At 37.9% G+C, this 576716-nt stretch overlaps 3 protein-coding genes across 3 annotated transcripts; 1 reads left to right on the plus strand and 2 right to left on the minus strand.

Annotated features, from left to right (window-relative positions):
- Positions 1-12232: 12232 nt before the first annotated feature.
- Positions 12233-17090, minus strand: NKX6-1 (NK6 homeobox 1). The gene is made up of 3 exons (XM_090267917.1): positions 16424-17090; positions 14650-14822; positions 12233-12487 (listed from the first exon to the last, which is right to left on the minus strand). The coding sequence occupies exons 1-3, from the start codon at positions 17088-17090 to the stop codon at positions 12233-12235; spliced, it is 1095 nt and encodes a 364-aa protein (XP_090124043.1).
- An 87310-nt stretch (positions 17091-104400) lies between these two features.
- CDS1 (CDP-diacylglycerol synthase 1) lies at positions 104401-166268 on the plus strand. Its single transcript, XM_090266253.1, has 13 exons — positions 104401-104542; positions 119571-119698; positions 127995-128091; positions 134163-134260; positions 136612-136751; positions 150549-150607; positions 152269-152351; positions 153619-153706; positions 155554-155622; positions 157476-157628; positions 159365-159484; positions 161935-162038; positions 165918-166268. The coding sequence occupies exons 1-13, from the start codon at positions 104426-104428 to the stop codon at positions 166045-166047; spliced, it is 1386 nt and encodes a 461-aa protein (XP_090122379.1). The 5' UTR covers positions 104401-104425; the 3' UTR covers positions 166048-166268.
- A 24606-nt stretch (positions 166269-190874) lies between these two features.
- WDFY3 (WD repeat and FYVE domain containing 3) lies at positions 190875-479814 on the minus strand. Its single transcript, XM_090266254.1, has 67 exons — positions 479762-479814; positions 387059-387269; positions 374863-374986; positions 361805-361858; positions 355185-355294; positions 351343-351504; positions 347064-347256; positions 346006-346192; positions 343778-343944; positions 334829-335296; positions 333339-333440; positions 329867-330060; positions 320611-321068; positions 319110-319193; positions 311353-311524; positions 310337-310551; positions 306458-306570; positions 301851-302082; positions 300502-300602; positions 300136-300354; positions 296481-296662; positions 295467-295698; positions 293792-293952; positions 284361-284472; positions 282445-282635; positions 281239-281391; positions 277092-277165; positions 276847-277008; positions 274353-274447; positions 270482-270602; positions 270052-270269; positions 265889-266124; positions 264660-264794; positions 262288-262467; positions 260698-260931; positions 255522-255621; positions 253306-253466; positions 252035-252264; positions 250813-250922; positions 248840-249022; positions 248057-248214; positions 246917-246994; positions 245373-245600; positions 238923-238976; positions 236535-236703; positions 230039-230202; positions 227398-227546; positions 225690-225810; positions 225028-225113; positions 223461-223541; positions 220043-220097; positions 219678-219797; positions 217889-218006; positions 216864-216970; positions 214607-214760; positions 209656-209747; positions 209226-209438; positions 206558-206705; positions 205308-205462; positions 204237-204395; positions 202134-202313; positions 199209-199391; positions 198000-198096; positions 195479-195802; positions 194776-194887; positions 194163-194360; positions 190875-191210 (listed from the first exon to the last, which is right to left on the minus strand). Exons 2-67 carry the CDS (start codon positions 387236-387238, stop codon positions 191087-191089), a joined length of 10632 nt encoding a protein of 3543 aa, XP_090122380.1. The 5' UTR covers positions 387239-387269; positions 479762-479814; the 3' UTR covers positions 190875-191086.
- Positions 479815-576716: the final 96902 nt, after the last annotated feature.

Here is a 576716-nt window from a genome sequence, read left to right on the forward strand (position 1 = left end):
TCTGCCACCCGGGAGGCCCAATAGAAGGCACCCTCCCCGGCGGCGGGCAGAAGCGAAGGCGGGGCGCCCGGACCCCGTCAGAGGAGCAAATTAACCCCCAGCCAACGAAAAATATAGTGATGCCCTGAGCGCTCGAGCCCGAGCGCGCATGGGCGTCGGAGGCCCCGCCCGGCCTCCAGGGGGCGCGCTGGACCTCCGTGGGTACTGCCTGGGCCAAGAGCCCCAGAGTCAGAGCAGCCCGCCCTGGCTGCACGGGGCCGTACGTCAATCGTTGGTCTCCGAGGCTCGGTCTGTGACCTTGAAGCTCTGGCTAAAACTCTGGGAGGTGGGGGAGGAACGGGGAGCGGGATATGCAGGACTCTGTCCTGGACACTCGGGTTTCATTCCTCAGCGAAAACTGGCTGTCACTTGCCTTCAGGGTAGGCGGGCAGCTTTGGAGACCTCAGGTCGAGGGGCAGTGGGAGTGGCTTCTTGAGTCTTCAGCTTTCCGGGAGAGATGCAGTCCTAGGGTAGGGAGCCTGCCTGACCCCGCATCGGTGGCAGCGGCGAGTGTAGCCTGCAGGCCCCTACCGGGATTGTGTCCTGAGAAACCACCAGAGGCCACGGCGCCCGCTTTGGGCCTGGGGTCCAGGGATAGAACCCGTCCCAAGAGTGAAAGAACTGGGGCCAGGTGTGGCAACCAGCGTCCTGAATCCCAAACAGACTTCGTTGGCTGGACTCAATAAGGAATTTGCCAAAAGGCAGAACCCGGACCAGAGAAGGAAAAAGGGTGCTCGCCACTTCTGAACTCTCGAATTTTCTTGTCGTCCCTTCAAGAAAACGGAGAACGTGGCAGGGAAAGTCTGATGGTGTAGAGATGAGTTTCTTGAGTCTCGATGTCCAGTGACAAGATTTTGGCTCAATCCAAACTGTGGGAGGGTCGCACAGGAGAGAATACGAAAGGAGGGGTCTATAAAGTAAGGGACAGCCGAACGGCCCTTTCCTCTCCCTAGAGGAGTATTCTGTTCCTCTACGGGTGGGCGCGCTTCCTAGGCAGGTGGGATGTATGAGGCAGGTGTCCGCAGAGGCGCCGCCCTGTGGGTTTAAAACCGTCCTAAATTAGAGAAGCAATGGCCTCAGTCCTGGCCTTGCCCACTCAGCTAGTATCACCATGAAACCCACCCAACAGACACGCTCTTGCTCTCCTGTCTCCATCTGCATCCCTAGAGCCAAGGACTCAGACTTTGCCAACTGGAGAGAGGAGAGAGGACCCAGCTTGTGCCTCTATGTAGGATTCCTCTGTGACGTGCCCCTTTCGGAGCAAATGATTATGACTCCGGCAAAGAGTTTTTTTTAACTCTTCTTCCCATTTAATCAAGATGAATTCCAGTTTGTCTCATTGACCTTTGCGATTCAAAAAGAGCCTCAGTCCCCCCAAATCTGCATCTTTTCTTTCCAGGTCTTTTTTGAAGCAGAAGGACCTCTGAGAGTTTCCCTGGCTTCAGGCCCTGCAGGGAGCCCCCCTCGCTCCTCACAGGGGCCCAAATATCTGGAAGGTGGAAGCCAGACTCAGCCTCTCCAGTCATTAGGGAGACTATTTCAGCTCAGCCTGTACGTGGAACCACAGTGCACATTCCAAACTTTGCCCCTAGAAACAGTTGTCCCAGGTCAGGAAATCTTTCCGCACCAGATTCAAGCCTTCTTGTCCGTGGGGGCCTTGTTCCCTTCTTTTCTGCTCCTGTGCAGACCCAGCTCTTTAAAGAGAGTCACATTTGTGCCAGTAGCACAGAGGAGACCGTCTCCAGGGAAATAGCCCTGTGAAAGGGAAGCGAGTTTTCTGCCGGGCTGAATAGGGCCAGGTAAAATAAGAAAGCCTGGACTTGGACTGTGGAATTGAACTCACGTGGAACCACACAACACTCCCGGGTAAAGGACTCCCCGATTTTGAGGGAGCAAAGTCACAACACACAGTGCTTTTAGGCTGGCCTAGCCACTAAGGGACTGTGGGGTAGCTGTTGCTGTACTGAAGAAAAGGAGTTGAAAGATGAAGCTATAACAAGTGGAAGCCAGTGTGCCCTTTAGAGGGAAGGGGAGGTATTGCTAGTTTTATCATCTAATTGAAAGAAACTGAGGTCCCTTATTCATTTCTCCTGCTTTCTTGGACGCTAGATTTGTTCATGACCCTCTTGGGGGGGGGGGGGGAGCACGCATGTTTTGAAATCTTCTTGGAAATCGAAGAGATCATTAGTAGTTGCCTTTTACAGAGGCTAATTGGGAAGAGAAAACAAAGACTAGGAACTCTTAAACTCCCTGTTATTCTAGGGGGAAAGAGAGTGGACTAAAGAATACAGATTACTTGTAAACTTAGCCAACAGATGAAGGGGAAGTTGACTCCAGCACCCCACCCCACCCCCAACCCCATCCCCTTGCCCTCACCACCTACCTGCTGCAAGTTTCATGGCAGGCTTCTCAGATCTCACGCAGCCTCTAACAATCAGTTCACCACAAAGGGTCTCTGAAGATGTACAGGTCTCTCCACAATGCATCCAGACTTTTCTCTGAAGATGCACAGGTCTTTCCATAATGCATCCAGACTTTTCAGGTACTGAGAGTAGCATGAGACATACATGGAGGGTGAGCAAGAAAAATGTCCCCAATTCTTAGAGCTAGAATCCTATAACAGCAGGAAAACCCAGTTAAAACATTAACTGTTAAAACATTAATTCGTTGTATTAATTTATATCATCCCAAATTTTTGTCCCCCCAAAAATATTGCTGAAAATCTAAGTTCTATATGGCAGACTCTGATGGAATCAGTGAAAGAGACATAAATCTCAGCTGCAGTAAGTATTTTAAATAGCCTATAAGACCTCATCTTAATTATTTACTGTTTTATGCATAATTATAATACATGTGCCTTGGAGAGTGACATACATTACTACAAATGATGACTATGCTGAAGATTTTATTTAAAGTAACTATGTTGTGAGCTGATATATGAATATTTTATAAACCCTTACTTGATCTTCCATTTTACCCAGAGAAAATCTTTACATTGAACTCACCCATTTGTTACTTAAGTTGTGTATACTTATTTTTACAGGAATTTATCAGATATTTACATATATATGTACTCAGAGTTAGAAGAGATGCCTGATAGCTTGGAGATCATTTCTCTGCTTCCAGGCTTGGAAAAGGGAGCCAGTTGCACTAAGGTTTATCATTTTCTTTAAAACCCTCAGGAGAATGCAGTTCTCTATAGCTTCATTGTATGGTGTGTGTGTGTGTGTGTGTGTGTCCACAGGTACATGCACTTTAAGAAATATTCCTTAAATACTCTCTGTGTGCCAGACACTGTGCAATATCCTGGGGATATAACAGTAAACAAGGAGCATATGGTTCTGTGCCCTTGCAGTTTGACTATTCTGGGTTTCAGATGCAGCTCTGTACAAACTATCACACTCTGGCCCTTCAACTCTCTCTGAGGCACTGTACTGAAGGAAGAGTGGAAAGAGAAGGGAGTGGGGAGAGAGGAAAGCAGGCAGGCAAGCAGGTTGTCCACCTGGAAACCATCATTATCTTTCCAAGTAGAGCATGGATCCCTGGCTGACAGAGTCACCTTAAATGTGCTGAAAGTAAGGTCCCTTGAAGTCATCAATCTCTGCCTTCCTGTCTATCTCACGGAGATTAATGACAATGTGTTGATTTCATATTTTCCTTTGAAGTCTCTTTTCTCCTCTTAATCACCTTTATCAGAATACCTGGGCAGGCAGTGGGATTGCTTCTTACACTGGAGGTAATGAAGCCCAAATTTTCAACTGTATTTGCTGTTTTTACTGATTCTGTGGTGAGCACCAGCTTCTCTTTGCTTCTGCTGTATTGTGAGGAGTGTGCAAAAGTTGAGTAGACAAGCAGGGTAGAGGAGCCTTCTGCTCATCAACTTCAGTTGACAGGTATGTAATGCCCAAGCTCACACTGGAAGGAGCAAAGTCTACAGGAACTTTTTTCTTAATCAAGAACAAGCTCTCCTGACTTTGTTTTGTGTGTGTGTGTGTGTGTGTGTGTGTGTGTGTGTGTGTGTGTTTTAGAAGCTTGCTGTCTCCCTTTCTTCTTTCTTCCAAGTAGCCAATAGCAGCTTCACCACATATCACTAACTCCTTCTCTCTCCTACCTTCTTGCCCCTTGACACTCTTGGAAACAGAGTCATATTCCTAGTTATCAAAAGAAAGGTAAAGGGGACAATTCCAAACCCCCTGTCCTAACTGTAAATTCAGGATTTCTTCACTCCTTTGTACCCTTTTTCTTTCTCTGGGCTTCTCCCACCCCAGCTTTCCCAGCATCCAACTAGCTAGAGTAAAGTTGGAAGTGTGTCTGTGACCATGTTCTATGGGAAGATAAATTATACTGTCCTGGGAAGCCAGATCCAGGTTCTTTCTATACGTATCTGAAATTCCTCATGGGGAAAAAACAGTATGACATACTTAGCCAAACTATACATCCATAGTATAGGATACAATCTTCACCTCATACATTGGTGTACCACTTTATATTTTATAAAGCCCTTTTGTTTTTGAGTTTCACAACAGCTTTGTGAGGCAGTAATTATTATTAAGAAGATTGTGTAGATAAGGAAAAGGAAGATCATCCAAGTTCAGTTACTTGTCCAAGTTACCACCAAGAAATAGAAACCAGCTCTAGAGCTCAAGTGTTCTGGCCCTAATGAAGTTAACCAGTGCTTGTTTCATACCACATGGGGTCATCCTGTTAGCATTTTCAAATGACTAAGTAATCATGAAAGATGCCTTCCTCAAGAGTCTTTGCCCTTAATTCACTGCTCTCTATCCAGACCACAGAAGTAGGTCTGTTAGATGCTGTATTAGTTATCTATGCTATGTAACAAATTACCCCAAAGATAATGGCTTAAAACAAACACTGATTATCTCACACAGTTGCTGTGGGTCAGGAAGCCTGGAGAGCTTAGCTGAATGATTTTGCCTCAGGGCCTCTCATAAGGTTGCAGGCAAGATGTTGGCCAGGGCTGCAGCCATATGAAGGTTCGACTGAGACTGGAGGATCTGCTCGCAGAGTTGACTGACACTCCTTGCAGATTAGGGCTGATTGTTGGCAGAGTCCTCAGTTCCTCACCAAATGGACCTACATCCTTATAAGGCTGCTTGAGTGTCCACAACATGGCAGTTGACTGCCCCCACACTGAGCGATCCAAGAGAGAGGACAAGGAGGCAGCCACAGTGCCTTTTATGACCCAATTACACACTATCACTTCTAATGAATACACTTAATTCATTAGAAACAAGTCACTAAATACAACCACATTCAAGAAGAGGGTTATTAAATACTATCTTTTAAAGGAAGGAATATCAAAGAATTTTTGGAAACATTTGAAAACCACCACAAGTAGTTAAGCATTAAGTTACATATATAAGAAAACATTTCTTTAATTATGCCAACAACCCTATGAAATAGGTACAATTATCATCTTTATTTTACAGATAAGATGAGGCTCAGAGAAGTAGAGTCATTTGTCCAAAATCACATAACCAGTCAGTGATAGATCAGATCAACTGGCTCCACAGTCCTGCTCTCCACCATTGTGTGATCTCCTGATTGTGGCAGAGATGAAAGATTTCTCAAATCTATTCATCCACTTTGGGACCCTTTAGATCTAGAAAAAAATCAGACCAGGTAAACAGCACAGAGAGGGAAGAAGTAAAACTCAGGGAGGAGAAAAGTTTTAAAATTCTCTTCAAGAGCTGAGCCACTGCTTCATGCACAAAGGTCAAAGCTGTCAATGATAACTAGAAGAATTATTACAAACCATGGACTCATGTAGGGACTCAGAAAGGAGTCATGAAAACTTGTTGGATGCTCCAAAGAGGTTTTCAGCAACTCTGCCTGTCTCTGATCTGTGCAAACAGTTTGGTCCCAAACAACTTATTGATGGCTGATAGTTTTTAATAATTTATGAACTTCTCAAAATAAAACTATATCATAGACCTGTGTTTATTTCCTTCTTCAATTTGATATATTTGTCTCCATTGCAATAACTAAATATAGAAGATAACTGTACCTCAATATTTCTTTTGGCTTTGCCAAGGTAGACATAGGCATTAGAGAGACAGTAGGCTCCTCTACAACAATAACATGCACCTACATAAATTATGTGGTAAAAACTCTTTCTTCCCTTAGAATGAGGGAGGGATCCATCTTTGAATGTATTTTCATCCAAACTAGCAGTGATTATGCAAATTATACTAAAATAGAAGCTCTGGATGAGGCCTGTACTTTTAAATTCTGGTTAATTCTAGAAGGTATTAAATCCATGGAAATACAATTTTACTTATATGTCAAATATTTAAAAAAAAAACAAAATAAATAAAACAGAAACAAACTCATAGATATGAAGAACAAATTGATTGTTGCCAGACTGGCAGGGAGGGTGGGAGTTGAAGAGATGGGTGAAAAGGTGAAATGTATTAAGTACAAATTGTCAGTAATAAAAATAGTCATGGAGTCATAAAGTACAGCATAGAGAATATAGTCAATAATATTGTAATAACTATGTTATAATGCCACATGGGTACTAGACTTATCAGGTATATCATTTTGCAAGGTATATAAATATCTAACCACTATGTTGTACTTGAAACTAATATAATATTGAATGTTAACTCTCATTTTAGAATAACTTTTAAAATCAATATCACTACAGAGACAGAGTCATTATTCTCTGCTTTTAAAGACTATAAGTATAATATTCCATGGAAATATCTGATTGAGGCAGAGAACATATTATGTGTATCTAGATATTTCATCTTAGGGTTACTAATCTATTGGATCAATGTGGAAGACGAGAGCGAACTGAAGTTCTCAGTTAAACTTTGCAGTCAATTCATGGAATGCTGAAGGCTGAAATTCAGGAAAATACCCCATCTCTTTGGCCATCTCACATCATCACTCCATTTTCCAGTCAAACTTCATATTAATATATGGGGGGAATATTATTGTTTTCTGCATATCTTTAAAAAGGCTGCAGGGAGAATGTATTTCACTGTGAAGGTTGCAATGTAAATACTACAGAACAAAATACAAACTTTCTTGTCAAAAAAGGAAATGTACTGAGGAACTGGATTTTAAAAAGTCACACAGAGGAGGGGGAAAGTGCTTTTTTGGAGTGTTTGTGTGTATGTTAAGAAGGAGGAAATTTAGTGCAAAGAAAGCTATTAAAATCAGCCTAAAATCGAGTTTATAGATGAAATTCACCACTTACTGCTGTCATTATTACAGGATCTTACAGTCAGTGATTAACTAAGAAGTCACTGTCTCTTTAAGCTCTGTAGTTCTGGGAGCTCCCAAGTGGAATTTCACTTCGTTTGTGTGTGTGTGTGTGTGTGTGTGTGTGTGTGTGTGTGTGCCCTCGTGTCACTCCCAGATGATGATCAACTTAGAGGACAGGACAGTGTGGATCTACTCAGGTTGGTGCTGGTCTAATAATATTCTCATGTACATGGTATCAGATTCCAAAAGGTTTCAAATGCACCTTCAGACTCCGTTGCCTAGTACAGTATTTCCAAGAAATGCACATCGTTCCAGAAAAGAACGAGTAATTTTTAGTTGCTCCTATTTCCACTGTCTCCCAGAAAGGTAAAGAAAACGTGGATTACAAGCTTAGAAAGCCGCTCAATAAACCACAGCTTCTGGGAAAGAAGGCATATAGCTTTAAGTTACAGGATCCTCTGAATGTCAACCAAAGAAAAGGTTAACCACCAATTAGAAGTGAGCTTAGATTGTGGAGTCTGGGAAGACAAGTGAGTAGGAAGTTGCACATTGTGAACGCTGGTGGGCCATCTGAGAGACACACACTTAACACGGTCCATTCCTTTCACTCTATAGTCCTCATTCAACCTCCTTGTTAGGAAAGAAACACACACAGTAAAACAAAAATTTAAAAAATTTAAAAAAGAAGTTTTACTCTTCCTTTCACCATACACACACACACACACACACACACACACAATCTTGTGTTCCCCCTTTTGTTTTCCATGTTGAAATTTTGCTGCCTGTAAGCATTTTAAAAAGTAATGGTTGAGTGGGGGTGTGTGGGTGGAATGGATGAAGGTCGTCAAAACATACAAAACATCTGGGGATGCAATGTAGTATTGTAGTTAACAATACTCTAGCATATATTTGAAAGCTGCTAAGAGAGTAGATCTCTAAAGTTCTCAGCACAAGGACAAAGTTATAACTGTTAACTGAAATTATTGTGGTAATAATTTCGCAATACATATATACAATAAATCAAATAATTATGCTGTACATCTTAAACTTATACAATGTTATGTCAATTATATTTTTAAGTATATTTATGGATTATGTTGTTGCAGTAGTCCCAATTCTTTCCCCTTTGCTCCCTTCTGCCCAGTACCCCCCTTCCCTCCAGCAATCCCACCCGCCTTAGTTCATGTCCATGGATAGTGCATATAAGTTCTTTGGCTTCACCCTTTCCTATGTTATTCTTAACTTTCCCCTGTCTATTTTGTACCAACCAATTATGCTTCTTAATCCCTGCACCATTTCTCCATTTCTCTCTCTTCCCCTTCCCAGCTGATAACCCTCCAAATAATTCCCATACCTATTATTTTTAAAACTGAAAAAAAAAATAAAAACGAAAGCAGTGGTCCATCAGGTCATTTGTTGTTACTTTTCGTTTTAAAATTATGACCCCTTTAGCTGTAAAGACTAGATGGCAGCCTTATTCAGATGTTTACGGCTGGTTAATGCCATACAAATTTTGAGCCAAAATGAAAAATGATTGTTACTCTCCCTTGCTTGAGCTATGTAGAGTGCTTCCTCAGCTTCCCCACCATGTTAATGCTTGTGAAAAACATCCTTATTACATATACACAGAACTTAACCAAATCAACTAGGATAAAGGGACACCTAAGAAAGACATTCCCTACCCACTTCTCCCTCACTCTACCAGTTTTATGAGGCCAGCTGCAACTGGTGGCCAGCTGGAATCCTGGGTGGGGGTAAATTAACTGGAAACCTCAAGTCACTGCTGCAGTCAACTGGAAAAAAAGGAGTGAATGTCAAAGCAGTACGGTCCCAGAGCCCAACTTGGGCTTCTGCCCACACAATTCAGAAAACTTCAGTGCCCAGGCTGGCAATCATGCAGACCCTGTCTGCCCTCTGCATATTGGCCTGCAGGGTGGAGGCCAGGCCGCCAGTGTTTACACTTCTCAGATACTTATCTAAATGCAAAGGTGAACAGCTCAGAGGGAATGTTTCCTAAAAGAATTGAAAGAAGTGTCTTTGCATGTTTCTAACTTGAAATAAATACTCTAACCCTATTTACTTGAGAAAAAGCTTTAATCTAAGTTCCAAGTTTTCTATGAATGACACTACTATATTACTGTTAACAACAATAATGATAGTAATAATCATTGTTATTCCAGAAGTAGCATTCCTAATTACATTGAGAGTTCTTTACAATTACATTGTGAAATAAATAAAAAATTGTTTGGATTTTCAAGGCAGGAGAAAGGTGGGTGAAAGTTAATAAGTAAAGTAAATAAGAGACTTTCATTTTTTGCAAATTAGCAAAATTAAAGTGACGTTTTAAGCTGATAGACTTGCTCTATCCTAGGTTTTTTATAGACAGAGGGCAAGAGAGGAGGAGAGGAAGAGAAGGGAGGAAAGGAGGAAGGATGGAAAGAAGGAAGGAAGGAAGGAAGGAAGGAAGGAAGGAAGGAAAGGGAGGGAGGAAAGGGACAGAGGAAAGGGAGAGAGGAAAGGGAGGGAGGGAGGGGGAAAGGAAGGAAGTTAGTTCTTATTGTTCACAGTTAGAATTTAAATTATATCATTCTAGCACAGCAAAGCCTCTTTTGAAATAGTTGTTTCCCTATATAGGACACAGATCTTAGTCTTGCTAAGAACAGAAGTTTGACATTTATTTGGAACTTCACAGGCAAACCAGAGAACAGAAATAAGGCAGATTTGCATCATTTCCACTAAGTAATGTTATCAGGAATATATTTTACAACGAGTTCCTTCAGGCAATTTCATGCCCAGTTTTCACAATTTCATTTCCAGATTTTACAATTTTTTTTTTTTAACTTTCAGGGAAACAAAACAGATCCACACTCTCTTTACCTAACACTAGCCTGAAGAATCTACTGAATTCTATTGATTTTTTCTGTATTTGAACGCAAGCTCATTAACCTGAAACACTAAGGAGATAACTATATTTCACTGAGCTTACAATTGAGGTTCTGAAATCAAAAACATCTCAAGACAGTGATACTGCCCTATCCCTGGAATTTCTAAGTTTTTTTTCTCTCTATTTTTGCAAATTTATCTGCAGAGACAATGACATTGCTTCCTTAACCCTAGAGCTCTCACATCAGTTAGAAAAAGCTTTCTTTAAATCTGTTCTTCTTTATTGTAATGGCTATCAAAATCTAGAGTTCCTGTCTTTCCAACTTCTGCATTCCTACAAGCTATAGTGGGGGCAAAATGTTAGCATCAAACAGCAGTGCTGCTGGGTCATCAAGCTTCACTGCTTCCTCTAAGCTAAGAGATCTAGCACTTGCCTGAGAAGCTATCTTGGATATATGGAAATGAGGTCTTCCCAAAACTCCGCAGGGACTTCCTTGCAAAAGAAAAGCCATCAGGAAAAAATTAGACAACACAGACATCAGAAGCAGCCTGCGAGACAAGTCTCTCTAAGAAGCCCCATGAGTGGGTCTGCATTTCTTATATCTTCCCAATCCAAGAGAATGAGAGATGTGATGCCACTCCTCCAAGTAGTAGTAGTAGTAGTAGTAAATAATGATGCAACTATTCTACCCAAAAAACCAATATAAGATTTTTGCGGTCTTGAATTTTATTTGAGATCTCTGATGAGATCAGATGATCTGTACCCTTTCATTCAAGGCAACAGACATCTTCGAACTGTTTTTTTTTTTTTTTTTTTATTTGATTTATCCTTTGAAACAGAAAGTGCATTACATTTTTACTGGTCTTGTAAAGGGGGGGGGTCTTTTCTCTTTACAAACTGAATTCCTTATATAAATTAATAAAAGTTAAAGATGCTAATATATCACCATTAGCTTTAAAAAGAAAACAATTTACATTGTAGTATTATCATACAAAACACTTCAAATTCAATTATAGCAACAAAATGGATTTTTGTTTCTGACCCAGAGCAGTTGTAACAATTCCCACCATCTACTTTAACACGCATTTTTATCAGAAAGGAGTTAAATTAAATACAAGCTATGTAGCCTCTCCCTTTCCAATATTTTCTTTAAATCGCTAATAAATAGCAACAAAGGACTGTGCGATTTCAGAGAGGAACCAAGAGGCAGGTCTGGGGCCTTTCCTAGATCCACGTCCTCTAATTCAAGTCCTGGAGGCAGGAGCCTGGAGGCGGGCAAAGGGCCAGGGATGGTCGGGGAAAATCGAAATGGGAGGAGGTGGGAAATACACTACAAACCCAAACCCGGCAGAATAACTGGAGAGAGAGGCTGAGGATATTCTTTTCTTCACTTCTCCAATTAAGTTTAAAATAAAAGCAGAACTTGTGGTTTGAACAGCTTTTAAAGCGGGGAGTGAGAAAGAAGGAGGTGGTCCATCTTTTTATACCAAATTCAAAAAAGGGTTTTACATTTTAAGTATTCACAATAGAGTAATTTCTAGTCAGTGCGACTCACGATTTATTTACAAAGGGCCTTCAACAGGTTACTTTAGTCTTCACAGCAGTTTGTGGGGAGGTGGGGGGGAGAGACGTCCCTCTTCCCATCTGTGGCGGCTGTCCGCGCACTTTGCTCCACGGTCCCTAACACAGTGGGTGTCCATCCTCAGAAAAGTCATCCCTGAGCCACCCCCCCCCCCCGCCCTGCCCCTACGGTGTTTGGGCCCGGAAGCGTGAGTGGGCGGCACCAAGGCCACTTCCTCTGGGGGGTCCGGGGTTAGGGTACCCAGGAGGCCTGCGAGGGTCGTCCAGGTGCGAGTTTCAGTCGCGTTCTTTACGCAGTGCATTTCGTTGTCTTTCCTGCCTTCATACCAACCCCGAGTCTCTCTTCCCCGCTTCCCTCAACTTCCAGGTTAAAAAAATAGATATGTACATCTCAAAATAGCAAAGGGCCCAACAGGCGCAGCGGGAAGGCAGGGCGCGCGACGGCGCGACCCCGCGATCCCGCGGGCGGAGGCGGCGGCCCAGCAGTGGCGCTCATGACGCTCCCTCTGTCTCGGACCCGTGCAGCAGGAGGCCGCCGCCGCCTCCGGACTTGTGCTTCTTCAGGAGCTGCGTGATTTTCTCGTCGTCCGAGTTGGGGTCCAGGGGCTTGTTGTAGTCGTCATCCTCCTCCTCGTTCTCCGAGGCCCCCTTGAGCCGCTCAGTCTCCGAGTCCTGCTTCTTCTTGGCCGTGGCCATCTCCGCCGCGTGCTTCTTCCTCCACTTGGTCCGGCGGTTCTGGAACCAGACCTGTAGGCCGATCCACCGGAGGAGAGGGGAAACAAAGGCGGCAGGAATTTAACGCGAGCAGATTTGGGCAGTGCTACTTCTCCCACATCCCGTCGTCGCTTCTGCGGGCCCCTGACGGTTTGCCACCCTCCCTCGGGGTTTTTCCGGGTCCTAGCCGTCAAAGTCAGTTTCTATCGCCCCAGGTTCCTCTGAGTAACGCGCACCAACAAACGGACTGCCGTTGCCATAGCGATAGCAACACAAGTGTATCGAGGTTGTCTGTGAGCCATTTCTCAGAAAAGAAAAAAACTTGTAAATTTAAAATGAGTGTCCCTGAAAATAAGTGCACTTTCCTACTTTCTAGTTTAAAGTGGAAAACTTTTCCCCTTTTAAAGCTGCCCCATGACTGTGATTTTATTCGTTATTTACTTTCTTAGATTAAGGTATTCCAAACAGCCTAAGTGCACTTGCTTTTTAGTGTGACTTGTGGAAGAAAGCACAGCATTTATTCCCCCAATTACCTTCGTTCTCCTTTGCACTTTTGGATCTATGTGTTTTATTTTTCTCAGGTCTGAATATAAACAAACATGGTAGTTAAAAAACTCTCCCCACTTACACTTGCAATCGTGTAGTTTATTTTTTTAATTTGCTAAAACTGAAACCTCAAACACTAATAATAACCAACATAGATGCATGAAAAAAAATTAATAGTTCAATCAGAATCATCACAGTGGGGTGTGTGTTTGTCTGGTTTAATGTTTTTCATAAAATGAAAGTCGAAGCTAGAGTTCCCACCAGTTATTTTTTTAAAGTGAATTTTTGCTAGTTACATTATTTCGCACTATTAGCATGCCTAGTCTTTCAAATATTACTTTAACACTGTTCTCCCCCAATACATTCATTTTATATAAAAACATTTAAACCTATTCACCATGTTTGACACTTGATACATATATTTAAAGCATCAGCAATAAACAGCCAATTGCACAAACACATTGAGGTATCCTCTCTTGATGCTTCTTAGCCATTTTCTCACCCATTATGTATTTAATTAGAGAATCAGACTGTTATGAAAATGATTTTGATTGTCTTTATACAGCTATAATAATTCACTTCTAGCCACTCGGACATATTTACAGTGACAAATGAATACCTCCAGATTACTGTGGCAGGCTCTGTACCAATCATTGCAAAAATAATTTTAGCTGCGATAGTATTCTAATGGTACACAAAATCACTCCTGAAAAGTATTTTATGATGCTTGTCCAAGGGGAAGTATGCTCTAACCAACAGGCATGGCTAACAGTCCTACTTAAAAAGCAACAATATGACTAATGAAAACAGACTTATACACATACACACACACCCCAAACCGAAATATAATAAATGAAAAAGAGGAACAAAAGAAAATATTGTAAATATAGGAAACTACCAGATTTAATTTACCTAGCTGGATCCCTTTATTTTTCAAGGAGAGATTTCTAAAATTTGAATTCCTGGAAATACGTTGTACACTCAATTGTAAGCTTAGTGACATTTTAATTGTAAGTTATCATAAACAGTAAAATATCTTACATGTATTGATAAACTTATTTAAAACAATTCAATTTCATAATAAAATAATATTATCAATTCATTTAGAAAAGTACTATGCCAAAGTGATTTCCTTCAGCCAAACTAAAAGCAGATTCATCCGTGCTGAGTGGCTACATACTCTGGATTTATTTTTTTAAACCTGCACGTTAATATACAATAGCACTACAATGCTGAACTACATCAGGAAATTATATAATTAGTGGAGTCCCAATTAACAAAAGCTTGAATATCTTTACAAATAGAATAAATAGAAGCTATCTAAATGCTCTGATCTATTGTTGGGGCTGATATTTTAGTAATGCTTTTACCCTCTAATAATAATGACTTCCCCCAGCACATGCTGCTATCTAGATTAACCTAATTCAGAGGCGGGGGCGGGGGGGGGGGGGCTTCATTCCTTTGTTCATCAACAGTTTGCGCGCCCGGGAAATCCCAGAGCCTTTAACCCCCACCTCTTCGCTAACCTCATCTTCTCTCCAGACTCCTCAGACCCGCACCCCAGGAGATTGTTTGTTAGATTGGGGGGGGGGGGGACGACACGACACGTGGAAGGAGAGCCTATGCCTTGAGTTGCAGGGTCCACTCACCTTGACCTGACTCTCCGTCATCCCCAAAGAATAAGCCAAGCGAGCTCTCTCGGGCCCCGCCAAGTATTTCGTTTGTTCGAAAGTCTTCTCCAGAGCGAAGATCTGCTGGCCGGAGAACGTAGGTCTCGTGTGTTTTCTCTTCCCGTCTTTGTCCAGCAAAATGGACCCTTGATCTGCGAGAACAGATAAACAAGGGCAGGGGGAAATAATCGGTTACAAGAGACCGCACGGAAAAGAAACGAACTCGTAGAACAATGTTTTGGTGGGAAAGAAAAGCTTATTCCGCGGCGGGCTCCAAAAGTGTCGTGGTGCCTCCAGTCCCACCGCGTCCCTCTGCCTTTTGATCCCACCTGTTTTTTTGATCCCAACAGTAAATAATTTTCTGCTTAACACCTATGTCAAACAGCTCGGGACCGCGGCGCTAAAGTTTGCCGAAGCCCAATAGTCAGGCCCCAGTGAACTGACCGGTGCAGGGAAAAGGCCGCTTGGCCCCGGACCCCTTGTATGAAGATGACTAGTATTTTTCTCTGAATGCGTCCCTAACCTGTGTCTGCACAACAAAGGGTGCCTTGTGTTTTGCACACAAGAGAGCGAAATCGCCACCAAGTCTAACGCCGCTACGGCCGAGGGGGGAGGAGGCGCCGCCTTAGTTGACGGTCCCTACACGGCCAACAAAATGAATACAATAGCGTCTCTCACATCCTCACCCGCCCGGGCAGCCCTCCTTTCCCAGGTGTCCTAAGGGAGCTTCCACTGGCTCCCGAAACTTTCCTCGGTTACTGCCGCTCAGCCACACGAAGGTGGTCCAGAGACTTAGAGAAAACTTTGGGGACTCGGTCAAAAGCAAAGAACAGAGCGAGAAAAGGACCCAGGACTGGGCCCCTGAATGCCACCTGAGAGGCTGGGAAACTCCCGTGCGCCGTTGCCAGCTACACAGATTAGAGTGATCCCGGGGCAACTGAGTTGGTTTCAAGCAAGGTCCCTGCGAGGTGCTGCATTTCCTCTGACCTTGTCCCGTCACCTCGTTTTTCCTCGGGTTCTTTCTTATGTTAGGATGATGAGGGACACGATACCCCTAACTATGCCCAGGCCCAAGGCGTCCCAGCCCCCTGGAGCCAAGGCAGGTGCGAAAGCGAGGGACAAGCGGTGGGGAGCAGCACGGAGTGGTTGCTTACCCTCCTCTGCAGGCCGTGGGCTTCATTCCCTCAAAGCCCTCACCCAGGCCGAGTGTACTTGGGGGGCCAGGACAAAGAAGTGAGGTGGGGACGGGGACTTGGGCCGAGACGTGTGTTGCAAATACACGCGCTCCGCCCAGGGCTGTGGGGGGCTCGCTGCCGCCGGTCCCCACGGGTTCGCAGAGAGGAAGCCAGTTAGACTGGTGAGTGGAGTGAGACCCTGGACAACGGTCAGGATCCGGGAAAGCAGGGTTGCCAGCGGAGTTCAGGGGCCTCTCCTACCCTCCCCACTTCTTTAACTCAGGCCCAGCCTGCGGGTCAAGCTGGGCTGTTCTCAAAGCAGCCGGAGCCTCCGATGATAACACGCCATGCAGCTCGTTGTGCCCCACGCAGACGCTTGCACACCCACTCCGCGAGGCGTGCCCAAGACTGCGGGAGAGGCGGCCGCTTGGACGCAAGCGCGGGAGCTCAGGAAAGAGAGAACCCCTCGCTGAATGCCCCGGCGCAGCTTAAATTGTGCGGTTCCGGCGCTGCCAAACTACTGGGGGACCCGAGAGCCTGCAGAACGCACACAACTCGACGCGGTCGATCGTACTCACGAGGGGTGCAGGCCAGGCGCGCGTCCCTCCAGGGTGGGCTCTGCATCACTCCCGGCCAGAAGATGGGCGTCCGGCCGGGCAGCTCCGCTAACGGCTTGGGGTACCGACCCACGGCGGCCACGGCTGCGGCACTGGGGCTGAAGTAGAGCCCCGGCGGCGGCGGCGGCGGGCTCAGGCTACTGAAGCGGGGCAGGCCGGCCAGCAGCCCCGCTGGGGAAGAGGCGGCGGCGGCAGCGGCAGCGGCAGCGGCCGCAGCGGCCGAGGCGGAAGAAGCAGAGGTGGACGAGGAAGAGGAGGAGGAGGAACCCGAGGGCGAGGCGGAGGGCAAGGTGGCCCCTGAGCCCATGGGCATGGAGGGCCGGCTCAGGATGTCGTTGATGCCGTGTGGGGTGGCTGCCGAGAGCTGCTGCGGGGGGCTGCCCAGGGAAGAGAGCCCCCCCGCGGCCGGGGGCTTCAGGCCGCCTGAGTTGTGGGCGCCCAACGGCGGGGAGGGCGACGACGAGGAGGACGAGGAGGACGAGGAGGGGGGACCGGCGGATAGCGGGGGGTACGCGGCGGGGTAGAGTGGGGTCTTCATTTCGGCCATGCTGTGGAGGGCGGCCAGGGGCGGGCTGCTGAGCAGGAACGCGCTCTGCCGGGTGCCCTCCATCGCCCCCACCGCTAACATCCCACGACCAGGCCGCAGCCCGCAGCCACAAAGCAACGGCGCCGGCTGGTGCCCCCGGTGGGGCTCAGGGGAGCGAGAGGCGCAGAGCGCGCAAGGATTTGCTCCGCGCACCCGGAGGCGACCTGCCAACTGGGCCGAGAACGCTGCCGCTGAGAGTTGCTCTCGGCGCTGCTCCACAGAAATGTACAAACACCCCACTCGAGAGGCGGTGGCTCTCCGAGACCAGCGGGCGTCCGGTTGGGTTTGGCTGTCCTTTCGCTCCTAGACTCCTGGATTCAATCTCGGTCGCTTCTCTCTTCCTCACTGGTCCCCGCCGCTCAAAGTGAGCTACTTCTCATCTTCTTCCCCCGGGAAATAAGCAAAACAAACCCCAGGCCGGCCCCAGAGAGTTTGTAACAAAGTTAAGAGTCACCAAATCTTCACTTTGATGTTGGAGGATGGGGGCTGGCTAGCTTTCTTTAAAGAAGTTCAAAGGACGCCGGGTTCCGCCCGAGGAGCTCCGCTAATCTTACTCAGAAGCCCTGCTCAGTCGGTCGCGAGGCTGATTCGCACTCGGCGCCTATAGCTCGAGGGGAGGCAGTGCGTCCAGCCCGCGCGAGGATCTTGCCTCTGGGCGGGCTTCCTCCGTCAGCCAGAAAGGGCAGTGCCACCAATCCCCCCACAGCTCCCGGATTCGGCGCGCCGACAAGCCGTTCCCTCTGGGCGACAGGGCAGTAGAGTTGCAATATTGAAAAGAAAAGGAGGGGGGAAAAAAAAAAGAGAAAAACAAGGACTATATGTGAAAAGTCTGACGACTTTGGTTACGGCTCCGCTCCTCAGTCCACTTCAGCAAAGGGGCCTAAGACCCCCGCCCCACCCCCAGCGTCCTCTCTTCCTCTTATTCGCCTCCTTTGCCTCTCCTCTCTCGCATTTTCCTCGCGTCTTTAGAACAGGCTTCGCTCTTTCAAGTCCTGTCCTCAGGCCAAGCTGACCCTCTCGGCCGTTCTCCACTCTCTCTCTTATCTCTCTCCCCTCTGCTCTCTCCCTCCGGGCCTGACAGTTCAGATGAAGCTCTCAAAGGTAATAAAACATTTGCATCATTCCCTACCCCTCTTCAGAGGGGGGATGGAAGGGCGGGGGGAGTGGGGGTCCAAAATAAGAACTTTGGGAGACGTCACTCGGAGGCACCCAGAAGGGGCGGGGCCGAGGAGTTGGGTGCAGGTCGGAGGCGTAACCATCGTCTCCAATAGCGCTCACCCTCGGACCTTGCGTCGTCTCTGGGGCGTGTCCACTCGGGGGCGCCGCGTCTTCTGATTGGCTGAAGCCGGGGAGCCGTAGGGCCGCGCCCGCCTGTCCGCGCCCCCTCCCTCTACCATCCCTCTTGTGGGGTGGGGCCAGGGGGCGGAGCCTGGCAAGTGGTGCGGTTCGGAGCGGGTGCCAGTGGACTCCTCAATTAATTGTGTTAAATAAAATGGGAAAGGGGAGGGGGAGAACAGAAGCGAAGATGGTATTACTTTTTAAAGAGAATAATAATGAAAACCCAGCCCTTTTATGGAAAAACAGTTCAAACTCTTCCCGCCCCTCTCCCCCCCTCCCGCTCGCGTCACCCTACCGCTTTCCCCCATGAGCTCGAGGCGCCTCACCTCTAGAAGAGTCTGGTCCCTTGTAAAATGGAGCTAATGGAGCAGGCAGCCGGCGCAGCCCTGGCCTAGCTCCTTCTTTTGAAGGGATTAATTAAAGGCCATCTGGGCTCTCCCAGAATTGTGCAAATTAATTTGTTGTTCCTTAAGCCTATAGATGTCCTTAATCCCCTTGTAGGCCGAAGAAGCGTCCCCTTCCATCTTTGCCACCTCCCGCTTTCTCTTTTACTTTTCATTTCTGAGTCCCCCTTCAATCGTTATCATTTATAGTTTTACATAATTCGCTGGGAATGGAATCGGCTTAATGGAAATATTTATCTCTCGTGTGATGTTTAGACATGAGAGCAGTGAGCTTTAAAAAAAAAACTTTTCTCCCCTTTGATTATTGTTATTTGTTTTGAGTTTACCCGGGGGCAGAATCACCAAAATTGAAGTGCAGTTTTTAGATACTGAAGTATCTGAGTACCCATCTCTTAAACTCTAGTCCATGTCCTCAACTGTAGGATTGTTTTGGAAGATGAAGATGCCCTGACTTCTGGGCTGTGGTGATGCGATGCCTGGAGTTAGGAGTTGGAGGTTGGTTTCCTTATTCCTTCGCAACCTTTTCAATCCCTGGTGGGCCTCTAACTTTTCACAGGATTGAGCTGTGTAAGGAGGGAGACCCTTGCACAATTTTCGCATCTCAGGATGTTAGAGTAACACACTATTGGGAGGTAGTCATTACAGCAATTTGGATGAGATTATTAAGGGCAAACTTAATTCGCAAAAACAAAGCAAAACAGAAACAAATGACTCCAGAATAAAACTTGAGTGATACCTCCCATGGATGGTGTTTCTCTCCAAATGCCAAAGCACTCACATGAGGACTTTATTTTTTTCCTTAAATTTTCTTTATCTTTTGCCACTTTTATTATTCACTTGAGATTAAAGAAATGTTACTCTTACTTGGTCTTCCTGTTCCCTCTTCACCCTTCTCCATTAACTTCCAGACTGGGCTAAATCCATCACTTCAATAAGACCTGGGAGAAGGTGATGTCCTCCGTCTGGGGGAATTACGCTGAGTCGGGCAAGAAGAGAGCTCGTGTAAGGACCGTCTGCATTTTCCAGCAAGGATGTTTTACCGGACTGCGGGTCTAAAACCCAGCGCCCTGACACTTTGGCTGGGAGGCTGAAGCAGGAGGGTGGTGCGTGGTAGACTGACCTTGGCCTCTGTGCTGGCACCCCTCTGCCTCTCACTTCGTTGCAAACGAAACTTCCTCTCGCTTCCCGTCGGGAGACTCCAGCACTGTGGTGGCACATAATCTCCCACTTGGACCCCGGGAATGGGCCACCAGCGACTTTCTCAAAACCCCCTGGGCAAGGCATTCTCAAGTTCTAGGTAGAAATGGAAAGTGAAGGAGGCTAATGATCCCCCAAGATTCCTGTTTCGGAAAGCGACCCCTCCTCCTTTATTTCATGTAAGTATTCTGACCCAGCAAAGAATCGAACATTTTCTTATTGTAAATTTAGTATCTGATATGGGGTGGGGCGGGGTCAAGAGACAGAAACAAATTGGAGAGAGAGAGGGAGAAAGAGATTCAGTTTAACCCAATTCCAGGTTAACTGACTATTTGATACTTGCAAAACTGGGTCTAAGAAGTCTCTGTCGTTTGTTTTTATTCACATCGCAAAATTAAAAGAGCAGCCTTGTTCTCAAATGTGACAATAAAAAATGCTGTGGTCTGTGTACCTCGGTCCCCGGAAGTGAACTCCAGGTGTCTGAATTCCGCGTGGGTCAATGTGTATTCCTGATACACACTGCACAGCGCTGAAGGAAGGCCAGTGCCTCCTGCCTAGTGTTGCTGGTCATCGATTGGCTCAGTCTGTCTCCAGCTGGGAGAACGAGGGTCATCCTCCGCGGGGTTGGGCTGCCCTTGTCATTCTCCGGGTGAGATAGTCCTGTCCCTGAGAGGCTAAAACCGCCCTCGAGAACCGAGCCCTGGACGAACAGATCTGTATGCTGAAGTGGGAGGCGGGTTTCTGGTCACAGTCTTACGCGCAGCTTACCAACACCCTAGAGAATCAGGACGTACTCTCTCCCTCCAGAAACCTTTAGCCCTCACGCCTTTCTGTCCATGACCTAATAGTCAGACGTTTCTAAGCCACCCGCCAGGAGTGGAAAGTGTAGCAACACGTGGTCACGACACCCGGGTCCCACCTCTGCAAAGTACATATATTTGGGGAAGGGGCTGTGCTTGAAAACGAATGATTTGCAACTTAACTGAAAAATAAAGCGATTTGGCAAATTTTGAGATTGCAAAAAGGCTAAAAAGGTAGGGGTGAGGAATGCGACGCGCCACTCAACTTTCTTTGAGAGTATGAACAACTGCGCCTGTTTGCAAGTTACTGCTTTACCTTCCGCCATGCACATGACCACCCTGTCCTCGGTCTCACCCTTGACTCAGAACAGCCCAATGCGTTTAGATACTTGTTTTAAATTGAAGGGATAGCCACTGAATTCGGAGTAACTCACGGAAGGAATCCATATGAGAATTCAGCTAAATATACTAAAATGCAGAGGTCTGGTATGAGTTGATACTATTTTTCCCCGAATATATTAATGTCAAATGTCGGAATACTCAAGTGTAGCCACAGAAAGCCAGTTCCATGCTCACAAAAAGTGGGTAAGGAGTAAAGATAATTACGTATTTCAGGCCAAAAACCTCTCTAAAATGTATTTGCTTGAATTGTCTAGATGACCGCTTTAATAATTCCATTTCGGCTGATTACTAGGGCCCATTGGGCGGAACCCAGAGGCCGGCTAGGTTTATGTTAATGTTATAAAAGAGGGGTCCAGTGGGCGGCTAAGTCGAAACTCAAGGAAGAAAAGGGAAATGTCCAGAAGCTTGGAAGAGCTTAGTCTCAGAGGAGAGCCAGGGAAGACAAAGAGCATGTCTCTGCCTTTCGTATACGCTGGGAGGTGGGAACTGGACCCTTGACTGTTGCTTCTGATGACCTGAAATTAGTAAGACGATTTGGGAAGGGTTGGGGTAGAAAGTGGACAACAAATGGCTCCTGGCGAAAAGACTGTAGGGTCCTGTGGTCGGTGCTCTCCAATAAAGGCCAATACAAAGCCTGTGAGGAAAGCGACAGCATCTGCGCCTCTGCGGTTCTACTACGGGAAATAGCTCAACCTCAAGCAGGGACTTCCTTCGGCGATCTTCAGAGCGGCAGCAGGGCACCTCTGCCGCACGTTCTCAGCGTTCATATTGAGTTTCTCTTGGGGAATTCGCGCTCTCGGAAGGGAGGAGTCTGAAATGTCCAAGAAGATGGAAAAGACTAAAGTCCAGAAATGCCTGCAATATCAAACCCCGGATTCAGGAATGAGAGTAAATACAAGAAAGTACCAATGATCTACTAGAGAGAAAACTGGTCTTGGATTTCAGCAAAACACACAACTTCAACAAAGCACTTCCTTCTCTCCCTCCTCGCAGATACTCATTCGCTTCCAGGAAACCGACTTGCTTTATAGTATATTCTAGAAAACGGAATCTGGCGTCGAATCTTGCGCTTGAAAGAGTGTCCGTGAGTCCTTACAGAATACATGCTAATCTAATTTGATCCACTAGAACGAACAGCATCTGATATGAGTAGCCATGAAAAACTTATACCTGGACGTATAAATATAAATAACATCCATTGAACATAATTTGGGTAATTTTTAACGAATCTGTAAATTAGTTCCTCTTTATGCCCTCTGAACGTTATTGCTTCTGACCTGAATATGCGTATGTTGGTACTGGTTTTTTCGACCGCCGCACATGTGCGTCTCCTGATTCTTCGGTGAGAAAAATTATTTTATTTGCTTCCCGGTTCGCTTGCCCTGCCGGGTTCCTTTGCGCACCATTTTGAAGAAAGCCTGAGCAGTTACCGCCCCCTTGTGGAAAAAGCTTCTTAGCGGTTCACTTGGTCTAGAGAAGTCAACCCTGTTGAGTGAAAAGTACATTCTGTATTTATTCTCTTAATGAGATGGTCAGCCTCTGTGTAACTTCCCAGCTCTTTGATTAACATTTGTTTAATTTTAATGCCAGATTCATAAAGTGAATTGTGGATCTGACAGTTCTTGATTTAATTCAGGTAACAAAAGCCCTCTAAAATGAACATTTAGATTTAAAATCTTTCTTCCTCACCTATCCCTCTTTATACTCTATTATTTGATTCAATTGTGATAAAGAAAATTTCAATTTTTATTGAAATTATTTTGGTTTTATACTTTTGTTCCCTGATTATCAAAACAATATTGTTCTCAACGTGGAACATTTTGAAAGTACAGAGAATTATAAAAACATAGTCAGTGTAATCCTACCTTCAGTGGCAAAAGCTTCTGATGTTTTGGAATATTTCCTTGCTGTCATTTCTGCAATCTTTATTCTATGCTTTGTTTTAACCATTGAGATCATAATGAGTTTATAATAGTGTATCCTTAAGGACATTTTTTCAGCCCAATTTTATAACCTGCTTTATTCACTTATCCAAGTAAGTACAAATCTGGCATTGAAATCTCCCAGATTTAGCCTCCTGTGAGGTGAAAGGAGCCCTGCACATATATCAGAAGACTCGTGTTTAACTTATTCCAGTGAAAAGTGACATAACAGGGAGGCACTATGCTCCAGTGCCAAGGTTCCTGCCCTGATTCTTCCACTTACCACTAACCCCATCAGGTCCTCAGATAATTGACCAGAATTTCATGACATAATAATAACAATAGCTAACACTGAGTGTTTACTGTTCTGGCTACCATACAGTATTAATTCAACAACAATTCTGATTAGGTAGTATAATTGTCCCCTTCATAAGGATGATGAAATTAAAATAACTTGCTCAAGATCATACAGCTACTAACTGGGCAAGCTGGGATTTAAACTCACAGTAGTCTGACTCCAGAGGTCTTACTTTTGACCACCGTATTAAACTGCCCTTCTGGTACTTGAAAAAAAATTAAATGAGTAAGAAAGCAGAATATTATAAATTGATAAGTAAACATAAAGTGAATGTTTGCATATTCCATTACAGAAAAAATGCAGTTCACATTTTCTTAAGAAAAACATTGAAAAGGCTCTTTAAGCTTACTGAATCATTTTAAAAATTATTTGACTAAAAATGTAATTTCTGAAGATAATATTAGGCCTCTCTTAATTGGAATTAGCCTGGATTAGGATTTAGGAGTTTTTGAATAGTATGGGTTTAGGTCAGCACCTTATTTAACCTGATGGGCATAATTTTTTTCATCTTCAAAATATTGATGGTTGAAGGAGAGAGTTAATTTAGGTAATTTCTATGGTGCCTTTCAATGCTCATATTCTATGGGTCTAATAATTGACCAATCACCAGTTGTATGCAAAAGGACAACCTAAAGACAGTTATGAACCTGACTGTGGGCTAGAATTAGGAAATCAGTGAGGAAACCAAGCAGACTCTGAGAAAGGGCACAAATGAAAATATTATTAACCAGCTGCTGTAGGTTGGCTTTCAAAGGACTGGCTTTCTGGGAAGTTGCTACCTACTAACTGTATACGATTTCTGTATTTGGAGCAATGAAACACACTTGTGATCACAGCTCATGTAGGCATTCAATTTTAATTTGACATAGTTTGCATTATGTTGATTTATTATCACCAAGTCATTTTGCACAACATCTAGTTCCTCAACATTCTATAACCCATAACAAGGGGTGGTTCATTCCAGAAGAACCCTCAACAGAATTCTTTCATGATTATTTGTTATGTTTATTTTATTTATTTATTTTGTATTTTATTTAATCTATTGTATTTTTTCCATTACCCTTTAGTCCTCTTATAACTCCCTCCCTAAAAGAAATGTATTACAGGCAACATATCACAAAGACTTACTAGAAGGATAGAATCACTGCATATCTGCAATTTGGATTATGAAGAGATGTACTAGCAGATGCAAAGATATTGAAACTATTTTGAGGGGAAAAAATCAGAATATGTCCTTACATTTTGGATGCAAATTGAGTCCAGAAATAGAAGCAATGTGTGATACTGGAGTTTTAAAAACAGCTTGTATTTCTAAAATTTTTGTATTTCTGTAGAAAGAGTGCTTTATTAGAAATTAGGAGCCCAGGTTCTAGCATTAAGAGTCTCATTTTCCTCATCCTTAAAAAACTAGATTAAGACATATGTCTATTTAAAACTAGTGTTCACAGCAGCATTATTCAAAATAACCCCCAGATGGAAGCAGCCCAAGCATCCACCAACTAATAAATGGATCAATAAAATGTAGTATACTCATATAATAGAATATTATTTGGCAATAAAAAAGCTAAAGTAGTGATCCATGCTACACTATGGATGAATCTTGAAAACATCACACTAAGTAAAGAAGCCAGTCATAAAAGACCATATATTGTGTGATTCTTATTATGTGAAATGTGCAGAACAGGTAAATCCACAGACCAGAAAATAGATTAGTGAATGCTGGAGATGGGGTGGGTATGAGGGGAGCAGGAACAGGGGATGATGTAATTAGTATCAGAGGTTCTTTTGGAGATATTTTAAATATTCTAAAATTAGCTCATGATGAGGGTTGCACAACTCTGTAAGTATATTAAACTTTACATTTTATCTATTTTTAAAAAATATTTTACTTATTTATTTTTAGAGAGAGAGGGAGGGAAGGAGAAAGAGAAGGAGCGACACATCAATAGGTTGCCTCTCACATGCCCCCAAGTGGGGACCTGGCCCAGAACCCAAGCATGTGGCCTTATCAGGTGATTTTTTGGTATGCCAGCTGGCACTCAAACCACTAAGTAACATCAACCAGGGCTATACTTTACATATTAAATGGGTAAATTTTATGGCATATGAAATATATCTCAATAAAGCTATTTTTACAAGAGAGTATGAAAAAGCATTGAGAGCAAAATGCTCTGTTGGGTAGGAGGAGTCATTGTGATCTTTACCTAAGGAAATTTGCTGCAAGGAAATGACCTGCTGCCAGGTGCTAATGGAATAAGAGACCAGAGGCAACGATATGGTAATAAAATGATTATTATATTAAAGCATAATCAGATAATATGAAAAAATGACACTGATTTACTTATTTTTCCCTCCAAGTTTACCTTATGTTTCATATGTAAGCACAATGCAATTGGCTTATAGAAAACAACAAATATGCATTTCAGATACTTTTTATTGTTTCAGACTCATAAAGTTCATAAATCATTTCTTCATCCTAGAGATGAAGAAAAGATACGTAAAGGATTCAAGTAAAAAAATTTTTGATGTCCTACTGGGTGTTAATTCTATCTCTTAATTAAGATTCAATTACCAAAAAAGAAGACAGAACATAAAAATCCTATAAAGATTTAGAATTTTTCATCCTTCTCCATAACTCACTCTGTAAATGTGTTCATTATGACATTCACTAGAGCAAGAAAATTGAGATGTTGTTCCAAGACTCTGTACAGCAGAATCTGCCAGTTATGATGAATAATCCAAGTCCATATGCTTGCTCTATAACGCTCTTTAATACCAAGATACTCCAATTCTGCTCTGCTTCCTCAAAAACACACTCTATCTAAAGAACAGTAAAAAGTAATTAAAAATTCTTAATAGCTTAATCACACTTAGCTTATATATGGCCAATGCAGGCACTGGTTGGCTGGTGATAAAGCTATAAGGCATTATCTTGAGCCAAGAAAATGAATCAGATATTTAATGGATATGTGGAAATGGAAATTTTCTTGTAAAATTACAAAAATGCAAGCCAATGATACACTAAACTATAATAAAGTTTATCATTAAAATTCTGAGCAAGAATGTTAGACACTGTATCCTTTTTCTCTGAAGAATTAGGTATTGTGCCAGAATGCTTGAGTACAAGTTCATTCTTTTATAGATAAATATATCTCATAGGCTGGTCGGCAAGCAAGTAACTGACTTTTCCCCATTTCATTATTTCTATACATTAAGGGCATGGAACAGGAAATAACTCTGGTTGCCAACTAACCAGTTCTGTCTAGATTTCTAGGTCAAAATTTTAAATGCTTTACAGCAGAATATATCAGGTCAGAAACTTAAATCCCTAAATAGTTAACAAGAGTAGCTTACATTCTACATAGTACTGTACTGCTTTATCAGTTATTCCCCTTTAAAAGTACATTTTGTCTTTGGTTAAAATTATAAGTCCTTGGCAAGTCTGAGAAGTATGCCTTAGCAAGCATATAAGTCCAGGTGTAATGAGTTTATCAGAGCCTTACCTATGAGCAAACTTTAATGATGGGAGCAGGATATAGGACTGTGTGACTACATTGAACATTGAAGGGCTAAGAAAAGAACCATGCTAGAGCAAGAGTACTTAACAAAAGATGGAGAAAGAATGAGGGAGTGGTTTTGATAAGCTTTGACTTCAGAATAATACAGTGAAGAACATATAACAGAGCTTCTAGATGCCATGTCAGCCCAGGGAGTAAAACGTATACACAGGAACTAAGAATGCAAAACCTTTGTAAAATCTTCCCAAAGTTAGTAACTTAAGCATATTGTTTTTTATTTCCCTCCTCAAAGCCTAGTGGTTCTGTGCACTCATATTTAGGGAGAGCAAAAAAGGGTGGTATGTGGGAAATTCCATACCACTCTGGAGCAGGTCTTGGGGAGGTATCTCCAGCAGGGCCTGTCACCTGATGTGTGTGTCTGTATGTCAGTGTGTCTGTGTGCACTGGAGGAAATGGTGTGCAGTGCTGAAAGGTTATTTGTCTAACAACTTTTAAACATAAAGGGCTTCAAATTTAGATTTTGGAAGTTACCTCCAAGAAAGGATATATACACAATCACAAACCAATCATATACACTGATCAATGGGAAGAAAAAGACAGCTATCTTTCCATTTTAATCCCTTATTTAATCACACAACCACATAGCCTTATAGGATCTACATTAATATTTTTAATAAATATTAAAATTATCCTGTGAGTAATAACAATGCATATGTTAAAGGTGATAAATTGTTATAGGCAAATAGAACAGAATTTTCATAATCTTATTTTGGAATTCATTTAGCTTCTAATATACCAAGAACTCAAAACATGAAAGTAGCTTAGGACCCTTTCAACTTTTGATAGGTTCTGATTCTAAGCAATTGGATGGATGATTCATTGATTAAGAAGAGAGGCAAGTAAACTTACTTCCTAGGGCCTGCAGTAATGGAAAAGGGGAACAAAGGACAGACCTAGCCTGAGAAGGGCCCCTGGAACTCTTCAGTAAGAGGTTCTTATGAAAGCATTATTGTTTAGACACTCCATCACAAATCTACTTCTGCTTAAATTATCCTAATATTTTTAATAAAACTAGTATTTTTTTTTCTTTGACATGAAGTCCCTCTTGACTTTAAAGACATAGAATATAGTCTTGATCTCAAATCAGTCGGGTGCTGAGAAGTACAATAAAAACCACTTAGTTCCTTCTTAAAGGATCCTACTGATAATTTTGCTCTTCCATGTAAAAAAATAATGAGCAGTGCAAGGCAGAGAGACTAACTGATAAGAACCATTCCAGTGTCTGGGTAGACTAGAACTATGGCTGGGAGTTCATCAAGAAAAGAACCTCTGGTCAGAAAGAAAGCTGTGGGTGAGCCAGAATCTAATCTAAACTGGGCCTTTTCACTTCTGAGTATGTGTCCTTGTTTTTTCTCCTAGACCAGATATACTTGTGCATGTTTTTACTCAGCCAGAAGGAAGAAAATGCAATGGAAGAGACTGGAGATTATAAAGAAGGAAAGGGTGACTGAATAAGAAGTGTCTAAGAGATGAGAATAGGTGGAAAGGTAAGCCTTTCTTTAGGGTTGAAGCAGGTAAGATTAGGTATAAAGAAACACAGGTATTCAGGGTAGGAGAGTAGAGGAAGTAAGAAAATTTCTATCAGGTAATCTGGGAATATCCATTTGATAGAAAGATTCAGGGAAGAGTGGTCAGGTGCAAAGGAAGAACACTCCAGATAGTTGCTAAGATAAATATATTTGTAATTGTATCAAGAAAAGGCTTACTTAGTAGCAAGGTGGAGCTACCCAAGTGACATCATGAACCTCTCTTGGTTGGATGGCTATGACACCAGCAGTTTCCTCAGCATCACTCACCCTGCCTTGGCAACTGATTGTTGAACGATTCATAAATGGTGGCACTCTGAAAGCAAAGAGGCTGACTTTTGAATTCCTTTCCTTATTGGCCCACTACCTGATTCCTATGTTCTTAGGGTGGAGACATGGGCTTGTTAAAATTAAAAAACAAACAAACAAAAAAACCTAGCCTTTTCTGTGCCAGCTTGGCCATATCTGAGGCTTTACAGACACTAGAGATGGCCCAATAAATGTTATTAATTTTATCTGCACTTCTTATAAGAGATGTTTTGTTGGTAGCTTTACAACTATGACCATCTTTTCCACCAGTTAAAATACAGTTCCTATCTCTCACTTTTATTATACCAGTATAGTTTAAAAGTAAAGCTGTGCTCCAAATTCAGAATTGCTGACAACAGACTTACATTTAATCATTACTTGGGGGTGAGGAGGAATCTATTGGTTTCTTTTAAAGAGCTTTTTATAATGGTGAACCGAGAAAAAAATTCCAAATATCCTCTCTGACTCTTAATCATGAGTCAATTAACAGGAAGGAAGATGAAACATGAAGAAACAGCTCTATAACAAACTTGCATTGCCTTAATCTCTACACTTAATTAGCACATCATATAATTTAGCTCTTTCAGGCCCTGAATAGTTTACTTGCAGAAGAGTGCTCCTGGGTGCTATGTTTATTCCACTGATCAGGATGCACAGAATTTTTTTTAAACTAAAAAGAAACAGATTTATCCATTCTGTGTGACTGAAGCAGCCTACTCTGAGCTATCCATTTACATAATTTCTTCTTGACCTTTGCTTCTGAGACCTGACCAGGAAAGCAGCACCCACCAATGGGTATTCCTTTCTGCAGTTTAGGAGAAGCAGTAATTATATGAAGAGACATATTTTCCTGTCAATTGATTCAAATGCATAAAAAATATAGTCACCCAGATGACTACAGATGCCAAGTCACAAATGTATTAAATTCTGAGTAAAGTAAAGTATTAGGCATAAAATACACAGAGCCAAGACCAGTCCTACTTCCCCCATCAATAAGTAGATAACTATCACTGCAAATTTTACCTGGAGCTCTTGCTGGAGTCTCCAAGCAGAGGGTGATATGATTTATAGTTTTAGTCCTGACTAAATGCCACAATTACTTGAAATATAGTATGCTTCCACACAGCATATAACTAATATTTTTCCTTAACAAAGATAAGATACAGTTCATATCATGTAACTCAGTTTAATGTTAGGCTTAGAATAAATTAGTTTTACAAATGGAATTTTAAGTAAGGGTAAAAGCACTGGGGGAGGGGGGAAGCACAAAGACTCCCACACCAATAGAATAAAATTTAATAAAGGCAAGCATGCGCAACACACAGGAGGAGAAAAGCAGGCAATATACACATACAGTAGTCCACCCTTATCCACTGGGGAATCATTTCAAGACTCCCAGTGGATGCCTGAAATCATGGGTATTACCAAACCCTATAAACACTGTGTGTTTTCCCATATACATCCTATGATAAAGTTTAATGTATGAATTAGGCACAGTGAGAAATTAACAGCAATAACTAATAATAAAGTAGAACAGTTACTGTAATAAAAGTTATATGAATGTGGTTTTTCTCTCTCCAAATATCTTATTGTACTGTACCCACATTTTTACTTAAAGGAAGCACTTACAGATTCTCTTAAGTATGCCTGAATTGCCAGTATCACTACTCTTGCACTTTGGGGCCATTATTAAGAAAAATAAAGGTTACTTGAACACAGGCACTGTGATAACTGTGGTAGTTGATCTGATAATGGAAGTGGCTACTAAGTGACTGGATGGGGAACCTACATAGTGTGGCTACACTGGACAAAGGGGTGATTCACATCCTGGGGAGATAGAGTGTGATGTTTTGAGATTTCATCACAATACTCAGAATAACACAGAATTTAAAACTTATTGCTTATTTCTGAATTTTCTATTTAATATTTTCAGACCTCAGTTGACTGCAGGTAACTGAAAACTGCAGAAAGCAAAGTTGGGGATAAATGGGAACCACTATACAGACTAGCATAGATCAGAAAGGCACAGACACAGGCTTGACAGGCCTGCAGACATGAAAGACCAAGATAACACTGGGGTCCGCTATATACACACAGAGCTGATGGCACTTGAGTATCAGAGAGCAAGACAGAGTCACTCAGATTCATTTTTCCCTTTTTTTTTTCTTTTGAATTTTAGAGAAAGGGGAAGGGAGGGAGAAAGAGAGGAAAGAAACATCTGTGTGAGAGAGATACATTGGTTGGTTGATCTTCCATACATGCTAAGACCGGGGAATAGACCTGGAACCCTGGCATGTCCCTTGACCAGGAATCAAACTAGTGATCTTTCAGCTTGCAGGATTACGCCCAACAATCTGAGCTACACTAGCCTGGGTCATTTTTCCCATTTTGAGTAGGAGGGGAATAAAACTGCTCTGAAATTATTTTTTGAGCTTTTCCTCAGTCCAAAGTCCAAATTCTCAGATTTAGAAGTTCTAACTGTTGACGTTTTACCTTGCAATCCAGGACACATACATATATACCCATAGAGACAATGTCCTCTGTTTTCTATTCTATTCTATCCTATTTTATTCTTTTAAAATTATGGTGAAGACATATGTTATGGTTGAATTGTGTCTTCCCCTAAAGTTATATATTGAAGTCCTAACCTCAGGTACCTCAGAAACTGACCTTATTTGGAGATGATGTTTTTACAGAAGTCATCGAGTTAAAGTGAGGTCATTACAATGGGCCCTAATCCGATATAACTCATGTCCATATAAAGAGAAAACATGAGCTGCTTGAAACAGTCCCAGCTTCTTGCCTTATTCCCTGAACAACATGAACAGCACCTGCTCCAGCTTCTCCACAAACTACTGAGCCCTGGACTCTGTGCATTTGTCTATCCACCAGGCCCAGCTGGCCAGCAGTGTGGCCAGCATCTCTACAGGTGCTGGAGGATCAAGTTCTTGAAACGCTGTCACATTACACCAGCATGTGGGGTGGCTGGGGGCCCAGGACCTGGCTGTGGGGGTGGCCTGGGATCTAGAGGGCATAGGGGGCATTGAGAGTGAGAAAGAGACAATGTAATGCCTGAATGACCACCTAGCCTCCTACCTGGAGAGCATTAGAAGCCTGGGGACTGAAAATTAGAGATTGGAGAGCAACATTTTTGAAAACCTGGAGAAAAAGGGATCCCAAGTAGAGATCAAGGGAATTATTTCAAGACCATCAACAACTTGAGGGCTCAGATCTTTGCAAGTTCTATGGATAATGCCCACAACATTCTATAGATTGACAATGCCTGTCTTACTGCTGATGACTTCAGACAGAGCTGGTCATGCATGGTCTGTGGAGAGCAACATCAATGGGCTCCAAAAGGTCATTGATGACATCAGTATCACTCAGCTGCAGCTGGAGACAAAAATTGAGGCTCTCGAGGAGGAGCTGATCCTCATGATGAAGAACCATGAAGGAGAATAAATAGTCTACAAAACCAGATTGCCAACTCTGGGTTGACCATGGAGTTAGATGCCCCTAAATCTCAGGACCTCAGCAAGATTATGGTGAATATCCAGGCAAGCTTTCTCAGAAGAACTGAGAGGAGGTAGACTAGTACTGATCCCAGCAGATTGAGGAGAGTACCACAGTGGTCACCTCACAGACTGCTGATATACGTGCTGCTGAGATGACACTCATGGAGCTGAGACTACAGTCTTGTCCTTGGAGGTTGACCTGGACTAAATTAGAAATCTGAAGGCCAGTTTAGAGAACAGCCTGAGGGAGGTAAAGACATGCTATGCCCTCCAGATGGAGCAGCTCAATAAGATCCTGCTGCACCTGGAGTCAGAGCTGGCCCAGATGCAAGCAGAGGGGCAGCACCAGGCCCAGGAGTAGGAGACCCTGCTAAACATCAAGGTCAAGGTGGAGGCTGAGATCACCACCTACTGGAGGATTTCAATCTCGATGACACCATGAACAACAGCCACTCAATACAATCCATCCAAAAGACAATCATGCACAGGATTGTGGACAGCAAGGTGGTGTCTGAGGTCACATCACCAAAGTTCTGAGGCATTAAAGGCAGCCCCTTGGGGGTAGAAGGCTAATAAAAAGTTCAGAGATCATTGGACATAAAAAAGAAAAAGAGAACATGTGGATGCAGGACATGCACAGAAGGAAAACAATGTGAAGAGACATAGGAAGAAGATGGCCATCTACAAACCAAGGAGAGAGGCCTGGAACAGTTTCTTTTCTCATAGCCCTTAGAAAGAACCAACTCTGCCAACGCCTTGATTACAGACTCCTGGCTTCCAGAACTGTGAGACAATACATTTCTTTTGCTTAAGCCACCCAGTCTGTGGTGCTTTGTTGTACAGTAGCCCAAGGAAAATTAATACAATACACAAATTGATTTCATGACCCATTAATTGGCTTCAAAGAACAGTTTGGAAAAAATTAATCTGGTCCCATTGCCCTCTCTAGCAACCTCTTTCCACCTTGAACACTTGCAGTAACAGGCAACTCACTACCTCTCAAGGTAAGACATTTCATCTCTAAGTATCTCTGGTAGAACTGAAACATGAGGTAACTTTGTCCCACAGTTTTACTGCCATCCTTTGGAGTTATATAGAGCAGTCAAATTCCTCCTCATCATGACAGTCTTTCAACCTGACATTTGTATTCTGTAGCTGCCAGATTTGTGCAAACTATCTTCTATAAACTGTTTTCTTCCAAATTGTTTTCTCTCAGTCCCTTGAACAGATATAGATTCATTTCTTTGCCTTTTTGCTGACCTCTTTTTCCTGAAAAATGAAATTGCCTTCCTTTTTTCTGCTGCTGGCTAAACCCTAGCCTGTTCTAAAGGCTCAGCCTATCTTCATCTTTATAAATCATTTTCTGATCCTGACAACTCAGAGAAATCTCTTCCTTTTCAAAACACCTAATACACTGTGCTGAATTAAAGATTGGCCCAAACTCATTAGCCCTTAGGAAAACTGAGTTTTGACAATATTTACTGAACTTCTCATTTAATACAGGCATTTTGATGAAGCAGTAGTTTCGAGTGTCAGATCCCCAGTTGACATGCCTGAGTATCTTTGAAGCTACCTTTTAACCTCTTTACTTTGTTCAAACCAGTTTTTCCCAAAGTTTCTTCTAACCAGCCTCCTCTTGAGGCTACAGAATCTCTGGATCAAAGGCTAGGGAAAAAATTGTGGATTCTCATCAATCTGAAAGTAGGCTGCTAACAGAATGTTTTAGTTACACCGAAAGTCACTCTTCCCATCTATATTTTCTTCTCTGTCTCCTCTATCTTTATTCTACACACCACCTTGGAGGATCTCTGCCATTTCTATGGTTGCAAATACCAAGGAGACTTTGATGATTCTCTTACAGACTTCTCCAGCCCAAATCTCTTTGTTGAGCTCTACACTCACTTATCCAATAGCTGGTCTCACAGACTCCATAGGTCTGAAATTGAAACCACGATCTTCCTGCCTTCTCCAGCATTTCCCACCTCAGGGAATGGCCTCACCATCCACTCATTTGTCCAGTTTAGAAACAGGGATATCGCTATAACTCCTTCCGCACTATCAGGCAGGCACAATCCATTGTGGATTCCACATTCCTAATATTTCTCAAACTAACCTCATTTTATTTTGAACTTTGTCCACTGCCTACATTCAACCTCTCAGCATGTCTCACTTTGGTTAAATACATTACCCACAGTTGGCCTCTCTGCTTCTATCTTTTTCCATGCAATTCATTTTTCTCCTGCAATTTGAGTTATCTCTCTCAAATGTTAATCAATTATATATCATTTTTGTACCAGTCAGGGTCCAGCCAGGAAACAAACTACTCTGAAAAGCAGATGTAATTTCGTAGTGAAAATCAGTTACATAGGTGATGAAAGGGCTAAGAAGTCAAAGAAAGGCTGGAGAGGCAACCCAGAGATTGGCAACAACAGGAGAAAAAGCTGCTACCATTTCAAGCAGGGAGGAACAAAGGAATCATAGCTATTACTGGAGCCCAGAGTCTGGGGTCATCCAGCAGAAGTGGGAACTATCCAGTCAGTGCAGAGAGTGACAAGGCCACAGAGCAGATTGAGTTGCAGCCAGCAATGCTGCCCAAGGTGGAAAGAGTCAAGGCGAAACATCCTGATTTCAGCCTTCTCACCACCATCCAATTTCCCAACAGTACCTCCATTTGGCCGAAGCCAACCAGAAGCCAGGGCATCTTAGAGCCCAGGATCATATAGGACAGTACAAGGGAAGGACTATGAAAGGACCTAAAGGCAATCAGGCCCAACACTGGGTGACCTTCCTCCTAAAAAACTGACAGTGTCCCTGCCTTGAAGCACAAAATACCTTGGTACTTTGGTACTCATCATTAATTCTTTTTGACAAATGACAGCTAGCAACAATTGAACCATTTTCTCTTTCAGGAGTGGCATCATGACTCTAGTTCTAGTAAGTGTGACAAGTGGTGAGCAAGCACCAAGTGCTGAAATATTTTTTCTCATCAAAATGTGGTAAGTTTGACGAGCATGAAGTTTGATGAGTTCTAAAGCCAACAAGTACTGAGATACCACTGTACTATGAAAGATAAGATCATGTGCTCTTGCTTTGGACCCTACTTGTCTCTCTAGGGCCACTTTTTACCAGGTTTACCAACCCTCCCTAACCTCACACTCAACCCAGTATTACCACTCAACTCAGTACTCCCAGCTGACTATCTACCTGCACTTTTCTGAATATGCTAAACTCTCACTGCTAAGCTGCTGCACAATCCACTTCCCATCCCTTCCTCACTTTTGCACACCCAGGTCCTGCTCCAGCAGCAGATCTGCCTCAGGGCTCTTGTCAGCTACTGGGAAGCCTCCCAAAGCCTCTCACCCCACACCCTTCCTGTTCTGCTGGATGCCATTTGTGTGTTTCCATGGCACCCTGTGCATTACCCTGGTTACTGCAATTGTCAGTTATCTGATCCTCCTTACTAGAATGTAAACTTCTCAAAGGTAAGAACAATATCTTATTCTCCTTCTCCATGCAAATTTTAGTGCATGGGATATTTAGTGAATGCTTGTTCACTAAATTAATAAGTTTGGTTTTAAAGGAAGTTATACTTCACTTAGGATATGACTACATTTTTCAACCGCAAGGTTTATTTTTAAAATTTACTACAAATATTTTTAATACCGGAAAATTTTCCTTTCTGGAGACCAGGGAGTCCCTCCAAGATGTTTTTGGAATATAACTTCAAAACTGAAAAATCACCTAAAAATAGGAGGTAAGAAAGCTTAAAAAGTATGCATTTTAATGTCCTCCAAACTATTGAAGGGTATCAGTTAAAAAAACAAATAATATTTTATTTAATAAATACATTTTGTTCCAAATGATAGTATAGTAGTGGTTCTCAAACAGTGGCCCATGGAAACTGAGAGTCCTCAAGACCTTTTCAAGGGTGCCCACCGGGTCAAAATTATTTTCATAACAATACTAAGACATTTTTGTCTTTTTCACTGTGCTGATATATACACTTGTGGTATAAAAGCAAAAGTGGGTCCGGCCAAGATGGAAGCGTAAATACACATGCTACATCTTCTCACAACTAAGAAGGAATTTACAACCACTTCAAAACTAAAAACAACCCCAGAAAATCCAGAAAATTGAAACTACAAGGAAGTTCACCAAAGAAATAAGGAAGAAATAGTCAGCCAGAAAGGTAGGAGGGGCAGAGCCAGGATGGAGAGAAAGAGGAGTGGAGCAGTGGCTGCGGTGGCGGTGCTTGGTGGGCACGTGACTGGCGGACACAGCTGGCGGTGTGGCTAGCAGTACAGCAACTGTAGCCATGGATGAAAAACAGTCATACAGCTTAAATCCAAGAAGAGATCCCAGCCCCAGACCAGACCAGGTAGTTTGCAGTTCCAGTGCCAGGGAAAATAAAGCCACATTGTTTCTGACTGTGAAAGCCAGTGGGGGTTGGGACAGAGGAAGAAGCTACCAGCCTCTCAAAGGAGGCAGCTTGCCTAGTCCAGAAGGGAGAGAAGCACCTAGAAAAGTGGCAGCAACTGGCATTGTTCCCTCTCAGACCCCTCCCCCACATACAGGGCAAAAACACGGTGAAACAAGTCACTAGCACTAATGAATACACAAGGCTCTGCCCCCTATAACGTTAAGAGGTGCGACAGCCCTACCCAAATCACAGAGGCAAACACAGAAAACTGTGAAGATGAGGAGACAGAAAAGTATGGCCCAGAAGACGGTGCAGATCAAGGTCCCAGTGACACAACTAAGCAATGAGCAGATAAAAAACAGATGAGGAGATAGCAAATCTAACAGATGCAGAGTTTAAGGCATTGGTAATAAAGATGTTCATAAACTTGACAGAAAAGATTAAACAGGATGGGGAAAGAATGAAGGCTATTATGGGTGAAATGAAGAAAAATCCACATGAAATAGGTGGTGAAAGAAAGGAGACCAGGGTTCAAATCAGCAAATTGGAATAAGGAAGAAAACAAACAGTCAACCAGTACAGAAGGAGGAAATGAGAATTGAAAAAAATGATAAGAGGCTTAGAAACATCTGGGACAGCTTTAAACGTGCCAACATCTGAATCATAGAGGTGCCAGAAGATGAAGAGTGAGAGCAAGAAATTGAAAAATTATGTGAAAAAATAATGAAGGAAAACTTTCTTAATTTGGGGAAGGAAATGGACATATGGGTCCAGGAAGCACAGAGAGTCCCAAACAAACTAGACCCAGGAAGGACCACACCAAGACACATCATAATCAAAATGCCAAAGGTTAAGGATAAAGAGAGAATCTTAAAAGCAGCAAGAGAGAAGAGGAGACTTACCTACAAAAGTGTACCTGTAAGACTGTCAGGTGATTTCTCAAAAGAAACTTTGCAAGCAAGAAGGGACTGGCAGGAAATATTCAAAGTGATGGAAAGCAAGGACCTACAACCAAGACTACTCTATCCATCAAAGCTATCATGAAGGGCAGAAAACGTGCTTCCCAGACAAGGTAAAGCTAAAGGAGTTCATCATCACCAACCCATTATTATATGAAATGTTAAAGGGACTTATTTAAGAAAAAGAAGATCAAAACTATGAACTTTAAAATGGAAACAGTATCACAAATATCAACAACAGAAGCTAGGGAAAGGAAACAAAGGAAAACTAAGCAGACAACCAGAGTGGGAACAGAATCATAGGTATGGGGTGGGGAGGTCAGCTGGGAGGGGGAAGGGGGAGAGGGAGGGAATGGTGCAGGAATTAAGAAGCATAGTAGGAGGGTGGGGAATGGACAGGGGGATGTTGAGAAGAGCTTTATGCACAACCCATGGACATGGACCCAGGGCGGAGGGACTGCTAGAGGGAGGGGTGTTGCTGGCTGGAGGGGAGCAAAGGGAAAAAGAATTGGGACAACTGTAACAGCATAATTAATAAAACAAATTAAAAAGAAAAAGTGGTTAAACTGCTAGTAGCTTAAAATGAATTTAAATAGTGGCATCCAACTGTACTGCAGTCATTGTTTCTAAACTAAATAATGACAGTTTTACTTAATAATGTCCTTGACAAAGATGTAAAAATTATCAATATTATTAAATATCAACCTTTACGTAAAAGATTCTGTATGATGGAATTATAAATATACAGAAAGCACCTATACACACCAAAATATGATTGTTGCTTGGGGATAAAACTCATTTGTGGTTAAGTTGTAAATTTAGCTAGGTTTTTCCCCTCAATTTCCAAAAAACAAAATTCTATTTTTACCAGATAGGGCAATTGATAGATAAACATATTGGGCTTCTGACAGGCATTTTTCTCAAATACAAACAAGGTAAACATCTCACTTTAAGGAACTGAAGTACTTGTTGCCAATGATATAATGTAAAGTTTCAAACAGAAATTTTGAAGTACTTGTTGCCACAATACCTTGATCACTTCCCAATATTTAAAAACTTTTCTGATGACATTAGTAATCAGAAAAATAATTTTTTGTCAGAACAAATTAGCACAAATTTAGTGGCTTAGAACAACACAGACATTTTATTCTTTCGTTCTCTTGACTGGAAGTCCACCACAGGTCTCACTGGACTAAAAGGAAGGTGCCAGCAAGGTGTCTGAAGCCTCTGCGAGAGAATCCATTTCTCTGCTTTTTCCAGCTTCTAGAGGTCCACATTCCTTAGCTCTTGGCTACTTACTCATCTTTAAAAACAACAACATAGCATCTCTCTGACCTCTGTTTCTGTCATCATATCTTTTCCCCCACCCCTCTCTTTCTATGGCGGAGGTGCCTCACACTCCCTAGGCTCAGTTGGAAGTTGCTCTGTCCAGCAGAGGCTTCATGACCACGGCGGAACAAACTTTTACCCAGGACATTTTATTATGTCTGGGGGAAGGTAGGTGACTACTCTCTCTAGTGGAGAACAGCAGCTAAACCTTCATCCCTCATGCCTTTTATTGAGGAGGATACATACAAGAGATACAAGGTCAAAATTCATAAATCGTCAATAGCTTTTAGGCATATGACAATAACAGATTACATGTACCAATACAGAGGTCACAGTGACCAGTCTGTGTCAGGGTCTATAAAACATCTTGACTAGGTGCAAGGTTTCATACATTCCTTGCTAGAGATTGTTTATGTTGCATTAATGATAAAGAAAGCAAAGCAAGTTCTAAAGCGTAATGAGCATAATAAGCATTCTTTAATCCAATTCCAATGGCACTCCTCTGAGTGGTTATCAGTTATGTTCCACACACAGCCTTATGTTGAGACTTAAAGACAAGCACAGTGGGAGCGCCAGCGGCAGTCATGCTCAGGCCGGGGCTACAATTCCGTAAACCATGAGGAGTGGTGGCCCACATCTTCCAACTCCTTCCCCCACTTTTAAAGATCCTTGTGATTACATTGCTCCCACCTGGATTATTTAGGGTAATGTCCCTGTTGAAGCTCAGCTGATTCACAAACTCCATTCCATCTGCAACCTTAGTTCCTCTTTGTCGTATAACCTAACACATTCTTGCACTCTAGAGATTAGGACATGGACATCTTTGTGGGACCATTATTCTAACTACAGCAGGTGGTGACACCAACAACTGTGGGGGTTTTTGGCATATTTTAAAATACATGTCAACATTTGGAAGATCTACATAAATTAGCAAACTGACATTTTCAAAATGACCAATGTTTGATGTTCAAAACCACATGTGGATAAATTTCATTCAAAGTGCAAGACCAATGGACTTGACATTAGAGTACAAAAATTTCACTGGTATGACTTTAGATTCCAAATTGCAACTATCCTTTTCAAAATCAGTATTTGTTGAATTTTGATGTAATATCAAAGAGGAATATAAAAATTGTCTGAAAACACTATTGAAATACTTCTTTACAACTACATATCTATAAATCCAGATTTCTTTATATAATTCGACCAATACAACAATATATTGCAACAACTTAAATACAGAAGCAGATATGAGAATCCAGTTGTCTAGTCAGACTTCAAAGAGGTTTACAAAAATGTAGAATAATGCCATTCTTCTCATGGATTTTTTTGAAAACATGGTTATTTTTCATAAAAATATGCTACCCATGTTCACATGTAATGGATTTATTATTTTTTTTCTTTTTTAAGTATATTTTATTGATTATATTGTTACAATAGTTTCAATTTTTTCCCCGTTGCTCTCCTCCACCCAGTACCCCTCCTCCCATGCCCATAGGTGATACATATAAGCTCTCCCACTTCACTCTTTCATATATTCTTCTTTTTTTAATAAGGAAATGATTAATTAATTTTTTTAACAAAAAAAAAATAACAATCCCTCCCTCTCAGACTTAAGACACTTTATAATCTCATAAAGGACAATGGGCGAAGGTCTCGTACTCCTCTAGCTGCTTCAGGCTGGACATGGTCATCGTCCTACCTACCCTTGGGTCAAGAAATCCCTAATAGGAGTGGGGGGTGTGGAGGGGAGAGTGGCCTTCCCATGTGGGGAAGAATCGTGCAGACTCCAGGTCAGTTGGCTGTCCCCGGACAACGGCGTGCATGATTTAACAGGCTGGCATCCTTGTTGTGTTCTGGGGGCAACAGATTTGGCAACAGGGTTAAAAGACATCATTCAATCCATAACCACTAGATAACAGAAGGCAGGGATTAATTTCTCAATGTCCCACATTAGGGAAAAAGAGGGCTTCTTTGGAGGAATATGTGCCAGGCACATCTCGCCTGTCCAAAACCCTTTTGCCCATTATACTTAGTTTGGGTGAAAGAAAATATTTTAGGTTTTCCCCATCTCAGACCTCTGGGTCCTTTCTGTCCAAGCCATTAGGATAGAAAAGAGAAATCAGTTTTAAAGTGAAGCCCACAGACCACCCCATACTTCACCAACACAGCCACTTAGATTAGCCAAACCACTGAGTCTCAGGAGGCAGTGATGAAGACAGGATTAAGTGAGGTCTATTTCTACAGACAATCACTCAGGTAATGAGATCATAGGCTTATGACCTTTGAAAACAGAAAACACATGTTAATTTATGTAACATAACCCACAAACAAGTCTCTAAATCGGTAAGACTGTCTTATTGGAAAGACATCCAGTTGCAAGGTATTTGACATTCTTCCTCCCTGTAAATTAAACATCTTTGATGATACCACAGACATAGTTTAATTTTCAAATGAAAACATTTTAAATGAAAAGAAACTTTAAGACTGTTAGCTGCATTACTTTATAGTCTGCCACTGATCATTGTGATTTTCCTTGAATAACGATTTTTCTCTCTAAGATTACCCTCCTTGTCATTAAAGGGACTGCATTAAGTCCATTTTTAATTTATCCTGTTCATTTGCATGAACTCAACAAGAGCAACAAATGATCACTTATGATCTTTAGTTCTGCTTTGCTGGAACTTAGGCAAGGAACATTTAGGGTGACCTTCAGGGCACAGAAGCTGAGCCACATACCTGGCATTCAGCCTTGCCTGTACACACCTGTCCTTTCCAAGTCCTTCTGGTTTTCCATTGTGCCTTAAGGTCCCTTCTAGCCATCTTTCAGGAAAACAACCTTCATTCCTTCCCTGGAAAGATTGCTGTGGACCGCACAACCAACCATGGTACCAGGCCTTTTATCTTGTGGGCTTTTATTACCTTTGAAAGTCAATTGCCATTCCTCAGGGCTTTTTGGTACCAACCAGAGCCCAAGCATGTCTCCTTTAGGCATGACATTCCAGTTAACATCTTGGTCAAAAAAAAAAACCTCTATTAACAACTGGTCTTATTAGTTTTATGCAAAGAAACTTATGTCATTACTTACTTTTTTAGAATGCCAAACTCTGGAGGGATCAGATAGGGAGAAAAATATACAGTGTGAAGGAAAATCCTTGTTCTTCTACTATTCACTGAATTGGCATTTCCATTCTTCACATTTTCATTTTTCCCCCACTAAAATTTTTTTGTTTCTTTTATCATTACAGTTGTCACACTTTTTTTCCCCTCTTGCTTCCCTGCACACTGTCCCTCCCTTCTCCCACATTCAGTCCCCACCCAGTTGTCCATGTCCGTGGGTCATTTATACATGTTCTTTGACTAGAGCCTTCTCCTTCTTACCCACTTCTCTCCCTTATGCCTCACCCCTTGTCACTGTTAGTCTACTCCTTGTTTACATACCTCTGGTTCAATTTTGCTCATTTGTTTTTTTGTTCATTAGGTTCCCGTAATAGGAGAAAGCATAAGGTATTTTTCTTTCATTGCCTGGCTTATTTCGCTAAGCATAATTTCTCTAGTTTCATCCATGTTGTTGCAAATGGTAGAAGTTTCTTCTTTCTTTCTGCTACATAGTCCATTCAGCTACCCTATGCCTTTGATTGGAGCATTTAAACCATTTACACTTAAGGTTATTACTGATAAGTACTTATTCATTGTCATTTTTCCCCTTTGCACTCATGTTCCTCCCTGTCCCTCTCTGTTTCTTCAGCTTAAAGCAGACCCTTTAGCATCTCTTGCAATTCTGGATTGGTGGAGCTGTATTCTTTTAGCCTTCTTTTGTCTTGGAAACTCCTTATTTCACCTTTCATTTTGAATGAGAGCCTTGCTGGGTAGAGTATTCTTGGTTGTAGGCCTTTGTTTTTCATTGCATGGAATATTTTATGCCATTCCCTTCTGGCTTGTAGTGTTTCTGCTGAGAAATCTGATAATAGCCTTATTGGAGCTCCCTTGTACGTTATTAGTTGTTTCTCTCTTGCTGCTTTTATGATTCTCGCTTTGTCTTTGAATGTTGCCATTTTAATTATGATGTGTCTTGAAGTGGGCCTGTTAGGGTTCCTCTTCATTGGGACCCTCTGTGCTTCCTGGACTTGTGTGACTCTTTCTCTCCTCAAGTTAGGGAAGTTTTCTGTCATTAATTTTTCAAAAAGGTTTTCTATCCCTTGCTCTTCTTCTTTTTCTTCTGGAATTTCTATGATACGGATATTATTACCTTTCATGTTGTCCTGCAGCTGTCTTAGAACCTCTTCAGTCTTGTTCAGTCTTTTTTCACTTTGTTGCACTGTCTGGGAGTTTTTGTCTACATTGTCCTCCAGCTCGCTGATCTGATCTTCTGCTTCCTCTAGCCTGCTTTTAATTCCTTCTACTGTGTTCTTCAATTCAGAGATCATATTCTTCATTTCCTCCTGGCTCTTATTGATAGCTTCTATGTCCTTTTTCATGCTGGTGTAATTCTCAGTAATTTCCTCGTAGTTTTCCTGGAGTTCCTTGTAGTTTTTCTGGAGTTCTTTGTAGTTTCCGCTGAGCTCATTGAGCTTCTCCATAATCCATGTTTTGAATTCCATATTTGATAGTTTGCTCCCCTCTATTTCATTTAGCACTCTTCCTGGGGATTCTACCTTTCCTTTTGATGGGGGGTTGTTTCTCTGTCTCCCCATTTTTGTGACTCCTATTTTTTGTTGGTGCTTCTTAGAATGATCTGCACTTCCTGTACCTGCCCCTGGTGGCGTCAGATCATGTACCAGTCTGGGCCTAGGCAGCCTGTTGGAGATTTCCAGGGATCTACTGCCTTTGTCTGGCTTCTTAAATTGTTAATCTATTCAATCTGTGATTAGCAGTCAGGCTTAAGGACCGAGGGTGTGGCAGCTTAATTCCTGTAGGCACGGCTTTTGCTTCCCCTCAGGCTGACGCCACTTGGAGGGAAATGGTCTGCTTGCAGCACTGGGGATGAGTCAGCACTGGGACCCAGTCGGCTGCTCCCCCAGATCTCCCCTCAAAGCCAGTGTGCCAAACTCTCCCCAAGTGCCTCTAGTTCTCTCTGCCTTCCCTCTGCTTGAGCCCAGGGTAAGTGGGGGCCAAAATATTTGTATGTGATCCACTTAAGAGCTCTTTTTCTCCCGCTGTTTCTCTCTGGCTAGCAAGAAACCCTGTGGCTTTTCGCTTTTCACAGCTGGATACTATTTTACTTTCCACTGTGTTGCTGTAGGCTGGGAAGCCCAACTGGGGGTTTAGACCCTGCCCTTCTCAGGGGGAACCCCCGGCTGCTGAGCTGTTTCTCAGTCCCTTCAGCTGCCACCCGTGGGAGCCCAGTCAGCCCTTCCGCGTCTCCACACTCTCTACTGGTCACATTGTGATGTAGCGGCCTTTTCTGTCTCTCCGTGGTTATAAGACTTCTCTCTAGCTAGTGTTTGGTTGGTTATTCCAGATGACTTCTCCAAAATTAAGTTGTAAATCCATACTGGTTCTGGGAGGAGGTTAGTGTAACTTCCACTTACTCCTCCGCCATCTTTGATCTCTATTATTGTTATTTTTAAATGGACTAATAATTTTTTAATTTTGTTTTCCATTTTAATATCTAATATGATATATTTTGATAGCTACAACTCACATAAACAAAAACTTTTTAAGGTCCTCAATAAGGTCTTGAGAACAAAATGTTTAAGAACTGCTATAGTAGAGTAACAAGTATTCCAGGGAAATGGATGAAAATGTGGTCTCTAAATTTTCACTCTGTTTATTGGAGAGTTTTCCCTACCCCTCTCCTTACGTTGGCCTTTATAATGATTATGACATTCTTATGAGGGTCATTGGGTTGGTCACATTCCCAAAAGACAAGTTTACCAGCTTAAGAGGAAGACCTGCCACTTGATCAAACCAGTAGAAGAGCAAAATAGAGCAATTCTGTTCACAAAGTATACTAAGGGCATAAGAAGGTGGAGGGAGTAGCCTGGGTTACCTCCTGTGTACCCAGAACAATATGTGCAGGAAGAGGGCCACACCTACTGCCTTGCCTCCCTCCAGATTCTTTTGGAGATTAAGATAGAGCATGAACCATGAAATGATACCATAACCGAACCTCTGCAGAATGGGCATCTCCCTAAATGAAAACCCCATTTTAAAAAGATGATCATGTTTGCAATGTGTCATGCCCATAAACCTCCTGATTCAGATATGCACTTACTGTTGAGTACTTGTTGTGTGATAGGTTCTTCTCATTTCATTAAGTAGAAGATCAACCACAGTGAACACTGTTAAACACCAAAACAAGTCACCCAGGAAGAATTTATGGAATTTCCTCTCATTCTAGAGGCCTTTAAATATACAATAGTTTCCCACTCCTCTGTGGTGGCCCCAAAGTGCTCTGTATAACAGAGGGTGTTTAATAAGTTTAATTGTTATTGTTGTTGCAGACCTGTCAGAAAAATATCTGAGGTAACCTAAATGGTATCTCAAGTGCCCCTGTAAAAATAGGATTGAAAATTCTATGGCTGTCTCTACGTCATAAGAGCATAATGGATTAGTAGACTATAACTGCCCAGCCATAGTACAGACAACATTTTGGCATGATGTTTCATTTTCAGTAGGTTTTGTTAATTTCAGATATGCAAATCATGTCTTTACCAATGCCCTATGGTATTTTAGTACTGCATTTTCATAAATAAGGATACAGAACTCAATTCCATGTCCTCTGTTCCAATTTCTGGGCTCCTTTATTACTGGCTCCTTTACCAAGTAACTATAAAGCCTTGGGTCAGTTCCTTAACCTCTCACATCCCAAATTTCTCATCTATCACTTGGATACAGGAATACCTATCTATAAAGGTTACTGTGGGGCTTAAAAGCAGCCATAATGTATATGGAAGAGCTATTGATAAATTGTAAACTGTCATACAAATGACAGAGCCATGGAGGGACTCAATAAAGTGACTTTATTTCTCTCTCCCATCGTCATCATTCCACCCTCAATTCAGCCCAAATACAACCAAAGTAAAATTATAGATTTTTAAATAAAAATTCAGACTTAGCCCTGACTGGTATGGCTCATTTGGCTGGGTGTCATCCCTCAAAGCAAAAGGTCATTGGTTCAATTCCCAGTCAGGGCACATGCCTGGATTGCAGGTTTGGTCCCCAGTCAGGGTGTGCAAGAGAGGCAACCAATCAATGTTTCTCTCTCACATCGATGTTTCTCACCCTCTCTCTCCCTCCCTTCCCTTCTCTCTAAAAATAAGTAGATAAAATCTTTTTAAAAATTTAGTCTTAAAGTAAATATACCTTACTCTTCTTCCAAGCAAACTTACTCCTAGGACCCTTCTACATATAGAGAGTCTATATCTTCCTCTGTACTATATTTTATTTATTAATATTTAGCAATATGATAGTTACACAAGAAGAACTTGAAGTCCTCAGTGACTGACTTATGTAATCAATTGTTCATTCAATCTATATTTAAGTATTCACTAAGTGGCAGGTTCTGAACTAGGCAGGGAGAATATAGCAATGAAAAACAAATACAAAAATCATTACCTACATAGAGCTTATATTCTAATGGAAGGTGGAGTGGGAGTGAGATGATAAAAAATAAATAGGTAAGAATTAACACTATGAGCTATAGAAAAAAAGAAGGAAGGAGATAGAGAATGCAGGTTATTGGTGACAGAGGAGAGCATGCAACTCTGTGTAGTTAGGGCAAGGCTTCACTATTATGATGTTATTCAAGTGAATGTCTGATGCAGTTATATGAGGAAAGAAGATGGTTCCAGGCAGCAAAGACAGCAAGCAGGCACAAAGGTCTTGAGGCCTGGTGTATTTAAGGGACATCAAGGAATCCAGGGTACCTGAAAAGGAAAGGAAATGAGTAAGAGATGGTGGTGGGGAGACAATAGGCAAAATCCAATGGCTTCCCATATGTCACTTCAGAAGGGCTTTGAGCAGAGGATTGCATTGCTGGATATAAGTATTAAAAGAACCACTTAGACTACTGTATGAAGGCAAGACTGTTGAGCAGCAAAGACGAGTAAAGAAAGACCAGCTGGGAGGCTTTGGAAATAATACAAGAGAAAGAGATCCAAGTGGTAACCATGGAGATGGTGAGAGGTACACGGACTTTAGATATATTTTGATGATAGAAACAACAGGATTTGCAGAAGGGTTGGATATGGGTTATAAGAGGAAGAGAGGATGACTTTAGGATTTGGTCTGACCTACTGAAATAATGGGGTGATCTTTCACTTAGTTAAGGTGGACTGAGGTGGACCAGGTTGGGGGTAGATGGAAAGATTAGCAGTTGTTTTGCATATATTAATTTAGGGATGCCTTTTTACATCTGAGATGTCAAGGAGGTAGTTGAGATTCATGGGAGAGGTCTGAGCTAGATATAAATCTGGAAGTATCTGAATTTATATGACAATTAGAGCTAATTTGAGGCTGAATAATATTATCAAGATAATGAGCATCGAGACAGAATAGAAGAATTTATAAACTGAGACCCGAGTCTTTAAAATCAAGAATCTGAGATAAAATCAGCAAGAAAAACTGAGAAGGAGTGACTGGAAATATAAGGAAAACCTGTAGACAGTTATGATATGAAAGTGAAGTGAAAAAGTTTATCAGGAAACACCAAATGGTCAACATGTCATGTCAAATACTGCTGTTAAGTGAAGTCAGATGGGGACTAACCACTGACAGTTGGATTTAGCAAAAGGAAAGACATTAATGACCTTGACAAGAATAGGGTGGTGGTGACAAAAGCTCAAACGAAGAGAATTCAAAAAAGTATATGAGGAAAGGAACTGGAGACAGCAAGTATAAAGAACTCTTTTGAGAAGTTATATTATTAAGGGAAACAAAAATTAAAGGGAAAAGGGAGAATAAGGGGTTGAGAATTTTTGTTTTCTAGGTGTTTAAGGAAAATGTTTATGACATATTTGTAAACATTCACTGTATTCATAATTATTTATATGCAAATATACAAAGAACCAAGGCTGAGTATACATGGGTTTTGATCTTGATTGCTCTTTTCATGAACACATACAAAAAAGAAAGAATATCCAAGCCTTACAAAGAGACAGATGCCCTGTCTCTGACACAGAGCTAAAAAGCATATCTTAATTGGTTTCAGGCTTTGAGCACAAATGAACCCAAATGGATTTAACTTCACTGAACTAAGTATCGTTTATTTTGTTACTGAAATAAGAGTATCAGACAACTGGAAATCAATGAATTGATTTAAATATTATGCAAAAGATGGAGCTATTACTATGGGCACACTTTTATGATATAAAAATCACATTTCAGCATTTTCCTTATGTCCGGGGCTATGATAGGGCAGCATTGATTAACACATTCAGACCCAATCATCAAGAAAGACTTGGAACTGCAAATTTCTCCTGTAAAAGATGTCTTCTTAGGTCCACACTAAGTTCAAAGTTATTAAATAATGACAGTTGGGTTTGGGAGTCTTTTTTTTTGGAATGTGATTTGCTTTTAACTTTTTAGTAAGGAAAATTTTGTAATATGCAAAAGTAAAGAGATCATGATTCTCCTCCCCTCTCACCCTCCCCCCACCCATATACCCAAGACTCAGCTTCAACAATTAGCGACTCACAACTAAACTTATTTCATCTTTATTCTCACCCATTTCTCTCTCTCTTCCATGTACTGGACTATTTTGAAGCAAATCCTAGACATCATGTCATTACATTTATAATTACTTTAGTGTACATGTCTAAAGGAAGAGAGGGATTCTTAAAAATACCCAGATAACTTTATTATCACTTTCATATTTAAAAATTAGAGTAGTTCCTTAATTCCATTAAATGCTCTTCCTATGTCCAATACATGTATTTTTACATGTAGTTTGAATCAGGATACAAAAAAAGGTCCACAAATGTACACATCATTTCTGAAAGAAACAAATGGGGAAATTTAAGACAGTTTTGGTTTACAAGCATATTATAAGAAGCTCTTTAGTATTATGGTATATACAATAAAATCAGTTTTGACCAAATGGGAACAGTGTAATTTTTAAAATATAATTCAATGGATCTAAGGTATCTTCCAAATACTAAAAAACATTTTCTCAAACAAAACAAAGAGTAGAGATACTGGCTGGGTGTCTAAGTTGGTTGGAGCATTGTCCCATACACCAAAACGTTGCAGGTTTGATTCCTGGTCAGGGTACGTACCTAGGTTGCGGGTTTGATTCCTGGTACAGGGGAATGTACAGAAGGCAACCCATCAATACTTCTCTCTCAGATCAATGTTTCTCTCTCTCTCTCTCTCTCTCTCTCTCTCTCTCTCTCTCTCTAAAATCAATAAACATATCCTTGGGTGAGAATTTTTTTTTAAAGAGTAGAGATATTATCCGCAGATGCCAATTACAAATGCATTCATAATTGATATGGGAGTTGCAGTTGAAAATACAAAATCTTATTTTAAGAAATATGTATTTCTCCTATTGGGTGACTTGGCTTTGTGTTGTAAACTCTAGCCCATCCATTCTTTCAGCCATACTAATATAGCTACCTTAAACATTCTTCAGCTCAGTCCATCCTGAGAAACTATTCTCTTACTCTCCAGAAAGAACCAGAACAAAACAAAAAATAGTAATTACATGTTAGATATTTTACATAAATAAATTATGACTGTGATTCTGGTGCCAGGGGAGATTTGGCTGGAGCAAAACAAATTCTGTGTGACTATAACACTTAAGTATTAAAAATTAAGCAAATAACTACCTTGAACATAATTACACTAATTTCCTGCTTTTTTATTGTCAGCATCATAGAGTATCAGAACTCAAAGGCCTTTGAAGCTCCAGGCCCTCCCACTAGAGGTGAGGCAAGTGGAGCTGAGTAACTTGCCTGGGGTCAAACAGCAGGAAAGCTGGTCCCCACGCCGAAGTCGCCTGACTACCATACTGATTCTTTCCCCTGCTGTTAGGTCACACTGAGTCCCAAACTACCCATTTATTTCTGATTCAAAGACACTTCTTTCTGTTAAAAGTCTCCTTCTCCTCCCATCATTTGTCTTTATTTTGCTTTCTACTGTTATTTCAGAGAATGTTGTCAACTATTTTAAATAGTTTCTTTTGCTGCATTATTTAATAGGAATTTTATTTAACTATATATTCCTACTGATTATTTTCGTCTTACAATTTCTATCCTTTTGGCCAAGAGAGAATGAGATCTTAGTGCAGTTCTCAAAGTTTAATAAGTATTTATTCTATCCAGATTATATTAATGTTTATCTTTTAAACAGTCAGCTGTCATATTTATAGTCTGCACAAAATTGTTGTGTAATACTTATCAATTTTCACTTCACAGCAAAGATACATTATCAATAAAATATGAAAAATACTCTTCAAGGGAACACTACATAATTTGTTATAATAGCTCCCCCTAGTGAACATTTTTGAACACCCTTCAGGGTTACTTGTTTTAATACTTGTTATAGTTTCTTGGACATTTTCCTTCTATCGTACATGTGAACAAAACTTTTTTTTTCAGTTTTATTTTTTGGTTTTTCAATTACAATTGTCTCATTTTTCCCCCATTGCTCCCCCTCACCCAGCCCACCCCTACTCCCACAATCATATCCCTCCCCATTGTCTATGTTCATGACTCATTTATACACGTTCCTTGACTAAACCCTTCCCTTACAAACCCCCCTTCTCTCCCTCCCCCTCCCACTCTCCCTTATTGAATGTTCTGTTCCTTGTCCTATTTAGTTTGTTTGTTTATGTTGTTCTTTAGTTTCCTGTATTACGTGATATCATATGGTATTTTTCTTTCTTTGCCTGTCTTATTTCACTAATCATAATTTGCTCTAGTTCCATACATATTGTCGCAAATGGCAGGAGTTCCTTTTTTCTTTCTGCGGCATAGTATTCCATTGTGTAAATGTACAACAGTTTTTTGATCCACTCATCAACAGATGGGCACTTAGGCTGTTTCCAGCACGTAGCTATTGTAAACAGTGCTGCTATGAACATAGGGGTGCATAAGTTCTTCTGAATTAGGGTTTTAGAATTTCTCGGGTATAATCCTAGCAGTGCAATCGCTGGTTCAAAAGACAGTTCCATTTTTAGTTTTTTGAGGTAATTCCATACTGTTTTCCATAGTGGCTGCACCAGTCTGCATTCCCACCAACAGTGCAGTAGGGTTCCCGTTTCTCCACATCCTCTCCAGCACTTGTTTGTTGATTTGTTGATGATGGCCATTCTGACTGGTGTAAAGTGGTATCTCATTGTGGTTTTTATTTGCATCTCTCTGATGGCTAGTGCTGTTGAGCATTTTTTCATGTGTCTATGGACCTTCTGTATTTCCTCTTCAGAGAAGCGTTTGTTCAGTTCCTTTGCGCATTTTTTAATTGAGTTGTCTGTTTTCTTGATGTTGAGTCGTATAAGTTCTTTATATATTTTGGAAATCAGTCCCCTGTCTGAGATATCATTGGCAAATATGTTTCCCCATATGGTTGATTTCCTTTTCATCTTGCTGATGTTTTCTTTTGCTGAGCAGAAACTCTTGAGTTTGATGTAGTCCCATTTGTTTATTTTTTTCCTTTATTTCTCTTGCCCTAGGAGATGTATCCATGAAAATATCGTTATGTGGGATATCTGTGATTTTCCTGTCTATGTTTTCCTCTAGGACTTTTATGGTGTCATGGCTTACATTTAAGTCTTTGATCCATCTTGAGTTTATTCTTGTGTGTGGTGTAAGTTGGTGGTCTGGTTTCATTTTTTTGCACGTCCCTGTCCAGTTCTCCCAGCACCACTTGTTAAAGAGGCTCTTCTCATTCCATTTTATGTTCCTTCCTCCCTTATCAAATATTAGTTGACCATAGAGGCCTGGGTTTATTTCTGGACTCTCTATTCTGTTCCACTGATCTATATGTCTGTTCTTATGTCAGTACCAGACTCTTTTGATCATAGTGACTTTCTAGTATTGTTTAATGCCTGGTATTGTGATTCCTCCTGCTGTGTTCTTCTTCCTCAAGAATGCTTTTGCTATCCGAGGTCTTTTTGGTTCTATATGAATTTTTGGAGGATTTGTTCTAGGTCTGTGAAATGAGTCACTGGTATTTTAATAGGGATTGCATTGAATCTGTAAATTGCTTTGGCTGGTATGGCCATTTTGATGATGTTGATTCTTCCCATCCAAGAACATGGTATTTGCTTCCATTTATTTATATCTTCCTTAATTTCTTTCTTCAATGGTACATAACTTTCAGAGTACAGGTCTTTTATCTCTTTGGTTAAGTTTATTCCTAGGTACTTTATTTTTCTTGTTGCTATAGTAAATGGTATTTTCTTTTTTGTCTCTGTCTCTGATATTTTATTGTTGGTGTACAGAAATGCCTTAGATTTCTGTATATTTATTTTGTACCCTGCTATTTTGCCAAATTCACTTATTATATCGAGTAGTCTTTTAGTGGAGTTTATAGGGTTTTCTAGGTATATTATCACGTCATCTGCATATAATGATAGTTATATTTCTTCTTTCCCAATTTGGATGCCTTTCATTTCTTTTTCTTGTCTGATTTCTGTGGCTACGACTTCCAACACTATGTTGAATACGAGTGAAGAGAGTGGACATCCTTGTCTTGTTCCTGACATCAGGGGGAATGCTCTCAGTTTTTGGCCATTGAGTATGATGTTGGCTTCAGGCTTCTCATATATAGCCTTAATTATATTAAGGTATGCTCCCTCTATTCCCATTTTGCTGAGTGTTTTCATCATAAATGGGTGTTGTACTTTATCAAATGCTTTTTCTGCATCTATTGATATCATCATGTGATTTTTGTCTTTCATTTTGTTCAGGTGAGATATTATATTTATTGATTAGCGAATATTAAACCATCCTTGCATCCCTGGGATGAATCCCACTTGATCGTGGTGTATCATCTTTTTGATGTATTGCTGGATCCAGTTTGCCAATATTTTGTTAAGGATGGTAGCATCTATGTTCATCAGTGATATTGGCCTGTAGTTTTCTTTCTTTGTTGTGTCTTGACCTGGTTTTGGGATTAGGGTAATACTGGCTTCATAGAAAAACTTTGGGATTTTTCCCTCTTCTTGGATTTTTTGGAATAGTTCGAGGATGGTAGGAGTTAGTTCTTCCCTAACTGTTTTGTAAAATTCACCTATGAAGTCATCCGGTCCAGGACTTTTGTGTGCCAGAAGATTTTTGATTACTGTTTCAATTTCCTTTTTTGTTATTGGTCTGTTGAGACTTTCTACTTCTTCTTGATTCAGTTTTGGAAGGTTGTATGTTTCTAGAAATTTGTCCATTTCTTCTAGGTTGTCAAATTTCTTGCCATACGGTTGTTTGTAGTAATTTCTTACAATCGTTTGTATTTCTGTGGTATCAGTCATGACTTCTCCTTTTTTGTTTCTGATTTTGTTTATTTGGGTCTTCTCTCTTTTTTTCTTGATGAGCCTGGCTAAAGGCTTGTCGATTTTGTTTATTTTTTCAAAGAACCAGTTCCTAGTTTCGTTGATCTTTTGAATTGTTTTTTTAGTCTCTATGTCATTTAATTCTGCTCTGATCTTGATGATTTCCTTCCTTCTTCTTGTCCTAGGCTTTGTTTGTTTATGTTGTTCTAGTTCTTATAGTTTTAGGATTAGATTTTTTATTTGAGAGTCTTCTATCCTTTTCAGATATTCCTGTATTGCTGTGAACTTTCCTCTCAGGACTGCTTTTGCTGTGTCCCATAGGTTTTGGGCTGTTGTGTGTTATCATTAGTTTCCAGAAATTTCTTGATTTCTTCTTTGATGTCATTGTTAACCCATTCGTTATTTAATAGCATGTTATTCATTCTCCATGAGTTTGGATGTCTTTGACTTTTTTCTCTGAGGTTTATTTTTAGTTTCAAGGCATTGTGGTCTGAAAAGATGCTTGCTTGATATGATTTCAATTTCTTGAATATGTTGAGGCTTGTTTTGTGTCCTGTCATGTGGTCTATCTTTGAAAATGTCCCATGTGCATTTGAAAAGAATGTATATTTTGCTTCTTTGGGGTGAAAAGTTCTATATATATCAGTTAAGTCCATTTCGTTTAGTGTGTTGTTCAATGCCTCAGTATCTCTGGTGTTTCTTTGCTTCGAAGATCTGTCTATTGTTGATAATGAAGTGTTAAAGTCCCCTACTATGAGTGTTGAGTGTGTTGCTGTTAATATCCTTCTTGTGGTATTCTAGTATTTTCCTTATGTATTTGGGTGCTCCTATGTTGGGTGCATATATGTTTATCAGTGTTATATCTTCTTGATGGTTTGTTCCCTTAAGTATTATGAAATGTCCTTCTTTGTCTCTTTTTATTGCCCTTGCTTTGAAATCCATTTTGTGTGATATGAGGACTGCTACCCTGGCTTTTTTTTTCATGTTCGTTTGCTTGGAATATTTTTTTATATCCCTTTACTTTCAGTCTATGTAAATCTTTTGTTTTGAGGTTTGTTTCTTGTAGACAGCAAATATGTGGGTCCTGTTTTCTTGTCCATTCCGTTACCCTATGTCTTTTAATTAGACCACTTAATCCATTTACATTTAAGGTTATTATTGACATGTATTTATTCATTTCCCTTTGTACCTGAGTTCCTCTCCCTCTCTCTTATTCTTCTTTTCCTTAAAGCATTCCCTTTAGTATCTCTTGTAATGCTGGTTTGGTGGAGATGTATTCTTTTAGTCTTCCTTTGTCTGGGAAACTCCTTATTTCACCTTCTCTTTTGAATGAGAGCCCTGCTGGGTAGAGTATTCTTGGTTGTAGGCCTTTGTTTTTCATTGCTTGAAATATTTTTGACCATTCCCTTCTGGCTTGTAGTGTTTCTGTTGAGAAATCGGTCAATAGCATTATTGGAGCTCCCTTGTATGTTGTTTGCTGTTTTTCTCTGGCTGCTTTTAGGATTCTTGCTTTCTCTTTGAATGTTGCCATTTTAATTATGATGTGCCTTGGAGTGGGTTTTTTGGGGTTCCTCTTCATTGGGACTTTCTGTGCTTCCTGAACTTGCATAACTTTTTCTCTCATCAGGTTGGGAAAATTTTTTGCCATTATTTCTCCTATCAGCTTTTCTATTCCTCGTTCTTCTTCTTCTCCCTCTTTTATTCCGATGATTTGGATGGTATTTTTCCTCATGCTATTCTGTAATTCCCTTACATCTTCTTTGTACTTTTTCAATCTTTTTTTCATTTTGTTGTATTGTCTGGGAATTTTTTTCTACATTGTCCTCTAACTCACTGATCCGATCCTCTGCTTCGTTTAGCCTGCTTTTGATTGATTCTACTGTGTTTTTCAGTTCAGAGATTGCATACTTCATTTCTTCCTGGTTCTTGTTAATAGTTTCTATGTCCTTTTTTATGCTGGTGTAGTTCTCCGTAAGTTCCCTGTAATTTTCTTGGAGCTGTTGGTAACTTCCTTGGAGGTTGTTGTAGTTGTTTTTAAGGTTGCGAGTATATTGAGCTTCTTCACCATCATTGTTTTGAATTCCATGTCTGACATTTGGGCTATGTCTATTCCACCTACCTCTCTTTCTGGGAATTCCTCTCTTCTTTTCATTGAGAGGTTGTTTCTGTGTCTTACCATGTTGGATTCTTCTTGTTTGTTTTTGTTTTTTGGATTTGTCTGCTTTGACTTCCCACCTTTGTGGTATGAAATTCTTTATAGGAGATCTGGGGGTTTCAGTGGTGCAGTCTCTTTGATCTCCTGAGCCTGATGTTCTTGAGTTACACTTTATGTCGTTTGTTTATGCTGCCTGGTTATATTTCAGATGCTCTTTGGTAGGACCTTCCCTCTGGCTAGTTGATTGAGAGTCACTCTGTCCACTTTGTCTTGAGTTCTTTTGTGGAGATGCTGTTAAAAAACATAAACACACAGCCCAGGCAGGAAATCCACATCCTCAAAAATATCCCCCATCCTCTATCCTGCTATCGTCAGCAAATTAGCCAGTATTAATATAAATGTAGAGACATTAGGGCTTTTATACTATAGGAAGAATAGATAAGAGCTGTTTATAAAGAGGAAAAATATGATTTTTGAAAGAGGGGATGATAATTAGTAATAGTAGCAAATAGTGTCGTAACTATGCAAGACAGTAGGTAATATTTACATTGTATGTTAATAATAAAAGAAAAGGCGGGAACAATGCAGAATATAGTAAGAAAGTGGGATTGTATAGTATTAGATGTATATAGTAGTTATATTCTATTTATTTAGTGTGAAAGTGAAGCTAAACTAGACAGACAAACAAATAAACAAAAATTATAGAGGAAGAATGAGAAGGAGAGATAGTATGAAAGAAATTAAAGAGATAGTTTTTAAAAATTTTTTAAAATAAAAGTTAAAATTAAAAATAAGAAATTTAAAAAATTTAAATAAAATAAAATACAAATAAAAGAACTAAAATAGAAATAAATATTTAAAAGCATATATATATATATATATATATATATATATATATATATATATATATATATATATAAAAGAAAAGTTTTTACTCAATTCAGCCTTTGTGTGTCATCTTCTTTTCCTGGATCCACAGCTGGTCTAATGAGGTGAGCCAGAGGTCCCTGATCTTTACAGCAGCGGTGTGCGCCTGCTTGCAGTCTTGGTTGTGTGCCCAAGTTACTCCTGCACACCCATGGTGGCCGCTGGTGCGTTTGTTTGGCACCTGTTTGGAGCCAGCCAGGGTGCTTGTGTGCACGCGCACATGTGCACGCTAAGTGGCCTGTGCGCTAGCCTCAGGCCTGCTGAGCTGCGCCCCAGGAGTCGGTCTCTCACCCCTTGGGGCGGGGCCCCGGACATTTATGCATGGTGGAAGTGAGCATCTGTGAGTCGCCGCCGCCCGCCATTCCTGCACCAACCTGGGTGGGCAGGAGCAGAGCTAGCACAAGTGGGCTATGCTCTGGCCTGGTGCCCACTGGGGATGGCCAGGGGGTTTTGTGCCTGGTCTTCTGCGTGCCCTGTGGGCCCTCCCTGCACCCACTGGGGCACTGATCTTATGTCTGTTGGGGTGTGTCTGAGGAGCACCCAGACGCGTGGCCAGTAACCTGGCCACGCGCCTGGGCCAGTGTATGAGGGCAGTTTCCTGTGTGTACCCGAACTACCCAAGGGGAGGGTTGGGGAGTGGGCAAGCACACTTCTGCGCCTGCGCTCCTCAAAAATCTCCTCTCACCTCCAACTTTTCCTCCCCTCTCTGCAGTACACAAGAGAAAAAAATAAAGGAAAATCACATTCTCACATGCACAGCAGTACACTGTTTCTTGTCTTTCAGCACCAGATGCCACCTGGTTCACTCCTGGCTCTGCCAGTGGGCAGAGATTTGCTCTCCTTTTGATTCCTCTCTGGGAAGCCTGTGGTTGCCAGAAAGTCTTTGTGTACTTTTAGCTGCAGCTCAGGGAGCCACCCCAGTCAGAAATTCTGTCTCATCCCTTTTTTCTCCGCTATCCTCACCAAACAGGTCACTCCCAGATGGTTTTCTCTAATCCAGCAGTGCCAAGGCTTGACTCCTGCCAGTGTCCAGCTGCTCACTGAAATGTTCTGTCTGCAATTAGTCCAAACTACAGACAGGTATCGGGAGCCAGAAAGCGCAGCCTCCCCTCACTCCTCCACCATCTTCTCCTCTTTCACATGTGAACAAAACTTATGTCACCAAAGGGTCTTTTCAGTTCCACCTACACTCACAAGAATTAACTCCATCAACAGAATGGTTTGTAACTAGAGAAGAATAGTTATTTTTTTCAATCATCTTGAAACAGGAAAAAAAAAAAAGGACAAAGAATCCAGCAAGTGTTATTGATAAAAACAACTGTGATTTATTGAGCACATGCTATGTGGTATAGATTTCATTCAGTACTTACATGGGTTGTTCAAGTCTTATATCACTTTATGTTGTTAATACTATTACTAATTTCATTTTACATATGAAGAAACTAGCTCTGGCTAGTGTGGCTCAGTGGATCGAGTGCTGGCATTTGAACTGAATAGTCACTGGTTCAATTCCCAGTCAGTGCACATGCCTGAGTTGTGGGCTAGGTCCCCAGTTGAGGGTGTGCTTGAGGCAACCAGTGGATGTTTCTATCACATATTGATGTTTCCCTTATCCTCTTTCTCCCTCCCTTCCCCTCTAGAAATAAATAAGTAAAATCTAAAAATATTATTTAACAAGAAAGAAAAGCTAAGTCTTTGACCCAAGGATATACAGCTAGCACATGAGAGCTGAAATCTGAATCCAGGTAGTCTGACTCCAGAGTCAATGCTCCAAGTCGCTATTCTATTCTGTTGTCACAGACACAGGATAACCAAAGTACCAGACCTGTTTATTCTCATAATAAGAAACCTGTTTGCCAGGTTATTGTCTTATTTATCTGGTCTACTTTGCTTATGCCACAGAGAGGCCCAAGTCTTCCTACCCTAGCATTGTAATTCTTCCTTTCCACATAGCCACTTACTATAGCTGCCACCTACTAAAGAACTTATTGTAATCAATTCCAGGACTGGAGGAGGAATGATACAAGATGAGCCTGAAACAGCTTGTTATGTCAGAAAGGAAAGGAGTGCTTCCCCTCACACATACACACACACACACAAAGATAGGAGCAAGTCACAAGGACACAGGTGCCAGCTTGAAGAGACTTATCCTGGCCAAACATGGGTTAATTTGAGCACCAAAATTATTCATTAAAAACCACTAAAAAATTAAGAATTCATGAGTTCATACTAATGTTAGATAGATTATATAGATAGACAAGTAGGTAGATAATAAAAAGGCAGGTCTCCTGCTGACATAGAAATGTTGAGAGAAGACCAGGAAACGTGGAAGGAGTGTAGGAGTTTAAAAGAAAAGATTATTTGAATATAGAGACCTAGACAGACATGCTGCATCACCCTCTACAACCAAGAAGGAATACAACTATCACAAAACTAGAGACAACCAGAAGTTCCAGAAAATCAAGCTGCATGGAAGTCTAACAAACAAAAATATAAAGAAGAAATTCTCATCCAGACAGGTGTGACAGCTCTACCTTAGACACAGAGGCAAACAAACACAGGAGTCTCTCAAGATGAGGAGACAGAGAAGTATGGCCCAAAAGAGGGAATGGATCAAGGTTTCAGTGGGAGAACTAAGTGATGAGAAAATAGTCAAACTAACAGATGCAGAGTTCAAAACACTGTTGATAAAGATGCTCACAGCCTTGACAGATATGCTTAAGTATGGTAAATACATAAGAAAAGAATTGAAGGCTATGTTAAATGAAATGTAGGAAAACCCACACAAAACCAATGGTAAAGAGAAGGAAACCAGGGTTCAAGTCAATGACTTGAAATATAAGGAAGAAAAAAAGTCAAACAGTACAAAATGAAGAAATAGGAATTGAAAAAAATGAGGAGAGGCTCTGGGCCAACTTTAAACATGCCAACATCCAAATCATAGGGGTGCCAGAAGGAGAAGAAGAAGAGCAAGAAATCAAAAGCTTATGTGAAGAAATAATGAAGAAAAACTTTCCAAATTTGTCGAAGGAAATAGACATACAAATCCAGGAAGCACAGAGAGTCCCAAACAAGCTAGATCCAAAGAGGACCACACCAAGACACATAATAATTAAAATGCCAAAGGTGCAAGATAAAGAGAGAATCTTAAAAGCAGCAAGAGAAAAGCAGAGTTTCCTACAAAGAGGTGTCTTTAAGACTAACAGCTGACTTCTCAAAAGGAACTTTGCAAGCAAGAAGGGACTGGCAACAAGTATTCAATGTGATGAAAAGCAAGTACTTACAACCAAGACTACTCTATCCAGCAAAGCTATCATTTAGAACAGATGGGCAGATAAGGTGCTTCCCAGACAAGATAAAGCTAAAGAAGTTCATCATTACCAAGCCATTATTATATGAAATGTTACAGGGACTTATTTAAGAAAAAGAACATCAAAATTATGAACACTAAAATGACAGCAAACTCACAACTATCAACAACTGAATCTAAAAAATAAAAACAAAAACAACAAGAACAGAAAGAGAATCACAAGTGTTGGGATCATTTACAGGGTTATCAGCTAGGAGGGGGAAAGGGGAGAAATGGGGAAATGGTGCAGGGACTAAGAAGCATAATTGGTTGGTACAAAATAGACAGGAGGGAGTTAAGAATAATATGGGAAAGGGTGAATCCAAAGAACTTTATGCACAACCCATGGATATGAACTAATGGGGTGGGATTGCTGGAGGGAATGGGGGTGCTGGGATGAGAGGAGCTAATGGAAAAGAAACTGGGACTATTGTATCAACACAATCAATAAAATATACTTAATAAAAGGGAAGGTTGTTTTGCAATCATCATAGTGAGATTGAATTAGGCAAGAAATTTCAGCAGGCATTAAATCTAAAGATAAATTTTGATTAGCAATAGGATAGTCATATGATTTTTAAGTGTTTTATCACCCACTATTTATTAGTTGAAAAGGAGAAAAGTGGCAATTATACAGTGGAGAAATATCTTGATTTGGCGGTCAAACAAAACATCACCAATGAGAAACATCTGGACATGATGTGTCTCCAGACCTGAGACCCTCAGAAGGGCATATCACGTATTTAGTATTCCAACTGAAAATGTATAACCTGACAGCATCCAGAAGGAAATATCAGAAAAAAACAAAACGATAAATCATCTGCTCTTGTAAAGAGTAGGGGTATGTACAATTTTAGAATAGTCAAAATCATAGAAGACAAAGAAATGCTATGAAAACAATTTAGATTAAAGGGGCTAAAGAGACATGGTGACAAAATGCAATACCTGTTTCTGGACTTGATTCTGTATGAAAAAGAAAGTGCTATGAAGGGCATCAGTGGGTCAATTAATAATATTGAAACACAAAGGGTAGACTAAAGGTATTGTATCATTGCACACTCACTGAATTTGAGTACTATATTGGGATTATGTCAGATGGTATTCCTCTTGTTGAGAAATAAATATATATGGAAGTACCTAGGGGTAAATGGTTTAGTTGTTTGATGGGTAAATAGTTTCAATATTGCAAGATAAGATTTCTGTGGATGCATAGTGATGACAGCAGAACAATATGAATGTACTTAATGCCACTGAATAGTAAGTACACTTGAAAATGGTTAAGATGGATATTTTTACACATTGTGTATTTTACCACAATTTTCAAAAGTTATATATATGGTAAATTGTTAACAATAAGTGAATTTGGATAAAGGACATTTGGGTGGTTTTTGTACTATTTTCATAGTTTTGCAATTTTTCTGCAACATTAAAGTTTTTCCAAATAAAGTTTTATATGTAGATAAAATAATGGTGACTAGTTATGGACACCTTGTGACTCCATCTGCTCCTCCAATAAAGCCTTCTCTTTGAGCAGCAGCAGCTGGTGTCTGGGAGTTGCCATCTGCGCCCAACTCCCTTTCCTCCTCTCTTGAACTTCATTCAAAGTCTTTGATGTGAGACTTAGAAGACCTAATGGACTACTGTCTTTTAATGAACTGCCTGGCGCCTGAATAAACTCAGGAAGTGGGGGAGGGGTGTGGGGGGAGCAGCGATAAAGAGTTCTGGATAAGCAGGGGTGAAGCCTGCATATCTGATCCTGGCTTTCTGGATTCACCATGTGGCCTGAGCAAGTCACACCACCTTTAGGAGATGAACAATCTGACCTGGAGTTTATCTCAGGTCCTTTCTAGTGTTATGATTTTATGTGTTACATCCACTATTTCTCAGAACAAGGCCACTGAATAAGAAAGTAGACAATATGCCTTTAATGATACAATCACAGCAGATTTGAAATCTTTCACAGATTACTTTTTTCCTGTTGCTACTTAACTTTGAGTATTATGTTATGTTGCATTCTAGGGAAACTAGAGGTAAAGATGTGTGTGTGTGCTTGTGTATGTGTGTGTGTGTATAGGGAGTGAGAAGAAAGGTAACAAAGGGAGGAGAGGGGAGGGAAGAGAGAGTTGGTATTTTTTCTATCAGAAAGAACAACACATACAAATGATGACATTTAAAAATCAGTAGCATTGACTCACAACTTAAAGCGATGCTTTCATCTTGTATAATGTCCTGCAGTTTTGAACTGCTGACCCAGAAAAGAAATATATCTGTCAAAAAGAACTCCTTGTGATTAACTGGACCCAAATTGAGAGTATAACAGCATTGTTTACAGAGACCTCTCCCACAAATTGCATATCAGGAAAAAGTTGCAGATTAAGCTGCCAAGATACTTGCACTGCTTGTCCACTCTGAGGCCAACCTTATAAAAGAATTTCTGGAATCTATTTTGACCATTGGGCTGAGACCTACCCTGTCTAATCAGAATTGCATAGCTAAATCTTCATTTGGTCTTTACTGACCAATCAGAGTGGCTCCATAATAACCAGTCAGAAGACACAGTTCTGACCAGTCAGGACCATGCTATTTAGACCAATCATATTTGCAAATTTGGATCCTTCATTTGCATAAAAATGGACCAATCAGGAACCAGAGAGGACACTTTCTCTATGTAAGTGGGCTCCCTCTTTGTCTCCCAGTAGCACACAGTTTTCTCCAGAGGCTGCATTTCCACTTTGCACACTGTTTACCTCTATAAAGTTTCTCCTTTTGCCACATCCCAAATTAGGGACTTCTGTTCACATTGGATTGATAGCAGTGAACTTTTTCATTGGCACAAGTAATTCCATACCAATTGTCTCATTTTATCTAGCAAAAAACTCTGTGAGACAACTGGGCCAGGCAACACTATGCCCATTTTAAAAATGAGTGAACTGTTTCAGAGAAGGCAAGTGACCCACAGCGAATTTCTTATGGGTTATCAATTAGAATCCCAGTTTTTTGAACTTCTGGTAATGTTCTTCCCAATCAAAAATTTCAAAACCAGTTCTACCTAACACACAGAGGCTGTAAAGATGAGGAGACAGAGAACTATGGCCCAAAAGAGAGACAATATCCAGGCTCCAAAGGGAGAACTAATGATGAGTAGATAGCCCACATAACAGATGCAGAGTTCAAAACACTGATGATAATGATGCCCACAAAATTATTGAGCACGGCAAACACATTAGGGAAGAAGTGAAGGTTACACTAAGTGAAGTGAAGAATTATCCACACAAAACCAACAGTGAAGGAAAGGAAACCAGGGTTCAAATTAATGATTTGTAACATACAGAGGAAATAAACAGTCAACCAGTAGAGAATGAAGAAACCAAAATTGGAAAAAGTGAGGAGAGGCTTAGTAACCACTGGGACAACTTTAAACATACAAACATACAAATCATAGGTGTACCAGAAGTAGGAGAAGAAGAGCAAGAAATTGAAAACCTATGTGAAAAAATAATGAAGGAAAACTTCCCTAACTTGGGGAAGGAAATAGACATACAAGTCCAGAAAGCACAGAATCCCAAACAAGTTGGACCCAAAGAGGATCGCACCAAGACAGGTCATAAATAAAATGCCAAAGGTTAAAGATAAAATAGGAAACTTAAAAGCAACAAGAGAAGAGAGTTAACTACAAAGGGGTGCCTATAAGACTGTCAAATGATTTCTCAGAATAATCATTGCAGGTAAGAAGGGACTGGCAAGAAGTATTTAAAGTGGTGAAAAGCACGGACCTGTAACCTAGATTACTCTATCCAGCAACGGATAGGCAGATAAAGAGCTTCCCAGACAAGGTAAAACTAAAAGTGTTCATTATCACCAAGCCATTATTACATGAAATGTTAAAGGGACTTATTTAAGAAAAAAAAGATCACTACAAGGCCACGGTAATCAAAACAGTCTGGTACTGATATAAGAACAGACATATAGATCAATGGAACAGAATAGAGAGCCCAGAAATAAACCCAGGTCTATATGGTCAACTAATATTTGACGAAGGGGGAAGGAACATCAAATGGGGTGAAAAGAGCCTCTTCAACAAATGGTGTTGGGAGAACTGGACAGGGACGTGCAAAAAAATGAAACTAGACCACCAACTTATGCCATACACCAGAATTAACTCAAGCTGGATCAAAGACTTAAAGACTTAAACGTAAGTTGTGGCATCATAAAAGTTTTAGAGGAAAACATAGACAGGAAAATTTCAGATATCCCACATAGCAATATTTTCACCAATATATCTCCTAAGGCAAGGGAAATAAAGGAGAGAATAAACAAATGGAACTACACCAAACTAAAGAGTTTCTGCTCAGTAAAAGAAAACATCAGCAAGATGAAAAGGAAACCAACCATATGGGAAAATATATTTGCCAATGATACCTCAGACAGGGGATTGATCTCCAAAATATATAAAGAACTTATATGACTCAACACCAAGAAGACAGACAACCCAATTAAAAAATGCGCAAAGGAACTGAACAAACACTTCTCCAAAGAGGACATATGGAGGGTCCATAGACATATGAAAGAATGTTCAACTTCGCTAGCCATCAGAGAGATGCAAATAAAAACCACAATGAGATACCACCTCACACCAGTCAGAATGGCCATCATCAACAAATCAACAAACAGGTGCTGATGAGAATGGGGAGAAAAGGAAACCCTGGTGTATTGCTGGTGGGAATGCAGACTGGTGCAGCCACGGGGGGGAAACACTTTGGAATTTCCTCAAAAAACTAAAAATGGAACTGCCTTTTGATCCAGCATTTGCATTGCTAGGATTATATCTGAAGAATCCTGAATCCCCAATTCAAAAGAACTTATGCACCTCTATGTTCATAGTAGCACTGTTTACAATAGCTAAGTGCTGGAGACAACCTAAATGCCCATCTGTAGATGAGTGGATCAAAAAACTGTGGTACATTTACACAATGGAGTACTATGTAGCAGAAAGAAAGAAGGAACTTCTACCATTTGCAACAACATGGATGGAACTAGAGAGAATTATGCTTAGTGAAATAAGCCAGGCAATGAAAGAAAAATATCTTATGCTATCACCTATTACAGGAGACTAATGAACAACACAAACAAATGAGCAAAATTGAACCAGAGAATACAACAAGGAAGCCAGCCTGTTAAACCAAGCATGCCATGGTCCGGGGACAGCCAACTGACCATGTGGGAAGGCCACCCTCCCCTCCACACCCCCACTCTTATTAGGGATTTCTTGACCCAAGGGTAGGTAGGACGAAGACCATGTCCAGCTTAAAGCAACTAGAGGAACACAAGACCTTCGACAATTGTCCTTCATAAGATTATAAATGGTCTTAAGTCTGAGAGGGGGGAATTGTTATTTTTTATTGTTATAAAAAATTAATTAATTAATTTAAAAAAAAAGAAGAATATAGGGAAGGATGAAGCCAAAGAACTTGAATGCACAACCCATGGACATGAACTGAGGAGGGTGGGATTACTGGGGGAAGTAGGGTACTGGGCAGAGGGGAACAAAGGGGAAAAAGTTGAAACTATTGTAACAACATAATCAACAAAATATACAAAAAAAAAAAAAGAAAAGAAAAAGATCAAAACTATGAACAGTAAAATGGCAACTCACAACTCTCAACAACTGAATCTAAAAAACCAAAAACAAACTAAGCAAACAACTAGAACAGGAACAGAATCAGATATGGAGAACATTTGGAGGATTATCAGTGGGGAGGGGTAAGGGGAAGAATAGGGGAAAGGGTGCAAGAATCAAGAAGAATAATTGGTAGGTACAAAAGAGACAGGAGACCTTAAGAATAGTAAAGGAAATGGAGAAGCCAAAGAATGTATGTGCAAGACCCATGGACCCGAACTAAGGGGAAGGGGATTGCTAGAGGGAAGGGAGGTATCAGGCAGAGGATGCGAAGGGGAAAAAAAGGAAAATTGGACAACTGTAATAGCATAATCAACAAAATATATTTAAATACATTCCAAAATCTACGAGACTTCTACAAAACAATAGGCCTGTGTATTTCAAAGAGTTACTGTCATAAAGGCAAAGAAAGGCCAAGAAACTGTCTTACAGCAATCCAAGTGCTTGGCTGTGCTTTTCTTTTCTGTTCTGAGGCCTGTGGGAATTCAGTCTGCACTCAACACCCAAAGAACCAACTCTTAACCAGTGAGGGATGGGGAATAAATACTTTCTCTTCCAACCTCAAGTAGATAATACTGAGACTCCTCTAAGGAAATCCTCAGAAGCTTGTGTCCAGAGACATCAGGCCCTAGTCCAGTCATCCATAGCAAGAATGCAACTTGGTATCAGCTTTTCTTCACTGTTTCATTCTGACAGCACCCCACATTGAGTCTACACTCAGGCCCTTGTCTCAGGCTCTGAATCTGGAAGGTACCAGGCTGAGCTTCATGCTAACACTGTATGTTACATAGAAGACTGAGACCAGCCTGATACATTCATTGCTTGTGCATAACTACTTTTTCTCAATGTTCATAGGATTTCTTCTTTATTATTGTTTTAAAATTCTATTAGAATGCATTCAGATGTGTTCCTTTTTTCCAATAATTTGTCTGGTATGTGGTACTTGTTTTAAATTTTCAGATTGGGGTCTATCTTTGGATCAAGAAATCCATCTTCTTTGATTACTGCTTCTGCTGTGATTCCCTCATTCCTTCCTGAAATTCCTCTTGTTAACAAACTGGATCCCTTTCACCTGTCCTACTTTCAGCTTCCATAATTTTCATTATTTTGTTATTTTCCTCTCAGTTCTAGGCAATCTCTCAAGTTTGTCTTCTGCTTAACTAAATGGATTTTCAGCTGTTTTTAACCTCCTATCTAACTAGCCCTTTGGGGTGGGGCTACATTGGTTCAGGTTCCCTGCTCACTCCCATAAGCAGATATAGATAACATGCCATACTCTTGTACTCAGTGATTTTCTTTAAGTGCCCAGGTGTTTGCCTGAAGTGGCCAAGCACCCTGGGAACCCCACAGTGGTCTGCTCCCACTGGTAGGATTGAGATGCTATCATTGAGAAAGAGCTAGAAGTAAGTCCACTCTACACAGTCCCACAGATTTTTCTCACTTCCAGGCCTTAGGGTTGATGACATTGACCTTGCAGCGTTGTGAAGTTTACAAAAATAACATACATAAGAGTACTTTTTAAATGTAAAAATGCCCTTTAATTTAGAATTACCAAGTGGTAAAACCATGAAAACACTTCAGTTATGCAACAGCCCTGTTATCTACTCAATAAGATTTTGGACTGGGCAGATTATGCAAATGGCTGAAAAAATCTGGGGCATCAGCCCCTTCCCAATATATTTTCCTGAACTCCCTGCTCCTTTGTAAAGACCACGTTGAGATACCTGCTGCCTTTAATCCATTCGGTCCTCTTTCCCCATTTTTTACTAGTACTGACAACCAAATTTCTCTTTCTAGAGGCATGTCCTCCTTGTTACCAGTGGTCACAGTACAGAGGAGACTAACTCCATACTTACTCCAAGAGTGGGCATTTTACTCATTTGGGGCCAGTCAGTGTGAATCTCTTTCTGCTAGGGTTGGTAACTGGTGCAATATAAGCCTGGAGTTATTGGTGGCTATATTTTCCACCAGTGGGAAGAACTTGTTAGAGAATGTGATCAAAACAAAAGAGTGCAGAACCAAGACATAGATCAAGAGGTATACTGTATTTCTGTCTGCTGAGCACTTAGGTCCTGCAGTATCTGGCCATGACCTACCCCTGCACCTTTCTATTCTCTAAACTTACAAATTAGGTCATGAGGGTGGACCCCTCCTGAATGGGATTAGTGCCCTTATGGAAGAAGCCCCAGAGACTTTCTCAGGCCCTTTTGCCAGGTGAGGATACAATGAGATGTCTGCAACCCTGAAGAAGGCTCATACCTGACCGAGTTGGAACCCTGATCTCAGACTTCCAACTTCTAGAACTGTGAAAAATAAATTTCTGTTGTTTATAAGCCTCTCAGTAAGTGGTATTTTCTTATAACAGTCTAAATGGACTAAGACACATTAAATAAATTATTTCTGAGCCTTATTCACTATCTTTAAAACAGAACAAGTTCCTACTTACTTCATAAATCTGTTTGAGCATCAACTGTGAAATCTATTTCAAAGTGCTTTGCGATATAAACCACTCTGAAAAAGTAAGTAATTAATATCCAGTTATGCCATTTTGCTTCATTCCAAAGAGAAATACATTGCCTATTTCTTTTGCTGTGGAAATTGGTGACAATTGACTATTTTTCAAAAATGATTTTGTTTTTCTCTTCTGGCTCAAATGTAGGTATATTTTTAATTCTTCCTCATTTGCTGCCCACTGATGTCTCTAACTAAAATACCATAAAGCCTCATTATAAAAACATGTCCTGAAATAAATGATATGAAGTCTGGGATTTGTAAGAAATGGGGAATGAGTGGCAGGATGGTGGGCAGGAATATTGATGCAAGGAAACTGGCTGTGAGCTGATAAATTGTTAAAGCTGGATAATGACTACATGGATGTTCATTACACCATTTTCTCTACCTTTATAGAGTAATCAAGACATCCTAGCTGTACATTATTGTTTATCAGATGTGATGAACAAGTTCTTCAAGCTGTTAATAAATGTTTTACATAAAAGTGTTCGAGAGCTAAGTTTATAAAATATTAGACAATTTGACGTTAATCAGGATTGTTTACCAAGAGACTTCTCAAACCTTTGCACCAATATATTATTATATTATAAATTTAAGAGAAAGCAAAATGTCCTCAAAATATTTGACCATAAACCCTTATTTTAGTATGCACACTCCAGAGCCAGATGGTCTTTGTTCAAATGCTCTCTGTAACCGTGTCATCTTAAGCAAGTTGTTTATCTTGTGCCTTAGTTTTTGTATCTGAAAAATTGAAAAATAAAAGTGCCTACTTTATTGGATTAAGAAGATTCAGTCAGTTAACATATGTGAAGTGTTTGAAACAGTACCTGGCTCACAGTAAACACTAGAAAAAAGTTTGCTATTATTATGTTGTTGTTGTTGCTATTGTTATTCCAGTTGTTATGTTAGAGGATTACAAATCAGCATTTCAGTGACCTAGATCAGATGTAGCAACTTGAGGAAATGCTCTAGGTCTGAGATTAACCAACCTGGTGGATCTTCAAAAGACAGATCACCAGCCCCATCCCACTGAGATTCTGATGTCTTCTTCATATGTTTAGGGACATTTGTATTTATTTTTTGATTAACTACACAGCTTTGCATTATTTACTTTGTCATGAAGGCAAGCTGCTCCACCTACCAATGAGAAAGTTACAGGAACGAGAACAAAGTGTACCTATTTCTATGATCACCTACCCTTCTTGTGGCTTAAGCAAACACAAGGCACCAAGGAGACCTTATAGTTTTTCCTAACTGCAGTAGACCAGGCTGTTCCCAGTTCATTCCAGGAACAACAGCAAACTTTGTTTCATCAGTTGAGCCAAATGTTATGTTCAATGTCCTTGTTTGGAGAAGCACATTTGGTCTTCATCTTTAAGGAATCTATACTACCTTATTTGTCATTCTCTTAATCTTCTATGGGAACTTATAAGCAAATGTCATTTTTGTCTCACACATTAACAAAAAGAAATATCATGATGCTTCAAAAGATTGGCTTTATGCCATTATGTTGTTTGGTAAACTGAATATAGATACTTAACCTATTGTAGAAATTAAATTGATTATGGTATATAGATATTAAATTAATTAAAATTAATTTTAAAATGTTCATCAGCTAAGCATATTATGTTTATGCAGGGTTTGAAAAGGATTGTCTTTGTTTTTAAGTATATTTTGTCATTATTGTGCTCATTACATTGCCCAACAAAATTAGCACTCAGTTGTTAAACTTTATGGAGGAGCATGTATCATTTAAAGCATCACTGGAATTGAACCCAATATGGGAGCAGTCACTGGCTTCAGCTAATACAGAATTACGTTATCCTCTGCAAAGCTTACTAACTAGAAGTTACTTGAAAATTATTATATTGATTATAATATCATAAATAACTGTAAAATAATGGATTTTTTCCTGAGCACACACATATTTTCTCTCTCTTTTATTCCTAATGCTGGGGTAAGCAGAAAGGACACTTTCATCCAGCCACTCCATATGGGCTCTCATCCAATAAAAGGGACACAGACACTAAAGAATGATCATACAAAACACTAAATATATCATTTTCCATTAACACAGCACACAGCCTATTCCTGGTAGTGGAAATTAGGCCATGTTAATGTAGGGGCCCAATAACGAGAGCATAAAAATTAATACTCACATCTAAGATGAGCTTCAAGTTTCGAAGAATCAACCTAATTCTTTTTTTAATATGCTAAATGGTAGAAGAAGTTAGGTAGCTTTGTGCGAAAGAAGAAAAAGAGAGTGTGATGGTTAATTTTATGTGTCTACTTAGTTCGTGGTACCAAGATACTTGGTCAAATATTATTCTAGATGTTTCTGTGAAAGTATTGTTTAAATGAGATTAACATTTAAATCAATAGACCTTATGTAAAGCAGATTATTCTCCATAATGTTGAGTGGGCCTTGTCCAATCAGTTGAAGGCCTTATTTTTTTAAAAGATGGTGTTCCCCTGAAGGAAAGGCAATTCTGCAAGCATACTACTTTTGTACTTGAACTGCAGCATCAACTATTCTCTGAGTCTTCAGCCTGCAGATTTCAGACTTTCCAGCATCCACAAACCCATGAATCAGTTCCTTAAAATAAATCTCTCAGACTTCCGGCCAAGATGGAGGCTTAGACGGACACGCTAAGTCTCCCTCTACAACTAGAGAGGAATACAACTACTTCAAAACAAAGGATAACTAGAAATTCCAGAAAATAAAACTACACGGAAGCCCAACATATGAAGTTATAAACCAGCGGTGCCATTCGGGCAGGTAAGAGTTAAAGAGGGCAAAGCTGTTTGCGGAGCAGCGGGGCGGCGAAAAATCCCGGTGGAAGTCAAGCCCCTAGCAGTGCGCGACCCCAGCGCTGGGGAGAGCAGCCACCGCATCGCCTTGAACAGTGAGGCCCAGGGGGGCGGGAGGACGGATCCCGGTCTCCTAGCGGAATAACTGTGTGAATCTATTTTGGACCCCCGCCCCCAAAGAAAGAAAGCACCACAGGGCTGCGAAATAGGTCGCAGACAGGCGCCGGTCGCTGACTTGTGACGCCAAACGGCGCCGGTCGCTGGGTCATTACGAGTACACAGGCACTGCCCCCGACAGCCGGCCCAAGAAAACAAAACGCATCTGTCAAAATGTGGCAGACAACTATAGAAATACCGGTGACACAGCTCACCAGGCAGCAGATAGAGAACCTGACAGATGAACAGATAAGAAACCTGTCAGAGGCTCAGTTCTGGGCCATTGTTATCAGGTGGCTTACAGAATTCACAAAAGAGCAGGAAAAAGATATGAAAGAAGCGAAAAACTTTCATAACGAAAGGAACAAAACCGCATACGAGACAGATGGTGAGGAAAAGAAATCCAGAGTTCATTTCAACAAACTGGAATATGGAGAAGGAACAAGCAGTCAACCAATGCAGCGAGAGGAAATGGGAAGCAGCAATGAGAGGATCAGAAACCTCTGGGACAGCTATAAAAGGCCCAACATAAGAATCATTGGTTTGCCAGAGAATGAGGAAGGTGAACTAGAACTTGAAAAATTGAGTGAAAATATAATAAAGGAGAACTTCCCAGAATTGGGGAAGGGAATAGACTTGCAGGTCCAGGAAGCAAGGAGAGTTCCCAAGAGACTGGACCCAGGGAGAACCACTCCAAGACACATTATAATCAAAATGTCAAAAATTAAAGATAAAGAGAGAATCTTAAAAGCAGCAAGAGAGAAGAAAAGAATTATGTACAAAGGGGTCCCAATTAGACTATCAGCAGACTTCTCAAGGGAAACCCTACAGGCAAGAAGGGACTGGCAAGAAATATTCAAAGTAATGAAAATCCAAAACCTACAACCACGAATACTCTATCCAGCGAAATTGTCATTCAGAATAGAAGGACAGAGAAAGTGTTTCCAGGACAAAATAAAACTGAAAGAGTTCATTAGATCCAAACCACTGTTATATGAGATGTTAAAGGGACTGGTTTAAAAAACAGAAGCTAAGGAAATGAAACAAAGGCAAACTAAACAGGCAACGAGAGTGGAAAAGGAACTGTGGGTACGGGAAGCATATTGGGGGGAGGTCAACAGGGAGGGGGAATGGGGAAAGGGAGGGAGATGATATAGGAATTGGGGATCAAGGTAGGAGGGAATGGAATAGACGGAGAGAGGTTGGGAGGAACTGTATGCACAACTAATGGACATAATCTAAAAGGGGGGGACAACTGGAGGGAGGGGGGCCACCGGGTGGAGGGGAGCAGAGGGAAGGGAAATTGGCACAAATGTAATATTTTAATCAATAAAACACATTAAATCTGAAAAAAAAAATAAAATAAAATAAAAAAAAAAGAAAAAAAAATAAATCTCTCTCCATCTATGTATCTAATCTGTAGCTGTAGCTGTATCTAAATCTGTATCTATCTATCCTGATTCTAATAATTGATTTTGCTTCTTCAGCTTAGCCCTTGGCAATCATCCATGATTATGATTTGATATATGTCCTCTAGCTTTACCCACCCTTGACATTTCTCTGAACAGATTCCAATCTCCAGTCCCACCCCTCAGATGCTGACCGTTTATTAAGGAGAAACACACCTGATCAATCTTAGCAGCAGGGTTCATTCTTTGTAGTAGGCTGGTGAGGCCCTCTCAGTTCAGGATTCTCATCTTTAATAATACTCATAGAGACTTTATAAAAGAAACAAAGATATTACTTCTAAAGATCTAAACCTACAAGGGGGTATTAATAAAATATAATTTACTAGACAGCTAGCTAAAGTGTGCATATATGTGTATAGTGTTATCATATCCCAGAGTTGATATTCTTAACTACTACAGAAAACTGTCTCCTCAGACTCTATGCAAGACTATGATTGAAAAAAACAAGCAAAACACTCCAATTATGTCAGAGAGTTGAAGGGAATTTGATATCTTTATATGTCCTTATGAATGACTCACAGAGATGCATGTCATTGTTCAGAATGTATAAAGCATTTATTAGTAACTGATAAGGCCGGAAAAGCAAAAGTGGGCACTTCTCTATAAATAATTGTCACTGATAAGTGTTTAACTATATTTAAAGTCATGTGATGATGAGGTGGATCACATGATTTAGTGCAATTTGTTTCCAGTATGGGTTCTGAGGAAGAGTCATCCTGAGAGGTTCTCCTTTCCAAAAGAATTTTAGGGTCAAATACAATTGAAAAGTATTGCATATTTTTTAGAACTTAGAAAAGCACTTCAGTTTCAGTATGCAGATGATTTTGAGAAGTTACACAGTAAGGGAAGGCATTTAACTGTTAGTCCAATATGTCCCAAATTTATCTGAGCATGGAATTTTTAAAATAATATTTTTTAACATCTTTTAAGACTCATGTCCTTTAAGCAAATTTTGGGAAATATAATGAAGGAAACAGAAGCAACAATGAGCACTGTTATTCATGTCACTTAATCCTCATAACAACCCCACAGCTGGTATTACTGGCCAATCATTTCTGTTTGAGATTTCACTAAACAACCCTTACATTTTCTACTCACGTAGCACCTTTACCACTTAAGTGTTATACATATCAGTGTAAATAATTGTTTATGCAAGCATTTATTTTAATTGCAGTTATAGTAATTAACTATTATCAAAAACTTGGAGACTCTTAAGGCAATTCAAAGAAATTTTACAATGTCTTCAAACAAAACTAAAGGCTCTGTATAACAGTCCAGGAAAACATGTGCCGTGTTGCACTGGATCACACATGGTTCTCTCTTTGCCCTTTCAAAGCTGCATGGTATTCTACCTTTCAAAGCAGCATGGAGTTCTCCCGCTCCTTTCCAAGTGGCATGGAGTTCTCCTAGCTAAAATGTCTGCTGCCTATTTTTAAATCCCTGACTTTGTCTTGTGACACAGGCTCTGTATGCTCTTTCTGCACCATTCAATGGTCAAAACCCCTCCCATTTCCTTGGGGCCTTGGAAGAACCAAAACCTTTTGCATAACTAAGACACTAGCTATGAACCATAGTTATGCAAAGGCATCTTAAAAGCTGTTCCCTTCTCCCCATCCCCCAACCCACAGGCTTTGGTGATTTTGGGGGACCCCCACTCTGTAACATTGTCTTTATTCTTTATCATTACTTTATAGAAAGCCTTTGGATATCTCTGTCATAACAACTCCACGTTAAGATTTTCTCCCCTTGAACTTTTTGTTCTCTCTCCTTTCCTTCAAAATCACACTTGTAAAAGGAATAATGTCAACTCCTTGTCCTCATTTCTTATCTTTTCTCCTCAATCCACTGCAGTCTGGCTTCTGCTCTAAACCTCTAATAAATTTACTCTAAGAAATCACCTATAATCTCCTAAAGAAATTTTATGACTATTTTGAAGCTTTTTAACATATTTCAAACATGCGTAAAATAGACCAACTAGTATAATGTACTATTTACCCCATGTACCCATTCCCCAATTTCAAAAGTTAACAATTCTTGGTCGGCTATACCACATTTCCTCCCCTCTCATAGTATTTTGAAGCAAATGACACATATTGTGTCATCTCATCCTTAAATGTTTCGGTATCTATTGCTGCAATATAAGAGCATTTTTAAAAAAGCATCCCACATTAATGGCCATTTTCTATATCTTCTTTCACTTAGACTCTGCATAATTTGATAAGACATTTTTCTTCTGTTACAGAGCGGGGGTGTCCAAAAATCCCCAGAGCCTGCAGGTTGGGGGATGGGGAAAAGGGAACAGCTTTTAAGATTCCTTTGCATGACTATGGCTAGTAGCTAGTTTCTTAGTTATGCAAATGGTTTGGTTCTTCTAAGGCCCCAAGGAGATGGGAGGGGTTTTGATGATGGAATTGTGTGGAAAGAGCATACAGAGCCTGGCAAGGTTCTGTGAATGGTCAGAACTGGTTATCACTCCCACAGGATGCAGTCAGGGATTTAAAAATAAGGTGGCAACCATTTTAGAAAGAGGAAGAGAGGAGATCCACTTTGTTTGCAGGAAGGAGGAATCTCCATGTGGCTTTGAGGAGAGGAGAGGAGGTTTGCAAAGAGGGCAGAGGAGAACTCCATGTGGCTTGGAAAGGAAAGCAAGAACTCCATGCTGCATTGAAAGGGACAATACCATGTGGCTTTGAAAGGGCAAAGCACATGTTTTCCTGGACTGTTATATGGAGGCTGATGACATCATACTCCAGATCCTGAAGGAGACAGCTGACAGATAAGGGATGGGGAACTTCTGGGCATGTTTTTGGCTTCTAGCCTTTTGGGGAGCAAGGGAAGCGCTGGGTCCCATGGGAGAACAGGGCTCTGAGCTGAAGCTCTCACTGCCCTCCCCAGGATGGAATATTGTAAATAAAGACCTGTTTTCCTCAACAATAGTTGTTGGGTTTTACACCAGGGCGCCGCGTGAAAGAACCTTCTTTCACTCTGAAACAGTTTTGGTGACCCCAGATGGGACTAATGGAACCTGTAGCCAGGTTTGCTCTGTAACACTTCTTCTTAATGATTGTATTAGTTATCTACTGCTGCGTACGAGTTACTCCAGAATTTAGCAGCTTAACAGCAAATTTATTATTTCACATAGTTTCTGAAGGATTAGGAAACCTGGGAGCTGGATGGTTCTGGCTCAGCATCTCAGATGAAGTTGTAGATAAGTACTGGTCCTCTCAGGATAAGACACGGTATCACCATTTACACAGGTGTTCAAGTAAAGAATCTGAGTCAATGACTCCTGCACCACCTTTATTTAACTAATTGGACCCCAAGTCCCGCATCTTTTGCCTTCTAACGATTTCCCTTCTGTGCCAATCTCATTATTTCCTCACTAGAAATAGACTGATTGGCCTTAAAAACAATTTTTCTTAATCTAATTCAACTGATGCTCAAATTATTAGCTTAGTCACCTAAAATTTATTTTTTAAAGCATTCCATTTATGGTAGGAAAGTGTCAGCTCCTTTTAAGGATTTTTGTATACTTTCTGTCTGTTTTTCTATTTCACCTACTATTTAGTCTTAAGGATTAAAAAAAAACACATTTATCTTTGAGCACTTCTAATGTATATTATTCTTCTGTTATAACTTTATATCACATTAATGCATTTTATGCACACTATGATGGTAACCTCATCTGAATATTTATAGTTTTCTCTATGTTCTATTTTGAAAATTTCAAGCTTGTAACCATCCACTGATGCTTCCACTTTTTTTCAAAATTTTCATGTACTTATCAAAGCTATGATACTCAAATCCAGTATGTTAAGTGTTATCAATGTTCTTGCCTTTTTTCAACAGTTATTTTTTTTCTGATTGTGCATAACTTTACTCACAAAAATGGATTTATTTCATAAATTATTACATGCTCAATGTTCAGTCTTGGTCACTTCAGCCTAATATTCTGAAAGTAAGAGTAAAAAGTATTATGAATATATCAATTGCAAAGTTCATGTATTCTATTTTTCATACTAAGTCATAGAGCAATGCTGAATTTGAAAATACTTATCAATAAAAGTAACATCTTTTTTTAATAGTCTTCTTTTAACTCTGACATTATTGTAAACATTTTTAAAAAGATTTTGTTTATTTATTTTTAGGGAGAGAGGGAGGGAGAGAGAGAGGGAAAGAAACATCAATGTGTGGTTGCCTCTCATGCACTCCCAACCGGGGACCCGGCCCGCAACCCAGACATGTTCCCTGACTAGGAATCGAACTGGCGACCCTTTGGTTCACAAGCCAGCGCTCGGTCCACTAAGCCACACCAACCAGAAAGGTAACAACATCTTTTAACCTAGTTTTAAAGAAAGAATTAAAAATATAAAAGTATTCACTTTAGTTTCTAAAATTTGAAAAACATATACAAATTTTAAAAATCAAACATAATTGGGGCCAGATTATGAACATTAGAAGCTCTAAGTACTGGAAAGATCACTTATCCACACCTGGTGTAATTTTACCTTAACCACAAAACTGAAACTTACGTAGGTTATTTCTAGGTTTTTCTGAAGCACTATTTTGAAGCTGAATTTATCTCTCTTTCCCTCTCTCTCCCTCTGCTCTCTCTCGTTTTTGTTTTTGTGCCCTGTTTTGCTGCTATCCTAACTTTGGGTTTATTTTACCTATAGCACAATCCACCACGTCCCATGGCCCCTTCCTTTGCTGAACAAGTATATATTGAGCATCTGCTATAAGACAGGCAGTGTGTTAAGTGCCATGAATACCATGGAGAGCAAAAGAAAAATAGTGCCTGTAACTGGAGCTTAAAGCAAGAGGAAGGCATCAGTTGTTTAAGAAATGATCCCATGAATAAATATAGAATTTCAAACTGTGATAGGAGCCTTGAAGGGACAAGGCAGAGTTCAATGAGAGCTGATTGCGCCTCACTTAGGGTTTCAGGAGACTGTGCTGTCCCAAGATGGAGAAAATTTTAAGGGGAGGTCTTAATAATAGATAGGAGTTAATTAGGCAAAGAAAGGAAGGACTGAAAGCAGCCTGGCCAAAAGGAACTGTGTGAAGCCCTGAGGCACGAAGCATCATGTTGCACTTGATCAGAAAGGAGGATGGTAAGGCTGGAGGGAAAGCAGAGAGAGTTGAAAGGCAGGGGTGCAGGGTCTTGCACAGCTTTTAGGTATTGAGGAGGGTCTTGGTCTTTATCTTTCATTAACAACTGAGAAGCCACTGAAGGCGTTTAAGTAGGAAAATGATAATAACAGTGTTTTTAAAATATGCCTCAGTCTACAGTGTCATGAATGATTTGGAGAAATAGTGAAGCATAGGCCCATACTGACCAGATATGAAGGCAGCTTGGGCTAGGTTGGTGGCACTAAGAAGGGAGATGTGGGACATAATGCATTTTCAGGAGGTACAGTAACACTGGATGGTAACTGATTGTGTATGGGGGCAACGGAGAAGAAGGAGGTGTCAGGGCATAGAGTCAGAGTCATCAGTCAGGGGACCGGGCTTAGTCAAGAGTCTAGTATACAAATATAACAATAATTTGAGTGTCAATTATGTGTGAAGCTTTTTCTCAAATCTTTCTTTCTTCTTTTTTTAATCAGGATGTCCTCTGACTTGCTCACTTTCTGTAGATGACCTAACAGCTTCCATCCCTGAGAGAACAGAGGGCATGACTTCTCAGGTCCCTAATTTGCTTCATATACTCAAATGAAATATCTTTCTCTTTTTTTATTTCCAATCCCCTACTCCCCTTCCCTTTGGCAACCATCAGCTTGTTCTTTGTATCCATGTGTTTGTTTTCCTTTTGTTTATTCCTTTAATTTTTTTAGATCCCACATATAAGTAAGACCATATGGTATTTGTCTTTGTCTGCCTTATTTCACTTAGCATAATAACAACTACATCCATCCATATCATCACAAATGGCAAAATTTTATTTTTTTATTATTGTTAAATAACATTCCATTGTAGATAAACACCATATCTTTTCCTTTTTTAATGTTTATTTATTGATTTTTAGAGAAAAAAGGGAAGGGGAAAAGAGAGAGAGAGCAAGAGATTTATTGTTCCACATATTTATGCATTCATTGGGTGGTTCTTGTATGTGCCCTGACTGGGGATTGAACCCACAACCTTGAAGTATCAGGATGATGCTCTAACCAACCGAGATACCTTGCCAGGGCCCTACAGCTTCTTTATTTAGTCCTCTATTGATGGATATCTAGGTTGCTTCCAAATCTTGGCTATTGTAAATGATGCTTCAATGAACATAGTGGTGCATATATTTTTTTGAATCAGTGTTTTTTTTTTCATAGGATAAATACCCAGAAGTGTAATTACTGGATCATATGGCAGCTTTATTTTTTATTTTATTTTTTTGAGGAATCTCCATACTGTTTTCCATAGTGGCTGCATTAATTTACAATCCTACCAACACTTTTTGAGGGTTCCCTTTGCTCCAAACTTTCTCTAACATTTGTTATTTGTTGATTTATTGATGATGGTCATTCTGACAAATGTGAGGTGATATCTCATTGTGGTTTTAACTATCTCTGTTGTTTAAGAGAGGAAACTGAGGCCCAAAGATTTTTTTTTTTTTTTTTTGCTGTTCAGTATAGTAGTTACTAGTCATATATGGTTATTCATTTTTAGATTAAATATGACTAAAATTCAAGTTCTTTGTTTAGACTAGACCCCATTACAAGTACTCAACAGCCATATGTGGCTAGTAGCTATTGTTTTGAACAGCACTGAATTACAAAGCTTTGCCAGTACTGCAGAAGTGCTATTGGACAGCCTGATCTCAGGAACTCTGCCTGATCCCATAGCTGGTAAGTCATGAAGCAGTGGTTGGAGAGCAGATGTGTTTGACTGTAAAGCCTGCTCTTTCTACCAGCATGAGTATGGGCACCAAGAGTACTGCCTGGTTCTGAGCTAACAGTGCCCTGGACAAGGACTCACTGAGGATGGTCTGACCTGGCCATAACTGACCTGAGAATGCAGATGAATGAGCTTAACTTAAGCCTTACTTAAGGGGCCAAGTAGGTAGCTGTGGTTGAAATAGAAACTGATGTAGGACACAGGCAGTTACTAATGTGTTGACTTGGTCTATCTACAGTGGACATATAATTTATAGTCTACTTTTGAGAGTAAAAAGGAGCACTATTCATAATTATGCCAGACAACAGGCAAAAATCAGGACTGTACTGAGCACTTCCGGTCACCCTGCTATTCAGGTGTCATGTATGATATAAATACACAAAAAGTCACTTTAAATTTACCTTCTTTTTAAAAAGAAATCTTACATAGTTATTCTCTTAGAATTATAAAACTGTAAGAAAATTAAAAACACATCTGTTCTTCATTTTTAAAGGAATAATGAACAACTTTAAAAATTAAAGGTATAACAAGATCCTTTTCTATGTCATTAACCCAAACAAAAAATGCCTTCATAAAATGACCAAGAAAATGTGCCACTGATAAAGTGTAAAAATGAGAAGAAAATACACCTGTCATTTTTACTTAATAAATACCACTTGCTTGCTAAGTGCTCTTGGATGACTCACGCAACTTGTCAGTACCTCAGTTTCCTCATCTGTGAAAGTAATTTCCTATCATCATCTAACAAATTACCCCATACCATAGGTGCAGTTTAGCTGGGTATATCTAACTTAGGGTCCCGCAGGAGGTGGCACTCAAGGTGTCAGCTGGGGCTATAGTCATCTCAAGCATGGCTGGGCTGAAGGACCTGCTTCTAAGCAGGAGGCTTTCAGTTCCTCACTCCATGGGCCTCTCCACAGGGTTGCTCCTCTCATGACAGCTGACTCCCCCAGGGCAAATGATCCGAGAATAAATAGAGAGATCAGCTAAGATGGAAGCTAGAGTGCCTTTTTAACCCAATCTTGGAAGCCATATAATGTCATTTCTGCCATGTACTGTTGGCGACACAAACCAACTGGCACAATGAGGGAGGGAACTACAGAAGGGTGCAAATATCAAGAGGCAAGGATTGGGTACTATCTTGGCAGCTGGCTATCAAGTGCAAATTTGTTTTGTCCAGCCTTCCAGCCTTTGTTTGGCCTCAAAAGTATAACAAGCAGAGTGAAGAATTACCAAATGATTGATGAGTGGATTCCAGATAGATGTTTGCATTAAGAGGGAAGGGTCCTGATGAATTATACATTGCAATCTGTGTCTTAGAGAAAGAAGTCATTGCGTGAGAACAAACTGCCACTGCCACTCAGTTATAAATCATACTTTGAGGAACCATTTAAGGGTGCAAGAATGGAACAAAAGAAGTAAAGCAATATACACTACTTGGGCACATTTCATTTGGCTAAAAAGTTAACTCAAAATAATTCCTCAAAAGAGCCTCATAGAATGGTGGGCCTGTCTCCTTTTGAGTGAACACCTCACATAAAATCAGAGAGATGACCAGATCCAGAAGGTAATCTAGTGCTAGTCCAACCACATGGTCGTCAGACACAGGGGGTTTATGAGGCTTATTCATATTATGATATATAACTAGTTCACAACACAGGCAAGAGGAGAACACAGTCTACTAATTCCCAGTCCAGAGTTTATGTACCTGTTACCAGCCGGGTAAACTTGACACATTTCCTTAACTTCTGTTGTCGTAGTGTCTTCATCTATGAAATGAAGATAATATTAAAACTTACCTTCTTAAGGTTATTATGAGGATGAAATTAGCCGAGGCACATAAGTTTACATTAAAAAAATGCTTCTTCTCATTATTATTATATTGTCCACCATTGCACATGTAAAAAGAGCATCCTTAGTTAGCAAGGAAGTATATGGCCTGACTTATTTCCAAGCCTGGTGTCTGATCCTCTGTAGGGACCTTACCTGGGTCAGTCAGATGGAGTAGAGGCTTAAAGGAGAGGGCTAAGGTCAAGCCAGAAAAGCATGTCCAATGTAAGACTCCAAACCAAGGGAATCTAAGAATATCAGGAAGCGTCTAGGAAGATGAAGAGAAGCAGATTCAAGTGGGCAAATAGAAGGTAGGTTTGTAATCATTCCTGAGATAGGGTATAACTTTCTGCAATAGATGTTGCATATTTCCCATTCATGCTTTTGTGGGAATGATAGGGGTTTTTTAATTTTTAAAAATTTTATTATATTTGTATTCCTTTTATTTTTACATAAATAAATGTTATGTGGCAAGGTATCGATTTTTAATTTTGAGTAGTGACTTTAAAAAGTAATTTCTGATTTTAATTCTATGATGTTCTGGAAAAGGCAAAAGTCGGATCCAGATCGGCAGCCGTCCGTCTCGAGAGACGATGGCGTAGCTTCTTGAGAGTCTATCTGCACCGCCGAGAATGGCTGTGCAGTCCGACTCGGGAGTGACAATCCCTGCCGCACTTGTTACAGGTGAAGGCAGATGGCTGTTGTTGCTGCTGTTGACGCTGCTTCCGCCTCGATCTTTTCTGGACCGCCTCCTCGTTGCGCGCAGCCTCTGCGCGTGACGTACCTTGCCTGACCGCGAGCCTCCAGGCTAGGCGGTCGTCTGCTTGAACTTCCCATGTGTTGAGATTGATGGAGCATTGTGTCATGTCCTTTTTGCAGATGTCTTTGAACCGCAGTTTTGGGCGCCCTGTCATCCTCTGGCCTTCTGCTAGCTCGCCGTAGAGGAGGTCTTTGGGAATACGGCCTGCATCCATTCTTTTGACAAGGCCGAGCCACCTGAGGCGTCTCTCACTAAGAACTGCATGCAAACTGCTCATGTTGGCTCGCTTCAGCACCTCGGTGTTGGGAACCTTATCCTGCCAGGCGACATGCAGGACGCGTCGCAGGCACCTCATGTGGAAGCTGTTGAGTTTCCTTTCGTGCCTTGCGTAGGTGGTCCACGTCTCGCTGCCATAGAGGAGAGTGCTGAGTACGCAGGCTTGGTAGATGCGCAGTCTGGTTTTCTCAGTGAGGCTGGAATTGTTCCACGCTCGCCGGTTCAGTTTGGCCATAACTGTGGCTGCCCTGGCGATTCTCCGGTTGACCTCCAAGTCAACTGACAGAGAGCTCGAGATGGTGGACCCGAGGTAAGTGAAGTCGTTGACAACCTCCAGGGTGTATCCGTCGATGGTGATGCATGGGGGAGTCCCCGTGCCTTGAGCCATAACGTTCGTCTTCGTCAGGCTGATGGCTAGTCCGAACTCCTTGCATGCGTGGGAAAGGCAAGTGACTAGCTGCTGGAGTCCCTCTTCGGAGTGTGATGTCAAGGCTGCGTCGTCGGCGAAGAGCATCTCACGGATGAGCACCTCTTTGACTTTGGTCTTGGCTCGTAGACGGGCCAGGTTGTAGAGCTTGCCATCGGATCTGGTGTGAATGAAGACACCCTCGCTGCAGTCCTTAAAGGCGTATTGGAGGAGCATGGAGAAGAAGATTCCGAACAGCGTAGGCGCAAGGACGCAGCCCTGCTTTACTCCGCTGCTGACTGGGAAGGCCTCAGAGGTTGCGCCATTGTAGGACACCGTGCTGTGCATGTTGTCGTGAAAGGACATGACCACAGCAAGCAGATGTGGTGGACAGCCAATCTTCCGTAGCAAGCTGAAGAGTCCGCTTCGACTGACCAGATCAAACGCCTTCGTGAGGTCGATAAAGGCGAGGTAGAGTGGTTTATGCTGCTTGTGACACTTCTCCTGCAGCTGGCGTAGGGAGAAGATCATGTCCACTGTTGATCGGCCAGCTCTGAAGCCACACTGGGACTCTGGGTAGACGCGGGAAGCAAGGGTCTGCAGGCGGGCAAGAGCGACCCGGGCGAATACTTTGCCGATGACGCTGAGGAGAGAGATGCCCCGGTAGTTGTTGCAGTCGCTGCGGTCTCCTTTGTTCTTGTACATGGTGATAATGTTGGCGTCTCTCATATCCTGGGGGATGTAACCCTCCTTCCAGCAGAGACAGAGTAGATGGTGGAGCGGCTGTAGCAGGACTGGTTTCCCGCTCTTTAGGATTTCTGGAGGGATTCCGTCGCTTCCTGGTGCTTTCCCGCAAGCGAGGCTGTCGATGGCTTTGCCGAGCTCTGCCGCAGTAGGTGGGGTGTCTAGCTCCTCCATGACTGGTAGGTCTGGGATGGCGTTAAGAGCAGTGTCTGTTACGGTGTTCCTCGTCGCGTACAGCTCGAGGTAGTGCTCGGTCCACCGCCGCATTTGCTGTTCCTGGTCAGTGATGACCTCACCTATCTTGGACTTAAGGGGGGCGATCTTGGAGGGGATTGGGCCTGTTGCCTTCTTGATACCCTCATACATTCCTCGTGCGTTGCCTATATCGGCGGCTTCCTGGATGGTTCTGCACAGGTTTAGCCAATAGGTGTTGGCACAGTGGTGGGCGGTCTTCTGGACTTTGTTCCTGGCAGCCCGTAGGGCTTGAAGTGTACTGGGAGTGGGCGTGGCCTTGTAAGCCAGTAGGGCCTTCCTCTTAGCCTCGATCACGGGTTCCATTTCTTCCCAGTGAGCCTCGTACCAGTCAGCGTTCTTCCGCTCTTTCTTCCCGTAAGCAATAATGGCGGAGTTGTATATGGCGTCGCGGAGACGTGGCCAATTGGATTCGATAATGTCATCTGCCGCCATTCCCTCGCCGAGTGCATCTTCCATCCTGTTGATGAATTGCTGAGTCTTAACTGGGTTGCTGGCACAACTGGTGTTGATGCGTGGGCGACCCTTCATCTTGGAGTGGTGCAACCTCTTCGGCATTATGCGCACCTTGCTTACCACGAGGGCATGGTCCGTGTCGCAGTCTGCACTGTGGTAGCTGCAGGTGAGGAGGGTGCTGCCAATATCCGTTCTTCTGGTGATGACGAGGTCAAGCTGGTGCCAGTGGCGGGAGCGGGGGTGCCTCCATGACACCTGGTGGATCTCTTTGCACTTGAAGAATGTGTTTGTCACGCACAGGCCGTGGTGACACAAAAGCTCAAGCAGTCGCTGACCATTCTCATTGATCTTTCCTCTCCCAAAGTTTCCGAGGCAGGTGGGCCAGGCCATGTGGTCGGCTCCTACTCTTGCGTTTAAGTCTCCAAGGAGATAAAGAGCGTTACTTCTGGGAATCTTGGATAAAGCTTCGTCCAGTGCATGGTAGAACTGTTCTTTCTCTTCAGTGGTGGCGCAGAGGGTTGGGGCGTACGCGCTAAGAATGCTGACTGGGCCGAAAGTTGTTGACAATCGGAGGGTAAGTAATCTCTCTGTGCCTCCTGTGGGTGGCTCTATGGAGTTAACAAGCGTGTTCTTCACAGCGAACCCAACACCGTGCTGTCTTGGTTGGTCCGGAGACTTCCCTTGCCAGTAGAAGGTGTAGTTGGTTTCTCTGATAGTTCCGTTGTCGGCCAACCGGGTCTCCTGTAGAGCCGCAATGTCAATGTTTAGTCGTGCCAGTTCCCTGTCGATGACGGCGGTTTTCCTGGCACCATTGATCCACGGAAGGTCTGCAGTAAGTCCGGGACACATGGTCCTGATGTTCCAGCTAGCGAGGCGAAGAGCTGGAGGCTTCTTTCTTGTTGTTTGCTTGGAATTGCCTGATGCGAGTGTTTTGTGGCCCACTTTTCAAGAGACGCCTCTCTGATCCCCACGCACCCAGTGGGGCAGGCGAGCCATGGCGAGACGGCACCTAATTGGCTGGGGGCTGCCCAGCTTGAGGCGGGCGGTAGCTGTCCAGTGAGGTGCGATGACCTCTCCCACCGTCAGAGGAGACCCCTGGCGCTCGTTTCCTTCGCCAATCGGATGAGCTTATAACCGGTAACTGTCTCCTCCCGTGTTAAGTCGACATCTTGCGATGACGCTGGAGTGTCCTCTCCAGTGAAGCTACAAAGCCTGGGCAGGGTGATATGGAGGGCCAGCTGTTGCCCATGCAGCAGACCCCCCCTCTCTTCACAGCTGAAGGATCCAAGGGGAAAGACAGAGTCAATACAGCTTGGCTTCAGGTGCGCCGCAGGAGTTGCCGGTGTTGACTACAACGTCAAACCGCCTTAGGGACTCCGGCTCCGGATTTTCTGTCGGGGTTTACTCCCTTAGCCTTTCCCCTGAGGAGGTATGCCGCAAGGCAGCGGAGGTTTGGAGTCAGAGTTTCCCTTCTCCTTAGCCTTTCCCCTGAAGAGGTATGCCGCAAGGCAGCGGAGGTTTTTTGGAGTCAGAGTTTTCCTTCTCTGGTTTGCCCTGACTGGAAGAACGAACCAGCAAAAGTATGGCAATGGTAAAAAGATTAGTGTTTGTCAGGGGTTAGTGAGTTAGAGAGAGGCATAAGTTGGCAGAACACAGAGGATTTTCAGGGCAGTGAAATTATTTTGTATGATACTATAATGGCAGATCATGTCATTATATATTTGTCCAAACCTATACAATGTATACCAAGAGTGAACCTTAATGCAAACTATAAATTTTGGATGGTAATAATCTGTCAATGTGTGTACATAGATTGTAAAAAACATACCACTCTGCTATGGATGTTGGTATTGGGTGAGGCTGTCTGTGGATGGAGTAGGGGGAGAGAAGGAGTATATGGGAACTCTCTGTATGTATTTTCCACTCAATTTTACTCTGCTGCAAAACTTCTCTTAAAAAACCCTCTACTTTTTATTTTTTAAATAATTTATTTGTTTTTTTGTTTGTTTATTTTATTTTTAGAGAGAGGGGAAAGGAGAAAGAGAGAGAGAGAAACAACACTGTGTGGTTGCCTCTCACTCACACCCCCAACTGGGGACCTGATGTGCAACCTAGTCATGTGCCGTGACTGGGAATCGAACCAGTGACACTTGGCTTGCAGGCCGATGCTCAATTCACTGAGCCACAGCAGCCAGGGCTAACCCTCTACTTTCTAAAGTCATTTTTCTCCTTTTCATAATTTATTTTAATTTTTTTTTCAAAATTACAAACGTAGAAAAAGTAGAATAATTTCACCAAAGCCCAGTTTCAGTAATTATCAACACACAGATAGTCTTGTTACTTCCCTCCATCCCCTCCACTGAGTGTTTTCTTTTTTTTAACCAATCACTACTTGAATTTTTTTTTTAAATTTATTGATTTGAGAAAGAAAAAGAGAGAGGTTTGTTGTTCCACTTATTTACATGTTCATTGGTAGCTACTTGTGTGTGCCCACAACCTTAGCTATCAGGATGCTGCTCTAACCAAGTTAGCTACCTGGCCAGAGCCCCACCTGGCTATCTTGAAACAAATCCCAGACATCAAACCATTTCATCAATCCAGGTTAATTTCAAGGCACTGAGAAAGACTGAGCTAAGCAGAGCAAGGATTCATTGTAACAAAAGTTCTCGAAAGCCTTCATCATTTTCCTAGTTATATAATAGATAAAAATGAAGGTTTCATATATTCAGTTCATATTCAGTCACTTAAACTAATCATGTGAATTAGCTGGACCTGGATTATTTTATTGTTTTGCCTTTAGATTTCTTCCTTCTATGTCTAAACACTTTTGGATAGTTTTTCCCTAAATCCACAGTATATCCCTCTTTCCCAATCTTTTAATTTAATTTTTTTCTATGCCCTCTAAACAAAATCAGTTAATAAAAATTGAGAAATATCATGACCACTGTACTGACAAAGTGAATAATTTACAAAAGTTCTAAAAGAGAAAAAAAATAGAACTCTACAAAATAGTGTCTAACTGTTCTTACAATTCTTTAATAAATTTTAACAAGTAAAGCCCTTGCTTTTATTATCATACTTTCTTTGGCACCAGGACATCTCTTTATGGGCAGGGTTTTCATTTACCACTCAAGTAAGCTCTTATGAGGCACAGCTTGGCCAACAATCCTGGAATAAAGTCAATGACTTTAGCTTCCTCAGGGACTAGCTAAGTCACTTTATACGATATGCTTAGGAACACTGACAACAATATCACTTGATAAAGATGGGCAGGACTGGAAATCTTCTTTTTGATAAATATTATTGTAGCTCATATTGCAATAGGGATCTCCCTTTAAATGTGGTATTTTAATGACATGTTTATCACCACTACCTACCAAGACTCCACTAAAACTACAGTAAGGGAATTAAAAAGATATATAGCCCAAAGAATAAAGAGAATAGGAGATTAAAAAACAAAAAGAAAGAAAGAAATTTGAGATGAAAAGAGATCAGATGAACTGCCAACAAAATTTTGGAAGCTAAAAAGGAGATAGATGAATAATAGTCATTGTAGCAGGCCAGAGAAAGGTGAAATTAAATTGTTGTCAGAGAGAAAAGCCAATAAAAAGTAAGGTATTTCTCACTACAAGACACCTAGGCACCTTCCACCTCTTACCCTTGCCACTGAAAAGGCACGGAAGCATCAGGCCCATATGCAGAAGGAGATGTTGGAAGTGTGGCTAAACACTGGAGGGTTAATTTAGATTCTATATGAAAAGCAAATATAATTATGAACATCAAGATTCCCCTGCCCTGTGGAGCCAAGTTAGTACCATTCCCCACTCTGGCAGGAGGTAGATTGAGTCTTTTTGGCCCATAGAGTTCATGAACTTGGAGACATTAGGCACAGCTGCAGCAAAGGACTGAACTGACAAAAAGCAGGGAAATCTTCATCCTCAAAAGTGAGACTTCCAAATCTACTTCCTTCCACCACCAACCTCCATATGGTTTCCAGAACAGGAAGAGGAGACTTAAATCAATAAGCAGAAAATTGGAGAATTTTTCTCTGGAGAAACTGATCAAATCAAGGAAAAAAAGAAAGGATATTGACATTCTGGAGCTTCCCTTGATCATGCAGAGATAGAGTCCACTGGCCAGCAAAGCCTACTGTGCACAGGGATTCCGAAGAGCTTTTTAGGGGTGGTGTTGTTGGCTGCAGAGCTTCAGAGACTGGCTCTTGGACTGTCCTGGTAATTTCTTAAGCTGCCCAATAAACTTCCACAGATTCTCTTCTGCTTAAACCAACCAGAGGAAATTTTGTTGTTCACAACTAAGACTCTAGACAAATACTATACAATGAAAAATAAAGTGCTACCCAGACATTAAAATTATGAAGTTCACCAGTGTATCTTAATATACAAAGAGCTCCAAGGTATATTGTTGAACAAAAGAGAAAGATACAGAACAATGTGTGGTATTCAAAAATAAATAAAATATATAAGAAGGGCTCTTGGTTTCAAAGAAATAAACTAACTTGATAGGCCTCCAAAATATCACCACATATTGGGAGTCGGATTGTCATAGTAGAAAGCACAAAACCTTATCATAAAACAGATCTGTGTTCAAACCCTAGTTTTGACGATGACTAGCTATTAGGTCTTTGGCAAATCTCTTACCCTTACCTACTCTGAAGCTCAGTTTAGGTGCATTTACATAATGACAATATCTGGTCCTGTCACCATAAGAACTAAAAGAGAATGTACGTAAAGCTCTGAGTGTAGTGCCTGGCCCGTAGTTGGCTCTCAGTAAGTGGTATCCCACTCAGCTACTGATATTCTGCCCCCCTGTTAGGTGGGCAGAACACCCAAATCCCCACTTTGCTTTGAATTGTGGGGTGTTTAAGGGAAGTAGAGGAAGGCTGTAATAGGCAACCAGATTGGTTGTTTCTATCCTGCATCAAAGCAGTGTGTGGATAATTGGCAATTATGCTCTGGGCTGTGGTTCCTTAATATTATGGGGGAGGGGGAGGAAGAAACTTGGCTGGCATTCCTTTCCTCCATTTTCTTCATCCCCAAAAAGGTCTGGCAAACACAATAAGAAAATGGACACCCTCTGCCCAGTAAGTCATGGATGACTGGGTCAATGAATATGAAATAGCCAAGCCAACCAGGCTTGAGGCTGTGTGAGCCTAGGTGCCCACTTAGGATGGCAATGTGCTGGATAAGCTGGGAAGCTAGTGATGAGTGGGTGAGTCCCACGGATATTACCAGACTCCCCATAGCCCAGCCACAGATGCAACACTGCCACATCAAGCCTGCTGCTTGAAGGTCTGCTTCATAGGCACGTAGACTTAGGATAAAAAACTTCTGTCTACTGCAGTTCTTATGATTGTACTTGGGAAGATGCTTATGATAAGTGAAGAGGAATAAAAAATTAAAATGCAGTGTGTGGAGATGTGTGAGTTTGTCATATATAATCTCCATAAAAGACTCAAAAAGAATATGCCAAAAAATCAGCAATAATTTAAAGTTGAAAGCAAGATCTCAGAGAAATCCAAATCCTGGGGGGGAAAATATAACCATTCTGAAGTGTAAGAGTTAGTAAATAAACAAACCCAAACCTCATAAAATTTACTTCAGTTTTGGCCAAAAAAAAAAAACACCAAAAAATAAAGTAACCATCCTAACAACACTGAATAATGCTTAGTCTGCTGATTGGTCAAGTTTCTTGGTTTAGATGTGCCCTTTAAGATTGTTTCTGGGTGTGTCTGAAGAAGACAGCAGGGTAGTGAAAGTTGAAAGTTGAGACTCCAGAACCCTACAACTCTTATTTTTGTTTCTCCTTTACACAGAAAGCTGATACTCTGAATTCAGTCTTTCCCTTTGAATTATAATGTTCAAGAAGAAAACAAAGAAAAGTTTTGCCCATAAACATTTGGAAATGAGGTTGGAGACATTAGGCTGTAATTATCTGCTTTTAACTTGCTCCTAAAAATGATGCTCTTTGTGCTTAAGGATTTTTCAGAGCAGCAAATTACATGCGGCATTCTAAGCAACCTATGAAAACAGAGATTGCATGTTTAAGTAGTAACACCCTACTAGCTATAATTAAAATGACACTTTCTTTTCCTGCCCAGAGGAGCCAATGATATTCATAACTGGGATGCCTGAATAAAATTGTTAATGAGAATAGTAACAAGTCTTAAATACTAGAGTAAATATTAATAGAATGTGTTATTTTACACATTTCACACCAACTCTATGAGGTTTATAGCATTATTTGTTCAATTTTACAGAGGAGGAAACAGGCTTATGGAAATTAAACAGCTTGCCCAAAGCCACACAAACTCTGGCAGGCTGCCAGGGAAGCCCATGCTTCTAATCACTGGCCGACCTGGCCTTACTACAGCCAGCTGTAAGAAGAAGTCAAACACCCCAAATGGCTTGAATTGTCAGGTCACCTCTTATTCCCACCTCTCAGTCTCCTGATCCCTGCCCTCCATCATCTCCACTATTGTCTCCTACACACCAACCATGATGACCAGGGCAAGTCTAGAACTGTTGAAAAGTTTGTCTCTGCTGAGATCAGACTGAGGTGAGAAAATAGATATTTTCTTTAAATAATTTGTATTTAGAACAACATTTTAAGTAAGCCAGAAAGAATTTATTCTTCAATGTAATACCATAATTTAAAAAGGGCAGAGGACTGCAAAGACACTTCTCCCAAGAGGACTTACGGATGGTCAATAGACATGAAAAGATGCTCAGCATCATTAATCATCAGAGAAATGCAAATTAAAACCACAATGAGATACCAACTCACACCTCTCAGAATGACTATCATTAATAAATCAATAAACAAGTGTTGGCAAGGATGTGGAGAAACAGGAACCTTCATGTACTCTTGATGGGAACAGGGATTGTTGGGGCCACTAGGGAAAACAGTTTGGACATCCCTGAAAAAATTAAAAATGGATCTGACTAATGATACAGCAATTCCACTTCTAGGTATATACCGGAAGAAATCCAAAACACTAATTTGAAAAGATATATGCACCCCTATGTTCATTGCAGCTCTATTTACAATAGTTAAGATATGGAAGCAACCCACATGTCCATTAATAGATTAATTGATAAAGAAGATGTGGTACATACATACAACAGAATATTACTCAGCCATAAAAAAAAGACTAAAATCTTACTATTTATGACAACATGGATCGACCTAAGAAGAATTTTGCTAAGTGAAATAAGTCATACAGAGAAAGATAAATACCATATGATTTCACTGATATATGGAATCTAAAGAACAAACAAAATGATAAGACAAGGTTGAAACAGACCCGTAGGCACAGAGAACAAATTGATGGTTTCCAGATGGGAGGAGGGTTGGACGACTGGGTAAAAAACGTGAAGGGATTAAGAAATACAAATTGGTGTTACAAAATAGTCACAGGGATATAAAGTACAGTATAGGGTATATATTCAATAATTTTCTAAAAAAATAAATAAAAATAAACAATAAATTAATACCATAAATAATTCATTTATAAGGCAATAATTCTGTGTGTGTGTGTGTGTGTGTATACTCATATGCAAATTTATTTGGGTAAATTTTGATTTCTTGGTACTCAGTTTGGATTGGTACATAGAACACCTACAAAGTACATCCTTGAATTATAGTCAGAAAATATAGACTAAAAACAAAATTAAAGAACCCTGTTGGATTTATTATGAAATAGAGAATATTTTATTTACAAAGAGTAAATGGAATGGCACAAAGCCTAAGTATTACCTATGAATAAAAGACAGGAAAGCTACTTTAAAAGGTCTTTACACAAAATGTACAAGGGAATCTGACTAAGATGGTTATTCTGAAAGGGATGAAGTGAATTATTCTATGCAGACAAATAACCAGGTAGTTTTGCTGTATGGTACATCCATAGAGATATCCAGTCCACCAGTTCAATTGCTTGGGGATAAATAAGGATGATTGATAGGTTTCTGAAAAGTAGAGATCTGAATTCTAAGAATTCTGAGCATGGAAAACAAGTGGGTAGGTGGTAAGTTATAATTTACTAAATTACCCAAGCTTTTAACTCACAGGTATTTGTAAAACCTTTTTTGCAAAGGTTCTGCAACTGCAAGAAGAGTTTCATAAAAAGCTCAACTTGATTTGTATCCCAATACCTTTTCAGATTTTTGTTCATATTTTACAAAATGTATAATCAAAAGTAAGCACATTAAAGTAGATTATATCTGCTGAATATTTTTGCCAACATTTGTTTTTTGAAATATTACTCCATAATGATGAAAAACAAATGCTTGCAAATATATATTCACATTTTGAAAGTTAGTGGGTATATTTTCCTTTTATTAATCAACGTTGTGTTTTACGCATAGCAGATATGTTAAAGGAAATACCATCTGAGAATACTGTAAGCTCCTTAAGAGCAAGGGACCTTGCCGGTTTTGCTCACTGATAAAAGGGGTTGGCTTTAACACTAATAACCTGAGTATCATCCTGCCACTGGCACTTTTTAGGAATGTGACCATGGGTGAGTCATTCAACATCTCCTTGCATATCCAGATGTGTGATTTTCACTGCTGGTGAGAATATAAACTGGTACAGCCACTATGGAAACAGTATAGCGGTTCCTCAAAACATTAAGAGAAGAGTTACCATATGACCCAGTGATCCCCCTTCTGGGTATCTACCCAAGTAGTACAGATTCTCAGGGGCAACATTTTGTACTATTTCTCATTTTTGTGTCATTGAATTAATTTGAACTGCCAAGTCAGAAAAAAAGATGATCTGAACTCAGCCTGGTATAGTCACTAGGTAAAATACAGGATAAATTTCAGATAAACAGTGTTTATTTTTAGTATAATAATGTCTGGATTTCGTCTGTCTTTAAGTTTTCATGCTGTGACCTTTAACCAACTTTACTATCCTTAGCAAGCATGATTTTCTGTGTTCTGTAACCTTATAAAGTGTAGCCATAGATATTTTTGTAAGTAATGGCTGGAATGGCGTGACAACAGTGATAAATATCAAACTGCTGAGAGTATTGATTATATACAATCATCTCTTACAAGACCACCAGGAAGTATGGCCCCTGGTGTGAACTGTATTCTTCGTCCCTTTGTCTTGTCAGTCATTAGTACCTGAAGTATACTATTTTTAAAAAAGTTCAGTAACAAGGGTCTGTTAGTGGAAAATAATGTACTCAGATTTCTGGGTTGTCTGTGTGCTCTGATCCTACATCCCTATAAGTTAATTGCCCTATAATGAACTGTGTTTTATTCTATACAGTTGCCTGCATAGTTTTTCGGTTTTAAGGTACCTTTGTGTCATGTTGGCCATTACACCTTTGCTCCACCATCAGATACATATATAGTTATCTATTTATTAGAAAGTTCACTAATTACTAAAAGGAAGAAAAATAGATACAATTAAGACCATCTGAAAAAATTCAAGACGTGGTCTTAGGCAGCTAGCCAATAATAGTCAACCCTTAAAGTGCTATACTTCACTGAATCAATTAAACCATCATTTTAAAAATACACCATAATTATATGTACTGCTAAGAAAATAAAATGGCCAATTAAAATATGACAGTGTTTCTTTTAAAATATTTTATTTATTTATTTTTAGAGAGAGGAGAAGGCGGGGAGAAAGAGAGGGAGAGAAACATCAGTGTGAGAGAGAAACATCAATTGGTTACCTCTCAGAGATGCCCCGACAGGGGACTGAACCCATAGTCCATGCATATGCCTTGGCCAGGAATCAAACCAGCAGCCTTTCAGTTCACAGGCCAACATTCAACCCACTGAGTGACACTGGTCAGAGCTGGAAATGTTTCTTATCACATCAACTGTAAGACATGATTTCAGAGAGGTTAAAATGTGAATAAAAACAGAGTCTATAAGAGGAGAAATACAGCATTTGTTATGTCTTGAAACAGACACGAACTATAGCTTTTATTTTTCTCATCAGTAAGGCTTTTTTTCACAAAGAGATTGTTATGGCTATATTGCATCTTGTAAGGAAACCATTCCCATTGTTAGAGTATAAGGAAACAAGAGTTTGTGAAGAAAAACCTCAGTGGAAAATGGTCTACAAAGGCAACTATGTCACACAGTGGCTGGTGTCCCCACAGTGATGGTGCACACTGTGGCGGTTTGTCTCAGTGAGTCTAGCAATGGTGGCCTCAGTTGGCTGGTTTGGTGGATGACTTTGTCTGTGGTTCTAGCTGCTACTTGGCATTCATTGTCTCTACCAGTTTTCCATACTGGATTCTACAGCTTTCTCAAGAGTTCTGTGAGCTTCTTATCATCCTTCGAATAAATTCCTTGTCTGCATAAGAAAGCTAGACTTGCATCTAAGAAACTTGACTGATACCTCTGGATTTCAGCAATTTGTTAACCAGAGATAATTGATGTAATTTGAAGCAAATAATGCTTTAGTGTTTCTAAAGACAGTCACCGATCTCTTCCACTTCTCTAAATGACCACCTCCCAAAAGATATAAATCCAGTCATATTTAACATTAACAAAATAATTGAACCATTCTGTCCCAAAAGCACACATTGTCATATTTCTAGAGCATACTTTACAAAGTTATAGAAGGAACAAACTATTTTGAGGAATTAAATCACCAAAATATAATTTGCTAAGATTTACTATGATTTAGTGGAGAAGCTAGAAATTAAAGGACTTCTGTAATCATTATACTATATACAAGATACACGGTAGTAATTGATTCTAGTTCATAATAGGGCCTACCAATTTTACTCATCTTATTACTACTAGCAAAAATTAATTTGATTGGCTGATGATTTTGTTGTACTCATTTGCAAAGTTACCCACCCCATTTCATAATTTCAGAGCAATGTCAGCATATTCTTTTTTTCTTCAAAGCCTTGTGGGGTGTTGCAGCTTCAGTGAGTTTAGAAGTTGAATATTGTTTCCTCAAGAAATGCAGCTTTCAATATTATAAATGGTGGCACAGGTAAACACAATTTGCCTCCTCGCACAACCACATCAAAATTATAACTAAACTATAGAACGAGCATCACTCAGAACCATCATGAATTGAGTTGAATGGAAGTCCAACAACTATGGAACTAAAGAAACCACATCCATCCAGACTGGTAGGAGAGGCAAAGATGCTGAGATGTGCAAAGGGATGGTCCCAGACTTCTGGCCAACGTGGAGACACAGGTAGATATGCTTCGCCTCCTTGCACAACCATAAGGATTACAACTACCTCAAAACAAAACAAGCAAACAAACAAACAAACCAGAACTGCCAGAGAATTGAACTATATGAGAGTCCAACAACCAAAGATTTAAAGAACTAATAGTCATCCAGATGGGTAGGAGGGGTAGAAACAGGGAGCCAGGGTGGTGAGGACACGGTGTGGCAAAGGCAAGGTGGTGGTTGCAGTGGCAAGGCTACAGCTGTGGCTAGCTGGAAGAATGAGCAGTCACACATTATAAAAGTTGGGAGGGACACCTGGGGAGTGATCCCATCCCTAGGCCAGTCTGCACAGCTCATGGTTCCAGCACCAGGAAAATAAAGCCTCATTGCTTCTGACTGTGAAAACCAGCGGGGGTTTGGGCAGTGGAAGAAACCGCTGGTCTCTAAAGAAAGTTAGTTAGCGGGCCCCCACGGTCCTAGAACATATGCCAAACCACCCACTCTGGGAACAATCACCAGGGCAACAGCTAGAGTGGCACCAGTCACATATAGGAAGTCAGTGAAGTGATAGGAAAAGGGGTGTCTTCCAGGCAAGAAGCATATTTTTCTATCTGACCCCTACCCCACATACAGCACCACAAAGTGGTGAAATGGGTTGCCCCACACTGATGAATACCTAAGGCTGCACTCTGTACAACATAACAGGTGCAGCAATCTACCTAAGACAGAGAGGCAAACACAGGAAGGCTGTCAAGTTGAGGAGACAGAGAAGTATGGCCCAAAAGAGAGAGCAGATCAAGGCTCCAGAGGGAGAACTAAGCAAGGAGGGGATAGAAAACCTAACAGATGCAGAATTCAAAACACTAGTGATAATGAAGCTCAGAGAAATGATTAAGTATAGCAAACGCATAAGGGAAGAAGTGGAGGCTACACTAAGTGAAATGAAGAATAATCCACACAGAATCATTAGTGAAGAGAAGAAAGCTTGAGTTCAAATCAATGTACTGGAATACAAGGAAGAAATAAACAGTCAACCAGTACAGAATGAAGAAACAAGAATTGAAAAAAAATGAGAGGCTTAGGAACCTCTGGGACAAGTTTAAATGTACCAAAATCCAACTCATAGGGGTGCCAGAAGAAGAGGAAAAGCAAGAAATTGAAAACTTAGGTGAAAAACTAATGAAGGAAAACTCCCTAATTTGGTGAAGGAAATAGACATACAAGTCCAGGAATCACAGAGAGCACCAAACAACTTGGACCCAAAGAGGACTACACCAAGACACATCATAATTAAAATGCTAAAGGCTAAAGATAAAGAGAGAATCTTAAAAGCAGCAAGAGAAAAGCAGATGACTACCTACAAAGGAGTTCCCATAAAACTGTCAGCTGATTTCTCAAAAGAAACTTTGCAGGCAAGAAAAGACTGGCAAGAAGTATTCAAAGTAATGAAAAGCAAGGACCTACAACCTAGATTACTCTATGCAGCAAAGCCATCATTTAGAATTGAAGGGCATATAAAATGCTTCCCAGATGAGGTAAAGCTAAAAGAGTTCATCATCACTAATCCATTACTATATGAAATTGTAAAGGGGCATATTTAACAACAACAAAAAAAGAAGAGCACAACTATGAAGAGTAAAATGACAAACTATCAACAATGAATCTAAAAAAAAAAAACAAACCTAAGCAAACAGCTAGAACAGGAACAGAACCATAAATATGGCGATCATATGAAGGAGGGTTGTCAGTTGGGAGGGGTAAGGGGAAGAATGTGGGAAAAGGTGCAGGGATCAAGAAGCATAATTGGTAGGTACAAAATAGACAGGGGGACATTAAGAATAGTAAAGGAAATGGAGAAGCAAAAAAGACTTATATGAATGACCCATAGACATGAACTAAGGTGGGTTTTTTTTTTGCTGGACCTAAGAGAAGTATTGGGTGGTGGGGGATAAAATGGGAAAAAATTGGGACAACTGTAATAGCATTATTGATAAAATATACAAAAGAAGAAAGAAAAGAAGAAGGGATGGTCCCATACCCACATGTGGTGGATAAAAATTCAGGAAGGGTATCTTGTGAACAAGAAGTACCAGTCTCACAGCAGGTCCCCCAGCCCAGGGTTCCAGTTTCAAGAAGATAAATCCCCAGTGGGGATTGAGTCAGTGGAAGAAACTACTAGATTCCAAAACAGTTTCTTTTAAAAGACCTAAACATAGACTTACTCAGACTCATTTCCTCTGAGCTCCAGCACAGGGGTAGCAACTCAAAAGGCACCAGTAGCATACAGGGAGGAGCTGAAGTGTCTTGCATCAGGATGAGAGCTGGGGGACAGCTTTCTCCCAGATGAAAGGTGGGCAGAGGCCATTGTCCCTTTTCTGAACATCCCCCCACAGAGCCACAGAGACAGCAGGCATGTGCCATACCTGAGACTCCACCAACCTGGCTCACACTTTTGGCACTGCCCTGGTGTTTCCCTGATGGTTCACCCCACCCAACTTACAGGCCCACCCAAGGTGTCAACATTGGCTTTTCCAAATGAATAGCCAGTCTTGGGTCATGCTTCACAACTTCCTAAATCCTCTCAAACAAGCATGAGCCAACCTTAGAGACCTCCATACCTCTTGCTAAATGACTCCAGGCCCGAAATGAGCAGCCAGCCTAGATTCACAGCTTGACTTTGCCTAGGAACCTCCAAGCCCAGCACAAATAGCAGCTAGCTCCAGATGGTTTTATAGCTCATGCAGGGTAGCCCTGGGCAGGACACAGGTGCTGGCTGACCTTGGCCTGAACCACCTGGGAAACCACAGAATCTGTGCACCCAGTGCATAGCTACAGACCATGTCAGAGAACAACCACAGTGTTCCTGCACAGCAGATAGCAGAACCTCCATGGTGGGAGGTGGTTGGTGGTCAGCGGTCGCAGTGAGTCCTTATAGCTGACTGGCCTGAGTAAATCCCTTCCATTGATCTTCCAACAGCAACGAAGGCTCAACTATAAGAGGAGGGCATACTCAGCCTACATGAATGGTGCACCTTGAGTACCCAGCTTGGGTTATAGGGGAGACTGTGCCACTGGACCCTATAGGACACCTACTGCATTAGGCCACACTACCAAAACAGGGAGTCATAGAAGCTCTACCTAATACATAGAAACAAACACAGGGGTGCTGCCAAAATGAGGAAACAAAGAAACATGGCCCAAATGAAAGAACAGATCAAAACTCCAGGAAAAGACCTAAACAAAATGGAGAAGAGTAACTTATCAGATGTAGAGTTCAAAACACTGGGTATAAGGATACTCAAGGAACTTTGTAAGAACCTCAACAGCATAAAAAAGATTCCATCAGAAATGAAAGATACACTAATTAAAATAAAGAGCAATTACAGGAAATCAACAGTAGAGTGGATGAAGACAAGAATCAAATCAATGATTTGGAACATAAGTGACCAATGAACAACCAATCAGAACAACAAGAAGAAAAGAGAATAAAAATTTAAAAAAGGGATAGTGTAAGGAGCTTATGGGATATCTTCAAGTGTTCCAACATTCACATCATAGGGGTGTCATAAGGAGAAGAAAAAGAATAAGAAATTGGAAATCTATTTGAAGAAGATGATGACATAAAACTTCCCTACTTTGGTGAGGAAATTGACATGCAAGTCAGGAAGCACAGAGTGTCCTAAACAAGATGGATGCAAAGAGGCCCACTGCAAGATACATCACCATTAAAAATGCTAAAGTTTAAAGGTAAGAGAGACTCGTAAGAGAAGCAAGAGAAAAGCAGTTAGTTACCTGCAGGGGAGTTCCCATAAGACTGTCAGCTGATTTCTCAAAAGAAACTTTGCAGGCGAGAAGCTATTGGCAAGAAATACTCAAAGTCATGAAAAGCAGGCGCCCAAAACTGCGGTTCAAAGACATCTGCAAAAAGGACATGACACAATGCTCCATCAATCTCAACACATGGGAAGTTCAAGCAGACGACCGCCTAGCCTGGAGGCTCGCGGTCAGGCAAGGTACGTCACGCGCGGAGGCTGCGCGCAACGAGGAGGCGGTCCAGAAAAGATCGAGGCGGAAGCAGCGTCAGCAGCAGCAACAACAGTCATCTGCCTTCACCTGTACCAAGTGCGGCAGGGATTGTCACTCCCGAATCGGACTGCACAGCCATTCTCGGCGGTGCAGATAGACTCTCAGGAAGCTACGCCATCGTCTCTCGAGACGGACGGCTGCCGCCGACCGACCGACCGACTGCCGACCGACCATGAAAAGCAGGGAGCTACAGCCAAGATTGTTCTTTCCAGCATAGCTATCATTTGGAATCAAAGGGCAGATAAAAAGCTTCTCAGACAAGAAAAACTAAAGGAGTTCATCATCACCAAACCACTATTATATGAAATGTTAAAGCAACTTATTTAAGAAAAAGATCAAAACTATGAACAATAAAATGGCAATAAATATATACCTATTAACAATTGAATCTAAAAAACAAACTAAGCAAACAAGAAGAACAGAGACAAAATCACGGATATGGAGAGTGTTTTGATAGTTGCCAGATGGGAGGGGATTGTGTGGGGAGGGGTGAAGAAGTGAAGAGATAAGAAGTACATATAGGTGGTTACAGAATAGCGATGGGAATGTAAAATACAGTATACGAAAAAGATTTGCCAAAGACCTTATTGCATGACCCATGGACATGATCAATGATATGGGAACTGACTGAGGGAGTTGGGGGTGCTGCGTGGAGGGGGACCAAGGGGGAAATCCTGGGACAACTGTAATAGCATAATCAATAAAATATAATTTAAAATAATATAATGGTAATAATTGTAATACTTGCATGGTGTATAACCATGACCAGGCTCTGTTCTAAGTATTTTATATATATTAACCTTAATCTTCATAAGAATTGTAGGAGGAAAATATTATTACACTTAATCTTCATTTTATACACAAGGACAGTGAGGAACTGAGGGGTAAGTTACTTGATGGATGGCACAGGCCAGTAGGTGGCAGAGCTGGGACTTGAACTCAGGTTGGCTCCAAAATTCCTGTGCTTGGTTGTTATCAAAAGTTACCTTCTCTTAGAGGTATGTGTTTTTGCTAGTACCTGTTTGCAGGACATAATAGGCTGGCAGAATTTGAAGTAGGAAATATGTAGGTTTCAATCCTAAATTTCCTCTGCTAACCAGGGCAGTTTACATACTGAAGTTTAGATTCTTTTTTTCCTTGTAAGATAGAAATAATATTTGTCCTGCCTACCTCATAGATTGTTGAGTAGAATGAATAAAACAATGTATATGAAAGTGCTTTGTAAAGTATCATGTAAAAAGTTACTACCTAATCTTTGAACGGGCATGTCAGGTGGCCTGTAGCTTCAGCTGTGTGTGATGAAGTGCTCCATCAAGTGAACTGGGCCACAGCTAGAAGATGGCAGAGCTCTGACTTGAACCCAGGGTTGCCCAAATATAAAACCTGTGCTTCTAACTACAACACTACACTCACTCCTCTGAGATTTGATTACTAGAATACCTGATAGTGCACACTGTTTTCCTGTGCAGTTTCATTAAAAATAATGTAAACATAAATTGTCCTTCAAGAATTTCCCACAAAATGTTTTTCTGGAAGGCCTAAGTCAGAAATTCCTACCTCTAACTTACAAACTGAGCTAACAGACAGTAACAGAGAAAGATACGTCAAGTGATTAGAGCTATAAAGTGGGTGTACAAGCAACTGAAAATGCTTGTCATAGGAAGATTTCTTCTTACCATGGCAAGGTGGGGGTCATTCCGGACAGTCACCTTTGAGACTCTGATGTGGAAAGCAGCTTAAATTCCCACACAAGAGGGGAATGTTTATCATTTTGGGAACATTCTGAGGGTACTCAGGGAAGAGAATGATAATGGGTCTCTCTATCTCATACTTACTACTTCTCTATCTCTGGGCAACAAAAGTAAAATAAAAATCAAACTAAAAGAAAAACTATATAAATAATAATGTTAGCACTCTCCCTCTTTGCCCTCTAGCAAATCCCTCACTAAGAGTTCTAAATCACTGCAATATCATTAAAGTAGAAAATCTATAAATCAACCATGAAGCATTGGCCAGGTGTCTCCTGTGTGATTAGCCCATGCATGAGCCTGGGGTTAGCAGATTAAATGCTTGTAAATCTAACAGATGAGATTTTAGAAAACACTACACACCAGATTTTGTGTCACCGAACATAAATATAATAAACTTCGAGAATGTAAGTTCCCTTAATAAAAAATAAAGAAAGATGAAAATGAAAAAGAAAAACACAAAGTTCAGTAAGGCCAGTGTGGTTGACTATATCATATCTAAAGTAAAATGTGCAAGTCATTACTAGGACCTCCTTTTAATATGTTTTAAAATCAATCTTTATTTCACATAAAGTAAAAAATGAAGACAGTAAATACCTAAGTCTAATACAGACCTTTTAATTAAAAAAATCACAAATATTATATATCTTTCCCTGGTTATGCTGTATGTACCTCTGCCATTTATGCATTTCTTCATTCACTTCTTCATGAGTTGACTGTGGGGAGTGGGTCTAGCACTGTGCCAAGGGCTTGGCCTGTGAAGATGAATAAACTGTGGCATATGCTGTCTGGGATCAGCGTAATCACACAACAAGTGGCAATAACTATAATATAACGAAGACAGAAAGAAATTATTATCCCAGCTGAAATACAGGAAGTAGGCAGAGCTTAAGGTAGGGTGAGGTACAGTAGTAAACCACTCTGTTTTGGCAGTCTCTGCTCTGGTTCCACTTTCCCTGGGTCAGGGAATATTTATTTCTTCTGTCATGCATTCATGTCCTATCTTGCTCCCTTCTTCCACTTCTTGCACTATGTTTTGTTTTTTGTTTTTTATTTTCTCCTACAGCAAAGGAAAAGAAAGTCAAAGGAGCTGTTGGGTTGACTAGGGGAAGGAGACAGAGGAAACCATTCTGGCACCTTGCTATGCTAGGTCTTCTTTTCTTGAGGAATGGGGGAAAAGAAGGGCTGGCTTCTGATAAAGTGAGGCTTCTGTTGCAGTTATGTGTGAGCTGTAAGGGACCGGAGAGGTCATCCTCCTTACTTTCCATTGTACAGCTGGGGACATTGAGGCTTAAAGACTCGCTTAAGGCCTCGTAGCCAATTAGTGGCATTGGTAGGACTAGAACTCAGACTTAACTTCCAGGAAGGTTTGAGTGGACCAGTGGAACACTTCTAATGCCCCTTTTTTGCTGGGTGGGTGAGGGAGCCCAAGATGAAAATTCCACTACTACCTTCAGCAGTCTCTTCAAACTTATGTTTTTGACAATGAGGCAGTCCTCAGTTTCTGGTCCTCCAAAGGAATGGAGAACAATTGATTAACCCAGTCATTCCACAGCCTTCTGTTCCTTAAGGAAAACCACATCATGACCATCATTCAAAGGACTTATATTCATGTCTTTTAACATTTTTGTTACTCTTCTCATAAGACTGACCTGTTTCTCTATATACTTTTGAAAATATGGCAATTCAGTCTGAACCTAGAGCTTTAAAGATTTGTTGGGTGGAGTAAAGTGATATATTTGTGCTCTGTTCTTTTAATGCGTCCTACTTTGACTTTTTGTTTCTGCTTGTTATTAAATTTTCAAAATATTACTTACTTTCATTGTGTTAGTAATGACTGGGAGACATTTATATTGTTAATTTAGTTTTCTTCTTCCTCTTCTTCTCCTTCTTCTTCCTCTCCCTCCTCATCTTGTTCCTCTTCTCCTTTTTATTCTACTATTTACCAGCTTCTCACTAATGACCAGGTGGCAGATACATGTTAAGAAAACTAATCACCTTCTAAAAGGATTTGGAATAGAATAAATGCGGATCTTAGGCCCTTCCTGTTCCAGCTTTAGCAGCTCAAGGTCCATGACTGTTCAGAAAGGTTAGCAGGTTGCCAACTACCCCACAGTATTTCAGGAGCTGGGTTCTTTCTGTCTTTGGACCCTAGGAAGTAAATTTTGTGAGATTTAGTACTCGAGTTTATCAGAGACAGAGCCTGCGTTTGTGATTGAAACTGGTCATCCACCCCGGGGCGCCCAGTGAGACAAACGCACCTTTTATTTTCAAGGTGATGCCTCTCGAAGTTAATGAGTCCATCCTGCCAGACAAGTTCCTGCTTCTGGATGCCTCTGAACCCCTGACACGCCACAGTGAGTCAAGTTGGCGCAGCGGTGGAGTCATTTGAAGGGGTAGCGCTAACTGCTGTCAGTATCTACCAGGTGTCTTTCGGCGACAAGTCTACAAGTTATCAACCCCCACTTCCAAGCTCTGAGCTCGTCCCTCCTCCACCTCCTCCCTTTTCTCCAGCCTGCCTGGCTCGCACCTTTTTTCAATGTCCTCACCTGTGTGCGCGCAGAATTGGGGCGGAGCCGTGGAGCGGCTCGTGACGTCACTCCTCGGCGGGGGAGGCGGGGCTGTGGGAACCGCAGTGCAGCGCAGAGGGGCGGGGCGGGACGGGGTGGGGCCTGCGGCGCGTGACCTGGCTGCGGTAGGCAGGGACCAGAAGAAAGGTGTAGGGGGGCAGGGACAGCCTTGTCCGGAGGCGGGGCGGGGAGGGGCCCGGGCCGGGCGGCTGGCGCCCGGCGAATCCCTAAATCGGGTCACGCTTCCTCCTTCTTTCCCCTCCCCTTCTCTTCCCACCTGGGCCTCTGTGGGCAGACGCGCACCTGGCAACCAGTAGCAGCAGTCCGCCGCGTCTCCGCCTTCTGCGCTCGGGCCGGGCGCCCCCGAGCCTGCCCTGCGCGCACCGGAGTCGGTCCCTTACCCCCGGCGCCGCGCTCACTGGAAGCGGCCTCGAGCGCTCGTTCGTTGATGCCGTTTTGGGGGTGACCCGCTGCGGCGCCCGCGCCCCCAACGTGGGGGCGCGTTAGCGGCCGCGGCTCTGCTGGACGTTGAGTGCGCTGCTGCAGGGTGAAGGGCGGCCAGGCAGTGAGACCTTGCGCGCAGTTTGGGTTTCCGGGCGCCGGAGGCCGGCACGGCCGTGCTCGAGCGGGAGATGTTGGAGCTGAGGCACCGGGGAGGCTGCCCCGGCCCCGGGGGAGCAGTGGCGCCGCCACCGCGTGAGGGAGTGGCGGCCGGCGGTGACCACGAAACCGAGAGCACCAGTGACAAAGTAAGTAGAGACGCGAGAATCGCACACCCACGCCGCGGCTGAGTCCTGGTTTGGGCGGGACACCTGGGAGCAAGGGTGGGGCCCACGGAATGCGGGTTGAAGCTTAGGGCTGCCTGCTGCGCCTTCCTCCCGCCCAGGCATTTCCTCCTTGCTAGAATGGGGTCAGAACCCGGACCCCAGGGATCGTGCGTTTTCCAGGATGACTGCGGCCGCTGCCCGGGATAGCTGGGTGCTTCAACTTGACTAGAATTGAGTTTCTTCCCATTCCAGCCCCTCATTCTCCCGGGGTCTGGGGTCGACGCTAGAATCTGGATGCAATCTGCAGGCACCCTCGGAGCTGCAGTTTTCTAGTAGCCGCCACCTCACACCTCTTCTCGGTAGAAGAACAAAGTTACTAAGGACAACACTTAAGACAAACACCTTCGGTTCTGAAGTGTCATTGGATCCTGACGCTGGAGGTTTGGCTTCTCGCGCTTCCCCATCAGCACTTTCGTTTCCTTGTCCTTTTTCAGTGTAATAGATTTTGAAGGTTCAAGAGGATCATACACGTGACACAATGTAATCCTAGTGCTTTGAAGTCCACGGAAGACAGTGCAGGTCTTCCGTGTACCAGTAGATTTCATTTGACCTGACAGGCTACTTCTTGAGGACTTCTAACTCCCATTTCTGTGTGTTACCCTTGCTTCACATTTAAGAATAAGGAGACATAATACCCCTGTTCTATTTAATGGTAGGAAAAGAGTCAGCGTTTAGCTTATTCATTAATACATGGTGCAGGTAGGAATTTTTTAAAACAACAACAGAAACAAATGCAGTGTCTATGACCTTTTAAAGTGGATGATTTAGGTAATTGGGCCAGAGGATAAATTGTTTTATAAAATCTTCTGTTAATAAAACTTCATCTTATTTCAGAAGCTCAAAGCACTTAAACTGTTCCTAGAAGCATTCTTTTTGGAAGCAGGCATTGCAGTTTGAATTACAGAAGTGAATTGTATTCCCCAAGGTCAAGTCAGTGGCCTTTTGGAACTAGAACCTGTTTCCTGATTGCCTTTCTTCTGGTTGTACTGTTGCTGAGACTCACTGGCAGTTCTGATTTGGGAAGGGTTCCACCTGGAACTTGGTGTTGATGAATTTGATGTAATCCAACTTAGAAAGCCCTGGTAAGAATATATCTCATGATATCTTGAGATAATTAATTTAATGGTGACTTCAGGAATGAAACTTTAGAATCAGTGAGAGGACATCTCCTTTATTTTATTTTTCTACCTTTGGTAGCTGGTGGAATGAAATGAGAGTCTGTGATAGAACGAACCTACATGTCAAGGAATTACACAAAATATAAGTTTCCAGCTTCTGAAGGCTGAAGTTACAAAACTAGAAACGGTAGGCTAAGAATAGTCTTTGTAAAAACTGCCTTGGAAACTAGACCAAAAATAGAATTAATTAGGTTGGGATTTGTTTTGTTTTAGCACTGGTATAGTTTAGAATCAAGGAAATACCTGCTCCTCCTGAGTGTACTTCCATAACTAGAAGAAGCTAATGAGCTTTTAATAAGAGAAAACATGTTCAGGAAGCATGCATAAAATAACTTTTGAGTTAACTTAGTTTCTTAACACCCCAATATATTTAAAATGGAAACTATTTCTATGGTTTGATTTGACTAGTTACACTGTTGTCTCAGTGACTAAGTCACCTTACTCTGTATTTATTTATAAATGCTGCACTGTTGGTTTTCATTAACACAAACCCAGCTGTATTTTGTTTTCTGAGGGTAGACGTTGCCATATGTAACCTCTTAAGATTTCTTAGACAAGGACGAACATTTTCAAATTGTGTCTAAAATATTGTCTTGGAAATCTGTGAGACATTGAACTCTAACCTCTGTCTGTCCTCTCTTATCAGGGTGTATATTTGAATGCACCTGTATTTCCAGGTCAAGGGCTATTTTAAAATCAGTTTGCACATCAGAGGCTGGTTAATACTTGGTCCATTTAAGTTCATCTCTGTTCAAGTTGTGGTAAAGGCAAAACAGTTGAGGAATTAAAGAAGTAGAGGACGTGCCTTGTACTCTATTATAGTACACTGCCATGCCTTTTGTAGTCTTTTAATGTGTTATTAATGTGACATTCTCATTGTTCAGGACCTGGAGACTTATGAGGGAAAGCTCTGTGCTCAGGAGAATTAGCAAGTGAAAAGTGCTTCTTACCTGCAAGGGGATCTTCCCTATGTTAAATGCTGGAGAAATACTTGAGGGATGGCCAGACCACCCAGGAGACATATATGAGTTAGGTTTATTAGAAGATGAACAAGGTTCATTGTTCACAGTAAGGACATGGCTGCACTCTACATGAAGACAGTAGGAAAAGCTTTAAAGAGGAGGTGAGAGTTGAGCTTGTAAATGAAAGATGCCTGGGCACTCACCAGGTGGACAAATGTTGGGATAGGACATTCTAGGCAAAGGGCATGTGGATCTGTTTTTTGAGTCAGGATTCTAGGAACAGGGACCTGAAATTAGTTTGGTAATTCTGGAACATATGCTGTGCATTCTTGGGAGGAGTGGTTTGGGCGTTGAGAGCTTAAGAGTCTTGTGAGAGAGGTTAGACTTTATTCCATGGACTTTGGGAAGCCACTGAAAAGTGTTTGGAAAGGCAATAGCTTATCACTCAGAACTCTGGAGAAAGTGTTGGAAGTAGAGAGACCTGCCACAAAGAAGCCAGATAGCGGAGTAGTGCAAGTGCTATAGATACGAAATGATGAGGGTTTGGAGTGAGTCTAATAGGGGTAGGCAAATAGGGGTTGGGAGAGAGGATGTATATTTTAGATGATGCTGATGAGACCTAGACTAGGGTGATCAAAACAAGACTAATAAAAGAACAGCCTGTCAGGAGACACTTTTTTTAAAGTATATTTTATTGATTATATTGTCACAATAGTTCCAATTTTTCCCCTTTGCTTCCCTCTGTCCAGCACCCCAATTCCCCAGCAAGGCCCCCACCCCCAGTCCATGCCCATGGGTCACACATACAAGATCTCCGGTTTCTCTCTTTCCTATATTATTATTATTTTTTAAATTATTATTTTTTATAACAATAAAAAATAACAATCCCCCCTCAGACTTAAGACCCTTTATAATCTTATAGAGGACAATGGGTGACGGTCTCATGCTCCTCTAGCTGCTTCAAGCTGGGCATGGTCATCGTCCTACCTACCCTTGGGTCCAGAAATTCCTAATAATGGTGAGGGAGTGGAGGGGAGGGTGGCCTTCCCACATGGGGAAGGATCTTGCAGACTCCAGGTCGGTTGGCTGTCCCTGGACAACGGCGTGCTTGGTTTGACAGACTGGCATCCTTGTTGTGTTCTGGGGGCAACAGCGTTAAAAGACATCATTCAATCCATAACCACTAGATGACGAAAGGCAGGTCATTAATTTTTCAATGTCCCACATTAGGGAAAAAAAAAGGGCCAGGTTTTGTTTGTTGCTCAAGAACTAATAGAAGGATATACTAATTATGTTGGATTGTGGACCTTAACTGCATGGTGTTAAATAAAAAATGTTAACTTTCATGGCTGAAACTCTTTTTAAAAGAAAGGTTTATTAGGCCATTGCTAGCAAAAAAAAAAAAAAAAAGGAAGACTTATCTGGGGTTGGGGCATGGAGTCTAAACTCCAACATGCCTAGTTAGGAAAGACAACATGTGCATCCATGTCCATCATCTGGGAGTGTGCAGGCAGTTTTTATACATTAAGTAGAGGAAAGCTGTTTGAAAAAATTAACATTAGCTGTAGTCAAAGGGGTGGGAGAAGGTAAAGCAGGCTAGGCCAGCTCTGGAATAGATGTAGGTTCTGCATGAAGAAATGGCTGCTCCTGGATTGGATGGGGCTGCAGTCGGCCAGGCCCACCTGCAAACAAGTGGAGGATCCTAGTTTGATGGAGCCTGGCTAAAAATAATCTTTGGAAATAGCCACCTGGAATTAATCTGAAGTTCTGACAGATATACAGGAATGTGAGCAGTCTTTTGTTAGAGCTGGTCTACAGCTATTAACAGCCTAATAGTTGTTTTTCTCTCTCCCTCTCCCACTCTCTCCAGTCACTGTAATTTTAATTTTGAACATCTAAGAATTTTCTCCTTGTCAATGGAATGAAGAGAATAAACTAGTTTATAGTTTGCCAAATACATGTACACAATACTGATGTGAATCTCTTTAACAATTGTGTAGACAAGGGAAATAGCCTTAGTTTCCACCTGAGAAAAAGGTTTAAAAACTGTCTACATAAGAAACACCCACACCTGTAAGACTTTTATGAGTTTATTTGGGCCAGAAAATGGCAGTTTTCACCTTTTTTTTTTTTACGTTAGAATCAAAGGAGGTTACATGAAATCCACTGGTGATAAATTAAGGAGGTGGGAGAAAGCAAAGTGGTGGGAGGGGAACTTCTGGGACTGGAATTGGTGGGTATAGGATAGTTAACAGTTAACAACCAACAGGTTAACAACAACAATGAAGGATTTCTGTGGTCTTGTGCTCTGGTGGGAGATTGTTCCCTATGGGGTCTGGAAAAAGGAAATTACCCTGACATACCAAAGATATGTTATCCTAGATACAAAAACAGAACTGATGACAAGCTCAGTTAAGGTAAAGATTAAACTTTGTCAAGGAAAGTACCAGCCTAGGACATGATTAAGCATCACGACCTGCTTTTGGTTAGAAAGTTTTAATTTCAGACGGTCTGATGGTGGTTACTTTGGTCTCTGAGTTTAGTCTCTTACCTTGGCCACACAGGCCTCCCCTGAGTTTGTCAGGTTATAGTATGTGACCCCTTTTTCCTCCACGGAATCCAAATTCCTTTCCCAATTTTCTGACTAAAATAATCTAAAGGAGAAATTAGGTATGTGGTCCAAAATTTATAAAATTAATTAAAATATTTACTTAGAAACTTTTAAAAAAACTTACTACTTTGTGATTTTTGAACTATTTTGGCCTTTCTGAACTTGGCTAGAAACTTTTAGCTGAAAACTTACAATTCTGTGATTTCAGGCACACAGATTTAAATCAAACAAAATTGTTTCTAGTATCCCCTTGATTATTTTATGATTGATTAGGGTAAGATATCATTAGTTTTTATTTTATAGCTTTTCACACTTTGATTAATTTAGCTGGGAGGTGTTTCAGAACCTAAATAATGAGAATGACGTCACAGTTGGAAGTGACTCCAGAAAAACAGAGGAACTAATTACCTTAGCCACCAGTTGGGTCGTTGATCATTCCTGGGGTATGCCAAGTTTAGTTACCTTTCTAAATGTTTACTTGTTTTCTATAAGGAGAGAGAGGTCCAAGTTATTTTTCATGTCATGTTTTTGGATGCTTGCTTAAGACTTTGTGAGAACTATCAAGATTTTTAAGCTTTCTTTTAAACAGAAAATTGGAGTGCAGAGGAAAGGAGAAGCAAGAGTCCAGTACAGGGAGAGAAGGTCACCCCTATGGAGTTGAAAGCTGCTGTTTGCAAACTTGGTGGCCAGGAAAGCAGTTGCCCATCTGCTTTCTGGCTATGCTTGCGATTTCTTTTCATCTGCCAGGACCCATGAGCAGCTATATAAGAGCTTTATTTAAGGCAGGTGAGGCCAGTCTGACTTTATTTTTATTTATTTATTTATTTATTTATTTTTTGGTTTTTCAATTACAGTTGTCCCATTTTTCCCCCATTGCTCTCCCCCACCCAGCCCACCCCTTCTCCCGCAATCATATCCCTCCCCGTTGTCCATGTCCATGAGTCATTTATACACGTTCCTTGACTAAACCCTTCCCTTACTTGTCCCCCTTCTCTCCCTCCCCCCTCCCCCCTATTGACTGCTGTTCTGCTCTTTGTCCTATTTAGTTCATTTGTTTATGTTGTTCTTTAGTTTCCTGTATTAGGTGGGTCAAAAAACTGGTACATTTACACAATGGAATACTATGTAGCACGACAGTCTGACTTTATTATCTGGCTGGCTCAGGTGGGGCCAAACACCATGGTGGTTAAGATGGGGCGTACTGCCTATTCCAAGCAGGTTATTTGAAAACAATGTGGTGTTGCCGGTGGGGCAGCAAGTGTTTAATAAGCCTCTCTGAGGCTTAGCTTTTTATCTTGAAATCCAGAAGTCGAGATCCGGAAAACAAAATTAGACTCACATCTCTTTCAAGGTTTAGATTTTCATTTTCTTTTCACTCTCCCCCCCTCCCCCCGCCCTCTCAGTCCCCCACTTCCCCCGTTTTCCCCACTGCATTTGTACATGAACTGTTTCTGGGTTGAGGCTTTAAACAGGTCTGGGACATCACTCCTGTACTCCTGTAGAGTTCAGTGTAGGTGGTTCCCCTGGAATTCTGCATGTGGTAGTACTACTTATAATCATTTATATTGCTATTAATAAATATGGAATCAGTACAAAAGGATCATGATGTAACGAACCTTGGTAATTATACCTTGAATTTTATTCTCAATGTTTCCTTTCCTTTCTTGATAGGTTTACAACATATTTGTATTCCTAAACAATGTATTGGTACGTTTTGCACTTTTTCTGAGCTTTTTACTATAAAAGTTTTAATAACATAGAAAAATTGAAAGATTAGTACAGTGATTATCAGTATATCCTGCACTTAGACTTAACAGTAGAGAATTTGCCAAATTTGTTTTATCTTGCCATATATGTATATGCAAATATTTTGTTGGTGAACCATTTGAAAATTTGGAGACCCATGGCCTTTCACTCCTAATATTAACACATGCATCTTAAAAACATTCTCCTAGGGAACCACAGTGCCATTATCATATCTAAAAAAAAAGTTAACGTTAACTTTCTTATCTACAAACAATCTATATTCTGATTTTCCTTATTGCTGCCAAAATGCCTGTTGGCATCCCTTCCTCTCCCCCAAACAAAGATCCAGGTCAAAGTTCACACATTGCAGGTTTAACCATTCTTAGTTCATATACTTGTTTTTCCCTCTAAAGAGGGACAAGGCAGAAGAGTAGCAAACATTATTTCTCTTAGCCCTGGAAAAGTGATATACCTGTGGAGAACCCAGCTCTAATAAAATCTCCGATGAAATACAAATTTGTGATGACAGTAATATTTCACAATTGAATATAACTTCAAATTTCTAAGTTCTTTGTACTATCCCATGGCTTTTGCCTTCAGGGTTCTTTCTAATTTAGAATTCAACATTTACATAAATGAAACCATAAGACATAGTACAATTTTAATGTATCATAGAATTGTGCGTCACTGGAGAAAACTCAAAAGCAGCCAAAGATTTAGGAAAGTCTTAAAACAATCCTTGAAATCAGATAGGATTTGAATATTGTAGATAGCATTAAGGATGGGCAAAAAAAAAAAAAAAAAGAAAGAAAAAGTAGTGGTGTCGCAGATTGGGAGAGTTAGTCTGATTCCATGTGGGAATCAAGGCATGGCTGGTCATCACTCACTTAACATGTATTACTTACTCACTGAGCTCCTGGTTGCAGGTGTCACCATGGTGAGCGAGGGTCTGGTGTGAGCTGGAAACCTAAACCTGTGTCCTGTGAATTGTGGCAGAGGCAGGCTGATTGAGGAGAATGCAGGAGATGCACAAACTGAGCTGAGGGGCTCTGAATTAGCTTCTGATTGCTGCTGTAATAAATCACCACGAACTTACTATCTTGCAGTTCTAGAGGTTGGTAGGCCAAAATGGGTCTCACTGGGCTGACATCAAGATGTTGGCAGGGCTATGTTCCTTCTGGAGGCTTTAGGGAAAAATTTATTTTCTGGTGTTTTCTAGTTCCTAGAAGCTGCCTGCAGGCCTTGGCTTGTGGCCCCTTCTTCACCTTCAAAGCCAGCATCACTGTGACCTCTACTTCTGTCGCCACAGCTCTGACTCTCCTGTCTTCACTTTTACCTTTAAGGACTCTGGGATTATATTAAACTAACCTTGATAGTACAATATAATCTTTCCATCTCAAGGTCAGCTGATTAGCAAACTTAATTCCATCTTACTTTAATCCTCTCTTACATTGTGACATAACATATTCACAGATTTCTTGATTAATACGTGGACATCTTTGAGGGTGACATGGTGCTTATTCTGCTCATGACAGGCTCCCTGAAGAAAGATTTTCTAGAAGTGATATCTAAGCTGAACCCTTAAGGATAAAAGCTAGTCAGCAAAACCAGGCTCCATGGAGGAAGAGTGTTACTAACTCTAAACTGTAGATGTTAAGACTATTTTCACTCTGGGTAGTGCAGGAAGTTCAGGTCTGCGAAGGATGAAGTGTCAGTGGGTGTGGGGAGAGCACTGGCTCAAGAGTAAGAGGAGGTTGGATTTGGGCAGTGGGAAGGAAGCCCCTGGGAGATTTTAAATGGATGATTAACTAATCAGGTTTGCTTTTTAACTCAGGCATTTTATGTGCCACTGATGCACATTGGGTTTCTTGGATCCCTGCCTAGTGTAATGCCTCACTAGAATAGTATGATGGTGGACTGGTGATGGAGACCCCTCTGTACTCAGTGGGGATTAGAACAAGGCTGCAGAGGAAAACTTAGAGGACCATTTTTTTCCATTTCAACTCATTTGTAAAAGATAAAAAGGCTTTATCGATCATAATCAATAAGCAAGGGATAGGATCATAGAGCTGATCCCTGAGATAATCAGATTTCTATCTGTAGTAATGAATTATGAATTTCATCATCACAAAGATCTTAAAGATTCCTGCACTCCATTATTGGTTCACAACATGTTGACTCACTGGTTTATAAATCAGCTTAGTCTCCCTCCTGAGCCCAGATAGAGTTTGGTCCTCTGTTCACTTCTGGGCCTGGGAGAAAGGGAAGGAACAGAAGAAATGAAGAGAAAATGCTGGACTCAGGAATATAACCTAGTGTGCAAGTAAGAACTGTTCGGCTTCGAATTTTTAAAAGCCTTCCTTCTTTTAGGTACAGAGCTATGTGTTACTTGAGGGTTTTCTTTTGCTTGATTGCAGTTTTAATGCTGAACTAGGTACAGGGATCAGTGTGAACCGAAAGGGACACACAGTGGGGAAGATGACCCTAGTTGTCTGACTCACTTTTGTTGAATTCTAAACCACTGCTTACCTTCATTATTGTAGAAACTTTTCTTTTGAGCCATCATCTTGGATGGACTGGAGTCCCATGCCCATGCTCCTGTCTTTTCAGTATCCAATATTGGGAAGCACCTCCTTCCTCTTTCCCTAACCACTGATTCCAGTTACTCTTCAGGAGTCACCTTGAGCTATAAATATAAATGACTTACACAGCCATACACTGCGCAGTTTGATAAATTTTGACATGTGTATACACCCATAAATTCATCACTGCAATCAAGATAATGAACATATCCATTACCCCTAAAAGTTTGCCCTTTTGTAATTCCCTCCTCACTCCCAGATCTGTTTCCTGGCACTATAGATGAGTTTTTATTTTCTAGAATTTTATATAAATGGAATCCTATGCATACATGTATGCATATACACATGTACATATATAAATATAGTACATGTACATTTTGTCTTTTTACTCAGTATAATTATTTTGACCTTTATCCATATTGTTGTCTGCGTTGATAGTTCACACATTTTTATTGCTGAGTAGTATTTCGTTGTATGAGTGTAGCCCAATTTCTCCTGTTTCCTGTTGAACAGTTGAGTTATTTCCAGTTTGGAGCTATTAGAAATAAAGTTTCCATGAACATTTGTTTAAGTCTCTGTGTGGATATATACTTTTATTTCTCTTGGACAAATACTTAATAGTGCAATATGGTGGATGTATGTTTAATTTTTTGAGAAGCTGCCAAACTGTTTTCCAAGGTGGTTGTACCATTTTACATTCCCACCAGCAGTGTGAAAGAGTTCTAGTTTCTCCACATTTTCTGCAAAACTCGGTATGTTCAATTTTTAAATTTTAGTCATGCTAATAGATATGTAGGAGTATCTTATTGTGGTTTTGGTGTGCATTTCCCTAATAATTGATGTTGAACATTTTTTCATATGCTTATTTGCCAGATTTGTATTCCCTTCAGTGAAATGTCTGTTCAGATATTTTGCCCCTGTATTTTTGAAAAATCCTTACTCAAGGACATGTTTCCTTTGATTTTTAGAAAGAGAGGAAGGAAAGAGGGGCAGAGGGAAAGAGGAAGAGAAAAGGGATAAAGAGAGAGACACATCATTGTGAGAGAGAAACATCAGTTGGTTGCCTCCTGTACACACTCTGGACCAGTGGTTGTACCCATAGGTCATGCACAGAATGACACTCCAACCAACTGAGCCATGTGGCCAGGGCTGCCCATGTATTTTAATTGAGTTGTTTTCTTATTGAATTTTAGAGTTCTTTATGAATTTTGGATGCAAGACCTTTATTTGATATGTGATTTGCAAATGTCTTTTTCCAGTCTATGGCTCATTTTCTCGTTCCTTTACAGTGTCTTTTGAAGAGCAGAAAACTTTAATTTTGATGTTCTGCTTATCAGTTTTTTGTTTTATGGATCATTCTTTTGTTGTTATATTTAAGAAAGCTTTGCCTAAATATAAGGTGAGGTTTTATGGAAGTTTTATTATTTTATGTAAGTGCCTATGATCTATATTGAATTAATTTTTGTAATTGGGTGAGGTATAGATCAAAGCTTTTTATCTTCCTTTTTTTTTTTTTTTTTTTTTGCATATGGCTATCCAATTGTCTTTTGAATTGCCTTTCAACTTTATTGAAAATCAGTTGACCATATGTCTGTGGGTTTATTTCTGGACTCTAGTCAGTCTGTTTTTCATTGATCACTTTTTTCTTTTACATCAGTACTACAACGACACTATAGGTCGTGTAAGTTCTTCAACTTTGATCTTTTTTTGCAGGCTGTTTCAACTGTTCTGGGTCCTTTGCATTTTTATACAAATTTTAGAATCAATGTGTACATGTCTACACACACACACACACAAAGCCTGTTTAGATATTTATTGGGATTGCACTAAATCTATAGATCAATTTGGGAGAGACTTCTTTTTAATCACCTTCCTGTATGGTTTCAAATCACAGCTGCATTGCTTAGAGATGTGTAATCTTCAGCACTTAGTCTTTCTGAGCCTTAATTTTTTTTTTTTACCTACAAAATGGAGGTGATTATTTAACTACCTATATAGTAATGTGGGGAATAAGCAAATCAATATTTATGAAGTGCTTTTGCTCTTATTTTCTAATCACTTACCCTTAGGAATTTGATTTACAAGGTAATAAAGAAACTTATTTTTTCAACTTTCAGCCATTATTTACCAGACATATTTTCATTTGGAAAAGAATCAGTAAGCTCTCATTTTACATAAGTGGAACTGAGGTCCCAAGCCAAGTGACTTGTTAGACACTACTCAGCTGGCAAGAACAAATGAAGACTTCTAATTTTAATCTTAAATGTTATCATGAGTTGACAGACTCAGTTCATTCATCACGTATTTATGTATTGCCTGATAAATGCCAGCCACTGTACAAGGTCCTCTGCTGGCCTCTTGAGATTCAAGAGTGAGGCCAGTGGGCTGTAGTTCCTTTTCTCACAAAGCTTGTGGACTACTGGAAAATACAGATAAGCAAACAGATACTTTTAATATAGACTTAATATGTAAAAATTAGGGAAATTGTGGAAACACATTTGAAGACCAGCTAACCTGGAGCTGGGGGTCAGGAAAGACATTTGTGAAGGAAGTGACCTTGAAATCAGGGTCTCAGGATGAGTGGGCAGTAGCCAGGTTTTAGGAATGCAGAAAGGAGTATTGGAACTAGGGTGTGGGCAACAGAGAAAATGTACAGTATGTATTGTATAGATAGAACAAACATCTGGATGCAAGGGTTAGAATGGTGTGGTATGAAAACAGGGGGAGTCATTAGAAAGGGGCTGGGAGTGCAGGGTCTCATCATGAACAACAATAAAAGCAGTGTCGAGTAATTTGACTCTATCCTCTGGTTTTAGGTTGGCGAATGTTAAGGTTAGGTTTGCAGTTTAGAAAGATTCCTTTTATATTGAAGATAAAGTAGAGATGGCAGGAGGGTGAGGTACTAAGGTACCGTAGAGAGGATGGTGCTCAGGAAGGCTAGTAGCCGTGGGTGAGAATGGACATAGGAGAAGATGAGTGACAGCCTGGTGTGGACTAAGGGAATATTTTGGTGAAAGGATATGAAGTGTTAAGTTGATAGCCAGTTTCCCGACCTGGGTTAATTGGTTAAGTGTTTTGGTGGTGGGGTCTTCACCTGAGTAGGGGATACAAAAGGGGCAGCAGGTTTGGTGTGGAAAAAAGAGAGAGAGGTCAGTTTGCATATGTTGAATTTCAGGTGATGCTAGTGGAAAGTCCACCTGGAGGTGGTGTGTTGGAAGCTATAGATCAGGTTCATGGGGAGTCATGAGTGTGTAGGGAGAAGAGAAAGAAGCTATGAGGGTGCATGAGGTTACTTGGTTGGTGGTGGGAAAACATGGGCTTATGATGGAAAGTGGAGGATTGTTGTATTTAAATTCTGGGATTGAAAAGACGCCCCTAATTTGATTTTCTTAAACATTTTAAGCACCTTCATTTAGCATGTACAATGCTGCGTGGCTCTAGCTGCTCATTAAGGTACTGCTTCCTTCTTTTCATGTTCTCCAAGCACACTGTCTTTTACTTGTCAGCTCTGGCGTCCTTGTAACAGGATCCATATGGGAGAACTGCAAAAAAGCAAGTCTCTGCTTCTAATTCCAGCAGTTGAGTAAAATTGCTCGAAAATGCTACTATTTAAGAATTATCTTTTATTCTTTAGATATTAGCATGAAATAAAGAAGTTTAGTTATATCTTAATTTTTTCATTTTGTGTTTTTCCAGGTATAGAAAATAGAAACCAGAAGCCTAAATAACAATAAAAGCAGGACAGCTTTCTTGGGGGTGTAGAGAGAAGGGCCTCGATACATCACTATTGTTGCCAAGTGGACTTTGAAGAGGATTGCTGAAAGCGTTAGCATTTTGAGGAACACAATTTGAATTTTGGTCCAATGCTTTTATTTTATGAGAAAACAAAAGGCTGAGTTTTTTTTTAGGGTTAAGTGATTTACCCTTTGTCACTCTGCTGGGTAGTACTTGGAAACCCCTGCCTCCCATTCTGGTGCTCTTTCTACAACATGGTGGTGTTGCCTTATGGAGATATTTCTGTTGGTCACCATTTTCATTACCACTCACACCACCCCTGCAGCACTCTGGGTTATTGCAGGTGAAAAAAAAAAAAGAATAGCAACAAAAAGAAAAAGATAAAGTGTGTGCTCCATCATTCTAGATGTCAAAGACCTGCTGCATGTCAGACTGACAGTAGGTACCCTGACATTTTCAGGGCATGTTTTGTTTGGTGGTTTATCAAGTCAACATCTCTTTCTGTTGCAGCTGTTTTGGGGCCAACTGACTCTCAATGTCATAGTGGGAATTAGACATGTCTGTTTCATTTGTCATTTTTGGTATAATGTCATTTAAGTTCATAATTATAGTGTTAGAAAGTTATACTTAGTAAACAGAAGTTTATTATTGCTTTATAAAAACTGAACATATTCCCCCAAGGCTAAAATTTTATTTGGTAAGCCACATAATGAAGAATTAGAACACTTGGCTTCAATCACATAATAGCTCACTTCCTTGACTTCATTTGGCATTATATTGATATTAAAAACTTCCGTTTTATGGATAAAGAGTGGTCAGAAGGGGTGATGAAATCTGATACTTTGGCGCTAATATGGGCTGTATTTGGTTTGAGATTCCTGAGTGTTCTGAATTCCTAGGCGCTTTCATTTCCAGGATCACTCCTGGCCCAGTGCTCTGCTCAGTGCTCTCTCTCTTTGTATTCCCTTCCTCTGAATACTCTCATTCCTCTCCTCTGCCTGAGCCGCCTTGCCAATTTCTCCCTCTGTAAACCACTTTCCCAAACTATTGGGTTGGCCAAAGGTCTGTTTAGTGTTTTCCATAAAATGAAAGACACATTTTTCATTTTCACTGATAACTTTATTGATTCGGATATTTTGAGTATATTGGCTATCTCCTGAAATTGGCTTCTAGTGGGTAGAGGCCAGGGTTGCTGCTAAACATTTTCCAATGTATAAGACAGCCCTGCAGCAAAGAATTATTTCACAAAAATGTCAATAGTACCAAGAAACTTTCCGTCAGTCACAGCACGTTCCCTATACACTGCACAAATCATTTTTTTTTTTCATTTCAGTTGCATTTTTACCTTTCTTGAAACACTAAAGCATTATATGCTGAAACTGTTACATATTTTCTTCCATCTTCAATACTAAAATGGCTGCACAAAGTTCACCAATTTTATGGGTTTTTTAAAAATGCACACTGATATGACTGCTATCACAATACAATCTAACAAAGTTGTTTAGACATTAAAGACAACTACATGCTACTAGAGCCATCATATGGAAAAAACTAAACTTTGGCCAACCCAATACATGTATTTGTAGCACTCTTTACTGAAGGTTGCTTGGATGGGGCAGGGGGTGTAGGGAGGGAAGGACATAGGAGTGGAGACTGTTAATGACATAGCATAGTGAACACCTTCAAAACTGAGTTATATATACTTTATATATATAAAATGCTGTGTCAGTGTTAAGATATTGCTCTTGCTGATGTTTGATGGTAATAAAATAAAAAGAGGGACTGTGCAGAGCTGATCAGAATATACATGGAATTAACAACATGTTCTCCCAGTTAAGTAGCAAAAGAATAAATATATGATTCTTGTGGTCAATTTATGATTTAGACAATATAGGAATTTCTTTTTGTATCTTTTTTTAAATGAGTTCTTTATATTGATAGATTTTAGCAAAGATAATCACACTTCCTTACAAGGAAGTACAACAGAGATTGGATAGTCAAGGTAAGCTCATAGTTGTTTCTTTGTTTCAAGTTATGTAACTGAGATTTCAAACACAGAGCAATAAATAAATATTGGCCAGTGTGTGCTTTTTTTTTCTATTTTACAAAGTGATCGTCCTTTCTCTTTAATTTTAGGAAACAGATATTGATGACAGATATGGAGATTTGGATTCCAGAACAGATTCTGATATTCCAGAAATTCCACCATCCTCAGACGGAACCCCTGAGATCCTCAAGAAAGCTCTCTCCGGTTTATCTTCAAGGTATGCTGGGATGAAGATGAATGGGGGCACAAGATAAGGTGTGAAGTTTTCCTAGTCCATGTAATAAATTTTACTATTTCTAAGTTTTGGAGCTTTGAGAGACAAGGCTTATATTTTTTCATTGTATGTGGGGCACACATGGTGCTAGATGCTTAATGTGCATTTTTTAATTTAATCCTTAAAGTCTCGTGAAGTATGAGAAAACCAAATATGAGAGGTTAACTGGTGAAGGTCACAGAGCTTGTAAGATGTGGACCTGGGATTCTTGTCCCAATTTGTCAGGTTTCTGAAGCCTGTACCCTATTTACCACATCAGGTTGTCTTTGCTGGTGTTTGAACATTTAATAAAGAACATTCTATATCCTCTGTTCCCTGTTTTATAGAATGCCAGACAGAAATTGGTCACTTTTTTCTTTTAACTGAGTTTTAAATTATTGCTCCAAACTCCACAACCCTTTACCATTTTATATTTGTCCTATATTTTAAAATGTGTAATTACCAAAAAACTTTACCTAGTTTTATATTGCCCTCCATTTTATGCTTTAGTAATATGAATTATAACATTTATAAAAGCAAGGCAAATGTAAGCTTTTATATAGATTAATATGAAATCTTAAATATTGGCATGGAACAGTTTTCCCATCATTTTTGACTGTGCCATGCGATAAGAGATACATTTTATACCATATCCCAAAATTTGCACAAATGTATATTTTATTGTTTTTAATTTTATTTTGTTGATTATGCTATTATAGTTGTCCCAATTTTTCCCCTCAGCCCCCCTCCATGCAGCACCCCTGACTCCCTCAGGCAATACCCATAACCATTGTTCATGTCCATGGGTCATGCTTATAAGGTCTTTGGCTACTTCATTTCCTATACTGTACTTTACATCTCCATGGCTATTTTGTAACTACCTATTTGTACTTTTTAATCTCCTCACCTCTTCACCCATTTCCCCACACCCTCCTCCCATTTGACAACCATCAAAATGCTCTCAGCATCCATGATTCTGTCTCTGTTCTTGTTTGCTTAGTTTTTTTTTTTTTTAGCTTCAATTGTTGATAGATATGTATTAATTGCCATTTTATTGCTCATAGTTTTGATCATCTTTTTCTTAAATAAGTCCCTTTAACATTTCATATTATAATGGTTTGGTGATGATGACCTCCTTTAGCTTTTTCTTGTCTTGGAAGCTCTTTATCTGCCCTTTACTTCTAAATGATAGCTTTATTGGGTAGAGCAATCTTAGCAGTAGGTCCTTGCTTTTCATGACTGAATATTTCTTGCCAATCCCTTCTAGCCTGCCAAGTTTCTTTGGAAAAATCAGCTGATAGTCTTATGGGAACTCCCCTGTAGGTAACTAACTGCTTTTCTCTTGCTGCTTTTAAGATTCTCTCTTTATCTTTAGCCTTTGGCATTTTAATCATGGTGTCTTGGAGTGGGCCTCTTTGCATCCATCTTGTTTGGGACTCTGTGCTTCCTGACTTGAATGTCATATTTCCTTCACTAAATTAGGGAAATTTTCTTTCATCATTTTTTCAAATAGATTTCCAATTTCTTGCTCTTTGTCTTCTCCGTCTGGCACCCCTATGATACCAGTGTTGGAACACTTGAAGTTGTCCCAGATGCTGCTTACAGTATGCTTGTTTTGGGGGATTCTTTCTTCTTCTTGTTCTGATTGTTGTACTTTGCTTCTTTATGTTCCCAATCATTGATTTGTTCCTCAGCTTCATCCACTTTACCATTACTTCCCTGTCAATTGTTCTTTATTTTAATTAGTGTATCCTTCATTTCAGAGTACATCTCTAATGCCCTTGAGGTTCTTACTAAGTTCCTTGGGCATCCTTATATTCAGTGTTTTGAACTCTGCATCTGATAGATTGTTCATCTACATCTTGTTTAGTTCTTTTTGGGAATTTTGATCTGTTCTTTCATTTGGGCCATGTTTCTTTGTCTCCTCATTTTGGCATCCTCCCTGTCTTGGTAGCATGACCTCATTTAGTAGATGTCTTATAGGATCCAGTGGCACAGCTTCCCCTGTCACCCCAGCTGGGTACTCATGGTGCACCCTTCATGTGGGCTGAGTACATCCTTCTCTTGTATTTGAGCCTTATTGCTGTTTGCTGGTTAATGGGAGGGATTTACCCAGGCTAGTCAGCTGCAAGGATTGGCTGTGACCACTTTACCACCAACCTCCACCCTCCGTGGAGGATCAGCTGTGCAGCGGTACGTGGTGGTGCACTGACATCATCTGTAGGTATGCACTGGGTGCCCAAGCTCTGTGGTTTCCCAGATGGTTCAGGCTATTGCCAGCCACCACCTGTGTTCTGCCCAGGACTACTCTGAAAGAGCTATAAAGCAATCTGCTGCTAGTTGCTACCTGTGTTGGGCTTGGAGTTTTCCATTTGAATCTAAGCTGGGAACCTAGTCTGGCTGCTGCTAGTGTCAGACCTGGGACCAGTTAGCAAGGAGTTTGGTGCTGAGTTCTTGCTGAGGCCAGCTGTTGCTTGTTTGAGGGATTTAAGAAGTTGTGAAGCAAGGGGGAGAAAATTGGAACTGTTGTAACAATATAATCAATAAAAAAACATTAAAAAAAAAAAAAAGAAGTTGTGAAGCATAAGCCAAGATCAGCCATTCATATTGTAAAGCCACTATTAACAGCTGGGGCGGCACATAAGTTGGATGGGATGGAGCATCAGGGCATCTCCAGGGTAGGGAAAATAGAATTAGCCAGGTTGATGGAGTCTCTGATATGGTATCTGCCTGCTGGCTCTGTGGCTCTGTGGGGGAAGGGTTCAGAAAAGGAACAATAGCCTCTTCCTGCCTTTCTGTCTGGGAGAAAGATTTCATCCAGCTCTTGCCTTTATCCAAGACACTTCAGTTTCTCCCTGTGTACCACTGGTGCCTTTCAAGCTGCTATGCCAGTGCTGGAGCTCAGAGGGAGTGAGTCTGAGTAAGTCTGTGTGTGGGTTCTTTAAGAGTTACTGCTTTGGACTCTGGAAGTTTCTTCCATTGACTCAGTCTTTGCTGGTTTTTGCAGCCAGAAGTTATGGGAATTTATCTTCTTGGCATTGGAACCCTGGCATTGGATGCCCGATATGGGGCTGGGACTCCTCGCTCCCAATATGTCCCTCCCAAATTTTTATCCACAATACATGGATGTGGGACCACCCTACTCCACGTCTTTGCCCCTCCTACCGGTCTGGATGGATGTGGTTTCTTTAATTCTATAGATGTTGGACTCTCATTCACCTTGATTCCTGATGGTTCTGAGTGACAGTTGTTCTATAGTTTGGTTGTAATTTTGATGTGGTTGTGCAGGAAGACAAGCTGTGTTTACCTATGCTGCCATCTTGACTGGAAATCCACAAATGTATATTTGAACCACTGCAAGAATGTTATGAAGCAGTTCTTGCCATTACTACGTGATTCCCCTTAATTTCTTTTCTGTTTGTTATTATTCTGTTATTGAACAAAATGTGTTGGATGTAACTTACTAAATTGACTTTACTACCCTTGAGTCATAATGAAAAGAAATGGTTTAGTCATATCTACTAAATGTAATATGCGTTTTCTGTTTTTAATTTCCAGGAGATAACCATATTAGAATTAATTGCTTCAAAGCAAAGTTTTCATAGCTTTTTAACCAATAGAAAAAAATTTTGCTCTTATTAAAAGCACGATTATTATTTTAATAGTCTTGATCCCAGTTATTTTAATAGTCCTGGTCCCAGTTGTTTTCATGACCTAATTGACAGATGTATCTTTGCTTTAAAATCTTCTCATGTTTATCTCAGATGTGAAAATTTCTTATATTTATATATACATATATTAGAATGATGCTGGATTCCTATGTTTTATTAATAATAATTTCTTAATAATGGAGCCCTCCACCCTGTGTGTAAAGTAACAATAGCAAATGATAGCAACTGATTTTTGTTGCGCATATACAGTACTCCAGGCGCTGTATACGTATAGACCAACTTATTCCCACAGTTACCCTGTAACACAGATACAGTTATATACCTGTTTTATAAATGAGGAAAGTGAGGCACAGAAAATTTATGTATCAAGGGTCATGTTGCTAGTAGGCAATAGAACTACATTCTAAACTCTGCATTGTGCTCTCTATAAAATAATTGGTTTTTAAAAATGAACAAAAGATGATACATGACTAGTTTCAATCTTCTCATGAAACTTCACTATAAAGGTTACATAAATGTTTCATTCAAAATCTGTACCATATTAATTTTAGGCTCTTTAGTACCTTAAATATGCTGCCTTGACATGATTTAGAAGTTGTAGATGCATAAGATTAAAAGTACAGAAGAAATGTTCATGAATTTTAGGGAAAAACCCCTGCAATCTTCTCACCGAGACATTTATATTTAAAATATTATGTTTACTCTGAAACATTTTTCTTGTACATATTGTGTGTGTGTGTGTATAGTGTAAAAATAACATTGTACTGTTTACTGCCTTTGTTTTCATTATCATTCTGTAATATTAGGAGCAAATACCCTTCAATATACTTAAATATTTTTAATGGCTGTGTGATATATTCCTTTGTATGACTGTAGTTTAGTTTACTCAACTAAACAGCTATCTTTGGACGTGTAGCTAATTTCTAAATTCTCATGATCAAAATCAACTCTGCACTAAACATTTTTCTTTATAGATAACTGTTATTTAGCATCCATAATTATTTCCTTAGGATAAAATCATAAAAGCAAAATTGCTTGTTTAACGTTTAGGCTCACTTTAAAAAAAAAGATTTTATTTATTTTTAGAGAGAGGGGAAGGGAGGGAGAAAAAGAGGGAGAGCAACATCAATGTGTGGTTGCCTCTTCCGTGCCCCCAGCTGGGGACATGGCCCTCAACCCAGGCATGTGCCCCAAGTGGGAACCAAACTGGTGACCCCTTGGTTCGCAGGATGGTGCTCAATCCACTGAGCCACACCAGCTAGGGCTAGGCTCACTTTTGAGGCTTTAATATGTAATGTCAAAAAATCTTAAGTTGTTGAAATTGGAAGAAGCCTGAAAGGTCTTCAGTAACTTAGTCAGTTGTCCCAGTCTGTTTCTTGACCTGAGTATATGACTATTCATTAGCTGTTTAAGTCTGGCTTTATCATTTAGTGAAGCTCTTCTTCAGCCACAAGTTTAGTTTAGCAGTTTTCATCCAGGTACAGTGCCCTGGATTTTGTCCTCACCTTCCCAGCAGACACTTGGCAATGTCTAGAGACCATTTTTGGTTGTCACAATGAGAGACGTTGCTAATAACATCTAGTAGGTAGAGGCCAGGGAGGATGCTAAGCACCCTACAGTATACAGAGAAGCTCCTCACAACAAAGAATTATCTGGCACAAAACAATACTAATTCTGAGGTTGAGACACCAAGGAAATATCCAGATATAGCCTTAAGTGGTGCTCTTATACTGCATATGCCATCTTCCTTCTTTCTGGGAACCTGCACTCTTCCTGTCACCTTGTCCAAGGCTGGTGGATAGACATTCTCAAAACTCCCGCTCCTTGCCAGATGGGCCACTGCGTTCTTGTTTATTTTTGAGGAGTGCTCTGTATCCCAGTTCCTAGCTCAGGTGGACTGCCTTGCCAACCCAGGTTCTTGATGACTCATGATACTTTTGGCACTAGTATTTTTTAAAAATCTTGTCATCACTTTTGAAATAAAAACCACTTAATAGTGGTAGTAGCAGTAAGTTGTACATAATCCAAATTGATTTGAACAATGTGTGTAACCACTTTAGATAATCACTTTTAAGGACACTACTTAATTATATACTTTTTGGATTTCTATCTCAGGTAGGTCCTCGAGACATGAAACTTGAATGGAATTCTTCTCCATTAATTCTGAGTTCCTTTTTTCCAGAAACAATCTGTAAGGTGATGACTTGGACTCAGAATTAAGGCTTTCTCTAATGTGATCTTGGACGCGTGGTAGAAGAAATTGAGAGTTTTTAATTCAGAATCAGACTGTCCTCTGGTTTTTAGTAACAATGCTTTTATTTTATTTTATTTTTTATATCAAGCTCTGTTTAATTCAGTGCTTCTCTTCTGAAAGATGACTTGGTTACTATATCAGTGGATACACATTATGTTTTAAGTATGTGCTTAACTTTATATTAGGTATTCTTGGGGTATTTAGGGAGTCAGTTAAAATAAATAAGGGAAGTAAGTCTGATCTTTTTAGGGGAGGGGAATTTTTCTCAGAGGAAAAAATATCCATATAAAAGACATTTCCTTGCCAGGACTTCGTTGAATCCTCCAGGAGGAGCGGTCTCTCCTTGAACTGTCAGACATGAAGCAACTGCAGCCGTAGGAAGTGACATTACTTGCCAGGTGCCTCGGAACAATCAAGTCACAGAACCAGATTCTGAGTCCTGACCTACCTGATGAGTCCTGCATGCCCTCTCACCACCTGACTCCCAGCCCGGGGGTTTCCCTGTTTTCAGTTATTATAGAATTTTGGGGTGATACTAAGAGAGTAGGTTTCCTGTCTAAAATCTCTTGTTCTCAGCAGCTACCATTCTCTGAAGTTCAAAGGCAGGCATCTAACAGATGTAGACATGGGCTTTGGCAACATCTACCTATGGGCTGATTTCTAACATGTAGTATCCTCTTGACTAGAAGAGGTTTTCAATAATTCTGACTCTGAGGATCATTTATAAAGAAGGGCTAAGACACATCTGGATTTTGTGCAAGCCGGTCAGGATTATTCTTGGCTTATGATCCTTTATTTGCCTCTGACCAGCTCTGTGACTTAGCCCAGTTTCCTAATCCATTCATTAATCCATAGAGGGTTATATCTATAAAACTAAATGGAACCTTTCAGCTATAGAATTTTTTACTCTGCACTCATTTTGGTTCAGCCCCAAAGCTTACAGACTGCGAGAAATTTATGAGTCTACATAGTTTGTCAAACAGTAGAGGGAAATAAAGTTATGTAAGTACAATTTGACCACCTCATGAAAAATCTTGGAAGTTAGATAAGAGTTCGGACTTAATGTTGGCATTTTAGATCTTGAGTGCAGAAATGACATGATAAAAGGGATATTTAAAAAGTATCTGGACTGTATAGGGGAGTGATTGAAAGCAGAGAATGTAATCAATATTTGAAAATAGATGACTTTGACAAATATTTTATTGAAAATAGAGGAGATTGGCAAATATTTATCTTATGGAAAGGAGAATAAAAGCCTTGCTTAGATATAGTGCATGTATGTTATTATACTTAAAGTTGAATCCAGATCTTTAGTAACATAATTTAAATGCTTTCATTAGAATTAATAGAAACCAGAAAAGTCTTAAAAAACTTTATTGTAAGTATAATGTAAAATGCATGTAGAATGAATAAAAGCAGAGGGGCAGGAATTTTAGATTCAGAAATCATCACCCCTATAGAGGTGTTATTAGAATCATTTAAAATGTTTCATATAGCAGCTGCTGATGACGTTTTTCATGACATGGTCACATAAAAAGTGACAGGTACTGTAAGATACACTGGGGATGAAGTGAGGGGCTTTTGGGGTTGGGGAAGCAGTTGGGCACCCAGGCCCTTCCCAGGGATTGAGGAAGATCAATTCTCAGCTGATCAGGAACTAACTGGGTGTGCTAGCAGGGTTGCTCTGCTCTGAGGAACAAGCAAAGACCCAAGGATAAGAGAATACTTTTCTACTAACCGCCCTGTCCCTAACCAAGGAAAGCAAGCAGCACAGTGAGCACTAGAGGGAAGTGACGTTCAATCTGACCTTGTCCTCTGTGACTGACCTCTTCATGCCTTCTGCATTTCACTGAAATCGCTGTGCTTTCCAATTCCAGTTCTGTAGCAGCCTTTCTTCACTTTTTCTGATTGGAAGGCCATGCTTTCTGTCTGTACCACCTTAAAATCATCTAGTACTCCAAAGGACTGACCATCTGTATAGAGGGCTTTTGCACCCCGCTCCTTCTTCCCTTCTTATTGACCCTGGTGGGATACACAGCCATGTTGACCACCTCACTGCCTAGCCTCAGGATTTATCTTCATTCACAATAAGCAAAAATCTGGTTTTTTTCTTAGGCTAACATAATTTTTACATGTAATTTAGCTCTCAGTAAGGAACAAATGCTGTTTGGTTGGTTGGATTTTGTTTTTTTGTTTTTTGTTTTATGGTGAAGTAAAGGTCTTAAAGTATAGATGGGGAAAATCCTTAGATCTAGCAACTTAAAACTGAAACCACACACAAAAAAATACTATAAGAACACATTAAGTGCTGACTTTATAAACATTTTCTTTGCAGGTGGAAAAATTGGTGGATTCGTGGCATTCTTACTCTAACTATGATTTCATTGTTTTTCCTGATCATCTATATGGGATCTTTTATGCTGATGCTTCTTGTAAGTGTTTTACATTTTCCTAAATATCTCTTGCTTTGCTTTCCAGACTGATATGATTGAAGTAATTTGAGCATGTCATGAAAAAGATGGTAATTTAAGACTTGGTAATAGCAAATTTAATTCCTTTAAGCATCTTCTAGTTAATTAAATGAACTAGGCTAATTTTGTCTGTTTGCAAAATGTCCATTGAATGTATTCATTCAGCAGAGATCAAGTTAATGTCTCTGTCAGGCACTGTGCCAAGCATACACAGCTTCAACATATGTGACTGTTAGCTCGATCCCTAACTTTGGAAACTCAATCAGATGGCAGGGCCATATAATTGGCCATATAAATAAATAGGATAGTAAATAAATGGGGTAAGTCCCATGATAGAACTTGTTGGGAGAGCACAGTAAAAAAGTACCTACAACAGCCTGAGAGATGAAGACTTTCAGAAGAGGTGGTGCCAAGCTGAGTGCTGAAGGGGGGGGATTGGGCAGGGGAAGGCGTTCCACGGTGGGGCATCATGGGAAACGCAGAGAGGTGATGAAATAATATGGTCTGTTGTGGGATTTGCAAGTTGTACATATGGAGGGTGTCTAGGGATAAGACCAAAGAGATGAGCAGAAACTGATCTGGGAGTTGGGGATTTTGTTGTGTTTGGGAAGCCCAAAAAGTCTTAAAGCTAAACAAGTATTTTAAGCTTTTAATTTGTTTTTTTTGCAAATGCTTCTAGGACGCCTGTTATGTGCCAGGCATGGTGCTAGATCTAGGGTACGATACTGTGGTGCTAAGAAAAACTCAGCTGTCTGTGCTGGCGGGGAGCTTACTGTCTACATTTTAAAGAGTTATAATTTCAATTACAAATTGCAATAAGCATTTAATTAAAAAAAGAAAAGAAAAGGCTTCTATGAGAGCAAAGAATGAGCCCGGAGACTTTTCAGAGGCATGTGCCCAGCATATGTACTGTGGTCAGAAAGCTGAAGAGGAAACAGCGTGGTAAAAGGGAGCTTGGGGGAAGGATGGTCGCAGCAGAGGGCTCCTGTGTATAAAGGCCTTCATATCTAAGAAAGCATGAAGCATTTGAATCCCAAAGTGCTGGAAGAAAGAGAAATGCGTTTGTGTACTAGATTCATTACTGGGTGCTGAGTGTGGTTTTAGCCATGAACAGGAAGAGCCTGCTCTCAGGAATATGCACAGTGTATCTCTTTTTTATTATTTATTTTTCTGCAGTCTATCTTGGTTAGTTTAGCCTCCTCTTACGTGCTCACCTCTGTCTCTGGCTGCTCTTGCCCGCTTAGAAGTCTGTTTACCTGTTTCACGTGGCTTCCCTCTCCATGCTCAGTCCTATTCAGAGCACTGAGCTATGGGCAGTATGATATGGTTTTCCTTTTTATTCTGTGAAAGAATACATTTTGAACAGAAAATAGACATGATTGGGAAAAAAATTCTCTCAACCCCTGAAACCACTTAAAGTAGCTCTTTTAAGCACCACAAAGGCCTTTCACTTTCTTTTTGTCCTCTCAATAATTTTGTACTTCCTTGGGGATATCAAGATGACAAAAAATGAATAAGAAATTTCTTTGCATTCTATTAATTTGGTGACATCTTGAAGAGTTTTTTAATAAAGAAAAATGAATAATGCATAGGACTGAGTTAATGTGAGGGCAGAAGATGCTGAGTCTGAAAGCCAGGTAGACAGGGTGAGCACTGTGCAGGTGTGACTCGAGAGAAGGACCCTGGCTCCCAGTCCTCTCAGTCTCAACCTGCTGAGGGCTATAGGTATCAAATGACCACCACTGGCCTTGGAACTTGGGCATTTAAAAAGTGAGTGTGTGCACTGCACATTTCAGTGCTGTGTGGTTGAGCGGTGGAGCCTGGGGAAGAAGGGATTGAATGATAGCAGATAGCTCATAAGGCTTTGTGTATAAAGGGACCTTTGAGTGAACCTTGAGGCTCTATCAGGGTCGAATGAGTGCGTCTGTGAGCAAAGGTTCTAACAGTGAGGTGTGTCAGGAAAAGGCAGGTGATGCCATTTTCCTAGAGCTTAGGGGCCTTTGAACCTGGAGGGATAATAAGGCATCAGACTCTGGAGGACCTTGCAATACAATGTAAAGAAGCTTAGGATTTATTTGTAAAGCATCGAGGAGCCATTGAAAATATTGTGGATTATTTGAATTTTGATTCTCCTTTAGAAAATAATTGTGATCAAGACATTGCAAAACACCCACATTCCTGATCCACTGACTCAGACTGATTTGGTGGGCTCCCAGCAAATGAGTGACATAGTCTCCCAACTAAACTTTCTGGTGCCGTAACCAGGGCCAGAATTTGTAGATAGAGACTAATTTTTAACTACTCTTTTATGACAAAAGCTTAAAACACCTTTAAAGACATCCCTACATGTTGGGATTCTGATTTTTTAAAAGAGAATCGTAAGCATACCTAAAGCACTTGGGCTTTTTTGTTCATTTTTTTCCTACTATGAAAGGAAAATACTGTTTTATTACAAGTTATTTCTTGGAGCTTAATCAGAGGAGAATATAAGAATATTAAAGATCTAGTTAAAGAAGATTTGAACTGTTATTGCTCTTATTTAGGTTTATTGCAATGCATGCACATGTATGGGTGCACACAGGTATACCTGCATACATACATATGCTGTATTTATGATATTTATGGTAAGAGAATATGGATGGATGTACACACACACATACTGTGGGTACTCAGTTGATAGTACTTTTATGTGTTTTAAAGTCTTACTTACATTCATATCCCTAACTAGGTCATTTATATTTTGAGTCATATGCATTGTATCTAGCTTGCATTTGCCTAATAATATCAGCACTTAAAAATGACTAATTCAAGAGAATTTTATTGAAAACTTCTAGGAAATGATAGCTACTATTTTAAGATGGAACTCATTCTCATGTTCCTTAAAGTAAGCTTTTTACCTTCAGACTTCTAGCACTTTAATTGTTGCATTCACAACTCTGAATCACTCTTTCTCAGTGATGGAGTTATTAAAGCATGTTTTGATTTAAAGCAGATATGCACATATTGTAGGAGTCCCTCTGCATACCTTCTTGGAAACTCCTATAATAATTATTTTAATCTACATTATATAAATTACTTTTTAATAGTGTATTTAAATTTTTCCCCATTGTAAGAGTATAAAAGTATATAAAAATTACTTTGGAAAGTAGATAATTTTAAAAAATCACCCCAACCCAATCATTAACCACCAAAACCCAATTAATATTGCCATTTGATATGCCTCCTTTAATCCTTTTTTTCTTTTATGTTTTAAAAACCATGGTGGTAGTAATAATATGACTAAAATTTTGTATCCTGCTTTGTAAACTATATATCTTATCAAATTTTTGTGTTACTCTACAGTTTTTATAACCATCAGCTTTAGTACATTAAATCTACTCAATGGAATGGAGTGCCTCATAGGTTATTTAAACCATTGTGTTATTTGTAGACATTCAGGTTATGTTCTGGTGTTTCTTTATTGTGAATAACACTACCCTAAACATGTTAGAATGTAAAACATTTTTTCATATGCAGAATTATTTTCTTTGAATAGATTCCCAAAATGAAAATAGACCCCTTTTTTTGGATACCTTGTAGGTACCATAGTTCAGACTCAACATATGCAGATCTGAACTTTTATTTCAACCCCAGTCATTCTGCAGAAATCGACTTCCCAAGCCTTCCATAATGTTAATCTGTGTTCCCCTCTCCCCTTTGCACCCCCACCCCCAGTTTCCTCAACCACCAAATCCTGTCAGTTCTACCTCCTCAATGTCTCTTACTCCTGTACTCCACCCCACTATCACCATTGCAGATAGATGTTTATCCACATTCATCCAGATGCTGGTGTCTTGCCTGCCTTACTGCCTCTCCCATCACTTTCTTCCACTTCTGTGATCCCCAGACACTCACATCTGATTATGTCCTTTCACAATCATAGTTCTTTCCTATGATTCTGTGAACAGGTTTGTCTCCCTCTACTTCTTATCCCACCTTAGTGTTCCAGCAATTCTGAACCACATGCCTTGTCCTCCCCTACATGCAGAACTCCATATCCATCTCCTTTGCCCCAACTGTGGCTCATCACCACTCCTTTCCACAATTTTTTTTTTGTTTGCCTGTGTTTATACCCATATGACTACTTCCAAATAGTATTATTGTAGTACTTGTGTGTGTCCTCCCTGACAGACAATGCCTCTCTGAGAACAGATGTCTTATACTATTTCTCTGAATTGCCAGTAACTGGAAGAATAGGCATCTACATAATGGTTGTTGTTTTTAAGGCTCTTAACACATTTATTGGGTCAACAGAGTTCTACCAGAATGTGTTGCTACCAGTATTGATGCTGTGGAGTATGGGTTTCTGTATATTCACCCAGCCCTGGAAGATATACATGTATTTTAAGCATTTTAACTCTAGTATGTGGGTCCTGTTTTCTATGTTTCTAGCAGTTCTATATTAATTCTATTTGTAAGCTATAATTGATAGTCATATAAATATATGTATGTGCTATTAAATACTTTTTTCTCCTTTCAGTAAAATGTCATATCTAGAGCTAATGGTTCTTGAGCAAATGTATTCATAGAAATCGTATCAGTGTGTTTGATATTTTAATAGCCCTTGGTTTTATAAGTAGCAGGGCTTTGCTTTTTTATCTTAACATCTAGCATTGTCCCCATGCTGTGATTTTTTTTGTTTAAAAATGACTTTGGTGTTATATACAAAGTCTTTTTTGAATGACAGTATTTAAATTTCCTCTTGTCTTTATAACACATTTATGACTTTCTCCTAAAAGAATTATTAATAGTAATTTGGTATAATAATTTCTTGTCATGTGGCTGATGGGACACAATTACTTTAAGTATGTGATTGAACATGTAGTAGGTATAGTGGGGGAAAATAGCTTAAGAATATTCTGAGCAGAAGGTTTGGGAAAGCTAAGTTGTGCAGATCGTATAAGAAATCCCAAAATATATCCTTGGGCAGCGTTTGGTAAGCTTGTTCTGTAAAGGGCCAGATAGTAATATTTTAGGGTTTGAGAAGCTACATGTGTCTCTCTGTCAATAATCTTTGATTTTTGGTTTTGTTTTTAACTCTTTAAAAATATAAAACCAATTCTTAGCTCCAGAGCTATTCAAAAAGCCCTTTGGTATACTCTTAGAGGTTGAAAAAGTTAGTCTGCTATATTCACAAAGATTTTAATCTCTTAGTTCATGGGAATAAGTGTTCCACTTGCCATTTGCTCTGAGTCTCAGAACTGATTTAAGCCAAGCACTATGTATGTTGCTACATCCTCGGGAACTACCTTTACCCAGATTGGTGGATGCAGCAATTTGAAGGACTACTAAATAGACCATCAAAAAAGGGGCTCATAAATATACACTTATTTAGTAGGTGTGTATATAAAATACTGTGTGAACAGAATGGCAGAGACTTGATTGGCCAAAGTGGCTGGAAGTCTAGAAAGCTGCTCATAATTTGCCAAGGTAGCAATGCCTGGATTGATCAGAGATGTATGTGGTTGGCTGTGGGAGAGTGAACACAGCCGGAAGAATGAAAAGACAATGCCCAAACCACTGGATGACTGGGTGAATGTGTCTTAGCTATTTGCCCTGACAGCACCTTTATCCTTGGTAAGTATTTCAGGGTGTATGTTTCAAAATAAATATAATCAAGCAAACTTTGACACATGATTATTTTCCTAGGATAACACAAGAAACAAAATGGACAAAAAGATTGTCCATCTTGAGATGGACAACCTCAAGAAACAAAATGGCAATGATTGATAAAGTCTAGTTACCTATGACCTCAATCTTGAAACCACATTGCCACCTCCTACCCCAGGAAGGATCTCTCAATAAAACCTTGTTTTGCTTACCCCATGGGACATCACTTGAGTTTAGGGATGTTGAATATTGAATTTTTGCTACTGACAGAATAATTAAAAATGGATAGGTTAAAATACATATGATAACAAGCTACTTACTAAATGATTAAGCACACATGTTATCAGTGAGGAATGTATGTCAGTGTTTTCTCTTGTCTTCAGGTTCTAGGCATCCAGGTGAAATGCTTCCATGAGATTATCACTATTGGTTACAGAGTCTATCATTCTTATGACCTACCATGGTTTAGAACATTAAGCTGGTAAGTAGCTTAAAACTTTCAGATATGAAATCTGACTCTTGCTTAAAGTTTGTAAGGGAGGCATTCTGATCAAACAGTGTTCATGTGGTTGATCATATAGATTGATTTTGGAGAAAGATAAGTAAAAAAAAATGCAACTGAATTTTGAAAAAAAGAAAATCATTATCAACTCTTCCATTCCAATACAACTATTTTTGCATCTCATCTTTCACTTTTTACACAGAGCTGATTTATATTGAATATATACACTGTTCTTCATCCGTTTTAAAAAAATCCCCTCTCTGTTGGGACACATTTTATGTCCTTTATAATTACAATTTTAGCAAAAGTTTTGATTTTGTAAAATATTACAAATGTGTAATGTTTTGCTTCCTCCCCTCAGTTGACGAGACCACACAAAATTAAATATCTCTACAAAGAATGAAAGACAAGATATAAAAATAGTTGTTTTTTATTTTATCCTCATTCTAGGACATGCTTATTGATTTTAGAGAGAGGGCAAGGGAGGGATGGAGAGAGGGACAGAAACACCCATGTGAGAGAGAAACATTGGTTGATTGTCTCTTGCACACCTCCCAACTGCAACCCAGGCATGTGCCCTGACTGAGAATTGAACAGGAGACCTTTCGATTTTCAGGACGATACCCAAGCTACTGAGCCACACTGGCCAGGGCAGTGTTTTTATTTTTATTTTTTGAGTGATCAATGGTTTATTAGGAGGGGGAAGTCCAAGCTGAATGCCTGTCTCCCATCTCCACCCCTGCAATCTGGCCCACCCTCTACATAGCCCCCATAGGCCCAGGGTGGAGGAGGGGAGCAATGGAAGGAGGGGTGACCCCATCTTTGTTACTCTGGTTTAGTCTCCTCTCCAGGCCTGAGGCCCCACGACATGCAACATAAAGGGCAGGTAGAGGATGAGGAAGACTGATGGGGGCAGTGTACAAGGCACTCTTGTGAATAGTGCTGGCTACATTACCAGTACATGAAATATTGTTTGTGCACAAGTGCATGTAAAAAATTAGTAAAATAAAATACCCAATGATTTAAATACTTAAAGTTTTATATCTTTTAAAAACTTTTCAGGGGCAATTCTTAGTTATCAAGACCTTGACCAGGAAACATGATAATGTGATAGTTCATAATTAACCCAATTGGCCATGCCTTTGAGTATAGTTCCTTGATTAGTATCAGTCAGAGGGGCCAGTGTTTTATTAAAACAAATGTGTCATCTTTGGTGTTCAGAATAGTTGAAATATAGTTTCTTGATTTTTGGTAATAGCTGGTTTTTCTTCATGAGTGACAAAGTGTATGGGAAATGTTAGGTAGCTCAAGTAGTTGGAGTATAATTAAATGTGAAACCATTCAGGACTGATTCTAAGTGTAGGAAAAAAAGGGTAGGTCAGGATAGACTCCAGTGATTGTAGAAGGTTTTATGGAGAAGATAAGAGAGAACCTATCACTAGAAATAAAAACAAGCTTCTGACAGAGGAGTGTTCTGGTTGGGGAAGCAGTACTTACCATGTTCTAGGTGTGGGACTGAGAAGGCACCCTCCACATTTGGTGGGACATTCCTGGCCCTCCTGAGCAGAAGGCATTTATATTAGGGAATAGTGGGCAGGACGTTGTATTGGTGGGCTAGAGTAGGTCTTGATAGTCTTACAGTTTTCAGTGTAGGAGAATAGAAAAACGGTAGCACAGTTGACACAAATGAAAATACTTGCCCTTTACTTTGAGAGCAATGGGATCTAATTCCATCTGTGAGATCCAGAGGGATGCTGGCCCTTTCCTCTCCTGCTGTCCTGGCTACCTAGGACTCTGCCCTTCAAAGGATAAGGCACCAAGGAACTCTTAAGGCAGTGTTCTTCAGCCTTTTTTCCTGGCTCACACAAGTTCGCATCAGCAAAATCTCATGGGTTCAGCCTTTCCTTGGAAAAGATATGCCAGAACTTGGAGGAAGGAGTCCATCTGGAGCACTGAGGAGAGAAGAAACATGCGAATATGTGCAGGGAAGGTGGGAATTTGGTTTAAGGTCTCTACTATGAAAAAGCATTAGAGCAGTGAATGGTTAGAGAGGAGAGAGAAAGCATTTTCTATATTGTTTCCTAATTATCTGTCTCTGGCATTAGATTTTGAGCTACATAAAAATATGAACTATATTCAGTAAACTTTTGTTGACAGATAATTTTGAAATTAAGTTTAAAACAGGATGAAAGCATTTTGGTGGAATATATCCTGAACCAGTCTTCTGAACTTGGTTTTGATCTTTGTATCATCATCAAAATGTATAGTTTTATGGTATTTGAGGGGAAGAAGCTTCAAATATAAAAAAGTTAATTGTTTTTAAATTACAGGTACTTTCTACTCTGTGTAAACTACTTTTTCTATGGGGAAACTGTAGCTGATTATTTTGCTACATTTGTTCAAAGAGAAGAGCAACTTCAGTTCCTCATTCGCTACCATAGATTTATATCATTTGCCCTCTATCTGGCAGGTAAGTTAAGGAAAATATTCTGTATTAATATGTAGCTAATATATTTTACATGTTTATTTTTATTTGTTATTTAAATTCATAACACCTTTATTACATTTTAATCCAGCTTTTTAAAATTGTCTCATGTAAAAAACTGTTCTTTTCATTAGGGTTTTAAATAGCAATTACTCTGTAATGGTGGTTTAAAAAAGGACTCGTTTAATAGTCATTCCATATATTTGAAAATTTTCTTAGCAAATTGTAGTAAAGAAACTTTTATAAATATGTGATTTGATATTATCAAGTATAATTTACAAAGAAACTTTCACATTTATATTGTTCACAGAGTTTTCATATAGAATTAATCATGGTACTTAGTTTTCCTGACATGATTTATTATATATTCACAATATGCATATTTATATATAAATATTATATACATTTGGTTACAGTATGCTATGCCACATGTTTATTTTCTTATGTTTTTTAGATTAAGAATCAGCTATTTAGGATAGAGTTAGAATTATAGAGTTAAAGTTTCTCAGTCATAAAAATTTCTAAGAAACTGATTTAGATATGTACTTTTTAAAAGATGGATTTACATCATTAAACAGGTGCCTAAAATATCAATTTCTATATAAAATTTGTGATTGAATTTTCATTCTTTTACAACATTTTATTTTTCTAGAACTAAATAACTGCTTCATTTTTCTCCACATTTGTAAAATTTTGTGTAGCAATCTTTGATTTTTCCATTGAGTCTGTCTCATGTCTATTGGTAGCTTTTTCAAATATACACACAAGTCAGATAGTGTATCAATGAGCTCTCTCTTTTTGCTGGACACTTCTGTTCTAGAGACTTATGTGGTCCTGTTTCTATTTCATCTGGCTGCTTATAGGCCTATTGCTTACCTGCCCTCATGATTTGGCCTCCTCATTTCTTCTATCCCATGACTTCCAATTTCTGGGCTTATACCCTCGTTTTCCTGTAAGCATGGCATCTAATACCTTCCTATGAAATGTGACTAGAAGGTAAATGTAAAAATGTATTTTTTCTACTCACAATTGACTGCTTCAGCTAGGGCTCCCACTTATTATCAGTAGGCTTCTACTTAATACTCTAGGTTAGAAGCCGAGGCCACACCCTTGCCTTCCACTGAGCCTTTTCTACGCAGTTTTCTCTAGAAAATACTACTAGCTGTCCCTAATTTCTTAGGTCTGCTAAAAGTTGTGCAGTCTCTTTTCCAGGTTCCAAATTCTGCAGCTATTTCTCCTCAGAATTCCTTGACATTTCTTCAGTTCTATGCTTGGTGGGTTTTTGCCTTAATTTTTTTTTTTTTTTAAGGTTATTTTAGAGGGCTAGGGGGATAGAATAGAAATAAATGCATGAGGTTAAGCTGCCATTTTAAGACAAATCCTAATTAGTTGTATATTTTTTCCCTTGGCTTTAAACAACAATTTACTCTTTTCTCTGATGGTCCTGGGTGTTGATTGGGCATCAGTGGGCAGTTCTAACTAAGACCTCTCCTGTGGGGGCAGTCAGATGGAGGCAGTGCTAGTCCTTTCAGTCTTGAGTGGATGGCTTCTTCTCAGGACGGTCAGTGCTGGCTGGTGACCTGAGCACCTATGTTTGGCTTCTCCATGGGACTTGGATGTCTCCAACCACGTGGACAGGTTCTGAATAGGTAATGACTGACAAAAGCCAAGTTTTTCAAGGGTCCTTAACTAGGGTTTTTTGTTTTTTGTTTTCATTGGTTTTCAAAAACGAAAGCATGATACATGCCCATAGTAAAAATTCAAAGAAATCTTCCTACCTCAAGGCCTTACTTACTATCTCTAGGGGCTCACTAGAACTATTGCAGCAACTTTTTGACTCTTCAAGCTTATATGTTTATATCTTCCATTCCTCCTTCTATTTTCTTTTTTTTTTTTCTTTTTGGTGCAAATGAGAGCTGTCTGTTCTGTACCTGCTTTTTCCCATTTGATGTAGCTTGTGGATGGTTTTATATTGACACATCTAAATCTATTTCTTTTTCTTCCATAATGTGCATACAGCAATCTCTACTGGGTAGAATGTCAGAAAATGATGTGACTGCCAGTGTCTTGGCTTACTTTCCCTTTTTGGTTCGCTATAACTTATACTTGAGAATAACTTCTCAATTGAATGATATAGAAGATATACTTTGTTTTCTTTACTGTTTCTTTTTATACATTTTATGCACAACACCAAACCAATACTTTTAGTAATTGCTTGTTTCATACCATACTTTCCAACTCTACTTTCATAAAATAAAACCAATATTTCTTCTGTTCTTTTTTTCTAACTGACTTCTGTCAGAGAAATAGCTTACCACTTGCAATTTAGGCACATGGACTCATGGAATCTCATTGAAAGTCATCAATGCCATTCTTCCAATACTGGAGTGCTTTCCAAAAGCTGGGTACTATGGATGGTGAGGAGGAGACAAAGGGAAATGTAGCCAATAGGGTGCCTTCCAGAGTTTAAAACGTGTATGACCAAGGACCTCTAAGAGCAGGCAGATGGTGAAGGAGGGCTTCGCCCTGCTGGGGGGTGGGAAGGCCTTTGTGAAGAGAAGACAGGAGCAGTGACAAGTAAAGAACAAGCCAGTTGGGTAGTGGGGAAGGCATTCCAGGCAGAGGAAACAGCTGTGCAAGGGTTGGAAATGAAAGAGAAATGTGTGTACTGGGCTGATGGCAGGCATTAAAGGTTGGAAAGGTAGTCAGGAGCCACATCTTGAGAAGCTTTGTATATAGGGTTTAGAAACCATTGGGATTTTAATCTAAGAGATGATATAACCAAATTTTTTAATTAAATGGAAGATGAGTTGGGAGGCGTTAACAGGGCAACTAAATGGGAGCCTTGCTATAATCCTACTAAATAGAATGAGGACCTTAGCCATTTAGGTTTGTATTTAATACTAAAAGGGTTATAAATTAAATAAAAGTACCATGGGCTGATTTTAGAAACTAACTGCTGTTTGTGGCAGTCCATGAAAAATTGCTTTTGTATCCCAAATTGCCGACTCAACATGTATTTTTTGTTGAGATAATTATATCTTTACCTGCAGGTATAAGAAGTAATAGAGATATTCTTTATACACTTTGCCCAGTTTCTACCAATGTAATAATTTGGAAAACTGCAGTATAATATCATACCTGGATATTGATGTTATCAGTCCTACAAATATACTTTTAAAATGACAAAACTTCCAATATAAATCAGTAGTGTTCTATATCTACTATTTTACGTGTGGCCAAAATATGGTCCTATTAGACCATAGCACCAATTTGTGTCTTGTTTTTTTAACTCCCAGCACCTAGCACAGGGTTTGGAGTTTAAGCTCCCAATACCTGTTTATTGGATGAATGATCAAGAGGCTTAGAACATGGGCATGCACACAGAGTGCTTCTTAGGGGTATTTTCTCAGCATCCGTGTTTTGTTTGCTAAGTTGAGGCCTTACTGGTAGTTGTTGACCAATTTGTTGATTTGATCCCTGGTTTTCTTTCCCTCACCACTAGTTTTGTATGTGTTTTCATTCATTTTAGCAGGGCTAGCCTTCATTCCCTCCCTGTCTTGTTTAAGATCTGCTGATAGGTCTGTAAGTATTTTTATAACCAAAGCTCTGAACTGTGCCTCAGAAAGATTTCCTATCTGCTTCTTCGTTAGATTAGATATTTGCTGTCTGGTCAGCTGTGTCACCAGGATCTCTATCATGATCTGTTCCATCCTGACAGTTTTGTGTTTATCTTTGCTTCCTGGGTTGGGCTGTCACACCTCCTGTGCTATAGGGGATGGAGCCCCATGCCCTCGTCACTTCCAGATGACTCTTCTCATCACACTGTGGCATTTTGTGTGGCGGTGGGGGTCCAAGATGGATTCCTGCTGTTCACGCTCTGCTGAGAGACTGGGAGCCTCCTCCCCCATCCCCGCCCCCTCTGGGCCTCACATTCCAAAGCAATGGAGGTCTGCCTTCCCTGGTGTAGGAAGCGCAAGCTGATTGACCTGGTCTGCAGCTGGGGGTGCTCTCAGGCGCTTTTCACCTCCCCTAAAATATGGGTATTTGTGCTTACTGCTGTCCTGCCATCATCGCTGCTGCTGCCACTGACAGCACAGCTTGACCTCTCTGCGCCGGCTTTGCCCCTCCTACCCATCCAACGAACACCACTTCTTTATAACTTCATGTGTTGGACTTCCATTTATTTTCTGGAACTTCTGGTTATTTCTGATTTTGCAGTAGTTGTAGTCCTGCTTAGTTGTGGAGCGAGATGGAGCATATCAGTCTGGACTTCCATCTTGGCCGGAAGTCTCCTGTGTGTCTGATCGTTTTCTTAAATAAGTCCCTTTAACATTTCATATAATAATGGTTTGGTGATGATGAACTCCTTTAGTTTTTTTTCTTGTCTGTGAAGCTCTTTATCTGCCCTTCAATTCTAAATGATATCTTTGATGGGTAGAGCAGTCTTGGTAGCAGGTCCCTACTTTTCATGACTTTGAACATTCCTTGCCAATCCCTTCTAGCCTGAAACTTTTTCTGAGAAATCAGCTGACAGTCTTATGGGAACTCCCCTGCAGGTAACTAACTATTTTTTTCTTACTGCTTTTAAGATTTTCTCTTTACCTTTAGACTTTGGCATTTTTAATGGTAATGTGTCTTGGAGTAGGCCTCTTTGCATCCATCTTGTTTGGGACTCTCTGTGCTTCCTGGACTTGCATGTTTATTTCCTTCACCAAATTAGGGAAATTTTCTTTCAACATTTTTTCAAATAGATTTCCAATTTCTTGCTCTTTGTCTTCTCCTTCTGGCACCCCTATGATGCAAATGTTGGCACACTCGAGTTTGTTCCAGAGGCTGCTTATACTATCCTTGTTTGTTTGGATTCTTTTTTTCTTCTTGTTGTTCTGATTGGTTGTTTTTTGCTTCCTTATATTCCAAATCATTGATTTGATTCTTGGCTTCATCTACTCTATTGTTGTTTCCGTGTCAATTGTTCTTTATTTCAATTAGTTTATCTTTCATTTCTGATTGGATTTTTTTTTTAATGCTATTGAGATCCTCACTGAGTTCCTTGAGCATCCTTATACCCAGTGTTTTGAATTCTGCATCTGATAGGTGGCTCATCTCCATTTTCTTCAGTTCTTTTTCTGGAATTTTGATCTGTTCTTTCATTTGGGCCATGTATCTTTGTCTCCTCATTTTGGCAGCCTCCCTCTGTTTGTTTCTATATATTAGGTAGAGCTGCTATGACTACCTATCTTGGTAGCATGACCTAATGTAGTAGGTGTCCTATAGGGTCTGGTGGCACAGCCTCCCCTATCATACAAGTGAGGTACTTGAGGTGCACCCTCCATTCTGCTGAGTATACCCTCCTCTTGTAGTTGAGCCTTGGTGCTGTCGGCAGATCAATGGGAAGGATTTAGCCAGGCCAGTTAGCTGTAAGGATTGGCTGTGACCGCTCACCACCACCCTCAGCTGTACAGTTGCAGGGTGGTGGTGCTCTGAGGTGATCTGTAGCTGTCCACCGGGTACACAGGCTCTGGGGTTTCCTGTGTGGGCAGGCCAAGGTCAGCCCCCACCTGTGTTTTGCCTGGAGCACCCTACCTGAGCTTTGAAGCAATCTGAGATGACTGCTACTTGTGCTCTGCTTGGCGATTCCCAGGTGAAACCCAACTGTGAATCTAGACTGGCTGCTACTAGTGCTAGGCCTGGGAGCTTACTGAGGCTGGCTCATGATTCTTTGAGAGATTTAGGAACTTGTGAAGCATGACCCAAGAGTAGCCATTTATATGGAAAGACATCTTGGGTGTACCTATAAGTTGGGTGGGACAGAGTCTCAGGAGATCTCCAGGGCAGGGAAAACAGTGTTAGATTGATGGAGTCTCAGATATGGAAACAGCCTGCCAGCTCTGTGACTGTGGTGAGAGGGTTTAGAAAGGGAATAGTAGCCTCTGCCCTCACTTCTGTCTGGGAGATAGCTGTCCCCCAGCTCTTGCCTTGGTGCCAGTCACTTCAGTTTCTTCCTGTATGCCACTGGTGCCTTTCAAGCTGCTTGGAACTCCAGAAGTTTCTTCTACCAACTCAATCCATGCTGGTTGTTGCAGGCAGAAGTTGTGGGGACTTATCTTCCTGGCATTGGAACTCTGGGCTTGGGCTTGGGATGGGGTTGGGTCTCCTCATTCCCAAGCAATCCCTTCCAAATTTTTATCCACCACACATGGATGTGGGACTAGCCCATTCTGCATCTCTGCGCACCCCTCTACTTGTCTGGATGGATGTGGTTCTTTAATTCTGTAGTTGTTGGTCTTCTATACAACTTGATTTCTGATGGTTCTGAGTGATGGTTGTTCTATAGTTTAGTTGTAATTTTGATGTGGTTGTGTAAGGAGGCAAGCCATGTTTACCTGTGCTGTTGTGTTGACCAGAAGTTTGTCGCGTGGCTAATTCTTTATTTCCTTTTAAAATCCCTTGAGGCTTGAGTGTGATATTTTAAATTCAAGAAAACCAATGGACTTATACAATTAAATTATAGAAAAATTGATGTGTAATTAAGACTTTTCCCCAAACAATGTGAATATTTTTTATCTCAAAGAATATTGTCTAAAATGATGTCACAAATAATGTTCACAAAGGACTGTATCTCCAAAAATCACTTGTAATTTTTGAATTAAAGGCTGTTAGAAACTATATACATGCTACTATTCACCATGAAGATTAATAGAAAACTTTTAGCTATATATCTTAGCTACTAAGGTTAATTTGTGTGACAAATTTTACAATGCATAATCACTTAAAACTACTTTAAAATAACTCAGGTATAGTCTGATGTCTGAACATGGGCGCACATAATGCTGTGTGCTGCCAAGTTTATTTAGCAATGTTTGACACATTTTGGCATTTTGATTAGTTATGTAAGTTTAATGAAAAATATAGTCACATGGAAGAATGAGGGATGAGTCAGTAAGCTCTAGCATTTCATTCTGTGTCTACATTACTGTTTGTTTTTGACTAAATGTGTTTACTGAATTGGTTAATCACCATTAGTAAATTTTAAAAAACTTTATTACTTCTTTATATTTTCTTTCACTTCAACTAGATTATAAGCTCCTTGAATGAGAATGCCTCTTATTCAGTTTTTGTATCCTGTGTCTGGTGCATCTGAAGTGCTGAAAAAATTTTGAAAGAGAGATAGATCAATTTGTTCTTCCACTTATTTATGCATTAATTGGTTGATTCTCTCTTTTTTAAAAGTATATTTTATTGATTATGTTGTTACAGTTGTCTCAATGTTTTTTCCCTTTGCTCCCCTCTGCTCAGTAAGCCCCTTCCCTCCAGCAATCCCACCCCTCTTAGTTCATGTTCATGGGTCGTGCATATAAGTTCTTTGGCTTCACCCTTTCCTATATTGTTCTTAACTTTCCTCTGTCTATTTTGTACCAACCAATTATGCTTCTTAATCCCTGCACCATTTCCCTATTTCTCCCCCTTCCCCCTCCCAGCTGATAACCTTCCAAATGATCCCCATACCTATGATTCTGTTCCTATTCTGGTTTGCTTACTTGGGTTTTGTTTTTATTTTTTAGATTCAGTTGCTGATAGTTGTGTTTGTTGTCATTTTAATCTGATAGTTTTCCTCTTCTTTTTCTTATATAAGTCCCTTTAACACTTCATATAATAATGGCTTGGTGATGACCAATTCCTTTAAATTTACCTTGTCTGGGAAGCACTTTATCTGTCCTTCCATTCTAAATTATAGCTTTGCTGGATAGAGTAATCTTGGTTGTAGGTCCTTGCTTTTCATCACTTTGAGTACTTCTTGCCAGTCCCTTCTTGCCTGCAAAGTTTCTTTTGAGAAATCAGCTGATAGCCTTATATGCACCTCTTTGTAGGTAACTCTCTTCTTTTCTTTTGCTGCTTTTAAGATTCTCTCTTTATTTTGAACCTTTGGCATTTTAATTATGGTGTGTCTTGGTGTGGTCCTCTTTGGGTCTAGCTTGTTTGGGACTCTCTGTGCTTCCTGGACTTGTCTATTTCGTTCACCAAATTTGGGAAGTTTTCCTTCATTATTTTCTCATATAAGCTTTCAATTTCTTGCTCTTCCTCTTCTTCTGGCACCTGTATGGTTTTGATGTTGGCACATATAAAGTTGTTCCAGAGGTTCCTAAGCTTTCCTCATTTTTTTCAATTCTTGTTTCCTCATTATGTACTGGTTCACTGTTTTTTTTTTTCCTTCCTTATGTTCCAAATCATTAGTTTGAACTCTGGTTTCCTTCCCTTCAGTATTGGTTTTGTGTGGGTTTTCCTTCGTTTCATTTAGCATAGCCTTCACTTCTTCCCTTATGTTTTTGTCGTTCTTAAGCATATCTGTCGATCTTGTGAGCATCTTTATCACCAGTGTTTTGTACTCTATGTCTGATAGGTTGGCTATCTCCTTGTCACTTAGTTCTCCAACTGGAACCTTGATCTGTTCCCTCTTTTGTGTTCTGCTTCTCTGTCTCCTCATCCTGACAGGCTCCTGTGTTTGTTTGTCTCTGTATCTTAGGTAGAACTGTCACACCTATTACATTGTTAGGGGTGGAGCCTTAGGTATTCATCAGTACAGGGCAACTCGTTTCACCACGTTGTGGTGCTGTGTGTGGGGGAGGAGTCTGAAAGGGAACAATGCCACTTGGTTATCACTTGCCCCTTTTCCAGGCACTTCTCCCACTTCTGTATGGGACTGGTGCCTCTCTAGCTGTTGCCCTGGCTCTCAGTCCCAAAGTGGGTGGGTCTGCAGACGTTCTAAGACTGTGAGTGCCCTTTAAACAAGTGGACTCTGCTAAGAGACTGGAAGTTCCCTCCTCTTCCCCAACCCCCACTGGTTTTCACAATCAGAAGCAATGGGGCTTTATTTTCCCCAGCACTGGAACTGTGAGCTGTGCAGTCTGGTCTGGTTCTGGGAGCGCTACCCAGGTTTCCCTCCCCACTTTTTAAAATGTGTGGCTGCACTTTCTGCCCACCTGCTGCTGCAGCCACCACACCACATCCTCTCCGCCCCGGGTCTGCCTCTCCTTCCTGTCTGGATGAGTATTTCTTTATATTTTTGTTTGTTGGACTTCCATGCAGCTTGATTTTTCTGGAACTTCTGGTTGTCTCTAGTTTTGAGGTAGTTGTATTCCTTCTTAGTTGTAGGAGGGAGACGCAGCGTGTGTCTCCAGGCCTCCATCTTGGCCAAAAGATATTGGTTAATTTTTGTATGTGTCCTGACTGGAGTTCAGATCCACATCCATGGTGTGTCAGGATGACACTCTATAACCAACTGAGCTAACCAGCCAGGACCGCAATAAATATTTTTTGATTGTCAATATTTCCTCTGTCCAATCTTTTGGACTTTTTAATGTCTTTTCTCCCCTTTATGTCTTCTGACTCCTTTAGAAATCTCATCCTCTTTTGCTCTTTTTGAATATACCTCCCTTTAGTCCATTGGGTAACTGGGTCTTCCTAACTACCTGGGTACTCCTTGATACTAGGCAAGAGGATGCACACATCTGTTTGTGCACAGCACCAGGCGCAGTGCTGTGTTCATAAGTGGTGATCAGTAAGTTAAACATATTATACATGAAGAACTGTATATTAGGAAGTGTTTTTTAATGAATACTTTTATTTACAATACTGTAATAAACTCTATGATTTTAATTATAAATATAATCATACAAATACTCCTTGTAATTAGGGTAAAAGTAAATCTATGGATCAAAATGTATAAGTTATCCTTCCATAGATTTATTGAAATATAGTATATATGTATTTTTACCAATTTACACATAAAATATACACATAACTTGGTTATTGTGAACAAAAAAGTAAATTCATTTGTTTCTTTTTCTTCTTTCTTTCTTTTTTTTTTTTTTTTTTGTCCTTGAAGGGTTTTTTGAACAATATGTTAGCCAGGAAAACGAGCAAGTCCTGGAATAGACAGCGCAGTCTATGCTACCAGCAGCGGGGCTGGATGGGGAAGACTACCATGTCCCCAGATTACTTTTCTTGAAAATTACTATTTAGTCTTAAATATGCTAGAAAAACACTTTATATCGTCCTTCCCTGCCCCTGAAAATTGAGAGAACTGTGTTATCTTAATATATCTAGAAGTTAGATAATTATATATTCTATTAAAGCATCCTGAAAAGCTGCATGTTACTGTTTGACTATTGGTGAGATTGCATCAGGTAAAAGTGAATTGCCAAGACTGTCATGGATAAAATCACTATTAGGAAACTATCAGGTGATTCTGCTGGTAATTTTTGTTGTTGTTGTTGATTTTTGTTTTTATTTATTTTTATTCTTTATTATTGATTATACTGTTACAGTTGTCCCAATTTCTTTCCCCCCTGCTCCCCACTCCTTCCAGTGGTCTCCCCCCCTTAATCCATGCCCATTGGTTGTGCATATAGTTCTCTTCAACATCTTCCTGTCTACTCCACTCTCTCCTACTATGCTTCTTAATTCCTGCATCAACTCCCTCCCTTTTCCCCTTCCCCCTCCCCGCTGACCTCCCCCCAATATGTTCCCCATGCCTATAATTCTTTTTCCCCTCTCGTTGCCTATTTATTTGCCTTTGTTTCAATTCCCTAGCTTCTGCTGTTGGTTGTTGTGATACATTTTTCATTTTAATGTTCATAGTTTTGATCCTCCTTCTAAACCAGTTTCTTTAACATCTCGTATAACAGTGGTTTGGATCTAACAAACTCCTTCAGTTTTACTTTGTCCTGGAAACACTTTCTCTGCCCTTGTATCCTGAATGACAGCTTCGCTGGATAGAGTAATCATGGTTGTAGGTTTTTGATTTTCATTACTTTGAATATTTTTTTCCAGTCCCTTCTTGCCTGTAAAGTCTCCTTTGTGAAATCAGCTGATAGTCTAATTGGGACCCCTTTGTACATAACAGTTCTCTTCTCTCTTGCTGCTTTTAAGATTCTTTCTTTATCTTTAGTTTTTGACATTTTTATGATAATGTGTCTTGGTGTGGTCCTCCCTGGGTCCAGCCTGTCCGGAACTCTCTGTGCTTCCTGGACTTGTAAGTTCATTTCCTTCTCCAAGTTAGGGAAGTTCTGTTTCATTATTTTTTCACATAATTTTTCAATTTCTAATTCTTCTTCTTCACCCTTTGGCAATCCGATAATTCGAATATTCCATCGCTTATAGCTGTTCCAGAGGTTTCTGAGCCTGTCATCATATTTCTCACTTTTTGTTTCCTCTTTCTACACTGGTGGACTGTTTGTTCCCTCCCTATGTTCCAATTTGTTAATTTGATCCATGGCTTTCCCTTCCTCACCACTTGTATGTATTTTTGTTCATTTCAGCAGGACTAGCCTTCATTCCTTCCCCGTCTTGATTCAGCCCCGCTGTTAGGTCTGTAAGCTGTCTTATAACTATAGCTCTGAACTGAGCCTCGGAAAGATTCGCTGTTTGTTCATCGGTAAAGGCTTTTATTTATTTTTTCATTAGCTGTGTGATTGGTATTTCAATGATTAATTCTGCCATTCTGACCGTTTTATCTTTTCTTCTTGGGTGGGGCGCTGTGACACCTCCTACGCTATATTGGGCAAGCCCCGTGTGCTCATCACAACCTGGCGACCTTTCTCACCACACTGTGGCGCTTTTTGTGGGGTCGGGGGTCCAAGATGGATTCTTGCTGTTATTCTCCACTGAGGAACAGGGCCGCTTCCCAATGGGGTCTGCCTTCCCGGGCGCTGGAATCGCGAGCCGACGGGTCTGGTCTGCAGCCAGGGCCAGCTCCTAGGCCCTTCTCTCCTCCCCCCAAATACAGGTGTCTTCTTACGGGGTCCCGCTGTTCGCTGCTGCGGCTGCCACCTCCAGCACAGTTCGGTCTTTCTCAGCTGCGGGTTCGCACTTCCTACCCGGTCAGATGAGCACCACTTGTTTATGACTTCATGCGTTGGACTTCCATGTAGCTTTATTTTCAGGAACTTCTTATTATTTTTCGTTTTGCAGTAGTTGTAGTCCTTCTTAGTTGTGGAGGGAGACAGAGCTGTCAGTCTATGCCTCCATCTTGGCCAGAAGTCTCTGCTGGTAATTTTGTTTGAAGAAATGTTTAAGCGTAAATGGTATTATATAATTTCAAGAAAGAAAAATACCATACTGTTGCAGTGGTATTTGTGAGGTGATAAATCATAGTTAATGATGCTGAGAGGTTCCCAAGGTTTTGCTGGGGGAGTCAGAGGGGTCCGTTTGGGCAGAACATCTGTCTTGTCTCTGCTGTTACCCAATTAGCCTTGTTCTGAACCAAGTCCAGTCTATGTTCGTCCTCTTAACCACAGGCCTAAAACAACATAGAAATTACATTATTACTTGAGCCACAAAATAAATCTATCTGCTATAGAAGAAAAGCTTTAAAGCAATTATTTTAAAAAGGTCTTTTAAATTACTGGTGACTTCAGTGCCATAAAATCCATGTTTTATTCCTGCCCCTCCCACTTTCTTTCAAGAAAGTGACATAATGGCTTTCAGTGTACCTCTACACACAAAATGTTTCTGTATTTCTTTGCAGTTCAACCAGTCAGATTACTCTGTAGGTGTTGAGTAGGAGGTGAGGTAAGATCTGGGAGCCAGCATGAATACTCTTCTTTTGTCACTGTCCTTTACACTGACATTTCAAATCAGTCATCAAAATGTAGCTAAAGGCAGCTGCTGTTTGGTTCATGGCTCTCAGCAGAATAGTATCAACCTTGCATACTTTAGTAGGAAGAATTGCCTTGGTAAGTATAATTCAGATGTGCTAAGACTAGTATTTATTTCAAACGGGATAGATTAGTTGACAATTTATTTTCTGTTTCAGAATTCACTTTCTAAAGACACTGCAGAATAGAATGCCTCAATGACTATTTATCTGGTTAAACTTGGTGTATACATTTCTAATATCTATCTCTATAAAGCAAAATACTTATCTTTAGAAGTTTACTGATATGTTGGGCAAAAAGTGTTTCATAGTGCTTCTCATTATTTTGGTGTATATTAGATTTCACTTAATCAGGTAGAATTTTTATTTAGTAAAATTTCATTGTAATTTGCTGTTTGTAAATCTTGAAATTATTAAGAGTATTATATTTGGTATAATTATTATAACATGATCCTGAGAAATTTCAAATCCGCTCTTAACCTGACTCTTGCTGATAATGGTTTTTGGAACCACAGACTTTTAAGAGTCATTAGGATCTGAGGGTTTAACTGCTTTTCAGTGCTGTGATACTCAGTAAATCAATAAAGTACTCTGTGCATTTTTCTTCGTCTGTAACATTGGCATAACAATAGGCACCTACATCATAGGGATGTTGGAAGAATTAAATGAGTTAATACATATAAAAGGCTTAGACCAGAGTCTGGAACTTAAGAAGTATTCAATAGATATTAGCTGCCATAATAATTATTATTAATTTTTATATTATGTAGAGATTGAAACATTCTGTACATATAGTTGATAGATTGGGATAGAAAATAAGTTTTATTCAACTGCAACTCAAGCTCTGTTTTTCCATGTCTGCATATTAGCAAGAGACTAATTCACTTTACTAATTAAGGGGATGTTTATTGAATTTATTCATTGGAATATATTAGGCATTTTGGAGAATACAAGATCATTTACCTCAGGAAACTTTTACTCAAAACACTTAATATAAGAGTAGGAGAGATGCCATATGAGTAAGTAGCTAGAGTATACCAGATGCGGTTAGAAAATTGGCTTATTTGAACTCAGTGAATCTTATACTTCTGTATGACAAGCACATGGTGTTTATTCTTGAGCAGGTTTCTGCATGTTTGTGCTGAGCTTGGTGAAGAAACATTATCGACTACAGTTTTATATGGTATGTATTAATCATTATTATATAGGTATCATAGAAACTCTTTAATTTTTTTATGTAGTGAGAAGATAAAATGTAATCTGCTTGTTGATGCCTAAATGTGAGGGGATATTTCAATTTTGGATGACTTAAATACAAAAGATTGAAGTTGAAACATTTTGGAGGATTTTAAAATTTTAACTGTTTTCAAAGTTTCCTTAAAACTTTTTTTGAATATTTTTAAAGGCTGTAAAATTAAAACCAAGTATTTGGATTCCCTAAGTTTGTAGAAATTTGAAGTGTTTCCATAGATTCCTAAATAGTGTCTGGGAAACATCTACCATATTTTTCTCTATGGGAAGTAACTATGTTTGACTTGCTAAGCATATATTTTCTCGGTAGCTATGGTTGGTCATAAAATTGAATAATTCTTTTTGGCCTATGGCATTTTATTCAGTTTATCATTAAACAGTGTTTAGTGTTTTATGAAATTTATCACTGTGTATGATAAACTTTTCTTTATTTTTCTTAAAAAGTAGCTATTTAAAAGACTAAAATGAAAAGTAGAGTATTTGGATGTGAATTCATGTATTAGTAAAGCTTCTTTGGGATTTGGGATATATTTTCTATTCTTTATGCTTTGCTTTTCTCCATTAAGACGTCCTGCTGCTGAGCATTAGGGCTGAGAAATTGTAATATATTTTACCATTCTAATTTCTGGAGGTCTTAAGAGGAAAAGAGTAAAATTCTCAATGAAAAATCTAGAAACCATCAAGACAAATTAGAAATAAGAGGATCTTCTATGAAAATAGAAATGGTGCCTATTGGAAAAATATCATTTTTGCATTTTTAAGCAATCAGGGTAAAAGACAATTGGATCCTTTAAGCAAATAAAAATAAAATAAAGTACCATATAACATTATTTGCTGAAATAGAAAAATAGGTTTATTATGAATAAATCAATTTTGAAAAGTCATTTTATAAAATTACCATCAAAATTATGACACTAGTACATGAAAATGTTAGCTTTTTTCCATTCACGTTCTACTCATACCTCTGATGATAAGAGCCACTGAAGTGGCCATCTCTCAGGCTAGATGTAATTGAAACACAGGGGGCTTTGCAAATTTGAAACTGACTACTGCCATTGAACAGAGCTGTGAAGATCAGCCTTCAGGTATGAAAAGATGGAGTTTAAGGGCAAATGATCTCTGCTGGTTTGAATCATTTGAATTTAGAAATAACTCCGTAGGGAGACGTTACCATAATGAATTCTGAAAGAAAAGTAGTTTAGCATTTTTAATAACCACAGAATACAGCCAGAGTAAAATGTTCCTCTCTAAATGCCGTAACACCACCATGCATTTCTCATTATCATTTTAATCTTATGGTTTAAGATTGTTTTATTTTTATATGTTTTTAAATTTATCTCATTATTATAAGCATCCCATTTATGTGTAAATTAAGGTTACTTTTAAAAATGTTTTTATGGTTTTAAGGTTCCAGCAGACACCAAAATGAACATAATTTGCTAACTGCATTTATTTTGTATGACTTTATCTTAAAATGTAACCAAAAATCATGCTAGAAATTTTGCTAGAAATTTGCGTTTAAAAATTGCTGTTGCTTCCTGGGCTGCACTGATCAGTTGTGTTCACTAATTGTGTTGTTTGGGCTATTAACAGTTCGCATGGACTCATGTCACTTTACTGATAACAGTTACTCAGTCACATCTTGTCATCCAAAATCTGTTTGAAGGCATGATATGGTAAGGGGACAGAATTACACTACTTTATATTTACATCATAACATTTTTAAGGCTCTTTCACATTGAACAGTATTTTACAGATTTCTACTAAAATGTACTCTTTGTTGTCATTCTATTCCATTAAAATTCCTTACTGAGTTTTGTTTATTTTAGTATTTGACATCTGTAGACAAATGCCTAGTTAACTGGGAATATTCCTTATTCAGGTTCCAAATAAAATGAAGACTGTCCTTATAAACATTCCAAACAATTAATTACATTTTCAGGTTTTACTACATTTTAAGGCTTTTTTTTTTCTTTTCTTCTTCTTTTTTTTTTTTTTTTACAAAGCCTAGCTTATAAAAGAGCATCTTATTTACGTGTAATGCAAAAAGAATGTGGAAGTTTGCTTGCCAACAGTGTGCTGGCAATGCATTTTCTCTAGGTGAAAGCTGGGTAGGTTCTTCTCTGTGTATAGGAGTAGGTGTTTAAATTTCAGATGTATGGTGTTACTTCCTATAAATCTGCAGTGGCTTGCAGATTCAGAAAGCATTTTTGCAAGTTAAAAGTTAGTTTAAAATTATAAAAATTATTAGTTAAAAATTAGAGTGAAGAGGAATGATTTTAAGAAATCTGACCATATTTTCCCCACATTTTAAAGAAGACATTAAAATTCTTTACAAGTGGTTTTGTAAAAAGTTTCCTTGACAGCTTTGTGTTTTTTTAGCCAAGGGTATATGTGTTTGTTTGTGTATAAAAACTTTTAATTGATGGGAGGAAGTTACAAGATTAGATTTTGTATAGAAGGGTTTAATGCAACTGTAGACTAAGATAGAATTGAAATTAATAATTTTTCCTGAAAAAGAATTTGTATTAAGAGCTTGGTATAAATTTATCAAATTATACTCTTAATCTAAGTCAAATGACTCACTTACATTTTGAAAGGCTGCTTTTAATAAATTCTTTATACCATTATAATCTGTTCTTCATAAAACTGAAGTTTAAAAGTCCATAGCTATAGAAATTGATTATTTAATATTAAAATTAAATTGACTAGTATCTTCTCAGTAATATTCTTCTATGCTTATAGATTTTGCTCTGCTTAAATGCTAAATAGGCAAATTTAGTTGATATTTAATGTTTTTAATAATGTTTTGGCAAGTGTAACATTCTGGACTAGTCTAGTGTGCAGTATAATTCAAAGGGTTATTATATCGGTCCATTATGAGTCATAAACTGTATAAATATTTGTAACTTAATCATATGAATTTTTCTGACTTTTTAAAAGGTTCCTTGTCCCAATATCAAGTGTTATCTGCAATGACATAACTGCTTATCTGTTTGGATTTTTTTTGGGGAGAACTCCACTAATTAAGGTAATTAAAAAATATCAGAAGCAAGCTACTACCATAACCATAAAGATTAGCCACTGGAGAAAATTTCCAACTTGGGGCTGTTGCTCATTTTTGATGGCCCAGGGGCTCTGATTTCCCTGAGCTGCACTCAGCAGTCAGAGCGCAGGGGCAGCGAGCCACATTTCCGTGCTGTCATCTGGCTTCTCCAGTGAACACTCTGTTGGCTCCTCAGTGTGGGCTTGACACCACCAGTTGTCCTTTCTCCCATGAAGGCTCACTTCCTCTTTCTGCTGGTTTCTTCCTTCAGCTGTTGCGTGATTTCCCAAACAAGCCTTTCTTTGACTCTGCTCCTCCTCCACTGTCTCATCCATCCCCTCCTTTTCCAAACGTTTTGAAAGTGTACATTGCACCATCTTCACATACTCGAACTCACTTGAAAAAAAACTGAAGCCCTACAATTAAATACTGAAAACGTCAGTAATAAGGAAAGATAAAATCAGGGAAAGTACACGTGTTCTGCCTTAGATATATTTGGTTCTTTGGACAGTCAGGAGGCAAAGAAGGAAATGAATTAAGTTATCAGTTCTCATTTGGGGGAAGAAAGAAAGAAACCAGTTCTTTAAAACCTTCCACAAATTCTTACCCACATAGCAGTGCAGCACATAGCCTCAGGGTGAGCCCTAGGGTACAAGCAAACTATTTTCTGGAGTTTCTGAAGCTCCTTCAGCACAAGAGCAAGTGATTCAAGACTTCTATACCAGCTGAGCAGTTTCTAGCTTAGGAAGCAAGCGGTTATGGCTGTAAAAGACTCTCACTGTCTTATATTTGAACATAGATTTCTAATGAATTTATGAGGCTGGATTAGTTGCGTAATATATTCAGGTGTAATTAAGTTCACCCCTAGATCAATATGCTATGGAAGAATTTAATTTGATAAGCTATCTTTAAAATAATCAGCAGGCACTTTTGAATTTCAGTGAATTCCCACTTCATGACAATAATACTGGAGTGTCCTAGGAGAAGGTATATGCCAGTCCCTTTGCTATCTCAGAATTGTCAAGAAACCATTTATGCCAACCCTCTTGACTTTGGGCTTTATGAACACCACAAGAGGTCTATAAAGAGCTCATGCAGCTTAGCTATTACCCATTTCTGTCTGCAGAAACCTCCTTGCGATATTCATTTGGCTTGTGCTGCTGTTGTTTCACTGAAAGGATAATCACAGATGCCATCACTGATCTGACGACCAACTGCCCATAATGCATGAGTGCTTGCTTTACAGGCCACTGAGGCAGTCAGTTCAGTCCACTGTCACATGTTTCCCTTCTGCCCCTGCATCACCAGATTCTAGACACCCCTCCAGACTTTTCTACCTGAAAGCCTCATCGACTGAGAAACAACTGCTCTAATCTGAAACTGGCAGTCTGTTCTTAGAAGTACAACACTTTTGTTCTTCATGGAGACAGACACAGATTGTGACCAAAGGGAGAAGGATATGCAAATACTTGGAGAGCAAATACTGCATCTGGGTCTGTGGACTGTTTTGCCATTTCAGAAGGAGGTCTGTTGTCTGCATGGCCTTGGGAATACATGGAAACCTGTGTGCTGCAATGTCCATGTTTAGTTATCCTCATTCTATTTTTGCTGTATGTCTGATGTTTGAGGGCCTAATATGTGTTAGGTACTACTAGAGCAATTTGCAAATAAATTGGCATCATGGAATGGGAAGAAAGGGTTGCAAAGCCATTCCAAGAAGGAAAAAGAAGGGATGTACAAGGTACTGTGGGAATTCACTGAACAGAGATTTGCATCTGGATTGTGTGTTTTGTGAGTACACTAACTCTTTAAATTTTATTTGCCTTTTCTAGTTGTCTCCTAAAAAGACTTGGGAAGGCTTTATTGGTGGTTTCTTTTCGACAGTCGTGTTTGGATTCATTGTGAGTTTTACTAAGATTTTTATTTTATTTCTATTTTGAAAAATGGGAGCAAGTTTATCAGTGTATCCTAAACCTAAAAGCATTAATCCACAAAATGCTAATAATGTATTTATAGAAACCCACCTAACAAACACTATTCTGTACTCCACTAACTCTTCCAATGAGAGTCACCTGGGGAGTTTATTCAAAATCTGTGTCGCAGCCCTGTCCCAGGTCAGTTCACTCCCCCAGTTGATTCTAATGCACCGTTAGGCCTGAGACCCTTTGTTGTGCTGTTTTGCTTTTGGCAGTCCTGAGCAGCTGTTCCGCCTTGTGGGGGACACATGTGCCCGGGACAGGTGGTCGCCTTGAGTAAAAGCAGAGAATACAAATGATGTTGAAGAGCTGTGCCTCCTTCACACACGATGCTGTTTGGCTTAGCAAGTGCTTATTGCTGTGAGCCTGACGTACAGGGAAAGTTCATTAAAAATAATTGATATTCTCTTTTGTCCATGAACAATGGGTCTTGTTAATGTTTTAAGAATTAGTTTACAGTTATGGAATGTAGATTTTTGTTAAAAGTTATCTCATAAGAATCAATAAAGTAAAATGGCTGGTATAGGATAAATATATATTTAAAAAATGACTGTTAGGAAGTTTAATTTTTTAAGAGTGTAGCCCCTGACAGTTCCAGAATATATTCTATAGCCAAATATAGAGTAACTCAAAACAACACAGACCTTTGACAGAGAGCAAATATACAGATAAATGAAAACATATCAGGTTCTCGGGTGGGAAGCTGTCATAATTCCTGTTTTTAATTTGCAGGTTTAGTTCATTCTCAATGAAAATTTCAATAGGATTTGATAAAATGAATCAGTGTTTGTGTTGTAGAATATTGACGAGATAATAATTCATAACCAGAATAATGAAAAGGGATTTGATCCTGTCCAAAGTGTATACATTATAAAGCAGGGAGAATTAGAACATTATTAAGTTAAGTAATACTGCAAGAATTTATTATTATTAAAGACTAATTTAGAAATACTATAAGAACAGCAATATCATTGGAAGAAAATAAACAGCTACCCTGTAAGAATGTAATGCATGACAAAAATAGTGAGGAAGAACATGATATATTTTTTAATAAATAATTTTGAGAACACGGGTAGAAGCAAAAATCAGTTTATTACCATTCCTAGTGTCAGTTTGCACTTCTATTAACCATTCTTGAGCAATATAATAAGGTGAATGGCTGCAGAAGAAGAGAGAATAGACTGTTGTCTAACAATTTAAATTTAAAATAAAATACTTTGATTATATGTATTTTCTTCCATGGTTAATAGCAGCTACATTAAAAATTGCAGTAATCTGGTCAACGTTTTCTGGGTTGGTTAAGAACAATGGTGTTTTTCATCTGTGCTATTTTTATAGTATATATTTAAAATCACTGGTTATTTATTAATTGATGGAATGAATATAACATTTATGCAAAAAACTTCAGTTCTGTACTCTTCCATACCTTAATAATTGTTAGCTTCTGCTAACATTAATTATGTGTACTTTAGAATTAAGTCAAAACTTGCTGTAATCCTTGTTTGATTGATTAAATCAGCTTCTTTTTCTCTTTCCCCTTCTCTCTTTTCACTATGGTCATAGAGAGATAATCTCATTGATTTCCAAAATGCCTTTGGTTTTCCAATGGCTTTTCAAAGTCTTTTATTGGGTCTGGTTTGACTGTTGAACTTTGAGAATACATAGCAAAATGTGAATGTAAAGAAGCTTTGGCATTCTATTTCTGGCCTTTGTGCTGAAGCAAAACACACACACTTTTTCTCATTCAATGTTTCATGAGCTCTTGCTTTGTTATTCAGGCCGCCTATGTGTTATCCAAATACCAGTACTTTGTCTGTCCAGTGGAATACCGAAGTGATGTAAACTCTTTCGTTACCGAATGTGAACCTTCAGAACTTTTCCAGCTTCATAGTTATTCACTTCCTCCCTTTCTGAAGTCAGTGTTGAGACAGGTAAGATAAATGTGGACATGGATCCTTTATCCCAAAGATTAAGATTTTTATAAGAAATTGACTTCTTTAGAATTTTTAATTCTATGATACATAAGTGGTTTCACTATCTGCTTAGCATCAATAATACATTCTAGCACTTTGTCATTTCCCTTTCTTGAACACAAAATGAATATTACCATCTAAACCTGTTGTTTATTAGGAATTTACTTGCCTAATGGTTTGAATAGTGATGATAATTTATACTGTATTTGTTTTGAAAACATTTAAAAATATTTCTTAGGTGTCTACAAATTGAATGTGTTACGGTAAGTTTCACATGTAACTAGCATGAATTGACTCAATTAAAACATTCATTAAAATTCACCAGCTCAAAGATTCCTTCAAAAAAAAATTTTTTTTTTATGGGACCTTTACTATAATAGTACAGAAAGGTACTACTTCTAAAAATCAGTTTCCTAGGCAAAGGGATTAAACACAACAAACAAACAAAGAAACAAAAAAACAGAACAAAAAGTCCAAAACTCAAAGACACAGACAATAGCATGATGATTACCAGAGGGAAAGGGCGGTAGGGGGAGGTAGAGAGGATAGAGGTCAGACAAATGGTGGTGGCAAGAGACTTAGGGTGGTGAACACACAATATAGTGTACAGATGATGTATTATAGAACTATATACCTGAAACCTATATAAAAGCTTCAATCAATATCACACCAATAACTTATTAAGAAAAGCAGTTTCCCTTCCAAAAGCAAACTGCTGCCTTTTAAAGGCAACCTTGAGGTCTTACACCAACGGATATTGACATGCTAGCCAGTAGAACCCTGCTGATGTATGCAGTCAGGACTGGCCGGTCATTACTTAAAATGGGGAATAAATAATTGTGTGTCTACACACAGGTACATGTGTGTATCTGAAACATTTTAAAGTCCTTAACTTTTGAGAGGAGGATAACCAATAAATTATTTCTCTTCTTGAGTGCTCAATACATGGATTCCAAAAATTTTTTTTCCAATGTCCAAGCCATCTATTACCTGCTATAAAACTTGATACTACTAACCTTTGATTAGGTTTGAAAACAGGTCCAAAGATTGGTGTTCTGAATGATCGTTATAAAACCACACCCACTATGCATTGTCTACAGTTTGTAGTTTCAGTTTATTTAAAGTGGAGCAAGAAAACAATTTGCAGAATTCTCAATTTTTATGATCTCCACAAATCTTTTACAATTGTCTTGCTGATGGACATTTTGGTATACTTTTAAAAGCAACTTATTTTCCAACTTATTTTCATGTGCTCCCACAGCACTTAGTATTAAGAGACAAACCAACTTTCCCCTCACTTTATCATATAATATTAAGGTGAAATAAAATACAAAATTTAAAAGTATTATGTAATTAAAAAAACAAAGTACTACTGGTAAAAGATTCAGAAATTGACCGAAATGATTCTTGGTAAGTCTGTACCTCAAGTCCGTAGACTGCGAGCTGCAGGCCTCCAGTGTGCCAAGAGCTGTGAGTGGTGTGCAGAGAGAACAGAGGGGCTGGCTAAGTAGAGGAGGATCATGCGTGATCACAATGTATTTTTCTCCCATGATCCCAAAAGGCTGTGAAATTAGCAAAAATGTGATAAATGCTTTGACTTACTGTTCATATCATGGTTCTTAGTTTAGGTGGCATACTCAAATACAATTTTAATGCACTTAGCCCCAATCACTCCCCTCTTTTTTCTTCCATAGGAAACAGTGAGCTTGTATCCTTTCCAGATCCACAGCATTGCTTTTTCAACATTTGCATCTTTGATTGGTCCATTTGGAGGCTTCTTTGCCAGCGGATTCAAAAGAGCTTTCAAAATCAAGGTGTGTTCTTTGTTACCTCATTAGAGGATATAACTAGAGAATATAATGTAGTTGGAATTTGGTTCTCTATTGGCCCTACACATTAAGCCTCTGGGCAAAAACCATTGGTTTCAGCCTCACAGAAATGCTTCCTGGTTGATTTGAGTATATTCTTTCTTGTTAGGTTTTGGTCAAGCCATGTCTTGTCAGCCTCTTTTATAGAAATGGCAAAATGGCATGTGTTACTTAATGTTGGGACAAGCACAGAATCTTGGTCTTTCAAGTGCTCATCCAAGAATCCAGCCAGGAATTGTCTGAAATTAGTGTCTTGCCACAGCCTCACTTCAAGGGACAGACAGGGAAGCCTTTGGATATGTAACTGTCCATTCTACCAGATCAGGGGTCAGCAAACTCTTTTTTGTAAACTCATGTTTATTGATCATATCTTAACTACTCAACTCTGAATTTCTGCCATTGTTGTATGAAAGCCTGGAGGATAATATGTCAATGGGTGGGCATATTATTTATTTTGTAAGTAGTTAATAAAACTTCATTTACAAAGACAGGCAGTGGACTGAATTCATTCTGTGGGACATAGTTTGCTGATCCCTGTCTCAGATACTTAAAATTACCCCTATGTTCACCCTGGCTGGTGTGGCTCAGTGGGTCAAGCACTGGTCTGTGAACCAAAAGGTCACTGGTTTGATTCCCAGTCAGGGCACATCCCTGGGTTGCAGGCCAGGTCCTCGGTTAGGGGTGTGCAAGAGTCAGCCAATAGATGTTTCTCTCCTTCTCTTTCTCCCTCCCTACCCCTCTCTAGAAATGAATAAATAAACTCTTTTAAAAAATTAAAATTACCCCTATGTTTTAAGTTAGATTCTCATAAAGTGACATACATTTGCCCTGTTATCTCAGTTCTCCTTACGTGGCTTCCCTAAGTTAAGATTGAATGTTGTGCTATTAGAAGTTAGAGAGGGCAGGCCTTTCTGAAGAGGTGGCATTTGAGCTGGGATCTGAGAAAAGGAAGAAAATGAGTCCTACAGAGAAATTTTAGGAAGAAAGTTCTAGCAAGTGCAAAGGCATGGAGGAACTAAGTTGCCTGTTGGAAGGGAGTAAGAACAGTGCGGCTGATCAGACTGCAGAGGTTGGTGGGGCCAGATTACGTAGGGCCCCAGAAGCCAGGGAAATGAGTGAACTCAGTGAGGACTTGAAATGGGGCAGATAGTTAAGTAAACTGGGATGCAATATGCAAAGGGGTAGGAGATGAGGTTTCTGTTCTCAAGGTGCTCAGTGCATCACCTAGGGGAGATGATACGTATCCACGAAGAACCACAGCAACTGCCATGGGTGACAGGTGTCCTGTGAGGGCTGCACACAGCAAAGTGGAACTGAGTTGCTTTGGTTAGGAGGCCAGATAAGGAAGAAAATGTGTTGGCGAAAAATTTACCAAAGATTTTCTCAATAATTGTTTTAAACATAGAAGTGTTATATTTAGAATGATATTTTTAAAAAAAGATTTTATTTATCTTTAGAGAGAGGGGAAGGAAGGGAGAAAGAGTGGGAGAGAATATCAATGTGTGGTTGCCTCTCATGTGCCCCCAACTGGAGACCTGGCCCTCAACCCAGGTATGTGCCCTGACTGGGAATCGAACCAGCGACCCTTGGTTCATAGGCCAGCACTCAATCCACTGAGCCACACCACCCAGGGCAGAATGATATTTTCTTTAATGGTCTCCAGTCCAAGGTTTCCTGTTAAATAGTGAGATTTTTTTTTTTTGCATGTCTGAAATGAAGGTGTAATTGCTGTTGCATTTTAGATATTTTCAGGTTGCCTGAGTAAACTAGAAGAGGAAATTAGTCATTGCCATTTCCTGGGCACAGAGAAATATGGATATATCTGTACAATCAATTTGCAGAGGTTTACTAACCATTCCTTCAATTTAATGGACTAATGTGTCCCAAATGATTGATCTATTTTGATCTTCTTTTTACCCCAGTGCTTAAAAAAGAAGAAATATTTATCATAGTAGTTTATTTCAGAGTCAGAATTATTAGGATAAATATGAGTTAGAACCAGATGTACATCTGTCAACAACAGTAAAATAGCTACCCAGGTAGTTTCTGCTTAAACAGAAAACTAGACTATAAAAATATTAGATTAGTAATAGCTGATAGCTCTTTTGATTTAGAAAAAGTTTTGTCAATTAAAAAAGTGCTAGATTTAATTAATATTTATTTAGTGTTATCTGAATGTTTCTGGTCAATTCAGTAATTATTCTAACAGGAACATGTATTCAAAAATGTGGTTTTGATCTGTTAGACATGTTCTAATAAGTTTGTATTTAGTGGGAAATTCCAATAGTAAATTATTTTCCGAAGTGTCCATGATGCCAAAGTTACATTTTCAGCTAAGAATTTTATAGCGATTGCTTTTTTTGAAAATTTGCTAATCTGTTGGTTTGTTTTTGAAGGATTTTGCAAACACCATCCCTGGGCATGGCGGGATAATGGACAGATTTGATTGTCAGTATTTGATGGCAACGTTTGTGCACGTCTACATCACAAGCTTTATAAGGTACTTTTAGATTTTAAGAAGATGTTTTCATATTTGATTTCTTCAAGTTTTTATTTCTGTAGGCCTTAGTTTGAGTGAGTTACTTTTTCTGTCAGTGGTGATTGATAATGTCGCAAGGGAGCAGTGGCCCCTGGAGCTGTGTCAGTCACATGGTAGCCCTGAGCAGTATGGTTAAATTATAATTATTTTATGTACATTTGAACTTCAAAATATAGCATATGTTATGGTCTTTATAGGGCCAAGTTAAAATCCATTTAACATGGATGGTACTAGATTGAAACATCAGAAGATTTAGTTCTCAATTGTGGGTATGGCAATGATAGTGAATATGAAGAATTAAAAAGGAGGACATAGTTATTCATCCAGTAATTCACCAATTGTTGCTTGAGGACCTGTTATGTGTTGAGAAATGTTCTAGACATGAATGTTGCTAAGAACAAATCAAACTAAGTCCCTGCCCTCGGAGCTTATATTCTTATTGGAGAGTTGGAGGGAGAAGGGGCAAAGTGGACAAGAAACAAATGAATATAGCTTGTTATGTGGTTACAAGTGCCACAGAGAAAAAGAAAACAAGCCAGGAGACTATGGTTGTGTGGGGTGGGGTGAGTGGAGGGGTATTGCTATGTCCTATAGGGCGGTTTATTCTTGGTTTTAGGTCTTGCTTCATGCATCTTATTTTAGGTCTGTCCTGAAATGCCGGTTTGAGGTGTGAAAGCTAACCGCATCCATTTTCCATGCTCTCTGCTAGTGCCTAAGCCACGGAAAACACGTGTTTCCTTCATAGACTTATTTGGAGTGAAATGTATATTTATAGATCCCTAGATATACATTTTAAATATATGCCCATTGGCAGCATGATAATTTTTGTACTAACAGTTCTTATTTTCCTTGAGTAGTCTTGTTAGGAGTTTATATTTTTCTTGAGTAGTTGTTAGTTTATCTATTTCAGTAATCTTTTCAAAGAGTCAAATTCTGGCATTTTGAACTTGATTGTATATTTTCTATTTCACTGATGTCTATTTTTTATCTTTTATTCCTTCATCTTTGCTATTCTTTCTCAACACTTCTTGAGATAAAGCTTATGTAATTGATTGTCTAATATACTCACCTACAGCTATAAATTCCCTCTGAAGTACTGCTTCATTCTCATCCTAGATGTTGTATTCGTATTTTCATTATTCCATTACAAATATGTTTTCTCAGTATTATATCTTCCTTGACACATGGATTATTTGGAAGTGTATTGACTCATCTGCAAACAAATGGAGATTTTTCTCATTCTCCTTCCTTTATTGATCTTTGCCTTAATTCCACTATGGTCAGAAAACATACTCTTTATTATTTCAGTATTTAACATCTGTTGAGACTTGCTTTATGCATTGATATAGTGTCTACTCAGGTACATGTTCTATGTGCACATGAAACAAATGTGCTTTCTGCAGTTTCTCGTTGGTGTTTTACATATGTCAGTTGGGTGAAGTTTAGCTAAATCTGCTGATTTTTTTTTTCTGTTTTTTTTTTCTGTCCCCTTATTCAATTAGTTACAAAGATACAGCTTTGTCAAAACCTCCCACTATGATTGTAAATTTATCTATTTTAAATTATTTTTGCTTTATGTATTTTGAGTTTGTATTAAGAATATACACGTTTAGGCCTGTCATATCTCCCTGTTGAATCACTCCTAATGTCATTCTACTATGTCCATCTTTATATATTACTTGCTTAAAGCCTATTTTGTTGAGTATATTAGAGTAGCTTCATCAGCCTCTTTTGGTTAGTGTTTGCATAGTATTTCTTTGTCCATCCTTATATTGAAAGTATGTTTTTATTTTCTAACACGCATATAGCTGGATTTTGTTTGTTTTTTTTAATAACCCCATTGACAATCTTTGTCTTTTTATTTGGAATATTCAGTCTATTTCTGTGATTTATTTACTAATATATTTGAGTATTAGCAGTTAGTGGTTAATTCCTCAGAACTCTCTTTTCAGCAAATGTCAGCTTTCAGGGCATTAACTCATACTCTTCTCCCCTTCCCTTCTCCCTTCCCCCTTCCTTTCCCCCTTCCATTCCCCCTTCCCTTCCCTTCCCATTTCCCTTCCCTTCCCTTTGTCTTCCCTTCTCTTCTTTCCCTTCCCCCTTCCCTTCCCCTTTCCACTTCTCTTCCCTTCCTCTTTCCCTTCCCTTTCCTTCCCCCTTCCCTTCCCTTCCCCTTCTCCTTCCCTTCTCTTTCCTTCCATTTCGAATCTGCTTTTCTCCCAGGAAAGAGAAGTCATGCTGAGCCATGTTGTATGCCATTTGAAAGCAAATATTTAGACTATTAGAAATACAGTGCTAGTGCCAGGATTCTGCTAGCTGGGAGCACCTGCTGACAACTTTGCATTTAGCTGAACTTGCTAGAAAAGCCTTCCTTTTCTCTGTTGGCCCCTACTTGGGATTTATGTTATAAAGTTGCTGAATCTTTTGAAGAAATATAAGACAAGCTGTGTCCTGACTTGAGTAGACTGTGGCTGTGAGAGACACATGGCTGCAGTTTTTTGGCATTTGCATGAGGCGGCCCAGGGGATAGCTAAATCTGAGTATTGTGCAATTTTTTCAATCCCAGATTCTTGCTGTGAGATCACTATATAGCAGGCATTTCTTTGTTGCTGGGTTTTCTACTTCCTATAATTCCATTTGAACTGAACAGTCCTTATTATAAGTCATAACTTTAATTACCCTTGTAAATATCTTTCTCTGTACCAGTCTGCAAATATTACTTATGTCTTTTTCCCATTGTATTTTACTAACTGCTCTTCACAAAAAGTAAACTAACTATACTCTTCTATTCAAGTGAACTGTAGAAATTTTAAAGGATAATAAATATATATTAAAATGTGAATTAGGTTCATTCTGAATGTGACAAAATAGCACTAAAGAAGATCATACAGGTGACATCCAATTTATAAATGGGTTGAATTCTAGAGCCCAGGGGGTGTCAGAGCAGGGAAAGGTGTGAGGGTGGGAGTCCTGTTCTGGACTTTTCCTGACTCAGAGTGCCCCAGTGACTGATGTGTGGGAGGATGAGGGCTGGAGCAGGGATATGACGGAGCTCACCCAAGGGGGACCTTGAAGTGAGGGCCCTGTGCCAGCTGAAGAGAGTGCATCGTATCAGGGGCCCTGCACACTCCAATTCAACCTGGGCCCATTCCCTCCCACAGGGACTGCTGGGGGTGGCGGGGTGGAGGGCAGGACTCTCCTCCTCCTCCACTTTTCTTTTGTTTCTTATAGTGGGGTTTACTAAGACTGTTTGAATGAAGGCTGTGGCACCTGTTGGAGATGCCATGTAGGAGTTCGGTGCTAGGCTCAGAATCTGTGTGTTCTGTCTCTTGAACATTCATAGTTCCCTGCGGTATTTCTTGAACAAAATACCTTCCATTGTCTGAAATTTCTTTAAAGCTAAGAAGTGAAAGAATATTTTCATATCCTCACCCACCAGGAATTTTGCTCCTTTCCTTACAGGAGAGGTTTTGTGTCTTCGTCAATCTCAGGATTCATTATCTATTCCTACCTCTAATTCTCAGGTTGCCCCTTGAGACTTTTTATAGAGCTTGGATCTGCATTGCTCCACATGTATTGCTCAGCATTGTTCCTGGGTTTTGTGTGTATGCATTCTTACCATATCTAGACTGCACGCCTCTCAATGGAGAGTCATTTGGGGTTATTTTCCTACTGTTGACGCTACACTGGGCATTAAAGTGACCTCTGATCAAGAGCTCTTTCAATTCTGTAAAGATTGTTACTCTACACTTAAATTCAGGGTTTTCTTTAAGTTGTGGGTATGTGCTTTCTTTGACTCTCTTAAAGTAGCATGAACTTTCTTTTTTGCTTTGTTATCAGGGGTCCAAATCCCAGCAAAGTGCTACAGCAGTTGTTGGTGCTTCAACCAGAACAACAGTTAAATATATATAAAACCTTGAAGACTCATCTCATTGAGAAAGGAATCCTACAACCCACCTTGAAGGTATAACTGGATCCAGAGAGGGAAAGACTGAATTGACAATAAGGAATTCTACAGAAAAGCTCTGACAGATGAAATTTTGTAAATGTACAGAAAAATGGTTGAAAATGCAATAGATTGAAGATTTATAGGCATGAGTGTTCTCTGAAATTACTGTGAATATTGAACAAACACTTGATCTAAGTTATAAGTAGCAAATCATCATAAAAATATCCTGTACTTTTTCTAAAGTGTATTTTCTGATATGAACTTCCTTTCCCTTATTTGCCATTTTCATAATCCAAAAGACTTGTTTTAAAGAATCAAATACTATAAAATGAGTAGATTGAGGATGTCTTAAGATTGACCCTGGCAGTGAACCCTTTGCACAAATATTTACTTTTGCACTTGGAGCTGCTCTCAACTTCAGCAGAATGTTTTATGTGAGGCACAGTAGGAAACTAGTTCTCCTGTACTTCCTCCTCTTTTAGTTTGAAGTATTTTCTGAAGAGCTGAGTTGTATCCAAAAAAAAGAGGATTGTCCACTTTTCAAAGTAAGTAAGTAAGTAATCATTTGCCAGGGGAAAACATTCCACTTTTAGGTAGGTTTGAAATTCAAAAGAGGTAGGTGAAATTTCTAACTTTATTGGCTGATATCAAACTCTACTTCTTATAAAGTTGTTTGCAAAACATAACATTGCAAAAACTTGTCAAGAGAAACAAAGGAGAATTCTGCTGTGAAGAACATAACATATGCATCCTCCATAGATTATCACCAGGTGACAGCAGCTCAGGAGACAGCATAAGACAATGACATGTAGCACAGGCTACCTCTCTGTCAAGTTCTCCACTTTCCCTGTTTCCTTGTGAACTGGTTTCTGTAAGTTTTGTAGCCACGAGCACGAAAGATCAATGTACAGAGGAGGGAGTGGGGGTGGTAGCTGAGGCAGAGGGAGGGTGCCCGGCTGGCCAGGAGTGACCCACCTCTGGAAAAGGTTCCGTGTGTCCGTGTCCTGGGTGCCGCCCTCCTGGTTCTCTGTGTAGCCCACTGGACGCTCACCTGTCGAGAAGGAAGAACTGCCTAGAGACCCAGTTTCAGACTCACTCCGTGGCAGCAGTTAACCTCTGTCCCATTCCTTTCACATCATGTCATAAAACCTAAGGACATCAGCTGATGTTTTTCTTCCAAGAATGAAAATCAAGCAGGAAGTGATGCCCACCAAGAACAAAAAGCACACAAATGCCAAAGCTTTCTCTGACGGGCTGGACCCTGTAACCAGATGAGGACACGTTTCTTAGCAGTGACTGTAAGTAAGCTAGTGCTGCTGTGTGCTGCTTACAGCCATACTTACTGTACTGAAGGGTCAGCAGTAAACCTTTGAAAATTGCCTATTGCTCCTTGGCTAAATGTTCAGAGAGGATACATAGATGTATTTTAAAGACTGTTTTACTAATGAAAAGAGTAAATATTTTTGTTTAAATCAAACAAATTTCAATGATTTTATATTTTTGTTCTACTACTATACCTACAATCAAAGACTAGCTATGCCTGGGTTCCACTATAAATATTCCTGGGATAAACTCTATAACTAGCAGCTTCATCATGTGCACTACATGATTATAGTAGGTATAAACTTGGTACCAAGAGTATTTTCTTGGTTTGGCATGCATTCAGTTAGTTCATCACAACTGGATGTATTCATTCAGCGTTATTTCACCCTATTCCATAAAAACCTAGAATTGGCATCAGAAATGTTATTACAAGAGGAAATGATCACTTCTAAAATCAGGCTACCTACAAGTTAATTTTCAGCATCTCATTATTTTCCTCATAAAAGCTCCACGTGTTGATCATAAAAGAATTTAGCATACCAAAGTTTAACAATAGAATGAAAATTTTGTAATAGTAGCTCACGTTTTGAAACTTGATTTGCACAATAAGAATTCCTTGGAGGTATGCAGTTCCCTTGCATTTTCTTTAAAAGAATTGAAGAAGCACTGCAATGGAGAATTATAAGAGTGCAACACTGAATTCATGGATTGTAAAACAATATTATAATAAAATATTAAGCTAGAAATATTGGGGGGTCACAATAATAGCTTTCCTTAAATATACCTTTAGAGTTGGGTGTACATTATTCTATGTGTAAAAAAATTAAATTCTTTTACCAGAGCTCTAAAGTAACTTTTTAGTGTACTTTTATAACATGTATATTAAAATAGAGATATTTTATCAAAAAAATCCATAAAACCCTGACTTTGGTCCTTTTTATATTTGCACTGTGAAGAGGGCTTGAATTCTAGTATAGCTATGTGGTGACAAGAAAATGAAAGACTAGGAACTTCTTTCACAGTAATGGCTAATTGTTCCAAATTTGCTATTTTTGAAGGGACTCAAATAGTACTAATTGCTTGACTTTTTAACCTGTGGATGCAAATGTTTCCTCAGTGTTTTTCCCTTTGTGATGGTGCATATATGTTTACTGTCTGAAAATAAAAAGACCACACCCACCTTTATTTTTCATTTATAATATCTCTTCATTTGTACTTTAATTGGAACAAAGATAATATCACCTTGTTCAGTGACAAAAAGTAGAAACAATGTATATATATTGTATATGGGCAGGAGATAGTTTATGATAACAGCAATCAGTTCTTGAATCTTTTACTGAAACATAGGAAAATAAAACAAGTAAATCACATTTTGACTTTTGTGCCTTTTTCTCATTGGAGAAGAAACACTCGTTCAAGTATTTACAAAATGATGATGGTAAATAAAAGTATTGTATGTTGTTTATTTTCCATCACCGACACCTACAGTGACATCTTCAGGGCTGGGGACAATTAAGTCCTGGTCATGGTTGAACATGTGTGTTTGCTGAGAGGTGATGTCCTTTTAATAAAGTACTGATTTTTTTTAAACATAAGAATTAATTATATTTTATTGATTATGCTATTACAGTTGTCTCAATTTTTCCCCCTTTGCCCCCCTCCACCCAGCATCCCCACTCCCTTAGGCGAATGCCCCACCATTGTCCATGTCCATGGATCATGCAGATAAGTTCTTTGCTTCATTTCCTATACTGTACTGTACATCCCCATGGCTATTTTGTAAAAAGTACTGAATTTCTATGGCACTTGCCACAGTGTATATTTGTTTACTTTTGTGACTCTGATCCAGTCCCCACTAGATCTGTAAATTATATAGATGCTGAATGGCCTCTGTCTTGATTGGCCATTGTGTTCCCAGTGTCTTGCTCAATGCCAGCACTCCCTAGGCCCTCAAGCTTCGGAAGAAATGAACAGGTTTGGAGTCTGAAGACTTAACTGTGCACATTCCCACTTGTGTCTCTTGGACAGCCCTTCCCTGCCCACCCTGTTTTTATGAATGGCCTTTGATTTGTGTCCAGCCTAAAGGGACTGATTAGTAATCCTGAGTTTCCTTTCTTAACTCTCTGCTCCTCTCTTGTTGCCCATCTGCAGTGGAAAGTGGCAGTTTGGTAGGACTGAACAGAAAGGTATCCACATCACTGGCCACATTAGATTCAGGTAGTGTTAGCCTAAGTGTTCTTTCAATGGTAGACATTTCATCAGCAAATCACTTCAGCAAATCTGGAATGTCTAACATACCCAGCAGTGCTTTTTTTTGTTGTAGCACCAAGAAAAACATTAGAACCAGTAGTTTTCTGCCTCAACACAGAGGTAGATGCCAGATAAGGTGACTGTTTATTACAGCAATGACATATGTATAAACCAGGCTCAGGGGAAAAAAGGACACTACCTTCTCCACCTCCATGGAGGAGCTAGCTGTCTGTCTAGTGGATAGTCCATAGCCAGAGTTCTCAGCCTGCCCCTAGAACTTCTTGAGGAAGGGTTCTATTTGTAGGTAATGGCTGCAAATAAAAAGCAGGTCTAGATAATTTAACCCAGATCAAAAGCCTGTTCTACCTTCATCTTGTCATCTTCCTTTTCCTGTGCAATGGGAGGAAACTTGAATCATCAGGTAACATTGCGTCGATAAATAATGGTTGATGAATGGAATGTTATCTGATGGTGATAAAGTTAGTTTTCAAAAGGAGCAGAGAGAATACAGTCTGGTTCTATAATGTGTACAAAGGACATGGGTGAGTAAAGCAGAAGCCATGCTGACCTGAAAGAGAAAATCATTGAGGGACAGTCCAGCTGAAGGTATCTTAGTGGCTGAATGAAATATCAAACTTCTCTCTCAAACTTACAGCACAAGGTAAGGGATTTGGAATTTAAGTTCTCAGACCCTCCTTTCCACTGTGCAACCAGCTGGAGTTTAAGGAATCCAGGTGGTTTTCTGTTCAAGAATATGTGTAGCAAACTTCAAACAGGACCTAGAATAATCAATTATATTTATAATCAGTTTTCATAAATCTCAAAAACTTGTGAAAATAAGCCAGAGACTTCAGTTAGTACAGGTAAGACACGTGAGGGATGAGTCAAAGATGGCGGCATAGGTAGCCGCTGAGCTCGTCCCGTCCCGGAAGCACATCAAATGTACACCTACAGTTACAGCAATTCCTCCTCAGAGACAACTTTGAGCTGATTGAACAGCTGCACAGCAAGCAAGAAAACAGGATGCATAGAGAAAGTTGGGAAACCACAAGAGCTCTCCAGGAGCTGAGGGAACAACACAGGGCCAGAGGAACTGGTGAGCACCATTGTTTACATTTCCTTGGCACATGGGTAATGGGGAGGAACTCCATTCAGCTTCTCCGGCCAACCTGCAGGGCATTGTGTAGTGTGTCCCCAGCCACCGGTTCTGTAACTAGATCCAGCAAAAACAGGAGGGAGCCATAGTGCACACAAGGTGCCCCTCCACCTGAAAACTGATTTCAGCAGGTACAGCAGGGTCCTGCTTTGCACACTCACTGGGCTATGTGCACAAGGAACTCCCCAGCTGGAGGTAATGTGGAACTAGCAAAAACACTGTGATACTTGCTTACAAGGATACCCTGTCTAGAGAGTACAGAGATAGTGGGGCACTATGTGCTTACATGGGGCTGACCCTCGTAGAGAGAGTGCTGAGCTAGCAAAACTGTAGTACCTACATGGAGTGCTACCCCATGCAGTGTGAGTGGGGTACTGCTGAGTGTGTGCAGGGATCCCCTGTCTGGAGAGGGTGAAAAACTAGCACAATACAGCTCAGCCTGGACTCAAGACTGCCCCACCCAGTGAAAAGGTGGAGCTGGTCGGGCATTGAGAGACAGACACAAAGAGTAGCCCTGCCTATAACCTGCTTTGACTGTGGACGTTTAAAGTGACAGGGCACTCACACAGGGCCGCTCCTGTGGACAGGGGCACAGCTGAGTGCATGAAGAGCTGCACTGTCCATAGGGGGCAGAGCTGATGGGGTGTTAAGAGGCAAGCATTCAAAGCAGCCCTACCCAGACCCTGCTCTGATCGCAGACAGCTAAAGCAACAGGGCACGCCAAGAGTGAACAAACAGCTCCATCTACATTAGGTAGACTGACCCAGATTAGAGGGTAAGGAAGCACGCACACACCAGGCTGCCCCACCCAGAACCCACGCCTTAAAGCCAGCCACAGAACAGACACCACACACAGCTGCCTTGACCACAAATGACCTGCCAAAACTATTCACACACACTACACAGAGACCACTCTTTCAGGACTGGGAGAGAGAGCTATCCAATTCATAGGGATAAACACAGAAAGTAAAAGAAAAAAAGGTGTGTGTGGGGTGGGGTTGGGGAGGAGATAGAAGAATATGCACCAAATGAAGGAACAAGAAAACACTCCAGAGAAAAACCCAAATAAAATGGAGATAAGTAATTTACCCAATAAAGAATTCAAAGAAAATATCATAAGGATGCTCAACAAATTCGAGCATACAATAAAGGAACTCAGTGAATACTTCAACAAAGATATAGAAAATGTAATAAAGAACCAATCAGAGATGAAGAATATAATAACTGAAATGAAGAAAGCATTACAAGGGATTCACAGCAGACTAGTTAATACAGAAGAATGGATTAGTGACCTGGAAGATGGAATAGTGAAAATTACCCAATCATAGCAGCAAATTAAAAAAAAAACAAAGATAGTAAAAGTGATCTCACCCTAACATTTTCATTACAGGCATTCCAAAAGGAAGAGGAAGTGGAGGAAGAGGAGGATCAAAAAGAAAATCAAACACTACCTTGAGACAAAACTGAAAACATAACTTTATAAAATTTATGGAATGCAAAAAAAAAAAGCTGTTATATGGGAAAGTTTACAGTTATATAGGCCTACCTCAAGAGGCAGAAAAAATCCCAAATAATATAAATTTATATCTGAAGAAACTAGAAAAAAAAAAAAGAATAAACAAACCCCAAAGTAAGTAGAAGGAAATAACAAAAATCAGGGCAGAAACAAAATAACAAAGAAAAACAACAGAAAAGATTACTGAAACTTTGAAAGAATAAATAAAATTGACAAACCTATTCTAAGATTCATCAAGCAAAAACAAACACAAAATCAGAAATGAAAGAGAGATTACAACTGACAGCAAGAAATACAAAGGATCATTAAATAATTCTATAAACAGTTAATTATATGCCAACAAATTAAAACAATCTAGAATAAATAAAATTAGAGAAACATGCAACCTTTCAAGACTAAACCAGGAGGAAGCAGAGAATCAATGAAATTGAAACAGTAATAAAAAAAAAAAAAACCCTCTCAACAATAAAAGCCAAGAACTGGATTACTTCACATGTGAATTTCACCAAACATTTAAAGGAGATTTAGTACCTATCCTAAACTAGTCCAAAAAAATAGAAGCGGGAGAAACACATCCAAACTCATTCTATGAAGCCAGCATTACCCTAATACGTAAAGCAAAGACAGAGAAAGAGAGAGAAAGGCAGACAGAGAGAGAGACTTACAGTCAATAATCTTGATGAATCTATGTGCCAAAATTCTCAACAAAATACTAGAAAACCAGATTCAACAGAATATTAAATGGATTATATACTATGAGCCAGTGGGATTTATACCAGGACTGTAAGAGTGGTTCAACATCCACAAAACAATTAATGTGATGTGCCACATCAACAAAACCAAGGATAAAAATCATATGATGTCTCAATAGATGCAGAAAAGCATTTGAAAGCCTTCAACATCCATTTATGATATAAACTCTTAAAGTAGGTACAGAAAAATATTACCTCAACTTGACAAAGGCTATGTATAGCAAAGCCCATGGCTGACACCATACTTAATGGTAAAAAGCTGAAAGCTTTTTCTCTAAGATCATGAACAAGACAAGGATGTCCACTTCCACTACTACTACTCAATATAGTATTGAAAGTCCTAGCTACAGCAATAAGACAAGAAAAGGAAATAAAAGGCCTCCAAATTGGAAAGGAATAAGTAAAATTCAGTATTTGCAGATGACATAATAATCTATATAGAAAACCCTAAAAATCTACCAAATATTAATAGAATAAAAGAATTATATAAAGTAGCAGGATACAAAATTAATAAACAGAAATCCATTGTGTTCCTATACACTAACAACAATCAGAAGGAGAAATTAAGGCCCTGACTGGTGTGTCTTAATGGATCGTTCTGCAAACCAAAAGGTTGCTCGTTCAATCCCCAGTCAGGGCACATGCCTGGGTTGTGGGTCAGTTCACTGGATGGGTGTGTGTGAGAGGCAACTGATCAATGTTTCTATTGCACTTACCCATCTGTAAAAACAAAGAAAATATTTTTTAATTAAAAAAAAGAAATTAAGAAAACAATCCCATTCATATTTGCCTCAACAATAAAATACCTAGGAATAAGTTTAACCAAGGAGATACTCTGAAAACTATAGAACATTGAATAAATAAATTGAAGAGGACACAAATGATATCTTTAAAATGAACATACTCCCCAAAGCAATCTACAGATCAATGCGATTCTTATCAAGATAACAATGAAATTCTTATCAGAACTAGAACAAGTAACACAAAAATTTATATGGAACCACAAAGACCATAAGTAAGCCAAAGCAATCTTGAGAAAGAAGAACAAAGTTGGAGATATCATGTGCTTTGATTTCAAACTATACTACAAAGCTATTATAATTGAAACAAAAATGGTACTGGCAAAAACCAAAACAAAGCAAAAGACACATTAATCAATGGAACTGAATAGAGAGCTCAGAAATAGATGCTTACTTATGTGATCAACTATTCTATTACAAAGGATGTAAGAACATACAATGATATAACATTCAATGAGTGGAGTTGGACAAACTGGACAGATACATGCAAACAAATGAAACTGGACCCATACTCTTACATCATATATGAACATAAACTCAAAATAGATTAAAGACTTAAATGTAAGGACTGAAAGTATAAAACTCCTTGTAAACTACTTGATATCAGTCTGAGTAATATCTTTTTGGATATATCCCCTCAAGCAAGGGGAACAAAAGCAAAAATAAACATGGTATTTCATCAAACTAAAAAGCTTCTGCATAAAGAAGGAAGCCGTCAACAAAATGAAAAGACAACCTACTGAATGGGAGAATATATTCACAAACCATTCATTGGTAAGGGGTTGATATCCAAAATACAGGAATGAGGGAAAGTAGTTTACAATGCACATGGAAAAATATTTGTACAACAATTAATAAATAATAATTCAAGAATAATCTGTGTTTTGCATACTCACAACTGTAAGCCCACTTTTGCCCACCCCAAATATAAGAAACACAACTCAATAAAAAAAAAGTCTGATTAAAAAATGGGCAGTCTATGAAAAGACATTTCTCCAAAGAAGACATAGAGATGGCCAACAGAAATATGAAAAGATGCTCAATATCACTAATCATCAGGAAAATGGAAATGAGAACCACAATGAGATATCACCTCGCACCAGTCAGAATTACTGTTATCAAAAACTCAATAGATAAATAACGTGTTGACAAGAATGTAAAAAAAAGAAAACCCTTGTGCACTGTTGGTGGGACTGTAAATTGTTATATCTGCTATGGAAAACTATGGAGAGTCCTCAAAAAACATTCCAGCAATTTCATTTCTAGGTATTTAGCTGGAAAAAAAAAACCCCACAACATTATTTACAATAGCCAAGATATGGAAGCGACACGTGTTTTCTGAGATAAATGGATAAAGATGTGATACCCACACATACACATACATGATGGAATATTATGTGGCAATAGAAAATGAAATTTTGTATTTGTGACAACATGGATGGACCTAGAGTCATTATGTTAAGTGAAATAAGTCAGACAGAGAAAGACAAATACTTACGACTTCACTTATGTATGGAATCTTAAAAATAAAACCAAATGACAAAACAAAAAATAAAACCAAGGCTAATAGAAACAGAGACCAAAGGGATGGTTACCAGGAGGGAGTGGTTGGGGGGGATGGGTGAAAAAGGTGAAGGGGGTATAGTCAATAATGTCATGACAAGTTTGCATGGTGCCAGATGGTTACTCAACTTAGTGTGGTGGTCACATTCTAAGGTATAAAAATGTTGAATCACTATTGTACACCTGGAACTAATATAACTATATAATATTGCATACCAACTACATTTAATTTTATAAACTTAAATAGAAAAAAGAAAGACATATATATTTGAACTGTCAGCACTTCTCTTTTTTTCAACAGTTATATTGAGAAAGAGTTCACATACCATTACATTGTGCAACATCACCACATTCAGTCTGAGAACATTTCCATCACTCCCCCAAATTCCCTGGTGCCCATTTGCAGTTAACCCCCACTCCAACCCCCCAGCCTTAAGGCAACTACTTGCCTGCTTTCTGTCTCTATAAATTTGTTTTCTAGACAGCTCATATAAATGGAACTATACAATATGTAATATTTTGCATCTGGCATAATATTTTTAAATGTATCAGTACTTCTTTCCTTTTTATTAAGACCATATTTTGCTGACCCACTTACCAGATGATTGACATTTTACTTCCAATTTCTTGTTCTTATGAAAAATGTTGCTATGACTTTTTGTAGACCTGTCTTTGTGTGGGCATGTCTTCATTTTCTCTCGGATAGAGTTCTAGGAGTGGAATTGTTGAGTCACGTGATAAATTTATGTTTGTTCAAAGCAGCTGTACAATCTTGCGTTTCTGTATGAATGTACAAGGATTCCAGTTTCTCTACATCCTCAACAAAACCTGGCATGGTCTGTCTTTTTAATGATAGACATTCCAGCTCATATATAGAGGTAGCGCAAGGTGGTTTTAGTTTGTATTTCCCTCATGGCTAATGATGTTCAGAATCTTCTCATGTGCTTATTTGCCATTTGTTATATGCTCCTTGATTAAATGTCTAATGTCTATTCATATCTTTGTTCAATTTTACATGGGATGTTTTTTTCCTTATTGAGTTATAAGAGATCATTGTATAACCTGGATACAGACCCCTTATCAGATACAGTAAGTGCTCACTTAATGTTGTCAGTAGGTTCTTGACACTACAGTGAAACAATATATGTATAACAAAACCAAGTTTACCATCTGGTAATTTATATAAATGAGAGTTAAGTTCCTCTGGCATTTCATGAACATTATAACAAAATGATGTTGAATAAAACAACTTTATTCTAGGATCCGAATGCTGTATAGACTTGCAAATATTTCCTTCCAGTTTGTGGCTTCTCCCATTATTAAGGCATTATATTTTTAAAGAGCAATTTAAGATTCACAGCAAAACTGAGGGAAACATGCAGAAGTTTCACATACACACTCTGCTCTGCTACCTCCTAACTCCCTGCCACATGCATAGCCTCCCCCATTATCAACATCCCCAACGAGAGTGGTACATATGTCACAACTGATGAGCTTACATTGACACATCGTAATCACCCAAAGAACACAGTTTCAATTATGGTTCATTCTTGGTGGTGTACTTTCTTTGGGTTTGGACATATATATAACAAATATCTATCATTATGGCATCATACAATGTATTTTCACTGGGCTAAAAATCCTCTGTGCTTCCTCTATTCATTCTTCCATCCACCCCAATCCCTGATCTTTTTATTATCTCTGTAGTTTTGTCTTTTCCAGAATATAGTATAGTTGGAATTATATAGCATGTAGTTTGCTCAGATTGGGTTTTTTCACTTAGTAACATGCATTTATGGTTCTTCCATGTCTTTTCATGACTTGATAGCTTATTTCTTCTTAGTGCTGAATGATATTCTATTGTCTGGATGTACCACAGTTTATTTATCTACTCACCTACTGAAGGACACCTTACTTGCTCCCAACTTTTGGCAGGTATGAATAAAGCTGTTGTATACATCTGTGTGCAGGTTTCTGGGTGAACATAACCTTTCAACTCCTTTGGGTAAAATCCAAGGATTGTGGCTACTGGATAGTATGGTAAGCATATTCAGTTCTGTAAGAAACTTATGAAACTGCCTTCCAAAGTAGATGTACCAATTTGCATTCTGACCAGCAGTAAAGGAGAGTTCCTATTGTTCCACATTCTTGCCAGTATTTGATTTTGTCAAGGTTCTGGATTTTGATCATTCTTATAGGTATCTAGTGTTTGAACTTGCATTTTCATGATGATGTACAGCATCTTTCATATGCTTAGTTGCTACTAGTATATCTTCTTTTAAGATCTTTGACTCATTTAAAAAATTAGACTGTTTCTTTACTGTTGAGTTTTAAGAGTTCTTAGTATATTTTGGGTAACAATCCTTTTTCAGATAAGTCTTTTGCAAATATTTTCTACCAGTCTGCAGCTTGTCTTATTCTCCTGACATTACCTTTCATAGGCAGGAGCTTTAAATTAATGAATTCCAGTCTATCAATTCTTTCTTTCATGAATTGTGCCTTTGATGTTGTAACTATGATGTAGTTGCTCTGTGGTATGTAGTTACTATGATGTAACAACTTTAATGTTGTAAGTCATTGCCTAACTCAAGATCATCTAGATTTTGTTATAGTCTAGTTTTATAGTTTCACATTTTACATTAAGGTTTATGAGCCATTTTGAGTAATATTTGTAAAAGGTGTAAGCTCTGTGTCTAGATTCACTTTTTTTTTTCATGTCGATGTCCAGTTGTTCCGGCAAAATTTGTTAAAAGACTATTTTAGCTCCATTGTATGGCCTTTGTTCCTTTGTCAAAAATCAGTTGACTGTATTTATGTGCTTCTATTTCTGGGCTCTGTATTTTGTTCCATTGATCTATTTGTATATTCTTTTGCCAGTACCACACTGTCTTGATTATTGTAGCTTTATAGTAAGTCTTGATGTTGGGTAGTGTCAGTCTTCCAACTTTGTTCTCCTACAATATTGTTTTAACTATTCTGGGTCTTTTTGATTCCCCATATAAATTTAAAAATCATTTTGATAATATCCATGAAGCAATTTGGTGGGATTTGATTCGGACTGCATTGAATTTGTAGATCATATTGTCAAGAACTAACTGACTTCTTGTTTGACAATACTGAGTCACAGATAAAATATCCAAAAACATAGAATATCTCTATTTATTATTTTCATTTCATGTACCAGAATTATATAGTTTTCCTCACAGATATCTGTACATACTTTATTAGATTTATATCTAAATATTTCATTTTTGGGGTGCTAATGTAAAAGACATTGTTTTTAACTTCAGACTCCATGTATTCATTGCTGTTATATAGGAAAGTGATTGACTTTTGTGTATCATCCTTTATGTCCTGCAACTTTCCTATAATTAGATCGAGTTTGTAAAATATTTTTGAATTTTCTAAGATCATGTCACCTGTCCAGAAGATAGTTTAATGTTTTTCTTCCCAAGCCGTATATAAACTGTGTACTTCTTATTCCTTTTAATTTTTTTTTTTTTTTTTTTTTTTTTTTTTTTGTCTTAGTGCATTAGCTAGAACTTTCAGTATGACATTGAAAAGGAGTGGAGAGAACATCCTTGTCTTGTAGCTGATCTTAATGGTAAAGGTTCAAGTTTCTCACGATTGAATATAATGTTAACTACAGATTTTTTGTAGATAGTCTTTATCAAGTTGAGGAATATCCCCTCTATTCCTAGTTTACATGAAGGGACGTTGGATTTTGTCAAATGATGGTCTTTTTCCCGCATTGATTGATATGATCATGTGACTTTTCCCTTTTAGCTTATTGATGTGATGAGTTACTTTGATTTTCAAATGTTGAGCCAGCCTTGCATACTTGGGATAAAATCCCATTTGATTGTGAATTATTTTTATACATTGTTGGGTTTGATTTGCCAATATTTTGTTGAGAATTTTTGCATCTATGTTCATGAAAAATATTGGTCTATAGTTTTCTTGTAATGTCTTTGCCTGGTATTGGTATTAGGGTAATGTTGTCCCGATAGGAGGAGTTAGGAAGTATTTCCTCTACTTTAATCCTCTGAGAGTTTGTAGAGAACTGGTATAATTCCTTCCTTAAACATTTGGTAAAACTCACCAGTGAACCCATCTGGGCCTAGTGCTTTGTTTTGGAAGGTTATTAGTGATTCAATTTCTTTAATATATAGAAACCTATTCAAACATTTTATTTCTTCTTGTGTTGAGTTCTGGCAAATTGTCTTTCAAGGAATTTGATTTATTTCATCTAGGCTATCAAATTTGTGGACATAGAGTTGTTCCACAAGTTTCTTTATTATCTTTTAACTCCCATAGGATCAGTAGCGATGTCTTCTTTTTCTTTTCTGATATTAGTAATATGTGTCCTCTCTCTCTCTTATTTTTAAATGTAGCCTGGCTAGAAGCTTATTAATTCCTTTGACCTCTTCAAAGAGCCAACTTTTGGTTTCATTGATTTTTCTGTATTGATTTCCTGTTTTGAATTTTAGTGGTTTCTGATCTAATTCTTATATTTCTTTTCTTCTGTTTACTTTGGATTTAATTCGTCTTTCTTTTTCTGGTTTCTTAAGGTGGAAACTTAAGATTATTGATTTTTCTAAAAGATATTATTTTTAGAGATAGGGTAAGGGAAGGAGAAAGAGAAATATCAATGTGAGAGAGAAACATCCATCTGCTGCCTCTTGTATGTACCCCGGACAGAGACCGAACCCGAAACCCAGGCATGTGCCCTAACCAAGAATTTAACTGGCAACCTTTTGGTTTGTGGGACAATGCCCAACCAAGCCGCACTGGTCAGGGTGATCTTTCTTCTTCTTTTAAGATGTGCACTGCTTTCATTGCATTCCACAAATTTTGATAAGTTGTGTTTTTATTTTCATTTAGCTCAAAATACTTAAAAATTCTCTTGAAATTTCACTTTTGGCTCGTGTTATTTAGAGATATGTTGTTTAATCTCCATGTACTTTAAGATTTTCCTGTTTTTTATTTCTGGTCAGATAGCAGACACTGTATGATTTCTATTCTTTTAAATTTATTAAGATGTATTTTATGGCCTGCAATATGGTCAATCATGGTGAATGTTCCATGTGAGCTTGAGAAGAATGTGTATTCTGCTACTGGGTGAAGTAGTCTATCAATGTCAATGATACCCAGTTGTTGAGTCCAATTGTGTCCTTACTGATTTCCTGCCTGCTGGATCTGTCCATTTTTGATGGTGATGTGTCCGTTTCCAACTATGATAGTGCATTCACCTGATTATTCTCACAATTCTATCAGTTTTTGTCTCTAGTAGTTTGATACTATGTTGTTAGGTGCATGGCTTGACTGTTAATTTTCTTAATGGTGTCTTTTGAAGTTTGACAACTTTTAATTTTGATGATATTCAACTAATCAATTTTGTCTGCTGGGGATCCTGTGGGCAACCTCGGGGTCAGCTGGGAGTGTGTGGATCACACCTACCTTCTCTAGGTCTCCATTGTGTGTATGCTTCACCTCATCCAAGAATATGCTTGTCTAACCACACAATTCCAGGCCTTTGGGGCCATTAGCTCACCCCACTCACTCTCTGCTGAGATGGTCACTTCTGTTGACAACTTCACTGGGTACAAATGTCACCCACTGTTTTAAATCGAGTGAGTTCTCTTTGACTGCTGAGGTCCTCACTGTTCTGTCCTGCCCTGACCAAGTTAGCTGGCAGGGGAATGGATGCAGCCCAGGGAAAAAAATTCAGACTCTCACTGTGCAGCGGTTTTTTGAGCATAAATGCTTCTGATGATAGCTGTATATCTTTCTCTCATTTCTGGAGTGCTGGAATGATCAATGTTTCCAGCTGTATAGACCTTTGAATCCCACCTTGACAATTCTATATTATGGGAGGAAGGGAAAGGATAGATCTTAATCCAAACATGCCACCCTCAGCTGAGGAGTACTGACCAAGTGTACACACTGTCAAAAATATAAAAATAAAACCAGGGCCTAAAGAACTTCATGGAAGTTCTAAGTGAGAGCCTTCAAATACATCTTCCAGTCCTCAAAAGAATTCTCATGTTACCTGGGGCTACATTGTAGAAGATGCTGTGACTGGTCTATGAAGGAAGGGCCCCTGGGCTGGGCTGGAGCTGCAGAGGAGGGAAAAATGGGGTGGGAAAGCCCCAAGCAGGACCAGAGACTGCATCCCAAGGCTGCTAGTGCAGGCTGTCCCCATTACCTACTCCCCCCTTACTAGACACCTTTTTGAAAGTATGCATATTGGAAAGTAGCCTGTCTTTAAATAAAAAAGATATTTTAATAAAGGGCCTGGTAAGTGACACAGAGAAGTATGGGTTGGTTGGTGCTGTTCCTTGAGAATAAAAACTGACTGGATACATTACAGGAGGGAACATAGAATGGTAAAACTGTTTTGGAAAACAGTTCGGCAGTTCCTCAAAATGTTCAACATAGAGTTGCTATAGGACTCAGCAATTCCACTCTTAGGATATACCCAAGGGAAATGAAAATGCCCATCCACACAAAAACTTGTACATGAATGTTCATAGCAGAATTATTCACAATAGTAAAAAAAGTGGAAACAATCTATACATCCATCAAGTGGGCAATGGATAAAAATTGTACTTGGTAATAAAAAGGAAGTTCTGATACATATTTCACTATGGATAAACTTAAAAATGTTAAGTGAAATAAGACCACCATTATAAAAATTGTCCAAAATAGGCAAACCCATAGGCAGAAAGTAGATTAGTTGCTGCCAGGGGTTGGAGACAAGGAGAAGAATGGCAAGTGACTGCTTATGAGTTTTCCTTTGGGGTGATGAAAATGTTCTAAAATTAGACTGTGGTGATATTTGCACAACTATGTAAATATACAAAAACCTATTGAGTTGTACACTTTAAATTTCATAGCATGTTAATTATATCTCAATACAGTTGCTAAAAAATCTGACTAGAGAATTTTTAACAGTGGAATCAGCAGGGGAGGATATTCTGGGCTTGTGGAGGGCCAGGGAAGAGCTGCCAGCTGACTCCACAGTTGGGGACCCTATACCTGGTCCAGCTGCGACTGTTTAAATTGTCAGATAGGCAGTGTTGAGGGGTGGGGGCTCCTGGAATACTTAAGACTCCTGTTAGACTAGAGTAGGAGGGGGGCAGGCTTTCTTCTCTGATATTGCTGCAAAGACCTTACAGCTCCTACCTAGGCCTCCCATAGGGAGAGGCTGCCTTTCTCAAGGGTACCCTCAAGGGCTAAGATGAAACCCCAGTGAAAGTCTGAAACACAAATATTCAAGTATGTGGTATGTGAAAGCTCAAATTCAACACAAGAAAGATGATGTAAGATTTCCACAAAAATACAGTGCATTAATGTTGAAGATCCATAACACTGTGGTAAGTGAAATAGGTCAGTCGCAGAAGGACAGACACTGTACAATTCCACTTAGGAGATATCTCAATTAGTCAAACTCACAGAAGCAGAGAGTAGAATGGTGGCTGCTGGGGGTCGGGGGTGGGGAAATGGGGGAGATGCGCTACTCAGTGGACATGAAGTTTCAGTTGTGTAAGAGTAGCAAGTTCAGAGATCTGCTGTACAACACTGCACCTATGGTTAACAATATTATCTACTCTAAAGAATCTCATGTTAAATGTTCTTACAACGATGATAATAATAAATTGAAAGTTGAAGGTCAGTAAGTCAGGAGTCACCTCTAATTCCTTCCCTCAACATATTTATGGAGCAGCTACTCTGCCAGGCTCAGCTGTGACCAAAACAGACAAAAATATTAGCTTCCAATTAGCTTACACTTTACTGGGGAGATACCACTAACAAATACTATATAGTATCTCAGATTGTGGGGACTTTAGAGGCAGGCAAATTGCAATTATAAATACTGCAGGGTGGTCAGGGGAGACTTCCCTTCCAGGTGTCCAGCATCAGGTGAAGGAGGAAGAGAGCACACTTGGCTTAGGATCTTCCAAGGCAGAGATTCCAGCCAGGCTGAGGGCAAGTGTGCAGAGCAGATCATAGGAGGGGGAAGAGATGAGGAGCCCGGTGAGGCTGTCAGCAGGGACTGTTAAGATCTGGCACCTGCAAGCTCACTGTTGCTATAACCGCCAAAGGCAGAAGTACAAAAACCCTAATAGTCTTCAAAGTAAGGGTGAACAGTGTTAGGGAGAATTCGTTCACACCCTACCTGAGTGGCTAAAAAGTTTAGGCAGGAGTATCCACCTTTAGGAGGAAGATGAAAATGATGTGACACCTATACAAAAAGACAGGCAGGCAAGATGGCAATATTTGCAATATTTGTAAAGACCAAGAGGCCAACCTGGGGAAAACAACCCAAATAGAAGAGAATTTCTGGGAAGACTTGGTATTATATAAATTAGTAAGAATATAGGATCAAAGATGGGATGATAATATAAATATTGCAGAGCTAAGAAAACAAAGTTGTGAATTAGAAGCAGTTAAGAATGAAATAGATTTGCTGAAAATTCAATGACAGATACTTAACACGAATGCAAAGCCTCCCATTCACAGGCTAGAAAGTTCTTGAAGAGGGCAGTTGTCATTTTGGTATCACCCTCTCAAGGCCCAGAATCTGTATCAGCATGGACACATTAATTACTCCCTTAGGAGGAGAAAGGAATCTACACAGGTGGATCCAAAGTTGAACCACAAGCCTCCTTAATAACATCAGCCTGCAGAGTCCGACTGTAATGAGTCTTAAAGTTTACAGTCACTCTTTAGGTTGACCTTTACTCCCTGGTTTATTTGTCTCTAATTTGTGGCAGACCTTGAGGGCAAGATCCTAAAGTTGTTTTCACTAAATATCTTTGTTCCCTGCTCTGAAATGCAGCAACTTTCCCTTGTCTTTGTTGAGCTGGAAGTATGATAGCTGAAGGCCAAGGTTGAAGTTCTAACCTTTATCTTCCTGATAAAGCAGAGCATAATCATGCATGGATGATACAGAAATAACTACTTAAGTACATTTTCACTGTAGTCAGAGAGAGAGAGAGAGAGAGAGAGAGAGAGAGAGAGAGAGAGAGAGAGAGAGAGAGAGAGAGGCAAACTGGGAGCTGTTTGTAAAGAGCATTGGCCTGGGAGTTGGGAAGTTCAGGGGTAGAGCTGGGAATTCCAGTTTATAAGCAGCATGGCTTCGGGGCCACTGACACCCACTTCCTCTTATGTTAAATGCAGTTTTGGGTGGGATGATTTCTCAGGGCTCTTTCCACATTAACCTTCTGCCTGTTTTGTTTTTGGCTGAAGATGAACTGTGAGTAGCTTTATTAAGTGTTTTAGTGCATCATTCCTTTATATTCATATTTCTAAATTAACATTACAATATATTGAGAACACACTTACATAGGAGGAACCTGATAAGGACAGTTGCCCAGAACCACACACTAAGTGGTAGAAGAGGAACTTAAACTCCAGAGCAACTCTCAGCCACCAAGCTCCTGACCAGGGTATAACAGCAGGTAGAACTGAGGTTACCTAACACAGGTTTACCAACAATAGTTTTTTTTTACATTAGCAAAATTTTAAGTCTTGACTAGAAGAATGTGATTTAAAAAAGACGTTAACAGAAACACCAGCGCTTCAAAGGCACACTCTTGGTCTTTGCGTGGCTTTGAGCTATGGGGCTGGTATTCCAGTGCCTGCGTGGCAGGGCCTGCTCCTGCAGCTGGCAGGTGGCAATGTGAGCCCAGTTGAAAGCTAAGGGCCTGTGATTAGGAGCCTTGTTCCCAAATAAGATTGCGTACAGGCCATTTTACACTCTAGGGAGCATGTCACACAACTCCTTGGAACAGTACTTCTCAAAGCCTGGGTCAGACTCCTGGGAGGCCTGAGACCCCTTTGTGGTCTATGGCTATGAAGACTATTTCCATAATAATACCAAAATGTTATCTGCCTTTTGCCACTGCACTGACATTTGTACTGAACTGAGGTACAAAAGTAAAGGTGAGTAAAACTGCTGGAGTCTACGCATGAATCAGGCCAGTGGCACCAAACTGCTAGTGCAGTCACAATAGTCTTCATTGCCAAGCACTTGGAGAACAAAGAAAAGTGCCTGTTTCATTTAAGAATGTCCCCAGAGAAGCAGTGTGACAAAATGGTAAGTGCCACGAGCCTCTGGCACCCTGTAGTGCATTCAGTGCGACACTTGTCGCAGATGCACCCGTGCAGCTGGGCTGTGGGCTGACCAGCTGCCCTGCGCACCCCAGGCCATTACCTGAAAGTGCACTGACAGACAGTTTTGGCAGCAAATGTTCTTGAAATTTAAAAAGTGAGCTTCCAAGAAAAGAGCAAACAGTGTTTATTGCCAATGATAACATCTTAAGTTGTAAGCTAAATTTCCAACTTTGGAAAATTTGTATCTACCACTATGAGTTTGACTTAGAATTTGCTGAGACTTCTGGTGATATTTTGATAAAATGATGTGATTTTCTGATACGATAATATAATGAAGTATGTCAACACTTGGAAGATCTACATCCACTACAGTAGTGATGTAGTTCATGACTACATTAGAGAACCAGGAATTTCTAAGTGACCAATGCATGCTATAAAATTATACATAGGTAAAGAATACATTCAAAATGGGAGACAGACCAATGGATTTTAGGGTAATTAAGAGTATGAAAAATTCATTGATGTAGTTTTAGATGCCATACAGTAGGCAACCTTTAAGAAACTTACACTATTATCTTTAAGAAACAATGATCTGAATAGGCTATTAAAATATGCCCCCCTTTTCCAACCACATACCTGTGTGAGGAGGGATTTTCCTCATATGCTTCAACTAAAGCGAAGTATCACCAGAGTGAATGTAGAAGCAGATATGAGAATCCACCTGTATTTAATTAAGCCAGACATTAAAGAGATTTGCAAAACCATAAAACAATTTCACTCTCGTCACTAATTTTTTTGGGATGTTTGGACAAGTTTCTTTCTTGTTCATAGAAATATGTAATTGATGTTAATGTATCATGATTAACATCAATTATTATAAAATGAATATATCTATTTTAAAATCTCAGTTTCGATTTCTAATACTATGGCTATTGATAGATGCAAACCACTCAACAGAAGTGGTTGGAGTCCTTGGCAGTTTTTAAGGATCCAAAGGTCCTAAAACCATGACGTCGAGGAAACGCTACCTTAGTCCCCGCCTATCCTCAAAGGCAGCTACTGACAGGAAAACTCGGTGCACTGAGTGCAGAAGTTCACAGCCGGTGACAGCCGCAGCCTCGTCTCTCAATTCCTATGCCAGGGCTCTGCAAACACCATGCTATCTCTGAGTGTGACAGCTTGGCTTGGTGCCACTTCTAGCAAAAATCAAAAGCAAAACAAAATAAAAGCTTTATAATGGGTGGGGGAAAATGACAATATTGATAAAGTGAAAAAGACTAATCTAGTGCTGGCCTAACTACATTGGAGGGCTCCCTCTGATGCTCCAAACAGACCAAGATGAGGGGTGAAGAGGAAATTTTATTGAAGATGGGGAGCGAATGGCAGAAAAGGGACTTACTGAAGATTAATTCACGTTTGTTCTTTACACCCTGAGTTTCCGCAGTGCCCATCCTTGACTGCAACTGTTCTTGGGGTCATTAGAACCATGCGTAATACTACATCAAAGTAATGGGAACTGCCCTAAGTTTTCTCTTACTACTACTATTCCATTTTTGAAATAGCTCTTGCCTTAGAAGTTCCAGGCATTTCTATATCTTCTGACTCTTAAGTGGTGCTGTATTTAGGTGAAATTTGTAATAAACACAATATCCTCAAATTTGGGACTCTGCTGTTCAAGCTGAAAATGAACTGGGATTTTTATTAATACTGTACCTTTAAAAAGAGGAAAAATTCACTGAAGTACTGGGAAAGCGATTTACAACCAAATAAACTAGTAACTGTAAACTCAGACTTGTGAGATCTAACACTCTCAGGTCGAAGTCTGTAATGAAAAGACTAGCTGCTGACAGTGGCTGTGTGCTTGCAGAGAAGGGGCAGGACACAGGGATGTTCCTGACGTGAATACAGTAGGGGTAAACTGTTTACTGTTGCTTACTTTTCACAGTGTGAGAGAGACAGAACAAGGCTCAGGATAAAAAAGAACCAAAACCATGCAATGTGGTCCTTGTGCATAGGCCCCTTTAAGTCTGAGGGCTGTGTTTCCCAGAAGCCACTTGCCTCTCCCTGGGGTTGTCCACACACACTCAGCAGCCCCAGAAATCCAGCACAACAGGGAAGCTCAGGATGCAGAAAGGCTGGTATCTACAGATGGACCAAACCAGAACTTGAATGAAACTTAACAGCCAACTTCTCTGCAAGCAGAGATCTTAAGCAGGTGCTTCTGAAAGATATATTCACAACTATTAAAAACTAACGAAGTCTCAGGAATTATTAGACCTCAGTTTTGCTTGCTTTTTCCTTCCCTGAAAAACTGGCTTAAAAACAACTTTTCTGGGGGGTGATAAATAGTAGGTATTTATTTGAAATGGAAAAAAAAGTACCTGGACTGTTGCATTTAATCATGTATTGTAATTGTGTTACTCTACCTTTTTGCATCAGAGACAGATATACAATGAACATTCAGTTATCACAGATTGCACACTAGATAGTAATTCTTCAGGCCTTTTACATAACCATCAAACAGATATTGGATTCTGCAATATAGTACAAAAGTCCACAATCAATCCAGTCTTAGCCAGTATCTTCAATTTACTTCTGTTGCTGTACAAATAATTGGCCATTTCTAGGGTTTACAAGTTAATAACAGGACAAAAAAATATACATTGCACTGACACAAAAAGTCAGCCGTGTTAATAGTCATGCAACAAGTAACCAAACTTGCTGAAATTAAAAATACTTTCTAAAAAGTTTTAACGGCATAAATATTTTATACAGTTCATTTACCAAAACAAAATGTATTTAAATGATACAAAGAAAAAAATAAGTTTCTACCAACTTTATACATAAGAAAGTGCAAAATAACTTATCTAGAGTGTTTTGCTATTATCCAGATGGATGGCTGCTATGGGCAGCTATTCTCCTCTTCTGAAACATGACATTACAGTAGCATACTACACACAAATATTAGAACACATGGATAAATAAATGAATAGCTGGATGGATGAACAATTGAACTACAAAGATTAGGCAGGAGCCCTGTGAGGTACTCTCAGAGAAAGAATCAGACCACACAAATGTGGATGTACATGCTGAGAATATATGTTGGTAAACAAATTTACGTGGACCACAGAAAGACATTCAGAGAAACAATTAGTTTATGTATATGAGTGTACTTGTATGTGTGAGTAATCTGTGATTTCTGCATTAGAAACAAACAAAAAAACCCCACCAAACAAAGCAGTTGCCCACAGCACCAGCTGCCAGAGGAAATACTATCATGAGGGTTTTGGTTTCCACCTTCTGGTCATGGAAGTTGTGTCAGAAAGTTTAAGTTTTCATCCCATGTAACTTCATATTACAAAGAGGAATAACCTTTAAGTAACTACATAACACACATTCATATATTCAAGTCTTTAAAAAACACCTCTGCCATTGGGTTTGGGGTAGACATGGTTCATGGACACAAGGAGGACGCTTCTTTTAAAAAGTGTAGAATAACACTGCTACAACTCATCTCTAGGGCTGGACAGGGGCAAAGCCCACAGCTGTGCGACAGCACAATTCCTGCAAGTGTGGAACATCCGTATTACTCCTTAGAATTGAAGTAAGATGGGGAGGGGTGGGGAGAGCATGGGGAGGGATGAGACACAGAAAGGAAAACAGAACACAACTTTTTTTCAAGTTAAAGTGTTAATGCCAATAATCCTTTTATTAACAAGTGTATTTGAACTTTTAGAAATGGAAGTGTTTCAATCAGTTTTGATATGTAATCATAAATAGACTGTAGGCTCAAACCTAGGTAAATAAAGGTTTAAATTTAGTAAGCATAAGGCACTAAAGCAGCCTTTATATTTTCTCTTGGAGACCTAGTTATCAGGAAGAACAAATCTGTTCTTAAGCTGGTTTCAGCCCATTAGGTACAAGATTACTATTGTACCAATGCCTATTTTTGAATGCATGTGCATGTATGTGCATTTTAGTGCATAAGTGTGCCTGTCACCAGGGCCTGAAGACGAAAGGTCGGGAAAGCCAAAGCCACTGTCCTTTGTGTGGTGCCTCCACGAGGGTGTGAAGGACTGTCCTTCCTTTCCTGGGCCATAAATGATTCTACATCTTTCAAATCACCGGGCTTTTAGAACTGTTCATATTATCACTAAATATCTGAAAATGTTAAAATCTAGATTGTTTCATTTGTTTTATATATATATACATATATATGTACATAACACACATTTAAAAAATCCCTTCACCAAAGCCATTTTTCTGTAAACTAAAGTTATCTCTTAGCCCCTACCAGCTTTAGTCTCCCTGGATTTGTGTGTTCTGTTACCAACTAGTAGAACAAATTAAATAACTAAATATTAAAATACTGTAATTATATTCATAGCAAAAACAAAAAAATAGACATTGATACAGTATAAATCTCACTGTTTTCAGGTAGATGGCATTAAATGGTAAAGGTTATTTATAAGCAGTTTTGACATGTTCCAGTTTTATAACAAGTTTTATATGTTAACTCTGTACACCGTATTTGTTACCCTTTTTTGAAAATAAGCTATAGTAGAACTTTTAGTGCCAGCAAAGATACATACTTACTATGTTCTATGCAAGAGAAGCTAATTTGGGTTACATGCAATTCTAGTTCCCTTAGTTGAGGCAGAGCTGTTTCCTGCACTGCGCTGGTGTCCGGACCAGCCCTGCGCAATGCTAAGAAGGTATGCTATGACCAAATGGCAGTCCCAACAGCAGTTTATGAGGGGCCTTTTGACACCAGAACAACATTGAGGTGGTGTGTAGCCAGGGACAAGATGGATCAATATTTCCAGGGTATCTTACGGCCAGTCTCTTATTCTCCCACGCTGTTTCTAAAGAAGGTCTGCATTATTTTGGTTACTAGCCTAGTCTGGGTGGAGATACTGTGGGCAACGTGAAAGAAAGAACATCGGGCACACAGGCTGGGTTTGAAAAGTGGGGCGGGAGGGGACGACCACATACAATGTCTTTGAGGATTAAAAAAAACATATTTATAATTAATTGGTGAGAGATGTGAGACAAACCATAAGAAGTTCATTGAGTTAGTGGTTTAGTTTGAAGTTTCATGTTATAGGCAGTGAAGTCCTTATTTAGAAAAAAGGCCTTTATACCTATTTACAATATACAGAGTTACTTGCAAAAAAGTCTGATTTACAACCATTTTCTAAAAGCCTTTTTTTGTTGCTGTTGGATTTTTCCAAATAAGGATGAGTAGCTCTACAAAAATGAGACGTACACACAAAAAAACGACGGTTAATAAGTGAGGATTTTCTCTTGGAGACAGCTATTGTTAACAGGGAGAATCGGATATTGACACCGTTGCTCCAAGGAACCACCTCATGTTCTTGTGCTGTTCACCTGAATAGTGTCTGCCCCGTTACTGTACTCTACACCCATTTACTCAATGATCCCTCTGAACGCAACACTCCAAACATGTGGTATGAAGAGATGTGTAAACGGAGACTGTTCTGATGCCTTCCGAGCTCTCACAGGGAACCGGGAAGGGGGTCTGGAAACTGTGGTATCCCATCAGCTTGTTGAATCTTCAACAATTTCGAGGCCCATCTTCTGAACCCCTCTCATGCTGTAAGTTGTAATAGCAGTTCTGACAAACACGCACCGGGGATGATATTTTCAAGCGTTTGATTTCTGATTGAAACCGACTGCACCTAAAGGAAAGACAAAAATCACGTAGTTATAGGTCCTCTCCATGTTTGATCACTAGCTGAGAAACACTCATTCAAAAATCAAAAGGAAAGCTTGCAGCATAATGCCAAAGGTCATAAAAGGTCAGATGAATGCCAAACACAATACTGAGGTCATGTGCTTGACTGAGGACTAAAAGGAATGCTGTATTACCTGTTTCAGTCTATGAAGAAAAGGAACAGTAAATCAAGGCAGGCTATTTATTTGATCATAGATAATTTCAAAAAAAGTAAGGTTCTCCTACAGGAAAAAGCCATAGGATCTGGACAGCTGTGGACTCCTTTCCTGTGCAGGACCGCTCCTCATCTTTACTGGAGCTTGGCTTTTTTCTCTTGGCAGAAGACTTACTACCCCATTTAAAACAACACTTTGGTCACTATCAAGTTCCTTTGGGCTTTTAAAACACTTGGTTTGATCCACACCTTACTTGTTTCTTAAACAGGTAGTTTGGGCCAAATGTTTTCATTTTCTGTTTATTTTGATAAAATTCCTTGAAGTAGACAATATTTAAGAGATGTTCAAATTCTTTAAAAAGTATTCCTATTCCTGGAATAAAGCAGGGTGCGTCCTTGGACATGGCATTTAGTCATGTTAAGCTTGGCTTCTCATAAGACTGAAATAGAGAATTTCTTTAAGTATGTTTTATTGATCATGCTGTTACAGCTATCCCAATTTTTTCCCCTTTGACCCTCTCTGTCCAGTAACCTTTCCCTCCAGCAATCCCTCCCTCATGGTTCCTGTCCATGGGCTGTGCATATAAGTTATTTGGCTTCACCCTTTCCTATAATATTTTGTGCTACAGTATTTATTTTGTACCCATCAGTTATGCTTCTTGATCTCTGCACCTTTTCCCTCATTCTCCCCCCCCCCACTGACAACCCTCTGTAGGATCTCCATATGAGTGGTTCTGTTCCTGTTCTAGTTGTTTGCTTAGTTTGTTTTTGTTTTTAGATTCATTTGTTGATAGTTATGAGTTTGTTGTCATTTTACTGTTCGTAGTTTTGATCCTTTTTCTTATAAGTCCCTTTAACATTTCATATAATAATGACTTGGTGATGATGAACTCCTTTAGCTTTACCTTGTCTGGGAAACACTTTATCTGCCCTTCCATTCTATATGATAGCTTTGTTAAGTAATCTTGGTTGTAGGTCCTTGCTTTTCATCACTTTGAATACTTCTTCCAAGCCCCTTCTTGTCTGCAAAGTTTCTTTTGAGAAATCAGCTGACAGTCTTATGGGAACTCCTTTGCAGGTAACTCTCTTCTTTTCTCTTGCTGCTTTTAAGATTCTCTTTATCTTTTAACCTTTGACATTTTCATTATGCTGTGTCTTGGTGTGGTCCTCTTTGGATCTAGCTTGTTTGGGACTCTCTGTGCTTCCTGGACTTGTATGTCTACTTCCTTCACCAAATTAGGAAAGTTTTCCTTCATTATTTTTTCACAGAAGTTTTCAATTTCTTGCTTTTCGTCTTCTCCTTCTGGCACCCCTATTATTTGAATGTTAGTATGTTTAAAGTTGTCCCAGAGCTTCCTAAGCATCTCTTTGTTTTTTTCAGTTCTTGTTTCTTTATTCTGTACTGGTTGAGTGTTTATTCCATATGTTCCAAATCGTTGATCTGAACCCCCATTTCCTTCCCTTCACCATTAGTTTTGTGCGGATTCTCCTTCATTTCACTTAGTATAGCCTTCACTTCTTCCCTTATGCATTTGTTGTACTCAATCACGTCTGTCAAGTCTGTGAGCATCATTATCACCAGTGTTTTGAACTTTACATCTGTTAGGTTGGCTATCTCCTCGTTGCTCTGTTCTCCCACTGGAGCCTTGATCTGCTTCTTCTTTTGGGCCGTATATCTGTCTCCTCAACTTGACAGCCTCCTGTGTTTGCCTCTGTATCTTAGGTAGAGCTGTTGCATCTGTTATGCTGTAAGAGGCAGAGCCTTAGGTAATCATTAATGCAGAGCGACCCGTTTCACCACCTTATGATGCTGTATGTGGGGGAGAAGTCAGAGAGGGAACAATGCTTCTTGGTCAGCGCTCACCCCCTTTCCAGGAACTTCACCCACTTCCCATATGCAACTGGTACCCCTCTAGCTGTTGCCCTGGTGATGGTTCCTAAAGTGGGTGGGTTTGTGGATGTTCTAGGACTGGGAGGCCTCTAAACAGACTCTCATGAGAGGTGGATGCTTTCTTCCGCTGTCCCAGCCCCCACTCGTTTTCACAGCCAGAAGCAATGTGGCTTTATTTTCCTGGCACTGGAACTGCCCTACATCCTGGGACTGGGATCATTCCCACAGGTGTCCCTCCTGGCCTTTTAAATGCCTGACTGCTCCTTCTGATGGCCGACTACAGCTACTGCCTTGCTGCTGTGGCCACAGCCATCACATTGTGTCTGCTCCACCCCTCCTACCTGTCTGGATGAGTACTGCTTCTTTATATCTTTGTTGCACTTCCATGCAGTTTGAATTTCTGGTAGTTCTGGTTGTTTCTTGCTTTGAGGTAGATGTAATCCCTCTTATGGTTGTGGAAGGAGGAAAAATATGTCTACCTACTCCTCCATCTTGGCTGAAAGTCCTAAAACAAAGAATTCTATTTCCTCCATTAATCTACCATTGAAAGTGTTGAGAGAGTGAATGTGCCACCAGCATAAGAGGATTAAAGGACTGTTACTGGACTTTGAGGAGACCCTCAGGAGGGCTGACATGGTGTTTTTGATGATTATTTCTGTATTTTTCAATATGAGAGAAATATTTCACAATTTTAATAATAAAAAAAAAAAAGAGAGAAAGTGAAGACTGATTTAGACTGACGCTGAGTTTTGGAGTGGGCACCCAGGAGCAAATCAGAGTCTGTGTTGGGCATAATTAACATCCTTAGAGCTTAACCCACAGAAACTCAAAAAGCTTGCCTGTCGTCTTACTTTTGGCAGAAGAGTTGACCACAGTTCCTGCAATGGTGCCGTCTTTCTGTGAGAGAAAACCGCACCGAGCAGCCTGAGCAGCTGTCCCCTCCTTCATCCTTTACCCAGTGGTCAGCAGCAGAACGGCCTGGCTGGTCACTCACAGACCAGCTGAAAACTCGGCCCCGACTGTCACCAATGAGGATCCTACTGTGATCCCTGCAAGAGACACAACACGGGGTCACCTCAGGGACAGCCTCAGCACAGCCTCCTGGTTGAAGGGCTCTTTCTGTTCCTCTCAAGGCCTCCCATCTGCAGTGGGGATGTGTGCTGAAATGGGGGTCATGTGCATGGAGAGACAGAAAGAACTGAGCCTGAATTTACACTTCCATCTTAACTCTCTTTGAATCAAACCTTGCCATATCTTTTAAGTAGGAGGAAGGCAAAGTTGTTTTTTGTTTGTTTAATTTGAAATTAAAATCTATACACTGGTAGGTTTTTTCTTCTGATTTGTCTATTCAAGCCACATATGAAAATGAAACATGTTTTCCCCACAGACAGGCTTGGAGTACATAGGCCTGGGCTCAGACGATGACTCAGTTGTAAGAGTGACTAGAAAATGTCTGGCACTAACTTGGAGATGCCCAGGGCAGTGATCTCTGCTGGGTGTGCGTTGTCCTTCCGATCAAAGGCTGTGTGCATAGTTAGCTTACTCCTGAACACCAGCTGCCGTTCCCACCGGTACCCTGTAATGGAAAAGTGCAAGACATGACAAATTGAAGTGAGGGAAGCCAATATTTGGTGGGTATATCCTAATACAGAGCTCTTCAAAGTTGGGGTACCACAATGTAGTTACTGTAGCTTTTCCAGTTCTCAGCAGCTGCTGCCTCGGTGGAAGGCAAAGCAATCTAGCTTAACACTGACCATGGGCCAGGTGGGAGAACATCTCATTTGCAAAGATGAATATAGAAAAGGAAAATCATGGATGCAAGAACATAGTTTCTCCAGTTGAGAACCTTGTCTCTACTTCAGTCAAAGTTACCTGTGAATACTGTTTTATTTTTATCTGTAATCAATAATTTGCCTATTTTCAAAAGCTTTCATGATTTGTAAATGACTGAAGTTATGAGTTTGTGAGGCATCTCTCTTTAAAAAATGCCAAACATATTGCAAACACTATTGTGGGTCAGAATCTCTGAATCCACTTCAGATACAAAATTTCAGTGGCCTTCTCTGTGGGTGGTCCAGGGCTCAGGGGCAGGGCTCAGGGAGAGCTCATCCACTAGCCCTCATGCCACCCACAAGGAGCCCGCAACAGAAACCAGACTTCAAGTTACCAGGCTTCAATCTGCTGTAATTCCGCACTTCAATGGGATTGGGGTGAGGGTGGTTAAGGGAACCCTGCAAATGGGCTCTGGTCTGTCGCTCTGAATAGTTCACAAATATGAAGCCATCTTTCTCATCTAGGCTGAGCTGGTCAGACCAGCGCCTGGAGTCATCGGAGCCACTGTCGTTACACCAGGTGGCTGCTGCTCGGCAGGAGGCTGCCCGAGGCCTGTGGCTGGTGCTGCTGGGCTGGCTGGGCGTGTCCTTGGGATCCTGGCTGCTGCTTGGCTCATCTGCTTCTGAATCGCTGCTGTCCTCATCCTGGGCTTCCTGTCCTGGGTCATGCATTGGGAGAATTAGAAAACACACATACAATACAGTTAGACCTAACTTTGTCCCACTGGTATTTTTCCTCTATCAGATAAGACACAATAGACAAATTAGCATTTTAAGATAATAAATAAAAATTGCCAGGATTTTCAACTAGATTACATATAGAAAGAAAAAAAAAAAACAAAACAGTTGAATTTCTGAGTTTATAAAATTCTTTGGCCAAAACATTCATGCTTTCCCAATCTGGTCACAACCTTTGCCAATTTCTCACTAGCTGCCTCACACTTACTACCACCGTTCAGCAAGGCACTGCCAACTTTCCCCCACGCAGCCTGGTTCCTTCTTATGGAAAATTCTGCACATGCCATTGGTTCTACCTAGAGCCATCTTCCTAATCTCTGTGTGTTCCCATGTTATGTACCTTAAAGGCACAGCTTAACTACTACTTTCTCTAAAATTTTACCAGTTCCTGCAGCAGAAAGTAACTGTCTCTCTTGTGGACTCCTTTAACAGTAGTACGACTTTCGTGTATTTGTAATTATTACCCCCAACTATTACTTTTGGATAGTCTTTCCACAAGACAGAGTTCAGCTTGAAAGAAGGGGTCCCAAACACAGTGCTTTCCATATAGTAGTCAATGATGAAATAGATGAATGAATTACTGATGAAAGCTTTAATTTAGGATTTTTGCCTTTTTTTCTTCTTTCCATTGTGACTTTGCATTTTTCTGAACTCAACCCCTACTCCCTTACAATAAAGTCTACTTGAGGGAAAAATTATAAAAAATAAACACATAATTGGGAAAAAGGAGAGAGTAAGAACAAGGGTGCAAGCATACATATATTTTTTCAGCAAGACACACTTCATTTGCCTCCGTCTACTCACTAACACTAGTAGTCTAATTGGCTAGTTTGCGTGGATTATAAGCTTGAAGGCCTTCAAACAAGCAATCTTGGAAATAGTTCTGATTTCCAGGGAACCACTGGCTTGTTTTCCCTTTCACGCAGGCAACTTCTACACTGTCCAAGGTCAACCCTTCCTGTGGGCTACCCTCCCCTGCCTACCACTTCTGCCAAACCCTGTCTACAACATGAATACACAAGGAGAAAGAAGACCTACGAATGTCTCTTCTCCCTCAATCTGATCCCTTCTTCGATCCACTTATTCAACTCATCTTTCACTGTTATTTACTGAAAATCTTTGTTAAAGGCAGGGAAAGTGACCCACTTCTCACTGGAATTAATCCAATGCCTGACACACAACTGAATTGTTATGTCTCCAAACACCCAGATGGCCTTTTAGGTGGAGCTGCAGTTGACTATGTAGAAATTTACATGCATTAAAAGTAATACAAGCATTAAAATTCTCTGTCCATCGGATCATTTCTGTTTTATGGCAAACAAAGTAAAAACTACTTTCTGCTTACAAAAAGAAGTGATTTGTGCCTTTCCCTTTAATAAGCCTTTTCCCTTAGTAACTCCCTCATATGGTCAAACTCACATGGAATTCCCAATGTACAAAAATTAACTACAGAGAAACAATCAAAAGGTCAAACTTAAAACCCTTTCTGGGAAGACTCTTGCAGAAATTGTTCTAAATCAAATGGGAGTAAGTTCTCCGTACGTTTGCCTGGTTTTATGGCCAATTATTCTGTATAGAAATCAGCTATCCCTATAGCTCATTTTAAAGTGCTTCACAGATAACACATACCAGGCTTCAGTTAAAATGAATGCCCTTCTTGAGCAGGCCCAGGGTGGGGACACTGGTCCATCTCTGTGAAGAGTTTACAAACACAAGGTCACCCTGTCGTCCACACTGAGCCTGCCAGGTGATGGGCGGAAAAGATGTGGGACTGAGGTGCAGGCTGTCTGAGCTGCCCAATACTGTACCCTCCAGATATTGCTTTGTATTTTAGAACTGCAAGTCCATGCCTTTGATACTCAAAGAAGCTAGTAACCGTGTTTACAATGGGATGTGGAAGCCACTCCAAGAGGTTCACCACACTGAGTGTAGCCCAGTGAGTCAGAGAAAGCTCTGCATGCCCACCCAGCTACTTCGCACAACAGGTGGCTAGCAAGCTTCCGGCAGCAATGCCCAACCAGCCTCAGGGTCTTGTTTATATTGTTTGATGTAAGTTTATACATAATGACTTTTAAAACATGAAAACTGTCATATAACATTTTAGAAAGTATTAAATACCTATTTGTGCTTCAGGACAGTCTTCCTGCATTTCTAGGGCTTCAACAGGTTCAGGAGCTGGTGTTTCAGGAACTTGCAAAAATTCCATTCTCCAAAACTGAATTTAAACAATTTACATGTTACCGGATGACGATGAGTTCTTGGGGTTCAACAGGTAACTTAATTTCTGTTATTGTATATAATTAAATTTCCCTGTATCTTGAAACATGCGACCAGGGACTGACTACACATAACAGTGCTTGCAAACTGTGTTCTAGGAGATGCCAAAGGGTGTTTCATAATGGAGGGAAAAGGAGTGTAGTTAAGAAAGTTTGAAAAACATGGTTTAACCAAGTACACTCTTTTATTTCCTACCAAAACGTCTGAGAGCATTGTGCACACCAGTATATGGTCAGGATCTCCAATAAGGCATTCAGGAAACGGGACTCGCAACCGTATGTGGCAACAGAGCTTTTCACAAGGCCTCGGAGATGAAGTAACTGCCCTCTGGAGAGCAGACGCTGGGGTGTGCCTGTTGTCCAAGGTGCAATGGGTGGTACAGGTGTGGCTGGTGACAGCCACATTGTCGTTTGGCATGTGACTGTGACTAATAGGCAGCAAGTGGCTGCTCTGTGCTTTCACAGGGTGCAATTCCAGAAAGAAGCACAGAGAAAAATCTCAGAGAAAATCCCCCAAATATTGGAGCAGACTACAAAGGTAAACTCCGTCGATTCCGTTTTCTGTAGAGGCCCCACAGAGAAAGCTAAGACAAGGGTAAACTACCTAGGATTCAGGGGATCACTGAGGACTGCAGACAGGGAATGAAATAACTTCAGGCCTCAGATGTTTTCTAGCTGTTTGATTCTAGGTAGAAAAGACAGTTCTCGTTTCCCCTAAGAAATCATTTGATAAGCCAAGAGCTGATACTTGCACAATTTATAATTTTAGCAATCCCAAGGTGACATGGAAATCATGTTTAAGCAACTTGCTTGTGTCAAACTGCCAGGCGCTTAGTAGCACAACAGAGCTACTTGATAAGAAACAAAGAGGCCAAGTCACTGATGTGTTCCACATCTGAGAACACAGTGGCCAAGGTTTGTCTGAATCCGAGGGAGAGTTTGACGAATATGCCAAACTGTTCAGGCATCCTTCAATGGTGGGTAGCTTCACATGCTTCAGGTAAACTAGGGCAGCGGATATTCTAGTATGTTTTTCTTAGAGCTGACTTACCCGAACCACACCGTCTGAGTGTCCTGTCACTATGACGTTCTGTGTGTCCCACTCGTTCATCTCCGACACGCAGCAGCAGACAATTTGCTGGCTCCTGCCTGTGAATGTGTTCACACTCACGATAGGGTTCCCATTGATGCTCCACACATGGATATATGTGCCAGCACAAGACACAATGTCGCCCTGGGAAGGTACAGAAAAACTACTCACTCACTGCGTACTACATCCCAGTTTCAGAAGCAAATTGAATCCTTGGCCTGGCTCTTGAGAAGAGGGACTAGGCAATTTCTGAGGAAGCCTGGAATTCAGTCCTTGCTGACTTACAAAAATAGCCTGAACAGAGGCCTCTTTAAGAATTCAAGGTTGAGAGGATGCCACAGCCAAGGAGATCTCAAATGGAGCCAAAGGCAGGACCTGTATGCTGTTTATGCCCCCGCATCATCTGAGGAGTGTTTTATTTCACGTCCAAGCTGTCTGAGGAGGTGGTGAACTACTCTTCTTCCTCCTCTGATTTACAAAATCTATTTATACCTTTCATCTAGAGAGAACCCACCTCCACTTAATTTTACAAAATGAGGTCAGTCACAAAAACCGTAGGTTCGAAGGGAAATTCTTCAGTTCAACTGACTCTCTTCAATAAAGGAAAAGATGAAATCTTGGTAACATTGTAATATCCTATTTTAAAATTTGTACTCATGGAAGGGTGGGAGAATGAGAAGAAAAAAAAGATGAAAACTGTTATATAAGTCACTTGAGAAACAGAATAAACCCTAAGACTCCCAGGTTTTCATGAGTTCCAAGAACAGAAAAGAATAGGGTTTCCCCTCAAATTCTACCAGGCTGGGCTCCGCCCAACCTGGTGAGAATACAATCCACTACTGTTAGGGGAATTAAGATGCTTCCTGAAGCATCTACTGTGTCAGTTACTAGTTACCGTGGTGGACTTGAGATATTCCACTTTAAATTTGTGAGGTCAGCTCGTGCAGGCCCTACTTTGGAGAGGATGAAAGTGAAGTATAAAAAGCTTAAGTAACTTGCTTAGTATCACAGAGTGAAGACTTGAACCCAGTTCTTTCTGGCCCCGAAGCTTATACACCATACCATAGTGCCTCTGTTATCCCTAAGACAGCCTGCCTACCATGATGCTAGCTACTGAATTTAGAATCCCTCTTGCCCTTCTTCTTTTTGCCCTTCTTCTTTCTGCTCTTCTTCTACCAAGAATGGCAAGAGCCAAACCAAAACCCAAACAAAAATAATGCTTAGCAAAGCATTGATGTGTCTACCTCTATATTGGTCACTGAATCACCTCTGACAATGAGTATTAGCTGCTGAGCTTTAATTAACGGCCTCAGTCTCTGCAAGAGAGGAGAGCCAGCCTGTCCATCTTGCACTGAGCAAGACTTTCTTTAATGCCTCCGGGGAGCCTCAATTAGAGTGCATTAGAGAAAATCCTGTGGTTGTGAGGGCTGGACAGTAAGAGGAGGAATTGAAGGGGAGCAGCAAGGTACCTTAGGCCCAAAATGTAGACTGAAGTAAAGCAGACTTAATATTGGCTGCAAAAATACAATATGAATAGAAATCTTCTCATGAGTTTTTTTCACCCCTTATTAAGAGATTACAAAAAGAATCTTACAAGAAAAAAAAAAAAATCAAACACTTTCCACAGCATTTGCAGCAACTATTGCAATCCAATGGGTGTAGACTGGCTCAAATAACAACTAACTATAAATAAAATCTCAGTATTTAAGTTAAGAACAATCCCAAAACAAGGTGCTAGAAATAGTGCAATCAAGTGTTCGACTCCGAGCAACACTGTGGATTAGAGTGGTTCTGTTGCACTGACATGTTAGAAAGGTTCTCAGGCCCAGACATTTGCATGACTAGCCCTAGATGCTATTCTAAAAATATCTTAAACCTTTCAAACATACCAAGAAGCAAATTTGACTCTTTACCCTGCATAAACCCCATTCACTGCCAACTCTGATTACACTTACTGTAATCAGACAATCTAAGCTCCATTCACTAGAACTGAATTTGTATCTTTTCCCTTTTTCTTTGAATGACTATGAGGTATTTGATTGAAGGCATCATACTTAGGATCCTCTGGGAGTAACAAAAGATGTAGCATCCTCAAGAGGGATGTCTGTATGGGTGATGGTACAACATGGCTAGAACTACCTTGTGTCATGCAGGATGATCCTGGGGAGGGGCTAAGGGCAGGGGTGAGAATGGGTAGGTACAGCTAAGAAGTGATGAGGCTAGGGGAGCTCTGGTTGGTTTGTAAGATTGATGTGCATCATCATCCACATATGGATGTGATAGATATGGATGTGATAACTTGTCACTTGGACACGGAGACCTCAGCTTTTGTAAACCTACCCCTAGCTTCCCTGCTTAACAACCCACCTTAATAACAATGAGAATCCTCCCTTTGCCCCTTCTCAGGTGGGCCTGGTCTGCATGGGAGGACTCTTAGGCCAGTTCATTTATCTTATCCTGACTCATTTGTCTGTATATAAAATATTAATTTTGGACAAGTGATAATACCCTTTGATAAACTTGAAATGTTTTAAAAAGTTTTGTAACAATTTTTCTCTTGTTTGGGCATAAACAAATAAATATATAAATTTAATAATTTCATAAAAATTTCAACACAATTTTAACATTCTGAGCAAATCATACAAATTCCTTGTTTTTTAAAATGCCTATTCTAGAATGTTTTGTTTTGAACCAAATCTTGCTCTTTTAACATATGGGTCAGTGAGTGAATTTTAAGACAAAACGCTGAGTTACAGACTTTAATATCCATCTGTTTTTGCAAACACATAAATCAAGGAGTTCTTATCAACTAGTCATTTTTTACTTATGTTGGCTATACCTTCTTGTTTTCCTAAACATAAACCAAGAGGACAATTTACTACTTACTGTTAATTCATTGATACAAAGAGCAGAAACTGGAGCTCGATGGCCTCGGAGCTGGGTTAGAAATGACAGTTTGTTGAGATCCCAAATGATGCAGGTTCGGTCACGGGACCCACTGACGATGATGTGATACGCTAATGACGCTGTGGCACAGGTGACTGTATCAGTGTGGCCAAGCAAGGCCTACAAAACAGAACAGAGAACCTAGGCTGATTACAGGGACAGAACTCCTGAAGGAACAGCAGATGATCCTGGATACGCAAGGAACTGACAGGCCCATGTGCTGGGTGTGCATGCCTTGGGCAGCAGTGTGGGAAGTCCTCATTCTGCTCTTGCCGACTATGCCTGCCTCACCGCCAGGCAGAAGGGCATAGCCAAGAGGACTCTGGAGGCTCCATTCTCCATTTTTTATTACTTCTTTCCTGAACTTGGGCCATATTGTAGAAGGAAGCGAGAAGAGCAACTGCAACCCAACATGGGTTTTTTCCCACCATATCTATGTGAAGATGTATCGATTATGGCCTCTAAAATACAGAATTTATATTCTGAATCTATTCTTTTATGCCATCAATTGTTGTTAAGTGCACTGTAAGGAACTTAAAAAAAAAATGTACAAACTGTGAAAACTGCATGGTTGTGGTACATGGTCCTGGGGAGATAAAGGGAAATATGGTTCTTATGTGTCTGCTGACCTCATGTCAATTGAACTGGAGACATCAGGACATTTGTGCCCAAGAGGGATTCTTTCTTCAAACTAGAATATTTTTCTTTTGCAAGAGTATGAAGAGACACAGGGCCCATGGAAATGGCAATGTGGAAAAATAAGTATTTGAAGGAAATACTATTAGGAGTTCCTAACATCTGAAGTTACTATTTAAATAATGAATTGGTTTAAAATTTTGGTCATACAGACATCCTTATTGTATGCTTTGTTAACTCCAGATGGCTGTGTTTAATAAGTGCTTTCTACACTTATTCTACACTAACTTCAAAGCCTATTTTCTAAATTGAAAAAATTGTAAGCAGGAGTTTGGATCAGTATACTACACTGTCGACCTTATATTTACCTGCTCATGTCAAGACCGTATCTCTTTACATGGCTTATCTTTAGACCTGTCAACCACAAAATTCCTGGCCTATAGATATGGTTGTTGGTGTATTCATTAAGCACTAGGGGTTCAATTCTTTTCACAGATATTTTGTTTGAGTTGGGCTTTAAAATAAGCTTTGGAGTTACACAGAACTGAATTTACATCCTGGCTTTACAACTAAGTGTGACTTGGCCATGTATCTTAACCTCTGTAAGCTGTGGTTTTTTTCAAGAGCAGTTAGAGCTAATAGCTATCTTGTAGAATTGTGAGGATTGAAATATTACATTTTCTATACATTCAGGACAGTTCCCTAAATACAGCAGGTGCTCAATAAATGGAATATATTTTTTACACCAATTTTCAAATTTATATAATAAAAAATACTTATATGTATACTCCACTAAAAACACTATATGATAAATTCATTCACAAATCAAATACTAACAGATGATTGCTTAATCATAAAAGGATTCTTCCTTTAAGTAAAAATTTACAATACAGTCAGTATGTAACTGATGAAAAGTATTTGTTAACAACATCATTAATGGTTCTAAATATATACACACGTTAGTTATATCTTTAGGGATATGATAAATGAGGAAAGAGAAAGACAAAAGAATAAAAGATTTAATGGTCCAGCTGAATGAAGATCTTCCCGAAAGGAAATTAATATGAATCAATAGTATTAGTACAATCTCGTTTGTAAAAACTCAATTTAGATATAACTATAGAGAAACATTTACATTACTTAAATATACTTAAACACATATAGTCCAAAATATATTTCCCAAAGAAAGCTTGCTTCAGATTTTTTAAGAAAGACTAACTAGCTTAAGTCATTTTTAGAAATCGTATCTTCTGATTTCATTTCCTTCACTTTTGAGACCCCTTTAGCAAAAGAACCCATTTTTTTGGTTTTGCCCATTATGTATCAAGCATCTTGAATTTAAGGAGGTTTTTTCCTTTCCTAGAGTGTAGGCAGTGGAGATGGAGTATCTTTCACATATTTTGTTACCTGTTTGAGAGTGAGGGTCTTAGCCTTTTCCTTCGAGGTGCCCATCTCCCACACACACACGACTGTGCTCGTTCCACCTGTGATGACCAGCTTGGGGTTTGGGCAGATTGCACAGAGAATCTGGCCCCACTCAGACAAACATTCATAAACAGTCACTGCCTATAAAATAAAACAGTTGTGAGACACATGCTATCAAGGACTAAAATGTCTGAAACACAATGAGCATACTGAGTGAAGGACATAGATCTCTATGCAGGTACAAATGACTGAGTACATCCTGGGCTGGTTTCAGTTGAGCAACTTTTCCACTAAAGCTCTACTCTGAACTACCCTCTACAGCCTCTTAACTATGGTTGTTGCTAAAAAACTTAGTGGAGGTCTCTGGTTTCTCTAGTCCAGAAAAATGATGTTCAGACTGTGTGAGGCTCTGTTAATAAGGTGCAGTGGGATAATTTGGTGAAAGGATGTGTTTGTTGTAGCCAGTTAAAATATAAACGGAAAGCATGAGTGATGCTGACAAGAACGTTAACTAATAAGCATGTTAACTAAATGTGTTACAGTGCAACATACAGACTTGCACAGATTGTATCCATCTTGCATTCAGGAGGGAACTGTCCGAGGGCAAACACAGGGCACTGAAGGATCACCACACACTGCCTCTCCCAAGAGATACTTATAAGACTCAAAACAGTGGCTCCTGATTCTTGGCGGATGGGGTGACAGGTCTTCTGCCAGCCATTTAAGAGTCCTAAAATAATAAATGGGCCAGGTGGTGACTCACCAAAAGGGGGCTCTTCTGAATGGAAGAAATGCTGATTACCTGGCTGGCTAGGATCTCTTGGAGGAATTCTCCGAGTGGGGTGGAACTGCTAGCCCCTAGAATACGACTTCCCAAAAAGGCTTGTTTTGTAAGAAATGTGACGTGTCCATTAGCTTCTTTATCCTCCCTTCCTCTGAGCCTTGAAGAAACAGCTGACAAACCCTTGGCCTGGGCTTTCCCTACCCCCATTAAGCAGGATGTCCAGCCATGTAAGAGTGAGATGAAATGAGTGAGAAAGAAACAACGCAAACCTTGTCTGATTCATAGGTGCCCAGCCTGCAGCTGAGGTCTGCGTAGCCCCAGGCGAAAGTTTTGTTCCAGGTTGGTGGGATAAGCACCTTATTCTGATCTACTGCAAGAATGCCTTTATCTGTGCACACTATTTGTCCCACAGGTTCTTTGAGTTCTATACAAAACAAATCATCACATTACAATAGGAACAGGGAAAATGAACTTCATAATTCCATAGAGGATGGTAAAGTAACCTCACATAGTCACATAAATCAAGCATACTGACATTCAAATTAAGACAATAAATATGACCTTAGAGGGAGAGCTTGGCTTTTCAGTTTCCCACAGCCCTGCTGGTGGATGCTGACCATGACCGGTGTTTCTTCACGCTTCCCTCAAGTCTCCGCTGTCTATGAGTACTCTGGTTTGGCTCCTAGCAATCAGTCCTGCTTTCCTGATCTCTGGGGCTGCACAGAGTAACCTGGGATGCTCCCCAGCATGCCACACAGAGACTTTCTACCAATCTAGTCCTTCAGTACCTCTTATACAACCAATCCGTAGACTTTCGGGAGAAAGGCTATGATGTCATCTGAGAGGCCCAGATTCCCTCCTGTGCCCCAGATCTCTGCCAACTGAGCCAGTGCCCTGGCACCTCTGCTTGGCAGGGACTGCAGCCGGCACAGGATGAAGTTTGTAATGAGGCAAATGGCCTAGAGCTGGCGGCCAATCCAATTCACCAGACTCTGAAGCTCCAATATTTGGATTTCTTTAGATGGCAACTTCAAGACTTTGCAAAAAACATTAAAAAAAAAAAAAAATTCTAAGGGGGGAAAAAAATCTACTTGAAAAAGTACTTTTAGATATTTCATAAATGCTTTTAATTATCATGTTAAAAATGCAGTCTTCTTATCACTATTTCTAAATTGGCAGAATGTGTATAAATGAAGGTGCTGGAAGTTTTTCTACATACATAATATAAAAGTTGAGCTACAAGATCTGGTATTTTATAGTTTTTGCTATCTTAGCAGGGAAGAAAACGTTTTGGTTCTTTTTGGTGAAAAACCCAACAGTCCAAAAAATAAAAAAAAGAAAAAGAAAACAGAAAAGTAAAAGGAGAAAATCTAATGAGTTCATGATTTAACATAAAAAATACAGCACTTATTATTACAAATTACACAAATGTCAAAACTCAAAGTTATTATTGCTCACCTAGAATTAATAAATAATTCCATAGAATCATGAATCAGATGTTTATTCCCCATCACCTTACCTTTTACAGGTGTCAGAGAAGGCCGCAAGTTGTCTAGGTGATGGAAAAAAATCTTGTCACTTATAGATCCTGGTGGGACAGAGATTCCTGCATTGTCTCCATTGAGTCGGCTCCTCACTCGCTTGGGTGGATGAGGTTTCTTAAATAACTGATATGAGAAAGGATGCCATATTTTATAATGAAAACTAACATTTATAAGTCCCATTATATGCCAGGTATTGCGTTGTTTTACTTATGCATCATAATGACGAGTAGGTACAGTACTTCTGAGGGAAGGAATCCAAAGAGGCTGCCCGAGATCTCACACCTTTGTAAGCAGGGACAGAGCTGTGACACTACAGCCTGAGATATCATCATGCTACATTGATTTCATAACAACTTTTACAATTGACTCAAACTATAGTCACTTGATGATTATTTTCCAATGATATTTAAAAATTAACCATGCTGTGCCACTGAGGGCAAGCAGATATTCTATTTAGTTGGGCTTTTTTTCTGGCTTCAACACTGCCTTTCTCTGTGTCACAACATTTTGGTCTCTTTTAGGTGTTACTAATTTGCTGTAAGTGTGAACATTGTTGCCTTTTTACTTGCCATGCTGTAAAGAAAAAAATAGAAGAAAATCGTTGGCATCTCTGTTCAGTATTTCTATAGGATTAAAAAGTATTAATGTACATTTAAGATTACTATTTTTCAACTATTGTTTATCTTCAAAATAGGTATTTAGTTATTTCTGTCAAAAAACTGATATTGAGGAAGATTTGGGAAAACCTTAGAAGACATGAAGTTTAAGATGAATATAATACCATCACGCTTTATGAATTTGACATTCTGAATTTCTAGGAGAAAAAATTATATGTATGAAGAAAGATATATATTTTAGGATCTCAAACTCTTACACATATTGTTCTTATTTTATCTACATACAGGGGTATGATATCAGAGTTCTGTTATTTTCTATAAAAGTTAATAATGACACAAGCCTCTGAAGTTGTATAAAAAGACCCCCATACTTTAAAGCATGTTGATGCATGAACACTTACTGAAGAACATCTGCGTGAGGACCTAAGGGCAGAGCCAGGCTGGGGTATAGAGAGAAGTGTGGCTATGGTGGCCCTGAGGCTTACATTTTTCTAGGGTTGCTATACTTGGCAGTTCTCTATATTAGTCACTGGAATGTTCTAGAAATGTATTATCCAGACCCTTATCTTTCAGACTGCTTGCCTCTTATACTCAAAAGTGGAACAAAAATCCTGCAACAGTATATGTATCTTGATTTTTTTTTTTCAGAATATTTTTTCCCAGAGGGTATGAAACAGTTTCTGTGCTGGTAACCCTCAGAATAAAGGAAAGGTTTAACTAAGATCCTTCAGCTGTGATTAGTGTTTATCAATGGCATTGCACTTTAAGAGTACACTTGGTTCCTTCACTGGAGGGGAAGTGGTCCAGATTGCACTGTGAAAGGTATAGTTGCAGGCTGTCCTGCTGTCCCTCACAGCTTTTCCTTGAACAAAGACCAGCCATTGTTCTGTGTGTTCCCAATTGTCAACCCTGGAAAACTCTAAGTTGGTTAAGCTACAAAAGGGAGTCCAGGAGAGAGAACTGACACAGGGACAGAGAGCGGCAGTTAGGGCCAAAGTGCAGAGGCCGGGCACTTGAGGAAAGTGGGTGATGTGAGGGCCCAGAGAAGCCTTCTCCACAGTGTTTGCTCAGGGTGCATCCCTCCCACAGGCGTGCCCTGCGACTGGATAAAGAAGGGAGGGGTCTCTTAGTGGAGGCTGGCTCATTACTGAAGGTGGTTAGAGCAGCTGATGCAGGGCTGGTCCCAGGCACTGCCATGGCCAGTTGTCTCACATTGTAGCACTTATCAAACCTCTTTAATTCAAACCACCACTATCTCTGTGTGTGTGTGTGTGTGTGTGTGTGTGTGTGTGTGTGTGTGTGTGTGTGTGTGTGTGTGTGTGTGTGTGTGTGTGTCTGAGAGAGAGAGAGAGAGAGAGAGAGAGATAATGGACATGCACATGCCTTAGCCAGAAAGATCCTTAAAGTCTAGATATGACTATGTCATTTCTCTGTTTAAACTGAGCACGGTATTACTGGCTTCAGGACGGAACCCCATCTCTGTTCATACTATGACCCCCAGGTCCCACCTGCTTTCCTGACTGTGCTTGCAACCTCCTGCCAGGTTTTATGCAGGTGCAGGAGAGCATGCCCTGCACTAATCTGCAAGGGAAAATTCTCTTTGAAAAACAATATTTCTATTTATTTGTATGTTAAAAGGAGGAGAAAGCAATACCCTTGGAATCTACTGGTGATATTTACAGTCCTTTACTGAAAACTTAGTCTAAACTTAAGTATTCCCTGGCTGGTGTGGCGTGGTGGATTGAGCACCAGCCTGCGAATCAAAGGGTCACTGGTTCGATTCCCAGTCAGGGCACATGCCTGGGTTGTGGGCCAGGTCCCCAGTTGGGGGCGTGCAAGAGGCAACCACACATTGATGTTTCTCTCCCTCTCTTTCTCCCTTCCCTTCTCTTCTCTCTAAAAATAAATAAATAAAATATTTAAAAAATTAACTGAGGTATTATATCATTGGTCATTCATCATCTAAAGAAATATTATAAAGCTTAGAAAATGAAATAGAGAACAGTGATGATAAGAACATCCATACCTGTTTAGGGATCTGACCGAAGTTATTAATGAACCCTATGGTGGCTGTCTCCTTTAGTGGGTCATTTATATTGTAGATATCCACTTGACCCTCATAAAACAGATGATGGAAGACATTTACAGCTTCTACTGCAGCAGGGCCTTGCTGTTTATAGCCAAAGATTAAGTCAATCCATTCATGCAGATGGGCACTCACATAATCACATTCCAAAGCCTATAATTTCAAAACAAAGGTTCAGTCACTGCCTAACATTTATTAATTGCTCGGAAAGTAAAAGAATTAGCCAATGGTCAACAGGAAAAAATAACTAAAAATTATAAAAATAATATTAATAACTTGACCAAATGGGTGACATATTGCTTAATGTCCTCTGGGTTATAGTCAATGACCCAATGAAATCCAGGTCAACTGCAAAGTGTACTCCCGTTACCTCTCGGTGGACTCTGATGAATTCTCGTGGGTCCCCCTTTGCCCAGGGTGGAAGGATAACATTGCCAAGCTTGGTGCCATTTTGTTTGCAGCCTGTGCAGTTGGATACATTAAAAAAAAAAAAGAAAAAAAAAAGGAAAAAGAAAAAATGTGATAACTAATAACTTCATATTAAGTAACAGAGAAATAGTGCGTTTGGATGCATTGTCAGATTATGAAATCTTACCACAAGAAAGGACTGTCAGATCATCTACTCTGGCATTTCCCTGAGACTGCTCCTTAGTGCACTCCCTCAGAGAGATTTATTAAATGTTAGCAAAACAGAGGGGTGCTCATGGTCAAATGACTTAAGGAAATGATGAGTTATGCAAAGTTGAATATGTTTCTTTTCTGCAAGACTCCTCAGAGATACTGCTAGGAGGTACATGAGACACAACATGTCTGAAATTTAATTGACCACAGGAGTCTTCAATGAAACATTTTATGGGGCTACTGTTTTGAATTTGGAAAAACCCCTCAAATTCAATCCCCTTAGAATGGATGGCTCATTTGGAAGACCATGAGCATTTCTCTAAACTCTTCCTTTTTTAGGCTTTTCCAGAATGCTTACTATTTGGTGAGTTATCAGCAGTTAACTAGTACTAAATTTCTGTCTTAACGTTTTGACACAATTTTGTCATTTACATTGAGGAGGTTATTGAAGGAGTACCTAACCCCTCAGTAACTTTCAGTTTGCTTTCTTTGCATAAGAAGAAATGAAAGTACCAATGTCTCTTTGAGATATTTGGAATACATGTGGTTTCTCATATTTCTGATTCTTAAATTCTTCAGAGAGCTCTGTAGAATTGATACATATTTTGCTGTAAAGATTCTTATTAAAGAAATAAAATCTAAAACATAACCTTTTTGCTGTTAGTGTATCATTTAACAGAAAAAACATTTGGAAAGACTATGGAGCTACCTGGCAGAAACAAAAACATCAAGTTGTAATAACGCACATCAAGTGGCATTAATTCAACATATTTTGTTATTTTAATGTATTGTTAAAATAATGCATTTTGTTATCTTAAGTCATAGCCAGATTATCTTTAAGATACTAAAGAAACAATTTGCTATGAATTCTATCCACAATAAAACACATTAAATGGGACTGGCAACTAAGGAAACATGTTCTTTTTCTTCCTTTTAAAAATAACACCAAAAAGTTAACTTTAGCTTACAGTTACATATCAGAAGATCATTGTAAAAAATGACTCTAAATGATAATGTTGCCTCACTAGCTTAACAGCAGTAGGTTAGATAAATAGTCGTATTAGAAATTTTCATAGAGAAGTGCAATTGTTCAAATTTTGGAACACAAAGGCAGTTCTAAGTAAGGGCCAATAAAAATATTTCCCTTAGAAACAATCCTGTTTTCATCATTGTTATCTGATGGCTTATTTACAATGTAATATTAAGTGAGAGATACAAAAATCAGTTTATTGTTTAAAGGAATGTCTTGACTTGGTTGGAAAAATTACCACATGACTTAAGAAAAACAAATAAAACAATCAAGTTATTATAACCACTCCCCCCTTCACACCCTCACTCCAGTCCCCTTGAAATGTCCTCCAGGACTAATTTTTTGATAATGAGAAGCAGGTAGTAATTTCCAAGGCTATTTCAGATATAATCTACTTTTCAAAATTTTGCTCATAATCCCTAAATAATTATGTGATATAATTGTATTTAATCAGCACTATCTGCAGTTTTAAAATGTCACTTCAAGGGAACATGGTCTGTAGGAAACTCTTGGTCTATCTAATTCTGCCACTCAGCAGCTCCCCTCCATGTATATCCACAGGTGTGAGGACAAGAAGACCAGGGATGAATGTTATTCATTCCAGAAGTAGGGGGAAAAAAACCAAGTATTTTTTCTTTTAAACCATTTACTATCTTTTCTGTGGGAAGAGGCAGTGTTCTATTTATTGATGTGAAATTCACATAACATAAATTAACTATTTTAAAGTGCACAGCTCAGTGGCATTTAGTACATTGACAATGTTGTGTAACCATAACCTCTCTAATCCCAAAACATTTTATCACCCCCAAAAGATTACCGCTTGTAATTACTGCTTGTAACATAAGCAGTTGTTCCCTATTCCTCTAACCCCCCATCCCTGGAAACTACCTTTCTAGATATTCCATATAAGTGGACTCATACATTATGTGAACTTCTGTGTCTGGCTCCTTTCATTTAGCATGTTTTGAGGTTCATTCATGTTGCAGCATTTATCAGTACTTCATACTTTATTGCTGAATAATAGTCCATTATATGTATGTTCCACAATTTGTTTATTCATTGATAAACATGTGGGTTGTTTGTACCATTTGGTTATTGTAGACAGTGCACCTTTGAACATGTGGGTACATGTACTTGATTCTCTGCTTCAATTCTTTTAGAAATATACGTAGGAGAGGAATTGCTGGGTCATATGATAATTCCATGTTAAACTTTTAGAGGAACCACCAAACTGCTTCCCACACAGGCGGAACTATTTTTTATATTCCCATCAGCAATGCACAAGGGTTCTAACTGCTCCACATTTTTGCCAGCCCTTGGTATTTTCTGTTAGTGTGCATATTTTTTCATTATTAGCCATACTTATATGTAAAGTGGCACTTCATTGTGGTTTTGATTTGCATTTCCCTAATGACTATTGATATTGAACACCTTTCATGTGCTTATTGAGCATTTCACAATTTTTTTTTGGAGAAATGTCTTTTCAGGGCCTTTGCTCATTTTTAAATTGGGTTATCTTTTTGTTGTTGAGTGGTAAGAGTTCTTCATTTTCCGGACACTAGGCCTTTTAAAAATATACCATTTGCAAACATTTTCTCCCATTATAAAGATTTTCTTTTCAGTTTCTGCATAATGTCTTTGAATGAAGATATACATTTTAATCGATTTCAACTTATTTATTTTTTGGTTGTTGTTGTAGCTTATACTTTTGCTATCCTATCTAAGAATCCACTGCCAAACACGAGGTCATGAAGATTTAAACCTATGTTTTCCTCCTAAGAGTTTTATGGCTTCAGCTCTTATATGCAAATAATGTTTTATAAAGTCTGTGATTTCATGGGAGGAAGATGATTTGTTATTAAAGTGAGCATAACAGATACATGCCCCTTCTTATATTACTTATTTAAATGTGGAGCATTTGGTTGGGTTCGTAAGTAGTTTGGCTAAAACATTTTTGCTACATATGTTATTATAACGAATCCAGTGTTTCTGAAAGACTGAGGGTATCTCTTTCTTTCTGTACCTTTCCATACTTGTCTTTTTGAAAGTGGTGTCCCTAGTGAAGAGAGTACATTCTCCAGGGGAGAACTGTAAGTGAACATAATACAATACTAATGTGTAGCCACATTCAACTGCTGTGTACACATTCACTGTTTTTCCTTGTTCATCATCTATTTTTACTCTTTCCAGAAGCCATCGATCCCTCCAACTCTAAGCCCTAGAGCTTGGTGTTTAACTACTCAAAGGTAAGCTCCGGGCCTAAAGAGGTAATAATACTCAATTCCAAGACTTCTGTTGGGGCTGAGAGAATCTTACTCTTTCCCACTGGACCTGCAGCTATAATTTCACAAGTTTAGGACTGCTGATGGATAACTGAATAAAAACTATTTAAAAAATTTTAAAAGTTGTTCTATTACAGTGATCCGATTCTTTCCCCATTGCTCTCTATTGCCCTCCCCCTTCCAGAGTCAATCCCCAACCTGTTGTCCATGTATTTAAAAAAAAATGTTAAAAAGGGAAATCATTCAAATGAGTAGATATGAATAGTTCCCAGAATTTTCCATTAATGAAACATCTTGAGGTAGTATTATAAAGATTTTAAGTTGAACTCTTAAGTACAATATAAAGTATGAGGTATGAAAAATATGAAACAGAACACTATCTGGCAGGAAAATCCTATAGTGGAAACAATGAAATTTTGAAAGGCTTTAAAAGAAATAACCAGAAACATAAATAAGCAAACCATGTTCCAAAAAATTGTAATCGAAGTCAACTTCCTGTAACTGCTGGATAACATACGGGGAACAGAGTAATTATCAAATTTCTCTCCTTTTTACAAATGGTGATTTGGCCCTGTTTTTGTAGAAAATAGTACTCTAACAGGATTTTTTAAAAAAGGAATTTACTTAAAGTTATTCTGACATTTTAATTTTGATTAATATTTTTAAAAAGTCCTTACTCGAGGACATTTTTTTCACCGCTTTTAGAGAGAGAAGGGAGAGAGAGAGAGAAACATTGATGTGAAACAGAAACATCAATTGGTTGCTTCCTGCACATGTCTGAACCGGGGATTGAACCCACAACCAAGGTATGTGTCCTGACTGGGAATCAAACCCCCAATCTTTCAGTTATGGCATGATGCTCCATCCAACTGTGCCATACTGGCCAGGGCTGAAATTCTAATTTTAGAACATATTAGCATGTAAGCTGAGAATGTCTCAATCAATACATAAGATTAAAGCAAGACATAAAAATTTGGATACACCACTTTTGACTATGAATGGGTTTCAACTGTAATAATTTTCAACTAAATTTTACCTCACATTTTTTAAAACTCACATAACAATATTCTGAGCAGTAGATGCAATCTGTGTCAATTTACAAATGTTTCCCAGACTCTATTTTTGAAACAGCTATTTTTCTATTTTTTTAAAGTTGGATTTAAACCCAATAAAGTTTTTCCTTTAAATTTATATTTTTGTCACTGCGGTGTAAAGCGGCTATTTAAAAAAATATTTAATTGCAGACACCCAGTTATAGTAACTAGCAGCAGATGGAAGCACAAAGACCTCTCTTGTCAGTGTATATTGCAGACAATTTTCAGAAAAGTGACTTATTTCTACCAGTCTCTTCCTAGACAATGTTTCTAACATGCCATAGCTCTACGTACCCAGATCAAAGTTGTTGGAATTCAACAGAAACTCTGGTAAGTAAAAAAATTCTGGGATCAGTTCTTTTACGTCTGCCATGTTGTGCTTTGATGCTGAATACCAGGCCTCCCGTACACTGTGGAACATCCGGTCAGCCAGGTCAAAGTGGCCTCCCTGTGGGCAGAATGAGAAGGCACCTTTCTGTTAGAGAACCATTCCCACCTCACAGCTTCTGTCAAGCTCAAGGGCTTGCAAACCCTAAATAAATGTTTGGTGACATTTCCATTTCCCATCATCTTATGTCAAATATACAATATTTTAAATGATCACAGAAGAAAATTAATTTAATTCTCTTTGGGGTATTCCTTACAAAGGGTGCTCAATGTATTTGTTTTGTAATCAAAATAAAGCCCAAATGTAAAGACTTTAAAGTCATTTAAAAAAAATACTTTTTCAAGAGAAGCAGCACAGTAAGGAATACGAGTTCTTCCACATTTTGATGATGCTCTTAAAGATAGTAATGTAGTCATTTATAGTTGGAGATTTTCAAGTTATTATATATGGTTCACTGATTTAATAAATGGCACTGAAGTTCTCATACCAATGAGAATTAAATGGAGAACTAGAAAGGTGATAAAAAAGATACAGATTGATAAAACAAATTTAAAAAGAAATGGGATTTCTTTTGCTTACACAGCTTCACAGATACATTGCCCCCTTCCTCAATCAAACTCCTTATGCTGTGTTTTAGGAAAGCACAGAGTATTTGTCTCTATGATCCAGTTCACTATGGGAAAATGCCAAAGTTCACACAATGGCCATCAAGGTCTGCCACAATCTCACCTCTGTGAATTCCTCATACTTACTCTGCTCCAGACACATTGTTCCTCCAACATCTCAGGCATAAACCTGACTCAGGGCGCTCACACGGGCTGTTGCTTTTGCCTAGAACACACTTTCTCTACACATTGGCATGAGTAACTCCCTCACCTCCTTCCATTTCTTGTTCAGATGTCATCTTTTCAAGGAGACCTATTCTGACCACTCTTTAAAACTGCATCAGAACATCCCTCACTTCCCATTCCTATACTTACCATTCCCCATTCCCTGATCTATATTTTTCTGATAGCATTTAACACATTCTAAACCATTTGACAATATACTTATTTTGTTTCTGGCTCTCTCAATCAAAATAGTATATAAGCTACACAAGACAGGCTTTGTCTTTATTCACTAAAGTCTTCTAAGCACCTAGAATACTGTCTGTATAAATGAAAGGGAATGTGGAGAAAAACAATTATAATAAAGAAGACAGCAAATAAGCTAGACTATATTACTTTTTAAAAATGTTTACTGAATTCAACCAGTTAAGGCTGAATTCTGTATACGTGGCTAGAAAGCATATGAGGTTTGTCCAGAAGGTATCCAGCCATGTACTATGAAAAAGAGAGATTTATTGAAGAAGATACAAGATATAAGAAACATTGTACATAAGGCAACAACGCCGTAGTTCTCTTGAAAACAGGCATCTTGGGACCTCACACAGTTCTCCCAATTGCCATCAGCTGCCCCATCATCGACAGTCTGAAATCTCTTTCCTTTCAAAGATGATTTTAGTTTTGGGAAAAGCCAGAAGTTACAGGGCACCAAATCTGGGCTGTAGAGGGGCTGAATCACCTGAATGATTTGATGTTTCACCAGAAAAACTCTGCACAGACATGATGCATGAATAGGTACATTATCATGAAGCTGCCAGTCACCAGTTGTCCATAGCTGTGGCCTTCTGAATCATCTGAATAGTTTCCACAGAGGAATGTTCAAGCTTAATGCAAAATTTGATGCAGATTTGTTGTTCTACTCGCTCAGTCATTTTCAATGTCACAGCCACAGAGGACACATGCCACTCTATGGCATTTACTGCCCCTGCTGACTAGTACAGTGAAGTGGTCATTGTTCATGCATGTGCATTCCAGTCCACTCTCCTTGGCTGCCAGGTTACATCGATGTCATGCAAACCATTCTCATTATATTTACAGTAGCTGGACATTTTCCAGACAGACCTCATGTGCTACTTGCACCTCAGCACTTGTTTATTGTAAATGAATTCTAATTCATCAATTTGGCCCAGCAATATTTCACTTTAATTGTTTACTTTTGAGACTGAAACTTAACAGGACTTCTTGTAAAGGAGGATAACAATATATATTTTTTAAAGCAACAGTGCTAAATAGAAAGAAGGGTTGTATAAAATGAAAAATTCTACATTTGAAGTTCTACCTGTAGCCTTAAGAAGATCTGTGTGAAAGGCTCCATCCTCACTAGGTATGAAGCCACAATCATTGCAGATGAGTAGTGGGTCCCATAGTGGTAGGCTGGAGTTTCTCCTGCAAAAACAAAAAATTAAAGCATAACTGAAAACAAAGAGTAAATATAAAAAATAAAATTGGTATTAATATGCTTGAAAATGCTAACGTGTGGTAACTGCGACACTAAATAGTTAGCGCTGGCATCTATAGCATGAAAACTTGATGCTGACACTGCCACCCCTCACTTATATCGTTGGCAGTAATCAAAAGTTAAGTATAATTTGATGCCTTTCCCCCCAAACTTAGCCTATCTAGCAATTTGTTTTGAGGCTTTAATGTAAAAAGATAACTGTAAGAGCAAACCATCTCCACTGAAGCAGGGTATTCATTGACTTCAGGATACTGTTCACTAGGTTCTGGCTCTGCAATGATATATTTCTCTAAATTGTCTATAAATACTATGCAGTTTTTACCACTCTTCTTGGCAGAGGGGAATAAAAGAGTCCACATGGAAAATATTGTCAGGCTTAGGGTTTTTACCCCCATTTGTTGTTTTGCTTGTTTGTGAAGCACACATGACAAACATCAAACATAGTAAATACAAGTAAACAGTGTTTCAGAAAGTAGTCAATTTTTTAATGCAGAAGGGTTTCAAAACGAGAGTTAAATGAAAGTGTAGTTCCTGGCCTAAATATGATTCAAAATGAAGGTACATTATGATGGAAAATTTCTGCTCTATACACAGCACACATATTTAGTTTTCTGCCAGTACTTGACAGGCTATTTATAAAGAAATTCCTTCTAAGCATGGCCATCAGTTGTCAGGCAAAACCTGATTCTCTACTCTGACAGTTATATAGATATGTGCATATGTAACATATACAGATATAATGATATATAAGCAATTTGTGGAAAGATGCATGGATGTCAGACCACTAAATAATGGCTTACTTTTGAAATTAGGTACAAAGTCTAATGACAAGAGAAGTTACTTACCATTAGGATCTTCCCAGTCTTTATACCGCTTCTTATATTGAGCTAATCGTTCATCTGTCTGTGCTCCCATCGGCTTAGCCAGGTTTCTAAATGTCTTGGGATTAGTGAGATCTACCTCCTAAAATACAAAACAAAATACAATTCCACATTACTATACATCCCTTATTCTCACCATCATAGATACATTGGTGATAGCAGACAATGACTTATAAATGTGCTAGAATCCGTGGGGTCACATTGGCAGAACTGGACTCCAAAACAATGCTATATACCTATTGGTTAGTCACACTTTATAGAGAGGCACATAGCAGTTTGTGAACTGATTCAATCTGAAGACAACTGCTTTGGAAATTACATGTTCACAGAGGAAGGCACTCAGGATCCACATTTGGAGATGAGGAGTAGGAGGGAAAATCCTTCCTATTCTTGGCAAGGACATAGCAGGAGACTCTGGACACCAAAGCTCCAATTCATCTTTATCCTCTATCACCCACATAACTGGAGGATCAAATCTCCTTGCTGTTCTGTTCCCCTCCTCCCCTGTTTCACTCCAACTTCACTTTTGAGCATTTCCTTCTTAGAGGTGATTGGGAAGTAAAATAAAGTAGAGCACTCAGTAATCCGTTCACATCTAAAAGACAACATCAAACAAGATCAAGTGACTTTCCAACTGAGATGGAATCTTTCAGACTACCTACCACAGATTATTTTAAATGCTCGTCTCTAGTTGATGTAATTCATATATTTGAAAGGAAACACAAATTTACCTCCTGAAGGACTTAAAAGTAGAAATTTGAAATATGCACCTGTGGGATATTTATTTGTATTCTTTTTATAGGGCATAAGACTGACCAATTTTGCCAAACTTGTATTTTAAAAGCCTTGGGCAGGAGAAAACTGATCCACATTTATGAATATAAGTTAGTACACTTGTCCCCTCAAATTCTATATACAGAATATTTCATTAATTTTTCTTTTTCTTCTTTTTGGTTAAAGCAACGAACATTAAAGCATATATTAAGTACCAGGCATTATTCTAGATGCTGGGAATTAAAGAGACACATAGGAGAGTCTTTATACTCAAGGACCTCAGTTCACTAGGGTCAGACACAAATCATGATCATAACACGCTGTAAAACGAAGTACCATGATACATCGTCAAGGCAGTGTGTGAATAGAAGAAGAGGAGAGAGAAGACAGAAGGCTCCTCAGAGGTGATACTTATGTGTGTCTTGCAGGGTGAAATGGTGCTAGCCAGGTGAATCTGTAAGTAGCAGAGACGTGCATGAGCACTGGGGAAAATTCCATGCCAGGAGTGTAGTGCGTGCAGAGCTACTGAGGGAATACATAAGCGAGACTGACAGAGTAGCCCAGAACAGCAATCCTGGGAGTAAATAAAGTATAGATTCATAGGAGCTACTTTGTAAAGAGCACACTACTGAGGTTTTTAAATTCTCTTCAAATCGTGATGATGATTCACTGAACCATTTTAAACAGAGGGATGACTCAATTAGATTTGTGTTTCTGAAACTGCCTGCAGTGTAGAGAACAGAGAGACATCCACTAGTGGATACAAACTGATTAGCACTTAAGGAAACCAAACAGAAGTTATGAATTAATACCAAAGAAATCTGTAAATTATCCATATTCTGTATAAGTCCAAGCTAAAGGTTCCTCATGCTGCTGAGAACTTTAAAACTATAAAGTAAATAAAACATTGAAACCATTGTAGTATTTCTTACTTACTTTTCAAATGTGTTCTACTTACACAAAATGATTTGAGATTTACCTCTGAGTCGTAATCTGCCAGGATCCAAGGAAAAACAGGATATTGCATAAGATCATTATACGATCTGCCAGCCAAAGTGTTCAAGTGCATCAAATATTGGAAGTTACTGATTTCACCTCTCTTGGGAAAGACAAATAAAGGTTTATTTTAAAGTGATCAATTATCTCCACTATGTTCACTTTTAAAAATGTTATCTGCAAAATGAAGTAAAGGACAGTTTCTTTCTTATAGATTTCAGAACATCAAAACTTATCAAAAGAATGAAAACAATACTTATTTCCTATGGTACATATTTTATGGGTTATTAAAGTGCTTTTAACTATATAGTTTATACTATCCAACTACAAATTACATAGGAGGCTTACCTCCCATCTCTGAGTGACAGACTTCTCTCCAACCAAAGTGCTAAGCAACCCAGATCTGAAAACAAGAAATAATTAAATTGTAGGAGTAGCATTTTAAATCTAATTATCAAGTTGAAAATTTTAAGTCACCTGGTCCTGGAATTTTTCAAACTATGGAGGACCTGTTAGTAGGTCATAAAATCAGTTTAGTGGGTTGCAATCAGCATTTTGAAATATAAAATGACATGGAATAGAACTGAAGGAAACAGAACAGCGAAAGGCATCACAGACAGTATTTTCAGCACATTTTGTCTTTGTTTTTCTACTCAATTTGTGTGTCCTGGGATGCAACGTAGAATATATGAAGTCTGTCCAGAAAAAGTCCAGCCACTGTAAATACAATGAGAATGGTTTGTGCGACATCAGTGTAACCTGGCAGCCAAGAAGAGGGGACTGGAATGCACATACGTGAACAATGAGGACTTCACTATACTAGACGGTTGGGATGGTAGACACTGTTGAGTGAGCATGTGTACTGTGTGGCCATCACATTCGAAATAACTCCTAGAACAACGAATGTGCATCAAAGTCTGTGTTAAGCTTCAACTTTCCTCTGTGGAAGCTTTTCAGATGATTCAGAAGGCCGCAGCTATGGGCAGCTGATGATCGGCAGCTTCATCATGACAACGCACTCACTCTGCATCATGTCTTGTGCAGTTTTTTTGACAAAAGTTCAAATCACCTGGGTGACTCAGCCACACTGCAGCTCAGATTTGGCACCCTGCAACTTCTGACTTTTCCCAAAACTAAAATCACCTTTGAAAGGAAAGAGATTTCAGACTGTTGATGAGATTCAGGAAAACACGATGGGGCTGCTGATGGCGACTGGGAAAACTGTGTGAGGTCCCAAGGTGCCTACTTTGAAGGGGACTGAGGTGTCATTGTCCTATGTGCAATGTTTCTTGTATCTTGTATCTTCTTCAGTAAATGTCTCTGTTTTTCATAGTACATGGCTGGATACATTTCTGGACAGACCTTATATTTTTTACTGTGGGTTATGCCAAAAGAGTTTGAAAGACATCAATCTAGCCCAACCTTCTACCTTTTTCAATAATCACTATGTAAAAGTGTTTAAAGACATTAAGTTGTAATAATTGAAATTGTATTATTTTGTACATAGTTGGTACATAGCATATATTTCCTAACATAAATATTGATAAGTGAATGAGAATATGAATATTTTGAGAGAAAAGTCATCACTGTCTAGGTCACTTAATATTATGTATTTTTTTTTTTTGATAGCAGTCTTTTCTAGAATGCTATAAAACCCTTCTTTAGGCTTCACAGCTTTATAACATTGTTAGTTAATATTTTGAAGATTATAAAGTGATCACTGAACCAGTAGGCAAACACTTAACAATATAGTTTGTTGTCTGAAAGGAAATTAATAAACACAGCTCAATGGTACACATATCAATTTCAACTCCTAGACAAATTCTTCCCATTAGAAAAGTAAATGCAGAGGATATTCTCTGTCAAAAAGGAGCTATGATCACTCCTCAAGTTTATAAAAAAGGGAACAATTAGAAGGTTAAAGTTGGAAATGAATATCTGCTTCTTGCCTCTGAACTTTTAGAGATTCTTTAAGAACTGCCAATTCAGCACAAAAAATAGTAGGAACAATGAAAGAGCAAGGTAAAAGTACTAGCAATTTGATTACATATAGAAAAAAGACTCAATGTGCTCTAAAGGAGCCTTTCAGTTCCTGTATTTATATTAACAACACAAATGATTAGGAACAGAACATGTTTCTGAGGTTAACAAAAACATATATGCAGTATCTGTATTTGTTAAATCTCAGTTAAATGAAAATAAAAGCAGCAACCCAAACATAAATACACAAATTTAATATATTTAGATATACAAAGACAGGACTCAAATTTTATTTACAAATTACACAATCTCCAGTAAAGTTTTAAGTCACTTTCTTGCATGTTGTAATAATTCATTTGCAGCCCAAAAGCACTACTTCTCTTCTAGTGGATTATAAAGGACACAGTCCAGAATAACTGAGAATGGAGGTGGGTATATGAATTCTTAAAATGGCCATATCACCCAGAAGGACTTTCTAAGAGTAAAAGCAGATGAAAAGAGTAAAAGGAACCATTGATAGACTTGAACACATAAAAGCAGAAGTTTAAATTTAAATGTCAAAAAACAAAATTAAGAGGAAAATTAGGCATTTTGCAACAAATATGACAAGTATATGAGTAATACATTATTACAGAAAAATTACATACAAATTGATAATAACAACTCACAAGGAAAGGTTAACTAACTGCTGTGGTGGTCATTTCAAAATATGTGTAAAAATATCAAATCATTATATTGCATACCTGAAACTAATCAAATGTTGTATGTCAATTATATATCAATTAAAAGAAAAAGAATCAGCCCTGGCTGATGTGGCTCAGTGGATTGAGTGCCGGCCTGGGAACTAAAGGGTTGCTGGGCACATGCCTGGGTTGAAGGCTGGGTCCCCAGTGGGAGGCATGTGAGAGGCAACCACACACTAATGTTTCTCTCCCTCTCTTCTGCCCTCCCTTCTCCTCACTCAAAAAATAAATAAATAAAATCTTAAAAAAATAAAAATCAAACCACCATCATTGCCATGAAACTCAAAAAAAAAAAAAAGGTCAAAAGTTATAGAATTCACAGATGATTTTAGGTGACTAACAAACAATTAGAGAGCTCTAGTACTAATAATAAAAGAATGCACATTTAAAAACTAAAAAAAAAAAATGCATTTTATAAAATCAGTAAAACTTTAAAAAATATAAAAAGTTCACAAGCATGTTATGGAGACAATTAAACTTATTCACAAATAGTGGAATATAAATGTGAATAATTTTTATGCAAATTAAGTCGGTTTTATATTCCAAAACCCTACAAATTCACACCCTTTATTTTACTAAGGGGACTTCACTCTAAAAAATAATCAGGAATCAACTTCCATTATTTTTAAAAGGGAACATGATAAAAATGAAATATCCACAAATAAAAGAATGTTTTATATGCATGATGACTAAGTGGCAAATAAAGTAATATTCCTGAAGAATTTTTTAAAGCAGGAGAACTATTCACATATAACACGGAATGAAAGAAGAATAGAAATCTGTATAGCATGGACTCAGTTATGCATATAGGAAAACAGGCATGCTTAAAAGACGTCAAGGAAATTGGTTAAAATGTGAGCTCTGATTTGACATGAGTAGTCATGCATACATTTTCTTTTTTTCCTTCTTGTATTCTGTGATTAAACAATTTTGTGCAACCACCAGGAAGGGAGAACACTCATCAGAAATATTAACTAATTCTGTCCAGATACAAACATCCTTATTTTACTATTAAATTATATCGCAAGGAGCAAGCAACCTACCCCTGCTCCACACTTGTGTTTGGTCGTTGCCCAGACACAGACTCTGAACTGTCCGTTAGAGAGGGCACTACAGCCAAAAACCTGGAAAATTTAAAAACAGCATAAAATTGGAGATGAAGTCTCAGCCAGAATCTAATGGTTCATTTACATTTCAATTTTTGCATTTACCCCTCCACTTCCCAATAATGGCAGGCAACGGGAATACACAATCATTAGAACATTCTGTTACAAAAAATGAGTAAGATGTGCCTCCCAAAGTCAAATTTATGTCCACAGCAAAATCAGTCATTTGGGATTTTTACTTATGCTGCCATGTTACTGGAAGAAAAGGCGTTGCTACACTGATTCACAGGAATTGAGCCAACTTAATAAGGTTCTAGAGTGATTAACAGCTAAATATGCACATGACAGCAAGTAATCATGATGGCTAAACAAATGACAGAACAGACACATCACCGAACAAATGAAGATACACACAAGATAAGAAACTTATGTGACACCTATAAATTTTTTTCAGAGTTGTTTACAATGTCAACATAAATTTTTTAAAGGCAAAGAGACTTATGTGGAAATTCTTGGAATGAATGTGGACCTTGAATTTGGCATATATACAAAACTTTATCAGAGAAGGAAGAACTCATCTCCTTGTATTGGTTTCTAGTTACGAAGAGTAAATAATTTCCTAGCATTGAAAACAATATTACCTTTAGAGATAAATAAGACAGACAATTAAAATCTCAGTCACTTTACTTAGTTCTTCCCATATGTGAATTACCAATCCACATTCACAACCACTTGATCTGAATAACGCCTCATTCCCAGGTGCTCATTGGTAATTACTATGCTGCAATAACAAGCAATGTTGCTTGATACTAGTCAATCCTCATGGCAATCTCTTGAAATATAAAACTTCCCTTACTCCAGGGCTTGCAGCATCTATACCACCCTTCAAAGAATTGGAGAATGTCTCTTATATCTATGACCAGTTCATAAAAGCCTTATTATTCATACACCCAACAGAAATACCTTCGAGTGCCATGGATAGGTTTTTTTTACAATGTAAATTTTAAATATATTTTACCAAAAGTAAAATATGTTTAGATTAGAGATTAACTGCTTTATTTTTCTGTGCTAATTTTTCATTGATGAAGGCATCCGACTTTCCTCCCAAGAACAGAGAAAGTCTCATATGAATGTAATTTCTAAGGAAACTCGGTCTCTTTATTTAATGTGAAGAAAGCCTATTTTGAACCTGAAGTATTATTTTTGAAGCTACAGTTTCACTATCCTTTTTTACATTTAGAGACACAAGGACTTAGTGACGAAAGTACCTTTTGATAACTATAAGATACCAGAAAAAAAGAAGGCATTTCAAAGTAAAATAGCATCATTATAATAGTGAGAAAAACATTGTTTTAAGAGGTTGGCAAAAATGAAACAAACATTTTCTTCAAAGCAGTTAGTTCACTGATCTAAATTCTTGATTTTGAAAAACTAGCTAAACTGGTACTAGTTTCCCTTGCATCTCTTCCCATGATGGCATCATAAAACCTGTAATAAATAATACCTTTGATAGACTTTATTTCTAATTCCTTTCTGAAAAGCAAGGAGGTAATTCCGTCCATCTCCAGAGAAAACTTCCACAGCAATTGGCTGAAATGATCAGAGAAAAAGAAATTAAAAAGAAAAAAACAAAAACAAAAATAAGGTTATATATATAGATTAACTTTTCCACTATCTATTTCTACAATATTGAAAAAAAATCAACTCATTGAAGAGCACTGTGTCATAAATTCCGAGCAGATTCAATTACAAAATAAACAGAGCCCATTTGTTGTGTGTTCTCAATTTTTTTCTAAAATATCTAATAATAAAATAATGGTAAAATAAAATAATTACAGTTATAATTTTGTAAAATTATAATGAGGATGTAATTTTTACATTAAAAGGCAATTATGCTGATTTGGGTAGCTATAATAAGGATGGATGACAATGATATCATTTAAGTTTTAGGCTGCATTTTTTTAAAAGATGCATTATACGGAGTTATGCGCCCATGTAATATCAGTTTGCCTATCACATAACCAAATTTAAGGAATAATGTAAAAATACTCTAAAGAATAATGCAGGTCCTATAAAGAGTTTTTATGGCATGTATCAATTTGAAAATAATACATTCCCTGAATAAAGGAACATGATAAAACATTTAGTACTACTATATCAACCCACCTGCAGGAGATACCTCCTTTTGTGTACCTCCTTGATATCTTCATACGCAAAAATGCTGCATGTTCTCTTGAGTTGACTGGGGCCTTGCCTAGCTCCTCTAGGGATAATTGGCTCATGCATACTACAAGCAGCCAAGAGAAAGGACATAAAAACACAGCAAGAGATAAATTCACAGTTCAACAACAGCTGTTATTTTCAACATATGAATAGGAATGGAGAACAGTATATCAGAAATTTCAGTTCAAAAAATACGATTAAAAGAATAATTTGTCAGCTACTCAGCATATAAGCAACCTCCTTTGGTGAAGTTAATTAAAAAATCCCATTATTGCCATCAGAGTCAACTTATCTATCAGGCAGAGTGCCAAGGTATAAGTACTTTTAGGAGCCCAAGAAAATGTTTTAATATATAATATGAATATATTCATCTTTAAACCAACAGTAATAAAATATAATTGTTGATATTTTTATATGGAGGAAGAGGCCCATGAAAGTCATAATGTGGCCCTGATTGTTGTTGAAAGTAATTATTTGAAACATGTCCTAGGAATGAACTGCAGCGACTGTGTCCACTACTCAATAGTGTTAGGTGTTCAAAATGTCAAAGGAAGAGAACATGTTAATTTTCTAAGCCTTTAGCTTTTTATCTTCTTTCTAGCTTTGTCTGGCAGAAGAAAAGGAAGATGGATAAAACTTACTTAATTCCTGCCTATGCTGCAGTCTACACTACTTGTCAGGCACTCAAGAGGACAGGGATGTTCTTTTATCTGTTAGAATATTGTGCAGCTACTTACATTTTCTCTACAACTGTGTTTGTACTAAAATGTTAGTGCTGGTGAGAATGTGGAGAAAGGGGGACGCACTGTTGGTGCGGTCACTGTGGAAAGCAGTATGGAGATACCTCAAAAAATTAAAAACAGAACTTCTTTATGACCCAGCAATTCCACCAAAGAAACCCAAAACACTAATTTGAAAGAACATAAGCATCACTATGTTCACTGCAGTGTTATCTACAATTGCCAAGATACGGAAGCAGCCCAGGTGCCCATCAGTAGATCAGTGAATAAAACAGCTATGGGACATTTACACAATGGAATACTACTCGGCTGGAAAAAAAGAAGAAAATTTTACCACATTGCCACAAGAATATTATGCTAAGTGAAATAAGCCAGTCAGAGAAGAAAAATACCATATGTTCAAGCATATGTGCAATCTAATAAACAAACTGAACTAATAAGCAGAATAGACACACTCATAGACAGAGAGCAGGCTGCCAGCTCTTGGTGGTGGTGTTGGGGGATTAGGTGGTGGAGGGATCTACCAAAAAAGAAAAAGGACTCAGGGACATAGATAACAGTGTGGTGATTGTCGGTGGGGGTGGAGGTGGGAGAGGGTATAAGGGGGAATAAATTGTAATGGAAAAATGCAACAACAAAAAACAGGTCCTAAAGAAAAAAAGTAGAACAATTTGCAAATATAAGGAATTTAGTGTCTAATGCTATTAATACAGTCGTAAATTTTATTTAGTTTTCATTGTGATACAAAGGCAATTTTTTTCTTTATTGCCTTTAAATAACTATTACCCTTGTTAATATTTAATAAGAGATACACACAAACTGAGAGGTAGTATTATTTAAAACACAATTTTTAGATGAAAAAAACTATCTGAATATGTAGCTATACTTTGTCTTTTCATTCATCTACTTACTTTGGAGGTAAAGTTTCAATGTCTCTTATTTCCCTGGTTGCTGTCATTGTAAATCCATCAATCACATAAAAATGCTCTTTACCAAATAAAAGTAGCCCCTCACTGGTATCTAGGCCTTGTACTCGAGCACAGCGGTACATGTGTTGGATCTAGAAAGAAAACCATATAAATTCATTAACATAGATTTTTAAGAAATATGAGATAATTTCTTTTTTGATGTAACTGAAGCAAAATGTTTTAAAGAATGAATTTCATGGACAAACAGGGTTTTACTGAGATGTCGTCGTCGTCGTCGTCGTCGGCAGCCGTCCGTCTCGAGAGACGATGGTGTAGCTTCTTAAGAGTCTATCTGCACCGCCGAGAATGGCTGTGCAGTCCGACTCGGGAGTGACACGGTATCTGTCTCCTCCCGTGTTGAATCGACATCTTGCGATGACGCTGGAGTGTCCTCTCCAGTGAAGCTGAAGCTACAGAGCCTGGGCAGGGTGATATGGAGGGTCTGCTGTTGCCCATGCAGCAGACCCCCCTCTCTTCGCAGCTGAAGGATCCAAGGGAAAGACGAAGTCAATACAGCTTGGCTTCAGGTGTGCCGCAGGAGTTGCCGTTGTTGACTCCAATGTCAAACCGCCTTAGGGACTCCGGCTCCGGATTTTCTGTCGGGGTTTACTCCCCTAGCCTTTCCCCTGAGGAGGTATGCCGCAAGGCAGCGGAGGTTTTTTGGAATCAGAGTTTTCCTTCTCTGATGTGCCGACTGGAAGATCGAACCAGTGACACTTAGCTCGCAGGCCGACGCTCAATCCACTGAGCCAAACCAGCCAGCACTCAGTAAAAGTAAACAACCATTTACTCATATCCATCCACCACCATCTATCCATCCATTTCTCTCAGTATTCACTGTGTACTCACTATACGCCAGGTACATATGTACTAGGTTCTACAAGTGATGAGCAAGTTAGATAACAGGGGGACAGTCACAACAAACTTGGCAGGAAAGGAAATTGAGGCATACATGTAAACAGATTAGAACTGTGCCTTCTGTGAGGCAAGATGATACAGAGTGAAAAAGGTCTGCACCCAAGGCCAGGTAGCTCAGTTGGTTAGAGCATCATCCCAAATACACCAAGGTTGGGGGTTCGATTCCTGGTCAGGGCACAGGAAGAATCAATCAATGAAATGCATAAATAAGTGGAACAACAAATCAGTGCTTTTCTCTCTCTCCTAAATCAATAAATAAAATTTAAAAAAAAAGAGAAAAAAGAAAAAGAAAAAGGTCTGCAGAGCCTAACAATTCTGAGTGAATTCCCAGTTCTGTTACTTATAGATTTAGCCAAGTTTCCTAATTTCTATGGGCCTCTGTGTCTTTGTTTGTAAGTTTCAAATGTACACTGGCTTTTTGTGAGAGCAAGATAATGTACATAATCATGTTAGCAACTGTTTGCCGTCTTGTCTTCCGCACAGCTCACTTCCTTTTCCATAACAACTCTTGGAACTAGAATTGGGGTATCTGTCCCTATCCACTACAACCTGGATCCTGCCTGTCTGGCGGACTGTTTGTTGTGCCATTGTAAAAAAGCCCAGATTGGCAGAAATAGTCTTTTCCTCATAGGAGGAAGAGCTGCTAAATCTCAATGTAAGTATTGTTTCCTTTCCAACGAGCAGGATATGTCCTTAGTAAAAATTCTTTCTTGTTTCGTCGTCGGCAGCCGTCCGTCTCGAGAGATGATGGTGTAGCTTCTTAAGAGTCTATCTGCACCGCCGAGAATGGCTGTGCAGTCCGACTCGGGAGTGACATGGTAGTATCTGTCTCCTCCCGTGTTGAATCGACATCTTGCGATGACGCTGAAGCTACAGAGCCTGGGCAGGGTAATATGGAGGGTCTGCTGTTGCCCATGCAGCAGACCCCCCCTCTCTTCGCAGCTGAAGGATCCAAGGGAAAGACGGAGTCGATACAGCTTGGGTTCAGGTGCGCCGCAGGAGTTGCCGGTGTTGACTACAACGTCAAACCGCCTTAGGGACTCCGGCTCCGGATTTTCTGTCGGGGTTTACTCCCTTAGCCTTTCCCCTGAAGAGGTATGCCGCAAGGCAGCGGAGGTTTTTTGGAGTCAGAGTTTTCCTTCTCTGATGTGCCCTGACTGGAAGATCGAACCAGCGACACTTAGCTCGCAGGCCGACGCTCAATCCACTGAGCTAAACCAGCCAGGGCAGAAAATCATAAATACTATGCATATAAATACATATAGAGTACCACAAAATCCTGCAATATAGCAAAAAATCCGCAATAAATAAATACAATATTTTAAAAAATCCCGTGATACAGTGAGGCCGCAATAAGTGAACCGCGATGTAGCGAGACACTACTGCATAGTAAGAACTGCAGTCTAATAAAGGGCATAGAGGAAGACGGTGAACTATGTGTAAATTGTTAATATTGTAACTGATGAAACTTCATGCTGTTTAGTGTGTTCTGCTAGGTCAGAAAATCCTGAAGACGAAGTATGTAGAGTACTGAACCCAAAAGTTTCTTTAATATTGTATTTCATCATAGAGACTGAAATATTTATCTTCTGCCACCCTATCAACTAGGCTTGTAAAATGGAGACAAGTTACTTAAATACAATCCTTACTGTTTAGAGCACAATACCTTTTCTCCTTCCTCTAATAGGCGCAGTAAGGTGGCATTATCTGTTTTCTCCTCCTCTTCTATAGAGCTGCTCTCAGCAATCTGGTCTTGTAACTGTTCCTGGTTCTCCTCATCTCCTCCATCAGGTGCAGATCGAGACCGTTTTAGAGGAGGCTTGACCAGACCTATAGGAAAACAACCAAGAGGGCCACGTGAGCTTGCAGGGGCCATTTGGGAAGCATTTTAGTCTCATGCAGTCTCTTGTATACAGTTCCAATTTGATAACTCTGGAAGACAGAAGGAGGCAGCACAGCTCAGTGGTTAACAATATAGACTTTGGAGTTTAAGGACTGTGTGACCTCGGAGAATCATTTGCCCTCTCTGATCCTCAGTTTTCTTATCTATAAAACAGGGATAAAAATACAATCTATCTTAGAGATTTGTTGGAGGACAAAATGAGGTAATTATGTAAAAAACATTTAGCATTCTGGTTGATAAACAGCCTAAATAAGTATCAGACGATGATGATAAACAGTTTAGCATAATTAATAGTAAGGATGATGTTGCTTATGGACAAATGCCATTGAGGGGGTACCATGAATAAATGATCAATTACTATCAGAAACAGAAGTGAAAATTACAATTTACAAACATGATTCCAAGAGATCCCACCTACTTGGAGGGTTCACAAAGGCTGTTTTAAGACTTATGTCACAAGCAATAGTATAGTCATTTATACATGATCATTTCATCAATTCATAAAGGATAAGAACAGAATTATTTAGATTACAGATTTAATTTGCAGATTAAGGAAACATTTTACTGTCTACATTTTGATAATTTTATTAATAATCACAGATGACATTAAAATCAGTTGATGAGATCCCAAAATATGAGAAGCACTCAAAATACATTCTAAATCCCACATTTCATTAAATTAATAGCCTTAGTTGTATAAAAAAAAAACCATGTTACATCTACGAATGATCGTTGCTCTAAGAATTTTGAAAAAGTGTAAGTCAGCCAGTTAGGATCTTAAGCTTTGAATATGTATTGTCAGAGGTTCTGCTTTGCCATGGGAAGAACTGTATTTTCACATATAAAAGAGTGTAATAAGTAAGCAAGAGAGATTAAGTCCTGCTGAGGACATCCACGAGGGGAAAAGCTTACAGCTGCATTACTTTTAGTTGGATGAATCAAAACCTCCAACTCTATGTCTAGCATAACACCTTGCTTAGTACAGTAGTGACACTTGTATTTGTGGTTTTAGCTCTATTAGAGATTAGGAAAATGAGGCCACGAGAAGTTAAGTACCGATGACTCAGACATAAGTCATCTAACTGTGAATTATACTTTGGGGGCTAACGCCCAGTAAATACAGCTCTGGAGCCATCTCAATAATTTTGCTGGCACAGTATCAAGAAAATTAAGATGTTGTAGCTCTGTTCAACTACTAAAAGTTACAAGGATTCTATGAAAATTTTATATCAGTTATGAAATGTTTAGTAAGCCAGAGTCATGAGAGGATAGGCATATTATAATGAATCACAGTTTTCAATGGTGTATTTTTTGTTGTTGTTGTTGAGATTGTTATACTCTACTAGTTTTAATCTATAGGCTGTGGAGTTGATTTTTAATTTACAGTTTGTAATTTATACTCTGGAGCTTTATTTATAAAATATGCCCAGACTTTTGAATTTAGTGAATCAGAGGATTAAAAAAAGTTAAAACAATGAACTGATTTATTAAATACTGACTGAATCCTCATTTAGTGCTAGCCATGTGTCAAAAGGTATAAAATGAGATGAAAAATAATCTCTACCCCTGAGAAATTTGTAATTTAGAAAAACATAAAGCGGTGAAAAATCACTGAAATTACTATAAGAAATATGAGCAGAGTGCTATTTTTGGTGGACAGGGGAGTTAGAAAAGGTTACAGAGAAGGATGGCTTAATTATTTACCAGTGTCTTTAAAACTGGGGAGGGTATGTTAAGTTCCAGATCATGGAGAAACTGTAGAAAGGAGGCAGCACGCACACATATGTAAAAGCAAAGAACCAAAAAGCCGATGGTAGAGGATCTAAGAGGTGGAGAAGTAAGTGGAAGCTACACTAACCTCCTCATAGGACCTAACTGGAATTACAACTAAATTATAGAAAAACCATCCTGAATAACCAACTGCACACTAGCTGGAGAGAAGCCTTATAACCTAAATATGTAAAGCAAATCCTGCTGGACATAACGGGAGAGCTCCACAGAAATACAGTCATAGTTGGGGATTTTAACACCCCTTTGACGTCAATGGATAGATCTTCCAGATAGAAAAATCAACAAGGAGATGGCAGTCTTGAACAACACACTAGATCAAACGGATTTAATTGATATTCTCAGAGTATTTCACCCGTGAACAGCAGAATATACATACTTAAGTGCACATGGAGTATTTTCTAGGATAGACCACATGTTTGTACACAAAACAAGTCTCAATAAATTTAAGATTGAAATTACATCAAGCATCTTCTCTGAACACAACAGTATGAAACTAGAAATAAATCATAAGAACATTGAAAAATACACGAAGATATGAAAGCTAAATAACATGTTATTAAACAATGAATGGGTCAACGAAGAGATCACAGAAAAATCAAAAGATAACTTGAAGCAATTAAAAATGAGAATACAACAATCCAAAGAAAATCTGTGGAACACAGGGAAAGCAATTCTAAGAGGGAAATTCATAGCATTACAGGCCTATCTCAAGAAACAAGAAAAAGCTCAAATAAGCAACCTAACATCACAGTTAAAGGAACCTGAAAAAGAACAACAAACAAAGCCCCAAGTGAGTAGAAAGAAGGAATAATAAAGATCAGAGCAGAAATAAACAAAAGAGTCTTACAAAAAAGGGATACAAAAGATCAATGAATCCAAGAGCTCATTCTTTGAAAAGATAAAATACTGACAAACATTTAACCAGACTCACAAAGAAAGAGGACCCAAATAAATAAAATCAGATATGAAAGAGGAGAAATAACAACTGACACCAAAGAAATACAAAGATTGTAAGAAAATATTATAAACACTATATGCCAACAAATTGGACAACCTGGACAAAATGCATAAATTTCTAGAAATATAAAATCTTCCAGAACTAAATCAGGAAGAATCAGAGAATCTGATAAACACATTACACCTAGTGAAATTGAAGCAGTAAAAACAAACAAACAAACAAACAAGCAAACAAAAAAAAAAAACACTGCTAAAAAACAAAAGCCCTGGACTGGATAGATTTACAGGTGAATTTTACCAAACATTCTGAGAAAAACTGACACCTCTCCTCCTCAAACTATTTCTAAAAATTCAAGAGGAGGGAAGGCTCCCAAGCTCATTTCATGCATCCATCATTATCCTAATTCCAAAACCAAATAAAGACAGTAAAAAATAACATAATAAAGGTCATATATGAGAAACTCATTTCCAGTATCATACTCAATGGGCCAAAACTACAAGGGTTCCCTTTAAGATTGGGAACAATACAGTGATGTCCACTTTCACCTCTCTTATTCAACACAGTACTGGAAGTCATAGCCACAGCAATAAGACAAGAAGAAATAAAACACACCCAAATTTGAAAGGAAGAAGTAAAACTGTCTTTATTTGCATAAGACATGATTGTGTTCATACAGAACCCTAGAGATTCCACCAAGAAACTACTAAAACTGATAAATGAATTCAGCAAAGTAGCAGGATACAAAATTAATATCCAGAAATCAGCTGCATTTTTATAAGGCAATAATGAACAAAAAGAAAGGAAAATTAAGAAAGAAATCCCAATCACAGTTGCTACAAAAAGAATAAAATACCTGGGAATAAAGTTAATCAAGGACGGGAAAGTCTTGTACTCTGAAAATTATAAGATACTGAAGAAAGAACTGAAGAAGATACAAATAAGTCGAAGCATATACAGTTTTCATGGATAGGAGGAATTAACATCATTAAATGGTCCATACTCTATGGATTCATGCAATTCCTATTAAGATTCCAACAACGTATTTCACAGAACTAAAACAAATATTTCAAAAATTTCTATGGAACCACAAAAGGCCCCACATAGCAAAAGTGACCCTGAGAATGAAGAACAAATTTGGAAGAATCACACTATCTAAAATCAAACTATACTATAAGGCCATAATAATCAAAACAGCATGGAACTGGCATAAAAACAGACACAAAGTTCAAGGGAACAACATAGAGCCCAGAAATAAACCTACATCTTTATGGACAATTAATATTTGAGAGGGGAAGCAAACACATATAATGGGCTAAAATAGTTTATTTTATAAATGGTGTTGGGAAAATTGCACAGATACATGCAGAAAAATGAAACTAGACCACTTCTCTCGTCGTCGGCAGCCGTCCGTCTCGAGAGACGATGGTGTAGCTTCTTAAGAGTCTATCTGCACCGCCGAGAATGGTTGTGCAGTCCGACTCGGGAGTGACATGGTATCTGTCTCCTCCCATGTTGAATCGACATCTTGCGATGACACTGAAGCTACAGAGCCTGGGCAGGGTAATATGGAGGGTCTCCTGTTGCCCATGCAGCAGACCCCGCCTCTCTTCGCAGCTGAAGGGTCCAAGGGAAAGACGGAGTCGATACAGCTTGGGTTCAGGTGCGCCGCAGGAGTTGCCGGTGTTGACTACAACGTCAAACCGCCTTAGGGACTCCGGCTCCGGATTTTCTGTCGGGGTTTACTCCCTTAGCCTTTCCCCTGAAGAGGTATGCCGCAAGGCAGCGGAGGTTTTTTGGAGTTAGAGTTTTCCTTCTCTGATGTACCCTGACTGGAAGATCGAACCAGCGACACTTAGCTCGCAGGCAGACGCTCAATCCACTGAGCTAAACCAGCCAGGGCAGAGACCACTTCTCTACACCACACACAAGAATAAACTCAAAACAGATTAAATGTTATACCCCAAACCATAAAAATAGTAGAAGAAAATATAGGCAACGAAGTCTGGGACATAATAATATTTTATCAGATGTACCTCCTCAGGCAGGGGAAACAAAAGAAAAAATAAACAAGTGGGACTCCATCACTAAAAAGTCGTTACACAGCAAAGGAAATATCTACAAAATAAAAAGGCAACCCACAGAATGAGAGAACATATTCACTGATACATTTGATAAAGGGTTAATATCCAAAACTTATAAATAACTTATAAAACTCAACACTACAAAAACAAAGAAGCCAATTAAAAAAATGGCCAAGTGACCTGAATAGACACTTCTCCAAAGCAGACATACAGATGGCTATGAGACACATGAAAAGATGCTCAATGTCATTAATCATCAGAGAAATGCAAATTAAAACCACAATGAGACATCACCCCACACCAGTTCACAATGGCTATCATCAATACATCAACAGACAACAAGTGCCAGTGAGGATGTGGAGAAAGGGTAATCCTTTCGCACTGTTGGTGGGAATGCAGACTGGTGCAGCCACTGTGTAAAGTAGTATGGAGATAACTCAGAAAATTAAAAATGGACCTGTCTTTTGACCCAGCAATCCCACTTCTGGGAATATATCCAAAAGAACCCAAAACACTAATTCAAAAGAACATAAGCACCCCTATGTTCATTACAGTGTTATTTACAATAGCCAAGATATGGAAGTAGCCCAAGTATCCACTAGTAGATGAGTGGATAAAACAACTATGGGACATTTACACAATGGAATACGACTTGGCTGTAAAAAGAAGAAAACTTTACTATTTGCAACAGTATGAATGGACCCAAAGAACATTTTGCTAAGTGAAATAAGCCAGTCAGAGAAAGATAGATACCATGTGATTTCACTCATATGTGGAATCTAATGAACAAACTGAACTAAGAAGCAAAAGAGAGAGAAGGATGACAGCTAAGGCTGTAGGGAGGGTAGGGGGTGGAGGGATTGAGCAAAAAGGACAAATGACTGATGACATAGACAACAGTGTGGTGATTGGAGGTGGGGGTATAAGGGTAATGGAAAAAAATACAATTAAAGAAATACTCTGAAAAAACCAAACCCATGGCCATCCTAGCACAATTCTCACTGTATGTTTGCTTTACTAAGCTACATAAAGTACAGATCTGGAAAATCACAGGAAGAAATACCCTTATTGCTTATTGTTGGTTAACATGCACTAGTGGCACATTTTTAGTGGTTGCTTTAATTTTGAAAATACTTATTTACTTATTTTGGCCTTAATTGAAAATATTGGGTGCCACTGAGAATTCTGCAGAATACAATAAAAAATTATCAAGGCAACAGGTACATTACATTCATGTATAGGCAGTAAACAAGAGCCAGTAGCTTTAGTTTTGATACAGAAATTAATTTTATGAAGGATGAGATGATATAATATTTATGGATACCTTTAAGGTTGGCCCCACTGTTTACAGCTGCTCACATTTTCCTATAAATTCAAATATAAGAAATGCTCCAAATGATTTTAAACTAAAATCAATAAGAAGACTAACCTTTGACTTTGGCAATAGTGTCTTCACCATGCTCTGGTTCTTGCTGAGTAGCTTCACCTTCTGAAGTCTCTACGATGGCATCTTGTACAATGGTTGGATTGCCAGAGGCCAGCCGCATGTAGTATTCTTTACTGTCATAACTTATGGCTCTTCGATACCTAGCAGGTTTCTAAGAAATAACAAGAGAAAAGAACTCAAATAACTATCTTCTAGAATTAAAATATAAGCTTCCCAAAGGAAGGTATGGTGTCAAGACTTCTTTATGTGTCACCTTTTTTGTTAAGAGATTTTTAATAGGCCTTTTTTATACACAATAAACCCATAGATTTTTGGATTAAGTTTATTTTTAAATTCTATTTATTTTTAAAAGACATATAAAACATTATTAGCAGTTTTGTTCTTCCTGAAATAGAAATAAATAATCTCTAGTCAAATAGCTGCTCCATGTTAGTACAGTACCACCTCAGTGATGTATCAGAAAATCTCCCTATCCAGTATAGTGAAGAGCATGCCCAGTGTTGAAGAGCATCAAATTCCAAGGAGATGTTTAGTCTGTGAGGAGCCTGGTACTTTGCTTTCACCCTAGTAAAGTATGTAGGTCAGGCCTCAAGGGCCAGCCATGCAGTTGGAGTCCTCTGTATGAGTGTTTACTTCAGCTTTTTGGAGGTAGAAACTCAGAACTGCCCTGTTCTTTCTCATATTCCCAGGTCTCACTGGAACTCTGCAAATGGCCCGAACCTTCAGAGAATCAACCGGCTTCAGGCCAGATGGTACTCTCTGGTTGGTCTGCCATTCTGAGGTGGTTTCTCCAGTTTGTTAAAACATTCTCACTGTTCATTGTGTAGAAGAATGTGACCCATAAACTTACTAACTAGAAGTATATTAAGAACATGTATAAGTCCACTTTGAAGAAGAACTTTATTACCTAGAAATATTTGAAAAAAATTAAATTTTTGGCATGATATAAGAGCATTTGTGTTTCAGGATAATTAGTATTTATCCAAAAACAGGTTCTCCGATTGACCTAAACCTTTTTCTTTTTTTCAAATACAATAAAAACTTGTCTAAAATTGTCTATCAAAATGTAAAACCAGAGGGAAAAGTTTATCTGTATGAAGGTTCCTCCAACAGAATTAAGACTCGAACTTTGGATTAACAATTAAGGGAAAGATAGAACTTGAATCATACTTTTAAATGTTCCCTTTGTAAACATTATTTTCCTTCTCCTTCCCAATGAATAAGAAAATCTAATTAAAAACATTCTATCAGCCAGCTCTTCAAACCCAGGCAGCAATATGTATTGTCTTCAAAAATGCTTACTTTAAGCAAGACCTTTTTAAAAAAATGATTTCAAACTGAAGTAGAAAACAAACGTCCAATTGGTTGGAAGATAAAATAAATCAATTTTGGGATAAGAAGGTATCTATCTACAGCTACACTGCCCGTCTTTTAACTTCAGGCAGAGTCAGGGAATAGAGCTCCAAGCTAACTAAAGAATGATATGCCCAAATGGAAACTGAAATCTATTATATAACATAGGAAAGCATTAGAATGATGTAAAATAATATTACAATTATGTAAAGATCAACCTAATGAGCAAATTGATAAGAATATTGCAATATTTTTGAAATGAAAGCAAGGTAGTAAAATTTGTACTGTCATAAATCTTCTATATGAGGTATAACAATTACCTTCAACTCACAATTGTTCATTTTTAAAAAGATGAAAGCAGAGCTAGTGATGGGCAAGACAATGAATTAACCCATGTGGGATGTCTACAGATTTAAACTTGGAACCATAAGCATTGTCCCTAAATATTTGGGGGTATATTTCTGTGTTTTAAAGAACTACATTTTCCCCCCTTGAATTATATGTAGAAACTTTCAGGAAAAAAAAAACCCAATTATAATTTTTTAACAAATTAAAATAAATTTAAATTGTATTTTGAAGAGTGATCATATACTCTTAGTATATAATTTTAAAAGAGGATACCCTTGCATTCTCAAAACACAGTTTGGTATCTTGAAAAATTAAATGAATAATTGAAAAAATGTTGAAGGTGTCAGGCTGCCCATTACTAACACATATCAGAATTTGTTAGTTTAGTATGAAGCCATACACATTTTATGGTGAGAGCAGTGAATACTCTGCCTGTTAGTGAGCAGCACACAGGCCCTAGGAAGCCAATTAGAGCAAAGCCGAGAAAGACTACAACAGTTCTCAGCATGAATGAAACCAACTTTCAACTCTAAGAAACTTACAGGAAGAGCAAATTGAAAGTCAATCTTTAAGTTAGTCTAATCTACCATGCACCAAAACAAAACAAAAAAACCCTCAAAAACAAAACTGCAAGTGTTTTGCATTCTTTTATGGTAATTTATATTTTACCTTTTGAGGAATCATATCATCGGGTGTCTCAGGCTGTTTACTTGGGATCTCAGACTGAAAACAGGGCATTAAGTATAAACACATCAGAAAAAAAAAAAACATAAAGAACACAACAAAAAATAAAATTTTCTTAAGGACTGTATGAAATATGGAACATGCACTTGCTCAAAGAAAATAAACACGATATCCTAAGCTGCTTGAAATAATCACTGAGCGTTTTGTGATTACTTTTCTCAATTAGCAATGGTTTTAGAGTGAAATTAAAATATACTAAAATTCTCAGAGCTACTGAACAGAACATATTTAAAAATCACACAGACACAACTTCAGCACTGTGCCATGGTCACGAATGATTTACAGGCAACACTGAATAACAGAATCTAATGCCGGCTATTATCTTCCCCCTACCTCTCCCTGTGACTATCCCCCAGATCTGTTTTGTAAGAGGAACAAATGGTTTAAATGATTATATACCATATCCTAACACCACAGAAATCACTAAGAGCTTGTTATTTAAAAAAAAAAAAAAAAAATCCTCCCTTAAAAGCTCAAGGCCCTACTTCCTTTCACTACCTTCACAGCTATAAGCCCAGAATGGCTGAAAGCAAAAGGCAGATTGGATCATCAGGCTCCAAACCAAAAGTTTTCATAAAGAATACTTCTAAGAATTAGGTGGCTGCTTTTACATTTTATTCTCAGAATAAAATTCCAATTATCAAGAAGGAAATTTCTGTTGAGCCATAGTATGTGGCATATGAAGGTAAACACACAGACAGCTACAGACAATAATGCACCTAAGAACTATCTCCAATTTTTCTTTCTTTTCATGGTTTGCATCTGAAAATGACTTCTACTATCTTTCCCTACAGTAAACATTAGCAGGCAAAATGCTTTCACAGGTATTTGCTTCCCTGGGCAAAAAAACACTGGACTACTGGGCATACTGCACTTCACATGGTTTTAGTAAACCTTTCTTTTTCAAAGCAAACTTTTAAAAGCACACCCTATATTGAAGAATAATCTTTAAAATATACATGCATGTTCCCTATTTGATAAGAGTCTGGGTTACTCAAGTGTATACTACACATCTGTTAGAACTCATTGAATGGTAAACTTTGGTTTCTGTGTTTCGATGTATATAGAATTTACATAAAAAATTATAAACAAATAATGAACTCTATTGATATGCATGCGGAGGATTCTGCAACTCACTTTGAAATCCCTAAAAAAAAAAACAAGACAGAATGCTGGATCGATGTGTGATGAGCCAATATAGCAACACGGACATGGACCAATTACTATTGTCAAATCCAACTTGATATCCACTATATAACCCACAATCAGACTGCGGGCAGGATCTGACATGTATACTCTTATATTTTCTCTGCAGTATACGATAGAGTACTGCTGGTTTAATACATGTGTGCTCACTGATCCACTAACTGAAGTTCTTATTTTACTAAAAGGTAGCGGAGCATTAAATAGCTAAGATATATGTTATACCAATAATTTTAGTATTACCACAGCTTTTTAAATATTAGTTATAATTATGTTTATATAGAAACCTCAATTTCTCAATATCAAATTTTCTAGAAAATAATTTCTTAGTTTCTTTACTTCAACTTTTTCTATAATGATGGCAATAGAATTTCCTGAATGAGTTGCATAGTTTCTGAGTCCTATGACATCTATATATCATATAAAAATATATGTGGAGGCAGCCATAAAAGACTCCTTTAATTAAAAAAGGAAGTTTCCAGTAAGTGTTTCACTCTTCTGTCTTGAGCAGTGTAACATTAATAGGCAGACACTGAGGTTTTTATTCAAATGATATCTGCAAGAACAGTAAATTTTGAGATTATTCTGTGAAAATAAGGGGATTACAGAATTAAAACCTGGCTTTAATGATTAAATACTTTTTAAATGACAAAATATGTAATCTTCCTTCCTTCCATAGGACTTAGGGTAATAAGACAATTTTTAAAATAACCAGATTTTATATTTTCATCATATTCTAGGCTCACTTCTTAACAAAATCTATAACTGATATTACCACTTAAATATAGAATTATACTGCAATTTAGTTTAGTTGTTTCAGTTATGAAAATATCCCCCAAGCAAAGTCACTGTGCAGAGAGGATAAATTATTTTCATGTAAGAATACAGAATTTTACACATACACCAATTTTTCTCATGACATAATTATTATCACTGCTCCTTTTATTAAAATAATTTTAGTTGAGAAAATTTTAAAGCTTTTGAGTCTGTGGCAAATAAAACACTAAAATATGTTCTATATTCTATAACATACACTCTAAAAATCAAGAATTAAACATTCAAAGCTTAGAATAGGTATGTTATTTTTATACAGTATGTATTATCCAGGTTTAAGAAATAAAACTTTAATGACTGAGAAAAATCATTTGATTCGTTTCTAACACATCAAAGATTATAAAACAAGAAAACAACTTTTAATTATCACTGTATTCTTTCAGCTTAAGCAACAGGACTTTTGAAGTAAATGATACTTCGAAGCAATAATTATTCTTAATCAATAAGGCCCTCACTCCAGGTAAAGCCTACTTACCTATCAAAAGGCTTTAAAAGAAATTTTTAGGTCGGCACATACCTATTACATTGCAAAATGTACTGACTATATTTTATAAAGATTCATGCAGAAGGGCAACACATTTATGGGAGCTGAAATGGAAGAAAGATTAAGCTCTGCGTCTGGGTGGCAATATCTAATACAATTTAGGGTGGAGGTGGATTTACAATGAAGTGGATAAAGCTTAAAACTTAACAGCTGTCAACTCCCACGGGCTCCTTTCAAAACCCTGGAAGCAGGGTTTGCCCTAATAACTTCGTATTCTTAACTCTGTACTCCTTTTCTTAAAGAGCCCTTTTCAAGGTGTATAAACTTCAGGCCCCATAAAATCTGGCTTTAGCCCTTCTTAGTGGAAAAATTTCAGAATTAGGAAAATTCTATAGGATGAACAGGAAGCAATGGATAATAGCTAAAACTTAGGAAGAGAGAATGCTGGTAGTCAGGTCAGTCAAAATTTATTAAGTTCTAGGTACTTTGCTGGCATCAGAAAGACAATGCTTAATATATGGTTTCTGTCTGAAAGAAAGTAACTATTTACAGATAATGTCACAAAACCACAAAACGGATAGAATCTTTTTTTAAAAAAATGATTCAACTTCTGAAGAACTGTCAACCTACTACACTCATTATATAGATTACTCCACTACTTTGTAGCTGTGACCTAGAAAGAGTGCCTGAATTTTTCTAGGTTTCTATTCCTTATCTGTAAAATTGGTATGAGAATATTGACTATACGTCAATGGCTGCTAGAGATGCAACTAAAACTGCATTTGTAAGTATTAACTCTTCTTTTTTGATTTCACAACAGAAGCCGGTGGGATAACAGTTGTTTCTAGTTTTTGGCATTTCTTTGATGTCAACATTGCCAGATTGCAAATTCCATAAAAGAAAAGTGGATATTTAATATTATGTTAAATCTACAAAAGTTTTTAAACTGGCAAAACCAAACTAATTATTCTTTTAGAAAATTTCATCCTAGCAGATAAACCTAGACTTGGGCTTGAATTCTGCATTCTGTAATCGTCTCCTCTATCCAGTTGCTCTTACCTATTTTGAAATGTATCTCCTGCCTTATATTTCCCAATATGTAACCCATCTGGTTAAACACCAAGTTCCATATGGTATATGCCTATTTCTGAGAATGTCTGTTCAGTTTCATGGGCTGGTGAACTCCTTTGCGTAGGTGAAATGCTAATGATATATTAAGGCTGTAAGTGTAAACTCCAAATACATATTTTGTTTTTATCTGACATAGAAAATCAACTATATGTCTGTAAAATAAATGACACTATAAAGGAAAGAACTGGATAAGTTAAAAATATGGTTATATAACTCAGAAAGTATATGCCTCAGTGAAATATAAATAATGAGTTATTCATATATTTAGGAGAGTATATGTTATACAGGGTTTGGCAAAAGTAGGTTTGCAGTTGTTCATATGGAAAATAATATAATAATAAATAATAATATAAGAATAAACTCTTACCCACACTTACAACTATAAACCTACTTTTGCCCTACCCTGTACTTTAGTATTCTTGAATGGATTCAATTTACATGAGTATTGATTCAATAAGAAATATTTTGACCTGAGAACCAAAGGATCATCAGTTCAATTCCCAGTCAGGGCACATGCTTGGGTTGTAGGCCAGGTCCCCAGTTGGGGGTGCACATGAGAGGCAACCACACACTGATGTTTCTCTCCCTCTTTTTCTCCCTCCCTTCTCCTCTCTCTAAAATAAATAAAATCTTAAAAAATATTTTATCAAATCAGGTTTAATTATTTACTTAGGGGGAAAAGATTAAAAATTAGAAATTATATTGCTGGTTTGCTCTGACTAAAACAGTTACCAGTAAAAAGCTGCAAAAATATGGGTTTTATTTTCTCACATGTCCAGTTATTAGAAATTATAGCATTCTAAGTTACAGCTGTATCAAATATGGTATTCTTGACAGAACTGAATAGCTTTGAGAACAATAGACTTTAGGGAGCTATCTTGAAAAATCTTAAGTGCCTATATATTAGAAGGTCTACAACCTACATTCTAAGTAGCATCAGGACAGAGATGGAATCAATGAGTACAAGTAAATGAAGCCAGGGCTTTGGCAAAAGGAAAAGAAAATTGAACAATGTAAGTTGTTTCACATTGTATGATCTGTACTACTTATTAAAAGACCCATGTTCCAAATCTCCTTTATAAATCCTAGTTTTGAAATGGAGTTTTTAATAAAATATAGTAAAACTTCTATACTGGGCAAGCAGTTGGACTTTCTGCCCTCTCAGATTTTCATTAACCAAAATATGCAAGAAAACAAACCCAGTATGTTCTTCAGTGTATGATTCTTTGTAGTGATAGGAGTTTCTAGTTGGGTATAGGAGTTACACTAGATCTATTTTAGATTTATTTAGAATACTTTGTTTTAGAGGCAGCTAAAAACCAGGGAGAAACAAAATATGAAATATATCCTATAGTGACCTGTCTGTCCGGAGATTAATTAAGCATAGGGTTGTCAGGTTCTTGCAGAGGGGGAGAATCTTAAAATATCTTTTTCCAGACTATCTTTTAAAAAGTCAGAATAATATTTTTTAAAAATTTAGATGACATTAAAGGAAGACATAAGAATCTTATGTTTATCAATAAGAAAAGTGGATTAAAAAAATCAGGAAACACTGGACTAAAAGTCATGGGTTCTCCTGAGCGACCCCATCCATTACAGTAGCCACTGTCTACATGTGGCTATTCAGCCCGTAAAATGTGCCTAGTCTGAACAGAGGTGTGCTGTTAAGTATGAAATTCACACTGCATTTCGAAGACAAGGTATAAAAATGTAAAATACCCCACAAATAATGTTTTTATAATTGATTATACACTGACATGACAGTATTAGGAGAATGGATAAAATTATCTGTGAAATCCCCTTGCAATTCCTGAAGCTGGGATCTCATGACACAAGTGAATTCTAGGGAGGAAGCCACTATTCATTTTGTAGGCACAGGATTATTTTTGGACACTGAAGAGCTGAATTACTATTTAGAAATGCTATGAGGATTTTCAGAATTAAATTCAGTGGATGTTATATTCTTGTGTTTTCTCTTAAATCTGTAGTGACTTTATTGGGAAAGAGAGTATTTTCCCATATGTAAATACATGATTCCTACATCATTATCAGCTTAGACAAATGTTTTTTTAGTCTGGTGAAAAATCCTAAATGAAGGTTTGGGCAGCGTAACTTGTCTGTATAAGAAGGAACTTAGGGGCAAATGCTGTTTGTTTTAAACCTATGGAGTTGGTGATGAAACTTCTTAACATAATGGGGAAGATCTGTATGTTCAGGCTATTGTTCTTTAGCTGCTCTTTATGTTTTGTCAAAGAGTATTGCTTAGTACCAATATTCGTTTAATTTACTTAACACTCACTCAGGTAGTGCTTATGCTGTGCCAGGCACTATTCTAAGTACTTTACTAATTTTAACTAATTTAATTTTCCCTCCTAACAGCTTTGGAGGTGAAACCCTTCTTTTCTCCATGTTAGGCACAAGGAAACAGAAACCTGAAGAGGTGAAACTAAGTTACCCGGCAAGTCCAGCAGCAGAGGCAGGTTTTACATCCCGGTAGTCTGCAGCAGAGTCTGCTATCTGAACCATTTCACTGTGATAACTCCTTGTTTTGCTGCTGCATCGTTTATTCCACCGCCACCACCCTGACATTAGCAATTTAATATAGTATACTGAATTTTCAAAATTAGGTATTTTAGGTAATTGACCTGATAAGAAAAGATGCTTACAGAAAAGAAAAGCTAACTTCAAAGTGCTATTACAAACATGTAATTCTGCATACTTACTGCCACATTGGTCTCTTGTTCCGTTTCTGGCATGTAAGGGTAATGGTTATAAAACATATCATTTCGCACCATTTTCTTCCTCATTCTGCAGGGCCCTTCTGTCATTTCCAACATCCATTTGTCTAGATGGGAACCAATGGGAGGACCCCACAACCCTCGCTCCCGCAGCAGTTCATACTCAATTTGGCACCACTCCTCTGTCACGTACTTCAAGGCATTTTGCTGACGCTGCAGGGAAGGGGTCCAAGTTGGTTTTTGAGCAAAAGTAGGAGTAGCAATGAAAAATATACAAATACCTTAAAGCCAAGTTAATATCTGGAAATGAAACCAGTCCTTATCATTTCAGTCAATATATAAATTATACTTGTTTATGGTTAAAGTAAGCTACTGATTTTGTGAAAAGGTGGGGTTTTGTGGTGGTGAAAGGTGATTATTTTAGCACCAAGTAAATGGCAGGTATGTATAGCATAGGATATAAGTGCAGCTGAACAGAGAGTTGAAGGAACTGTGTGACTAGTGCACAGGAAGACTGTTATATTACTTATGAAAATACGTTGAAATGGTTAGTCCAGTGTGAGTTACTTAAAAAAAAAAAATGCAATTTAAGGATGAATCCACTCCTATCCCAAAATTGTAAAGCAGCTACCAGAGCAAACAGGAGAAAATCTAGGAAATCAGATTTAAAAATATTGCTAAAACACTAGATTACTGACAAGCTTTGTACCATTTCCAAAGAATTTAGGTAAAGAATATAAACATGTAGCTCTGATAGGGAACTTCAACTAAACATTTTCAACAGTAGATGGTTATAGCTAACTTACTTAATGATTCATTGAATATACATATACAACCTAAGTCTAAGAATAAAGATTTCTTTATACAACCAACAGTAAAGCTTACTAACTGAAAAATCATAAAATTACATGATATAGTAGTAGTTATGTGTTCAGGGGAGTAGCAGAATTCCCTATAATAACTAATTTAGTCTTATAACCATAAAATAATAGCAATTTATCATTCAGAAATCTTTAATAGATTCCCCCAAACAGTTGTTTCAGAAATAAAATATTTAGGAGAATTTGTAAAGTAATACTTAATTCACCAATAAGCTTTTACTGAATTTAGTTTTTACTGACATAATCACCAAGCACCTACAATAAAATAACTTTTTTAGTTTTTTATGTTTTTAGAATTTTAAGAGACTTCTCAGTAACTTTGACACACATTTTCACAATCTCCTTGATAAGTCTGAAAGACAAGGATCTGTATTTTAATTTTTATTAGGAACAAAGCTGTACATCACTCTTGAATGTCAACAGGACTCAGTTGTGTCAAATTTGATTTTTTTTTAATGCAGTTTGTTTATAGGAAATTCAAAATTTCTATCTTAAAACCAATAGCCAAAGTAGCTATTGGCAGAGATAATTAAAATCATCTGACAACTAATGCAGTTTTGCAGCTTATCCTTAGAATGGGTAGGAAAGAGAGTCCTTTCCCACTCAAGCAATGCAAAACAAACTGCTATTATGATTACGAATTCTTACCTCCTGATATTCCTTATACTGTGTGTCCACTAAGTCACGAACAACAGCGATATGTGTAAACATCCACTGAGAAATCTCCTAGTAATGGATGGAAAAGAAGTTTAAAATTTCATGTATTTCCTGGAAAAAAATAAGTTAACTAGCCTTGAAATTAATGCTGAACAATTAGTTAAAATTCTGTTAGAGGTACCACTACAAATAAACCCAAAAAAACTTGGGAAAATTATTTACATGATGAAACTAACGGATGATTGAGTGCTGAACACAAAAACTCTTCCCCTGCTCCCATCTCAATGCTCCTTCAAGGAAGCACTTGCTGCCCAGAGTGGAGGAATGCTGTCAGTACCTTCAGGGATCATCTCAGCTGCAGAGAGCTGTGGGGCACCTCACACCGAGTGACTACTTGATTTGGGGTAAGCAGGCTCAGCCATTTCAGCTCAATACAGTTCAACTCTGAAAGACCATTCTGACCACTAAAGCTCTCCTTAAGTTGGCTGAGGCTGTCCCTGGACCTGCACTGTAGCGTGACACTTCCCTGTGACTAGTCCTGCTTCTCTCTTCCACACATAACAACCACGAGGGCATCCCTACTAAACACCCTGAACACCAGGCTCCATGTCAGAGTGAGCTTCACCGAGACTCAAGCTGATGCATGGAATGATGGATATACACTGTTTCTCTCAGAGCCTTTCCCATTAAGACTCTGGGATGGCAAAGGAAATAGTAGGAGAAAGAAATTTACACTGAAGTAGATGAGTTAAAAAAAAAATCAGTCACAGTAAGATTTTTTTAAAAGCCATTTTGTCCTGCTATTGCTTTAAAATGAATAATTACCAATAACAAAATTATTGAAAGTTTATAAAAATTATCCATAGTCTGATTATATATCAATATCTGGATGTCATCCGTATGTCCATTTATAAAATGGCTGTAAATACACAAAACATATAATGCAATTTTATCATAATAAAATGTGAGAAGTTCCCGTAATCTTGGTTATTTTTCTCTTCTAAAGCAAAAATGCAGCAGTTCATTTCAAATCAGTTGCTTGTACATGTTAAGTGTGTTATATAACACATTACAACTAAACACTGAAATATAAATTTCTAATAATATCATCAATGAAACTAAATAATGCACCTGGGTGGAAAGACTGTGTTTACTGAGACCACTTTCTTTTCGATTCCTTCTCGATCCCGTCAACTTGGAGAGACCAAAGCCACTGCTGACGCGGGACAGCTTGGACTGGGTAGTGGGCATTAAAGCTTCTCCTCGACTTATGCATTTCTTCTCATGGGCTATGAAATTAAAATTAGATTATTTTACAATTTCTCCATGTATTTATTAATCTTATCTTTGGTGCTGGGTATACTTTGGAATTTAAAATGTTCTGAATTTTAAAAAGGCGATACGGTACATATCCTGAATATTATATAATACTACCGCAGGGTCTACTGTGATAAACCATAATTTAACACGTTAACATTTCTGCACAAAATGCATGAGTATTTATACCAAGTCGAATAAATAAAAATAGGTTAGTTTTTGCCACCAAGTGAATATTGGGATCAAATTAATGAAAAAACTTTGGGTTTTCTGGGCTTTTTGAACTTGAGAATTAAAGACAGGGAACTGCAGATTCATAGACAAGATGGTGAGCTACTAAAGCTATGAGCAATATATTACTTCCCAAACTCATAGACGCCTGGTGTATAACATATCTTAGATTTAAAAAAAGACAGAGAGAAGAAAAGCCCTATCTTGGCATAATCATTCTAGAATGGATTATATTGTATTGATTTTTATTTCTACTTCAGTCAAAATAGCCTTTTGGAAAAGCTTTCATTACGAATCTAAAGTGCCCCCATATACAACAGCCATATGTAAATCTCTTGGTCACATGATCTCTGTAGGCTTTCTCACCCAAATGATTCTGCCAGCACTTCAAACCAGCTTCTTCAATAAGCGGCCTTGCTAAAGCTATGTCCACGTGGCCCCTTTCATTCACAGGTAGAGTAACTTTGAAAAGCTCCTCCAAGGCTTGTTTCTTACTATGTATCAATTCAGTCCAAACCCTATTGACAGCTTTTATGAGAAGCTGACGCCCTAGAAAACAATAAAAAGCAACTGATCAAAAACACAATATAAAGTTAGTATTTTTCTTCATGAATTATAGCTAAGAATTTCAAGTATAGTACTTGCGAAAAAATAAAATGCTTCACATCCTATTCAGATCAGTAAAAAGGGTTATTCAGGAACCAAAACTGTGATTGGCTATTTGGAAAACTTAAAAATAAACAAACCAAACCTTGTTCAGGCAAAAGATTATATTTTTATTTATAAAACTGGAAATCATATACATATTTCATAATCTAGTTTCTTTTATATCAGGAAGGAACATATCTCTCATTTAAAATCTTTAGACCTCAATATTTAAGGTAAGCTCAAAATAAAGTTTTTTTAAAAAGATTTACTTTCTTTTCTAACCCATGAAGGAATATAATTAAAAGGGTAAAAGGCTTTGAGCAGATGGTTCATAATGCACCAATTCATAATACTGTATTAGCATCCTGCTTAAAATAAAATAGCTAATGAAACCGGAGAAAGATTTCATTTTCACCCTTCTCATTATATGTACAGTGAGTTCTGAGATTTGGGTGAGGGTGAGATTTGGGTGAATGCTGCTTAGGAAGCTATTCAATGAGAGCTTTTATTTATTTATCTTTTTATTTATCTATTTGTTTGTTTTATTTATTTACTTTTAGAGAGAGGGGAAAGGAGAAAGAGAGGGAAAGAAACATCACTGTGTGGTTGTCTCTCACTTGTGCCCCCAACTGGGGACCTGAGTGCAACCTAGTCATGTGCCCTGACTGGGAATACAACCAGCGACACTTGGCTCGCAGGCCGGCGCTCAATCCACTGAGCCACAGCAGCCAGGGCTCGAGCTTTTATTTTTTTAAAGTTGTTCTTGAATATTTTTGCAAAAGGAAAAAATAAATACTAAAAAAAAAGTTTTTTCTATTAATTCCCTCTTGCTTTGGGCTCCTTGCTAATTCATCTCACTCCTGCTCTAGACCAGTCAATCTGCAGCAAGCATCAGAATCAGCTGGAGTCCGAGTTTCTGACTCAGTAGATCTGAGTGAGGACAGAGAATCTACATTTCTAACAAGTTCCCAAATGCTGAGTTGCTAGTCTGAGAACCCTGCTTTGAGAACCAATGTTCTTAACTGTCAGTTCTTTGAGGGGAACAGGTGAGGGGGCGAAAATAATCACTGTGTCTTCAGTGCCTGGGGTTCAAAAACTTTTGGTGAAAGAAGAGAGAATAAGTTAATGCTTAAATGACTGAAACAATAAGAGCTGGACTTCCAAAATATAAAATCATAGGCAAAACCACCACACTGTATTGCTGGGGAGACAAAGACTAATGTAATTATCTAATCTTTTTTACTAAACAATGTGTAAATAAGAAATCAATCCACCCAAAGACTTTCATGAATAATACTTACAAAATCAGCAGGAAAAACTAAATCAAAAATAGAAAAAAAGAGAAAAATGATAGTACTGAGAGCCTGTTGCAGGCAATATTTACCTCTAATGTAATATGACTAACTCTAATAGGCAGTTCTCTTTATGGTGAGTGCCAAGTTAGTATTTGCACTATTAATTGTGCAAATGTTACATCATTAAGTCTCCAAATGTTACTACAAAATGCTGAAGTCTAGCAATACCAGTGGTTAGTGGTTTTTCCCATCTTGGTATAGGACATGCATAGCCACATGCTCGTATATGTTGGTGGGCATATCAGTGGAGGTACAGGTATGCCCTATGGGGAGATTGGTTGCCAATATTTTTAATAAATGAGTGGGAAGGAAAAGGAAAAAAATTGAGGTACTCACCTTCACTAATATCTTGGCTGTAACTACCATCTGGTTCAATGTCAGAGGGGATCATAATGTGCCATGTAGTCATGCGGGCTTCTGCTTCCAGTCCAAATCCATCCACATTGCTGAAAAATTAGTCAGTTTAAACTATATGAACAAAATGAATGCAGCTAAAAAAACTTTAATAACTAAGTATTCTCTGCAGACACATGTAACTTCTGGTTCCATTACAAAGCTCCATAATTGATAGACATACACTCAGGAGATGCACAAAATAGAATGTCTAGTTTATAATAAAAATGTCATTTTTAAAGGGTACTCTCACGGATCCACTTGACTAAATGTAACTGAACTATATAGCATCAAGATGAACATCCTAATAGTTCAGATGCTTTCTGATTAACTTTTTTACCTAAAAATTACAAAAAGTTCATTTAAGAACCTTCTCCTTATATGTCTGTGTCCCCCGCCCCCTCTGTAGTCTCTTATCACACCACTCTTTGCTCCAGTAGCAGTGAGGTGCTTGCAGTTTCCCAAACATGTCATATCTTCCTCCCTGCTGGGCAATCACACAGATGGCTCTTTCTTTCTGCATCACTCTTCTTCAACCTCTTAAGAGAGTTAACCATCTCCTTGACCATGTTCAAGATGTAACTCAGTAGGTGTTTTTTCCAGGTTAGGGGCACCTGCCACAAACTCCCAAAATACCTTGCTTCTAGGTTCTAGTAGAGCATTCAGCACACCTGACTGGTTTTGCTTAGTTATCTGTCCTACTCTCTAAGACTACATGCTCCAACACCCTGCCATTGGGTCTCTCTTGCTCACATCCCAGTCACCAATTCAATGTCTGGACATCAGTGGACACTAAAAAAATACCTGTTAAAGCAATCTGTGGAAAAATACTAATTTCACCCATTTCGCATATACCATTATATTATTCATTGCATTTTTTTTCATTTTAACTGTCAACAATGTGTATTTTGCTTACGTTAAAAGCAAACTTCTTAAAATTATGTATATGACATGTGGTGATTCATAAAAAGTTTGAAGATACAGAAACTTAAAGGAAAATACTCATTTCATTGCAAAAATGCAACACTTTTACCTTTTGCAGGAAGTTTTAAAACTGAGATGAAAGGAAAAAGAAACATTACTATCAATAAAAATACAACAGAATTTCTGGTAACATAACATCAAACACAAATTCAAGGTGGCAAAGTGAACCTAAAGGAGTTACCTTCCCACATGCAGATTAACAAGGCAATGGGCCAGACAGCTGACGAATTCCGGATCGTGGTTCCCAGGCCCCAGGATCAGGTTCCTGTTCACAGTCAGGACTCTGAGCGAGTCAAGCAGAGCCACTTGCTGGGGAACAGTTTTGTGCGCCCGTGAGAACTGGTACAGGATGGTCCTATTGAGGCAGTGGTAGACCGCATCCAGCGACAATCCCTGTGACCTTCTCTTTGACTAAAGGTATGAGAGATACTTCATTCAGTAATATGGTCAAACATAAAAGACCTGCTTATCACTCACACATGAACACTTATGAAGTTCATTATGTACCAGATGGCATGCTAAGTACTGGGGTACTAAGTTAAAAAAATATAAAGCTCTTGCTATTATGGGGTTCAGAAGCCAAGAGATACATAAATATAATTTAATGATGAGATGAGTGCTATGTAGAAACACATCTGCCACAGAGGAGAGCTGGTGACACTCCTGTGGGGCAGAGCAGCCTCTCCAAGAACATGAGGAAATGCCATTGGGCTAGTCTTCACCCGCACAAGTTTTCTTAGGATGAATGATCTCTACTTAAAATTACTGAAAAAAATTACCTAAGGTTTTTAGTAAAAAACTTTGGATATTCCAGTTCCATCCCTTCACTTGAAAGTTCTCTCTTTGGCTTAAATACAAATTTAACTCTCAGGGAATTCTTAGGCAATGCAAAAAAACCCCTATGCAGCATATGCTAATAAAACATGATAATAGCATTACCTACTTTTATATTATGTGTTGAATAATATTAATCATTCATGCCAAACCAGGCCAATATTCCTTAGTCAAATGTATGACCAACACACACTAAAATAACATCTTCAAAGGAACAAGGACTACTTTGTACATATTCCAGTACAAGAAGAGAGCTGCTTCCTACATTGATGTATCATCCTATAAAAAACTTATCAAATTATATTAACTTATTTAAATTAAAAGGAAACTAAACAGCTATCTAGGCAGCAAACCACAATACCTGTGGGAAGATAATGAGAGACCACAGCCTGAGAGATTCAGACACTGTCACAAGGGACACACTGGTGCCAGGTATGGGTAATGGGGAAAAGGGTTACAGGTGTATTTTTAATTCACTTTTAATAAGCTGAGTTTTATGTTAAATGTTAACATTCATTATCTTATTAGTTACACTTATTTCCAACTGCTTTGACATGTTAGGCAAAATTTTTCAATCAGAAAACATGTAATCTACAAGTAATAGTGACAACTGATTACCTGTGCAATTAGTTGAATTATAAAATCTATAAGAAGTTTAGAATCTTTGTTGAACATGCCTTGCCAAAGCTTGTCTACCACACGTTGTGTGAAGTAAAACACATTGTTCACCAATATCTGGTAGCTTCCTCCACTGGTTATAGGTAGAGATGCATCTTCCCCTAAATTTCAACAGGAAAAAGGTGTCTAAGAAAATTGATATCTACCAGCATAAGACCAGATCCTCAAACAAATCAGGCTAAGGCAAAATGAGTATATCTGCTACACTGAGAAATAAAACCAACAGCTCTAATGTACTAGTCTAAGAAAATGATGTTCATGGCTAGAAATCATGATAAATGTTGGAAGAAATAACTTCTGCAGGATAAAAGTGTTATAGATTGACTGTGAAGTCTCTTATTGCCTTAAGACCCTCTGTGATAAGCACAGTTCTTCAACCTATCCTGTGAGTGACAGATGATCTTCATTTCAGAGAAAAGTTAAGTCAGTTTATTAGTTGTAAATTGAGTCTGTAAACTAATAAAGGGTAAAACAAACCATTAAACAAAACTCTTGATTTTGGAGTAAATCTTTAATAGCGATGAAGCTATATAGGCAAAAGAGAAGTTGAGAATTGTGAATAATGTACAATTAGTATGGTCATGCCGAGGGCCACCTTTCGCCCCCTCCATGACTGCCATAAGCTGTCTCTTCTATAAAGCTACTCCAACGTCATCAGGTGCTTGCTATGTACATACTGCTTCTACTGCTTCAAGCTAATTCTCCAAGTTCCTTCTCCTCACCAGACTGCCCCTTTAAGCCCATCCTTTCTAGAAATGCTAGAACCTGTGCTAGACGATTATTCCCATCTAATTCTAAATTACCACATTGTGCAAAACTCTTCATTTCGTGTCTTGATGTAGTAAAATACTACTACATAAATAGTATCGCAAGTGATAAAAACAAAGTTTGATTTCAAACCATGCTTTGCAAGTTGCATGTTAACTCAATACCAAAGATTTCTTGGCAAATTATTTTGTAAAAAATCGGTAATTTAATAACATGAAGGTTATATGATTAAAATTATTACCAAGAACTCAAGTAGCAAATATACTAAATCATTCATTTTCTTTCTCCTTTAAATTTCATCCTTGTTTTACACATAAATATTGGGTCCATTATAAATATACAAATTTTATACTTTTATTTTAACTAGATAGAGACATTCAGAAAAAAAAATTTAGTATGTTTTGAATTTATGTCCTGGGGGTTAATCCTAAAGAATAATAAATACATACTTACGACTCAACAATTCCACTCACAGGCATATACTCAACAGACATGCAAAAATACTGTGCATACATAGTAGAGTAAAAATAAGTTACAGTTGTTCATATGGAATATAATACAATGATTAATAAATAAAAATACAAGAATAAACTATTCCACATACGCACAACTGTAAAGCTACTTTTGCCATACCTTGTAGATGTGACCCATATGAACAAGAATGTTTGTAGCAACTTTATTTTTAATTATCTCAAACTGGAAACTATCAAATGTCCAGCAGTAGTAAAATAGATATACTTAATATTCATATGATGAAGTACTACATAGCAATGAGCTCCTGCTACATGCAACATGAATAAATCTCACAAATACAACATTGATTGTTGAGAAGCTAAATTAAAGAGGATACATACTGTGTGATTCCATTTATATAAAGTTCAAAAGCAGGCAAATGAATGTTGTTTTAGAATTTGGGACAATATAGTGAGTCGTAACTGGGTCAGGGAGAAGAGGGGTTTCTGGGGGAACTGCAATGCATTTCTGAGAGGTTTTATCCAGGCATGTTGTCCGGGTGATTATTCATGGAGCTCTACATTTATAATTTATAAATATTACAATGAAAAAGTTAATGTAAAAAGTATAAGATATTCATAAAATTGTAACAGTTCATGTAATATGGTTTTTAAAACATTTTTTTTCTCTTTTCTGTCCTCTTCCTGCCATCCCAGAGTGCATAGATGTGGGCAACTACCTTAAGTACTTCGTGCTGTTGATCTTTATCCCAGGTTCAAAGGAAAGAGCTGGATGGGCTTTTTCTTCATTACAGAAAAATATCAAGAGTTGAAAATGCACAGAAAATAGATGAACTTAAAAAGGACATATACTTGGGGTTTATAGAGAGAACGAGAATGATTACAGATACTTTTAAAGTGAAAAACAAAACATACCCAATAACACATCAGCTGCGAGCAAATGGTCCATCACACTATCCAAAATGTAAGTCTGAAATTCTTTTTGCTGGGTTCTTGTAGATCTTTCAGGGGAAGCCTAATCAATTAAACATAGAATTAGAAACAGAATCAACTAAACAAAGATAAGGGATCAACCATATTTACATTACTAAATGTATCAGGGGATTAAGAAAAACTTGCTGATAAATAATATAACCCAAGATGATATATATTCTTATATTCTTTCTCATTTATTTCTGACCACAGAATTTTAAAAAATTGAAGAGGAAACATCTTTGCAATCAGTTCTTCCAAAAACAGTATTCTAAATATTATAAATATAGAATAAATATCTGATAATCTATTATTATACCTTACTTTAAAAAGATCTGCCGGTTTATTATGAGATACAGATAAAAATAAATCATAAAACTCACTCCAGATCATAGGTAGTAATAAGTAGGTTTTATCAAACCTTAGCTAGACAAAGTTTTGAAGTCTGTAAGATGGAGGAACCGTAGAACATAAAGAAATAGCTTGACTAGTCAACAATATTTATTTTTACTTGATTAAAAATATTCTTTAATATTCTATAGGATTTATAGCTGGCTGAATCATCAATCATTTAATCCTGATTTTCTGTCACTGAAGCTGTTACATGAGTGATCATGACCCAGACTTTACATTTGTTATTGGTTCTAAGTGCTGAGTTCAAATGTTCTTGCTGAGATTTATAGTAACCTAACTTTTTTTTATTTTTTAGCATTCTTAAATTTTTATTTCTTAATCATTTTTTCATTATTCTAGTACAGTTGTTCCAATTTTTCCCTTTGCCCATCCCACTCCCTGATCTCACAGTCAATTCCTCATTACTGTCCATGTCCATGGGTCATTCATACAGGTTCTTTGGCTAGTTCCTTCCCCTTCTCTCCACCATTTCCCTCTCCCTACTCCCCTCTGGTTGCTGTGAGTCCATTCCAAGTTTCCAAGTTTCCATGCCTCTGGTTCTATTTTGTTCATTAGCTTATTTTGTTCTTTAGATTACTCTTATAGGTGATACTATATGATATTTGTCTAACACTGACTGGCTTATTTCACTTAGCATAATATTCTCCAGTTCCATCCATGTGTAGTTCCCTCTTCTTTCTGCTATGTAGTACTCCATTTTATAAATGTACCAGTTTTTTGATCCACTCAATTACAGATGGGCACTTAGGCTGTTTCCAGCACTTGGCTATTGTAAATAATGCTATGAATATAGGGGTACGGTATTCTTACAGTATATTCTCAGCAGTGGAACTGCTGGGTCAAAAGACAGTTCCATTTTTAGTTTTTTGAGGAAATTCCATACTGTTTTCCATAGTGGCTGCACCAGTCTGCATTCCCACCAACAATGCAGTAGGGTTCCCGTTTCTCCACATCCTTGCCAGCACTTGTTGTTTGTTGATTTGTTGATGATGGCTGTTCTGACAGGTGTGAGGTGATATCTCATTGGGGTTTTAATTTGCATCTCTCTGGTGGCTAGTGATGTTGAGAATGCTTTCATATGTCTATGGGGGTCATCTGTATGTCCTCCTTGGAGAAGTGTCTATTCAGGTCCTTAGACCATTTTTTAATTGAATTGTTTGTTTTCCTAGTGTTGAGTCATATGAGTTCTTTATACATTTTGGAAAGATTAAACCCTTGTCTGAGGTATCATTAGCAAATAAGTTCTCCCATATGGTTGGTTCTGTTTACATTTTCATAATGGTTTCTTCAGCTGTGTGAAGCTTTTTAAATTGATGTAGTTCCATTTATTTTTTCCTTTATTTTTCTTGCCCTAAGAGATGTATCGACAAAAATATTGCTATGTGGGATATAGTAGCCTAACTTTTAAAGAACTTAAGAAGTTATAAATGCACACACAGTTGTCTCAAAGGTGCTTTAAAATTTTTTTTGCTGGACTACTATTATATACCAAACACAGTGCTTAGTTTTATGTACCTCTTTGAAGTAGATACTATCATCCCCATTTTAGAAGTAAGGTAATTGAAGCTTAGAGAGGTTAAGTCACTTGGTCAAGTCACAAATAAGATTCAGACCTCAGTTTCTTTGATGTCAAAATCCACGGCCTCCCCTGCTGTACCATACTCTTTAAGCTCTACTAAAAATCTCCACTTTGAAATTAACCAATGCACAAGAACAACTGCACTATAATCTCCTCCCCACTGTTTTAGATAAGCCTGGCTGGCCCACCTGACAACCAGAGTGAGTTCAGAGCAGAATGAAGAAGATACGGTAAGCACTATGATCTGCTCTGGCTTCTGCCTGTCAGATCTGCCTTCCCAGTGAAAACAGTGAAGCCAGTCAACAACATTCATCTGCAAATAATCAAAGCCTACTTTCAGAGGCCTGGGGATATTACGCAGAACCTTCCTGTGCACAGTTCAAACAGCCCTCAGGTGTCTTCTGCCCACAGGAGAGCACTATGGCTCTTAGAGGAAGGGTCTTTTTCATTCTGATTGCAAAATTCCTCTCAGCTCATTTCTCTTCTCTCAGTTATTTCACAGCGCCCTCTTTGCCTACTTTCCCACTTTCATTTGGTTTGTTTATTGCCCTGCAGTCACCCAGGTGGGTTTCACTCTGATGTAAATGGGGATAAGAACACGGCTGGAACAAAGCAGCAGACTCCTCAGACTACAGAAACTCGCTTATGGTATCAGATAGGCACACATTTTAACTCGACCCCCTTAGTTTATCTTTCCTTCAGGTAATATATAAATTCTTTGTGATCTGTTCTCATGCACTTTCCTTCTGCTGCTACGGTAGTGTTCACATGCAGCAAATCCATCTGACCCTCCATAAGATGCCTGGTGGTGACAGCAGAGGATGATGATGAACGGGAGCTGAGAGAAGACTCATTGACACCCTTGTATAAGCTAACACAGGCCACTTGATTGTGTGAATAAGTCTTATATGCCATGCACTATGTTATGACTCTTAAATGTATTACTTTATTTCATTCTCCCAATGGCCTTCAGAGACAGGTTCTATTTTTTTGCCATTTTAAAGACAGACAAACAGTAAAGGGTGAAGAGAACTGATGTTGGCCAAGGTCACACAGTTGCAATCAGAGCACATTTAATTTCTGAAAATAGTTTTTGCTGGGTGATTTATATGTATTTAACTTTCATAACAAGCATGCAGAGAAGACGGTATATAATATCATTTCCCAGCGAATGAATTCGGCTCAGTGAGATTAAAATGCGTATATAATAACAGGGCCAGAATTCAAACCAGGTGTTTCTCACTCCAAAACCCGTGCTTTCCATTACACGCACTGCCTCCCTTGTATTTGGCTCAGTATCGTACTCAAGGCATCTATACGAATGGAAATCTTTTATTTTTACAGACTGCTATTAAAGATAATTTTTAATATTCTTTTGTAGATATATTAACGTAAGTAGACACTCTAATGATGAAATTTCAACAGGCATAAGACTGAACATGGCCTGGCTCGATGTATCAGACTGAAGTCTGCTGCTTCAAACCCCTTTCTTCATGTAGGTAAATGAAAAACACAGAATAAGGTAATTCTGTTCTTGAATTTCTTCAGCAAGAAAGACTTCATAATTGTAACTTTCAAAATCATATGCTTGTAATTTATTTTTTAGACACAAAGTGAATACTATTTTCACTAAATATTTTTGTATGTGTATTCTGTATGGATATATTAGATTTGAATTTCCTCAAGGTATTAACTTTTAAAAGCAAATTTGTATCTCTCTATTTGATGGTATCATATCTTCTTGTTTGGGGATTTCCAGGGATGTTTTTATAGGTAAATGATTAAAAAATACATAAAGAACATACCAAGACACTGTGTGAATTTTGTGAGGCAGAAGGACACATGAAAGTTGGTTCCTAACTTTAAAGATTGTATAATCTATCTGGGAGTTTCAATCTTGACAGCATCCTCTTTGAACTATAACTACCACCCTGACTTCCTAGTACAACCAGACAATTCTACTATGGGGTAAATTAGTACCTACAATAATGAGAAGGTTACCTCAAGGTTAATACGAGCTGTATCAAACTTTCCTTACCGAAAAGTACAGAAAGCCCAAATAAAAGAGAATTATATTATTTATGCATGGGTAAGACTATGGGCTATTAGGGTTGCTTCAAGACTCGTATTATTGGATATATACACTCACCTCATATCTTCCAGATATGTGTATTTTATTTTTTAGCTCAGTTATGCTTTTTTATGCACACCTCTTCTGAACTTTACTGTTATTTTTATTTTGTGTAGAATGCTTTAAGTACTTAGGTGATGTACTAAGATGTTGGCCATCTCTTTTCTTATTTTTAAAGTTTCCGAGGACATATCCCACTAGACATGCTTTTAAATTTTATCACAGGGATTATTGATGGAAGAGACTATTTTTCTGACAATATTAAACACTGTGGTCCTAGTTAAAATGCTTAACATGACTGGAATCATTACTTCAATTATTTCTTTTAATTGACCAAACAGATATTTTCCCATGGATAAGATAAAACATCTGCTGTGGCTTTAGGGTTTCAGATAAAAAGTTAACTGTATTAGCCACTAGAGGGAGCAGAGAAAAGTGCAGGTTCAGTTGCCATCCTGCTGAGAGCCCGTAGGAAGTTCCTCAAAGAGAAAAGCAATCAGTCTTCTGCACTTACTGAATCTTCATAAAACATGCTGTTTTCAGAGCCCTGGTACACTAATGCTGCTGGGCCAAATCCAGCCTGTTTCTGCAGGGAAAGTTTTACTGTAGCACACCCACACTCATTTGTTTATGCCTGTGGCTGCTTTCTAGCGCCAATGGCATAATTAAATAGTTGTGGTAGAGACTGTATAATCCGCAAAGCTTAAAATGCTTACTATGGGGCCCTAACAGGAAAATTCTGTCAATTTCTGGTCTAAGGAAAAAATGATGAAGAGTGAAAAAGGGACATGCTTGAGGAGATGAAAAGGAGAGAAACTAATTGATAGGGTATATAGCCCACTGAGATAAAAAATTTCCCTAGTCCATGATATGTTCTGCCTATATAACCCAGAGGAATTAGTCTGAAAGGTATTCAGCATAAAACTTGCTTGGTTATTAATGTTCTAATTATAAAACAATGCAAAACAGATGTGAATGTATTTCTTTGTCTTTACCTCCAACAAAAGATCAATTAGCGGAGTCTGCTTGCTCGCAGGGGTAAGACAGAGGTTGTCTATTATTAAGACCCGCATGAAGTCAAACACAAACTTTTTCGCTGGGTGATTGGTCAGATATGTCTTGACGCCCACATTGCAGTACTCAGACTGGCTTCTGTTCATCCCTGTGTCTGCTGCAAAGGCTTTAAACTCTTCTGCTGGAGATCCAACTTCATCATCTAGATCTGTCACCTAGTAAATTAAATGGAAATATATGCTTGTCTCATTCAATTTTATTTGGTATTTTTACTTCCATGTTGTAGCAGCAACAGTATTTTCCTTCCAGAGTTACCTCCTATTAAGCTATTCAATGCATTACTTCACTTTGCTTTATACTTGGCCCCTCCTTTCAAGGTAGTAATCACGTACTGTGTGTCACTGTATGCGGGTTACTCAACACATGCTTTCTGTTGTTAACTACTTATTGCCCATTAACCATATATCTGTTTTACGCTGAATTTTATCTCTACTGTGTATAATTGCACTTAAAACAAATGAATAAAATGATAACTACATTTGTGTATTTAAAACACACCTAATTGAGAAGTCAAATGTCATAAAGTTTCAGATAAAGACCTGGCATAATGGTGGCACATATGGGCTGATCCATGTTTGCAGATTTAAAAAAACCCAAATAAATAAAAAGGACAAAACAATGAAACTAGCGCCAATTTTGAGACAAAAGAAAAAGAAAAGGGGGCTAGAAGACAGAGTACAAGATGCTGACAAGGAAAGACATTGAGGTATTAGTGAAGTTCTATTTTTACCAAAAATGAGGATTTTAAAATTATAAATAAGCCATGGTGTTAAGTCATGTGCCACACTTGTGTTTATCCTAAAAATCTCTACAGTGGTAAAATGAATATTTCACCTTTATACACGAAGAAAAATTAGTATGAAGAACTTAGTTTTTTCCACGCCTGGAGTAAGAGGTGAAAATAAGAGAAAACATGAAATTCAGAAGTACTATGGAGGAATAACAGTCTTTTGAGCTTGTTTAAAAGGACAAAAGTATCTATATGTGACTATAGTTAATAATTTTCTATTAAATTTAGTATAAAATAGGAAAAATCATAGTTGAACAAAATAAGAAAAGCTGAACAAAAAGGACAAGCGTATTTCATTTTTTATAAAGACATCAACCCTATAATTAACTTGTAAAGACTAAATCCAGAAAAAGCCATATTCCTGAGATAAAGAAAGTAGATATAAATTTGGTTTGACTAGAGTTCTGTAACCTGGAACGGCATTTCACAACTACATAGCTATATCATCACATAAAATAAGAAGCTACTTGGAGAGGGAAATTACTAACAAGGAACTTACAAAAATAGGGTAAAATAGAACAGGAAGTTGAGTTCACTGTTATTTTAGGGGAAAGCAGAAGGAGAGGGTGGGGAGCTAGACACTAGATAATGATGTAAGAGGTGAAGTAGAAAGTTATGAAACTAACTTGGTCAGAAGTTTAAAAGACTGGCAGAAAAAGAAAATCTGCTAACCACTAGAGCAGACTAATTCCAGCTGGACATTTCCCTCCCCTGCTCCTACCATCTCTGAGTAAGGGCGGATGTTGAAGGGGAAGACTGTGGCTGCTAGTGCACACAGGAAGTCTGGGCTCATCCACATGGAGGCCAGATCTGGAACGTTGTGATATAAGTATCTAAAGAACTGCATCAGGGTCACAGGATATTCTCGGAGCCAAGATCCCTCTTCTTCTGATTGCCAAGGCTGTCACAGAGACAAGAAAAACAAAAGTGTGTTAGAAAAACTGACACTGCTAGAAATTACTTTTAAAAATGCACTGCTCTTCTAAAAATAGGTGTACTGATAGTTCAGAACTATTTTATAAACCGCACACAGAACAAATCTAGAAATAAGCTAAAAGAAAAAAACCAACACCCCTAGAAACTGACAGGATGTTTGTCTCTGTTGGAGTACTCACAGCTCAGTCACTGGAGTCAGTAGTTTAATTATTCATCGTTTATCACCACAAGCACAGCTGGTGACAACAGTGGCTGAATGACCAACAGAGCTGTCCCATCCTCCACCATGTCAGAGTTGGGGGTAAGATAAGATGGAGAAGTTAAGTTGCTTAACCTTTCGGAGCCTCTCACCATCATATGTAAAATGACAAGAACAATGCATTTAACCATTCCACAACTGTGATACTGTGATTTATAATAAGAAATATATATTTGGTCTTCATCCCATTCTTGGCTCATAGCTCCTAAAACCCTTGGAATGTCCAAAGGGATAAGAGCCTTGTTAATCATAACAAGGCCCTTTACAACCACAGCTGAGTTTATGTTAATGAGGTGACTTTTGGGAAAGGCTTTAAGGTTGGAGGCTTGCCAGGGGAACCAACCACATGATTACAGGGTTGAACTTTCAGTACTAAAGCCCCCTACCCCTCAACTTCCAGGGAGGGGGGGAGGGCTAGAGACTGAGTTCAATCACCAGTGGCCAATGATTTAATCGTTCATGCTATGTAATGAAGCCTCCATGAAAACCCAAAAGGACGGGGTTCCAGTAACTTCTGGGGTGGTGAATACATGGAAGTGCTGGGAGAGTGAGTGGCAGGACGAAGGCAGAACAGACGTTCTATGTCCCTTCCTACATATCTTGCTCTGTGCATTTCTTCCATCTGGATGTTCCTGAGTCATATCTTTTTATAATAAACTGATAACCTAGTAAGTAAAAAAACACGAGCACCTCCAATTTATAGCTGTAGGTCAGAAGCACAGGTAACTTGTGACTGGTGTCTGAAGTTGCAGAGGCACTCCTGTGGGACTGAGTCCTTAACCTGTTGGGCATAATGCTAGCTCCAGGTAGACAATGCCAGAACTGAATTAAATTGTGAAATAGCACCTTGTGTGACAAAACCCCCCACATACTTGGTGACTAGAGTGTCAGCAGTGAATTAGGTATAGAATATTCAGAGTACAGGAAAATACAGAAATGTGGCTTTTCTTAAGAGCACTAGAACAAAATAGCAATGATGACGATAAAGTAACAAAAACAATATACCTGAACAATGCCTATCTTTCGATACTTCCCCAGAGTGCAGTTTTTAAAAAACTTAATGTTTATATTTGTTTACGAATAGGAACCAAAACAAAAATCAGAAAGCGTTCTATATTAATACATGTAATAGTAATGTTCTTTTCTAAAATGACATGAGAATAGTTTTGATTAAAATGAGACTTGTCATGTACTTGTAACCCAAAGACTACAGTTAATAATTCCTCTTACAATGTGATCCTAAATTGTGTATTCCAATTAAGTCATTATTGACAGTATTCCTGTTAAGACAGATGGAAACATACATTTTGTCATTTACTCTTTAAATTCTTCATAGCTAAGATAAAAATAATTAGAATAGAAAAAACAAATTTGAACTAAAACTTACTGATTTTTAGTCTCTAAATAAAAGTAAATTAAAAAATTCAAATAACATTATAATGACAAACTAAAATATATACTTATTATAGTCATTATATAAGTGTATATACTGTAATATATTTTAACATTAATAATATCAATTAACAGTTATGAAGCACTTACTACATTACCAGGCACTCTCATAAGTGCTTTGTGTATATACTAAATCATTATAGCCTCACAATTCTAACAGATATATTCTATTATCAGCAGCAATTTATACATGAGGAAATGAGGCACAAAGAGGTCAGTATGTCTTAAGCACCAAAGATGGGGTCTGAATTCAGGCAGAGTTCTGCACTCCATGGCCTTAATAATTGCATAGTTGGTCCTTACATTAGAAATAACAAAACAGAAAGGCTGAAGTTCCAGAGACCGTGCTGTAAATACATAGTTATGTTTCCAAAAGATTCCTCCATTAAAAAAAAATCACAAGCAAGAGGAACTATCAACAGGTGTTATTATCTCAGTAAACTTACTGAATTCAGCATGCTGCGGAGCATTCCCAGTAATAAAAAAGCAGCTTCAGTGCACACATTATGAATAGAAGAGACCACAGTTCCACTGGAGGCAGGAACTCCAAAGATAAATGTCCAAATGGAATCCAAATCAAACTGCAGAAGTGAAAGTGAAGATTAGCCACTGACAATTTTTTTAGTAGATACCTTGTAAGTTCTAATATTCTAAAATTTCTTTGAAACTAGTTAGCTTTTTTCAAAGTGAGCAATGATGAAGAAATAGAGACCTAGCACTCCTCCTTCCTATATTTTAAAACTCATTTTTAAATTTATAAACAAAAAGTGTAAATACCTTCCTATCTTAGGTACCTATGTTAAAAACATTGTTTTCTACTTTTTTTCTCTAAAACAAACAAACAAAAAGAATACAGGCTAATTAGCCAGGAGATCTAATTCACTTCTGGATTTTATACAGGTAAGATTTGACAAAATAAAGATACACTTGAGGAGATTTATCCATAGGAGTTTTATGACCATGATGTCATGCTTAGTTTGAAAAATTATATAACAAAATTCCACTAAGTACGTATTTTTATCTTGATTTAATGTAATGTATAGACTCAGTGGTTTCATTTAAGAGATTTTGTCAATTACCAGAATTGATTTGAATTGCATGTGGCACTATGATGCACATACAGTTAAGTTTAAAACTAAATTCCTAAGTCTGCAGTGCCACAAACACAATCTATATATAGATATCCACATAGTCTTTGATTAGAAATCAAGCATAGCCTTGGAGTTTTCCTAACGTGGATGTTTTTACCATTAAGAAATCAAAAACATTTTTCTAACCAGACTTGCACTAAGAATCCTGTCATCCCTACCCAAATAATTTTATGGTATACATACTACTCCCTTCATTTTTAAATGTACAGAAATGAAATTATGTTTCTAGATAAAGTCACAGAACTCAAAAAAATTCTTTAGATTACCGTTAAATTTATCATCTAAAGTCTTCATGTGTATATTCATATAACCATAAAAAAAAAAAAAAAAAAAAAGACCAAATGGAGATTAGGGATTTCTTTTGTGGGACAATTTTCGATGGACTTTCAGATTTTTCTGTCCTCAATTAAATCTTAAATGTGAAAAAGAGATTGAATCAGTGGTTTTATTGTGACTAACCCATTACCCAATGGTGACTTGGGGGCACAGATAATTATGCTTACATCTTACTAGATAATTCCTACCTGGCAACCCTGCTTACATCGGCTGCTGATGACAGGCACACTGACCTGCAGGTTCTCAGGCAGCTCACTAACTGGTTGCTGCAGAAACAATGCCATGAGAAGAAAATAGAGGGCAGGGACATTAGTGTGTTTAGGAAGAAACGACTGCAGAACTGGAAAACCAGGAAAATGACAGGCATCCCGGTTGATCTCCCTAACCGTCGATCTTCCGCCAGCACTCCTGCCCACATTGAATCCTGAGAAAAGAGGAAATACGACAATACGTACAAAATTAATAATTGATTACTATGCTGCATTAACAAAGAAAGGAGTAATTCAGTATATGTGACATTTCCACCAGAGCATTCACATTTATATAAGCAATTAACTGTTCAATTGTTGAATTAATGTTTCAGTCAAGTTTTACTTTGCTCTTTCTTTGACTTCAGCAAGTCTGTCTATTAGGATATAGGTCTTGAAACATAGCTGAGATAATCAGATACAAGAGGTAACATAAACTCTGCTTGTTAAAAGAATGACTTCAAAAGAGCTCTAATATTTCCATAAGAAGAGAGTAAAATTCAAAATATAGCCAAAAATTTAGGATGCTAAAAAATGTAAGTTAAAAATATAATTGCTGCTCTGGCTGGTGTGCTTCAGTGGACTGAATGCTGGCCTGCGAACCCAAAGATCATGGGTTTGATTCCCTGATCAGGGCACATGCCTGGATTGAGGGACAGGTCCCTGATAGGCGGCGTGTGAGAGGCAACCAGTTGATGTTTCTCTCACTTTCTCCCTCCATTCCCCTCACTCTAAAATAAATAAATAAATACACACACACACACACACACACACACACACACACACACACACACACACACTGCTATAATATAGTTAATATATTTTGTCATGAAAATCATGGTAAACTACTTAACCTTAAATTATCTACAAATTCAGAGACAAGGCTAAGCAAAATAATCTTTCCTTACAACATGATCTATATTCTATAGGAATGTTGCCCAGCAGGGGTGCAGCAAATCTAAGCCTGCTGTGACTGTGGCTATTTCAACATCCCACGTCCTTTCTAGAAATACAGCTCTGCTAGGAGATGGTCATTGCTTATTAATGTAGCTAATAGCATCAGCCTTCAGGATACAACTCAAACACTTATTTCTTTTGCTACCACAAATTCAGAACAGTGCTCAGCACAGAATGAATGTTGGCCAGAGTTTCAATTGAAACTTTTGTGAATAGCAACCAAGAGATAAAGGACTGATTTTACTCTGAACCAATTTTATTTAAATGAATATCCAATTTTGTTTTTCTAGGATTAAGTAAGCATGTATCTGCTACTATTTACAGTAAGAGAGAAATCTGTGTCTAGGTGTTTTTTTAAATATTTCATCCTAACGATCTGCTTAGCATGATATGAATTAATCTTCTGAAGTACACTTTTCTAATTAAAAAATTGTATAGCCATTAACCAACCTCCTTAATACATATCATTTCATTGCTCAAACACAATGAACATGAGTTAGAAATGGCATTATACTTTTCATAACAGAAAATATGCAACGTGCTCAAAGTCATCAAGGTAATGAGTGGTGGCACTAGGACTTGGAGCCTGCTGTCTCTGTTGTAGAGCCTGTAAGGTTACGTCACCTCTCTCAGCCTTCTTAATGACATTGCCACATTTCTGAAAGACTGGCTGCATTAGGACACTGGGTGAATTTTGTTTATAGTGACTTCTAAATAAAATTATGAGTATAAAAAATCTCTAGCTTTAAGAAGTCAAAAGACATAAAGTGACATTTTATACAGTTAATTGGAAAATAAATTTTGATTAAAGTACAGGTCCTAAATGAAAAGCAATACTAGGATTCATTTTCCTTTTTAAATTCTCACACCCTAGTTTTCCTTATAATTAATCTTAAGGAATACTTAGTTATTAACAATTAAGTATTTAGGTTCAAATTACAGCTACACAAAGGTATGTTCCTAACAAAAATTTGATATAAATGAAAACGTGAACAAAACTTTCAAAAACATTAGACTGCTCTGCAAAGAGAAACAGAATCAAATGAGATTATATGTCTATATCTATATCTGTATGTATACACATATATAGGAACCATATAGATATTTAGGAAAAATTAAAAAGTTGAATCAAATTTAAATATAAACACCTAGATTCCTCTTTTAGAACCAGAGCAGCCTATGCCACATGTAAGCAGTTATCAATGAAAGACATAAATTCTAAAGCATAAAGTCAGGTAGGTCAGATATGATATAAGCACCTTTTTCTGATATTACTGAAGTGATATAGGACAGAAAAAAAAGGACAGAATTAACAGTCAAAAGACAGACACTACTGCTGCTTGACTCAGGAACCTTAGGCAATTAACAGTCTTACTCTCCTAATTAGAGAAATTAATTCTTAATTTATATTTATTAGGTTTATTTCCTATAAAATATACCTTATATAGCACAAAATACAATCTGTCTTCAGAATCATGAAGACCAAATGAGATGATGTTAAAGAATTTTACAAACCACAATGTACTTTATTAATCTTAGGTGTCATTATTACTGAAGTTTTTGGCCTTCAATGAAAAGCAGCACTGACGAGTAGCATTTAAAACCCCTATTCAGTTGTGCCTTTCATTATTTATTCCCTTAGTAGCTATTATTAAGATCAATAAACTAAATTTCTTGCTATTAAACTGTTTCTAATAATAACATTTGTAGACTATATCCCTTCCCCAGAGTCAGTGCAAAATAGTGATTATTTTCTTACACCACAGAAGTATCTCTAATGATAATAATTTAAAATTCATATTGTTAAGCAGAAGAGTTCTGAAGAAATCATTTTATAGTAAATTTCTTTCTTTATCACACAGTTTCTTCAGACATTTTCCAAATGTAAAATAACAATAAAATAATCCTATGTTAAAGATGTCTTCCTGTCATATGCTTTAATATTAGAGACAGTAGTACAAGCAGCATCTACCTATTGATACTTAAATACACTTTTTAACAGATAAATTACATATTAAATTCTGATCTCGAGAGTGTGCATGTGGCTTGCCATGTCTACACACACTGGGTTGCAACCTCTTCTTTTTCTTGAATAAATCCTTTTGGATGACAATCACTCACTCACTCAATCAACAAACAAACTAATTAATTAATTCTGGTCCCTAATTTCTCCATTTGACAAGGTAAATAGATATTCTTGATGCTTGTTGCAGAATACAATTTATGATTTTAAAATACATTATAAAGACAAACATATTTTTAAAAAACTTCAAGTCAAGGAACTAGTACAAATGACCCATGGACATGGACAATGGGATGGGGATTGACTGTGGGAGAAGGGGTAGGTGAGATGGGGAGCAATGGGAGAAAAAGTGGGACAACTGTAATAGAAAAACAATAAAAAAAATAAAAAACTTTGACTGGTTATAATTTTCAATAAAAATACTATATTAAAAATATATTTTCCAAAGTAAGATCACTAACATCAACAGAAATAAAACAGTTCAAATGAATCTAGCATAACAAACTAAAACTTTCTAATATTACTTAAATGCTCAGTTCCAAGTTGAAAATAGCATACAACTGGTGAGCAAAGAATAAGTAGATTTTGCCTAAACTCTGAGCTTAAATCCTTGACTAGCAATATAACATAACTGTTAAAAGCATGGGTTTTGGTTCTCAGGAACTGGATACAAATTTTGTCTCTTCCTAGTTGACATAATTTAACCCCTATGTCTTGGCTTTCTCATCCATAAAATGGGTATGACAGTATTTACACCTCATACGGTTATTGTGAAAATGAAGGTTTTAGTAACTGGCACAGAATAAGCACTCAAAATATTATTATTACTGATTCAGTTCTGATTTGCTAGTTCTTTACTTATAGATCATAAAGGGAACTATGCAACAAAAAGATCATAAGACAGTCCCTTGAGTTTTCACTCCTTAATATTGTCTCTGACTTGTTTAATTTGCAATTAAAAAAAGCTAAATTTGAAAACTTCTAAGCTTTTAATTCTATCATAATTAAAATTCAGACTTAATGGTTGTCAGGAAAACTGAAAAGTCTAAGCTTGCATAAGATTTAAAAACAAACCAAAACACAGTAGCTTATTTTAAATGAGTAAACTCTAAAAGTTTCATACCTAAGACAGTTCCGATCTTATTAGTTAAGACAGAATCTGTCTGCTCCAGCCACCCGCCACCACTGAGTCCTTCTTTAAACTTGATGAGAATGGACTGGTTACTCAGCAGGACAACAAGAATTCTCATGGCCGCTGTAACTGTGCTGGAATGCAGGTGCTCTTCCATAAACATCATAATCCAGTCAAAGCCCAGTGTCTTGACCAGTTCTTCACAAGCTCTATTCAAAGACAGATGGATTAAAAAGAAAACACATTAATTCTGGTAATTAGAATTTCAAGTTATTAATAAAACAAGACTAGGTTTTGTCCTTGAGATACTATAAATTTCAGGCTTTAGAAACTATAAAAGTCAGTGGAAACTCTTTTGTCTATTATGAATTAACTAGTAATAGCAACTGCTTTTCATCAATTCTAAAAAGATTTTACTTACTGCAAATTAATGCTTGTCTTTTCTTTAGATGTGTAAACTAGTTTCAACAAGATATCTAGAAGTCTGTTCCTCAAAAGTATCAGATTAGCAGATACAAGACCTCCAAACTCTTCTTCAGTTCCTACAATAAAAACAAATAAATTAAATTGCCCTAGCAGATAAATCAGGATAAAATATCTAACATTGTTCTAGGAAATCTCACTGAAAAATATAGTTTTCCCTCAGTTATCGTGGGTATTACGTCCCAGACGCCCCTGCAAAGTAGGAACCTTACGTTTATTATACACTCTTAAACCTATGTAACTTTAACAACATATGTATACAGTACTACAAAATCTCACGATATAGTGAAAAATCCACGATAAATAATATAATATTTTTAAAAATCCTGCAATACAGCGAGGCCGCCATAAGTGAACCATGATATAGTGAGGGACTACTGTATATCTTAGAAAACATTTTCTCTAGAAGTACTTTCTACTAAAATGGACAAAAAAAGAAAAAGGGTCTGTTAAATCATTTCTTTTTAGAATCCTGTAAATTGTTTATTTACATTTGACATTCTCTAAACAAGTGATAATAAAGGCTGTGAACTCCTTTTTACATTACCATTTCCCTCCCCTACCAACAGGGAGAAAGTAATCAAACAGGATGACATGAATAAAAATAACAATCAAAATCCTTAATTTTCAGTTTCTTTTTGAAGGGCATAAATAAATTAATCTGATTAAAAAATTGAAGAGGAAGCAAACACTATTTAATAAACATAATACATAAAGAAAAGTTAGAATTAAATAGCACAGAAAAGAGGCAAAGGCACACAAGTGTGCAAGGGAAACTGGAAAAGAAAGGGCAGAAGACAGAAAGCTTATGATTTTCAATGGATAAGGCTGGGCGCACACAAGACTGGGTATCAATGGCCCAGCGTTCTGGCGTACCTCTGCCACTAATGAGCTATGGGCTAATTAACTCATAATCCACATGATTTTCTTTATTCCAGCATTGCAGCGCAGGCTAAACTTTAAGTATTATGGGTATATGCTTTTACTAGTTTGGATAATGGACTATTTGTCCCCTTAAACATTGTCTTTTAAATGTTAATTTAGTGCTTAATCATTGGGAAGGGTCTTCAAGCTTTCCATGGGGAACCTAAGATTCCCTCCCCTTGTCAAAGGCATAGGACTAGTAATTCACCAATTATCTTACTGAAAGTATACTGTACAACCTAAATTGATATAGGTGTTATTTCCTTTTAATTATTTTTCAGTAAAATGACAATCCACACAGAAATTTAAAATTCTCCTTAATTTTTATATAGTTTCTCATTGTCAGTTATGCTTCCCTCAATTTTCAAATATAGTTTAAAACAATGAACTGTGAATTTCCAGTGAACTCTTCCCATTCGCATTGGTGCTTTATTTATTGCACACCGCACTGTCTTTTCATGCTCTTTATTTTTTGCATTGATTATTATATCACTGTTCAGCATTATTCAAGCCATTTTTTTTAGATATACCCTGAATAGTGTGCAAACTACTTGAAAGAAAAAAGTAGTTAAAATTTTTTGGAACATCATATTATACTTAATACAGTCCTCAGTTCATAGCAAATACACAATAAATGTCATGTATTAACAAGACCAGCAAGGTGCTTGTGATTTTCTGTATTATTTCAAATGGCAATGAAGTGATGATAATGCTAATCAACTTTGCAGATCAACAGAAAAATCTGCTAATTTATACATCCCTACTACTATGTTCTTAAAGAAAAGTTTACATTAGTTGTGATTATTGAATTCAACACTAAGCTAGAAATATGGAGACTGGAAAAATATTTTCCCCACATCTTTTTTATACTTGAAATATATGTTATACATTTCCAAAGATTTTTAAAATACGTTCACTTCTAATTCCAATTTACTGAGCTTATATTAATTCAGAACTTAGAAATAATCCTGGTATATGATAGAAAAAATAGAGGTTTTGAGGCAGGAGATAGCATGGGAAGAACTCTGTGACTACACTCTGTTGCTGACCAGCACCTACTGTCCTGGTCACCAGGAAATACCGTTTAGCATGTAGGTAGGATGAATAGTAAACTAAGGCAGGGAGGAGAGAAGCCCTTGAAATTCTATGTATTGTTTCCACTATCTGGGAAAGCCTTTGAAATTGTGTATTCATCCCAAGGTCTAGAAGGGGGAAGAGGAAAGGGTCCACAGAGCCCAAAGAAGATGCCCCCCAAACAACTTTGATTAATTGCCTACCTCTGGTCACTATCTGTTTTAAGAGGGAGTCCCTAATGCTTACAGAAAGAGCCCATAAATAACTTTGAGATAACTGCCAAAACTTTAATTACCTGCCTCCTGTCACGTATCTGCTTTACAAGATGAACAAATGGAGTCTGGAGCAAGATAAGGATTTGGGGTGATGCAAATGCAGTACTATGATTTCAGGTTAAGATTCTTTTACTTAATCTTTCTGGGCCTCAGCTTCCTCCCTTGTAAAATTGAGATAACAATAGTACCTATTTTATAGGGTTGCTGTAAGATCATATAAAGCACTTAAACAATGCCTGGCAGATATAAAGCACTCAATAAGTGTTATCTATTGATTTGATCTTTCTGCTTCTCATCCACTGCTAATTTGATTTACCAAAGAAATGTCAACATTATTGCAAATGACCAGGCAGCAGGTAAGTAGTCAGGGCCTTATGTTCTGATCTGTAATTTGCAGGAACTGACTTAGTCTCTCAAATCTCTTAGCTTCTCCTTCCAAAAACATGATGGTACCACTTTCTCTTCTTATTCATGAAGCACTGGAGAGCCCGTGCTCCAGATGGTAGAGACAACATGGACACTTCTCTGTGAGACAGTGATACTACAGATACTGAGAGCATTTTTTCCACACTCTAGGTGGATATTGTAAGGGTTTGAGGGAAATCAATTATGTGATATGATTTTGGAATACTTTAACAGGGTAATAATGTAAATAATGCTGGACCAATGTAATATAGTAAATTTAATTACAGGTCCATCTAAAAGGTTCCTTCAATGCTTTCCAAACAAATCTCCTGTCCTAGAATATATGAGAAAAAATTATATTGAAACAGAGGTTAAAAGTATGCACTAAATGAGAAAAGTTAAAAAAAAAAGTGGCTATCATGGGCCAAGAATCTGACTTGTTATGAAATTATTTTTATTTCATAAGTACATATAGTGATTCTAGTGAAAAGTTCCTTCCTAATTGATTACTAAATATTTAACAAAAAAATGAAAATAATAGTAATATAGATATAATTCACATTAGCAAATATCTGTTTCTTAAGAGACATACATAGATTTTAAAAAATCAAATAATGTTGCCCTGACGAGTGTGGCTCAGTGCATTGGACATTGTTCTGTAAAGCAAAAGGTCACTGGTTCGATTCCCAGTCAGGGCACGTGCCTGGGTTGCTGGCTCGATTTCCAGATGAGGTCCCTAAGAGAGGCAACTGATTGATGATTCTCTTCCTCTCTTTCTCCCCTCCCTGCCCCTCTCTCTAAAAATAGATAAATAAAATTTAAAAAAAAATCAAATAATGTTAAAATATTACCCTGGAAGAGTGCTGTTTAAAGGAACAATGTTATAAATTCTCTAAAAATGGGAAAGATTTTATTTTTAAAGTAAAATTCACATCCTATTAAATTCTGTGGGTAATTCTGAACTTCTGCATTATTGTATAGGTTTGATTTAAGGCAAATACGTCTATAAAAAACGAAATACAGTAATGTTAGGAGAAAAGCAATATAAAAGCATCACACCTCATGCAGGCCTAACCTGTGCCAGAAGAAGACGGCACAGTAATTAGTTGTCAAGCTCCAGAATCGACTCACCAGTGTCAAGTTTCTCTTCATTGTTTATTTCCATAACTACAAATTTCTCACAAACTGCAAAAGTTGGTAAAGTAGAAGAAATAAACTGGCCAAACCTTTAAATAGAAGAAAAAAAAGGTCACGAATTTTATTTTTTCTCTCCCCAAAATAACAACAACAAGAACAACAAAATGAAACAAAGAAATGAAAAACAAACTAATATTGGTAACTCCCGTATAACACGGTTGTTAGGTTCCTAACAAATGCCATGTTAAGCAAATCTGTATTATACGAAACAAAGAACTAGTACAAAAAGGGGGGTTAGGTTCCAAAATATAAAAAAAAAAACCATACTATTATATTTTTATAATTAAGAGAAATATCTCTATTAAAGCAATTTTCACCAAAAGTATTACATATTAGTATGAATTAAGTCATGTTTTCTTCGTCATCACTAAGTTCCATTAACCAAATGCGTTTTCTTTTTGACGAGATATCCTCATCCTCTGAACTTTCTTAAGCATTATCTTGATTTCAATGCTCTAGTTTTTGCAAAAAATCTGTTATTTTAGATTGTTTGCTTTTAGCTGAGAGATCTTTATGAGTTTTGTTATATGGTGCTATGCACTTTTGAAGTTCCCTCTTAAATTTTGTGCTCCTTTCAGTGCAAGGATCTTCATTTAAGAAATATGACTAACTGTTCGGCTAAGTCTAGGCCTTTCTTTATGCTTTTTAGAGTAAACTGCTTAGCTTCTTTGTTTTCATCAGTACTACCATCCCTTAAGTTATCTTGGCACATTCCAGATGTCATTTCCACCAAAATTGCTGCATCAGTTTCTTCTTTTATCAGCAACTCTTGGGTATCTTCTACAGTCACATCGTGTTAGAGCGAAACTGTGTTACAGAAGTGCCATATTGTACGGGGGATACCTGTACTTCTTTATTTAACCATGCAGTGGTCATGCTTCCGAATGGAGCGTGAGTGGTCGCGTGGATGACATGTGTCATCCAACTCTCTCTGTCGCAGATTTCTGGGTAAACTGCACAGCTTAGGCGCTTTGCTGGAACTGAGGTGATGCAACATCTTTCGAAGATTATTAATCTGAGCATATGCAGCATTGCCATGTCAACAATGGACTAAAACTGACAATTATTCTGTATGGATGACTATTGTCATCCACATGACCACCCAGGGTTAAGTAATCTTCTACAGACCTGCAGGTGATTATTCTTGGTTTACTTCCCCTAGGACCTTCACTATTAACATTATATAGGGTGGGGCAAAAGTAGATTTACATTTGTGAGTACGTAAAACAGAAACTTTATTCTTGTATTTTTATATTATTATTTTCCATACGAATGACTGTAAAGCTGTTTTGCCCCACCCTATATATGTTAAAATGCTTTAAAATTTACTTCTCCAGAATGATGAGTCTTTTAATGCACTAAGCCAAATGATTTCATGAATCAAACAGCATAGTCCAAATTAAAATGTCCTAATATCTATATGTATCCACTGTAGTAGTTAAAATTTTAGGTTTTGGAAATGCAGGTAAGGTTAAAATCCTGGGTCTATCAGTTTTTACTTGTGTTACTTGGGCAAGTAGTCTAATCTTTCTGGGCTTTAGTTTCTTAATTTGTAAAGTAAGGAAAAATAAAAGCTTAATAGGTTTCAGTGATAATTTTAGCGAAGTGGTCATTCTAATACCAGGATAAGATTGAAATAAATATTGTTAATAATAGCAGTAATTTCAAAAATAACTTTTAAACTTCAGTTTTAAATCTGTCACCAAGTTTTAAAAATGCTTTCAATGGAAATGCATATAAACCTGAGTGATTTATATGTTACACAGATTAGAAATTAGTTTACTGGGAATACTCTAATAAGTAGGTGTGATTTCACTGATGCCTGGAAGATTCTATGAAATGTGATGGTCAAGACCAGTTTAAGCAATTCTTTACTTGGAAAATACTTTGGCTAGGTAGTTTTTTCCTCCCATTTTCAGTTAAGATGGGAATGATCACATAAATGTTAACATTTCTACAACCCATAAATAGGTCTTAAGCCATTCTTACATTAGCAGCAAAATAATACATTGTATAAAAGATTTGAATATACAAAAAAAATCACTATCTGTTTTGGATGATACAGAATAAATATAAATGAAAAGGCATGCTCATTATGGGTGTGTGTGTGTTTGTACATAGAGAAGTAACCAGGGCTTGGGGAAGAGGGATTGAGAATTCCTACACTGAACACTGTTACGTCCAGGAAAATCAATCCACTGGGTTCATTCCTACATCTTTTCACAGCAATATTCTATTATTAACTAGTGGCAACAATTGGCTTGGCTTTACTGAGACATGTATGTGTTCTGTGTCTTACAAAGACCTTGAATAGTATTAATATTACAGGTGTTGTACATGTATAAGAACCAATTACAATCATCTTTTTCATTTTAAACTCACTGATACTTTCAGTTAATAAACAGACAAATACAGAAGTTTTCACTACCTGAGCAGATCATTGCTGTTGGGAAAACCCTGCAGTAAGAAGCTCAGCACATTACTAATAGCAGCAATAGTAGGCTGGGATAAAGACATATCTCGGAGAGTCAGTAGCAGCTTTGGGATTAGCTGGAATTCCCTCATTAATTTGGCATTCTTTGAAGCTTCACTGTAAGAGAAAGAAGACTTCATACACTATACTTTCATCTCTTCTATAGCTAAACAATTGACTACATAGGTATTAACTAATACCTGGATTCTGTGAGCAGTTCAATAAAGTGTTCAAATAAAGAAAGATGAAGTTCATATGGTGCATGGAGCCAGACCTATAATAAAAATAAACAGTGGTATACTTAGGGTTAAAAATCACCCCAAATGCCAAGCCAACAAATATTGCAATACAAATGCAGCACATGAAATTTATTTCACTCATTAATTAACTGAATTAACTACTTTATTGTTCTTTTTATTTAGTGAAGTCTTTTAAAACTGCTTGTGTAGCCCTGACCAGTGTGGCTCAGTTGGCCGGGCGTTGTTCCCCAAAATGAATGGTCGCTGGTTCGATTCCTGGTCAGGGTACATGCCTGAGTTGCAGGTTTGGTCCCTGGTTGGGGCGCATGTGAGAGACAACTAATTAAGGTTTCTCTCTCACATTGATAATTCTCGCCCTCTCTTTCTCCCTCCTTTCCTCTCTCTCTAAAAAATAAATAAAAAATTTGAAAAACTGCTTGTATATATGACTTCTGATTCTGTTTATAAAGAAATAGTTGCTATGGAAATTACCCTACAAGAATAATCAACTGAAAAGGCAGTATCAACGGAAAATTTCTCTGGAATCAATGACTGAACATTATTTTCTCAACACTGAATACAAATACGGAATAAAATGAATATTGGTTGCTATATATGAATACAAAGACTGAATGACTAGAATCTTGTGTGGGGTCCAAAAGTGAAATTAACCACTGCAAACAATTCCTGGAACCCACACAGAGGTCCCCACCTACCAGACTGTAAAGGCTTCATAATACATAGTGAATTGGGCAGTCTCAAAAATATAATATCTTAGTGTGGGGCTAAATTAGCATCAGACGAAAGGTTGCTCTAGGTTCACCCTAACAAAGCTTAAAGGCATGTCTCAAAACAATCAAGATAACTGCAATGTCAGAGCAAAGTTCTTTAAAAGGAATACAAATAAATCTAGCACTCAGCAATGTAAAATTTAGCATGCAATCAAAATTTATCAAGTACTCAAATAAAATGGAAAATATGACTCATAAGGAGAAAAATCAATTATTATAAATAGCCCAGAAATGACAGAAATGATGAAATTATCAAGACCTTAAAAAAGCTATTAAAAATATGATCCATATGCTATAGAATGTAACAAAAAATATAAACATGAAGAGGAAATAGAAGATAACCAAATCCAGAATAAACTTCTGATAAAAAAAATATGTAAAATAAAATATATACTAGATGAAACTAACAGCAAACTAGACACTACTGAAAAAAGTTCAGTGAACTAGAAGACATAATAATACAAGCTAATCTAAATGAAGCATGAGGAAAAAATGCTGAAAAGGAATTAGTATAGATAGTGCACGAGTGACTTGTGTGACAATATCAAGCAACCTAATTATGTGTAACTGGAGTCCAGAAAAGGTTGGGGAGTGCACCAGGAAAAAGAGTTGAAGAAAGATGACTAAAAAAATTTCCAATTTGATGAAAATGACAAACTCACAAATCTAAAAAAGCGAACAAACTCTAAGAAGAAGATACTAAAAATGACAATGGAGTGACTGATATCTTTAAAGTATGAAAAGAATAAAAAATGTGAAAGACTTATTGCATATGCAAAAATATCCTTCAAAAAAGAATATGTGAAGAGTTCTTCACACAGAGAATTTGTTATCAGCAGATGGCACTGCAGGAAATGTTAAACGAAGTTCTATGGGCGAAAGAACTATACAAGATGGGTATCAGGAGCCACACAAAGGAGTAAAATCTACATATGTGGGAAAATATAAAAGAATTTTTTAAGTATCTTTAAAAGATAATGGACTGTTTTAAAGTTAAAATAATACAAAGTATTGTGGGGGGCATAAACGTAACAGAAGTAAAATGTCTGATAACAATGGCGCTATAATTAGGAGGGATAAATGGAAGTATACATTGCAAGGTTTTTACACTGTCAATAAAGTGGTAAAATATACTTTGAAGATAGATGAAACTGTTACACATGTATGTATATTATAAATTCTACAACAACCACTATAAGAGAAAATGCTTGTATGCTATTACAATTATTTTATTTATTTTTTGTCAAGTGGCTGTTCTAATAGAATAGAGTGATTTATGTATTTATATTACTGCGGTTTGGCGTAATTAGGAATGCTATATAAAACCATAAAGTGAGCAAGGTAAAAGCCAACATTTGTCAAGCACCTAAATTTCTGATGTTTACATATTAGATTTTAATAAAAAATCTGAAACTAAAGATAATCTATGATAAATGTCAGTTACTAAATGAAAACAAAGCTAGATTGGTTAAGCAGGTCTCCTTCTCCCATAATTCTTTCTGTATAGTTTTGTCTCTGTGCTTTCATAAGTTTTTAATTGTTTATCGATTTATTTTTCTCTTCTAATGGACTAAATGCCTTGAGGCATGAACTCTATCTTTATTTTTACATCCTTAGCACCTAATACAATGACTAGTTCAAAGGTGCTCAATAGACATTTGGTAAAAGAATGAGAGGTTTGTGTTTTAGAACTTTGAGGATCAGGTTGAGAAATGTGAACTTTATTTTGTAGAAGGGGAAATCACTGAAAGTTTTTATTTAAGTAACTGATATAATTGTGTCTTAGAATGAGATTTTTTAAAAAAAGGCTAGACTGAAGAAAGGGAAAGTAGTAGGTGTGAGGTAAGGAGAATTGATTAGGGCTTAGTGTAGTGGAATTTATACCACTTAATATCAAACTCCATAAACAGTGAGGAAGCAGGAAGCTGATTTTTCAATTTCAAGCTTCGGTGACTGGAGGAATGGTGCTGTTAATAATAGAAACAGAAGTTAGAAGAACTAATTTGGGGAAGAACGTTAAGTTAAGGTGTTGGGAATAAAATGAAATGTTGAGCAAAAAGTTAGAAATAAGTCTGGCATTCAGATGTCAGGCTACAGATTTAGATTTGAGAATCAGTTCTCTAGAGATGAGTCTGCAGAACTGGGTGAGAACTTATAGGAAAGTAAAACAACAAATACAGGAAAAGATAAAGAAGTGAAATTAAGACACTTTTATCTAAAATAATGAAAATTTCATGCCATAGAATTGTGGGAAAAGTAGTGAGAAAAATATAAGAACCAGGAAAATGATACCTGAATGTGAACAAAAGAACTAGGAGATTCAAGAAGAGGGAAACAGACTGCTGCACATGCTCCTGAGAGCTGTGGGTACTGAGGCAGAGTGTATTGTATAGACAACATAGGCCAGCCTGCTATAGGCTTTCACAGTAAAGTTTCAGTAAAGCAATTAGGGCACACAGTCTGTCTGTCAAGGATTCAAAATAACTGACAATACAGAGCTTACTGTTATTATGAGAAAGAAGAGTTAGGGCCTAGGCATTATAGTTAGCTGATATTAAGTGCTAGACACTACTCTGGATGGTAGGAATATAAAGGAGAAACTAGATATGATCTCTGCAGTCATAAAGCCTATAGTCTCACTGAGGGAGATATATACACAGGTGGGATAAAAGTAGGTTTACTGTTGTTTGTACAGAAAATTATACAATAATTAACAAATAAAGCAAGAATAAACTGTACTTGCATACTCACAACTGTAAACCTAGTTTTGCTCCACCCTGTACTCATAAAATATATAGTGATGGGTATAAACAGTGCTGAGAACAAGAATGTAATTGACAAAAGATATGCAAGGTTAAGTGTTTCCTTAAGGAGGCAGAGTAGAAGTGGTTTATGATAAAAAGACAGCAGAAATAAAGACCTGTTATTTTGGCAAAATGAATGGTATTTTACTACGGAGCTACTATTAAAATAAATTCTACATCCAGCTCCTATTTATTTAAGGAAAAGTTTATATCAGAATTATTTGATGGAAATATGTTTGCCTCCCATAATGCCAGAGGCCGCAGCCAATTAGCTATAGTTAGGTATGTATACTGTATCATTTCACTTCTATACTATTTGTAAAATTAAATATCCTTGGGGAGAAGGAAACCCATCACTACCCTATTTTTCATATTTTACTAATGATATTAACATGAGCATCATAAAATTATGGAACACATCTAAGACATAAAATTGTTTAATAGTTTATCAATACACAGAATAAGAAATGGATTCATTGATTACATACTACCAGTTAGTATTTATGTACATACTTCAAAATCACAAAGTAGGTCCTGGAAAGCAGTTGAATTGGGGATAATGGAGGTCTCATGTCCACTATCAACAGTTCCAACCAAGGAAAAAGTTAGATGAAGAATATGGCTGTTAAGAAGGGAACGTTTCTTCTTAAGCAGCATTGCTAGCAACTAAAAGAAAGCAATACCAAATGCTTGTTACCAGTCATACTGTATATACAAACATATACATATTGATACACATAAATCCTTTTTTACATAAATCCTTTCAATTCACATATAAATTTTTAAATTGTTGCTATCATACGTATACAATTTTGTTTTTTTTCTACATAACATTTTATCAAAAGGATTTTTTTCTTTGGTAGCATAGTTTTCATAATTACAGCTGTAAAAGGCTGAATGATATTCTATGGAATGGTTACAGTATTATTAGTCATTCCCATACAGTTGGAACATTTAGGTTATTCCTCTTTTTTTAATAATAAACAATGCTTCAAAGAATCATTATAAATTTCGCAAAACAAAACTTATCAAAACGGTGCAATTAAATCTATGAAAACATGTAGTAAATAGCTTATCCACTCCCCATCAACTATAGGCTAAAGCTAGAGAAGACATTTGTACTTCATTTACACTAGAGGAATTTAATCTTCCTCCAAATACTTACTTCTCTTCTTACAAGTAATCTTTTGCCTCAACTTAGTAGACTGTGGATATATAAACACTGCATATTTTTAATCCGAGACTAGTGATGGCACACCTGTTATATAGTGGCTCTCACCCCCTCTAGGTAAGTAAGGATGGGGGAGGGTGTAAAGATGACTGGGTGTGCAGGGGCGAGATAAGGAAAAAGGGAAGAGCTCTGGATCTATTATTGATCTGGCAGTCTCTAGAGCAGGTGGTAGTATGACCCTATTTCATTTCATTCCTGTTTCCACAAAGCAAAATAATTCCAAATTAGTAAACCATTGTTCTGAAAATATATTCAAATATATCAAAGCTATACTGAAATAACATGGTATAATTCAAAGGTTGAGTAAGTGAGATTTGATGAAATAGAACAAGGATAAACCAAAATAAAGAAAACAATTCATACTCAATAAAAACTACTAACTTTTAAAGCTTACGTGGTAATATAATTCTTAGAGTTTAAAATAATAATAATAAAAAATTTTATTTTTATGCAAAGTAAAGTGAAAGCAAAACTTTATGTTTACAAACCTGGTAGCCCTTGATTCTTTCCATTTCCTTGCTGGCTAGTGGGTTACTCTTGACCACACAAACCAGGGCCTTGACTGCAGCATAGAGCCCTTCCACATCAGAAGCCATGGCCACCAGGCCCAGGATGGCTGCGGCTCCACCAATGTACTGCAAAGTAGTGGCAACAGGCTTAGGGACAAATGTTCTTACTCCTGATTAAAAGACAGTGAAAAATAATTAAAATGAAGTCCTGAAGTAACCAAGAACTGAATAAGTCATCTTAAGAAGATTTAATTAATTATAAATGATACTTTAAAAAAACCCACTCAATCCTAAAATAAAAATTCTTAAATTTCCTGGTAGAATTTGGGAGAAGGCAATAAATACTAACGTTTATACTCTCAGAGAAGAGTGGGAGTAGAGGAGTAAGTAGAGAGAAGCGGGGTTTGAGAGCAAGCACACATGTTTCTGTGTGGCCTGGGACCATGTAAAAGCACAAGAATACTGAGGCGCTGGGAATGCATTTCTGAGAAAAGTGAGACTGTCTTACAAGGAACTATTGGGGAATAAACTTGGGGAGAGCAAAAGCACTTTAACCCTGTGAACTGGGCAATGGGATGGAGAGGCCTCCCTCACAAGGATGACATACTCTCTAAAGATAAGCCACATTACTGACCATTGCTCAGGGCTTCTCCCAGTTATGTAACCCGAGCAACAGTCTAACAGTGACTCCAGAAGAGCATAATTGCGTGGAAATACAATACAGGAACTAGCTTTGTGTCAATTAAAAAAAATTCACATCTACATTCCTATTTTTTAAAAGGCGTTGTTTGAATGTCGTTTGACGTCTGATCAAGATTGAGATTTTTAAAAATAAAACTAATACGCATTTTACATTTCTATGTACTTTGTAGTATTCACAATACTTACATACCTTATGGCACCGGTATGAAAATACAGTCAGTATTACTAGTTTATAGGAAAGAAAATCGAAGTCCACAGAGCTCGAATGCCTGGCATAATGCCAGACACTGAACAGTAGGGGCTGGAACCACAATCTTTGAACTCTGCAGTCACTGCTCTTTCTGCTATACCACAGTGCTGCTGCATTTTTACAAAGAACATAGAGCAGCGCTCAGTAAGGATATGCTGAATTGATAAAATACCATGAGCTCCATCCAGCATAAAGGAAACTGTTTTATCAATGCAATATGATCAGAAAAGAAAAACAAAGTTATGTGCACATCACTGGGATGATAAAAATTAACAAGGATTGCTAAATATGTAGAATTCTGGCTGGCAAAACACTAACTTGTTAATTGGTCTTGTTAACCTAAAAAGGAACCAATATTATGAACTGATTTGCACGTTCAAATATGTGTTCACTGGCTCTGAATTTTGGATGTCCTAGTTGGATTATGTCTCAAGATTCCATCTAACCAAAAAGTAACCAACTCTTTTAAAGCAAACATCAGGTACAAGGCTCTGCAGAATGTCCACCAGTTCTGACTTTTATTAGAGTTGAATTCCCAGTGTTGGTACTCCAAAGCTATTATTTCTAGCTCACTTCCAGACAAGAGAAGCGCTCATGAGCATCGCCATGGCTGCACCAAATCTTGGAACAACCATCAATATTTCTGCCTTTATACTTACTTACATCTGTCCCTATATGTACTGTGACATTTAACTTGAAATCACACGTAAGTGTGTAGTCAGTGCTCATCAGTGCTGACAAGAGAGGAAAAATTAATGCGATTTTATAGAAGTTGTAATTTTTAAAGTAGACTGGAATTTGAGATAATTACATTAGTCTCTAAATATTGCAAAAACATTACAGATCAGCAATGTAAAAGATGAACCACCCCTTACGTGAGAAAAATGAACGCAGGTTTGAAGGTAAATAAAGAGGTTTGGAACAACAAAGATAAATTACTTACCTAAGTATCCAATCAGAGTAGCCCCAATTGTCCGGGCAGCTCCATTAAGATGTCCTGCTGAATTGTATATCAACTTGACAGGAGTGGCGTTCTCATGGGAGGAAATGCCTAACTGAAGAATAGGAAAGGGAAAAAAAGAACAGTCTGAACACTTTTTAAATTACAGTACAGTTAACAGGCAATATTATACTAGTTTCAGGTGTACAACAGTGATTCGACATTTATGTAATTATGATGTGCTCACTACACTAAATCTAATAACCATTTGTCACTGCAAAGTTATCACACAATTACTGACTATATTCCCCTTCACCTTTTTCACTCGTCCCTGCCACGCAGCAAATACCAGTTTGTTCTTTGTTTCTGTGTCTGTTTTTGTTTTGTTTATTCATTTATTTTGATTTCTTGAAAAATCAACATATAAGTGGAATAATGTGGTATTTGTCTTCCTCTCTCTTAGTTCACTTAGCATTAATACCCTCTAGGTCCATCCATGATGTTGCAAATGGCAGGATTTCCATGTGAATATTTTGGTTGGAAAAGAAAAAAAAAAGACATGATTGGTAACACACATTTTCTGTCTCCTCTTAAAAACATGACCTTTCTTTTTTTAAATGTTTAAACACTTTCAAAAATGTCAACTCATAGAAAATTAACTACTGAGAAGGTGGTGAGGGGGTCTTGGGAAACACAGCAACAGGGGTCTTTTTGAATGAAACTCTGTTGTGGTTTAAAGGTTCTCATCACGGCCTCACAGTATTTGATCCGTGACCATAATACTAGCTTTATCCAAATCCAAGTAAACATCACATAAATTATCTAAGAGTTTATAAACATAATCACTTTAAAAAAACGCTCAATATTTTTATTATTGTTTTTCAATTACAGTTGTCTGATTTTTTCCCTCATTGCTTCCCCCCACCCAGCCCACCCCTTCTCCCACAGTCATATCCATCCCCGTTGTCCATGTCCATGAGTCATTTATACACGTTCCTTGACTACACCCTTCCCTTACTTATCTTCCTTCTCCACCTGCCCCCGATAACTGTTATTCTGTTCCTTGTTCAATTTAGTTCAGTTGTTTGTGTTGTTCCTTAAGTCTCCTATATTAGGTGAGATCATATGGTATTTTTCTTTCATTGCCTGGCTTATTTCACTAATCATAATTCTCTCTAGTTCCATCCATGTTGTTGCAAATGGCAGGAGTTTCTTCTTTCTCTCTATTGCATAGTACTCCATTGTGTAAATGTACCACAGTTTTTCAATCCACTCATCTACAGATGGGCACTTAGGCTGTTTCCAGCACTGCTATGAATTGGAGTTTCAGGATTTTGGGGGCATAATCCTAGCAGTGGAATTGATGGTTCAAAAGGCCGTTCCATTTTTAGTTTTTTGAGGAAAATCCATACTGTTTTCCATAGTGGCTGCACCAACTGTTTTTGTTCAAAAGGCCGTTCCATTTTCAGTTTTTTGAGGAAAATCCATACTGTTTTCCATAGTGTCTGCATTCCCACCAACAGTGCACGAGGGTTCCCGTTTCTCCACATTCTCGCCAGCACTTGTTTTTGTTGATTTGTTGATGATGGCCATTCTGACCGGTGTAAAGTGGTATCTCACTCTGGTTTTTATTTGCATCTCTGTGATGGCTAGTGATGTTGAGCATTCTTTCATGTATCTATGGACCTTCTGTGTATCCTCCTTGGAGAAGTGTCTGTTCAGGTCTTTTGCTCATTTTTTAATTGGGTTGTCTGTCTTCTTGGTGTTGAGATGTGTTAAGTTCTTTATATATTTTGGAGATCAGTCCCTTGTCTGAGGTATCACTGGCAAATATGTTTTCCCATGTGGTTGGCTTCCTTTTCATTTTGCTAATGTTTTCTTTTGCTGTGCAGGAACTCTTGAGTTTGATGTAGTCCCATTTGTTTACTTTTTCCTTTATTTCTCTTGCCTTAGATATATCGGTGAAAATATCGCTACATAGGATATCTGAAATTTTCCTGCCTATGTTTTCCTCTAGGACTTTTATGGAGTCATGGCTTACATTTAAGTCTTTGACATCTTGAGTTTATTCCGGTGTGTGGTATAACTTGGTAGTCCAGTTTCATTTTTATGAACTTCCCTGTCCAATTCTCCCAGCAACATTTGTTGAAGAGGCTCTTCTCACTCCTTTTTATGCTCCTTCCCCCTTTGTCAAATATTAGTTGACCATATAGTCCTGGGTTTATTTCAGGGCTCTCTATTCTGTTTTATTGATCTATATGTCTGTTCTTATGCCAGTACCAGACTGTTTTGATCACAGTGGCTTTGTAGTATAGTTTGATGTCTGGTAATGTGATTCCTCCTGCTGTGTTCTTCTATCCCAAGATTGCTTTGGCTATTCGGGGTCTTTTTTGGTTCCATATAAATTTTTGAAGTATTTGTTCTAAGTCTGTGAAATATGTCACTGATATTTTAATAGGGATTGCGTTGAATCTGTAAATTGCTTTGGGTACTATGGACATTTTAATGATGTTCATTCTTCCCATCCATGAACATGGTATTTGCTTCCATTTATTTGTATCTTCCTTAATTTCTTTCTTCAGTGTTATGTAGTTTTCTGAGTACAGGTCTTTTATCTCTGGTTAAGTTTATTCCTAGGTACTTTATTTTTCTGGTGGATATAGAAAATGGGATTTTTTTTTTTTAGTTTCTATCTCTTATATTTTATTGCTGGTGTACAGAAATACCTTAGATTGCTGTATATTTACTTCGTACCCTGCTATTTTGCCAAATTCACTTATTATGTCGAGTAATTTTTTAGAGGAGACTATAAGGTTTTCTATGTATACTACCATGTCATCTGCAAATAATGATAGTTTTACTTCCTCTTTCCCAATTTGGATGTCTTTTATTTCTTTTTCTTGTCTGATTGCTGTGGCTAGAACTTCCAACACTATGTTGAATAGGAGTGGGAATAGTGGACATCCTTGTCTTGTTCCTAATCTCAGGGGGAATGATTTCAGTTTTTGTCCATTGAGTATGATGTTGGCTTCGGGTTTCTCGTATATAGCCTTAAATATGTTGAGGTATGCTCCCTCTGTTCCCATTTTGCTGAGTGTTTTCATCATAAATGGGTGTTGTATTTTATCAAATGCTTTTTCTGCATCTATTGATATGATCATGTGATTTTTGTCTTTCATTTTTTTAGGTGGTGTATTATATTTATTGATTTGTGAATATTAAGCCATCCTTGCATCCCTGGGATGAATCCCACTTGATCGTGGTGTATGATCTTTTTAATGTGTTGCTGGATCCTGTGGACAATATTTTGTTGAGGATTTTAGCATCTATGTTCATCAGCGATATTAGCCTGTAGTTTTCTTTCTTTGTTGTGTCTTAACCTGGTTTTGGCATTAGGGTAATACTGGTTTCATAGAAATACTTGGGGATTTTTCCCTCTTCTTAGATTTTTTGGAATAGTTTGAGAGGGGTAGTAGTTAGTTCTTCCCTAAATGTTTTGTAAAATTCTCCTGTGAAGCCATCTGGTCCAGGGCTTTTGTGTGCCAGGAGATTTTTGATTAGTTTCAATTTCATTCTTTTTTATTGGTTTGTTCAGGCTTTCTATTTCCTCTTGAATCAGTTTGGGAAGATTAGATGTTTCTAGAAATTTGTCCATTTCATATAGGTTGTCAAATTTCTTGCCATTCAGATGTTTGTAATAATTTCTTACAATCCTTTGTATTTCTGTGATATCGGTCGTGATTTCTCCTCTTTCGTTTCTGATTTTGTTTATTTGGGTCCTCTCCTTTTTTTTCTTGATGGGCCTGGCGAAAGGCTTGTTGATTTTGAATATTTTTTTGAAGAACCAGCTCCTAGTTTCATTAATGTTTTGAATTATTTGTTTGGCTCTATGTCATTTAATTCTGCTCTGATCTTGATGATTTCCTTCTTTCTACTCGCCCTGGGCTTTGTTTGATGTTGTTCTAGTTCTTGTAGCTGTAGGGTTAGATTTTTTTTATTTGAGATTCTTCTATCCTTTTCAGGTTGGCCTCTATTGCTATGAACTTTCCTCTCAGGACTGCTTTTGCTGTGTCCCATAGGTTTTGGGCTGTTGTGTGTTCATTATCATTAGTTTCCAGAAACTTTCTGATTTCTTCCTTGATGTCATTGTTAACCCATTCATTATTTAATATCATGTTATTCATTCTCCATTAGTTTGGATGTCTTTAATTTTTTCCTTGAGGCTGATTTCTAGTTTCAAGGCATTGTGGTCTGAAAAGATGCTTGATATAATTTCAATTTTCTTGAATTTGTTGAGGCTTGTTTTGTGTCCTGTCATGTGGTCTATCTTTGAAAATGTCCCATGTGCATTTGAAAAAAATGTATATTTTGCTTCTTTGGGGTGAACAGTTCTATATATATATCAGTTAAGTCCATTTGGTTTAGTGTGTTGTTCAATGCCTCAATATCTTTGGTGTTTCTTTGCTTCGAAGATCTGTCTATTGTTGATAATGGAGTGTTAAAGTCCCCTACTATGAGTGTGTTGTTGTTAATATCCTTCTTGTAGTCTTCTAGTATTTTCCTTATATATTTGGGTGCTCCTATGTTGGGTGCATATATGTTTACCAGGGTTACATCTTCTTGATGGATTGTTCCCTTAAGTATTATGAAATGTCCTTCTTTGTCTCTTTTTATGGCCCTTGCTGTGAAATCCGTTTTGTCTGATACAAGTAATTGCTACCCCAGCTTTTTTTTCATGTCCATTTGCTTGGAATACTTTTTTCCATCCCTTCACTTTCAGTCTGTGTAAATCTTTTGTTTTGAGGTGTGTTTCTTGTAGACGGCATATACGTGGGTCACATTTTCGTATCCATTCCGCTACCCTATGTCTTTTAATTGGAGCATTTAATCCATTTACATTTAAGATTATTACTGACAGGTATTTATTCATTTCCCTTTGTACCTGTGTTCTCTCCCTCTTTTTTTTTTTTTAATTCTTTTTCTTAAAGCATTCCCTTTAACATCTCTTACAATGCTGGTTTGGTGGAGATGTATTCTTTTAGTCTTCCTTTGTCTGAGAAACCCCTTATTTCATCTTCCATTTTGAATGAGAGCCTTGCTGGGTAGTCTTTGTTGTAGGCCTTTTGCTTTTCATTGCTTGAAAAAAATTTTTTGCCAATCCCTTTTGGCTTGTAGTGTTTCTGTTGAGAAACTGGTTGATAGCCTTATTGGAGCTCCCTTGTATATTATTTGGTGTTTTTCTCTTGCTGCTTTTAGGATTCTCACTAATTATGAAGTACCTTGGAGTGGACCTTCTTGACTTCATCTTCTTGCGACCCTCTGTGCTTCCTGGACTTGCATGACTTTTTCTCTCATTAGGTTAGGAAAATTTTCTGTCGTTACTGTTTCTATCAGGTTTTCTATCCCTTGCTCCTCCTCTTCTCCTTGTATCCCTATGATTCTAATGTTGTTTAGTCTCATGTTGTCCTGTTCTCTTAAACCCTCTTCATTCTTTTAAAATCTTTTTTCATTTTTTTGTATTGTCTGGCAATTTTTTTCTACACTGTCCTCTAACTCACTGATCCGATCCTCTGCTTCGTTTAGCCTGCTTCTGACTGATTCTACTGTGTTCTTTAGTTCAGAATTTGTATTCTTCACTTCTTCCTGGTTCTTATTAATAGTTTCTATGTCCTTTTTAATGCTGATGTAGTTCTCTTTAAGTTCCTTGTAGCTTCCTGTCAATTCTTTGTAGTTCCCTTGGAGTTCCCTGCAATTTCCCTAGTTTGTCATAGTTTTCTTTGAGATTGTCAAGTACATAGAGCTTCTTTATCACCATTCTTTTCAATTCCACTTCTGATAGTTGGCTTATGTCTATTACATTAATCTCTCTTTCTGGGAATTCCTCTTATTTGTTTTTGCTTATTAGATTTGTCTGCTTTAATTTCCTGCCTTTGTGGTATGCCATTCTTTATAGGAGGCCTGGGGGTTTCAGTGGTGTAGTCTTTTTGATCTCCTGAGCCTGATGCTCTTGGGATGCCCTTTATGCTGTTTGTTTATGCTGTCTGGTTGTATTTCAGTTACTCTTTGGTGGATCCTTTGTTCTGGCTAGTTGATTGAGGGTCACTCTGCCCACCTTGTCTTGAGCTCTTTTGTGGAGATGCTGTTAAAACATAAACACACAACCCAGACAAGAAATCCACACTCTCAAAAATATCCCCCACCCACAATCCCACTATCAGCAGCAAATGAGCTAGTATTAATATAAATATAGAGAGGTTAAGACTATTATACTATAGGAGAAACAGATAAAGAGTTATTTTAAATAAAAGAAAGATGATTTTTGAGAGGGAAGATGAAAGAATAATAATAGTAGCAAGTAGGGTCAAGGCTATGCTAGACAGTAAGTAATATTTACACTGTATGTTAAAAAAGAGAGGGAAGAATGCAGAATAAAGTGAGAAAGAGGAAGTGTACAGTATTAGGTTGAAATAGCAGTTATATGCTATATGTTTAGTGTGAAAGGGAGGCTAAACAAAACAGACAAACACACAAACAAAAATTAAAGAAGAAGGATAGGAGGGTGAGAAGGTAGGAAACAGATTAAAGAAAAGAGTTTTTTTAAAAAAAGGAAGAAAAATAAAGTAAAATAAAAGAGAAAAAAAGGAGAAGATAAAAAAGAAAGGGTTTTTACTCAGTTCAACCTTTGTGCACAGTCTTTTTTTCCTGGATCCACACCTGGTCAAAATTCCATGAGTTTCAAATCTTTTCTGGCTGGCTGGCTGTGAGGAGATCTGGCTGGTTTCTGTGGCTGCTTTTCTCTCACTTGTGAACCTGCTGCAACTTTCTGCTGTGAGCCGCACTGAGTTGGGTCTCTCCCCACTTGTCCTGTGGCACCCCCAGCAATCCTCAGGCTTCTCTAGCAACATTGTTCTCCTGGCAAGCCAGTGCGCATATCCCTAGTCCCTGCCCAGCCTTGGGTGCTGTCTTCGCTCCTCCTCCCAAGAAGTCTCTGTGCTCCAAGCTGCAGCACCGGGTTGCGTCAGTCCCTGGTTGGCAGCATCTCACTGTTTGTCTGTGCACACTGCTTGCCTCCCTGGGGTTCCCACTGCGTCTGCGTTTCTGCCGCAGTTCTCCTGTATGGGCCCCTCTCCCTGGCTTAGTTCTGCTTTTTGTTTAGTGGTGCTGTAATGCACGCACCTGGGGCAGAGGGTTGCCAGCCCAGATTTGCCAGCCCAGGGAGTACCACTAGACTCAGTTCATACAGCTTCCCACAGCCTGGGCTGCTCGCTGTTCTCCCACACCTCCGGCTGTTTCAAGGAACCCTTCCCATTCTCTCCCTCCGGGACTCCGCTGGTCTCAGCGCCTATGGCAAGCAGCAGTTTGCAAGCAGATCTTGGTCAATGAGCTGGTCTGCAGCTGCCCCTTTGGGGTGCGGTGCAGCAGTAGCACCTGGCTGGAGGGCCCAGTGACTCCCCTTGAGAGCATGTGCGAGCCTTCTGCCCTTTTCCACTCCGCTCCCACACTCCCTTCCCTGCTCGCGCTATCTGAAATCCGCACTCACTCACTCATCTCTGTGTTTGTACTCCAAGCCTTTCTACTATGGGAACAAGCAGACAACACTGCTACCTACTTCACCGCCTTCTTTGGACTCAGAAATGCTCAATTTTGTGCGCGCATACACAATGTGCTGTCAAACAAACGTAATCCTAAGACTTCAATTTTATTGTTACCTGTAGAACTAAATTTATGTAGTTTGTCTTCCTTAGAAGACGGTACATATATGCAGAAACAAACCTCTGCACAGGAGTTGTCAAAAATTACTGTTCCCAAATCCTTCCCTTCCAGGCTCTTGATTCCCTTCCCCTTGGGCTTTACCTCCCCTCGTCAACCAGAACAGCTGGCCAAGCACACCGAGGACTCCCAGCTTACGAAACTCAATGGTCAGTCCTCTTAGTTTCCTTCTTGCTCGCTGCTACTCTTCAATTTTCTGGGCTGGTTCTTCTTCATCTCCCCAACTCCGTAGGACAGGAATATCCCAGGTCTCAGTGTGAAAACCTTTCCTCTTCTCTGTCTACGTCTACATTTTGGTGAATGTACCTAGTCTCATTGCTTTAAACAGGATCTATGAACATCCAGGGCACTCAAGCCTCTCCACTCCATTCCAGATTCCTATGCCCAATGGTTCTGATAGCTCCACTAAGATGTTTGATATACTTCTCAAACTTTTCCAAAATATAATTCTCAGGATTCGCCTCCCCCCACTCCCCAATGACTCTTTCTGATGTTGTCTCCAAACCAGAAAAAATGACTCCATTTTCCTCATTGTTAGAGCAAAAAACCTTGGAGTTATCCTTGACTCTTCTCTTTCTCTCACAATTCACAGCCAATCTATCAAAAACTCTTAGCTTGATCTTTAAAACAGACCTCAGATCTGATCATCGCTCATCAGGGCCACTGCTATCACCACATTTCAGACCACCATCATTTCCCATATGAATTATTATTGCACTGACCTCAAAACTGGTCTCCCTGCTTCTACCTTTGTCTCCCTTCAATTTATTCTCAATAGAAGTCAAAGTAATCCTGGTTAAAAAGTCATAACATTTCATTTCTATGTCTGGAACCCTACAGTCCTTTCTGCCTCATTCAGTTAAAGCCTATACCTTTACAAGTGCCTATAAATTCTAAACAATATAGTCCCCATCACCTCTTTGAGTTTCTTTCCTACCCAAGCCTGCTCTCACTACGCTCTAATTATGCGTGCCTCTGTGGTAGCCATACCCTTTCCTCATGGCCTTAGTGCTTGTATTCCTGAAACGTAATACCACCCCCTGCACCCCACACTTACATCCCACCTATTCCCATATTCTCACTGTTCGATGCTTCATCTCTCTTTAAGTCTGTTCAAATTTCGCCTTCTCAGTGAGGCCTTCCCTAACCATCCTGTTTAAAACTATAATCTTATCTCTTTCTCCTTCCTTTCTTTGTTTTTCTGCATAGCACTCTTGACCTGCTAACATACTCTATCATTACGTTCTTTCTTGAGTTATTATCTGTCTCTTTCACAAGAATGTAAAAACCATAAAGGCAGGAATTTTCTTTTTACCACTGCTGTGTCCTGAACAAAATAATGCATATAGTAGGTGATCCAGAAAAACCTTAAGTTGTAATCTTAGAAATAGCAATTATGTTCTTTAGTTTTCTAAGTTCAATCTCTCAAATTACCAATAAGAATATAAGAACATAAATCATGCACTTAGAAGACAATTCTTACTTTTCCAGATTAAGCTAATATCTAAATATGTTTTGGCTTAAATTCAAAGCCAAAGAAACCAAATATATACAAGAAAAGCACTGTTTTCAGCATCCCCTCATACTTGGGCGGGACTCATAATGAAGCTCTGAAATATCTTTCCAGAATCAGCCAGAGCTCACCAGGGAATCATTCTGCTTACCTGTTTAGCAATGGCTTTGCTGTCCAACTTGTTGTGCACCTTCCGGATTCTTGCCACTGTCAGGGAAGCCACAGAGAGTGCATAGAGGCCAAACGACACCTTTTCCTCTGGTACTAACAACACAGGAGATGGGACTATGCCTTCAGATTTTGCATCTTTACCTTCAAAAGAAAAACAATCCTTTTCAAAATTGTTATTCTAACAAGTATTTTTCATTTTTAAATCAGTGAACCTGAAAATCTTTTAAAGTACAACGGAACTAAACTGAAAAACTTCAATTTTCAGCTCTTCATTTATTTAACTAGAAAATCAGGAAAGTCACAGAGCTTTAGATTTCAAGTTTTACTCTGAAAATATGCTTAACATATAGCATGATGTAAAGAAAGAGTGTTAATTGTTATCAAGCAAATCACAAAACACTTCCTCTAAGTTCAAATGAGAAGAGAATTAAAATGAGAGGAATGGCCAAGAGCTTTGCAGCACTGGGCCTCCTTCCCACTGGAAAGCCCTTATCTACGCCTCTGTGTTCTTCTCGACAGAATAGCAGAGTATTTAAGAACACAGGTTTTGGAGCTATATGGCTTAAGTCTGAATCTCTACTATATCACTCAAAAGCTGTAAGACAATCCTAGTCGGGTGGCTCAGTAGGTTGGAGTGTTGTCTCATACACCAAAAGGTTGCAAGTTTGATCCCCAGTAGGAGTGTGTATGGGAGGTAACCAATCAATGTTTCTCACATCAATGTTTCTCACTCTCTCTTTCCCTTTTCTCTCTCTCCCCTACTCTCACTCTAAAATTAATAAACATATCCTCAGGTGAGGATTTTTTAAAAAGCTGTGTGACCTATATATCCCCGTGCCTCAGTTTCCTCATTTGTAAAATGGGAATGATAACAACAGTACCCAACTCCCAGTATTTTTAGGAGACGAATAAATATATATGAAAACTCAAGCAGTTATGTCCTTCATGCATATTAACTTACCTGGCATATTTAAGTACTCAATAAGTGTTAGCTATTATAGATGCTATATAAATCAAGAGCATTAGTGTAAGACAAATTACTTAGCCATAGGATTGTTACCATTACAATATACTTGTCCTAACTTCTGAGAACTTTGGTATAATGAGAATAAGGGGATGAAAGACATTATTTGAAAAGCGAACTACAAAGGAACTGTATTTAACATCAGTTCCTTTGATTTTAAACTCTTTTGAAAGAAAGGATAACAAGAAGTGAACAGCAGGAATAAAGGGATGAGAAAAATCGATGTTAACTGCTCTAACCTAAAGAATGTATGTGTGTGTTTTCTGGACACACTTTAAACTACTTCATGTAACAGGAGAAATTATAGAAAGAGAAGAAGGCTGAGGTTAGACTCTTAATGAGAATGTACACTGATATATTAGAACCAATAAGAGAAACTGGAAAATTAGTGATCAGGTAGGAAGACAAAAATTAGGGAAGTACACTATGATCAGTGGAGGAGCAGGAGAACACTGTGAAGAGGAATGAGTGGTCAATAGCATCATGTTAAGAAAAGTAGAGGAGAAGGTCCCCTTTGTTCTTTTTAGAGAAACATAATGTATAACCTTATGTACACACATGTACTAAAGTCATGCATCTACATTGTAGGAGTTAAGTTTTATACAACTTTAAGAAAAAATAAGTTACTCACATGGCATACATACAGCCTGAAAGCTTCCAACATAATTTGGTCCTAGTTCATAAATGGTAGTAACACTTGAAGGAGGTAAAACTTCTTCCAAAAAATGCGTGGGTCCTAGGCGCCAAACCAGCGAAGCGATTTGGCGCTGGGCAGGTGGAGTACCAATGTATGCATAGACTGTGCTAACCACAGGTGGATTTACAGAACCTGAACCCCCGGGAGTACTGTGAACATAATGAAGCTAGAAAGAAACAAAAAGCAAGTGTGTAAGCTATGACAAAAAATTTCCCCCCAGGAAAATAAGCACTTTTGGTGTATATTTTCATTATCTCAAGGTCATAACAACCTTATAAATGTACAAAAGCAATTGGATTGAGAAGCAAAAGGTCAGGCCAAGATTCTGAAACCTGACGTGGAAGTTGGAAATGTTATCCAATTCTCTAATACAGGTAAACTAAATAATGCTAGAAAGGGAAATATTCAAATACAGGGATACTGTTACTGGTTACTTCAACTCTCCTTTCTCCTGACTACTATCGTATCACTATCAAGGGTAGTATTTATATACTCATTAATTCAACAAACAATAATACCAATTATTATTATTAGGAACTAAGCTAGACTATCTGAAAACAAAGATAAAAACAAACAATTCCAGTTTTAAAGGAATATAGAATCTACTGGACTGCATAAAATAATAACAATGAAGTGACAAAATAGTTTCTTTAGGCATCCTCCAACTGGTCTCTCTATTGTAAAAAAGCACTTTGTAGCCTGGCTCAATCACTGGTATATTCACTGATTCTTGGTTATTTTGTAACCCCTTCTTTCCATTCTTCTTTAATAAAGTGGTATGAACTAGCCAGCCACATGACTCTAACATATTGTTTGAATGGGTACTAAAGGTCAATTTAAAATTAAGACAATTTAAAAAATACCCCTGCAAACACACATACATACCACACCACATACCCTAAACTACCCTGCAGAGCAGGCTGAGTTTCCGAGAACAGGCACGCTTACCTTCACAGTGCTAACGAGCTGGCCATCAATGTAGAGGGCTGCAGTGCTGTTTTTCAGCATGCCTTTGCTCATCACCAGAACCAGATGATGCCACTGACCCTCAACTATAAGTTCTCCACATCGAAAGCGAGCACAGCATGGGAGAATCTCATAAAAAGAGGATTCTTCACTAAAATCATCAACTAAAACAGAGGAAGAAATTACAAACAAACAAACAAACAAACAAACAAAAAAGACCCTCATCATCTGCATTCTAACAACTATTCATATTGAGAGCTTGACTTTGTATTAATATGATGATGATGTAAATGGAAACACCCTATTTCTTTGGTAATTTTATCTGTAGTAAAAAGTAAAACCTGGGATATACTTTTGCTTTCTTCTGCTCAAAATACATATAGTTATAACCAAATAATAGCTAATAAAATAAAATATGTATAAAATTACATAGACAATAAAATCAAGTTACAATAGACAACAAAAAAAGACTACTTCATTATTACCTGTCATGGTCTGTTATAGAAGGTCTTTTTAAATTGTACTTTGACATACATTTGATTATAGCATTGGTCAGAAAAAGAACCAAGAAAAATTAAAATTTTATTCTCGCTATATGCTCTGCTCAATGATACAAAAGGGCAACTATCTGTTCTTTGTTTGTGGCTGCATAGTCCTGACCCTCACCTGACAACAGCTGGTAGTAAAAAGGTGATTTATAGAATGGAAAAGTATTTATTGATCCAACTTTCCTGCTTCTCCAGATAATTCTGGTATTTGCTGACATTCTGCAATCACTTCCTGACTCCAATCTGGCTTCTCTGAGCTACCCAGTCTGTTGCCTGATCATGTTAGATCATTATTATCAATTAAATTGTAACATTAAGCTAATTAAAATTAATTTACCTTTCCTAACTATTGAAGAAAGGGCAGCATAGCACCGAAAATCCAGATGTTAAAAACTCATTCCCTTCTCAAAAAGTTTTTTTGTAAAAGAGCTAATCTATAAGCACGTAACTTAAAGAAGACCCACCATTTTCCAGTACAAGCAGCACACACAATATACTGAAAGTTAAAACTTTAAATTATATGCAGAAATAACTATAAATAAAATATTAATTTTTATTTTTTGAATCTCAAAATATCTGCATATGTTGAAATGTCAAGATTATATTTCAAAATGACAATTCAGAATATACATCTATTGATGAGTTAAGACTTCTATAAAGACAGAATCTTCTCCATAGGTGACCTAATATAAGAACAGAATTAAATAAATTAGGTGAAAAGCAGGATCAAACAGCTTTGAAACCTCTAGTATTATGCACCAAAGGATGTGAGGGGAAAAAAAAAAAAAGTACAGGCAAAACCAGGAACTCTTCCCTCTTATACCCCTAGTTAATAGACTGCATTTTCTTGGATATTGTTGAAAATATTACTTATAAAAATTTTTGGAGAGTTTCACATTCTGACTCAGGTTTAAACTAAGACATAGCCAGCATTCAATGGTGTCAAGATGTCTTGGTGAGACAACTGGTTTCTGACAACTCTTCATTACCTAGGCATCTTAAAGGGCTACAGCTGTTAGGAGGATGGATCCTTGTAGCAATAAGATCATATGTATAACTAATGTATATGTTTATTATAAATTTCTAGCAATATATGGACTATAGAGGTCTTGCAAATTACATTTAGTAAAAATACTATAATTAGAAAACATTTTCCTGGTTTACTGAAATATCCCTAGAGCTACTCCTTAATTTTTCTATTAGATTTTACTTGTTTACTTTTCTTTGTTTCCCTTTCTAGTCATCCATATTTCTTTTCTTCTTTTTCTTTTTCTTATTCACTCATTTACATATTTAAACAATACTTGTGGCCTAAACTGTGCTAAGCACTGCTTTAGGAGAAAGAGCGACCTAGATTACCAAGGTAATAACACTGTATGCAGGAATTTATAGTTCTAGTAAGGTAGACAGACAAAAATAAAATAAAGAATTAAAATTTATGAAGACCAGATAAATGATAAAGAATATTAAACAGGGCTATGGCAGTGGACATAGGAAGGTAGAAAAGATTCAAGAAAAATTAAGGAGACATATACAGGAACACTTAGCAGAAGGGGTGGTATTTTCAAGGCAGACTTAAGGTTTCGAAGCTGGTAGTGGGGGTGTCATTTCCCAAGACAGGAGAATAGAAGGAGATGCAGTCTTATAAAGAAGAAACATTATAGTGAGTTATTTACAGGAAGATTCTTCATATGAAGACGTCTAATATGCAGTTGAAAATAGAAGAACAAAGCCTAGAACACAGACAAATTAAAAAATTTTACTTTCAGAGTCCCTGGAATAAAAAGACCTGAAGCAAACTTAAATTGATTATTTTTTTCCTCATAAAGAGTAGGCTGAATACAAAGACTAAAGCTGAAACCTTGGGCAATACAAATTTTAAGGGAAAGATGTAAGAGAAAGCTGTTGAGGAAAATTGCAAAAGATACGTCCGAGAAAGAGAGGTCAGTGAAAGAATAAGTATCCAAAAATTACAAGACAGGAGGCAGTTTTAATTAGGAGGAAAATAGCCCTGACTGGTGTGGCTCAGTGGGTTGGGCATCATTCCACATAGGGAAAGGTCGCTGGTTTGATTCCCAGTCAGGGTACAAGCCTGGGTTGCACGGCAAGGTCCCCAGTTATGGGCATGCAAGAGGCAATTAACTGGTGTTTCTCTGACACACCCATGTTTCTCTTCCTTTCTCTCTTTCTCCTTTCCCCTCTCTAAAAATAAATAAATACAATCGTAACAAAAAATAGGAGGAAAATATAAACAGGGTAAAATGTCCTGAAAAGACAAATAAAGTATCCTAATAAGAACTTTAAAGCACTACTGTAGTCATGCCTAACTCTGTACTAGTCATGATGAAGAATACTAAGTAAAACAAGAAGACTTACAATCAAATTGAGAAGCTAACATTCATATTCAATTAATATTTGAACACAAACCACATGTGAAGCAAAATGTAGTATTTTATTTAAAGACCGTATTAGAAGATGATAAAAAGAGGCATATATTTATACAAATGCTTATAATAACAGCAAAGAAAATTCAGTAAACTGAGATTTATATTTTATTTACATAATTTAGAAAGATCTCACGAATCCCTTGAATTTGAAGTTCTGTTGTATAGCAATGTAACATTATGGCATGTTGAAGGGAATTATGGAATCAGGATTATTAAGTGGTATGTAGTAAGTCTTAAAGGTAAGTGATGGATAAAGTAATTTAAATATTATTATGTCTGCCACAGTGGAACATATGGCAGGCAGGTGCTCAATGACTATTCATTAGTTAAGCATAATTCACAGCCAATGAAGATGCTTATTAAAATATACCAAACAAGCAATCTGCTTTCCTAGCAAAAGCTGTGATTTCTTGGCAAGTAGAGGTGAATTCTTATTTTAAGGATTCTCTCCACTGTTTTCTAAGTCTCTTTTGTAAGTGCCATAAAATTTACTGGTAAATAATATAGTCAGGATTTCATATAGCCTGTTCTATAATAATTAAACTGGAAATGAATTTCCAGATGAGTCTTAAAAATGAGTATTATAATGAACTTTAATACTTTTAATGATCACAAAAAGCAAAAAGAAAAAGACATACTGACCATAGCTTTGGAGTAGTTCCTCTTTGGTGGAAACAATCAGAGATCGGTCTTTTGCTGATAGAACTATGGCAAGGCACACGTAATGCTGCTCAAAAGAATTTGCTCGGCGCACAACAGTCATAAGTCTGACAGGATGGTTATTTGGAGGAGAACTAAAATGTTCAATACAAAACCAGCTAGAGTAGCTTAAGCCAGACGGAGGGGGAAAGAATCTTTCACCTAAAGTAAAAATAGAAAAATAACAGTAAAGGAGTTTGTGTTGACTGTTTCCAGTGAAAAACAAACAAAAAACCAAAAAGCAATGAGCGTGAACTACAATATAATCTTATGAGAAAAAAAGACTCTCATAAACAAAGAAATATTTACCAGAACCAATGCCGCTGACGACAGCCCCATCAGGAAGGCCTGTTGTAACGGCACTGTTTGTAGGGGCATTATGAGGGGCCAAACTGGGCAGAAACAGGCAGCTATTAAAGAAAGATGATGTACATATTAGAGATCAACTGTGTTCCTGTGTTATTACTATGCACTTACCACAATGAAATAAATTGCCATTATTTAAGGGGTATCTAGGGATAAGAGATTATAGAATAAATCTGGATGCCTAACAAAGTCCTTCCCTTCTTTTAATTACAGGAGAGTATGGGAAGATATATTTTAAAAATCTTCAACAGCATTTTTTAATTTAAATGTTTAAAAAATGTCAAAGCATAATTTGCATATGGTAAATGTACCAATGTATAACCCTGTTCAAGACATTGGAATAATTTCACCACAGCAGAAAAATTCTCTTATATCTCTGTCCAGTGAGTCACTCACTCTTCTCTGTTGCCATTGTTCTTTTTATTTTCACATTTTATTTTATATTATATTTCTTAAATATCTTTTTTTAATTGTTGTCCCACATTGCCATTGTTCCGATTTGTTTTGCCTATTCCCAAATATATTTTAATCCACTATTGAATAGTAACCCATGACAATCTTTCTAAATTCAATTTTTAGTTTTAGATCAATGCATAAGAATCCCACAAATAACTAGTACAGACATAGATCTATTCTATGAGCATGTATGTCCATTTCAACGCTGACAGACTTTATAAACTCTTCTATATTCTCTACAGATTCTTTATTGTTATTTCTGCTGCTACAGCCTTTTCTGTCACTTGAAAGTATTTACTCATTAGATATGACAGTCATTGAATATTAATGTATAAGATACTAAGCTAGGTATTTTGATGGAAAGGATGATGATAACACCCAGAGCTTTTAAAGATTTTAATTAGCATATTATCTATAAATTAATTATACTAAATCAGAGGTTGGTAAACATTTTCTGGAGAGAGCTAGGCCATAAATACTTTATGCTCTAAAGACCACATAGTCTCTTTCACAACTACTCTACTCTGCTACTCTAGCATGATAATACATATATAGGCTGTATTACAATAAAACTTTATTTACAAAAATATAAAATTTACAAAACAGATTTGAACTTTGGGCTGTAGGTGATAACTTTAAAATATATTAAATTTATTTAGTATAATAAATAAATCTAAAAATCTTAAAGTAACATGCTCAAATAACTCTAATTTAAAAAGATATAGCATATAGTATATTTTAGTCAAGTAGATTTAAAACTAAAGATCTGTTTTTCAAAGGCAAATATGAGTCATAAAATAACATAATAAGGCTTGGCTACCTTGCAAATTCCTTACCCAAATCCCTCAAGGGATGTGTCAAATTCAACAAAAGCTGGAGTAACTGATGACCCATGAAGTCTGATGTCATGTGGAGTTGTCATGGAGACCAGACACTTTACCCGGGTCAGGGGTACAGTACTTCCTTCTGCAGATTTTACCAGGCTCTTGCTTATCCGGTAATGATTATCTTCATGTAAACTGAAAACATTATCAGAACCCAGACCATCCACAGATGTGATCATACTACCTAGAAGAAAAATAGCATGTAGGTTTCTAAATAATGACTTTACAAGGCTGATTTAGTTTTAAATACCACAATTCAGTTTTTGCAATTATTTCGTTATAAACACCAACGCTATTATCCAGTTTTAGTATACTTCATGTTTATTTTAAAACAAATTGCATATATTTCCTTTTTCACTTATTATTAAAGTAATAAACAGATTTACAGAAATGTTAGAGACTAGAGTATAAATAATAAAAATCACCAATAACCACTATACACCAAGCTACTGTTACAATGTAATTTAATTATAAATTTAGTTAATAATTTTTATAAAAACAAGATTATACTTTTATGCTACAAAATTATTTATTACTTCTCTTTAAGAAAAGAAAGCAAAATATTCTAAAAGCATTATAATGAAAAGAAACAAGTCATCTTTCTAATTAAAAAAATCAGATAAATAGCAGAAACTTCTCCCATTTTCTCTCCACTTTTAATTCTTCTCTTACAACTATCAAAATTAAATATGTTGCCCTGACCAGCATGGCTCACTTAGTTGAGCATCGTCCTGCAAAACAAAAGGTCGTCTGTTTGATTCCCGGTGCCCTGGGTTGTAGTCTAGTCACTGGTTGGGGTGCATGAGAGAGGCAATAAATCGATGTTACTCTCATACATAAATTTTCTCTCTCTCTTTCTTCCTCCCTTCCCCTCTCTCTAAAAATAAATAAATAAAATCTTTGAAAAATACATTTCCCAGACTTCCGGCCAAGATGGAGGCCTAGACAGATACACTGGGTCTCCCTCCACAACTAAGAAGGAATACAGCTACCTCAAAACTAGAGACAACCAGAAGTTCCAGAAAATCAAGCTGCATGGAAGTCCAACAAACAAAGATATAAAGAAGAAATACTCATCCAGACAGGTAGGAGAGGCAGAGCCTGGGTGGAGAGGACGCGGTGCGGTGGTGGCGGCGGCAGGTTGGTGGTAAGCGCAGTTACACATTTTAAAAACTAGAAAGGGACACCTGGGGAGCGTTCCCAGCTCAGCTCCAGACCAGGCTGCGCAGCTCACCGTCCCAGCACCGGGGAATATCAAGCCTCACTGCTTCTGACTGTGCAAACCAGTGGGGGTTGGGGTGGAGGAAGAAACTGCCAGTCTCTCAGCAGAGTCCACTTGTTTAAAGGGCCCCCATGGTCTGAGAATGTTCGCAGACCCACCCACTCTGGGAATGAGGGCCTGGGCAATAGAGAGGTGCGAGTCCCATATGAAAGTGGGAGAAGTGCCTGGAAAAGGGGCAAGTGCTGAGCAAGCAGCATTGTTCCCTCTCTGACCCTTCCCCCACATACAGCGCCGCAATGTGGTGAAATGGGTCACCCTATACTGACAAATATCTAAGGCTCCACCCCTTACAGCATAACAGGAGCAACAGCTCTAAGAAACACAGGCAAACAAACACAGGAGCCTGTCAAGATGAGGAGACAGAGAAGTATGACCCAAAAGGGGGAACGGATCAAGGTTCCAGTGGGAGAACTAAGCAATGAGGACATAGCCAACCTAATAGATGAGGAGATAGCCAACCTAATAGATGCAGAGTTCAAAACACTGGTGATAAAGATGCTCACAGGATTGACAGATATGCTTGAATATAGCAAATGCATAAGGGAAGAAGTGAGGCTATGTTAAATGAAACAAAGGAAAATCCACACAAAACCAATGGTGAAGGGAAGGAAACTGAGGTTCAAATCAATGATTTGGAATATAAGGAAGAAAAAAAAAGTCGACCAGTACAGAATAAGGAAAGAAGAATTGAAAAAAATGAGGAGAGGATTAGGAACCTCTGAGACCACTTTAAACGTGCCAACATCCGAATCATAGAGGTGCCAGAAGTAGAAGAGGAAAAGCAAGAAATTGAAAGCTTATGTGAGAAATAATGAAGGAAACTTCCTAAATTTGGCAAAGGATATAGACATACAAGTCCAGGAAGCAGAGAGAGTCCCAAACATGGTAGACCCAAGGAGGACGACACCGAGACAAGTCATAATTAAAATGCCAAAGACTGAAGATAAAGAGAGAATCTTAAAAGCAGCAAGAGAAAAACAAAGAGTTACCTACACCTACAAAGGGGTGCCTATAAGACTATCAGCTAATTTCTCAAAAGAGACTTTCAGGCAAGAAGGTACTGGCAAGAAGTATTCAATGTGATGAAAAGCAAGGACCCACAACCAAGATTACTCTATCCAGCAAAGCTATCATTTAGAATGGAAGGGCAGACAAAGTGCTTCCCAGACAAGGTAAAGCTAAAAGAATTCATCATCACCAAGCCATTATTACATGAAATGTTAAAGAGAGTTATTTAAGAAAAAGAAGATCAAAACTATGAACGCTAAAATGACAACAAACTCACAACTATCAACAACTGCATCTAAAAAGTAAAAACAAAACCCAACTAAGCAAACCAGAATAGGAACAGAATCATAGGTATAGGGATCATTTGGAGGATTACCAGCTGGGAGGGGGAATAGGGTGAAACAGGGAATAGTGCAGGGATTAAGAAGCATAATTGGTTGGTACAAAATACAGGGGGAAGTTAAGGATAATATAGGAAAGGTGAAACCAAAGAACTTATATGTATGACCCATGGACATAAGCTAAGGGGTGGCAGGATTGCTGGGGGAAGGGGCTACTGGGCAATAGGGAGAAAAGGGGAAAAATTGGGACTACTTTAAGTAACAACATAATCAATAAAATATACTTTAAAAAATAAAAATAAAAAATACATTTCCCCTTTAAAAATAGTAAATATGCGATCACTAAAAGTACTTCAATTAAAAAATTCCTATATGCCTGTTAATAATAATTTCAAGAAGGAAAATAAAAATTTTAAACTAATGTTCTATTTTTCAGAAATGCATTACAAATGTAATGAAGAAGATATTCCCTTTCAAGATAAACTACATAAATGTAACTGTTTCCCTCTTAAATGTGCTAAGCAATCAGGCAAGCATAAAAATAGTTCAATACTCTCTGAGAGAAAGAAACTATTTTTGTTCCTGTTCTTTACAAAGGAACACAACACAATTCTAAGAAAAAGTGAAAAGTACAAAAACAACAATAACAAAAAATATATACATATAGTATATTAATTGATATAAAAAATGCAACTTTTTGTTTTGCAGTAAAACTGCTGGAACTCAAAAGATCAAAAGTTTTGCAGGAGAAAAAGAATCTAGACTGAAATAACAATTGTTTAATCTGACTCTTACCTAAAAAAAGGGGCTGATTAAATGATCACAACATTCTTACACACCATTCTACTTACCTAAGTTATATTCTTTTCTGTTTAAATGCTGCATCACTATGGCTAACAAAGATACCAAATAAATTATGAAGTAAAAGACAACAAAACTATACAATTAGCATTGGGAGGAAATTAAGTGCAACTGAGATCTCTACTGAGAACACCACCCATACACTACAGTGGATGGAGTCTGTTGCTTCTCTACCATCCATGCCGGATTAGTGAGCAGTGCCTGCATTCCGCTATACTGTACCCTCGTCCCCATCATCATTCTATCAGCCTGATGAAAAAACTTTTCCTCCCTGGAGGCTCCCTCATCAGCAATACTGTCACCCCTTCTCTATGAAACTGCCAGATCCTATTGCTGGCCCTTGTTCTCAGTCTTCTCTGTATGAATTCTTGCAGGGGATAATATCAAGGTCCACATGAGATTACCTTTCCTCCAGTGAGCTTCACCTCTACTTCATTCCAGAGTCACAATTTGGGCAGTCCTTGTTGCTTGTTTCACTGCTCCAATTTTGTTTGCCATTGTCCCACCCCATTCCTCCAGTTTTCTCATTCCCTTTCTCTGACTACCTTTGCTTTCTGGCTGAGCCATTATTCTTCAGACCAGTGATCTGTCCTTTTCCTCCCCGCCTATCATTAGCTGCTTGGCTTCACTTCTTTTCCTATCTAGCCTATACGCTTTGGTGTATCTCAACTACTTCTGTCAGCATTTTAAAATTTTCTGCAGCAACTGTCTTGCAAACTCACAGCCCGTTAATATCCCAATCCATCACTAGTGCAGGCAAGAAAGGCCACTAGAGAAAGGCAAAGTAATTATGGGTCCTCTGGGAAAGAGTACTACCCCTTCCAAGCCAAGGGCTATTCTGCAGGTAATTCTCATCTCCTCTAGATCTCACTTATTATATCAATGATTCCTTCCCCACCCCCTTCAGCCATCAACCAGATCTTGTGTTCCTCCATTTACTTAACAGCAGACAACAACAAATTCTTGTATTTTCTTTTATCACAGTAAAACTTCTTGAAATATTTATCCCCTACATGATTTTCATTTTAAAAATAAACCAAAAATGGGAAGTTCAAAGGTCAACTTACTTCTCATCTCTGGCTCATAACTCAGGGAACTTGGTTTGTGGACTCTATATTGTTTTAGCAGTTTTTTGTCCCAGGCACCACAATTTAATGGACTTGCCAAACGCAAAAACTCCCTAAAGAAAAAAGTTATTCCTTGATTGAGAATATTACATAAATCATAAACCAAACAAATAGAAAATTGGATTTAATGAATCATAACACATTAGCTGAAATACAAAAGCAATCCCAACAGTTATTTAAAAAAAAAACACAATGTTAATTTTATGTTTTAAATACCAAGCACTGAAAAGTACACAGAGAATCTTGTGAAGGGCTAGAAAATGAAATCTAAGGAGCGTGTTTTCCTGGAATGTGATGTATCTTCTACTAGTTTTTCACAATAGAGTACAATGATATACAATTAGTATATAACCTATGTCTTATCAGCACCTGGGTTACCTGTACCAAAATATGACCTTATATTCTGAGAATTCACTAACTGTGAAAAATGAGCATGTCCAAATGGTTGATTGCCATTCCTGCTCTGTTTATCTAACTAGCCAATAAGTTATTTAGCAAGATACTAGCATTGGGTATGAGATAGTCTCTCTCCCACTCTCTCTACTTTTTTAATGCATGTTTTATTCATTATGCTGTTACAGTTGTTCCAATTTTCCCATTTGCTTCCTTTTCCGCATGGTACCCACCTTCCCTCCAGCAACACTCCCCATGGATCATGTGTGTAAGTTCTTTGGCATCTCCCTTTGCTACACTATTCTTAACTTCCCAGTATCTAATTTGTTCCTATCAATTATGCTTCTTAATCCCTGCACCATTTCCCCTTTCTTCCCCTCCCCCCTCCCAGCTGATAACCCTCCAAATGATCCCTATACCTATGATTCTGTTCCTGTTCCTTAGTTTTTTGTTTGTTTGTTTGTTTTTAGGTTCAGTTGTTGATAGTTGTAATTTTTTTGCCTTTTTAATGTTCATGGTTTTGATCTTTTTCTTAAATAAGTCCCTTTAACATTTCATGTAATAATGGCTTGGTGATGATGAACTCCTTTAGCTTTACCTTGTCTGGGAAGCACTTATCTGCCCTTCGATTCTAAATGATAGATTTGCTGGATGGAGTAATCTAGGTTTGGAGGTCTTTGCTTTTCATCACCTTGAATACTTCTTTTCAGTCTCTTTTCATTTGAGAAATCAGCTGATAGTCTTAAGGGAACTCCTTTGTAGGTAACTCTCTGCCTTTCTCTTGCTTTTAAGATTCTCTCTTTATCTTCAATCTTTGGTATTTTAATCGTGTTGTATCTTGGTGTGGTCCTCTTTGGGTCCAACTTGTTTGGGACTCTATGCTTTCTGGACTTGTACTTCTATTTCTTTCTCCAAATTAGGGAAGTTTTCTTTCATAATTTTTCAAATAAGTTTTCGATTTCTTGCTCTTCCTCTTCTCCTTCTGGCATACCTATAATTGAGAAGTTGGCATGTTTGAAGATGTCCCAGAGGTTCCTAAGCCTATCCTTGTTTCTTTTTTAAAATTCTTGTTTCTCCTTTTTGTTCTGGTTGAATGTTTATCTCTTCCTTATGTTTCAAACTGTTGGTTTGAATCCTGGCTTCCTTTTCTTTTGGGATGGTTTCCTGTGGATTATTTTTTATTTCATTTAGCGTAGCCTTCATTTCTTCCTTTATTTTTTCCACACTCAAGGAGTTCTCTGAGAATCCTGATAACAAGTGTTTCGAACTCTGCATCTTATAAGTTGGCCGTCTCTGTTTCACTTAGTTCTTTTTCTGGGGTTTTGCTCTGTTCTTTCATTTGGGCCATATTTTGTTGTCTCCTCAATTTAGAAGCTGCCCTTTGTTTGTTTCTGTGTATTAAGTAAAGCTGCTTTTATTCCCTGCCTTAGTACTGTGGCCTATGTAGAAAAGGCACCTGTAAATTGTGTGGGGCGGAGCTTTAGGTAATTGCCAGGGCTGGGTAACCTGCTTCACTGCTTTATGGCTGTGTGAAGAGGGCCTGGAGAGTCGACAATGATGCCACCTGGCTTCTGGCAGCTTGCCCAAAGCTCGTACCTTCTCCAGTCACCTCACCCCCTTCCAGGGTGTGACTAGTGTCCTTCCAGATGCTGCCTTGGTGGTGAATCCCAGAGTAGGTGGGTTTGTGTATATCTAAGATCACGACAGCTCTTTAAGGGGCGAAAATCTGGCAGTTTCTCCCACTGCCCCAACCCCGCTGGTTTTTACAGCCAGAGGTAATGGGGGTTTGTCTCCCCACTACTAGAACCCTGGGCTGTGTGGTCTGGCCTGGGGCTGGGATTGCTTGCTCCCAAGTTATCCCTCACCTACGTTCTGCTGCCGCCTCTCCACCTGTCTCTGAGACTCCACCCCTCCTACCCATCTTGATGAATGTGGCTTCTTTAAATCCTTGGTTGTCAGACTTCATACAGCTCAATTTTCTGACAGTTCTGGGTGTTACTAGTTTTGAGATCTGGTTGTAATTCTTTCTATGATTGCACGAGGAGGCGAAGTGTGTCTACCTATGCCTCCATTTACTCTATACTTTTAAAGTAAGTTTACCAAAAAGGATCAGAGATAATCCCCACCCTCTTTTCAATATTTTAGGATTCTTATTATATCCATAAGATGATGGAACAAGGAAGTAGGGATTGTCTCATTCATCTATATATTATCAAGGCCTAGCCCACTGGCTGATATAACATAGTTTAATAAATGTTTACTGCATGTGTTGTTTTTTAATCCATCATTAGTTTGGAGTCAGTTAAAAAACATAAATTTCATGTGAAGTCCAGCCATTTTTAAGAAAATTCCTAAAAATTTATGAAAAAGAAGAACTTTAGCAGCAGAAAACATTTATCTTACAAAGAGAGCTGCTAATATATAAGTGACAAGATATGTAAGTATATTCTTAAAAGGAGAGATAAGATGACTTTTGCATTAAATCTGTTTGGCTAGGTAATTTCAAGAAAAATACTTTTAAAAATGTTGTTTCATCCCTTAAACATAGAGCACTGTTTCTCTCCCATTTAAAGGTTATTTAAAATTAAGTATTTCTTGAACGGTTAAACTATGGAAGATATATCCACACCTTGGAATACTACTTGGCAACAAAAAGAAATAAACTATTGATATGTAACAATTTAGATGCATTTCAAAGGGATTATAGGTTAAAAAGAAAAAGCCAATTGTAAAGTCACATATTGTATGAGTTCATTTATATAACATTCTCAAGTGACAAAATTATAGAGATGAAGAACAGATTAGTGGTTTGTGGGGGTTAGGGACATGCATGTGACAATAATGGGAGACCTCTGTGATACCTTGATTATGTGGTAGTCACATAAACCTATACATATGATAAATATCAAGGAACTACATAGCATACATGGATACACTGTACCAATGCTGACTTCTTGGTTTTGATGTTGTGCTATAATTACATAAGATGTAACCACTGGAGGAAACTGGGTGAAGGGGACACAGAACCTCTCTTATCTGACTTTACAATGTCCTCTGAATCTATCACTATTTAAAAATAAAAAAGTTAAACAAGTATTTCTTAGAAGCGTTCTTACATATAAAAAGTTCTTCAAGTAGGTGCAAGTCTTAAATATAATATGACTTTATTTTTAAAGCAAACTGAGATTTGCTGAATTCACGTGGAAGAAATAACCAACAAACAGAAACATCCTCTGTTCATTAAAAACTAGATTTGTTTGTTTATATATGCTATACTGGGAGCATTTTGCCCAATTTTTTGTCCATCATTTTTGCCCACAGATACTTAAATACATGTCTATTAAAGCAGGAACTTTTGCATATAAAGGCCCTTGGAATACCGTCACTAATTGAGGATATTGAAATGTGAAAAAGAGAACTACTGACCTCAGCACCATGGGCTCCAGAGACTGAGAGGCTAACCTTTCAAACATCCGCTGGAGGGGTGGGTGCAGTGCGTGGTCCTCATCAGCCAGTGCGGCACTGCACCGCTGCAGCAGTCGTGCATGAAGACCAGCTTCACACATGACTTGCTGGTTTCTTTCTGTGTGCACCAGGGATTGTAAAATATTTGCCACGGCAAGTTGAAGGTCCAAAGCATGCTAAAGTTAACAAAGAAATCCATACCACCATTCTTAGTAAGATAGGTGATAGTTCTCTCCACATGAAACACACCTTTTACTATGAGGTCTCAACATGCTGCAAATCACATTCAGATGCTTTAAGCAGCGGCTCAGAGACCAGCAACTCCAGAAGACGGCGAGGCACACATCTCCTGTCCTCATTTTGCAAGCACAGCCAGCTGGACTCCATTCTATTCCAAGTATTTCCTATTACATGACTATATAGCTATTACTAGTAATTTAATTTTTACAGAAATAGTGGCTGTAAACTCTTTTCATGGTGTGTAAATAACCAGTTTAAGGAGGTCCTATTATTTACGTTTGTGACACTTTAGGGCTTGGAGGCCATACATTTTAACAAAATTTGTCAACCAAACTCCAGCTCACTCACACTCTTGAGTGCTACAAGTCAAAACAAGTAAATGGCTTCAAAGTGGTATCTTCAGTCATTTTTCTTTCTGTACTACTTATTAACGATTTCCAGTGCTGAGCAGGATTTTCAAAAAGAAACAGGATAATTTTCACACCAGAATAACCGTGTTGGCTGTATCTGTCAAATCAATTGTATCCTAAAACATTCATAGCTATCATTAATTTAAAAACTAATAAAATTAACTTATAAATTAATGAGAATTAATAGAAAAACCTACATATTTTTTCCTTAACCGACTTTGGTATGTGATATGGAATGGTTTCATATCACTTTCTATCTTTCTGGCCCCCCTCCCTTGCTCATGCAGTCATGCTAAGATGAAAAGGAGCTACTGTATCCAAGCTTACTTCTGGCTGAGTCACTGATCCCACAGAGGCCAGGAGGTCCAACATAGCAAGCATGGCTCCAGGGTAGATGATGACAGCATCAGAACTCTGGAGAGATGAAGTTGCCACATGTAGTTTGGGGTCATTTTTAGGAGGGCAAATGGAAGGAGTTGAAACACAATGATATGTGTGCCTATGAAAAGAGAAAGAAGGGTAATATGGTATTTAGTTACAATCACATTCTCAGTTCATTTTCTTCATCTGTTTCCTTTATCCACTGATAAGCAAAAAACCTTATAATTCAAAGTTGGGCTATAAATACCTTAAGTTTGGGATATAAAAAGGTAATATATTGTCAATTCCTAATGTGTCACATATAAACCATTTAATGGTCAATTCCTCTAGGCTCTTGTATGTCTTTACCATTTACTGTTTGTACTGTTTCATTAAAGAATGGCATACAATGACTAAACAGTGCTCTATGATATATTTGAAAGTTGCTAAGACAGCAGACCCTACAAGTTCTCATCACAAGAAAAAAGAATTGTTTTTGTTTTTATTGTATATGTGCGATGATAGATGTTAACTAAATTTACTGTGATAATCATTTCACAATATATTTAAGTGAAATTATGTTGTACACATTAGACTTACACAGTGTTGTATGTCAGTTACATGTCAATAAAACTGAAAGAAAAAAAAAAAAAGAATGGTACCTGTACCAGAAGATATAAATGGGTGAATTCACAATGATAGCTGAAATTATAGCTCTGGGAAAGGTGACAAGAAATAGTTCTGATAACAGGTGATGAGAGTGCAAGTTATGCTAAATATCTCAATAAAACTGCTTTCTTTTGAATACCTATGTTTTTAACGTTGCGTTAAACCAAAGGTAACAGAACCAAGAACAAACCAAAGTGGCCTACTCTATAACTAGGTCAGTGGTGTCAGGGTTGGCTCAGAATTTTAGCTACTCTTAGCATCAAGGGAGTTTTCCTTTAGCTTATTGGAAACTACACTCACTGTCTTTTACATTCTCTCTCTCCTATCACTGAAAATATTTGTCATAATTTTTAAAAACTTGGAAGGCATACTTCATATAACAAGCTTCTATGAGTTAGAAAGCCTAGCCATGCCCTGGATATACAACATTTCTTCTCATCAACGATCTCCACTTTCTATTTCATATTGTTCTTCTACAATTCATGAGTTTTGCACATTTTGTATCTTGGCTCTAGGAAAACAGATGCTTGTGGCTTTAGCCTGTAGAAGGTTTGTTCCAATGAATCGGTTTCAGCATAATATGTCTAGTGCTGAGCTGTGTCACCAAGAGCATTGCAGTTTCAGCTCTGGCACAAGAGCCGCTTGGGAAACAGATGCTTTAAGTCAGTTATTTAGAAGCAAAGAATTGGCACTGCCAGATTTAAAGAAAAAATTTTAAGTACCACTTTCTTTTTAACAAAGACTCTATGAAAGTATTCAGCTTCACTTATAAAAAAAGCACAGGGACTCCCTTTAATTATTTAAAGTCAGCATATCTTCCACCCACTCATTTTTTCAAATTTTTGTTTTAATGCTGATTTTGTTCAAAAAGATTTAATTTCTAAACTTACTAAGATATATTTCTAAATGTTATTTCCAATAGTTATCCTCCTCCTATGTTGCTTTCTTTAGTCTTTAAAACATTTTGACCCATCTAGAAAAGATTCCTAATTCCTCTACAGTGTAATATGAATTCCTAACCATTAAGAAATTTCATAAAAACTGTTTTCATTACACATTAAAAAAACAACAACCCATATCTGAGGAAAAACATAGATTCTAATTATGTATTTTAATTATAGGCCTTCCAAAGTTATTTCTGAACTTCCATATTTAATATAGATTTGAACTTGAGCTATGAATATACTCAAACTCTTTACTAATATATAAATATTATAGTAGCAAGCATTTTAAAAATCTTACATGAGGAAACAATATTCTGATATAGAAATCCCATTTATTTTTCTCAAACTAGAAAAATATTTCAATTATTGTACAAATCTAAAATGTGGTATTTATTAAGTAAAATTAGGTCTATTTTTGAAAGCATTATATAACACTAAATCTTACTAAGTCATTTAGGTATAACCACAGGTATTTCCCCTTTTTAAATTTAGAGATTACAGTAAGCTTATCAAATGAATAATTTCCAAGCAAAACCTAATAATTTGCAAAGACAGAATAAAATGAAATTTCAAAGTTGCTATGTTGCAGTTCCTTTTAAAACTTAATAGAAATTGATTGCTGTTCATATTTCAATCTAAGCTCACATATATATATTTATCTATATTTTTGGGGATATATGCTTAAATATTTAAATTCTGAATTTTCTCTTCCTTAATTATCATTAAGTGTGTAGATGATGGGTACCATGTCTGAATGACAAATAGTACTTGCCACCTTTTTATCCATTCCATATATATTCTGGAATGTCTTAGTATTATTTTGCATTTTGTTTTCACTTCCTCTAACTCTGATTAAACAATGTTCAGCTATAATCCTATTCCATTATTCCTTCTGGATAATGAATAATAATGAAAAAGATTATGAGTTTTAGTTTTCAAAATATGAAGCTTCCTATTTCCCCCCCAATTCTTAAACTAATTAGAGAACATTCTCTACGATTTTATATACCAGACAAGTATCACAAGCCCAAAACTTCTGTAGTATCTGAATACTCCCACAAGCCATAAAAACTAATACAATGTTGATTTCTCCTTTTGCCAACAAAAACATGTTTTGCCACAAGATGCCCATTAGCTGATGTAATTTGCTGTTCTGGCGATGTTCTAATTTGGAAAGTTACTATATTGCATTTGTAAAATGAAAACTGTCTTTCTTATTAGCTTATGATTCTTATCACTGAGCAAAATTTATATAACTTTAAAATGTCAACACTGCTCTTTTTATTAGCATGAACATTATCAGGAGCTTCCCTGAGGTGACATCAACCTGTAAGCCTGATTAGAATTCCAAAAGGTAAGAGCCACTCAACCACTGATGCTGATTCAGGCGCAGTTTCCTGTTACACCGAAGACAAGGCATCCTTACAGGTAGCTATGTTGCAAATGATGACAAAGTCTTTTTGCTCTAAGGCTTTAAATAACTCTTTATGATGTGAAATAAAATGTATTTTTCCTTTATCAAACTACCATTTAAATAAATAGTAAATTCTGATGGATATTTTTAATGTGTTCCTTTAATCTGTAAATTCCTATATTAAAGTTTTTTTAGTTTTTGCTTGATAGTTTAAAAGGGTTAAATATTTTTAAACATAAGGCTTTGTAAGCCTTTACATTTATGACAGAATTATAAATGTGACTTTTAAAAACAGTGATAACTGTTTAGCAATTGAAGCTGTTTTCTAACACCCAGTAGGCCCGTGTAACAGTGAGACACGTGCACCTGCAGACCTGAAGAACACTTTTTGCCTCATTCATTTTAGCAACAGAAGAAAAACACTATCAACTCATATTGATGTTATGAACTCTTGAATTAAGAAGTGCTCTTACAAAAATAAAAATAGTTGTTTTAAAAATACAAATATATTGAACAACACTAAATTCATTTAAAACTTCTCTTAACTATGCCATGATTTACTGGAAAAAATGAGCTGTAACTCCCAGTGTAAATTTAAGAGAAAAAGGAAAACATAGGTTCACACACCTAATGAATATTACTACTGAAATATTAAAATATAGAATCTGTAACAAATACTTTTAATATAAAAACTCCAATTATATACAAGTTTCAAAAACCAGAGCAATAGAAATAAAATTAAACAACATAGCAGAACTTCAGGATTCCTTTTTAAGAAGCCACAGTGGAAGAATATTATTACAAAACTGAAGGACTTAGAGTTGGTCAAAAGGGAAACAGGGGAAGGAAGAGTACTTGGTTCCAAGTGCGCAGAATATGGTCATGCACTGTAATTATAGAATATGGATCTTAATTGTGTTACAGAACAGGGGTGTCCAAAAAACGCTAGAGTTTGCAGCTGGGGGATGGGGAGAAGGAAGCAGCTTTCAGGATGCCTTCATACGCCTAAGGCTAGGGGCTGGTGTCTTTGTTATGCAAAATGGCTTTAATGCATCCAAGGCTTCAGGTAGATGGGAGGGGTCTTGGACCATGGCATAGTATGGAAAAAGCACACAGAGGACTTCCGGCCAAGATGGAGGCTTAGACGGACACGCTAGATCTCCCTCTACAACTAAAGAGGAATACAACTACTTCAAAACAAAGGATAACTAGAAATTCCAGAAAATAAAACTACACGGAAGCCCAACATATGAAGTTATAAACCAGCGGTGCCATTTGGGCAGGTAAGAGTTAAAGAGGGCAGTGCTGTTTGCGGTCGCACCTGGAGCGGCGGGCAGCGAGGAATCCCGGATCCGTCAAGCCCCTGGCGGTGCGCGACCCCGGCGCTGGGGAGAGCGGCCGCTGCATCGCCTTGAACAGTGAGGCCCAGGGGGGCGGGAGGACGATCCCGGTCTCCTAGCTGAATAACTGTGTGAATCCATCTTGGACCCCCGCCCCCAAAGAAAGCACCACAGGGCTGCGAAATAGGTCGCGGACAGGCAGGCGCCGGCCGGTCGCTGATTTGTGACGCGTACACAGGCACTGCCCCCGACAGCCGGCCCAAGAAAACAAAACGCATCTGTCAAAATGAGGCAGACAACTATAGAAATCCTGGTGGCGCAGCTCACCAGACAGCAGATAGAGAACCTGACAGATGAACAGATAAGAAACCTGTCAGAGGCTCAGTTCTGGGCCATTGTTAACAGATGGCTTACAGAATTCACAAAAGAGCAGGAAAAAGATATGAAAGAAGCGAAAAACTTTCATAACGAAAGGAACAAAACCGCATACGAGACAGAAGGAAAGGAAATAAAATCCAGAGTTCATTTCAACAAACTGGAATATGGAGAAGGAACAAGCAGTCAACCAATGCAGCGAGAGGAAATGGGAAGCAACAATGAGAGGATCAGAAACCTCTGGGACAGCTATAAAAGGCCCAACATAAGAATCATTGGTTTGCCAGAGAATGAGGAAGATGAACTAGAACTTGAAAAATTGAGTGAAAATATAATAAAGGAGAACTTCCCAGACTTGGGGAAGGGAATAGACTTGCAGGTCCAGGAAGCAAGGAGAGTTCCCAAGAGACTGGACCCAGGGAGAACCACTCCAAGACACATTATAATCAAAATGTCAAAAATTAAAGATAAAGAGAGAATCTTAAAAGCAGCAAGAGAGAAGAAAAGAATTATGTACAAAGGGGTCCCAATTAGACTATCAGCTGACTTCTCAAGGGAAACCCTACAGGCAAGAAGAGACTGGCAAGAAATATTCAAAGTAATGAAAATCCAAAACCTACAACCACGAATACTCTATCCAGCGAAATTGTCATTCAGAATAGAAGGACAGAGAAAGTGTTTCCAGGACAAAATAAAACTGAAAGAGTTCATTAGATCCAAACCACTGTTATATGAGATGTTAAAGGGACTGGTTTAAAAAAAACAGAAGCTAGGGAGATGAAACAAAGGCAAACTAAATAGGCAACGAGAGTGGAAAAGGAACTGTGGGTACGGGAAGCATATTGGGGGGAGGTCAACAGGGAGGGGGAGTGGGGAGAGGGAGGGAGATGATATAGGAATTGGGGATCAAGGTAGGAGGGAATGGAATAGACGGAGAGAGGTTGGGAGGAACTGTATGCACAACTAATGGACATAATCTAAAAGGGGGGGACAACTGGAGGGAGGGGGGCCACTGGGTGGAGGGGAGCAGAGGGAAGGGAAATTGGCACAAATGTAATAATTTAATCAATAAAACACATTAAATCTGAAAAAAAAAAAAAAGAAAAGAAAAATAAATAAATAAATAAATAAATATCAAAAAAAAAAAAAAAAAAAAAAAAAAGAAAAAGCACACAGAGTCTGTGTGAGGTTCTGTGAATGGTTGGAACTGAGTGCCATGCCCACTGCATCACAGGACGCAGTCAGGGATTTAAAAATGAGCGGCAGACATTTTAACAAGGCTGATCATACAATTTTAACTGGGGACAGGCTGACCATGCGGTTTTGGGAACTGACAATGCAGTTTTAAGGAAGGGACATACCTTGCTGCTTTGAAAAGGAAGGCTCTCCATGTGGATTACAAAGGACTAACCATGCAGTTTACAAGGAGGCTAAGAATCCACGAGGTTCTGGATTAAAAGCTGGTGGACACCATAACACAGATGAGGTCTCCCCAATCAGAACTGAATGATTGGCAGCTACTGGTAAAGCTGAACTGTGTTTAGAAAGTAGGGAAACGGTATCTCTAATTTTTCTAAAACTAGCCTGGTTTGGTAGGGGGAGGCAAGGATATGTGTTTATGGGTGTTTTAAAGAACATAAGACTTAAGAGCAGTAATCCGCAAATAATTAGATCTATATAACTATTAAATAAACAATTCTTTTTCTTTTCACTAAACTCTGGTATTGAGAGTTATAATTCTGGCGGCAGGCAATCGGGCCCCTAACTAAAGAGCATATGGGTTCTATTTCAATTGGAGCAGCCCAGGGGTTCTGTAACAATTGTACTCTTGCCAATCAACTGCTGGTTATTTATATTCTGCAAGCTTTATATACGAGCCAGCCCTGGCTGGTTTAGCTCAGTGGATTGAGCGTCGGCCTGAGAGCTAAGTGTCGCTGGTTCGATCTTCCAGTCAGGGTACATCAGAGAAGGAAAACTCTGACTCCAAAAAACCTCCGCTGCCTTGCGGCATACCTCTTCAGGGGAAAGGCTAAGGGAGTAAACCCCGACAGAAAATCCGGAGCCGGAGTCCCTAAGGCGGTTTGACGTTGTAGTCAACACCGGCAACTCCTGCGGCGCACCTGAACCCAAGCTGTATCGACTCCGTCTTTCCCTTGGACCCTTCAGCTGCGAAGAGAGGGGGGGTCTGCTGCATGGGCAACAGCAGACCCTCCATATCACCCTGCCCAGGCTCTGTAGCTTCAGTGTCATCGCAAGATGTCGATTCAACACAGGAGGAGACAGATACCATGTCACTCCCGAGTCGGACTGCACAGCCATTCTCGGCGGTGCAGATAGACTCTTAAGAAGCTACACCATCGTCTCTCGAGACGGACGGCTGCCGCCGACGATATACGAGCCAGACTAGTTCAGTTTAGGAAGAGATTTACACAGAACCGATGAAAACAAGAGCTGGGGTTAGGTTTCTTATTCATTTTTTCACAGGTTAGCTGTGACAAATCTCCATAATAGCATCAGACTTCAACTGGTTGAACCTAATTGAGAAAATACACATTTCCTTGTCAGGGCTGTGCTATTCATTTGAGAGCAAGAGTAAAAACCAAAAGATTGATCCCACAGCACATTTAAAGTAAGAAGAAAAAGCAGGAGAGTACTTTATTTAAACAGGCATTCAGTCCTCATTTCTACACTAATTTTAATAAAAGATACGTTGCTTTAAAGCAAAATGCATATTTCAGTCTAAATAACAGTTGGATGGCACATATCCTTCTTATCTTCAAAGCAACAACACATTTTACTCTCATAAATATACTCAGACATGGACTATTTTGAAACCTAAAAAAAAAAAAATCAAATAGCCAAAAAATCAAACAAAAAGCAAACTGAAGTTACAAAGCACAATCACCATACTAACATATAATTAAGCACAAAAGAAAAAAACCCCACACAAATGAAGATTGGCTTCCGTGATAAGATCAGTACCTTTTCCTGGACAAAGCTGGTGTACCCCAAGGAGAGGGGAGAGAAGACTCACTTGTCAGGCAAGGAGGGATCTGTTCTGCATGACTACAGACAACAAAACAGACAGGGTGGTTTAGAGAGGTTAGAACAGAACATCAAGTTGGCAGCTGGTTAGTTTCACAAGAAATACCAGTAAAAGTTTAATAAGGAACATCCTCCATACTCAGCAGGAACAAGGAACAAAACTACCATACATGCACTGAGAGAAACAGAAAAGCATGCTTAAGGCCGATGATTATCTATTAATGTTAACATTTAACACATTTGTTAAACAGAGTGCTGTAAGCCCTATTTTTGACAAAGCAAACTAAAAATGAGGCATACCCACTAGGAAAGTAGAAAACAAGGAAAAAGAGGTTGAATAAAATTAAAAAAATTCAATTTTAAATAGCTTATTCCATGAACACAGCACTAGCCCATGTTTCCTATGAATTTATTATATCATACGCATTTTTATTTTCAAGATAAGAAAAAAACTGGAAAACAATTTTTCTTACATTACTTTTTATTTTCTTATCTAAATATTAAGGTCTAAAAATATTATTAAGAAACAAGAAACATCTAGTAGATATTTCATAAGAAAGACGTAAAATCTAACAGAAGCTCTATCCAACGGAGTTACTTGCTTTATGGGGGCAATATAAAAAGAATTCATTTGTTTTACGAAATAAAACTATGGGAACTGTCAAAAGGGACAATGCTTGGGACAAATTAGCAGCATGATCACTCTTCAATATTTTCAAAGTGAAGACTTAATTAAAAACACAGTTTAAAAAATGAAAGTAAGTGATTTAGGTAAGTGGCACTCCTATGATCTCCCTTAGAATAGATTTCTCTTATCATAGATTTTATCACGCTCTGTTGTAATTATTTATGCGTTTGCATTTAAGCTGAAGAATGGCCATGACCAAAGTAGACTTGTGCTGAGCTGAACCCACAATGCATAGTACAATGACTTGGCACTTGTTTAATGAAGAATGAGTAACTGAGTCTGAATTATCTCTTGATAAGGACTCCTGAACTATCAATGACTCTTAGGGAATTTTATCATTATTTTGAGGATTATGTTGAGAATATATCATGTGTCTGGAAATAAATAGGATCATAATCATGTTCTCCTGTTGATGACTAACATTGTTAAGTTCAGATGTGCCTAACATTACTGAGAATAGAGGAAAAAGAGAACAATAATAAACATTACCATTAAAGTAAACTTCGTAGAAATTATTTTATCACATACTTGCAGAGTTAACTGACCCTGGATTTATGAACAATACACAGATGTCTATGTTGAAAAACTTAACATCAAAACAATAGTAATATTCACATATAAAGTGACAGACAAGCAATTAAGAATACTCATTTGTTTTCATTTTCCTTTAGGTTAACTTATAATTCAAGCCTTCATGTTGAAGTCATACATAGTATACCCTTTAATTCAGAACACAGAACAGAACCATACCTGTCAAAAGAATCTGTGGCTACTTTGTAGAGATAAATAAAGAGTTTACTGCAGTGCCGTAAAATGGGTGACACTGAGTCCATCGAGATTATGTCTTCATCTAAAAGTCTTTGAAATGGCTGTGTATTTGAGGGGAAGACATTCACAGGGCTTATTTTTCTTAGATCTGAGAAGCAGCCAAGAAATCGAACGGCATCTGCCAACTTCTCATACTGAATCTCTGTTTTGAAGAAATGAGAGTTGGCCGGCTCATAGCGCATTGCTGCAGTCAATGTGCAGAACACAGTGTGGAGAAGTTCAAATACTTGATTTTGGTTCACTTTCTCCCAGCCATTCTTCGGTGGAGAGCTCAAAGATCTTTCCATAGCAACGAGCAAGGACGTTATGTACACAAATCCTCCAACTTTCCTAAAAACTGTTCTTGACCGATGGCTTTCTCGAAGGACTAAGAGGAGGGCCTATGGGGGACAAAAAATAACAACAAAACATAATTCAAATTAAAAAATACCATACAGGAATGTCCAAGGGACACAACACCATTCTGTGAACATCTGAAAAAAATGCTTTTGTCATTTACCCAATAAACAGTCTTGTGAAGCATATCGAACATTTTGCTAATTTAAAGAACTCCATAAAACAAGATAATTTTAGGAAACACTATACATATTCCTTTTGATAGAATAAGACTATATCCAAATCTTGCTAAAAAGATTTTCCTATATCTTTGGTGGATAATGACATCAATGAATTCAGTAATTTTTACAAAGTCACATTAGTAAATAAAAATATATAATCTAGCATAATTTTACACAATCGTGGAAACTTACAACTGTGTGTGTATGTAAACTGATTTATTCTAGAAAGGATCAGAGAGATGGTCAGGGCAGTCAAGACCTGAAGTATTTCAATTCATATAAAGTCACCATATACTAATGCTTTGGAAAGAGGAGTCAATTCACAGTTCTTAATAGACATTCTTTCTTGCAAAGCGAATTGAACCCAAGGACCTAAACAATTCTCTTTCCTAACAGGTGTAAGCACTAAGAAATAAAACCAGAAGGCCAAATAAACAATCTTTTATAACTTATTTTCTGAACTGCCATACTTTTATCTTATTTATTATTAAAAATAACATTTTACAAAATTACTCAGCCATTTATGGGGCACTTACTACACACTAGGCACTTCTTGAAGTGCCTTTATGCATTAGATGTGTTAGGCAATATTATTATCCCTGCTTTATAGATGAGAAATTGAGGTGAACACGGTAAAAGATAGTACAATTTACACAATGGAAAAGGTAGGATTTAAACCCAGGCAGTCTGCTTGCCTTACTTACCCACTTAACCTTGACCTTATTATCCCAAACAGCAAATTGAAATTGTTTCCCTCTGTTTTAGCAACTGGAACACCATGGGTATCTAATATTACTTCAGACCAGTTTATAATCATTACATGTGAAAAGGCCATTTTATTAATATATCTCACACATACCTAATGATATTTGAAGAAGGAAAAGGCTATACATTAATATATAATTACCTTTTAGAAATATACTGCTTCAAAATTAGGAAGACTTCATTATACATACCTATACTTTTATTATTTTAAAAAATATAAACTATGTGATCTGTATATGCAAATAAAATTTTAAAACACAATGTATTCCTTCCATTATTTTGCAACAAATAAACTTCCGTTTTAATAGGATTTGGTAATAATAAAGTTTCTATATCCTGTCAAATTTAATAAACTGTATTCGCACTTGTTATACTGACTCATATTGACACAAGATTTCATAACTTAAAAAAAGTATCTTATAACCAAGCCTGAAAATAAAATGCAAGGGCCAGAGTCCGTTATGCTTGGGTTGAAATTCTGACTCCAACATTAAAAAGCAATTTTCTGTGGTCAGTTACTTAACTTTTCTGTGCTCAAGTTTCCTCTTATGTAAAATCAAAACAATAACAACAACTTACTTCACAGGAAATCCATGTAAAACTCTTAGCAAAGAGCCATATAAGCCCATCACCATCATAATCTTCAAAAACACACGGATGGAAACCAAGTATTATTTTATATATGAGGATGGGTGAGTTCAGAGTTAAAATAAGATGTACAAAATCATATCACTGGTAGTATTATGATAGGAGTTAGAAAAACAGTGATCTTATATTATCACAGAATAATTTCAATATTTGAAAAATTTCAAATACCACAAATAATTTAACAACCTGCCTAAAAATCAGTAATGAGATGTGGCAAACACCAAAGTTAAAATGAGCTGTAGGTGCTAGGTAGTTAGACAGAATCATCAGCTATATATTACCTACATTTGCATAAAGATAATGCATACAATCAAATTTGTGCATCAGCAGAATTATAAGATATTACAGCTTGGAGAATGTTGGATTTGTGTACAAATAACTACAAATTAAGTTACAAAGGTCTGTGTTTGTGTCTATTGAATGGAGGCACCGAGGAGTAGTTCTGAACGTAGCAAAAAATGGAAACTGAATTGGGATTCCCCCAAATGCTCCTCGCTGTCTCCCGACTCCAGTTCATGCCCTCATAACATAATGCTGGAACCAGCTCATACTGGTTGTGTTTTATTTTTGGAACTTTGCATGCTAGTTGTCAAAACACAACTATACTTAAAAATTAAGTTCTATAACTTTACAACTGAATACTTCTAAAAACAAAAGTTAGCAAATACCCAAAACTCATTGCTTCCTAGTTATTTTCCACATTTTGCTATTAACTGTGCTCTTGAGATATTGTTAGCCAAAAATTCCATTACATTTTTTCCATAAAATAAAGGACACATTTTTCATTTTCGCTAATAACTTTATTGATTTGGATATTTTGAGTATGTTGGCTATCTCCACTATTGGCTTCTAGTGGGTAGAGGCCAGGGGCGCTGCTAAACATTTTCCAATGCGTAAGACAGCCCCGCAGCAAAGAATTTTTTGGCCAAAATGTCAATAGTACCAAGAAATTTCACAAGCCATGTCTGACATGTTTGATTGGTCACAGCACCTTCTCCATACACTGCACAAATCTTTTTTTGTGTGTTTCAATTGGGTTTTTACCTTTCTTGAAATAGTAAAGAATATGCTGAAAACATTGCATATCTTCTTTCATCTTTAATATTAAATGGCTGCATAAAAATTCAACAATTTTTATAAATTTTTCTTCAATGCATGCTGATATGAGAGCTGTCACAATACAGTCTAACAAAATTGTTTCAAATGAAGTTAAAGACAACTAAGAGCTACTAGAGCCATCATACAAAAACAACATTAATGGACTTTTTGGCCAACCCAATACTATATAATGGGGTAGTACTATATATATCTCTTCTCACTCCACATTCAGTAACACATCAGTGGCCTGAAACAGGTCATAGTGTGAATATTTACACCATGGAAATTAATAAATGTAATACATCAGAACTGCTCTCCCCCCACCGCCCCATCTGAGAGTCAGTTATCATTTACCAGAACAACACTGCCTTAAAATTACAGGTCAGCTAATTAACTCCTAGTGGCTATACCTACCAATATTTTACAAATCCATTCAAAAAGGTACCAGTAAAAGAGGCAACCTTAAAATCTTTTGAAGACACTTGATTTTTTTCCCCCAATTATCCCTTCAAATACATAAATGTTTCCCAATATTGACAGGCATATAGATTTCCTTCTTGTCTAAGAGAAAAATTATAGTCAGATTAATTTTGCTTTTAAAATAAAATGCATACTCAACGTGTCATTATACTCAATCAAAACAGGGTGAAATATATAATAGCATAAAGAAAAAAATGCAAACTTCTCATTACACAGGGGAACAATTTTTCACATAAGTTTTGTTGAGGTCGATTTTTCAGCTGTTTTAGACTTAAATAGGCATACTGACTTCAAAACTGCCGTTAGTTTTCTTTTATGACGTCGTTTTTTCTGTACGGCTTATCTTAATGCGACCACTCTAGGCTGGATCCAGCCTGGATCGAGTGAAGCACTAATGCTCTCCTATTGGCTGAGAGCAAACCTCCCTTAAATGGGGAGGGGTGGGGGACGACCTTGGAGACCAGCGACAGGTTCATACTTGTCTAGGCTATTCAGTTACACATGAGACAGGGTGGTGAGAGGTTGTGTGCTGCTCTATATAGTAAATCACATTCTGAAGTGTAGACTGAATTCTTATCTGTGTACAAGGAGTTAGCAAAATTTATTTTTTTATTTACATACATACTTACCTCCTTTCCTTCAGATCATGTCTACCTCTGCTATTTCTGGTCTTAAGTGCCTAAATTACCCTGATTCGTTTTGTTATATCTGTGGCAGCTTCACCATTCCCAAAGGACAAACACCAGCTCATTTGTCAGGCAAGCCTATGTTGCATATTTTAAAGTAAAACTTGGTGATCCTGGTAAGTCTTGGGCCCCTCACAAGGTGTGCAAGCAGTGTGTCGAGAGTTTATGGATGTGGACGAAGGGAACATGTGATCAATTGCCATTTGGTATACCCATGGTTTGGTGAGAGCCAAGAGATCATTCAAGTGACTGTTACTTTTGATGGTGAAAATGTCATGATATAACAAGGAAAATAGATGTTAAATAGAGTATCCTAGTCTACCATCAGCTATACACCCAGTGCCTCATTCAGCTGAAACCCCAGTGCCAGTTTTCACTGAACTACTCTCTTTCGAAAAACAGGAGTATGGTGAAGAACTAAGTGACAGCAATGATGAAGATTTTGAAATTGAAGATGACTCAGTTTGTAAGGGATTTAATAAGCATGAGTTGAATGATTTGGCATGAGATTTGGGACTATCCAAAAAGGCTTCAGAACTCCTAGCATCAAGACTGCACGAGAAAAACTTGCTTGAAAAAGGAGCGAAGGCATCCTACTTCCTATCAAGAGAAAGTGCATTTCTGTAAATACAAGGAGAGGATGTCAGAGAGGGAGAAGATGGTGTCCCAAGGCTCTTGGAGGCAAGGTTAAAAACACTGCTTTTTCTTCTGCTATAACCATTAGACATAATTTTAGAAGAAAAATGACAAGAATAGTTCATAGTAGTTTTAAGTCACTTAAAAATAACCACAGGAGAGCAACAAGATGGCGGAGGAGTAAGTGGAAGCTACACTAACTTCCTCCCAGGACCATTCTGGATTTACAACTTAATTTTGGAGAAATCATCTGGAATAACCAACTGAACACTAGCTGGAGAGAAGTCTTATAACCATGGAGAGACAGAAAAGGCCGCTACATCACAACGTGACCGATAGGGAGTGCGGAGACGCGGAAGGGCTGGCTGGGCTCACACGGGTGGCAGCCGAAGGGACTGAGAAACAGCTCAGCAGCCGGGGGGTTCCCCCTGAGAAGGGCAGGGTCTAAACCCCCAGCTGAACTTCCCAGCCTACAGCAACAGAGTGGAAAGTAAAATTGTATCAGCTGAGAAAAGCGAAAAGCCACGGGGTTTCTTGCTAGCCAGAGAGAAACAGCTGGAGAAAAAGAGCTCTTAAGCGGATCACATATGAAAAGATTTTGCTTCCACTTACCCTGGGCTCAAGCAGAGGGAAGGCAGAGCGGACTGGAGACGCTTGGGGAGAGTTTGCAGTGGTGGCTTTGAGGGGAGAGCTGGGGAAGGGGCCGGCCGGGTCCCAGTGCTGACTCATCCCCACACTGCAGGCAGACCATTCCCCTCCGAGTGGTGTCAGCCTGAGGGGAAGCAAAAGCCCAGCCTACAAGAATTAAGCTGCCACACCCACGGTCCTTAAACCTGAAGGCTAATCACACATTGAATAGATTAACAACTAAAGAAGACAGACAAAGGCAGTAGATCCCTGGAAGTCTCCAACAGGCTGCCTAGGCCCAGACTGGTACAGGATCTGATGCCACCAGGGGCAGACCCAGGAAGTGCAGATCATTCTAAGAAGCACCAACAAACAATAGGAGTCACAAAAATGGGGAGACAGAGAAACAACCCCCCATCGAAAGGAAAGGTAGAGTCCCCAGAAAGAGTGCTAAATGAAATAGAGGGGAGAAAACTATCAGATGTGGAATTCAAAACATGGATTATGGAGAAGCTCAATGAGCTCAGCGGAAAATACAAAGGACTCCAGAAAAACTACAAGGAACTTACTGAGAATTACACGAGCATGAAAAAGAACATGGAAGCTATCAATAAGAGCCAGGAGGAAATGAAGAATACAATTTCTGAATTGAAGAGCACAATAGAAGGAATTAAAAGCCGGCTAGAGGAAGCAGAAGATCAGATCAGCGAGCTGGAGGACAACTTAAGACAAAAAACTCCCAGACAGTGCAACAAAATGAAAAAAGACTGAACAAGAATGAAAGGTTCTAAGACAGCTGCAGGATAACATGAAACGTAATAATATCCGTATCATAGGAATTCCAGAAGAGAAGAAGAACAAGGGATAGAAAACCTCTTTGAAAAACTAATGACAGAAAACTTCCCTAACATGAGGAGAGAAAGAGTCACGCAAGTCCAGGAAGCACAGAGGGTCCCAAAGAAGATGACCCCCAACAGGTCCACTTCAAGACACATCATAATTAAAATGGCAATATTCAAAGACAAAGAGAGAATCCTAAAAGCAGCAAGAGAGAAACAACTAATAACATACGAGGGAGCTCCAATAAGGCTATCATAAGATTTCTCAGCAGAAACACTACAAGCCAGAAGGGAATGGCAAAAAATATTCCAAGCAATGAAAAACAAAGGCCTACAACCAAGAATATTTACCCAGCAAGACTCTCATTCAGAATGGAAGGTGAAATAAGTAGTTTCCAAGACAAAAGAAGGCTAAAAGAATACATCTCCACCAAACCAGCATTGCAAGAGATGCTAAAGGGTCTGCTTTAAGAAGATGAAGAAACAGAGAGAGACAGAGAGGAACACGAGTACAAAGGGGGAAAACGACAATGGAAAAGTACTGAAGGAAAGAAGGAACTTCTACCATTTGCAACAACATGGTTGGAACTAGAGAGAATTATGCTTAGCGAAATAAGCCAGGCAATGAAAGAAAAATACTTTATGTTATCATCTATTACAGAAAACTAATGAACAACAAAAACAAATGAGCAAAATTGAACAGAGGTATGTAAACAAGGAATAAACTAACAGTAACAAAGGGGGAGATGGGAGGGATAGAAGTGGGTAAGAAGGAGAAGGCTCTAGTCAAAGAGCATGTATAAATGACCCACGGACATGGACAACTGGGTGGGGACTGAATGTGGGAGAAGGGGGGGCAGGGTGCAGGGAAGCAAGAGGGGGAAAAAAGTGGGACAACTGTAATGGAAAAACAAACAACAAAAAAAAATTTTAGTGGGGGGAAAAATGAAAATATAAAGAATAGAAATGCAAGTTCAGTGAATATTAGAAGGACAAGGATTTTCCTTCACACTGTATATTTTTCTCCCTATCTGATCCCTCCAGAGTTTGGCATTCTAAAGAAGTAAATAATGACATAGGTTTCTTTGCATAAAACTAATAAGACCAGTTGTTAATAGAGGTGTATTTTTTTTTAACTAAGACTTTGGCTGGAATGTCATGCCTGAAGGAGGCATGCTTGGGCTTTGGTTGTTACCAAAAAGCCCTGAGGAACTGGGATTGACTTTCAAAGGTAATAAAAGTCCACCAGATAAAAGGCCTGGTACCTTGGATGGATGCGCGGTCTATGGCAATCTTTCCAGGGAAGGAATGAAGGTTGTTTTGCTGAAAGATGGCTAGAAGGGACCTTAAGGCACAATGGAAAACCAGGAGGACCTGGAAAAGACAGGTGTTTGCAGGCAAGCCTGAATGCCAGGTATGCGGTTCTGCTTCTGTGCCCTGAAGGGCAGACTGAAGGTCACCCTAAATGTTCCTTGCGTAAGTTCTAGCAAAGCGGAACTAAAGATCATAAGTGATCATTTTCTGCTCTTGTTGTGTTTATGCAAATGAACAGGATAAATTAAAAATAGACTTAATGCAGTCCCTTTAATGACAAGGAGGGTAATCTTAGGGAGAAAAATCGCAATTCAAGGAAAATCACAATGATCAGTGGTGGACTGTAAAGTAGTGCAGCTAACCGTCTTTAAAGTTTCTTTTCATTTAAAGTTTGTTTTCATTTGAAAGTTAAACTATGTCTGTGGCATTATCAAGGATGTTTAATTTACAGGCAAGAAGAATGTCAAATGCCTTGCAACTGGATGTCTTTCTGATAAGACAGTTGTACAGATTTAGAGACTTGTATGTGGGTTAAGTTACATTAATTAACATGTGTTTTCTGTTTTCAAAGGGCATAAGCCTACGATCTCATTGCCTGGATGATTGTCTGTACGTATAGGCCTCACTTAATCCTGTCTGCATCGCTGCCTCCTGAGACTCAATGGTTTGGCTGAACTAAGTGGCTGGGTTGGTGAAGAATGGGGTGGTCTGTGGGCTTCACTTTAAAACTGGTTTCTCTTTTCTGTCCTAAAGGCTTGGACAGAAAGAGCCCAGAGGCCTGAGATGGGGGAAACCTAAACTATTTCCCTCAGCCCAACTAAGTATAATGGGCAAAAGGGTTTTGGACAGGTGAGATGTACCTGGCACACCTTCCCCCAAAGAAGCCGTTCTTTTCCCTAATGTGGGACATTGAAAAATTAATACCTGTCTTTTGTCATCTAGTGGTTATGGATTGAATGATGACCCTTAATCCTCTTGCCAAATCTGTTTTCTCCAGAATACAACAAGGATGCCAGCCTGTTAAATCAAGCACGCCGTTGTCCGGGGACAGCCAGCTGACCTGGAGTCTGCATGATCCTTCCCCATGTGGGAAGGCCACCCTCCCCTTCACACTCCCACTCTTATTAGGGATTTCTGGACCCAAGGGTACGTGGGACGATGACCATGTCCAGCTTGAAGCAGCTAGAGGAGCTCGAGACCTTAGCCCATTGTCCTTTATAAGATTATAAAGGGTCTTAAGTCTTAGAGGGAGGAATTGTTATTTTTTATTGTTAAAATAATTAACTATTTACTTAATAAAAAGAAGAAGAAGAAGAATATATGAAAGGGTGAGGCAGGAGAACTTGTATGTACAACCCATGGGCATGGACTTGGGGAGGGGGATTGTTGGGCAGGGGGTGCTGGGTGGAGGGGAGCAAAGGGGAAAATTGGAACTATTGTAACAATATAATCAATAAAATATACTTAAAAAAAATAACCACAGATTTTAGCATTAAAAGGGTACTAACAACACACTTATCAAACCTACCTTTAAAATGTCAGTCTTCAACTGCAGTTCCGTGGGTGGGGCTGAATGCATCAAGCCCAGGAGAGTGCCCATGTCATCATCCCCATTTGGAGAGAGCACCAGCTGCTGGATAATCATCAGGGCATGCTGCCGGCACTGAGGGTACTTCACTATATTATGTGCACATCTTGCCCCTCCAAATTCTCGGAAAATTCCTTGAAGAAGGGCGAAAAAATTTAAATTTGGTATTTTTGTACGAAGAGTAACTCTAAAGAATGCAAATAAAACCAAGACAGTTGTTTCACCTGTTAAATTATAATATAGTATTTCACTGTGGGGTGTCAGCAAAGACATATACAAATTTTCTCTAGATTTCGTTAAATGCAAGATTAATTTCCTGATATGTTCACCATGTCCACATTCTCCAAATCTAGAACATTCAAAAATTTCAAAGGTAGACACTGAAGAGACCCAATATGTTTTATGTCCAGTCTTCAAGGTGAATAATACTTGAAATCAATTTATGTAAGAAGCTTTCAGATGAACAATACCCCCAAATAAATGAAATTTAAACCAAACAAAGCTTCCCAAATAGTAGTAAGAAATAAATGAAATATAATTATTTTATGATGAGAAAAATGACAGGAAACCAAACTTTTTAGTCGGGCAAAGCACACAAAGCATCACCATACTGCTCCAAATGCTTTATACTGTTTCTTTATTTAATCCTCATGCCCTACTGTACAGATGAGAAATATAGAAGTTGGCCAAGGTCACACAACTAACAAAGGGCAAGGTAGGATTTATACCTAGATAGCCCAGGTCTATAGCCTGTGTTCCTCCCCTTAAGTGATACTGTTCTCACATCAAATACCATCACTGAGTATTAAAAAAATGGACCAAGTGATCTCAATCACTAATTAATATTTCCTCCAAACTAATCAATCTATCCTTTATGCTTTTAGAGTACCTTGTATAAGTCATTATAATAACACTCTATTATCAAACAGTCTCAGTATTATTTGTTTATATGTTTGGTTCCCCATTAAACGTGGATTTCATTCTGGTATTTCAATAAGTATTTCCTGAGAGAATAAATGTCAGCATATTTTGCTGGAATAGCCACTGTCTACTCTATTTAGTGATTTTATATCAGCTAATTTTTAAAGAATTATTTGACTTTGAAGTGAGTGTTAAGTCATGTGCTTGAGATTTAGCACATGTAAGACCATGTTTACTTCCTGGTTCCAGTTAGTGTCCATGAGATAATCATAATGACTAATAATTTTTAATAGTTCTACAAGCAAAGCACTGCCTGAAATCACAGGCTAGTAACATCTTTTTTTAAAAAACTTATTTGAGAGAGAGAAAGAAACGGTGATGGGAGGAGCGGGGAGGGATGGAGAGGGAGGGGGGGAGGGAGAGAGAGAGAGAGAGAGGGAGAGGAGAGGGGGGGGAGAGAGAGAGAGAGAGAGAGAGAGATAGAGAGAGAGAGAGAGAGAGAGACTGATTTGTTGTTCTACTTATTGATGCATTCACTGGTTAATTCTTGTGTTTTCTCTGATGGGAATCAAACCTGCAACCTTGGCACACTGGAATAATGCTCTAATCAACTGAGCTACCCAGCCAGGGCAGTAACATTGTTCTTAACAAGAAGAAGACAGTTGATGAGAAAAGAACTGTAAAAAATGACTGGTGATCTGGAAGATAAACTAAGTGACTTTTAGCCATACAGAGTAAGCCCTCCACTCCCTACATTAGAAGTGTTCAGTCCTCCCTGTGGTTCATACCACCATACGCTAACTTTTCAATAAATTCTTGGTAGTATACTATTATTATATTCTGATTATCTCAGCCAACTAAACCTAGTTGGTGGAAATAAGGAGATTATGCATATCATGAATAACCTGATAAAATCATACCCATTAAACCTCACCATACTTACTGTTTGACTTAACTACTAAATCCATTCAACTCTGTCTTAGCATTTGCCCCAACTTAATTTACATAATTACTTATACATTACATGTTTATTTCTTCTTCCCATCAATTTGTAATTCCTTTGGGGCAAGAACTGTCAGAGAAGGAAAACTCTGACTCCAAAAAACCTCCGCTGCCTTGCGGCATACCTCTTCAGGGGAAAGGCTAAGGGAGTAAACCCCGACAGAAAATCCGGAGCCAGAGTCCCTAAGGCGGTTTGACGCTGTAGTCAACACCGGCAACTCCTGCGGCGCACCTGAAGCCAAGCTGTATTGACTCCGTCTTTCCCTTGGGCCCTTCAGCTGCGAAGAGAGGGGGGGTCTGCTGCATGGGCAACAGCAGACCCTCCATATCACCCTGCCCAGGCTCTGTAGCTTCAGCTTCACTGGAGAGGACACTCCAGCATCATCGCAAGATGTCGATTCAACACGGGAGGAGACAGATACCGTGTCACTCCCGAGTCGGACTGCACAACCATTCTCGGCGGTGCAGATAGACTCTTAAGAAGCTACACCATCGTCTCTCAAGACGGACGGCTGCCGACGACAACATGTTTATTTCTTCTTCCCATCAATTTGTAATTCCTTTGGGGCAAGAACTGTTTTATCTTTGCATCTCCTAACACCCGGCATTGTGCATGGAACACATAATATATTTTATCTTATTATAATTATTTTCAAAATACATTTTAATTTTGTTGAATAGTCATTTTTTTTTGCATTCAGGCAAGTAGGCATGCACTTGGCCATTTGCTTGTTCCATCGATCATTCACTCATCTGTTTGTTTGCTCATGGCTATCCACTATTCATAAAATACAATTCAAATTCCTCAGCATGACCTAAAAAGTTCTGTATGATCTATGTACAACCTGCTCATCTGAACTCACCCACCCATCACTTACTCCTCTCTCAAGTTGTATTGACATTATTGCCTGAGAGGTTTCTGATATTGGCTAAAATTTCAAGTATCTTTTTTCACAGCAAGAGTGATATTTTATAAATACGGTTGGACTGTCTGTTAATGACAGGTAGAAGAGGACTGAAGAGCAGTGGAGACCAAAGATAAAGCAAAATATTTAATAAATCCAATTTACCTGAAAGAGGCAAGCTTTATTAGAGAATCATTTTTTAAATATTTCCCTAAAGCTGTAAATTATAATGCTCTAATCTGAACTATTAAAAAATTAAGAAAACCACCATATGAAGCTGATATTTTAGAAAATATTTAAGTAAAATTATTCGATTAAGAGTCTTCATTACATAACTTAAATTAATAAAAGAATACTTCAAACACAAGGCACACTATAAAAAGGAATAAAATATAAGAACATATTTTAAAATAATGCATTGTTATATATTTTATCATTAATATACTGATAAAGGTCAAAAGTACTGCATTTCTAGAGGTATGATAGTACCATTACTGAATCAATATTTTTTCTTATGTGATGAGTATTTCAGAAGCAAGAATAATTATCCTCCCAAAGCATTTGCTAGTAGCTTTTCTAATTACCTGCATTTGTGTTGGATCCTTGAAGAAGTACTGTCAAGGTTTCCATAACCAACAAAGCCAGATGTTTTTGGTCTTCAACTGAGCTATTATTTCTTGAGTCCCCTGGGAAAAAGGATCAAAGGTCCAAGTCACAAAAGTTATAAGCTCATTTTTCGCTTGATTCAGTTTTCTTTCAATAATTAAAAAAATATTTCTTTAATAATCACTTTTATCACTAATACAACTGATATAACACAACTTTTAAAAATGATATGCATGCCTACCAGCTACCAAAAGAATGGTCAAAATCCATGTTTACTGATTTTATTTTGGTGAGGCTAGGAAGTTACAGTTATCTAACAAATATTAAAAAGTAAAATGCTGATCAAACTTAAATGTATTCTTTTCACATGGGGTTTTCCTTGCAAAGGAGGTCAACAGGAGAATGCTAGATTATAATGCACCATAGAAAAAGAAAAGTTTATAAATAGTGCTATCTAACTTGTATTAATTAATTCAACACACTTAATAATAAACTAAGTGCCAGACGCTATCATGCTTTTATCAGATTTACAGAAAGGACAAAAACCATAAAATTTGACAATACATGTTTGTATGCATGATATAACTAAAGAGATATATCTATTTGCTCTCTATAATTAATAAAAATATTTAGAGGCACCTAAACATCTCAATTGTTTTTAGAACCTTTTTAAATTCTCTAGAAAAATGTAGATGCCAGTCATGTGGATCATACACGTCTTCCTCCATTTTTATCTTAAATTCTCTTTCACCACAATGATACATTTCTAGTTTCATCCACTCCTTCCCCAATTCCCTAGCAGAAGTTGAACAAATAAGTTAACTCTGGGAAATAATCACACAATGTCATGAAATGCACATCAGTACGTCATTCAAGTCAATAACCAAATGAAAGGCAAAACATGATCAGAACACTGTCAGGCTGCCTTTGCTCTGAGAAATCACCTAGGGAACAGTCTAAGGTTTTACACCAGATTTCTTGAAGAAAGGGAGAGAAAGAGGTTAGAGGTTAGAGGTTAGAGGTAAGAGAAAACTCCCAATTCTCCTCGAGGGGCCTGTTGAAACCCTGTTGGAAGGAAGGAGTAACAAAAACTCCTGGTCACCCACAAGAGCCTGTAGAAAGCGCCTGCCTGTGTGCTTACAGGCGCTGTCTCCACACCTTTCTGAACAAATATTTCTGTTAGGGTGAGTTTACCCATCAACTCTTTCAGCAAGTTATTTACATCTCCCTGCTTTCCCCGCCACCAGGCCAGTCAATATGTGGTGCTATTACATCAACATTTCTTCTGGGAATGAGCAAAGTCCATTTTTATTTCCTATGGGAGAAACTGGGACCAGGCTTATTTGCATATGGTTCATTTGCATATGTCAAGAGTCCAGGCAGGCAGTCCAGCTGCCACCATGTTCTGACAAACACCCTGCACAAAGCCCTCTGTCAAATGAAAATAAAATTATGGAAAATGCTTTACCTTGTTCATTTAGTGCCTGAGTTGGATCCTTCAAAAGGGCAGCATATTTGTGTAAAAGGTTCACCATGACCTCCAGAAGGCCCACCTCCCTGAACACATCCTTAAATATGTAGTCATGTCGTGTAAACTTAAGAAGTGTTTTCATTGCAATAATGCTACATTGGTAAGAAGAGCTAGATTTTAAGAGAATGCTAACACTAATAAGTTCTTTACAAGGGATATAATTTAAGCTAAAAACAACAAACTCCAGCATCTCAAAGTATTTGTTTTGTACTTCTGGAAGTTTAGAAATTTTCTCTGCAAACTGTGACAATGTGTGCTGTGACTCTAGGATGAAATAATTGGCATTGTCAGCCACGTAAATATTTGTGATGGCATCAAGTATGATTTGGGCAAGGAAGCTGGTTTTTGCTTTTAAAAATGCATTCTGAAGAACTGCAAAGGCCTGGACGTTTCTCACACTGTGACCTAAAATAGAAAAAAAGAACACAAAGTAGGTGCTATGTGATATTTTAATCATGGCAATTTAGTCTAGACAGATCATAGCATTTATCAACTATTTACTAAGAACACATCCTGTTTTTTCAAAAGGTCTCATTTTCTCCATCAGGTTCAGTTAATTAATAAAAATAAGTAACAATACTGATTAAATTTTTAATGCATCATTGAGAATATTCTAGTTCAAGAACAGTGTATGTTGAAACATTAGACTATTTAGAGAGAATAAAGTATATCATGTAGGTCCAGGTTTCAGAGTTTGAAAAGGCCTGAGAAGGGCTGTTGCTTTTTATTATCTATAAGCTTGACCTTGACTGTAAGAACAGTTACATCTCAATCAGACTTTCATTCTGAAGAAGTAATAGGTTTGAGAGCAGCAGGAAAACAAGACGAGAACAATTCTCTAATTTCCAGTTTTCCCTTTATAATTATATTAGAACTTTAATTTGGAAATTAATTTTGTTCTCCAGATTAAAGTGCAATTTCTTTACATATATGTTTGTTAAAGCAATTCATGGCCAGCTACCAGCTATGTTTTTAAACATCTGACTTTCAAACATGGAAAAAAATCTGTATCCATGGCTCCTGTGAGGTAAATTAGTAACAAAAGGTATAAAGAAATTAGCATAGAAAGTATTTGAGGCTCATGAAAACAAGTGCTGGTGTTAGGTAGCAGCTAGGAACCAGCAGCCAGAAGGGGGGGAAAAGGCAGGGGACTTGGCATTACAGTCTAAGAAAGAACTTAATACAGGAGGCTAGAAACAAAACTGAGACATGTCTCACCAATTAACACAACAGTCCTGAGCTCTGTTTGGAAAGACTGACAGTAGTCTGGGGTATTACAAGCAAAATAGCATAGGAGAAGTGGGGCTAGTTCTAGAGATTCTATGCTGGGAAAGGGAGCTTCTGTAACAATTTCACTAAGACAAAGAACCTTTACTGATTGAGAAACAAAACTTTTGTAGCTGTAAATTATTCCCAAGGGGGAAAAGGAGGTGGGAAACCTAGAAGCCACAATAGTCAGCATATTTAGATTATACGAGTACCCACTTGTAGCCTTGGCTCAAGTGTATAGAACAAACTCACTAACAACTTTATTTCCTCTGTATGTGGGGCATTTAGACTAGCTGGGTGCCTGCTTGCAGCTTTGTGCTTATATGTGTTTCATAAATAAATTTGCTATCTCATTTCCACAACACATGCTTGTCTCCAGCTCGAATTATTCTCTTGCGGGCTAGATTAAGAACCATGGCAGGTGAGAGCCTCTTGAGTCAGGTCTCTTTCTCTCCATCTGTAACACCTGCCTCTTAAAACTATCCGAGGTTCACAACTCTAGAGCAGTATGGGGCATTTGCAAGACTGACTAAAAAACTAACAGAACCTTACAGAACAAGCTGGATTTTAGAAGGACAACAAGCACAGAACAAAAAATATAACATGGATTAGAAAAAGACTGCTCAGAAATCCTGGCTTGAACATTATCTGAAAAATGCAATGATGTAACCAATTTTTCATTCTATATAAAATTTTAATTTTGTTTGTTTATAACTTAAATTTATTCTATATGTGGCAATACCAAAGATTCATCTTTACTTTCAGCTCCTTATTAATTGTATGCTTTAAAGGAAAAGCATATTTTATTGATTATGCTATTTCAGTTGTCCCAATTTTTTTCCCCTTCCCCCCCCACCCCCTATGCCCAGTTACCCTCTTCCCTCCAGCAATACCCCCTAGTTCATGTCCATGGGTCATGTATATAAGTTCTTTGGCTTACCAATTTCCTTTACTATTCTTAATATCTCCTATTTTGTCCCTACCAATTATGCTTCTTAATCCCTGTACCCCCCCATTCTCCTCCTTCTCCCTCCCTGCTGATAACCCTCCATATTCCTGTTCTAGTTGTTTGCTCAGTTTTTCTGTTTTTTTAGATTCAGTTGTTGATAGTTGTGTTTGTTGTCATTTTAATGTTCATAGTTGTGATCATCTTCTTTTTCTTAAATAAGTCCCTTTAACATTTCATATAATAATGGCTTGGTGATGATGAACTCCTTTAGCTTTACCTTGTCTGGGAAGCACTTCCTCTGCCCTTCTATTCTAAATGATAGCTTTGCTGGATACAGTAAATCTTGGTTGTAGGTCCTTACTTTTCTTCACTTTGAATACTTCTTGCCAGTCCCTTGTTGCCTGCAAAGTTTCTTTTGAGAAATCAGCTGATAGTCTTATTGCAAACTCCTTTGTAGGCAATACTCTGCTTTTCTCTTGCTGCTTTTAAGGGTCTCTCTTTATCTTTTAACCTTTTGGCATTTTAATTATGATGTGTTTTGTGGTGGTCCTCTTTGGGTACAGCTTGTTTGGGACTCCTTGTGCCTCCTGTACTTGTATGTCTATTTCCTTTGCCAAATTGGGAAAGTTTTCCTTCATTATTTTTTCACATAAGTTTCCAATTTCTTGCTCTTCCTCTACTCCTTCAGGTATCCCTATGATTCGGATGTGGGCACTTTTGGAGATGTCCCAGAGTTTTCTTATTCTCTCATTTTGTTTTGAATTCTCATTTCTTCATTCTGTACTGGTTGGCTGTGTATTTCTTCTTTATGTTCCAATTCATTAATTTGAACCTCAGCTTCCTTCCCTTCATTATTGGTTCCCTGTGGATTTTTCTTTTTTTCAATTAGTGTATCCTTTATTCCTTCCCTTATGTGTTTGCTGTACTCAATACAATCTCTGGGAATTCTTATCACCACTGATTTGAACTCTGTATCTTATAGATTGGCTATTTCTGTTTCACTTAGTTTTTTCTCTGGAGTTTTGATCTGTTCTTTCAATTGGGCCATTTTCTTTGTCTCCTCAATTTTCAGTCTCCCTATGTTTGTTTCTATGTATTAGCAAAGCTGCTTTGACTTTCTGTCTTGGTGCACCTGTTACATGGTAAGGGGCAGAGCCTCAGGTGTTCACCAGGGTGGGGGACAGGTCAGAGAGGGAACAATGCCACTTGCTCTGCACTAGCACTATTTCCAGTCAATTCACCCACTTCCTGTATGCGACTAGTGCCCCTCTAGCTATTGTCCTGGTGGTGGTTCCCAGAATGGGTGGGTCTGCATATGTTCTAGAACCATGCGGTACCTTTAAATGGACTCTCCTGAGTGACGGGCAGTTTCTTCTACCACCCTAACCCCCATTGATTTTCACAGCTAGAAGCTATGAGGCTTTATTTTCTCAGCACCAGAACCCTAGGGGCTGGGATCGCACCCCAGCTGTTGGTCCCAGCTTTTATCTGCTACACGTGAATGTAGGACCACCCATTCCACTGGCTGCTGCCACCTTGCTACTGCCTCACCACCTCCACACCATGTCCTCTCCACTCCAGCTCCCAGAGTCTCCAGCCTTCCTACACATCTGGAAGAATATTTCTTCTTTAAATCCTTGGTTGCTGGACTTCCATACAGTTTGATTTCCTGGTAGTTCTGGTTGTTTGGTTTTCAGGTTACTTGTGACCCTTCGTATGGTTGTGCGAGGAGTTGAAACTTGTCTACCTACGCCTCCATCTTGACCAGTAGTCCTAAGTGTATGCTTGTGTTCTTTGAGGACACCTCCACTTTTTATTACCATTGGGTAATTAAAAAATAAGGAGTTAAAAAGAGCTGAATTAAGGGTAATGTGGGAAAATGTGGATTTTCTTAATTTTCATCGCCATTATTTGGTTTCAAGTGATGTCACTGACAAAAGGCACATTAATAACCAATCCAAGACCAAGCTGTCCACCACAAAGAACTGAACTGAATACAATGAATGTGCATACAATTAAAAGTCAAATGTCAAATGTGGTAATCTTTGCATACAAACATAACACTAGAAATGCAATAGTCAGGAGAACGTTTGGCTCTTAGAAATTTCTTTTTAGTTACAATAATGAATCTACTCTGATGTATCCTTAATTCTATTTGTTATCCAATTCATGCAGGGGCCATTAGCATATAGTTAAGTTTGACCACAGTAAATGACCAAGGAACATAGAACCTCTTACTAGTTTTCATGACAAGCTTCAAGAGCAGAGCATTTTCACTAGTAATTCAATTACCAATAACTGTTCAGTCTTACAGTACATGTAAAACTTAACCATTTTCTGTAACTAATCCAGAAAAAGAAATTTTCTATTTGTAATATTATTTTCAAATTAGTAGCTCTTATGTACAACAGAACTAAATAAAATCTGATAATTTGGCTAACAGAAAAACTATCTGAAGAAATGGCTGAATAATAACACCAAAATAAGTAGCACACAAATTTGAACTATATTATGGATGCTTATGTTTTAACCACTAAATTCCATTCACAAGAGCATCAAAAATATTTAATAATACATTTAACAAAATAATTTAAATGTCTGTACAATGTACACTATGAAACACTGCTGAGAGAAAAATAGTAAGACCGAAATAAATCAAAAGTTGTATCTTCATGCATTGGAGGACTGATGTCAATTTTACCCCCAACAAACTGATCTACAGAGTTAATGCACTCCCAATCAACATCTTATTAGGCTTTTTATGTTGTCAGTAATTCAATAAGTAAATTTATATAAAGTCCAAAAGACCTAGAAGAGTCAAAATCATTTTGAAAAGAAAGAACAAAACTGGATAACTTAAATGACTTTAGTTTAAGACTTACATTAAGAGTGAGTAAGACTGTAAAGTATTGGCTTAAGACAAAATGGGTCCCAGATATATGGTCATATATAGTCTTCTCAACAAAGGGATCTGGCACACTTGGAAGTCCACATGAGACAAAAACCTTACTTCCTACTATATATAACAATTAACTTAAAATGTATCACAGGCCTTATTGTAAGTATTAAAATATGAAACTCCTAGAAGAAAAGAGAGGTTTTAGAAAATTGGGCTTAAGTAATAAAATTTCTTAATATGAGGCAAATCCTACAAAGTATTTTTAAATGCTAAATTGGACTTCATCAAAATTAAAATTTCTGTTCTTTAAAAGATGCTAAGAAAAAAAAAAGGCAAGTCAAGAGTCAAGACCAGGAGAACATACTTAAAATATACCTATCTTACAAAGCACTTATTCAGAATATCTGGAGAACTCTTAAAATTCCAATAAAACAAGCAATCCTATCAAACACTGGGCACAGAGATCTGAACAAAAAGAGATCAGATGGCAAATAAGCATAAGAAAAGATGCTTGAAATCATGTAGAAAAATGTGAATTAAAAAAACCACACACAATTAAATACTACTACACACTCACTAGAAAATTTAAAATTAAAAAGACTAACACCATCAGCTGTTGGCTGAGGATATAAAGCAAACTTTCATACATAGCTGATGTGAATGCAAGATGGGACAGCTGCTTTAGAAGATCATTTGGCAGTTCCTCAAGTTAAACATACACTTACTACCCTATGACCCAACAACTCTACTGGTTGGTTGGTGTTTATTCCAAACAAATGAAAATGTATGTCAACACAAAAACTTACTTTATATGACTGTTCATAGCAGCTTTATTCATGATAATTGAATAAATGCCATCAACTGGTGAAAAGATAAATTGCAGGAGAGCCAAACAATGAAATACTACCGAGAATTAAAAAGGAACAAACTTCAGATACACATATAACATAGATGAATCTCAAAAGTGAAAGGAGCCAGATACAAACAACTACAGACTATATGATTCCAGTTCATAAAATTCTAGTACGGATGAAACCAAAGCAGAGCAGTGGTTACTAGAATATGAGGTGGGCAAAGAACGAATGTAAAGGGTAACCAGAAAATTTTTAGAAGGACAAGGATATTCCATATCATGATATGGTGGTGACTGTATAAGCATATACAGTTATCTAAACTTATCAAATTCAACCCTTAAATTGGGTACATTTTAATATATATATTATACCTCAATAATACTGACAAAAAAAGACAGTCTCTATTCCCTCAAACTGAAACTGAGCTATACCCGTTACTCCATACAATAACATAACAAAGTAGGCCATGAGAAATAGATAATTTTGAGTTATAAATGAAACTCAAAATTATCTAACTTGACCTAAATATTTATTTTACAGAATAAATTTTTCTGAAGATGAAATCGATATTTAGAAAGGTTAGGTCACTCATGGTTACCTGAATTCTGACCCTTAAGGCAACATCCTTTCATAAGCATATGTCACTGAACACTCATAATAAGCTGAGGAGATGCTAGGTTACACATTTATTATCCCTGTCATGAATGAGACAACATCAGGCTGACACACACATGCAGAAGGTTAATTTTGCTACATTAATGCTCTCATTACAAAATTACATACCCATTGTAACTCACTATTATGCCAGTGTCATGATCAAATTGATTAACCAAATGAAAGAACTAAAGTCTAAAATAGGAAGTACATCACTGAGCTATTTTTAAAATTAATTCACAGAAATAGTTAATTGTGGGTACTCAAGCTAGAGTCTATAAATTAGAATTTTTTGAGATCCCTATTTTTAATATTAAATAAAATGAAACAAGCTGCTCAGAAGATATTCCTGGATTTGTGCTTACTGCACAGAATAATTTAAGAAGTTCTATACAATCTGCACACTGAGGGTACATCTTATCTCAGTAAGTTTGATGACACCAATTTAAGTCATGACTTTTCAATATAATTTTTACTAGTAAATCACATTTGCTGAAAAATTCATTACTTCTCATTGACTTAAAAACTTTTAACTGATAACTCCTATGTCATAAAATACATAGATAATGTACTGTGAAATTTAAGCAGACACATGCTATTGAACTAATTAATTCACTAATTAAATTCTACAGGCAAATATCACAACTGTATTGAATATTTACTAAGTGACAATCATGTAAAATAAACTATTAGAAGCCCCCAGGCTCAGATTACTTCAGAATGGTTATTATGCATTCAAAATTAAGAAAGAAAGAAAAAAAGAAACAGCAAAACTAACTTGAACCCTTTTTTTTTCAGTTGGCTTCAGTTAGAGTTGATATTTAATATTTTACATAATTAGTTTCAGGTGTACAGCATAGTGGTTAGTTATATAATTTACAAAGTGACCACCTTGATAAGTCTAGTACCCACCTGGCACCATACATAGTTATTACAGTATTACTGACTATAACCCTGGCTGGTTTAGCTCAGTGGATTGAGCGTCGGCCTGCGAGCTAAGTGTCGCTGGTTCGATCTTCCAGTCAGGGTACATCAGAGAAGGAAAACTCTGACTCCAAAAAACCTCCGCTGCCTTGCGGCATACCTCTTCAGGGGAAAGGCTAAGGGAGTAAACCCCGACAGAAAATCCGGAGCCGGAGTCCCTAAGGCGGTTTGACGTTGTAGTCAACACCGGCAACTCCTGCGGCGCACCTGAACCCAAGCTGTATCGACTCCGTCTTTCCCTTGGACCCTTCAGCTGCGAAGAGAGGGGGGGTCTGCTGCATGGGCAACAGCAGACCCTCCATATCACCCTGCCCAGGCTCTGTAGCTTCAGCTCCACTGGAGAGGACACTCCAGCGTCATCGCAAGATGTCGATTCAACACGGGAGGAGACAGATGCCGTGTCACTCCCGAGTCGGACTGCACAGCCATTCTCGGCGGTGCAGATAGACACTTAAGAAGCTACACCATCGTCTCTCGAGACGGACGGCTGCCGACGACGATTACTGACTATACTCCCTGTGCTGTGCTTTACAACCTGTGACTATTTTGTGACTACTACTTTGTGCTTCTTAATCCCATCACCTTTTTCATCCATCCCTCCAACCTCCTCCCATTGGCAACCATCGGTCTGTTCTTTGTTTCTGTGTCTGTTTCTGTATTTTGTTTTATAGATTCCACCTAAATGAAAATCATATGGCACTTAAAAATAGCTTGTACTCACATATAACTAAATGTTATTAACTATATAGTAAGTTTTCTTAATAAAAGATCACTAGATGAGAACTCAAAGTTAGGAAATCTGAACTATAAAATTTATTTTCTGACATAAAACAAATAATGTAACTTCTTTGTACTTAGGTTTGCTTAGTTTTAAATAAAAAATAAGCATTTACACTTTGATCTACACACACACACACACACACACACATATATAAAAGACAGGGATCAGAGAGCGTGACTCAAGGTCCACCCATAAAAAGTGGAAATGTGTGGAGTACCAAGATCAAAAGAGGCATGTCTGGATCATTAAATTGTTTGTATGCTAAAATGACATACTAAAATAGAAAGTTCACTGTTTTGATTTTATTATATTTTCATATAATTTGCAGTACATGATCTGTAAGACTGTCACTCAAGAAATTACACCATAAAAAGCATGAACTTTAATGAAAAAAAGTAGATTATCTATATCCAAGTAACAAATAAAGAACAAAGTCTGACTAATTTATTCTTTCTCTATTTCTCTCGGTAAAAATGGAAAAGGAAAAAAGACTCACCTTTGCCTGCAGGCTGAGGTACTGCAAATCCAGGCAACAGAAAGGGTGCCCCTGTGGTAATACCAGCTGGTTTTAGTTCACTGACACCGTATGTTGTGAGGGAAGTTATCAGATTAACCAGATCTTTCAAGGCATCTTTGGATTCTGCCTCTTTTGCTTGTTCCAATCTAGGAAATGTATAATTTAGCAAATATTTTTTCTAATTATATTCTCAAATTTAGTAAAGGAAATTTCAATATTTATATGCAGTAAGTAAATGTATAAAGTACTCTAAGATGTTTTTACAATTTTTCCCATATAAAAACAATATTTTTCAAATCTACAAGTTTTAAGACATAATGGTATTATTTGAAAAACAAAATATACCGTTAGAAGACCTGATTGATATAAGTGCTGATTTTGCCACTAGCAGTGTTATTTTAGGTAAATCATTGACCTTTGGTAGAAAGTCTCTATAAAATAAAAAAAATTGAGTAAATATCTCAAGTTCCCTAAAGCTCTAAGGTTATAGTTTCATTGTTTCCCCCAAAACCCTTATTAACCATTTCTTTCATAGGACATTTTCTATGTTAACAATTTTAAAAAAGAATTCCTTTAGGAGAATTCTAACACTTTATTCTGTATTTCATTAATTAATTCAGGTACTCATTAGAGTATATTTAAATAAAATTCTGGAAGTCTAACAATTTTTGGAAACAATCTTAATTCCTTTAAAGGAACACTGTAGTTATTATGGAATCACCATTAGACTGTGACTTTACTGAGAACACAATATGGGGTATAAAAAAATATTTTTTAAAGAATAAGATATAAGCCCTGGCTGCTTTGGCTCAGTGGATTGAGCGTCGGCCTGCAAACCAAGTGTCGCTGGTTCGATTCCCAGTCAGGGCACATGACTAGGTTGCATGTCAGGTCCCCAGTTGGGGGTGCATGTGAAAGGGAACCACACAGTGATGTTTCTCTCCCTCTCTTTCTCCTTTCCCTCTCTCTAAAAACAAATAAACAAATAAATAAATAAATAAAAAGTTGTCCCAGAGGTTCCTAAGCCTCTCCTCATTAAAAAAAAAAGAAAAAAGAATAAGATATATAGGAGTGTCCCTCAATAGATTTAATTATTCCCATTAAAATAAACTTAGAAAATGTACAAAGTAGAAAAAAAGAGTATGCTTAGCCTCAAAACTCAAAGACACAGCTAATATTTGCTAGTGTTATACACATTTCTCCATGTTAGTATAAGTCTTCACAGAAATGATTTTAATGGTCATGCAGAGCCAACCACAAATTTGAGGAGAGGGGGGTGAGACAGCTAGTGGAAATTAAAATACAGGAGCACTAACATACATACAATTTTATCTAAATTTAGATTATATCTTTAGGATATAATCATAAGTGAGATTATATCTTAAAAAAGAATTGACATTTCTGAAGCTCCTAATAACATCTGGTCAACCTATGTTCTCAAAGATAAAGATTTGTACCAATTAATACCCACCTAGTAATGTAAAATAGTTATTTCATCAACTATCATTTGTCCTTGTTTGTAAATTATGATATATATGTAAAATTATATTCTTGGGGTATGCCCAGTACTAATTAATAGGCAAAATTGGTGTTAGAAATAAAAAGTTTAAAAAATAGTGCTGGTTTTCAATACATCAAATGACATAAAAATAACTGATTGCTCAGGTAACAACTAAAAAGGCATGAGTATCTTTTTCCTAATTAATTTGTAACCAGCCACCTTCCATATATGCATAAACCATTTGGGATGGAAACAGGGGCCAGTGAAACATTTTAAAGTAACTAATTTCTTTTATACATGCATTTGTAGGTCTCACTCATTCTACGTAATTATTTTTGTTATTAGCTACATTAGTAACAACACTGAATTACTAATAAAGAAAACCAAAAACATAATTAAGCAAGCGTTTATACTTTAGAAAGATATTAATTAGGAGATAAACTCTACTTCCTCATCTACTAATCACGTCATGTCTGACCGCTGATTCCACCATGTCAACAGCCTGCATTTGCCAACTTAACTCTAAATTTATTTTTCTCTGTTGGCAGAACAGGAATAAAAAGAAGTGATTAAATCCAAGAGTAGATGAAGTATACATTAAATAAGTGATTGATTCCTTTTTTCCTAACCACAAACTACACTGTTTCCTTTGATGAAAAAGACTAAGTAGACATTTAAAATATATTCTTAAATTGTGGGACTTTACCTAAGCAAGAGATCACAAAGGAAATTATATCCTTGCCATATCCGAAAATCATCCAAAAGAGTTTGGGAAACATCGCTGGAATCTTTGAGGAAACAAGAAAGCCCAGCAAACATTTCAACAATTTCTAGGGGAGACAGGTCATCTGATTGCTGCATATTCTGAACACATGTAGATAAACATTCTTTTTCTGTAAGATTAAATAAATAAACACACATTATTTATGCCAACTGCTTAAGAAAACTTTGTTTCCAAACCAGTGTTTAATGAAACATTAAATTTTAATATATCTATAAAATACTGTAAGATAAATGTTACACATTCCAGAAGTAAATGTAAGACTCAAATTCATTGGGAAAGCTCTTCCTCTAAGTAGTAATCAAAGGGTAATAAAGGAAGTGTTAAAAAACAGTTGATATTTTATTATAGTTTTTACATCATTATTTGGATTTTTATCATTAAACAAAATGACTGCCTGCTGCCAAATGATATTTTTGATCTTTTAATAAAGTAAAATGATGGAAAAAAAACTATCTTTTAAGAAGACAAATCCAATAATTAGTTTATAGTTTAAATTAGAGTGAATGTAGACCAATGAGATACAAAGATTTAACACAGGAATGGAAGCAAGAAACATAATGGATAATTTCTCTTTAGTGATGCTAAAGAATCCACCCAATTTCATTTATGCTGCATTAAACAGATTATTATCTACTTATGAAATATCTTCTAAAAGACTTAAATATAGCATCTCAAAAAATCTTTTTTTTCTTTAGTAAAAGAGGGAAGAATAGGTTATGACACAATTTACATTATATTATAACTGAATACACAAAAATGAAATTATCTTTACTCTTGTACGTATCTTTGTTTGGACAAAAATGTCTTACATTTGAAATACCTCACAAATAAAATATAAATATTTTCCTCTTGGCAAATACAGTATTTTATTTAAAACAGAATTTTTGGAAAATCAAGAGATAAAAATAAATGTGTCATCATATGAGGAAGAGAAAAGGAAAGAAACTTAGAGCACCTAAAATGAATAAAGAGATATTCACCATGAATATACTTCACTACATTGACACTGAGACCATGGCGGGATATGGTCATAAGGACTTCCCCAGCACTCTTCCTCCAAGGCAGGTTATAGGGCGGGCACCAAGATGTTATTGCACTGAATAAAAGCTGGAGATCATCCTTCTGAGCCAGCTCCTCCGCCGGGGAAACAAAACTGCAGAGTTTCACTAAGATCTGAAAAAACAAAACAAAACAAAACAAATGTAAGTATAAATGAAAGGTTGGGGAATGAGAGGAGCCAGAACAGACTACATCTGACCATTAAAAACTCTGGAAGTTCGGGGTCAGTACTGAGCAATACCATTAAAGTCACGATGAGTGCTCTAACTTAAGATAGCATTAACAAAAATACAACTATAATTAGAAGTTTGTTATGGTACGGCAGTAAACCAGCCCTACTGTGATGAGCTTATTAAATAGTAAATAGAAATGTTCTATGTTTACTATCTTCTCTTCATCATGGTATTTTTGCATACCTTACTCTAAGTGGCATAAATCAACAGTAACAATCAAGGTCAACATTTTATTTTTCTAATTTAGTTCTTTAATTCTTAGTTTGTGATAGGTGAAAAGTAATTATCTGCTCTAAAAAGGGCAGCTTTAAAAAGAGGAGAAAGTGAAAACAGTAAAACTTAAAAATGTAAAAGTATTTTCAAATTGTTCCATTTCTATAGAAGTAGAAGGGGATATTAGAATAACAAAATCATCTTAATTCATCAGTAACTTTTGATTATCTCTATTGACCAACAATCTTCTAAAACCTAGCTTTCCAAGAAGTTTCAACACCTCTTAAACTCTGGAATGGGAACTTATTTCTTAACTATGAATCCCAAGATACACAGTGCACAGGGCTCACAGCACTAGGAGCCTGTTACTGGGGGAATTCAGCGAGGGTTCCCACCCTCAAAGGATTTTTTCTTCAAACCTCAAGTCAGGGGCAGGGAAGATGAACTTTTCTTCTCTGTGATAAATTTTCTCATCTAAATATTTAAAAATATATATAATGTACATAAAATAACTGTAATTTATTATTTCAAGAGAGTAATTTTATTCTCTTGAAAGAAAATGCTTCAGGACATTTGATTATTTCATTTTCTGTGGAGAAACTGCTATAGAGGAAAAAAGTATTTGGTACAGCATAGGGAATATAATCAGTAATACTGTGATAACTGTATGGTATCAGGTGGGTACTGAAAATATTGGAGGGAACACTCTGCAAAGTATGTGACTGTCTAACCACTATGCTGTATACCTGAAACTAATACAAAGTAACAATGAAAGTAAATTGTAACTGAAAAATAAAAAGTAGTTAAAATATCATGTTTTGTCTGAGGAAGCTAAGTCTTGCTTTTCCTATTTCCTTCAACACAAAAATGTAATTAAATCCAAGAGCGTTCTAAATCATAGATGTCAAATATCAGGAAGATAAAAAAGGATTAAGAATTCAGACAAACAACAATACTTGCAAAGTCAGTGATACAGGCATTTCCCCCCCACAAAATAATGCCTGGAGATACTGTTGGATGTTTAATACCCATTAATATGTGAAATATGTAATATTTTTATGATATGTATCAAATGCAACATAATAGCTATATAAAAAAAGATAGTTAATTGCAACAAAAAGAAGAGTGTACTGTATTGTTGATTTTACTTTTCCTTAGTTCTCATACTTTTTTCCAAATCAAGTCTGTGTTATAAAAAGTAAACTGGATTTGATTCCTTGAATTTATTGACTCTGAAGATAACTGGTTCTTAATCTTTAAAGGCAAAAGTAGTCTTATAAATAACCTAGTATACATCTTTCATTTTACAAACTAGAAAACTGAAGCATCTACATCTAATTCCTCTTCTGCCCATACACTACCACTTCTCTTTGTAGAGACTCTGTTACAAAGTCCAGCCAAGTGTGGCAGAGCAATAATTGGCCACATCAACACAAATGGGAAAAAGAGAGAGAAAAAAGATAAAAAAAGAAAACCCAAAAACTGAATGCCCACATGAAGCAATACCAACTGCTAAGGTCTCAGGAAACCATCTGCCACATAGTATAAACATAGGGATTTCATCTATCAAAAACACTGTGTTCTGAAAACAGTAAGTTTGACTTTCTAGACAAAATGATGAGAACAGAGTCCTGCCTGTGATGAGAAAGTAAAAAAGGGAGGGGACATAATGCACTAAAGGAGAATGGGGAGAGGCAGTGGGAGAGCCTGTTTTTGTTTTTAGATTTTGTTTATGTATTTTTAGAGAGAGGAGATGGAGGGAGAAAGAGGGAGAGAAACTTCGACGTAAGAAACATCAGTGAGTTGCCTCTCACATGAGCCCCAACCAGGAACTGAACATGCAACCCAGGCATGTGTCCTGATTGGGAATCGAACCAGCGACCTCTCGCTTTGGTCAATGTCCAACCCACTGAGACACACTGATCTGGGAAAGTCTAGTTTTATTCACTGCCCTACTTTTGCTTTGCATCAGAGCCACACTACCAGCTTTCTGTAAATGAAGAGTTTCATTTAATTCTCTTTGAATCCCTTTTGGCCTTCATAATAAATGATTCCAATATGCTAAAATGAATCTCACATTTAATTGAAAGTTCAGCTCCCATTGTTTTCAAATATAGGAAAAAAAAATTAAGTTTTAGAACAATTCTTTGCCATACTTATTTAGTATTAAATATATACGATTGGCTTCCATTTATTGCCTAGAACATTAATTACTTCTTTAGATGGGCTTTACTGAAACAGGGCTACTAGGCTAATCAGCAATGTCTATAAGCAGCTTTAATTCATATGAGATTTACTCCTTTATTTCCACTGCTTTTCTCACCCAATTTAATTCAGGAGTCAGATAAACCTGAGTTATAATCCCATTTCTGCCACTTGCTCACATCACCATTGGGGGGGAAAAACAAACATTCTAAAGTCATGGGTTGTCTTGAAAATTATGAAATAACAGATTTAATTTAACCACTAGAACAAAGGAATCTAATAAAGCAAGTGTTCAATAAAAATTTGCCAAATTAGTATTTTATTGATTAACCTGTCTTTTCCTTTTTAAAACTGCCTTAGCCTCTCTCTACCATCCTTTGATTGCTAGCAACTCTATAGCGTTGAGTTTTTCCTGCAGGAAACATCCCGGTTGCATAAGGTGCAACTGTCACCTGTGTTGGCTCTACCTCCTCTACTGCAGAGCCACTGTCCTCTTGTCCTGATGATGCAACAGCGGCAATTTCAGGTACTTTTATTTCATATCTACTACGTCCTAGGCAGAAAACTGGAGCTCCGTATATTATTTCACTTAATCCTCACAAAACCCTTTAGGTAGTTACCAGTATCTTCATTTTAGAGTTGATAAATCTGTGTCTTAGGTTACATAATTTCAGAGAACTGGACTCAGGCAGGAGTGGGTTTTAAGTTTAGAGTATATTAGTGTTAAGTGTAATCACACTTACGCAACACACCTCTATAACATCATCTTGCAAAACTGACACACTGTAACAACTGAAAACAATTCCTCTTTTTTCCCACCCCGCAGTCCCTGTCAACCATCATTTTATTAAGAGTTTGACTACTTTAGATGCACATAAATGAAATCATACAGTATTTATCTTTTTGTGTCAAATTTTTAAATATTTTATTAGGTCTGATAGCCACATTTACATTAAATGTTCATAGTTCGCGTGCTTGAAACTTTTCTCCCAAAAAAGGATTACCAAACCCATGACAATATTTCTAGGCTAGGTAACAAAGGTCTATTTCAACCTTTGTTAACTGCTAATGCTATTAAAAAAACGGTGGCAAGGGTGTGAAACAGGGATTTACACGCAAGGAGCAGAGGTAGCAGCAGCCACTAAAATAAACCATATTTTTAAGCTAATTATTTATAGCCTAGAAACTTCTTGTATACAGACAGCAACAAAAGAGAATTTCTTGAAATTATAAAAAATACTACCCCAAACTTAATGATTTATCAATAGTTTTCCTTGCTTAGTTCATTTCACAGATGTTATTGTTAATCTGAGGTCACCTCAGGAGTTAAATCCATCAGATAAACAAATTAATGCCTCATTCAAATATTCCTCAAAAGAAGTGTGCAAATTCAACAAATGTGACAATTACATGAGATAAAGTCAATTATATAATAAACAACATGAAATACTACAGAAAATGCAATAGGCAAGACATCTGTTTATGAAGTGCACTTGTCTCACTTTAAATAGAGTCGTACATATGGCCAGGGAAAAAGCACCACCCGTACCTGTACGAAAACTTTCTGGAGCAGTCCACGACGTTCTGCAAGAGGTAGCTCATTCTGTGCACCTCCCACTGCCTCAGGCACATGCGGAAGGTCAAAAAACAGATATAAACATTTAACCAGGGTGGAAGGCACTGACATCGTTGTCATGCAGTCCACAGTTTTCTGGAAAACAAACCAATAAATAACTGAATAGGTAGATAAAGAGAAAGACAGACATAACTGTAATTGGTACAGCTAAGTAAGTTTACAAATTTAAAGCCAGAAGCTAAACCACAAACTCCAAATTTTAACCCAGAAAATTATATATCAAAATAACTATTTAAGTGCCTGAAAATAATAAAAAAATGAATGCATGCCGACAAATAATCATTTCTCATTTGGACAAGTTTGCTCTAATCCAATGTTGAAATCTGTCTCTTTGTTAATATAAAAGTATTTACTAACTTTGCTATTTATTTATTAAGAGGTAGCATGTTTCAAAGAACACAAGCTTTCGGATTTAGAAAAAAGGAACTTAACCATGAACCTGGCAACTAATTTTGCTGGACCTCACTTTCCTCTTCTAAAAAAATGGATATAATGGTACATACTTCTTAGGGTTAAAATGAGGATTATATAACAAATGCATAGACATATTAAAAACTAAATTATACATTAGTAGTCACTTTACTATCACCTAATTTTATTTTTATTGTAGATTTGTGGTTCTGGAAGGACATTTGTAGTATATAGCCATCACTGGCACACACACAAAACCTCTATATTATTTTCAAAGATTTCTAGAGGAAGAAATTCCTGACCTTCTCATGATGAACATTTCAGTATTTTTGAGAAGGAGGTTATAATAATTATCAAAATTTTTCCATGGTGTAGTTTGGAATAAAAAGTTTAACCATGCTGAAGGTCAATAGGTTGCATCACCTGTTGATTAATTTATTAACTTTTTCAACATTTACTGAATGCCTAGTATATGCCAGGCAGTGTGCTGGGAGCTGGGCACACATCTCTGTCCTTCAGAAGACTGTAGTCTACCAACAGAAGCAGGCTAATCAATAACTAATTTAATTTCTTAAGTGTACCAGTGGTAGTACATACAGACTAATAAAAAAGGGAAGCATCAACATGGCCAGGAGTGGAACGAAAAGGTGTAAGAATTAAAATAAGAGGGGAAAAATTAGTTGGAAGATACAAAGTTTAGGCCATACGATACAATATATTTCAGGAACCTGAATCCAAATTTGCTGACTCCCGAAAAGCCATAATGGTAATGTCTAACCTTCATTAAGTGTTTATTATATATTATAACAGGCAAAAATCTAAGCACTTCATATTATCTCATCTACTCCTCAAATCATCCCTATGAGGCAGAATCTATTACTGCATGATTCTTACTTTACAAATAAAGGGATTGAGGCTCATCACTTACACCCTGCCTTATGTTAGACAGTTGACTAAGTGGTCCACAGTGACTTATGCATATTGTCCCCTAATTCAGTTTGATTTTTATTTTGTTGGCTTTGGAGACTCAATGATATGTTACAAATAAAGAAGTAATAGAACCAGATTTCAGAGAATTAACTGTAGTAATGCAGATCACAAATTAAATATACAGAGCAGGAAGGCTAGACTAAGAAACAAATAGAGGAAACTATACGAGATGGGGACTTAACTAATGCAGTAGCAACATGGAGAGGAGAGAGAGCCTGAAGAACAATCTGGTGCCAGATCAGGTCCCTTTCTACAGGGCCAGTGTCATTTCCTATCTCTAATATTCAAAAACCCTCTGCTTCTCCTACTTACAATTTATTATTTTGATATCCATGTCTCCATACATCTAATGTTCAGTTTAAATGTCTGCTCATATTTGAAATTTTCATTAACTCCTCATCTTTCCTATTTTCACCTACAAAATTTATAACTCTCCCATTTCTATTTTCTCAGCACTACATTTTATAGTATTATCTTCATCCACTTTATCTCTGTCATCTACATGTTGATTCAGAATCATGTTTTAGTTATCTCTGTATTTCACAGCTGCCAACGGAAAATGGCACACAAACAAAAAAGTCAGCTCAAGACACAATACAAAAATTTTTTTAAATGTCTATTTTCACAGTTTCTATCCTGTTAAGCAAAAAGGTATACTTTTACATTTTCATCTTATAACTGATACATTAAAAATACAACATGGAGCCCTGGCTGCTGTGGCTCAGTGGATTGAGTGCCAGCCTGTGAGCCAAGTGTCGCTGGTTTGATTCCCAGTCAGGGCACATGACTAGGTTGCGCGTCAGGTCCCCAATAGGGGGCACGAATGAGAGGTAACCACACAGTGATGCTTCTCTCCCTCTCTTTCTCCTTTCCCTGCTCTCTAAAAATAAATGAATAAATAAATTACTTAAAAAAAAATACAACATGGTATTGAAACTGGTAACTGGCAATATTTGTAATTCTAAAAAGTGATTAGGTTTCTCTCCTGATTCTTTTCTTATACTTTGAAGGCAATCTATCCATTTGTGCATGCTTTAGTTAAACACATTTAATGATTTCCTACCATGTGTTAGGTATTATGATAGGGCATAGTCTCCACTCACAATGGAGAAAGAAAAATATAGCATCTACAGAAAAATGCCAATTAAAATTATAATTTTACATTTTATTCTCAACCAAACCAAATTTTTGTATAGTAATATAGATGCATTTGTAACTAGCGTCCACAGCAAATAAAATTTATATCTTGATAGTCATTTGATATGGTTACAGATACATGGAAACAATGGGCTACCTGGAAGTTATTTAGGGTGAATAAATGCCACCATTTATCCAAGACTCAGGGGGTTTCTTGGGATGCGAGGTTTCTATGCTAAAACTCAGAAAGTACCAGGTAAATCAGGACAAGTTGGTTTGATTCTTTTTCTGATTAAAAAAGAAAATAATAAAAACCCAGCAAACAAAAAAAGAGAAACAATGCACTCCAAAGGGGGAAAAGCCCAACTGCTATTTACTCTGAGCTGGTGACTAGATTCAGAATACGGTTACAAAGAACTATGCATCGGCTCTGACAGTGCCACAGTCACTTTCACAGAGCCCATTATTAGATAATGTGAAGCATTTAAAAGCCCACTGCAATTTAGACAATAGCCATCCTCAAATGTATTGACTTTGATAGGCACTTGTAGAAGGCTGAATAATATTCCTTCATCCCCAAAATATCACAGGGCAAGAATGAGGTATCCGAACAGCTCATAAATGAGTAAAAGCAACATATATCATGACAGATGTTTAAAGTTGATTTAGAAGGGGGAAAAAATCAAGTAGTAAGGGAATATATATTATACTGAAAATGGCAGTACTCTCCTATTGTCCTTAAAAATTAGAAAAATTTAAAAGTAGTTCCAGGTCATTTATTTCTCATTAGCTAAGTGCCCTTAGCAGAACCTGAGATGATTCTTCTAAGCCAGTTTCCCTGACATGAGTAATAAGATTCTTGGGTTAGACCTGATGAAGTCAGAGTCCTGGGCTATTTATCTCCAGTCACAGTTAGTCCATCCTTTGTCCAGTGTGTTGTAGAAATGGTATCATACTTTATGTGTGTTATGATATGACAAAGGTAAAAAAACAGCATTCTATATCAGACATTTCCTCATGTATAAAATGCAGAAGACATCAACCTCCTCATAAGGATATTGTCAGAAGCATGAAATAATATGTAAGATGAATTAGAAGAGTATAATGATTATCATAATATCTTATTTGGATATGACAATAAGTTTAATTTTACTAAATCCTGAGAAAATTTTTAAAAAAGAGAGAGAGATTATCAAACATGAAAACAAAGAACTCACCTGACCAGAGGATGCTAACAAATTAATTGTTGTCAGAAGCATCCAGCCTCTACTGGCTTCTTCACTCTGATTGATTTCTAGGAATTGGACTATGGCCCGACTTGCAGCCTCTATGAAACCAAAGGAAAGCTTTAGGTGGGGGCAAGCAATCACATACAAAGAGGGTCTTTCTTAAAATCTGCAAACAAATGATCATTCAATAAGCACATACTTCATATCAGCACTACTACATGCTCTATGTCAAACATATTAATTAAAAAGAGGGATGTTTTCATGGCACACATAGGTCTTAGAATACTTGTAGATCATATCAGTATGGAAATGTGAAAGTCAACCTATATATTTTAGGAAAAGATATGTCATAAACTAGTCAAAGAGTCATGGAAAAGGTAAAATTTGAACTAATCCTGCTTGGAACACAAGTACAGGTATCTTCTATTTTTTTAAAGTACACTTTATTGATTATGCTATTACAGTTGTCTCAATTTTCTCCCATTTTCCCCCTCTACTGGGTATACCCCTTCCCTCTAGAAATCCCCCCACTTAGTTCATGTCCATGGGTCATGTATGTAAGTTCTTTGGCTTCTCCATTTCCCGTGTTATTCTTAACATCTCCCTGTGTATTTTGTTCCTACCAATTATGTTTCTTAATTCCTGCACTCTTTCCCCATTATCCCCCTTCCCCCTCCCAGCTGATAACCCTGCAAATGATCTCCGTATCTATGATTCTGTTCCTGTTCTGGTTGTTTGCTTAGTTTTTATTTTATTTTAGGTTCAGTTGTTGATACTCATGAATTTGTTGCTTTCTTAATGTCATGGTTTTGATCTTTTCTTAAATAAGTCTCTTTAACATTTCATGTAATAACGGCTTGGTGATGATGAACTCTTTTAGCTTTATCTTGTCTGGGAAGCACATTATCTGCCCTTCCATTCTAAATGATAGTTTTGTTGGATAGAGTAATCTTGGTTGTAGGTCCTTGTTTTTCACCACTTTGAATACTTCTTGCCAGTCCCTTCTTACCTGTAAGTTTCTTTTGACAAACTTGCTGAAAGTCTATGGGAACTCCTTTGTAGGTAACTTTCTTCTTTTCTCTTGCTTTTAAGATTCTCTCTTTATCTTTAACCTTTGACGTTTTCATTATGATATGTCTTGGTGTGGTCCTCTGTGGGCCCAACTTGTTTGGGACTCTGTGCTTCCTGGACTTATATGTGTATATCCTTCCCCAAATTTGGGTAGTTTTCTTTCATTGTTTTTTTCAAATAAGTTTTCAATTTCTTGCTCTTCCTCTTCTTCTCTGGCACCCCTAATTCAGATGTTGGCACATTTGGAGATGTCCCAAAGGTTCCTAGGCCTATCCTTGTTTTTATGAATTCTCATTTCTTCTTTTCATTCTGGTTGAATGTTTATCTCTTTCTTATGTTTCAAATCATTAGTTTGAATCCTGGCTTCCTTCCCTTCCCTGTTGGTTTCCTGTGGATTATTCTTTATTTCACTTAGTGCAAGCTTCATTTCTTCTTTTATTTTTTTATTTCTGCCATACTCAAGGAGTTCTCTGAGCAACCTGATAACCAGTGTTTTGAACTATGCATCTGATAGGTTGGCTACTTCCATTTTGCTCAGTTCTTTTTCTGGGGGTTTGTTCTGTTTTTTCATTTGGGCCATATCTTTGTCTCCTCAATTTGGAAGCCACACTGTGTTTGTTTCTGTGTATTAAGTAAAGCTGCTTTTATTCCCTGTCTTAGTAGTGTGGTCTATGTAGAAAGAGCACCTGCAAATTTTGTGGGGTGGAGCTTTAGGTAATGGCCAGGGTGAGGCAATCCATTTGACAGCTTTGTGCCTCTGGGGCGAGGGCTGGGAGAAGGGACAATGCTGCTGCCTCGCTTCTGGCAGTTAGCCCAGCACTCGACCCATCTGAAGTCACTTCACCCCCTTCCTGTGTATGAATCCTGTTGTGGGTAGGTTTGTGTATGTTCTAAGACTGTGCTGGCCCTTTAAGTGGCAAAATTCAGGCAGCTTCTTCCACCACCCCAACCCCCATTGGTTTTTAGAGTCAAAGATAATGGGGGTCTGTCTTCCTGGTGCTGGAACCCTAGGCTGTGTGGTCTGGTCTGGGGCTGAGATGGCTCACTCCCAAGTTATCTTCCCTCAACATTCCATGGCCACCACCTTGCCTCTCCCTGCCACATGACTTCTCCTCATGTCTCTGCCCCTCCTACCCATCTGGATGAATATGTCTTCTTTAAATCCTTGGTTGTGGGACTTCTATACAGCTCGGTTTTCTGACAGTTCTGGGTGTTATTTATTAATTTTGATATCTGGTTGTAATTCTTTGTATGGTTGCGCAAAGAGGCGAAGGATGTCTACCTACACCCTCATCTTGACTGGAAGTCTGGTATCCTCTACTTTAAAAGTTCACAGGAGGCAACTTTGCTTTTATGAAAGACCTGCATTAATATCTATTGTTGCTGACCAAAAAGAAATCAGAAGATTTTTGATTTTACATAAAAGGGCAAAAAGTGAAAACAGTGCTCAGTACTTGTTTTGCAGGAAGCCATTATAAAGAGTGCATGCCAGGAGCAGTGAGAGTGGCCGCACCAAGCTCCTTCCCCAACAACCACATGCAACTTTCAGCATCAAATCCCACAGCTGTGAATGGTGTCTGTGAGCATCTGTACTTTATATCCATTTATTTTGTGCACCTGTTAGGCAAGATGTGTCTTAAGGTATCGGAAAAACCTGAGAGCTCATAAGGACATTACGCTTAGCATAAAAGTAGACATTATTAAGTGTTCTGATCACGGGGAACAAAATACATTGTGTGTGTTGAGCTTACCTGTGTCCAATATTCATACTATTTGCACACAGAGACAAAGAATCTTGTAAGTTGTCAAAGTTACTATAGGTTCAGCTCGGAGTAAAGGGGTCTCTTTTAGGTGGTATCAAGTAATGAATAAAATGGAAATTCTGTTGCTTGAGTAGATTGATGGGTAGAAAGCACAGTGTATATTTATCATATCATTCCTGCTTTTACTGTACTGTATGTTAGTGTTATTTTAGGTTTTATGTATGATTTGTTATAATTTGAAAGGTTATTTTGGGGGGGGGTCTAGGAATGATCAATTATTTTTTTCCATATAAAGTAAATGTAATTGTTTCTTCGTGTTATGCCATTTCAGCTTACAAAAGGTTTCACAGGCAAGCTTTATTTTTGGATAATGGGGAAACCTGTATATGCTTGTCTAGGAAGTGGAAGTGGGGTGGCAAAGGAATCGAGAGATTAGGAGCACAATATTAAAACAGAAGTGTAGCTAGAGGAAAGGACATAATATGTACACATCAGATAAAGAGTGGTAATAACACTGGGTTAACATTCTAGAAGATCATATTTTGAGAATTACATTCAAATATCAAGAGCTGTAATAAAAAACTGATACCTATTTATGATGGATGGTAACTAAGGTTGTATTTTCTTCTTTGGGCAAGAGGGAGCAAATGTAGTTTCCTGAGCAAAGGAGGTGATGAAATAATTGCTCTAAGACTATTAACTTAGTAATGTATATATGTGGCAAACTGGGAAGGCAGAGACCAGTGGTGGTGGTGGGGGCAACAAATTAGAGGGTGCCTTCATGATACACACAAGTGGTGACCTGAGCAGCTGACAGAAGGAACAGAGAAACAGTGAGAGAATCATTCACAGAACCGTTAACGTTGCAAGAATCTTTGAGCATAAATTTAGTTGATTATGTTTTTAGAGATAACAGAAAATGTAAATCCCCAACCATATAGTTAATTTCATCAGCAGAGTTCATCAATTTTTATATTGATAACAAGTTGTCAGAAAGTAAGTCCTATCTGTTTACTCTAAATCAATTGGTAAGTTACTGTTCTACAGAATTTAGATTGTGTTAGAAAAATTTTATCTTTCATTTGAAGATAAACAAGATAAAAGTGTTTTATTAAAGAACTGAATTAATACAAGACTTATATGTGGTATTGTGCTGGGCATATTTTATCTTTATATACTTTCACTTGAAGAAACACTTTAATAAGAAAAAAATTTAAATCATTTAATTTTATTGAGTCTTAACTGTATAACAAGCACCATTAAGTACTGGTAGATGTAACTCGTTTAACTGTTACAAGAACCATGTGAGTTATTTTTATTATTATACCCCTTATAACATATTAAGAAATAGAGAAGAAAAATAATTTGCCTGGAGTAACATAGCTAGTCAGTGATAGAGCTTACATTCAAGTCCAGACTGTCTAACCTGTAAGACAAAATAAAGTGATAAAAGAATTTACTGGAAACATGGGATGCCAACAGAAGCCTGGCCTATTGCTAATATTTAGTATCTCAAAAGTGTTGAAGTTGTTATATTCATATGTTCACTGATTTAAGATCTCTTGCCCCTCTCTGGAAAACGAACACCAGGGCGGCAGTCTCCTTGCCTGCCTTGCTCGCTGAAGTTCCTCGGTATGAAGCATGTCACTGCACTAAGTGGACACTCAGTTAAAATTATCAATTAAAGGTTGACATGCTATGCTTTCATTTCCTAGGCTTCTTCATAATTAGGCAGCTTTCATTTTAAATTGTGTACTTCTAATTTTATAACTCGACATCTCTTAAAAACTACCTGGGATCTTCAAGTCATAATTTCACAGTTATGTCAATGTAATGAAATTCTGTTATTATATAAAAAAAAAATTCATTAGTAAATGAACTGGTCAATACAACCTATGTTTCTCACAGAGGTGGAAAAAGAGATTTTGAAGAACTAAACTTACTTTAAGAGATAATAAAGTTATTTTCTCGGTACAGAAGTTACAAACCTATAGATAAGACCATTTTGAATGATTTGAATTTCACAGTATTATTACTATTAAAACAAAATTGAACAAATACATATTTTCACTGCTATTAAATAAGTTGCCAATTATAAACAATGAATGCTAATGCTTATTTTGAGAACCAAAACACCAAAACTGTACTCTTGACTTGAAAAAGTTCTATTTATTTGATCAAAGACTTTTATAGGATTGTGTGCTATCTTCTATTTTTGTTGATAATGAATATTGAGGTATTCCTCAAGATAATTAAAGACAAATAATAGATTTAAAGCTTGCCTTCATTGAGGCACACACATTCAAATGTCCATTTCCTATGAACTTTTTTTCTCCTAAATGCTAAGGGTCTGCACAAGACCTGCAACCAGGGGAGCAAAGGGCAGCAGCAGCTCATCCAGGGCTCACCCCCAGAACCTGTCCCCAAGGCTCAGACTCTCCAGTCATCTGGGAACAGCCCCACCTGGGCTCATTTCTTTCCTATAACATCTCTAAAGAGCCAAAACAGCCCTACCTAGGCTCTCTCCTGTTACTTCTTTATCCTAAGCTCTTCCTCGTCTGCACTGTCCCAAGCTTTAATAAAAGTACACTCAAAAAAAAAAAAACAAAAAAAACAAAAAAAAAAAACACTCTTCTATTTGTTATTAGATATTACAACAGTTCAATGGATTGCTGATCCGAATAAATAAGATAATATGTATGAAAGAACTTTGAAAAGGATCAAGACAGTATAATTACTAACAGTATCCCTTTAACAACTTTATCAACTAAATAAATGTTCTTTTTGAGAAGGTGGAGAAGATCTAAGTTTTATCAGAAATAATGTAAAAGTTTATTATTTGGCTTTCAATATATGCTTATAGAGACAAAGAAATCTGGATAAGTGGTTGTGGTTGAATGATACGGAACAGATTTAGAATTGTCGACAAACCATCTATATGTAACAGAAGTATACAGAAAAACTATTTTATTTTCACCTACTAATTTCAGTATATGCCATTCAAAACACCTTAATGGAATCTCCCACTTTTTATTTTAAATAAGTTAAGAAGCTGATTGTAAAAGTATGTAACAGTTAGTGGTATCTTAAAAAAATATGTATACTAAAAAGTAATTTTAAATTAAATCTCCATAAATCAGTTTCTTAAAAGTTAGAAAAACATTCCTAGTCAAAATAATATTACATTAGGATCTTTCGATTTCACTTATATTTAACAAATACAAATTTAAATAATGATTTAACTTAAGGTTATAACAGTTAATGTAAAAACATATTATCCCATGTTAAGCGCTGCCAATCATTTGATTCAAGCTTTTGCTTTCACAACTGCATTTTAATACATATAATTAGACTCAAAAATACAGAAATGAAGTTAGAACTCATTAGATTAAATAAAAATAGAATGTAGACCATTTTCAAAGCACTTTAAGTTCTCAGTCTACTTGAGGGACTGTAAGTGAATTCAACTGGCATTCAAAACAATTCAGAACACAAAATTTGTTAATAATAAATGCAATGCAACATTTTTTCCTTTGCAAAGTCCATTTAAAGCATAATCATTTTCGAACTTATGCTTCAGGATGACAATGTGAGATGTGTTAACAGTATTATCACACTAATTTCATTACAAAATAAACCAAACCTTAAACAACCCTTTCCATTCACCTCCACTCCTGCCCCCCACAAAACCTTCCATAAGTTAGTTAGAAACACAGTATTAGAATTCATAACTTCATTTGATGACACATAACCACACGTTGGGAATAAAATTACCTGAAGGTGTTGTGGCTTTGAAATCCTTGGAGGACAGCGGGGCACAATGTTTTTCTGTTTAAAAAAAGAGGCTGGGTTGTCTAATTGTGGATTAGCTACATTACACTAATCCCACAACAAAGTGCTGCATGAGATGCCAACTGAACTCAGCATCACCTGGCTTCTCCATCACTGGCTGCTGTCCATTTTTTCTTGCTCCCTGGGTTTAACAGTGGCAGCTTGCATGCACCAAAGTTGTTAATCGTAAACTAAATATATTTTTTCACAATTGGGAATTCTCCGCTTCAGTGATATAAACTGATTATGTTCCCTTAGAATTAGACTCCATGTTTGAACTTAAATAACTACCCAAGATGGAAAAAATCTTAAGCTACACCCTGTAAACAATATAGCCACAAAATTATCGATTTTTCTTAAATTAGTTTAGAGTTACTATATATTTTTTAACAAAAGCCAAACAAAGGCAACAGCGAAGAGAGAATTAAGAGAATTAGAACTGTGAAGTTGCCTTGTGTATTACAAATCAGTCTATGTACCTATTTTGTATACTGATATTTCCTAAAAGTTTCCATTTTTACTGACTCGTGATAGAGTTAAACAAGAAAATTGCAGATAACCATGGTTCCTACTGAGATATGTATAATTCATGTTAGAGGTGACCTGATAAAAAGATTTGACATGTGAGTAGTGACCAGTAGTAACAAACAAAATAACAAGTATTCCACACCAAATTCAGGAGTCATGGAAAAATAAGCTTGCCCTGATGCCGAACAGATATAGCTATTTTCCAAAAGAATAACAGAGGGCTCATTTCACCTGCTTTTTTGGAGAAAAATTATGTGCAATTATAACAATTATAACTTCAATAACTTCCTGTAAAATAAAAGGTTATGTGAGGAATCGAAAGTAGCCAACTTCATAGAAGCAGAAAGTATAACGGTGATTCCCAAGGACTGGGAGAAAGAGGAAATGGGGAGTTGCTGATCAATGAGCATAAAGTTACAGTTATTCAAGATGAAAAAGTTCTAGAGATCTGCCGTTCAACACTGTGCTTATAATTAACTGTACATTTAAAATGTTGGTAAGAGGGAAGATATAAGTTATATGTTTTTACCACAATAAAATTGATCAATCAAAATAAGGATGGGGATATGAAAAAATAAGATGATGATTCAGGATGTATCTAAATCTTGAAAATATAATTTTTTTTTTAACCACAAAATTCTTTAAAAATCTCCATGATGCATCCCAACGAGGTAGCTCAGTTGGTGAGATTGTTGTCCTGATACACCAAGGTTGAAGGTTCAATCCCCAGTAAGGGTACATACAAGAAGCACCAAATAAATGCATAAATAATTTATGTGGAACAACAAATCAATGTTTCTCGCTCTCTCTCTTCCTCTCTCTCAAATAAAAAAGAAAAAAAAAATCTCCATGAATGTATTTGTGATAACAGCACTGACCAAAAGAAACTTCCAATGTTTAAGACTAAACGACAGAGAACAAGAATTTCCAAAGCCAGGAGATATTCCAAAATTTTGCTTTTCTCTCTTAAACATCAGTATGTCTGGCTTTTCTAACACTGCTCAAATTCTCAAAGCATTTAAAGAAGCGGGGAGCAGAGAAATCCTATGTCAAAGTCAGTAAAAATGTATTGAGCACCTATTCTGTGAAAAGCATTCTTCTAGGTCCGTGATTTTCAACAGGTGTGCCATAAGAATTTTTAAAACATGCACTACCTGACAATTTAGTCAGAAGCACTGACCTCTTTTCTCATAGACTTCCAAAAAAAAGGGGGGGGGGCAACACCCAATACAATAACCATTAGGTGTGAATAAATCAAAATTATATCCTTTTCTTTTTTTTGTCAGACTGGCAAAAAATATTTTCTTTGGTGTGCCACAGAACTTTAATAATTGGTTTGTGTGTGCCACGAGATGGAAAAGGTTGGAAATCGCTGTTTCAGGTGATACAGAAATAATTATGACAATGAAATTAAATAAGTAAATAAACAAGATACTTTAGATGATGACAAAACTCTTTAAGGACATATTTTAAATAACTAAATAAAAGTATACTAAACCGGCTTCCGGCCAAGATGGAGGTGTAGACAGACATGCTGTGTCTCCCTCCACAATTAAAAAGGAATATAACTACCTCGAAACTAGAGGCAACCAGGGGTTCCAGAGAACCGGGCTGCATGGAAGTCCAACAAACAAAGATATAAAGAAGTACTTGTCCAGACAGCCTTTTGGAGGCATAACATCTTCAGTGTTTTATGTTACAGTTGAAGAAACAGATGCAAACAGATTAACTCATCCAAGTCCATGGGGCAGTGAGTGGTGGAGAAACATTATGAAGGCAATAGTTTGACACTGGAGCTTGACATGGAATTCGAGTTATAATGCCTTGGCTAAACTATTCTTCCAGCTGCCTCTGTGAAACAAGACTATTTACCTGTCTTTTTGTTTGTTTGTTTGTTTGCTCCTCATAGAAGTAATTTAGGTAATTTAAGTAACTTAAGAAGAAAGCTTAAGATCTTTCCACAAGCTGATAGCCTGTGCAAGGGCCTGTAATTCTGGAATTCATTCTTGGTTTTTTGACATATATCTTTCAAATATGTGAGATCTGACTTAATCAAGATACATTTTAATTTAAGCTAAGTTTTTAAAAATAACAACATCCTAATTTTGCAATAGTTCATTATATTTATACTCCATGAAATGAATTGCATATTTATAGATTATCTCTTAAAAAGTCACTGATACGGAGTGAAGGAAAAGAAGCCTGACTGAGGATGTTCCCCAGGAGTTTTCAGTGAAGCTGGAAGAGGAATCCGTGCCATCCAGCACTGAAGAGCAATAGTTGTTAGTTTCAAAAAGCAATACTACCAACTCTATTTACTAAGTCTGTTGTGTTTGTATTTCTCAATCCACTGGTATTTGATTTTATCCTTATCTTCTTTCTACTTTTCAAGTTCATTTTACTGATGTATTTCTAACTTCTTATCTTTTATGCTTGGTTACTTTCTTGATTTATAATCAAGCATTAGAAATAATCTGTCTGTGAGTGTAGTTTTGGCTCTGAATCATGAATAACTTATTATAGTTATTGTCAGATATGAGTAAACAATGATATATCTATATAACATACAACACTTAAAACACTTCTAAATGATTTTATCACACACAAAAAAGTTTTAAACCATTTTATACAGTATTATCCCAATTTTTAATGCATTTTATGCTTAAAATAATTCAAGGATACTCATTGATACTTAGCTTTAAATGATGGTATTATAGCTGAATTTTGTTTTCTTCCTTGTGCCTTTATATTTTTCAATTTTTAAGAAGTGATTAACAGCTATAATCACTTAAGAAAAGTTTTTATTCAATTTTATTTTTCTAAAATATGATTAAGATAATATGTATAGAAAATGCTGATGCTATTAAGTTAAAAACACTATTAAATGTGTTATGATCTTAAGCCTTATAAATGTAATTACACAGAAAAAAGTAGAAGTAAATGGAAACAAATATAAACTACTTTGTTTCTAAAAAAAAAGAAAAAAGTATACTAAACTGGTATGGAGATAGAGTAGAAAAGATGTATTTGCAACGCAGTGATTAAGAAAGGATTATCTTACTTAGGTAAAAGTCATACAAATTCAATTCAATTTTTTGGATTCTGAAGTTAATAAACTTCAAATGTTTAAAGCCAAAAATTATATGGAAGTACATAATATGAAAAATAATCTAAAAATAGCTGGGAAATAAGATGTTATCAGTGAGAAAGGTGGATAAATGGTGCAGGGACTCTATGAATTAGAGTAAAAGCTATTAATATAAATAACAATGAGGCATCTACTTCTTTTAGGATACTTTTCATTATTTCTAAAACATTTCCCTATAGAGATAAAATTATAAAGGGATTCAGGAAAACAAATCTCCAATATAGAAAAAGGTTTTTCTGCAAACATGCAGATTAGGTCCTTACAAAGACAACAACAGAGAAGTAAGTAAATAAAAGTTTGGGGAATTGTTGTTTCTAATCTAGGAATATCCAAGAAAGAAAATGCAATGACAAGAGTCAAAAAATTGTGACAGAGAAGTTTCCCTTATTTAAAATAGCTGAATTGGTATAAAACACACAAATCTTGTAAGATCACCTTCTCATTTCCACAGAAGTAACTGAAATCAGAAAAGATAAAAAAGGATGCAATCCAATTGGGGAAGGAGAGGGAGAAGACAGAACAGGAAAGTTACCTTAAACTATCTTGCCAACTCATTAGATTTGCTTCAGGAGCTGAAAATAAAATTAAATCTGTCGCATTTTAAAATCCAAACATCAATTCATATAAAGTAATACTTCTGAATAAGGGATTTTGTCCTCAATCTAAAAATGTTTAATGGTTACTGCTCCAAAGACTTCATAATGGGCTCCAGTTAAAGATAAAAGGTTGAGCACAGGCACTTATCTCTGTTTTCTCCTGAAACCCCACTGCTATGGCCTGAAATGTGTCCCTCTCAGAATTCATATGTTGAAGCCCTAACTCTTAATGTAATGGTATTTGGTGATAAAGCCTTTGTAAGGTAATTAATTAAGATTAGATGAAGTCATGAGGGTGGGGCCCTCGAAATGGGATTAGTGCTCTTAATAAGAAGAGAGGCCAGAATCACATACGAAAATATTTTGGCCCCCACTTACCCTGGGCTCGGGCGGAGGGGATGTGGGGAGGGCTGGAGACGCTTGGGGAGAGTTTGGCCCAGTGGCTTTGGGGAGAGAGCTAGGGGAGCTGCTGGCCGGTCCCAGTACTGACTCATCCCCAGTACTGCAGGCAGACCATTCCCCTCCGAGTGGCATCAGCCTGAGGGGAAGTAAAAGCCCTGCCTACAGGAATTAAGCTGCCACACCCTCCGTCCTTAAGCCTGACAGCTAATCACAGATTGAATAGATTAACAACTAAAGGAGACAGAAAAAGGCAGTAGATCCCTGGAAGTCTCCAACAGGCTGCCTAGGCCCAGACTGGTACAGGATCTGACGCCACCAGGGGCAGATCCAGGAAGTGCAGATCATTCTAAGAAGAACCAACAAAAAATAGGAGTCACAAAAATGGGGAGACAGAAAAACAACCCCCCATCAAAAGGAAAAGTAGAATCCCCAGAAAGAGTGCTAAATGAAATAGAGGGGAGCAAAATATCAGATATGGAATTCAAAACATGGATTATGGAGAAGCTCAATGAGCTCAGCGGAAACTACAAAGAACTTCAGGGAAAGTACAAGGAACTCCAGAAAAACTACAAGGAACTTACTGAGAATTACACCAGCATGAAACAGGACTTAGAAGCTATCAATAAGAGCCAGGAGGAAATGAAGAATACAATCTCTGAATTGAAAAACACTGTAGAAGGAATTAAAAGAAGGCTAGAGGAAGCAGAAGAGCAGATCAGTGAGCTGGAGGACAACGTAGAGAAAAACTCTCAGACAGTGCAACAAAATAAAAAAAGATTGAATAAGACTGAAGAGGCTCTAAGACAGCTGCATGACAACATGAAACATAATAATATCCGTCTCATAGGAATTCCAGAAGAGAAGAGCAAGGGATAGAAAACCTCTTTGAAAAACTAATGACAGAAAACTTCCCTAACATGAAGAGAGAAAGAATCATGCAAGTCCAGGAAGCACAGAGGGTCCCAATGAAGATGAACCCCAATAGGCCCACCTCAAGACACATCATAATTAAAATGGCAACATTCAAAGACAAAGCGAGAATCCTAAAAGCAGCAGGAGAGAAACAACTAATAACATACAAGGGTACTCCAATAAGGCTATCATACGATTTCTCAGCAGAAACACTACAAGCAAGAAGGGAATGGCAAAAAATATTCCAAGCAATGAAAACCAAAGGCCTACAACCAAGAATACTCTACCCAGCAAGGCTCTCATTCAGAATGGACGGTGAAATAAGGGGTTTCCAAGACAAAAGAAGGCTAAAAGAATACATCTCCACCAAACCAGCATTGCAAGAGATGCTAAAGGGTCTGCTTTAAGCAGCACTATTTACAATAGCCAAGTGCTGGAAACAACCTAAGTGCCCATCTGTAGATGAGTGGATCAAAAAACTGTGGTACATTTACACAATGGAGTACTATGTAGCAGAAAGAAAGAAGAAACTTCTACCATTTGCAATAACATGGATGGGACTAGAGAGAATTATGCTCAGTGAAATAAGCCAGGCAATGAAAGAAAAATATCTTATGCTATCATGTATTACAGAAAACTAATGAACAACACAAACAAATGAGCAAAACTGAACCAGAGGTATGTAAACAAGGAATAAACTAACAGTAACAATGGGGGAGGTGGGAGGGAGAGAAGAGGGTAAGAAGAGGAAGGGTCTAGTCAAAGAACATGTATAAATGACCCACGAACATGGACAACTGGGCGGGGACTGAATGTGGGAGAAGGGAAGGCAGGGTGCAGGGAAGCAAGAGGGGGAAAAAAGTGGGACAACTGTAATGGAAAAACAAACATAAAAAATTTTTAGTGGGGGGGAAAATGAAAATATGAAGAATGGAAATGCAAGTTCAGTGAATATTAGAAAGATAAGGATTTTCCTTCACACTGTATATTTTTCTCCCTATCTGATCCCTCCAGAGTTTGGCATTCTAAAGAAGTAAGTAATGACCTAAGTTTCTTTGCATAAAGCTAATAAGACTAGTTGTTAATAGAGGTTTTTTTGACTAAGACTTTGACTTAAATGTCATGCCTAAAGGAGACATGCTTGGGCTCTGGTTGTTACCAAAAAGCCCTGAGGAACTGGGAATGACTTTCAAAGGTAATAAAAGCCTATGAAATAAAAGGCCTAGTACCATGGTTGGATGCACGGTCCATGGCAATCTTTCCAGGGAAGGAATGAAGGTTGTTTTCCTGAAAGATGGCTAGAAGGGACCTTAAGGCACAATGGAAAACCAGAAGGACTTGGAAAAGACAGGTGTTTACAGGCAAGGCTGAATGCCAGGTACGTGATTCTGCTTCTGTGCCCTGAAGGGCAGACTGAAGGTCACCCTAAATGTTCCTTGTGTAAGTTCTAGCAAAGCAGAGCTATAGATCATAAGTGATCATTTTCTGCTCTTGTTGTGTTTATGCAAATGAACAGGATAAATTAAAAATGGTCTTAATGCAGTCCCTTTAATGACAAGGAGGATAATCTTAGGGAGAAAAATTGTGATTCAAGGAAAATCACAATGATCAGTGGTAGACTATAAAGTAGTGCAGCTAACAGTTTTTAAAGTTTCTTTTCATTTAAAATTTCTTTTCATTTGCAAGTTAAACTATGTCTGTGGTATTATCAAAGATGTTTAATTTACAGGCAAGAAGAATATCAAATGGCTTGCAAGTGGATATCTTTCCAATAAGACAGTCCTACAGATTTAGAGACTTGTTTGTGGGTTATGTTACATAAATTAACATGTCTGTTCTGTTTTCAAAGGGCGTAATCCTATGATCTCATTATCCAAGTGATTGTCTGTATGTATAGGCCTCACTTAATCCTGTCTGCAGCGCTGCCTCTTGAGACTCAATGGTTTGGCTGAATTAAGTGGCTGAGTTGGTGAAGAAAGGGGTGGTCTGTGGGCTTCACTTTAAAACTGGTTTCTCTTTTTTATCCTAATGGCTTGGATGGAAAGAGCCCAGAGGTCTGAGAGGGGTAAATCTAAACTATTTCCCTCAGCCCAAACTAAGTATAATGGGCAAAAGGGTTTTGGACAGGTGAGATGTACCTGGCACACCTTCCTCCAAAGAAGCCCTTCTTTTCCCTAATGTGGGTCATTAAAAAATTAATACCTGCCTTTTGTCATCTAGTGGTTATGGACTGAATGATGTCTTTTAACCCTGTTGCCAAATCTGTTGCCCCCGGAATACAACAAGGATGCCAGCCTGTTAAACCAAGCATGCCGCTGTCTGGGGACAGCCAACCAACCTGGAGTCTGCACGATCCTTCCCTATGTGGGAAGGCCACCCTCCCCTCCACACCCCCACTCTTATTTGGGATTTCTGGACCCAAGGGTAGGTAGGTAGGACGATGAGCATGTCCAGCTTGAAGCAGCTAGAGGAGCTTGAGACCTTCGTCCACTGTCCTTTATAGATTATAAAGGGTCTTGATATCTGAGATGGAGGGACTGTTATTTTTTATTGTTAAAATAATTATTTACTTAATAAAAATAAGAAGAAGAATATATGAAAGGGTGAGGCAGGTGAGCTTGTATGTACGACCCATGGGCATGGACTTGGGGAGGGGGGATTGTTAGGGGAGGGGGGTGTGCTGGGCGGAGGGGAGCAAAGGGGAATAATTTGGAACTATTGTAAGAATATAATCAATAAAATATACTTAAAAAAAAAAAAAAAAAAAGAAGAGAGGCCCGAGCCTTCTCTCTCCTTCTGCAGGTGAGGCCACATCCAGAAGGTGCCATCTACAATCCAGGAAGAGAGATCTCAGCAGAAGCCAATCATGCTGACACTAGGATCTAAACCTTCAGCCTCCAGAACTGTAAAAAAAAAATTATGTAAGTCACTGGTCTATGGTATTTTGTTATGTCAGCTGGACCATGTTCACACATCCACTAAAAGAGTTGTAAAAGGATTTTTTTTAAAGCATAAACCCATAAAGACAAAGAGAATAGGAAAGATAAAAACAGCAACAGTTTGACTACTAAAATAGGACAGAAGTTAGTGGTAATTGATTTAGTAAATCCTAGAATCTTAAAGTGTAGGAAAAGCAACTAAACTACAAGGAAAAACAACCAAACTACAATAGAGCTACCAAGAGACTCAGGAATTGGTGGCACTGGCTACAGTTGGAAGCAGAGGTCATGGAAACAGTGCACCGAGGATTGGTGAAAGCACTTTTACGAGCAGCCAGGCACACAATGCAATATACAGATCATGTATCACAGAAATGTATACTTGAAACCTATATGACCCAAATGTCATTCTATAGAATGAGTAAACAAGTTTGTTTTGTTTTGTTTTAAAGCAGCTGGACCCTAGGTCCCCACTACAAAGCGGGCACTAGACTGGAGGTTCATTCACTGCAAAGAGTAGGAGACAGTGTTTGGATTGGGGTGGAGGAGAGATGATAAAAGCACACCAGGCACACCTATGGGTTCAAAAAGATAAAGTAGAAACTCATGTACTGGAATAAATGATGAGGGTCCTCAGACCTTTCCCATACTTGGTTTCCAAAATGTTCAGAATCATACATATATGGTCTAAGTAAAGACTAGATATTCTTCTCTGGGGACTCCATCTAGGCAGGGAAAGATGGTCATCAAAATGGCCCAGCAGGACCATCCTGGGCTGGTGCCCAGAGCTGCAAGCTCCACCCACAATTACAAAGCTACCCAGCAGCTTTCCACCCATTCTTATACAGGAACAGATGGCCGAGGATGAGATATGTGAGGACATTCTCCAACTAAGAGACAAGAGACAGAAACAAATTAACAGAAAAGAGGAATCTTAAACAGACTATACAGGGACATGAAAATCTGAAAGGAAAAACAAAAACTCAGCTAAAAGAAGGGAATCCATATTAAAAAAACACACACACACACAATAAAAAACAAACTCTTAGAAATTAAAATTTTATCACAAATTAAAAAAAAAATTCCATAGGAGGAATGGGTGACGAAACTGGAGAGCTCCCTTAGCAAGCAGAGCTAAAAACATGAATACAGAAAATAAGCGACAAAAATAAGAAAATGAGTGCCTTAGAGGTATATCTGACTAGAAAGAGAAAATAGATGGGAGGATATTATTATTTAAACAATTCATAAAACCTTAGAGGACATGAATTCCCAGATTAAGAAGTACTCAGCATAATGGACAAATACAGGCCTACTTCAAGGTAAATTATATAATTTTATAACAGGGTGGCCAAAAAGAGGATCCTAAATGCTTTTATAAGAAAAAAAATAGGGCACAGAAAAAGAATCAAGTATCTAGGAAGTTTCATATCTTAATAGCAGTACAGACATCTAGAATATGCCAAATAAATGAGTTTTAAGTTCTGAGGAAAAATGACTTCCAACCAAGAATCTGATACCCACTGAAAGGAGGCTAAATATAATGCAAGCTGTAAGATCTTCCAATATGATCCTGAGCAGGCAGCCTGGGCTGCCAGGAGAAAGAGTTAGATAAGACAGCCCTCGTTCACTAACCATGTCTCCAGAGGTGCTGCACCTAGTTCACCTTCCCCCGACACTGGTAGCTTTCACTCTAATGGGAGGGCCTCTAACTTCCCTTAACCCCAAAGTCTTCTGGGGCTAAAGAGCTAGCATTGTCAAACAGCTCCTATAAACATCCAACAAATTACTCAAGGAGTATGGATCACAAGCAGCTTGTGTTTCTTCACTGATAAAATTGCATTCATGTTTGTATGTTGTGTTTGGGGGAGAGTGGAGATCTCCCAAGCACACTTTCCTGTGAGACAATGAGAGTGGTGGACCTGTGCCTTCTTGTTTCCACTTTTTGCAATAAAGCCATGCTGTATGACATGATGGGATTTGTGCCAAGCCCTGGTACATGAAAGGTTGTCAGCCAAAAGACATCATCTTCCTTAGTGAAGATGAAGGAACTCAGCTTATTCAGCAATAGTTAAATTTTCACTCATGAAATTTCTTTAAACAAACAAACGAACAAACAAACAAACAAAAAAACCCAAAACCAAACACAGTATTCCCTCACTTATCGCGGGTATTATGTTCTAGATCCCCCTGCGATAGGTGAAAATCCGCGAAGTAGGAACCTGACATTTATTTTAGTATTTATATATATTTTAAGGCTTATAAACCCTTCCCACACAGTACTGTATATGTATGTTGTTAAAGTTACACAGGTTTAAGGGTGTAGAATACGTTTAAGAACATAAGTAGCGTTATAAAAGTGTGGAAAAGGTTAATAAGGGACTGGGAACAGTTTATAAGTGTGTGGGAAGGGTTTATAAAGCCTTAAAATATATATAAATACTAAAATAAATGTAAGGTTCCTACTTCACAGATTTTCACCTATCACCGGGGGGGGGGGGGGGTCTAGAATGTAATACCCGTGATAAGTGAGGGAATACTGTAAATCAGGATGATAGAAGCGATATGCTGTTTTAAATAAGCCTTTTAATCATTCGACCTTCAAAACTATGTGCCTATGTTAATTTTAATAAAAATAAAAAACAAAGTTAAATTTTATAACAAAGGCATTACCACTATTATTGAAAAAATTTTTGATGGGGTGTAAAGATAAATAATTTTCCCAAAGAGACATTAAAAACAGAACTTAATTAATTGCTTACCCTAATGCTTCAACAAGAAAGCTATCACTCAACCTTTAAAAAACCCAAAATAACAAAATAAAGTTAAGATAAAATCCCTCAAACATATTGCTAATTTAGAAAATGACTAATGGTAATTAATATCAAGACAGGTTATTTTAATCTTGAGCAAAAGGAAAGATACTTTATAAAGTTTAAAATTACCTAATTATAAAAAAAGACTAGTATTCAGGCAACATTCATAAAAGACCTAGTGTATTAGTGTATGTGAAGCATTGTGTTCAAGATTGTAGGTCATATAAAGACCCCTAAACAGTTTATGTTCAAATAGGAAAATAAAGACACATACCCAAATACCACTCATGGAGTAGAAAAACAAAAAGCAGTTCAGAAGGGAAAGTTGTTTTTTCTTTGAATAAGGAAAACAAGAAACAGTCCATCAAAAAGGTGTAACTTAATCCCAGCTGGGAAGATTAAGAAATATTGATATGGTCAAGATTCTTCTTACTGGGTAAAGCAGCATAAGAAAAGAATAGAAATAAGAGCACAGACAACGCTGGGACTCCAAACAACTTGGTTTGGTAGAAATATAGAAAAGGATACAAGAAATTAAAAAGTGTAGGCTATTGTGAATAGCGCTGCTATGAACAAAGGGGTACACAAGTTCTTCTGAATTGGTGATTCTTAGGGTATATTCCCCAGCAGCGGAACAGCTGGTTCAAAAGGCAGTTCCATTTTTAGTTTTTAAAGGAAATTCCATACCATTTTCCACAGTGGCTGCACCAGTCTGCATTCCCACCAACAATGCACTAGGGTTTCCTTTTTTCCACATCCTCACCAGCACTTGTTGTTTGTTGATTTATTGATGATGACCATTCTGACAGGTATGAGGTGATATCTCATTGAGGTTTTAATTTGCATCTGTCTGGTGGCTAGTGATGCTGAGCATCCTTTCATGTGTCTACGGGTCATCCATATGTCCAGTGCTGGAAACAGCCTAAGTGCCCATCAGTAGATGAGTGGATCAAAAACTGTGGTACATTTACACAATGGAATACTACCCAAAAGAAAGAAAGAACTCTTACCTTTTGTGACAGCATGGATGGAACTAGAGAGTATTATGCTAAGTGAAATAAGCCAGTCAGTGAAAGACAAATACCATGCATGATCTCACCTAGAAAAGGAATCTAATGAACAAAATAGAACCACAGGCGTGGAAACATGGAACAGACTGAGGGAAGGGGAGAGGGAGATAATGGTGGAAAGAACATGTATGAATGACCCATGGACATGGACAACAGTGTAGGAATTGACTGTGAGAGTGAAATGGGCAGAGGAGGGTAAAGGGGGAAAAATTGGGACAACTGTAATAGAATAACAATAAAAACTGATCTTTAAAAAGTGTAGGCTAAAAAAAAAAATACATGGGACCAGTTTCTGGTTTTGCCTTAAATGTCATGCTAAGAATTTGGATTTTGTTATGAAGAAAACAGAGTATTGTTGAAAAGGTTGGGGAGAGGGTGGTAGCAGTCCAAGGAAAGTAGTCTTGATATAACTACTCAAAATTAGAAGATGCTGAAACCAAGAGAAGAATGTAACTATAAGAAAATGAATGAGACAGGTAATTGAAATCCACATGCCTAGAATCAGGTCACTTTTCTATTTAATTTAAGTAACACTTTTACCAAACTGTTCATTCAAATAGATCAGTTTTTGCTGGTTTCTGTAATAATACCTGTAGATTTGTTTGATGCTCTCCTTCGAATCTCTGTTACCATCAGTCGTGAAACTTGTGTTGTGAACTGCAGAAGATCAGAAAATTTTTCTGTCATTGTATTTGGTGGAGCATTTCCAAAAACCTGTGGATGAGAAAAAACAATTTTTAACCCTTTGAGTGCCAATGTTGCCATGAGTGATGCTGACACATTTTACCAAAAGAGCCAGTGTCGCTCCCAGTGACTGTAAATGTAAATAACAATGGGATAATTCATATCTTATGTTTTGTTCTCTCTTTTTGTACCTGAGCTTATATATTAATAAACTTTTTCTCACGTTGATCCAAATTTCAAATTTTTATGCTTGTCCAAATACTGACATATTTATTCTGTTATAAATTTTACTTACATTTTAAATGGTCCTTTTAATTTCGTTTATCTTTGCAATAATCATTGGAACTATGCGGTGTGCATAAGAAAGCTTTTGCTATTGTATTGTTTTTGCACTTCATTTTTGTTTACAAACTGTTTTTCACTGTTGATATCTACTGATATATGTCTCTAGTGTAAATGTCATTTGTGTTCATTTTTTTGTATGTTATAGTTTTTTCATCCAAAAATTTATGCAATATTTGGCATACTTCTTGCTTGTTATCCATGCTGCCATGTGTTTTTTCAAATTATAATCATAGGTTTTATATTATGCCATATATTATACTTCAAAAGTCATACTGAAGGAAAAAATTTATTTTTTCTGAAATAATTGTTATAATAAAATAATTTTAATGCAATAATTTTTTTGGTAAATTGCATCAAAGAACACTGCTTACAAAAGAAGAGTGTATTTACTATATGTCATGAAATTTTCAGCAAATTATTACGAATAATAATGTTTTAATAGACATTTCTCATTAACTCTGCATTTCTCAGCAAAATAGCCTAGCAATTATGCATGGCACTCAAAAGGTTAATAAAGCATTGTCAACTTTTTTCTTTTACTCTGTGCATTTCAAAGTGTGGTATGACTTGAAAATCAAGTTACAAAATGTATGCTTAAACAGTTTCTTTGGATGTAAATAACATGTTTAAAATTACAACTCTCTCAATAAACCAAATCTAGCCACATTTCCTTATACATACTAATTTGCTGAATGAGTGATTAAATACGTAAATCTAAAAGCCAAGGACTAGTTATCTACAGAATTTGAGTCAAGTTACTTTAGAAAATATTTTTCTGAAAAAATCTAAATTAAGAATTTAAGATTCTTTGATAGTACACAGATATCATCAAATGGTGAAAAGCAGAAGCTTATCTACTACGCTAAGTTCTAGGCTGAATATAGAATCCACTAACCTCATCTTATATCTTAGAATTTCTAAATCAAACAGCACTAATTCTCAAAACATGACTGGTAGGGAAAATACTACAATGAAGGGAATGAATGAGAGCCATGAATCTTCCCTATTTGAATATGTCCAAACCTTCCTAGCTTGCATTAAGTCACACTTTTTTGATGCACTATTTCTTGTTTCCCTTATTCAAAGGAAACTAAAACATTCTGTTCTGAACTACAGGTGTCTGTTCACTAAATTAACACATAAGTAATTGTAAATTATCTCAAAGAACAAATAAACACTTCTTTACTTTTCACTTAATCCTTGCCCTAGGATACATCTATTAATTTTAGAGAGAGGAAGAGGGAGGAAGGGAGGAGAAGAGAGGGAGGGAGGGAGAAGAAAGAGGGAAGGAGAGGGAGAAAAACATCGATTGGCTGCCTCCCACATGTGCCCCAACCAGGGACCAAACCTGCAACCTAGGTTACGTAGCCTGACTGTGAACTGAACCCTCGACCTTTCAGTGCATGGGACAACGAACATTCCAGCTAACTGAGCCACACCAGCCAGGGCAATTAAGCAGTACTTTTCAAGATCTCAACAAATTGTTTTTCTTCTAATATTTTGATAAATGTTGTATGTTTACAGTTAACCTGTGTGTTACCTGTTAAATAAGATCCACATTCTGTAACAAATTGCAGATACATTAAAAAAATTGAGAGACCAAACAATGACACATGCCTGAATAGTCATTTCACCTCCACTCAGAGATGAGTATGTATGTAACTGTTTAATGAAGGCATTTATAAAACAAATATATATTTTGCTGACAATTATTAGGCCTTTCATCAAACTAATTTAGACATATAGTACGTAAACATTTCTATTACCAAGAATATATCGATGTATATTTTGCACCGAAGACTTAAGAGCTATTTTATTCGTAAGCATTATTAATAAATAGATCATGTCTTAGAAGATATAAGAATATGGTTATTCAAGCAGTCTTCATGCTATTAAAAATGCATATAACTTTTCACACACAACCTAACATTTACTGCTTTATTTTCATACGAAAATTTTTGCAAAAGGTAAGTCTTACTTGAATTGACCGACCCAAAATCAATGTTACAGAAGAAAAACAATGTCCTATTTGTTAATCTGAATTGACATAAACAATTTTAAGTCTAGTGATCTAACACTACTAATGATAGATTCATTCTGTCAGTTATTCGGTCATAAATATTTATCCATCGCCTAAATACGTCAGGAAAAATTTGGAGCCATGAATAAAAATGTAAATAAAAATATGATTTCTGTGCTCAGGGAGTTCACATTTTAGTACAGAGACAAACATCAAACAAGTTAATTTAAAATAAAAATTATGTTAGAGAGTGATGTGTTATAAAGTCGGAAAATAGGGTACCTGAAAGGGAGTGTTGGGAGACGGGAGAAGTGAGGTAAGGTCTCTCTGAAATGACAATGTTGAGAAGGTGATATTGAATAACAAGTAAGAGTCACAATTCAAAGATCCAAGGAAAGAGGGCTCTAGGCAGTGAGACGAGTTGTGCTAATACCTCAAAGAGGACATGAAATTAGGGTAGTTGAGGACTCAAAAGGCTGGTGAGGCTAGATGTTTTGAATGAGAAGGAAAATGGTACAAGATAAGGTTGGAGAGGTACAGGGACTAAAACATAAATCTGACATTTTAGATAATATTAAATTAATTAAGGTAGCAAAGGAAAGAAGTTTCTTTTTTTGTGACTGACTTCAACAATTAAGTCTAAAAATATCAGGTATGAATGCACCACCTGGCACAAATAGTGGTATTTCTTAAAAACACACAATGCTTCGATCGTGTACTTAAATGTGTGCCACAGAGGATGGAGCATGGAGCTGAGAGTCGGGAGGCCTGGATTCTCCTCTCTCAGGGACTACAGGTCCCATTTTTGTGGTTCTTAAGTTTCTTCATCTGTCAAAGATGAGAGCTGGACAAGGACTGGTAGGTACTATATTCAACTCAGAAGGAATAATTCCATACAAGATACGTGACATTTGTAACTCAGATGAAAATAAAAACAGTACTGAGGAACAAACATGCCTTCTAGCAAATTCAATAAAAATAATTACCAGGAGTGATGGAACAAGAATTTAAAACTAAGTCTGCATGATCTTAAGTCCTGCCTTAATCACTCAGTACTATATTGTCTCAATTAAACTTCACCTGAACCCTATCCCTGTAACTTTGCAATGTTCACCTTAAGAAGAGAACAACATGGTTTGACTTGCTATTAAAAGGGTTATTTTTAATATGCACCTAAATAAATTTCAGAAAACTTACTGGTACCTCTAATAAACATTTCTGGCATACTCAGGGAGAAAAAATTAATAGTGTTAACTAATGTTGCATGCATAAAGTAGAGGCTCAATATGTATTTGTGGCAGAATGAAGCCACTCAATATAAATTAATTAAATATGCCTAATAAAAAAGTTTGGAATTTTGGCAGTTTTCTAAAATGGTGTCTTTAATTTTCTACATATAGTAAATGTCATATCTAAAATTAAGTTACACAGTATGACCACCATTAGTTCTTAAATAATTGCAATATCAAACAGAATTTAAAAATTAACAATTAAGATGTAATTGTGTTATTTTACTTTGTAGCTAAGATTTCTTATCAATTAATATCATTAGAGAAACATTTATCTTATACTCTTCCTGTTTCTCAGAAGGACCACCAAGACCACTAACTTAGGGGAAAAGAAACTAAGACTGCTTCCCTCAGTTGCATTCTCTCCTTCCTCTCTTTTTGGGATATGCCTGCTTCAAAAGGACACACTCTCATCTGCTCTGGCTATGGCCTACACCTGTCCCTTTTTATTTCAGGGGTAAATTTAGTCCTTTGTTGCACAGACCTATTCTGCATATCAACTGTACTGGCATTATATAATACTTATTAAAGCTGCATATATGTAAGTAGTCACCTTGTGGCTCCTATCTGTCTCTCATTTGGTTCTAAACTTAAGTCTCCTCTCTCTAAAGCCAAAAATTTAAAAAGTAAAGGTCATTTGTAAGGATAAAAAAGATACTGTTTTCAACTTAGATACTTCTCAAATATAAATTATGAATTAAAAAAGCTAGGGGAGCCCTGGCTGGTGTGGCTCAGTGGATTGAACACCAGCCTGTGAACCAAGGGGTCGCTGGTTTGATTCCCGGTCAGGGCACATGCCTGGGTTGTGGGCCAGGTCCCCAGTTGGGGGTGTACAAGAGGCAACCACACATTGATGTTTCTCTCCCTCTCTTTATCCCTCTCTTCCCCTCTCTCTAAAAATAAATAAATAAAATCTTTTAAAAAATAATAAAGATTAAGTTTAAAAAAAAAAGCTTGGGGAGTTTCAAAAAGAAGATCCATTTAGCCAAGATTGTATTTTAGAATATACAATAAAGTATGATAACATCTACCAAGGTAATTGACAATGGCAGTTAATATTTAGATGACTAAAATGCTATTCTTTTTAAATAAATTTAAATCAAGTATTTTCTCTGTAAGCTTTTAACTAAAGGTTGTTTTTAAGACTGCTGGATAGTATTATTCAACTATTCTTGGACTCCACAGTAACCCTTCAGTAGCTTGAGCAGCAGTCTCCGCAGGACTGTGAGGAAGATCACAGGAGGCCGCTGAAGAACTCAGCATGAGACCTGGCCCAGAAAAAGGACTCAACACATGTCATTTCTCAACCTGTGTCTCTTAAAGGCAAATACACATGTTGAAATAACACTATAGAACACACTTTAAAAATAATTCTGGAGATAGATGCCCATGTCTAACAGTAATTTGGTTTATTTACTATTTAGCATGAATCAAGCAAAGTCTCAAAAGTGAACAGTGCAATTCCTTTTTAGCAATCATGGTTAAGAGCTCTAGAGCCATAATGAGCTACTCATTCATCAAAGCTATTTCTTACTAGTAGAGAATGTTCATGTATAAATGGTTAAACATTAAATAAATATGACTATATATTTCAAAATTCAGTGGATGTGATGGTTTATTAAAGGACACTTTTAGGTTAATGATAATCCAATGAATATAATATGTATTTTTTTAATTGGTCACAATGGTACAAAAATAACTTCCTATCTTTTCATTAGTTAAGAGATGACTGAATCTTTATGGTATTTAACTCACTCATTATATTAGAAATGTAAGACAATGCATATATGTGCTTTCCATCAGCCAATTAAAAACTTTTGACTTAAAACAACTTAATAGTTAATGCGACGTATGACAAGTTAGAACTCAAGAAAACTAAGTCAAACAGTCAAAGCAAGAGAGGATAATCACTAAAGTATCTCAAATATATTCTTTAAAAAAACATATATCTGTATAATTATTCTACCCTAATACTCACTTGAACTGACTGCAGAAACCTAACTGATGAAATACATGAGATACATATGTAGGATATTACTTATTAATTTATGTTAATAGAAAAAAAACAATTGTCCTAACCATTCTAAATATCATCACCTTTGCAAATGGTTGTAAGTCTGAGAGAATGAAATTACCACAAAATACTCAGCCAACAGTACCTAAACAAGGCAAAACAACAAAAAAACTTCCCAGAACTAATTCCAACCAAAATTCTGAGTGGTTACCTCAACAGGGCTTGAAAAATGTTTTTTTCTCACAATCAGTTCTCTCTCCTGTTTTCAGAACAGCTATTTTAAATCCCCCTCCCCCTTTCCTCATGTTCCCGTTCTCCATCTCCTCCCTCCATCATTCTTAGTCTTTTATTTTATAGATTAAAAAAATGAACATCCTCTAAATGTACTGTTTCCATCCTCTAGTCTTACTCTATCCTACCTACCTATCGACATGTGAACTAGTCTTTTTTTTACTATGTTCCTCCCTTCTACTCTTGCCCTTCTGCCTTACCAGCCCAGAAGAACCTCAATCTCAATAATGTACTTAACTGCCTTCCCTAACTTCTACGCACAGGCTGCTGAGCGCCTGGCAAGAGCAAAATCACACACAGGCATGGATAAGATCCGGTATTAATTTATTATCTGCAATTTTCACTGGGTCCTCAATACTCCTTTATTGTTCCCTTTCAACTATCTCAGTCCCTTTCATTAATATTCCAGACCATCACAGTATCTTTAAGTCCCTTAGTCAACCTACTTCCTCAAGACTCTTAACAGACCACGACTTCTGTTGACAAACTTCAGGAAACCGAGGTTATTAAACACGATTTTATTCAACTTCTCACTACCTTAACTACAAATCCATATTCACACCCAACAAAATACAGGGTGAGACAAAAGTAGGTTTACAGTTGTGAGTACTCAAAACACAGTTAATAAAGCTATTGTAATAATCATAACCTGCATGTCTTTTTCCACACAAACACCTATAAACCTACTTTTGCCCCACCCTGTAATCCTTTCCCTAGGATGTCGTAGGTCTCTTTCCTGCTGGAGGCTCAACTACCTATCTGAAATTGACTCCATGCTCTCCTCCCTCAATCAATTTCAATCTCTCTTGAAAATTTCCAGATTTTCCCTTCTGCTGGTTTCTTCCCTTCTCTTTATGAGCATGCCTACATCTTTCCCACCTTTAAAAAGAAAGTAAAATACGAGAAATCTGTAAGCAAACACCCTTTTAAAAAAATTATTTACTTATTTATTTTTAGAGAGAGGGGAAAGGAGAAAGAGTGGGAGAAGAACATCACTGTGTGGTTGCTTCTCACACGCCCCCAACTGGGGACCTGACGTGCAACCTAGTCATGTGCCCTGACTGGGAACTGAACCAGCGACACTTGGCTCACAGGCCGACGACACTCAATCCACTGAGCCACAGCAGCCAGGGATTGCAAACACCCTTTTATTGCCAAATCCACCTCCACCAATCTCTTTTGTTCTCCTTCCTTTCAAACTTCTACAAGCCAAGTATATACTTACTGTCTCTTCTCATCTCTGATTCACTCAAATCACTGCTTTCTGGCTCCACCATCCTAGTGACTTCCAAACTGGTAAATTTCAAAAAAATTCTTCAGCCCTCATAGTACCGAGTCTCTTCATTGTATATGAGTATTGACTGTTCTCCTCCTTGCCACTTTTATCTTGAGTTCTATTACCACTCTCTCCTGATTCTTTTTGTACTGCCATGGTTGGCTTCTGTTCTATACTGTTCTTTCATTTAACATTCATATTCTCTATGGTTCTTTCTTAGCCTGCTGGTCTTCTCAACCATTAGTATGAACTTTGAGTAATCTTTTGTCCCACTCCAGGGTTTCAATGACCACATCTTTGCCAACAAGTACCAAAAATATGTGTCCAGCCAACTTCTAATTGCCTATTGAATGATACCTCTGCCAGGGAAGCTCACAAATCATCCAAACTCAATGCACCATACTGAATCTACCCCCTAAACCTTTCTTTCTCAGCTATTGAGAAACATCCACCCAGTCTCCCAAATTAGAAACCTCAAAGCCTTGTCTTGGCCCCTTCTACTCTCTCTTATTCTATGGCTTACAGTACTCATTGGCTCTCATGCCTCCAGGAAAAGCATTAGTTCTTAGTAAGAGTATGCCTCCTATACATCTTGACAGTCTTATTTTTTGCCACTCTTTGACATAAACAACTCCTTGACATGCTTATAGACATCGGCACATATTAAATTGTTTGTTGCCTTTTACTCTTGACTCATGCTTTAACTTCTTACATTAATTATCTACTTGGTTAATTTAGTCCAGTTAATTCCAATCTGGCTCATGTTTATCTTTTGAAGCTCAAGAATCAGATCACATTCTCAAGGGAGACTTCCTTTCACTAACTACCACATTTTTAGACAACTTTCTTTTCAGGGCTGACATATCCTCCCATGTCTCTAATAGTACATTTCTTTGTTGTTGTACTTCTCTCTTCTTCAACAGAAGTGTATGTTTGTCTTCCTCATTATACTACACCTTCACAAGATTAGACTATTTTATCTCAGAAACCCAATGCATACTGTGGTGTATGGCACAAAGTTTATATATTTGACACAAGTAAGTACCAATGCATAGGCAATTATCACCACACAGCTGAAGACTACTCTGGTATGAAAGAACACAGACACACACAAGGAATCTGGAAAAATAACGATGCAGGGAGTTTAATAAATTTTGAAAAAAATTAATATTTTCAGAGGGATGAAAATGAGATATTTTAAAACTGAGATGTTGCACAGTTTTAAAAGAATCAAAGGATGAATTCAAGGAAGTTAAAAATATAATGTAAGGTTAATCGAGAAGAGTTAACGTATTATTAATAAAGTTCCAGCAAAGGAAATCAATAAAATATACTTAAAAAAAAAAAAAAACATTCCAGCAAAGGAAACATGTAAAACAATGGGACGATTAACAAAGTATTTCAAAATATTTCCCCAGGATTAAAGGTTACAAGTTTTCAGGTTAAGAAGAGTCATCATGAAGCCTCAGTAAAATTTTAAAATAATTAGAAAAATAAAAGAGCCTAGAAAATTTCAAGCAGAAACACGAACACAGAGAGAACAAACAACATAGAAACCAACTGAGACTGGAAGGGAGACGACAAGTCAGAGATGGGGGTAGAGAGAAAGGCATAATCGGGGGAAAGAGACAGATTCAAGGGAGGCAGAGAGCAAAAGGAAAAGACACAGATGGGGAGAGAGACACGGGAGCTAAGAGAGACAAGGAAGGAGAGGGAGCGAGACAGGGAGAAAGAAGGATGGTGAGGGGAGCAAAAGATAGAAGTGGGGTAAAGAGAGAAGGTACAGAAAGAGATAGAGAGGTAGAGTTGGGATAGAGACTGAACAGGGAAGGGAAGGAGAAACAGAGATAGAAGGAAAAGGACAGAGACAGGGTAAGAGAAAGAAAAATAAGGAGATGGGAAGAGACACGGGGCAAGAGAAAGAGGAGGGGGAGGAAGAGGAAGAGATGGAGGAGAAGGAGAAACAGAGACATGCAGAGGAAAAAATGAAGACAGTTATAGTATGAAGTCTGGAGGAAACAAATTCTACAAGAGTGGGAAAATAATGGTGGTATACTATAAGGTCCATTTGTGAATACTATTTATACCATGATCAGTAATGTGTAAACACTAAATATTGTTTAAACAAATGGTATACTATTTGGAAAGAATAAGGAGAGTAATTAATATGTACTAGTTTTTATATCCCTCAGTAGGAAGTCAATTAAGACTGAATAATCAAGAAACAATCAGTAAAAGTATGTTATTTTAGAGCTGAAAGAGCTAAAAGTGACAGCAGCAATTAGCAGTGGAGAGCAGTAGGGCATCCATTAGACGGTGGAACTACTTGACTTTTTAAATTATGTACTTTTACACCTTTGGTAAAACTTAAAAATTCTTTTGAAAATCCCCACCAAGACTACTACCTATGATCAAGTTGATAAAATACAGTAAAACATTAACTCTGTTTAGACTCTCTAGGTCCTGTAACTATCCTCTTTCAATTTCTAATAGAAAACATGCCAAAAAACAAAGAAAACTGAGATGATTCTTTAAAAGTGTACAAAGCACTTGGGCAACTGCACCATTTGATGCAATAAACCATCACTTCAAAAGAATAATGGGACTTCCAGCAAAGACAGAGGCCTAGACAGACACGCTGCATCTCCCTCCACAATTAAGAAGGAATACATCTACCTCAAAACTAGAGACAACCAGAAGTTCCAGAAAATTGAGCTGCATGGAAGTCCAACAAAGAGATAAAGAAGAAATACTCATCCAGACAGGTAGGAGGGGCAGAGCTGGGGTGGAGAGGGTGTGGTGTGGTGGTGGCAGTAGCGGCAGCAGTCACATGTTTTAAAAACTAGGGAGGGACACCTGGGGAGTGCTCCCAGCACCAGAACAGACCGAATAACTCACAGTCCCAGGGCCAGGGAAATAAAAGCCTCATTGCTTCTGACTGTGCAAACCAGTTGGGGTTGGGGCAGAGGAAGAAACTGCTGGTCTCTCAGAAAAGTCTGCTTGTTTAAAGGGCCCCCATGGTCCTAGAACGTCCGCAGACCTACCCACTCTGGGAAAAACAGCCAGGGCAACAGCTAGAGGCTCCACTCCCATACGGAAGCGGGAGAAGTGCCTGGAAAAGGGGCGAGTGCTGAGCAAGCAGCATTGTCCCCTCTCAGATCCCTCCCCAACACATAGCGCCACAATGTGGTGAAAGGAGTTGTCCAGCATTGATAAATACCTAAGGCTCCGCCCCTTACAACATGACAGGTGCGACAGTTCTACCTAAGACACACAGGCAAACAAACACAGGAGACTGTCAAGATGAGGAGACAGAGAAATATGGCCCAAAAGGGGGAACGGATCAAGGTTTCAGTGGAAGAACTAAGCGATGAGGACACAGTCAACCCAACAGACATAGAGTTCAAAACACTGGTGATAAAAGATGCTCACAGGCTTCACAGATACTTTTCAGTATGGCAAACGCATAAGGAAAGAAGTGAAGGCTATGCTAAATGAAATGAAGGAAAATCTACACAAAACCAACGCTGAAGAGAAGGAAACTGGGTTCAAACCAATGATTTGGAACATAAGGAAGAAAAAACAGTCAACCAGTACAGAATGAGGAAACAAGAATTGAAAAAATTAGGAGAGGCATAGGAACCTCAGGGACAATTTGGATCATGCCAACATCCAAATCACAGGGGTGCGAAAAGGAGAGGAGAAAGAGCAAGAAATTGAAAGCTTATGTGAGAAAATAATGAAGAAAAACTCCCCAAATTTGGCAAAGGAGATAGACATACAAGTCCAGGAAGCACAGAGTCCCAAACAAGCTAGACCAAGGAGGACCACACCAAGACACATCATAATTAAAATGCTAAAGGTTCAAGATAAAGAGAGAATCTTAAAAGCAGCAAGAGAAAAGCAGAGTTACCTACAAAGGGGTGCCTATAAAACTATTAGCTGATTTCTCAAAAGAAACTCTGCAGGCAAGAAGGGACTGGCAGGAAGTATTCAATGTGATGAAAAGCAACAACCCACAACCAAAATTACTCTATCCAGCAAAGCTATCATTTAGAATTGAAGGGCAGATGAAGTGCTTCCCAGACAAGGTAAAGCTAAAGGAGATCATCATCACCAAGCCATTATTATATGAAATGTCAAAGGGACTTACTTAAGTAAAAGATAAAAAATTATGAACATTAAAATGACAACAAACTCACAACTATCAACAACCGAATCTAAAAAAAAAAATAAAAATAAAAAAAATCCAATTAAGCAGACCAGAAAGGAACAGAATCGTAGGTATGGGGATCATTTGGAGGGTTATCAGCTGGGAGGGGGAAGGGGGAGAAATAGGGAAATGGTGCAGGGGTTAAGAAGCATAACAGGATGGTACAAAATAGACAGGGGGAAGTTAAGAACAGGAAAGGATGAAGGCAAAGAACTTATATGCACGACCCATGGACATGAACTAAGGGGGTGTGGGACTGCTGGAAGGAAGGTGGGTATTGGGTGGAGGGGAGCAAAGGGAAAAAAAATTGGGACTACTGTAACAACATAATCAATAAAATATACTTTAAAAAAGAATAATGGAAATAACTAATGATAATTTACAATCTATCCCTCTTCCCAAACCCAACCATTAGAGGAACCTTTTACAAAATGCTCAGTCTTCCTTTTATCTATTAGGACTAAGTATAATTCATTTTGACCAGGTCTCACATCAAGTCACATTATTTTACAGCAAACTGAAGGTAAGGAATAAAAACGTCAAGCTTTTTAGAAACGAACTCATTTTATCATTTTTCCTACCTATGACTTATAACCTTAAGATTCTGGCAGTGCCACCCACTCCTGGAAATTGTGCTTGGCAACCTGGACTTACCCTGTTAAACACTGGCAGCATCATGTACAGCTTCTCTTCTTGTTCCTTCTGAGTCATGTGCCGAGGAGGATGGCACAGCTCAGTGAAGAGACGGCGGAGGTGCATCAGGCCCAAGGCGTTGTCTTGCGGGCTGCACTCCTCCTGCCTCGGCCGACCCATGATCCTCTTTACCATGTTCATCTTGGCGGGTTGGTGATAAACACTTCTAATCCTGTAGAAAGAAGTTCACCCAAGAACAGTCAAAATGTCATTATCTTGATCAGGTTAGGCATGCATAAGGAGCTTAAAAAGTCTTACAAAATAGAAAATTCTGACTAAAATATTTTTTCTACTTCTTTAAAAAAGAAAGGTAGAAAGGCAAAGCTAATTCTGATACATCTCCCTAAAAGACAAATTTAATTATGGCCCTCAACTATCCTAGCTTTGACACAATTTGTATAAAATGTAAACCATTAACTGAACAAGTAACAAATGATTCCAATTAAGTTAGTCATATCAAGAGTTCAACAAATAAAGGAATCACACATCTTACTATCAATATATTGCTTAATAGCTAAGTACCTGTAAAAGAACAAAAAAACAGAAAATTCACCCTTACCTCAAAACATCCAAACTAAGAACTTCCCCCCCCAAAAAACCCCAATATTCTTTAAATTTATTTTTTTCTAGATGAAGGATTACACTTTGGTACCTACTAAAGAGTTTCCTTTATGTTATAGTTTAAAAATATACAAATTAAATAAAATGATATCCCAATATTCTATAAATCATAAGATGACAGTGAAATTATGTAACTGAAGAAGCACTTTTTCAAACTACAGTTTGAAACCCTTTGGTAAGGTCATACTAATTCATTTAGTAGGTCATGATGAGTATTTTTAAAGTTAAAAGGTATTTGAACACATATAAGGGCAATTATTATTTCATAAAACTTATTTTAGGTAAGGTGGTATTTGTGTGTACTGCATCATAATGTAAAATGTATCCCTCACTAGAGCTGCAGTTAAGAAATAAACAAACCAACCATGGGGTTAGAGTATATACCAGAATCAATAACACTAAGCTTTCAGAAAGCATCATCAGCCCTTTTAAACCACCACTAACTGTGCCAGCAGTTAGCTAATTTCAGACACAAAAACAGGATATCTTACAAAAGGAATCAGGAAGGTTGGGAGGACATTATGGATATAAAGACTCTGAAAGAAAGGCAATTTGCTTTTTAATCTGTAAAAAAGTAGGAATAAGCTGAAGATTAATTTTTAGTTTTGCTATTGGGTTGGCTAAAAATATTGTTGATTTTTTTCTGCAAGATGGCTCTAGTAGCACTTAGTTGTCTTTAACTTCATTTGAAACACTTTTGTTAGATTGTATTGTGGCAGCTGTCATACCAACTTGCATTTTTAAAAAATTATCCGAATTGGTGAATTTTTGATAGCCATTTTAATACTGAAGATGGAAGAAAATATGCAATATTTTCAGCATATTGTGCTTTATTATTTCAAGGAAGGTAAAAACACAATTGAAACGCAAAAAAAAGAAAAAAAAACGATTTGTGTAGCATGTGGAGAAGGTGCTGTTGACTGAACGTGTCAAAAGTGGTTTGTGAAATTTCATACTGCAGATTTCTCACTGGACGATACTCCACAGTGAGGTAAGCCATTTGAAGTAGGTAGGGATCAAATTGAAACACTAATTGAGAACAATTAACATTATACCACGCAGGAGATAGCCAACATACTCAAAATATCCAAATCAATAAAGTTATTGGTGAAAATGAAAAATGCATCTTTTATTTTACAAAAAAAAAAACAAAAAAAAAAAACCATATGGACTTTTTGGCCAACACAATACACAACCACATAACACAGCATGCCGTTTCTTTAAAAAATGAAAGACTACTACAAGGCTACAGCTTTATTTATTAAACATCTGTCTATTGATTTTTTAAAACTATAAGAAGAACTAGCATCTTAAACATGCAACCCTGAGAATTTTGAGTTAATTCCATATTTGGCTATTGGCACGTGCTTATGCACTGTAGTCTGACTGTAACAGGAGGCCGCATGATGTGACTCATCACAGAAGAGGAGCAGAGACTCACTCTTAGAGCTTGTCTTTGCCAGGTGACTGATGTGCAAAGAGCACTTAATACACTCTAAGGGGTCCAATTGCAGGGAAGAATGCTTAAACACACAGGCAAAGGCGAAGGGGAACGTCAACTGCAAAATAACAAACAAAAATCTAGTTCAAAGCCGTTCTTGGAAAACAGGCAAGTCCTCCAAATATTTTTTTTTAAGATTTCAAAAATATATTCAAATAGCCTATTATGTGCTGGTGTGTGTAGTCATAAAAAATCCCCAGAACAAGGACAAAATTTGAACTGAATTATAAAATGTTTGTAAATTAGCTAACATTTTAGATTATGCATAGCTCTGTTCTTTTTCCTTGGCTTGTAGCCAGAGTTCATAACCTAGAGCCTGAGGTTAGGAATTGGGGGGGGGGGGGTGGTTCATGATCCTCTAATATTTCAAAAACGTTTTTCTAAGAGATTCCCCAGCTTTCAAAGGGGGGGGGATCCTATGTCTTTAAAAAAGAAAATAAAAAGTGAAGCATCACTCTATATCTAGAGAACTTCAAAGCACTTTCAGACTATTTCCTTTGCTCTTTATTCCAACATAAGTGGGCTAGCTGAATACAGGATTAATTTCATCTTTAAGTGAGGCCCAAGACAAGAACAATAAGAAGGAATTGTATGAGAATCCAGATCTTTAACTCCTGATCAAATGCCCTTCCCCATTTTACTCATATTTAGATGCTTATTTTAAATTGCAGAATTCTTGGAAACTGTGACCCTAGTATATTTATTATTTAGTGCCAAGTAGCAATTAGAATGTGGAAGAAATCTTTTTGATTTTTTAGAACATACACTAATCAACTTTCATCTGAGTAAAAACACACACACACACACACACACACATGATCACATACTGACAACCATTAACTAGATGTAATCAAGCTATTTGCACCCTTATTATTTTAATATTTATCAGATACAAAAGTATAGCTATCAATCAGCTAACTGGGTTTACAGGTACGTCTCAAATTACTCAGATGATAGTAAAAGATCCCCCTTTCTCCTAAGAAACACATAAGCATCTCAGCTTGCTAAATCATTGCTTTGTCTGCACATCAATTTTTATATTTAAAGTATATTCAGACCAAGAACTACCTGAAGAGTAAAAGACTAGAAAAAAAAATAGGCACTTTTCAGTCAAAGCTGTACAAACATGTCCATATAAGATACCGTATTTTTCGCACTATAAGACGCACCTGACCATAACTAAGACTCATCTAGGTTTAGAGGAGGAAAACAAGAAAAAAAAAATCTGAACCAAATGGTGTAATAAAATACTTAATAAAATATAACAGAATAATATTTCAACCATGTAAAGTGAACAGCAGTCAACAGTGCTTTAAGAACCATAATCACTATCATTAATAAATGAGGAGAGACTTTAAGGTTCAAGTACTCTTCTAGTTTTTTGGGAACCCCAAAAACTCATCATTGCTTGTGTCAGAATTTATGAAGCTCAGTTGCTCACAATCACTGGTATCACTTTCTTCGCTATCTTCATACTGACCAGACGCCCTCAGATTCAGCAGTAAAGTGGGACATTTAAGCATCCCTAGGGGTTTCGCGTGGGCCCATCACTTCCTCTTCTAATGGCTGTCGCCACCACTGACGACGGGTCAGGTAATAAACATCACGGTCTGTGATGCAATATTTGCTCCAAAAGACTCACAGACATTCCCCCCGCGCCCCACTTCGTGGGAGAAAAAAAAAGTGTGTTATGGTGTGAAAAATATGGTAAGTAAATTCAAGTGAAAGGCTCTTAACTCCCTTGAATCTTGGGTTTCCCTCATCTGTAAAATCTTTTTTTCACAACTTTAGTGTAATGCACACATAAAATAACATGATAACTATAAACTGTCAAACATATCAGTTGCATTCAATAAGTTTTCAATTTCTTTACAACACTGTTTTAGAGACTTACAAAATGATTTTAAGAAGTTAAAGGGAAATGTATTTCTTAATTGGATGCTCAACAAGAGGTTTCTAAAGCAATATAGGACAGGCAAAATATAACAATGATGACAGAATGATTATTTTGGGGAAATGTTATTAGGGGTTTTCGAAATATTTATAAAGATTATTCTATATAAGAACTGTATTTTGTTTCACAAGAGAAAAGTGTTTGTACTGCCAACAGGGAGTTATTTAAACAGCAATGAGATAATTACTGCAATGAGCCCAGGCAGTATTTCTTATTCCAAGACCTTCTCTTACTGCTTGAAAATCGCAGACACTTTAACAATGCCCACTCCAAATCCTTTACACAGTTTGCCATTACTTAAACTATAGAAGGGCATAATAATTAAATAGCCTAAATTTTAAAAATGTATTTGTCAAGTAAATAGTTGCCTTTGAGTAGCCCGGCTAAACACTTAATTTCTAAGTCTCTCCTTAATTCCATGAGAGAAGAAATAAATAAATCACATGGCTAAGGGAAATCCATGGACATGGACAGCTGGGTGGGGACTGAATGTGGGAGAAGGCGGGGCAGGGTGCAGGGAAGCAAGAGGGGGAAAAAAGTGGGACAACTATAATGGAAAAACAAGCAAAAAAAATTTTTAGTGGGAGAAAAATGAAAATATAAAGAATGGAAATGCAAGTTCAATGAATACTGGAAGGACAAGGATTTTGCTTCACACTGTATATTTTTCTCCCTATCTGATCCTTCCAGAGTTTGGCATTCTAAAGATGTAAGTAATGACATAAGTTTCTTTGCATAGAACTAATAAGACCAGTTGTTAATAGAGGTGTATTTTTTTTTAACTAAGACTTTGACTGGAATGTCATGCCTAAAGGAGACATGCTTGGGCTTTGGTTGTTACCAAAAAGCCCTGAGGAACTGGGAATGACTTTCAAAGGTAATAAAAGTACACCAGATAAAAGGCCTGGTACCTTAGATGGATGTGCAGTCCATGGCAATCTTTCCAGGGAAGGAATGAAGGTTGTTTTCCTGAGAGATGGCTAGATGGGACCTTAAGGCACAAGGGAAAACCAGAAGGCCTTGGAAAAGACAGGTGTTTACAGGCAAGGCTGAATGCCAGGTATGTGGTTCTGCTTCTGTGCCCTGAAGGGCAGACTGAAGGTCACCCTAAATGTTCCTTGCGTAAGTTCCAGCAAAGCGGAACTAAAGATCATAAGTGGCCATTTTCTGCTCTTGTTGTGTTTATGCAAATGAACAGGATAAATTAAAAATGGACTTAATGCAGTCCCTTTAATGACAAGGAGGGTAATCTTAGGGAGAAAAATCGTGATTCAAGGAAAATCACAATGATCAGTGGTAGACTATAAAGTAGTGCAGCTAACCGTCTTTAAAGTTTCTTCTCATTTAAAATTTTTCATTTGAAAGTTAAACTATGTCTGTGGCATTATCAAAGATGTTTAATTTACAGGCAAGAAGAATGTCAAATGGCTTGCAAGTGGATGTCTTTCCAATAAGACAGTCCTACAGATTTAGAGACTTGTATGTGGGTTATGTTACATAAATTAACATGTATTTTCTCTTTTCAAAGGGCATAAGCCTACAATCTCATTACCTGAGTGATTGTCTGTACATATAGGCCTCACTTAATCCTGTCTGCATCGCTGCCTCCCGAGACTCAGTGGTTTGGCTGAACTAAGTGGCTGGGTTGGTGAAGAATGGGGTGGTCTGTGGGCTTCACTTTAAAACTGGTTTCTCTTTTCTGTACTAAAGGCTCGGACAGAAAGAGCTCACAGACCTGAGAGGGGGGAAACCTAAACTATTTCCCTCAGCCCAAACTAAGTATAATGGGCAAAAGGGTTTTGGACAGGTGAGATATACCTGGTACACCTTACCCCAAAGAAGCCCTTTTTTTCCCTAATGTGGGACATTGAAAAATTAATACCTGTCTTTTGTCATCTAGTGGTTATGGATTGAATGATGACCTTTAACCCTGTTGCCAAATCTGTTGCCTCTGGAATACAATAAGGATGCCAGCCTGTTAAATCAAGCATGCCATTGTCTGGGGACAGCCAACCAACCTGGAGTCTGCGCGATCCTTCCCTATGTGGGAAGGCCACCCTCCCCTCCACATCCCCACTCTTATTAGGGATTTCTGGACCCAAGGGTAGGTAGGACGACGACCATGTCCAGCTTGAAGCAGCTAAAGGAGCTCGAGACCTTCGCCCATTGTCCTTTATAAGATTATAAAGGGTCTTAAGTCTGCGAGGGAGGGATTGTTATTTTTTATTGTTAAATTAATTAATTAATTAATTATTTAGAAAGAAGAAGAATATATGAAAGGGTGAGGCAGCAGAGCTTGTATGTATGACCCATGGCATGGACTTGGGGGGGCATTATTGGGAGAGGGGGGTGCTGGGTGGAGGGGAGCAAAGGGGAAAAAATTGGAACTATTATAACAATATCGTCGTCGGCAGCCGTCCGTCTCGAGAGACGATGGTGTAGCTTCTTAAGAGTCTATCTGCACCGCCGAGAATGGCTGTGCAGTCCGACTCGGGAGTGACATGGTATCTGTCTCCTCCCGTGTTGAATCGACATCTTGCGATGACGCTGGAGTGTCCTCTCCAGTGAAGATGAAGCTACAGAGCCTGGGCAGGGTGATATGGAGGGTCTGCTGTTGCCCATGCAGCAGACCCCCCCTCTCTTCGCAGCTGAAGGATCCAAGGGAAAGACGGAGTCAATACAGCTTGGCTTCAGGTGCGCCGCAGGAGTTGCCGGTGTTGACCACAACGTCAAACCGCCTTAGGGACTCCGGCTCCGGATTTTCTGTCGGGGTTTACTCCCTTAGCCTTTCCCCTGAAGAGGTATGCCACAAGGCAGCGGAGGTTTTTTGGAATCAGAGTTTTCCTTTTCTGATGTGCCCTGACTGGAAGATCGAACCAGCGACACTTAGCTCACAGGCCGACGCTCAATCCACTGAGCCAAACCAGCCAGGGCCCATAACAATATAATCAGTAAAATATACTTAAAAAAGTATAAAGGCAAAACTTCTTATACTTTTTAAGCAAAAAGGCAAAACTTTGAATGCTCCCAACGAATCAGGCTTAAAACCCAGCAATTTTACATAAACACTGAAAAACTAATGTAGATACAGTCTTGAATCAGAATTTTAAATTTATCTGCTAAAGCATTGCTTTTTGCCTTTCAAGAAGTCACTATCAGATTTTAGCCTCACCTATGAGATATTATAAGATCAGCCATCTCTCATGTATAGTCCAAATATCCCCTTACCCTTTCCACCCAATATGTGAACTCAACATCCTATACATACATGACAAGGTCTGTTCAGAAAATATCCAGCCAGGTAATATGAAAAACAGAAACATTTACTGAAGATGCAAGATACAAGAAACATTGTATTTAGGGCAGTGACACCTCAGTCCCCTTCAAAGTAGGCACCTTGGGGCCTCACACAGTTCTCCCAGTCACCATCAGCTGCCCCATTGTGTTTTCCTGAATCTCATCAATGGTCTGAAATCTCTTCCCTTTCAAAGGTGATTTTAGTTTTGGGAAAAGCAGAAGTCTCAGGGCACCAAATCTGGACTGTAGTGGGAGTGAGACACCTGGGTGATTTGATATTTTGCCAAAAAACTCTGCACGAGACATGATGCATGAGTGGGCATGTTGTTGCAATGAAGCTGCCAGTCACCAGTTGTCCATAGCTGTGGCCTTCTGAATCATGTGAATAGTTTCTACGGAGGAATATTCAAGCTTAATGTAAAATGTGTTGCCGATTCATTGCTCTACTCATGCAGTCATTTTGAATGTGATGGCCACACAGTACATATGCTAACTCAATGACATCTACTATGCATTCCAGTCCACTGTCCTTGGCTGCCACGTTACATCGATGTTATGCAAACCATTCTCGTTATATTAACAACGATTGGACTTTTTCCAGACAGACCTCACATACTGAACTGAACAATTTCTCAAAGTATCTTTTCAGTGTGCTTATTTTTCTGTCTTTATAGACAAAATCATATTCCAAAATCAAAAGCAATATACTTTCATTTAAAAAAACTTCAGTTAGTTATGATATCCAATTATGAGCAACCACTTTTGCCATTTCTCTGACACCTTTCTAGAACCCCTCCTTCTAGGGCCCCACTGCTGTTTTAGGAGCCCCAAAGTACATTTACCCTAACAGTGAAATGGCAGTCAGTTTATTTGATATGATTAACACAGTGTAATTAAACTATGTTATGAAATAAAGGTATGTAAATTGACCTGACAGTGTATCTTTACACAAATTGTGCTCAAAATTCTGTATAAAACACATTCAGATGAGTGTTTGTAGCACAATGCTTCTATAATTTGTGACTGCTAAATACTGACACATTTTACATTCTACATATGTCTGTTCATCTTTATTCATTGGCTCAGTAATCACTTATCAATATCCTCAGTGGATGGTGACAGTGCAGGGCAGACTGACCTCAGGACTGGGATGCATATTAGCAGGACTAAAACTTTCCGGACCATATCCGAGACCTATCACCACTAAGGATTTCTTTAATTCCAAACTGTCAAGTTCCAAAATCTCACTCTGAGATCCTTTCAATCACTCCACCTTTCATACTTCCTAAATTTGTAGTCTGTGCTGGAATCACTTGCTCTCCTTGACTTTTCCCAATTCTTCTATTTTTCAGAAGAGATCAGGCCCTGTTTAATATTGTCAGTTACAATCTCAACTGGAACTTCACTTCCCTTGCACTCCCCTAGGCTATAAGCCTTCCCAACCTGGATGAAGGTAACCACACACTTTCTACATTTCTAATTTTGGGTTCTTCTAGTCTTCCTCCAAGGAGGTTTCCGGGAAGGCAACAGCCCAGAGTCACAGGCCCACTAAAATACTGAGATTTAATCAAATGATTATAAAAACAATCCCCCACCCCCAGACTTTGCAATCATACCAACAGGTCTCTAAGAAACAAGTGAAGGGAAGTATTAGAAATTGAAAGCAATGATAACAAATATAAAGAATATTTTGATGGGCTCAATATAGCCAAGGAAAGAATCGGTACTTTAAGATAAATCAATAGAAACATCCAAAAGGAGAAGAGAGACGGAAGCAGCAGCATATTTGAAGTAATAATGGCTTAGAACTTTGCAAAATTAATATTAGACACCAAACACTGATACAGAAAGCTAAGAGAATATTAAGATAAATACCTAAAAGACTACATTTAGGCATACAATATGCAAAATGCAGAAAATCAAAGAGAAATCATGAAAGAGGGTGGGGATGGGAGCAGTGAGGGCAGGAAAACACCTTAACTACAAAAGAACAAGGATAAATATTACAGTGGATTTCTAATACAAACGTGCAAACAAGAAGAGAATGGAAGAAAATATTTTAAATGTTGGAAGAAAAATGTATCAGCCTAGAATTCTATATCCAATGAAATCATCCTTCAAAAGTAAAGGAAGAATAAAGAATTTCTCAATCAAAGGAATAAATGAAGGTAAAACAAAATCATTCATTACTCTTAACTGATCTAAAATTTATTTTTAAAGTAATAATAGTAATAATATATTGGATGATTACAGTTTACAAATTAGTAAGACGAATGACAGCAATGTGATAAGGGATAAAGAATCTTTTATAAGACACACACGCACTATACTTCAGTGATACAGTGCTATTTGAAGGCAGGCAAAAATTAGGGGAAAAAATGGGTACTCTAGGGCAACTACTAAAACCTTATTTTAAAAAGATTAAATGATAAGCAAGAGAGGAGATAAAAACCAATCATACTGGACTTCCAGCCAAGATGGAGGCGTAGACAGACACGCTGCGTCTCCCTCCACAACTAAGAAGGAATACAACTACCTCAAAACTAGAAACAACCAGAAGTTCCAGAAAATCAAACTGCATGGAAATCCAACAATCAAAGATATAAAAATGAAATACTCATCCAGACAGGTAGGAGGGGCAGAGAGGATGCGGTGTGGTAGTGGTAGGAGCGGCAGCAGTGGCAGGCCGGCGGAAAGCACAGTTACACATTTTAAAAAGTCATGAGGGACACCTGGGGAGTGTTCCCTGCTCCTCACCAGACTGAGCAGCTCCCAGTCCCAGCACTGGGAAAAATCAAGCCTCATTGCTTTTGACTGTGCAAACCAGTGGGGACTGGGGTGGAGGCAGAAACTGACCCACGGTCCTAGAACGTCTGCAGACCCATCCACTCTGGGAAAGACAGCCAGGGCAACAGCTAGAGGCACCAGTCCCACATGGAAGTGGAAGAAGTGCCTGGAAAAGGGGTGAGTGCTAGGCAAACGGCATTGTTCCTTCTCAGACCTCTCCCCCACATACAGCGCCACAATGTGGTGAAACAGGTCAACCTGTACTGACAAATCCCTAAGGCTCCGCCCCTTACAACATAACAGGAGCGACAGCTCTACCTAAGACACAGAGGCAAACACACAGAGGAGACTTCCAGCCAAGATGGAGGCCTCGAATGACACTCTCTGTCTCCATCCACAATTAAGAAGGACTACAACTACTGCAAAACCAGAAATAACCAGAAGTTCCAGAAAATAAATGGAAGTCCAACATATGAAGTTATAAAGAAGTGCTGCTCGTCTGGATGGGAAGGAGGGGCGAAGCGGGGCAGAGAGGTCAAGCTGTGCTGGCGGCAGCAGCGCAGTTCAGAGCTTTGGTTATAAAAATGCTTACAGACCTAACAGCAGATCTTAAACAAGAAAGGGAAGAAATGAAGGCTAGTCCTGCTGAAATGAATAAAAACACATACGAAACTAGTGATGAGGGAAAGAAAACCAGGGATCAAATCAACAAATCGGAACACAGGGAAGGAATAGTCAACCAGTGCAGAAAGAGGAAATGAAAAGTGAGAAAAATGAGGAGAGGCTCAGAAACCTATGAGACAGCTATAAGCGAGCCAACATCCGAATCACAGGGTTGCCAGAAGGTGAAGAAGAAGAACTAGAAATTGTAAAATTATGTGAAAAAATAATGAAACAGAACTTCCCTAACTTGGGGAAGGAAATAGACTTACAGGTCCAGGAAGCACAGAGAGTTCCAAAAAAACCGAACCTAGGGAAAACCACACCAAGACACATTATAATCAAAATGTCAAAAATTAGGGACAAAAGAGAGAATCTTAAAAGCAGCAAGAGAGAAGGAGAGAATTACACACAAAGGGGTCCCGATTAGACTATCAGCTGATTTCTCAAAAGAAACTCTGCAGGCAAGAAGGGACTGGCAAGAAATATTCAAAGTAATGAAAAGCAAAAACCTACAAACATGATTACTCTATCCAGCAAAGCTGTCATTCAGAATAGAAGGGTAGAGAAAGTGCTTTCAGGACAAAGTAAAACTGAAGGAGTTCATCAGATCCAAACCACTGTTAGATGAAATGTTAGAGAGACTTATTTAGGAGAAAGAGGATCAAAACTATGAACATTAAAATGAAAACTGTATCACAGCAACCAAGAACAGAACCCAGGGAACCGAAACAAAGGCAAACTAAATAGGCAATGAGAGTGGGAAAAGAATTATAGGTATGGGGAACATTTTGGCGGGAGGTCAGCAGGGAGGGGGAAGGGGTAAAGGGAGGGCGATGGTACAGGAATTAAGAAGCATAGTAGGAGGGAGTGGAGTAGACAGGAAGATGTTGAAAGGAACTATATGCACAACTAATGGGCATGGACTAAAGGAGGGGAACAACTGGTGGGAGGTGGGGGTTACTGGGTGGAGGGGAATAAAGGAAAAAGAAATTGGGACAACTGTGAACAGCATAACCAATAAAGCATACTTTTAAAAAAAGAAGAACCACCCAGGGAATCCAAAAACTCGAAACTACAGGGAAACTCAGCAAAGAAATAAAGAAGAAATAACCAGCCAGAAACATAGAAGGGGCGGAGCCCAGACAGAAACGGAGCGAAGCAGCGGCTACAGGGGCGGTGCTTGGCAGCAGCCCAGCTTGACGCAGCGCAGCTTGCAGGAGTGCGGTGGGCGAGCACGGCTAGCAGTAGCTGTGGCAAAAAAGGCATACCGTTTAAACCGAGAAGCAATCTCAGCCCCTGCCCTGGCTGGTTTGGCTCAGTGGATTGAGCGTCGGCCTGTGAGCTAAGTGTCGCTGGTTCGATCTTCCAGTCAGGGCACATCAGAGAAGGAAAACTCTGACTCCAAAAAACCTCCGCTGCCTTGCGGCGTACGTCTTCAGGGGAAAGGCTAAGGGAGTAAACCCCGACAGAAGATCTGGAGCCGGAGTCCCTAAGGCGGTTCGACGTTGTAGTCAACACCGGCAACTCCTGCGGCGCACCTGAAGCCAAGCTGTATTGACTCCGTCTTTCCCTTGGACCCTTCAGCTGCGAAGAGAGGGGGGGTCTGCTGCATGGGCAACAGCGGGCCCTCCATGTCACCCTGCCCAGGCTCTGTGGCTTCGGCTTCACTGGAGAGGACACTCCAGCGTCATCGCAAGATGTCTATTCAACACGGGAGGAGACAGATACCGTGTCACTCCCAAGTCGGACTGCACAGCCATTCTCGGCGGTGCAGATACTCTTAAGAAGCTACACCATCGTCTCTCGAGACGGACGGCTGCCGACGACGACGAGAATCTCAGCCCCAAACCAGACCACATAGCTTGCAGTCCCAGAGCCAGGGGAAACACAGCCGCATTGCTTCTGACTGGGAAAGCAAGTGTAGGCTGGGGCAGAGGAAGAAGTAACCAGTCTTGAAAAGGCGGCAGCTTGTTTAGTACAGGAAGGGGGAGAAGTGCCTGGAAAAGTGGCAGCAACCAGCACTGTTCCCTCTGAGACCCCGCCCTCACATACAGTGCCCAAACGCAGTGAAACAGATGCCATAACTAATGAATACGTAAGGCTCCGCTCCCTATAATTTAAGAGGTGCGACAGCCCTTGTCCAAATCACAGAGGCAAACACAGAAAAGTGAAGAGACAGAGAAGTATGACCCAGAAGGGGGAACGGATCAAGGTCCTACTGACACAGCCAAGCAATGAGCAGATAGCAGGCCTAATGGATGAGAAGACGGAGAGCTTAACAGATGCACAGTTTAAGGCATTGGTGATAAAGATGCTCACAGATTTAATAGCAAAGAGTAAACAGGACAGGGAAAGAATGAAGGCTATCTTGGCTGAAATGAAGGAAAATCCATACAAAACAAGTGGTGAAGGAAAGGAAACCAGAGTTCAAATTAACAAATTGGAATACAAGGAAGAAACAAAGAGTCAACCAGTACAGAAGGTAGAAATGAGAATTTTAAAAAATGAGAGGCTTAGAAATCTCTGGGACAGCTATAAACGTGCCAACATCCAAATCATAGGGTTGCCAAAAGGTGAAGAGGGAGAGCAAGAAATTGAAAAATTATGTGAAAAAATAATTAAGGAAAACTTCCCTAATCTGGGGAAGGAAATGAACATACAAGTCCAGGAAGCACAGATAGTCCCAGACAAACTAGACCCAGGGAGGACCACACCAAGACACATCTTAATCAAAATGCCAAAGGTTCAAGATAAAGAGAGAATCTTAAAAGAAGCAAGAGAGAAAAGGAGAACTACCTACAAAGGGGTACCTATAAGACTGTCAGCTGATTTCTCAAAAGAAACTTTGCAGGAAGAAAGGACTGGCAAGAAATATTCAATGTGATGTAAAGCAAGGACCTACAACCAAGATTACTCTATCCAGCAAAGCTATCATTTAGAATGGAAGGGCAGATGAAGTGCTTCCCAGACAAGGTAAAGATGAAGGAGTTCATCATCACCAAGCCATTACTATATGAAATGTCAAAGGGACTTACTTAAGAAAAAGAAGATCAAAACTATGAATATTAAAATGAAAACATTATCACAGCTATCAACAACAGAAGTTAGGGAATGGAAACAAATGCAACTAAGCAGGCAACTAGAATGGAAACAGAATCATAGGTATGGGGAGCATGTGGAAAGAGAGCTGGGAGGGGGAAAAGGGAGAGGGAGGGAAATGGTGCAGGAATTAAGAAGGATAGTAGGAGAGTGGGGAATGGACAGGGGGATGTTGAGAGGAGCTTTATGCATGACCCATGGACACGGACTGAGGGGGCGGGACTGCTGGAGGAAGAGGGATTGCTGGGTGGAAGGGAGCAAAAGGAAAAGAAATTGGGACAACTGTAACAGCGTAATCAATAAAACATACTAAATAAAAGCAATCATATTGAATGTTCAGTGAAACCAAGGGCAGAAGGGGGATGGGAGTAAACAAAGAAGATATGTAAAAAATAGCAAAGTTACAAATATGACAGATATTAATCCAACTGTATCAACAACCATTTTAAATGTAAATGGCCTAAATGCACCAATTAAAACACAGAAAACGTCAGAATGGATTAAAAAACACATCGTACCTATATATGATGTCTATAAGAAAGCTACTTTAAATATAGAGTGATCATGAATAATAAATAGAAATAATCAGAGAGATTAGAAGTAAAAGAGATGGGAGAAAAATACACCATGCTAACCCCAATCCAAAAAAAGCTGAGTAGCTATACAGTATTACTTTTAAACAAGGAAAAGTATCAGGGATAAAAAAAAAAGGGGGGGTGGGGGAAGGGCATTAATATTACCTACTGACAGAGGGGTCAATTCTCCAAGAAAGAAAGAATCCTTAACATGTATAAACTTAACACGAATATCGACCTACGTGAAGCAAAAATTGATAGAACTGAAGGCAGAAAAAGACTAACTCACGATTAGAGTTGGAGACTTCAACAGCCCTCATACAATAAGTGATAGATCAAGTGTGCAGGAAAGCAATACAGATATGGTTTACTGAACATTACTATCAATCAAAAACTAAATATACAGTTGATATTATGGAACGTTCCAATGAACAGAATACATATTCTTTTCAAACTCACATGGAACATTCACCAAGAGAGATCACATGCAGGTCTATAAACACACCTTACAAATTCAAAAGAGTAGAAATCATACAAAATATGCTCAGGTCACAATGGAATTAACAGAAAATCAGTAAGAAAAGATAGATGGAAATGTCTCAACTATTTGGAAACTAAACTACACACATTTAAATAACACATCAGTCAAAGAAGTATCAAGAGAAATTTAAAAACATATTGAAGTAAATGAAACTATAACTTAACAAAATGCATAAAATATAGTGAAAGGTGTTCTTAGAGGGAAATATTTAGCACTAAATGCATATGTTACAAAAGAAGAAAGATCTAAAAATAACCTTAGAAAAAGGGAGAAAGAAGAGCAATCTAAAGGAAAAAGAAAAGAAATAATAACAAATCAGGGCAACAAACCAATGATGAAAATACAAAAAAAGAACATAAAATCAGAAAGCCTAAACACTGTTCTTGGAAACAGTTGATAATATTAGTTTAGTCCTGGCTGATGTGGCTTAGTGGATTGAGTGCTGGCCTGCTAACTTAAAGGTCATGATTTGATTCCCAGTCAGGGCACATACCTAGATTGCGGGCCAGGTCCCCAGTTGGGGGTGTGGGAGAGGCAACCAATTGATGTATCTCTTGCACATTGCACATTGATGTTTCTCTCCCTTTCTCCCTCCCTTCCCCTTCTCTATAAATAAATAAATAAATAAATAAAATCCTTTTTTTTTTTTTAAATGTTAGTTTAAATCTCACTAGAATATGACTGGCATCCTTGCCTTGAATGTATTTTCCCTACTGTTCCTCAGTTTTATTCTGAAAAACAAAACGGATGTCATACTTCCTCTAATTTAAAACCTCTGTTGATTCCCCATTGCCTAAGAAGAAACTGAAGCACCTTAATCTAATATCTAAGTTCTTAGACACTCTGGCCCCATTTATATTTCCAGCCTCCTCTCATTAGACCACCAGTTTCACTAAATTCTGCTATTGTACATGGAAAATATCTCCCAGCCTCGCTGAGTTCTTTAGCTTTCTGTGTACTTGTATATACTGTTCCTTTTGCCACGGACGCCCCCTCCTTGGCTTTTCCTAGTGACTAAGCTCTAAGGTTGCCTCAGAAAAGTCTTTCCCAAACATCCAGGCAGTTTGTTGTTCTATCTTTTATCCCACCACAGTACTTTATAGTTATAATCTGTCATAAAATATTCATCATTTCAAGAGACAGTATAGCATCATGGTTATACAGGCTTTGCAACCAACTGCCTGAGTTCAAATACTAGTTGCACTACTTACCAGCTATAGAACTTGAGCAAGTCAGTTACCATCTTTGTACATCAGATTTCTCATGTGTAAAAAGCCAGTAACCACCAGAATCTCTCTCACAGTGTTGTAGTGTTACTCACCAAATTAGTTACTGCATGGAAAACACTTAGTGATATCTGGCATAGATACTCAATAAGTGACAGCTACCATTACTGTTATCCTACTGCAACTGATGGTGGTCTCAAAGGTTGGAAAAATATCAGTTTCAGCTAATAGCTAATAAGCTTAGTAATCAATGTATGTAAAAAGCTACTGTTTCAGGAACTGGAGGTATGACCCACCTTGACTCCAGGAGACCATAAGCAGTTCCACCTTTGTGCCTAAGGATGACTGTAAGCAGTCAATACGGTATCTGAGCCATGGTACTCCAGGGTGAAGTGACCACTGCCCAGAGCACAGATGAAAGAATGCTGCAGCTTTTATCTGATTAACTTTTTCCCTGAATTTCAAACCCCTTACCTACACTTTTCTTCTCCTTATAAAAAGGGCCCATTTATAATGGAATTTAAGACAGTCTATTAGGGTACAAACCTGCTGTCTTCTCAGATCACTGACCATCTGAATAAAGCGTCCACAAAGATTCAACCCCTGTCTCTGCTTATTGGGTCCGGTAGATGACAGGCAGGACGAACACTGGCTTTTCTGGTTTACCAACCAACATATACTAGTAAGTGGTTATTTACTTCCATTTAACTTATAATTTCCTCAATGGTGGGAACCAAATCTTATTTAACTTTGTATGTATCCCAGGTTCATAGAAGGTAATGGGTGAACGAATGTTAAAAGACTTAACACACAGTCATATGGTGGTATCACATTTTATGTCCAGATATTCGACTTCTGGATGTGCTAATTTTACTCTTCCTAACAAAAAATCACATATTATACATAACATTTTAAAAAAATTACAATATATGTATCCTAGTTCTTACCCCATAGAAAATCTTCATAGTTTATAAACACTGAAGTTCTTAAACATCTCCAGAAAAAATTACATTCACAACCATTTATTCTAAATTAAAAAGTTAACAAGAAACCATCATTTCTTTCTGTACCTCTCATTAAACTACAAATTCCCTGACAGCAGACTTTGTTCTCCAAATCCTTAACACCTAACTGAGGGTTTAGTACACAGCAGACATAAACAAATGAATGTAGGAGTTTAAGGGAAAGTATAAATTTCAAGGCTCTTGATTACCCTGCCCATGCCTGGACCTAACCCTATTCATCTCCCACCTTTCCACTTTACTCCACCCACATCTTGTCATGTAGGTTTCTCTGCATTGTCTTCATATTTCTGTGCGTTCTCACTCTGAACGTTCTCTTGGGGGCCACTTCCCCTCCAGCAATTCTACATTTAGCTGATTAGTACTAATCACCCTTTAAATATCAGCTCACCCCTGACAAGTGTGGTTCAGTGGATGGAGCTTCATCTTGTAAACCAGAAATGTCACAGGTTGATTCCTGGTTGGGGGTGCAAGAGGCAACCAATCAGTGTTTCTCTGACACATGGACATTTCTCTCCCTCTCTTTCTCCCTACCTCCCCTCTCTCTAAAAATAAATAAATAAAATCTAAAAGAAAAAAATTTTTAAATCTCAGCTCAACTGTCCCTCTTCTAGAAAGCATTTCCAGATCTCTCTCTTTGTCCCCATACAATCCTGTGCATATTTTGATCACATTTCTCACATTGTTACATGCCTGTATATTGTCTTTTTCCAACACTGGACAAATAATACAAGATTGTGAAAGGTAAAGATCATGCCCTAGTCAACACTTTCCCCCAACATCTAACACAGCACAATACGTGGCAAATAAGAGACAGACAATACATCATTAATAAATAAGTAAATAAATAAATATCAATAAAAATTTAAAAGATGAATTAATGAATCATTAATAAATGAGTAAAAAATGATCAATAAAAGTTTAGAAGATGAATGAATTAGAGGCAGCTCAATCCAAAGATGAGGTAATTTAAAACTTGTTTATTTTAAAACAAGAAGGCCTGAAAGAGAACTTTGTTACTTATGATTTGTTTAAATTATTTATTTATTTTTACTAAAAAAGTAAAAAACCAATACTATATGACCATTTTTGTTGGGAGGTGTTGGGTATCCCATAGTGTATATTTTTAAATATTCAGCAAAAGCTAATATAAATTCAGAAAATAAGAACTGTGAATATGAAGGCAGGGCCAGAAAAGAAAAAAATTATTACTTAATAGTTAGTTTTGGCCGGCAAGCAGAGGATGACAAAACAAAAGGTAATATTGATGTGTCAATAGGACAAAAGGAGAATTGATGTGTCAACAACATAGTGAGGACAAGACCATACAAAAGGAAGTCAGCTTACCAGTGTCAACAACCAATCATTTCCAAAAAAGCTGGAATGTATGATGTCATCTGAAAGTGATGAAAGGAAAATGACAAGTGCAAAAGATTGTGTAGAATTATATTAGTGAAACCTCACAAATGAAAAAGGTAATAAAATAATAGCAAAAAACTGACGTGAAGTAAATGTTGGCATTTGCAGAGACTGATTATGCAGTAATGAAGGTTTTAATTATGAATTTTTATCCCTTTTATTTTTCTCAAAATATCAAAATTTATACATTCAGATAAACCATGCTCTACCAGTTAGTGATCTTAGAAGGCTATGCACATATAATGATGCTGACATGGCTCAAAATACTTTTTAAAATTCCGCTTTCAAGATTGCTTTCAGAGCATTTTATAAGCTACATTTAAAATTTAGTGTCATCATTTATCAGGTTTTACCAAAAATGGAATTACCCATCTTGCTCATTTGTCTTAGTTTCTAAACTTCCTCCAAAATTTTTGCCTATTACTAACCATCAAAACCCTTTCAAAAGATTGAACATTCACCACAAATAATCAAAACAATGTATTGCAGACTATGCAGCTGATTATGGGGAAAGTATTCTAAATAGATTCTGAGCAGTGGCATTACTGAAATTTAATTCCTTAAGTATCTGTGGTGACAGAACCATATCCAGTTTTTACCCCCTCTGTGGTGTGGTTGTGTTTATTTTTCTAAAATTCCAAATGGATCAGTACATAATTTCCCTTAAAAGTGACACGATTGCCTGCAATAAGAGTCAGAACACTTTCAAGGCATAAAAGGCTCCTCAAAATCAGTTGTGTATCTAATTTTGAAGCTGGCTCCTGCCATACCATTCCCCTCATTCTATGCTCACGCTCTATCACCTAAAATGCTGTTCCAGAACATGCCACGTAATTTCACACCCCTGATGCTTTTCCCATATGGTCTTTCTTCTGTCTGAAATGGCATCCTCTGATTTTTTACTGCCTGGCAGCCAACCATCAATAGTTCATGACCTTACTTGATCCTGAAACAATCTAAACACATCCCCACAGTGATAATATTTGATCACTGATTCAAAGAAATATTTATCAAGGCACCCCCACCCATCCTAAGTTTTTCTATTCTGGCCACTTAGCTCTTCTTTTAGTAATTTATATTCATCATGTACTTGTCGTCAAAGTAACTAAGACATTAATTTGAAAATAAGACATCTAAAATATTTAGAAGAATATGTTAGAAAATATTTTTATGACCTCAAGGAAGAGTGTCTTTTAGAAAAAAAAAAATACACACACACACACACACACACACAATGATCATGAAACTTAACATATTTAATTTCTACATTTTGAAAATAATTGTCTACATTGATCTTATCAAAATTAAAATCTTCTGTCCATGAAAAATCAACAGAAAGAAAATAAACACAGGATACAAATTGGGAAGAAAATATCTGTAACACCTATAATGAACAAAAAAGCATTAGATCCAAAATATATGAAGAATGCTTACAAATCAATGAGAGAAAGGCAAACTACCAAGTAGGAAAATGGACAAAAAACAACAAGCATTTCACAGAGAAGGAAAATGACTGATCACAAATATATGAAAGGCTGCACAACCTCATACCGATGAAAAGGAAATGAAAATTAATATATAATTTTCCGACAGTGCTTGGCTCTCTGTTCTAAGAATGTGTATGTCCGTGTCATTGCCCACCAGCCCCAAATCCACATATCCTCATTCTCATCACCTAGAAAAACAAGCACTAAGTACCTACATCAAGCCTCTCCACTAGGGCTGTGCTAACAGGCAACAGCCAATAACCAAGTCTGATTCTATCTGAGGCTATTTATGAATCTACCACAGGTATGGTAAAAACATCTTAGAATTTCTGGAGGTCATCTCCAGTAAAGAGGCAGCTTTACCATCATTCCTTGAAATTGAACCTAGTGTGAGATCAGTGACTTAAGTGTTTTATATTCAACTTTTTAATGTTTGCCACAGTACATGACATACTGAAGATGATTAATAAATGTATTATAGATGGCTGGAGGGATAAAGTAAGGCAGGAAATCTTTCTGCTGACATCTTTTTAGCTTTTCCATAAATTCTTCTATCAATTTATTTTATAAATACTCCTTATTTACTTAGCAGAATTATGTGAATGAAAACAATTAGGACACTTAATGAAAACTTAAAGAAACATACTTTAAAATAAAGGTGGTACTAATATGAATCTCAAAAGAAAAAAAAATTACTTGTTACTGATAACCTTTTGCTAATCAGAGTATTATTGCTTTCTTATAATTTTTCCATTAGATATTTTACAAATGAAATATAAATATATATTTACATGCTCATGGCTCAGGGGTACTTTTTCACTAAGTGTTGAGGGACGAGTGTTGGAGAGTGAGGGGGTGGAAGGAGAGGAGAAAGAACAAGAAAACTACATTTCTCTACCCTTCCACTGTACCAAAACATAAGAACAATTATCACAAATAGCCATGTGCTAATTATATAATTTCACTGTTGATCACATGCAGCCTATTTTTAAAAATGCCTCTGGGGAAGAATGAGAAGAAAAATGCTATTCTGATCAGTTAACTATTTGAGACATTTTATAAATCTATTTGAAATAGTAACAATAATATTTTAAATATATTGCCTTTTATTCGGGGAAATAAGTTTTCAAAGTACAACTCAGTTAACTACATTTTTCTAATAAGAGTCTCATGCTGTCAGAAGGAATGCCATGTGATAAAAGAAAGAAGCTATCCTGGATAAAATAGCAAAGAGCCCCCTGGCAGGAGAAAGATGGCTGTTTCCTAGGTTGATTTTTTAACATGCCATAATAAAGCCTCACTCTCAGTTTGAGGGGGAACAATGCAAAAGAGCATTGACTTTATTACAACAGGACAGGAGGATCAAGCACACTTAGCAATTATCCTCTTTCTGTTTGTCTCTTTTTACACTTTACAATTAACTCAACTAAAGCTGGGGGACAAGGGTAAAAACTGAAACCTAGTTCAAATATGTGCTTACGGGATTAGAATATGAAGGCTGAATTAAGTAAATAACCTATATGTTTTATTCCAAATATCTATGCTTTTAAACATAATTGCTTAAATAAAAATATAAGCTATAAGAAATAAATTTTTCCATAGACAAAGGGTATAAAGTTAAGTTTTATTTTGCTACCTAACTTCCCTCTAGAAAGCACATTAAACATTCTAAAAATTACAATTTAGACATATATTCCAAATTGCATACCATATGCAAAAATAAAATGAATGTGATTACATCAAAATTAAATCTTTTGGCACAGCAAAAAAATGTGAACCAAGCAAAAAAGTGAGATAACAAAGTGGAAAAAGATATTTGAAGTGTCTAAAACTACAGGGATTACAATTTAGAATTTACAAGGAATTCCCACATCAATAAGAAAAATGTAACAATCCAATGAGAAAATGAGGAAAAAGAAATGAACTGGAAACTGCAAGGCCACAAAACATATCAAGAGTGTTTTAATTTAATGAGTAATTTAAAAAATACAGATTAAAATAAGGAAATGCCACTTTACACTTGTTATATCAGCATAAACAGAAAGCTGGAAAATGGCCTGTATTCTTAGACCTGTGGACACGACCCACATACTGATGGGAAAACAGATTAACAGAAAGGATCTAAAGGCAATTTTGCACACTGCTTCTCAGTAGACATCCTGAAGAAATTCTTATGGGTAAGGACTTGTAAATGGGTGTTTACTGCACTGTTATTTTACTGTTATTTGTGGTAACTGGGAACTTGGAAGCTATTTATAGAGGCCAATCACTGCCCATCACTATGAAAATGAATAAGTAAAACAGGGTTGATGGACAATTATCCATACTCATTTAAAAGCATGTTATTTCACATAGGCGTGTCTTAAAAACACAGTGATGAGTGAAAGGAACTAAAATATATAATGAAACGTATACTGCAATAACATTTTTTTGGATATTAGCCCTTTGAGTGCCAACATTGTTGTGAACAATGCTGACGAATTTTCCCGAAAGTGCCAGCGTAGCTCCCAGTGACTCTTTCCAATGGCTATAAATGTAAGTAACAATGGAATAATTCATATTTTATGTTTTGTTCTTTTTTTTTGTACCTCAGATTATATATTTATATAACTATTTTGCATGTTGATCCAAATTTCAAATTATGCATGGTACTCAAAGGGTTAGAAGTACACTCAAGGCAAATATTTTGCCGAAAGACAATACTCAATGCTTTAGAACGGTTGTGCCTGCATTCATTCAATTTATAGCCCTTTAAAGGAAACGATACTTTCTATTACTTCTGAACAGAAACTAAGCCCAACAAATCACTATCATACATTAACAACTAAAATTACTTAAGTAACAACAATGTCATTTTTTAAATTAGTCTCAACTGAACCACATTTAAATTAGATACAAGTAGGTTTTTTTTTTTTTAATTCTTTGAAAATCCTCACCCAAGGATATGTTCATGGATTTTCGAGAGAGGAAAAGAGAGGGAATTACATCAATGTGAGAGATAAACATCAATCAGCTGCCTCCTGTTCATGTCCAGAATGTGGCTCAAACCTATTCCCTTCTGGTGTATGAGATGACACTCCAACCAATTTAGCCATCAGGCCAGGGCTCATAGGAATTTTTAGGTGAAAGTTTAAAAAAAAAAAAAAAATTTGTGACTGTTTGGATGGCACAAATAAAATAAAATAAAATCTGGATAGAGTTCTCCATCCTCTTGGGGAAGAGGAAATGACTCCTTTAGCCAATGATGATAACTTGGCATATATAATAAATCTTGAGGGAAACAGGACCAGTCTCAGAGAGGAAAGAGCCAGGCAAATAAACTTCCCTCAGATCCAGAAAGATTTTCAGTATCAGAAAGGGAAAAATAAAACTGCGTTCTTTATTGCATCATAATTAATTTTGTAGCTTTTAATGAGAAAATAAATCTGGACTTCTTCCAACTCTAAGTCTATGCATGGTCTTCTACAATTAAAAAAAAAAAAATCACATTGGGAATGCCAAGATGGTTTTGCGGTGTTTTGATAACCTAGATTTAGCCTGAATGAAAGAGAACAACTTCCTATTAGTATTTTGGAGTCATTACAATTTTGGCATAATTTCTCATTCTTTCTGTGGCAATATAATAAGGAATAAAGGTTCAGAATGATGACTCTGGCACTATAATATTCTTAATCAAGAGTGTATTATAAAATGTTAGGCATTGTGTTAGGTGGGTGCTTGGGATACAGTGGAAAATATCAACAACTAGCACACGTGGCATTTACCATTTGTTATGAAATGACAACTCTTTTAAGACAGACACGATATCTGATCTTATGGAGATTTGAGTCAGGATGAAATACAAGCAATGTGTGTTAAACCAAGGAAGCAAATGACTTTAGGAAAAAGTATAGTAGGGAAACCTAATCTAGCTGCAGGGCTGTGGGGAAGAAGACAGGGAAGATAAGTACATTTTTATAAGATTTTCAACAATAGAAGAAAACAAATTAACTTCACTAGCCTTTCTACAGACTATTTTAGTCTATCAGGATTTAGCAGCTTTTTTCTCTGCTTATGTTAATTCTTTACATGCAAATTCTTCTACACATTGGTTTGTAATCAATTTTTCCAAGTGGAAAACACCAGCCATTCTGCCCTTGGATCATTTTTAAGAGTCTAAAGGGACAGCATCAGCAATTAGTAACCAGGGCTGGAGTTAATCCCTGAGGAACTTTTGTTTCCTGCCTCTGAGTCAGTTTTTGGAAGAAATACAGACCTGAGATCCATAACTAAGTACAATACTAGGTACTTTCACATAAATTTATTAATTCATTTCCTACCACAAAATGGTATAAAATACCTGCATTATAAATGAAGAAAATAAAGGTCAGAAAAGTTAAAGCAATTTATCAAAAGGTCCAATAAATATAATTAGCTAAAACCTTAATTCAAGATACACAATTCCAAGTCCAGTGCTCTTCCTATTAAATGGAAACTGTCACCATACACAGTTGTTAGAATATTATTGACTATGTTCCCTAAACTATACTTTACGTCCCCATGATCATTCTTTTGTTAACAATCAGTACTTTTAATCCCACCACCCTTTCACGCAGCCCTCCAACCCCCTCCCATCAGGCAACCATCAAAATGTTCTATGAATCTGTTTCTGCTCTGCCTGTTTATTATGTTTAGAGTCAACTGTTGATAAATACGTATTTACTGCCATTTTATTGTCTATATTCTTTACCCTTTTTTTCTCTTTTTCTTTCTCATTCTCACTCCTCTCCCCCCCCACCTCCACTCCTTCTTCAAGAAGACCTTTAACGGTTCATGTAATATTGGCTTAGTGGTGATGAACTCCTTTAGATTTTTCTTGTTTGAAAAGCTTCTTCATATGTCCTTCGATTCTAAATTATAGCTTTGCTGGGTAATCTTGGTTGTAGGTCCTTGGTTTTCATCATTTTGAATATTTTTTGCCAGTCCCTTCTGGTCTGCAAAGTTTCTGTTGAGAAATCAGCTGACAGTCTTATGAGAGCTCCCTTGTAGGTAACTAACTGCTTTTCTCTTGCTGCTTTTAAGATTCTCTCTTTTGTCTTTAACCTTTTGATTTTAATTATATTGTGTCCTGTTGTGGGGTCTGTGTGCTGTTAGATATGTACAAGATTTATTGGGATGATCACTTAGTAAGTTATATAATGTCTAGTCACTGGGGAATACAGCTGAAACTAATATAATATTGTATGTTAACTGTAATTTAAAAATAAAAAATGATTAAACATGCTCTATTTAATTTAAAAAACTGTCTTTATGAAAATAATTTTATTTATGAAGGCATGTGATTTTATTTTCTAGCCATCGCTGGCAATGACAGTATTAATTTTCTTCTCTAAGAACAAGCATTTCTGTCCCCAAGAAGTTAAAAACACACACACAGACACAAAACCCATATTTACTTTGTCTATCTTCTACTAAGGGTATAACCAGAATGGCAAAAAGTAATATGATTCATGAATGATATCTTGGCAGAGAATTCTTAGTATCTCTAGATAGATCTGACACAGAAGGAAAATGTTACATAGACCTAATTACATTTTCTTTTCCTTTGTTTCCTGTTTCTTTAGTTCAAATCTTCCCCAATTATTACACCACGCACTCAACCACATAATCCTAAATAGGGAATAATATTCAAAATATTTAAAAAAATGATTTCCTGGCAGAATCCATCAAAGAAAGATACAAATAAAGACTATTATTAGCAATTAAATACAACAATGTATTGTATAATTTAACATGTACTGAGCAATTTTTTTCATTAGAGAAAAGGAGGTAAATAACCTTAGAAAAATATATCCCAATATCAATAGAAACTATCTTATTGTTTTGTGAATAAAATATTCTTATAGTTGTATAAAATGATCACTTTTGATTTAAAAGGAAGGCTTGAGTATTTTATTTACTTCATTATGTCTTTTATTTTTCTCTTTAAACTCTGATTTTCTGCTTTTATTTATTTTTTCCCATCTCTACCACAGAAAATATTTAGACTTAACCTCAAAGAGTTAGGATATTATGACTAAGAATCTAAATTAAAAATGTCCTTTCATCAAAATATTCTCACAGGAAATGTTTCCCTGAGTCCCAATCTGATTGGCCTGATTTAGCATACTCTACTACTTTAAAGTCAAAATCTCTGTTCCCTGCGAGGTTCCTAAGAGCAGATTTTTATTACCTAATATGACGATTTTGCTTGAAGGTTATACACGTGTTCCTCAAAAAGAAGGTATATAATATCAACACTAAAATGTCTACAGTCTTTTGCCTAAGTAATATATTATACAGTGTACTGCATATTCATAGAGACCCTTTGCATGAAGTAGAAATCAATATTATGAAAAAAAGATAAAATCTGTCTATAACCACTTTTACTGAGGAAGAAATGAAGCTAAGAGATTCTAACTTGTGCAAAGGCAATGAGAACTGCATGACAGGTGTTCAATGTTCTCAGTATGTGATGAAAATTTTCTGGTTAGATTCATAAAAATGCTGCATTACAGAGACAAGCAAGAGACTAGCAAGAGTAGAGGGTAGTAGTGAAATGGTTCTGAAATCAGGCAGACACAGGTTTTAAACTCGGTTCCTCCATTCACTCTCTGCATGACCTTTGGAAAGTAAATCAAACCACTCTAAGCCATATTTTCTTTAATTGTAAAATGGACATAATAACTACAGTCCTGGCTTTATAGTGTTGTAAAAAAGGAATGTCAGGATACATGCAATGTGACTGTCACCGAAGTAGATAATCAGTCTAGTTATTACACGATTAGTAGTTACAGCTAAACCAATCTATGACTTAGAATTAGGAAAAAAATATTTTAATTATAAAAGTTTAAGACTACCATTTCAAATTCTTATAGCCATGTATGATAAATATCGTGGGGACAGGAGTTCAACAGTCATTTTACCCTGCTTCTTAACATGCAACATTACAAAGACTGTAAAGCAAATAGCAGGGTTTCCAACAACCTCTGTGCAAGCAGGGGCTTGTTGCAATTTAGGTTCAGTCAATCAAACTTACTTGCTGGAGTTTAAATAGGCAGAAGCTAAGCAGAGACCACAGCCTTGCTGGCATGTACATTTTTTTAGCTGCAGTGCTAACAGAGATCTGAGTATCCAGTAATTACCCTCCTGGTTGTAGGGAGGCAGTAGGTGACACATCCCCTGGACTGGTCATGGTACTGGCAGTACAGTTGCAGACCAAGCAGCTGTGGAGGCAGCCTCCTGAACTGGCACTGAGAGTGCATTCTAGAGTAAGGGCTGGCAAAGTTTTTCTTTAAGGGCCGTGTGGTTTCTGCTGTAGTGTGAAAGCAACCATACACAACAGGAAAATGAATTACTGTGGCTGTGTTCTAATAAAACTTTATGCATGAACACAGAAATTTGAATTTCATATAATTTTAGGTGCCACAAAATATTATTATTCTTTTAATTTTCTGAACTGTTTAAAAATGCAAAAGGCATTCTTAACTGGAAGGATAGACATAGACAGTTTAGATCAGATTTTGCCTGCAGGCCATAGTTTGCTGCCCTCCACAACTCTACCTGGATCCAAAGAGAAAGCAGCAACTCCCCTGTTGGCTCAGCTCTGTGGTATAGCACCGAGAGATATTTGAAAAAGGTCAACCATGAGCCCAAAGCCTCTTTCTTCTGCCCCTTCCTTCCTCTGGAAGCCACAAAACCCTATAATAAATATCTTCTGCTTAAACTGGCTAGAAGGAATTCGATTTTTGGCAACTAAATCCTGACTGATTTATAGTGCTACTACACATTCTTTAGTGTCAAATATCTGGTGTTCAAATGTCAATTATTTTATCAATGTCACTATTTTTATAGTTATTTTTATAGGAATCAGGATCAACATAAGTATAATTATTGTTATTTACTGATAATATCTCTTCAGCCCCTCAACATGACTCTCCCACTTTATGGAGAGTACAGGTATTAATTCTATGCTGCTTGCTAGAGGCTGTGTGTTTAACAAGTTATTCAATAATTATTAATTAAGCAACCACTATGTGCCAGGCAGTGTGCTAGCAACACAGAGGGACAACAGAAGCCTAAGTACATGTCCTTTGGAGCTTAGATTCTAGTGTGGAAGAGACAAAAATATAAATAAAGAAATCAATATAGAGTTCTGATGGTGAAATGGCTATGAAGAAAAATTAAGTAAGCTTTAAAAATAAAATGCTCCCAGGGCTGCTCTTTGAGTCTTCACCATCAAGAAATGCCTTTCTAAGGCGTTAACATCACATCAGAAACCTGAGTGAATGTGGGAACAATCCATAATAAGAATTTCCAGGCCTAGGGACAAGCAAAACCAGAGGCTTGAGGTAAGAATGTGCTTAGCATGATTGAAGAACTGTAACAAGTCAGTATGGCTAAAGTAGAGAGAAAGAAGGGGAAAGTGTTAAGCTGTCCAGTGTCTGCACTGCGATTCAGTGTTCACTTCTTTTTAGTTGCTTTGCTTCAACTGAGACCAAGGGGACAGCTCTGTAAACTACCTCCTCTACTGCTGCTGCTTCTCACTGTTTTCTGCATAAAAAGGTAGGTCTGTTTCTTTCTCTATAGCCTCACCTTGCCTTCCACTCTGTAATCCCCATGCCACCTAATTTGGGAGAGCTCTCTGTGCTGCCTTCAAGATGTTTGCACTCTTCCTCAATTTGTTCTCAAGTTCAATGTCTGGCTGCTATTCTAGCTCCTCATTTCACTCAAGTTAAAAGATGACTTCCCTATTTTTTTCATTATTTTAGTTATGTTCAGTTAGCATTAGAGAGAAGAATGAAATACATATGTTTTACACAACAATCTTTAAATGGAAATCCTTTATCTTATCTCCTGTAGATAAAAATTTAGACACTCATTAAGAGTACTTTCATCTATAGAGGTGGGTTGAATTTAAATTACTCAATTCCTACACTTTTTATTTCAATCAACATATTTTCTAATTAAAAACCTGAAAATTATAGACCTCTGAAATCTGATCACTTGTTTAAAAAATATTAGCACATAATCGATTCTAGCAAACGCATTGTACATAGACAGAAGAGAAGGCACAACATGCTGCTGTGTCTTGCTAATAGTTTGGCATAGATGAAGAACAGGGTGAATGTGGGGAAAAGCTCAAGATGGGGCTTGCACAGAAAAGATAGCCATGGGCAGATCATCCAAGGCCTTACATACTAGGTTAACAATAAACTCCGATTAAGCAGGATGGTAGGTTAAGAAAATCTTTCCAAATACAGTGTGAAGTGTAGAATGGATATTTTAATAATTCTTTAGTGATAAAGGCAGTGCCAGTGGAGGTAGGGGTAAGGAGCAATGTTATGAGAGAATACGAGGAATGTTAACAATATAGGATTATAAATCTGGGAATAGAATGTTTTTCAGGATCAAAAGAAAGAGATGGAATAGGCTAAGATTTCTAGCCTGTGTGAATGGAAGAATGGTGTCATTGTTAGTTCAGAAATAGAGTAAAGGAGTAAGAATTAGTGGGAAAGATAAAAAGAGACAAATTTGGCCCTGACGAAATAAAAGGACCATGAGAAAATGTAAAGCAAAATAAAAACCTAGAACGTGGGTTCAGAAGAGAAAAAAGCAGATGTGTGCACATAAACAGCGTAGCCAAAACAAGAAGTAATGTACCAAATAATAAGCAGAGCTCTTCAATTTAAATGCCTGTGAGATTATTTTCCATTTCCTAAATAGGAAAAAACTAAAGGTATATTTGCAAAACTTTAAAAAAACCAAACAAACCAATTTTAGCTATTGAAAACATTTCTGCATGGGATTAAAATACACTGAAAATAATAGACAGTAACAACAATACACCACCACTGGGCCCCAGGTTGGCCTACCCAGAGTCAATCACTATTACTAACTTCTTGAATATCTTTGCAAAGATGATATATGTCTGTAAGCATATAGATGTACATATAATATGCATGTTCCAGACTATTAAAAATAATTCTTGAGATAATATGTTTTATATTTCTCAAATATTAATCAAATTTATAATGGTAGCATTAAACATCTAGTCAATGAAAATGGCATTTCTACTCACAAAGTACATACTTTACAATACTAATTTTTCCAATAAATTTAATGGTAGTGAAGGTTAAAAACAAAGCCCCACTAGTTCCTCTGCCCACACACTGACCTTTAAAGGAATTCCTTAGAAAATAGGTTCTGAATGTGTAAGCACAAAAGGGCCCATTCCCCCGTGGTACTTTACTCAATATTCAAGATTTATAATCTGGGCTACAAATGGAAGGAGTGCAGCTGTGAATTAGTCTCAAATTCAGAATATTTTACCTGACACGTCTAGCCCAGGTCCAGTAATAATTATTCTCCTATACATGAAGGACTTTCAACCCTGGCTAGACATCAGAATCCATTAGGGACCTTTGAAAAATATTTTGTTGCCCAGGACCAACCCCATTCAAATTAGAATCTCTGGAGCTGGAGCCTGGGCATTGTTTTCACAGGTTCCTCCGTTGATTCTACTGTGTGCTTCCAGCGTTAAGAATCACTGTCATTGAAACCTAAAAAACAGATTTTATGTAGGTGAGTCTTAACCAATCCTTTTATGTTGTTACTAAAAAATATTCAAGTATAAAAAGTGCACTTTAAAACATTCTTTGGTGAAGGTGTCTCTAAATCATCAGGGTATTCCTAAGCAGGACAAAGTAACACAGGGGATCGATCCCACAGCAGCACTAAACAGTTCTTCATCTCACATTCTCTGGACAAGCCTAACAGTCCAGGACAAACATGCACTAGACAGATACAGCATTATGTAAGAAACGGGATGAAAGTCTGGAAATGCCTTTAAATCTCTCTGAGTAATAAAGAATATACACATATTTAGAGACAACCAAACTTGTATTTAAATTTAATACAACCAGACATATTGACTACTGCTTGGCTACAAAAACATCAGAAGCAAAGTGAACAAATTAAACTCCCAAGAAGTGGAATATCCAAGACCTCTTTTACAGGGATTCTAACCGAGGGGACACAGAAGAGCTTAAGCCTGTGTTAGCCAATATGGCAGCCACTAGCCACATGTGGCTATTTAAAGTCAAGTTAAATTAAATTACATTAAGTAAAAAATTACATTAAGTAAATTACATTAAGTAAAAAAAAAACAAAACATTACATTAATTTAAATCACAACTGTTCCTCAGTTGTACTAACCACATTTGAAGTGCTCAATAGCCAAGTATGACTAGTGGCTACTGTATTAGACAGAACCAATATAGAGCATTTCAATTCTCACAGAAAGATATGTTAAACAGTGCTGTATTGAAGAGAATGAATCCCTGAAGCTACATATTAAATTTGTGGAGATATTATATATGCAAAATATGTGTGTTCTTTTTTACACCTTGGGAAGATTCTTTAAGGAGACCATCTATGATACAATTGACAGTTCCCAAGTCCACAGAAGAAAGAAAAAGAGCTTTTCCAAACAGTTACCTATTATAAAAAGCTTGTATTAACAGCAGCACTTCCCATCCACAGCCATAACCTTTCAACCATCACATCAAGACAAGTGGGACTAAGATCAGTACAAAACGTTCTTCCAACTTGGCAATGTTGTCGTGATCCTGGGGCCTCACTGCTTTTCCAGAAGAGCAAAAGTAAACATCAACCACAACCAGAAAGATAAACCTCCTTTGCTTTATTCACCATATCCAACTTCATTAGCTAGTGGTATATCCAAGAAGCTTTGCCTCCCTTTCAATTGCAAACTCTTGCTTTTGTGGCAATGGGAATTACAACAAAATAAGGCTTATGAAAAGCTAATTCTGCATCCCACAGGCAAAACAAAGAGAACAGCGGCCATTATGGATAAACAGCCTGAGCTTGGTATTAAAAAAATAAACTTCCCAAATAGACTGTGTATCACAATATCTAGGATAAAATCAACAGTTTCATTGATTTAAAAACCTAGCAGCTCTCACTGTGGTTCTCTGCTCCAAAGAACCTTCCTAAAATGTCCCATCATATCTTAAGTAAGTCAAATAAAAAGGGTATGCACTTCATCTGGGAAGAAAAGATCTATCCAAGCCAAAAGACCTCACATGACTATGAATAAAAGAAGGTAAAACAGATCCTCAATTTAAGACAACACCAAAGCCAATTTATGTCTTATCATAAATTATGTGAGCTTTACATGTAAACAATAAGGTATGAGTTCATTAATAGTATTTTGAATTATGGAATGTTAAAGTATTTAAAAATAAATTGGCAATTTCTTACCAAGTTAAACCTATTTTATCATGTAGCCACAATCTCATCCCCAGGTATTTACTGTACTATAGAATGAGGGTTGGCAAATTATGACCATGTGCTATATCTGGCCTATCTTCTGTTTTGTACATAAAGTCTCATTGGACTAGCCACATCCATTCACTTATGTATTGTATAGGGCTGCTTTCGTACTACAACAGCTGAGTTGCTGCATCGGAGACCATATGCCCTATATAGTCGTTGACAGAAAGTTTGCTGATCCTTGCACTAGAGAAATAACTACCATCACTCAAAACCTATACACAAAAGTTTACAGGAATTCTATTGAACAAATGGAAACAATCAAAATATCCTTCAACAGGTTAATGCATGTATAAACTGTGGCATGTGCTGTGTCACACACAAGTCAACAATAAAAGTGAATAAACTATGGATACATACAATAACTTAGATGATTCTCAAAGACATTATGCTGAGTGAAAGAAACTAGTCTCAAAAGGTTACATACTGTATGATTTCATTAATTTGACATTCTTGAAAAAGAGAAAACCAAATTGATGAAGGCATATTAGTGTCTATCAGGGGTTAGAGGTAGAGGGAGACTTTAACTATAGAAAGATGATATGACAAAGAAGTTTTTTTTGGGGGGGGGTCATAAAATTATTCTATGTCTGTATTGTGGTAGTAATTTAATACAAAACATTCTGTATTTGTATCCAAGTGTTGTATACCAAAGAAAAATAATTTTTACTGCATACTAATTTTAAAAAATAAAAATTTTATAAAACAGTTTGACAGTTTAAAGAAAAACAACAAACTAACAAGAAAACCATCTCTAAAACTTCAGGGCAAAGAAGAAAATTTGCAAAGGAAGATCAGATTGGAAAGTATGGTCTGGGTCACTGTACTCTTGGGTTTCATTCCAGGTTTTAGCTTGATTCTCTATAAGGCATTAAATCAATAACCTACCTCAGTATTTCTCTGTGATTTTTGTGCACACAATTTGGCAAGTGATATCTAAGGGTAAATATAAAATCCTCAATGGATATTTCTCCTGAAGAAATACTGCAATTCAAGTTATTTCAGAATTCTGCTTTCCAGATTAGCCATAAATCTGAAGGTGTGGTTCATATCATAGATCTCAGCCCTTTTTACACTCATGTTTTCTCACTCTGCTCTCAAAGCATTTTTATAAGTCCAAGCTGTCCAGAAGATTTGGCATCTTATTCCAAACACACACCGGACTCTACCACATATGTTTATTTCTGTATATGGTCTGCAATCGTATTCCAGGCAACCAGACCTTCAGATTGCCATGCCCACAAACACATCTGTAAATAAACTGCCGCCAAGAATATAAAAGATAAATTTGGTAAATATAAAATAATTTTCAAGGAAAACAAGAGGTATGGTTTAGTCTTTTAACAGGGTCAATAAGAAAAGCAACTTACACATTAGTTACCTATCTTGAAAATCAAAGAAAATAGGTATTTAAAAGACCAAACATAAAAAAACTGAAAGATTAAGATCCCTGTACCATCAAGAACATTCAGAAGAATTGCCTCCATTGTGTACAGACCATGAATTAATATTAACATCTGAATAAATAAACAGACCATATCTCAGGTTAAAACCTGAAAAACAAAGAACTCAGGAGTGACCACTCGTCATCGGCAGCCTTCCTCCCTCTCGAGAGACGATGGTGTAGCTTCTTAAGAGTCTATCTGCACCGCCAAGAATGGTTGTGCAGTCCGACTCGGGAGTGACACGGTACCTGTCTCCTCCCGTGTTGAATCGACATCTTGCGATGACGCTGGAGTGTCCTCTCCAGTGAAGATGAAGCTACAGAGCCTGGGCAGGGTGATATGGAGGGTCTGCTGTTGCCCATGCAGCAGACCCCCCCTCTCTTCGCAGCTGAAGGGTCCAAGGGAAAGACGGAGTCAATACAGCTTGGCTTCAGGTGCGCCGCAGGAGTTGCCGGTGTTGACTACAACGTCAAACCGCCTTAGGGACTCCGGCTCCGGATTTTCTGTCGGGGTTTACTCCCTTAGCCTTTCCCCTGAAGAGGTATGCCGCAAGGCAGCGGAGGTTTTTTGGAGTCAGAGTTTTCCTTCTCTGATGTGCCCTGACTGGAAGATCGAACCAGCGACACTTAGCTCGCAGGCCGACGCTCAATCCACTGAGCCAAACCAGCCAGGGAGGAGTGACCACTAATCAGTAAATTATTTACATCAACATCAAAGAGAAAATAATTTTAATGGAAAAAAATAAAATTTTCATCATGACAGAAAGCATAGCTTTTCGTGGTGATTTTAAAATGTCAACTAATTCTTTGCCACTCTCACCCTCAAAAGGAAGAGCGTGTCTCACTTCCTCCTGAATGGGACTCATTTCTTACAAATAAAGCACGACACTATGTAACTTCTAAGACTAGGTCATTAAAGAGTCAAGTCCTAGCTCCCCCATTTACAATAACTCATCTCTCAGATCTACTGTCAGGATTAGAGATTTAACATATTTGTAGCCTTTTACTTGGTGCTGGAGCGTTAAGAGGCTTAACAAATAGATTCTAAATAATCACTTAGAGTCCTCAAAGTCTCTTATATGATGACTATTATCAACATTTAAAGACAAAAAAGAGTTTATTATGTTGTGAAATGAATAAAAATCACAAACTGCTGAAAGCAAACCAAACAACAAAGAGCACAAAACTTTTAGAAAAATTCTTACTTTATATTAGGTTCAGTCGAATGAAATCGCCATTTTTCTTAGATCAAAAAAGGGAGAGAACCAGCAATTTGATATGGTTAAAAATATTATAAAAAGAAAATATAGGTGAGCATGAAAATATTATTGAAGAGGGATTTTCTTCTACAATTAAAAACTGAAATACTTCTGGCCAAGATGGAGGTATAGACATGACATGCTGCGTCTCCCTCCACAACTAAGAAGGAATACAACTACCTCAAAACTAGAAACAGCCAGAAGCTCCAGAAAATCAAAGTGCATGGAAGTCCAGCAAACAAGGATATAAAGAAGAAATACTCATCCAGACAGGTAGGAGGGGTGGAGCTGGGGCGGAGAGGAATGGCGTGGTAGTGGCAGCAGTGGCAACAGCATCAGGCCAGCGGAAAGTGCAGTTACACGTTTTAAAAAGTCAGGAGGGACACCTGAGGAGTGTCCCCAGCTCCTCACCAGAGCAGCTCACTGTCCCAGCTCCGGGGAAAAATCAAGGCTCATTGCTTTTGACTGTGCAGACCAGTGGGGGTTGAGACGGAGGAAGAAACTGCCAGTCTCAGCAGAGTCTGCTTGTTTAAAGGGCCCCCACGGACCTAGATGTCCGTAGGCCCACCCACTCTGGGAAGGAAGGCCAGGGCAGCAGCTAGAGGGGCGGCAGTCCAGTGCAGAAGTGGGAGAAGTGCCTGGAAAAGGGGTGAGTGCTGGGCAAGCAGCATTGTTCCCTCTCAGACCCCTCCCCCGCATACAGCGCCACAACGTGGTGAAACAGGTCCCCGGTTACTGACATATCCCTAAGGCTCCGCCCCTTACAACATAGTAGGAGCGACAGCTCTCCCTGGGACACAGAAGCAAACAAACACAGGAGACTTCCAGCCAAGATGGAGGCCTAGACTGACACGCCCCGCCTCCCTCCACAACTAAGAAGGAATACAACTACCGCAAAACCAGCAATAACCAGAAGTTCCAGAAAATAAATGGAAGTCCAACATATGAAGTTATAAAGAAGTGGTGCTCATCCAGACAAGTAGGAGGGGCGAAGCCAGGGAGGAGAGGTCAAGCTGTGCTATCCACGGCACAGCAGTGATGGTGGCAGGACAGTGGTAAGCACAGACACCCGTATTTAAGGGGAGGCAAGAAGCGCCTGGGGAGCACTCCCAGCTGCAGACCAGACCCATCAGCTTGCAATTCCAAAGCCAGGGAAAGCAGACCTCCATTGCCTTGGATTGTGAGGCCCAGTGGGGGTGGGGACGGAGGAGGAGGCTCCCAGTCTCTCAGAGGAGAGTGAACAGCAGGAATTCATCTTGGACCTCCACCCCCACAGAAAATGCCTGGTTGTGACGAGTGCACAGGGCTCCCCCGCATAGCGTAAGAGCTGTGACAGCGCTGCCCAGGAAACAAAGGTAAACACAAAACTGTACAGGATGGCACAGATCATGATAGAGATCCCAGTGACACAGCCGACCAGACAGCAAATTTCTAATCTAATGAAGCGGCAGACAGAAAATCTTTCTGAGGCACAGTTCAGAGCTTTGCTTATAAAAATGCTTACAGACCTAACAGCAGATCTTAAACAAGACAGGGAAGGAATGAAGGCTAGTCCTACTGAAATGAACAAAAACACATACAAAACTAGTGGTGAGGGAAAGAAAACCAGGGATCAAATCAACAAATCGAAACATAGGGAAGGAACAAACAGCCAGTGCAGAAAGAGGAAACGAAAAGCGAGGAAAATGAGGAGAGGCTCAGAAACTTATCGGACAGCTATAAGGGGGCCAACATCTGAATCACAGGGTTGCCAGAAGGTGAAGAAGAACTAGAAATGAAAAAAATATGTGAAAAAATAATGAAACGTAACTTCCCTAACTTGCGGAAGGAAATAGACTTACAGGTCCAGGAAGCACAGAGAGTTCCAAAAAAACTGGACCCAGGGAGAACCACACCAAGACACATTATAATCAAAATGTCAAAAATTAAGGATAAAGAGAGTCTTAAAAGCAGCAAGAGAGAAGGAGAGAATTACACACAAAGGCATCCCAATAAGACTGTCAGCTCATTTCTCAAAAGAAACTCTGCAGGCAAGAAGGGACTGGCAAGAAATCTTTAAAGTAATGAAAAACCAAAACCTACAACCACGAATACTCTATCCAGCGAAGCTGTCATTCAGAATAGAAGGGCAGAGAAAGTGCTTCCAAGACAAAGTAAAACCGAAGGAGTTCATCAGATCCAAACCACTGTTATATGAGATATTAAAGGGACTTATTTAGGAGAAAGGATCAAAACTATGAACATTAAAATGAAAGCTGTATCACAACAACCAACAACGGAAGCTAGGGAATCGAAACGAAGGCAAACTAAGTGGGCAATGAGAGTGGGAAAAGAATTATAGGTATGGGGAACATTATGGGGGGAGGTCAGTAGGGCGGGGGGAGGGGGGAAAGGGAGGGAGATGATGCAGGAATTAGGAAGCATAGTAGGAGGGAGTGGAGTAGATAGGAAGATGTTGAGAGGAACTATATGCACAACCAATGGGCATGGACTAAGGGGTGGGGGGGACAACTGGAGGGAGGGATGTCACTGGATGGAGGGGAACAAAGGGAAAATAAACTGGGACAACTGTAACAGCATAATCAATAAAGCATATTAAAAAAAAAAAATGAAATAAGGCCCCAGCTAAGCAGTTGGTTAGAGCACCATCCCAGTATGCCAAGGGAGTGGGTTCAATACCAAGTCAGGACACATACTAGAATTGAACAATGAATGCATAAATGAGTGGAACAACAAATCTCTCTCTCTCTCTGGCTTGATTAAATTCAATTGTAATGGAAATATTTCTAAATGTCACGTATGTTATGTTTGAAATCTTATTTTTATTTATGACATTTAAGTTCTAGGTACTCATTTAATTCTCAAAACAATCCTATGAGATAAGTACTATTATTATGCACATTTTAGGAAAAAGGAAATTGAGGCATAGAGAGGTTAAGTAACTAGCCCAAGGTCACAAGACTAGTAAATGGTAGAACTTAGATTTAATCAGGCTGCCTTGCTCCAGTTAGTGCTCTTAATGATTTCATATTCAACTTCATTCAGTTACCTCTAAGATTCAGCTTTATTAGCACGAATCCAAATGTAGTCAACTTTCTAGTACCAAGCCTGACAATCAAGTTAGATGACTGAATTAAAGTAAACAAACTATTATTCTCAGGCATGATATTAAAATATCTTTGACCCATTAACTGTTAATAATTTTTCAGTGATTTTAGCTATCTATGTATTAACAAATAAACCACAATTGACAGATCATTTTTTAGAGTAGGTGGCAGACTTGAACCAAAGATCACTAACATGGAGAAGAAAGACAAAAAAGTATCTACTGGTTCATGAACTTAAGAACAATAATCTTGAGCTAGGCATAGGCAGATGGAATGAATCAAGCAACAGATATGAACAAAAAGAAAACTTTAAATATAGAACACATGTAACAAAGGCTCAAAGATGACCTCAGAGAAGTACTTTTGGAAATAAAGGTTTCATAAGTGATTTGATCATTATAATGTTCCATTAGGGGTTGGCAAACTACAGCCTATGGGCCAGATTTGGCCCACAGTTTGTTTTTGTAAAGTTTTACTGGAACATAGCCATGCTCACTTGTATTGTCTAAGGCCACTTCTGTGCTATAACAACAGAGTTGGATAGCTGCAACAAGAAAAGATACAGCTCACAAAGCCTAACAGATTTACTATATGTCCTTTCACAGAAAAAGTTTGCTGACTTCTATGTTAAACTTATTATCAAGCAGAAAGCAAATACAAATGTAAAAAACATGGTCTGATCTTAAGAGAAGTGATTCTTGCTTTACATAAATATAAATTAATATCAAGTCGATTCTATGGCTAGAGCCCTGCATTTGAAGGGCTATCATAATTCATCAAATCTAAGATACCACTCATTTTAAGACAATTATTTTATGTTCCACCAAGGAAAAAAATGCTGCAAGTTAAAAAATGACATGATAATTTCCTATTCTATTTACTGTAAGATTATTCTAGTTTCAAAATCCTGCAAATGAGAAAAAAATGTGTGCCTATGAATTGATAAGACACAGTGTACATTCTACAATGATATAAATCCATAAATAAAAGGTAACACAGGATTGTGATACATATACCAGACAGGGTTTCCCGTTTTATCACAGGTACTGGAACAACGAGTTTCTCTGTAACAGTTTGCCAGAACCTATGAGAACCAAGAAATATTAATAGAGAACAAAGGACTAAAGTTTTGCAGCTCTACCACGTGTAAGGCACTTAGGTAAGGAGGTCCACTGCAAGCCCCATTCTACAATACATGTCAGTCTTCCCAAAACACTGATAGCTGTACTGGGTACATTTAGGTGACAAAAAACTGAATACCTGTGAAATAAATGTTTTCCCTTTGGTATCAGACACATGATCACATGTTTCAAAGAGAACAGCTCTAAAATATTTTCCACAACTACGCATATATGAAGAGATTTTGTTTGAGTCACTGCTTTTATTTGAAGAAGTGGGAGGAGGGAAAAGAAGAATTAGAAACAGACCTCATGGATTTAAATTTAACAGTTTATCTTTGCCTTCAAAGTATTACATTAGTCAATTTTATATCTGACAATGAACAATTTAATATGCAATTGAGAATTCTGTATTAATAACTACAAAGCTTTGATACATGAGTAGAAATAATTTTTATAATACTGTTTTAATTGATTCTGCTACTCATCAGACTTCAAAAATATTTCAAAATAAACCTTTATCCTAGTGTTTCATTATTTAAGAAATAACCTTTTTTAAAGGAGCAAGACTTAGGACAGTCTAAGAAAAGCAGGACAAAAGAGTATGCATACTTAACAAAAAGTAGTTTTCAGATATTTTAAGAAACTATGCTACATATATCTACATATTTATGTGTTACATGTCTACATTGGTCAATCTATCTATTACCATATAAGAATAGGGGGGATATGTGCATTTAAAAAAACCCTCTTTTTCAAGGTGTCTCTCCTGCTCACAGGCATACACATAAATTAGTAGCAAGGAAAGGGAAAGTAAAAACATTTAATGTTTACTATATAACAGACACTGTCCTAATCACTTCAGATACATTAATTCATCTCATCTTCAAAACAACTCTTCTTTTATTCTCTTTAGCAATTAAGGAAACTGAGGCTCAGGGAGGTAGAATTCCAAAGTCATATAGCTGGTAAGTAGCTTCATTCATTTAACAAGTGGTCAGGTGAAAATTTAAACTTCTTTCTCATGTACCATACTGCTGCAAAATTTAAGAAAAAAACAAAACAAAACAAAACATGTCTTTAATATATATTAGATAAAAGTAAACCAAACTTTCTGTGTTGTAATTCTGTCTTTTAATATTTACATACCATCTGTATATATCCTCTCAAATCTCTGGGCTCCATGATTGCATAACTATGTACCATTTGACATGTTCACTAGATGACTTGCAGACATCATAAAATTCACAATGTCAAAAATACACTGTTGATTTCCCTTGTCACTGCCTCCTATCTTATTTAAGGATATCGCCATTCACCCACCTGCTGAAGTCAAAACCCTGGATACTGTCCTTACTTTCTCCTCCTCCCTCACACTTCATGTTAGTCCCATTGGTTCTACGACAAACTAGATCTCAAATCCATCTTCTTCTCCTCCCATCACTCTAGATCAAACTGCCATGATCTTTCAAGTGGACTATTACAAGAGCCTTTTACTACTTTCCAACTTCCTCTCTTACAACCAAAGCGCCTTTTTTGTGTGTCTGTTTAGCACAAACCATACCGTAATAACTTCAAAATCCTTCAATGGTTTTTAATGTGTTGAATAAAATCCATACTCCTTACCATGGCCTCTAAAACTCTAGATAATAAGATCCCTTTCTATTTCGCAAGCTTCATTCCACTCTCCCCTGGGACATCTCCAGGCATCTTTTCAACTCCTCATATGCCAACTGTTCACAGTGCAGGGCATTCCTTCTTCTTAATCCAAGCTGTTGGCACGGAGAATCCCTTCAGATCTCAGCTTCAAGGTCATCTCTCCAGACAAGCCTTTTTTGAAAGCATGGAAGTACCTCTGCCTTCCCATAATCTTGTATCACTTCACGTCTTCATTTATTCCATAGACAGCATGTATCAACAGTTAGTAAAGAGATCATAAACTCCAAGTGAACGTGATTATGTCTCTTCTGTTCACCAATATATATACTCATCACCTAGTAAAAATTCCTGGCACATATTAAGTACTCCAATTTTTCTTGAATGAGCAACCTATGCATGTTAGGCTAAAAAAACTTTAATTTTTGTACGATAAATTTAAACTGTGCTTTATGCTACAAGTTTAAAAATACTACGATTTCCTCTCTCTTAAAAGCATATAAATACACCTTGCAGAGGTTTGATTTTTTGAAGACCTGCAATAATCTTTAAAGCAGTGAATCTGTGTCAATTTATTACATAGGCAATATAGAACTTAAAAGATGATTTAGTTTACTTCCATAATATAAGTGAAAGAACTGCAATAAAATTATGAATATCTAAATAATTAGCTAATTTAGAAAATTATATATATGTACAACTGGATACTTCATATCACCAAGAACAAGTAAAATATTTTAATAAAAGCATACTTTTAAAATTTATTTCCATTTGGACATATGTAGTTTTATAAAGAGGGTCAGGTCCAAGAGAGAATCATAAATTAGTTTCATTTTCTGGTGCTTATAACATATATCCATAAGTTCTTTGATATCCCTCCCTTCAAGGTAGAATCTAATTACTTTCCTCTTAATTGTGAGCTATATTTAGTGACATGTTTCTAAGGAACATAATACGGTGACAGTGACTGTGTATGACCAGATCACAAAAGGCACTGTGGCTTCTTCCTTGCTCTTTCTTGGATCACTTGCTCTGAAGAAAGTCAGCTTCCACATTGTAAGGACACTCAAGTGGCCCTCTGGAGGGATCCATGTCAATAAAAACTGATGCTTCCTGCTGAGTCAGCAAAAATCTGAAGCTATCAGTCAACAACCATGAGCGAAGGATTCTCCAAGCCCACTCAAGTTTCGAATAGCCAAGCCAATATTTCAATTACAACCTAATGAGATTCTACCCAAGAACCATCCAGCTAGACCACTCCTGAGTACACGCTCCACAGAAACTGAGATAATGAATGCTTGTTTTTTTGTAAGCTCCAATGTTTTAGGGTATTTTATATTACATTCATTCATTCAATAAAACATCAATCTGTGCCTACTATGTCACAGTCACCTGAATTCAGAGACACAGAGGAAAAATAAGACATTAAGTATAACTAAAATAGAGAGGACAGAAATTAAGTAGTATGGCAATTGAGTAAGTGCTCTAAAAGAGTATTACATATAATACTCTACATGAATACCTAGTACACAAGATCCTACTTCAAAAGACAAAGGGAGGGAAAGATGAGAGTTGCAGGAGGAAAGAGTGTAAAGAATGAGCTAAGTATCTATGAAAACACATGAAGGGAGATATAATCGCTAGTTGGGTAAAGGAAGGGGTTATATGCCATATTCTGAGCTTTATCTAAAGGCAATGGGGGGACACAGAATTTCAAGATGAGTGTAAGAAAGTCAGATTTGCAATCTACAAAGAGGACTCTTATTGCAATATGGAAAAGACTCCAAGGGCTTTTCCTTTAATAGACAGTAAAGAGGAAATCATAACCATTTAGTTTAGGCAGGATGATGGCCTAAAATATGTAGGTGAAATCCATAGATATTGAGAAGGTATAAAGATAGGACTTTGTGATTATATTCGAAATGAAATATTATCAATAATTCCAAAATTCTAAAAGAAAAATCACAGTAATATAAAAATATTAAGAATAAAATTAGTCTTAATTAATATATATGCCACTCCTTCCAAATTAGAAAAAGAATTACGAATACATTTTGAAAATGGTAATGAATTTTAAAATCACAACTGTCCAAAAAAAAAGTCAATATGTGATGAATGTAGAAGTGGTTTTCCATCATTCTGATTCACTTAATCTAAAACCTTAACAGTCATTTATAACTGATAAGCCCAATTCTTTGTATATTTCTAACATTTTTTATTGATGATATCAAGTATAGTTCTCCCCTCCCCACATTAAAGATAAAAAAAAGGATTTCTATTACCTCTCCTTGAGTATCTGAGTCAGGTGTCAGAATGCAACTTACTGTTCTTATCTGGGGCAGAATTAATTAATTTACAACAAATTTTTAAAAGCTTAAATTGTACCTTCTTAGAAGCTTTTGCTTTTAATTTATAATTCAGGGTTCTTGTTACAAAATTTAAATTAAGTTAAAATACTGGAGGACATATTCTTTTATAATTAAGGGAAGGAGGTACAAACCCACTTTTAAAAAAGTGGTGAAAATAAAAATTTGTATATCCATAAAGAAAATAATATCTCATGTTCTAATTTTCTAATCTTTGTGGCAGTCTGAAAGGACACAAAATTAAGTGAGATGTTTGTAACATAAATGCACCTAATAAACAGTCATTCAGACTTGGCTTAATAATTAAGAGTCTGCCATTACTAGCTAGCTCCTTATTGAAAATGTTCCTCACAAAATAACAGTATTTTCTCTTATAAAGTTTCTGAAGAGTCATTAGTAGATTATTTCTGAAACTAAAATAGTGAAATTTAAAATAAAATTAATGAATAAATTACTAGATTATGTAAATAATTGGCCTTTCCCATTCTTTTTATTCTTTCTGTGAGTACAAGCAATGTTTCACTTTTTGTCTTAATGCTTTTCATCTATTTTCCCCCCAAAAAGTGCAGTTTCAATGACATACCCCCAAATTTGCTTGCTTTAATATTAATTTTCCTGGTAAATTAACTCCATCAGTATTCACTTGATACTTTGCAGTTCTTTTCAGAGTACTGTCAACTAAATATAATTATCAAAAGCAAAATTTAAAGACATTATATTAGAAACATTTTAGAAGGTACGCATTAAAAATGGTAAAAGTCAATTAAAAATAAAACATTTCACATACTAATCAGAACAATATTGTTCTGGCATAGGATGCAGATATAGACCAGCGATTTTCAACCTTTTTCATCTCATGGCACACATAAACACTAAAATTCTACAGCAACCAAAAAACATATTTTTGCTGATCTGACAATAAAATAGGTATAATTTTTTGTTCGTTCACACCAAATGGCTAATGTTGTGTCGGCTGTTGGCATTTTTTTATTTGACAATCTAAAGGAAAAGAGGTCAATGTTCCTGACTAAATAGGTATTGAATGTTCTAAAAATTCTTGCAGGGACTGCTGGCCAAGATGGAGGCCTAGACAGACACACCATGTCTCCCTGCACAACTAAGAAGAAATACACCTACCTCAGAACTAGAAACAACTAGGAGTTCCAGAAAATTGAGCTGCATGAAAGTCCAACAAACAAAGATATAAAAAAGAAATACTTGTCCAGACAGGTAGGAGGGGCGAGCCGGGGTGGAGAAGCAGTGGTGTGGTAGCGGCAGCAGTGGCAGCAGTGGCAGGCCGGCAGCAAGCCCAGTCACATGTTTTAAAAGGAGGGACACCTGGGGAGCAAGCCCAGCATCAGACTAGACTGTGCAGCTCATGGTCCCAACGCCGGGAAAATCAAGCCTCACTGCTTCTGACTGTGCAGACCAGTGGGGGTTGGGGTAGAGGCAGAAACTGCCAGTCTCCTCAGCAGAGTCCGCTTGTTTAAAGGGCCCCCATGGTCCTAGAATGTCTGCAGACCCACTCATTCTGGGAACAAGAGCCAGGGCAACAGCTAGAGAGGCGCCAGTCCCATACGGAAGTGGGAGAAGTGCCTGGAAAAGGGGCGAATGCTGAGCAAGCAGCATTGTTCCCTCTCTGACCTCTCCCCCACATACAGCACCACAACGTGGTGAAACAACTCATCCTGTACTGATGAATCCCTAAGGCTCCACCCCTTACAACATAACAAGTGTGACAGCTCTACCTAAGACACAGAGGCAAACAAACACAGGAGCCTGTCAAGATGAGGAGACAGAGAAGTATGGCCCAAAAGAGTGAACAGATCAAGGTTCCAGTTGGGGAACAAAGCGACGAGGAGATAGCCAATCTAACAGATGCAGAATTCCAAACACTGGTGATAAAGATGCTCACAGACTTGACAGATATGCTTAAGTATGGCAAATGCATAAGGGAAGAACTGAAGGCTATGCTGAATGAAACGAAGGAAAATCCACACAAAACCAGTGGTGAAGAGAAGGAAACCAGGGTTCAAATCAATGATTTGGAACATAAGGAAAAAATAAACAGTCAGCCAGTACACAATGAGGAAACAAGAATTGAAAAACATGAGGAGAGGCTTAGGAACCTCTGGGACAATTTTAAACGTGCCAACATCCAAAACATAGGGGTGCCAGAAGGAGAAGAGGAAGAGCAAGAAATTGAAAACTTATGTGAGAAAATAATGAAGGAAAACTTCCCAAATTTGGCAAAGGAAATAGATATACAAGTCCAGGAAGCACAGAGAGTCCCAAACAAGCTAGAGCCAAAGAGGACCACACCAAGATACACCATAATTAAAATGCCAAAGGTTCAAGATAAAAAGAGAATCTTAAAAGCAGCAAGAGAAAAGCAGAAAGTTACCTACAAAGGGGTGCCTATAAGACTATCAGCTCATTACTCAAAAGAAACTTTGCAGGCAAGAAGGGACTGGCAAGAAGTATTCGAGGTGATGAAAAGCAAGGACTTACAACCAAGATTACTCTATCCAGCAAAAGTATCATTTAGGATGGAAGGTTACCCAGACAAGGTAAAGCTAAAGGAGCTCATTACCAAGCTACTATTATATGAAATGTCAAAAAGACTTACTTAAGAAAAAGAAGATCAAAATTATGAACATTAAAATGATAACAAACTCACAACTATCAACAACTGAATCTAAAAAATAAGAACAAAATCCAACTAAGCAAACCAGAATAGGAACAGAATCATAGGTATGAGGATCTTCTGGGGAGTTTATCAGCTGGGAGGGGTAAGGGGGAGAAATGGGGAAGTGGTGCAGGGATTAAGAAGCATAATTGGTTGGTACAACATAAAGAGGGGGACATTAAGAATAATATAGGAAAGGGTGAAGTCAAAGAACTTACATGCACGACCCATGGACATGAACTAAGGGTGGTAGGACTGCAGAGGGAAGAAGGGTACTGGGCAGAGGAGAACAAAAGGGGAAAATTGGAACTACTTAACATAATCAATAAAATATACTTTTAAAAAATTCTTGCAGCACACCAGTTGAAAATCACTAATATAAACCAATGGAGAGCCCAGAAATAAACCCTCACATACATGCCCAGTTGATTTTTAAAAAGGGCCAAGACTATCAACGGGGAAAATAGTTTAATTTTTTTTTTAAAGTGGTACTAAGGAAACTGGACATCCACAGGCAAAAAATAAATAAATAAAGTTGGACTCTTATTTCACACCACATACAAAAATCAATATAAAATGTATCAGAGACTTTAATTAATTAATTAATTAATTTATATATTTTTCCTTTTTATGGAATGTATTGAGGTGACACTGGTTAACAAAATTACATACAGGTTTCAGGTGCACAGTCTACAGTACATCATCTGTACACTGTATTGTGTGTTCACCACCCCAAGTTAAGTCTCCATCTATCACCATTTATGCCCCCCATAACCTCCTCCACCACCCTCCACTCCCCTTATCCCACCCCCACCCCCACTTTCTGTCAATGATTATACTGTTGTCTGGGATCATAGACCTACATTTGAAAGCTAAAACTAAAACTCTTACAAGAAAACAAAGAGCAATTCTTTATGCCCCTGGATTTGGCAATGGCTTCTTAAATATGACACCAAAACCACAGGCAAGAGAAGAAAGAAATACAGATAAACTGGATTTAATTAAAGCTAAAAACTTTTGTGCATTAAAGGGCACCAGTAAGAAAGTGAAAAGTCAGTCCACAGGAAAGAGAAAATATTTCCAAATCATATCTCTGACTAGGGTTTAAGATCTAGAGTACATAAAGACTTCTATGACATCAAAGACAACCCAATAAAAAATGGGCAAAGGACATGAATAGACATTTCACCAAAGAAGTATACAAATGGTCAATAAGCACAAGAAAAATGCTCAGTATCATTAGTTATCAAGGTAAGACACATCAAAACCACAATGAGATGCTATTTACATCCACTTAAGATGGCTATTATTAAAAATGAAAAATAACAAGCATTCACAAGGCTGTAGAGATTTGGAAACCTTGTGCAGTGCTGGTAGAAATATAAAATGGTGCAGCCACTGTGGAAAACAGTATGTCAGTTCCTAAGAAAGTTAAATTAACAGTTACCATATTCTCCAGCAATTCCTCTCTAGGCATATACCCAAAGAATGGAAAACAGAGACTCAGATACCTGCACACCAAAATTCATAGCAGCAGTTTTTACAATAGCAAAAGGTATAACTAGACCAATGGGGAAAAAAAAAAAAAAAAAAAAAGGTGTAACTAACCAGTGCCCATCAACAGATTAAAAGATAAACAATATGTGGTATACATATACAATGAAATGTTACTCAACCACAGAAAGGAATTAAGTTCTGACACAGCCTTTAACGTGCACTAAACTTTAAAAACATTATACTAAGTGAAATAGGTGAGGCACAGAAGAAAGGACAAATACATGATCATACTTTACACAAAATATCTAGAAAATGAACATTCGTAAGAGAAAATAGACTAGAGGTTTACAGGGATCACAAGAAAGAAGCACAGGGAATTATTGCATATTGGGTACAGAATTTTACTTGAGATGATAAAAAGTTCTGGAAAGATAATAATGATAGTTACACAACATTCAGAATGTACATAATGCCACTGAATATGGTTAAAATGCTAAGTTTTCGGTTATATTTTAACCACAATTTAAAACAAAGCATTTAAGATTCAATATTGTTCCTGAAACACAGAATTTAATTAGATCTAAAGTCTTATCACAACAAAGTTTTCAGACCGACATAAACTGATACAGTGCCACCTTCAAAATATGTATCCAATGTTAAAATCAAGCATCCAATTCTACTGCCCAAACTAAAAGAGGAGCCTATAAAATAACCCAATTGAAGAGTTTCTTGTTTGTTTGTATAGCAAGAATTTGGCATTTAAGACAAGCTAAACTCACACATGGAAATAAAACCCAAGCTCATTGCAGGCCTGAAGTCTTTAGCTGTCTGTTTTCACTTTGTTTCTATTTTCACATCTAAAATTTTCTCTTTAAACTAGTTTAAAAATTGAACATCCAAGAGAAAAAATGTGTAAATTTTTAACAATCAAAACTGAAGAACTTCTAGGTTGTGGAAACCTTAAATGCACAAACCTCAATTAATAGGAACTGAAAGAAAAGGTGTTAATTATACACAAATACCACAATGTGTCTCATGCTTTTGGCAAGTAGTACAAAACCAATCATTCACCACGCTGTTCTCTAATCAGGAATGCTCTTTACTATTTTCCAAAAACCAATAAAGAATGTGTTTCATAATAAACTTAATCCTGACACCCACAAAAGTAGAGACGTATCACATACTAAGATATTAATCCAAAAATGGTCATGTTTTTATCATCATGCTGGATAGCTAATTAAAAAAAAAACATTTGTTTGTGGACAAGCTCTAATTTTAGAAGAGGGATGAACAGCACTGTAACTAAACAAAAGAGAAAGACACAAAAACGACAGGTTAAGAAATGTAAAATACAAGTAAAAGGTAACATTGAGTCCAGAAAGGCAAGTCTACAAGAGGTGGGCACCAGGAGAAACAGTGAATACAATCCTATGCAGCCACATTTCCATGATTATGCCAGTCCTTTTCATCCATTTCTTGCAAGGATTTTATCTTGCCGTGATCACTACCATTGGTTTTCTCAGTGAAAAAAAAAAAAAAGAAAGCAAATATGGACTTAATTTATAAAAACAATTATAATCATTAGATGAAGAATTCACTGATTGATTTTTCCTTCCTGCTTAATAAAGAATTTTCAGAAGAATGCTGATATTTTCAACATATGGTCATCGGCAAGTGACTGCCTGGTCAGCTTCTACCTGAGGAGGGAAAGCTATTTTAAAACTCTAATGTTGTACTTCAGCTGGGTTTCAACATTATTAAGAACGTTGTTCCAAATAGAACACAGGCCCTTTAAAGAAAATAAAGAAATTTCAGAACTCTTGTGATCTCTAGACATTCTTTCAAACTAATCATGGCCTCTTGATAAAAGTAAAAATTAATATACTAGATTAACAAAACAATTTCTATGGAGTCTATCAAATGAAAGCAGTATTATTTCAGTTTAAAATAAGTGCAGTGCAAAGAAAATTGCATTAAGCATATCACAATTTTTTAGTGTTTTCTCTGATTCTGGCTAACAAACATCTGTAAGTTGTTTTCTTAGACTCACTGATAAGAGATGTTGGCTGGTTCTACTCTAACATTAAACCACGGAAAACACATGACTATATATACAAACATGTATATATACAAGTAGATAGTATTTACTTTGATCTGAAATAAGAGATATAACTTTAATGCATCAATCAACCAGACCTCTTTTGAGTATTAACACTGATCCCATGGCAACATTATTAGTTTCTTAGCTATTAACTCTCACCCATTTTTCTACACACTTCTGCTTTATGGACACGGCAGTTACAGAAGCCTGAAGAGGTCAAGCCTGGTGCCAATATTATTGAAAAGAGGCCAGAGAGCCTGCAAGACCAGCTGACAAAGCCTGCAAGGCTAGTTCAAATCTTCCTCTTTACAAAGATAATATGCAATAATTGAAAACCTATAAATCTAGGACATTTGGCACAGTGGGATGCGGGGGCGGGGGGTTAAGGGGTGGAGCAAAAGGGAAAAGGACTCATGGACAACAGTGTGGTGACTGCTTGGGGGAGGGAGGTATAAGGGGACTAAAAGATAATGTAAACAAAATAAAGATTAAATTAAAAAATAATAAAAAGAATTGATAATTACATAAGCTAAATAGGTATAAACATGTTAATTTTAGGATGTTAGAAGTTTTCTGTAATAAAAAGTTAAAAGTTCAATAAATAAATTGGCATAGTCTATATATGTAATAGCAGATAGCTATGCTGCAGGCTTTAGATGTAAGACTGGGGGCTGTTGATAGTATACAAAGAAATATTTCTACTTCTCTGGTATATATAATCATCTCATTCCTTTACTCTTAAGTACAACAAATTCATTTCAAATTCATTATGTTTTCTAACTATAACTCCAAATGCCTGGGTAATAATATAACTCATTAATTACTTTGATAACACAAAATTTTAAAAAATGAATAGCAAAAACACACTAAGCAAAATCAAAAGATAAATAAGAACACTGAAAGAAAACATCTGAAATATACATTCTCTCACTCTCAAATCAATGACATAAACTCAGGTGAGGACTGACTGAAAAAGAACAAAGATATGAGTGTGTGTGTGTGTGTGTGTCTGTGTAAGGGAGCTGTAGAAGGAGGTAATGGGGAGTATAGGAGGGGGAGGAAGAGAAGGAAAGATAGAATCAAAGATCAATTTACAAATGGGCTCTTTTGCTTGGATTTCTCTGGGTTTAAAGCATGTAAATATATGGTCAATAGTACAGCAAGAATTTTTATATGCAACAAAGTTGTTTCATTTACTCTCCAAACATACTGCTTAAAGAATTAAATGACAGCTAAAAATCAAAGTGTTTGACCTATCTTCTAGTCCCCTGGGAAATGTATTCAGAGATTTTTGAGCTTACAAAGACATTTTGTCTGCCTCTTTAGTTTTTAAAAATATGGGAGAAGGGGAAATCACCTGAGTCTTTCGGTGAAAAGATAATCAGATCCTTAATGAAGTCTTAACCAATCTGTAATGCTAATAATACGTATTTCTGCCTGTTAGTTCCATATACCATGTCCCAAGCTATCAAAAATAGAAATTCCAATTGCATACCATTAATAGTCCTTAATTCTATGAGTTATTGTTTTTTCTACCATCAAATTGCAAAATCTTTAATCAGCTTTTGTTCTTTTATAAAAAGTTTTAAAAATAAAACAAATTCCTGATCACTATTGAAAACTTTAAAAGCATTCAAGCTGCAAAATACTCACCTAGACCCACTGACTTTGGCTCACAGCTCTGTAAGATCAATGAATATTTTTTCTATACGCAAAAGCATAATTAAAAAGTTTTAACACTAACTTATTCTAACTTCTTAAAATGCAGATTTCTTTAACGTTATCATTTGGATCCACAGAGTATTTCTTATGAAACCATCATTGCAGAGATCTTAATGTATAATAAATGGAAATCACTACATGACTCTACATCCATATTCTATTTCCTAGGCATTGGCTACGTTTCTGTATAGGGCTCTTCATTCTTTACAAAGGGATTTCACATTTATTTCACTATTTAACTGAATCCTCAGGATACTTCTGTAAAAGAAAACCAACATATGTCCAGTACTTTCATGTCAGGCTCCACATTCAGCATTTTGCATAATTATCTCTTTAACCTTAACAATAATCACAAGAAAATTTGATATTATTAATCCCTTTTTACACAAGAGAACACTGAGAATAAGAGAAATAATCCAAAGTCACATTCTGGTAACCAGTTGCTTGAGAACAAGGTCTGCCTAACTCCCAAACATCTGTTCTTTCCCTTACACTATACTGCTTCATCCTCACAAAGGAGAAAACAGCTGGAGGCTAAGGTACTTTAACAATGCTGCTAGCTAGTATGTTGTAAAATAAGATTTCTGTTTAAGATCTTCTGATTCTGCGTCCCTCCATAGTACCTAGACATTTCAGTACACCTCAGTACTTACAAAACTGTTATAAAACATAAAAATATAGCCAAAGCATAAAATCATAGTGTTCCAGGGGGGACCTGGTGAGATCGTGAGGAGCAGGGAGGGAACCCAGAAGCTGCCTAAGAAAGCCTGCTGCCCTGGAGAAGGGAGGGGTCAGGATGTGCTGTAGTGGGACTGAAACCACAGCAGCTGAAGGTTGATACAGTTCCATACCCCCAGGTAAAAGGTAAACAAAGCAGCACGTGAGACCCCGCCCTTGGGCAGATACTCAGCTGTGTGGCTATATGCCCTCCTATCCCCATTTGGAACATGGCGGCAAGGTGAGGGGTTCACCTGCCAGTCTAGCCAGATTAGGCTAGATATACTGGAGGTTTCTGAAATGCATAGGATTTGGGCCTAGGTTTTTAAACGGAAGCTGAGGAAAGTACTGCCCTTTTGCACCCCCTCACTTGCTGGTCTGGGGTCCATGCTTCCCTGCCAGTAGGCCCTCCAGTTGACCCTCCAGTACCGGCAACTGGCGCTATCCCGCACAGTCCTGCTCACCCAGGGCTGCATGGACGCACCAGCCAGCCGATGGCCAAAGGGGACCGGTGCCTGTGGGGGCAGGAGCAGAGGAAAGGGCAGAGCGCAACAAGCAGGGCTCCGGCAAGCGCACAGACTCCAGGAAGACGCCTGAGCCCCAACTGTCACCGAAAGCCGCCAGGATGATCATGCTGCAGCCACCTGCGCTTCCCAAAGGATGGTTGGGAAAAGAAATTCCAGGTGCAGCCTTGAACTAATCTGGCAAAGTATGGTGGGGTTATTTATCTTTGGTTGTTTCTAAAGGAATGGGCTCTGAGGCAGAAGCCTATCATTCTTCCAAAATTGTGTAACCTCTGAATAAACAACTGCCTTACTTTTTCACCAAAACTCTGCCTCCAGAGTCAGCCTACTGGGTAGCAGGCAGTGGAACCCCACATGCTGTTCAGTAAAAATGGCTCCAAATTTTCCTCTGAAAATTTGCAAGAAGTAGTACAAGGTATTAATGTGATACTTGTACTTCCATAGAAGACTTTGTAGCATACAAAAGGTCTAATGGATACAACCTCCTTTGCTTTTCCAATAGCAGCTAAGCTGATCTGGACTCCGTATGCCTCTCTAGAGTCAGCACAAAAAATTCAAACACTTCTAAATTTGCTCAACCTCTTGGCCAACACAGAATGAACACCTAACCCACTAGGTGCTGGGAACTGATTTCCCAACCCTCCCCTCTCCTTATCAAGTAACTCACCTGTTACCAACTCTCAGTGCCACACAGGTTCCCTATCATTTCTTTCTTTTCCCAAATTCTGCTCCATTAACCTGAAAGAAGCCTTTCTTACCTCATTTGTTAACTTCAACACAGTATGCCTACTTTCAGCAACTATCTAATTCCCCTGTAAATTTTTCTTGTATAGCTCATGTGGCTTCTTGCTCCTGTGAAAGAAATATTTCCCAACTTCACTAAGCAGACACCAGGAAGAAACAAATTCAGAATGTGAATTTCTACAAGAGAATTGTCCTACAATGTCTTCAAAAAGTTAATATTAAGAAAGGAAGACAGAAAAAGATAATGAGGAAAAATATAAGGGAATTTAATCTAGATTTTAAAAGGATAAAGAGAAGCAAATACCGTATAGTGTGTAGACCTTAACTAGATTGTTGTTTGAAAAAAAGCTATAAAAGAAATCTTGGTGGCAATTGGAATATTTGGATATGTATTAGATTGAATATGACAATTTAGAATTGTTATTTTGCTGAAGTATTTATGAACCAAGTGTCATGATGATTGAAATTACTTTCAAATGGTTCAGCAACACTAAATCCCTTCTTGAAATGTATATAAACACAAGAATGTTTGTGGTAAAACACTGATAACTGATGAGTCAATGCTAAGAATATTTAGATGTTCAATGTAAATTCATCAAATGTTTCTATGTTTTAAATTTTCAAAATGCAAAGTTGGGTTTAAAAGAAGAGAGATTAAAAACCATTTGACAGTTTCCACTTGTTTTTAGATTTCTAATATTTTTGATAAGAAACTTCCCCCTTTGCTATACAAAGTGCTAACTGCTAGCTCTTAGGATGGGTTACCGCTCTAGTTAGATTGCAGAAGGATACACAAAATTATAACACTGTTCTTTCTCCTCTATAAACAATGTATTTTGCATCACAATACTTAAACATAAACCATACAATATTCCCATGTTACCAAAGATGAAAATCTGTGGTTGTACTGCACAAATATTTCCTTAAACTGTACGGTTTATAGTCTCCATTAGAATGTCTTACACAAAGGTAGAAAAAAGGTAAAGGAGTAAATTACATTTTTCATAAAAACTAAGTTATTTACATATACCTTATACACTTTCACAGATGTTCTTCTCTGTTAATTGTAACAAATATTTTTTTTTTTTTTTTTTTTTTTTTTACTCTTAAAAGGCCAAACCACTCTCTTAGGAAGAAAGGAGGAGTAGGATGAATCTAATAAAAATGTAAAAATGATCGCTAAGGTCACCATACAGTTTTTGCTGGAATACATACCAGAGAGAACACTTTTAAAATGTTTTAAGAACCCATGCTTCTTCAAGACACAATTACAGGCAGGTTCTCCCTTTGGGAGCACACCTGCACCTTTCCCTGCCTCCATTTCTTCCCCCCAAAGGCATTAATTACCTCTGCCTTTCCCTCTCCTAAACTCCAAGCGCTCTTCTACTACCTCTGTAACTTTATAAATAAACTTTCTTTGAAAAAAAGACACAATTATAATATATGTCTCAAAACTCATTTATATAGTTCACAGACCATTTTCCACTATTAAATTAGACTTAAAATGTATCCTTAGTCCAGACTCTTATGAGCTATTGAAAAATGTTGCCACAAAATCATCGCAATACCTACAAAGGTAAGAAAAAGCAGAGTTAACTCAAATTCACTTTAAAATGTATCAAAACTTTAAGAAAATCCAAATTTTTTTCATAGATAATTGTTTGTTTCAGTACCTATATGAAAGATATTTTCTTCCTACACATAGAAGTGGCCCTCCCCCACTTGCTGAAAAGGCAACTCTGTTGTGAAGGGTCCTTCCAATGACAGCAACTGAAGAGTGCTGGACATTCTTCCTAACATGAGACAAATGAATTCTCTCTTCCAGGAAGTTATAATTTAGAGTAATGATGATCAAAATAACTAGCTATGGGGGAAAAAGGCTAGCTAATCTTAACACCCTGACTGACCACTGTATATTGAGAAGAATGCTGAAACAAAAATAGTAAAAGGGGGAAAAATTGAGACAACTGTAATAGTACAAACAATAAAATATTTAAAAAAACACACACACACAAGAGTACAAACACAAGACGGAGAAAAAAGTGGGACAACTGTAATGGAAAAACAAACAAAAATTTTTTTTTAGTGGGGGAAAAATGAAAATATGAAGAATGGAAATGCCAGTTCAGTGAATATTAGGACAAAGATTTTCCTTCATGTTGTATATTTTTCTCCCTATTTGATCCCTCCAGAGTTTGGCATTCTAAAAAAGTAAGTAATGACATAAGTTTCTTTGCATAGAACTAATAAGACCAGTTGTTAATAGAGGTTCCTTTCTTTTTCTTTTTTTTTTGACCAAGTCTTTGACTGGAATGTCAAGCCTAAAGGAGACATGCTTGGGCTCAGGTTGTTACCAAAAAGCCCTGAGGAACTGGGAATGACTTTCAAAGGTAATAAAAGCCCACGAGATAAAAGGCCTGGTACCATGGTTGGCTGTGCGGTCCACAGCAATCTTTCCAGGGAAGGAACGAAGGTTGTTTTCCTGAAAGATGGCTAGAAGGGACCTTAAGGCACAATGAAAAATCAGAAAGACTTGGAAAGGACAGGTGTGTACAGAAAACCAGAAAGACTTGGAAAAGACAGGTGTGTACAGGCAAGGCTGAATGCCAGGTATGTGGCTGAGCTTCTGTGCCCTGAAGAGCAGACTGAGGGTCACCCTAAATGTTCCTTGGGTAAGTTCCAGCAAAGCAGAACTAAAGTTCATAAGTGATCATTTGCTGCTCTTGTTATGTTTATGCAAATGAACAGGATAAATTAAAAATGGACTTAATGTAGTCCCTTTAAAGACAAGGAGGGTAATCTTAGGGAGAAAAATCATTATTCAGGGAAAATCACAATGATCAATAGTAGACTATAAAGTAGGGCAACTAACCGTCTTAAAAGTTTCTTCTCATTTAAAATATGGTTTCACTTGAAAATTAAACCATGTCTGTGATATCATCATAGATATTCAAGTTGCAGGCAAGTAGAATGTCAAGTGCCTTGCAACTGGATGTCTTCCCAATAAGACAGTCTTACAGATTTAGAGACTTGTTTGTGGGTTATGTTACATAAATTAACATGTGTTTTCTGTTTTCAAAGGGCATAAGCCTATGACCGCATTACCTGAGTGATTGTCTGTACACATAAGCCTCACTTAATCCTCTCTGCAGTGCTGCCTCCTGAGACTCAACGGTTTGGCTGAACTAAATGGCTGGGTTGGTGAAGAATGGGGTAGTCTGTGGGCTTCACTTTAAAACTGGTTTCTCTTTTCTATCCTAATGGCTTGAACAGAAAGGGCCCAGAGGTCTGAGAGGGGGGAAACCTAAACTATTTCCCTCAGCCCAAACTAAGTATAATGGGCAAAAGGGTTTTGGACAGGGGAGATGTGCCTAGCACATCTTCCTCCAAAGAAGCCCTTTTTTTCTTTTTTTTTTTTTCCTCCTAATGTAGAACATTGAAAAATTAATCCCTGCCTTTTGTCATCTAGTAGTTATGGATTGAATGATGTGTTTTAACCCTTTTCGCCACATCTGTTGCCCCCAGAATACAACAAGGATGCCAGCCTGTTAAACCAAGCACGCCGTTGTCCAGGGACAGCCAACTGACCTGGAGTCTGCACGATCCTTCCCCATGTGGGAAGGCCATCCTTCCCTCCACTCCCCCACTCTTATTAGGGATTTCTGGACCCAAGGGTAGGTAGGACGACGACCATGTCCAGCTTGAAGCAGCTAGAGGAGCTTGAGACCTTCGCCCATTGTCCTGTACAAGATCACAAAGGGTCTTAATATCTGAGAGGGAGGGATAGTTATTTTTTACGAACCATGGGTATGGACTTGGGGGGCATTGCTGGGGGAGGGAGATGCTGGGTGGAGGGGAGTAAAGGGGAGAAAATTGGAACTATTGTAACAATATAATCAATAAAATACATTAAAAAAAAGAGTACAAACAAAATCAGAAAAAGAAATGGAGACTAAATACCTAAAAATCATTCAGTTTCATGGAAGCCTGGCTGTACTTCCTGTACTTGAGTTCTATAGTTTTTGGTACCAGAATAATTGTTCTGAAAATAATTTCCTTAAGAAAAAGGAAATATGGACATTTATTTAGGTAAAGAACTTTCAAAGGAAACAAATGAGTTAAATTAGCATACTAAATATCAAAAATATGATTAGGACATAACAAAGTCTGAGACTCCATTACAAATCAATAGATTCTTCCCCAAAATAGGATGTTTACATTACACAGGGTTACCTGAAGAGACAGAACAAGTCATTCTGCTCCAAACTTGTTTTATTAGTATGTATTTGCTTACTTTTCTCAGCAATGGGATAAAACATTTGAAGTCCATGTTTAATATAATGAATATAATCAAATATATGTCCAAATATATTTTAAATGCATTATGTCCTTTTTTGTTGTTTTTAAAGTAATATCTTTCTTCATGTGTAAGAGAGGCAGGATAGGACTGCCTGAGTCCTGGAGATAGACTCCTAGGTTTGAATCCTGGTTCTGCCATTTCCTAATCCTGTGACTTTGGGCAAGTAACTTCTCCTGCCTGTTACTAGCAGCATAAAATTAGTATGATAACACAATCAATCTTGTAGGGTTGTTACAAAAGACATATGATGTAATATGTGCAAAAACCTAGGAAAGAATAAATGTTCACTATTAATATTTTTATTATTGTTAGCTATCATTTGGGGGAAGAGGGTAGATTTCATAATCTGTGACATCATAAAACTAAATTCCTTTAATAGGGTCATTCTTCAGCATGTGCAGAAAGTGAAAAACATAAAGATGTATTTATGATCCAAAAACGAGGAGATAAAGGGAAACCAACATTAGGAAAACCGATAATAAAAATCATGGGGCTTCACAACAATAAACTCAGAGGTGTTCCTTCATGAGGGATAGCTTGCTTTCTGATAACATTTTATAAAAGCTTTTTTTCAACAATCCCTGACTACAAAAAAAAAAAAAAAAAAAAGTATTCCTGAATGACCACACACACACACACACACACACAAACACACACGGCAAAACCTCAAGATAATCTACTGATGTTAGAAGTAAAAAAATCTTTAAAAGACTTTACAAAAATAGGCCAAATCTTAACTCTAATCTCAAAAAGTTTGAATTTGAACCATGACCGGTTCAGAGGTAACTACAAAAATTCATTGCCATGGGACTTTTTGAAACATCTTCTGGAATAGGCAATTATATAGTTAAGAAAGAATAAAAGCTATTGTAAGAAGAAAAACAATTCTTACATCATCAACACATGATACATAACTTACAAAATACAAAGACCAAATATAAAAGAACCAAACTAAAAGGTCAAAAATTATGTGGAAAGAAACAAGAAAAAAAAAAAAAAGAAACAAGAAAGGAAAGGAAGGAAGTTAAAGGAGGAAGATCACATCATTATAAATAATTTCAGCTATTTGGAGGGGAGAAAAACCAAAATATCCTACTTTTTATAAGTCATCCCAAAATGATTAAGTAAAAAATAAAAAAGCAAGTAAAAATTGTAAAGTGCATGTATTTCCTTCCCTATATGTTTTGAAATCAAATAATTCTATAACTCAGATTCTATTTCAGCATACAGACATTCACAAAAATCCTTCAATCAAAAAATACCCTTTACTTTAAAATGTGATTCTCTAGGCTTTTTGAGGTTCCTCACTTACTGTACACATGGAAGATAAAAATAAAACAGCTTGAGAGCTTATGTTTCTGATTCCCCCTTACTTCCTCTTTCCGTACCTTTTACGTTGTATAACACTTCATTTTCATTTATATAAAACACACACACACACACACACACACATTTTCTCAGGCAAAGGTAAAGCAGATGTTTGGTCAAATTAGAAGCAAAATGTGTACATGAGCAGGAGACTTCCTCCTAAGTTCCATATTTCCCTCAATTTAGACATAGATCCTTTTTTTAAAAGGAGAAAGTTGGCTTTCTGAGGATGCTACTAGGCAGCGACAGTCATCTCACAATCAGATTAATACATTTAAAGATGACTTTTAGTAGTGGTCTTCATCAAACAATACTACCACGAACAAGGGAACACCAATGTGACTTGTCCTTTACAAGACTAAGAAAGGTACTGGCATCCCTTCTCTCACTCCTTCCCCTGAGGTCAAAACAAAACACAAAGAGTGGCTAAAGTTTAAAAAAAAAGAAAGAAAGAAAAAAAGGAAAGTTGACATCCTAGTGTTACCAATCTAAAAAAATTATTTAGTGGCTACAAAAATATCTTTTCAGACCTTCAGCAGAAATAGCACACCTAGTTCCTCCATTCCCTTTTACCATCCTTTCTAAGTCAACAATTTAAATAATGGCTCCAAAGTCATATCCTTTTATGCAAACTCAATTCTACTTTTCAAAAATAAAGTCAATATGCTAATCAGATGTATAATAATCAATCAACTAAGCACTAAGCATTATATGTTCTCATTAGCAGGACATCATTTTATTTATTCTAACATTCAAAACTTCATGAGTTAAAAACTTAAGGCCAATGCTTATAACAACAAATGACAGCTAACAGAAATATAGCTTTTAGTTACTATGTTCCAGGTACAGTGTTAAGCACTTTACAAACACTATCACATTTAACCCTCACAATACTTCTATTAGATACTATTAATAAGCTCATTTTACAGATTAGGAAATAACAAGAGAAGTTAAGGAATATGTCCTAGGATCAATAGCTGTAAGCAATGACACCATGATTTGAGCCAGAAAATATGACTAAAATATAACCAAATACATATATATTGCATTTGTTACTCCTATACCTGCTTTTAATACTTTATTCAATATTTTAACCATACTGTCAATAAAAATTGATGCATAATTTGTCCTCAAAACAGTCAAATAAGGGATATCAAAGCCAAAAATCAACTCAATCATGTAGGCATAGGAACATCAGGCTCTAGTCAGTAAATCAAAAATCAAAGGAAAAAAGTTTCACAACAGGGAATAGTGTGGTTAAAATGAAGGTCCCAAAATTTAAGTATCATTTCTTGAAATAGAATAGCATTGCTAATTATTCAGATTTTCAAATGAAAATCTATTTTATTTTTCAACATATTTTTTCTGATTATAGAAACTTTTTAAACTTCATAAGTTTCACATTAAGCATATTTGCACTTTTTATACTGTATTGAGTCCCTTCCTTGAACTTTTTAAACTTTCTCAATATATGGTTCTAGAAATAAAATATTTTATTATACACATTTTCATTTCTGGTAACATTTTTCTAAACCATAAAACATACACCACTATTTTTCTCACAGTCTAAACCCTATAATTTAGTCATAATTCTATCTATTCTGAGAAGTTTTCATTAAAAAAGGCAAATTATATACACACACATATATAGATTAAAAAACAAAATCAAAAAACCTCTCACGTCAATATCCTAGCAATGCACAATCCTAAGAGCCTAAGTATAAATATCCTCTTTTCCATAATCAATGCAACAGGCTTTTTTTTCTAAGGGGGTAAAAACTTACCATTCACTCCACTCAAATATGAGAATGGATTTCTCAATCTATTCTGTGTGTACCAAAAGAAGCCTTAAATTTAAAATCCTATATAGTTTCTGTTAAATTACATTTTGCTAACAAGAAGGGATGTCAGACAAAAATACAGTATGAAATGACTTAAACTTCCAAACCTAGTGAGAGTTAAAAATAAGTCTCAAAATGTATGATGCATCTATAGTAATTCACAAATAATTACAGTCAGCCCTTTAACAATGCTGGGGTTGGGGCACTGATTCCCCAATGCAGGTAGAAGTCCACATACAACTTTTGACTTCCCCAAAACTTCAGTCACCCCTTGGTAATTGCAGAGGATCTGTTACAGGACACACTGCGAATAACAAAATCTGAGAATGCTCAAGCCCTGCATATAAAATAGCATAGGACAACGTATACAGTTGGACCATACAATTGGCCCAAAATACTGTTTTTGGTAGGCGGCTGGTTGAATCCATAAATGCAAAACTTGAGGATATGGAGGAGGATGCAAAGGGCTGATTGTATATTTATTGAAAAATATCTAGGTATAAGTGGCCCCAAGTAGTATAAACCCAAGTTGTTCAACAGTCAGCTTAGAATATTCAGTCATGTAATCAGATGCCTTAGAGGTATATACTCAATCTATTCTAATGAAATCATTTAAAATAATCTTTCCTCAATAAATTTGAAAAATTTTAGACTAAATTTACTGAAGAAATGTTACTCTATGTCACACACACATACACACACAGACACACACACACACACACACCCTACCCACCTTAGATCAACTCATAAAGAAACAAGCCAATTAAAAAATGAGCAGAGGACCTGAATACACACTTTTTTAAACAGGACATACAGATGCCCAATACGTACAAAAAGATGTTCAATGGCACTAACTGTCAGAGAAATGCAAATTAAAATTACAACAAGATATCACCTTATACCTGTCAGAATGGCTGTCATCAATAAATCAAGAAGATAAGAGTTGATGAGGATAAGGGAATAAGGGAATCCTCATGTACTGTTGGTGGGAATGCAGACTGATAGAGCCAATGTAGAAAACAGTATGGCATTTCCTCAAAAAATTAAAAATGGATTTGCTTTATGATCCAGTGATTCCATTTCTGGGGATTTACCCAAAGAACCCCAAAACACTAATTTGAAAGAATGTCTGGAAAAAGTCCAGTCATTGTTAATATAACAAGAATGGTTTATGCTACATCGATGTAACCTGGTAGCCAAGGAGAGTGAACTGGAATGTACATGTGTGAACAATGATGGCTTCACTGTACTAGGCAGTGAGGACAATAGATGCTGTTGAATGAACAAGTGTACTGTGTTGCTGTTGCACTTAAAATGACTGAGTAGAGCAACAAATCTGCATCAAATTTTGCATTAAGTTTGAAAATGCCTTTGCAGAAACTGTTAAGATGACTCAGAAGGCCGCAGCTATGGGCAACTGGTGATTGGCAGCTTCATCATGACAATGTGCCCACTCACGCATTATGTCTCGTGTAGTTTTTTCGCAAAACATCAAACCACCGAAGTGACTCAGCCTGCCTACTTCTGGTTTTTCCCAAAACTAAAATCACCTTCTAAAGGGAATAGATTTCAAGACTGTTGATGAGATTCAGGGAAATACAACTGGGCAGCTGATGGCGATTGGGAGAATGAGGTCCCAACGTGACTATTTTGAAGGGGACTGAAGCGTCATTGTCCTATGTACAATGTTTCTTAAATCTTGTATCTTTGTCAATAAATGTCTCTATTTTTCATATTACATGCTTAGATACCTTCTGGACAGACTTTGTATATGCACCCATATGCTCACTGCAGTATTATTTACAATAGTGAAGCTATGGAAGCAACCCTAGAGCCTATCAACAGACAAGTGGCTAAAAAAGCTGTGGTACATATACACAATGGAATATGACTTGGCCATAAAAAAGAATAAAATCTTAACATTTGTGACAGCATGGATGGACCTAGAGGGTATTATAATCAGTGAGATAAGTCAAAGAAAAACAGATACCATTATCATTTATTTAGATGTGGAATCTAAAGAAAATAAACAAAAATTGAAAACAGATGCCTAGACACAGAGAGTGAACTGGTGGTTGCCAGAGGGGAGGGATAGTTGGGGCACTGGGAAAAAGTGGAGAAGAGACTAAGAAGCACAAATCAGTAGCTACAAAATAGTCACGGGGAGTAAGTAAAGCATAGGAAATACAGTCAATAATATTGTGAAATTATGTATGGTGCCAGCTGGGGTACTGGAAATATCGAAAGGAATACTATATAAAGTATAGTATTCTCTAACCACTAAGCTGTACACCTGAAACCAATGCATAATAAAATTAAATTTAAAAAGAAGAACTGGGATCTTTGGCCCAACAACCAAGTTCCTAAAAGCCATGTGAGTGTACTGTTGGCAGATCCTCCTCCAGGACCTGTAGATGAGCCTGTAACCCTGGCAGACAGGCTGAATGCAGCCAGAGGACCCAGCAAAGCTACACTCAGATTCTTGGTCAATAATAGATAGCATTTGTTGTTTTAAGTCACTAAATTTGGGGGCAATTTCTAATGTAGTGCCATGGGTTAAACTGTACCCCATCTCAGAATGTGACCTTATTTGGAGATAGAAGTATACTAGTTAAACTGAGATCATTAGGCGGGGCCCTAACACAATGTGACTGGTATCTTAATAAAAAGGGGAAATCGGGACAAAGAGACAGACACACATGAAGGAAAGACTATGGGAAGGTACACAGAGGAACGACGGCCAGCGACCGGGCAAGGGAAAAGGCCTGAAACAGATCTGTCTCTCAGAGACCTCAGAAGTAAATGACTCCTGCTTACACTTTGATCTCAGACTTTTACCTCCAAACTGTGAGGCAATACATTTCTATTGTTTAAGCCACACAGTTTGTGGTGAGTTATTATGGCAGCCCTAACAAATTAATACATTTAGCAACAGAGAACTGATACATATAATTCATTCAAAATAACTTCTATTAGCAGTACCAAAATCAGCCTCAATGTGGGACTCAAGTAGATAACCAATGCTTCCAAGTCTTTATTATGGGGAAAAAAAAAAAAAAATTAGTCCAGGCCAAAAAATCTAAGAGCATAGAATCTTTTCCTTAGTTAGCTGGAACTCCTGCAATCATATAATCTAATATACTCATTTCAAAAATTGCTGCTACCCTGGCTTTTCTTCTTACTTGTTATATTCAATCTTTGCATGTCTACCTTAGAAATATATATATATATACACATATATATATATAATTATTATCTGCCTTCCTCCTTTAACCACATAAATTATGGTTATTCATTTTCTTCCATTCCCTGAACCCTAAAATGCTGTTTTCAATTCCTGATGCTTTTCTTGCATCTGTGTTAATCATTTTTATAATTGACTGGAACACAAAACTTCACTTCTACACAGTTTGGAAAAGACAGCTTAAGCTTAACATTTGATATCAATTAAAATACAAACACACTTGGAAAAGTAATACAGTATTCCCTCACTTATCGTGGGTATTGCATTCTAGACCCTCCCGCCCCCCGTGATAGGTGAAAATCCACGAAGTAGGAACATTACATTTATTTTAGTATTTATATATATTTTAAGGCTTTATAAACCCTTCCCACACACTTATAAACCGTTCCCAGTCTCTTATTAATCTTTCCCACTCCCTTATTAACCTTTTCCACACTTTTATAAACACTACTTATGTTCTTAAACATATTCTACACTCTTCAACCTACGTAACTTTAACAACATACGTATACAGTACCGCAAAATCCCGCGATACAGTGAAAAATCCGCGATAAATAAATGTATTTTAAAAAATCCTGCGGTACAGTGAGTCCGCAATAAGTGAACTGCAATATAGAGAGGGACTACTATACTACATTATTAGTCATTTGCATTTTAGTAGGAATAAGTTAGAGAACAGGCTTTGAAACAAAGATGGCAGGACAACCATGGCAAAGTTTCAAAATGACCCTACCCTAAGTCACAACTTGTCCACAAGAATTGGGAGCTAAAGTGTGAGTCTTTCTTTGGGAGTCTGAACTACAAGATATAAAGCTTGGGAGGTGACATAGAAACATGAAGGAAGCCAGTTTCCAAAGAGTGTAACTCCCCTGGGAGCTTGAGGGAAGCCTGGCTGCTTCTGGTTCCTGGGTTCTTTTCAGACAGCCCTTCTGCACTTCTGTCCCTGGGTCCTTTGGCATCCCCTCTGACACTCCTGGAAGACTGATAACCCCCCTTTTTGCTTAAGTTAATCTGAATCGACTCACTTGCAATCAATAGAGAACTAATATGGTCAAAAAGTACCCTCTCCAAAGTTGCAGAACATTATTGAAGGAACTAATAATCTCATGTAAAAAATAATCTTTTCAGTAAAAATAAAACAAAATACTAAAACTAAGGCAACTAGATATCAATAGTACTTTGAAGTGTCTCACAATATAGTTGATCATTCAAACTAGTCACTCAAAGTAAAATACAATAAAAAGTTCCAAAGTCTGTGCTTAGAACTAGATTTTTCCAGGAAAATAAAAAAGGAAGTAATGCTTTAAAAATGTGATTTTATTCTATGTAAGTAACTACAATAAAAGTAATAATGCTTTAAAGCCAGAATTGGAACTGAGGTGATTTGTTCTAACATATCCTCTTTTGGTGCAGAAAACTAAAAGCCATCAGGTTTACCCGAGTTTACCCAGCCATTGGTACTAAAGGATGATTGAAATCCAGCTCTTCTGAGTCACAGCTGAGAGGTCTTGCTACAGTGCAATGGTGCAGCAAAGACTACAGCAGTCCCTCTCTATATCGCGGCTCACTTATCACGGCCTCACTGTATCGCAGGATTTTTAAAAATATTATATTTAATTATTTATTGCGGATTTTTCACTATATCGCGGGATTTTGCAGTACTGTATACGTATGTTGTTAAAGTTGCGTAGGTTTAAGAGTGTGGAATATGTTTATGAACATAAGTAGTGTTTATAAAAGTGTGGAAAAGGTTAATAAGGGAGTGGGAAAGGTTAATAAGGGACTGAGAATGACTTATAAGTGTGTGGGAAGGGTTTATAAAGCCTTAAAATATATGTAAGTACTAAAATAAATGTAAGGTTCCTACTTAGCAGATTTTCACCTATTGCGGGGGGGTCTAGAATGTAATACCCACGATAAGTGAGGGAATACTGTATTATGATTCTGTTCCTACCTCCTTGTTCAACTGACTGAACAATCCTAAAACTAACCTGATTCTCCCTTCTGGGCTGGCATGAACCTGCATAGAAACAATAGGAGTGGCAGGTACCTTTCTCTTGAAGCAGATGTGGAGAAGTATTCTATGATGAAAGAAAAAAGAAAAAGAAAACCCAGTTTATTTTCAGAATATGTTTTAGCATCACGAGTCATTAGTTTTCTACTGATTCTATCTTTATGTGTTACCAATGGTTTAATAGTGGAACATATGATACTTTATTTAAGGTAGATAAAATTTGCTGTTCAAAATCCATAAAGATTATAGAGTCATTTAATGATGGTTTCTATAGATCATCGAGTTCAGTTTCTTCATTTTACTAGTGGGGAAACTGAGACCCGGAATAGTTATGAAAAGAATCAATGACAACACAGTTATTTAGTGTCAGAGCCAGGTTCAGAACCAAATTCTTCCCATTTCCCAGTTCAGAATTCATCTGTACATCACAGATTACTTTGTCTCTTTTTGGAGATCCAAATATGAGCCAAAAAGAAAAAAAATTCACATTATTTTTCTAGGCGTATTTGTAGATGCGGTACAGAGTTGAACTAATTTGCTCTAAATGAAAATCAGGAAATACTGCCCCCTCGTTCAATGGTTGGTTATAAATCAATCTTGAGTTATTTAGCATGCCTTATATAGGATATTTAAATATTTATTTACCATTCAGTATTTTAATATGAAAACACTAGTATTTGAATCATGAAATCTAGGTTCTGGTCCTTCTTAACTCCACTCATGTCAAGTTCTATGATCTTAATCAATTATTTCTTTGGTCCCAAAGCTCCTTTATTCAAAAATGAGGATCTTGGACTTAGAAGTCCAAGAAAAGCCCATGGGCTTTCTAACTCTGCAACATTTTGCCTAAGAATAGCTTCTTCTTTTTTTTAAAGGTAAAAATGTAAGATTTTATTTTTTTTATTTTTTCCATTACCACTTATCCCCCTTATACACCCATCCCTTCCAGTCACGACACTTGCCCATGTCCATGAGTCCTTTTTTCTTTCTTTGCTCGATCCTTCCACCCTCTAAACCACCCCCCTCAAGAGCTGTCAGCCTGCTCTCTATACATGAGTCTGTCTCTATTTTGCTTGTTAGTTCAGTTTGTTTCATAAGATTCCACATGAATGAAATATGGTATTTTCACATTTTAGCAACATTATGCTTTTCTGTTCAACTATTTTTGTTATATATATATATATATGTTAATCTCTTTGACAATGTTATTACAATAGTTTAAATATAATCAGTAATACTACCTTCAAATCATTAATTATCACTCAAAAGCTTATGCAACAATATCCTAGTTTTGCTGCCTAACTCACATTTTTAAAAAAATAAGAACCAGGTGGAAGTGGAAAGAAAGTTAATTTTAAAAATCTACCTCTTAGGTGGTTTCTGAAACATCCTGAATCATCTTCCCAAATCATTCATTTGGTCACTCATCCAAGTGGTTACTTAGTGACTTGTCAGACAGCAGACACAGCCTTAATCAAGCAGAAGGCTTTCAAACAAGTTATCTCTAGTGAAGTACTGAGTGACATTAGGAATTCAAGTGGCAGTGAGGGAGTAGGCAGAAGCAATGAAATGCCTCCTAAATTGTAACCTCAGAATATGCCTTCTCTATTTCTAATATATTAATTGCTACATACAGTTATTTGTAACATGTTTTAAACTCAGAGCAAGAGTAGAATGAACATCCAGGTACTTGTTACCCAATTCAGGAACCTAAATATGGGTTATTGGTAATATTCTACTGATCTGTTCCTCTCTACTCCATGCCCCACCTCTTTTGTCCCTGTTGTCCCTGTAACTGCTATCCTGTATTTTGTGTTTATCATTCCTTTGCTTTATTAAAAGGTATATTATATATGTCCCTGTCCCCCAACAACACAGTGCTTTCATTTTGTTTGTTCTTGTTTCTGTTAAAAATGGTATTTAACAGCTCCTGTCTTCTAGGGCATGATTTTTCCATTCAATATCATGTTTTCAAGATTTCATCCATGTTGTTGCATGTTGTTGTAGTTCATTCATTTTCATTACAGAAAAATTCTGCATTGTGTGATCATACTATGAATAATTCATTCTTTACAGCAGCATCTTGATTTCCCCTGGGTCTGTTTTCTTCTTCTCTTTGCTATCATGAACAATGTTATGAAAACTCTCATACACAACTCCTGTTCCACAGGTGCCTACGTTTCTCTTAAGTTTGTGCCTAGGAGTTAAGAAATATGCCTACGTTCAATTTTTCATGAGGATGGCAATTTTTATTTTCTCAAAAGTAAATTTTAGCAATTCATAATCCCACCAGCAGCAGGTAGTTCATATTGATCCATATCCTCCTCTCCAACATTTAGTCATGCCAAGTTTTGTTTTGTTTTTTGGAGGGGGGTGTAAAATGGCATCTAATTGTGGTACCAATTTGTATTTTCCTGTTAATTAATGACACTGAGCATTTCTTCAAGTTTATTGGCTAACTTGTGTTCCTCTATTAAGAAATGCCTATTCATCTCTTTTGCCCAATTCCTCCTCAGTTGTTTACCCTTTACTTATTTTTTATAGAAATTTTGTGTTTTGGATGCTGCTTATTTGGTTTTACCCACTTTGCATTACCAGGTACAGGCAAGTGATGAGATAAAGCAGCAGAAGTAGAAACTGCAGGAGGCCAGGCAGAACTGGAAACAGCAAGCTAGAGTACCAATGTCTTTCTCAGTCCCATTTTTGTAAATTAATGCACTACAGATGCCTGAAAGTATCAGAAAGCTAAAATAACATGTAATTGATCCTGTTAGAATATTTTATTTTAATATAATTTCAGCCAAGAGAAATGCTTTGATATGATTTCAGTGCATTGTAACTGCAATAAAATATAACTTCAGGTATCAGTTTTAAACAAATTACAATTTAGAGTTCTCATTTTGACCCTGACATTTTATATTTTTTATTTCATGCTTTGGTTGCCTCCAATTTAGAAAAAGTCAGTCTTATTGTCAAAGGGGTGATTGTGAATGTATATGCACATAGGTATGAAAACTAAATTTCAAAACTAAATTATGTAAATGAGAACACCACAGAGACCTGGATTCCAGACTTGCCCGACAATCAGCTGTACCTCCTTGGACTAACCATGTCTTTAAGTTAGTTTTCTTTCTTTCTTTCTTTTTTTAAAAGATTTTATTCACTTATTTTTAGAGAGGGGAAGGATGAGAGAAAGAGAGGGGACAAAACATCAAGGTGCGAGAGAAACATAGATCGGTTGCCTCTCACACGCCTCCAACTGGGGACCTAGCCTGCAACCCAGGCATGTGCCCTGGCTGGAAATCAAACCAGTGACCCTTCAGTTGGCAGGTCGGTGCTCTATCCACTGAACCACGCCAGCCAGGGCTAAACTGATTTTCTTGTATCTTAAATGGAAATTGTGCTGGGTCAATTCTAAGGACCTTTGAATCACACTTTTTGGCTTAAAGATCAATAAGGAAGTAAAGTTTTTTTCAAGATAGCCCCAAAAGAGTTTTAGGAATCTCTTTCTGAGTGTTACATAAGCTAGATAGATTAAACAGTAACAGAAAGCTAAATGTCTGGAAAAAAAAATTAACTAGCCAGGCTATAGTCTCTCGTATGGCTTCTCAGGACTCCTAGCAGATCACCTGATGAACAGCATCATACATGAAAACTATCAAAAGCCACATAAGCCCAGTCAGTGTGGCTCAGTTGGTTGGGCGTCCTCCACAAACTGAAAGGTTGCGGTTCAATTCACAGTCAAGGCACATGCCTGGGTTGTGGGCCAGGTCCCCAATTGGGGAGCATGTGAGAAGCAACCAATCTATGTTTCTCTCGCACCTCAATGTTTCTCTCCCTCCCTTCCCCTCTCTCTAAAATAAAAAAAAAAAAAAAAATTTAATTAAAATTAAAAAGTCACATAATATCTGAATCGCTCTATATTCTGGCTTTGATTCCTATATAAGCAATCAGAAAAGAACTTCCAGATCCACACTCACCCACTTACCTCCTACTGTGCTTGAACTTTCTGGGACCACACCCAGTTTAACTAACTCCTCCACTTTGATACGAGATACTAGGCCCCTACTATTCAAGGACAATACACTAATATAAAGTCCTAGTTCTCTCTCCTACATCATTAACTTCCTAATTTCTTCCTTCCAATAAAGCAAAACCATTTGTGTGTGTGTGTGTGTGTGTGTGTGTGTGTGTGTGTGTTTGCATTTCCCATCATTAGAAAATAAACAACAGCAACAACAAACCATTTGACCACACACTCCGCGCTAGGTTTGGCAAATTTTTTTATTTCCTTTTCAGCAAAGGGTCACAAAAGTGTTGTCTATATTCTGTCTCCAAGTAATCTTCAATTCAAATTGAACATACTCCAATTAGACTTTTGCTCCCCACCATACCCTAGAAACTTCAAGGTCACTGATTACTTACATACTCTTAAGTCAAAAGGCCAGTCAAGTTCTTATCTTTCTTGACCTATCTGCAGCATTTAGCACCAAGCCCTAATACACTTTGTTCACCTGGCTTCCAAAGAACAAAGACTCTCCCGGTTGCATCCTATTTCACTGGACACTCCTTCTCAGCCTCCTTTGCTATTTCTCCTCTTTTCACTGATCACTAAAGTTCAAGCATTAACCCTCTCTCTTAGCCATCAGCAAATATATTGCCTCTATCTATGAAACATATCCAGAATTGACCCCTTCTCATCACCTTCATCAAGACTTTGACCAGAAAGGCAATTTGGTCATCTCTCAGTTGGATTTCTTCCATAGTTTAGTAACTGGCATCCCAACTTCTACCCTGTTCTATTTTAGTCCTTTCTTATCAACATAGACAGTGGTCCTGAAAATCTTATATAAATCATATAAGGTAACATCTGTGCCCAAAATCTCCAATTAGCTCTTCATCTCAGAGTAAATGTCACGCTTTAAAATAGGATGAAAGAACCTACATAATTTGGCTTCCATTACATCTCACCTCATTCCCTACTGACCTCTTTTGCTATTCCTTATACAAGCTAGGCATACTCCACTCCAGAGTCTTTAGACTTGCTGTTCTCTCTGCCTAGTTTTCCAAGAGACAATTGTCTCTCCGCACATCTCACTCCCTCACTGACTTTTAGGTTAAGTCTTTCCAATCCACTCTATTTAAAGTTGTAACAATTCTGCTCCCAGAATCTCTAACACACTTCCCTGATTAATTTTTCTCCAACGTTACTAACATTCTTTACGATTTCTGTTCATCTATTTCCTCCAACAAAAACATAAATCCATGAGAACAAGAACTTTGTTTTATTTGGTGCTACATCTTAAATGTCTAGAAAGAGGTCTGGCACATAGTAATCATTCAATAAACATTTTTTGAATAAACAAATGAATAATTACTCTCCAGGTTAAAATGGCAATCTAGGCCCTGGCTGGTGTGGCTCAGTGGACTGAGTACTAACTAACCTGTGAATCAAAAGGTCACTTGTTCAATTCCCAGTAGGGTATATGCCTGGGTTGTGAGCCAGGTCCTCAACTGGGGGTGTGCAAGAGGCAGTCAAATGATGTTTCACATGTTTGTTTCTCTCTCTCCCTTTCTTCCTCCTTTCCCCTCACTCTAAAAATAAGTAAATAAAATCTCTAAAAATAAATAAAATCTGAGTTAACAAACAATATAATCTAAATAATCATGGGACAACAACTAGATTCTTGATGTAAAATAAATCACTCGACTATTTCTTCAACAGATAAATGCAAACAGTTAACTCTGAAGACTTCAGTAGACATTGTAGCTAATACTTCCACATACTTAAATAAATCACTATAATAAATAGCTCCCCTACTCCCCAAATTATGTCTTAGATTCTGGCCATCCACAGGATGACTCAGTTATTTTCCACTAACTATCGTCATATTCAACAATAGTTGGTTTATAGAGCCACAACACAAACACAAAGTAAAATGTTATAAAAATGTTCATTCCAAACTGGTTCCTGAAAAAGAACCAAGCTCTTTATGAATATATAAAGACTAAAAGTAAGGTATTTTTTTAAAGCTTTAAATATTTTGTCTGGGAATAATTTCAAACTTACAGAAAAGTTGCAAATATAATACAAAAATCACCCTTAAACCCAAGTTAAACTTGTTAATTTATTATTTTATTATTTGTGTTCATGTGCTTGCTCTCTTGTACTTTCTTTCCATTCACACAGACATCCTTGTTTTTTCCCTAAACCAGCTGAGGGATAAATTATATATAGCATGGTCCTTTGTTCCTTTGCTTTAATGTACATTTCCTAAGGACAGAGATAGCCTCTTCTGTAACCACAGTGTAGGTATCTTCAGTAATATGAACACTGTTAAATATTTTAATTTATTCTATCATCTTTAATTTTTCTCCCAATTGACCCAAAAATATCCTTTATAGTATTTTCCCCCCTCTGGTATGGGATCCAGCCTAGGGTCAGATATTACAGCCAGTGAACCTCTCTTAAACCTCCTTTAATTTGGAGCACTCCCACAGCCTTTCTTTGTCACTTAAGACTTCTTTAGGAACACTGTCCACCCCCCTCCTTAAGTAGAATGTTCCTACATTTTGGGATGTTCTGAAGTTTCTTCATGATTAGATACGTCTTGGCCAGAATACTACACAGATGATAATGTGTCACCTCAGGGTGTTGTATCTGGAATTACATCATGTCCAACTGCTCATATTGTTGTTGGATTGTGACATGCCTCCATTAAAAAAAAAAATTCTTATTTTCTAGCATTAACAAAAAGATACAGGTTCGTGTCACAGGTACCCTGCCTGAGCATTGAATCAGCTACTATTTCTCTGAAGAATTCTGTTCCTTTGTGTTGAGAGTAGTATTAGTGACCAAGATTTGGGAGTTAGGTATGTCCACTGTTCTCTGCTTCTTAGCCTTCTTGTTGAACGGAGCTATTAGGAAATATATGCACATATATATTCATAAACTTACGTATCCATAAATGTTCATACATATACATGTATGTATATATGCACATACGCATACTTACATTCAAGCTGATTTCAAAAATAACATATTTACATGAATACCTTCAACTGCAATCCCTCCCAAGAGGACTCATTTCTGCTTTTCCTCCATTCCATATTTTTATGTCTCTTTGTCCTCAAGTCCTGGCACCAACACCCTCAAAATATTTACTCAATACACAAATGACCTAGAGTTGCTTTACTCACATCACAACAAAAAATAAACTCTAGTAGAAAGAGTTCAGGATTTGTTTGCAATCCCTCCCTCTTACCTCTACCCAAGATGAGGGTAGTCAAATACTATATCAATAAGTTATTTAGATTCTTTAGATTCACTCTTGCCTTTCAACACAGGTACAATATCAATTTAAATACAATCTAGTTCATTTGTTTCAGTTAATTAGGACCTTCCCCAACGCCACCCTTATTTTGAATATGGAACATAACATGCTTTGAAAAGTGAGAACTATATGAAAAGGTATACTTTGAGAAGTGTCATTCCCTCCCATAAACCTTTGGTTCCATTACCTCCAAACTGTTCTTTTTTTTGTAAAATTAAGCAGATACATGTATGTTTTATTCCTCCCCTCTGTTTTTACGCAAAAGATAGCACACTGTATATGCATATTTACACAATCAGCTCAATCCAGACTGGAGGAAGTTCTTCCAAAAGCATTTTAGGAGATCAGCTTATTTTATACCGAAATCAGACAAAGACATTAAAAGAAAAAAACAAAACAAAACAAATATCCTTTGTGAACAGATACAAAAAATTTTAACAAAATATTAGCTAGCCAAATCTGCAATGTTTAAAAGAGCTATTGCATCATGACCAAGTGGAGTTTATCCTAAAAATACAAGGCTGGCTCAGTATTTTAAAAATTGATCACTATAATTCATTTAATAGACTAAAGAAGAAAAAACACATAATTTCAACAAATATGAAAAAAAAGCATTTGACAAGTGCAACATGTACCCATGATTTTAAAAACCTGGTAAACTAGGAATAGAATGAAACCTAAACTGATAAATGGCATCTTTCAAATAAATACAGCTAACATCATATTTAATTACAAAAGGCCAAATGCTTTCTGTCTTTAATATTATACTGGAATCCTAGCCAGCACAAAAAGGTATGAAAAAAAAAATACATTACAATTTTAAAAAGTCTTTATTCCAGGAACATGATTGTCTATATAGAAAACCGTGCAAAATCTACAAAAAAAATCCACTAGCTTATATAAGGGAATTTTGTAAGGCTGTAGTATACAAAGTTCAATACACAAAAATCAATCATGTTTCTAGATGTCAACAAAGAAACTGGAAATTTTATATATATAAAATGCCATTTATAATAGAACCTCAAAAAACATGAATGCTTTGGGATAAAATTAACAAACTATGTGCAGGATTCTGAAAACTCCAAAAACATCAATAAGATAAAATCAAGGATGATCTGAGTAAATGAGAGATCTACCATATTCACAAATTGGGAGACTCAGTGTAATAAGATGTATATCACATCTCTCCAAGTTTATCTGCAAATTCAATGTAATCTCAATCAAAACTCTAGTTAAGACTTTTTATTTTGGAAACTGAAAAAAGTGATTCTAAAATTTACATGGAAAAACCAAAACAATTTGGAAACAACAAAGCTGGAGGGCTCATATTATCTGATTTTCAGACTTCTTATAAAACTACAGTAATCAACACAGTGTAGTATTGGTGAAAAGATAGATGCCTATATCAATGGAAAAGATCAGTGATTCCACAAACTGATGCACACATATATGGTCAATAGGTTTTTGACAAAATGTCAAGCAACTCAACGAAGGAAAAAATTTTCACCGATCGTGCTAGGACAAGTGGACATCCACATGCAAAAAAAGCAAAAGGACCTCAAACAATCCACATCACATCACATACAAAATTTAACATGGATCACATACTGAAATGTAAAACCTAAACTTATAAAAATTCTAGAAGGAAACGTGTAAACTCATTGTGACTTTGGATTAGCCAAAGAATTTCTGATAGGATATACAGTACAAACCATAAAAGAAAAAACTGACAAACTGTATTTCATCAAAATTAACTTCTGCTCTTCAAGACACTGTTCTGAAAATGAAAAAAAGCCACAAACTGGGAGAAAGTATTTGTAAAGTACATACAGACAAAAGACTGGTATAGCCAACACATATGAAGAACTCTTATAATTCAATAGTAATAAAATTAGCAATCTAATTTTAAAAAGAGCAACAGATGTCAACACTTAAAAAATACATAGGTAACAAATGAAGCACATAAAAGATGTTCAGTATTATTCATGAAAAGCAAATTAAAACTATGTTGAATAATGATACTATGAACATTAGCCTTTTTTATGGATAAGTGCTTACACTTCTTTTGGGTATGTATACCTAGGAATGACATTTATAGTTCATAAGGGATAATTTTAACTTTATAAGAAAACTAGCAACAGTTTGCTAACATGGCTGTTCCTTTTCATCAGCAATGTAAGAGAGGAAACTTCTAGTTGTTCCACATCCTCACCAAATTTAACACTGTCAGACTTTTTTTACAGACATTCTAGTGGGTGTGTGGTGGCATCACTCCATGGTTTTAATTTTCATTTTCCCTGATGACCAATGATGTTGAACATCTATCTATGTATTTGTATCTTTCTATGTTAGTGTATTGGCCATTCAAATATCATGGGTGAAACGTCTGTGCAAATTTTTTGTTCATTTTCTGATAGGGTCAGTTATCTCATTATTAAATTGTGAGTTCTTCAGATGTTCTGGTTCCAATCCTTTGCCAGATACCTGTTTTGCAAATATTTTTCCTAGCCTGTGGCTAGTCTTTTCATTTTTTGAGTGGTGCAGCATGTTCATTCTGAGAAAATTCACTGAGTGTACACACTTATGATTTGTTCACTTTTCTTTATTTGAAGGAATTGGTTTATTTTAAAAAGATGTTAACACACTGCTCTCTGGAAGGTGACAAAATCATTATTAATTAATAAATAGCCTGAAGATGATGAGATCTGGCCTGCACATACTAAAAACTCTTAGTTATAAGCTCCTCACAGCATGGGTCCCTATCTGACATGAAACCTAAAATTAGCAAGGGAGAGAATAACATGTTAAAGGCCTCCCTTCTGCAATTCAGTATTGCAATTTGACCTCTGAATTACAGACATTTCAGATTAAGATATATTATACTTTTTGTTAATTACAGAGCAAGTTTTAAATGAAAATGTTTAGGTTGATTAAAAAAAAAAAAAGCAGAGATTCAACCTAAATGTAAGTACATGAAAAACTAACACATGTAATGACTTCGAATAAGCACCTGATTGTCAATACACATGCTAAAACAAAAATAAAAACTACTACATATACTTTCTGTTGACAGCACAGATAGCTTCATATATTATGTTGGCCAAAAATCTGTTTAGTTTTTTCCATAAAAGACACATTTTTCATTTTCACTGATAACTTTATTGATTTGGATATTTTAAGTATGTTGGCTCTCTTCCGTTACTGGCTTCTAGTGGGTAGAGGCCAGAGGTGCTGCTAAACATCTTCCAATGCGTAAGACAGCCCCACAGCAAAGAGTTATTTGGCCAAAATGTCAATAGTACCAGGAAACTCTGCAAACCACTTTTGTCACGTTCCATCAGTCACAGCACCTTTTCCATACAATACACAAATCTTTTTTTTCTTTTCGCATTTTACCTTTCTTGAAATAATAAAGCATAATACACCAAAAATTTAGCGTATATTCTTCCATCTTCAATATTTAAATGACTGCACAAAAATTCATCGATTTTGATGTTATTTTTTAATGCACGCTGATAGGACAGCTGTCACAATACAATCTAACAAAATTGTTCCTAATGAAGTTAAAGACAACTAAGCACTACTAGAGCCATCGTATGGAAAAAAATAAAACTTTCTGACCAGCCCAATATATAAGTATTGCTCATTAGTCCTTAATCATTCAGAAATTCTCTCTCCCACCTCTATAAGAAGCAAAAATTATATGCTGGACTTTTTCATATTAATGAAAGTATGTACTTAGTAGAATATATCAAGCAGAAGGCATTTTTTGAAGTCAAACAGTAAAAGTTGCTCTCTCCCACAATACCAATTCTTATTTTCCCTTAACTCATGCCCCAAAGATAATCAATCATTGCTTACAATCTGGTAGGTACCTTTTGAAACCTTTTCTACGCTGAGTATGTGCATATACATATACACATGCCTTCATAAACACAGCAAATACTGCATTTTAAAACTCTACAAACCAAAATCTTAAAATATTTATATGGACCTTTATAGTTGAGAAACAATGGAACACAAAATTTTTAAAAAAGGAAAAGAGCTGAGTTAAATAAGAAAAAAAAAGTGAAAATTTAAAATATAATTTTTGAATGTGGCTTGAAATCATGCTTAAGTTTGGGGAGTTTATAGAATGTAATATTAATTTGCAGTAAACACTTCTTGGAGTGGTAGAGTCTACAATCCTTCCTTTTTTTGGTACCATGAAAGATCAAAGGATAAATGATAGGGAGATTTATGTAATTATTTGAATGAATCTCTCACAACCTGGCAATGATCTAAAAAATTCCTCTTATGTGTTCACCAGAATCCTGCCACTGCCAAAGCAAAGAAAAAAAATGTAAAGCTCCCTAAATGATCAGCTGGATAAGAAAATCCACATCACAAATCACGTCAGACTTCTCCAGCCAAGCTGGTCCTTGCTCATTAGGTTCATGAAAACAGCCAAGTGGCAGAAGCAGCAGTTACGCAAGGGATCAACTGCACGGACTTACTATGACTTATCTCAACGACACTACTGTTAAGATCCCAATTACCTAAGTCCACCCTAAACACTACCTCTTGGCAAATTACAAGCTCTTTTGCATTACAAAAATGGTGATGGCTGGTCCTCACCACAAAATACACCAACTCTGAATTTGCCTCTGCTAGCATCACTATGCAAAATTAAGTTGGGGTACTGTCCGACAGGATATAAAATAGGTTCTGAACCACTAATTAATATTCAATGTCTCCCATCTCCAGGATACACTGGATGTGGGAACCAAACAATGATAGCATTATGCTTCTTGTCTCAAGAATTCTTCTCTCAAGAATTCTGGAATCTGCTAATCTAGCAATATTGGTTTCCAAGGAAAAGATACTTATACCAGGAGACAAAATAACTGTCATATCGAAAGCTGAGCTTACAGTGTTCAGCTTGATTTTCTCACAATAGTAGAAAAATAAGCAAAAATAGACTACAGAGTTGGGTCAGGGTGACTGTCCCTACCATCAAAGAAAAGAGGTTGCTACTGTCCCTTTGGAGGGGATGGAAAGACCATGAGAAGAACTCAGCGTAATCCCATGGCGTACTTTCTGTTGGTACTGCATAGTGTTAAAGTTAGTGGCAGACCATCACAATTCTACACAGTTGGAATGACCAGGCCAGATCCTTTCATGAAGGAAGGACTGGCTCAGCTTATTTGGGAGAGAACCTGATAAGCAAAGATACTAGATAAGCAGAAGGTAACAAAAATACAAAATCTGAAATGAAACAGATTAGGATTTGTGTACTGATTCAAAACTATGGATTGTAGCCACCATTTGTTTCCTTACTAGCCACTGGTGTGCAATAAGTACCCCCCATCTTTTTCTTTAAATACATTTTATTTCCTTTTTCTTTCCCCTAATCATGCAGACAGCAAGTCAGCAGGAATTAAATTTAGGCTGTAAAATATCAAGAAAGAATCACGGTGGAACAAAGGCAGCATATCACCCAGAATCAGTAAGCCTATGGCACTGCCTCTTGATTGATACCTCAGCTTGCATTTAGATTTTTCTCACACCAGAAAAAGTGCACAAATGAGGTAGCAGGGTTATCTCTACCCTCATATAAGTAGGGAGAAAAGGGGGGAGGGGAGAAGGTTAAAAAATGGTTAAATTACAAAGATTGGAATCATCTAGACACCACCTAGAAGGGACCAAACTTTGATTTCCCCTTCTTTGGGGATGGCCCACAGGGGTAGATGCCTAGGGCTATGACTATATATCACGACCCTGGGTCCTCTGGTTCTGGGAGACAGACACCTGATCTGAACAGGGCTAATCTCATCCTTTCTTTTTGGAATATAAAAATTGAAAAGGAAAAGCAGAGACTAACTCTTTAGAGCAGTTAATTTATGGCACGGGTCTAGAAAGAAGGTATAAAAACTCCTGCTGGTGAGAGTCCTAGTGCTCATCTGGTTTCTTCTGTGCAAGCCCCACTCATTCAAGTCACCATTCAGTTTCCAGTATGGGTTCCATAAATGCCTTTTGTCACCCCTTATGCTAGTGAGCATCCGCTGACTGCAACCCCCAAAATGCTAATATGATTTCTTCTAAGAAGTAAAAAAAGCTGTGGAAGGTTCTCATTTTAAAGTCAAATTATCTTATTCATACATTTTGGTGCTTCCTCTTACTCCACTCAAAAACTAAACTAACATAGTGTGCTTTTGCCTTCACAATTGTGACATTAGAACCCTCATGTCTAACATGCTTTTTCACATCCTCCTATTCTGCAAGAAAGCATATTTACTCCGAAGCTTCAGTTTGTTCCTTTTAGCAGCAGTTCAGCAGCAGCTTCCTGTTAACTCATTACTATGAAGCATCAGCAATTCTCTACATCTTGTGATGCCACACCACTGCCAATAAAGCAAAGTAAGTGATTACTGATTAACAATGAAAATAAACTTCTTCCTTAGAAGATTCTTAATAGTATATAAAGGAACGGCAAGCCTGTTTCTGCTCTCCATGTGCTTTGCTTCTTCTATCAATTAAATCCTGAATCACCAATATACAGATTTGTGACAAGAGATACTTAAGCAGTTTCAGCTTCGATCTTTGATTCCAGATCAAGTTACCATTAACATATATTAACCCAGCCTTTCTGGCCAGGTTACATGACCCATTCTATTCTACTCCTATCCTTTCTGCTGTTTTATCCCTGTTTATACCTATGTAATTGTAACTAGGCTTCTGTTTTCACACTTTCACAGGTTCCTAGTCTGGTCCCTGCTTTGTCTCATCCTAGGGCCAAGTAACCAAAGACAAAGCCATTCAAACACACACACACACACACACACACACACACACACACACACACACACACACACACACACACACACACACACACACCACACCACCCCCACCCTGCGCGCGTATATACTCATTCATTCTGATTCTCTCCCCCAGTCTCTAGATATGCACTTCTCCACCTTGAATTCCCACTACCAGTAGGTTGCGTCAATGGCTCTCTGGCTATTCTACTCTTGACATGGCCTACCAAAGAGAACCCTTCCTCAACACCTGTAGCTTAGGGCAGATTGGCTGTAACATGCAGCACTATTTCAAAGTGTGAACTCAATCTAGTCTGTCCTGTACAATAGTAACCTCTGCCCTATTCTTAAACTTGACCATACTCTATCAAATGCAACAAAACCTTATCAATTATTGAGATGTGGTAAAAGTAAGCAAACTTATAGAATTTAAAAACAAAGGACTTAAACAGATAAACAAAAGAAAAATATTTTCTGAATGGTATGAATTGGAAACTTAAAAAAAAAATTTTATTGTTCAACTACAGTTGTACCAATTTCCCCCTGTTGAAATAGTGATATCAAAGTAACACAATATTCCTAGACATGTATGTGCCAGTATTTTTAATCACCGGGTTATATTGTTAAAAGTAGGAAAAAAGAAAATGACTACATTTTATTTTTTAAATATATTCTATTATATAACATAGAAACAACCATTTAATTCCCAAGAATTCTAGCTGTAATTTCTTGATACACAACAAATAAGTTAGAGCAATAAAAGTGTCTATATCTAGTCATACAAATTAGTATCTTTTTTGATCAATGCTGAATTCTTTATGAAACTTAAAATTTCTAATTCCATTTAGTACCAAAAAAAAAAATGATTCCCACTACTTTCTCCAAAATCTAGCTTCTTTATTAATATTACCCCCTTATAAAAGTTGTCCCTCTCCTAGATTTCTCTACCTTGATTCCTAAAGATCAAGCCCCAAGTGGGATCATCATGAATATAAAGAAAAACTGTGAAGTAACCCAAGATTATAAGGAAAATGTGTGTGTATTTACCTCAGGCCCCTTATAAGCCTAAGATCTTCAGTAAGAATAAGCACAATGGATAATAAGAAACTCCATGTACTGGGACTAGGGTGAAAAGCGAATGAAACCTCAAACAGATGCCATACTACATTATTTAATAAGCATCTGTTCATAAATTAAAATTAGCTCTTTTAAGGGAGGATTAGTATCTTATTATCTCAATATTTCAACACACAAAGCAGAAAGTTATTAAAAATCATGTAGAATGAAAAAAGAAAAAACAAAGGATTCAGATGGTTAATAAAGGGATATCAACTGTATTCAGCTCATATCGCAATACAGCCACCATGGAATGACAACTGCCTGAGAGGACCTTAGTCAATGAAAACCAAGTATGATGTGAGTTCTAAATCCCTTTTCCCAAAGATAACTCCCTACTGAATAATAAGCATAATGCAAAATGTATCTTATGTCATGGATTAAGTTCATTTGTTCTTACCCATTTACCAAGCAATTATTTTTTCTCTATTCTAATTTTATATTACTATTGCTCTTTCCTTAATCTAACACTATATTCAACATTAACTTTTCAAAAATCCATTTCACTACTTGTTTTTTTTTTTTCAGTATGACTTTTCTATTTCAGGCATCTAGGAATGAGTTAACTAGACAATTTATTTAGCTTCTAAATTGCTGTTCATGGTGATATTATAGAGAGTTGAACAGTCATGAAAAAAAATAGATTGGATGGGAAAACTCCAATAAGCCACAGCAACTCTTTATTAAACTAGTCACGTTGCCATCTTCAAAGTTATTTTTTATAAAAATAGGACTTTTAAATTGATCTCTTAATGATAACAGATGATAAAATGCAAAAGTCTAACTCAAAACCCATGCATAGTGCTTACCGCTGATACTTAGATGAGACAAAAAAATGTAAAAATACCAAATGCAACCAACATGCTATGTAAGAGCATTTCTAAACTTTTAACAAAACTGAGGCAAGCACACACAGGTGTGATTAGTATCTATAAGCTTAACAATATCAAAGTAACAATTAGGTACAGGAATGCAATCTATCTTCTTCCATTAACAGCACTTGCTGAACAGAGCTGCACTGGACTGGAATGACGCTTTGTCAGATGATATTAGGATATGCAAAACAGCTCTTCGACTCTGCGTTCCAGTGGATGTCAAGGAGCAGAGTAGAAAGAAAAAAGGCCAGAATATGAGGACCTTTTTAAAGATCTTTCAACACTGGCACTGAGCAGTCAAAAGTGGCTCATTTTTTATGAAAGTATTAGACCGAGAAAATTCAAAGTACATGAAAATCCATGAAGAGAAAAACAGAATACACTTTCTTAAAAAAAAAAAAAAAGTGCAATGCTCTTCTCCAGGCTATGAATAGAGATCACTTGTACTGTCATCTCAGCAAGGCTATTCTGCATATTTCCCTTGCCCTGCCCTGCCCCAGCTACACAAGTGAATGTCAGCCATAATGGTGGCCTTAACGCCTTTTCAGCAGCTGCCAGGTCTTGTCCTGCTTCTCTATCCCCTCCTGAAAGTATAATAACCTATGCCAACCCATGTGGTGGTTATGCAACCTAACACAGGCTGGGAATCACTGAACTTATTTACTCTGGTGACTCAGATTTAAATCTAGGTCTCTGTGGAAAAGAGGTGGAGAACACAAACACATGTCATGACACAATTTTTCATTAATATTTATTGTATAACTAAAGTAAAATCAAAATGGTCTGCTCTTTATATAGGTCTGATGAAGGGACTGGCTTTCAGAACTGCCCCAGGTTTTACGAGGCACAAGTCAGCTTCTGCTGGACTGAATGACCCACAGCAGAAAACCTCTTCACAGAGAACTCTCATTTCCCCTCCCTCATTTTCCCCTTTGGGTCCTGTTTCACCCACGTTGTCCTCTCCCTTTGCTCCAGCCTCTTCTTTAAGCCCACCACCAACAGCTGCCTCTTAGCACTGCCAAGCTTCACAAAGCCAAGACTGCTTTTTCAAGGATATTTTCCTTAGAGATAAAAGAAATACTTTAAACATTGGAACTTCAGAAATAACAAAACTACAATAAATCAGTTTTCATCTTGACCACAGAGATAACTCATCTAATTTATCTCTGGATTCAGAAAATGAAATGCAATCTATAAAGCACATCTGACACTGATCCATCCAACAGATCAAATTATCTTTAAAAAGAATACATGCTAGAGAAGTCATATTTAGTTCAATTTTCATGATGACCTAGTTGTAAAATGCTTCAGAAGCAAAATAAGGTTTTTATGTTAAAAATACGGTCTTCTCTAAGTGTTTCACTTTATTTCTAATCCTTATCTTTTTTAAAATTCCTAATTTATCGATTTCAGAGAGAGAAGGGGGGAGAGTGAGGGAGGGAGATTGGGGGAGAGAGAAAGAGAAACCAATTTGTTGTTCCACGTATTTATGCATTCATTGGTTGATACTTGTATGTGCACTGCCAGGGGATAGAACCTGCAACCGAGGCATATGGGGAGGACACTCTAACCAACTGAACTAACACTCCTTTGTTTTTTGTACGTCCTCTATAGTCAACACAGTAATAATAGGTGCTTAATAAATATCTCTGACTAACTGCCCAATATTTTTTTCTTTATATACTTCTACATGCAAGAATAAAAGTTTCCAGTAAGCAATAATTAAATAAAGAAGTCCAACAAAGAGAAATTAAGAAAATGCCATGTAATTGAGATTTTACATGACTATATCTAAGGCTGTAAATAAACTAACTGCTGGAAAATAATCAGCCATTTACCTGGTTACCTGCCACCCTTTTCATAGGAAGTGCAGGGAAGAAAGAGATTGGTGTGCTGCCTATGGAAACAATGCATGAAATCTGAATTTGTACACACTAACCTCTCCACTCTGTGAGAATAAAAATATCAACAACATTCTGGTATTTGTCAACATTTTTAAAAACGAGCAAGATTATTATGCTTTAAGCAATGAAATACAAGTCAGTATTGTACTACAGTTATGTAAGATGTTACTACTGGGTGAACGGTGATGGTTGACAGTTACATGGGACTCTAGTAATTTTCACAACTTCCTGAGTTTATGATTACTTCAAAATTTAAAAATATATCAGTAAAGTAATGCAGTTTGAATAAATGTTAGAGAAATGAAAACAAGTAAGCTGCTTTTATAAACAAAAACACTCAAAGGTGTACTAAGGGATTTGGATATCTTGATAAAACACTTGTGGGATTCTTTTAAAAGTGTTGATCTTATATACAATAATTAATCACCTCTTAAGTTATGCAATTTATAAAACAAAATTTATGCATGTGGATACTTTATTTACAGCAAGACAAAAAACCCACCGGGTTCTCCGTATTTAAACAAATTAGTTGTCCTCCACTAAAGAAAATAGCAGATAATACAAAATAACTTTGGGATGACTTTTAATATCAGATTATGGCTATGTAATAGATTCCTATCCTTTTTAGGCTAATAGTAAATTAATTGACCTTCTTTAAATTCCTACTGGCTAGAGAACAGAGGGAAACAAGCTAGGAAAAAACATTATACAGGAAGAGGAAACTGGGCCTCATATTTTTAAATGTAGAGGATTCATCAAGTGTTGAAGATATACCTATTACACATGTCAAAAATCACACTGTAACATGATCTTTCTCACAACCTAAATAAAAGGGCTTAAGAAGTCAAGGAAAACTAAAAAAATCAGTGTCAGAATATAATGATCACTATTATCTAAGGAATCTGGTGTAGAAAGAACTGCCAACAGAAGAACCAGAGGCCAGACAGGATAGGTGACCTGATCAAAGTAACACAGCTCTTTAGCAGCAGACATACAAGAATTCAAATTGGGTCCTGAAAGTGGCATTATAAAGAGGCACTTATCTTTTATAAGTAGTACTAATGAATACCTTAAAGAAATTAGGCCACACACAAAAGAAACAAACAACTGTACCTAGTTTATTTCTTTTCATCCAGTAGTCTTCTAAATCCCAAAAGACAATTAGAGTACTTTAAATTCACTGAGATTTCACATATATCTAGTTGATTTAAAGTTACTGATCTAAGCTTACAACCTCACCAAAACACATAATTAGAGTACCTCTCTACATAGGGATTCAGTTTTCTCAAGGCTTAGAAGTATCTGCTAATGGGTCAGTATAACGATAGAGTTGGCACAATACACTCTCAAGTCTCAAACTTGATCACCATCATGCTCTTTTGTGGAATATCACAAAACAATGGTATGTTAAACTTAAAATAACTAGATGCACTAACATTGTGCCAAGTCATATAATAATTAATATACTATATACAAATAGAAAGTGTCAAAAAAACTTTTTTAATTTATGGGAGCAAACTTAAACCCAAGTCATCATTAATTTTCCTTGACTTAAAAAAAAGCAATATGTAAATTTAATAGTAAGACCATTCTATTAGGGAAATAAAACCAAGGCCCTACTCACACATAACCATTAAAAAAGAACAAACAAAAAACCCACACCGAAAACAAAGCAAAAACTCAGAACTTAGTGAAATTACAGTGAAATTGGTCAAAATACAAATAGTACCCACATTAAGTGGTCTAGGATATACAAAGTATTTCATACAGTAAAAAATATCACTAGGTTGTCACAATGTATTACAACACTATGGAAGATCAATAATCCAATATTTATGAAGTATTATATACAAGACAGTCTACTGCACATAATGATTTTTGGTTAACCAAAAATGGAGGAAAATGACTCATATCACTAACAGACATCACCTTAAACGTTTTGCCTCAAGTCTACTCCTTCTGCAGATACAACACTTAGGATCTCCCAATGTCCTTCTCCTGTAGGGGTCAGACAGGACATGGAAGCCTGAGATATAAGGACTGAGGGACTCGGAGTTATAGGTAACAGTTCTAGGCTTAAGTTGATTCCTAGAGTTCCAAGGTTCAAGGGTGGGTGCTGGAGTCTGACACTTCTACAGACTTGGTGGTGACCACCAAGAAACTCCAAAGCCCTGCACCAGTACTCAGGCAAGTAAACCAACTACAACTGCTTGTTCAACCAAATGAAACACACTAAGAAATACTGCCAACTTTATTTCTGGTACTGGACTTTTCACTCTATGCAGGGCTCATACTGAGTTGCTTATAGAAATGATATTCTAGACCTATCCAGTGTCTTGTTTATTAATGATTATGAGACTAATAAAGTAACCTCAAAAAATTCCCACCAACAAAAGGAAAACATAAGTGTAAATGAGCCAAAACACTGTGCAATAAAACCTATTTATTTATCTTGGAGAGACGTTATCTACATGTCTTTATTATTACATTTGTTTACAAAGAATGAATAAATTTCCCAAGTATTTGGCATTTCTTGAGCATGCAATTAGAAGAAGGATAAGGCCATTAGGGAAACATGTTAAGGGATTTGGGAGAAACCTACCTGTGTGTTTAAGGGAAGCAGAAGAAAGAGCAGAAGCTGGCACACAGATGTGCACTCATGCATTGACTAGGCATTTACTGAGCACCTATGATGCATGGTTCATTGCCCAGGCATTAAATGTACACTAGTCAGCAAAACAGACAGAATCCACATCCATATGAGCTAGCAGACATTACACAATACTGCTGGGTTATCTCTTACCCAGTTTTCAATGACTAATCCCCTTTTCACCAACTCCATAATTCAAAAGACATTAATTCAATGCAATAGGAATTCAGAGGTTAAAAATAAAATCTTGGGAGTTCAGTCTGGGGAGGAGAGACAAACAAATAAAGCAGCTAATAAGCAGGGGCACAATAAAGGGTGCTAAGGGAACACACCACCATTCCAGGTAGCAGGAAAGGCTCAGGGTCAGGATAGGGTGGCATACTTCAGAAACTTCAGGTAGGAGAAAGGAATGCATCTCTGTCCATGCCCAGGGCAGGCACACTCTAGGCTCAAACCACTAAGTTCTGAAGTCAAAGCCCTTACACTGGACTCCACTGTCTGCCAGTGCCTCCACCACCCTGACCTCAGTTCTCACCACCCTCCAGCCAGACCCCAGCTGTTCTCCCTCCCGCTTCAGGGCACAGCACCTGCCCTTCTCTCAGCTGTAAAACTCTCACTCACCCCCTCAAATGCTTCAAGGCTCTGCTCAAATATCGCCTTAAAAGAGAGGTCTTCTCACAAAGCCCTCTAAGTGGCAACCCCACCCACACCTCAGGACCCCAGTACTCCCTTAACTCCCTTCCTCAGTTACTCCATGGCACTTACTACCAACCGACAATATATACATGTTATCTGTACCCCCACTAGAATTTAAGCTCCTTGATATAACTCCATCACCTAGCACTGTGCAGACCAGATAGCAGACACTCACAGATCTTTTTCTAAAGAATGAACAAAAGAATAGCTGTCAGAGACGAGACTGGAGAAGCTGAAGCCAGGTCATACAGATCTTTGTACAGACCAAGACCCAGTGCTTTAATGGCTCTTTGATAATGATTTAGGAGCTGTTAAAAGGTTTTAAGCAGGAGAAAAAAAATGCATATTGGAAATACCACAATATTATATTTTTCTTTTTAAAAGATTTTCTTTTATTTTTAGAGAGAGGAGAAGGGAGGGAGAAAGAGAGGGAGAGAAATATAAATGTGCGGTTATCTCTCGCACGCCCCCAACTGGGGACCTGGCCTGAAACCCAGGCACGTGCCATTACTGGAAATCAAACTGGCGACCCTTTGGTTCACAAGCCGGAGCTCAGTCAACTGAGTCACACCAAGGTATACTTTTCAAAATTTAAAAAAAAAAAGAGAATTCATTTTGGGAAGAATGTGAGGGGACTGATGAGAAGGGGTGAGGGTAGAATTAAAGAGAGCATTTAGAAGACCACTGTAATAATCAATAGAGAAATACAGGACTTTATAAAAGGTCTTTGAGGAGGAGGGGTCCTGAATAGGAGAAATATTCAGAAGATAAAAACAACTGAACCTGACTGGATGTTTAAGTGTATATGGAAACTGAGGAAGGCTAAGGAGTAGAAAGAAGATAATCACCAGGCTTCTATCTAGTGACACGGTAGATGATAGTTACTCAAACTGACAAGAGAGGAGGTGAGAAGACATTTGGGGGAAAAGATTATGAGTGATGGTTTGGTCATGCTGAGGTTGACATGCCTATGGGAACATCTCAGTGGCTATGTCTAAACCAGCGGTTGGATATGTGAATCTAGAGCTCAGTAGTAAAAGTTGAAAAAGTGCTGTATAATTTGAGAATTTTAATTCTGAATCTAAAAAAAAAGCTTTACGTACTTTTTAAAAGCCACAATAAAAAAAAAAATGTTAACAGCTAAGTATAAGAATTCCCTTATGATGATTCTTTTTAAACAAACAATTCTAATAATATGAAAGGCACAATAAGAAATGCAAGAAACATTCTTTATTAGTGTCATGGCCTTCATAGTGAGATCATGACTGATGACCAAGCCAAAACAGAATTATTTAGCAATGTCTGTGTTGATAAACTTACTATGTTGTTTCAAATATTGAAAATAAAAATTAAGAAGTCAAAAACATTACAGGAAACAACTACACATGTAACAAATGGCTATAACAGCAATTTTCAACCAGTGTGCCACAAGAATTTTTAAAACATGCAATACCTGACTATTTCATCAGGGGCACTGACTTCTTTTTCCTTAGAACTATAAAATAAAAAAAATTTAAAAATCACAACAGCCAACACAACATGGCATTTGTGTAGTGTGAATCAAAATTAAACTGATTTTTTTTGTTAAATCGGCAAAAAATATATTTTTTGGAGTGCTAAAGAATTTTAGTAATAAGCTTATGTGTGCCATGAGATGAAAAAGGTTGAAAATTGCTGGGCTATAATTTTAATAACTGTGAATATTAAGTGCTGACAAAGATGCAGAACAACTGAAATTCTCTTATATTGTTACTGGTAGGAGTGCAAAATGCTACAGTCATTCTGGAAAAGTTTGGCTGTACAATATAAAGTTACTTATAATGGTAAGTATACACTTACAGGATTCAGTAACTTCACACCTAGGTACAACTCAAAAAAACTGAAAACATTTGTCCCTTACATTCATCAGTACATAACTGCTTACAGCAGCTTTATTCATAGTTGACCAAAATTGGGATTCAAATATTGGATTCATGAACAGATGAACAAACTGTGGTACTGCAATAGAATAGAATGCTACTCAACAATAAAATAGAACAAACTCAGTGGTGTGCTAGAGTGGGCTGGTAGCAGCTGGTGACAGCCCAGTGTTAAATTTACAGGAATTTTGCTAGCTGGTTTAGGTAGCTTAATCTAGGCCATGATTAGAGTATTTACAGTGCAATAATTACCAAATGCTACAAATCAGGGATTTTTTTTTTCCTTTGAAAAGCAAGTTGTTACAATATTTATCAGCAAACCACCAAACAAGCTATTGATACATGCAACAACGTAATGAATATCAAAGGCATTATGATAAGCGAAAGAAGACACAAAAGAGTACATATTGTATGATATTTATATGATATCCTAGAAAAGACAAAACTACAGGAAGGACTGGAACTTATCAGTGGAACTATCAGGAAGTCAGATTTTAACAAACATAAGTAGAAAAAAAGTGTAAATGTTGAAAAAAGAAGCAAGTTTGTAATCCCAGGGAGCACAAATACCAGAGCCTGTATGATCCTGCCAAGGATTCTGCAAAAAATGGCCCTACCTTGGGTATGATTTCAGGCTAGTATCATCAGGAGAGGTTTAATCAATAATGTTTCTTACTTGGAGTCAGTGGCCTTAAAATTCCATGATATTTCATTTGGTCATCTCGGATTTACTTTTCAATTTTAACGAAACATCAATTACTCATTTTAACATCAAACACCATCATTGACTCAAAGCCTAATGCAGCCTTCCTTGTTGTTAGGAGTCCTGGCTTTGCCTTTAGACAGCCTGGGTTTAAATATTGACCCTACCAGTCTCTGTGTGACTTTGAACAAGCATCTCAAAAGATCTATTTCCTCATCTCAAAAATGGAACTAACATTTTCCTAACGTTTCCATAAGAATGCATGAAAAACTATTTCTCTGTGCCAAACATTTCTTAGAACTAACTGAAAAGATATAAATTCTCAAATCTAATCCTAAGAATTTTAACATTATAAACAAGATATTTATCTTTAATTATATATCCCATAGTTTATAATCTTTTGTGGAGACAGATCTTTTTGAGAATACGATGACTCCAGGGATTCTTTACCCAAAAAATGCAAATACAGGCATTGCTCATTTTTTTGCACTTCACTTTATTGCGCTTCACAGATGTTGCCTTTAAAAAAGAAAAAATTAAAAGCAAGACTCCATCAGAAAAAAAGACTGTAACTAGCTTTATTATGGTGATGTGGAATCAAACCCACCGCATCTCCAAGGTATGCCTGTACATGCTACATTCTGCATATGAATTGAGGATGCAAGGCACTTCTGAAATAATTGTATAAAATTAAGAATGCCTGATGTAAACTCTTAAAATTGCAAAGCTGAGCAGTATAATTTAAGAATCTTCAAAACAGAGAATCCAACTAATATTGAAATATAAGTGGCATTTACTTTTTAAAGATATTACAAGAGCAGAAAGAACATATTGTTTTCTAATTCATATCTCATTTGCAGAAAATTTAGAAACAGATTTTTTTTACATGAATCAATTTCAACTCAGAAAAACTAGTAGTAGAAACCTGTATTTCTAGCTACTTGAGAATGAATGGTTCAAAGTGTAACACACAATGCTGATGCTCAAAGATCGTAGATAGTTTTCAAGTCAGTCTAATGCATTATGTATTTTTAAATATAAAAAATATACAAAGCTAATTCCTATTCTTTATGTATTTTTAAATATAAAAAAATATACAAAGCTAATTTCTATTCTTAGTATCCCACGATAGTTTTATTTTTCTTTTTTAGCTGGATTTATTTTCTTCCTAGACCTAAACACTAGTCTTATTTCTAGTTTTTTTATTAACCAATATATTTTGGTTCTGTTTTGTTATGTTTATTTGTTCTAAAGCCTGATAATGGAAACTAATTCTTCTCAACCTCCTATCAAATACTTCCAACTTGGAAATATGCTATCACCTCAAAACAAAAGGTTTTGTTTTTCTTTTTTAATTGTTTGGTATTCAGACTACGATACCCAGTTGGCATTAACCAACACATGCCATTACTGAACAAGTAGTTTTTCCTATGTATTAGCACCATTTCCCACAGGAAACAAAAATTCTTAAACCACTGGAAGTCGAGGCAAGGGTTCACATATAAAGTAAACATCCTTTCAATCAGGTTTTATCAGGTTATTTCAGTGAAAGGGAGACCTAATACTGTAGATTTCAGAACTGAAGGGGGAAAAATCTATGAAACGCTGCACCTGAGAATCAAGCATTAGCCAGGTGGGCCAAATGCTTTTTGGTCGGAAAAGTCACACCCGCTTTTAAAATGCCACAGTAGCCGGGAATGTTTGCGATGCCACCACAACCCCTGTATAAGAAAATAAAAGGGCAAAACACAACACAGAAGCATCTTCGGTTCCTTCCGATTGCCGAAGGTTCCCAGCACAGGGTGTGGGGGGTAAGAGCCCGGCTGGAGAATAAGCCAGGAGAGGCCCGCGCCCGGGAGACGGCGCCCGCGCTGGGCTGTGCCCGGACGCTGGGGGCTCCAGGAGGGGAGACCCCGCAGGGTCTGGCAGAGGGGCCCAGACCAGACCACCCCGTTTCTGGGCTGCCAGGTTACGCCCCCACTGCTCACTAGCGACAGGTCCAGTTCTCTCCTCCCCCATCCCTGAAACGCCCCAGCACCGCTCCCCACCACCAGCGGCGCGGGACCCCAACCCCGACTCGGCCGCGACGGCGCCCTCCCCAGGCCGCGGAGCAGGACACGGGCCAGGCCGCCAGCCCAGCTGGCAGCAGCGGCGGCGACTCGCGGCCGTGCGGTCCCAGGGACCGGGGAAGGACGCAGCTGGGCCGCGGCCTGTTCCCAGGGACAGCAGGCTCCGGGCCACGAGTGGGCAGTGCTTCAGAGCCGCACGAACAAAGCGGCCGCAGCGCGCTGGGCGCCCGGGCGAGGGCAGGAAGCGGGCAGGGGGCACTCACCCAGGGCAGGCGGGCCTGGCCGGCAAGGCGGACCGCAGCGGGCCGGGGCTTCGCACCGAGGGCGCGCGGGCGGCGGGGAGGGGGCGGCGAGCGCCGCGTAGCACCTGCGGCTGGGCGCGGGAGCTCCGCTGCGGGGGACGGGGATGCGGGCCGGCGTGATTCTGGGGTTGCGAGGTTCGGGAAGCAGGCAGCGAGGCAGGCAGCGGCGTTAGGCGGCCAGGGCAGCGACGCTGCTGCCTTTTCCTTCTCCTGCCCGGGCCCCTGTTCCTCCGCGTCCTCCTCCTCGCTGGGTCCCCGCCGCCGCCTCAGCTTCGGCGTTCCTCTGTCTTCTCCTCTCCATCAAGGCCGGGCCGACCTGCAGAGACCCTCCCGGAAAGTGAGGGGCTGTTGCCGCTCCCCGCAGCTGTTGGCGGCCATCTTTAATCCTCCTCCTCTGCCTCCCGTTTCTCCACCTCCCGCCTGCGGCCTGACTGACTGACTCTGGATCCTCCTCTTTTCCCTCCTGCTCCTCCTACTGAGCCAGCCTCAGAAATTGCAGCCGCGCTTCCTCTCTCCCCTCCTGCCTTTCCTTCCTCTTTCCTTACTTCCTTCCCTTCCCCCTGCCTCCCGCTTTTCTCTCCCTCTGGCTGGTTTTGCCCCGTTTTGCAGGCAGCGGGCGCTGGATGCTCCGCGCTTGACTTTGGCCCCCAGTTTCACTCCTGTCCCTCCCGCCCCTCACCCCGCACTGAGATGCCCCCCGGTTCTCTCTCCCAGCCCTGCGCCCCCTCGCAGGCCTCGCCCTTCTGGATTCCAGGTTCTCATAAGGGTCAGCCGAGAAAAAACAGCTGGGTTCTGCTCTCCTTAACCCTGCACCCGTTTGCTGGATGCTGTCAGACAGCGACGGAAGGGAAGGACAGCAGATTGCGTTCATTGTACTCTAGCTCGATTACAAAAGCACTGCCCCCGCTAGCGATTTTACTACGCAGTTTTGAAACTCCGTCCGGGATGGTGTCGCGTTTGGCTTCAGTCCATTACTGGACCCAGGAGTTGAAAGAGCCTAGTCTCAGATGTAGCGTTCCCTCGGTGACCTTGGGTCGGTCGCCTTAAGATTTGCAGGTTTTTCTTTCCTCCCGGTAAACCTTTGCAGACCCAACACACAGATTTTAGACCAAATCAGCATGCTTTGGTAAACCTGGGGCCATTAAGTGATCATCAGTTTGTCCCTCTGGTGTTTGTTCCTAATCAATACAGTGGACAATTAGGGACAGGCTTCAATTCTGGCCATGCAGGCAAACTGAGTCAGCAGTTATTTAGTCGACTCCCTTAAACAGGCTTAGAGAGGGGAAGTGGTCATACTGTTCTTAAGACTAACACTGCAATCTACAGAAACTTGTGAATTTCCTCTAATAAGGATGAAGCAAGCTGGACTTGCTTCTTCTCAGACAGTTTGGCAATTTGGACCCATTTGTAAGGATTCACTCACCGATTACTGTAAGACTCAGCGCTGCTGACAAATACAGGGGATATATGTGAGCACTTCGTGATGTGTGTGTGTATGGGGCGGTGTCACAGTTTCTGTTCTTTGGGACAGTGGCTATCAAAAAAGCTCCTTGCCCTTGTCATTTCCAACAGGCCAAAATGGGAAGAAACGTTTTAAAATGTCGTTTTAGATTCTACTTAAAAATGAATCATATTTTAGATATAAATCTATGATTCAGTTATAAAATGTGTTTCAAAGCGCTTAAAAAGAATGTCAAAACAAACCTAAAATATATTAATATTCTTTGGGGGCCAGAGAGGTGGAGTTCTAACCTGTTTCTTTGATCCACAGAAAGTACCCTGGATCCAGTTAGGTTCCAGATCTCAGTTGCCATCCTTCAATACCGGTAAATATTCTATTTAAAATCAACAACCTGCAATAGCATCTAAAACTTTTAAACACAAATAAAGTCTTTGAAACAACTCTGTATAAAACATGCAATAAAGTATAAAAAACTGGGGGTGGGGTGGGAGCAGCAGGGCAGGGGAGAGGAATTTGGGGGAAACTGAGACAACTGTAATTGAAGAGCAATTTAAAAAGTGAAGAAAAAGAGTTATTCAATCAAAATTATGCCACATTTAAACATATTGTATCTACTGAGCTTACATCATGTATTACTTATGACTGTGAGAGCCAGTTAACTTATGTAATACCAAAATATGTCACCATTACTTTTGAAAATTATTTCCTACTCTTCTAGAAAGCTTTACAATATTTTCTTGTGCAGTAGTAGAAATGGGCAATTAATAAATGACTAGACGAATGAAAAACAAAAACAAAGCACCTAGGAGGTGTGTGTTTTCTTTTTGATCTTGTAGTGTTTGTTCTTTATTTAGACTTTGTGCTTCTCCAGTCAAATTTAACACAAAATTCTTAACTTATAAGTATTGCCTTTTAAAAGTGCAGAAAAATGAAAAAAAAAAAAAAAAAAGGATAACACGAATACAGAGTGAGTGAGAAAAATCAGTTAACTTCTTTAAAACACTGTAACCAGCATGCATTTTAAAAGGAGGGTTTTCAGTTCAATATGAGGGTTCAGTAATCTTACCGTTGTGATTTTATTTACACTGAAGAAATAAGAGTTCTTTATTTAAAAATTAATTAACACTTTGTAAATATTTTTCTGTTGAAAGAAATATATTGCAATAAAGTTCTTGGGTAGATCAATATACAAATGTAGTGGTACAAACTGAAAATCTAACAAAGGTTTTTCAATGATATACACAAAAATGTAGCAAGCTTTTTTATTTTTTACTAAAGTCATATACAGGTAAGCAGAGAAATCAGACACTTCATGTTTATTTTTGGCAGCTTTGTTTCAGATCTGTCATCATTAAAGCCCTTACCTTTTTTTAGTCTTTGTTACTGGCTAAGTGTAGTTTCTCTATCACATTAGGATTCAGGTACAAACAAAGGTCAGACAGGGTTCTCCCACAACATGATTATTGTTTCACATGTATTCACTCTCAGATAAACTCAAGGTCCTTCATAAAACAAAGGATTGTGTTAACACAGGATAAAGCCTTTGTGCAGAGGCCAGATGGAAAGGGATCGAGGCATGTGCAGAAAACCCCTGGGAACAGAGGAGCGAACATGAAGGGCTATTGCTAAGCAGAGCCTGGTCCCTAACTTACACTTCATGAAAAAAAGTGATTGTGGAGACTAACAAGAGGATATCTGTGATGATAAAGAAAATCCCTAACTGGCTTTTAACATGATTGAAAATTATGTGAACATGAATAAGCAAAGCATCACTATGAAGGAAGATGGAGATAAAAGGGTCGTGAAAAATAAAAAGTAAAAGAAAATTTTTAAATAATAGAAAAGAGCAATATTAGAAAATTGTTAGGATGCATAATATGTATTGACAATTATTTTAACAAATTATTTTCTTTAAGACTAAGTAAGAAGTGATTTAAACGGGCAAGTAGAATTATCCCAGAGATAAGCATAAGTAAATTATAGAATTTTAAGATGTTTTTACCAGGCTATAGATTGCTAAATTATGCTGGAACACAAAAATTAAAAGAAATTAAAGCTTCAGTCAACATTTTAAATTATAACTACTATTTTAAAATATACATTAATTTTCCCAGGCTATTAGGTACAACAATAGAAATGCCATATTGTTTTTCCTTGTTCGAAAGAGTCAGATGGAAAGTAAACTGAGCAAGCAAATGAAAGTCTCTGGGGATCATGGGAGTCGAATGACTATAAAAACCATATTCCAGACAAGAATATGGTCTTGGGTAAACGTTCAGTTTTATTCTCATAATCTCTGTTCTTTTTTTTTTTTAAGACAGTATTTCTGCTCCACATATCTCTTTTATAGATGGACTTTCCAAAATATCAAGTGAATAATGACAAGCCATATTTATCTGCACTGATTGAAATTTAGTATCATTTTTCACTCCTCAATTTAGAGAATTCCATATAATTAACTGACGAGCTGTCCTTGAGACAGTGCCATTTAGAGTCATTATTGCACTCTAATTTGGGAAGAAATGCTTTTAGAAAGTTCCAGTTACAGACTTTTTTGTTCTTCTTATAAATACATTCAAAGGAGGTACTGAGCCCCCCACCCCTTTTTTTTGGTTTGGTTTGGTTGGATTTTAGGGAGGCATAGGGAGGAGTTTGTAGTTTGATTATTGTCTTGGTGTTTTTACTTAAGTAAATAATACAAGATAAAACTTCTTTAAAATTTGGAGAGTAACATGAAGACATAAGGAAACGCAATAGCAACAATTTTTGCTTTTGCTCATCCTAATAATGACTATAAGTGTTTTTTGAACACTTCGGTGTTAATAAATTGTATTTCTAATTAATGTCTGAAGGACTTCTTGATTTTTTATTCCTTTCTATTTCTTTTTAAAGAGTCCAGCCCTTTAAAAACAGTATCTTGGCAATGTTTTTACAAGTTAAATACAATAGTATGCCAACTAGATTTTTTTCACTCATCAAATAACTTGGGCAAAAAACAAATTCAGATGGGTTATGGTCACTTAGTGTATATTTTGTGGCACTCAGAATAAAACCCAGATCTCCTAACTCTTGAATTCAAAACCTTCAGAGTTGAAAGGGTTACTCTTATTAAGGGGAAACTGAAGCCCAACAAAACTTTTTACTGTGTCACATTAGTTTAAATATAATTTAAATATTATTTCCAGTATTGTTCAGCATTGGCCTTGCTTGGAAATAAAGCTATAAAACAAAGTAAAATAAACTGGGCTTTCCTGTTGTTTACAGAAATGAGAACAATTATTTGCAATAAACCAAGTATGAAGCAATATGAAAAGTTTAAGAAAGTTCAAGTTGACCAAAAATTGTATGAATTTTTAAATTTAGACCAGTCCCTATTCTGTAATATTGATAAGTCAAAAAGTATAAAGTTAATTCTCAAAAATACTGTGTTATGTAATAGAGTGAGCTGAATTCTCAAGAGTCCAAGGGCCCAGGAGAAAGCTCTGTTAACTCGTCGTCGTCGTCGGCAGCCGTCCGTCTCGAGAGACGATGGTGTAGCTTCTTAAGAGTCTATCTGCACCGCCGAGAATGGCTGTGCAGTCCGACTCGGGAGTGACATGGTATCTGTCTCCTCCCGTGTTGAATCGACATCTTGTGATGACGCTGAAGCTACAGAGCCTGGGCAGGGTAATATGGAGGGTCTGCTGTTGCCCATGCAGCAGACCCCGCCTCTCTTCGCAGCTGAAGGGTCCAAGGGAAAGACGGAGTTGATACAGCTTGGGTTCAGGTGTGCCGCAGGAGTTGCCGGTGTTGACTACAACGTCAAACCGCCTTAGGGACTCCGGCTCCGGATTTTCTGTCGGGGTTTACTCCCTTAGCCTTTCCCCTGAAGAGGTATGCCGCAAGGCAGCGGAGGTTTTTTGGAGTCAGAGTTTTCCTTCTCTGATGTACCCTGACTGGAAGATCGAACCAGCGACACTTAGCTCGCAGGCCGACGCTCTGTTAACTAAATAAAGTAAAACAGTGCCATCTGCTGACTAGAATGAAAAAAGTAGTTGGTCTTTAACACACCTGTTTAAGAAAGTTCAAGAAACTGTTACTAATTTATTCCACATGTCTTTTAATCATGCTATAAAAAAAAAAAAAGTACTATGCTGGGTGATATAAAATTAATCAGTCTCTTGTACTAAAATTTTGGATTATATTCTATACTAGCATGTAGTTGCTGTTAGCATTATTTGAAAACTGGCCAACAGTTAAATCTCATCTGTTAGTCATAATCTAGCCAAAAAAAAAAAAAAAACCACATTTGATTTTATGCTTAAAATGTAAATGAGTAATTAAAGTAATGAACATGGCATTTTGGATTTGGTAAATTTTATATAAATATTTTTATTAATATATAACCATACTAAAATCTTGAAAAATAGAGAATTTTAAAGTTTGATTCTTGGCCTAATTATTTCCCATTGCAAATATTTGAATGGCTGCTATGTCAGAAACTTGCTTGCCTGCAGGAGATGTAAATAAAACCTAATGTCTGTCCTCATGTGGTTCACAGTGAAGGACACAGATGTGAACCATTAATTATAATGTCTCATGAACTGTAATAGAAGCATATACAGAATGGTACATGAGTACTTCATTCTGTTCTAGTGGGGCACACATTAAAGCCTAAGAAGCATGTGCTTCTATTCTCAATTGCTATAAGTAACCTTTGGACTTACAAAAGAACTAAATTTTACCATTTCTCCCTTATTGGGGTTTTTGTTCTATTGCTTTACTTACATAGGTAACATCCATAATGCTTCGGTTTCTCTCATACCCTGCATCAAATCTATTACCAAGTACTGTTCATTTTAATCCCTGAATAAGTCTCAAATAATAACACATATCCATTTTCTCTGGCACTACATTAGTCTCAGTTTCACAACTGCAATAACCTCTTATCTGGTTTACGCACATTCACTTGGATCCCTTCCAATCCATTGTTCAAACTTACAAATTTTCAGTGGTTCTCAGGACCTGGCACAATTGGTCCACCACACATCTCTCTATGTCAGCTCACATCATGATTTCTTGTACTTTTTCTGCTGCTGTCACCTTGCCCTGCTTTCAGCTCCCCTCTGCCACAGGGTTTTGCACAGTCTGTTCCCTGTCTTTTCATTCTTCACATATCTTAGAGAAACCTTCACTGAACTATCTAAGTCACAAAATTCCAGCATGAAAAGCTTTCATAGAAGCAGTCAATCTTTCTTCATAGCACTCAGCATGTATGCAATTTTATAATTTTGTGTTATTTTATAACATTTATATAATTTTGATGAGGACAGTGACTGTTTTTGCTCCTTATTGTTCCAATTTTGGCAACACTGTTTGCTTTACAAACATTTTCCAGTTCATACAGAAAAGTTTTGAATCAAGCAATTAAGAAAAATCATTGAGAGATCCAAGATGGCAGAGGAGTAAGTGGAAATTACACTAACCTCCTCCCAGCACCAATCTGGAATTACAACTTAATCATGCAGATATCATCTGGAAAGAAGCCTTATAACCATGGACAGACAGAAAAGGCTGCCTCATCACATGACAGGGAGAAATTATGGAGACACAAGAGGGCTGGCTGGATTCCCATGGGTGGCAGCTGAAGGGAGAAACATCTCAGCAGCCAGGGGTTCCCTCTGAGAAGGTTGGGGTCTAAACCCCTAGCAGGGCTTCCCAGCCTACAGCAACAGAGCGGAAAATAAAATAGGATCCATCTGTGAAAAGCGAAGAGCCACGGGGTTTTTTGCTGGCAGGAGAGAAATGACTGGAGACAAAAAGCTCATAAAGGGACCACGTCCGAAAGTATATTGGCCCCCACTTACCCTGGGCTCCAGCAGAGGGAGAACACAGTGGACTACATATGCTTAAGAAGAATTTGAGGTGGTGGCTTTGAGAAGAGAACTGAGGGAGCAGCCACTAGGTTCCAATGCTGACTCATTCTCCATACTGCAAGCAGACCACTTCCCTCCAAGTGGCATCAGCCTGAGGGGAAGCAATAGCCCCACCTATAGGAATTAATATGCCCCACCCTAGGTGCTTAAGACTGACAGCTGATCACAGATTGAATAGATTAAAAACTAAAGGAGACAGACAAAGGCAGGAGATCTCTGGTAGTCTTGAACAGGCTGCCTAAGCCCAGACTGGGACATGATCTGATGCCACCAGGGGCAGATACAGGAAGTAAAGAAAGTGCACCTCTGTAACAGTATAAAATACACAGTGGGAGGAGTGACTCTCAGCTAGCTGAAGGAAAGGACCCACCAAAGAGCAACACAATAACAACCAAAACCCAAGTACACCCAGACAGCCCAAATAAACAGCATAAAAGGCACCCCAAGAATATCAAGTACAGGAGATCAAGGAGACTGCACCACTGAATACCACAGGTCTCCTACCATAGAAGATCACAACACAAAGACAGAAAATCAAAGCATATCAATCTAGGAAGCAGAAACAAACAAGAAGAGTCACAAAAAATAGGGGGACAAAGAAACAACCCCCAATGGAAAGGAAAGGAGGAATCCCTAGAAAGAGTGCTAAATGAAATAGAGATAAGCAAACTATCAGACATGGAATTGAAAATAACGATTATAGGGAAGCTCAATGAGCTTGGCGAGCTCAAAGAATACTACAAGGAACTCCAGGGAAGCTACAAGGAATGTACTGAGAACTATACCAGCATTAAAAAGGACATAGAAACTTATCAATAAGAGCCAGGAAAAAAATGATAAATACAATTTCTGAATCGAAGAACACAGAAGAAGGAATCAAAAGCAGGCTAGAGGAATCAGAAAATCAGATCAGTGAGGTGGAGGACAATGTAGAAAAAAATTTCCAGACAGAGCAACAAAATGAAAAAAGACTGAAAAGGAATGAAGAGGCTTCAAGAGAGCATCAGGACAACATGAAACATAATAATATCTGTGTCATTGGAACACCAGAAGGAGAAGAAGAGGAACAAAAGATAGAAAATCTGTTCGAAAAAGTAATGGCAGAAAATTTCCCTAATTTGATGAGAGAAAAAGTCACACAAGTCCAGGAAGCACAGAGGGTCCCAATGAAGATGAAACCCAATAGGCCCACTCCAAGGTACATCATAATCAAAATGGCAACACTGAAAGACAAAGAGAGAATGCTAAAAGCAGGAAGAGAGAAACAGCTAATAACATATAAAGGAGCTCCAATAAGTCTATCATCATATTTCTCAACAGAAACACTACAAGCCAGAAGAGAATGGCAAAAAAGTATTCCAAGCAATGAAAGACAAAGGCCTACAACCAAGACTACTCTACCCAGCAAGGCTCTCATTCAAAATGGAAAGTGAAAATAAGGAGTGGCCCAGACCAAAGAAGGCTAAAAGAATACATCTCCAGCAAACCAGCATTGCAAGAGATCCTAAAGAGTCTGCTTTAAGAAGATGAAGAAACAGAGAGAGATGGAAAGGAACACAGGTACAAAGGGGAAAAATGACAATGAATAAGTACCTATCAATAATACCCTTAAAAATGTAAATGTATTCTGTCCTTTTATTTGAGTGACCACCATTAAACTGTGTTTCAACTTGCAAAAATTAAAATAAAATCTCAAATCCGCCACCCCCCCAAAAAATGTAAATGGAATAAATGCACCAATCAAAAGACATAGAGTAACTGAATGGGTTAAAAAGCATGACCCACATATGTGCTGTCTACAAGAGACCCACCTCAGAACAAAAGATTACACAGACTGAAAGTGAAGGAATGGAAAAATATATTTCAAGCAAATGGACATGAGAAAAAAACTCAGGTAGTAATACTTATATCAGACAAAAAAAGATTTCACAACAAAGGCCATAAAAAAGACAAAGAAGGACATTTCATAATACTTAAGGGAACAATCCATCAAGAAGGTATAACCCTTGTAAACATATATGAACCCAACATAGGAGCACTCAAATATATAAGGAAAATCTTGAAGAACTTCAAGAAGGATATTGACAGCAACATGCTGATAGTAGGGGAATTTAATACCCCATTGTCAACAAAGGACAGATGTTCCAAGCAAAGAAACACCAAGGATATTGAGTCATTGAACAACACTCTAGATCAAATGGACTTAATTAATTTTATATATATATATATATATATTCACCCCCCAAAAGCAAAATATACATTTTTTTCAAATGCACATGGAACATTTTCAAAGATAGACCACAGGGTAGGACACAAAACAAGCCTCAACAAATTCAAGAACATTGAAATTATATCAAGCATCTTCTCAGATCACAATGGCTTGAAACTAGAAACCAACCTCAAGAAAAAAGTCAAAAACATTTAAATTCATGGAGACTGAACAATATGCTATTAAATAATCAATGGGTTAACAATGATATCAAGGAAGAAATTTAAAAGTTTCTGGAAATTAATGAAAATGAACACACAACAGCCAAAAACCTATGGGGCACAGCAAAGGTAGTCCTGAGAGGGAAGTTCATAGCAATACAGGACTACCAAAAAAGCAAAGAGAATCTCAAATAAACAACTTAATCCTACATCTATAAGAACTAGATGAACAACAACTAACAAAGCCTAGATTTATAGATTTAAATTTATGTTCATCATGGGAAGAATCAAGATCATTAAAATACCCATACTACTCAAAGCCTAGAGCGAGTACAATGAAGGAAATCATCAAGATCAGAGCAGAATTAAATGAGAGAGACTAAAAGAACAATTCAAAGGATCGATAAAACCAAGAGCTGGTTCTTTGAAAAGACAAACAAAATCTACAAGCCTTTAACCAGACTCATCAAGAAAAAAAGTGAGAGGACCCAATTAAACAAAATCAGAAATGAAAGAGGAGAAATCACGACCGATATCACAGAAATACAAAGGATTGTAAGAAATTAATGTGAACTATATGACAAAAAAATTGGCAACCTCAGTGAAATGGACAAATTTCTGGAAACATATAATCTTCCAAAACTGAATCAAGAAGCAGAAAACCTGAATAAACCGATAACAACTAGTGAAATTGAAGCAGTGATCAAAAAACTCCTGGCACGCAGGAGCCCTGGACCGAATGGCTTCACAGGTGAATTTTACAAGACACTCAGGGAAGAACTAAATCCTATCCTTCTCAAACTAATCCAAGAAATCCAATAGGAGCGAAGACTCCCAAATTCTTTCTATGAGGCCAGTATTATCCTAATTCCAAAACCAGGGCAAGACACAACAAAGAAAGAAAACTACAGGCCATAGCAGATGAACATAGATGCTAAAATCATCAACAAAATGTTGGCAAACTGGATCCAGCAATACATTAAAAAGGTCGTACACTACGATCAAGTAGGATTTATCCCAGGGATGCAAGGATGGTATAATATTGACAAAACAATAAATGTAATCCACCACATAAATAAAATGAAAGACAAAGTCACATGATCATATGAGTAGATGCTGAAAAAGCATTTGATGAAGTTAAGTTTATCCCTAAATACTTTATTTTTCATGTTGCTATAGTAAATGGGACTTTTTTCTAGTTTCTATCTCTGATATTTGATCATTGGTGTACAGAAATGCTTTCAATTTTTGAATATTTACTTTGTACTCTGCTATTTTGTCAAATTCACTTATCAGGTCAAGTAGTATTTTGGTGGAGTATATAGGGTTTTCTATGTACACTATCATGTCATATGCAAATAATGACAGTTTTACTTCCTCTTTTCCAATTTGGATGCCTTTTATTTCTCTTTCTTATCTGATTGCTGTGGCTAGAACTTCCAAGGCTATGTTGAATAGGAGTGGAGAGAGTAGACATCCTTGTCTTACTTCTGATCTTAAGGGGAATGCTTTCAGTTTTTGCCCATTGAATAGGATGTTGGCTGCAGGTTTCTCATATATGGCCTTTATTATGTTGAGGTATACTCCCTCTATTCCCACTTTGCTGAGCTTTTTTATCATAAATGGGTTCTGAACTTTATCAAAGTACCCAGATAGTTGGTTAAACATTATTCTGGGTGTATCAGTGTGAGTGTTTCTGGGTGAGATTAACATTTGAATTGGTAGACTGAGTTAAGCAGATTGCTTTCCCCAATGTGGGTGAGTCTCATCTAGTATGTTGAAGGCCTGAACAGAACAAAAAGGCAGAATAAGGGAGAATTTGCTCTCTGTGTAACTGTCTTCACAATAGGACATTGGTCTCCCACATTTGGACTTCCACTGGAACTTACACCATTCACTCTTCTGGGTCTGCAGCTTGCTTACTGAAGATTTTGAGACTTCTCAGCCTCCATAACAATGAAAGTCAATTGTTTATAATAAAGCTCTTTATGATACCTATGTACTATATCTCTACATATCCTATTGGTTCTGTTTCTCTGGAGAACTCAGACTAACACACATAAATACATGTATTTTACACTATTTAAACATTGTTATGTTGATTGACTTTAGTTTTAAAGTCTACTCAACTTTATTCATAAAATAAGAGTGAACACACACACACACACACACACACACACACACACATGATCCTTGGTCCTTTAAAAATTTTCAAATCTCTTCACTATTCAAATGGGTATGGGGGAATTCTGCCAATCTTTTCTCTTTTTCCCTTCAAACCTTTTAAAGAAGCCATCTATTTGTACTCAATTTATACTCAATTCCTCCACTCAAATCACTCAATTGCCTGTTATTTTTCCACTCAGTTGAAACTGTTCTTATTAAAGGTACCAATTATCCCCTAATGCAACACCATGTAATTTCCATTTTATACTAGAGATTCTCTATCCTTATTTTGGAAATGCTGATATTTTCTCTCCCTGATATTTTCTACTTCCTCAGTTTGTATGACATTGTTTGTTTCTATCCCTCTCAAATTCTCTACTCATTATTTCATTTTCCTTTACCAAATTTGTTTCTTCTGGCTGATTCTTATAGTCGTTGCTCTCCAAGGTGACATTATCATTCCACTGCTCCTTTCAGTAATTCTTACGAATTATATACTCTGATTACATAATTTCATATCCCCCATGCAATCAGCCTCACATACAATTATCCACTAGATAGTTTGTACTCAACACTCTAAAATTAAAATTATTACCTTTCTCTAAACCTATTCCTACCCTTATTTCTTATATCTCAGTTGCAGTAGTCTTCATTTAACCTTCTTCATGAATGGAAATGCTAATATAATGAAGCAATGTCTGTGACATATGGAAAGCATAGCAAATTGCATTACTGGTTACAATTATTGTTTACAAATATTTGTTGTCCATCCCTGGGGAACAATAGGAAATTCCTTGTCACATTGACACCATGTTCAACCATGTGTTCTGGCCAATAAAATGGAAGTATAATGACTTTGTCACTTCCAAGCAGATGCTTAAGAGCCAGAACATCACTTCCATGATCTTTTTGCTCTATGCCAGCATAACCAATGATATTCTAGGTGGTCCATCAACTTGATGCTGGCATGGAAATAAAGCCAACTTGCCAAAAAAAAAAAAAAAAAAAAAGAAAAGAGTAGTATGACTAAAAGCTTTAAGATTATAGTCATTGAAGTTTGAGGGTCATTTGTTAAATACAACACATCCTAGCTTATACTGACTAATCTGAGACTGGAGAAGTTTTAACTGAAGAATTTTATATCCATTTGTGTAATTAATAATGTGTAAGGCAACAGAAATGTGTTCTCAGGCATGTGAGTCCTATCAGACAACTTTTATACAATTTATAACAATAAATGCCTTAAATAGTTCTCCAAAAAGTGAAATAGGAAGCAAAGTTTAGAGTTAATGGGAAAAAAAGGGTTTGAAATGACTGTCTGCAAATACTAAAACTTGGTAAAAGAGTGATATCTGCAAAAATGGTTGAGAATCTGTTTGTAAACAGAATGCAGTCTTCATAAATAATCTTCTAAGGAAAGAGATATAAAATATTAATATAGTAACACCTTGGATCTAAATTCCATAGTATTTCAGCAAAGATTAATCAGTTGGAAAAGGGAAAAGTTTTACTAATTTAATTGTATCAAATATAATTAAAAATATATCATTTTACTCTCAACTCTGATTATTATAGAAGTAGAGATTAGATAATTATGTTAAAATTCTTAAAAATAGTTTAGTAGAGACTATTAGTTCCAGATGGCAATATAATGATATTTAATTTTATTCCCCTCCTTGAAATCTACTAATAACAAAAATAAAAATAAAAAACAATGTACAGGGAAAAAACCCATCTTCAATGAAATAAGGAAGTGATATACCCCTAATTTACAAAATAGGAAGTAGGTTTACCAAACAATAAAGTAAAATGAGGGAAGAGGCTGAGTGCTGAGAACCAAAGCATGACATTCTCCAGCCTTGAGCAGAAACAGATTTCTCTGGAAGGAGTAGTCACCTTCCTGAAAGACTGTATTTGAATAGTAAGATTTGGGCCTGGAGGAACCTCAGAAAAAGTGGAATGTCTAGTTTGAAGGGAAGGTGGAACTGAAGAAGACACCAGGCTGGCATGCCATCTTTACAGCCTATAGCCATTCTCTGAGCCAAGGAGATGGGTAGAGCTAAACAGAGCGAGGCAATGAAAAGAGGACTCAGTGAGCTCACATCACACCCCATCCCTAAACAGCTTTTTGCCTAAAACTCATTGACAAGTACTGTGTGTAATGGTAACGACTAGCTAAAAGGATGGCAGAGAAAACAAATAGCTATTCCAGCTCTGTGGTTGAGACAGGCAAAGGCGAAAGGTGAGTGAATTAGCAATTTCTGCCACTAAAAAAAAACAAAACTCAGGATGAATTTAGCAATAAAACAACTAAAAAGAAGAGGGATAGGAGATAAGTGAACTTCATAAGGAGAGCATGAAGTCCACAATAAATTACCTAATAGACCAAGAGTTAAAGAATATATTTACTCATAGTCTCTTTATGGTTTGCATAGTGTCCCCAAATTCATGTCTACTCAAAACATCAGAATATGACTTTATTATGAAATAAGTCTTGGCAGGTGAAATTAGTTAAGACAGGATCATATTAAATTAGGGTGAGCCCCAAATAAAATGACCGATATCCTTATGAGAAGAGAAGAGGACACACAGAGGGACACATAGGAAAGAAGGCCATGTGACAGTGGAGGCAGAGACTGCAGTGATGTATCTATTGTATAAGCCAAGGAAAGCCAAGAATTTCAGGAAGTTACCAGAAGCTAGGAATAGGCAAGAAGGATCCTTTTCTAGATCCTTCTGAGGGAGCATAGCCACACTAACACCTTGCTCTCAGACTTTTACCAGCCTCCAGAACTATGAATCAGTAAATTTCTGTTATTTCAAGCTACTCAGTTTGCGGTACTTTGTCATGGCAGTCCTGGGAAACTAATGCTGTCTCCAAAAAGTTACAGGCAACATGAATGTGGTGGACACACCCTATAGTGGTCACCATGATTCTGCCTGTTGATGTTTATGTCCTTGTATTATCTTCTCCTTGAGTATGGGCAGGACTTGTGATTTGCTTCTAAGCGTTTGAATTCAGTAAATGGGATAGGGTGCATATTATTATGTAAATGTGATTACATTACATAAAATTATAACCCATCTTATTTGGAGACTCTCTCTTGCTGGCTTTGAAGAAGCAACTTATGGTGTTGTGAACTCCATGTCATATGGGAGGGCCACAAAGCAAGGAGGTGAGGGTGCAAAGGTCAGCAAAAAAATTCGTTGTCAGTCAAGCAGCCTGCAGGAAACTAAATTCTGCAAGCAACTCTGTTGAGTTGGAAAGCAGATCCTCTCCGAGTCAAACCTCAGATAAGATAACAACCCTGACTGACAGCATGATTGCAGCTATGGAGACCTGGAAGCAGAGGAACCAGTTAAGCTATGCTCAGACACCTGACCCACCAAAATTGGCAGATAACAAGTATGTGTTATTTTAAGCGACCAGGTTTTGGTAATATCATTATGCAAAAATAGATAACTAGTACAATGCTCCCAGTAGAAGAAGAGCTTAAAGAAGAGAGTCAAGAGTTTATAATAATAATTTAGAAATTATAGAAGGGAAATATTGAGATGGAAAACTTCAGAAAATAAATGAAAGAGATTAAAGCCCACATTAGAAAAATACAGTAAAGAAAAAGATCTTGGCTGAATATACAATTTAAAGAAATCACACAATGCAATAAAAAATACATTAATACAATTATAGATTTGGTATTTAAAAAATATACTATATAGGCATAAGAAAGAAAACAGATTTGGAGAAGAAATTTGAGGAAGAACTAGATATTGAGGAAGGAAATAGAACAAATGGAGTTAAATAAATAATAAGAAAATATTAGATAGTACTTTCTGGAAATGAAGACCTGAATTCAAATATCAAAAGAGCAGACTCTGTCCAAGAGAAAAACTGATGAAGAATAATGTGTACCAAAAAGTACCTGGTGTCAAAAATATACAAATTGTTGAATTTTAAGAATAAAGACAGAATTTTATAGACATTATCTAAAGAAAGACGAGTAGCATTCAAGGTTTTAAAAAAATCAGACTTTATTTTTATTGTCCTATGGTAATACTTGAATACTAGAAACAGAGGAAGACTGTCCATATATGTTTCTCAGGGAAAGAAATTGTGACCTAGAATTTATCCCTAGCCAAGTTATCTTTCAACTACAGAGAGGAAAACACATCTCAAGGGTATAGAAACTCAGGGGGTACATTGGCCATAGGCCTTCTAAAATAAAAAAAAAAAGTATGTCAATCTAATTTAGCTAATTAAGAGATATATAAAAATACAGAACTCAAGAAAAAAGAAGCTGAAGTAAAAGAACTGAATGAATACTGAATTTCATTAAGTATAAAGCCACAACTAAAAAATGTCAAGATTTTCGAACCCTGGCTGGTGTGGCTTAGTGGATTGAGTGCCAGCCTGCAAACCAAAGGGTCGCTGGTTCAATTCCCAGTTAGGGCACATGCCTGGGTTGCAGGCCAGGTCCCCAGTTGGGGGGGCATGAGAAGCAACCACACATTATTGTTTCTCTCCCTCTCTTTCTCCCTCCCTTCCCCTCTCTCTAAAAATAAATAAAATCTTTAAAAAAAATTGTCAAGAATTTTGACTACGGAGTAAAATGTAAATGTTATCAATTTTGAAATTATAAAATAAATACAAAAGTAAATACTCACCTTATGGAAGAAACTGTAAGCACACAAACCTCCCCGTCTTCCAGACAAAAAGACCATGGATACTATGGAAAGTTGCAACATGGGGTTTAGAAAGGCATGTCTTTAATTATCTAATAGTATTCTTGACTTCAGAGGACATTTAAAAAAATTTATAGTAAAGAAACATTTACTTCAACTTCACCAGTTCCTTCAGCTTCATTTCAGGCAAATACAAGCAAAAAGAAAGCATAATTACTTTAAGAAATGACTACATTTGAGAAAAAATGAACTAGAAAATAGTAGAACTATTAGCAATAATTAGCTTTAAGAAACAGAAACTATCCTATTTTCAGTAGAAATAGATTTAGTACAGTACATTTGCTACTTACAACATGATTGGAAGGGCTGGAGAGTCAGGCTTCAACTGGGCCCAGAGGGATTGCTGAGAAGACTGCTGAACTGCACTTCTAGTTTCAGCCTTGCCACACCAAGAAGATGGAGATTTAGGAGGCTACAACTGGAATGGTTAAATTGAAGAACATATTATACAGAAATCAGGAATCTTAGATCAAAAACTACCACTGCTGTGGCTGCAATTTCCTCTTTGCTACTCACGACTGAACTTTCCTCTTGCAGAAAAACCCAGTCTCTAAGGCAGAGACAGATAGCAGCAGCTGCTGAACTAGATGGGACCTATTTCATATCCAGTAATCTGTCTCAAAAAGATCTTGAAAATGTAATTTTTAAGTTGTCAGATGCTAGAGTACAGAAAATGACATCAGAAGTAGGCTGGAATGTGTGCTGTATCTACCACAACAGTGAATATTTCCTGAGCAGTAATGCCAGGCTCTGTTTTAAGCATTTTTCATGTTTAACTGAATTAATCTACATAATATCCCTACAAGTTTGGAATAATTATTAAACTCTAGTTTGCAGGCAAGGAAAATGCATACAGAGACCAAGTAACCTACCCAAGTCTCATGGTAAGGACTGAGTCAGGATTCAAATAAAGTTAGTTTCTGAACTCTAGAACTTGCACTTTTAACCACTACTTTCAACAGTTTTCCCTTTTTAAAAAATGACCAATAAGAATTTAAAGCTTCCGTAAAATTAATGGAGAAAAAGAGCTGAACATATGCCATTAGGAATTAGGGGCTCTACACTGAGACATTGGAGATGATAAATGTGATATGACAGTAACTTGGTGGTGTTAAGTTCACAATTATGAATTATATGGATATTTCTAAGAAAATATGATAGTTTAAAACTAATGCAAAATGAATTTGGAAACCTGAGTGTATTGATAACCATGGTGAAAAAAAGCCATCTCCCTCCAAAATTAAAGACTCAGACAGTATTCTTTTTTAAAAAATAATTAATTAATTAATTTAGTGTGGAGGACCCTCGCTCTGCAACAATTCCTCCCTCTCAGACTTAAGACCCTTTATAATCTTATAAAGGACAATGGGTGAAGGTCGTCATCCCACCTACCCCTGAGTCCAGAAATCCCTAATAAGAGTGAGGGTATAGAGGGGATCCTTCCACATGGGGAAGGATCTTGCAAACTCCAGGTTAGTTGGCTGTCCCCAGACAATGGCATGCTTAGTTTAACAGGCTGGTATCCTTGTTGTATTCTTGGGGCAACAGATTTGGCAACAGGGTTAAAAGACATCATTCAATCCATAACCACTAGATGACAAAAGGCAATGATTAATTTTTTAATGTCCCACATTAGGAAAAAAAAAAAGGCTTCTTTGGAGGAAGGTGTACAAGGCACATCAGATCTGGCCAAAACCCTTTTGCCCATTATACTTAGTTTGGAATGAGGGAAATATTTTAGGTTTCCCCCTTCTCAGACCTCTGGGCACTTTCTGTCCAAACCATTAGGATAGAAAAGAGAAACCAGTTTTAAAGTGAAGCCCACAGACCACCCCATACTTCACCAACCCAACCATTTAGTTCAGACAAACCGTTGAGTCTCAGGAGGCAGCAATGCAGAGAGGATTAAGTGAGGCCTATACATACAGACAATCACTCAGGTAATGAGACCATAGGCTTATGCCCTATGAAAATGGAACACACATGTTAATTTAGGCAACATAACCCACAAATCAGTAACTAAATCTGTGAGATTGTCTTATTGCTAAGACATCCAGTTGCAAGGCATTTGACATTCTTCTTGCCTGTAAATTAAGCATCTTTGATGATGTGACAGACCTAGTTTAACTTTCAAATAAAAACAAACTTTAAATGAAAATAAACCTTAAAGACAGTTAGCTGCACTGGTTTATAATCTACCACTGAGCATTATGATTTTCCTTGAATCGCGGTTTTTCTCCTTAAGATTACCCTCCTTGTCATTAAAGGGACTGCATTAAATCCAGTTTTAATGTATCCTGTTCATTTGCATAAACATAACAAGAGCAGCAAATGATCACTTATGATCTTTAGTTCTGCTTTGCTGGAACTTACACAAGGAAACTTTAGGGTGACTTTCAGTCTGCCCTTCAGGGCACAGAAGCTGAGCCACATACCTGCCATTCAGCCTTGCCTGTAAACACCTGTCTTTTACAAGTCCTTCAGGTTTTCCATTGTGACTTAAGGTTCCTTCTAGCCATCTTTCAGGAAAGCAACCTTTATTCCTTTCCTGGAAGGATTGCCATGAACCGCACATCCAATCAAGGTACCAGGCCTCTTTTCTCGTGAGCTTTTATTACCCTTGGAAGTCAATCCCAGTTACTCAGGGATTTTTGGTATCAACCAGAGCCCAAGCATGTCTCCTTTAGGCATGACATTCCAGTCAAAGTCTTGGTTAACAAAACCTCTATTAACAACTGCTTTTATTAGTTTTATGCAAAGAATGTTATGTTATTACTTACTTCTTAAGAATGCCAAATTCTGGAAGGGTTAGGTAAGAGAAAAATACACAGTGTGAAGGAAAATCCTTGTCCTTTATATATTCACTAAAATTGAATTTCCATACTTTACATATTCTTTTGTACTCTTTCCTACATGTGAGGGTTTTTTTGGAGGGTGAGGGGGCATTTGCTGCCTCATTTATTACTCTATTTGGCTTTCATTTTTTCCCCCCACTAAAAACTTTTGCTTGTTTGTTTTTCTATTGCAGTTGTCCCACTTTTCCCCCATTGCTTCCCTGCATCCTGCCCACCCCTTCTCCCACAGTCAGTCTCCACACTGTTGTCCCTTGTCCATGGGTCATTTATACATGTTCTTCGACTAGACCCTTCCCCTTCTTACCCCTCTTCTCTTCCTCCCCTCTTCCCCCTTGTCATTGTTATTCTACTCCTTTTTTCATACCTCTAGTTCAATTTTGCTCATTCGTTTGTGTTGTTCATTAGTCTCCTGTACTAGGTGATATCATATAGTATTTTTCTTTCATTGCCTGGCTTATTTCACTAAGCATAATTCTCTCTAGTTCCATCCATGTTCTTTCAAATGGTAGAAGTTTACTCTTTTTTTCTGCTACATAGTACTCCATTGTGTGAATGTACCACTTTTTTGATCCACTCATCTACAGATGGGGACTTAGGTAATTTCCAGCTTTTGGCTAGTGTAAATAGTGCTGCTGTGAACATAGGGGTGCATAGGTTCTTTTGAATTGGTGTTTCAGGATTTTTCAGATATAACCCTAGCAATGGAATTACTGATTCAAAAGGCATCTCCATTTTTAGTTTTTGAGGTAATTCCATACTGTTTTCCATAGTGGCTGCACCAGTCTGCATTCCCACCAGCAGTGCACCAGGGTTCCTTTTACACCCCATCCTTGTCAGCACACATATTGTTTGTTAATTTGTTGATGATGACCATTCTGACTAGTGTGAGGTGGTATCTCATTGTGGTTTTTATTTGCATCTCTCTGTGGCTAGTGATGTTGAGCATTCTTTCATATGCCTATGGACCCTCTGTATCTCCATTTTGGAGAAGTGTTTGTTCAGGTCCTTTGCCCATTTTTTAATTGGGCTGTCTGTCTTCTTGGTGTCGAGTTATATAAGTTCTTTATATATTTTGGAGATCAATCCCTTGTTTGAGGTATCATTGGTGAATATATTTTCCCATATGGTTGGTTTCCTTTTCATCTTGCTGATGTTTTCTTCTGCTGAGCAGAAACCCTTTAGTTTGATGTAGTCCCATTTGTTTATTCTTTCCTTTATTTCCCTTGTCTTAGGAGATATATCAGTGAAAACATTGCTACGTGGGATATCTGAAATTTTACTGCCTACGTTGTCCTCTAGGACTTTTAGGGTGTCATGGCTTACATTTAAGTCTTTTATCCATCTTGAGTTTATTCTCGTGTACGGTGTAAGTTTGTGTTCTAGTTTCATTTTTTTGCATGTCCCTGTCCAGTTCTTCCAACACCATTTGTTGAAGAAGCTCTTTTCACTACATTTTATGTTCCTTCCCCATTTGTCAATTGACCACATAGACCTGGGTTTATTTCTGGGCTCTCTATTCTGTTCCATTATCTATATGTCTGTTCTTATGCTAGTATCAAACTGTTTTGATTACTGTATCCTTGTAGTATAGTTTGGGATTAGGTATTGTGATTCCTCTTATTGTGTTCTTCTTCCCTCAAGATTGCTGTGGCTATTTGGCATCTTTTTGGGTTCCATATAAATTTTTGAAGTATTTGTTCAAGGTCTGTGAAATATGTTGTTGGTATTTTAATAGGGGTTGCACTGAATGTATACATTGCTTTGGGTAGTATGGACATTTTAATGATGTTGATTCTTCCCATCTATGAACATGGTATATGCTTCCATTTGTTTGTATCTTCCTTAATTTCTTTCTTATCTAGTTTTCTGGGTACAGGTCTTTTATCTCTTTGGTTAAGTTAATACCTAGGTACTTTATTTTCCTTGTTGCTATAGTAAATGGGATTTTTTTTTTTTCTAGTTTCATTCTCTGATATTTGATCGTTGGTGTATAAAAATGCCTTTGATTTCTGAATATTGACTTTGTACCCTGCTATTTTTCTAAATTCACCTATCAGGTCGAGTAGTTTTTTGGTGGAGTCTATAGGGTTTTCTATATATGCTATCATGTCATCTGCAAATAATGACAGTTTTACCTCTTCTTTTCCAATTTGGATGCCTTTTATTTCTCTTTTTTGTCTGATTGCTGTGGCTAGAACTTCCAACACTATGTTGAATAGGAGTGGAGAGAATGGACAGCCTTGTCTTGTTCCTGATCTCAGGGGGAATGCTTTTAGTTTTTGTCCATTGAGCATGATGTTGGCTTCAGGTTTCTCGTATATGGCCTTTATTATGTTGAGGTATGTTCCCTCTACTCCCATTTTGCTGAGTGTTTTCATCAATAATGGGTGTTGTATTTTATCAAAAATTTTTTTGGCATCTATTGATATGATCATGTGGTTTTTGTCTTTCATTTTGTTTATGTGGTGTATTACATTTATTGACTTGCATATGTTAAACCATCCTTGTATCCCTGGGATGAATCCTACTTGATCATGATGAATGATCTTTTTAATGTGTTGCTGGATCCGGTTTACAGTATTTTGTTGATGATTTTAGTATCTATGTTCGTCGGTAATATTGACCTGTATTTTTCTTTCTTTCTTGTGTCTTTACCTGGTTTTGGAATTAGACTAATACAGGCTTCATGGAAATAATTTGGAAGTCTTCCCTCTATTTGAATTTTTTTGAATAGTTTGAGGAGGATAGGAGTTAGTTCTTTCCTAAATGTTTTGTAAAATTTGCCTTTGAAACCATCCATTCCAGGGCTTTAGTTTGTTGGGAGTTTTTGATTACTGTTTCAGTTTCACTAGTTGTTACTGGTTTGTTCAAGCTTTCTGCTTCTTCTTGATTCATTTTGGAAGACTATATGTTTTCAGGAATTTGTCCATTTCATATAGGTTGTAAAATTTCTTGTGATACAGTTGTTCATAGTAATTTTTTTTACAAACCTTTGTATTTCTGTGGTATCAGTTGTGGTTTCTCCTCTTTCATTTCTGACTTTATTTATTTGGGCCCTCTCTCTCTTTTTATTGATGAGCCTGGTTAAAGGCTTGTCAATTTAGTTTATCTTTTCAAAGAACAAGCTCCTCGTTTTATTGATCTTTTGAATTGTTTTTTTAGTCTCTATGTCATTTAATTCTGCTCTGCACTTGATGATTTTCTTCTTTCTGCTCCCTCTGGGCTTTGTTCATTGTTGTTCCTCTAGTTCTTGTAGCTGTAGGGTTAGATTTTTTATTTGAGATTCTTCTATTCCTCTTAGGTATGCCTTTATTGCTACAAACTTTCCTCTCAGGATTCCTTTCACTGTATCCCATAGGTTTTTGGTTGCTGTGTGTTCATTATCATTTGTTTTCAGAAACTTTTTGATTTCTTTCCTGATGTAATTATTAACCCATTCATTATTTAATAGCATGTTATTCATTCTCCATGAGTTTGAATGGTTTTGAGTTTTTTCATTGAGGTTGGTCTGCAGTTTCAAGCCATTGTAACCTGAGAAGATGCTTGATATAATTTCAGTTTTCTTGAATTTGTTGAGGCTTGTTTTGTGTCTTATCATGTGGCCTATCTTTGAGAATGTTCCATGCGCACTTGAAAAGAATGGACATATTGCTTCATTGGGATGAAAAGTTCTATATATATCAACTAAGTCCATTTGATCTAGAGCATTGTTCAATGCCTCAATATCCTTGGTGTTTCTTTGTTTGTAAGAACAATGGGGTTTTGAAGTCCCCTACTATGAGTGTGCTGTTCTTTATATCCTTCCTGAAGTCCTTCAAAAATTTCCAACATATTTGGATGCTCCCATGTTGGGTACATATATGTTTACAAGGATTATTTCATCTTGATGGATTTTTTCCTTACGTATTATGATGTGCTTCTTTGTCTCTTTTTACAGCCTTTGATGTGAAATCTGTTTTGTCTGATATAAGTATTGCTACCACTGCCTTTTCTTCATGTCCATTTGCTTGAAATATTTTTTTCATCCCTTCACTTTTAGTCTGTGTGGATTTTATGTTCTGAGGTGGGTCTCTTATAGACAGCATATATGTGGGTCATGCTTTTTAATCCATTCAGCTACCCTATGTCTTTTGAATGGTGCACTTAATCCATTTACCTTTAAGGTTATTATTGATAGGTACTTATTCATTTTCATTTTTCCCCTTTGTACTTGCATTTCTCTTTGTCTCTCTCTGTTTCTTCATCTTCTTAAAGCAGACTCTTTAGGATCACTTGCAATGCTGGTTTGCTGGAGATGTATTCTTTTAGCTTTCTTTTGTCTTGGAAACGCCTTATTTCAACTTCCATTTTGAATGAGAGCCTTGCTGGGTAGAGTAGTCTTGGTTGTAGGCCTTTGTCTTTCATTGCTTGGAATACTTTTTTGCCATTCTCTTCTGGCTTGTAGTGTTTCTGTTGAGAAATATGATGATAGCCTTATTGGAGCTCCTTTTATGTTATTAGCTGTTTCTCTCTTCCTGCTTTTAGCATTCTCTCTTTGTCTTTCAGTGTTGCCATTTTGATTATGATGTACCTTGGAGTGGGCCTATTGGGTTTCATCTTCATTGGGACCCTCTGTGCTTCCTGGACTTGTGTGACTTTTTCTCTCATCAAATTAGGGAAGTTTTCTGCTATTACTTTTTCAAATAGGTTTTCTATCCCTTGCTCCTCTTCTTCTCCTTCTGGTATTCCTATGATATGGATATTATTATGTTTCATGTTGTCTTGCTATCTCTTGAAACCTCTTCATTCTTAGTCAGTCTTTTTTCATTTTGTTGCACTGTCTGGGAATTTTTTTCTACACTGTCCTCCAGCTTGCTGACCCAATTTTCTGCTTCCTCTAGCCTGCTTTTAATTCCTTCTTCTGTGTTCTTCAATTCAGAAATCGTATTCTTCATTTCCTCCTGGTTCTTATTGTTAGCTTCGGTGTCCTTTTTCATGCTGGTGTAATTCTTAGTAAGTTTCTTGTAATTTCCCTGGAGTTCTTTGTAGTTTTCTTTGAGCTCGCTGAGCTCATTGAGCTTCCCTATAATCCATGTTTTGAATTCCATGTCTGATAATTTGCTTTTGTTTATTTCCTTTAGCACTTTTTCTGGCGATTCCTTCTTTCCTTTTGATGGGGGGGTTGTTTCTCTGTCTCCCCATTTTTATAACTCTTGTTGTTTGTTTCTGCTTCTTAGAGTAATCTGTACTTCCTGGGCCTTCCCCTGGTGGCATCAGATCATGTACCAGTCTGGGCCTAGGCAGCCTGTTGGAGCCTACCAGCGATCTACTGCCTTTGTCTGTCTCCTTTATTTGTTAATCTATTCAATCTGTGGTCAGTCATCAGGCTTAATTACAAAGGGTGGGGCAGATTAATTCCTGCAAGCAGGGCTTTTGCTTCCCTTCTGGCTGATGCAACTTGGAGAGGAATGATCTCCCTGCAGTTAGGGGAATGAATCACTACTGAGACCCGGTTGGCTGTTTCCTCAGTTCTCTCCTCAAAGCTACCACCGCAAATTCTCCCTATGCATCTGTAGTCCTCTCTGCCCTCCCTCTGCTTGAGCCCAGGGTAAGTGGGTGCCAAAATATTTTTCATATGTGATCTGTTGTAAGAGCTCTTTGTCTCCAGCTGTTTCTTTCAGACAAGCAAAAAACCCTGTGGCTTTTCACTTTTCACAGCTGGGTGTTATTTTACTTTCTGCTCTGTTGCTGTAGGCGGGGAAGCCCAGCTAGGTTTAGACCCTGCCCTTCTTAGAGTGAACCCCTGGCTGCTGAGCTGTTTCTCAGTCCCTTCAGCTGCCACCTGTGGGAGCCCAGCCAGCCCTTTCATGTCTCTGCACTTCCTACCAGTCACATTGTGGAGTGGCCTTTCTGTCTCTCCGTGGTTGTAATACTCCGTTCCAGTTAGTGTTCAGTTGGTTATTCCAGACGATTTCTTCACAATTAAGTTGTAATTCCAGATTGGTCCTAGTGTAACACAACCCATGGACTGCTCTGATTGAAACAGAACCCACGAGCTGTTTAGTATTAGGGGCCCAATTGCCTGCCGCCAGAAGCATAACTCTCAATACCAGAGTTTAGTGAAAAGAAAAAAATTGTTTATTTAATGGTTATATAGGTTTAGATTATTTGCAGATTTCTGCCATTAAATCTTATTTTCTTTAAAACACCCACGAACACATAGTTCTGTCTCTCCCTACCAAACCAGGCTAGTTTTAGAAAAGTTAGAGATACCGTTTCCATTTACCTACTTCCTAGACACAGTTTAGCTTTACCAGTAGCTGCCAATCATTCAATTCTGATCGGGGAGGTTTTGCCTGTGTTGTGGTGCCTGCCAGCTTTTAATGCAGAACTGCGTGGAGTTCCAAGCCTCGTTGTAAACTGCATGGAGTTCTCCCTTTCCTTTCCAAAACTACACTGGTGTTCCCCCTTTTCAAAGCCACATGGTGTTCCTTAAAAAATGTCTGCCACTTATTTTTAAATCCCTAACTACGTCCTGTGACTCAGTGGGCATGGTAACCAGTTTTGACCATTCTCAGAACCTTACACAGGCTCTCTGTGCTCTTTCTGTACCATCCCTTGGTCCAAAAACCCCTCCCGTCTTCTTGGGGCCTTGGAAGTATCAAAGCCATTTGTGTAACAAAGACACTAGCCACTAGCCACAGGCATGTGAAGGCATCTTAAAAGCTGTTTTTTTTCCCCCACCCCCCAACCTACAGGCTCTGGGGATTTTTGGAGACTCCCATTCTGTAACACTAGGAGGAGGTTAGTGTAGCTTCCACTTACTCCTCCACCATCTTGGATCCTCTCCAGACAGTATTCTGTGCCACTATTATAAAATCCCAAAACAACAGATAATTTCTATACCACTGTGCTATTTATAAAATTTCTGAGCCACATTATCAGGTATAGCAAAAATGTCAAAATGGTTTTCTGTAGTCTTATCAACCACACTGGAAATCACTACATTATTTTAAAGCCTTCATTATAAGAAGAAAAATAGTCATTTTCAAGTAGACATAATTCCCTTCATTGTTTTCTCCTTGTGACAACATTTACCTTCCAAAAGCTTAAGTTTAGTCATAGCATGGTGGTGTGTCCAAGTTATAGCCATCTCTCCTTGGTCATATGCTGAGTTCTGGCTGGCTTAGCTGGTTTCCAATCAGATTATTCCATTTATTTCCTGCCCAGCTTCCTCTCTCATCTGTGAGACCACTCCGGACTTCACAGCATACAAATACCAGAATGAAAAACATTTGGCTGATCTCACATTCCTTCTTAGGATACAAGTGGCTCTCTGTGAGATTTCTCAATTCAGGCCTCCTAGACATTGGGCAGAGGTCTTACTCAGCTATCTCCTGCTGTGCAAAGTTGAGGAACTCTTTGAGCTCAGTATCTAACAGGTGCAACCAGATCTAAAATCAAGCATAGATCTCTTCTAGTCTCAAATCTCTAAATTTTCCTGGGAGATCATCACCATCCCCTCTCTTATTTGAAAACTGAAGGATAGAATGGGGGTCCACATGAAAGGGCAGGGGTGTACTTATTTCTGTCTTGGAAATTGTACCAGTGTCCCTACCTTGCTTCCTCTCCATCTTTATAGAGGACATACAGAGGCTCTGTCCTGACAGAAGACCATTTAGAAACTTGGAGTCAGGAATGTGGTAGTTGGGAGACTTATTGTGCTTATTTATATGTCCGCTCAAAATATTTCTTTTGAAACCTAGACTTGGACTCTTACATTCAAAACTAAGAACTTTTAAGATGCTTTTCTTTCTCTGCTTCTATTACAATAGGAAATTGAAGGACAAAATATGTTTGCTGAACTTGCGGGCTAACAGCAACCATCAACACTATTTAAAGTGTTATAGAAAATAAAGATGAAAATTTGGCAAGTTGATTTTTTTAAAGTATATTTTATTGATTATGTTGTTACAGTAGTTCCAATTTTTTCCTCCTTTGCGCTCCTCTGTCCAGTATCCCCCTTTCCTCCAGCAATTCCACCCCCCTTAGTTCATGTCCATGGGTCGTGCATATAAGTTCTTTGGCTTCACCCTTTCCTACATTATTCTTAACTTACCCCTGCCTATCTTGTACTGATCAATTATGCTTCTTAATCCCTGCACCACATCCCCATTTCTTCCCCTCTCCCCTCCCAGCTGATAACCCTCCAAATGATCCTCATACCTATGATTCTGTTCCTATTCTGGTTGGCTTAGTTGGATTTTGTATTTATTTTTTAGATTCAGTTGTTGATAGTTGTGAGATTGTTGTCATTTTAGTGTTCATACTTTTGATCTTTTTCTTAAGTAAGTCCCTTTGACATTTCATATAATAATGGCTTGGTGATGATGAACTCCTTTAGCTTTACCTTGTCTGGGAAGCACTTCATCTGCCCTTGCGTTCCAAATGATAGCCTTGCTTGATAGAGTAATCCCGGTTGCAGGTTGCCTTTCATCCCATTGAATACTGCTTGCCAGTCCCTTCCTGCCTGCAAAGTGTCCTCTGAGAAGTCAGCTGATAGTCCTATAGGCACCCCCCTGTAGGCAACTCTACACCTGTCTCTTGCTGCCCCAGGACTCTGCCTTTATCTTTCACCTTTGGCATCTCAATCATTATGAGTCCTGGCGTGGTCCCCTCTGGGCCCAACTCGCCCGGGACCCTCCGTGCTTCCCGGACCTGGTATGTCCATCTCCTTCACAAAATTTGGGAAGTTTTCCTCATTTTTTTCAATTCTTGCTTCCGCATTCTGCACTGGTTGACTGCTTTTTTTTTTTTCTTCCTTATGTTCCAAATCATTGATTTGAACCCCCGTTACCTTCCCTTCACCATTGGTTTTGTGTGGATTTTTCTTCATTTCACTTAGCATGGCCTTCACTTCTTCTCTTATGCATTTGCCATACTCAAGCCTATCTGTCAAGTCTGTGAGCATCTTTATCACCAGTGTTTTGAATTCTGCATCGGTTAGGTTGTCTATCTCCTCATCTGTTAGGTTGGCTATCTCCTTGTCATTTAGTTCTTTTACTGGAACCTTGATCCGTTTCCCCTTTTGGGCCATACTTCTCTGTCTCCTCATTCTGACAGGCTCCAGTGTTTGTTTGCCTCCACATCCCAGGTAGAGCTGTCACTCCTGTTACATTGTGAGGGGCGGAGCCTTAGAAATTCGTCAGTGCAGGGTGACCTGTTTCACAATGTTGTGGTGCTGTATGTGGGGGAGGGGTTCGAGAGGGAACGATGCTTCCTGCCCAGCACTCGCCCCTTTTCCAGGCACCTCTCCCACTTCCGCACCAGACTGGCACCTCTCTAGCTGCTGCCCTGGCCATCATTCCCAGAGTTGGTGGGTCTGTGGATGTTCTAGGTCTGTGGGGGTTCTTTAAACAAGCGGACTCTGCTGAGAGACTGGCAGTTTCTGCCTCCACCCGAACCCCACTGGTCTGCACAGTCAGAAGCAAAGAGGTTTGATTTTCCCCAGTGCTGGGACAGGGAGCTGAGAGGGCTAGGGAGGAGCTGGGAACACACCCCAAGTGTGCCTCCTGACTTTTTAAAATATGTGACTGCGCTTTCTGCCAGCCTGCCGCTGCTGCCGCCACCACACCGCATCCTCTCCGCCCTGGCTCCGCCCCTCCTACCCGTCTGGATGAGTATTTCATTTTTATATCTCTGTTTACTGGACTTCCATGCAGTTTGATTTTCTGGAACTTCTGGTTGTTTCTAGTTTTGAGGTAGTTGTAGTGCTTCTTAGTTGTGGAGGGAGACGCAGTATGTTTGTCTACACCTCCATCTTAATTGGAAGTTGGTAAGTTTGATTTTTATCAATTTACCATAATCATGATACATATAACATGCAAAAAATCTAAATAAGATGTTAGTTTACTGTACTATGTTTTTAAGAAAAGATTTTATTTATTTACATTTAGCTAGAAGGGAAGGCAGAGGAAAAAGAGAGGGAGAGAAACATCAATGTGAGAGAGAAACATCAATTGGTTGCCTCTCATAGGAACCAAACCCTTCACCCAGGAACTTGCTCTGACCAGGAATTGAACTGGTGACCTTTCACTTTGTGGAAAAATGCCTAACCGACTGAACCACACAAGTAAGGGCTAGTGTACCTATCTTAACAACATTAAAAAGAAGAGACCATGACAATGTTGTATTCTAGGAATGCAAGTTACATATTTGTGAATTGCTTATATTTTTGTGTAAATGTTTTTATTTAATAAGTAAGTAATGGGCAAGCCAGTATGTGAGGGGTGTGGTACATAAAGTTGTCACAAACCTCAAGGATCTTCAAATCTGGTTAGAGAATCAAATATAGCTAATTTATGATATGTGTAACGACTATTTAAAGGTGGTACATTAGTTTTCAAGTAAATTATATAACTATGCTTCACATGTTCATAGAATGTTAGATCACTTTACTGTAGAGTAACAGAGAGGAATTTATAAAGAGTGGTAATATGATTTCAATCTTAAAAGATAAATTGGGGATTCTGTAGTGAGGATATTTAATGCAGGCAACACAACAGGTAAAATTATGAAGGGAAGACAGCTTAATATATGCATGTTTGGTGTGCAATGTGCAAAATTTCGGTAATACAACAGTGAAATGTTATAGGTTTAGAAACAATATGAGTTAAAAATTGTACACCTGAGGTAATGTTGTTTTAAAAGAGGTGTTGTATATTCTTTAACTTATTCAGCTAGTAAAACAATTTGGAATATCTTAGCCTACATAAAGAAAGCTCTTTCTGTGTGAATAATAAGATTTATTGATTATAAGTTCAATGTATGCTTTTTTCACATAGTTTAAGCCCCCAGTCTAATTTCCCTTGACTTTGTCTCTCTCAAGACTTGGTTGCAAAAATGGTAAACTCTTCTGTCATCTACTTGACTTTATCTTCTATATCCAGTCCCTGGATTCTTTTAATTGTTCTTATCGAGGTATACTCAATCGATTTAAAATGGAGATAAAATTGTTGCTAAAAATTATGCAGAAGAAAAATCATGAAATGGTAACAAAATAAACTTAAAACTGGGGATGAGTAACTGTGCTGTATTGAATAATTTTTTTGGTTGTTGTTTTCTTAGGTAAACATGAATAGTTTTTCTAATTGGGCACAGATTCCTTGGAGCTCAAAGACTAAATATTTATAGTTCTTTGTGTATGCTATATGGTTACTGGGAGCTCCCCCAACAGTTCCAGGAACAAAATTACTTAGCTGGTTTAGATAGGAACACAGCAACTTTATTTCTCTGTTCAGGGGGTACTACAGAAAAATACTCCTTACCTGTTTTCAGAATTTGTTGGCCACTGTCCTCATCTTCCCAGCCCCTTTCAGGAGGCCCTATATTCTTCCCTCTGCTTCTGATACCTACCAAGTTGATCCAACTGCATTAACCTCTCATTTACACAGATCTCCATGTCTAGCTCTTGACTCTAAAGAGAGCTAGCTTTTTCAAGGTCCATTCTGCATCAGCTTCCTGTATCTCTTCCAAGAGGGCATTACAAAAACATCTGCTCCTATACTGTATTTGCTTCACCTCTCTTATCTTCTTGTAATCTCCAGTTTTCTTTTTTGTTATTATTCTCAATATATTGAACTTACTTTCTACATATTTGTTGATTGATTGGTTGGTTCTGCATAATACAAAAGAGTTACTGACTCCACTTAAAAAGTAATGAGAATTGTAACTTCCCGCAAGCATAAGAAGGGCCTACATAAACTCCTGCATGATATATTGAGAAAATGAACACTTTGTGTTATTAGATTGTTTCTACAGATATGCAAATGAAGCAAATGATAGACCACCACCATCAACTAAATTACAAACACTGCTTAGGTTTATAACAACCATTATTGTATGTGCAACCATTTTATTTTGTTGTTGCTTTTAAATTTATTGTCTTGGTACAAGGAAGCATAAAAAATGTCCGATGGATCAATAATGTGTTCTTTTAACTTGATTCCAGCTCCTAACTGTGGTTGCAGATATGGTAAACGTTGGTTAGTTGGAGGAGGTAAAGGGAGGTATGGGAGGAATAAATGGTGATGGAAGAAGGTTTGACCTGGGGTGGTGAACACACAATACAATATACAGATGATGTGTTATAGAACTATACATCTGAAGCCTATACAATGTTATAATTTTTTAAATCAATGTCACCCTAATAAATTTAATAAAAAATAAAACTCTTGCCTTATTCTCCACCCACCCCCCAAAAAAGGTTGGTTAGCGTGGCACTGCATTAGGTAGGGCTTAAGGGCTAAAGCCCATAAAAAAGAGCAGCAGTTATGGTGCAGCCACTCTACCTTGTATCCCACTGGCCATTCCACGAGCAGATAAGCGATGGGCTCAAAATGTTTGAAATGTGATCTGAATTTTTTTAAATTGTATTTTATTGATTATGCTATTGCAGTTGTCCCAATTTCCCCCCTTTCTCTGCTGCACCAAGCACCCCCCACTCCCTCCGGCAATCCCTACACCATTGTTCATGTCCGTGGATCATGCATAGTTTTTTGGCTACTCCGCTTCCTATACTGTACTTCACATCCCCATGGCTATTCTGTATCTACCAATTTGTACTTCGTAATTTCCTCACCTTTTCACCCATTCCCCCACACCCCTCTCCCATCTGGAAACCATCAAAATAATCTTAATATCCATGATTGTCTCTGTTCTTCTTGTTTGCTTAGCTTGTTTTTTATATTCAATTATTGATATGTATTTATTGCCATTTTATTGTCCATAGTGTTGATCTCCTTCTTTTTCTTAAGTAAGTCCCTTTAACATTTCATGTAATAATGGTTAGGTGATGGTGAACTCCTTTTTTTCTTTTCTGGGAAGCTCTTTATCTGCCCTTTGATTCTAAATGATATCTCTTCTGGATAGACAAATCTTGGCTGTAGGTCCTTGCTTTTCATGACTTTGAATATTTCTTGCCAACCCCTTCTATCCTGCAAAGTTTTCTTTTGAGAAATCAGCTGACAGTCTTATGGGAACTCCCTTATAGGTAAGTAACTGCTGTCCTCTTGCTGCTTTTAAAATTATCTCTTTATCTTTAACCTTTGGCATTTTAATTATCATGTATCTTGGAGTGGGTCTCTTTGCATACATCTTGTTTGGGACTCTATGCTTCCTAGACTTGCATGTCTATTTCTTTCACCAAATTAGAAAAATTTTCTTTCATTATGTTTTCAGAGATTTCTAATTTCTTGCCCTTTTACTTTTCCTTCAGTCACCCCTATGATGTGCACGTTGGACCTCTTGAAGTTGTACCAGAGGCTCCTTACATGATCCTTGTTTCTTTTTGGATTCTTTTTTCTTCTCATTTTTCTGATTGGTTGTTTTTTTGCTTCCTTATGTTCCAAATTATTGATGTGATTCTCAGCTTCATCCACTCTACTCTTGTTTCCCTATAAATTTTTTTTATTCCAATTTCTGTATCTTTCATTTCTGATTGGATCTTTTTAATGCTTTTGAGGTCCTCACTAACTTCCTTGAGCATCCTTACAACCAGTATTTTGAATTCTGAATCTGATAGACGGTTTATCTTTGTTTTGTTTAGTTCTTTTTTCTGGAGTTTTGATCTGTTCTTTTATTTGGGCCATGTTTCTTTGTCTCTCATTTTGGCACCCTCCCTGGGTTTATTTCTATGTATTAGGTACAGCTGCTGTGACTCCCCGTTTGGGTAGCATGGCCTCATGTAGTAGGTGTCCTATAGGGTCCAGTGGCACAGCCTCCCCTACCACCCAAGCTGGGTACTCAAGGTACACTCTTAGTGTTGGCTGGATACACCCTCCTATAAAGTTGTGGCTTTATTGCTGTTGGCAGGTTAATGGGAGGGATTTACCCAGGCCAGTAAGCTGCAAGGACTGGCTGTGACCACTGACCACCAAACTCTGCCCTCTGTGAAGGATCAGCAGTGCCAGGGCAGGGTGGTGGTGCTCTAATGTGGTTTGCAGCTGTCCACTAATATGCAGGATCTGAGGTTTCCCGGGTGGTGCAGACCACATTCAGCCACCTCCTGTGTTCTTCCTGAGGCAACTCTGCATGAGCTATAAAGCAATCTAAGAGGGCTGCTACTTGTGTTGGTCTTCCATATTCTCAGGCAAAGCCAAACTGAATTTAGGATGACTGCTGCTAGTGCTGGGCCTGTGGCCACTTAGCAAGAGGTATGGGGGCTGGGGGTTTACTGAGACCAACTGTTGCTTGTTTGATAGGATTTAGGAAGTTGTGAAACATGAGCCAAGATCATATGGAAAAGCCACTGTTGACAGTTTGGTTGGGCTTATAAGTTGGGTGGTGTGGTGTCTCAGGGGATCTCCAGGTGGGGCAAACAGTGTTAGCCAGGTTTTGGAGTCTCAGATATGGGACCCACCTGCTGGCTCTGTGACTCCGTAGGAGGAGGGCTTAGAAAAGGGACAATGGCTTTTGCCTGCCTTTCTGTATGGGAGAAAGTTGTCCCCCAGTTCTCACCTTGATGTCAAACACTTCGGTTCTTTCCCGTATTCCATGGGTACCTTTCTAGCTGCTACCCCAGTGCTGAAGCTCAGAGGAAGTTAGTCTGAGTAAGTCTGTGTGTGGATTCTTTATGAGGAATTGTTTGGGATTCCAGCAGTTTCTTCCACCAACTCAATCCCCACTGGTCTTTACAGCCAGAAGTTACGGGACTTATCTTCCTGGCACTGGAACCCTAGACTAGGGGGCCTAGAGTGGGGCTGGGACCCTTTCTTCCTGAGATATTTCTTGTGAACTTTATCTACCACACATGAGTGTGGGACCAGCCCATTCCACATCTCTGCATCTCTGCCCCTCATACCAATCTGGATGGATGTTGTTTTTTTTAATTCCTAGGTGTTGGACTTCCATTCAACTCAATTTATGACAGTTCTCAGTGATGGTTTGTCTATAGTTTACTGTAGTTTTGATGTTATTGTGTGAGAATGTGAGCTGTGTTACCTACACCTCCATCTTGACTGGAAGTCCTGAATTTTTTATTCACTTAAAATAATTTGGTTTTTCTTAGCTATGGTTTATTGGCTTTACCCACTCCCTTCCTGAATCATGTTTCCTATCTTTACTATGGCTTCATGGTTGGCAATGTGGACTCCCAAATTAAAAGTTTGAGACATTCTTCTCAAATTCTAGAGGTAGAATAAAATGAACTCAATAGCTGATTTTTGTGAGCATTGTTCCATTAGTTAATGACTCCATTATAAGAGCATTATATTAGCTTCTTTTTTTTTTTAACTCACCAGATTAAAAAGTCAAGGTCCCTGGCTTGCTCAACTCTATGTAGAGTCTGGAACATTGGTGATACTCAGTGTATATTTAATTAATGAATAAATAAGTAGCTACAGATGGAACAGTCAGGACAGAGGAGGAAAAAGGCATTTCCATTGCTTTATGATGTGACAAAACAGAGAGGCAAAAAAGGATAGATGAGAATGAGAAAGAAAAAAGTAGAGCATATTTAGCATAAAGATATTTTTCTGGCTTGGTTGTAAGTTGTAATACATATGATAGGAAAAGTTGAAAGTGGTCAAATTTGAATCCCATATTGAATGCTAGATTTAGCAGGTTAGGTCTTTATTTTACAAATAGTGGAAAGTTTGAACTACTTGTAATAAAAGAATGACAAGGGAAAGTAATGCTTTTGGGAGGTTAATCTATCTGCAGAATGCAAGGTTTGTATTAGAGAGAGAATGGAGGTTGAAATGCGAGTGAAGAGGTTAAAATATAAAGGAAAGTAAGGCCTGGACTTGAGTGGTAGCACCAGAATAGCAAGGTAGAGATGATAGAAGAAATACTTTGAAGGAAGCGTGATTAGGATTTTTGTGAATTTTGTGTTTGGAAAACACAGTACAACTGTGTGAAAGATGACTTTCTCATTCAGAGTCAGGATTACAAAAACACTTTTTATTCCATTGCCAATGACAGAGGAATCTGGTATTAAGTTTGGAGGGGAAGGCATTAGAAATAGATTTTAGAAACTAAATTTAAGAAGATTGTGAATTATGTGAATATAAATATCACACACAGTTTAGGATGAGGAACCAAAATTCTGAGAAGTAAACTGAATCAAACATAAACATTTGTTAATAATCTATATAGAAGAGATAGCTGATTTTTAGAGAATGAAAGAAATCTCTAACAGAGACACTGGGAAAAGAACAGTAGCAATAAAAATTATACTTTGGGATTATCTGTATTAAATTTGGTCATTTGTGGACAACATAGATGGAAAAATAAGATTATCAAATGAATGTTTACAATTATTTTCCATATTACAAAATGAGTCAATTTGGTTGCAACCTCTAAATAAATGTCCTAAATACAGTTAACCTATATTTATTGAACCAAGGATGAGTAAAAGCACTCCACCCTTCCCTCATAGTTTTCAAGGTGGGAGATATTTTGAATCTTAGACGTGGATAGTGTTTTTATTTATTATTTCGTTCTACTCCTATACATCTTATATAAATATAACAAAACCTTCTTTGAGAAAATTCATTATTTGCCAGTGAGCTCCAGGCCCAACACTACCAGCAGCCAGCTTAGTTTCACAGCTTGGCTTCACCTGGGAATCTCCAAGCCCAACAAGTAGCAGTTATCTAAGACTGCTCTATAGCTCAGGCAGAGTGCCTCAGGAAAAATACAAGTTAGGGCTAAACCTGGCCTGCACCACCCAGTAAATTGAAGGGACAGTGCACCCAGTAGACAGCTACAGACCACCTAAGAGCACCACCACCCTGCTACTACACCACAGATCCTCCCCAGAGGGTGGAGGGTGGAGGTCAGTGGTCACAGCCAGTCTTTGCAGCTGACTGGCCTGGGTATATCCCTCCCATTGATGTGCCAACAGCAACAAAGGCTCAAATACAAGAAGAGGGTGTACTCAGTCCACACAAAGGGCAAACCTCCAGCATCCAGCTTGGGTGATAGGGGAGGCTGTACCACTGGACCATACATAATACCTACTACATTAGGCCATAGTCAAAGTAGCTCTACCTAATACACAGAAACAAACACAGGAGACCACTTAATTGGGGAGGCAAAGAAATATGATGCAAATGAAAGTATAGGAAAAAAGAAAAAAGAAAAAGAACTAAATGAAATGGAGATAGCCAACCTATTAGATGAAGAGTTCAAAACACTGGTGATAAGGATGCTCAGAGAACTCATAGAGAATGGCAAAGAAAATATTAAGGAAGAAATGAAGTTTACAATAAGTGACATAAAGAAAAATATAGTGGGAACAAACAGTGAAGGGAAGGGTGCTGGGATTCAAATCAATGATTTGAAACAAAAGGAAGAAATAATTGTTCAACCAGAAAAAAAAGAAGAAACAAGAATGCAAAGAAATGAGAAGAGGGTTAGGAACCTCTCGGACAATTTTAAACATACTGATATTGAAATCATAGGTGTGACAGAAGTAGAAAAGGAAGAGCAAGAAATTAAAAACTTATTTGAGAAAAATAATGAGAGAAAACTTCCCTAATTTAGTGAAGGAAATAGGCATATATGTCCAGGAAACACAGAGAGTCCCAAACTATGTTGGACTCAAAGAGGATCACATCAAGGAATATCATACTTAAAATGCCAAAGGCTCAAGATGAAGAGAGAATCTTAAAAGCAGCAAGAGAAAAGAAGAGAGTTATCTACAAAGGAGTTTCCCTAAAACTATCAGTTGATTTCTCAAAAGAAACTTTGCAGTCAAGAAGGGGCTGGCAAGAAGTATTCAAAGTGATGAAAAGCAAGAACCTACAACCTATATTACTCTATCCAGCAAAGTTATCATTTAGAATGGAAGGGCAAATAAAGTGATTCCCAGACAAGGTAAAGTTAAAGGAGTTCGTCATCACAGAGCCATTTATATTTGAAATTCTAAAGGGACGTATTTAAGAAAAAGAAGAGGATCAAAACTATGAACATTAAAATGACAGCAAACTCACAACTATCAACAACTGAATCTAAAAAATAAAACAACAAAAAAACAGACTAGGCTAACAACTAGAATAGGAACAGAATAATGGTTATGGAGATCATTTGGAGGGTTATCAGCTGGAAAGGGGAAGGGGAAGAATGAGTGAAATGGTGCAGGGATTAAGAAGCATAATTGGTATGAACAAAATAGACAGGGGGATATTAAGAATAGTATAGGTCTCCTGACTGGAGTGTCTCAGTGGACTGAGTGCTGGTCTGCTAACCAAAGGGTCACCAGTTTGATTCCAGTCAGGACACATACCTGGGTTGTGAGCCAGGTCCCCATTTGAGGGTGCATGAGAGGCAACCACACATTAATGTTTCTCTCCCTCTCTTTATCCCTCCCTTCCCCTCTCTCTCAGAAGAAATAAATGAAATCTTAAAAAAAAAGAATAGTATAGAAAAGAGAGAAGTCAACTAACTTACTTGCAGGGCCCATAGACATGAACTAAGGAGGGAGGAATTGCTGGAGGGAAAGGAATACCAGATGGAGTTGGGGAAAGGGAAAAACTGGGACAACTGTAACAGCATATTCAATAAAATATACTTAAAAAAAAACCAAAAACAATAATAACAAAAACATAAAAACCAGTCTATTCCCAACATGAAAGATTTAGATACTTCCTCTTACTATGACTCAATATGAAGCTTTAGTAAATAGTAAGTAGGGTTAAAGTAATTAGGCCATTAGACCAAGGTGGCTATAATGCCTTGGCAGCCTATGTGAACAAACCAAAACCTAAGCCAGAGTAATTTCCTATTAATGCGTCAAGGATGAGAAAATGCAACTTAAGGACAACCAATAACAAACAACCAACTAGGCTTTCTCAAATAAGGCAACTGCTTAAGTTATAGCAAATCAAATAATTTCCCTGCTTTGCTTTTGCATCAGCTGTCTAGAAGTCTCTTCTCTCCTTCCAACTGGTGGAGCACCCCTAGTCATTTTCAGTTTGATGCTGCCTGATTTGAACTGATGTATGCTCAAATGAAGTCTTCAAAATTTTAATGTGCCTCAGTTAATCTTTAAACATTAGTATGTTACTATTATTAATAATGTGCTTTTATTATTGTGAGGAACAAGTCTCTGGAAGGCAGAGATGATATATTACTTATGTACTTAATAATGTGTGACTGAGTCAGACACAATACCAATGCTTTAAGCCTGTGTGCAATTTTCCTCCTGATAGTAAGTGACAAATTTCAGTTCATTTTGTCCCCCTTCCCCCCAGCCAAATACTGACCTCATGCAACATCTATGGTGTATTCCCAAGACAGGAACTTAAGGAGCCAAACTTCCCTCTTCATATCAAGTATAAATTCCCATTCTGTCTAGTTAATTTTCAACCCTTTTCTAACCCTATGAGACCTAAAGTATAAATTCTAAATTTTATAGCACTTGAATATAAGGCACTTTATCATCTAACCCTTGCCTATCTATCTTGTGGCCTCATTTGTAGCTACTCCTTACTTGTAGTTATGAAAATGCATCACTCATGATTCCTACAGTAGGAAGTACAATTAACTGATGGCCCCAGATGCTGCCCTTATGGATCCATTCTTGCGTTCACATAAAGGTCACATTTCCCACAGGCTTATCTCAGCCAAAGTCTGAATAGGAAACTCAAAATTTGGCAAATATCTTCCTGAACTATGGATGCTCACATCCAACTATGAATATTGTGTTATTTAGGTTGTTTGGTTGTAAGCAACAGATACTAAATGTGGCTAAGTTAATCAAGGGAAAATTTGTTGGGAGAATATTAGATGTCATAGAATTTGGTCAAAGTACAGTGGTAGGAACCAGGCAAGGATTCATAAGAGAAACCACTAAAATTAACCTGTATCAGGAACTCTAATATATTTAAGTCTCTCTGTTCAAGATCTATATTCTGTTAAGATAGCATCCAATTGTCCTAGCAAGGGTCACTGTCTCCTCCCTATCCAGAGGAAGCAGGATTCTGATGACAGTCTTAGTGGATTTTGTTTAATGATGAGGACATAAATCTTTGAAGAGAAAAACCTGGGTGTTATAAGAAAGGCAAAATTAGTGTTAGGCAGCTAAAAACAACAAAACAATAACAAAATTAAACTACCCCCAACATTTATTACCTTTTCTCTTAAGCATTTAAAATTATATTTTCTTAAAAATGAAGCCATCATTTTCTCTTATGGACCCTCTCCTTTTCTACTATGTTCACTGAAATGTATCATTATCCACCCAGAAACTCAAGCCAGAAACCTGGAAGCTCTTCCTGATTCCTCCCTCTTTGTTACCCTTCACTTCCTTTAAAACGCTTTTATTTTTTTTACTATTATCTATTTATTTTTGAGGGATGGAAAGGGAGAGAGAAATAGAGGGAGATAAATAGCAATATGTGGTTGCTTCTCACGCATCCCTAAATGGAGACCTGGCCTGCAATGCAGGCATGTGCCCTGACTGGGAATCGAACCAGCGACCCTTTGGTTTGGAAATCAGTACTCAATCCACTGAGCCACACCAGCCAGGGCACCATTCACTTCTTGATCAGTCATCAATGTTATTATCCCCATGATTCAAATAACTCCCCAGTCTATCTAGGTCTCCAATTTCTACTGACATCACCCTAGGGGGATGAAGCAAACGTCATCTTACCTCAACAACTGAAATGCCTTCAAAGTGGTACAGTAGTCCCTCTGTATATCACAGTACACTTATTGCAGCCTCACTGTATCGCAGGATTTTTAAAAATATTATATTTAATTATTTATCGCAGATTTTTCACTATATCGTGGGATTTTGCGGTACTGTATACGTATGTTGTTAAAGTTACATAGGTTTAAGAGTATAGAATAAATGTAACGTTTCTACTTTGCAGGGGTGTCTAGAACATAATACCAACAATAACTGAGGGAATACTATATTTTCTGATATTTTACAACTGCATTGACAATAGAGTAATTTTAAAAAATGAAAATCTACTTTCGGCAAAAATGGAGGTGCAGACAGATGTGCTGCGTCTCTCTCCACAACTAAGAAGCACTACAACTACCTTAAAACTAGAAACAACCAGAAGTTCCAGAAAATCAAACTGCATGGAAGTCCAGTAAACAGAGATATAAAAATGAAATACTCATCCAGACGGGTAGGAGGGGCGGAGCCAGGGCGGAGAGGATGCGGTGTGGTGGCGGCAGCAGCGGCAGGCTGGCAGAAAGCGCAGTCACATATTTTAAAAAGTCAGGAGGCACACTTGGGGTGTGTTCCCAGCTCCTCCCTAGCCCTCTCAGCTCCCTGTCCCAGCACTGGGGAAAATCAAACCTCTTTGCTTCTGACTGTGCAGACCAGTGGGGTTCGGGTGGAGGCAGAAACTGCCAGTCTCTCAGCAGAGTCCGCTTGTTTAAAGAACCCCCACAGACCTAGAACATCCACAGACCCACCAACTCTGGGAATGATGGCCAGGGCAGCAGCTAGAGAGGTGCCAGTCTGGTGCGGAAGTGGGAGAGGTGCCTGGAAAAGGGGCGAGTGCTGGGCAGGAAGCATCGTTCCCTCTCGAACCCCTCCCCCACATACAGCACCACAACATTGTGAAACAGGTCACCCTGCACTGACGAATTTCTAAGGCTCCGCCCCTCACAATGTAACAGGAGTGACAGCTCTACCTGGGATGTGGAGGCAAACAAACACTGGAGCCTGTCAGAATGAGGAGACAGAGAAGTATGGCCCAAAAGGGGAAACGGATCAAGGTTCCAGTAAAAGAACTAAATGACAAGGAGATAGCCAACCTAACAGATGAGGAGATAGACAACCTAACCGATGCAGAATTCAAAACACTGGTGATAAAGATGCTCACAGACTTGACAGATAGGCTTGAGTATGGCAAATGCATAAGAGAAGAAGTGAAGGCCATGCTAAGTGAAATGAAGAAAAATCCACACAAAACCAATGGTGAAGGGAAGGTAACGGGGGTTCAAATCAATGATTTGGAACATAAGGAAGAAAAAAAAAAAAGCAGTCAACCAGTGCAGAATGCGGAAGCAAGAATTGAAAAAAATGAGGAAAACTTCCCAAATTTTGTGAAGGAGATGGACATACCAGGTCCGGGAAGCACGGAGGGTCCCGGGCGAGTTGGGCCCAGAGGGGACCACGCCAGGACTCATAATGATTGAGATGCCAAAGGTGAAAGATAAAGGCAGAGTCCTGGGGCAGCAAGAGACAGGTGTAGAGTTGCCTACAGGGGGGTGCCTATAGGACTATCAGCTGACTTCTCAGAGGACACTTTGCAGGCAGGAAGGGACTGGCAAGCAGTATTCAATGGGATGAAAGGCAACCTGCAACCGGGATTACTCTATCAAGCAAGGCTATCATTTGGAACGCAAGGGCAGATGAAGTGCTTCCCAGACAAGGTAAAGCTAAAGGAGTTCATCATCACCAAGCCATTATTATATGAAATGTCAAAGGGACTTACTTAAGAAAAAGATCAAAAGTATGAACACTAAAATGACAACAATCTCACAACTATCAACAACTGAATCTAAAAAATAAATACAAAATCCAACTAAGCCAACCAGAATAGGAACAGAATCATAGGTATGAGGATCATTTGGAGGGTTATCAGCTGGGAGGGGAGAGGGGAAGAAATGGGGATGTGGTGCAGGGATTAAGAAGCATAATTGATCAGTACAAGATAGGCAGGGGTAAGTTAAGAATAATGTAGGAAAGGGTGAAGCCAAAGAACTTATATGCACGACCCATGGACATGAACTAAGGGGGGTGGAATTGCTGGAGGAAAGGGGGATACTGGACAGAGGAGCGCAAAGGAGGAAAAAATTGGAACTACTGTAACAACATAATCAATAAAATATACTTAGAAAAACAAAAATGTACTCACACTAGATCATTTCCAGTAAAGTTGTATAAATTTTTTAAAAATAGCAGTGTGTATGGGTTTATAAGTCCCCATAATCTTGCCCTCACTGTGAATTATAAAAAAAAACTTTTCTCAAGTAATTAGCAAAATGTTGTCTTAATTTTAATATGAATTTCTTTTAATTTGTTTTATAGTATGTTGTTGTAATAGGAATTTGTTTTAATAGAAATTTCTCTGAGTATTAGTGATGTTGAGCACCTTTTCATATGTCTATTTGTCATCTGTATGTCCTCTTTGGAGAAGTATCCATTTAGGTCCTCTGCCCACTTTTTGATTGGGTCGTTTGGTTTTTTAGTGTTGAACTATCTGAGTGCTTTATCAATTTTGAAAATCAATCCCTTATTGTAAGTATCATTGGCAAATATTGTCTTCCATTCAGTGGGCTATCTTCACTTTGGTGATTTTGTTGATGGCTTCCCATGCTGTGCAAAAACTCTTTCGGTTTTTGTAATTCCATTTGTTCATTTATTTATTTTTGTTTCCTTTGCCTGAGAAGATATGTCAGAAAAAATCTTGCTAAGAGAAATGTCTGAGATTTTACTGTCTGTGTTTTCTTCTAAGAGTTTTCTGGTTTCTGTATTTCTGTTTTGTTCAAAGGACTGTTAAGTTTTGTTTGAATAGACAGGTTATCTTGCCTAGATACAAAAACTACAAACGTTGTCTACTATGTGATATGCAGAATCTGTTCTTCCTGCCCTGTTCTTAGGGGTTTTATAGCTTGGTCCCTGGAGAGTCTTTCTTGTGTTTATATGGTCTGGTTCCTCCCTACTTCAACTTTACCTCAGAGTAACTGCATAAGAGTCAGGTTATTCATTCTACAAATATTTACTAATTGAAAGTCTACTCTGTGCTGGGCACCTGTAACACATTAATAAACAAGCAGGAAAAAGGAAAAATGTCCTGCCTTTGAGAAACTTAAGTTGTAGCTGGGGGAGACAGACCATTAAGTAGTAAACACAACATATAAGTTAAAATAAAGTATGTAAAAAGATGATATATATCATGCAATAAAATCGTGCAGGGTAAAGACATCTGGAGTATATGGGATGATGTGAGTTGCAATTTTAAATACTTTTGGTTCCAACCTTCTGCCCCAAATCCTCCAATTGCCCAATAAAGTTTAGCATTAGTCTACAAGGACCCACGTGCTCTGGTCTCTATAGTCTCTCTTACCTCATCTCATGATACTGTCTTTCTCTTCTATTTGACCACATGGGTCCTCTTGTTATTTCCTGAATAGTCTAGTCATGCTTCTACCTCCTGCTGGAACAGGCTTCTCCTGGAAAGCAACTCAACTGATTCCTTATGTTAAGTATTATCAGATGTCACTTTCCCCACAAGGTTGTTTACAACCACTATTTTAAATTTCTGTTTTATCTCCAATAACTTTTCTCCCATCTCTCTGGTAAGATTATTTCTTCTTCTCACTTGCATGTATATGTGTATGTGTATGTATACGAATATAAATATGAATGTATATGTTTATGTAGTAATCATGTAATGTACTCATTTGTTTATTTTTTTGTGTCGTTATTGGAATGTAAGCTCCATGAAGGTAGAGCTTTACTGTGCCTGAAACTTAATAGCTACTCAATAAATATTTATTAAGAGAATGATAAAGGAGGAGGATTCTGAGCCTGGATCAAAATGAAGAACTAGAAAAGTGGTTGCAAATGGGGCTAGTATTTTCACAACTTGCAACCAATAGGATAAAATCATTTTAGATAGTCTCCTTAAATTCATGTTACTTTGATTACTTCCCATAGCCTAAAAAAACCTCTTTTTACCACGTAATAACTGTAACTGGACAACTTAGGTAATTTAGATGTCTCCTTATTTTGGTGTGCTGCATCTCAGGAGCCAGCTTATTGTGATGTGATAGGAGATCATAAAATATATTAAAAGCCTAGGAAGAATTTTTCTTGCCCTCATGACTATAGAAGTAAAATTGTACCAGTTATTAATTTCTCTCCCAAGTGAAGAATACTAGCACTGGAATTTTATTTATACTTGAACGTGTTGATTTTACCATTTTCCACTAAGTATGAAATTCTTGTTTTGAAATTCATCAGAGAAGAAATAGAAATTCACACACTGTAGAATCTCGGTTATAATTGCTACTTTCTCTCAGAAAGTAGGATTACTTCTAGCATTGAAATTATGTTTATCATTTAGGTTTATAGCTGCCCATGTTTTTTTTTCCACTTTTCTACTAACCATGGAACTTTGGCTTTGGAACTTGTCATAGTGGAAAGAGGAATGTTCACACACTATATAGTACCTCGGCTGAAATCAGCTGAGCACTGCTACAAACCAAATATTGAGAACAGATACTGTATGCTAATTTTTAGTTCTTTGATCTCCTGTAGAGAATATTAGGTTGTTATGAAGAACATGCAGGTCTTCCTTCTGAGCGTGAAATACAATAAATTGCTATATTATAAACATAATAAAGGCAGATGCAAGATACAGGCTTGCCTACTTTGATGTTGTACTTATGAAGTTTTAGAGTATATTATAGTTCTACCATTTGTGTCAACCATCTTTTAAATATTATAAGGATATGTAGCTCATGTATTGTCTATTTCCTTGGCTTATGACTTAGTTGGTCTAGCTCATAATTTAGGAATTTTAAAGATGTTGCTTAGGAGCTATATGTAATTCTCATAATTTCCCCTTTACTTGCCATTTTCCTAATGGTTTTGTTTCTTATGCTGTAGGTCCCTGGAACTTTCTAAGTGAAAACTATTAATCCAAGTCTCTAAGTTCTCTGAGAACTGGTGATTAATTTGAAATACATCATTTTGGTGTTCCAACTCTTTTATAATAATATATCAGTGTGATGCTTTATGCATTTCTTATTTTGCTTTTCTCAAACGACTATCTCTTTTAGTTTACTTGGCAATATACTTGTTTGAATTTTCATTGTTATTCCATCTGGGTGAGCCAATTTAGAAAGATAAATTTGCGTCTTAGACCTTACAACAAATGTTAAGAAGTTTGGGCACAATAACAGATAAGAAAAGGGAAGAGACTTCCAGCCAAGATGAAGGCCTAGACTAACACACACTGTCCCCCTCCACAACTTAGAAGGAATACAACTACCACAAAACCAGAAATAACCAGAAGTTCCAGAAAATAGAGCTACATGAAAGTTCAACGTATGAAGTTATAAAGAAGTGGTGCTCATCCAGACAGGTAGGAGGGGCAAAACTGCAGCAGAGAGGTCAAGCTGTGCTGGCGGTGGCAGCTGCAGCAACAGTGGCAGGACAGTGGTAAGCACAGATACTCATATTTAAGGGGAGGTGAGAAGCACCTGGGGAGCACCCCTGGCTACAAACCAAACCTGTCAGCTCGTGATTCCAATGCCAGGGAAAGCAGATCTGCATTACCTCAGACTGTGAGGCCCATAGGGCATGGGGATGGAGGAGGGGCACCCAGTCTCTCAGTGAAGAGTGAATGGCAGAAATCCATCTTGGACCCCCACCCCCACACAAAATCCTACAATGTGGTGAGAAGGGTCATCCGATAGTGACAAGTGTATGGAGCTCTGCCCCCTATAGGTGTGATAGCCCCGCCCAGGAAGCAAAGGTAAACACAAAACTGTCAGGATAGCAGGGATCATGATAGAGACCCCATTGATGCAGTTGACCAGCCAGCAAATATTTGATCTAATGGATCAGCAGATAGAAAATCTTTCTGAGGCTCAGTTCAGAGCTTTGTTTATAAGAATGCTTACAGACCCTACAGCAGACCTTAAACTAGATGGGGAAGGAATGAAGGCTAGTCCTGCTGAAATTAATGAAAACACACATGAAACAAGTGGTGAGGGAAGGAAAACCAGGGATCAAATCAACAAACCAGAACATAGGAAAGGAACAAACAGTCAACCTGTGCAGAAAGAGGAAACGAGAAGTAAGGAAAATGAGGAGAGGCTCAGAAACCTATGGGTCAGCTATAAGCGAGCAAACATCCAAATCATAGGGTTGCCAGAAGGTGAAGAAGAGGAACTAGAAATTGAAAAATTATGTGAAAAATATAATAAGGCAGAACTTCCCTAAGCTGGGGAAGGAAATAGAATTATAGGTCCAGGAAGCACAGAGAGTTTCAAAAAAACTGGACCCAGGGAGAACCACACCAAGACACATTATAATCAAAATGTCAAAAATTAAGGATAAAGAGAGAATTTTAAAAGCAGCAAGAGAGAAGAAGAGAATTACATACAAAGGCGTCCCAATAAGACTATTAGCTGATTTCTCAAAAGAAACTCTGCAGGCAAGAAGGGACTGGCAAGAAATATTCAAAGTAATGAAAAACAAAAACCTACAGCCATGATTACTCTGTCCAGTGAAGCTGTCATTCAGAATAGAAGGGCAGAGAAAGTGCTTCCAGGATGAAGTAAAACTAAAGGAGTTCATTGGAGCCAAACCACTGTTATATGAAATGTTAAAGGTACTTGTTTAGGAGAAAGAGGATCAAAACTATGAACATTAAAATAAAAACTGTATCACAACAACCAACAACAGAAGCTAGGGAATTGAAACAAAGGCAAACTAAGTAGTCAACGAGAGTGGGAAAAGAATTATAGGTATGGGGAACATTTTGGGAGGAGGTCAGCGGGGAGGGGGAAGGGGGGAAGGATGGGAGATGGTACAGAAATTAAGAAGCATAGTAGGAGGGAGTGGAGTAGATAGGAAGATGTAGAGAAGAGCTATAAGCACAACCAATGGGTATGGACTAAGCGGGGGGGTGGTGGTGGTGGTGGTGGTGGTGGTGTCATTGGGTGGTGGGAAACAAAGGGAAAAGAAATTGCGACAACTGTATCAGCATAATTAATAAAGCATATTTTTAAAAAAGAAAAAGAATCTCTGAATTTAGTTGAGTTGTGGTATAATTTATAGGAATCTTTAAGTTGAACCTAAACATCGGTATTGATAAGGCTCAGTCTCTCTAAAGCTGAGTTTTTGTGTTTTTCTTTGTATTGTAATTTAAAAATACATCGGAGGACAGGAAATCCTTATTAGCATTACTGCATTGCGTTGTTAGAAGTTTATATATCTGAGGGAAAGAGCTTTTCAGTGAGGAGCTTGATATTTGTAAAATATGGCATTTATCATTCATGCATTCAACAAATATTTATTAAGAATCTATTTTTACCAGAAGGGGACCAGGCCCAGAGTGGGTCTGCCTCAGACTGGCCCGTTGTCTATTGGTCTTGACTTCATGCAGGAAGGATTTCACAACATGAGTCCAGGTGATTTTCAGAATACATTTATTAAAGCTGGGACAGAGAAACAAGAAGGGTTTAGGATAGCAGAAGCAATAGGAGAGAGACTAGGTGGGACTGCTTTGGCTCCCTAGAAACGATACGGGAGTGAAGGGAGCCAAGGCAGGGTTGCTGTCAGCTCATTGTGAGTCAGAGAAAAGGAGACCTTGGAGACAGATTTAGGGAGTTAGCCTGGGACAAGCTGCCACTGCCCATTTCTCCTCTTGTTGCAAGTCTTGTGCGGACCTTTAGAATTTTGGAGAAAAAAAATTTACTTGAAAAGGAGATTTGAGTGAGCATGCACAAATGAAGGTGTTCACTGGCTTCTTTCTCTGGAGGGATTTTATCTGCTTTCCAAAGCTGAAGGTTTTAGGGAAGGTCTCATGGGAGATCTCAATAGAATATTCACCAGCTTTCTTTGGTGTTCCCTTTTGGGGTCGTGATCTCTACTGACTGGTCAGCACCAGGGCAGGGGGGATTAGTCATTGCACCTGGTCCTGATGTCAGCCTTGGTGTCACTCTGTATGGTTTTGCTGCTTTTCTGGGCCTGGAGTTAAAACACAACTGAGGCCTAGATGTTATCTCTAGGGAGGAAAGGTCAGGAGGGGTCCACACCACAAGACATGGAACATGTCAGTGGGGAATAGGCCTCCCTAGGGGCAAAGTCCAGCACCAGTTTTGCCCATTGCTAGGTACTTGGGGCTTTCCATCCTGGTGACCTTCTATCTGTCTCAGTCTTCCCATTCCAATTGCCAAGGAATTTTCCTAGCTCTTACTATCCTGCCTCACTATGATATACTAGGTAATGATCTAGGAACTGATAATACAAGAAAGAATCTTAGCTATTATAAAGCTAGTAGGTAAAGACAATGATGAAACATAAAAATATAATGTCATTCTGATAGAAGTAAGTCCTGTAAAACACTAGGAAATGGCACATAGAGTGATTGGGACAACTTTGATAGAGTGCCAGAGAAAGCTTCTTGAGAAAATGGCATTAGAGCTGAAATTAAAAAATGAAGAAAACAAGGGGTGCAAAATCCCCCCAAAGTAGTGATATGACTGGATTAAAAGCATGATGGTGCAAAATCGCTTTGGTCTAGAGCAGTGGTTCTCAACCTTCCTAATGCCGTGAAACTTTAATACAGTTTCTCATGTTGTGGTGACCCCCAACATAAAATTATTTTTGTTGCTACTTCATAACTGTAATTTTTCTACTGTTATGAATCGTAATGTAAATGTCTGATATGCAGGATGTATTTTCACTGTTACAAATTGAATATAATTAAAGCATAGTGATTAATCACAAAAAATGTAATTATATATGTGTTTTCCAATGGTCTTAGGCGACCCCTGTGAAAAGGTCGTTCGACCCTCAAAAGGGTAATGACCCGCAGGTTGAGAACTGCTGGTCTAGAGGTAAGCAAGGGCCAGAATGTGGATGCCGTTGTGTCTTTTCTTCTAATTGTAATTGAAAGCCACTGAGGAGTTTTACACAGAGAAGAGAAAGAATCTGATGAATTGTAAAAGAGCACTCTGGCTTCAGTACAGAAAATGGAAAGGGGAGTAGTGAGAGGATTCATTTTTTCTGCATCACTGGGGAAAACAGTAGCATGAGCAAGAATGAGGGTCACCACACCTCTACATACTTGAAAATCTGGAAATGTTGATTCAGCTGGGAATTGTTGCTACTTTGGACCATTTTGGCTTTTGCTAAATACACATTCATAAACTCACACACATTAGTTTGATGAATATCTAGAACTCTTATTAATGTGACTTTTTGATGTCTTTTACATTTTTCTAGTCTCTTGTCTGCCGTGTCCTTTGGAGGTTTCTTATTTCCCTGGGTCTCATCTATCAGAAAATATTTCCCTCATGAAGGATTTCTCTTTCTTTAAACCTGTCAAAAGGCTCTTGTGTAGATTAAATCCTCTATATGAGAGCAAGTAAAGGTGAGAATGGGAAAGAGTAATGTATAAAGTCAAATAATAGTAAACCATATTAAAGAAAAACAAGAGCTTCATTGTAAAAACATATTTTATTAAATGGCAAAACAGATTTATTCAGGCATTATTACAATAGGGAAAAAGAGATGTCAGTCTAACACTGGGCTCAATTCTGAGTACAATAAGGAACAGGGGATGGGGGTCAGTATGAAAAATTACTAAGAGGAAATATCAGGCATAAAGGAGGATTCTGGCAAAACTGACTTGACAAGATTCTTTCTGAAGGTAGGCCAGGGTGATCAGATATCAACTGGGAGTTGGTGAGAGATGAGGAATTTGATCAGATATCTAAATGATCAGATATGCAGAATGAGGGATTCTTCCAAAACTGACTTAACAAGATTCTTGCTGAATTGGGCAATGCAGGCCCAACAAGGCTGGACACTGAAGCTCAAGGTAAAAGCTTACTTGAGAAGAGGGCTTAGAGGCACTGGACTGAAGTCTGTTCAAATAGAGTCTTTGTCAACCAGGAAGAAATAATTACACATGTATTGCTACCTTTGTACTACTAACATGAATAAGAAGGATTAATCCTGTGTAGACTGCTGAGTCCAGGGGAAAAAAATCATACTATGATTTTATTCAGAGGCAATACTATTAAGAAGATATTAAGGTCAATCCTAAGGGAAAAAGAAAATATTGTAGAAAAGCCACATGCAGTTTTTGAAGGAGGCATGAGAAGCAATAAATCAGCTAAATCTTCAATACCTTAATGGCCTGGAAAAGGGTAAATAAGTATAATCAGAACCAATAAGGGCTTCACTTTATTCTAGAAAAATGAATTATGGTGCCTGCTGCATCCACAATCCTTGCACAACTCTACCCATGACCCTCACCTCTATACTTCAGCATACATGGAAAAAATGAGACCAAACAGCCGTATTTTATATTATATGGCCCACTCCTTTGGCTACAGGTATTGGATTAGGAATACTTGATCTAATGGCAGCCAATGCATAGTTCTGTCTGTGACCTATGACATACATAACTTAGCATGAAATGATGATCTGGGCCAGCAATTTTCAACCTTTTTCATCTCATGGCACACATAAACTAATCACTAAAATTCTGCAACACAACAAAACTACATGTTTTTGCCGATTTTGCAAAAAATAGGTATAATTTTGATTTATTCACACTAGATGGCTATAGTTGTGTTGGCTGTTGTCATTTTTCTTTTTAAATTTGGCAATCTAAAGGTAAATAGGTCAGTGCCCCTGCTAAATAGACATGTATTCCATGTTTTAAAAATTCTTGTAGCACACTGGTTGAAAATTGCTGATTTGGGTCAATTATACCCTTAGTACAATTTACATAAATTGAGAGAAGAGAAAATAAGGCAGTTAATAGTGGGTTTGAAGCTAAAGATGTATAGAGAGAAGCCCTTGAAATATGTTTAGAGCCATTGATGGAGAATTAGATTTATTTCAAAAATTAAATTGAAAGTTCTTCTGCAACATGTGTAGTCAAAATGAGACAACTTTTTTCAAAGTCATTGAAAATTTAGTAAATTCCTACAAGTGCAGATTTTCCAGAAATTTGTAATATTGTAAATACATGTTCACAAATTAGTTTATTTTCAGAGTATCGACAACTTAAAAAACACACTTTATTTTTTCTCTAACTTCTATGAGTCTTTTTATTTTTATGTGATTGCCCTAAATTTCACAGGTTAACAGATCTATTGATTTTTAAATATTAGCTTTAAACTCTTATTCCATCCAGTCTCTCATCAATAATAAAATCTGCTACTTTCCCTTTGCCTATATCCTGACCTTGGTAGGAAATTGTCATAGCTAACTATTCTCTGAAAATTTGAGTTGAATATGTTAATATGTGATAAGGTTTAACGAGTGTGTATGGTGCATGTGTTTCTGGGTATTACTTTGACTGTAGGAACCCAGAATAACAGTTGTTAAACCTGGCTGCATAATATTAGCATCTCCTGAGGATCTTTTAAAATACCCATCAGATTGCACTGACCATCCTGACTGGTGTGGCTCAGCTGGTTGGGTGTTGCCCTGCAAAGCAAAATGTGGCAGGTTCGATTCCTGGTCAGAGCACATGCCTGGGTTGTGGGTTCTGTCTTTGGCTGGGGTGTACAAGAGGCGACTGATTAGTGTTTCTTTCTCATATCAAGGTTTCTCTTCCTTTCTTTCTCCCTCCCTTCCCTGCTCTCTAAAAATAAACAAGTAAAATATTTTTTAAAATACCCATCGAGACTTAACCCATTTCACTAAGTCAGACTATCTGAGTATGAGATTCCATCAAAATTATTTTTTGCCCTGGCTGCTGTGGTTCAGTGGAATGAGCGTCGGCCTGTGAACCAAGTGCCGCTGGTTTGATTCCCAGTCAGGGCACATGACTAGGTTGCATGTCAGGTCATCAGTTGGGGGTGCGAGTGAAAGACAACCACACAGTGATGTTTCTCTTCCTCTCTTTCTCCTTTCTCCTCTCTCTAAAAATAAATGATAAACAAAAACAAATAAATAAAATTTTAAAAATTATTTTTTAAAGTTAGCCAAGTGAGTCTAATGAGCACTCAGGGTAGAGAACAATTGCACAGGAGAATAAAAATATGTCTGTACAATTTGCACATTCTGCACAGACCCAACTACACTTTGAGTGCTCATTAGACATTAAGAAGGTCTCTACTGAACTAGGTCTTTTAGTAACAGATGAGGCCTCAATTAGATAGCTAGCTTTCTATCCTATAGTGCTTTCAGGTTTCAAGTTTACACAGATAAGATGAACAGTATCCATGACAACAGCAAATGTGATTCATCCATTCCCTAGCTTCTTATTTCCTTTGGGACATTCTATTTTCTAGGATGACATTTGAGGCAGCTCACATACTCTTTCAGCCATGTGGCACAGCTAGTATCTTGAGCACTTCCTTGTCTATACTTTTTTAATATTATAATCCTAAGGCTATGTCTAATACATGTTACCAGTTTGCGTACACTTTTTAAAGTGGTACAATATTTGCATGGTTATGATAAAAAATACTGATTGATTAATTTACTCTTTAAGCATTTACTGAATATTTGTTGCATAGTCAATTTTTAAAGGCTGATCTTTGTCCTCAAGGACATTGTATTCTAAGTGATAATAGTACTTATTTTATGATATCAGATCCGTTTTATTATTTAGGTTCTCAAGCTAGTTTATGGTACTATATTGTCAAGGTTCTCTAGAGAAGCAGAACCAATAGGATGTATACATAAAGAAAGAGACTAATTGTAAGGAATTGGCTTACATGATTGGCAAGCCCAAATTTGCAGTGGGGACCAGCAGGTGGAGACCCAGGAGAGCTGATATTCTAGTTCTAGTCCAAAGGCCACTAGGCTGGAGACTCAGGAGAGCTAAGAGTGCTGATGAAGTTTAAAGCCAAACTGCTGGAAAATTTCTTGTTTGGGGAGACAGGTCTTTTTGTTTTATTTAGGCCTTTAACTGATTGGATGAGGCCTAATTGGAGGGCAATCTGTTTAAAGTTCACAAATTTAAATATTAATCTCATCCAAAAAGACACCTTCAATTTGACACATAAAATTAACCATCACAGGTGCTTAGAGTTGATGATGATGATAGGTACACTAAATTAAGTGCTTGCCATGTGCCACACATGGTATGACTTAGTTTACACTCTTTAACTTTCACATTGACCCTGAGGGAATTACTGCTATTGCCTTCATTGTACAGAGGAGGCAAGTGGGACTTATAAAAGTTAAATAACTTGTCTGCGTTGCACAGTTAGTAAGGGTTGGTTCTGCCAATTAAACCCAGATCTGCTTGGCTTATAGCCCTTGCCCTTACCACCACAAAGCTTAACAAAATTTTTTTGGGGGGCATTTTCTTTCTGCTATTCCCTCAAGTTTACTATTAAGGGAGAATGATGTTTTGTTTGTACCTCACAAGGGAAGATTTTTTATTATTTGCAAGGTTTTACTTAATACTAATTTGAAATACTGTGGGCAATTTAATTATATTCTGATGTGTTTAAGTCAGAGCCAACATTATCTATTTCCACTGGAAAATTCTTATTAAAAAAAAGTGTGATTCTGCTTCTTACTATTTAAAATGGAGAGAAGATACTTCTCAAGGTTTATAATGCGCCTTGAGATCCTCAAGTGACAGATACTCCAAGGAGAGGTGTTGTTCTGCTGACTTAAATAATTAAGCCAGTAAACCTTAATCTCTCTGATCATATAAAATGTTAATGTAGCTTCTTGGATCTTCTGACTTAATTGCACAACAATTTGGGAAATAGTTCCATTTGGCTGGAATAGACAGCCCATGAGTATGTACAGAAATAAAATGTAGTTGAAAAAGTAAATTAGAGCTATGTGTAAGATTATGGCCCATGTGCAAGTCTTATAGAAAAAGTGCTGAATACCCCACACTTTGAAATTAGCCTGCTCTAAGCACAGTACCTAGCACATAGTAGGTGATTCTTAAACTTTGAAGGGAAATCAATTCTGGCAAGACAACAAAGTTTTATCAATAGAACATTATTAGGAATCATAGCTGGATTAATGCCTTTAGTCTTATTTTTAGTAGCAAAACTAATTTTGGGATGAAAGTATAAAGGAATATTTAAGAATGATTAATTATAAAACTTGGGACTTCTGGCAAAGATGGAGACCTGGACAGACACTCTGCATCTCCCTCCTCAACTAAGGAGGACTACAACTACCTCAGGACTAGAGACAACCAGAAGTTCCAGAGGATCGAGCTTCATGGAAGTCCAACAAGCACAGATATAAAGAAGAGATACCCAGATGGGTAGGAGGGATGGAGCCAGGGTGGAGAGGATGCAGTGTGGTGGTGGCAGCACTGATGGCAGCAGTGGCAGGCCAGCAGAAAGTGCAGTCACATGTTTTGGAAACTAGGGAAGAACACACGGGGAGCGCTCCCAGCACCAGACCAGGCCGCGCAACTAATGGTCCCAGGGCCGGGGAAAATAGAGTCTTATTGCTTTTGACTGTGCAGACGAGTGGGGGTTGGGGCAGAGGAGAAGACTGCCAGTCTCTCAGCAGAGTCTGCTTGTTTAGAGGGCCCTTGGGTCCTGGAATATTCACAGACCAACTCACTCTGGGAATGACAGCTGGGGTGACAGCTGGAGAGGCATGAGTTCCATATAAGGTGGGAGAGGTGCCTAGAAAAGGGACGAGTGCTGAGCGAGTGGCACTGTTTGCTCTCAGACCCCTCCCCCACAAACAGCGCAACAACATGGTGAAACGGGTCACCCTCTACTGATGAATACCTAAGGTTCTGCCCCTTACAAAATAACAGGAGTGACAGCTCTACCTAAGACACGAAGGCAAACAAACACAGGAGCCTGTCAAGATGAGGAGACAGAGAATTATGGCCCAAAAGGGGGAACGGATCAAGGTTCCAGTGGGAGAACTAAGTGACAAGGAGATAGCCAACCTAACAGATGCAGAGTTCAAAACACTGGTGATACAGATGTTCATAGGCTTGACAGGTATGCTTAAGTATGGTAGGTGCATAAGGGAAGAAGTGAAGACTATGCTAAAGGAAATGAAGGAAAATCCACAGAAAACCAATGGTGAAGGGACTGAAACCGGTTTTCAAATCAATGATTTGGAACATAAGGAAGAAAAAAACAGTCAACCAGTACAGAATGAGGAAACAAGAATTGAAAAAAATGAGAGGTGTAGGAACATTTGGGACAATTTTAAACGTGCCAACATCCGAAACATAGGGGTGCCAGAAGGAGAAGAGAAAGAGCAAGAAATTGAAAACTTATGTGAGAAAATAATGAAGGAAAACTCTCCAAATCTGGCAAAGGAAATAGACATACAAGTCCAGGAAGCACAGAGTCCCAAACAAGCTAGATCCAAGGAGGACCACACCAAGACACATCATAATTAAAATGCCAAAGGTTCAAGATAAAGATAGAATCTTTTTTTTTTTCAGATTTAATGTGTTTTATTGATTAAATTATTACATTTGTGCCAATTTCCCTTCCCTCTGCTCCCCTCCACCCGGTGGCCCCCCTCCCTCCAGTTGTCCCCCCCTTTTAGATTATGTCCATTAGTTGTGCATACAGTTCCTCCCAACCTCTCTTCGTCTATTCCATTCCCTCCTACCTTGATCCTCAATTCCTATATCATCTCCCTCCCTTTCCCCATTCCCCCTCCCTGTTGACCTCCCCCCAATATGCTTCCCGTACCCACAGTTCCTCTTCCACTCTCGTTGCCTATTTAGTTTGCCTTTGTTTCATCTCCCTAGCTTCTGTTTTTTTTTAAACCAGTCCCTTTAACATCTCATATAACAGTGGTTTGGATCTAATGAACTCTTTCAGTTTTATTTTGTCCTGGAAACACTTTCTCTGTCCTTCTATTCTGAATGACAATTTCGCTGGATAGAGTATTCGTGGTTGTAGGTTTTGGATTTTCATTACTTTGAATATTTCTTGCCAGTCTCTTCTTGCCTGTAGGGTTTCCCTTGAGAAGTCAGCTGATAGTCTAATTGGGACCCCTTTGTACATAATTCTTTTCTTCTCTCTTGCTGCTTTTAAGATTCTCTCTTTATCTTTAATTTTTGACATTTTGATTATAGTGTGTCTTGGAGTGGTTCTCCCTGGGTCCAGTCTCTTGGGAACTCTCCTTGCTTCCTGGACCTGCAGGTCTATTCCCTTCCCCAAGTCTGGGAAGTTGTCCTTTATTATATTTTCACTCAATTTTTCAAGTTCTAGTTCATCTTCCTCATTCTCTGGCAAACCAATGATTCTTATGTTGGGCCTTTTATAGCTGTCCCAGAGGTTTCTGATCCTTTCATTGTTGCTTCCCATTTCCTCTCGCTGCATTGGTTGACTGCTTGTTCCTTCTCCATATTCCAGTTTGTTGAAATGAACTCTGGATTTTATTTCCTTTCCTTCTGTCTCGTATGCGGTTTTGTTCCTTTCGTTATGAAAGTTTTTCGCTTCTTTCATATCTTTTTCCTGCTCTTTTGTGAATTCTGTAAGCCACCTGATAACAATGGCCCAGAACTGAGCCTCTGACAGGTTTCTTATCTGTTCATCTGTCAGGTTCTCTATCTGTTGCCTGGTGAGTTGTGTTACCGGTATTTCTATAGTTGTCTGCCTCATTTTGACAGATGCGTTTTGTTTTCTTGGGCCGGCTGTCGGGGGCAGTGCCTGTGTACGCGTCACAAATTAGCGACCGGCGCCTGCCTGTCCGCGACCTATTTCGCAGCCCTGTGGTGCTTTCTTTGGGGGCGGGGGTCCAAGATGGATTCACACAGTTATTCAGCTAGGAGACCGGGATCCGTCCTCCCGTCCCCCTGGGCCTCACTGTTCAAGGCGATGCGGCGGCCGCTCTCCCCAGCGCCGGAGTCGCGCACCGCCAGGGGCTTGCGCAGCCGGGATTCCTCGCCGCCCGCCGCTCCGGGTGCGACCGCAAACAGCACTGCCCTCTTTAACTCTTACCTGCCCAAATGGCACCGCTGGTTTATAACTTCATATGTTGGACTTCTGTGTAGTTCTATTTTCTGGAATTTCTAGTTATCCTTTGTTTTGAAGTAGTTGTATTCCTCTATAGTTGTAGAGGGAGACCTAGCGTGTCCGTCTAAGCCTCCATCTTGGCCGGAAGTCTAAAGATAGAATCTTAAAAGCAGAAAGAGAAAAGCAGAGTTACCTACAAAAAGGTGTGTATAAGATTATCAGGTGATTTCTCAAAAGAAACTTTGCAGGCAAGAAGGGACTGGCAAGAAGTATTCGAGGTGATGAAAAGCAAGGACTTAAAACCAAGATTACTCTATCTAGCAAAGCTATCATTTAGAATGGAAGGGCAGATGAAGTACTTCCCAGAGAAGGGAAAGTTAAAGGAGTTCATCATCACCAAGTTATTGTTATATGAAATGTTAAAGGGACTTGTTTAAGAGAAAGAGCATCAAAACTATGAACATTAAAATGACAACAAATTCACAACTATTAACAACTGAATCTAAAAAAAAAAAAAAAGAAAGAAAGAAAGAAATCCAACTAAGCAAACTAGAATAGAAACAGTGTAATAGCTATGGGGATCATTTGGAGGGTTATCAGCTGGGAGGGGTAAGGGGGAGAAATGGGGAAATGATGCAGGGATTAAAAAGCATAATTGGTTACTACAAAATAGACAGGGGGAACTTAAAAACATAGGAAAGGATGAAGCCAAAGGACTTATATGCACGGCCCATGGACATGAACAAAGAGGGGGTGGAATTGCTGGAGGGAAGGGGGGTACTGGGCAGAGGGGAGCAAAGGAAAAAGAATTTGGACTACTGTAACAAAATAATCAATACAATATACTTTTAAAAAAAGAAATAAAGACACAGCCATCAATTAATATAAAAAGAATGATTAATTAGATGTTAATAAAAGGAAGAACAAGATTTTTGGAATAACCTTTAGTGTAGTGCCTAGTACATAGGGAGTGGTTGAAAAATACTGAATAAATGAAGCGTGCATTGTGGTGTGTGCGTGTGTGTGTGCACTCAAACTTTCATCACACTGGTAGATGATAAATAGCTAAAGAAGATTTTAATGTATTCAAATATATTCACATAAAATTCAAAATTTAATTTTGGTTAAACCTAATGGGAAGCTGGATTTGACAAAGCTTATGCTCTATTTTTATCTTCACTGTTAAACCTTTTGACAACTTCCTCGAAACCTCAAGTTCCCCAATGCGATACTATAATTTAAGGAAGAAAATCCAAAAGATAGTGTTGAAGAATAATTAACATTTCACTGAAAGTGAATACAAGCATGAAACAAAGTCCCAGGGGTAGCAGATATGAAAAACAATGAAGAAGAGAAAAGTAATAATGATCAGAACAACGAAAAAATTCCACTTTTTAGACTTCAGCTTCCAGCATCTGAAACATCATTGAAGGTTTCCATGACAGACTGGCTGATGGTTCGCCTGAGTGCATCCGTTTTATTTGTTTGGCTTTGGAAAATTTAAAAGTAAACTTGAGGCTAAAGAGCAAGTGTGGCTTTGTAAAACAAATACTTTAAGTCATACCATTCTTCTACTCTTTTTCCTTGTTTATATGACCTCACTCTGTGTTAATTCTTTTCCTTGTGGGTGCCTCAAGCCAGTCAGCTCTAGAGGTTGAGCCTAAAGTTGAACCTCACATGGGTAGAACTTTGTAGAATCATTGGGAGTAAGCTAAAGTATGCTTCTGCTATAAAAATCAAAGGAAAGGCGGCAACATTTAAAATTTGCTAAGCTATTAATTTATTTTTAAAATTATATCATTCTGGAAATGGTGGAGGAAAATGACCGAGGAAAAAAACTCAAATGCTCATCACCAGCTTAGACCTTTTGTGAATACTTCAGTGCGAATTTTGTGGGCATATCTACAAGACTTTTCTATTTAGGTGTTCTGCTAAAACTTTGCCCTCTTCTACAAACCAAACTTTGTACAAATCAACTGACACCCTGGTTACAAATTCTGAAATAGTTTTTCCTTTTATTTTTTCTCTGTTCACAATTTGTTAGCTTGTATTTTTATTTTTCCTTTGAAAAATTAAATGCTTAAATATTAAAATTAAATATTTAAGTACATTTATTCTTACCTTGGCCAGGTGGCTCAGTTGGTTGGAGCATAATCCCATATAGCAAAAGGTTGTGGGTTTGGTTCCCAATCAGAGCACATACCTGGGTCATGGGTTTGATCCCCTATTGGAGTGCACAAGGGAGGCCATTGATTGATTTCTCTCTCTCTCTCTCCCATTTTCCTCTTTCTCTCAAATCAATAAACATATCCTCAGGTGAGGATAAATAAGTAAATAAATATTTCCACTCTTATTCTGTAGTCTGAACTGTCTTCACTAATTAATTGTTTATTCAAAATATTATTCAGAAAAATTAAGGTAATAATAAGGTTGTCATAAGTTTTAAATGAGATAATGTATGCCAGAATATGTAGCATATTCAAGATGCTTAGTAAATGATCTTTGCTAATATGTTTTCCTGTTAAAAACTTTTCATTGTTTTGTTGCCTCCAAGATAAAGTCTGGAAATTCAGAATGATATTCAATATCATGAGAGTTTGGCTCTAACTACCTATATCAAATCATTTGCCACTAACTTCTAATTGTTATTTAATTACACAAATTTATTTATGCCAAAAATAGGTCATATTCATTCTAACATCTCTGCCAACATTTCTGCTCTTTGTTCTTGGGGAATACTACTTCCTCTTTTTATCCATATGTTTTAATTTTCAAGTCCAGTCTTGCCACCTCTAAGGAATTTTCTTTTTTTTAAAGTATATTTTATTATTTATGTTATTACAGATGTTCCAGTTTTCCCCCCTTTAACCCCCTCCACCTGGTACTCCCCTTTCCTCCAGCAACCTCCCTGCCCCTTAGTTCATTCCATGGCTCATGCATGTACGTTCTGTGACTTCTCCCTTTCCAATACTGTTCTTAACACCCTCTTGTCTATGTTGTACCTACCAATTATGCTTCTTAATCCCTGCACCATTTCCCCATTTCTTTCTCCTCCCCCTTCTAGCTGATAACCCTCCAAATGATCCCGATATCTATGATTCTGTTCCTGTTCTGGTTGTTTGCTTAGTTTGTTTTTGCTTTTGTTTTTATTTTTTAGATTCAGTTGTTGATAGTTGTGAATTTGTTACTTTTTTAATGTTCATAGTTTTGATCCTCTTTTTCTTAAATAAGTCCCTTTAACATTTCATATAATAATGACTTAGTGATCATGAACTCTTTTAGCTTTACCTTGTCTTGGAAGCACTTTATCTGCCCTTCCATTCTAAATGATAGTTTTACTGGATAGAGTAATATAGGTTGTAGGTCATTGATTTTCTTCACTCTTAATACTTCTTGCCAGTCCCTTCTCGCCTGCAAAGTTTCTTTTGAGAAATCAGCTGATAGTCTTATGGGTACTCCTTTGTAGGTAATTCTCCACTTTTCTCTTGCAGTTTTTAGGATTCTCTCTTTTTCTTTAACTTTTGGCATTTTAATTATGATGTTTCTTAGGGTGGTCCTCTTTGAGTCCAACTTGTTTGGGACTCTCTGTGCCTCCTGGACTTGTATGTTTATTTTCTTCACCAAATTAGGGAAGTTTTCTTTCATTATTTTTTCAAGTAAGTTTTCAATTTCTTGTTCTTCCTCTTCTCCTTTGGCATCCCTATGATTCAAATGTTGGCACATTTGGACATGTCTAAGAGTTTTCTTATACTATCCTTATTTCTTTGCATTCTTATTTCTTCTTTTCATTTTGGTTGAATGTTTATTTCTTCCTTATGTTTCAAATCATTGATTTGAATCCTGACTTCCTTCCCTTCACTGTTGGTTCCCTGTAGATTTTTATTTATTTCACTTAATGTAAATTTCATTTCTGCTTCGGTGAAGTATCCAATTAGTTCCTTAAGCATCCTAATTAACCAGTATTTTGAACTCTGCATATAAGAGACTGCTTATCTCCATTTAAAAAAATTCTTTTCTGGAATTTTGTCCTTTTCTTTCATTTGAGCCGTTTTTCTTTGTTTCCTCAATTTGGCAGCCTCCTTCTGTTTGTTCCTGTGTATTAGGTAGAGCTGCTTTGACTTTATATCTTAATATTGAGGACTATTGTAGAAAAGGCACCTATAAATTGTGTGTGGTGGAGCCTTAGGTCATTGCCAGGGTAGGGCAACCCACTTCACTTCTTTGTGGCTCTGTGTGGTGAGGGGGGCTTGCAGAGGGGACTGTGCCGCTGCCTGGCTTCTGGAGGTATGCTCAGCACTTGCCCCATTTCCAGTCATTTCACCCATGTCCCATATGCAATTAGCACCCTTCTAGCTGTTGCCCTGGTGTTGAATCCCAGAGTGGGTGGGTTTGTGTATACTTTAAGATCGTGTGGGCCTTTTAAGTGAAGTTTCCTGAAAATCTGGCAGTTTTTTCCACTGTCACAACCCCCACTGTTTTTTACAACCAGAGGTAATGGGAGTTTATCTTCCCTGTGCTGGAACCCTGGGCTGTGTGGCCTGGCCTGTGGATGGAATTGCTCTCTCCCAAGGTATCCCTCCTGATTTTTATCCACCACACATGAATGTGGGACTACCTGTGCCCCTTCTGCCACTACTGCCACCTCTCCACAGCACACCGTGCCTCTTTACCTTTTTGCCTCCACCCCTCCTACCCACCTAGATGAATGTGGTTCTTTAAATCCTTGATTGTCAGACTTCCCTACAGTTCAATTTTCTGTCAATTCTGAGTGTTATTTGTTTTGAAATTTAGTTGTAATTCTTCTCGTGGTTGCATGAGGAGGCAAAGTGCGTCTGTCTATGCTTCCATCTTGACTAGAAGTCCTGTGTAACTTTTCTTTAAGTGTTCTAGGTGTAGGAGATACAGCAATGAACAGGGCAGACAATATCTCTGCTCTAATGATACTCATAGTCTAGTGGGGGAACAGATAATAACCAGGTCAAAAAAAAAATGAAATATATAAATACAATGAAATATAGTTGAGTCTTAACAAGGGATGACATGGATGAGCCTTGAGGACTTTATGCTAAGTGAAGAAAGTAAATCACAAAAACTGCACGATTTCCCATTTACGAGGGCCTAGAGTAGTCAAATTCATAGAAACAGAAAGTAGAATGGTGGTTTCCGTACTGGAGAGAGGAGAAAAAAGGAATTTGTTATTCAATGAGTATAGAATTTTAGTTTTGCAAAATCAAAATGTTCTAGAGAACTGTAGCACAACAATGTGCATGTAGTTAAACTCTGCTGTGTGCTTAAAGTGATTAAGGTGGTAAATTTTATGTTTTGTGTTTCTTACCACAGTAAAAGGAAATAATTGAGATAATTTCAGCTAATTAGAAGTGTTAAGAAAGTAAAACAGGATGACAGGACAGTTACTGAGAGACAATGCTATTTTAGGAAGTGAAAACTTTTGAGCTGAGACTTTAGTGATGACATAGACAAGTTGTGAGGGTTAAAAGGAGTAGTAAATGAAGTAAGGGAAGGGTCTAGTCAAGGAATGTATATGAATGACTCATGGACATGGACAACGGGGAGGGATATAATTGTGGGAGAAGGGATGGGCTGGGAGGGGGGAGCAATGGGGGAAAAATGGGACAACTGTAATTGAATAACCAAAAAATAAAATTAAAAAAAAAAAGTCATGACACACAAAAAATTTTGGTCTATTTAAGGCAACATTCAGAGGACATGCACTGAAGTTGTTGAGGAAGGCAGGCACTAGATTATGCAGGGAGTAGTGGGTTACAGAAAAGAGATTGAATTTTATTTAAATGTAAGAGAAATGTGTTGGAACATTTTAAGGAGTGGATGATATGGCCTAATCTACAGTTTTTAAAAAAGTCAGCTAGCTATAATGAGGAAACAGATTCATAAAGGTAAATAAAAAAGCTGAAATACCAGTTAGGAGGCATTTATACTGGAGTACAGATTATGACGACTTGGACCAGAGCTTGGAAGGAGTGAGGTTGTCAGAATCGGAATTAGTTTGAGGTAACAACAACTAAATTTATAGATGGATTACGTCTGGGGGGTTGACCCTGGCTGGTTTGGCTCAGTGGATTGAGCGTCGGCCTGCGAGCTAAGTGTCGCTGGTTCGATCTTCCAGTCAGGGCACATCAGAGAAGGAAAACTCTGACTCCAAAAAACCTCCGCTGCCTTGCAGCATACCTCTTCAGGGGAAAGGCTAAGGGAGTAAACCCCGACAGAAAATCCGGAGCCGGAGTCCCTAAGGCGGTTTGACGTTGTAGTCAACACCGGCAACTCCTGCGGCGCACCTGAAGCCAAGCTGTATTGACTCCGTCTTTCCCTTGGACCCTTCAGCTGCGAAGAGAGGGGGGGTATGCTGCATGGGCAACAGCAGACCTTCCATATCACCCTGCCCAGGCTCTGTAGCTTCAGCTTTACTGGAGAGGACACTCCAGCGTCATCGCAAGATGTCGATTCAACACGGGAGGAGACAGATAGTGTGTCACTCCCGAGTCGGACTGCACAGCCATTCTCGGCGGTGCAGATAGACTCTTAAGAAGCTACACCATCGTCTCTCGAGATGGACGGCTGCCGACGACGACGAGGTCTGGGGGATGTATTAGAAAAGAATCAAGAGTGACTTTTATGCTATTGGCCTGGACAACTAGGGGAAAATTGTAGGAGAAACAGGTTTGAGGGAATAAGAAGTTGAGGGTTCAGTTTCAGCCTTGTTAGGGTTTTTCTTTTTTAATATCTGTATTGAGATATAATTTACATATCATAATATTCATATGATATTTAGAGTGCACAATTCAAGGATTTTTTAGCATATCCACAGAACCATGCAATCATCATCACAATCTAAGTTTAGAACATTTTATCATTTCAGAAATGAACCTATACCTATTACCTTGCCCCTAGGCAACCACTAACCTACTCTCTGTCTGTATAGATTTCTCCAATCTTGGCATTTCATATTAAGGGATGATATAAAGTGTGGCCTTTTATTGTTGAATTGTTTGGTTTTATATATCTTCTTTGGAGAAATGTTTAATCAAATCCTTAGCCCATTAAAAAAAATGTTTTATTGATTATACTGTTACAGTAGTCCCAATTTCTCTTCCCTCTGCTCCCCTCCACTTGGTGACCCCCCTCCCTCTAGTTGTCCCCCCCTTTTAGTCCATCTCCATTGGTTGTGCATATAGTTCTTCTCAACCTCTTCCTGTCTATTTCATTCCCTCCTACTATGCTTCTTAATTCCTATACCAACTCCCTCCCTCTCCCCCTTCCCCCTCCCTGCTGACCTCCACCCAGTATGTTCCCCATACCTATAGTTCTTTTTCCACTCTCGTTGCCTATTTAGTTTGTCTTTGTTTCAATTCCCTAGCTTCTATTGTTGGTTCTTGTGGTGCAGTTTTCATTTTAATGTTCATAGTTTTGATCCTTCTTTTTCTAAACCAGTCCCTTTAACATCTCATATAATAATGGTTTGGATCTAATGAACTCTTCCAGTTTTATTTTGTCCTGGAAGCACTTTCTCTGTCCTTCTATTCTGAATGACAATTTCACTGGATAGAGTATTTGTGACTCTAGGTTTCAGAATTTCATTACTTTGAATATTTCTTGCCAGTCCCTTCTTGCCTGCAGGGTCTCCCTTGAGAACTCAGCTGATAGTCTAATTGGGACCCCTTTGTACATGATTCTTTTCTTCTCTCTTGCTGCTTCTAAGATTCTCTCTTTATCTTTAATTTTTGACAATTTGATTATAATGTGTCTTGGAGTGTTTCTCCCTGGGTCCAGTTTTTCTGGAACTCTGTGCTTCCTGGACCTGTAAGTCTATTTCCTTCCCCAAGTTCGGGAAGTTCTGGTTCATTACTTTTTCACTTAATTTTTCAATTTCTAGTTCATCTTCTTCGCCCTCTGGCAAACCAATGATTCTTATGTTGGGCCTTTTATAGCTGTCCCAGAGGTTTCTGATCCTCTCATCATTTTCCTTGCTTCCCGTTTTTTCTCTCTGCACTGGTTGACTGTTTGTTCCTTCTCTATGTTCTGGTTTGTTGATTTGAACTCTGGATTTTATTTCCTCACCATCTGTCTCGTATGTGGTTTTGTTCCTTTCAGTATGAGTGTTTTTCGATTCTTTCTCATCTTTTTCCAGATCTTTTGTTAATTCTGTAAGCCACCTGATAACAATGGCCCTGAACTGAGCCTCGACCGGTTTCTTATTTGTTCATCTGTCAGATTCTTCATCTGCTGCCTGGTGAGCTCCGCCACTGGGATTTCTATAGTTGTCTGCCTCATTTTGACAGACTTGTGTTTTGCTTTGCTTCTTGGGCAGGCTATAGGATGCGGAGCCCGTGTACTTGTCACAACCCGGCGACTGGTGGTGAGCCGCAACTTTTTTTGCAGCGCTGTGGCGCTTTGTGTGGGGGCGGGGGTCCAAGATGGATTACTGCCATTATTCTCCGCTGGGAGACCAGGATCCGTCCTCCCACCCTCTGGGCCTCACCGTTCAATTAATGCGGGGGCTGCCTTTCCCAGTGTTGGGGTCGGGAGCTGCTGGGGCTCAACTGCAGCTGGGATTGCTCTCCCTGCTGCTGTCCCTGGTGCTACCACAAACAGCACCGCCTGATTTCCACTCTTCCTACCTGTCCAACGAGCATTGCTGGTTTATAACTTCGTACCTTGGGCTTCCATGTAGTTTTATTTTCTGGAACTTCTAGTTATCTTTTGTTTTGAGGTAGTTGTATTCCTTTCTAGTTGTAGACTAGAGCATGTCAGTCTAAGCCTCCATCTTGGCCAGAAGTGCTCTTAGCCCATTTTTAAATAGTTTCTTCTTTTGTTTATTGTTGAGTTGCATCACTTCTTTACATATTTTAGATATAAGCCCCTTGTTAGATATATAATTTGCAAATAAATTCTCCTCTTTCTTGTGTTGTATTTTCATTTCCATGATGGTATTGCTTCCAGCAAATCATTTTAATTTTTGGTGTATTCTAATTTATCTATTTTTTCTTTTGTTATTTTTGCTTTTAGTGGCACATCTAAGAAATGTCCAGGTTAAATTTTAGTTACCTACTAGACACCCAAATGGGTGTAGCAAGTAGGGAGTTGCATATGAGTCTGGACTTAAGAGGAGAAGTCAAATTAGATAGAAGTTGGGAAGTAATCAATGTATAGATAGTATTTAAAACCTTGGGACTTGATGGGATTACCCAGTGCGAAAGAGACAGTAGAAGTAGACAAGTCTTGAAGGATAAAATTCATAATCATCACACATAGCACTGGGGTTCAGTGTGTGCTCCAGAGTACTGGGGTAAACTACCAATAAAAAGATCCTGAATAGCTAAGTAAACTCTAAGACATTGGGGTAGGGCAGTTAACACCCTGGAAGAGCTTGTGAGATGATTTCCATATTGTGGCCACTATGGTAAAATAGGTTTTTTTCAGAATAAACTAGAATAGAGTATTTTCCAAATGTTTTTAACTTCCTAGAAAGCTTCTAACACTGAGATTACTCCTTGCTGCTCAAAACCCTATATAAAATGTGCATGCAGATCAAAGGGGCAAACATTATTCAATCCAGCCTGTTTAAACTAACAAAAAATTTAGTAGAGAAAATCAGGTAGCTCACAGAATCCTTGACAGGTCTGCAGAACTGGTATCAGGCTAACTTAGCAAGAACCATGTTTAGAACCAGTCACACACTAGCTGGGTGAGCAAACCATGGCTGCTGCTTTTGATCCCAGAACTTGCCTCATGTGGAAACTGCCACCGTCATTGCTGCCACAACCAAGATGTGAAATGCAAGGAACACAACTTCTCTAAGATTGCTAGAAGCCAGGTACTCAACTTCAAATCGGCTTCTACTTCTACCCCTTACAGCAAGCTACTCAGTTGTCACTTGCACCAGGAAAAGAGGTGTGCAGCACGTTTCCTGTTTCCTCTCACTATAAGTTGAAATTTCATGTGGGTGCATCTGATTGTTGGTACCAAAGTTGTCTGCTTGCAGATCCTAGATGCTTAGGTTGGTGGAAAAATGGGTTTGGGTTTTCTGGATTGTATAATGGGAAGGCAAAACTCACAATGGAGAAACTCATGAAATGTAGAAGATACTCAAAAGATAATGAGAGGCCATGCACAGGAGGTCTCCACTGTGATGTGCCATCTACTCTTACAGCAATCAGATATCATCTAATTGGTAAATGTTACTTTTACAGTTCTTCCATTTTGAAGTGACAATTTCTCCATCTAAATACAACACAATATGAACTATAATTGTGAATTCACAAGTTTACCAGCTATTTGCATTTCTTTTAAAGAAGTCTCAGAACTGAATGGTAAGTTGGTATATATATGGAATGTTATACTCATTTTAATATACATGATCAACTCAGTGACCTTACACCATGGAATATTAATAATTTCTCTTCATAGAGAAAGAAATTTTATGATGTTAGTTATTTAATAAGATCTACATGTATTATTTTTTTCCTGTAAGATATCTAGAAAAGAAAAGTCACCACCATAAAGATATAGTATTCAGCATTAACTTATTATAAATTTTTAAAATAGCAATTTAATGACATGAATAAAATAATAAGTTTTCTTTGCTTATCGATTATTATTTTTTGCTCAACTTTACTGAGGTATAATTTACCTAAAGGTAAATAAACCCTTTTTTATGTTCATGAATTTTGACAAATATATTCACCCAAATAATCACTAGCCATAATCAATATATAGAACATTTCTATAATCTCTGCAGTTCCTTCATGCCCCTTTACATCATCCCTATCTCCTTAGCCCTATGAATGCATTAATATACTTTGTCACTGTAAATATTGATTTTTTAAAGTTATTGAGGCATAATTTACATACAAGACAATGCAACCATTTTAAGTGTGCAGTTTGTCATAGCCATTGATTTTCAAAAAGTGAGATTACTCTATAATGTTTTGCTCTTGAATTCTAAGCTATAGTTATTGAACTTAAAAAAAAACTTTAACCAATCATAGGAAAGCATTTAATAAGTTCTCTTTGTTTTCTATACATACTTACGCATTTTCTGCACACAAGCTATGGGATGTTACAATATTCTTGTTCCATAAACTATTCTCGAAAAGTTGCTGATATAAGAGCCAGAGAAAGCAGATATAAACTAAGCTACTGATTTAGAAGCAAGCTACTATTAGCTACTACCACATACCCCTGAGTTATAAGGTCACTGAAATATAGACATCAACAATAATCCTAGCTAATAATTTCTACAAAATTATTTTTACGGAGGTAGAGTATAAATCTTCAGTAAACAAATGAATAAATAAATGCACACCATTGGTGATTTAGTTTGATGTGAGTGGGAGAGTGTGGATAGAGTACATGTTGTCCAGGGAATTTCACTAATAGTACAATTGTGAAAAAGCTCATTTGAAGCTATTAGCATATTTTATGAGTTATTGATTTCTAAATTTCTTCCCAGTTTGGCAAGACAATCAGATCTTAGAGGACAATGCCAGCCTACCCTTTTTATTAGGTAGGATAGATAATGGTTTAAGTGTAGTCCAGATCCTCGAATGTGAAGTGAATAGAATGATTTTCCATAGTGTGGTATCCTAATTTGCATGTGAATTATAGTAACAAATACTAGCAGCAAATTATTGTAGTTTAGACTTTGAAACCCTTGAGAAAATTTTCAGGAAGGGGCTCCTGAACCATTAAAAAATTTCAAAATAAACAAGAATAGCAATTGTTCAATCAACCAATAGCTATTTGTACAATCTATCATTTCCCTTAAGCAAACATGTACTGTAAATATACTATGTCTGAAGCACCACTTGAGGCCATGGTGATATACAGATGGAGGAAGGCTTCTGCTGTCTCGTTCCCACCTTAAACAGGTAAGAGAGAGAGAGCATCAAGTACATAATTGTATCATAGAGTGTGAAATTCAATGAAAGACATGTATCTAGATTTGGCAGCAGGGACAAAGAACACTGGATTTAGGCTGAAAGAATCAGAAAAGGCTTTCCAATGGTGGTGATATTTTTGTTAAGTGAAGGAGGACCAGCAGAAATTAGCCAGACAAAGAAAGTAGAGTCTGTTTGGTTGCATGCCTAAGAAACCTCCAATTATTAAAAGTCATGTGTAACTGCTTCAATGACAAAATATAGGTAGAAAAAGATTTCCAAGATTGTAATAGTAACTTTTCCCTCCTGCAGAAATTTTAATAATGAAGCTATCTCTATTGTTATAAGGGTATGCATATATTATAGTAAACAACAATACAAAATCAAAATCAAAATGGGGAACATCAAGACTAAACATTTCGACTTCCGGCCAAGATGGAGGCTTAGATGGACATGCTCGGCCTCCCTCTACAACTAGAGAGGAATACAACTACTTCAAAACAAAAGATAACTAGAAATTCCAGAAAATAAAACTACACGGAAGCCCAATGTATGAAGTTATAAACCAGCGGCGCTCTTTGGGCAGGTAAGAGCGAAAGTGGGTGGTGCTGTTTGCGGTCGAACCAGGGACAGCGGCAGGGAGGACAATCCCAGTTGCAGTCGAACCCCCGGCAGCTCGCGACCCCAACGCTGGGAGAAGCAGCCACCACATCGCCTCGAACAGTGAGGCCCAGAGGGAGGGAGGACGGATCCCAGTCTCCTAGTGGAATAACTGTGTGAATCCATCTTGGACCCCCACCCCCACACAAACCACCACAGGGCTGTGAAATAGGTTGTGGATCGGCGCCGGTCGCTGGGTTGTGACGAGTACACAGGCACCGCCCACTATAGCTGGCCCAAGAAGCCTTTGTATTTTGCTAGTGAATGCCAAAAATGTTCACCATTCACTCTGCCCTCAAAGAAACCCTTCTTCCGGGGCTGGTGGCTGCAACTTTCAGCCACACACACTCAGGAATCCATAAGTATTCTCTGACTACTTTGCACCTTTTCCTGTGGCTTAGTGGTTCTGGTGGCTGTTCTTTTCTTCATGATTGGACATCTACTCTCATAAAAGTGGCTGTGAGGACCAAATGAAGGCTGCTAAGTCTACTCAAGTCCTCTGTGGTACTCCTTGACTGGTTCATTTACTGTGATGGTTTTAGGGCTGGCTAGGGTATCGTTTGCTGCTTTGGGGTAGAGGAACCCCTAATGAAACAAATCTCCTTAAAGACAGCACCTCTTTTAGAATATTATTAATATTGTTATTGTTGAAATTATTGAAGCAACATCCTTAGTTAGACAAAATCATGGAAGTCTAGGAAAAAAACTGCCTTTTGATATTAATAGAGAAGATTTTTAATCTTGTTATCTAGTCATTGCTTTGCAGTTTTTGAAAATGTGTATAATTTCCATGAAAATGTGTTTTTCTCTAAGGCTGGCAGAGATGAATGAGTAACAAGAGGACAATGATGCCTATTTATTTCTTCTTTTCAATAGAAGTTGTATTTGGTATGTTTTGTTAAAACTTTAAAATATATACATTAATGTTTGGAATTTAACATTTACTTTTAAACACTTTATAAGATTTATTTTCATGGCATTAGGGTTTTTATTTGAGAAATACTATTCAAATATATTTCCATACTAACAGGATAAAAAATATTGAATAGGTTAGTTAAATCTGATTATTCTGATTTTTAAAAGAAAAAAACTACTTATGTATTTTTAGTGACTCTTCTCCCTTTAGAAAAACACCTAAACCTCATAAATTTAGATATTAGTTAGCAATTTTTCATAGTTGAGGCTGGGTAAAATTTTTTTAGTAGGTCTTAAATCAATGGTAATGTAAATAGGTTGAGAAAACAAGATTGTAGAAAAAAATGTTGCAAAGAGTAATGAGAATGCGCCATTTTTAAACTAGTCCTCATTCTCTAACCAGAAATAATTTAGGAGCATATCTACATTTAAACAACTGGTGGTTACAAGGGTTTCTGGTTTACCTACTAATCAGTGACACTTCATTCAACAAATATGTATTAAAAATCCATCTTGTTCCAGGAACTGCAGTTGGCACTAGAGATATCAGACTGAATCAGAGAGATCTGTGCCGCTAGACAGCTCAAATCCCAGTGACATGGTAGGAAGTAAATAAATCACAACAGAAGTAGTTAAGTTCTTACATTAACATTATAACATATAGAACAAACTGTGTCTATGAGTCAAAAATGCTTAAGGATTCATTCAGGAGATGACATTTCAGTTTTGAGGGGAGGAGTAGGAGGTTTGAGAGTAACAAAGTAGGCAAATAATACACTGGGCAGAAGGAATAAGGAGGTCAGAAGCTCTGAGTTGTGAAATGACCTGAATATGTGTTGACCTGATGTGTCCTATGGGATGTAACCTTGACTGTGCATGGGTGTGACAAGGATGTTAGTGATGTGAGTGCTAACATCTTTATAAGAGATAAAACTGGAAAGTTAAGTTGAGATCCTAGACCTCAAGGTCTGTGTTCTTTCTCTTCTGCTATTACGAGTACTTTGGGGATTAAGACTGAGAAGCAGCAGGCCAATGTAGAAAGCACTGGACTTCTTAATTTTTGAAGCTTACTAAGCTAGTTTATATAAAATGATATAATAATACACACATCAGGACTAATAAGAAAATAAACTTAAGAAAAACATAGAAGTTCCCAGCAACCTACTTGGTACATAGTTGACTTAGGTCCTTTTCTTTCCCTCTTAAAATGCTATTTACAGGAATCCTCCAAGAATTGTTTTTGTAAGTGAAAAAACCTTCTAGCTGAATCTTTTTTGTTTGTTTTGTAACTATTAGTTATGGCTTGAATTATTCATAATTTACAGTGATCTTCCAAATTTCTTCAGTTATAGAAACATAAGTAGAAAACCTGGAAATTAGAAGATTTGGATCTTTAGGTTGGATTGTATCATTCTGATACAAACTGAATTTAAACTTATGCAAAGTTTTGGCAAAATTTCTTCCTTTTAGCCTTCTTTGTAAGAAGTAGAAATAACATATTTCCAAGTTAGCTCCTATGGTGATCTTTGGAGGATAAATTGAACAATGTATACAGAAGTGATTTGAAGAGTTCTGTAGAAGAGTAGTAATAACAATACCTTATAAAAATCCTTAACGAGGTAAGTGTAAGTTATTTTAATTCTTAATACCTTGACACATTTCATTAATTTCATGAGCATAAAAATCTCTGGATGAAAAATACAAGTGTCTAAAATCTTTGATTATTTCCTTAAAGATAACAAGTCCTCAGTTCCACACTTAGAGATTATTCTTTTTCATTTGTTAGAATTATGCTATTTGGTGGAACTAGAACAATGTTTTTCATATCTATTCTATTAAATCCCAGAACTCTTAGTGTGTTGGCCAAGATTCCTCAGTCAGTTCTCATAGCAGTACATCTTCTAACAGCTATTTTCAAAATAGTCCTAATTTCTTAGAAAATTATGTAGTTTATTATCATATATCTGGACTAATTTCTGATTTGTAATCTTACCCTAATAATAATTAAGTTCATGGTTACTATGATAGAGCTTTCTACATTACATGAGTCCTCACTAGTTGTTCTCACTGGGTTTTGTGAACAGCTGATGTTTTCTTTCTAGTGGTAATTTTAGTCCTTTGTCCTTGATTGCTGCTATATACCAATCTATTAGTCTCATGAAACTGCTTGTGTTATTGTAAATGAGGCCATTGCCAGGGAATTTTAGGATGTAAAATGTAATTATGTCCACTGATCAGTTTATAGAGTTTATAATCACTCAGGTTTACACTTGACAGCACTATAAGAGCTCATGTGAATAATTCTTTTTTTAAAACTGTTTTATGTGATATGCAGAGAATTTTAGTTGTGACCTTTAGATGTTGCAAAAGACATGATGTCATTTTTACATGGTAACAATACCTTTTAAAATTTGTTTGAAACTCTATAATGCAGCAAAATAGTATTATTGTTTATGTATTGCTTTAATTTCATTGCTTTATCTCCACAGGAAATCAAAATGCTTTTCAACTAACGATAGTAACATTAGTATTAGCAGTCATCAATGGTTTTGTAAAAGGAGTTTAGTGACCAACCATAGGCATATAATTTAGTATTATATGTTGTGACATAAAAGAAAAACTATGAGAAAAAACCTCAATAATTCATATGCAATATATTTGTTTTACTATTTACCCCTAAGATCTCCTGTAATTTGACTTTTGTGGCAGCCATACAATGTTAGAGTAAAGCAAGATCATAATGAGATATTTACTTAAGGCAATACATTATTATAGAATCAACTTTAATGAAAGCAGTATAATGACAAAGTAAGAAAAATCTCCTTGTTAAGCCAATGACCTTAAAATGGTAATTACAAGTCATTATTAGTCATTGTTCAATGCTCATTAAATCATAGCTTTAACCTACATTTTTCTCTCAATAGAAAAATAATTGTCAGGTTAAGGGATGTATTATGTCTCCAAATGATGGGGGTAGAATTTCCTAAAAGAAAAGTGAGACCTGGCTGGTGTGGCTCAATGGATAGAGTACTGACCTGCAAATCAAAGAATCACTGGTTCAATTCCCAGTCAGGGTATGTGCTTGGGTTGTGGGCTACGTCCCTAGTTGGGGGTGTGCGAGAGGCAACCACACATTGATGTTTCTCTCCTTCTCTTTCTTCCTCCCTTCCCTTCTCTCTAAAAGTAAGTAAATAAAATCTTTTTTTAAAAATGAAAAGAACTTAAAAAAATGAAAATTTTCTAAAAAGAATTAATTGCTAAAATATACATTCAACAACATTGAATACTTATTTCTCAGGTCCTTGACAAAGAATGAATGAAGGAATATTTACTTAGTTTCTTCTATGGGATCAACCCAATTCTGGACATAGAGGATGTTGCAGTAAAGCAAACCAAGTTGCTGCTTTTATTAGCTTATGTGTTATAGCCTACATCAGTCTACAGTCCAACACTTTCCAAACCCTTATTTGACAGGATTGTTTGAAGTACAGTAATGATCAACAGTTTCCCCACAGGAGAACTCTGACCACTAATTGATTTCAGATTCCTGTAGTTTTAATGACATGAAAGTTGCATTCAGTATTGGATCACAGCCATGTGGTCATGCTGGGGAGACTACATAGATCTTCATACTCACCAAAACCCTAGATAGTTTAAGGTCAGTGGTTCTTAAACTTTAGAATGCCTATGGAACTTATCAAATGCAGATTCCTGACCCCACTCTTAGAAATTCATATTCTTTAGATTTAGAGAGGTGCATAGGAATCCACATCTTAAATAAGCAACAAGTGGTTCTAATAATCATGGTACCTCAACCACATTTTGAGAAGCACTTGTTTTCAGATTTTATGTATTTGGTGTTTACTACGTTGTAAACTTAATCTAATTATTACTAATTACCACTAAAATTACAAATGTATAGAAAACCTTAGTTATTCATTGGTGTAGATAAGATATATGAATGTGGTGAGAAGTTAATTTTAGTCTGTGATGTAGGGAATGTTTACTTGCCCTGGAGAAGTAGAATATTTTATCTTAGTGTGTAATGTCCAGTATGTAATTGACCATGTTTCCTTTTTTATTTGGCATTCAGGCAGCTTTGTATCAATTCGATATCTGAACAACAATCATAAATTTTATCATCATAGATATTCTAATTCTTCCACACAACCCTGCCCTCATGCCACCAAAATCTGTAATTTGCTCTTCCAACTTATATTTTTTGTGGTTCTGATGAAAATTTTTATTTATATTTAATAATTACATTTCTATAAATAATAGCCACAAGTACTCTGTGGAATATGATGTCATAAGAAAAACACTTTGCAATTTAGATTTTTATTAATACAGACAATTATTTCTTACACTTTAGTCTAGGTATCACAGTGCTAAAGAGGAATGCTAGTTTTCTCATTTTTGTAGTAATCATATTGATAGAATTTGTGTTCACTTAAGAAATACTGAGAATGTGGTTAATCATTATTGGCATTATTGGCATCATTATTGTAATAACCATCACTCCCAAGTATTCTTGGTTATGCAAATTTGATATAAAAGAGACAGTGCACTGAAGGGGAGAATACTGGACCAAGTATCAGGAGGCTGCAATGTATTTCCAGCTCTACTTATAATCACCTGTATGGCTATAAGAAAATTGCAACCTCTTTGAACTTCTGTTTTTTTCTTCCTTGAAATCACAGGGTTTGGAGTAAATAATCTTTAGGGTTTTTAAGGCTTATTTGCAGATTAACATAATTTATTTAAGCTTTATATAAAATTTACTCTTTTATTTATTTATTTTTTTGATTTATGTTTTTCTTTTTTTTTTTATTAAATTTTTTTATTTTGGTTTTTCAATTACAGTTGTCCCCTTTTCCCCCAATTTCTCTCCCCCACCCAACCCACCCCCTCTCCCACAATCATATCCCTCCCCGTTGTCCATGTCCATGAGTCTTTCATACAGGCTCTTTAATTAAACCCTTCCCTTACTTATCCCCCTTCTCTCCCTCTCCCCTCCCCCCTATTGACTGCTATTCTGCTCTTTGTTCTATTTAGTTCCTTTGTTTGTGTTGTTCTTTAGTTTCCTGTATTAGGTGATATCATATGGTATTTTTCTTTCTTTGCCTGGCTTATTTCACTAAGCATAATTCTCTCTAGTTCCATCCATGTTGTTGCAAATGGCAGGAGTTCTTTCTTTCTGCTACAAAGTATTCCATTGTGTAAATGTACCATAGTTTTTTGATCCACTCATCTACAGATGGGCACTTAGGTTGTTTCCAGCACTTAGCTATTGTAAACAGTGCTGCAATGAACATAGGGGTGCATAAGTTCTTTTGAATTGGGGTTTCAAGATTCTTTGGGTATAATCCTAGTAGTGGAGTCATTGGTTCAAAAGGCAGTTCCATTTTTAATCTTTTGAGGTAATTCCATACTGTTCTCCATAGTGGCTGCACCAGTCTGCATTCTCACAAACAGTGCAGTAGGGTTCCCGTTTCTCCACATCCTCGCCAGCACTTGTTGCTTGTTGATTTGTTGATGATGGCCATTCTGACTGGTGTAAAATGGTATCTCATTGTGGTTTTTATTTGCATCTCCCTGATGGCTAATGATGTTGAGCATTTTTTCATGTGTCTATGGACCTTCTGTATGTCCTCTTCGGAGAAGTGTTTGTTCAGGTCCCTTGCCCATTTTTTAATTGGGTTGTTTGTTTTCTTGATGTTGAGTCGTATCAGCTCTTTATATATTTTGGAAATCAGTCCCCTGTCTGTGATGTCATTGACAAATATGTTTTCCCATATGGTTGGTTTCCTTTTCATCTTGCTGATGTTTTCTTTTGCTGAGCAGAAACTCTTCAGTTTGATGTAATCCCATTTATTTATTTTTTCCTTTATTTCTCTTGCTTTAGGAGATGTATCCGTGAAGAGATTGTTACGTGAGATATCTGATATTTTCTTGCCTATGTTTTCCTCTAGGACTTTTATGGTGTCACGGCTTACATTTAAGTCTTTGATCCATCTTGAGTTTATTCTCGTGTGTGGTGTAAGTTGGTGGTCTAGTTTCATTTTTTTGCAGGTCCCTATCCAGTTCTCCCAGCACCATTTGTTAAAGAGGCTCTTCTCACTCCATTTTATGTTCCTTCCTCCTTTATCAAAGATTAGTTGACCATAGAGGCCTGGGTTTATTTCTGGACTCTCTATTCTGTTCCACTGATCTATATGTCTGTTCTTATGCCAGTACCAGACTGTTTTGATTACAGTGGCTTTGTAGTATTGTTTGATATCTGGAGTTGTCATTCCTCCTGCTGTGTTCTTCTGTCTCAAGATTGCTTTTGCTATTCGGGGTCTTTTTTGGTTCCATATGAATTTATGGAGTATTTGTTCTAGGTCTGTGAAATATGTCATTGGTATTTTAATAGGGATTGCATTGAATCTGTAAATTGCTTTGGGTAGTATGGCCATTTTGATGATGTTGATTCTTCCCATCCAAGAACATGGTATTTGCTTCCATTTATTTGTTTCTTCCTTAATTTCTTTCTTCAATGTTATGTAATTTTCAGAGTACAGGTCTTTTATCTCTTTGGTTAAGTTTACTCCTAGGTACTTTATTTTTCTTGTTGCTATAGTAAATGGTATTTTCTTTTTTGTCTCTGTCTCTGCTATTTTATTGTTGGTGTACAGAAATGCCTTAGATTTCTGTATATTTATTTTGTACCCTGCGATTTTGCCAAATTCACTTATTATATTGAGTAGTCTTTTAGTGGAGTTTATAGGATTTTCTAGGTATACTATCATGTCATCTGCATATAATGAAAGTTTCACTTCCTCTTTCCCAATTTGGATGCCTTTTATTTCTTTTTCTTGTCTGATTGCTGTGGCTAGGACTTCCAACACTATGTTGAAAAGGAGTGGAGAGAGTGGACAACCTTGTCTAGTTCCTGAGTTCAGGGGGAATGCTTTCAGTTTTTGTCCATTGAGTATGATGTTGGCCTCAGGCTTCTCATATATAGCCTTAATTATGTTAAGATATGCTCCCTTTATTCCCATTTTGCTGAGTGTTTTCATCATAAATGGGTGTTGTACTTTATCAAATGCTTTTTCTGCATCTATTGATATGATCATGTGATTTTTGTCTTTCATTCTGTTTAGGTGATGTATTATATTTATTGATTTGCGAATATTAAACCATCCTTGCATCCCTGGAATGAAGCCCACTTGATCATGATGTATGATCTTTTTGATGTATTGCTGGATCCTGTTTGCCAATATTTTATTGAGGATTTTAGCATTGATGTTCATCAGTGATATTGGCCTGTAGTTTTCTTTTTTTGTTGTGTCTTGACCTGGTTTGGGGATTAGGATAATACTGGCTTCATAGAAAGAGTTTGGGATTTTCCCCTCTTCTTGGATTTTTTGGAACAGTTTGAGGAGGATAGGAGTTAGTTCTTCCCTGAATGTTTTGTAGAATTCGCCTGTGAAGCCATCCGGTCCAGGGCTTTTGTGTGCCGGGAGATTTTGGATTACTGTTTCAATTTCCTTTTTTGTTATTGGTCTGTTGAGACTTTCCACTTCTTCTTGATTTAGTTTTGGAAGGTTGTATGTTTCTAGAAATTTGTCCATTTCTTCTAGATTGTCAAATTTCTTGTCATACAGTTGTCTGAAGTAATTTCTAACTATCATTTGTATTTCTGAGGTATCAGTCGTGATTTCTCCTCTTTCATTTCTGATTTTGTTTATTTGTGTCTTCTCTCTTTTTTTCTTGATTAGACTGGCTGGAGGGTTGTCGATTTTGTTGATTTTTTCGAAGAACCAGCTCCTAGTTTTGTTGATCTTTTGGATTGTTTGTTTAGTCTCTATGTCATTTAGTTCTGCTCTGATCTTGATGATTTCATTCCTTCTTCTTGCCCTAGGCTTTGTTTGTTGTTGTTGTTCTAGTTCTTGTAGCATTGTGGTTAGGTTTTTTATTTGAGATTCTTCTATCCTTTTCAGATATGCCTGTATTGCTATAAACTTCCCTCTCAGGACTGCTTTTGCTGTGTCCCACAGGTTTTGGGTTGTTGTGTGCTCATTATCATTAGTTTCTAGAAATTTCTTGATTTCTTCTTTGATGTCATTGTTAACCCATTCATTATTTAATAGCATGTTATTCAATCTCCATGAGTTTGGGTGTCTTTGATTTTTTTCTCTGAGGTTGATTTCTATTTTCAGGGCATTGTGATCTGAAAAGATGCTTGATATGATTTCAATTTTCTTGAATTTGTTGAGGCTTGTTTTGTGACCTATCATGTGGTCTATCTTTGAAAATGTCCCATGTGCACTTGAAAAGAATGTATATTTTGCTTCTTTGGGGTGAAAAGTTCTATATATATCAGTTAGATCCATGTGGTTTAGTGTGTTGTTCAATGCCTGTATATCCTTGGTGTTTCTTTGCTTTGATGATCTGTCTATTGTTGATAATGGAGTGTTGAAGTCCCCTACTATGAGTGTGTTGTTGTTGATATCCTATTTGTGGTCTTCTAGTATTTGCTTTATGTATTTGGGTGCTCCTATGTTGGGTGCATATATGTTTATCAAAGTCATATCTTCTTGATGGATTGTTCCTTTAAGTATTATGAAGTGTCCTTCTTTGTCTCTTTTTATTGTCCTTGCTTTGAAATCCATTTTGTCTGATATGAGAACTGCTACCCCGGCTTTTTTTTCTGGTCCGTTTGCTTGGAATATTTTTTTATATCCCTTTACTTTCAGTCTGTGTAAATCTTTTGTTTTGAGGTGTGTTTCTTGTAGACAGCAAATATGTGGGTCCTGTTTTCTTATCCATTCCGTTACCCTATATCCTTTAATTGGAGCATTTAATCCATTTACATTTAAGGTTATTATTGATGTGTATTTATTCATTTCCCTTTGTACCTCTGTTCCTCTCCTCTCTTGTTTTTTTTCTTCTTTTTTTTCTTAGAACAGTCCCTTTAGCATCTCTTGCAATGCTGGTTTGGTGGAGATGTATTCTTTCAGTCTTCCTTTGTCTGAGAAACTCCTTATTTCACCTTCTATTTTGAATGAGAGCCTTGCTGGGTAGAGCATTCTTGGTTGTAGGCCTTTGTTTTTCATTGCTTGAAATATTTTTGACCATTCCCTTCTGGCTTGTAATGTTTCTGTTGAGAAATCAGTTGATAGCCTTATCGGAGCTCCCTTGTATGTTATTTGCTGCTTTTCTCTTGCTGCTTTTAGGATTCTCTCTTTGTCTTGGAATGTTGCCATTTTAACTATGATGTGCCTTGGAGTGGGTTTTTGGGGGTTCCTCTTGATTGGAACTCTCAGTGCTTCTTGGACTTGCATAGCTTTTCCTCTCATCAGGTTCGGAAAATTTTCTGTCACTCTTTCTCCTATCAGATTTTCAATTCCATGTTCCTTTTCTTCTCCCTTTTGTATTCCGATGATCCTTAAATTATTTTTCCTAATGCTATCCTGTAATTCCCTTACATCTTGTTCATATTTTTTCAATCGTTTTTCATTTTGCTGTATTGTCTGGGAGTTTTTCTCTACATTATCTTCTAACTCACTAATCCGATCCTCTGCTTCGTTAAGTCTGCTTTTGACTGATTCTACTGTGTTTTTCAGTTCAGAGATTGTATTCTTAAGTTCTTCCTGGTTCCTGTTAACAATTTCTATGTCTTTTTTTATGCTGGTGTAGTTCTCTGCCAGTTCCCTGTAATTTTCTTGGAGCTGCTGGTAACTTCCTTGAAGGTTGTCATAGTTGATTTTAAGGATGTCGAGTATATTGAGCTTCTTTACCACCATTGTTTTGAATTCCATGTCTGACATTTGGGCTATGTCTATTTCGTCTATCTCTCTTTCTGAGAATTCCTCTTTTCTTTTCATTGAGGGGTTATTTTTGCGTCTTACCATGTTGGATTCTTTTTGTTTTTATTTATTTATTTATTTATTTATTTATTTATTTATTTATTTATTTTGGGGGGGATAGTCTGCTTTGACTTCCCTCCTTTGTGGTGTAATATTCTTTATCGAAGGTCTGGGAGTTTCAGTGGTGCAGTCTCTTTGATATCCTGAGCCTGATGGTCTTGAGTTACCCTTTATGTCGTTTGTTTATGCTGTTCGGTTATATTTCAGATGTTCTTTGATAGGATCTTCCTTCTGGCTACTTGGTTGAGAGTCACTCTATCTGCTTTGTCTTGAGTTCTTTTGTGGATATGCTGTTAAAGACATAAACACACAGCCCAGGCAGGAGACCCACACCCTCAGAAAGTATCCCCCACTCTATCCTGCTATCGTTAGCCAACTAGCCCGTATTAATATAAATGTAAAGAGATTTGAGCTTTTATACTATAAGAAGAATAGATAAGAGTTGTTTTGGGGGAGGAAAAATATAATTTTTGATAGAGGGGTTGATAGATTAATAATAGTTGAGACTGTGCAAGCCAGTTAGTAATATTTACATTGTATGTTAATAAAAATAGAAGAAAAGGATAGAAAAATACATAGTATAGTAAGAAAGTGGGATTGTATTGTATTTGGGTTTATATAGTAATTATGTTCTATTATTTAGAGTGATAGGGGGGCTAAGCTAGACACACAAACGAATAAACCACGACTAAAGAGAAAGGATGAGAAGGAGAGGTTATATGCAACACGTTAGAGATAAAGTTTGTTATTATTGGAAGAGGTGAAGGAAAAACACCCCCCCAAAAAAATCTCCAAGAAAACAGAAGAAAGAAAAGAAGAGAGAAAGAGAAGAAAATAAAAAAATTTACCACAAAACCCCCCCTAAAAAAACCCCAAAAGGGAAGAAAGAAAGGAACAAAGAAAGATAGAAAAGAAAGAATAAAGAAGAAAGAAAGAAAGAAAAAAGAGAGAAAAAAAATTAAAAAAATATATATATACCCCCCAAAACCCCCCCCAAAAAACCCCAGGAAAAGAATAAAGAAAGAAGGAAAGAAAAGAAATAATTAAGAAGAAAGAAAGAACAAGGGAGAAAAAATTTGGGAGAAAAAATTTGGAAAAAAAAAATCGATGTTTTTACTCTGTTTTAGCCTTGGTGTGTTGCCTTCTTTTTCTGGGTCCGCAGCTGGTCTAGTGTGGCAGGTCAGAGGTTCTTGTTTTTTGCAGGACTGGTGTGCGCCCATGGTTGCCGCTATGGTGCGCGCCCGCGGTTGCCGGCATGGCGCGCTCCCTTGCTGCTTGCTGGAGCCAGTTGAGGTGCCCTTGCGCGCAAGCCCCTGCGCTCTCGGGCGGCCCGAGAGTTTGCCCTGCGGTTGGAGCCCACTGCTGCCGGGCCGCGGCGGTTCCCAGTTCGCGCCGAGGTGTCCCTGCCCGCGCGGGCGGCCCGAGCTCTTTCCCCGGGATTGGCTCCTGCTTTCGCTGGGCCGCGGCGGTTCCGCGTTCGTGCCGAGGTGTCCCTGCCCGCGCGGGTGGCCCGAGAGCTTTCCCCGGGATTGGCGCCAACTGACCCCGGGCTGAGGTGCTTTTGCGCTCGCGCGCCGCCCCGTGCCCTCAGTCCCGCTGAGCCGAGCTCCGGGAGTTGGTCTCTCGCCTCTTAGGGCAGGGCCAGGGACACTTGTGCTCAGTGGAATCGAGCGTCCGTGGGTCGCCGCCTCCCGCTGTTCCCGTGCTGCAGCTGCCCACCTTCCCTCACCCGTCTGGGCGGGCACAAACAGAGCCTGCGCTATTGGTCTGCTTTCCGGCCTGGGGCCCTGCGCCCACGGGAGCTGTCTAGGGGTGTCTGTGTACAGTCCTCTGCGTGTTCAGTGGGCCCTCCCTGTGCCCGTTGGGGCACTGATCTTATGTCCGTTGGGGAGTGTCCGAGGGACGCCTGGACTCACGGCCCCGCGCACCTGGGCCAGTGAATGAGAGCACTTCCCTATGTGCGCCCCCGCGACCCAATGGTAGGGTCGAGGAGTGGATGAGCGGGCCTCTGCGCCTGGGCTCCTCCAGAACAGCCTACCACCCCCAAACTTTCCTCCCATCTCCACCGTCCACTAGAGAAAAATATAAAGGAGAATTATGTTCTCACTTGCCCGGCAGCACGCTGTCTCCTGTCCTTCAGCGCCAATGCCACTTGGTCGAGTCCCGTCTCTGCCAGCGGACAGAGATCCGCTCTCCGCCTGACTCCTCTCTGGGGTAGCCTGTGGTCGCCAAAAATCCTTTGTGTGCTTCCCGCCACAGCTCGGGCAGCCGCCCCAGTCAGGAATCCCGTTTTGTCCCCTTTTTCTCCGCTATCCTCACTAAACAGGTTGTTCCCAGATGGATTTTCTCTAATCCAGCAGTGCCTTGGCTCAACTCCCGCCAATGTCCAGCTGCTCACTGAGATGTTCTGTCTGCAATTAGACCAAACTGCAGACGGGTCTCCGGAGCCTAAAACCGCAACCTCTCCTCACTCCTCCGCCATCTTACCTCTCTTAAAATTTACTCTTTTTTAGTATGTCTTTAAAAACAGGTAAATCATATATCTAAATGGAATATTTTTATTTAATTGAAAAATCCATCATTAGTAATGGATTCTGACATTAAGAATTGAACCAGATTTAATTTCATGTAACATACTTCTTACACAGGAGCCTTAAAGCACAGAGAAAGTGTTCCTAACACCTGTAACCCCTATCTTTTTCATAATAGCTATGCAAAGGAGGATCTGGGTATGTCATATACTTTATTAAGAAAGTTAAGTTGTATTCAGACAGATGTAAAGTTTCATCTCCAAATTTGTCTCAATACTTCCCTCCCCACTTCCTCCATATTCCTTCCAGGCTCCTGCTCAGTCACTTGATTCTTCAGGAGCAATCTGAGATAATGATTACAAATTATTGTCATGGTGACTTTCTAATACTAATTTCTGAGAAACTAAAATCTGGCTGGAGAAAGTTTATTTTTCCCCAAATTGCTTATTTCAAAGACTAGGTTTATGAAAATATTTTTGATGACTCAAAAAAAAAAAAAAAAAAAAAAAAAAGAAAAGAAAACCTTCCAGCATGCAGTGATAGCCCTGAAGAGAATACAATACCTTAAAGTATTATCAAGGCCTCTTGATAGAGCTTGCTAAATACACAATGCAATCTTGTTGCCTAGAGAAGTAGAAACAAAACATTCTCATCACTTACAATGGCTGAAGCATCCTTTTGTTTTTTTTCTTCTATGACAAACCTTCAGAGAGAGTGGAAGCTGTCAGAATGTGCCCAGAAACAGTATACTCTTTAGACATCTAGTTAGTAAAAAGCTATCTAGCTAAGAGCACACAAACTAATTTGTTTTCTTTTATTTTTTCATTGCACTGGGGCAACAAGATTGCCATCAAGAGAAATGACCATTAGATAGTTTATTGACATATATATGTTCTTTGTCATGTTTATAGTTCTTAAGAAATGTGTGTCTCAAATAGTACAGTCCTAAAGACCATATTAGAGTAATATAAATAATTGTGGCTAAAATTTATGGCCCACTTTTTCTTTCCATTTAACATTCCAGACATCAGTGATTACATAGCAAATTGTTTTTTAAAGATTGACAAGAGTAGGCTTTCAGCAGATGATCTACGGCAACCACAATTTTTCATTCAAAAACTATTTGGGAGTCTACTTAACCCCCATTGGACTGTGTACAAAGATTTGTACCACATACTCTCAGCCCTCAGAGAACTGAGGAGACAAAGCATCACACCATAAAAGTGTGACTAATTTGTGACAAAGAACCACAAAAAATATCTTCAACAAAGACAGTGTAGGAAGGGCTGAAAGAACAATTTAGACAATAAATACTAATGAACTTCAGCTGGGTGTGATTTTATGGCTAGTGATGTAGGGGTGGGGTGTCTCATGCAAGCGAATAGTGTGAGCATTAAAATGAGGGCAAAGGGTAAATCTAAGGAGTAGATCAGATCCACTTATAAAGTAGAGTTTGATGACTGTAGAGGGATTCTGAGAGACAACATTGAAAAAATAGATTGATGCCAGAGTCTGATATATTTTTTTGAAACGGTTCAGAAGTTTGAGTTTGGTGCAATATAGATGATGTAGAAGAGTCAACCAGGGGAAAAGCAATTGTTTAGAAAAATCCAATTGTAACATACAGGAAGACTAGAGCAGTGGTTCTCAAAGTGTGATCCACACACCCCTGGACATTCCCAAAATCCTTTTAGAGATCTGTGAGATCAAAACTATTTTTATAATAACACTAAAATGACATGTACCTTTTTCACTTTGTTGGCATTTACACTGATGATACAAGCAATGATGAGTGAAGTAGTGGTATGTGGCATATTTGAGAGAATCAAGGCAGTTGCACCAAATAGTGGTAGTATGCATAAGATCCTTTTCTAATTTTTCAGTTACAGTTGATATACAATATTATATTAGTTTCAGGTGTGCAACCCAGTGATTAGACATTTATATAACTTTGGAGTGATCATCTTGATAAATCTAGTAACCATTTGATACTATACATAGTTATTACAATGTTATTGACTATATTCCCTCTGCTGTACTTTATATCCCCATGACTATTCTGTAACTACCAATCTGTACCTTTTTGATATTTATTTTTATTTTTAAATTGAATTTATTGGGGTGATATTGGTTAATAAAATTTTATACAATTCAGGGGCACAGTTCTATAGTACATCATCTGTATATTGTACGTTCACTATCCCAATATCAATTTATACTTCTTAATTCCTTCCTTTTTTCTACCCACACCCAACTTCCCTCACATCTGGCAATCACCAAAATGTTCTCTGTGTCTATGAGTCTGTTTCTGTTCTGCTTGTTTGTTTGTTTGTTTATTTATTTATTTAGTACCCACATGGAAGTGAAGTCATCTGGCATTGGTCTTTGTCTGACTTACTTCACTCAGCACAATACCCTCTAGTTCCATCCATGTTGTTGCAGATGGAAAGATTTCATTTTTTTAAATGACTGAGTCATATTCCATTGTATATATGCATCACTTCTCTGTCCATTTATCTGTTGATGGACACTTAAGTTGCTGTCATATTTTGGCTATTTTGAATAATGTTGCAGTGACCATATGGATGTGTATGTCTTCTTGATTTAGTGTTTTGGGTTTCTTCAAATAAATATCCAGAACTGAAATTACTGGATCCTTCTTGACTCTTGTTTATAGCTTTTGTTTTAAAGTTTATTTTGTCTGATGTAACTCTTGCTACCACAGTTGTTTTTTTGTTTCCACTTTTATGAAATATCTTTTTCTATCCCTTTAAGTCTGTGTGTGTCATTTGATCTGGAGTTTTCTGTAGACAACATATATAAGGGTCTTGTTTTGTTCTCCATTCAGCCACCATATTTCTTTTGATGAGAACATTTAAAGTAATTGTTGATGGATATGTATGTATTGCTATTTTATTATTCATATTTTAAAATATTTTTATTTTTCTTCTTAAAGAAGATCTTTTAACATTTCTTATAATACTTGCTTGGTGGTAATAAACTTTTTAAGCTTTTTTTTTTTTGTTTTTTAGGTCTGGGAAGCTGTTTACCTGTCCTTTGATTCTAAATGATAGTTTTCCTGAGTAGAGTAATCTTGGTTGTAGGTGCTTGCTTTTCATCACTTTGAACATTTCTTGCCAGTCCCTTCTGGCCTGCAAAGTTTCTGTTGAGAAATCAGCTGACAGTCATATATTGTCACTTATTTTCTACATGGCATCTGGACAGAGAAGAGTCTGTTGTTTTCTTTGAACATTCTGGGCTCAATGAAACATGATGAAGACTGACATTGATGCACTAGAGTCAGTAAGGGTCAAATGTCATAGAATTAGTGCTTTAATTTTTGAGATGCTATCAGTTTCCTGGGAACACAGGACACTTCAATACTTGGAACCATTGAGAAACTTCCAGAGTTTGTCTTGGGTAGGTCATGAACAAATTTTAGGAAACAGTAAAAATATAATATAGAAAATAAATGAGAATCAACACATGAGTATAACCTCCATAAAATATATTCTTACAATTGGGATGTCATACTGTAGTTGAAATGCAATGGCTGGTCCTGATGAGAAAAATGTGACACAGTGTCCAAAGAGAATGCCACACTCATACATGGTTTGTAAAGTATCACTTCCAGGATCTGAAAAATGAATTCAATAACTAAGTATGTAAGTATTTTTTTTTCCAGATTTAATGTGTTTTATTGATTAAAATATTACATTTGTGCCAATTTCCCTTCCCTCTGCTCCCCTCCACCCGGTGGCCCCCCTCCCTCCAGTTGTCCCCCCCCTTTTAGATTATGTCCATTAGTTGTGCATACAGTTCCTCCCAACCTCTCTCCGTCTATTCCATTCCCTCCTACCATGATCCCCAATTCCTATATCATCTCCCTCCCTCTCCCCACTCCCCCTCCCTGTTGACCTCCCCCCAATATGCTTCCCGTACCCACAGTTCCTTTCCACTCTCGTTGCCTGTTTAGTTTGCCTTTGTTTCATCTCCCTAGCTTCTGTTTTTTAAACCAGTCCCTTTAACATCTCATATAACAGTGGTTTGGATCTAATGAACTCTTTCAGTTTTATTTTGTCCTGGAAACACTTTCTCTGTCCTTCTATTCTGAATGACAATTTCGCTGGATAGAGTATTCGTGGTTGTAGGTTTTGGATTTTCATTACTTTGAATATTTCTTGCCAGTCCCTTCTTGCTTGTAGGGTCTCCCTTGAGAAGTCAGCTGATAGTCTAATTGGGACCCCTTTGTACATAATTCTTTTCTTCTCTCTTGCTGCTTTTAAGATTCTCTCTTTATCTTTAATTTTTGACATTTTGATTATAATGTGTCTTGGAGTGGTTCTCCCTGGGTCCAGTCTCTTGGGAACTCTCCTTGCTTCCTGGACCTGCAAGTCTATTCCCTTCCCCAAGTCTGGGAAGTTCTCCTTTATTATATTTTCACTCAATTTTTCAAGTTCTAGTTCATCTTCCTCACTCTCTGGCAAACCAATGATTCTTATGTTGGGCCTTTTATAGCTGTCCCAGAGGTTTCTGATCCTCTCATTGTTGCTTCCCATTTCCTCTCGCTGCATTGCTTGACTGCTTGTTCCTTCTCCATATTCCAGTTTGTTGAAATGAACTCTGGATTTTTTTTCCTCACCATCTGTCTCGTATGTGGTTTTGTTCCTTTCGTTATGAATGTTTTTCGCTTCTTTCTTATCTTTTTCCTGCTCTTTTGTGAATTCTGTAAGCCACCTGATAACAATGGCCCAGAACTGAGCCTCTGACAGGTTTCTTATCTGTTCATCTGTCAGGTTCTCTATCTGTTGCCTGGTGAGTTGTGTCACCGGTATTTCTATAGTTGTCTGCCTCATTTTGACAGATGCGTTTTGTTTTCTTGGGCCGGCTGTCGGGGGCAGTGCCTGTGTACGCGTCACAAGTCAGCGACCGGCGCCTGTCTGCGACCTATTTCGTAGCCCTGTGGTGCTTTCTTTGGGGGCGGGGGTCCAAGATGGATTCACACAGTTATTCAGCTAGGAGACCGGGATCCGTCCTCCCGCCCCACTGGGCCTCACTGTTCAAGGCGATGCGGTGGCTGCTTTCCCCAGTGCTGGGGTCGCGCACTGCCAGGGGCTTGACTGCCGCCGGGATTTTTCGCCGCCCCGCCGCTGTCTCAGGTGCGACCGCAAATAGTACTGCCCTCTTTAACTCTTACCTGCCCAAATGGCACCGCTAGTTTATAACTTCATATGTTGGGCTTCCGTGTAGTTTTATTTTCTGGAATTTCTAGTTATCCTTTGTTTTGAAGTAGTTGTATTCCTCTCTAGTTGTAGAGGGAGACCTAGCGTGTCCGTCTAAGCCTCCATCTTGGCCAGAAGTCCCTGTAAGTATTTTTCAAATTCAAGTAGACTTGCAGGACTTTTGTCCAGTCTCATCAGAAAGCCCACCTAAGGCAAGTAATAAGCAGGAAGGATCTGACTCTGTAGCTGAGGGAGAAGTGGCAGGAACCAGAAGGGGCATCAGGGCCCTACACAAGTAAGCTGGTTTTCAGCATAAGTCCCCAGTGCTGGGGCTAGACTAGAAAAGTATATTTTTCTACTGGGAAGAGCATAGGATGGTTGCAAGCAGGAGGAGTTCAATATGGATGGGGCCAGTATAGGGCAGGGATGGGAACTGGAAAAGCAGTGGCATGAAGTCTACACCCAATACTCTTCTTATATAAGTACCACGTCTGTTGGAAAACCACTTTGCTATAAACCCAAAGTTTTGCTCAAAGACAGACTTGTGCATGTCTGTTTTGTGCATTTGTATTTTCCTCTTTGTATTACAAATCAGACAATTAGGTTGAATGAATTAATCTCTAAGATATCTTCTCAACTATATAAGTCTAATTCTAAGACTATTCAAGAATATATTTTATAACTTAAGTGATGGCTGAGGTTTTGTCTGCTTCCCCCCGCCCCATTAATCTATCAACCTAAAACAGCACCTTGCACAAAAATAAATGTTAAATCTGAAAGACTGTTGTACATGAAAAAGTAAAAAAGTGGCTATTGCTTTAACTCTCTATCTCTGAATTAAATAATATATTTATTTATTTTTGCAGTAAATAACATAAAAGGGGATGATAGTTTGAAAACCTGGAGAGTTTTAGCAATTAACTAAAACTGTGGTAGAGGTAGGTCAAAGACAGTCATGATGCTAATTTTCAAACAAGTTTGCTTTAAATGTACTTAACTGGCTGTTGGTCTTAATGTTAAGGGAAGGAAGGAGGTACATAGAATCACAAGACAAAATATTTTTGTTTTAATATTTCTTTTTAATTGGATTTAATTCTAAAAATTAGGCCTTTATCTAGTATCACTCTGTGGAATACTTTTAGCACATGTTAGAATTATTAATTTAAGTAGGAAACCATGAATTATAAGTTGTCTTTTTCAGAGGTGAAATCAGTATACTTGTTGGAATTGTCAAGTTGTAAGACCAGATAATATCACTAGGTGGCATGAGTTGCAAGTTGAAAGGAAATCGTGTTACCAGATATGAAATATAATAGTTGATACATACCTGTATCCTAGCTTATTTTTGAATGTAAGTATATTAATCTTGGAAACTCTCACTAGGGAGAATATGACTTTTGTTTGGATTTTATGAAATACATATTACAAAAACAGAAAACAGGCATTAAGTTCTAAGTTTCAGGAAAATTAAAGATTTAGAAAAGAGCAATAGTTTTTATTAGTTGAAGTCACTGGATATTGAGTTAAAAAATTAGAGGATATTGAAGGGTAAGACAAGTTAGCCCCAGGCAAAACTGAAAAGTGTGTGTGTGTGGGGGGGGGTCATTTATTCTCTCTGGTATCTTTTATAGATGACTTAATACTTTCCCCATTCTCTTTTGGAAAGTCCCTTCTCCCAGCTGCTCCATGTTCACTACTGTAAGCACTTCAGTAAACTGATTTTGTAGATTCATCAAAACATTCCCATTCCATGTCTCATCCTCTTTGAGTGAAAAGTTTGAGTTCTTTCCTTATTACTGGCTAGTCAAGAAACAAAGCCATGCCCATGCATGGATGGGGATTAGGGTTTAGTGGGAGAATTAGCTCAGCTCAATTTTATTCTCCTCTCTGAGATACAGTGCATTGTCATAGAGAGTTTCTGTTGGTCAATAACTGAGCAAGAAAGAAGAGTATATGCAATGGGCTAAGTGGAGAGAACATCAACTAGGGAACCACCCTGGGACTGTCCACAGTGGGAATTATCATCTTTGCCATGGAGTAGGGGCCTCCCACAAAGAAATGAGGATGTAAACAGAAGAATGCAGTCATTACAAACTTGAATCTCTAGGCTGCTGGCGGTGGGGAGAGGTGTGTATGTGTGTTGTTAAAAGAAAATGGAGGCATATTCCAAATTGTAAGAGTTTATTTGAGCAAAATTCATTAGAATTGGGCAACATCCAACCTAGCTAATAGGAGCTGTGAGGAGCTGTACAGAATGAAAGACTATTATAGGTAAAAGGGAGCAGAACATAAAAGCTATATGAGGCAAAAAAGTGGGTTGGTTATGGCAAGATTATTTTCCTTTAGGAAATGACAGGTCTTTATTAGGCAGATTATCTTACTAATGTTAATCAGGTGATTCCCGAATGACTAGTTTAGGGCTCCATTTCTGGGAGAGTTAAAACTATAAGTCTCAGTTTGGTGACATGGGGCTTAGCCTAACTACTTCACTTTGGGCCTGCTGTTTTTTATTTATTTATTTATTTAAACATTTCCCTCCTTTGATCAGACTCTCAGCCTGAGAAACTTGATCAACATTTAAGGCATTAGCTCTGGTTACAGCAGCTATTCTGGAGTTCTAGCAGTTTTTGCTGAACATCTGCATGGTAGTCACAGGTCATGATGCTAGGTTCACTTTCTTTAAGTTGATCATTTTCTTCTATCCTTTTCTGACATTCTGGTTTTAGGGAGATCATTTGCTCGGTGGCTACAAACTTGCATTTAAAGATTTTGAGAGTACATTGCACCAGGGATTATTGATTATTATAATAAGGATCATTCCAATGTGTGGATTGCACTTCATTCCCAGCCATGGTCCCCAAGACCAAAACTAGTCACAATCAAAGACATCAGAGAAAAACTAGTGAAGGTGTTATTTTCTTAAGCCAGCTAGCTTGTTCAGTGATCTTATGCAGCCGAGTCTCAGCTTTCCCAGAAGTGTTAATCCAAGTACATGCAGCAGGTGGTGTTGGCCACAGCACAAACATCTCTTTACTCAGCTAAAAGATAATCAAGGCTATCCTGTTATCAAGAACAACTTCTGCCAGAGAGTCTTGGGATTTTTGGTGGACAGCTACTGCTTTAATGGCAGATTCTGCGTATCTTCCAATAATTAAAAAGAGGTTCCAGATCATAACATTATTTGTACTTACTCCAAGTCAGGGGAGCAGTAGTCTGCCAAAGGAAGTGAATTTTGAATCATGTATGACTCCTGGTAACTCTCATTTAAATCTTTGGCTCAGAACTTGGAAAAGTGAGAGCCATGGAGTCCAGTAAAATATAAGGGTCTGTAGACCTCACAGCTGGTTTTATTCTGATTACCCTTGCCTTGTGTCCTTTCTTCTGTATAGAGTCTGGATGCAAGCCTGGTTTGGAGTTGTTAATCAGAGAGGTAAATGACAGGGAAGGGAATGAATTTGTTTCAGAAGAACTGAGGTATTGGAAATCGTGGAGAAGTTTGTGACAGGCAGAACTACAGGATCACCATAATCATGGCAAATCCAACAGTCATTTGGAAGTTGGATTATCCTCCCTTGCAATAGCCTGAGATATGTGAACAGTGGCATTATCTTACCAGGCTAGGGCAAGACAAAAGGTCAACAAAAGAATCATTAAAGACCTTCATGGTGTAAAATTTAGGAAAAGGATGGAGGGGATAGGGGGTGAGGAAGGGGAATGGAAAGAAATATTTTAATCTGATGTTTTGAGAAGAAGTGATCTACCTTAAGATTGGCTACCTCTCTTCCTAGTCAATTTGATTTTGAGATCTCCAGTGTTGGCACAGACAACAAGTGGAATCTTTTTTAGTTGTAAAATATGTACTCAAGTTTTGACACTGTAATTTGACAGTAGTGTCAGTTGTCAAGAGTGCTTGTAGGGTCCTTTCCATGACTCTTCCTTTTGCAAAAGCATCAAAATAAAACAATAACTGTGTCTAAAACAAAATGTCTTAAAAAGGTCTATGTTTAAAGATCTAATGAGAGTTTATTATCATGGAATAATTAAGAAAATTTGGTTACTTTAGTGACATAAACATCTTAGGAAAATAAAGCATCATCTCAGATCACAATGGTTTGTAACTGGAGACCAACCTCAACAAAAAAACTCAAAAACATTCAAACTCAGGGATAATGAATAAGATGCTGTTAAAAATAAATGGGTTAACAATGACATCAAGGAAGAAATCAAAAAGTTTCTGGAAACAAATGATAATGAACACAGAACATTCCAAAACCTATGGGACACAGCGAAGGCAGTCCTGAGAGGGACGTTCATAACAATACAGGCCTACCTAAAAAGGATAGAAGAATTTCAAATAAAAAAATCTAACCCTACAGCTACAAGAACTAGAGGAACAACAACAAACAAAACCCAGAGCAAGTAGAAGGAAGGAAATCATCAAGATCAGAGCAGAATTAAATGACATAAAGACTAAACAAACAATTCAAAACATCAATACATAAAACCAGAAGCTGGTTCTTTGAAAAGTTAAAAAGAAATTGACAAACCTTAACCAGGCTCATCAAGAACAAAAGAGAGAGATGACTCAAATAAACAAAAGCAGAAACAAAAGAGGTAAAATTACAACTGATAACACAGAAATACAAAGGATTGTAAGAAATCACTACAAACAACTATATGACCAGAAATTTGACAACCTTGATGAAATGAAAAAATTTCTGTAAGCATAGTCTTCCAAAACTGAATTAAGAAGAAGCAGAAAGCCTGTATAGACCAATAACAACTAGTGAAATTGAAGCAATAATCAAAAAATTCCTGGCACACAAAAGCCCTGGACTGGATGGCTTCACAGGCGAATTTTACAAAGCATTTAGGGAAGAACTAACTCCTATCCTTCTCAATCTATTCCAATAAATCCAAGAAGAAGGAAGACTCTAAAACCTTCTGTGAAGCCAGTATCACCCTAATTCCAAAACCAGGCTAAGAAACAACAAAGAAAGAAAACTATAGGCCAATATTGCTGATGAACATAGATGCTAAAATCCTCAACAAAATATTGGCAAGTCATGTCCAGCAACACATTAAAAAGAGCATATACCACAATCAAGTGGGATTCATCACAAGGATGCAAGAATGGTTTAATATTCACAAATCAATAAACATAATACACCACATAAACAGAATGAAAGACAAAAATCACAAGACCATATCAATAAATACTGAAAAAGCATTTGATAAAGTACAACACCCATTTATGATGAAAACACTCAGGAAAATGGGAATATAGAGAGCATACCTCAACATAATAAAGACCCTATATGAGAAACCTGAAGCCAACACCGTACTCATTGGGCAAAAACTGAAAGCATACCCCCTAAGATCAGGACAAGACAAGGATGCTCACTCTCTCCACTCCTATTCAACATAGTCTTGGAAGTTCTAGCTACAGCAATCAGACAAGAAGAAGAAATAAAAGGCATCCAAATTGGAAAAAAGGAAGCAAAACTGTCATTATTTGCAGATGACATGATAGTGTACATAGAAAATCCTATATACTCCACCAAAAAACTACTCAACCTAATAAGTGAACTTGGCAAAATAGCAGAGTACAATATTCAGAAATTGAAGGCATTTATATATACCAACAATGAAATATCAGAGATAGAAACTAGAAAAAAATCCCATTTACTATAGCAACAAGGAAAATAAAGTACTTAGGAATAAACTTAACCAAGGAGGTAAAAGACCTGTACTCAGAAAACTACATAACCCTGAAGAAAGAAATTAAGGAAGATACAAATAAATGGAAGCACATACCATATTCATGGATGGGAAGAATCAACATAATTAAAATGTTCATACTACCCAAAGCAATTTCTAGATTCAATGCAATCCCTATTAAAATACCAATGATGTATTTCACAGACCTAGAACAAATACTTCAAAAATTTATATGGAGCCAAAAAAGACCCAGAATAGCCACAGCAATGTTGAGGATGAAGAACACAGGAGGAGGAATCCCAATACTTGATATCAAACTATACTACAAGGCAACTGTAATCAAGACAGTCTGGTACTGGCTTAAGAATAGTCACATATATCAATGAAACAGAATAGAGAACCTAGAAATAAATCCACACCTTTATGGTCAATTAATATTTGACACAGATGGCAAGAGCATACGTACTGGAGTAAAGACAGTGTCTTCAGTAAATCATGTTTAGAGAACCAGACTAGTATTTGCAAAAAAAAGAAACTAGACCACTGACTTACACCATACACTAGAATAAACTCAAAATGGTAAAAGACTTAAATATAAGTTGCAACGCCATAAAAGTTTTAGAGAAAAACAGGCAGTAAAATTTCAGATATCCCAAATAGAAATATTTTTCCTAATATATTTCCCAGGCCAAGAGAAAAAAATAAAAAAATAAATGAGACTACATCAAATTAAAAAGCTTCTGCACAGCTAAGGAAAGCAACAGCTAAATGAAAATGGAACCTAGTATATGGGAGAACACATTTGTCAATGATACATTGGACAATGGTTTAATCTCCAAAATACATAAAGAACTCATATGACTCAACACTAGGAAGACAAACAATCTAATTAAAAAATGGACAAAGGACTTGACTAGACACTTCTCTAAGGAGAACATAGATGGCCCATAGACATAGGAAAAAATGCTCAACATCACTAGCCACCAGAGAGAAGTAAATTAAAGCCACAATGAGATATCACCTCACACTTGCCAAAATGACTATCATTAATAAATCAACAAACAACACGTGCTGGTGAGGATGTGGAGAAAAGGGAACCCTAGTGTACTGTTGGTGGGAATGTAGACTAGTGTTACCACTCTAGGAAACATTATGGGTGTCCTCATAAAATTTAAAACTTAGCTGCCTTTTGATCCAGTGATGCCATTTCTGGGAATATATCCAAAGAACCTGAAACACCAATTAAATAGAATATATTCACTCCTATGTTTATAACAGTGTTATCAGCAATAGCCAAGATTTAGAAACAGCCCAAGTGCCCATCAGAAGATGAGTGGATAAAAAAGCTGTGATATATTTAAACAATGGAATACTACACAGCAGTAAAAAAGAAGATATTCTTATATTTTGAAACACGTGGATGGAACTGGAGAGTATTATGCTTAAGTGAAATAAACCAGTCAATTAAAGACAAGTGCTGTATAATCTCACTTAAATTGGAATCTAATAAACAAAGTAAACTAACAAGCAAAATAGAATCAGAGGCACAGAAACATGGAACAGACTGACAGGTGTAGGAGGGAAGTGGGGAGGTGAGAACTGGTTAAAAGAAGGTGAAGGGATTAGACGATTAACATATATGCATGGCCCATAGACATGGGCAACAGTGTGGGGATTGACTATGGGAATGGGGGGCAGGCTGGGGTAAGGGGGCAAAGAGGAAATTGGGACAACTGTAATAGCATAAACAATAAAAAATGTTTAACTTTCAAAAAATATTTCTGGCAGTATTGAACCACCCCGTGGAATAAGAGTTGCCCCCAAAGAGGAAGCAAAAGATACTACCCTCCTAAGATCCAGAGCCACCCCCAAAGATAGCCCAAAGAAAGAGACAATTACCCTGAGAGCTGGCAATAATTGGTAGAACCCTAGTAGCAAATAGGGTGCAACCCACATTTCTGTGCAGCCATATTTTGGGGGCCCCCAACCTGATGGTTGCCAAGCCAAATTCTCAGGGACAGAAAGGGCAGATGAGTAAGTGGGTACCCAAAGGCAAATTCACAAGTCATAGTTCAAAGAACTAATTCTTACAAATGTATTTTGCCTGTCATTCTGAATTTTGGAAGGAAGGGACAATGTGGAACTGTATCTTTCTTTACCAAGCACCATAGATAAAGATCTGTTGGAGCTGAGTTTGGTAAGAAATCTCACCAGTTTTCCCAGGATCCCATCTGCAGGCTCTGGAGTGACTGGGGTGTCCCAGCAGGTCTCATCCTAGTCACAGAAACTGGTGAGGTCTTGGCTTAGACCCCTTTTTCTCTCGGATACCTCATAAGTGGATGAGCTTATCAAGGTTAAAAATTCTCCACTGTGGTCACTGTAATTCAATAGTATCTTTTGTAAGGTTAACTGAACCAAAGTTAAGACTGATTGTTTAGGCTTAAAACACAATCTTATTCACCTGAGGCCTCACACTGATTCCATCCTGCTTAAGTCGACTCCAGTCTGACCCCAGATTCAGTCCAGCTCTAAGTCAGATGAAGTCTTATCCTGGACAATCTGGTTTTTCAGTTGGACCCAGTGCAACTCTTTCAGGGCCTAGTATGAAAATGGAATGTTCAGAGTCTGAAAGCTCATAACAAAAGCTGTGAAGTTAGGTTCTTACGGGGTCTTACCCACAATTACTAGAGACAGTGAGAAAGCAGTGGAGAGACTTCTGGTCAAGTTGGAAGCATGGGCAAACATGACTTGCTTCCTCACACAACCACATCAAAATTACAACTAAAAATAGAACAACTTTCATTCACACCA

Source organism: Furipterus horrens, unplaced genomic scaffold, assembly GCF_987537825.1.
Source record: "Furipterus horrens unplaced genomic scaffold, mFurHor1.1.pri manual_scaffold_2, whole genome shotgun sequence".
NCBI classification, from domain to species: domain Eukaryota; kingdom Metazoa; phylum Chordata; class Mammalia; order Chiroptera; family Furipteridae; genus Furipterus; species Furipterus horrens.

What these genes read in the sequence shown, in the direction of transcription:
- NKX6-1 (XM_090267917.1), bottom strand. Translation starts at nt 17,090, where the DNA reads ATGTTAGCGGTGGGGGCGATGGAGGGCACCCGGCAGAGCGCGTTCCTG. An exon ending in GCGCCTGGCCTGCACCCCTC is followed by an intron (nt 14,823 to 16,423) that starts GTGAGTACGATC and finishes CTGTTCTCGCAG; the next exon opens with ATCAAGGGTCCATTTTGCTG. An exon ending in TGACGGAGAGTCAGGTCAAG is followed by an intron (nt 12,488 to 14,649) that starts GTGAGTGGACCC and finishes ATCGGCCTACAG; the next exon opens with GTCTGGTTCCAGAACCGCCG.
- CDS1 (XM_090266253.1), top strand. Translation starts at nt 104,426, where the DNA reads ATGTTGGAGCTGAGGCACCGGGGAGGCTGCCCCGGCCCCGGGGGAGCA. An exon ending in TGGTTTAGAACATTAAGCTG is followed by an intron (nt 134,261 to 136,611) that starts GTAAGTAGCTTA and finishes TTTAAATTACAG; the next exon opens with GTACTTTCTACTCTGTGTAA. An exon ending in ATTTGCCCTCTATCTGGCAG is followed by an intron (nt 136,752 to 150,548) that starts GTAAGTTAAGGA and finishes ATTCTTGAGCAG; the next exon opens with GTTTCTGCATGTTTGTGCTG.
- WDFY3 (XM_090266254.1), bottom strand. Translation starts at nt 387,238, where the DNA reads ATGAACATGGTAAAGAGGATCATGGGTCGGCCGAGGCAGGAGGAGTGC. An exon ending in TCAGGCTGTATGTATGCCAT is followed by an intron (nt 293,953 to 295,466) that starts GTGAGTAACTTA and finishes TTTCTTTTGAAG; the next exon opens with GTAAAGATGCAAAATCTGAA. An exon ending in AGACCCTCACTCTCAAACAG is followed by an intron (nt 202,314 to 204,236) that starts GTAACAAAATAT and finishes TCTGTTTTGTAG; the next exon opens with GCCTTGCTTGGCCACACTGA.